Below are 460,412 nucleotides of genomic sequence, written 5' to 3'. Positions count from 1 at the left end.
TCGTGGTCCCGGTAGAATCCAAGAGAAGGTGCCATTGCCGAGAAGAACTACACACATCACATGCCAGTGAAATGAACATTAGAAAGCAAGGTACAGAAGGGGGCTCCGTTTCTGTGCTGCTGCAGGGTGCCAGCAACGAGAGAGACGGAGCACCTCCCACAATAATTACATTAATATTAGAAGGCAAGTCATGGGGGGGTTTCATGCGCAGGGCTGCGGCCGGCTGAGAGGAAAGTGTGAGTGCTCGGGGGAATCTAAACACAGTACAGAACTATTAATGTTGGGCAGCAGTATGGGGAGGGAGAGCAGCAGCCCGTGCTGCTTCAGGGCCAGAGAACAGAGTCAGCGCCGAGGGAAAGCAGGCTAGGTAGGTATTAACTAGGGAGCTCTAGCCAGGCACAGGGTCGGACTGGCCTTTGGGCAATCAGGCAGTGTCAGACGGGCTGGTCTGACAGGCCAGTGTGCCAGCCGGCTTTTTGCAGTTTGTGTGTATGTTTTAGGGCCAACTAGACCTCTTAACTTTTGATTTCCTTGTTATTACTACAAGCATTGGCAGCAGCATACACGTGCATGCAGTCTCAGAAAGCGTGCGAAATACCCAGATAGCGTGTCTTCACGAGTTCCCAGCTGACCTGATTTTGTAGCTATTTTCTTCGCTAATGAGGGGCATTTTTATTTGGATGTCCGAGTCTAATTTGTGTCCCACCCTGACCCTGGTCAGAAAGCGGAGGGCTGTCACTCGGGCCAGATGGAAATGCCAGTAGTGACAGGAAACAGCCCACCACACAGACTGAATTAGCAATGTCAAAATGCAAGTCACCCGGACGAGGGGCTCCCCCGGGTCTCTGCAGCGCAGGGAAACAAGGAAGTGTCAGCACAGAAAAGCGGGCGAATAAAATAAAACACAACTTTTACACATATCGAAGTCCTATGTGCTGACGCGGTGCCCAGGGTGACGTGTCTACAGACAGGATAGGGTTGCAGAGCTCACATACGTGAGAATAGTGGCAGCAGAGAGAATGTCACGTGGGGAGGGGCACCCCCAGCTTTGCACTTCTGTGGGAGTAGGAGGAAGCCTTGTCAGAGAGTAAACTGAAAGCAGGGTGGCGATTGTACATGTATGACAGCGTCTGCACAAGTAGGGGGCACTGCTCGTGAAGCCTAGAAAGTTTGGGCGGACAGAGTCGTGCGCGCACACACACACCTAGACGTGGTACTTGTGGGAGAACTTTGGTCATCGGATACAGCCCTCCACCCCTGGGCTGCTGGGGAGTGTCAGCAGGGAGGGGGCTGGGGTGTGCACACAACGAGGCTTGCACAGAACTGGGTGTAAGGGGGGGCACCGAGGTTCACGACCCCCCGGATCCACAGCATTCACCAGCAGGCTCTCCACATTGATGGGGGACTTGGGGTCCCGGATGAAGGCCTCCAGCTTCCTCTGCCGGTTCACCATACACTCCCCGGTGGAGGCGGACATCTTCCCGGTCCGGGAGGGGGCGGGCGGGCCCTTGCTGCCTAGGCCTAGCGGCGGCGGCAGCCCCTCCCTCTTCCAGGGGGGGACGGCGGGGAGAGCCGCTCTGCTGCCTCCTAGGGGCACATCGACCCCCGTAGGCCCCGCGCCGCTCCACCTAGGCTCCGGGGCAGAGCCCCGGCTGCATGGCAGAGCCCGCCTCTCGCTTCCTGTAGCGCGGTGTCCCTCCGGGCTCTCTACTTCCCTTGCAAAAGTTGGGCAGACAGACAGGCAGGAACAGGAGCCTGCAACGCACCGTGCCCGCAGACAACGCAGGGTTCTCCTAATACTGGTGTGTGCTGTACTACTACACAACACACGCTGCAACCTTAACTTTTATTTCAAGTGATTGATGTTCTGAGAGTCACCTTAAGTTATATCCAAATTCTAGTAAAAAAAAGCAAACTCACCGCCACAGCCCGGCGTCAACAGGAAGCCAGGCAACCTTTGTTGGGACGGGGGCGGGGCCGGACACGCGGCCGGAGCTTCCCAGGAGGCAGGCTGCAGTGGCTGGCGCATGGCTCTGGTGCAGAGAGAGGAGAGCCCTGCGTGCAGCCGGCGTCCGCCCGGGAAGCCAATGAGCGGAGTGCCGGTGTCCCTGTGCCCGTTGACGTCGGAAGAGTCCTGCGGAGTAGAAGTCCCGGTGAGTGGGGCTGCAGCATGTGTATGTGTATGTGTGTGTGTGTGTGTGCGCGCGCGCCTGTGTGTGCGTGCATGCAGAGGGGTGGGGGCTGGCTGTGTCCCGGTGAGTGGGGCTCCGTGCTTGCGTGTCTGTGTGTATGCAGGGGGGTGGGGGGCGGCAGCGTGTGTATGTGTGTGTGTGTGCGTGCGTGCATGCAGAGGGGTGGGGGCTGGCTGTGTCCCGGTGAGTGGGGCTCCGTGCTTGCGTGTCTGTGTATGCAGGGGGGTGGGGGGCGGCAGCGTGTGTATGTGTGTGCGCGCGCGCCTGTGTGTGTATGCGTGCATGCAGAGGGGTGAGGGGTGTCTGTGTGTGAGCAGGGGCTGTGAGTTACTCTGCGCAAGCGCGGCTCAGACGCGCGCTCCCGCGGTCAAAACTGAGACTGCAAAAGCGCGCGTCTGAGTCGTGTCCACTCTCCTAAATACGGGCCACATTAGGTCTGTAGCAGACACTCTCAATGCTCACGCATTGAGAGTACGTCTGCTCGACCTAAAAACGGCCCACTGAGGCACAGGCCATTCGGCCCATGCCCGCCTTGCCAATCCGCCCCTGCACAGAGGGGACCCCAGAGCGGATATTTCATTTATTTATTTAATGCATTTTTATAAAGCATGGACTTTACCCGAAGGTGTCAGAGCTCTGTACAAACGTTACATGAGAGAACTGATACAAAAATGGAACAAACAAAAAAAGCAGGCCATAGAATCAAAACAACGCAGGCAAAAGGAACACAATATCAAACACAGCAAGCACAGAATGTAGGAAAAAAATATAAATATATATGACAAATTTACGATGACTAAAGAACTTCCTGGCGGGGTCTGAGAAGGAGGGAATTAGTTCTGAAAGTGTCTTTGGAATAGAAGAGATTTGAGGTCCGCTTTGAAGATCTGGATGGAGGTGATGGCACGGATTCTCACCGCATTACCTGAGAACGATTGCGCCATCAATTTTTCCCTTTTGAAGGAGAGGGGCTCAAGCAGAAACCTTTCCGCATTCCAAGAAGGTCTAGAGCCTCCAGACAATTTCAGTTTATTCGCCAGATAGCGAGGGGAGGAAGAGTGCAAAGCTTTGTGGGTGATGCACGCCGTTTTCTAAATAGCTCTAGCCTTGATGGGAAGCCATCGGAGAGAAGAAAGGATAGGAGTGATGTGGTCAATTCGTTTGGACCCTGAAGTGAAGCGAGCTGCTGAATGGAGGACGGATTTGAGGGGGGAGAGGTGAGATTTGGGAAGGCCCGTCAGAAGAGAATTACAATAAACCAGTCTAGAGAGAACTTGCGATTGGCCAAGGTTTTTAGGTCATTCTCCGGGAAGAACTGGCGAATCCCCCATAGAAGGCGCAGCTGATAATGTGCACTCTTGGCAATGGACTTGATGTGTGAGATTAGGTTGAGTCTTTTGTCAAGTACGACACCTAAGGATTTAAAGCAGTCAACAATGACAGGTTTAGAGTTGAGTAAGTTCAACTGATCCATCCAGGATTGAACCGGAGGTGGGGAGAGAGAGATAGATATATAGTCCTTTAGACTAGGACACTTCGAAAAATCAAGACCCAAGGGAGCACCGGAGTACTCGTGTTACCTCACCCAGGGAAGACGGGTGCATAGGTGCTGTTAGACGGACCGGAAGGGTCGGCCGAGGATAAGGGGAGAGGTCTCCGGGGAGAGCCGTCTCCAGCGATCGTACAGACAAGTAACTTCCCCCCCACAGACGTACACCACACAAGGATAAGGTTCAGCGATACTTTATAAGCAATTCTTCAAGTACGGTAAAATGATACAAGGAGGTCTGGACTCAGGGGTCCCCTCGGTTCTGGTCTCTGGATTGGGAAAAGGGTAGCGGGACAGTCTTGTTACCAATTGAATAGATGAAATAGCTCTCAATCCTCGAGCTCGGCGTTCTAGATGATCGGGCCGCGGCGGAGCCAGCAGGTCCCGAGATGGTTGAAGGTAGCGACGGTCCGCGGCGGAGCCAGCAGGTCCCGATGAAGATGGTAGTTACAAACGGTCCGCGGCCACGCCAGCAGGTCCCGACAACGATGAAGGTTTAGGAAGGTTGCGGCAGCGCCAGCAGGCAGGACGATAGTTCGCAAGGCAGAGCTACGGCAGCGCCAGTAGTCTGTCAAGGATGAGTTCTTCTCTGCGTCTCTCGACTCCAGGATACAACTGCCTTCCGGCTCTGGAGCTGCCCCAGTTATAGGTCTGGCGCCCTTTGATGTCCGGACCCTCGCACTTGGAGGTCGGGAGGTCCGGGATGAGGGAGTCCAGACACCCAGCAGGGGGGTGGAGCCAGCGCCCGGGGAGGCTGGGGGCGATCGGCACCTGGCGGGGGAGAGCCATCGACACCTCTTTCTCCCATTGACCTGCCAAGTAGTCCGCTCACCTCCTGGGTGGATGGTGGTGCCGGGATGTCGGGGGCCTGGCCAGGCCCAGGGTTAGGGTCGATCGGAGGCCACGCGGCCTCGTGGTGCAGTGTCCAAGATGGCGCCCAGGCCGGGCGAGGGGGCCGGTAGGGGATCGGGCCCATGAGGTCGGGATGTTCAGAGGCAGGGGTCCCAGAGGGGACGGAAAACGTGGAGTGGTGGCGGGTAACACTTGAGGGGCCGGGCTCGGGCCCGGTCGTGCGGAGGGGGAGCGAGCCCTTCATGTGGCCTGTCCAACAGGTGCCTTTTGGTGTCAGGTTTCGTCGTCGTTTTCTACGGAGATCTGCAAAGAAGTGCTGCAGGCGACCAGGGGAAAAATGTCTGGGTGGATCCAAGGGTGGATCGGTGATGTGAAGAATCTGAAAGCAGAAGGGACAGAGTCTGGGTCACTAGACAGTGACTAGGAAGGAACCAGGAAGAAACCAGGCGATGTCGCATGCTTGAATGTGAAGAAGGTGAGCTTGTCTCTTCAGCCACGAGGTCCAGGAGGCATCGACAATGACCAGGCACTGGATTCGAGCTGTTCCACAAAGGATCTAGTTATATGCGGTGTCGATATCCGGATTGGACACAACAAGCCTTGGCAACCTCAACCCATGCAGGACGTCGAGATTGGCTCGGTTACAGACCAGCAAGGTCTGTGGCACTTCTCCTTTGAAGGGAAGCTGGAGCAAGCCTGGAGCAACCAGGAAAGCAGTTTAGTTCAAAAGAAAAGTCTTCAGGGGGCTCACTAGCCAACGGGCATGGAACCGGGAAGACGTGTCGAGCTGAAATGCAAGAGCGGGCCCCATGCGGAACTCGTGGAGTATGAAGGGCTGAGCTTCAGTGCAAATGGTGCTCGGGTCTAGGGCTTCTTGTACCCCAATGCACAACTGCGAGGGTACCTCAGTAGTCAAGCAGTTAGCAAAATGCAGGATGTCCAGGGTGTCCGGTCCCACGTCTCTTGTGTCCGCCATGGGTTTCAGATTTGCTTTGGGTGTGGGTCAGAGTTAGAGAAGTCTGAGAGTCCAGATCCTGTGTTGCTGAGTCTTCGGGTTCCAGCTGGAGCATCGACAAAGCAGACTGGCAAGTTACTGGTGGTGTCTGTTTGCACAGGGTGGTCACTCCTTGACCACAAGGGAGATGTCTTCCATCTTCTAGTCAGAATAGAACTTCGAAGGTCCAACAGTTCTGTATCAACGTTTCTTTCCAAGATAATCTAAAGTCCTGGGGACACAGCTCCTATACTTATACTAAGCTAAGGGGCTGGATTACCTGCCTAGGTCCCTCCTATGGGTGGACCTGAGAAGGGGGTGGTTACACCCCTTTCCCTTTGTCCAGTTTCACACCAGAGCTGGGGCTGGAGTGCCGCAGCAACTGGTTTGAACCGGGCTATGCATGGAGCACCTTGTGTGCCCCAGGCAGTGTCTCAAAAAGCATCTGCAGATGCAGCCCTCCATGTCCCAATACACATCTGCCTGTCTGGGGAGGTACTGCCACCTCCCTGGAAAGGAAACCTATTGTTCAGGCCTCCCCTGCCGGAGTTTCGTCGAGCAGCAGGAGGTCAGACTTGTGTTTGTGGCAGCAGCATCCATTTTGTGATGCTGGGGCTCTGTTTAACTTTAACCGTGTAAAGCAGTAACATACATGTCTTTTCCCACTAGAAGGGTGGAATGCTACCCCTGCCGCCAGAATTGGTGTGGGGGGTGGGGGGGGGGGAGGTAGTATTCCAAAGTGTTTGACACCTTACACAACATGTTTTGATAAAGCCAAACCAAAGTTAGCATTACCCGTGAGGATTATAATGCACTTAAGAGTATATGGTATGGCTATATCATAGAACAGCTATAAGGAGATGGTTCTGAAAGCTGCAGAGGGGCTCAGCGCATGCTAGGGCACCCTCTCACATAAAACCAAGCACTCTGTCTCCAGGATTGTCGAGGCCTACCATAGGAGTGACTTATAGGCATATGTGTCTATATGTATAGGTAGATATAGATATACTATATCTAAGTAAGGGGTGATTACACCACCTTACCAAAGCTGAGTGATCAGCCTGTGGTGTCAGTTTGGAGGGCCAGCCAAGGGTGGCACAATACATGCTGCAGCCCCTGGTAGGCCTTGGATGCACCTTTGCTCTGGGTACCTATGGTACACTATACAGGGGCTCATAAAGGTGACCCAATACCCAATCTGGTATGTACCTAAAGGACATGGTATCAATTTAGAGAGAGAACAGCTGGGCATTGGGTCTGATTAGCAGGCCCACAGCCACACTAAAGTAAAAGAAACGGAAAATCACAGCAAAAAGTGGGGGTGACCATAGGAAACAGACCCTACTCTCATACACCCCCCCCCCCAAATGCAGGGACATTAAACTAACCTTGACCATTTGAGTCTTCATGTTCTACTTGGAAATATCTGGAGAGTCCATCTGCTTAGGCATGGTCAGTCCCAGGTTTATGTTCCACTGTAAAGTCCATCCCCTGTAGGGAAATGGACCACCTAAGCAGTTTGTGATTTTCACCCTTCATCTGACTTAGGGATGTATGACGTTACAACGCATACATTCACAACGCATTCCATTACAACTAAACTTTTACAACGCCGGATCCATTACAACGCATGCCATTACAAGGCATGCCATTACAACGCAGCTGCTATTACAACGCATGCCATTACAACGTAAGTATTTTTTTTTTAATTACTGGGGGGTGTAATAGTAGGGTAAGTGTTGGATAGTGTAGGGGTTACAATTACTATTCTAACTCCAGGGGGGCGTAATAGCAGGGTAAGTGTTGGATATGTAGGGATTAAAATCAGACCCTCCAGGATATCGCGATTTCGCGATTTGCCGCGAAATCGTCACTTTTGTGAAAATGCAGCGATTTTTACAAAAGTGCCCGCAAAATCAGCACTTTTGTAAAAATGGCGGATTTTTACAAAAGTGCCCGCGAAATCTAGACATCCAGACCCCTTTCAAGGGGGCGGGGCCGACTGCGGAGGGGTGAGGGCCCTAGTGGAAAGAGCCATCTGGGGAGGGGCCGCTCTGTGGGACCCTCCAGGGGTGCTCTCTGCTGATCCCATGATCGAGGGGAGAGGACCGAGTTGCTCAATAAACTTTCCACTCCCTGTATATAGTGGTCGGTGGATAAATAGAAGCTGTGGTGGTTTCCATGCGACAGTGAAGTGAAAGCAGATTAAAGTCTGAAAGCTAAAGAAATGGAAAACACAGCGCCACAAAAATATCCCGACTCCTGCAGATGCGAAAACCTAAAACCCCACCTTTGTCCATAAAAAAACTCGCTGACCACTGGCATTAGAATCTTGCTGTCTGCAGAGGCGAGACAGAATTAGAAGACTGGGAAAATGACACTTTCACTGCCGCTGGAGATCAGCAGGGGGCGCCATGTGCCTGGTGTGTAATTTCTGGTGCACTTTGGGGCCGTAGCACTGTAATAACGCCAAACAGTACTTATACGGATGCAGATTAGGCCGTTGCACCATTTTGTTATTATTGAAAATATACTTCAGTTCTTTCTTCTGGGTTGGTGCCAGGGACAATATGTTTAATGTTGTGATACATGCTAATTCTTTTTTCACATCCTTTTAGGGCATTTTCGATGACCGCTTCAAAAGGAAGTAATTTCCTTTTTTACTCCTGCAAGGACACTGGAATACCCGCAAAATATGTCTGTTCCAGATGACATCACATAGTAAATATGACGATTTCCACTTGGCATCTGTTATTACTTGTGTGAGAAGTTGGCCTGATATATGATGCTCACTAGTTCTAGTGATCACCTTGTATCAGTCCAAACAACCCTTATGGTGATTGGTTGTAAGTCAACCTTATAGACCAGCTATCCTAATGGTAGCATGGACAAAGCAGTCTTAGGCTAAACTCTATTGGCATGTGAAGCCAGCGGTTTTACCACATATAACCCCTTGAATACAACATGAAAGAACACCACACAGGTAGTTATGAAAATAAACAAGTATTTATTAACTAACAACACCTCTGAACTCTTTATGAGGTCAGAGGGCTAAGCACATGACAAACTCTTCGGAAAAATGCACTCAAGTCGCACGATTTACAATGGTGCCCTAGGGGCACGACAAACCATATACTAAGAACAATGGAATGTGAGGAAAGAAAGTACTGTAAGGAGATCCAGAGGCTGGAGGATCGCTGGGACTACGCTACTGACTAGGTAAGTAAGGAGCAGGAGGCCCACGGGATTCACGTGCAGAGTGGAAACTCTCACGCAGGATGCGTACCAACGTCTATGGATGCTACAGTTTACAAAGTTACGGATTCCGGACGAACCTGGCTGGATGGAGGGAAAACAGTGGACCTGAACACTAGGATAGTGAACACGGACTTCAGCACCTAGAAGCTTTAGTTACCTAACTCACAGGCTGCGGGTGCATAGGGCTGAACTGGTGTCGGGTTTGCTGCGTTGATCCCGGTGATGCCTGAAACAAGGAGTTGCTGGCAGGCAGCCAGATGGAGGAGTCCGGTGGTTCCAAGGATGGAACTAGGAAGAAGGAGTCCTGAAAGGGTAGGGGACAGAGTCTCGGTCACTAGCCAGTGACGGTGCTGGAACAAGGAGGGAACCAGATGCTGTTGCCGCAGTCAGGTGAAGGTTGGGACACTTCTCTCTGTAGCTGCGCGGACCAGGAGCTGTTCTCGACAACCAGGCTGGAGGCACGAGCTGTACCACGTAGTCTGCTGCTGTTGGCGGTGTTGGATCGTCGATCTGGTCAACAGGCCTTGGCAAGTGCAAGCCACACGGTGGAACAAAGATGGCGTCTGGTGCGGACCAGGAGGGTCCGGGGTGCCTCTCTTTTACAAGGAAGCAAGGGCCAGTCTGGGGAACCAGACCAGCAGTGTTGGATTCTTCGGGTCGTCGTCTCAGAGGTCACGAGCCAGCCGGCAAGTGACCAGACAACAGGACAAGCAGAAACCAGGCAAAAAGGCCCCACGCAGATCTCATGGATGCTGGGGGGCTTGTCTTTGGTGCAGGAGCTGCGTCGGTGTGGGGCTTCTCAGACCCCAATGCACTCACTCGAGGATCCCTCGGCGGCGGTCGTGCTGGAAGCGCTGTGCAGGTTTCTCAAGATGGCCGTCTCCAAGTTGCTCGTCGCACCCACGGGTGTCAGCTGTGCTGTGGATGTGGGTAGAGGTCGGAGGAGTCTGGAGGTCCGGGTCTCGTCGAGCTGGGTTGTCGGGTTCCAGGAAGGAAGGACTTGCAGCAAACCACACAGGAGCTTGTTGGTACCTGCGAAGCAGGATGATCACTCCCTGACCATGGGGAGATTCTTCAGTCTTCTGATGTTCAGGAGGTCGAAGGTCAAGAGTTCTTCGTGTAAGTTGTCAAGATTAATCTGATTTGGAATGGGACCAGCTCCTACCTTTATTCAGCTAAAGGGGGCTGCACTACGACTAGGTCCCTCCCCTGGGTGGGACCAGGAAGGGGGGTGGTTACACTCCCTATCCTTTGTCCGGTCTTGCGCCAGCTCTGGGGCTGGAGTGCCCCAGGAACTGGTTTAGACCGGACTATGCACGGGGACACCTTGTGTGCCCCAGGCATGTCTCATTCCTTTCAGCCCTGTCCTACCGAATACACAAAATCCTGTCTGGGGTGGTGCTAGCACCTCCCAAGGCAGGAAACCCTTTGTCTAAGCCTCCCTCGCTGGAAGGACTCCCAGCAGCAGGAGGTCAGACTTGTGTCTGTGGTGGCAGCATCCATTTTGTGATGCTGAGGCTCGAGTTAACTTTAACCGGGGTTCACAGTTACATACATGTCGTGTCCCTCTAGAAGGGTGGAATGCTACCCCCGTCGCCAGAATTGGCGAGGGGGTAGTACTCCAATTTGTATGTCCTTACTCGACATGTTTTGATAATGTTATACCAAAGTTAGCATTTGACCGCAAGGTTCATAATGCACTTAAGAGTATATGGTATAGCGTTATCATGGAACAGCTATTAGGACTTGGTTCCGCAAGCTGCGAATGGGCTCGGCTCATGCCAGAGCACCATCTCACATAATTCCAAGCACTCTGCCTTCAGGATTGATAAGGCCTGCCATAGGAGTGACTGATAGGAATATGTGTCCATTTTAGGTTTAGATATAGGGATACTATATCTAAAGCAAAGGGTGATTACACCACCTTGCCCCAGCTGTCGTGCAGCCAGTTGTGTCTGTTTAGATGGCCAGCCAGGGGTGGCATAATACATGCTTCAGCCCCTGGTAGGCCCTGGGTACACCTATGCCCTGGGTACCTATAGTACACTGTACAGGGACTGATAAGGTGGCCCAGTACCAATTGGTAAATGCACCTAAGGTACATGCTTGTCAATTTAGAGAGAGAGCAGCTAGGCTGTGGGTCTGATTAGCAGGCCCACAGCCAGGGAAAGTCATAAACTAGTGAAGCAAAAAGCAAAAAATCGGGGGTGACCATAGGATTGCAGACCCTACTCTCCTACATAACCCCCCCCAAACATAGGGACATTAAACTAACCTTGACCAGGTGAGTCTTCCTCTTCTAAGTGGAAGTACCTGGGGAGACCATCTGCATTGCCATGGTCAGTCCCTGGTCTGTGCTCCACTGTAAAGTCCATCCCCTGTAGGGAAATGGACCACCTAAGAAGTTTGGGGTTTTCACCCTTCATTTTATTTAGCCATAAGAGGGGCTTATAGTCGGTCTGAATCTTGAAGTGAGTGCCAAACAAGTATGGCCTTAGCTTCTTCAGGGCCCAAACCACAGCAAAGGCCTCCCTCTCAATAGCTGACCAACGTTTCTCTCTAGGGGTCAGCCTTCTACTTATAAAAGCAATGGGCTGGTCGTGACCATCAATATTCAGTTGAGATAGAACAGCACCCACACCCAACTCAGAAGCATCTGTTTGGACAACGAATGGCTTGGAGTAGTCTGGACTCTTGAGAATAGGTGCAGTGCACATGGCCTGCTTTAGGTCATCAACTGCCTTTTGACAGCTAACTGTCCACTGAACTTTCTTTGGCATTTTCTTACTTGTCAGGTCATTAAGTGGAGTCACAATGGTTCCATAATTTCTGACAAATTTCCTATAGTAACCAGACAGGCCCAAGAAAGCTCTGACCTGTGTCTGGGTGGTTGGAGGAGCCCAGTCTGTTATGGCCTGTATCTTGCTCTCCAAAGGTTGAACTTGGCCTTCACCTACAAGGTGGCCCAAGTATACAACTTGACTCTGCCCTATCTGGCACTTGGTAGCCTTGATAGTGAGTCCTGCCTTTTGCAGGGCCTCCAAAACTTTCCTCAGGTGGATCAGGTGATCCTCCCAGGTGGAGCTAAAGACAGCAATATCATCTAGATATGCTGCACAGAAGTCATCCAGCCCAGAGAGGACTTGGTTCACCAACCTTTGAAAAGTGGCAGGTGCATTTTTCAAACCAAAGGGCATCACCACAAACTGGTAATGACCTCCTGGGGTAGAAAATGCTGTCTTGGCCTTGGCATCCTCAGCTAACCTGATTTGCCAATAACCAGCTGTCAGGTCAAATGTACTCAAGAATTTGGCAGAAGCCAATTTATCTATGAGTTCACCTGCTCTTGGTATTGGATGGGCATCTGTCTTAGTGACAGCATTGAGACCCCTGTAGTCTACACAAAACCTCATCTCTCTCACCATCCTTGGTGTGAGGTTTAGGCACTAGAAATACAGGACTAGCCCAAGGGCTCTCTGAGGGTTCAATGACTCAATTCCAACATCTTCTGTACTTCTTGTTTTATGCAGTCCCTGACGTGGTCAGGTTGCCTGTAGATGTTACTCTTTATAGGCAGACTGTCACCAGTGTCTACCTCATGGGTGCACCAGTTTGTCTGACTGGGTGTCAGAGAGAACATTTGTCTAAAGGATTGAAGAACCTGTTTGCAATCCTCTTGTTGATGTTCAGAGAGGCTGTCAGAAAAGACTACACCATTTACTGACCCATCATCAGGGTTCAGAGTGAGCAGGTCTGGGAGAGGGTCACTCTCTTCCTCCTGTCCCTCATCTGTAGCCATGAGCAAGCCTATGTCTTCCCTGTTGACAAATGCCTTGAGCCTGTTCACATGAAGTACTCTGTGAGGGCTCCTGGGAGTTCCAAGGTCTACCAAGTAGGTGACCTCTCCCTTCTGTTCAATTATAGTATGGGGTCCATACCATTTGTCTTGGAGAGCTACTGGGGCCACTGGCTCCAACACCCACACCTTCTGTCCAGGCTGGTAAACAGTAAGGACAGACTTTTGGTCATTCCAAGCTTTTTGCAGTTCTTGGCTGGCCTCAAGGTTTTTGGATGCCTTCTCCATGTACTCTGCCATCCTGGAACGGAGACCAAGTACATAGTCCACTATGTCCTGTTTAGGCTTTTTGAGAGGTAACTCCCATCCTCCCTTCACAAGACACCGGGGTCCTCTTACAGGGTGCCCAAAGAGAAGCTCAAAAGGGCTGTAACCAACCCCCTTCTGCGGGACCTCTGTAAGCAAACAGAAGGCAGGGTAAAAGGATGTCCCATCTTCGCCTAAGCTTTTCAGGTAACCCTTTTATCATGCACTGGATGAGTTTTACGGTGCACACCTTCTTTTCTTCCAATTTGATGGTTTTTAATCTTTTTGTTGTCTTCTATCGCGTGCAACTCCCCGGAATACGCGGACAGCCCTGCCGCGCTGTTTAAATGGAACACACTGAAAGGAGGAGTGATTCCACTCCCCGCCGGGTGCACAGCTAATATTTTCTCGGCATCACAAAATATGCCACAAATTGAGTCATTTAAGTTCTTCTTCTTTATTTTCATCACAGTAATCAATGTTTTGTTTCATTCTTCTTACTTTCACATATTTTTACTCTGTCACAAGAGGGAACGCTTACAATTTAGCTGTATTCTAAATGAGGCAGAAATGCTAATCCAAGCCTTCTTCTGCGCCACGATAGCACATGTAAGTTTTGTTCATGTCCATTAAAATTCATATACCCAATGCATTTCGGGCCTTTTAGTTTGGCCCTTCGTCAGGGGTTATCTACAAAGCAAAATACATTAGGCTCCCTGAGCCTGAAGTTATTCCCGCCCTTCTGTTACACCTGTATGAGATTAGTCCGATATTCACCAACACATACTGTATTCAACATTATTATATGACTAACGTGAAGATGACATCTAAGGGAGGGCGGGGTAATAATGTTGAATACAGTATGTGTTGGTGAATATCGGAATGTTTTAGTTAGGATGAAGGATGCCGGACATCTAGATTGTCACACGAACTGTACTATGGGTCTTGTAGGCGGTGATCAAGAGGGGAGGGTGAAACTGCAGCGCGTTGAAAAAAAACGGACTAATCTCATACAGGTGTAACAGAAGGGCGGGAATAACTTCAGGCTCAGGGAGGCGGGTTCATAGTATGGAGTTTAAGAGTTTGACGCCAGTCTGGTGAGGAAGTTGATGAAGGCAGGAGAACGCAGGCAATTTGCAAACAGGTACGCACACGCATATGTAACGACGGCGAAAAAAGAATGGGGAAATGCAGTATAGAACATCGATATTTGAAAAGAGGCGTATATGGGAAGGAGCAAATTGGAGGGTAGACAAGGGGAGATTGAATGTTGGTGTAGAAGGTTGCAGGGCACATGGGAAGAAGATAAAGAGGGAAAGGCATCGAAGGGAGTATGGGTATTCAGGTTAATGTGTAGCAATATGTTACGTTCTAGCGGGAAAACGTTAGTTTATGGGACAGCTTTGTTTTGGTATTTGTGTTATGAATAGTTGAGATGCAGTGGCACTGAGTAATACATATATTTAATAATGTATTTTGCTTTGTAGATAACCCCTGACGAAGGGCCAAACTAAAAGGCCCGAAATGCATTGGGTATATGAATTTTAATGGACATGAACAAAACTTACATGTGCTATCGTGGCGCAGAAGAAGGCTTGGATTAGCATTTCTGCCTCATTTAGAATACAACTAAATTGTAAGCGTTCCCTCTTGTGACAGAGTAAAAATATGTGAAAGTAAGAAGAATGAAACAAAACATTGATTACTGTGATGAAAATAAAGAAGAAGAACTTAAATGACTCAATTTGTGGCATATTTTGTGATGCCGAGAAAATTATAGCTGTGCACCCGGCGGGGAGTGGAATCACTCCTCCTTTCAGTGTGAACCCTTTTATCATCCCTCTGAGGGTCTTGTTGAATCTCTCAACAAGCCCATTGCACTGTGGGTGATAGGGGGTGGTGAACTTGTAGTTGACACCACACTCCTTCCACATAGCAGTCAAGTATCCTGACATGAAGTTTGCACCTCTGTCAGAGACAACCTCCTTAGGAAACCCCACTCTGGAGAAAACTCCAAGTAGGGCCCTGGCCACAACAGGAGCTGTAGTGGTCCTAAGGGGAATAGCTTCCTGATACCTGGTGGCATGATCCACTACCGCCAGTATAAATCTGTGCCCAGATGCTGTTGGAGGGTCCATTGGTCCAACAATGTCAATCCCAACTCTTTCAAAGGGTACCCCCACCACAGGTAGTGGTATAAGGGGGGCTTTTGTTGTGCCACCTGATTTGCCACTGGCTTGACAGGTGACACATGAGCGACAAAACTCTTTAGTGTCTTCAGACATATGAGGCCAGTGAAAGTGAGGGACAAGCCTGTCCCAAGTCTTGCTCTGGCCTAAGTGACCTGCAAGAGGAATTTCATGGGCCAAGGTGAGAAGGAAACCTCTCAGAGACAAGGGGGTGACCAGCCTCCTTGTAGCACCAGGCTTGGGGTCTCTTGCCTCAGAGTAAAGGAGTTCATCATCCCAATACACTTTATGGGCACCTGTGGCATTCCCTGCAGCCTCAGCAGCAGCCTGCTGTCTGAGGGGTTCAAGAGAGGAACAGTCTAATTGTGCCTGCCTCAAGTCTGCCATGGAAGGTCTTCCTGTCCCAAGAAACTCAACCTGTTCAGGCTCAAGTTCTTCTAGGACAGTTCCTTCTGGGGTCTTTGGGTCAGTCTCCTGTGAGAGCTGATCCTCACCTTGAGGCAAGGGGGAAGGCACTGCCTTAGCCCTACTGTTCTTACTCTTGGTTAGTGTCTGGTCCATTGTTCCAGGATCCAGCACTAGTTCAGCTGGGCATTTTTTTGGCCTGTGACCTAGACACAGCAAGGACATGTGCTGACAAACCTAACATTTCCACATGAGTCCTATACTCCACATCTGACCATAAGGAGGATTCCAAATCATTGCCCAAAAGACAGTCCACTGGGAGGTCTGAACTAACAACAACCCTTTTGAGGCCATTTACCCCTCCCCAGGAGAAATTAACAAGTGCCATACTATGGTTGGTAGTGACATTGCTAGCATTGGTCACTAGGTAGTCTGAACCTAGTATTACCTGTCCAGGGTCCACAAATGCTGGTGTCACCGGCACAGGTGTCCCAGTAGGCCTGAGCCATCTTTCCATTGATCAAAGGCGTTTGCCTGTACTTGCCCAGAGTACTGGGATTTATTGTAGGGGTCAAATCCATGTCCCCAGTACAAACAAGTACAGCCTGGGTAGGTACTCTGACTAGGTCAGAGCCTGCCTCAGAAACCAATGTCAACCCCACTATAGCCTTTTGGGGAACACTACCACTACTAACTGAACTGGGGGTTGCAGGTGCCTTAGGGGCAGTAGTGGTAGGAGCTGGGCCTTTCTTGGAGCACTCACTAAACCAGTGAGTATTACTTTTACAGTATTGGCACCATGGTTTCTTCTGGCCATTCTTCTTTTGGGAATTCTGGGAAACACCCTCCTTAGATTGTTGGGGCCCTGTTGAAGACTTCTGGTCATTTTGCTTATTCTCATTACCCTTCTAGTCTGCTTTCTTCTGGCCACCTCCCTCGTTCTGGTTCTGCTGCTTGACCCTTGTCCTGACCCATCTGTCTGCCTTCTTTCCCAATTCTTGGGGAGAGGTCAGATCTGAGTCAATAAGGTGCTGATGCAACAACTGATTTTGACAATTACTTAAGATTTGTTCTCTCATAATTAGATTATACAACCCTGTGTAATCATTAACTTCACTTCCCAGTAACCAGCCTTCAAAAGCCTTAGTGGCACAATCAACAGTCAGCCCAATCCTGAGACTGAATTTTCTGGGTGTCTCTGAACAGCAACCTGTACTGCTCAGTTGTTAAGCCAAACCCATCAATCAGTGTATTCTTCAGGACTTGGTAATTGTTAGCATCCTCAGCTCTAGTAGTGAGGAGCTTATCTCTACCTTTACCTTCAAAGGAGAGCCACAGTATAGCTGCCCACTGACTTTGGGGGATGCACTGGACAGTGCAGGCCCTCTCCAAAGCAGTCATCCATTTGTGGATGTCATCCCCTTGTTTAAAGGGGGGCACTATTTTACTCAGGTGTCTAGTATCAAAACTCCTGTCTTTATCTCTAATGATAATGCTGCCACCAGTGGGGTCTGCCCCACTCAATTTCTGCTCCCTGGCAAAGGCAAGTCTTTCTTTGGCAAGGGCAAGTTCTTCCCTCTCAATCCTCAGATAGACTTCCATCATCTTAGCTTCATGCTCTCTTCTCTGAGGGGATGTCATCCCTCTCTGAGAAGATGCCTGAGAGACATGGGTGTGAATAGATCTGTTAGAGCCTCTGGAGTGAGACCTAACTCGTCTATTCCCAAGGTTAAGCCTGCCTGAGGATGGGCCTCGGGGTCCCCCAGTTCCATTCTCATGTATGCTTAAGTTGGTCCTGGTGAGCCTACTGACTACTACTGGACCTTTGTCTGCCTCATCCCCAGATAATTCCTCTTCCTCCTCTTCACTTTCCGCTCCATGGAGGTTAAGGTCAGGATCACCAAGGGTTCCCTCTAAGGGGGGCATGCTCCCATCTGGATTAGAGGGGCCTGTGTTAGAAGCCCTTCTGCCATCATATGTCTCTAAGAGACCTATCAGAAAAGGAGTGGTAGTGTTAGAACCCTGTTTTAGTTTCCTGGAGGTACACAATTGTCTCATCTCCTGGAAGCTAAGAGCTGCATATCTTGACATGACCTGTGGAGGGTCCACTGTCACAAGGGGAGCCACTGCGTTCTCTCCTGTGATAGACATGCTTTTCTAGTGAGGTGTAAGTGGTGCACTTACCTACACTATGGGTTTACCTACTGATCCCTTGCTAAGAGTTGTAGTCAGGGTGTGCTACTCCCTTTCTACTACAACAGCTGGTTCAGTAGAACTCAGAGTATTTCTAAGCTTGTTAAGGTACCTATGGTACCTTATGTGATCTTTCAAATGATATCTCAAGATTATATTTGGTAAAAACAACAGCAAGCTCAAATCCCAACCGCTGCACACCAATGTGAGAAGATGGCCTGATATATGATGCTCAATAGTTCTAGTCATCACCTTGTATCAGTCCAAACAACCCTTATGGTGATTGGTTGTAAGTCAACCTTATAGACCAGCTATCCTAATGGTAGCATGGACAAAGCAGTCGTAGGCTAAACTCTATTGGCATGTGAAGCCAGCTGTTTTACCACATATAACCCTTGAATACCACATGAAAGGACACCACACAGGTAGTTATGAAAATAAACAAGTATTTATTAACTAACACCTCTGAACTCTTTATGAGGTCAGAGGGCTAAGCACATGACAAACTCTTCGGAAAAATACACTCAAGTCGCACGATTTACAATGGTGCCCTAGGGGCACGACAAACCATATACTAACAACAATGGAATGCGAGAAAAGAAAGTACTGTAAGGAGATCCAGAGGCTGGAGGATCGCTGGGACTACGCTACTGACTAGGTAAGTAAAGAGCAGGAGGCCCACGGGACTCACGTGCAGAGTGGAAACTCTCACGCGGGATGCGTACCAACGTCTATGGATACTACAGTTTACAAAGTTACGGATTCCGGACGAACCTGGCTGGATGGAGGGAAAAAAACAGTGGACCTGAACACTAGGATAGTGAACACAGACTTCAGCACCTAGAAGCTTTAGTTACCTAACCCACAGGCTGCGGGTGCATAGGGCTGAAGTGGTGTCGGGTTTGCTGCGTTGATCCCGGTGATGCCTGAAACAAGGAGTTGCTGGCAGGCAGCCAGATGGAGGAGTCCGGTGGTTCCAAGGATGGAACTAGGAAGAAGGAGTCCTGAAAGGGAAGGGGACAGAGTCTCGGTCACTAGCCAGTGACGGTGCTGGAACCAGGAGGGAACCAGATGCTGTCGCCGCAGTCTGGTGAAGGACGGGACACTTCTCTCTATAGCTGCGCGGACCAGGAGCTGTTCTCGATGACCAGGCTGGAGGCACGAGTTGTCCCACGTAGTCTGCTGCTGTTGGTGGTGTTGGATTGTCGATCTGGTCAACAGGCCTTGGCAAGTGCAAGCCACACGGTGGAACAAAGATGGCATCTAATGCGGACAAGGAGGGTCCGGGGTGCCTCTCTTTTACAAGGAAGCAAGGGCCAGTCTGGGGGACCAGACCAGCTGTGTTGGATTCTTCAGGTCGTCGTCTCAGAGGTCACGAGCCAGCCGGCAAGCGACCAGACAACAGGACAAGCAGCAACAAGGCAAAAGGGCCCCACGCAGATCTCATGAATGCTGGGGGGCTGGTCTTTGGTGCAGGAGCTGCGTCGGTGTGGGGCTTCTTAGACCCCCAATGCACTCACTCGAGGATCCCTCGGCGGTCGTGCTGGAAGCGCTGTGCAGGTTTCTAAAGATGGCCGTCTCCAAGTTGCTTGTCGCACCCACGCGTCTCAGCTGTGCTGTGGATGTGGGTAGAGGTCGGAGGAGTCTGGAGGTCTGGGTCTCGTCGAGCTGGGTCGTCGGGTTCCAGGAAGGAAGGACTTACAGCAAACCGCACAGGAGCTTGTTGGTACCTGCGAAGCAGGATGGCCACTCCCTGACCATAGGGGAGATTCTTCAGTCTTCTGATGTTCAGGAGTTCGAAGGTCAAGAGTTCTTTGTGGAAGTTGTCAAGATTATTCTGATTTGGAATGGGACTAGCTCCTACCTTTATTCAGCTAAAGGGGGCTGCACTACGACTAGGTCCCTCCCCTGGGTGGGACCAGGAAGGGGGGTGGTTACACGCCCTATCCTTTGTCCGGTCTTGCGCCAGCTCTGGGGCTGGAGTGCCCCAGGAACTGGTTTAGACCGGACTATGCACGGGGACACCTTGTGTGTCCCAGGCATGTCTCATTCCTTTCAGCCCTGACCTACCGAATACACAAAATCCTGTCTGGGGTGGTGCTAGCATCTCCCAAGGCAGGAAACCCTTTGTCCAAGCCTCCCTCGCTGGAAGGACTCCCAGCAGCAGGAGGTCAGACTTGTGTCTGTGGTGGCAACATCCATTTTGTGATGCTGAGGCTCGAGTTAACTTTAACCAGGGTTCACAGTTACATACATGTTGTGTCCCTCTAGAAGGGTGGAATGCTACCCCTGTCGCCAGAATTGGCGAGGGGGTAGTATTCCAATTCGTATGACACCTTACTCGACATGTTTTGATAATGTTATACCAAAGTTAGCATTTGACCGCGAGGTTCATAATGCACTTACGAGTATACGGTATAGCATTATCATGGAACAGATATTAGGACTTGGTTCCGCAAGCTGCAAATGGGCTCAGCTCATGCCAGAGCACCATCTCACATAATTCCAAGCACTCTGCCTTCAGGATTGATAAGGCCTGCCATAGGAGTGACTGATAGGAATATATGTGTCCATTTTAGGTTTAGATATAGCGATACTATATCTAAAGCAAAGGGTGATTACACCACCTTGCCCCAGCTGCCGTGCAGCCAGTTGTGTCTGTTTAGATGGCCAGCCAGGGGTGGCATAATACATGCTTCAGCCCCTGGTAGGCCCTGGGTACACCTATGCCCTGGGTACAGGGACTGATTAGGTGGCCCAGTACCAATTGGTAAATGCACCTAAGGTACATGCTTGTCAATTTAGAGAGAGAACAGCTAGGCTGTGGGTCTGATTAGCAGACCCACAGCCAGGGAAAGTCGTAAACCAGTGAAGCAAAAAGCAAAAAATCGGGGGTGACCATAGGATTGCAGACCCTACTCTCCTAAATAACCTCCCCCCCCAAACCTAGGGACATTAAACTAACCTTGACCAGGTGAGTCTTCTTGTTCTAAGTGGAAGTACCTGGAGAGACCATCTGCATTGCCATGGTCAGTCCCTGGTCTGTGCTCCACTGTAAAGTCCATCCCCTGTAGGGAAATGAACCACCTAAGAAGTTTGGGGTTTTCACCCTTCATTTGATTTAGCCATAAGAGGGGCTTATGGTCGGTCTGAATCTTGAAGTGAGTGCCAAACAAGTATGGCCTCAGCTTCTTCAGGGCCCAAACCACAGCAAAGGCCTCCCTCTCAATAGCTGACCAACGTTTCTCTCTAGGGGTCAGCCTTCTACTTATAAAAGCAATGGCTGGTCATGACCATCAATATTCAGTTGAGATAGAACAGCTCCCACACCCAACTCAGAAGCATCTGTTTGGACAATGAATGGCTTGGAGTAGTCTGGACTCTTGAGAATAGGTGCAGTGCACATGGCCTGCTTTAGGTCATCAAATGCCTTTTGACAGCTAACTGTCCACTGAACTTTCTTTGGCATTTTCTTACTTGTCAGGTCATTAAGTGGAGTCACAATGGTTCCATAATTTCTGACAAATTTCCTATAGTAACCAGACAGGCCCAAGAAAGCTCTGACCTGTGTCTGGGTGGTTGGAGGAGCCCAGTCTTTTATGGCCTGTATCTTGCTCTCCAAAGGTTGAACTTGGCCTTCACCTACAAGGTGGCCCAAGTATACAACTTGACTCTGCCCTATCTGGCACTTGGTAGCCTTGATAGTGAGTCCTGCCTTTTGCAGGGCCTCCAAAACTTTCCTCAGGTGGATCAGGTGATCCTCCCAGGTGGAGCTAAAGACAGCAATATCATCTAGATATGCTGCACAGAAATCATCCAGCCCAGAGAGGACTTGGTTTGCCAACCTTTGAAAAGGGACAGGTGCATTTTTCAAACCAAAGGGCATCACCACAAACTGGTAATGACCACCTGGGGTAGAAAATGCTGTCTTGGCCTTGGCATCCTCAGCTAACCTGATTTGCCAATAACCAGCTGTCAGGTCAAATGTACTCAAGAATTTGGCAGAAGCCAATTTATCTATGAGTTCACCTGCTCTTGGTATGGGATGGCATCTGTCTTAGTGACAGCATTGAGACCCCTGTAGTCTACACAAAACCTCATCTCTCTCTTACCATCCTTGGTGTGAGGTTTAGGCACTAGAACTACAGGACTAGCCCAAGGGCTCTCTGAGGGTTCAATGACTCCCAATTCCAACATCTTCTGTACTTCTTGTTTTATGCAGTCCCTGACGTGGTCAGGTTGCCTGTAGATTTTACTCTTTATAGGCAGACTGTCACCAGTGTCTACCTCATGGGTGCACCAGTTTGTCTGACTGGGTGTCAGAGAGAACATTTGTCTAAAGGATTGAAGAACCTGTTTGCAATCCTCTTGTTGATGTTCAGAGAGGCTGTCAGAAAAGACTACACCATCTACTGACCCATCATCGGGTTCAGAGTGAGAAGGTCTGGGAGAGGGTCACTCTCTTCCTCCTGTCCCTCATCTGTAGCCATGAGCAAGCCCATATCTTCCCTGTTGACAAATGCCTTGAGCCTGTTCACATGAAGTACTCAAGAAAGCTCTGACCTGTGTCTGGGTGGTTGGAGGAGCCCAGTCCTTTATGGCCTGTATCTTGCTCTCCAAAGGTTGAACTTGGCCTCCACCTACAAGGTGGCCCAAGTATACAACTTGACTCTGCCCTATCTGGCACTTGGTAGCCTTGATAGTGAGTCCTGCCTTTTGCAGGGCCTCCAAAACTTTCCTCAGGTGGATCAGGTGATCTTCCCAGGTGGAGCTAAAGACAGCAATATCATCTAGATATGCTGCACAGAAGTCATCCAGCCCAGAGAGGACTTGGTAAATGCACAATGCTTGTCAATTTAGAGAGAGAACAGCTAGGCTGTGGGTCTGATTAGCAGGCCCACAGCCAGGGAAAGTCGTAAACCAGTGAAGCAAAAAGTAAAAAATCGGGGGTGACCATAGGATTGCAGACCCTACTCTCCTACAACTTGCATAAATAAAAACCTGCATTGCATGCTAGCAATATTATTTGTATTTTCCTGGAGAAAGTGAAACATGGTTCTTACATTTGCCAAGCTAAACCAATTTGCCAAAGTGATCACAAAGCATCAACCCAACAATCTCAGGTGCCATCTAAAGCCCTCGTTAGGAACTGCAGGATGGAAACTCCACACCCGTAATTATCACACACAGACCACAAACACACCAGCGACTAACGCACACAGACCACAAACACACCAGGGACCAACATACACAGACCACAAACACACTGGAGCCCAGCACACACAGACCATAAACACACTGGGAACAACACACACAGACCATAAAACACACCAGGGACCAACACACACAGACCACAAACACACCAGAGAGTAACACAGACAGACCACAGACACACCAGGGACCAACACACACAGATATCTGTGTTTGCTGTAGGAAAAACCGCCAAATAAAATGCCGCTAAATTGCAGCTAAATTTCCATATTTGTGCCGCTAAATTTCCATTTTTGTGCCGCTAAATTTGCTAATCCATGCCGCTATATCCTGGGGGGGTCCGTAAAATGTAATTAAATACGTGCCCATACTTACGTTGTAATGGCATGCGTTGTAATGGCATGCGTTGTAATGGATCCTGCATTGTAAAAGATTTGTTGTAATGGTAGTGCATTGTTTTAGTTTTGTTGTAATTGTTGTTTCCCCTGATTTAGCCACAAGAGGGGCTTATGGTCTGTGTGAATCTTGAAGTGAGTACCAAACATGTATGGCCTCAGCTTCTTTAATGCCCAAACCACAGCAAAGGCCTCCCTCTCAATAGCTGACCAACGTTTCTCTCTATGGGTCAGCCTTCTGCTAATAAAAGCTACTGGCTGGTCTTTGAAGAACTGGGATGTCAAATACCCAGCGGTGCCAGGGACACGCCCAAAGTCCTCTGGGTTCCCTTGCCTTGGTATACAGAGACACGGAATACTTCTAGGTCGCGTCAGAGATCAAATTTATTAGCTGCAGCTAGTAGCAGAAATCCCAGCAATACAACACGATCTACAACTAGAAACTGCTCAATTTTACTAAGGCGAGACATCCCTATTTATACACAAAAAGGTACATTTAAAATGCACGCCCCTGCACCAAAATTCAAGCAATAGAAAATACATGACATCACACAGCATCATATAGTAAAGCTCATTTTACAGTGTCCCAACCCACAAGTTAATATTTAGGCATATCTAAATAATCTGGAAGGCCCGGACTAACCCTTAATTGAAAGCGTAATCCATGAAATGAAGAAACAGTAAAGAAAAGTAGTTTCAGATAATGTGCAAGATAACAGAAACGTAAGGAAACATAAAAGTTAACAAATGTCTTGAATGGTGATTGGGAAAGTGGATAACGATCTTGCAGGGAAATTGGTTTGGCAGGGTCAATTCCAGGTGAAAGGCCAGCTTCTGAAATTAACTCCAGCGCACGAAGAAAACCTTAGTTAATGTATACATGACCCACAAAAAGTCAGACTGCTTTGCTCGCAGACTAACTTCTGAGGCCTACGTAAAAGGCAACACCAGATGGCAGTCACAATGTATGGCAAAAACCCATGTTTAGAAAAGAAAGTTGTGCACTTTAAAAGCACGCAAAATCACAGAACCTCAGACCCTCCTTTTGCCATTACGTAGGCAATAACCTAAACTCATGTCAATCTGAATTCAGGCCTATATCTATTCTCATCAGGTCATCAAGGTGTTGCTGTAACATCATCTTATTATCCTTCACTGCTCTCGGGACTGGTCTTCTCACACAGATCGTAGCACAAAGACTACAAATGGCGGGACCACACTGAATGCATAAACAACACGAGAAAAGGATAGCTAACGCCATACCAAGGAACATCAGAATCTTCCATCCCCATTTGGACAGCGATTCCCATAACCATCCCATCAACGACCAGTTACCTTCGTCCACATGAATAGACTCAGAGATCTTATGTAGTCTAGAGATGGCTTGGTACACTGTTGGGGCATTATCTGGTATGAAAACGCAGCAACTAGATCTAATCAATTTGCATACCCCACCTCTATCTGCAAGTATAATATCTAGAACAAAGCGGTTCTGTAATGTCATAAGGCGATCCGCTTGAAGCTCAGCTGTAATATTGCTAAGGGCACCTGCAGTCTCATTTATAGTGGCCTCAACCACTCTCGTAAGCTGACGAATATTCCTACTATTAGCCATAGGACCCCAAAAGGGTAGGAAACCTTGAAGAAGTCTCCAGCTTCTTGTGCGACAGTATCTTTCGCATCGATTATACCTCTACCATATCTTGTCTTATGGTAGTCAAAAGCAGCAGTGTATGTAGGGGGAAGCAAAAACGCCACATAACATGTGCCAGAAAAATCAGATGGCAACCATGTGTAGGCTCTGTCGTGACAAACAAAATACGTGCCTTTAGCTGGCACGAACGGAGGAGATTTCTGGGACGTATAAACGTATGTGTGAACACACACACTCTTACCAAGCTGAGCTCTCGGATTTTGACCATTACCTTGCAAACAGAGATGACCTCGGTGGGGTATAATCCAAATAGGAGGAGACCTTCGCTGCCTTTCTTTCTCTGTCAAGCTAACACTATGTGTCGTCTTATTCCAACCGACATATGCTCGTACCTCATCTCTAGGGATAGCGTTATACGCATTGATCTCTCTAATCATATCAACTATTCCCCGTATCAAGGCATTATTACTTGCATTGTCTTTGACGGAACGTACAGGAGAGGCTTCATTCTCATAGATAAACATTGATTGGAGTGCCCAAACTGACCCGTTAGGCGAAAAAGGTAAAACCAAATATGGCATTCCCTTATCTGTAGTATGTGGAATAAGACCACACACCCAACAATTTGTGGTATTTATGACTAGCTGATGCTGATGCAACATCTGTATAAACAAATTGTTCACGAATTCTGATCTTCGTGTCTGTTCATGTTCAGGTAACATATGAAACTCATGCGGAGAAACAGTAGAAAAAGAAAGAGTAGGTTGGGAGGTAGATGTAAGTGGCAATTGTGTGACATAGAAAATCCAACTCACACAAGCTAACGTAATATTCACAAGCATAAGAAAACACATTATTAAAAAACATTTGCTACGAATCAATATACATATTCGGACTTTAGAATCCACTTTCCTAACACATTTATCAGACTCAAAAAACTCCATCCTCTAACGTGCTGCTCAGGGAAATTTTCCTTCTTCACTGAAGTGTGCGCCAAGATCACACTAACGACCCTGAACCACAGACCTTGTGTCAATACGCGGCTCACCCCTTAAGAACTTCCTACCGTGACCCTGCAGCTGAGTCCGGATGGTGACCCGAAAAAGGAAAAAGCAAAAAAGTCTCTTGATCTGACAAGGTGTAATTCACTATATAAAAAATTAATTTTATTTGTCCATAGCAACAGGCTTTCTTGGCCTCAAATCGTAGCGTTCTTTATCAGGTACAGTTGGATCCTTAAATAAAAGTTCCGGATTGGTGGTGTCAATCTTTAGATGAGGAGGCACAGCAGCTTGCAGAACATCATCATCCTCGCGTTCTGACAGTGTCCGTGTCAAATGAGCATCACTATATGGAACGAATTTGGGGACTCTCTCGCAATCTGTGTCAGCTATACCATCCCTCACCCACTGATCATACGGTAAAGGCAAAGGAACTTTTTTCGTATGGGTGGCATGCACCCAGTTCTTTTTACCAGCTACTCTAACAGCATTTCTAGTGACCAGCAATACCAAATAGGGACCAGTCCATCTCGGTTCCAAATTCTTATATCGCTGAAAATTCTTCGTCAAGATAAAATCACCAGGTTGGATCGTGTGCCCTGGATCTGTAGTAGCTGTCGGCAAACTGTCATAGACCTGTTGGTGGAGAACACGTAATTTAGCAGTCAAGTCATGTAAGTAATCCACCAACATAGGGTACTCAATACTGCTGTATTCTTTAGGACGAGGCACACCCCAAACATTCGCAGGACGACCAAACACAATTTCATACGGACTAAGTCCCACTCGAGAATGCACAGTCATCCTTGTTGACAAAAGAGCCAACGGCAAGGCATCCGGCCATGTAAGACCAGTGCTCGCTTGTACCTTAGCTAATTTCAGCTTCAAGGTACAATTGTAACATTCAACAAGTCCAGCAGACTGGGGTGATTTGTTGCATGGAACTTCTGATTTATTCCCAAACCCGCACATACTTTCTTCATGATTTGACCCACAAATTCACTCCCATTGTCCGACCATACAATTCTGGGCAAACCATACCTAGGGAAGTACTCTCTCAGCAAAACCTTGGCTGTAGACAAGGCAGTATTATCCTTTAGGGGGTAGGCCTCTATCCACCTGGAAAAGGCACAAACAACCACAAGGACATACTTCAAATTATTGCATCTCTCCATATGTATATAATCTAGCTGTATCACCTCAAACGGATACGTCGGAGGAGCAAAATGACCAGCTGGAGTTGGAGTTCCCTTACCAGGATTATACTTCAGACAAATCATACAATGTTTCACCACGTTCTCTGCACATTTCGGAATTCCAGCATTCTGCCAAACTGGAGCCAACAACTTGCATATTCCCTTCGAACTTATGTGAGCCATTCCATGAGCCATTGTAACCACTGGGAGCACATACGAATCTGGCAACAGCCATCGCTGGTGTTCTGACAACTCAACCCAACAACCTGTCGAATCCAGCATACCCGTAGTCTCTCTCCAAACACTCACTTCTTTCTCAGTCGCTTCAGCCTGAATCATTTTCACACTTTCTATTGTGTCTTCGCACATTCCACCAGCCATAACCCAATTAGCTGGGCCTGCAACATACATACGGCTCATCATGTCTTTCGCCGTTTCCTTCACAACTTCAAACTTCAGAAAAGACTCCAGCGCATACAAAACGCATCCGCACATCTCGTCCTTGACATCACCCGACACAGCCACATCTCCGCCCACCTGAGAGACCAACACTGGCTGCCCGTCAGCAAGAGGATCACGTTCAGACTCCTCACCCACACACACAAAGCTCTCCCCACCACGGGTCCCAAATACCTCAACAACCGCCTCTCGTTCTACACACCCACCCGCCAGCTCCGCTCCGCCAGCTGCGCCCTCTCCACCGTTCCATGGATCCGCAGAACCACCACCGGAGGAAGATCCTTCACCTACCTAGCGGCCAAGACGTGGAACACCCTCCCCACCCACCTACGACTGACCCAGGACCATCTCGCCTTCAGGAAGCACCTCAAGACCTGGGTTTTCGAGCAGTAGCGGACCCACCCCCCCAACCAAGCGCCTTGGGACCCTCACGGGTGAGTAGTGCGCGCTATGAATTTCATGATTGATTGATTAAAGTTCAGTTGGGAAGTTTAGCAAAGAACAGATAGCTCCAAATTCACTTTCTCCTAACATCCCTAACTAACACCCTCATCTTATCCTAACAGTCCTGTAAAGAAAACAATCAGAAAGAGATCTTACATCCAGGAATAGATCTTCAGTCCGGCAGCATCTCCAGAGGAAATAGAAAAGAGCGATGCCTCTTAGCAAAATCAGGGGTTTTTATACACTAATTTCCTAACTTAATCTATCTTAAAAGTATCTAACATCACCAATTCGGGTTCTGATTGGACAAATTTGGGGTGGGTGAGAACTTCCTCACCATTACAGCATCATATTCACAGTGATTCAGCAGATTCATAATACTCTTATTGTTTTAGGACAGTTTTGTCCTAGTCACATCCGCGACTTAAAACGTTGGGACCTTTTCCCACGTTTAGAACACTTGAATGTCCATATCTTGGCACCCATCCTCGTTCTCCGGGCATGGTAACCTTGAACTCCCCATCTGAACACAGGCAGCTCACTCGCACTTGCAGGCTTTGGATGCACAAGCGCAGACCAGTACTCGCTCGCAGTTAATCAGAGCGGCCATTTTCTCGGTAGGCCTCAAAGGCCACATTTTGGAACTATCGTAGAAACAAACACAAATGTATGTTAAATATAGAACTAAAGCCCTTCTGTTTACCTCCCAGCATGCTAATGGTTCCCATTAGTTATTACCTAGCAAATAGACCACATAAATGCGCTTTATAACTTACATATCCGACGACTTTGTAGCACAAAAACGTATACAATAAGCACACACATGCTGCGTTTATTTATATTTAAGCTGTGCATTAGTTCACATGACCATAATAATACAAATTAGTTAATTATTTCGCTTCATGCAAGCAAGATTAGTATTCCCATGTGTGTTATGTATGCAAATTATACTATGGTCGATTATTTCAGCACAACACACCATTATTAAAGTTAACGTTATGGAACATTGACTTTACGAGGGGCATACAACATTTTGTTTTTGTCACCTCGCTCCATCAACGCCACTGCCCTGGAAATGGCAATCCTGGTCTTGACCCTGTGCCTCATGGGACCTAGCCACTGGTGCCAAGCCATGTCTTTCCTGGACCGGAATCAAGCATCCTAGGACCGGTTTCTGACTGGGTTCGGTGGTTGTCCAGTAGCTATATCCTAGGATGCTTGATTCCGGTCCTGGAAAGACATGGCTTGGAGGTTTGGGCTGGACTGTTCCCATGAGGCACAGGGTCAAGACTGATTTGCGTATGGCCATCACTGAACTGGGGTGGCTTGGTGAGCAAAATAACGATGGATTAAAGCCAGATCTGTGACTCGGGGTGAATGTTTTGCCATTGTGCAACATTCCGTCCATCATCTTGTGTGTTTTGCTGTTCACCCTATGTGGGAGGGGTATGCCCAGACGTGGGTCCCATGCTAACTAAGGCACTGGAGTCAAGCTATCCTGGCTGAAGACGGCTGATAGCCAGAAACCGGTCCTAGGATGCTTGATTCCGGCCCAGGAAAGACATGGCTTGGCAGTTCGGGCTGGACTGTTCCCATGAGGCACAGGGTCAAGATTGATTTGCATATGGCCATGTCTGAACTGGGGTGGCTTGGTGAGCAAAATAACGATGGATTAAACACAGATCTGTGACCGGGGGGGAATGTTTTGCCATTGTGCAACATTCTGTCCATCATCTTGTGTGTTTTAGAGGTGCATTATACCCTCGCTGTAAATGCTATCTCGAAAATGGCTGAAACAAAACTTGTGTTTGGTATCAAACACCTTAGAATTATGAGGAAGGATTCCACTCTTCTAAAGCAAGCTTCGTGGGGACACTGGTCTTTCCGATACCAGCCTTCTTGACCCGGACAGTACAAAATGGGTGCTGCCAATCAGACACATTGCTGCCCTCCAGCTGCTGAGCCAAGCTTGAGCAGAGGAAGGCAGCAAAATAGGTCTACTGTCACAGGGAGGTGTAACCACCTCCCATGCACGATTTAGTGTATTGGGGCCGGGTGGGTGCACTTCCAAAGTGCCTGAAAGTCTGCCCCTGGGCACATTCGGTGTCCCTGTGCACAGTCCAGCTAAAACCAGTTCTGGGGGCCGTTGGCTCCGGCTCTGGCGTGAAACTGGTCAAAGGACATAGGAGGAACCTCCCCTCTGTCCTGACCCTTCCCTAGTAGGGTCCCCTGAATATGTCCAACCCTCTTCCGTGGGGACATAAGGGCTTACCTGACTGTAGGACCCTAGATTTTTCATAGACAAGATCCTGTTACAAGAAACCATTGACCTTCGGACGTCTGGACACTCTGAACATCTCCCTCTCCGTCCAAAGCATCCTCTGTGCCCTTGCACCATACAGGCTCCGTGCAGGACCTGTGGAGCACTAAGGACAACTGTAGAATCTCCCTTGGGGTGAAGGAGTCACTCCCCTGTATTCGCAGGCACCGTAACATAACCGACCAGTCTGTTGATCCTGAGCTCCTGCAAACTCCAAAGGCTCCAGCAACACAGGAGGTGGGTTACGAAATTCCTTGAGATTGAGCTGCGATCTCACTGAGTTTAAGGCCAGTATCCCTCGTGGGGACCGCATAACAGGAATGTATGTGTACTTTTGCAAGTGCATATGCTTGTTAGCAATTTCTGAGCTTGTGCATTGGACTCCGCATAGTCCTGACCATGTGCCGTATTTCAACCAAAGAACTCTGGCCTCCTCACACTGAGTGCTTCGTGGGCTGGTACATTGTTATCTTGCTTGAGGTCTTCTTGCAACTTCTGATCATTCGACCTGTGGGTCCTTTTGAGGGTCATCTTGATTTCTATTAGACTTTCCTGGTTGCTCCAGAGGTGCCCTGGCTCCTCATTGTATGGTGAATCTCCTGGACCATGTTGGTTCACACCGTAACCTGCTTGACCTTCCTGCATGGGTTGCTGTTGCCAAGGCTTGTTGGTGTCCCAGCCGGACACCGACACCTCAGCACTGGACATCCTTAATGGGACAGCTCGCATCTGGCTTCTGGTTGTCCTCAACATTTCCTGGACCTCGTGGTTGCAGAGTCAAGCATCCCTTCTTTGCACCTGAAGTACCAGACATCGGTGGGCATTCGTCTACAGAGCCCCTGGTCACCCTGAAGTGACCCAGACTCTGTCTCCTCTACTTTCAGGTTCCTTCTATCACAAGTACACCCTTGGATTCCTACAGACACTTTCTTCCTTCCCGGCAGCGGCTCTTCTTTGAAGCCATCCATTGAGAACGTCTGCGGTTTCCGACACTACTTCAGGCCTATGCACCCGGCTCTTCTGTGATAGGCAACTCGGGTACTCTGGTATCCATGGGTGGGATGGCTCTCCAACCTCCTAAGTTCCAATGGGTTTGCTTGAAGTCCACAGAGAAAGATCCTTAAACTTTAAAATTGTGACCTCGGCTGCCCCATAGAATTGTACAGAGCCCACGGTTGTGTTAGCACACTGCACCCATCCTCCGTGGGGTCCCTTTCTACTCACCTTGGGAGGCTCCTCGGGGTCACAGCAATTCTACATGTTCTAGGCACCGTCTCAACTCCAGTTGTGGTTCTTATACCACTATTTTAGTATATGGTTTGGTCTCCCCCAAGAGCACACTGTGTATTGTGATACTTACAACTGTTTCTTTGCTAAAGTATTGTGTGCGTTGTGTTGTACCTTGTGTAGAGGATACTAGAGGGTGTTATATACATAAATACATATTTGTAGAACTACTGTGTGGTGCTACTTTCATTTGATTGATACTAAAGGTGATATTCTGGTAAAACAAGCTGCTTTACATCCCCTCAAGATTAAGCCTAAAGGTTGCTCTCCACAGCTATTACTAGGATTGCTTTCTAAAGGTTATCTTTGACCTCATACATCGCAAAGGTCGATTGGACTGGTGCAAGGGGGCCACTATAATTAGTGGACAGCATATACCAGGCCAACATATCAGAATCTATCTAAAATTAAAACTCCTGAGAGGTTTCAGGTTCCTGATCCTCATTCTCCTCGTTCCTTTCAGGGATCATAGAATCAACAGTTTGTCGGAGGGGATGACAAGATCGCAGACAAGGCAAGTCCAACCTAATCGGGACCCACAGCACCAGTTTGATGTGAAAGCCAAATGGGAGGAACCACTTCCATATCGACCCCAGCTTCAGAAGAAGAAAAATGCCGCTTTGACAGCGAAATATGCCCCAGACGGTGAGAACCCTCCTCCTGGACAGGAGTTGGGTGGTGACTCTCCTCAACAGCACGGCGGAAGTTACCGTAGTGCACCAGACACACCACCAGCTTCTGGAGGCGAGAGCAACTGGCACGTTTGCTACTGTAGAGGTGGAGGACACCCGCGTAGCTCCCCCATTAGACTTTATCATGTAGACCTTCAAATTGAAGGTGATAATAGGCGCACCATAAAGGCTATTTTTTTGGACAATCTGACGTTTTCTTATGCTATTTTGTTAACTGAGTTGGATTGGCCACCACCATTTGTTCTAGTGTGTCCTTGTGGTGAGAAGGTGATTCTTCCTGATTTTTGGCACTTTGTCCCGGATGAGACTAAACATGCATATACTTCAGAGTCGGCTCTCGCCTGGCTCCAGCCTTATACTGCAACCAGGCTGGTTGGGATAAGGATTCGCCTTTGCATGTCATACCAATACGCAACACCCCTCAGCCACAGACTCAATATCCAACTGATGAACGTGATGCTAAGGCGTTCAATTAAAGACATTCTTATGCAATTGGAGTATCAAGGTATTATTGAGCGGTGTGTGTAAGCAATGAATAAGCCTCTTTTCCCAATTTTGAAACCCAACGGTTCCTACCGCACTTTCTTGGTCTATAGACATTTGAATAGTCATACCCGTACTTTTGCTGTGCAAAATACTCATAGTTTAGCTCTGAATAATAATATAGTTTGGAAAAAGTTTAAAACTACTCTAGATATTTCCAATGGTCTTGAGGTTGCTGATCCAGGATTACCCACCTTAATAGTGTGTGATTCTTTTTATTGTGTTCAATCATTCAAAGATAACATGTTGTTTTGGAAACAAAATGATTTTCGGGATTCCACAGGTAGAACGATCAAGCATAAAACGCTTTGGGTCCAGGTGGCCACTCCAAAACACTGCTTGCCCCTGACACATGTTATTCATACATTAGGACATCATCATGCGGGAGTGCACGCTGTTGGTAACTATGGCTGATGAAGCAGCCACCTCTTCAGTAGCCAAACTTAAAGTAGCAAGAATCACCAGGTCCTTGACTAAAATTGACCATGACGTTATTGCAGCTATAGGGGCAACTAGGGAGGGTTCTCCTTTTCACCAGGGTTTCCCTTCCCATTATACTTATCACATGAAAACGGAAAAGGTTCCTTTTGTCGCTATCCCTAAAGTTGGCAATCATTTGATTCCCAACAAAGACAGCAAGCGATCACTTTTAATATCCGCCCAAGAAGGCTTGACTTCTGCTCACGCAGGAGTAGCAGCTACTGTTTATCTGTTACATCAATGTTATTGGCGGCACGATTTATATCAGCAGTCTCACAAGTACTTTTTTTGTGGAGTTTGTCAACAAATTAAGAGTTCTACTTTACCGCGTCCACCTGAGACTCATGTTTTCATTTTGATCATCTATTTGGGTGTGTTTATCTTGATCATTGCGGGCCATTAACGTCAGATAATGCTTTCAAATATATTTTGGTAGCAGTATATTCATGCACTAGATTCCTCTTGGTCTGGCCACCATGCTCTGCTTTTGCTTGCACTGTTATAAAAGATTTGCATGTCTTTGTCTGGACTTATGCCTGTGGCACTTTCCATTCGGACACTAAGGCTTATCGTGATTCGATTAATTCCTTGGGAGTGCAGGTGCATTTCTCGTCTTCATAAAGGCCTGAGTGCAATTCTGTTGTGGAGCAGATGAACAGTGACTTAAAAGTCTTTAACAGCAAGGGTATTAGGTACGGGCCGTGCTGGTTAACTCCCCTTTATGGGGTTCAGTGTGCACTAAATAACCTCCCACGAAGAGATCTTGGAGGGCGGACCCTGCACAAAATGGTCTTTGGCATTAAAACGTTTGTGTCAGACCTTGACGGTTTAGCCGTTGCACCGACTGCCGCTTCATTTGACGTGGGTAACCACTCTGCTATGTTACAGGATCTGCAAGAGAATCGTGATGTTCTTGGAAAAACAAATTTGCCTTTGACCTCGCTAGTAGATGCAGCAGTTCGGATTCCTGTCTCAGGCAGGCTCCCCAAGGTTTGAGATCTGGTTTGTGAAAAGGTGGCGATCAAGAATGAATTTGGTACCCCGTATTGTGGTCCTGTCCCAGTGCTTGGAGGTCAGGACACCCAAATTGTGATCTTACTTCCATTACCAGGATGCAAAGAGAATCGCTTTGTTTCAATTGAAAATGTCAGGTTACGCCATGTGGCTAATCCTTAATAGTATGCCTAGAGCTGTCCCTCAACAGGATATTCCTTTACACCTAGTGAGCCTCGTTCCTCCCGATTCTCCCCGGATGCCAAGGGGGATGTCAAGTCTCCAGTGGGCCGGTTATCAGTTTTTTTCTTCTCCACTTTCTACAAAGGAAATCGTATACTCTGAACCACCAGTTAACCTCATCAGAGCGTTGAACGTTCAGCGCCCAGTGCTGAACGTTCGAAGAATGAATGTTGGCCCGTCGTCCAACGGTCGTGCGCAGCACTGGGGAGGTAGTGCTTGTGACGACCGTTGGCCGACGGCAGCAGTTAAGGGGTTAAGTGTCATGCGGAACTGCAAGCCTCTAAACTGGGTCCAGCTGCCCAGCCTCCGTTGATCTATTTGAGTTCTTTGGGGTATTACATTGATCATGATAACTTTCTTCAAACAATTCTTTACTTTTTTCAGTTTTATCGCCACCACTGGAAAGGATTTGTGTTCTTATCTCTTGGCTGAAGCGCTCTTATTTAGTTCCTTCTTGGACATATGTTTGGATCGTATATTCCATTATCTTCCTGTTCATGTGGATTGGATTTGTGACAGTTTTCTTCCTTCTGATTAATAGCCAATGCCTTCCTGAACGCTGTGCTGTGGAACTGGTTGACTGAGTGATGATCCCCCCCCTTCATCCTCGTATAAAATGAAAAGAGATCAGTCCCTAGTTAACATTTCGGCGGTCTCGGTCACGGATGGAATTGTCTGGGATAAAGTACCATTTGATGAACCATACAGATTCCACATGTATTCAGTGTTTCTATGGGTGATGTAATTATACCTGGGTTAAAATTAGATGACTGGGTTGTCCATGCTGTGAATTTGTTATTTTCTGAATTACAATATTATACTATCTTTAATACAGAAGATTTATATTTGAACTCTGCTCACTATGCCAAGCTGAATTGTTACCAACATTATGGATACCTTTTTTTTGCATATAAGTAATGGACAATGTCCTCTTTTTAATTACACTCAATGGGAATATTGCTCTATTACACTTCAGGGTAGTTCTACCACACAAAAGCAGAAGTACACTTACTTTACCGGTTATAATCTCTCAAATTTCAAATTAATTTCTGGTTTCCCAAGAAAATTCATGCTTACCCAAACCAAGTTAATTTATTCCTCTTCCTTTATTGAAAGCAGGGCACTGAAGGGATACAACTATTGGAGGGATAACATTGACTTAAAGTCTGTATGGGACAAGCTGCGCCTGACAGTCCATCTATAGCACGCTTACTAGGAGGGACTTCCTCTGCTCAGGAGGCGCTGTAATGAGAATTTAACAACTACTGTCCTGAAACGTGTGCTTTTCTCCTGCGAACATTTGGAGGGACTGCTGCTGTTGATCCTAACGTCCCGTTCTGCTGCTTCAAGGTGGTGCCTAACCTCCTGCGGGGGTGGAGAAGCGTGGCTCAGTGGTTAGAGGCGGCAGACCCGGAAGCTGAGATCGGCCGTGGACCAGGGTTCGATTCCCCGCCTCGGCGGGTCTCGGGCTCAAAAATTCCACGGAGTCGACAATTCTCGCTCCGGTGGCTACTCGACTCACGGGGTCACACTCTGCGACTCTGAGCAATAGCTTGCTTAATCTCCACTACGGCCCCTCGCGGCGGGATGCCTAGCTTTCACCTTGTGGATACCCGGCCGGGGTATCTCACAGGGGAATACCAGGACGGGTTCCCTAAGCAAGCGCCTTGAGACCCCTGGGTTAAAGTGCGCTATATAAATCGAAACACATTTACATTTACTTCGCCACATCTTGCGGCCCCCGCTCCGCGGGAGCCGCTCGTGCCCCGAGTCCCAAGTGAGTGTGGACTTTGTAACGGGGAGACCTGAGGAGCTGATCATCTGCTACCCCACCCACAGCCTGAAGCGGGACTGCGAGGACCAGCCTGCTGTGCGGCGCTAATCTGCCGCAGCTGGTCCTCTTCCCGCTCCTCCCTGCATTTAAGATCCTGCGGAGTGTACCTGTTGGGTTGCTTTTCTCCTGCGAACATTTGGAGGGACTGCTGCTGTTGATCCTAACGTCCCGTTCTGCTCCTTTAAGGTGGTGCCTAACCTCCTGCGGGCTACTTCTCCACATCTCGCGGCCTCTGCTCCACGGGTGCCGCTCGTGCCCTGAGTCCCAAGTGAGTGTGGACTTTGTAACGGGGAGACCTGAGGAGCTGATCATCTGCCATCATCACCCCACCCACAGCCTGAAGCGGGACTGCGAGGACCAGCCTGCTGTGCAGCGCTAATCGGCCGCAGCTGGTCCTCTTCCCACTCCTCCCTCATCTACTTATTCTGTGGGTAGTCTTTACACGCAGCGGGACGCGTGCAGGACGATACCCGGACCAAGCCCGGGCAAGCCCGAGGTCGGCTGAGGTTGGGTTGGGCCACCCCCTTTTGTTTGTTTTGTTTTGTTTAGCTGTTCGTGTCTACCCAGGGAGGCATTGTTGTTCTCCTTTGGTCCCCTTTACTACTCGTTGGCCTTCGTTGTTATTGTGAATCATGCCCTTACGTTCCGGGAAAGAAAGAGTTGTGCAATTGCAGACGGGCAGTGGGGTCATAACTGGTCCTCTTGATGCTTTTATAACCAGGGCGACTGGCATCTTGGAAAAGGAGATAGCCCTTGCCGAGAAACGCCTATCGCTAGATCTTATTACGGGGAAGCGCTCCTCTATAGGTCGCCTTGCAACAGTGGTTAGTCCGCAGGCACTCTCTATGATTCCTATCCAGACTTTGGACACTGCTGGTGGATGTTCATCCAGAGGTGGAGAGATCGTTCTTAAACTCTACTGAGGGAGGCTCAAAATCCAGTGTTTCAATAGGAATTAGCGGTGGGGAAAGTGTATTAAATGTTAGTTCTGTCCAACCTCATCCTATTACTGGAGAGTCCCAACGGAATATGCCCTGCAAGAGGAAGAGAAGTAAGGGCCCTCAGAAGGGGGGTACTTCTAAAATACCCAAAATAAATAGTATTCCCCAGCCCATCCTTGCCCCTGAAACAATTATCTGCTCCAAGCCCTCTCTGGTCGCAACGAGTCCCTTGTCCCCTTCTCAAGTATCACTGAGAAATTTAGCCATTAGCCCTGAGAGTTCTAGTAAAGACGATTCTCTCTTAAGTAAAATGGAACTATTAGTAAAATCACTTATGTTACCATTACTAGAACGATCCAGACTTATGAACTCGAAGCTGGATCTTTTGGAAAATCTTGTAAAAGAGAATACTGGTATATTAAAAAAGTTAGTAAATGCTCAACCTACTCCCCCTATTCCAACTAGTATACCAAATCCCCGGGTGCCGTTGTTACAACTAAGCGGCCACTTCAGGCCCCCGTTAAACAACCTAACATTCGGTCTGTAATAAACAATCCTGCTAGTGTAACATCTAGGGGTGGGAGCATGAAAGCTGATACAATACCAAGTCTTCCACTGTTGCCCAAACCCCGAACCTTGCCAGGGGTGGTTCTAAATCGACCATGACCAAACCAAGTTCCAGAACTTTGGGGAGCCAAGACAAAAATCTTTTTGCCTTGGCCCAGAAAGTTCATAAACAGGGCTTCCCTTGTATTGATTTACCTCCCGAGGCTACTCCTTATACGGTTTTAACAGGTGTCTCAACCCTTAGGGAAGAAACAACCGAATCCTATGGGGACCTCAGAAATAAAGTTATATTTTGGTTAAATAAAAATAGACTCCTCCCTCCATCCTCTGCCCCGGAGATATTGAGTGTCAGACGAGTAGACTGGGTGGGACACTGCCCAAAGGACCTGGAAGGTGATTGTATCATTATCAATTTCAGGGATCCTTGTGTGGTGGACTTTATACGTAGGGAAGCTAGATTTGGGAGGATGGGGCTGTGCAGTCATTGGGCCTCAGTTATTTCTATCCTAAAAGATATAATATCCCTTTTGTCAACCCCCTAATGCCCAGAAGAATTATGGGAGATTTCCAACAGACAGGAACACATATACCGCATCCATTCCACAACTGTTTAATCGCTTTGAAGCACTCTCTGGTTTGGAGGGCATTGATTGACTCCGTCCTGTAACCGGCGGAGAGTCATTCTGGTAAACTTGAACAAGGGGTAGCTGACCCACTTACTATAACTTGTTTAGCTAGTCAGGAGGGGGGGTACTCGAAGATGGATGTGGTTACTGGGGGAGTTTGAAAGGGGAACTCACTGAACGGTATTTAGTCTATTGATGGGGGGGATTTAGACCAAGAGTCGATGGCTTCGAATCACGATGCCCCTTCCCCTCAGGATACGGTACTTAAAATAGTATCATGGAACATCGCAGGGCTTAAAGGGCGAATAGCCTCAGATGACTGGGCAGATTTTGTTTATTCATTTGATGTTTTATTTCAAGAGAGCTGGGCTCTTGAACCAATCTTTCGAGCAGGTTTTCTTAATTTTTATAAACCGGCCATCAAGGGTATTAAGAGTAGAGCATCAGGGCTGTGCTTAGTGTGGGGTTTGAGAGCGGCCAATGGTCGTACGGTTTCTGACAAAGCTGGTCATCCTACTTTTGATAACGGGATTAGTAAAAGTAGAATTGATTACATTCTGGTAAAAATGGAGTATTGGTCCCTCCTGGAAGACATGGTAGTTGTGGATCGTCCCGAGAGCGACCATAACCCGTTATTTCTAAGTTTGAAGCTCTTGGGTGGTTTAGGCAGATCTTCTGCAGCTACGTGTGTTACCGCAGAGGCTGTTTCAACAAACGATAGGAGGGTCAGATGGTGTAGGGTCCTGGCGGATCCCGCCATGTTAGACGGCATATCTCTGGAAGTCTCATCAACTTTGAGTGCTATACATGATCTACCTTCCAATACGGAAGTAGTTCACCAGATTAGTGATCTACAGGAGCAGTGTTTTAATAAATTGAAGGCTCTCCTTACCCTACCTCTGAAGCTCGGGAAAGCGAAAATACTTAGTTCCAGTAAGAAATGGTATAACAAAAAAATGTAGGGAGGCATATAGTGGACTCAAAAAAGCTATTAAATCAAGGGTAACCATTGATATTAAACTTGCGCGACAAAGGTACAAAAGGGCACAGTGGGAGGCGAGGAGAGAGTGGGACGATTGCTACTGGTCTGATCTATATGAGGCTAGCCTTTCCTCTAACCAGACTAAGTTCTGGGAAGTTGTCAAATGTGGCAGAAACTCAGACTCACAGTGCCCAGTTAATCATGTCTCGGCGGAAGCATGGGTGGACTTTTTTTTGTCCCAGTTTAAAGACCCTGAATATGAACTTTGTGACGCCCCGGTGATTTGGGTCCCATCGCATCCATCTCTCGGTCATCCTTTGGTGTTTACGAATGATGACACTGAGTCTGCACTCTGGTCGGTTCAAGCAGGGAAAGCTCACGGGATGGATTGCATCCCGGCTGACTTATTTAAATCTGACCCTCAACTCTGGGTTCCTTATATCACTCAGGTTGCTAAAGCTATTGCCAAGGGGGCAAGGATCCCAGAGTCTTGGAAGGGGGGATCGATCGGTTCCTAGTAATTATCGCCCGATAAGTCTTATAGATTCCCTGCAGAAAATTGTTGCAAGGATGGTTCTTGCCAGGGTTCAAGGGTGGATGGAGATGGAGAGTATTCTCTCACCATTACAGGCTGGATTCAGATCAGGCACCAGCACCACCGACCAGGTCTTTTGATTTGTTCTGATATACTGGAAGGTGGTGCTGTTGGGCGGAGGGACCATCTATGCCGCCTTTGTGGACCTTAAGTCCGCCTTGTGCCCAGGGCAAAATTGTGGGCTGTCCTAGGTAAGCTGGGACTGCCGTCCGAACTCCTTGAAATAGTGGTAAGACTGCATGAGGGCAATTTTGCTAAAGTGAGGTGGGGAGATAGGGGCAGGTAACGGACAGTTTTCCCGTCACGAGGGGTGTCCGCCAAGGGTGCGTTTTGGCACCTACCCTTTTTTTTTATTATTTATTAATCAGGTGGTGAAATTTTTCGCAGACACTCCAACTGGTGCACCCATATTGGGCGGGACTAAGTTCCCTTTGCTCATCTTTGCAGATGATACATTAATCCTCTCTAACCTCTTCGATGCTAATGACAAGGGTAACTCGTCATGAACTTTCCATATATTTTAATGGAAAATGAATGTAAAATATTAAGGTGCCTTAGCAGCGAAGCGGTTAAGACACGTAGTGGTCTCCAAAAGGCGATTAACAGATTCGAGGATTTTTGCAAACTAAATGATCTGATAATAAATGTGAGCAAGATCAAATTTATGGTTTTAACTAAAAATCACCCCATCATAAGCTATGTTAGCATGAATGGAGTCGCCCTTGAACAAGTGGATGTTATGACCTATCTCGGAGTGACTTTAGACTATCGCCTTCGCTGGAACCCACAGGTTGACACCCTACACTTAAGATCTGTACGCCTAACGGGTTGCCTAATCCAGGAGCAAAGAATGTCTTTGACTAAAAGGGTTTTGCCAGCATTAAAGATTTATGAAGCAAAAATTAACTCTGCAATTTTGTATGGGGCTGACATGGACCTAACCCCCTTAGTAAGAACTAAAATAAATTTTTGCGTAAACTGGTCGGCTTACCCCAATCCACACCAATTAAACCCCTTTTGTTGGATGTGGGTTGTAAACCGATAAATGAGATGGCACGGTACCGGCTCGTAGAATTGTGGAGACGGATCTGGACGTCGCCGGATCTTAGTCTCTTTGCTAACGAATTAGCGGAAGTGAGATCAAGCATGGGTTCTGGTAATATCCCATGGCTCCGGGAAGTGAAATTAATCTTGGAAAGTATGGGACTTAGCAGATTGTGGGCTAACCCGGGGTCTACCGTGTTTCCCTCTAAAAAAAGAATTTAAAATGCTTTTCTGGGCTTCTATTAGAATCCAATTTGTTGCACTGTCAGATGCCACCACCCTAACGGATCGATTCCTGGTACACAAATTGGATCCCCTACTTGAGAACTATTGGGATGTTATTACCAGGAGCCAGGACAAAAAAATTATACCATCAATTTAGAGTGGGGTCTTTACCAGTGAGGTGCTTTACCAAGAAATGGGATGGTAATACAACTGAGTACTGTCCCTGGTGTAATGACCAAAAGGAGAGTGTGGGTAATTTTTAGGTCTCGCAGACAGACCTATTGCAGTCAAACCACAAAGTTGACTTCACGAAGCGGATTTGTAGAAGTGCACGTGCTCGTGACCGCGCTTCTATCCCCCTGCCTTGCTCTTGAAAGGCTCCCCTTACCGTTTGCTCCTGCCTCCCCGCCCACTGCTTCACACTTCACGGCCGCCAGGCCGTGACACGCATTTCTGCCCAGCCCCCTCCCAGCGCTGCATTGTTTTCACGGCTGGCCTCCGGCCGTGACTCGCATTTCTCCTTCCTTCGTGCCGAGCCCCCCTCCCAGCGCTGCCTTGTTTACTGATGACATGCTTTCACGTTAATGGCGGCCATGCCCCTTTCTTCAGACGAGCCGTGACTAAGGAAAGGGGCAACGCCGCCATTAATATGAAAGCGATGCACAGGGCGCTTTTGCAAATAAATTAATCTTCAGCGCTCTGTCTGGAAAAATTCCTTTAAAGTAGTGGAACACTAATAACTCTTACCGTGGCCTTTGGCTCTTCCCCGGATTAGCAATAACTATATCTAGCTCAGAAGGATGAAAATGTGATCCAGAGGACTGCCAAACTGCGACGAATGCTTCAGTTCACGGCGTTTTTTTTCGGATGACGGTAATATACAATGTGAGATTGTGCATGTCAACTCGTCATCTCGAGGAAAATTTACGTAATATGTTATTATTTCATTTGAGTTGTATATGATGGATGTCGGTGTCTTTACTAAATCTTACAGGTATATGCTTTACATGTAAGTCCAAACCCTACGATTCCAGCATACCACTCCTCCGAACTAAAACATCGGGTTTAAACCAACATTAACGTACTTTCCACTTCTCTTTGTTTTTGCTTGTGTTTTATTCGTGGCCTTGCGGCTAGAGCTGCTGACTTTAGAGTTGGTGTTCCAGGTTCGAGCGTCAGCTAAGCTCACTGGGATTGTGGGCAAACCACTAAATCTCCCTGTGCCTTCCAGAAATGAACGTGTCCTTGTGAAACGTAACTGCTGCTCGTGTATGAAGCACTCTAATACCTTCGGGTCTAGTTCGCCCTATAATAAATCTGCAAAAAATAAGGTATTTGCTGCCACCTTTTCTCAATTAATATCGAAGGGAAGTTAAATTAAGCACTCCCTGTTCCTTTTTCACATAACCGCTCACTGAATATTTCGCACGTCAACAAAAATCCCTGGAGAATCTCGGGGAACAAATTTCTTCTTAGCGCTACAAGTCATTCCCGTGCCACCGAGGCTGCAGGCTGTGAGGGTCAATGTACGAAAATAAGGAGAGACTCACAACGGATTACCCAGACAGCAAAATTGGCCATATCGAGCCTCGAGGTGTCATGAGAATATGGGGGTGTCACTCTCTGCCCTTATGCCAGTGGTAGTGCCTGGTTAATACATGTGCGCTGTTTTGCCCGTCTGCCCATGGGGCAGCCATTCACAGGAATGTGCCCGAATCTCAGCTCCTAAGAGCGGGCATGCCAGCTTCTGCCAAGCTACATCAATAGCAGCTTGTTGCTGGGGAAATTCAGACGCACAGGCTCTTGTCACTTCTGACATCAGACCGGGCCTCCCCCACCTCCTCTGTGAACCCACCTCACAGCGGGGGACATTCACCCCCTTCTCTACCGACTCAGCCCTCCCCAGAGGGGATTCAAGTAGATATTATGATAGCAGGCCTGATGGCAGGGCCACATTCCTTCAAAGACCATTTAAGATAACAGCCATTTCGGTTTGTGCCTCGAGCACAGAGGTGGGATTCGGTAGCTAAGGGAGGGGGTTACTGCGACAGAGTTACCATGCAGCTACCGTGTCCTAAACGGTGATGCTTCGACCACCAACAAAAAGACAACACTTCTTTCTTAACAGTATAATGTAAGCACACATCGGTGAAACACAACAGGTCTGGCATGGCCGCAAACCTTTCGGTTTTGTCATTTTTTTTTTTTACAAAACCTAGAACTTAAACAGATGTAAAATAAAAAATATGCTTTTGACCTCAAAAAGTGCCTATTCTCGTACTATTCCAAGGCAATTGGAGAACGAACAATGGAATAGGCTGATGGCTGCAGAATTTGCTGGTGGGATGGTAATGGGAAACTTTAATACACGCCATGAAACAACGCCACCAAGGGACAGATGTATTTAGTTGAATTCACAAAGTCTCATAGGTGGCCTTATATGCTCAGTCATGCCATGTGTACAACAGCTCTACTCACTTCTCTAAGTGATAAAAGCCCCAATACAAAATGTATTTAGGCAACGCAGAGGAAACCAAGACAGATTTGGTTATTGTGCCAATCTAATGCTTCAAGGTAAATGACAGCAGAATTGCATTTAGCTTTCAATTGTGTCTCCCTCGTTCGCCCTTTCCTCTCATCCCCTTTGTCTCTGTGCATCGCTCTTCTGTCTCTGTTCCCCTGCAGACGTTTCTTCCGCCCCCTTAGCTCACTCTATCCCGCTCAACCTCACTTACCCTCTCACCCTCAGACACACCCTCACTTACCCTCTCACCCTCACACACCCTCACACTAACTTACCCTCTCACCTTCACACACCCACACACCCTCACTTACCTCTCACACCCTCTAACATCCCCTCACCCTCACACCCCCTCACATCCCCTCACCCTCCCTCCCATCCCCTCACCCTCCCTTACACGCCTCGCCCTCACACCCCCTCACCCATACCCACCCTCTCACACCCTCACCCTCACACACCCTCACACACCTCTCACACACCCTCACTCTCACACACCATCATCCTCACACCCCCTCATCCTCACCCTCACACCCCCTCACCCTTCCTCTCACCCTTACCCACCATCTCACCCTCAGCCACCCTCACACACCCCCTCACTCTCACACACCCTCACTCACACACCCTCACCCTCACCCCACCTAATCCTCATCCTCACCCCACCTCATCCTCATCCTCACACCCCTCATCCTCTGCCTCAGACACCCTCATCCTCTGCCTCAGACACCCTCATCCTCTGCCTCACACACCCTCATCCTCTGCCTCACACACCCTCATCCTCACCTCACACACCCTCATCCTCAGCCTCACACACCCTCACATCCACTCACCCTCCCACCCTCACACCCCCTCACCCTCACTCACACCCTCACACCCCCTTACCCACCCTCTCACACTCACCCACCCTTTCACTCTCACTCACCCTTTCACCCTCACTCACCCTCTCATATCCTCTCACCCTCTCACATCCTCTCACCCTCTCACATCCTCTCACCCTCTCATCCTCACACACCCTCTCACCCTCACACACCCTCTCACCCTCACCCCACATTCCCTCACATCCCCTCACCCTCACATCCCCTCACCCTCCCTCACCCTCACACACACCCTCACCCACCCTTTCACCCTCACTCACCCTTTCACCCTCACACACCCTCACCCTCTCACACAACCTCTCATCCTCACACACACACCCTCACCCCACATCCCCTCACCCTCCCTCACACCCTCACCCACTCCCTCAAACACCCCCTCACCCTCTTACACACCCTCAACCTCTCACACACCCTCACCTCTACCACTCTACCACCCTCACTCTATCACTCTACCGCCCTCACTCTACCACTCTACTGCCCTCTCTCACTATACCGCCCTCACTCACTATCTATCACCCGCCCTCACTATCTATCTATCTATCACCCTCCCCCTATCTATCGCCCTCCCTCTATCGATCTATCGCCCTCCCTCTATCGATTTATCGCCCTCCCTCTATCGATTTATCGCCCTCCCTCTATCTATCGCCCTCCCTCTCTTCCAACCAACTCCTTCTCTAACTCCCTGTCCTCTTCTCTTGTGCTGATCTGCTGTTCTTACACCCACCTCCTGCTTTAACTCCCTGTTCTCTTCTCCTGTGCAAATCTGCTGCTCTCTTCCACCTCACCTCCTACCCTAACCCCCTGTTCTCTTCTCTTCTCCTGTGCTGATCTGTTGCTCTCTTCCACCCCGCCTCCTTCTTTAACTCCCTGTTCTGTTCTCCTGTGCTGATCCGCTGCTCTCTTCCACCCGCTTCCTTCTTTAACTCCCTGTTCTCTTCTCCTGTGCTGATCTGCTGCTCTCTTCCACCCCACCACCTTCTTTAACTCCCTGTTCTCTGCTCTTCTCCTGTGCTGATCTGCTGCTCTCTTCCACCCGCCTCCTTCTTTAACTCCCTGTTCTGTTCTCCTGTGCTGATCTGCTGCTCTCTTCCACCCGCCTCCTTCTTTAACTCCCTGTTCTGTTCTCCCATGCTGATCTGCTGTTCCCTTCCACCGCCTCCTCCTCCAACTCCCTGTTCTCTTCTCCTGTGCTGATCTGCTGCTCTCTTCCACCGCCTCCTTCTTCAAATCCCTGTTCTCTTCTGCTGTGCTGATGTGCTGCTCTCTTCCACGTACATCCTTCTGTAACCGCACACACACATACAACCAAGCACACACACACTCCACACAAGCACACACAACCACACACCCAACCACAACAACACACCCAACCACACATACCCACAACCACACCCAACAACCCACACAACCACACACAGACAGCCACACATACAACCTCACACAACCACACCCAACCACACATACAACCACACACACATCTATCTCTCGCCCTCACTCTCTCTTGCCCTCACTCTATCGCCCTCATTCTATTTATATATCGCCCTCTCTATCCATCTATCGCCCTCACTCTATCCATCGCCCTCCCTCTAGCTATCTATCGCCCTCACTCTATCTATGGCACCACCACAGCATCACTCAGGGGCACCACAGCATCACTCAGGGGCACAACAGCATCACTCAGGGGCACAACAGCATCACTATGCGCTACCACAGCATCACTGATCGCCAAAGCATCACTCGTCGCAACAACATCACTCAGCGCCACCACAGTGTCAATCTGTGCAACCATTCACCGACAACTGGTTCAAATATGTTCTGTCAATGGTTCAAGCTTTATTACAAATGTCACAAAAAGATGTTAATATTTCACTTCTGTTCTTGGATTTTCGTCGTAATAAAATACACTGAACATAATCTTCATAAAAGTTATTTACAAAAGTTTAAGCTATTGCCATTATAAATTACAATAACTTTTATTCAAGTATTAATTATTTCAAAAAATGTAGCCATTGTTATTTGTAATATCAATACATCTAAGTCACGTAAATACAAAACATGTTGGATTACAAATGCTATAGGTGTCACATTTGCAAAAGATAAAAGTATTGGCATTGTAAATGACAAAGCTATGAATTTCGCTATTTTCAAAACCAACACAAATAAAAAATGGGTAATTTACAAGACCAATAGCTCTAACTTTCCTAATGCGAGACCTATTCCATTGCAAATGCTGGTTACTTTGCCTGTCCGGCCTATTTAGCTGCTAGGAATAAATGGATTAGGCCCATTTGCCGCCAGTTGAATATTGGAGGGAGTGTAGAGGCGTTGTGGGCTCTAAGTACAAACATCTCAGAGATTGTGGTTATCGGAATAGAAAAGTACCTAGGGTGGGCCTGGGTTATCAGAGCTAGACACCTTCATGTACATAGACTATAACGTTTAAATATGGTTTCTTCCTTCATACTAAGTCTTTAACATTTACTGTTTAATTCTGGTCTTAAAATGATGAATTCTGGATGAAATATGATCTTGTTAAATTTTATGTATATATGATTTGGTTTTAACCCTTTTTTGTAAATTGTCTTTTATGATGTAAAAATCGAAATAAAGATGTATGAAACTGAACTGATGAAACTGTATGGGGCACCAAGTTTTGGCAAGTGCAGGGCACTGAGTCCTTGTCTCGTGCATGTCTGATACCAAGCCAAATGATCTTTCTGAATGACAGTCCAACAAACCACTTGTCTGGGATTAGCTAGAATTAAAGAATTGAATACTCCCACTATTCCTTCATTAGTGCTTTATGATAACTGGTAAGATTATACAAATTATACAGAGGAGCAATTAAATTCCATTATAAAGAATGGTTCATTTAATTTTTCAGAGATAAATCAATTTTGGTGGGTTTTGTGGACAACTGACACTAATGTTTTATGAATAATACTTCAGGGTTTACACTTCATAGACATGATCCATGCTACCCTCAGACCCCACACTCCAATATTGTCACCACATACTTCGTTGGTAAATTATGTCAAGAATGGTTAGAACAGTTCAAGCTGTCTTCTGTACAACATCAATCTCATTTATTTGGTAGATATAAACCTTGCTCATTTTCTTTTAGGTCCAAAACCCCTTCGTGCAAAGCGTTTTGGAAATGCAGCGTACAATGAATTTTGGAAATTGTCGCAAATGGAAGCTGCTCTACTCCTACGACAAATAGAGCAGAACAATCTAGACAAAGTTCTTGCAGTTGTTGATAACAGTATTAATACCTTGTCCTCTCGTATTAATACTTATTTATTCATTTATTTTATTTATAAAGTTTTATATAGTGCGAACAAGATCCAGAGGGATATCAGAGCGCTGTACAACAGGATGGAAGGAAAGACTAATACTTCAGACAATATTGTATTGTCTGTTATTGTGCAAAATGAAGAATCTACGTTATACCATGGTCAAACTCAGCTAAGATCAGTTATGGAATTTGGGTGGGCACTGCAAAGACTAAAAAACAGGTGAGTCCCCTGGGATTACCTGAATGCCAGCTCATTATTCTTACCATTTAACTTAACGAAAAAACAACAATTAATGGCCATGAAAGACGTTTCATACACTATGCTGCCTTTAGGAAAACTCAAACAATTGCTATTCACTATAGCGGAAACCCATTTGGCGGAATGGTGAATACACAGGGTTATATCATTGCCAATTGCAATTGCGCAGAAGAATCGGAATCCCATGTGTTCTTTGTCTGAGCTGGCTATAAGAAAGCAAGAAAACAATGGCTGGTCCAGATCTGTAGAAATGTGGGAACTAGGCAATGCACAGAGGCCTTTAGGTAACTGAAATACGATGCTAGCCTCCCCATAGCTTACTCTGCGGCAGGCTTTTTATTTTCTATGTGGTGTACTCGAAGAGTCTTCCTAAAAACACCCCGAATGATGGTGCCTAAATCTGCATTTACCCTGTTCTGCTTTTTAACTGATGGCATTTTATATGAATTGTACGTCTGTTTTAGCAGTATTTTAACAATGTATTACATTTGAGGTTCACATCATTGGTGATTAGGACAATCTCGAAGTAGGACTGTTGTTAAATGATCTATAATAACAGTTTTTTCTCTTAGATTGAAGTAACTTTTTAATTTATGAATTATTTTTTCTACGAGTAAGGTTCTGCAAACCCCATTATATTCCAGACAAGCACTTTAATGCAACCTGTTATGCTGCTAATAGTGGTCTTTTTGACTAATACAAGCACTTAATATAAACATATGTAGTATCAGGAGTTGACCAGAGTATTACTTTAAGTGCAGGAAAATATCTTGTTAGTGTAAATTGAACCTATGTATTACATACATGGATAATTTCACACTGTATTACAGATCAGACTGTAAATTAGATCTATGAAGGCTACACTATGTATTAGTTACAATGTAATTTGACGTTTGCACACCTTTTCTCTTTTATTAGTTTTTAACATAAATGAGATGATGAATTGTGTATAAAATGCTTTTACGGTCACACTGATCGGAATAACGTTTTTTACTACAACAACATCATTGCCAATCTCTAGGTTTCAATTTACTTTCACGTAGCTAGATATGAACCCCTTGGGAGCAGTTACATACATGAGTTATGGTCTTTACCATTTACATATTGTTGTCCACTGGCTGAAAGAGAAGTTTTTCTAACAGGAGAGGAGTCTGATTCCACTTTCGGGCAATCCCTTGTGTGCCAATAAGTGAATTTGCACGGCGCTTGTAATGTTTCGGCCCCTAATTTGGCTTGTTTTTAAAAAGGAGGTCATGTTCCTGCTATTATTCCCACTGCCACATTAATTTCGAACTGCAGTTAGCTCATCCTTAATATTTAGGGCTGCTGCGGTTTGCGGGCAGGGATTCTGTACGTAGTGACTGTTTCCCAGCAAGTAACTTGTTGTAACAACGTTCTATTACCTCCTCCACATGGTAATGGAGATATTTAGCTATGGCCTTCCATTCCAACCATAAAAACAGATTTCAATAAGCTAAGCAGACTCAAAGCACTATTGTTTCAACAATAAGTGGCTCTCATGTCAGCACCCAAGACCTTTGAATTGCAGGTGGCAAGAACGTCCAGTGAAATACAATCATTGTTAAACACGAATCTCCCCCTCCATTTTCGGGAATTAATACACCAAATATTTGATGCTTCTGATACGACAGGGTTGGCACATTTTCTTAAACTTGTGTCCTAGTTGCAAACTATTTTTGGAGTAATCCCTGCCTTTATACATTCAATTTTTTCCAGAGTGACTGGTGGGTTCCCACTGCTGCTCATCCTGATCCCTGGCCTCGTTCTCCTCTTTCTTCTGTTCCGTAATGGTGGCATGATCTGTGGTTCTGCTCAGATAGGGCCAACTACAGCTGTACTGTGAGCAGATGCATGAGCTCTTTGGTTTCATTCCACTGGAAGCTTTGGATGAAGATTTCTGTCTGACCTTCCGATATGCCTACTTCACCTGTTTGCAATCTGTGTTTTACTGCATCTGGTGCTCCTTCCTATAGGCCCTTGATTATTCCTGGCTACATCATCCCCCGCCATACCTGGATTATGATCTGTTGATGGGTCCCTTGATTTCCCATAACCAAGACTGTTCTTTGGGTATGCAGCTTGTGTACAATCCATCCTTGGGGCCAGTCACTGAAACGGCTTCTTATGCAAGTGCACGTCAACTTTTGGATCTCAGTTTTATTGAAGTCAACCCAAGGCCACCTTGGACGGTCTTGGCAACCACTGGATACGAGGAGCATGTCTGTTCCTTTCACTTGCTCAAGTGGATGACTCCGCCTTTCACATCGGAAGCTGCAGATGGCTTGCTGGAGCTGATGGCGTACCATTTGGCATCCTATGTGTTGGGACCTGATGACTCGCTGTAATTGGATATATTTTTGTGTACCAGTTATTCCCTTTTCTATTGTTTTGGATATTTTTAGCTTGGACACTCGCCAGAAGCGTTTTGGCTCTGCTTAACCCGGATTCATCTGTAGCCATTTCGTGCTACTGTCCTGACCAAAGAGAGCTTGTCACGTGATCCATGGGGCCATTGTCGTTTTTCCCTAAGCTAGCATGAGCCAGTTATAGACTGCCTTCTGCTTTGCGCACTTTACTACACAAATTTATTTTTCTTTGTGCCACATTGCAACTTTTACACAGAACACGTTGATGTTTGTGCATTCAGTCCTTTCTTGGGATTTAGTCTGAACACTGTAGACAAGGTCTAACAATGGCCCTTGTTATTCCGTCCTGTTCAGGCCTTTTAAACACTATTTTATCATCTCTTTCTAACTGTGTGAGAAAAGAGAGGAAAAAAAAGAATATATATCATCAATTTCTACTGAAACTAATATAAAAAAATATATAATAGACAAAATAAAGATATATTCTTGATTATAAACATGCGTGGTGTATATTAAACGAATAGTGTTGTTGTGATACAATTGTAGCACAGAATTATTAGTAGCACTGTAACCCAGTGCTTGTTCTTCTTTCCCCACTGTTCAGGCCTTAGCACATAGACAAAACATGCTGATGGAGCTGTTTGGGAACAAGTACTTCGGTCATACATGTATACACGGGTGGTTGATACACACACTTGAAGAGGGACTTTCCAGAGAATGGAGCGCGACAGCACCGGTGATGTAGATCTTGTATTTATGGACTTGGGCACAGGGTCTGCTGCTAAACACCCAGAGATTTTCTGATATATAATCATTTACCTGTGTTAGGAGGGGAGGGGTTTAGGTGCCCTGTCGCATATAATGACAGCACCTTTTATGATTTACGGACTTCTTGCTATGCTAATCGTTTTTGTGTTAGCCATTTTTCTACTTGTTGTGGCATGGATACTGCATATTAGAGCACATTAGTTAAAATAAATATTTTAAACAGTTTCGTGTCTCTGTCATATCTTATTGTGGACTGGTATGGGAGTAAGAGGGAAAGGGTGTGTTCTGCAACCCCAATTCCTAAGAGGTCGGGAGCATTGTATTCTGGGGTGTCTAATCACTTGTTCCTCTGAGTGAGTGGGAGGATAAGTGAGACACTACAGCTAGTCGGTCCCCGGGCTCATGGGCCCTGAGATGGTAGGATGACTCAGCCCCTGCCTACTAAGGTTTCATGATCCCAAGCATAGTTCTGTGATTCTGCAGCATCCACTGCTGGTAATCTTGCATATGGTGGCCACTAATGTAATCTCACTTGTTGAAGTCACTATCACAATACTAATAGTATTGGTAGCTCTGGATGATTTTCGTTGAACATAAGTAGCTCTTATTATAGAAAATGTTGGAGACCCCTGCTCCAAACAATACGAACCGCAATGGAACACAAAATCATTAAAGCACTGCAGGATCATAAAACTAGTAGTAAGGCACTAGACGCATGCATATTATAGAATAGATATAATATATAATAGAATAGGGGAAGAATTAATGGTCGAGTGAACCCATCACTACTTAAGCCTGATTACAGTTCACATATGGGGTTCAGTGGCATTGCTTTTAAATTTAACATGCTTTCAACAGGCTAATACTTGCGGACCGAGGAAACTGGTTTAGTGAGAACTTGGCAGGAGGAGAACAAAATCTGTGCAGGACAGTGCAGTTACAGCACTGAGAGAGTGCATTGGTCCTTTCTGGACTAGCAAGAAATCACTCTGCTAACATCTTCTGAAAGGAACAGACCGTCTCAACAATTGTGTAGGAACAGAATCCTGGCAGACGGGCATGTTAACAGGACATTCTGAATACTAAAAGGTGAATCATAGATGTTCATGGGAGGTAGTGCCACAAGAGGAAAACAGTAGCTTAAGCACGCATGTAAGAATGTAGTAATCCCCGTCCCCTTTCTGCAATAACACTAGTGCTCAATGAACTATCCCTATTTTGCAGAAGGAGTAAAGCTAATAATTAATCGTGCTATTGGTGGAATACCAGCATGTTAGACAATGAGGATTCTGATCTCAGACAGGTACGTCTCACGTAAGCACTGAAACAGTTGCACAAGCATAAAATGAGCAATCCATGGGATTGCTCAACCCATTGGGGGTAATGCATCGCCCTCTCTGGATGTCACCACCCATTCTTTGCCCTTTGCAGTGGGTGGCTCGTAATGAGTGAGGCCGGCACGCTCTCTGCTGCAATTTTTTACTTATTCCACAAGAAGCTTCACAATCAGCGCCATGGCTTATTTGCACACACCAATATGAGCAATCCACTGGATTTTCCATGCCGTTGGCGGGTAACTCATTGCCTCCTTCAGATGTCACTACCCATTCTTTATCCTTCCGTAGCTTGAGGGCTACAGCGGACAGCCTTGAAGCTGGGGAACTGGGTTTGAGTCTTGGCGGGGACGCTCAACCTTCTGTGATTCTGGGCAAATCGTTTAATCTCCCTGTGTCGAACAAAATGAACGTGTCCATCTGTAATGCAACTGGTGCTCATGTGAAGCACTCTGATAACTTCTGGTGAGTTTGTGCGAAAATCAAGCAGCAGGCAGTATATAATGCATTAAGCTGTTGCACTCTTTGCTTCCATTTGGTGCCCCCTCCCACAAGACGCTTCATAATAAATGCCATCATCTCCACATGCTATTCTCTATCATCTTCATGGACAGACACCAAGGAACCCGATTTCTTTCGTCACAAGCTTCACCTGACTGCTAATTGGGTGCGGAAATAGCAGTGGAACCGTAATACATGGTATGTGGAAAGTTCCCTCATGGCGAGCAGAACAAAAACAAGGCACTGGATTACTGTTTATGGGCGGGGTGGGCTCGGTGCGTGCACAGGAGCACTAATGACTGCGTGTATGGCGCTTACATAGTGGTGCATAAGTGCTCCCGTTCACAAGGATTGCACATTATTTTGCTGATAAAGGACGGGGTATGCTCGATGCATGCACCGGAGCACATATGGCGACGTGTACAGTGCTCACAGAAGGGCTGAGTGCTCCCATTCACACGGGTTGCATGTTATGTTATTGTTTATGGATGGGGTGGGCTCAGTGCGTGCACCGGTGAACTAGCGGCGTGTGTGGCGTTCTCATAGCCGTGTACCACTGCTCCCCTGAACTGTGCCTTATTTTATGTTAAGCAGCAAGGTGTCCTGTGCTCAGAGGGAGAGGTAAGGGAGACCCCAACGGTCACGTCTCTGGCCTCTGTACATGAGGTGCACTGCACTGCCAAGGTAAACAAGCATTGGCATAGCCAATATCTCGCTTTTGGGACCTTATAAGTCTTTAGCCATGCAACAGTTGATGTTGTTGCACCAAGGATACTGTGCTGCATAACTAAATACTTATAAGGTTCCAAAAGCGAGACCTATTGGCTATGCCAATGCTTGTTTTTGTCTGTTACTGTATCGGGTTGATTCATCTCATGCTGTCCTTATTTCTAAACTGAAATTGACGTTCAACAGCACTACATGATTTTATTGTGAGATTGTTCCATATGTGTTTTTAAATAATATAATGATATATTTAACAGTTAAAAGCATGGCCCCAAATTCTAAATGCAAAACATTGCAATCCACCCGGGTGTGTGGACCTGGGAGTGGTTTGGTGATGTCAGAGGTTGACATGGTATGGTCCGCAGCCAAAATGGCTGACTTGTACGGACACCTTATCTGATCTGCACAAACACCTTTGTGTCTCAGAGGGCTGGCACGACTCTACTTTGTCTTCTCATGGTGTCAGCAAAGTAACAAAGGCCTCTTTCATTCCTTCTCTAAATGCTTTTGACAGCTCTGGTCATGGCGGATACCTACCTGGAAGTTCTGATGGCAGAAGATGTCTTTCTAGTTGGTGTTTATACATGAAATGCACTACCTAATGAAGAGCCCCACCACTTAAAGGAAGAACAAGCGCACGCGCGAGCTCCTCGCATGGCAGCAGGGGGAGGGGGCCTGCCGATTCCCTCGCGGGAGCCAGCGGCGATAATTAATACCATATGGCGCTGCCGCTCGCAGCACCATTTGGTATTAATTATCGCCGCTCACTCCCGCGAGGCAATCGCCCCTCGTGCACACGTTCCATTGAAGGCAATGGAACGCGTGCACGAGTTTGCCTCAAAAAGGGTATAGACTGCTTAAGGTCTCTTTCCTATGCAACGCATGCGCGTTGCGTAGGACGAGCCCTAAAAACTGAAAAAAACAAACACAAAACTAATGTCACTTGCAAAGAGCTCTTAAAGCAATGTTCCTCTGTGGAAAGCACCATCAAAGCAGCAAATGTGGATTGAACAGCACCTGTGCAATAAAACATGCATATGTCAGTCCATGAAACAGGCACCATGGTTATAATAATTATTTAAAAAAACACCTTTCCTGGAGATTTAAGGGGACATGAGTGTCTGAGGCTGCGCACAAGCAGTCATTAAAAAAATATTTACAATGCAGGAAGCAAAACACGTCATGCCTGAAGTAGAAGAAACTCAATAAAGATGAAAGTGCTTACAAGACTAAATAACACTACCGTGTAACAACCGAAGTAAAGGGGCCAGTAGCCATGGGAGGTTACAAATGAAGGCAATGCGGTACTAAGGAGGGACTAACAACCCTATTAAGGAATCAGAAGGCAACATTTAAGGACAAAGACACAAGCCAATGAAAAATATGGTCAGAGAGTGGGTGGGGCTTATCTTTTATACTCCACTGCAGCAGTCTTGCAGAGCAGCACAGGTGTGGGACTTGGGCTCGACCTAAAAAAAAAAGACAGGAAACGTAGTGCTACTAGGGTGAAAAGTGATGGGTAGGAGAGAGGTCGGTTAGGGGAGTTAACTAACAAGGCAGGAGTTTAACTATCAGAGGAAAGAATGCATCCAGCCCCAGCAGCCACCGTGCGTGCCGCTGCTCGCTACCGACGCAATACTGCATTGGAGTAAACCTTTGAAAATGTTGCCATTTGCAAGTGTTTATTTTTTAACGACACACAGAAAGGCCAATCAACAGCATGGGAGGTGTCAAACCCCACAGAGCACTTTCAACAAATCACCTAACAGCGGAAGAGCTGTATAGGCTCGAACTAAAAAATGCCAGGCAGTCATTATGAGCATTATATTAGTTTAACATGTTAGTTTTCTGTCAATTTAGTCTCAATTTTTTAATTTCCTTCTGTGTTACTTGATTGTTAGTGTACACACACACATTATTTTGTTCTCCCTCTCGTAGGTTATTTTTCTAATCACTTGATCATTGTCTGTTGCAGTGCTGTCTTATCCATCTTTGTGTCTGTAGAACTCTCCATTGTTGCCTTCCACCATCTGTATAATGACATCAAATAACTCGCGCCGCTGCTTCTCCTTCTCTTCTCCTGTTGCTTTGTTGTTGAAAGCGCAGCAGCGTTTCCCAAGGCGATTCATCAGGGCATTATATGGCTCTTTGAATTGCGCCTTAGAACTATTAACAAAGAACTGTATAATCCGATCTCCCAGGTGATCTTTCCCAGTAAACAGGATGACCAGGTGCCTCTCTGTCTCCATCCCAAACAGTTCCAGCAGTAGGTTGAGGACTTCCTTTTCTTCCTCGGTGACCCGCCCCTGCAGCACGAAGATGATGGCGTGAGGCCCCGGGGCACAATAGTCAAGCCTCTGGGCCACCTCTTTCATCATGTCCTCCTTGCAGACTTTTGTGTCAAAGAGCCCTGGCGTGTCAATGACGGTGATGAGTGTGCCCCAGTACTCACAGAACCCCCTCTGACACACTGCAGTCACTGACACCGATGAGGCTCCAGACTCAAACGCTTTGCTCCCCAGGATGGTGTTCCCGCTGGCGCTGACCCCGGCTCCGGTCCTACCCATGAGGATTATTCTCAGCTCTCGGAGCGGAATCCACACAACATGATCTGGAAAGGAAAGAGGAGAGAGTCAGGCACGGGGGCTGGAGAGAAACATACATTGTCTTTGTCCTGTTTTACTTTTACATCAAGAAACTCACTGTGAGAAGTTGGCCTGATATATGATAATAGGAGGCCCACGGAACACGTGTGCAGTGTGAACTCACACACGAGATGCGTAACAACGTCTATGGAAAAAAGGTGAGTACGGACAATCCTGACTAGTTAGGACTAAAACGACAATGGAACTGGACACTAGGAGAGTCAATCTACCCTTGAGCACCGAAATGCTCGTGTTACCTCACCCACGGGCTGCGGGTGCATAGGTGTCAAAGTGTGTCGAGTTTCCGCATCGAAGTCTATGGAGCCTTGGAGAAAGATGCTGCAGGCGACCAGGAGGAAGATGTCCGGTGTGATCCAAGGGTGGATCGGTGAAGAGGAGAACCTGAAAGCAGAGGGGACAATGTTCAAAGGCACTAGCCAGGGACTGGAGTGGAACCAGGAAGGAACCAGATGTCGTTGTCGCGATCAGGTGAAGACTGGACGCTTGTCTCTGCAGCCACGTGGACCAGGAGGTGTCTTCGACGACCAGGATGGAGGCACGAGCTGTCCCACGCAGGCTCTCGCTGTCAGCGGAGTCGGATCCAGATTTGGAGTCAACAGGCCTTGTCAAAGGCAACCCACGCGGTGAGTGGAAACTGCGTCTGGTGCGGACCAGGAGGGTCGGGGGTGCTTCACCTTTGCAGGCAAGGGCCAGTCTGGAGCAACTAGACCAGCAGATTGGATTTCAAGGTTCGTTGTCTAAGAGGTAACTAGCCAGCTGGCAAGTGACCAGACAACGCGTCGAGCAGCAAACAGGCAGAAGGGCCCCACGCAGATCTCGTGGATGCTGGAGGGCTGGTCTTCGGTGCAGGAGCTGCTCGGGGCTAGGGCTTCTCAGTCCCCAAAGCACTTGGTCGAGGTTACCTCAGAAGTCGTGCTGGAGCGAAGTGCTGCTTCTTCCAAGATGGCCGGTCCCACGTGTATCGTCGCACCCACGGATCTCAGCTGTGCTGCAGATATAGGTAGAGGTCGGAGAGGTCTGGGAATCCGGGTCTCGTCGGGCTCTGAAGTCTGGATCCTCGAGGGAAGACGACAAAGGGAAGCCGCTGGACGCTGATGGTGCCTGCTTGTGCAGGTTGGACACTCCTTGCCCACAAAGGATATTTCTTCAGTCTTCTGTTCAGAAAGTCAAAGTCCAGAGTTTCTTGTAGAGTTTCAGTTCAGGATTAATCTAATGTGGAATGGGACCAGCTCCTACCTTTATCCTGCTAAAGGGGGCTTTACTACGACTAGGTCCCTCCTATGGGTGGGACCAGGAAGGGGGGTGGTTACACCCCCTATCCTTTGTCCGGTCTTGCGCCAGAGCTGGGACTGGAGAGCCGCGGGAACTGGTTTAGACCGGTGTATGCACAGGGACACCTTGTGTGCCCCAGGCATGTCTCATTCCTTTCAGCCCTGTCCTACCCAATGCACAAAATCCTGTCTGAGGTGGTGCTAGCACCTCCCAAGGCAGGAACCCTTTGTTTAAGCCTCCCTCGCTGGAAGGACTCCCAGCAGCAGGAGGTCAGACTTGTGTCTGTGGTGGCAGCATCCATTTTGTGATGCTGAGGCTCGAGTTAACTTTAACCGGGGTTCACAGTTACATACATGTCGTGTCCCTCTAGAAGGGTGGAATGCTACCCCAGTCACCAGAATTGGCGAGGGGGTAGTATTCCAATTCGTATGACACCTTACTCGACATGTTTTGATAATGCTATCAGTTAGCAATATCCGCGAGGATTATAATGCACTTAAGAGTATATGGTATAGCGTTATCATGGAAACAGCTAAAGGACTTGGTTCCGAAAGCTGAAGTCAGGCTCAGCTCATGCTAGAGCACCATCTCACATAATTCCAAGCACTCCGCCTTCAGGATTGATAAGGCCTGCCATAGGAGTGACTGATAGGAGGATATGTGTCCATTTTAGGGTTAGATATAGGTATACTATATCTACAGCAAAGGGTGATTACACCACCTTGCCCCAGCTGATTGATCAGCCAGTTGTGTCAGATTTGGATGGCCAGCCAGGGGTGGCATAATACATGCTGCAGCCCCTGGTAGGCCCTGAGTGCACCTATGCCCTGGGTACCTAAGGTACACTGTACAGGGACTGATAAGGTGACCCAGTATCCAATTAGATATGCACCTAAGGTACATGGATGTTAATTTAGAGAGAGACCGCTAGGCTGTGGGTCTGATTAGCAGGCCCACAGCCAGGGAAAGTCGTAAACCAGTGAAGCAAAAATCGGGGGGGGACCATAGGATTGCAGACCCCACTCTCCTACACTAACCACACCTTTAACATCGATTTCACATTTCATGGAAACCAAATAACCCCTTCAAAGACAGTGTTGGCCTCGACACACAGGTGTTTCAACCTTTAAGAGAGTGTGTGTGTGTGTGTGTGTTTGTAGCCTGTCTGACTTTTGGTCGTGTTACGTGTTTTTGCTTTTGTCCGTTCAATCTTATTGCTTTTTGGAATCTATATATATCTTTTTTTGCAGAATTTATTTGCTGTGTGTGTATTTTTCGCTCTTCTTTGTTTTGGCTGTGTTTTGTGCTTGTGCCTGCTTCTCTTCCCCATTCTTTGCTTTTCCGATTTCTTTAATGCCTTTGCGCAGCAGTTATTAATTTATCAGTTTTTGGGCTGGTGACCGAGTCTTCTTTTCTGTGCTTTTCTATTTTTCTGAATTATTTCCCATTATTAGAATGTTTTTATGCAATAAATAGGTTGTGTTTTTAGGTTTATTATCTTTCTACAAAAATGCAATGGATAGAGCCTTATTTACTAGCTACTGAGTAGTAAACATATTTGTTTATCCTATTTCCACTCATTGTTTAGGAGAGTTTGTCCCTCTCCTATTTTTTTTTAGGACTCAGCTAGACAAGGCTAAACTGTCTGGAAGAGGCATGCTTTATAGGCTTCCCATTTGCTGGCTCCATTCTCTCCATTTGTCTATGGCTACATTTGTCACTGTTCAATTAATTAAAATCATTACAGCAAAAACAGAGTGTAAAACTAGAACAGTAATACAAAAAGCTACAATTTATGTTAGGTTAAAATTTGGCACCCCAATGCCAATGCAATCGGCCTTCCTCAGAGTTTGTTGTCTATGCTGGGTGGCCTTGCGTGCTTTCGTGGGGTCCCCTTTAAGCTGGGGGGAAAAAACTATGTTACAGGAGGATGAACTAAGCACTCTAGCATTTCGATTGACCCTCTCTGGAATTAGCGCTATCTTAAAAGGGCAAGCTAGAGGTGTTTAAAACAGCAGACCTATTTGGAGAGCCGATCAGCTTTCTTCAGCCAAATTTGCAGTACCCTTCACCAGAGTGTTATTGCTTTCGTTGGCAACTATTAGGGCAATCCTGATTTGATGGATGAATTTTGCCAGTCTTGCAGGAGTCATCATGTCCGTGGTAGATAGGCACAAGGATAATGCATAGCTGCAGGATTTTATTCCATTGGTGATACAGATCAGACGCAGGAGATGCCAACGATTGTTATTAATGTTGCAGCAACAACATAGAAAATGCAACCAGAATTCCTTCGTGTAGGGGCACAGTCTGCAGTTTATAGATTCCCCCGCACGGGCCCATGCAGGGTTAAAATTAGGGGTAGGCGGAATTTGTGTAATCGCGTCATGCAAATCTTCGCGAAACGGTAAAAAATCTCAGCGGACACACAGAAATTCCGTGAACACGCGGAATAGCTTGTTCGCGATGCGTTTTTACTGTTCGCGATCACGGTTTGCGTGCTCGGGGGGAAGATCTCGAGAACACAAATTTTGAGAACGTGAACAAGCAAAATATTTCGCCAAGTCGTGGAACGCAGAATTTGAGAACTTTGCGTTCTCCGCGGACCACAAAATTACCCAAATTCCGCGAGCGGAGCGTAATTTACAGCCCAGGCCTACTTAAAATCAGCAATTCCTAATCAGGTTAATCTCATGTTGAGGATTTTGCTTCGGGCAGATGGAGTGAGAGCGTACCTAGGTAAGGTTGCGCTTTGCCTGCCTTGTAGGGGTTATCCAGGGGATCTTGAGCAAAGAGAATTGAGATCCAAATCAAAAGAGGTTTCACATACTTGTTGGTTTATAGATCTTTTCCAAGCGTTCAGAGGGATATCCAGCCGCTCTATGCTTTCTTCCTTACTAATAACTAATACGAACTTACTAATAAATCTAACAGATTGATGGCGCTATTAATAGAGAATCGTGAGAAAAAGTGACTCTACTCCAGAATGAAACAGAAAAATTGGAGTCAGAAATCAAGGATTTAAACTTACCTGAGGTAACTGATAAAAACTACTTAATCCTGAAAGACATTTTACAACGTCATGTTACGGACGTTAAGCAATGCAAGAGCAGAAAACTAAAACGGGATGAGTGGGATTACACCAGTGGCAGGGTGTTTACTTTTGCCAAAAAGTACGACCATTTGGTACCGAAAAATGCTCCCCAAAACACAGGTGAAGGAAAATCAGTTAGCTCCAGTACAAATCCCTAGACACAATTAGCATCAGTGAGAGCGAACAAGACAGATTGAAGAGATGTCTTAAATTTTACCTCGACTAGACAAAACAATTCAGGAAAACGAACCAGCTTTTCTTTCTTTTTTTTTAAAATAATTTTTATTGAAGTTTTTAACACATTTTTTGTTCCCCCTTAACCGGGGGTGAGGAACATATTACTATATACATTCAGTCATAATTTCTAAACAAAACAAATCCACTATTAATTTCCAACAGAGAAACATATACATTATATATATAGTTTGATAATATCACTATACAAAGAAAAAACAAAGGGAAAAGACAAGACACCATTTTCCAGCTTTTCATAGCTTTCAGTAAACCAAGAAAAGGCATTCAGCTTTCCAAGCAAAGTATTTCATGATGGATATCTTCGTCAATTGCCTTTTGCCACGACAAAGCCAGAAGGCCGTTACACTCCAAAGTAAGGGTTCATTCTACAAGAGCTGTGTCCACATCGGCAACGCTCTTTGCTGGAGTTCCAATTTTGGACATTTGCAGGGCAGCGACCTGGAAGTCGCTGCATACCTTCACCAGGCACTACTGCCTGGATACGGAACTGTTGCAGGATGCAGCAGTGGGCCAGGCGGTGCTTCGCCATCTATTCCAGTGAGGTGAGCCTTCCTCCTTCCCGCCATCCTTCGCTGGTATGCACATTTATTTACTTATTTATTGTTACTTGTTGATGGTTCTTAGTCGCATGATATTTATTATCTCAGACTGCTGTATACTGTTCCATCACAAATGTGCATAATGTATTGCTTGCTACTCTGATTCAGGCATGTGAATCTATGAAAGACACATATAATACTGGATAAGAAATGCGTTACTTACCTGTAACTGCAGTTATCCAGTATTGGTGTCTTTCACAGATTCGCATGCAACCCTCCTGCCTCCCCTGGAAGGACTCACTTCTTTCTCGAACAGGTATTACGCCTACCTAGCTTAGTGCGTACGAAAATCTGAGAGACTGAGGCTCCTGACAGGAAGGTTCTAGAGGGAGGTGGTAGCTGATTGGCTACCTTCGGGAGTTTGGTCCTTTTTACAAAAATAGATAGATAGGCTACTAAGGACAAGGCCCTTATGCCTACTTTTCTCTATGTATGTCTATATGACATTACTTTTCTATGTACCAGAGACTCCCGTCTCGACGACGGGGAATGATTCAGGCATGTGAATCTATGAAAGACACCCATAATACTGGATAACATCTCTAGCAATCTCAAAGAAAAATACAAGTGGACACCCACACTCCCAGCTGGAAATAACATAGACCTATTTTACAAACTAGTGTCTGCTGATCTAGATAAACTTGACACCAGGGAAACAGCATCTCATATCCAAAGGGACAACCTCACACAAAAAGAACGAATAGCACTCAGGGAACTCAGTGACAATAGAGAACTGACCATCAGAGAAGCAGACAAAGGTGGAAATATGGTGATTATGAAAAGCAGTGACTATGACCAAGAAATACTTAACCAATTACAGGACAAAGACTGCTATGAAACATTACAAGGCAATCCCATACGGAGCCTCACTGACTACATCAATGCCCATCTTAAAAGATTGCATGGATCTAGCCTACTTGATGATAATGAACTGACATACCTAAGAGTGGACCGACCCAGGTATCCGTGTATTTACAAGGTACCTAAAGTACACAAACCACATGCATTTCCCACAGGAAGACCTATCATATCAGGTATAGGAGGACCAACAGAGAGAATATCAGAGTATGTGGGCATATTTCTGAAGCCACTTGTGACTAATCTCCCGTCCTACATAAGAGACACTAAACACATCCTAGGCACCGAACTGGAAATAGCCTTGAAAAAGTCGTGGGTTACATTCCCAATACGACGAAACACGGGGCCGCTGTGTGAAAGTTTCCAGAACAAACCGTACAAGAATAAACCTGAAACTGAACTACAAAGAAAATAATTTATTTCTCCTATGCATTGACAAAATTGATGGAAACATTGGTTTATATGACCTGTATTGCAATATCACGTGTGATAGGGAGTATTGTAAATGTGTGAGGCAGCAGCCAGTTTTAAAGAGGAATAGTGGTTCCCTTTACCTTTTAGCACCGTCTAACAAGCATTGCGTTAACTATATTGTGTTAATTTCTATGCGGCGCCCGGAAACCTATACGAATCCACTACCGAGTGCATCTGCTTTCTTCCTTAATCTTCAATGTTTTAAGAACTTTTCCTAGGCTGGTGTGCCAGGCCGTACTTGACCCCTGAAAGATGTATCTCAAATGGTGTTTCAAGGAGTGAACCCGGGGCCCTTATAATCCTTAAGTATAACTTTATAATCTCTCCCTGGCATGTCAGGTCAGGCCTCGATCGGCCTAACTCCAGTCTTAACCTTGCGTACCTATCTGACCTCCGAATGTGTAGCACTGGTTTGTATGCCTTAGCTTGGGCTGAACTTGGTGTTGAAAACCCCCCCAATGAACAGCATTTCCTGAGTGGGGCAAAGATGGGAATTCTCCAAATTCAGAATCCACCCAAACTGCTGAAGGAACCTGCAAACCTTCAGGGTATGTTCTTGAGACTTAAGGAAAGAAGAGGAAGAGATAAACCAGTCATCCAAGTAAAGAAACACCAGAATCCCCTGAGCATGCAACAACCCCACCAAGGGTGCCAACACATTTGTAAACACCCTAGGAGAGGCAGACAGCCCAAAAGGCAATACCTTCAACTGGTAATGATCGAAGCCCACACAGAACTGCAGGAACTTCAGGGAAGCCACATGAACCGTCACATGAAAGTAGGCGTGCTGAGATCCAGAGAAGCCAGGATATCCCCGACCGACTGGAAGGGTAGAATCAGCTGCAGATACACCATTTTGAAGGACCGATGAGGGATACACAAATTTACCGCCGTCAGATCCAGGCCTTGACGGAAGTCTCCATTTGGTTTCTGGATCAGAAACAGGATCGAGTATATCCCTCGACCCTGTTGACTTACAGGCACCATCATCAAAGCCCCTTTGGAAACCAGGTCCTGAACTGTGTCCAACAGAGCCTGATACTTGACCCGAGATTTGGGAACAGGGGTAGCTCTGAACACATCTACCGGAGAACCACAAATTTGTTTTGATAGCGGGTTTGATAACCTGTAGGACCCACTGATCCCGAACAAATTCCTCCCAGACTGGAAAAAAAGACCCCCAACCGGTGCCATCACTGAACCCCCTCACATAATCATAAACTTGGAGGGCCCTGAAGGAGAGGAGGCACCCTGTTGAGCACGGGACTTGTGGAAGGAAGGGACACCCCGGCCACGTCCTCTACCATAAAATGGCTGGGCTGCCTTCTTGGTTGAAAACGCCTGCCCAAAAGCCCGCTTTTATCCGGCAAAATTCCCCCTCTGTGAAGGGCTGACTGGAGCCAACTACTTTTTGTCCACCGCGGTTTTCTTAATCAAGGTCTTGTAGTGTAGTTCCTATATTCCCAATAGGCTCTGCGCATTGGAATATTATACTTAGCAGTGTAGACGTAGGACTGAGGTCGACTAGGTCTCTACTGACTATATTAGACTTAAGGTTTGCCTGCTAGCTCAGAGGTCACTAGAAACGTTCTCGAATAAACGAGGAGTTTAACCTCCCTGGATAGACAAGAAGGGATTAGCTTCTGACAACCATATAACATGACAACTTTGCTCCCTCAGAATAAGAGTGTATCTCTAGAGTCGTGTGAAAACAAACAGCTATTTCACTCAGTCAATTGTGCGTACTTAGTTTCACCAGAGTGCAGAGAAAAGAGACGGGCGTTTTCAATAAAAGGTGTAATTTATTGAACAGTCTTCTTTCTCATGCAAGAGAAATGAATTGCCATAATTGCAATACTTAAGATAAAGTAAAGTGCGTACAGTAAAAGGAGTATTATGAAATAATACTGTAAAAGCATTGATATGGTTTCTTAGCCATAAGATACTTTAAAATGGATAAAAGATATACATACATATATACATTGACTAACGTACTCAACTGGTGCTTCTAAAATACGCCTACCCCGGTGTACTTGACCTAAGCCTAATACGTGCGAAGGAGTAAGTAGCAGTTTAAGTTAAGTTGGTTATGCAAAGAATCTGAATCAAGAATTCTCTTTAAGGGTTTAGTCATCTCCGTACCTTGGTATTAGAAAGCAGGAGGTCTGGTATCTCTGTCAGGACTCGATATCCCAGCAACCCGCAAGGGTAGGCTGGAAACGCCGGAGCTGGATTTTCTCGGCTGGAGAAAAAGACCGCGTCTTTCTCAGCGCGTCAAGAGGGAGGGGCAGCGTCCGTGGGCACTCGCATCAGCTGGGCTCTCGGCAAGTAGATAACTGCTCTGCTCCAAAACCACCCCCGTGTGTTTGCTTAACCCCTTCGAGGCTAATGACGAGCTGGCCTCGTCATGGCGCTTACCTGCCGTGCGCGGATGACAAGGCCAGCTCGTCATGTAACGCGGTAATTTCAAATCTGCCGCACACAGCGGGAAAAGCCGCCGCAGCGATAGGGTTAAGGCAACGTAGGCATATTTATACCTGAAAGGTGCCGGGTTTGACGTAAGGTTTGGACATAAGACGTCAATAAAGATGTCACTAAGAACTGGCCGTTCTTGCCGTGCTTCGCAGGAGTTCTAGGATGAAATCAAAACAAAAGCAAACAGGGATTTCCCAGGTTGCTGGAGGTTTGGTTTGTTTAGAGAACTCGTTGTGCTTTCTAGGAGTCCGGGGAAGTAGCTTTGCTGAATGTGACTGCATGTGCTACAACTTAATATGGATTTGATTCTTATGCATTTATGGGGATATTATTGATTATAACCGCACAAAGGCATAAAATAGAAATATTGAGTTAGGTTCCTAGATAAAAACACAACAGTCTCCAACAGCTCCCCAAACAGCTTAGAGCCTCTGAAAGGAAGCTTTATTACGGCAGCCTTTTGAGCCACCTCCCCCATCCAAAGCTTAAGCCACAACTGTCTACTAGCTGGGACAGGAACAGACTAATTTGCATACAGCCAGGTTCTGAAACTGGGATGGTGCAGTGAGCTAAAAAACGGTGTTGGATCTAGCCCTGATCTCTTGACTGGGTGAGAGCTTTCTGCTTAATTCAGAGACTCTGTCCCTCACCACCCCTTGTTGTAAATAGGTTAGGAAGATCCAGCAACCACCACCTCCTCCTCACACCGGAGCTCACTCATCTCTGAACGTCCCCCTCCTTGATGGATCATGTCAGAAGAGTACACACACCCCTTAAATATACATGACCAATCAACCAAGACCCCCAAGGGACAATCAGTGACAGCCCCAATGACCCACAGCCAATTACCTACTGAACCGTACGCCGGCTCGAAAACTATTCAATCAGAGAACGCACCAACCCAACAAAACCAACACCTGAACCAGCGCCTTTTGTACCTCCTCTTTTCTGGTGAGGCCCCTGATTTGGATTCTGAGGTGTTTGCAGATCGCCTTCAATTCCTTCACATTGTAGGTTTCTAAACTCTCCTCCTTAAAGGCCACTTCCAAGGATGCAACAGATGATGCAATTAATTCAGACATGATGAAGTAGCAAGTTCAAACTAGTAAGATGGAAAAATAGCCCAAAAAGAAAAATAATAAGTATCTGGCATGTAATGGTCTGCGATATGGTAGTAGTACACATCAATCACTGTAAGTCAAGTGCAAACACAAGTTCTATCCTCACCGCTGACAACCAATGTTAAAAATGGGATTTTTGGCAGGATAGGGCATGTGCCAAAGCCAGGTAGAAACCACCACCCTAGTCAGGATGGATTAGTTACTTACCTGTAATCCTAGTTCTCATCCAGGGGTATACTCATCTAAGTCATAAGCTATGAATAATCCCCGCCCATGTGCGGGATCCTGGCGCATATAGAAAATACATATAAATATATATGTATATATATGTGAAACATATATTTGCAGCCTAAGAAACATTTTCTAACTGGCAAAAGTGCCGCAAAATTACATAAATTAGCATACATACAGTAGTACTCTTCCAAACCCTAAGGAAGAAAGAGAGCAGAAAACATTTGTATACAACAATGCTTTATTGCCATAGGAAAACCTGTAATTGCAGGGATTTGCCAGTAGGCTACAGTAGAGTATAAAGCAAACAGAGAAAACTGACAACTTGCCTTTAATGCATTAGAGTAGGGGTACCGTGCCTTTAAGACCTGAAGGCAACCCCCTGCTCCCATGGTGCACCACAGGTGACAGTTGGGTCAGTTCTTTTTGGAGGTGAATAACACCTGAGGAGATCCACAATAAAACATCTCAACTTTGTAACTCTGCTCGTCCGGGGAGGTGGGCGGGAGCTTATGACTTTGATGAGTATACTCCTGGATGAGAACTAGGATTACAGGTAAGTAACTAATCCTTCTCATCCAGGGGATACTCATCAATAGTCATAATCTATGAATAGATTAGCAAGCTCATACCCAAAGTCTCGAGGACGAGCAAGAAGTGTAAAAAAACTTCACAGAAAAGCTAAGACATATATTGCCAATACATCTTATGCAAACAAGTTCCTTAAAGAGGCCTGCCCTACTCTGGCATCGGCCTGAGTATCTGAGTCCAGGCAATAATGGCGGGTAAAGGTATGGACAGACGGCCAATTTGCCGCTTTACAAATTTCAGAAATAGGAACATTACGAAGGAGAGCTGTAGTGGAAGCTTTTCCTCTAATAGAATGTGCATGTGGTCTACCCTGCAAGGTTTTGTTAGCTAATTGATAAGCAAAAGCTATACAGGAGACAATCCAGCGAGAAATTGACCGTTTGGAAGCTGACAGACCAGTATTAGTACTGCCATAGTTAACAAAAAGCCGGTCAAACTTTCTCAGAGGCAGGGTTTTTGACAAGTAGAACTTCAGGACCCTCCGGAGATCAAGGGAGTGTAATGACCTCTCCGGGGGAGTGGAAGGATTAGGAAAAAAGGTAAGTAAGGTAATAGACTGGTTGATATGAAAGTCTGAAACCACCTTAGGCAGGAAACTTGGGTGCATTCTTAAAACCACCCTATTAACATGAAAAACTGTGTAAGGTTCCTTGCAACACAAGGCCTGGATTATGCTGACCCTACGGGCAGAGGTAATCGCCACTAAAAAGGCAGCTTTCCAGGTCAAGTGCTGCAATGAGGCCTTATGGATAGGCTCAAAAGGAGCACTCATCAGCTTAGTCAGTACAATATTTAGCTCCCAGGGAGGAGAGGGGGACCTCACCGGTGGGAAGACTTTTTTCAGGCCTTCTAGGATATCTTTAACTACAGGCATAAGGAAGAAAGATGTCTGACTAGGAGACTTCCTATATGCTGTGATGGCAGCTAAATGAACCCTGATGGAGGGGTATTTCAAGCCTGATTTCGCTAAATGCAGTAAATATGGAAGAATCACCTGCTCTTCGCCATGTACCGGGTCAAGAGAGTGCTCACGACACCATAAGAAGAACCTCTTCCACTTGAAAGCGTAGGACTTCCTAGTGGAGGGTCGCTTCGATTCCTTAAGAATAGTCATGCAGTCTGCTGGGAGGTCTAGATGTCCATACTGGATGACCTCAGGAGCCATGCCGTCAAGCGAAGGGAAGGAAGGTTGGGGTGCAACACCTTCCCCTGGTCTTTGGTCAGCAAGTCTGGACGGCATGGTAGTCGCCGGTGAGGACCTTCCGAAATCTGAAGAAGCCACTGGCCACTCTGGTGCTATCAGGATCATTCTGGTGTTGGTCCTGTAGAACTTCTGGATCACCGCCGGGATCAGAGGCAGGGGAGGAAAGGCGTAGAGTAACATCTGAGACCAGCTGATCAAAAGGCCATTCCCCAGTGATCCCTGTTGGGGGAACCTGGATGCGAAGACGGGGCATTTTGTGTTGGCTGCGTCTGCGAACAGGTCTACGCCCGGTACCCCCCAACATCGAAAAACCTCTTGAGCCACTTCCTCGTTGAGCACCCAATCGTGCGCTTCTACGAAGATTCTGCTGAGGCAGTCTGCTTGGACGTTTTGAATTCCTGGTAGATGAACTGCCACGATGGATAGGTCTCTTGCTAGGAGCCACTGCCAGATAGCTTGCGCTTCCAGAGACAAGATTCTTGACCTCGTGCCTCCCTGCTTGTTCAGATGGAACATAGTTGTTGTGTTGTCCGTCTGAACCTGGAGGTGGTTGGTGCGCAGAGCAGGATAAAGAGACTTGAGAGCAAGATGAACTGCTCGAAGCTCCAGGAAGTTGATATGGTAAGCTTGCTCGGACCAAAGGCCTTGAACTTGGAGTTGGTCCATGTGAGCACCCCAGCCTTGAAGGGAGGCATCGGTTACAATTGACTGAGATGGAGGAGGACGATGGAATGGCACTCCTCGGAGAAGATTGGATCCTTTCAACCACCATCTGATTGAGTCCCTGGCTCCTTGAGGAAGCAAGACTCGGTCTTCCCACTGGTCCGATCTCTGAGACCACTGATCTTCCAGGGCTTGTTGTAGAGGTCTCATGTGAAGGCGAGCATTGGGCACAATGTAAATGCATGAAGCCATCGATCCCAGCAGAGAAGACACTTGTCTGGCTGTGGGGGCCCGATTGTCCAGAAGAAGGCGACCCTTCAGGAGCATAGATGACAACCTCTCTTCCGAAGGACACACGCTTGCCTGAAGTGAGTCCAGAGAAGCACCCAGGTAGTGGATCCGCTGGGAAGGGTTGAGAACTGATTTCTTCAGATTGACGTGAAGTCCCAACGACTCCATCAGTTTGAGGCAGAACGACAGATTGTTCTGAATCAGCGACGGGGTGGAGCTCTTCAACAACCAATCGTCTAGATATGGATAGACCAAGAGCTTTCTTTTGCGGAGAAAAGCAGCCACCACCGCCATGCATTTTGAGAATGTCCGAGATGCAGATTTCAGGCCAAACGGCAGCACTCGATATTGGTAGTGACGACGTCCGATCTGAAACCTTAGAAACTTCCGATGTTTGATTGACACTGGTATGTGGAAGTAGGCGTCCTGCAAGTCGATGGCGCACATCCAGTCTCCCTGATGAAGATGTGGGAAGATCTGGTGCAGGGCAAGCATACAGAACTTTTCTTTTCGTATGAACTTGTTTAGCCTTCGAAGGTCTAGAATGGGCCTGTATTCTTTGACAGATCCTCGTTTTTGAACCAGGAAATATCGGGAGTACACTCCTTGATTTTTGTGAGTTGCGGGAACCTCCTCTATGGCCCTTTTTTCTAGAAGGACGGAGACTTCTTCTCGTAGCAATTGAGTCTTGTAACGTGGAAGATGTTGCAATTGGGGGAATACCTGCGGAGGAGGAGACTTGAACCTCAGCAAGTAGCCATGCTGTACAATATTCAGCACCCATCTGTCTTTTGTAATGGATTCCCACTCTGTCAGACGATGAGAAACACTCCCTCCCACCGGAGTGGTGAACAGACGTGGAGGAAGCAATGGCTCAGGGCTTAGGAGGTTGCTTTGAGGAAGACTGCTGTCGGTTATTGCCACCTCTTCCTCTGCCAGGGCGACGCTGCTGGAACTGCGTCTTCTGCTGAGACTGGGATTGCCGCTGAGGGGTTTGAACCCTTTGTTGGAAGGACTTCCTGTCTCCTTGACGAAAACGCTTCTTGAACTCCTTGCGCTTTTCTAATCCCACAGCTTTGACGGTGTCCATTTCTGCTTTCATTTTGGAAATTTCGTCGTCTGTGTGGACCAAACAGAGATTTTCCATTGAAGGGCAAATTCAAAATCTTCTTCTGGGCGTCTGGTTTGAGCCCTGTCAGGCGGAGCCAGGCCGAACGACGGGAACAAATACCGCTTGAGTAGCCATGAGCTGCAAGGTCAGAGGCATCCACTGCGGCGCTAATAACTTGATTGGCTACCAAGCCTCCCTCCTGTAAAGTCTCCAGAAAATCTTGGCGATCTTCCTTGGGGAGCTTGTCAGTAAAGCGAGTCAGAGAATCCTAAAGGGACCTGTCGTACCTTCCAAGCAAGGCAGAGGCGCTAGCCACCTTCATAAAGGAAGAAGAGGTGTTGCACACCTTCCTACCAAAAGAGTCCATAAGCTTGCTATCTTTTTCAGGTGGTACTGAGGAAGAAGTAGAGCCTGCATGGGACTTCATGGCAGCCGCCACAATAATGGAGTCCGCAGGGGGATCCGATCTGAGGAACAAGGGATCCTCTGCAGGGGCCTTGTACTTTTTGGCTATTCGAGATGGAACAGATCCCACCACTGCTGGTGTGAGAAAAGTAGCCATAGCTGGTTCTAGGAGACCGGGAACCAGAGGCAGTAGAGGCCTGGGCGCTGTACGATGACGGAGGGTATAAAAAAATCACAGAAGTGGGAACCACTGGAGTGTTCAGCGTGATATTCAGCTTTTTTGCTCCCCTGACCAGTACATCGGAGAAAGTCGCGAGGTCATCAATTGGAGAGACTCGGGAAGGAGGCGTAGAGGAGTAGGTCGGAGAATAACCTCGGTAAGAGGACCTAGTCGAGGACGATCTTGTGGAGGATCTTGTACGCCGCCTCCTATGGGACCCGTCACGATTCCTGCTGTGACTGCCCCTGGACCTAGAACGATGACTTGATGGAGACCTCGGTCTTGGCCGGATTGGAGATTTTGGTCGGACAGGTGTCCTTGACCGCACTGGAGAACGTGATCTGACTCTAGCTCTAGGCCTGGGTGAAATCCTGGGATTCCGAGGAGATCTAGCTGGTCTGGCGGGAGTCTTTGACTTCGAAGGGGAATATGTACGGGAGTAATCCGAGCCCGGACTACTCTGACCAGATACAGCCCCTTGAGGATGAGTCAAGCTGCCCGCAGATCTGGGCGAAGATTCTGGGGAGACCTGTACAATATTCAAGCCAGGAAATGAGGATTTTCCTGAAGTATTAGAACCAGGAGACTCCACCTCTGTCACTTTATCCCTCGACGGCGAAATCCTCGACGTCGAAGAAGTCTGGGTGACCAGCAGCGTCGAGCGGTGCCTTGAAGCTCTCGACGGTGATCGACTAAGTCGTGGAAAGCTCGACTGTGAACCTCGACGTCGATCCGGAGACTTCGACGTCTATCTCCCTCGACGTCGATCAGGTGGAGGTATATCATGACGTCGACTCGACGACGATTCTTGACGTCGTCTCGACGATGATGATCTTCCTGGCGTCGCCTCGGCGTCGACCTCCTTGACGTCGAAGGATAGGATCTAGCAGTCCCTCTCGACGGCGGCCCGCTAGCCAGCGGCGACCTAGATGCCGTCCTAGCTCTCGACGCCGATCCCTTCCGGGATGGCGGAGAGTGTCTCGACGTCGACGGAAGCCTCGACGTCGACGGAGACTTCGATGCAGCAGCAGCCATGGACTTCGAGCCCGAAGCATGGCGCCTCGACGCTGACTTACTTGATTGCGGCGGAGATCTTCAACGTCGTGAAGATTATCCAGGCCTTTGACGGCGACCTCGACGGAGTTCTTCGACCTTCATTCCTCTTTTTGGAGACATGAGAGGTGGAATGACGCCGTTTCTGGCCGTGCTTGCTTGTAGGAGACGATCTAGGGGCTGAAGAAGCACCCACCTGGTGACTTTTGTCCATCTCCTGCATGGCATGAAGTCGAATCCTCTCCCTGTCGCGAAGAGTCCGACTTTTACAATGATGGCACTGATCAGGAATGTGTGAAGATGGAAGGCACACAATACACACAGAATGTGGGTCATTCAGAGCCATCTTCTTGTCACAGGAAGGACATTTCCGAAAAAGAGCAGGCATTCTGACAGGAAATTCTTGTGGGTTACCACAGAAAAATAAATCAGAAGCCTTATTAATTCACAAAATGGCGAAATATTTGAGAAAACTCTCTCAAAGACCAATTTCAGTTGAAAACTGAAGAGCTCCAGGATCCTCACAGAAGGAGCCGTAAAAAAGAACTGACCCAACTGTCACCTGTGGTGCACCATGGGAGCAGGGGGGTTGCCTTCAGGTCTTAAAGGCACGGTACCCCTACTCTAATGCCTTAAAGGCAAGGTGTCAGTTTTCTCTGTTTGCTATATACTCTACTGCAGCCTAGTGGCAAATGCTTGCAATTACAGGTTTTCCTATGGCAATAAAGCATTGTTGTATACAAATGTTTTCTGCTCTCTTTCTTCCTTAGGGTTTGGAAGAGTACTACTGTATGTATGCTAATTTATGTAATTTTGCGGCACTTTTGCCAGTTAGAAAATGTTTCTTAGGCTGCAAATATATGTTTCACATATATATACATATATATTTATATGTATTTTCTATATGCTCCGGGTTCCCGCACATGGGCGGGGATTATTCATAGATTATGACTATTGATGAGTATCCCCTGGATGAGAAAAGGAAGTTACATTCCTAAAATAACCCCTGCTCAACCCCTTCGTAGCTTGGCACTTATTTTAGAGGCAGTGTGTAAAGCATTTGCACATAACCAACAGTAATACAGTTTAGGCAATACAAAAGGACACCACACCAGTTTAGAAACCTATCCAATATTTGTTTATACTTAAGACAAGACCAAAAACGATAAAAATCCACAATACAGTACTTAAAAAAATCACAGTTATCAAAATAGGTTTGCAAAAACAGTTCCTTGATGTCGATAGTTCCATCCGGGGCTATCACGGCATCGTGAGCAAAGAAATCCAAACAGTTCTGGCTGACCGGGCGTTGCGAGCCAGCTACGGTGTCGGGAAGACCCTTAAACAGTACCTTTTAGAAAGGCAGGGCGTCGGCAACCTCTTGTTGTGCTTCCGAAAACATGGCATCTGACGGCGCCGGAAGTCGGTGCAGGAGTTGTCGGGACCCTCGAAGTCACACACAGTCCAGGTCGATCTCCTCTCTGTTGGAGTCTGGGGCACTGGCGTCAGCAGGCATCATGTACTGACGTGCGAAGTGCAGCTGTAGTAATCTGCTTCTTATGTAATGCCTGTCCCTGGCCCTGATTCTCTGCCTGACGCTCTAGCTATATGATGTCATTTGGAATGTTATGGATGTTTGTACTTGAAGGTGGAGCTGTTGGAGAAGATGGGCTGAGCAGCCAGGAGGCTCCTCCTGGTGGGGCTTATATTAAGACTTACATTGGAATTTACCAAGTTGTAACTTGAAGAATAAACTACAACTACAAGAGCTGGCTACCAGACTTCATTGATTTCTACATTGGCGACGAGGGTGGGATGTAATCAAAACAGATTGCAAATGTTTCAGGAAAAATGCAATCACTACACTGTGAAGAACACCACGGGGAAAATGCTATCACCACACTTGCCCAGTACACACTGAAGAACACCACAACACACCTATCTCCCTTTGCCAAAGAACATGAAAAGAAAAATAATGTGCACATGTTCCAGCATAGATGTAACAACGCACAATACAAGACATGCGAGGGAGAACACAAAAAATGTAATGCACACTGACATTACAGCACTACTCCTGGATACTCTGCCAACACAACCCTGACGTGTGAGGAACACTCCTAACGCAACCATGACGTGCAAGGGACACTGCAAACGCAACCTTGACGTGAGAGGGAAAGCACATTCCCAACACATCCCTGACGTGTGAAGAACACTCCCGAACGCAACGTCTTATATTAAGACTTACATAGGAATTTACCAAGCTGTAACTTGAAGAATAAACTACAACTACAAGAGCCATCTACCAGACTTCCTTGATTTCTACAGCGACATTGCGGTATGCGGTGCCCACAGGCCGCGGTGCCAGCAGTGGAGGCATCAGCAGGCTTCATCAGTGCGGTGTTGGGGCAGTGCCAAGGTGTCATTGTGAAGTGAGGCGGTGCGGAGTGCGGTGCCCACAGGTCACGGTGCGAGCAGCGGCTCGGTGGTGGCATCAGCAGGCATTGTTGGGGAGACCAGGGTCGCAGTGCTGCATTGTGGCAGTGCCCTCTGTGGTGCCTTCAGGACACTGAGTCGGCAGCGGCGTCGTAGATATCGTTGGGTTGCTTTTCTTCTGTTGCAGCACAAAACACACAGTCCCCAGTGCTGAGGGCAGAAGAGCTTGAAGTCTTTGCTGTTCCTGAGACTTCTTGAACAGGGGGCAAGCTCTACCTCAAGCCTTTGGAGAAACTCACAAAAGTAGATTGCAGAAGGTTCAGTCCAGTCCATTCACTGCCCAAGACAGAAGCAGCGACTGCAGGCCAACACAGCAAAGCACACAGCAAAGTGGTAGTACCTCCTTACAGCTTCTCCAGCTCTTCTTCTTGGTAGTCTTCGTGATCTAAAAGAGTTCTGAAGTTCAGGGGTCGGGCCCCAGTATTTGTATCAAAAAATTCTTTGATCCTCTAGGTAGACGGTGTCTGTGCCAGTTCTGCCTTCTCTGGTGTGATTTCCTGGCAGGGGGTGGAGAAGGCATTGTCAGAGGCAGACCAGGCCCTTTGAGGTGCAAGGAAATCTCCGCCTCCTTCCCCCAACGCAGCCCAGGTCTATTCAGCTCTTTCCTGACCTACCTAGACTACCCGGAGCCACTCCTGCTTCCTAGCCATCCGTCGTCCAAAACCCAGACAGGCAATCCACATTTCCAGCAGAGGCACATTGGATAACTGAGCAAGAAAATACCTACTTCCTAAAAGTGGTATTTTCAAACACAGAATGTAAAAATCACCCTTACTAAAAGATGATTAGATTCTGAGTTCAGGCATACTAGATTTTATTTTCCCAGCTAGTTCCCAGGGCCAGTTATGTTTATAAGAGGTTATAAACAAACTTCCTATTCTGTCCTATGGGGAACAGGTAGCCTTGCAATAGTGAAAAACAAAACGGGCTGCGATTCACTATCAGGACGTGCCAAACACACAAGGGCATGTCCTATCTTTCACATACACTTCACCCTGCCCACTGGGGTACCTTGGGCCCACCTTAGAGGCGCTAATCTATCTATCCCCTACTCTGATAATTATTGGATGTGATGTGAAATTAAATATGTGTACTGAGGCCGAAGCTTTAGTTTTCATCTCTGTAGCAGTCCTTAGGATTTTAATAAGTGCAGCCTGGAAGGATACAGAAGCTCCTACTTTTCAAATGTGGATGTGCAGATTGTTGGGTATACATAACAGAGGAAGCACTATATGATTTAAAGGGAGCGAAGATAAGGGATATGGGTAAGCGACTCTGGGCCCCAGTAGCTACTTGGAGGACAGCAAAAAGGTCAAATGAATGATTTACTGGTATTGTAGTTATTCAACCTGTCTATTGATTACTATTGATTACTGTTTATTGTTTATTATTCTTTCTGTTCTTTTATTGATGGTATAATTTTACGTATCTATTTATGTATTTATGTACGCATTTATGTATATGTATTTTCTGGTATGAACTCTCAATAAAAAAAAAAAAAAAAAGGGCCCACCTTAGGGGCGCCTGACATGTAAGAAAAGGGAAGGTTAGGCACTGGCCAGAGTGTGCACAGGCCAAGTCAACATGACAGTTACAAACTGCGCGCAAACTCTGCAATGGCAATTCTGGGGTACCTTTTTAAGGCTACACGTGAGGGTGGCACAATCAGTGCTACAGGCCCACTAGTAGGATTGGATTCTTTGGCCCTGGCACACTCAGTGCACTTTACTAGGGACTAACAAGTAAATCAAATATCCAGTCATGGAAACACCAATCCAGAACACAATTTACACAGAGAGCATATGCACTTTAGCATTGATTAGCAGTGGTAAAGTCCCCAGAGTCCTAAAACAAACACAAACAGCTCAGGAAAAGATAGGAGGAAGAATCAAAAAGTTTGGGGATAACCGTGCAAAAAAGGCCATTTCCAACAATCCAGTACCCATCAAGAAACTTTGGATTGTATTAAGTGATCTTGGGGTTCCCCTATATCTTTTAAACTTGCTAAGGAGGTTGCATGAAGGGACTTTTGCCCAAATTAGGTTTGGAAAACATGGGGAACTCACCGTGCCACTTGCAATTAACAGAAGTCAGGCAAGGTTATGTGCTTGCTCCAACTCTGTCCTGCCTATACAGTAATGCACTGGCCGATACATCAAATAAGGTGAAAGACACAGACGCCCCAAAACTAGCACATAGGAAAGTACCAGCAATTATGTTTGCCTATGACACTCTTATTTTCCAAGACACCGATGGTCATCCAGAGAATCCTTGACCGTTTTGGTGCTTTTTGGTAAAAGCCCGGGGGATGGGGATTAACAAAGAAGATAAAATATTTGGTTTTTAACCCAGCTAGTTCGACATGTCCCAATCCTCTTATGAACGGTGTCACACTTGAAAGGGTATCAGTTTTCGAATATCTAGGTCTAGCTACCCGAAAAAATGGACTGGGGGCCGCAAATAAACAAATCAAGCCTCAAGTTAGCGCGGACTGCAGGAGGGTTGGCTAGACTATTCAGGAATTTTTTCCATAAGCCTCTGGGTGCAGTTTTGGAGATGTATAAAACACAAACGAGAGGCGCTGTAATGTATGAGGCCGAACTCTGGGAACATTGTCTTCCAATAAAAATCAGTAAGTCTAAGAATAACCATTAGGCAGCTATTCGTTCTTCCCCTTCGCTCCCCACTCACTCCACTTTGTCCTGGGGGTGAGGCCGATCACAGAGGAAATTGGCTGTAGACCCCTAACATTTTGGCGTGGACTATGGATGACGCCTGAACTGGTTGAATACAGGACTGAGCTGATGGAGGTATTGGGTCTCCTGGGTACAGGTAAACTGGCATGGTTTGCATACATAGTATAGGAAGACTGAGTCTATGGAGCAATCCAGAGGCAGCCTGTTCGGCAGTATCTAGCAAACAACTGGTTAGGAGCTACAGGGAGGGAAACTTGCCCAGCTGCATAAGAGCATATCCGTGGGCCCTCTCACAGTTAATTTTTTTTAAAGTAAGAACTATTATGGCCCAAAGCCTTGTTAGGACAAGATCCATCCAGCATTAGCCAGGAAATTATATGTGCAATTTAGGCATGGGGTCTCTCCTCCTATGTGCATTTAGGAATAAATGGGCTGGTAGATCCGCCCCAGGCTCTCCTGCATGCAGTAGCAAAGAGGAGACAGAACTCTGCATATCCTTCTTTTGCCCTGGATATAAAAAAGCCAGATAAAGATGGTTGGTCCAACTATGCAGGATTCTAGGCAGCAGACACTGTGAAGAAGCATTTAGACTTCTGAAATACAATACCCAAACGCCAATTGTATGTGACGTGTCTTGTTTTTGAACTTCCATGTGGTTGACCCGCAAGCCTCTTTTGGAAATTATTTAGGACGTTTGACTGCCTTTTATCTGTGATTTGCTTTTAATCAAATCTTGATATGTTTTTAGCGGGTTTTAGCCAGTCCAAATGTGTGCAATGTGTGAACCCTAATTTTAAGTATTTTCACTTTATGGTGTCTCCCTTTGTTAGGATGTCTTCTGGTGCGAGATCGTATTGATGGTGCGAAAAATGGCACATGTGAACATAGGACTACTTTTTATTATCCCAGGGGTGGGCATGAAGATGTATATTCAGAATACCTTTTTTGATGTATTGTATATTATTGCACTTGCACTTTTATGGTCTTTTTGGCCCGAAATAAAGTATACAAAACGATTTAATGCATTGTGCATAATCAGGTATGTAAGTTCTGCTAAAATTAAGGAAGTCTAACAAGGATTGCCGTTTCCAAAGTGTGTTTGGAGGTTGCAACAGAGCACACTTCTTAAGGAAGTGTGGTGCAGAAAATAGAAAACTCAGAAATGCTATATTTGATTTCTGAAAGTTAAACTTGTAGCCAGAATCACTAAATCCCATAATTATGCGATCTACCCTGGCCAAATGTGTATTTAACTCATCATCAAACAGCAGATATTATCTACATAGGACAATTCGTCTGGACAATTCACACTATGCGGGCAGCAACACCATGGTACTCCAATTGGGAGATAATTTTTCTACCAGGTGCTTTAGCATCCTGTTTTATTGGGTATTGTAGTTGCACTTGTGGGCTGGAATATATGGGTATTACATGATAGGAAGAGCCCTTATCCCAGCCGATATGATTGTGATATAAAGCTGGAGCTTGTGCAAGAGCCCATTATGCTGCATAGGCTTGTTTGACCTCATTAGGGCCAAGCACAGAAAATGATGGGAGTATTACATACTCACCTTGTGGGGAAGTTTGGAAAAACTGCGGGGGAAAATTGACCTCCCCTAAGAAAAAGTCCTATGATAACGTTAGACTTTCCCATAATATTACCCGAATGATGCGCTGTATATCACCTGTAATTTGTATATACAAATTGTCTAATCGGTCTATCCAAATTGTCTAATCTGTCTAGAGGGGCTACAAGCCTGTCTGGGGTTTCAACTGTAACATTTTGGTAATTTTCTTTCGCTGGCAGAAACTCCTGGAGAGTCCGGCGCACAATAGTGACTTCGGTTGAGGAGAGTCACCGCCCATCTTTGGTTCAGGGTGAGAGTTCTCTGTGTTTGTGGCATACTTTGCGGTTATAGCAGCAACTTTTTTTTCTGAATTTGGGGCTTAAATTTAGAAGGCTTCTCCTCCTTCTAAGTCTTCACGTCAGACGAGCATTGCGAGTCCCTCTTTGGTTTCACATACTCTTCCTGTCTGCGATCAGAATGCCCTCTTCTCTCGTACCGTTTGTCAGATGAGTTCTGAAAGCAAAGAGGCGGACGAGGATCAGAAAGCTGAAACCTATCAGGTACTTTCAATCACACAAATTATAGCATCTGTCAGAGGACTCCAGTGGTGGAAAACGTCCTAGAGATTTAGCTTTTTGTTTAGGTTTGGGTCTGTCCCATTGCTTTTTAGCAAGCATTGTGTTCTGCTTGGTAATGTCCTAGTCAGAACAAGGTTTGCCAAGGTGAGATTTATTGGGTCTAGTTCCCAAATCATTGCAATTCATAGAAGTATTTACTTCAGCAATAATTATTGATAGCTGTTGGACCCAACCCTTTTTGCAGGGTTATCCCCAAACTATGTGCTTTTTTCTGCATATCTTTCTGACCTTTTTGTTGGCTGTGAGACTCTGGGCACTTTACCACTGCTAATCAGTGCCAACATGTATGTGTTCTCTCCTCTAAATCATGGTATGATTGGTTTATACCTGTATAGTATACTTTATTTTTATTTTTATTTTTATTGTGGCATTTCGTCAAGAAAAAAATGATACAGTCACATCTGCGTACATGCAGGCAAAAGATGAAGAGTAATAGTCAGGTCAAGGTATAATACACAGCCTTTCGGCCCACAACCCTGAGGTTGGACGGCATCTCAATATAGCAAAACAATATTAAAAGCAAGTCAATACCCGCATTGGACACAGATAAGGCAGTTGCACCACTGATTTGTTTTTAAACAGAAACAATACTCAAACAAATAAATCCAGCAGAGAGTGTCAAAATAGCCTATAGTCCAACTTAGGGGTCCAGCACTAACGCACAAGTTACTACTTGGAGACATTAGTTAGTGATAGATTCCTTACCTTAAAATATCCCCAGGCGTCAGACTGGATCCGGAAAATTTTGCGTAGCAGTACCCTTGCGCGTCGATAGGCGTCGTCTGTGGCTCCGCGTCCGTCGGCGTCGTGGGCGCCGTGATGACGTCGTCGGAGTACTTAGGAGCCGCCTCCGCGTGCTGACGTCAGTTCTTAGACACAGCTTTTCCGCGCTAGAAGCGCTGAGCCATGTTAAAAACCAACACTGGTGCCATTGAAACTAGGGCCCTGAAAGGGGATGACCTTAACCCTAGATATCGGTTCGCAGAACGGGGAGGACGGGTGGGTCGGTAAGGAATCTATCACTAACTAATGTCTCTTACAGATATATCGTTACACAAGTAGTAACTTGTGCATCTGAAAGAGACACGTTATTGATAGATTCCTTACCTTTGAATAGATACCCCAGCAATACCAACCCCGGTGATGGGTCTGCGAACCAATAATCACACCAGAAAGTCCTGGAGGACGGAACGGCCAAAGAAGCCATCCCTCCAGACTTTACTGTCCAGGCAATAGTGTCTTGCAAACGTGTGCAGCGAGGCCCACGAAGCTGCCTGGCAAATGTCCTGCAAAGGCACTCCCCGGCCCAGGGCAGTTGTTGTCGCCGTGGCTCAGGTGGAGTGAGCCCGCAATCTAACAGGGGGCTCCTTTCTAGCCAAGGAGTAGCATGCCTGGATACATAAGATGATCCATCGGGAGATGGTCCTCTTATGTACCGCCTTCCGCTTCTTAGCGCCCAAGTAGCCAACAAAGAGTTGGTCATCCACCCGGAACTGGCGTGTGCAATCCAAGTAGAATGAGAGCGCATGTTTGGGTCCAGACGGTGGAGCCGCTCTTCCTCCTCAGAGGGGTGCTGTGGTGGAAAGAAGGTAGGCAAAGTGATGGACTGCCCGATGTGGAAGGCCGTGACAACCTTGGGCAGGAAAGATGGCTTAGAACGTAACACAACATTGTCCGGATGGACAGAAAGGAAAGGAGGAGTACAAGAGATTGCCTGGAGCTTACTCACTCTCCTGGCAGAGGTGATGGCAACCAGGAAAGCAGTCTTCAGTGTAAGAAGGCAGAGAGGACAGTTGTGAAGTGGCTCAAAGGGAGTGCACATCAGAAATGTAAGTACAAGGTTCAAGTCCCACTGAGGCATCACAAACGAACAGGTGGAAATGTGTGTGTGATGCCCTTTAAGAATAGATTTACAATAGGGGACTTGAACAAAGATGGTTGATCAGGCAGCCTTAAGAAGGCTGAAAGGGCAGAAAGATAGCCCTTGATAGTGCCCAGAGCAGAGCCCTGCTGAGCAAGAGAAAGTAGAAAGAGAAGAACCTCAGAAAGAGGGGCATTGAGGGGATCCACAGCCTTTGCTGTGGAGCATGCCACAAATCTGTTCCACCTGCAGGCGTATACCGACTTTGTGGAGGGACGCCTGGCTGCCAGAATGATGTTAAAGACTTCAGGAGGCAAGTCAAATGGCCTCAACTGTCGCCGCTCAATCTCCAAGCATGGAGGTGGAGTCTGGACAGGTTCGGGTGGAGGACCGTCCCCTGCTGCTGCGACAGAAGGTCCTCCTGAAGAGGCAGACGAACCGGGGGATCGACTGACATACTGAGTAGCTCGGGATACCAGTACCTTTGTGCCCAGTCCGGAGCCACAAGGATGACTTGGGCCCAGTCGCGCCTGATCTTCTTCTGCCCAGAGTGCTGAAGTGGTATAGGCGGAAAAGCGTACAACAGACCGCAACTCCAATCGCGACGAAAAGCGTCTCCGAGCGAGTGCCGCCTTGGAAATTCCAACGCACAGAACTGAGAACATTGCGCATTCTCTACGGTGGCGAATAGATCTAACCAAGGCTCTCCCCACTGCAGAAAGGGACCTTGCGCCACGTCTGAGTTCAGACGCCATTCGTGATCCATCATGCACTGGCAGCTGAGTTAGTCCGCCCTGGCGTTCAGAGAACTTGCCAGGTGTTAAACCATCAGGGTCACGCTCTGATGTTCCTGCCATTGCCAGAGGCGCAGAGCCTCCTAGCAGAGGGTCACGACCCCACCCCGCCTTGTTTGTTGCAGTACCACATGGCAGTGGTGTTGTCCGTGAACACCTGCACTACACTCCCTCGGACAGAGGGTAGGAATGCCTTCAGTGCTAGACTAATCGCCCGCAGCTCCAAAAGGTTGATATGGAGCCGGGACTCCGCCGGAGACCAGAGGCCTCTGATCTCCGCCTCTCCCATGTGGCCTCCCCAGCCCTGGAGGGACGCGTCCGTCACAACTACGTGCTCCGGTTGGGGAAGGGAGAGGGATCTGCCGCAGACCCAATCGCGGTCCGTGAGCCACCACTGCAGCGGTCTCGCAGTGCCTTCCGAGATCAGGACGTGGTCGGATAGGTTGCCCTGATGCTGGGCCCACTGAAACTTCAGGTCCCACTGCAGAGCCCACATCCGCTACCTGGCGTGATGCACCAGTGGGATGCAGGAGGCCATCAGCCCCAGAAGCCGCAGCGTCAACCTGACTGAGATCCGGGATAACGGCTGAAAGATGGGAATCAGAGGCTGAATATCCCGAAACCGCGCTGAGTCTAGAACCGCTCCGATGAAGAGGAGCTTCTGAGAGGGGCACAGGTGTGACTTCGGCATATTGATGGAGAACCCCAGCTGGTGCAGGAGGTCTGCCGTCGTCTGGAGGTGGTGGACGACTGTCTGGGGCGAGCCCGCCTTCAACAACCAGTCGTCGAGGTAGGGGAAGTCTGAAACCCCTAACCTGCGCAGATGAGCTGCGACCACCGCATCACCTTTGTGAACACCCGTGGGGCGCTGGTAAGACCGAAGGGGAGCACGGTAAACTGAAAGTGCTCCTGGCCAACCGTGAACTGCAGGTAGCGCCGGCAGGACGGGGATGTGGAAATAAGCGTCCTGCAAGTCCAACGCTACCATCCAGTCTCCTGGGTCTAGGGCAGCTAGGACCTGAGCCAGTGTCAGCATTTTGAACTTCTCCTTCCGGAGGAAGCCGTTGATGTTCCTTCGGTCCAAGATAGGGCGTGGGCCCCCTTTGCCCTTCTTGGGTACCAGAAAGTAGTGGGAGTAGCAACCACACCCTACTTCTGGCCCAGGAACACGCTCGATGGCCCCCTTGGCCAAGAGGGCCATAACTTCCTCCTGCAGAAGTCGCAAATGATCCCCCGATACATGGTGGATCTGCGGTGGCATGGCTGGAGGAGTCGCCTCGAAGGGGAGGGAGTAGCCCCTTCAGACGATCTGCAGCACCCACCTGTCCGACGTGACAGTGCGCCAGTGGGAGTGGTGATGGCGAACCCTGCCGCCCACTGGCGTCACATGGGCCAAAAAGCATTGACTAGGAAGGTTTTGAGGCGGATGCTGCGGGGGAGGGTTTGGACTGGCCTCGCCGTTGTCCCCGACCGCCTCCACAGCGGTTTCCCCGGCCGCCACCGCGTTGGGTATTACCCTGCGGAGCGTGGCTGGCAGCACGTGTGGGTGCAAACCTTCCGTGGCCACGAAAGGAGTGAAAGGCAGCCGATTGCTGGCGTGGGGCCGAGAGGCCCAAGGTCTTGGCCGTAGCCCATAAAACGCTCCAGCGCGGGGGGCCGACGATGGCGGCAGCAAACTAGAGAGGCTCTCGTAGCAAGGCGACTTCCCGCATCAATCCGCATGCCTATCTGTTCAAAATGGAACCCAGAAGGAGGGCCCCGGGTCCGGTGACCGAACGACATTTGGAGGGAACGTTTGGGAGCATTGACGCCCCGGGAATGGGAAGAAACGGCAACCTCATTGTGCGGCCTGGTGGCGTGAGTGCAGCCGCGGTGGCTGGGTTGGGACCTGCCCGGACGGAAGTGGAGCCTTGTCGGCGCTGTAAACCGGAAGTGCCCGCAGCGAGCGCAGACCCACGACAATGGCGTTGGAAGCCTGCAGATACTTCCAGAACGAATAAGGATTTGCATTTTCGCTCCGACGCCAAGACACTACAGTGGACGACGGCGGCGCTAAGCGCAACTGAAGTCGGGAAAGTAAGTGCGTAGTTGCCGCCATTTTACATCCCGTCCGCCATTGTAGGCACGAACTCTCTCACCAAAGGGACCGGACGCCCTCTTTGGAGCCAAATCCTGAACAACTAGTGCAACTGTTGTACAGAGTGTGGGCCCGACGGTGGGAAATCTAACAACTACGAGGACTGGGCACCGCTGAAACTCGGGCGGCCTAACTGATTATCCGCCGCGAACAATCAACCTTCAGCACGCCACGGCTGGCGGTACGCGCCAGAGAGTCACTATGGCGGGGAAAGGAATCAGAAATACCACCACTCAAGTTAAGCTTGATAAATTCGCTGAAAGACAATCACTCTCCCAGCCGGAGCAGCGCAAATCTATGGGCAAAGGCACGGAAGGAGACGGCGCAAAGAAGGCTACCCTGGAGGACGTTTTGCACGCCTTGGCCCAGGTACAGGCAATGGTGGGACCCTGATACGTGCGGACCTCCAGAAGATGAGTGAAAGAGTGAAGCAGGTGGAGGTGGTAGCTAAATCATTGGTGGAGGATGTTTTGGATCTACAGGTCGCAATGGAGAAATTGCAAACCGACAATAAGCTGCTCAAAGAAAAGCTGGACGATCATGAAGGTCGTTCCCGGCGGAACAACGTCCGCATTTTGGGGGTCCTGGAATCGGAAACCACAGGAGCCATGGACTTATATGAGGAAGATTTGATAAAGAACCACCTAGCTCCCAAGGGCCTCTCAAACTTCTTCACCGTGGAAAGGGCCCATAGAGTACCTGGGGGAACGCCTAAGCCAGGGGCCTCACCGCGTCCGATCCTAGCGATACTTTTTAACTTTGGAGATCGCGACACCATCCTCCAGGCTGCCAGAGTGGCATCAGCCATTCAAATTCAAAACTCGCGGATATCCTTTTTCCCGGACTACACAGCGGAGGTAACAAGACGGAGGAGGACCTTTTTGGAAGTGAAAACGACACTGCGCGAACAGGAATTGCCATACTCTATGTTGTTCCCAGCCCGGCTACGGGTGGTCGCCGATAAGAAAGTTTGGTTTTTTTACTCCCCCGAGGCAGCGAGAGACTGGCTTGAAGGATGGCGCACAGTGGAACGCAAATCTGACAGACTGCGCAACAGACACCGGAATGATAGCCGGCCTGGCTCACAGACTTCAGTTGGAAGAAGCGCGAGTGCATCACCGACGATGGAACTGTCTGGAGCTGCCGGGGGCAAATAATATCATCTGAACGTGAACTATTTGGACACTGACTCCCTGACATACTGTTCGCTCATGCAGGTCATTCCTGGACGCCGACCTGGGTACTCCGAGGGCGGCAAGGGAGCCGCCTGCTTGGGGAGACACTCTCCCCAAACGTACAAGTACTCTGTTTGTGGGATGGGTCAAGCGCTCTGCTCAGTTGGGGTGGCGGGCAGTTGAAGGTCCGTTAAGCAGGGAGGCAGGGAGGGAAGGGGTGGGGGAGGGTTGTTATTATCTTGTTGGAAATTCACTAAATCGGTCAGAAACTGGTGCTTATATTGTGTGTGGTGTAACTAGAAAGGTATACCTACAGGTACGTTTGATCCTCTTTGGACGGTTTGTATGTTGCTGCGTGATTGCAAATGGCGGATCTACAACTAGTTGACGCGGGGACTGCTGGGTCACGATCGAGTGGCTCCACCCGTAGAATACTTTCATGGAATGTGAGGGGACTAGGAGATAGGGTGAAACGTTGCCTGGTACTAAACGAGCTGAAAAGGCACAAACCCCAATTGGCGCTCTTGCAGGAGACACACTTGACAGGGGGGGCCACTAAGGCCTTGGACAGGAAAGGGTACAAGATGATGGTGCATTCGGGATTTTCGTCAGGCTCCCGGGGAACGGGTATTCTGATTAAAAAATCCTCACACTTCATTCCAATAAGCACAAAAACTGATAGTCAGGGCTGCTTCGCGGCATTGCAGGGGCAATGGGATGGTCGCCCTCTAACAGTGGTCTCAGTATATATCCCGCCGTCCCTTCACTCGGTAATGCTTCCAGCCCTTTGTGATTTTTTGTTGTCTCTCCCCGAGAGTGATGTCATTTTGGGTGGGGATTTTAATGCAACTGTAGATTTACAGCTTGATAGGTTTCCAGTGTCAGCCTCACCTGGGGGACCCTCTCGGTTTCAGCGATTCCTAGCAGCAATGGGGTTAGTGGATATTTGGCGTCACGTTCATCCTCAGGCCAAACAGTACATGTTCCACTCCACAGTCCATAACAGTCTTTCCCGGATACATTACTTTCTGGCTTTAGGAGAAGGAATACAGCGCGTAGATACTGCCGACATACACCCTCGAGGCATCTCAGACCACTCCCCGATAACTCTCACCATTTCCACCCAGGCAAAATCGCGTATCCGCATATACCCCATTCAAGCATCATATCTCAAAGTCCCAAAAATCAGGAAAGCTCTCCAGAAGGCTACAACGCAATATTTTTATGAAAATGTGGCAACTGTGGCCTCCTCCGAGGTGCTATGGGAGGCCTACAAGACAGTACTAAGTAGGCAAGCTATAAGCTCTATTGCGGTCCATAAAAAGGAACAGGCGGCTGAACAATCTACACTTGAGTTAAAACTACATGAAGTAACAACTTTACATGAGGCTAACCCTACAGACGACACGGCACATACCCTTGCACTCCATCAGCGATTATACACAGAAAATGCTCATCTCACGGTGCAGGGGCACATTACTGATACACAGAATTGGATATATGACGTAGGCGATAAGGCGGGAAAGATGTTGGCCTGGCTCGATAAAAGGGGGGGGTAGCTCCAGAGGGATTCAGCAGGTGAAAGATAGACATGGCGTGAAGCAAACCAACCCTGAACAGATAGTAGAAGCACTGGCGGCACATTTCGAACAGGTGTACACTCCAGAGAGGGAGGTGACCGTGGTCATGGCCCAGGATGTACTGAGTAAAATGGAAATCCCAGTATTACAGCCGGAAGCAATAGCCGACCTGGATGTGGCCATAACCAGCGATGAAATACAGCTGGCCATACGAGTGCTCAAACCTGGAAAAGCTCTCGGTCCAAACGGCATTCCAGTGGAATGGTACCAGTCCCAGTCCGAAAACCTTAGTCCGTACTTGCTCGATATGTATGAAGAATGCCGAGAGAAGGGTGCGCTTTCACTAGACCAGAGAACGGCCACTATAGTAGCAATACCCAAGCCCAGTAAACCACAGGAGGAGTGTTCCTCATACCACCCCATCTCCTTATTAAACGCAGAAAGCAAAATCTTGGCTAAACTCCTGGCTAACCGGTTGATGGCTCATCTGCCTGATCTTATCCATCCAGATCAATCAGGATTTATGCCTCATAGGAACACAGCACTAAATCTTCGCAGGGTTCATGGGGTGCTGGCGAGGGCGGACCAGATCCACGACAGAGCAGTTATACTGGCCCTTGATGCGAAAATGGCTTTTGACCGGGTGGAATGGAACTACCTTTTAGAGGGGTTGTCCTGCATGGGCTTCTGCCCGACCTTTATATCGTGGATTAGGCTGTTATATGCGGAACCGATGGCGCACGTGGTGGCGAATGGCCACATTTCACGTACATTTTCGCTAGGAAGAGGCACCCGACAAGGCTGCCCCCTATCTCCTTTGCTTTTTGCGCTTGCCCTAGAACCACTGGCTAACCTAATAAGACAAACTCCCTTGCTTAAAGGGATACAATGGAAGGAGGGGTGGGAAGACCGGCTGTCCCTCTATGCAGATGACATGCTGGTGTAATTAACAGATCCCGAACAAGGCGTGCCGGCTCTTTTGAATCTGTGTGATGAGTATGGCAGAATTTCGGGTTACACAATTAATTGGAACAAATCGGAGTTATATGTACTGAGAGGCCAGGTCCCGACGCTTGGGTCGGACTGTCCCCTGAGAATAGCTGGTTCCTCTTTCAAGTATTTAGGGATCCATGTCACGCGGGATCCACTGAAATATATGAAATTGAATCTGGCGCCACCACTGGAACGTCTCAAGCAAGACGTCAAATTCTGGGCGGGGTTACCATTGACCATGCTGGGAAAAGCAGCATTGTATAAAATGATGTCGTTGCCCCACTTTCTGTATATCCTAGATAACACGCCTTTTTCGGTGGCGCCGGGATACTTTAAAAAGGTAGCCGCAGTTGTCTCTGGGCTGCTGTGGGGCAATCGTCCAGCACGCATTGCGCAGGCTAAACTACACAGAGGCTGGTATGATGGAGGCATTGCATTGCCGAATCTGCATCTATTACTGGGCGGCGCAGCTTAAGCCCATTAATCAATGGATACATGCCTCACAATCTGACCCAGCTTTTCAAACAGATAGGGCGCAGCTGGGCACCAACAACATGCTCGCCCCACTCTATGACCGACGTAAAATAAGACTCTTAACAGGACCTACCAAACTCACTTTGGAACTATGGCATGTGGCAACGGCCGCGTTGGGCTGGAAGGGGAAAATTACCAAACTCGCCCCGCTCTGGGACACACGTGCCTTGGGAAACCTGAGATACAGCAAAGGCTTCTCTCACTGGGATTCCATAGGAATATCCACGGTGGGCGACATGTGGGAACGGGGCGAAGTCATTTCATTCACCCGCCTGAGGGAACTGTATGACCTAGGGCCACACGAGTTATATCGTTACGTACAAATACGCCATGCTTTGCTTGCAGCCATCCCCTCCGGGTCGACTCTACCAGAGTCCTCCCCGCTGGAGGATCGCCTCCTAACCAACTATGATAGAAAGAGCGACATCACTGACTTATCGTAAACTCCTGAACAACTTGCCTGACCCGCTGGTTCCCCTGAAGGAAAGATGGGAAAGGGAAATAGACGCCCTTGATGAACACGAATGGAATGAGGCATTGGCGTCACCAAAAGAGGTAGGCATCTCAGCTTGGCTGAGACTCGTTCAACTCAAGGTCCTACAAAGAGTATATTATACAAGAACACTCTTACATCGCATCCACAGAATACAGCACCCTTTCTGTCTAGTTGGCTGTGGGGAGGAGGGTTCCTTTTTTCACACGATTTGGGACTGCCCACGCATACAAAATTACTGGCGGCAAATATTGCGCACTGTATCACAGACCCTAGAGACCTCACTCCTTCCAAACCCAAGTCGATGTCTCTTAAACGTGTGGGAACCAACGGACCTATCCAGACATAGCCAACTCTGGGTGACATTAGGCATGATTGTGGCGAAGAGAGACATTGCTCAGCGTTGGGGGCGGCAGAATTACCAACGAAGTCGCAGTGGTGCATGAATATGGACAAGATAATGGTAACTGAGAGGGCGGTATATTTAAGCTGTGCATGCCCAGGCAAATGGAATAAGGTATGGTCCCCGTGGAATGTGTACCGTGGTGACCTATGTGACCCTCTGCCAGAAGATGATCAGTTAGAGTCAGATGATGAGGGGGGAGTAGATTGAAGGGAGAGAGGAGGGATTGGAAATACCATATGGATGAAAATGGGGGTGGGAGGGCCGTCCTCCCTCACTGCGAGAAGGGTCTCCAGATAATAAATAGCAACGCATACTGCCATATGAATCTTTCGTACAGCTAAACTGCACTATTACTTTTATTTGACCGCACTGTGATTTCCTGATTGTTCTTTTTGTTATTTTCATTAAAAAAACAAAAAACAAAACCTTACTTATTTGCAATGTGATATTGACTAAATACCTTTCACTAGATTTTGTGATGTGCCTTTTTACAGCAGCAACGTGACTACTGTGTGGACTTCTTTTATACATGGCTATCACTGCTCTTTATTAGCGGCCGGCCCCTCGGGGTTGTAGGCGAACTGCTGTGTAACTATGTGAAGGTAAAATAAAGGTTTAAAAAACAAACAAAAAAAAAAAACGCTCCAGCGCATGGTCTGCCTTGTCGCCAAAGAGGCGACGGCCATCGAACGGCATGTCATTAAGTGTGTTCTGGACATTGGCCGAGAAGTTGAATAACCTCAACCAGGCGTGGCGTCTGACCGCCACCGTCGTTGCAATCGCCCTACCCAGTGAGTCGGTGGTATCCAGTCCACACCGGATCGAATATCTGGCTGCATCCCGACCTTCCACAAGGGTGTGGTCGAGTTTGGCCCGTACCTCCAACGGACACTCAGGCAGCACTTCCGCGACCGTATTCCACAGAGAGTGGGTGTAGCGGCCCAAGAGGCATGCGGTGTTGGAAGACCGCAGTCCCAGACTAAGGGATGAGAAGATCTTTTTGCCATACTGCTCATACCTCTTGGATTCCCTGTCCGGCGGAGCCGACGGGAATGCGGTTTGGGAATTGGAGGCCTGAATGACCAGGCTCTCAGGGGTGGGGTGGGTGGACAGGAAACATGGGTCACCCGGGGCCGGGCGGTGGAGTCTGGCCACGTTCCTATCTACGGGCGAACCAGTTGCGGGCTTGGACCAAGTGCCCAAAAGAACGTCAGTTAAGGCCTCGTTAAACGGCAGCAGAGGCTCGGATGAGCAGGACTGCAGCTTAAGGACCTCGGTGAGGAGGTTAGTCCTCACGGCCGCGACGGGGAGCTCAAGGCCCAGGGCCTTGGCTGCCCTCATCAACACCACACTATAGGTTGCCCCCTCCTCCGTAGCCCCGCTAGGAGGGGAGACAAAGCCAGTGTCAGGTCAAGTGTCTAACCCACTGGCTTCCCCAAGTTCACCTGCCCAGTCCTCATAAGACTGGCACTCACGTGTCAGAGGGTCCTCAGACCCCTCCCAATCCTCCTCATCACCCACCACCTGGTACTCCGGTTCAGTAAAGGATGGGGCCGGTTCATGGAAAGTGAACTCTCCAAACGGCGTCTGAATCGGCGCCGGGCAGCGCCGTTCTGGCGCCGGAACTGGGTTGAGGGAGGCGTCAGGGACGGGGAGGTCGTTAAATCCACCAGCGACGACCCGGATCCGGAACCGTAACCAGCGGGGCCCTGCGGCGCCGGCAGGGCCGAAGCACCCGACGGCGTCGGGGCCGAAGCCCCCGACCCGCTAGTACCCCCAGACGGGGCCGCTGGGCCCGAAGGCGCCGCAAAACTCGTCGGGGGAGAGAGGGACCTCATGGCCATGAGGAACCGCTCGATCTCCCCTGGCGTCACGTTAGGCCCAGGGACCGGAGGGTATGAAGCCGGATGAGACACCTGCGACTCCGACGGAGCCGTGTGGGCAGTGCCACCTGAACCCCCGGCCGCGTCGGGCGGGGGGCGGGGAGGGGAGGAGTCGGAAGAGCCATGACGTCTTTTCAACTTCTTGTGCTTACCTGACGACTTAGACCCTGAGGAGTGATGTCGACTCCCAGAGCTATGATGGCAACGCTGCCTCGACCTCCGTCCGGACCGGGACCTCTCACTGCGCGGGGCCGACTGCCGGAGTCAGAGTCGCTTACGGGACCGCTCCCGTCAAGCTTTCGAAGTAAGGGCCCGGCAGTCGAGGCAGGTCTTGTAGTCGTGGTCGACGCCGAGACAGTGGAGACACCGACGGTGAGGATCCGTGACCGACAGTCGATCGCAATCTTCACAGGGCTTGAAACCAGGCATTTCCCTATCGGCACCGAACGAGTCGAAGACTCAAAAGATCAAAAAGAGTTAGTCAAAAAGTGACTAAGGTACCACTTTTTCAGGATCTGCGCTGCTGGCGCGGAAAAAAGAAGAACTGACATCAGCACGCGGAGGCGGCGTCTAAGTACTCCGTCGACGTCATCACGGCGCCCTTGACGCCGACGACGGACGCGGAGCCGCAGACGACGCCTACCGACGCGCAAAGGTACTGCTACGCAAAAGTTTCCGGATCCAGTCTGACGCCTGGGGATATTCTAAGGTAAGGAATCTATCACTAACGTGTCTCTTTCAGATCAGTGGTGCAGCATCGCCCCAGGCCTGGTGATATAAGACACAATTAGAGAAACTTCACCTGTTTAACAAAAAGGCATTGGCAATTCGCAGTGAAGACAAGTCCCATACCCTTTAGCTGACATACCCGCCTCTGGATCCCCCACCGGGCATTGCCAGTTCCGCCGTTGGAGACTCACACATTTCACCACGATATGTGTTCCAGTGTCCCCATTTCTTGTCCTTTACCTTGGGGCAACCCCTTACTTTATACACAGTCTTCTCAGCTATCATACATTGGTCCATTGCAGCCACCCAACCCACCATCAGCAGTTTGTCCGGGGAGCCCCATCCCTATGGAGCGTTTGATCAACAGAAACCCCAGCGCTGCCCATTGTAGCTCCGGACCAGTTAGGTCGTTCGGCCCCCAGATGTTGAGGACACATTCTATAGGCGACGTGGAGAGCGGTTTGCCCAGGGAGCTACTTATTTTACTCAGCGCAGCCGCCCAGAACCGCTGTATCACGGGGCAGTCCCACAGGATGTGGTAAAAGGTCCCAGGGAGTCCACAACCACAGAGGCATAGGGCACAGGCCGACCAATTTTGGCAAAGGTAAGGGCGGACATGTATGCTCTGTGCAACACTTTTAGTTGGATCAATCTACGCCTGTGACATACAGCTGATTCCCTCGGGGACATTAGTGCCAATCCTCTTCATCTAGGGGACCCAGGTCTGCCTCCCATTTGGTCCTTATTGACAGGAAGGAATCGGGGAGGTTATTGCAAAGCTTACGATAGGTTAGGGAGATGGCCTTTTCAGGAAGAGGTTCCGACAGGAGCGTATCTTCTAAAGGGGAGGTATCATATATGGAAGCGAAGTCTGGAAACGCGTCCCGAAGAGCGTGTGTAATTTGCAGGTACCTAAAGAACTCAGTGGATGCAAGGGCATATTTAGCTTGTAAGTCAGTAAAGGTCAGCAATTCACCCTTGTGAACAAGGTCTCCAACCTCAGAGATCCCAATCGCGTCCCATCTGTCGAAGCCCTGGGAGAAGCAAAGGGAACCTAGATGTTGTGTGGACCACAAAGGCGAGGCTTTGGTAAGTTTGTCAGCCCATCCCAACCTTCTATTGACTGTATGCCAAATATCCACCGTATGGGCCATGGGCCCAATATATCTAGTTTTAGTGGGTTTACTATACAGGGCCCCCAGGTAACCTTCTCATACAGTTTGTTCTCTATCCAATAGGAAGGCCGTATTCAGAGGTAAACCCTGTATCCAATGGTTGATCACCACAAGCTGGGAGGCCCAATAGTAAAGACGGAGGTTAGGGAGGGCTATTATCCCATCGTACCAGCCCTGAACAGAGAGCAATCCGAGCACTCTGAGCTCGCTGTCTACCGTCCTGAAGTATGAGTCTGGAATGGGGAAAGGGCAATTCTGTAGGACATACAGGAAGCGTGGAAGCGCTAACATTTTAAACAATGCCGCCCTTCCCAGGAGAGAGAGCGGAAGCGATCGCCCATGAGCAACGTCGCTAAGAAGCCTACGCAGTTATGTTATGTTATGTTATTAAAAATTTATAAAGCGGGGGCGTGGCTAGCAGCCGGTGATGGCGGCAGCCTAGAAGGAGAGCTCCGTGTTTGAGGCGGCTCCCGGATCAATCCGACCATCCATCCGTTTGTTAAAACTTCCCGGGCGGGAAGGCACGGACACCCAGGACCAAGCGGCAGCGAACCGAACCAGCGGGACCTCAATCCGAGGTCGGGAAGTACGGTTCCGACGAAATCCAGACGGGGCCTGTACGTGGCGTGCAGACCGGGGACCGCAGTGAGCGGCGGGCCCGGGAGGAAGTGACCTGCTGTGGGCATCAAACCAGCCGGAAGTGCACGGCCGCGGAGGCCAGCGGAGACAAACAGACCGGAGCACCCAGCCGCCTTCACCGGACGTCGGGGGCCAGCGACTCCTGCAGCGGGACGCATCGGAGGTGAGGGAGACACAATTGCGGGCACCCGACGAGGGATGAGATAGGCGCAAGGAGCCGGCAACCGCCATCTTGGCCGGCGGCGGCCAGAGCGCTGGGACAGTAGATCGGGAATCCACGCCGGTCAGTAACTTTCCCCCCCCCGCCGCCGAAAACGCAGTGAGTGGCGCAGAGCGGGCAGGATTAACGTCGAGACACCCCCGCAGGGCTGGGGCCCTGACACCTGACGGACATCCACACGGAGCACTCGCCCTGTACCCGATGGGGTCTGGCGCCCGGGACCCCCCCACCTGCATCAGAGGTCCCGAGCAGTGGGTCCGACGGCCACGAGCAGTAAGTGGCACACGTAGACATTGCGGAGTGCAGGGACAGTTCCCTCAGGGCGACGCCGATTGTCTGCTTACCAAGCAAATTAGCCCGGAACATTATTGGCTGCCTCACACCACCGAACGTCGGAAACACTGACCAGCCTGATATCCCTATGGGACGCAGCGCCTAACTTGGCCCTCAAAGCCCCGAAACAATCCGCGAATACCTGTCTGAGGAGGTCAGGAAGGCACGGCCCCCCGTGGAACTTGGGGCGAAGCGACCGCACGACTTCAGACCGGCCCGGGACCCCCCACCTGCATCAGAGGTCCCGAGCAGTGGGTCCGACGGCCACGAGCAGTAAGTGGCACACGTGGACATTGCGGAGTGCAGGGACAGTTCCCTCAGGGCGACGCCGATTGTCTGCCTACCACGCAAATTAGCCCGGAACATTATTGGCTGCCTCACACCACCGAACGTCGGACACACTGACCAGCCTGATATCCCTATGGGACGCAGCGCCTAACTTGGCCCTCAAAGCCCCGAACAATCCGCGAATACCTGTCTGAGGAGGTCAGGAAGGCACGGCCCCCCGTGGAACTTGGGGCGAAGCGACCGCACGACTTCAGACCGGCCCAAGGGACGCCAAAATGGCCGGCAAGGGGCCTAGAAACGGAGCGGCCCAATCACGCCTGGACCGGTTTGCGTATGAAAAACCCGGCTCTCCCTCGCAAGCAGCTACATCGCAATCGAGCAAGGCGGCCGATGTGCCCAGTGGCAAGAAGGCGACAATTGACGACGTCATGCGGGCCCTCACACAGGTGCAAGCCACGGTGGGGGTCGATCTCAGCTGAGATTACACTTATAAGGGCGGACTTTCACAAAATGACGGAGAAGGTGAATAACATGGAGGTGGTGACCAAGTCCTTGGTTGAAGACGTGTCGGAACTGCAAATCAGCATGGAGCGCATCTCAAAAGAAAATAAAGAACTTCGCGACAAGCTGGATGACCAGGAAGGGCGCTCGAGGCGGAACAACATCCGTATCATAGGTGTGCCAGAATCGGAGGACACGAGGGCGATGGATCTATACGTGGAAAACCTGATTAAAGAGACTCTGAAGCCCAAAGGACTCTCAGCCTTCTTCACAGTGGAAAGGGCGCACCGGGTACCGGGAGGACGCCATAAGACGGGCGCCAACCCCAGACCAATAATAGCCAGACTTTTCAATTTCAGGGATCGGGACGCTATCCTACAGGCGGCGAGGAACTCACCTCCCATTAAGATCCAAAACGCGACGCTGGCATTCTTTCCTGACTATACGGCCGAGGTTGCACGGAGGAGGAGAACCTTCTTTGAAGTTAAAAAAGAACTGAGGGCCAGGGAAATCCCGTACTCCATGCTCTTCCCGGCCAAGCTCCGGGTCGTGGCTGACAACAAGACCTGGTTTTTTGAGTCCCCGGAGGTGGCGCAAGATTGGTTGGAGGGATGGAGAACGACAGACCGCCCCCGTCGGTCCAACAGACAGAACAAGCACCGTACTGCTGGCCCTCGACAGGGCCCACAAGCCAACGATGAAGAGGCAGCAATACACTCTCCTTTGACCGACCATCATGAGGACAGTGCCGACGGAGGGCTATGAGCCGCAGCGGTTGTATGAAGGAATCGGTGACTAACAAAGACCGACACGGCCGCTTTGGACACTGGGTGGAAGGGCCTCCGCAGCTGAGGAAGGGGGCCGCCGACCACGGAGACACCTTCACCCCAGCGAGCAAGTACTATGTTATGGGTTGGGATTAAGCACTCTGCTGAGTTGGGGGGGCGGGCAGTGTTGAGTCCGTCGAGCAGGGGGGCAGGGAGGGGGGGAGTTGGGGGTAGGATGGGGTTATGGTTCTTAGTTTTTACACGGGGTCAGGATTGCTACATAGGGGCACATGCACACAAAAGGGTAATGTCACGACACTGCATGAGGAGTCAATACACAGACCTCCAGGTCCTCCACGAGCACGACTTCTTAGTCCGCAAACCCGAACACGATGGGGGAGGGCACTGATGTAGGGCGGGCGTCCCCGTTGAGCCTGATGTCCTGGAATGTGAAAGGTCTGGGTGACAAAATTAAACGAGGGCTGGTCCTGCACAGTATAAAAAGACTGAATCCCGCCCTGGTCCTACTACAAGAAACGCACCTCACAGGCACGACCACAAAGGCCCTAGACAGAAAGGGCTATAGCATGGTGGCCCACTCTGAGTTCACAAGGGGATCCCGGGGCACCGGGATACTAATTCACCGCTCATCCAGGTTTATAGTTCAATCAGTGGCAGTGGACACACAGGGCCGCTTCGCAGCGGTACATGGACAATGGGAGGGACAACCACTTAACGTGGTATCAGTATACATCCCGCCGGCACTACACAACATAGCCTTCCCGGACCTAGGTAAATTTCTATTAGACCTCCCGGAGGGGGCGCTCATACTGGGAGGGGATTTTAATGCAGTGGCTCAGGATTCCCTAGACCGATACCCAATGCGTACACAAACACCGACACAATCCAAATTGCAAAACTTCATGGAAGCACAGGGCTTAGTGGACATATGGAGACGGCTCCACCCAGTGGACCGGCAATACACGTACTACTCAGCGGTCCACGACAGCATGTCGCGGATTGACTATTTCCTGACATTGGCAGGGGGTTTCCTCACTTACAATGACTCTCAGATTCGACCGCGAGGGATCTCTGACCACTCCCCACTAACGCTGACTCTCTCCAGTCAGGAACGGACCCGTAGGCGACTCTTCCCTATCTACCCGGGCTACCTTAGGGAGCCTACCATAGCCATGGCCTTGAAAAGAACGACACGGTCCTACCTCACCGAAAATGAGGGCTCAGTAGCATCGCCTACGATCCTGTGGGAGGCCTATAAAACGGTACTCCGCGGACAGGCAATTTCAGTGATCTCACGACACAAACACGCACGGCGTCAGGAACTGATAGATCTGGAGGGACAACTCGACAAGGCAACACAGGACCACGAAGGGAACCCGACCGGGGACACACAGCACGCGCTCCGAATGGCCCAGCAACGCCATACCGATTTTCTGCGCCGCCAAGTGAAGGAACACATGTCAGTAACCACGAGTAGAGTGTACGACATTGGAGACAAAGCAGGGAAGCTCCTGGCATGGCTGGAAAAAGCGAGGGGAGGCCAGAGGGCCATACTCCAGCTGAAGGACCCCATTGGCGAGATGCATACCAGTCCGGCAAGAATAGTGGAACTCCTGGCGGACCACTTCCACTCAGTGTACACCCCTGAGTATGAGGTCACACGGGAGATGGCAGAGAGCTCGCTCAATGGAGTGCCGACTCGCACTCTCGCCCCCGACCAGCGGGATGAGCTCGACTCAGACCTGACAGCGGATGAAATACAGTTAGCCATAGCAGCACTTCACCCGGGGAAAGCACTGGGCCCGAATGGTGTGCCGATAGAGTGGTACAAGACTATGTCCGAAACACTATCCACGCCACTGCTCGATATGTTCCAGGAATGTCGGGAACAGGGGCGCCTGCCTCCTGAGCAACGTACGGCCACAATTGTCGCGATACCCAAGCCCGGCAAACCCCCTGAGGACTGCGGATCATACCGCCCGGTCTCCCTCCTTAACACCGAGAGCAAAATCCTGGCGAAACTGTTGGCCACCAGACTCCAGCCTCACCTGACGTATTTGATACACCCGGACCAGTCGGGCTTCATGCCGCACCGGAGTACGGCGTTGAACCTGAGACGGCTGAATGGAGTGCTGGCCCGAGCCCCGCGGTTGGAGGAACCAGCGGCGGTACTGTCACTAGATGCCAAAATGGCGTTTGACATGGTGGAGTGGCGCTATCTCTTTGCAGTCCTGGAACACATGGGTATGGGCCCGAAGTTTATTTCGTGGGTCAGATTACTGTATGTTGAACCCATGGCGCGGGTTACTGCAAATGGCCACTTATCCAGGGAGTTCCCGCTGGCACGGGGCACGAGGCAAGGGTGCCCACTCTCGCCACTACTGTTCGCCCTGGTGTTGGAACCCCTAGCCACCATTATCAGAACCACCCAGCTGTTGAAAGGCATACAATGGGGAGGTGGCTGGGAAGATAGGGTATCCCTGTACGCCGACGACATGCTAGTCTACCTCATGGACCTCACGAACGGCATCCCGGTCCTACTGGCACTGTGCGAAACCCACGGTACAGCCTCGGGATACAAACTTAATTGGTCCAAGTCCATACTCTTCATGGTCCAGGGTGACCCCCCAGCATTGCCTGAGGATTGCCAATTACTCATAGAACACGTCTCCTTTAAGTACTTGGGGATACGGATCACGAGAGATCACTCGACCTTTCTTGACCTGAATCTTAAGCCCCAGCTAGACAGACTGAAGGCGGACGTGCGCCACTGGAAAAATCTCCCCTTAACTCTATTAGGTAGAGCAGCGCTCTTCAAGATGATGGCACTGCCTCGCTTCCTTTATGTCTTGGAAAACACGCCGGCGATGGTCCCCGTCTCATTTTTCCGCCACGTGTCGGCACAATTGTCCGGCCTTCTGTGGGGTGACAAACCGGCTAGGGTTGCCCAATCGAAGTTAACCAGAGACTGGTACAGTGGGGGGATAGCCCTCCCCAACCTAGAGCTGTATTACTGGGCCGCTCACCTCAAGGTGATCAACCAATGGGTCCACGCGGCACACGACGACCCAGCGTATGAGGCAGATAGGCACCAGCTGGGCACGTCCACCCTTCTGGCCCCGCTCTACAATAAAGGAATAGTGAGAAGGTTGGAGGGACCTACCAAACACACGGTAGCCATCTGGCACAAAGCGCAAAGGCGACTAGCCTGGGAGGGGGTGATCACCAAACTCACGCCACTGTGGGACGCCAAAGCCCTCGGCAGCCTGCGCAGCTCAAGGGGGTTTGATCAATGGGACACCATTGGGATCTCCTCGGTGGGCGACCTATGGACAGGTGAGGGCGTGCTCTCCTTTGCGACCCTGAGGGAGCAGTATAACATGGAGGTGACCGAAACGTACAGATACATTCAAATTAGGCACGCACTCTTGTCGGTGCTGGAACCAGGTGTGGCGCTTCCGGAATCGGCCCCGTTAGAGGACCGTTTGCTTACGGACTACATGGAGTCCAGTGCAACCTCTCTCACTTACCGCAAGCTGATGAACAACCTGCCGGATCCCCTTGGAAAGCTGAAGGGCTACTGGGAGGACGAGATAGGAGACCTAGATGAGGCGGACTGGAACGCAGCCCTGGCATCGCCCAGGGAGGCAGGTATTTCCACCCGATTTAGGCTGATCCAACTCAAGGTACTTCATAGGGTCTACTACACCCGCACCACACTATACAAAATACACAGAGCAGAACACCCGTATTGCCTGAAAAACTGCGGGGAGGAGGGTACACTGTTCCACACTATTTGGGCCTGCCCAATCGTACAGGACTACTGGAGGCGTGTCACACGCACGATCAGTCAGGCCCTCCAGAACCCGTTCACGCCAGACCCCAGAACATGTCTACTAAATATATGGGGCCCAACAGATTTGTCATTGCATGCAAAGGGCTGGGTGACCATTGGCGTAATGATGACAAAACGCGATATCGCAAAAAACTGGGGGGCACGAGAGGCACCGACGCTAGCGCAGTGGTGTAGGAATATGGATGTGCTCATGGTGACAGAAAGGGGGGTGTATCAGCAGAGACATAATCCACGTAAATGGAACAGAATTTGGACTCCATGGAACACATACAGAGGGGGTATTTGTGAGCCTTTGCCCGAAGAGGAGGAGGGGGACAGCTCAGGGGACGACGAGGACCTAGAGTAACGAGAGGGGGGCGGGGGGAGGCCCAGTAGCGCAGTTTGACCCGGGACCTGGAGGACATGAACGATGGGGAGATTGTAATCACCAGAGAATGTCTTTCGGGCCGCTGAACGCCTAGATACGCATCGATGTTGCATTAGAATACTGCCCATGAACATGCATTGCAACCCTTGAAGTAGCAAGTTTTATGTTGGGGGGGGGAAAAAATATAAAAAAGTTGCGCTATTGATTGTAGGCAGCTGAATGTTGACGCTGCTCTACAGATCGAGTACTTGCATTGTATACCATGTGATAGCAACGACAAAAATAAAATTAAAAAAAAAAAAAAAAAAAAAAAATTTTATAAAGCGCACATACGCCCGAGGGCTTCTTGGCGCTGGAAAGATAAAAAACATAACAGAGGGTGAGTCTGCCGGGAGCGTTATTTCAAGTAGGCTTTTGTGAAGAGGTGAGTCTTGAATGCCTTTCTGAAGGCAAGGAGGTCTTTACTCTGTCTGAGGGCTAGTGGCAGAGAATTCCATAGGGTAGCTGCTAGGAAGTGGAAGCCGCTGCCGCCTTGTCGTTTTTTCTTAAAGCGAGGTACTTCAAGAAGGTCTTTGTGGGCTGATCTTAGGTTCCGTGAGGGAACGTATCTTCCGATCAGCTGTCTGATGAATAGAGGTCCCTTGCCTTGCAGAGCCTTAAAGATGATGCATCCGGCTTTGAATTCGGCTCTTTGAGCCACAGGTAGCCAGTGCAGGCTCTCTAGGCCTGGTTTGATCGATTCCCATTTGGGTACTTTGCAGATCAGCCTGGCGGCCTGATTCTGTAAGTACTGCAGTCTTCTGAGTTGTCCTACGGGTAGGCCAAGGTATAGGCTGTTTGAGAAGTCGATGTGGGAGAGGACTAGGGCCATGACCACCTGAATTAAGGCGGAGGGAGTGAGGAAATGGGCGATTTTCCTAATTTTCCTCAATTGGAAAAATCCAGAAGAAACCACGGTTCCAATTTGGGATCTTAGCGAGAGGTCCTCATTGATGGTTATCCCCAGACTTTTTACAGTCAGAGATTTCTTAGGGGGGAGGCCCATATCAGTAGGCCAGAAGTTAGGGCTCCAACTGATTTCGCTACGTAGTGGGCCCAACAGATTGCGGTCATAGAACTGTTTGGAGTCGGGAGTAATGAAGATACCAAGGTATGTAAAGCCTTCAGTGGCTATTGTGATTGAAAACTCCCTGGGCAGGCGAGGTGGCGGGCCATGTAACGTATACAACACCGATTTGGTCCAATTTATAGCGTATCCCGAGTTTTTTCCAAAGTTGGTAAGGACGTGAAACAGGCTGTTAAAGGAGGACTGTGGGGACGACACACATATCAAGATGTCGTCGGCGTAGAGAGAGATTTTATCCACGTCTCGTCGCCCCATCGGAGGCCTTTGATTGAGACATCGGTGCGGACCCAGTGAGCCAGCGGCTCCAGGGTGAGGGCGAACAACAAGGGGGAGGGGGCAGCACTGCCTGGTGCCCCGGTGGAGAGGAAATCTCCTGGACGTAAAATTATTGACCCGGACCGGACCAAATAGGTCCGTATATAAAAGACGCACCCATCTAATGAAGTTGGGTCCAAATCTAAAACGGTGGAGGACCTCAAACAGGTAGGACCATTCAATCGAGTCAAATGCCATTGCTGCATCGAGGGATAATATAGCAGCATCCTGAGACAAGGTGGGTTGACAGTTCAACACGTTTTGGACCCTACGGAGATTCAGCGCCGTGTTACAGCCCAGAAGAAAACCGGACTGATCGTCGTGTATTAGAGAAGGGAGCACCAGAAGAAGACGGGTCGCTAGTAGTTTAGCCAGGACTTCGGCCCCAGCGCTGATCAAGGAGATCTGCCGATAGGAGCTACATGCAGTGGGAGGCTTAGCGGGCTTTAGAATGACCGCAATTGAGGCCAATCTTTGATCAAGGGGGAGCACCCGATCTCTAGGATTTCCGTAAACATATTCAGGAGATGGGGAATGATGTCAGGGACCATTCCTTTCAGGAACTCAACCGGGACTTTATCGGGGCCCATAGCCTTGCCGGAGTTCACAGCAAAGAGCGCCCTGGGGAGCTCGTCTGCGGAGAGGTCTGCGTCAAGGGCAAGCTGATCAGAGTCCAAGATGGTCAGGAGACGCATTTCCCCAACAGTTGCTGGATTCAGCGGACGAATAGCCATTGCCAGCGGTATACATCTGTGCAAGATTGTTATGTTATTCTTGGTTTTGTATAGCGAACGGCTACTCGAAGAGTGTCCCGGCGCTTTGGTTTGCACACCTATCTCATAACATAACAGATAAAAGGCAGAAAAAGACAAAAAAGATCCAGAAAAAAAACCCCAGGGGGACAACTAAGAAGTAAAGAGCCAAGTTTTGAGACCTTTTCTAAATGCCAGTAAATTTGATGTACTGCGCAATGTCACTGGAAGCGTATTCCATAGCATGGGGACCAGCAGTCTAAAAGAACGGCCTCCAATACGTGCCCTTTTTACACGAGGGACCGTGGCGAGAAACAGAGATCCGGACCTCAAGGGTCTAGCCGGGTGGTAAAAGGCAAGCCTTTTTTGAAGGTATTTTGTCCCCGAGGCATGAAGAGCTTTATGCGCCAAAGTCAAGGCCTTGATGGTCAGCAAATGCCTCCGCAATGTCTTGGGGATCGACTACCACCGACCCATCTGGTCTAGTTATGGACGACACCCATCTAGCTCTCTGGTCACGACGCTCCAACCATGCGAGCATCTTGCCTGCACAGTCTCCAAATTCATAGACCCGATGACGCGTATGGAGCAACCGCGCCTGTGCCCTCTCCTGGGCCAATGCTATGTAGATCAGTTGTTGGGTACGGAGACAAGCAGCAGTGGAATCTGAGGGTGCAACATTATGGGACGCCTCAAGGCTGATGAGGTCAGTTTCCGCCTGTGTAATGAGCTCGGCATGTTTACGCAGATGACTCATTTTAAGGGCTAGTGCTTCACCCTTCACCACTGCTACGTAGGCCTCCCAGAGCGTAACAGCTGAGTCCACTGAGCCTACGTTTTCCTCAAAGTAAAGTTCAGTACGCTCCCGCAACGCTTCTCTAATATCGGGGATCTGCAAGAGCCAGCGATTGATAACGATGGGTCCCCGCACCAACTGGCGATTATAAGTTAAATCCACCATTAGTGAGGAGTGATCAGATAAACCACGAGGAAGACCTCGCGGGCGAACAAAGCAGCCAATGTCTGCGACGGGACAAAAGAAATGGTCAATTCTTGACATGCTTTTGTGTGCATTAGAATAGTGCGTGAAATATGGTGTGTCTGGAAAGTGAAGGCGCCAGATGTCTGTTAATCCTAAAGCGTGGGCGAAGTCAGACAATTCCAAGCTCTGACGGTGTGATCCCCTCTTAGGCCTACGGTCCAAGTCATCGCACATAGTGGTATTGAAATCCCCTCCAATTATAAGTGTACCCGGGGGGAGGCCTAACAATTGGGTGCCCAGTTCTTTAAGGGAATCACGTACTAAGGTAGGCAGGAGGTACGCTGAAATTATGTTTAAGGGATGCCCCTCCCAGGTGGCCTCAACTATTGCAAAACGGCCTAGAGGGTCGGCCCAGCAGCGTGAGTGAGTGCAAGAGATTTCCTAACTAAAATCCCGATGCCTCAGGACCCAGAGGTAAACCCAGCGTGGACCAAGAGCTTGTACCCCCCTCTCTGCATCGCCTGACAGGTACTGCCAATCAGGTGGGTCTCCTGCAACAAAACTATGTCGGGGGGAGTGGCGCCTAAGGAACTGAAGGACTACACTTCGTTTTATTTTGTGACCTAATCCATTGACGTTCGATGTGAGGACCGATTTTTTTTTACAGGAACTAGGTAGCAGCCCGGGCGTGTGGCCATGCAATACGGGACCCTGGGCAGACAAGAAGGCAGAACTAAAGAAGACTCTGCTGGAGGCAAAAGGATAAATGAGCGTGATTGAGTGACCATTGGAAACTCTGCTTAGGACAAAAGTGAACATCATACCAGCAACAAAACATTGCCAACAACCCCCACCCCCACCCCTTCCCCCCCCACCCTGCTTCCCTGCCCGCGGATTCAGAACTATCCACTCCCGAACTAGGCAGAGTGCCTGTCGCCCTCGCACTCAAGATTGCGGGTACTAAATGAGCCGCCAGTGCCACTTGCCCGACTGAAAAACAATATAAATGTAATACACTCGTAGGATCATATCATAAGACTTATGCAACATTCACATAATAGAAAAGTTACTTGTCAGGTAGCTGGTGTGGCCCGATCGCGGCCAAAGGATACAGGTCCCAGAAACAGTGGTCAGTGCAGAAGGAGGAAGCTCGCCGCCTCGGGTAGTCGCGCCGATCTAGAGGCATCCGCATGGTAGAGAGCAGAGGGATATCATTCAACTCCGTCAAGATGTCCGGTGAAGAGTTCCTGGCTCTCAGGCGGATGGTCCTCTCCCGAGCGGTCATCCGGTGCAGATCAGTTCCGCGGAGAACCTCCGACCCTGCTCCAGCCCTCCAACTAGTCCCACACCTCCTCCGGCGAGAGAAAGAACCAAGTTTTTCCATCACTTGACACACAGTTTCGTCGGGAAGAGCATGGAGTATTTGACGCCCTTGTCTCGCAACGCCCTCTTGACCTCCAGAAAGCTGCGTCGCCTCCCCTGCCCTGAACCGTGAAGTCTGGAAACCTGGAGATGCGAGTGTTTTCTAAAAGAAGAGGCGGTCCGGACCTGGCAGCCTGCAGTATAGCATTGCGGTCTCTAAAATTGAAGACCCTCGCGCTGATGGGGCGTTCCCGGCTTATGTTTGCCTCCCAGGACCCCATGTGCTCTTTCAATGGAGAAATAACTCGAAAGGTGTTTCGGTTTATGGTGCGTTGTGACCAAGGTCTCCACAAATAGGTCCGCTGAGGGCTCCTCCATTCTCTCCGGGACTCCTAGGATACGGATGTTGTTCCGTCTCGCCCTCCCTTCATAGTCGTCCAGCTGTTCACTCATCTGCTTCTGCGGTTTCTGAAGCAGAGCGACTTGCTGTTGAAGTGTAGAAGTATCGTCAATCAAGGCCGCCGTCTTGACTTCCACGTCCTTAACTTTAGTGTCCATTTTACGCAAGTCAGCACGCAAGAGGGTCACCTCAATGTTCACGGAGTCAGAGTTTCAAGAGAGGAGCGGACTCCAGCGATGGCCTCCATTACGTCTTCTAGGGTGAGTGTCTTTGCCCCTTGCGAGGGGGACGCGAGCTTCGAGTCACCCGGGGGGGCAGTATCTCTGTTGTCTCCTCTGGCGCCCCAGGAGTTCTTAGTAATATGTCTTTGAGTTGGGGGCCGTGACCCCTTGCCGGACGCCATCTCTCCTGGCCGGTGGAACCCCAAAGCAATCAGGGCAAGACGGAGTCAAGTTGTAGGATGAAGGCCAGCACTTCCCCACGGCGATGGAGCAGATCAGGAGCACACTTCACAGCACCCTCGGAACCAACCGTCGCAGCACCAGCAGGGCACACCTCGTATGGGTCCACGGGCGCAGGGCGCCCCCGCAGCAAAGGATCCAAATGCAGCGCACAAGGAGCTCTACGGGGCCCGCAGGGTGATTCTAGAAGAGTTAAGGCCCCATCTGCGGTACAGCGCTACTGTGCGCATGTTGGACAGGCCCCAGAAGGCGGCTCTCTCCCTCCCCGCATGACAGAGCCCAGACACCGGCACGCCAGAAACCACCCCCAGAAGTAACCCGTAACCCGTCCCACACGGGACACCTGGCCCGAACATCTCCGTAACACCGGCCTGGGCCTCCACCAACACCATCACCCGGGCCCAGCCGCCATCTTGGACCATGCACCACGAGGCCGCGTGGCCTCAACTCGACCCTAACCCTGGGCCTGGCCAGGCCCCGACAGCCCGGCACCACCATCCACCCGGGAGGTGAGCGGACCACTTGGCAGGTCAATGGGAGAGAGGAGTTTCGATGGCTCTCCCCCTCCAGGTGCCGATCGCCCCCAGCTCCCCCGGGCGCTGGCTCCACCCCCTGCTGGGTGTCTGGACTCCCTCATCCCGGACCTCCCGACCTCCAAGTGCGAGGGTCCGGACATCAAAGGGCACCAGCCCTATAACTGGGGCAGCTCCAGAGCAGAAAGGCAGTTGTATCCTGGAGTCGAGAGACACCGTGAAGAACTCATCCTTGACGGACTGCTGGCGCTGCCGCAGCCCTGCCTTGTGAACGGTCGTCCTGCCTGCTGGCGCTGCCGCAGCCTTCTGCAACCTTCATCCTCGTCGGGACCTGCTGGCGCTGCCGCGGACCGTTGTAACTACCACCTTCGTCTGGACCTGCTGGCACTGCCGCGGACCGTTGCCTCCTACGATCATCACGGGACCTGCTGGCGCTGCCGCGGCCCGTCCTCCTAGAACGCCGAGCTCGAGGATTGTGAGCTAACCATCTTTTCATCGCATCTACCAGATTGGTAACAAGACTGTCCCGCTACCCCCTTTCCCATCCAAGAGACTAAAATCGAGGGGACCCCGGAGTCCTGACCTCCTTGTACCATTCTACCGTACTTCAAGATTGCTTATAAAGAACGTTAAACCTTATCTTTGTGTGGTGTCCATCTGTGGGGGGGAAGTTACTTGTCTGTACGATCGCGGGAGACGGCTCTCCCCGGAGACCTCTCCCCTTGTCCTCGGCCGACCCTCCAGGTCCCGTTTAACATTGGTGGCCAGCGGCGCGATCCGAATCAACGCGTACGTACAGAGAGTGACTCACCCCACGACTAAACCACAATGACAACCAAAGAGAGCGGATCCACCGAAAAATTCCAGATGGAGAAATTTGAAGAATACAGCCATCGTGAGTTAAAATAATTTTGCATCGAACTAGGCATTGCTACCACCGGTCTGAGCACAAAAGACGATTTCAAGCACGCCATCGAATCTTGGGCGGAAACCGGGGCAGTCAGATCCCCGGACCAAAACATCGCAGCAGCGGAGATCAACACCCCTTCTCCCGAAGAACGGAGAGCGGGTCTCTCACAGGAAGAGATCCAAGAAAGAGAAAGAAACAGACTACACGAATTAGAGATGGCACGGCTCAGGATGGACGGCGAGCTAAAACTAGCGGAACAAAAACTGAACTTGGAACACCTACGGCTCAGAGAAGAGCGGGAAGAAAAGCAAAGACAAAGAGAACTCGAAGAAAAGAGACTGGCATACGAACACGAGCGCAAGCTAGCTGAAATCGAAATGCGGAAACAAAACAAAGAACTAGGGGTGCCCGAACAACCGCGCACCCCAAACGCTACGGAACAAAAAGCCCACATCCCCAAGGACGTCGTCCGAGAATACTATCGGAACGACGACATACAACAGTGGTTCAAGGCCTATGAGATCGCCATGGCTTCCCACCGGATCGATCGAAGTGACTGGGGCGCCGGTCTATGGGGGAGGTTCGTCAACGAGGGCCGCGATGCCCTGCTACAGCTCCCGGACTACCAGATGACGTCCTATGACCACATGAAGGCCGCCCTCCTCACTCGATATGGACTCACACCCGAAATGTACCGCCAGAGGTTCCGCGACTGCACCCGGATCCCGGGTACAACTTGGGTGGAATATGTGAACTATTTTAGCCGAGCATTCGAAGGGTGGATCAAAGGTAGCAGAGTCACCACCTACGAACAGCTCTTCAATCTCATTGTATGGGAGCACCTCTCCAACAACTGCTTCGTCGAGCTCAGGCAGCACCTCCTAGACAGTAAAATGACTGACCCTCGGCAGCTCGCCGCTGAGGCTGACCGATGGGAGAGCACCCGAGTGGCCCGGGGTGGACCAACCGAGCAGAACCGAAACAACCAAGGCCCTCATCGTCCCCGAGGAGGAGGAGGAGGCCAGGGCCGGGGCAGAGATGCCGCCCCGGCAGCTCCCGTCAACAACACCCCACCCCCGGCTGGGCGGGGGAACCCTCCGATGCGCCCAGGGTTCCGAGCCAATGTCACGTGCCATCGGTGCCAGCGGGTCGGACACTATGCCAACGACCCGAACTGCCCCAAGAACCAGACTCCCGGGCCCCGCCAGGTCGCGGCTGCCGCCCTAGGAGAAGAACAAACGTACGAAGAACACGAAGAGTATGAACAGGAACAGCCCGAGTGGGAACCTGCCGCCATGGTCCTGGCCTGCCTAGGGGGAAGAGACATGGTCCCGCGGGTCCCCCTGCCAGCGAACACCCGAAAATACAGCCAGTGGGTGAACATCAACGGGCGCAAGGCCGAAGCCCTATGTGACACCGGGGCCAGTGTAACAGCCGTCCGCTGTCACCTGGTGACCCCCGAACAAATCCTGCCAAACGTCCTTTGCCCGGTCCGTTCAGCTGACAAATCAGAGAGCCTATGTCGGATGGCCTGTGTCCCCTTTGAGTGGGGAGGAGTGTCCGGCATGCTGAAGGTGACTGTCCGCGATGATGCCCCCGTGGACTGCCTCCTGGGGAACGATCTCGAGAGTTCCCCGTGGGCGGCCGTCGAGAGAAGAGAACACCTGGGGATGCTGGGCCTCCCAGACTGGGCGTGCGTAACGACCCGGTCCATGGCCGCCCGTGCCGTCCCCAGACCCGAAGAGCCCGAATGGCCAGCGCCTCATCCTCCGATCACTCCAGAGGAAGACGCCGGCCACCCTGACCCCCCAGAACAAGCCCCGGAAGAGCCCGCTCAGCTTCAGGACCTTCCAGATCTGGCTCAGTGGCGTCAAGAAGGGGGGCCCACCCAAGAACAATTTTGGCAGGAGCAGAAGACCTGTCCCTCCCTCGAGGGACTCCGACAGCAAGCCCTCGCCCAGAGTGCGGGAGACTCCGCAGGGGCGCACTGGATCTACTGGGACAACGACTTACTGTACAGCGAGCAAAGAATTGCAGAGTTGGGGGCCAGTCGGGTGCTGGTGGTCCCCCTCCGTTTCAGAGACTTCCTTTTAAACTTGGCCCACGATGTCCCCCTGGCTGGGCACCTGGGGCAAGACAAAACCTACAACCGTTTGGTGACTCATTTCTACTGGCCCAAGATGTGTAACGATGTCTCCAACCACTGCCGGGCCTGCCCCACATGCCAAGCCAGCGGCAAGAGCGGCCGAAAACTCAAGGCGCCCCTGCAACCCTTTCCGGTTGTCACCACCCCGTTCGAACGAGTAGGAATAGACATTGTGGGGCCCCTGGACCCCCGAACAGCACAAGGGCATCGATTCATCCTGGTCCTGGTGGACCACGCCACCCGCTATCCCGAGGCCATCCCCCTTCGAACAGTGACAGCACCAGTGGTAGGCCGGGCCTTGATGGGAATCTTCTCGCGAGTGGGCTTCCCCCGAGAAGTCGTCAGTGACCGAGGAACAAACTTTATTTCGAAGTATATGAGATCCCTCTGGCAGCAGTGCGGGGTCACCTACCGTTTTACAACCCCTATCACCCGCAGGGGAACGGACTGGTCGAGCGGTTCAACCGCACCCTCAAGGGAATGATCATGGGGCTGGAGGAGCCCCTACGCCGCCAGTGGGACGTGCTACTACCGTGCCTCCTCTTCGCCTACCGAGAAGTCCCCCAGAAGTCCCTCGGTTTCAGCCCCTTCGAGCTCCTGTACGGGCACCCTGTCCGAGGGCCCCTCAGCCTAGTGAAGGAAGAATGGGAGATGGCCCCCCTGAAGACCCCTCCGGATGTCTATAAGTACCTCCTGACCCTCCGCAACCAGACCCGGCGATTCAGGGAAATCGCTAAAGCCAATCTGGAGGCCAGTCAGGAGGACATGAAGAAATGGTACAACCAACATGCCTCCTCCATTGAGTTTGAACCTGGTCAGCAGGTGTGGGTGATGTCCCCCACCGAAACCTGTGCCCTGCAAGACAAATGGACAGGACCCTTCAAGGTGGTCGAATGCAAGGGCCCGGTCACCTATCTCATCGATATGGAGTCCCCCCGAAACCCCCTCCGGGTCCTCCACGCCAACAGACTCAAACCACACTTTGTGCGCTCAGAGCTCAGTCTCCTGATGGCTACAGACAGTGGGGTGGAAGAAGACTCCGAGCCCCTCCCGGACCTGCTGAGGACCCGTGAGCGAGATGGTTTCGTGGATGGGGTCCGACTTTCCAATGCCCTGACCCCGGAGCAGCGCCAAGACTGTCGGACCCTCCTGTTGCAATTTGCAGACCTGTTTTCCCTCACCCCCGGGGTCACCCCCTGGTGCCTTCACGACGTAGACACTGGGGACAGCCCCCCTATCCGACACCGGGCGTACCGAGTGCCAGACCGGGTGCGCACCTGCATCCAAGAAGAAGTCTCCAGGATGCTCACACTCGGGGTCATCGAGCCCTCAGACAGCCCCTGGGCCAGCCCAGTCGTACTGGTACATAAAGCGGCCGCCCCCGGCGCCACCCCCGAGCTCCGGTTCTGCGCCGACTATCGGGGTCTGAACGCTGTCACCAGAACCGACGCCCATCCTATCCCCCGAGCAGATGAACTGGTCGACCGCATGGGGGCTGCCCGCAACCTAAGCATCTTCGACCTGACAGCGGGCTACTGGCAGATCGGCCTCACCCCCAGGGCTCAAGAACGATCCGCTTTCTCCACCCCGGATGGGCACTACCAGTTCACCGTGATGCCCTTCGGTATGAAAAACGCTCCAGCCACTTTTCAGAGACTTGTGAACCAGGTATTGGCGGGCCTCGTAGACTTCAACGCCGCCTACCTGGACGATATCACAGTATACAGCCACCACTGGTCAGACCACCTCTGCCACCTTCGAGAAGTCCTGCAGGCCCTTCAGCGGGCTGGCCTCACAATCAAGGCCAGCAAATGCCAAATCGGCCAAGGGTCCGTGACCTACCTCGGACACCAAGTGGGGAGCGGTCTGGTGGCACCTCTCCAGGTCAAGATCGCTGCCATCCAGTCCTGGCAGCCCCCCGTCACCCAAACCGAGGTACGAGCCTTCCTGGGGCTCACCGGATACTATCGGAGGTTCGTGAAGGACTATGGCAGCATTGTGGGGCCCCTCACCGAGCTCACATCCAAAAAACATCCCAAGATGGTCAACTGGACTCCAGACTGCCAAGCGGCCTTTGAGAAACTGAAGGCCGCCATGTGCACCGCCCCGGTGCTCCAGGCCCCCAACTACAGCCGCGAGTTCATAGTCCAGACCGATGCCTCAGACCATGGCATTGGGGCCGTCCTCTCACAGCTCAACCCCGAGGGGATCGATCAGCCCGTGGCCTTCATCAGCCGACGCCTCCTGGCCAGAGAACAGCGCTGGAGTACCATTGAGCGGGAGGCCTTCGCAGTGGTGTGGGCCCTCAAAAAACTCCAGCCCTACCTCTTCGGTACCCACTTCCGGGTACAAACAGACCATCGCCCCCTGCAATGGTTAATGCAGATGCGGGGGGAGAATCCCAAACTGCTGCGATGGTCCATCTCCCTGCAAGGGATGGACTTCACTGTGGAGCATCGCCCTGGTCAAGATCACGCCAACGCGGATGGCCTGTCCCGCTTTTTCCGCCTCGACGGAGAGAGTCCCCAAGAAGATGGGTAACTCTCCCCGCCTTCAGCTGGGGGGGACGCATGTTGGACAGGCCCCAGAAGGCGGCTCGCTCCCTCCCCGCATGACAGAGTCCAGACACCGGCACGCCAGAAACCACCCCCAGAAGTAACCCGTAACCCGTCCCACACGGGACACCTGGCCCGAACATCTCCGTAACACCGGCCTGGGCCTCCACCAACACCATCGCCCGGGCCCAGCCGCCATCTTGGACTATGCACCACGAGGCCGCGTGGCCTCAACTCGACCCTAACCCTGGGCCTGGCCAGGCCCCGACAGCCCGGCACCACCATCCACCCGGGAGGTGAGCGGACCACTTGGCAGGTCAATGGGAGAGAGGAGTTTCGATGGCTCTCCCCCTCCAGGTGCCGATCGCCCCCAGCTCCCCCGGGCGCTGGCTCCACCCCCCTGCTGGGTGTCTGGACTCCCTCATCCCCGACCTCCCGACCTCCAAGTGCGAGGGTCCGGACATCAAAGGGCACCAGCCCTATAACTGGGGCAGCTCCAGAGCAGGAAGGCAGTTGTATCCTGGAGTCGAGAGACACCGTGAAGAACTCATCCTTGACGGACTGCTGGCGCTGCCGCAGCCCTGCCTTGTGAACTGTCGTCCTGCCTGCTGGCGCTGCCGCAGCCTTCTGTAACCTTCATCCTCGTTGGGACCTGCTGGCGCTGCCGCGGACCGTTGTAACTACCACCTTCGTCGGGACCTGCTGGCACTGCCGCGGACCGTTGCCTCCTACGATCATCACGGGACCTGCTGCCGCGGCCCGTCCTCCTAGAACGCCTAGCTCGAGGATTGTGAGCTAACCATCTTTTCATCGCATCTACCAGATTGGTAACAAGACTGTCCCGCTACCCCCTTTCCCATCCAAGAGACTAAAATCGAGGGGACCCCGGAGTCCTGACCTCCTTGTACCATTCTACCGTACTTCAAGATTGCTTATAAAGAACGTTAAACCTTATCTTTGTGTGGTGTCCATCTGTGGGGGGGAAGTTACTTGTTTGTACGATCGCGGGAGACGGCTCTCCCCGCAGACCTCTCCCCTTGTCCTCGGCCGACCCTCCCGGTCCCGTCTAACAGCGCACCTGGTCTCCATGTGGCTGCAAGATGATGGTGGGTACCGGAGGGGAGGGTCTCCCCCAAGCGTTGATTGGAGGCGCCAGGTGCCAGGGCCTTGAAGGGCACCACAGCTAGGAACGCCGCCACCGCTGCAGAACAGGGCCAAATGGCAGACAGGTATAGCGTGTACGGTAAGTAGGTGTCTAGTTCACCCCTAGGACATCAATCCACCGGCTCAGCCTCCAGAGGACCCCACAGAGCCGGGTATGGCCCAACTGAGCAGGCCCAGAGCAGGGCCGGCAAGAGCAGGAATCTGCCAGGGCCCCTGGGGCACACCCCCTGCAGCCTCCAGGGAAGTGCTGCTCGTAAATCACAGGCGGGGGGCCACACGCCCAAGCGGGTCAATACGAGAGCGCACCGGAGCCCCAGAGATGAAGAGTGCCAAAGCCGGGGCTTCGCCTGTAATGTGCCCCGGCACGCAGACAATCCCCGCTTTCTCCCGTCACGTAGGTCCAGGGTGGATGCCAGGTACCCGCCTTAAGGGGATGGCCCGGCAGGCAGCGAAGCAGCAAGATGGGTGTCAGTTCCAATGCGGGCCGGCCAGCAGGACACAGGGAGATCGGATCTCCGCAAATCGGTAGGCCTCAAATCCGGGGAGCCGCGTAGTCAGCTCCCCGGCACGGGCGGGACCCCCACCGCATCGCTCCTCACATGCCAGGGACAGCTCCGAAGTTCCTCCAGGGGGTCCGCCGCATCCCGGCAGGTACAGGGCAGGTCCAATGGACAGCACGGGGGCAGGACTGGCGGATGCTGCCTAGGAGGCCGGCCGAGACCCAGACACGGCTGCCATCTTGCGGGACCAGGGGGATTCCTCCATTTCGGGCCTAACTGCCTCCAGGAGGCCCCGACGAGGCCAGCACTTCGCCAGATCAGGCACAGTAGTTTCCTGGTGGGGCTACCCCCAATGGAAGAGGAAACCCCGATCTGTAGACTGATCACTGCGGCGGATCGACTGGCAAGGGTCGGGAGTCGCGCTAGCTAGCGGCCATTCCCGCCGGCTGTCGGCCACGCCCCCACCTGTATAGTATACTTAACTAATTTATTTATTTTTAATTGAAAAGTGTAATAAAGTGCAAACACGGTCTATCAGGGTATCAGAGCGCTGTACAGAGAAGCAAAGGTAAAGTGTAAATAGTGAACATTGTACATATAAGAGGACAAACGTACAAAAATTTGTTAAAGTACAGCCGGCAGCATGGGGATATAAAGTAACCAAAATGCAAAGTCAAATGGGAGAACTGGGTAGTAAAAAAGAAATAAAATCAGTTTGAGTGTCAACAGGCCTATTGTTGCAGGTGATTATTCAGGAGCAGTCATTGGACTTTCTTTTTGGAGGAGGAGGTTAAAGGGTTGGATCGGACTTCAGGAGGGAGAGCGTTCCATATTCTAGGTTCAAGACAGGAGAAGGCGCAGTTATTGGTTCTTTTCTTTTAGAATTCTTGTGGTTTCAACAAGAGAGTGTTCAAGCTTCTTAGGGCCCAATTCTTACCAGACAGTTCGAGGTTTTTTGGCAAGTAAATAAGACTGGTGAAATTAAGTGCTTTGTGTGTCACACAGGCTATCTTGTACCGAGTACTTGCTTTGAGAGAGCCAATTGAGTTGTATTGGGTCTGGAGTGATGTGAACATGTTTTCTTGATGCAGTGATAAGTCTGGCAACAGAGTTCAGTGTAGCCCTTAGAGGGGCAAGCCTACCTTGACAAGCTCACACTAACGTAATCTGAATGGGAGATAACTAGAGATTGGACTGCTAGCTTTATGTCATCTTTGGTGTGGAAGCGGTAGGAGCAAGATGGTGTTAGCGTAACTCTCAGTCATTGCCACCCACGCCACAAGCAAACTCTGTCTTCGGCTAAGCTACCTGGCTCTGACACGCTGGCTCACAAACCCTTGATCTCGCAGCGAAAAAGCCAATGGATATTTTGTAGCCGGAGAACCGGTATCACTGTTGACATGCGCCAACTTGAAACGGCAGCGGGGTTAATCTGAGATCTGTTTCTACTGGCTCACAAACCCCTGATCTTGCCACAGAAAAGCCACTGGATACTTCGTAGCCGGAGAACAAACACCACTGCCGAAGACATGCTACAACTTGATACAGCAGCATGGTTAATCCGGGATCGTTCCCTGCTAGGAGCTGCATCACTTCTCACCTGTTTTGCAGTTCCCGCTGAGGCTTTTCCTACCTTCTGGAGAATCCTTTGCCGTGTGTTACAGACTATGGTGGCCCGTGGCGGAAAAGGCACGAAAAGAAAGGCTGCTGTGAGCCAAGGGGGCAGACACCCGATCTGGCCACCGCACCAAAAGGTAAAAAAGATAATCTGAATGTAAAAAGCAACGGGGAAAGTAGGGGGGGGCACCTTTAAAGAGAGTGGTGGTTCCCAGCCCTTAATTGCCAAATTGTTTCCCGGAATGAGCTCCATGGCCCCTACAGTGGGTGAAAAAGATACAAATGTCTGGGAAGGACGGGAGTGCAATACTGACTCCTCTCAGAATGGGACAGAACTGGTAGATACCCAGTAGCTAACTACAGAAGCGAACTCAGAGCAGGCATGGCCTGGGGGTATACTTCCAGGGAGCTTTATGGAAGTCCCGAAGGGAAATCCAGAGAATTTCAGTACCCACTGCCCCCTCTCCGGTTCTCAGGACTGAAGACCCCCAAGCAGTGGGTCCAAAAACCTGTCATGACTACAGCCACCCAGCGGCAGTCTAAGGACTCAACAAGTTATCGGCCCTGCCTGATGCCCCGAGGGTGCCCAGTCTCCTGACCCGGCTGATGATTATTTCTTTTCTGTGTCGGATGGCACAGATTCAGAGGCCGGAGTCAATCCCTCTACCTCAAGAGATGGAAATCACTTTGATTCCAACTTCAGCGATTCCTGCAAAGAAACTGGCACAGTACTACGAAGGAAGAGCAGAAATAGCAAACAAGGTGGGCAGCGCACCGGGAAGCATCACCAATTAAAGTGGGAATATTCTGACTCCCAACTTGATTTCCCTATTGGTGAGGAATAGGCCCATACAACCCAAATGCTATCTCAAACATCCCTGAAGAGCCCTTGATGACATCTATTCTGCTCTCAATTAAACATTTCGTGCAGGAAGTACGTTTAGATAGAAGACAAGCTAAGGGTGCTGCTAAAACACTGCAATGTGGACTTAGAAGATTTAATAAAACTTGTTCGGATATTGGGGAAAGGGTCACAATGATTGAAAGCTGTACGGATAACCTGGAATCTGAAGTTGCAACACTGAACAACCAATGCTCTTCCCAAAGTGCGTGCATAACGGAGGTCATGTAGAAATTGGAGGATCAGGAGAACAGGCAGCACCAGAATAATCTCCCATTACTTGGGATTCCTGAGGCGGCAGAGTGAGAAAACCCCTGGCGCTTCATAGTGAAACTCTTGAAGGGGGCCTTCCCAGATCATCCAGTCTGGAACTAGGTTTATGAGATCCAACAGGCCCACAGTTTCCCCCTCACATTGAAAAAAATCACAACCCTGCAGCGTGGATAAGCCTAGGGACTTCCTTGTGTTTTTGGGTAATTTTTTTCTCTGGCAATTGGTGTACGACCAGGCTAGACCAAATTACAAAGAGCTATGAGGGGGTGACTTTCTAAGCCGAACCAGATTTTTGCCATACCACGGTGGAGCAGAAATGACGTCTGTCAACTAATCACTCCGTTCCAACAGCTGGGTGCTCACGTTTTTCTGATGACCCTGCTAAACTTAAAGTCATCCTGAATGGCACTCAGTAGTTAAAGCCCAAGAGTATCTTAATGAAATAAAGTCTAGGACAGATCTAGCCTCCAATAGGCAACTTTCAGCATTATAAGCCCCATTTACTTTGCCTAAATTACTTTTTTCTTTATGGGGATCTGAGATCTGGGCAAAATGCTAGGGATGGCAGGACCTTCAGGTGTTTGTTTTATTATGGCTTTAGAATTCATAAACAATAATTTTTACCTGAAAGTATTAGCCTCTCTTTATCTCATATTATTAGCATAGTCTAGCTTAATCTAGGTTATGAATTTTCAGTGGTGAGGTACGGTGGCGTGGTGTTATTGCTGGCAACCATCATTCAGGTCTTACCCGATTGCTCTTTTTTTTGTGGGGGCGGAGAATGGGTGGGGGAGGGTAAAGTGATGTGCTCGGTAAGGGCAACTAGTTCTAGGATGGGACGGGTCTTTTTTTGGATTGGATTCTGGTTATCAGTTCATACTTTGAAAATCACTCATTGCAGAGACAGACAGGGCTGGTAGGATTTTTTACAGCGCAAATTTGATCCCCTTTGGGTAGCATGTATTATGTGCTCTTTGTATATTTTTGGATGTAATCTTTATGCATGCTTTAAATATTATATTGTATTACTATGACCAGTGCTTCAAATTTTAGAATTGTCTCTCGAAATATCTGTGGCTTGAAGGACGCTCGCAAACTACAAAAAGTCTGCAAAGGTATTCGACTCATGGGTGCGGACGTAATCTGCCTCCAAGAAACTCACATTGAGGGTTCGCAACTATACCTCCTGAACTCATTAGGATACAGCCTAGTGGAGGTGGGGGCTCGCAGGGGGCACAGATTAAAGGGGTAGGCATTCTGGCTCAACATAATTGTTTATTACGGCCCTCTCCATTAAATGTGATTTCCAAGGGAGGTGGGTTCTAACAGAATGTCGGCTAACCATGGAATCCTGTGAGAAAGTGCCATCTTTCGTGCATGGTATGCCCCCACTTTTTGCTGATGTGCTTTGACTACGTGTGCCACCCAGATGCCCAGGGCCTGTGTTCCTTCCCTAAAACTGTGTTGAAACTAATACCCAATTGGCATCTCTGGCCACCTGTCAGCCCCTGGTAAATGGTACCCAAGGTACCCAGGGCAGTGTGACAAGAGAAGACCCCTAAGGGCTGCAGCACTTATTGTGCCACCCTTAGGGGCCCTGTACCCGGACACACACACTGCCTTTTCAGGCTGAGTGTTTTGGTGCAGAACTAAACAAGGAGTCAACATGGCACACATCCCTGGGTGCCATGCCCACAAATACACTGACCTGGCATCCATCAGTCACTCCTCTAGCTGTATGCACTATGCCAGTGGTATGGGCACAAGTGCATGATCCCGGTGCCCCTACAGTACACAGGGCCCCTCCGGGGCACTGTAAGTGCAGTGCTGCCATTAAGAGTATATGGTACTGGGAGGTGGTCATTAAGAACTCCACAGCACCTTGATGACTTCACTGAAGACTGAGAAGTTGGATATTAAACTTCTCAGCACATTAAACCTGCACTGATGCCAGTGTGGGATTTAATGTAAAATGCACAACAGAGGACATCTTCGAGATGCCCCCTGAAACCTAACCAACTCTGTGTCCTGAATGCGTGGCTACCGAGGCTGCCACCACCAGACATGTTTCTGGACTGCTGGCTCGAGAGCCTGCCGCTCTCGGGGGCCGGAAACAATGCACATCCTGGGACGAGGTGCCAAGCCTCCTGCCCAGGATGGGCAGGGGAAGCTTCAAAGGCATATCGCCTACTCAGCAACTGGCCCCATTGGTACTGACCCCCACTCTGGTGGGAAGAACGGCGGGAAACCCTAAGTGAGGAAAGGGGGTGTGCCAGCCTATGCCAACTCCACCCCTCAGGTGGGAGAGGCGAGGTGAAGCATAATTCTGGGCTCCGGCCATCTTGAGGATGTGGAGCCCTGCCCAATCAGAGATAGTCTCCCGCCCCCTCCCCCGGGAGAAGAGCAGGCTAGGGGGTGTACTCACCCCAGGACAGGGACCCATAGCTCCCTGCCCTTTCCCTACCTGTAACGCTCCTAAATTCAGTATTTAAGGGCACCCTGAACTTTCCTTGCTCAGATCTCGATTGCAACAAGAAAAAGAACAAGAAACAAGAAGACCTACCGTGTAGCTTCGAACGAGAGGACTATGCCCAGTGACTTGGCCCCAGAATCCTACCGGCATGTTGATCCTTGAACCTGCTCCTGCGAAACTCTGGCGTCTCCTGTGGACAGCAACCTCGAAAACCCCGGAGGACCTGCCTGCCTTGAAATTTCCAAAAGACTGGGACTCCCATGAGCTGTGGTTCTGCTCAAACAACCTCTGGTGCCAGCCAGGAAACGCAAATCCAGCCCACTCTGCACCCGCCGAACTCGGCCCGTGCCAGAGTGATCCAAGACCACGAGGACATCCCCCCGGTGACTGTAAACCAGAGTCCAGTGCCCAAAGACCCTCCTCGATGAACCAGACTACACCTGCAGCCTCAGAACCAGGGACCCCTCAAACCGTGACCAGCTGAGGGTAAGATTTCCCAACACCAAAAAACACCACTGCACCCGGTGCCCTGTGGCTCCCTGTGCCTCCTTTAGGGTACCTAAAGATCCCAACATACCTCTCGAAGTGGTGGTTGCACCTGAAGGATCTCCGTCCCAGAGTCTGCAGCCTTTGTTCACTTTTTAACTTTCCCATTGGATAACATTGAGCGCCCCATGGCTCAAAAGCACCCTGCACCCATCCGCCCGAGTGTCGCTGGAGGTGCAGCAACTACCCTACTTTACTTCCCCACTTGCCCTGAGTAAGTGACCAGGAGTTCAACTCCCACAGCTCTGTGGCCTACTTGCTTGCAGCCACCAACCCAAGGCCCGATACCCCCCATTGGATTGCATTGGGCCTACTCTCTCTGCACCCGGCTGCCACTGTGCTGCTGAGGGTGTAACAACTGTACCTTTCCGACCCTGGGAGACCCCACCCACCCCCCCCCCCCGAGTCTATGCTGAGAACCGTAACTCTACCAGTCGAGTACTTACCTAAAAGCCGATGACTCATTTTCCTTCCATAGGTTAATATTGGCTGGTTTCACTTGAAAATTCTTCTAAATGTGAAGTTATGAAAGTTTAAAATATTCATCTAAAATCAGCCGAATAACGAATTCCAAATTACTCCTCTGTGATCAGGAGAGGAGCCAGTACTGTACTGGTATTGATGACATTTTGGATTTCGGGGCACTAGGTTTGCGAGAACTCTGCCCTACCTGTACTTGTTAGTTGACTGCCACCACTGCGGGGAGCCTTTCACTGTGCTGTTTTGCGGTTCGTGTTCCCTGCTTGCTGCCACTGCGGGGAGCCTTTCATCGCGTCGCTTTCCTAGAATCAACTCCCAGTAGGAGGGCCATTCAACACCGGCATTCTTAATTAGAAATGTCCCGCTGCAAAGGAGGAAGTCTACAGCTCCCAGGGTGCATTACAACAAGTGCAGCTGCCACGAGTGAGGGGGAGGCGTGGTGATCACGCTTAAAGCTCTGCTTCTCCACCCGCGGCGCGGGACAAGGTACGGTCTAGTTGCATCTCACTTTCGGCGATGCCTCCTGTGTGGGCTGGCCCGACCAGTAAACGCAAGGCTGGGGTGGTGGGAACGCTTGATGCTTTGTCAAGGGCAGAATCGTTGTGGAATCACGAGATCCGGCTAACAGAACGTAGGCTTTCATTAGACCCCTTACTGCCCCGGACTAACAATTGCATGGTTTCCTCGCCCACTTTAGTACACACTGACATCTCCCCTGCCCCATCGCCCTCTCTTTGAAGTCAGCCCAGTCCCAGTCCTGCACTCCATTACCAGACATTTCAATCAGCCTAGACACTAATCCATGTACACCAATGCTTTTGTCCAGGGGGAGGACCGTAAAACATGTCGAGAAAGGGAAACCACCATTGAAAAAAAGGAAGGGGGGGGGCCAACCAAGGCTATCCCACAATCCTCTGGTAGAGTCAAATGGAAGGCAGCCGTGTTGACAAACAAAGGTAGTACACAAACCATTATGGTACATGCCAACGCTGCTAGTCCACCCACCTCCACTCCATTTACGAATAGTGCAGGGAATCTCAAATCTCCTTGACCCCCTGATGTAAAAACTGTGCCAAATAGAGGAAAGAATTACAAAATTGGAGCAGGCTCTGTCCCACCCCACACCAAACTCTGCTGGTGTACGGTTGAATGGGGGGTGGGGTCACGATAACAGGGGGGATGTCACTAAGGCACAGCCCCTGTTAATCCCCATATCCCTTGACCCGGTGAAGCCTCAGTACTCAGGGGTTGCAGCAAAACCTAAGAGAAACACACGCACATTCTCCCAATCAACCACGTACCATAGGTGCCCAGAGGTGTTCCTAATTTTTTACACCTCCCCCCCGGAAGCCGCCTCTCACACTATAGTCTAAGGTAATGTCCCCGGGTTAGCCCCACATGCAAATGAGGATTGGTTAGCCTTGAGAAATAAGGCACTCCATCTATTGAGTATAAGGAGAAGGGATCAAAAATCAGCTATTTAGTGAATTTAAAATGGTCCGCAGAATACCCTGGGTAGGGAAGTCCCAAAAGTCCCTTAGTGGTGACTGTGTGGTATTAGGTTTCCGGACCCCTGGCTTGGTCCATCAAATTTTGGAGAGGGCTGGGGACCTTGTTGTTAGGGATGACATCTCAGTTCTCCCCTTGGGCTATTTCTATCCACCCTTTATTACCATTAGTATGGCTGGAAGGAGTGGATCTTCCCGAATACCTGGTCATACTAACTACTCTGTCCCTCTCAGTAACCGTTTTGATGACTTCACCTCCCTAGAAGACATTGATTGACTTGCCGAGATCCACCGTATGGATCCATCTGGGCCCTCTTTGCGAAGGGAGTCCGAGGTTGTTGGCAACTGTCCCCCCATGTGCATCCCTCTGAATTTTTCCATACGAACTCGGGACATCAAAACAGAGGGGGATGCAACATGTAACCACCTGGGTCATATAGGGGGAGGTTGTCTCTCCTAGGGGAAACTGAGAACGGTAGGGCGGGTTGACCCGGGCGATGTCCATTAAGCAGGTCCCGAGTCATCATGGTCCCAAAGTGCAGGTGGACAAGACCGTTCCTCCCCTTTATCTCCCTTATGGAAGTCGGCCCCAAGGGTAGGTTGGATCTGTTATGACAGTGGGCTCCTGGAACATAGCAGGACTTCAGCAGAAAACAGTATCCTGTGACTGGGTGATTTTTATAGATCAGTTTGATCTTTTGGTATTCCAGGAAACGTGGTCTATTGATCCGGTCTACCGTTCAGGTTTTAAAAAGGTTTCCAAACCTGCCCAAAGGGTCGCAAAGGTAGACCTATAGGCGGCCTTACCTGCTGGGTGAGACAGCAAAGGGGGTGCAGGTACGAGATGGTGCCTATTGACAGCCCAGATATAATGGTTTTAAGGCTGTGGTCGGACCGAGACACATTGATAATTAACATCTACGCTAGAAGGCAATCGGGTGGGAGGCGTTCAGAGACAGTCTCCCTTCTTGACAGCTTCTTAGATAGCCAGAGTGGCGGGTGTAATTAGATAATTCTGGGGGATTTTAATTGCACCTTTGAACTACTCGACTTAGAGGACGGTAATCTAAGATCTGATGAGGACTCGCAGTGGCACATTCCGTCCCTAGATCTGTACCCTATAAACAAATGGACAGAAGCTGCTTTGCAACTTATGGAGCTATGCCTGGAAAGGGGTGTGCAAGCAGTGAATGAGAGGTCCCAATCAGATAGGAATGGTGCAGATACATTTAACAATGGGTTGAGGAGCAGCGGCATTGATTTTATCATGCTTAACATCGAATCGTGGCATTCTCTTCTTGACATGCTGGTCCAGCAACGCTCAGAAAACGATCATGACCCTTTAATTTTGACAATTAAGGCCATAGGCACACTAAATATCCCTAATAAGCCATTGGAAGGCATACGATCTGAAGTTTCGCTCTCAAATGATATGAGGAGGGTAAGATGGCCCTGGACCATTGAGAATGATGGGGATTTGGGTACAATGAAGGCTCTAGTTGCTCACTCAATAACCGGTCTCCAAAGCTGCCACTCCCAGGGAGATATTAATCAAATCAGCCCCCAGTTCCATAAAGATCTGTTTTTAAACCTCAAAAGCTTCTTTCTTAAGACTAGCAAAAAGAAGCCAAAGGATGGGGTACAAAACCTGCAGAGAGGCGTACCGACAACTGACAAGGGCTATTAGATCGAAGGATATGAGAAAAGTCAAACATGCTAGGGCCAACTATAAAGCAGACCAATTTATAGCAAAAAAGGAGTGGTCTGACAACCACAGGCAAGATTTGCTTCAAGCAAGCAATGAGAAGAACATGGTCAAATTTTGGCAATTAGTGAAGCTGGGGAGTGGTGGGACATCTAATACACCTTCAAATTATGCCCCACCGGACCAGTGGGCCCAGTTTTATAAAGCCCAATTCTCTTTGCCCACCACTAACCTGGAAGATTTTAAAAACTCCACACCGATACCCACCCTACTATTTAATAAAACTGAAGTTGCGACAGTCCTCTCTCTGGTCCCGAGTGGAAGGGCAGCGGGCCTTGACTGTGTCCCTGATGACCTATTCATTCACCCATGATAAAGATAACTGGGCGATTTATATTACTTATCTTACGAATGCCATTCCTGATACCTGGTCTGGCGCCGTCATCATTCCGGAAACTGGAGAAGAAATGGCTCCACAAAAGAACATCGGACATCTACGCAGCCCACAAAGCCCGCCTAGACAACAACGCATACAATAGCAAAGAACTCTTCAGCATGGTCAAGGAACTCTCCAACCCCAGCGCCATCACCAACGACATCCCACCCTCACAAGAACTGTGCAACCCATTGGCCACCTTCCACCGCAAGATCGCTGACATCCATGGCGGCTTCACCCCTCAGACTATGCCAGACCCCACCCACCCGGCGAACACCACTCGCATCAACCACCTGACCGCCTGGACCAACGTCAACGACGACAAAAAGCGCAAGATCATGAACTCCATCCATCCAGGATCACCATCAGACCCCTGCCCACACCACATATTCAAAAAAGCAGCCGCAACCATCGTACCCCAACTCCGGATAGTAATCAATGCCTCCCTCGAGACAGCCACATTCCTGGAAAGCTGGAAACATGCTGAGATCAACGCCCTCCTCAAGAAACCCAAGCAGACCCCAAGAACTTCCGACCCATCTCCCTGCTCCCGTTCCTGGCGAAGGTCATCGAGAAAGTCGTCAGCACGCAACTGACCCGATTCCTCGAAGACAATATCCTAGACCCATCCCAGTCCGGATTCCGAAGAAACAACAGCACAGAGACAGCCCTCATCACCGCCACAGATTACATCAGGATGCAACTAGACAACGGTGAGACATCAGCCCTCATCCTCCTAGACCTGTCAGCTGCCTTCGACACGGTCTGCCACCGCACACTAAAGACACGCCTCCGAGATGACGGAATCTAACAGAAAGCCCTTGACTGGACCCATCCTTCCTCTCGGAGAACATAGAGTGTCCGCCCCCCCTTTCTGCTCTGAAGCCACCGACATCTGCGGTGTCCCCCAGGGATCATCCCTCAGCCCGATGCTGTTCAACGTCTACATGGGCCCCCCTCACTCAGTCGCCCGCCAACACGATCTCAACATCATCTCCTACGCCGACAACACCCAACTTATCCTCTCCCTCACCAAGGACCCGAACACCACCACAACTAACCTCCATGAAGGAATGAAGGACGTCGCCGAATGGATTAGGAGCAGCAGACTGAAGCTGAAATTGGACAAGACTGAAGTCCTCATCCTCGGACCCACCCCCTCAGCCTGGGACGACTCCTGGTGGCCAACCTCGCTAGGAATAGCACAGACACCTGCCAACCACGCAAGCAACCTGTAAATCTTCCTCGACTCATCACTCTCCAAGTCGAAGCAAGTCAACACCTTCTCCTCCTCCTGCTACAACACCCTCTGCATGCTTCGCAGGATCTACAAGTGGATTCCCACCAAACCAAGAAGAACGGTGACCCAGGTACTCGTTAGCAGCAGGTTGGACTACAGCAACACGCTCTACGCAGGCATCCCGACCAAACACCTGCGACGACTGCAACGCATTCAAAATGCCTCTGCCCGACTCATCCACAACGTCCCTCACTGCAGCCACAACGTCCCTCACCTGAGAGACCTACACTGGCTTCGCATCAAACAGAGGATCACCATTAAGCTACTCACCCACGCACACAAAGCCCTCCACAAAACCGGACCAGCCTACCTCAACGGCCGACTCAGCTTATACACCCCCACCCGCCAGCTCTAAACCGGCAGCCTCGCCCTCGCCACTGTCCCTCGAATAAGCATGGGCGAATTTTGCGGATCTCGCGTTCGTGAATTTTGCGGATTTGCGGATTCGCAATCCGCAAAATCCGCGAATTCCCGCGAATTTGCGGATTTTTTTTTTTGTGTTCGCCCGTGTTTCTGCCAGTTCGCGAGGGTTTTTACAATTTCGCAATTTGCGAACTTACCTGTCGGGTCGCAAGTTTTGCGAACTTGTTGTTTCTACGTGTCCAGCCTGTTTGGGACACTCTTCTTCATCACTGCCACTCTCTGTCACCACTGCCACTCTCTGACTACTCATGCCACCCTCTGGCCCACCCATGCCACCCTCTGTTTCATCACCACACCCTCTGGTTGTCCAGTGTACATTATTTTCGGCAAAGCAAAGCACACCTTCCCTGCCTCAAGTGACCTGAATTAATTTGGGGCTGATTAATGTGTCACAGAATATTTTTTTAGCTGGCACCTGCTTCCTTAGTGCGCCCTGATTAGTGATCTTTTGCACTTGCTAAGTGCTTTCATTGTTGCAAAATTAGTTACAACACCTGCCCTGCCCCAACTGACAATGAATTAGGGGCTGATTAATGGATTTTAACTTCCAGCCTGGCTCCTGCTTGTCTCCCTTAGCTGTAATTCAGGACCTTTGTGGCATATGTGTAACTATTCTGAGGTTCAGAGCAGGGTCACATAATAGTTTCAACTGGCAACTGAACTCTGGAGGGGCCCCTCAGGAAGCACTACAGGAAATGGCTACTAATGATGAGCCTGAACTTTTGAACCTGGTAAGTAGTTACTTTCAGTTTTGCTAAGAGCGTATTTCTGCAATTTTGCACTTATTCGCCGGGCGCGAACTCACGCGAACAGTGCGAGCAGTGCGAGCAAAATCCGCTGCTCGCGGATTTGCGGATTTTGCGGGAGATTCGCGAATCTCGCGGATTGCGAATTTCCCGAAAATCCGCAAAATCCGCGAGCGGAACGGATTTTCCGCCCATGCTTACCCTCGAATCCAACGAACAACCACCGACGGCAGATCCTTCTCCTTCCTCGCCGCCAAGACCTGAAACACCCTCCCCACCCACCTACGGCAGACCCAAGACCTACTCACCTTCAGAAGACTCCTCTTCGAGCAGCAGCACCCCCCACCCATTCAGTGCCTTAAGACCTTCACGGGTAAATAGTGCCCTTTATAAATGGATTGATTAAAAAAAGATAAATCCCTTTTGAAATGTCTAAATCTTTGCCTCCCAATTATCTACCAAAATCGAGCATCTGGTCTCCATATGGTAGCATGGGTTCATCCCAGATCAGGGTACTACCGATCATATTCGGAGAACCATCACCCTGTTCGACGCGGCACAGATTTCAGGAGACCCAATGGCGCTAATATTTCTTGATGCTGAAAAAGCATTTGATCGGGTCTCCTGGCCGTTTCTGTAGAGCATCATGAAAAGGATGAATTTAGGACCAAATGCCATTCAGACCATTAAAGGGCTATACCTCAACCTGCTGCTAGGATACTACTAAATGGGCAATTAACGGAGCAATTTGAGATCACGCGTGGAACCCGACAGAGTTGTCCCTGTTCCTCGCTGCTCTTTGCCATATACATAGATTCCCTTCATCAGAAAGCTCATTAGCAATTTAGAAATCCCATCTGTAAGAAGACATGGACTGCATTCCAAAATTATGGCCTATGCAGATGACCTAGCTTTTGTCACGTCCGACCCCGAGAAGGCTATAAAAGCCATAGAATATGAGGCACAAGAATTCGGGAAGATGTCGGGGTACGCGCTAAACAAGGGGAAAACTCAGATGGTCATGAATAGGCAGATCAATTGGGCTAATCACAGAATGGTAAAAAAGGCAAAATACCTAGTGTAAACATGCTGGCAGACACAGATTTAATTGTGACCGAGAACTTGGAGCCCCTTCCTGCAGATACAACAAGCATTTGCAATGCAATAGGTCTCGCATTAGGAAAGTTTGAGCTATTGGTATTGTAAATGACAAATTTTGTATTTATGTTTTGTTTTTGAAAATAGCGAAATTAATAGCTTTGTCATTTACAATGCCAATAGTTATAACTTTCACAAATGTGACACCTATAGCATTTGTAATGCAATATGTGTTGTATTTACGTGACTTACATGTATTGATATTACAAATAACAATGGCTTTTAATTTTTTTTCAATAATTAATGCTTAAATTAAAGTTATTGTAATTTATAATGGCACTAGCTTAAAGTTTTGTAAATGACTTTTGTGAAGATTATGTTCAGTGTATGTTATTGTGACAAAAATCCAAGAACAGAAGTGAAATATTAATTAATTAACATCTTTTTGTTACATTTGTAATAAAGCTTTAAACATTGAGAGAACATATGTAAACCTGGTGTTGTTGAATGGTTGCACAGATTGATGCTGTGGTGGCGCTGAGTGATGTTGTGATGGCGAGCGGGTGATGCTGTGGCCTTCAGTGATGCTGTGGTAGCACATAGTGATGTTGTGGTGCCCCTGAGTGATGCTGTTGTGGTGCGGAGTGATGCTGTATGCTATGCTATGTTTTGTTTTGTTTTGCTATGCTTTGTTTTGTTATGCTATACTATGTTTTGCTATCCTATGCGTTGATTTGTTATGCTATGCTATGTTTTGTTATGCTATGCTATGTTTTGCTATGCTATTTTTTGCTATGCTATGCTTTGTTTTGCTATGCTATGTTTTGTTATGCTATGCTATATGTTTTGTTGTGTTTGGTATGCTAGGTTTTGCTATGCTATTATATGTTTTGTTTTGCTATGCTATGTTTAGTTGTGTTTTGTTAAGCTATGCTATGTTTTGTTGTGTTTTGCTATGTTTTATTATGCTATGTGTTGTGTTTTGTTATGCTATGTTTTGTTATGTTATGCTATGTTTTGTTGTGTTTTATTATGCTATGCTTTGTTTTGCTATGCTATGTTTTGTTATGCTATGTTTTGTTTTGCTTTGCTATTTTTTGTTATGCTATGTTTTGTTATGCTATGCTATGCTTTTTTATGCTATGCTAAGCTTTGTTTTGTTAGGCCATGCTGTGTTTTGTTATGCTATGCTATGTTTTGTTGTGTTTTGCTACGTTTTGTTATGCTATGTTTTATGTTATGCTATGTTTTGTTCTGCTATGTTTTATGTTATGCTATGCTTCGTTTTGCTTTGTTATGTTATGCTTTGTTTTGTTCTGCTATGTTTTGTTATGCTATGCTATGCTTTGTTGTGTTATATTATACAATGCTATGCTTTGTTGTGTTATATTATCCTCATAGATGCTATTAAACATTCCTCCCCAGTGCTGCGCTGTCCATTGGAACTAGTGCTGAATGGACGTCCAATGGTCGTGCGCAGCACTGGGGAGGTAGTGCTGCCGTCGGCCAATGCACCGAGGCAGCACTTAAGGGGTTATTCTAGGCTATGTTGTGTTATGTTATGCTATGCTTTGTTGTGTTTTGCTATGCTTTGTTGTGTTTTGCTATGCTTTGTTGTGTTTTGCTATGCTATGTTTTGTTTTGTAATGCTATGTTTTGTTTTGCTATCCTATGCTTTTTTTGGTTAAGCTATGCTATGTTTTATTATGCTATGCTTTGTTACGCTATGCTGGTGAGGTTGTGTGAGCATGTGTGACGGTGAGTGAGGGTGAGTGAGGGTGAGTGAGGGTGAGGGTGAGTGAGGGTGAGTGAGGGTGAGGGGGTGTGAGGGGGTGTGTGTGGGGGTGAGAGGGTGAGGGGGTGATAGGGTGAGGGGGTGTGAGGGTGAGGGGGTGTGAGGGTGAGGGGGTGTGAGGGTGAGGGGGTGTGTGAGGGTGAGAGGGTGAGGGTGAGTGAGGGTGAGAGGGTTGTGAGGGTGATGGGGTGAGGGGGGTGAGGGTGAGTGAAATGTTTGTTGATTTTTGTATTCATCAATGTGCCTTAGATAAATAACATGACGGTGGTTAACGATCAGCAAAGCATAATGCAATAGTAAAGAAACAGAGGTAACACGCAACAGAACCAAGAGATTTACAGAGAAATGCACATTATCAGATCATTCCAGGGCAAAGAAGGGCTTGCAAAGAAAGCGCTGGCTCAGGCGAGACCTAAAAAATGCACCGAAAAAATGACAGGTATAACATAATGTATTTCCTAAAAAACTGTTTTGTTAACCAACAAAACCCAAATACAAACCACTCTTTGTTGAATGAACATAAGTAACGCACAGAGGTATTAAATTGTGTAGCTCAGTTTTCAGAATCTCAGAGCCCTCCTGGTGACACGGAGTACCAGTTTTCAGAAGCAGAAAATAAAATTAGGCTTACACACACCTAGCAGCTTGAGTCAAATCTACATGTGGTTTCTCCCTACGGTTAATCTCACTCACATTTAAAAGTACGGACCAGTCTGTTCTTTGTGCACCACATTTAAGATCAAATGTGAGCCCCACAAGAATTTACTTAAAGAGTGGAGAACATGCCCTCCTCCTGTTACACCGGGCCCAGAGAACGCAAACTCTAACACTATGACCCTCGCAAAGGTGATACGCAGGAGTAGCCAGTGTTCAACAGTAGCTTTATATAATGCCACAGCATGTGATAGCATGTAAGGCCACTGAACGCGATAACATAAGGGCCCTGGTAGAAGTTTTTTGTTGAATTGAAAGTACTTTTTAACAGATGGGCCCTGCGTGCCCATAAAAGTTGCCCTAAAAGCATGGCGGCGAAGGAGCGCACACTGCAGTCGTAACCCTGTCTCCCCTGGCAAAGTTGTTAACTGCTCGGTTAAGTGCGTGTAAACATTGTGACAGTGGCTTAATGTAAGCCTACTGTAGACAATAACATTACATCCCAGTTTAAAGCTAATTCCAACAAAAGCATGGCGGTGAAGGAGCGCACACTGTAGTCGTAACACGGTCCCCCCTTGCAAAATTAATACGCAGGAGTAGGCACTGTTGATCAGTAGCTTAATATGTGATAACATGTAAGGCCCCTGAACGCAATGACATTACGGCCCTGGTAGAAGTTTTCTGTTGCACTTAAAGCATTTTTTAATAACAGATGGGCCCTGCGCGCCCAGAAAAGTTGCCCTAAAAGCATGGCTGCGAAGAAGCGCACACTTAAGTTGTAACCTCGTTCCTCCTCACAAAGTTGGGGAGATGTGTTGTGGCTGCCTGCTGTTCATAAGGCATCGCTGGTGTGGTTCCTCTGAAGCTTTGTCACAGCAACTTGTTAATTTATGTTAGTTGGTGCGCCAGAGGCTGTGATAGCATTTGTGGTAAAATTGGCGTTCGGTGTAGTCAATTTTATTGCAAGTGGGGGAAATGTGCTGCCTATGACTACAGAAAATGTAAAGGAGCAGGGTCGTAATTTTAAAGGCAGGATGATTAGTATATTTATAATGGTGGTAAAACGAGAGAAAAAGAGGGGAGAAAACAGAGATGGTGACTAAAAGCAATGTGTAAAAGGATGAAAACTGTGCATACCGTTTGTGGTTTCGTTGGACGGCGGGAGAGAAAGGACCGGGTGAGTGAGAAGCAACGGTGCTTAACAGAACAGGAGGAATCGCTGTGTCACATGCTCGTCCAGCCTAGGCTGCATGGAGGAGTATATAAAATAAGGAGCGGGGTGTGCCTAAAGAGGTAAGGCACAAGCGGAAAATATAGGTTCAATAGGCCAGGGCAAGGAAGAGTGAGAACCGCGGTCCAGATCGATCAAGCATGAGAGGACAAGGAAGGAATGGTTGCCGGCTTGAAAGTAGATAAATAAACCGACAGTTTGAAACAAAGTGGAGCGGGGGATATCTATAGTACTATTATAAAGAGAGAACTGTGTCCTTTGAGCCAGGTAAACTCGAAAAGTACACCACCAATCCAAACACCCAAGACATCTTTGAAAACCTCAGGGCAAGCAGAAGGACATAGGCTAAATAAAAATAAAAAATATACGTTCTTTAAAAAATTTAGGAATAAAAAAAAAAAGGTAGTCCGTTGCAAGTAGCACCGGCCGCGACGTGCGTGATGACATCGGTTCGCGCGGGGAGGAGCGGAGTTCAGGAGCAAGAGAAAGAGCGGTGGACATGAGCACGGGGAGGAGCTGCGGACAGGCGGGGAGGAGCGGCGAGCGGTGGACAAGCGGTGAGAAGCGGAGGAGCAGTGGAGCGGTAAACTCAGCAGCGCGGGGAAGAGCGGCGGCTGAGGTAAGTGAAACAGCCACGGGTGCGCACCGAGGGACGGGCAGAGGGACAGGCGGGGGCCATGAGTGCTCGCAAACCTTTTCCTCAAAGTCGGGACGTCGGGGGAAACAGCGGACAAGAGCCGCGAGTGCGCACCAAGGGACGGGCGGAGGCCTTGAGTGCTCGGAAGCCTTTTCCTCAAAGTCGGGACTTCGGGGGAAACAGCGGGCACGAGTGTGGGCAGAAGCGGCCAGGACCAACAAAACCGGAGCAAGGAAACACTGCAAGTACGCTCTGCTGCGTACGGCCGCTCTGCTGCCCCTCTCCTGCTGCAATTCTGCCCCCAGCCCCCTTCTGCCCCGGACAACGCCGGGGCGGGCGGCTAGCATACATATATAATTCAGGTGGGTTGTGCCTGAAGGTATAAGGCACCGTGGGCGATGGGCATGCACAAGATCAAATGGCGCAGCCGCAGCGCTAGCAGCAGACAATCACTCGGCGTGCACACCCACTCACTCCACACAACCCAGAGCTTTTCTGGCAGATTCCAAAGCCAAGTATACGGCACAACAAGTTCGAAAGAAATCACCACAACCCCGGAAGTGACCTTTACACCAAGGTGCAGTGACGTTGTCTCATTCAAAGTAAAGCTGATAGTCACTTTCCTGCACTATTCATAACCACCCCTATTAAGCGACCTTTGTTAATCCCTTTGTTCTGCTCATTCAATGAAATCAGGCACTGATGGGATTTTGGGGAAAAGGTACCCCAGAAGTTGGTATTGGTTGCAAAAGACATACTCTCCCCTTTACAAACAAGCGCTGAATGACAAGCGCGGCTGCCGTGAAAGTGAAAGCGATCGCGCTAAGGCCACGCTAATTAACACAAGCATTGGCCGCATGCACGCCTCGCGCTTAAAGTAAAACAAGGGAGCTTTTAAATCCCACAGAGAAGAAACAGCCAGATATGTTTTTCCCCTACTTTCTCTCGTTGAAGCCTGAAAGTTGAGCAGGCAGGAGAGTTTGCCAGCTATCGGCAGTTGTGGATATATTTTTAGATGCCTCAAGAACGGACCGCACAGAGGAGGTGGCATGAGAAAGGTTATATTTACAAGAAGCCAACATTTTAGAAGTGAGCGGCTGCGCTCGTAAAACAAGCTCTTGGCATTGCTGTGGGGAGGGGGGAGGAGAAATGCGAGACACGGCCTGGCGGCCATGAAGTGTGAAGCAGTGGGCGGGGAGGCAGATCCCTTTGAAGTGGGAGGCAGGCGGCTCGGGAGCAAATGGTAAAAAGCGTGTGCATGTGAACATGCACTCGATGTACTCTGAGATTGTTTCAAAGCTTATTTGGCCGACAATACTCTTGTCTATTTATTCCTTGCGGAATAGAATAGTTGAGACCTAAAGAAGGAGAAGGCCTCCATCAACTTCCCTTAAGGGTCTCTGTCCTCTATGGTCTCTCCTTACACATTTGTATTCACTCCTCATTATACTCAACAGCTTCCAGTGGTCCTCACCACTGCTACCTGTTGCAGTATCCACTTTCGCAAGTACAAGTTTGCTTGTTTGGGCTTGCTGAGACAGCTACGGAGACTTGCCCCCTTCTCTCATCTACAGCACTCTGTATGGTAGTGTCAGCAACGATCATTTCATGCCTACATTAGGGGAGTTCTCTGTATATTATCCTCCCAAAGAACCTGCTAACAAAGCTCCAGGTAATCATGCCGAACTAAAAACACAAAAAGATGAGTGAAGGGTCCCAGGGGATGTTTAGTGACCACACAGTTATAGCCCCCTAAACATGAGTACAAGCAAACAGTAGAATAACTATGGGTCAAAGAGTAGGATGTGTGTTTTTAGAAGTGTGTTTGAGTGAGTGTGTGTTGGAACAGAGGTATGAACAGCACACAACAAAGTATCGCACCTAATGAGAGGATGTCCATCAGTTTATCGTTATTTACCGCCCTGTCATCATTTGGAACCTTTCCCAAGATGTGGAAGCAAAGTTGTTGCTATTTAACACGGGAAAGGAAAGTGCGTGGTGACTTGCTTGATAAACTGAAGAGCAGTGCAAGAAAGAAAAATTGTGAAAATCAAAAAGATAAGAGAAAGGAGTGCTCTGTGTTTAAAATTGGATAATGAACGCTAAGGAATTTTATTCTAGCGCCTGTTCATTTCCAAGGTTAAAAAATATTCAGTGCAAGACTGTAAGTGAGTAACCCTAATAATCACTGATTTATATTGTAGTGATCAACATGTTTCTGCGGTCTAGTGATCAATGAATATCTGCCGCTTTATCAGGACCTAAAATACATGCTACTGCTCAAAAGTGCGTTTAAAATAGGATACAGATATCACCTTAGCTTAAACCATTAGCATCGCTGGGCAGCAGCAGGGAGAGGGGAGAAAGGAATACTTTGGCATCGAATGATTGAATATGAAGGTGGGAGGTGAAATTGGGAAATGTTTACAACTGGACAGTTTGTTTGAAGTGCATGTTAATGAAGGCATCAGTTAAGTACAGTATTTATGTTGAATACTACTGTGTAAGAAAATAGAAGTGAGACAGTGCGTGATACACATAACGCTTGTAAATAATGTTCACTAACATGCATGAAGTAGTTTGTAAATAATGCTCACTGGTGAAACTGATGTAGTTCAATTTTTTTATACTGTAGAAACCCCCGAAGAAGGGATTATTCCCGAAATGCATTGGGTATTTCACATTAAAACGTGGCATGAGGAAATGATGACTCCTGTTTTTTTTGAAGAGTGGAATTCTTATGGAAATGGATATAATGGATTGAAGAACAAAACGGAGTAAAAAGATGAAGATGATGAAGATGATAAATATTGGATTAATGATTAACTGATTACGAATTTGATGCATTAAATTCATTATAATAGGTTGTGCAGCTAAGGGGACAGAATGTTGTTCTTGTTGTGTTTTGACTTAATTGCGACGCAATCGGGTGGAGCGCCAAAAGTTAGCACGCCGACAATGATTAATATAGACTTCAGAAAACAAATGATAAAATACGAGTAAATGAACAGTTTGGAAAAGTAGGTGTGCATTTCTCCAACCACATTTACATTGCTTGAAGCCCTACCCATAAATGTGGCTCAAACGTAGACACTAATGAAGATACGCAGCAAGGGATGGTTGTTACAATAACAGGATGCTTGAATCTAGAAATATTGACTTTCATGTTATGTTACCTCTGATGTGTACTTAGAATGAGCATTCACTCCTTTGATAACTTCACGTTTACGATAGTAGCGTCAAGCTGAGGTGTGACTGCATATTATGCTATAGGTTTTAATATATACTCCGAGTCCGATTTGCAGCATCTACAAGAAGGTTATGTTTATATTAGGCTTTCCATTTCTGTTGCATTTTCAGAATGTACTATTTTTCGCAAACAACCCGAAGAAGGGTTGGTATTTTTTTTTCCAAATAAGCATTGGTGAATTTATTATATACCGATTACAAATGGAACTGAAACGGTGAACTTCATCCGAGGATACACGTAGTGCACTTTTTGAAAAATTGTGTTTTGACCGCGAGCCTTAGAGGACACAGCTCAGTGCGAGCTCTGCTGTGTAAACAGTGCACTGCAGTGGACCCTGTACCCTGCAGCCTGGCCCATCCTCCCACAGCAGCGCACTCAAAGGCCTCGCTCAATGGAGGGCAGTGGCGGGAAACAGTTCGCACTTTAAGAGGAGCAATTTACAGGCCGGCCCGTCCTTGCAAAACTTGGGAACTGCACTCAGAGCGCCTTATTTTTTTACATTCGGACACGAAGGTGCTGCACGCCCTAATCTGGACTCTTTATAGTTCAGCCCATGTTTCCAGAGCTCGGCCATCTATCGCACTCAGTCAGTTCCTCACTCACAACTGAGGACAGCCGTCCTAGCATAGCGCCTTGCAGCACGTCAATGGTAACGGATTTTACAACCCTTCTAGACTAGCAACTTCTTGTGGTAAAGTGCCATCCTGTGAAAATAAGATTAAATCCAGCTCTCTGTAATCAATACTGTGTCACTGAAAGACACCACCAATAAGAATTCTAGAATGCCCATTTGTTATCTTGATGACTGACTGGCTTATAAGAATCACTGCTATGTCACTTAGATGGGCTTCTCTGAAGGGCGCAACACACCTTCTCCAAAAGCAACCACCCACTTTTACTGGCCTTATCCAACGGCGTACATTATCACCCTGCCGAAGCCACTCGTGCGTTTCTCCTTTCCTGAAACGCGGCGTTTCCGTTCCGAATTCCGCATGCGCCGTACATGCAGCTTGCGCATGCTCTGCGGCTCATGGCCAGTGGAGGCCCATGTGGACGCTGCAGGCAGCGCCTGTCTCCTTCCGGGGCTCCCGTGGTGAAGAGGGGGCCCCGGCGCTAGAAAAGAAATGTTGGAGCTGAAGTCCCGGTCCCAGGAGGGGAACCGGGTGAAGAGCAGCAGATGGCAGTGCGGGGCTCCCGTGACGGAGGAGAGAGTCCCGCGTCGTGCTGCCGGACTGAAACTGCACCGAATCAGCAGCCAGCCGCCATTCAGCTGGAATCCTGCCTCAGACCCGGTAAGTGGGGGATTCGTGTAATATATAGAAGCCGTCCCTAAGTAGAGCTTAGTTGGAGGGGGGAGGAGCGCTTGTGTGTGTGCGACGGGTGTCTCTGTATGTGTGTGTGTGTGTGTGGCGTGTCTGCGCTTGTGTATGTGTCTGTGGCAGATGGTGCGAGCCCGGTTACATAAAGGGGGGGGCTGTATGTGTGTGCATGCGCGCGTGTGTGTGTGTGTGTGTGTGTGTGTGTGTGTGTGTGTGTGTGCGTGTGTGTGTGTGCCTGAAAGGGAAAGCGCGCCCACACAGCTATGCAGACAGCAGCAAAGGCGCGCTCACGCAGGCAAATCTCCGACACCAAATGCGCGTGGCACCCTCTTGTCCCTGATTCCCATGTGACGGGCAGCTAAAGTTGTTGAGACTGGACGCATCCTTCGGGTGCTAACTCCAGCTCGACCAAAAAAAAGGGTTTGAATCGGCTCAAAAATTTACATTTGACTATTGCGGGCAGCTGTAACCTTATTAATATGTTTTTCCCTAAAAGTTTATACTACCTTACAGCTATTCCTCAAGAGTTTACCAATAAATCTTTACAGAAATTTGATCACTTGTTCTCCCAATTTATTTGGGCTTATTCTCAACCTGGAAGATAATTCAAATATCTATCTCTTCCCCTTGAGGTGGTTGGGCCCTCCCAAACCTGCATCTGGATTATTGGGTTGCGGTTTTACAAGGAAGCGCCATCTTGCTCCAGGACCAATTTCCTACCTCCATCACGGGGCTCCAGTCACCTTTGAATTATTGTTGGGTGCTGAGGGTAAAGGCTGTCTATGGAGCCAACTAAAGTTTGGGTACTCTAAGAGGGTAAGATTCAAGACTCCAATTGGGACTAACAAGGTATTTAGGCCACGCGTAAACTTCTCGGGTTGGGTAGACTAAGTCATTATACCCCCACCAATAACAACTTTTATCTCCTTGCATAAGAACACATGGGTGCGAATTAAAACTGGCCGAAAGACAGTCTCTGCAAAAATTGTTACCGGAGACGGACTAAAGCAAGGCTGCGTTCTTGCCCCCCTTCAGTTCAATCTTTACACAGCCGATTTGGGAACATCCTTGGAGAAAAGTAATCTCCTACCGCCACAATTGGGCTCTGTAAAAAGGAACTTGCACATTTTACAATATGCCGACGATATTGTAATAATGGACCAGGCAAAATCGGGTCTCCAAAGAGCATTAAGTAGGCTCCACAAATATAACTCTGCCAATACCTTAATAATTAATCAGGAAAAGACTAAGGTTTTGATATTCGGCGGCTGTAAGAACAAGAAAAGTTTAAGGTGGTACATTGGGCCTGCAAAGATCAAGACAACAACAAAATATAATTACCTGGGGGTCTGGTTTAGCGAGTCCTCTAGACCAGCAGCCCACCTAGCCACCTTGAAACAGAGAGCAGGTGCCATAACATACTCCTTGACCAGACTCAATCAGTCCCTGAGTAGTCCTTCTGCAGAACCCATCCTGAAGGTGAATAAAGCCACTCTTCTCCCCGCCTTAAACTACGGGCATCAGGCCTTCCCTGGCGCATGCTCTGCTAGTCTTGACCTTGCCCAAGTTTCCATTTACAAAAAAATCTTTCGTCTTCCAAATTTCATTCATAGGGCAAGACTACGACTGGAGCTGGGCCTTCAAAGACAATCTATTTATTGCGAGGCCGACAAGTGAGGAGAGGGCATGCAGACTGTGCAATTATCAGACTGAATAATGGCTGCATCTCCTGGACGCCCCCAGAAGACTTCTTTTAAAACCTTTATATTTAAAATGGGGCATCAGGTCGTGTTGGGAAGCATCGGCCCTGTGCTTTACTTCCTCAGACACTCAAGTGCTTGCAAGGATTGGAAAATTTGTGAGACTTTTGGACAACCTATTTTTACCCTCCTTGGGGCCCGTGCCTCCGGCTCTCCCCTCCCGAAAAACTCATCACAGACTTTTTCCGTCCCCTTATTTAGTACTACTGCACTAATCTATTTCACTTTAGGTCCTGCACGGTTTTGTGATTATACTGGCACCTACAAGATTGTTTTTTACATGTACAGGATTTAAAATTTCGATTGTCTCTCAGCTTTTGCTTTTTAAACATGATAACTGTGCTAATGTTGATATTTTATAGCTATGGTTTTAATTAACTGCGCTAATTCAATAAAACATTCAAACCTTCAATAACAACTCAAACTTATCATAAATTTGGGAGATTTCATAGTTCCAAAAATGGTTTAGCTCAGGAATTACAACACTAGGGGCCTTGCACTCGCCCAATGAGGTTCTGACTTTTGTAGAACTTCAGACTGGATTTAATCTGAGCAAGAACGAGGCTTAGAAGTATTATGCAATCAGGGACTTTCTATCACGGAAGGCCGGGGGGGGGATGTGGGGGGGCATCTGGCTTTGCCAAACTCAAACTCAGAGACCGATTGCTCCCATTGTTCCTCTGCTAAGATCCATCTAAGCCTTGTTAAATAGACACATACCTGATATGGGCTCAATTTCGAACAAATGGCAGTAGAAATTTCTGATAATACCTTTTACTTAGCCTTTCAATACGCACAGAGCGACCTCCTATTCGCCAACTTAAAAGCACAATTTTATAAAACGTGCTTTTTCTTATATTATACGCCTAGCAGATTTGCCAAGTGGGTTACCGGCAAAGGCACGTACTGTCCCCGATTCTCTGAAGAGTCTGGCTGCGTTGTTCTGGACAAAGAAGTTTGTGAAGTAGAGATTTGTTGATTCCGGCATAGAGGGCGTTCCTAGTCCAGCCTGCTGGTAATGAGTGCATGGATGACGGTCTTCCTGGATTCGGGGGGGTGGGTCCATTTGAAGGTCTTGCTGAGTATGGGGAGGGTATTGAAGCATGTTGAAGCTGCAGTGTTGGCCTATAGTCTGCCACATGAGCCATCTTTATCCACTTTAAATCTGCCTTTAAATCTGCCTAAGAAGGAGATTGGACATGATATCCCCCCCTGCTCATCAGTCGCACTGTGCGACATCAAAGAATAGTAGCACCAGTAACCAGGGCTTACTCACCAAAGGGTGTGACTGCAAGAACTAGAGTGAAAATGTGTTAGTTGGGAGCATATTCAACCGAAGAGCTGAGGAGAAGAGTATGCATCCAGGGCAGAGAAAATTAAAAGCATCCCTTTCATTTTTGTGTGGGTGTGTGACAGTGTCCTTCCCAAATAAACAGTGTTGATTCCTTAAAGCTACTCCTAGCGTCAAGGACTGCCAAATATGTATGCTGGTCTCCATCATAAGAGTATTATCTTTGACGCAATTGTGCCCATTCATGGTGTAATTGTGCTATAGCCATAATATTTGTCCTTGACTCTTTCGGGCATACAAGTCTAGTAATTACGTATTTGCTGCCATCACTGACATATTAAGAGCATGACTGGCCTGCGTTTAGTCATTCCTGACAGAGTAGCAACATCTTCTCCAATAATAATGGCCATAACGGATATATGTTGGGCATCCACCTGTGGCACAGTGGTAGCCCTGGTTTAATAGAAGGCATTATTGGCATAACTGAGGCATTCTCAGTGTTATGGTGAGGAAGCATGGCCTATGATTCCAATACCTGGGTATTTGAAGCATAATTTCTCCACAAGAGGCATTTTTACATGGTGGTACTCAATGAAAACTAAAAGCTGATGGTTAGGGACTGTGTATTATCGAACAATGAAAACTGATTTGATTTTTGAAGGCAAAAATCATGCTTTTTCAGAAAAGGTTTTTGTTCTGGAAAATTGAGTTTGATTGCTCAAAGTGGAAAGGGATTTTGATTTAAAAATGTGTATTTTCAAAAATTAATATGCTAATGATGACAAAATTATGCTATTCTAATACACATTTAAAGTTGTTAGCATGATAATTCAATTTGAGTTGGGGAGACTTACTGCTGTCTTAATACCCTTTGTGGCACACAGCATGTTATTTGAATTTTACTAGATTACAAGCATTTAATATCGATAAACGTTTTCCTAGCATTCTGCTGATAACTTCACATGAAATATTTGGGTGGTTACTACTGATAATTGTGCTTAGGGTGGACATAGTGTAATGTTAATACATATCATCAGCATTTTACAGTGATAAAATATGCTAGTAGCTCAGCAGGACTTTCCTTGAGCAGAATTATCTCTTACTGCAGAAAAGGTTGAAGACCCCTGATCTACAGAATTCCTATTTAATGGATTGACTTTTTTGGACATATACTGAGTTTTCTGATATCTTTGTTTACATTGTTTACATGGTGGTTTCAATAACCAGTGTGTGTTGGCACCCCTGGGAGTAAGTAAGTACAAATTTATTGTTTTTGATTAATTAAAACCATTACAAAATACATTCAGGTAAAACGTTTTGATAAAAGGACTTTTCAATCCATGCTCTGTTAAAAAAGTTTTTTAAGTATTGGTGCACACATGCGTAAGTTAAAAGTACTAAGTGTTCAGAGTCTTTTTACTGGAGGCCTGTGAGGAATTATACACTAGTTGTAGTGACAAGCATCTTTTGCTTGGATGCTACTAGAACTAAGAACTTGACAAGCTTCCCATTCAGTTGTGGATCCAGTTGGTTGAAGCATGCGAGTACTGCTTGTCTCCATGTGCGTATGCCTCGTTCATTAAAGTGAGTTTTTAGCAGGTCAACCCTTTCCTTATTAAGCTTAACACAGGAGCATATTATGTGTTCAATGTATTCCTTTCCAGCCCCACATAGCCGGCATGAGTTCCTGTAGTTCTTTCTTAGCCATGGTGGGAGATGTGGTATGGCTGGCAGGATTCCTAGCCTCTGCTTTAAAAAGGCTTCTTTAGACTTCCTTGAATACCCTAATTCATACTATGCCTGTGATCCGAATGATTTATAATTGGATAGAGTCAATCATGCGTGGCTCCTGTGTGCAAATGCTGCTTTGTCTTCTATAAAGGAGAGTTTCTTGAAAACCTTATTAGTGATGCGTTTAAAATGCAAATGCTTTGTTGGGATTTCCCATAGGTTGTCCAATCCCGTTATGACGAGCGATTCCTCCAAGTAAGCTTTGGCCGGCGAGGTAGGTGTGCTGCACAGTTCCTACCAGAGGTGGTGATTCAATGTGTTTGCAGCGGAGTTCTTAATTTTGTGGCAGCACTTGATGTACGAGGCTCGCCTTGCGAGGAGTTGCTTCGTTAGACCAAGCTCGAGCCAAATCTGTGCTGGCGACGCATAAGGCGGTAAGTTTAACATTATTCTAGGCTTTTGTCAAAATGGTGTCCAGTAATCGAGCATCCCTGCCTCTTAAAACCTCACTGCCATATGTAATTGATGATGGAATTTTTGCTTCTGCAATGCGGAGAAGTGGAGTGAATGTTGGACCTGTCAGTTTTGTTTTAAGTTGTCTTAACGTGATCGCAACCGCCATTCCCTTCCTTTTAAGTGCTTTGAGCGGATTTGTGAAATGACCCCCCTCGTCGATCATAACCCATAGGTATTTATACACCTCACAATTGGTAAGGTAAATTTTACCTAGTTACCAGAAGTGGGACCGCTTCCAATTTATTGACAGTGTCTTACTTTTTTTTGATGTGGACTTCCAGATAATTCTCATCGGCATACCTATGAAGTGTGTTGAGGAGCCGTTGTATACCAACTTGAGTACGACTGGTTAGAACGACATTGTCTGCATAAGACATACTGGAAGTCGTTTATCCTCCTATTCGGGGAGTGTGTGCATTGCAAGCAGTAAGTGCTGTTGTCAGATCCGCTGTGTAAAGGTTAAAGAGAAAGGGTGCGAGAACGCACCCCTGTTTGAGGCCTTTGGTTGTTTGAATGCGCCTCGACAGATGAGAACCGTTGCAAAGATTGACCTGTACCCACGTATTGGAGTGTAATTCTATTAGGGGGTAGAGGTGCTGGGCATCAAGGTAGCACAAACCTAAGTAACGTTCTTTGATGATTTGTTATAAAATAGTTTCCACATAAATAGTTCTAAGATGTGCAATCATTAACCACTACTACCAATATGTCTTTTATTACTGCTATCTACTCATGCGACTGGGAAAATGGTGAAGCTTTTTTGCTCTTTGTACAAATGCCAGCCAAATAGTACATGATCCTTGCTATCTAGTTGACGGCCAGGTAAATCATTAAATTTCTTTGCTATTTGTATGGCTGCCAGCGAAATAGTACATAATCAATACTATGGCGTAGTCGGCCGGGTAAATGCTGAAGTTTCTTTGTTGTGTGCATGGCCACCGTTGAAGTAGAACATAGTCTCTGGTAGGTAGTCTGCAGCCAGGTGAATAAGGAAATCTACTCCCTACTTGTACGGTAGCTGGCCAAATAGTACATTATTTCTACTATTTAACCAGGTGCCATGTAAATAGCAGTGGAAATTCGCAATTTACCCCGTGGCTGGCTAAATAGCCGCTACCTTCCTTTTAGTCCTCATTTGTGAACTTGAGTTATTAAATGGAACAGATAAATCAAATTGGAAAGCCAGTGAATTCATTACTACTGGTTCTGCCTTTGACAGTTCATTAGAGAAAAGTGCGCTAGTACAATGTGTTTAAATTGCTGGTACACTGTGCTAAAAAAGCTTCGTATGGGGCAACATGCCTGATTGTGTGAACAGTGTACATTGTGAACCTGGGGTATGTGAAGTGAGTCAGGTGTAGACAGTTACTTACCCTCATCTCTTTTCAAGACGTACTCCTCACTCGCAGCGCTGCTTCCATCGTCGCCACAGATTGCGGACACTCGGAATCTGTAGGATGATTTGGGGTTCACTCCCTCAATAGTGAAGGTCTCAACCTTCTGTGCAGTGAGTTGCTCCTTCCATGTCTTTATATCTATAGATTCCTCTGTGAATTCCACTTTGTAGGCACTTATTCTGGTGCCAGCACTAATGGTGTCAGGCTCCCTCCAGGTGAGGGTGATGCCTCCAGGTCCATCCTTCTGGCCTGTCACCTTCTCAGGTGGGCTGCATGGAAGGGTCTTTACCATGTGGGTGGGTTGACTTGGTAAGGTGACCCATCGAGCAGATACCGCTAATTGTCTGAACAGGTACTGGCAGTTAGGACGCAGACCCGTCACTGTGAACGTGCCACTGGTGTGCTCTCCTTCCATGCAGCTCCAGTCATATTCAGTCCTGGTCCTGTACTCCACCCGATAGTTCAGCACTGGGTCAGTCCCACCAGGCAGCGGCGCACAGGTAACCAGCACACAGTCGTGAGATATTTGACTTATCTTAGGGGTGTCAGGGCGTGGGGGGTGGAAGGCTTTGTCTTTTAGAACGCAGTGTTCATAGAAGTAAATCGAAACACCTGGATTACTGGGATCGCGAACAGAGGACACAACAAACTGTATCTTCTCGTCTGAGGCATTGAGCCTTGTAAACTCCAGGAACTCGCTCACGAATACTTTAGATCTTTGGTTTACATCAGCATCATTAAGCCACTCTCCAGAGGTTGGGTGGGTGGGTTCCTTCAACTGTTTCTTTGTTAGCCAGGAACTTAATTCTGATAAAAAAGGTTCCTCTTCTCCTAGTGAAGTGAACATGAGTGAGATCACAATCTCCACTCTGAGGTCACGTAACACTTGATTCATTTCCAACTGAGAAGGTACAATTTTCACTGTCTTTGACTCTGTCAACAAATTCATGAATCCACTGACGAAGTTTACCTCATTCTGTTTTGATTTTATAAATTCTGAAAGTTGAGTGGTACTAAAAGGGGATATTTCTCTGGCAGTTAAAATGTCCTCCAGTGCACTTTCCTCTTGTTCGCCTCTTCGAACAGCAGGTAGGATTCTAGCAAGGTCTGCTTGGAAGGCCCTTCTATATTGTTTGCACAGCTTCTTGAATGTTTGGACTCTACTCTTGATGTCAGGGAAGTGTACAGCGGCAAGCATGTCTTTGCACTCCATTTTAATATCAAGTAGCTCCTCCATGGCAACTTGAGCATCTTCAATCAGCTGAGAACTGATGCTGCGCACCAGCTGAGATGCTTTGGAATCCAGCTCGCTCAGTGGATACAACCACACCTTTATGGGTACTGCCATCTCACCATTTTCACCTAGGAGTGATGGGAAGCTTTTATAGCTATTAATTGCCTCCTCGTAAGTGGAAGGGTTGTTTTTTAAAGCTAAATCCCCATAAAATGTGCAGCTGAACTTTTCAAATTTACTCCTGTCATCCTGCGATTTGGTAACGCTTCCTTTCCAAACTCAGGTATTTTCTCAACGGCACCCTTTAATTCTCCTTGTGCGTCCTTCATTTCCTCAGATGAGGACACATTTCTATCGAACACAAAAAATGCCTGTGCCCCATACAGCACCGCAGTGACCACATGGGTTGCCATTTTGTTGCCAAAAATGTCTGGATAAGTGATATTGCCTCGTCCTAAATGTGTCATGGTCAGTTGTTCAAACCTGGTTGTGGTTGAATATTGTAGGGTCACTCTGGCCTGTTTCTTGGAAGTCTTGGTCTTCGTTAAATAGTTTGCTGCTCCTCCCAACTCAACCATCCCCCCCAGGAAACTTGCTTTCAGGGAGGCGGAGATATTGAGGGCAGAGGCTTTGTCTTCAATGCTCTCTTCGGCAATGATTTTATAATCTGCTTTTACTTGTTTCGTGACATGCACATCTTTCTCTATGGTCTTCAGATCCCATAAAGTAACACCTGAAATAACAAAAACATGTAATTTGAGACTGCAATAGTACTATGGTTTTGCAACAGATTTCACACTTTTAGGCTGAAAACCCTGTTCTGTACAGGTATTTATGACCGATATTTCACAACTAATTAGAGACCCTAACCCTAGAAGCAACCTCTCCAGGACCCTTGTTTGGAACTGAAGCAGCATATTCAACATTTTCCACCACCAAAATCTCAGAAGTGGCCTCACAGGTTCTCAAAGACACAAAGTACTCCTCCTTTAACACTCTAAAATCTCTACAAGATGCCACAGTGTAGGAAGCTTCCCCTGCATTCATATGCTCAACCCAAACTACCTCCCACTGTAGACCCACCTGCCATGCAAAGCTCTAAAGTGCGGTATAAGTAAGACACTCTTATAACAAGGCTACAACAATCCTGGATAGAGTTTATTTATTTGTCTTGCAAACTACCAATATCAGACTTCAGTAAAGGGGCTTTTTATCATAAGCAAATATGAACCATGATACAAAATAAAGAGAAAGCTAACTGTGATAAACTATAAATGTTTTGGTATGGAAACGAACGCTTTAGCTTAGTTCTACAAAGTTTGAATTTTCAAACCCACGAAAGCCCCACATAATCTATTTGAATTAACTAGTCCCTGCTTTATGGGTTACTGACTGTCCCTTAACCAGGGGTCAGGATAGCTGTAGAGAAGAGAAAGGGAAAGGGGCATGGGAAACCAGTCCTTGAAGTGCCCACAGTTCAGGTTCACGGGGCACCTGAGTAGGATGCCTCTGAGCCAATCATGGATGACATCACCGCCCTGGAAGACCTACCCAAGCTTGCTGGATGGCAAGTTGAGAGTGGGTCAACCGGGGAGGAACTCTGTAAGGCACAGAAAAAGTGCTCAACTCTAGAGGGCTTGATTCAGCAAGTTAAGAACGCGATAGCAGGAGATAACTCTGAAGATCACCTGGTCTATTGAGATGATGACCATTGACCCTGTGGTTCGGTTCCTGTGCCTGAGCGGCACATGTGGCATGGTCCCCAAGTGTTACAGGTTCTTCCTACTGGGTCTGGCTCATGACATATCCCTGGAAGGACATATGGGGCAGGACAAGACTTTTGATAGGCTTCTGAACGGGTTGGCATCAACACTGTTGGACCCCAAGGCAGGTTTAGGTAACAGGTTCATCTGTTTTTTCTGGACCAACCATGCCACCCTGTATCCATTCGCCACTCTGTGGATTCAGAGTACAGGGTGGCATTTACCCGTGACACTACCTGACACTACCTAAGAGGTAGTGTCTGACAGCGGCACTAACTTCATTTCTGCGTACATGAGATCCATGTGGGATTAGTGTGGATTAACGTACAAGTTATCCACACCTTGTCATTCCCAAATAAATGGTCTTGTGGAGAGATACAACAAGACTCCAAAGAGCATGATGGTGGGTCTACTTGAGCTCCTGAGGCATAAGGGGGACGTCCTCCTACCGATGGAGCAAGGTTTTGTACGTAAAGAAACTTGCTCAAACGCAATCCCCTCAAACAATGTGTAATGATGTAACCAACATGTTTGTAAATACTAATATTTGCATTACACATTTTACATTTAAATCCAGGAGAAGCTTGCCTATGTGTTTTACTAATAAGTAAAACGAGTGTCTAAAGATGGCTGTCAAAAATGCGGGAACTTTCTAAGCATGCGTTTACTGCATCTGCGTAGTAGGACGCCCTTTGCTTTGTGGGGAATTCTTTGCCGCTGCGCAGTAGCCATTAAGATGGCTGCTTGAAACTCACATGTTAATTAATGCACATTCCATGCTTAAACTAAACCTTGCAAGTTTATTAATTTGCTAATGCAAAAAGATTAAATAACTTAATGGGATTAGAGTAGGATTCCTTGGTATACAGGGCATTCATTTATTTTTGTGTTCTAATAGGTTTTCTTTGATTTTATTATTAGTTCGTATTTGGGCCTGGAGGGTGACTGAAACCCTGTCCCACATGATTATGCGCAGGTACACTAAAAGTCTGTCATTGTGCATGATGTCTCATTGAAACCCAGCCAAAGACGGTCTAGCAAAAAAGCTATTTGAAACTTCACCTCTCAACCCGAAGAAGGGAAGGAAAAGACGACAACAGTTGGATACATTGTACATTTTTCTAATGTGAAATGCATGTGGGAATAGAAGCTTGGGAAAGTAAATTAAGGGGCGGTAATATTGGACAATGAACTAAAGAAAACCCATTACATTAGTATGGTTCAATCAGAAATAAGGGTTTTCACGAACATTGAAACATTGGGGGGGGGTGGTACATACACATAGAATAGTATATCTAAGGTAGGCTTAGTCAGTTAGATGTCAGACTTGTCACCAACCCAACACTGAAGCAGATGACGGCGGATGCCATGGAGGTCAGAGACGCTGCTCGAGCCTCTGATACAAGAATTGAGAGAGAAGAGACGGAGAGAAGAGTCTGAGAAATTGCTGAAGAAAACAAACCTGTCCATTTAGAAGGGGAAGAATCGAGGAGAGCAGTACCAGAGAGGGGCGAGACACTGGCGTTGCACTTTGAAGAGGTCACCTATCCTGTCTTGAACCTGTCCTGAACCGTCGGCTCCGGACTATTTGGGAGTCCACTTTCCAGCTTCTTGGCCAGGGGTTGGTCCTCATACCATTCTAGGTACATATATTTTCGTGTAGTATGTTCTTGTATATTTCTCTAAATCCTCCCTTTCCAGGTAGCAACGTCGTGAGATTTAACTAAGCTTTTGTATTTTCCTTTGATCATTTCCTTAAAGAAATTGGTGTATGACATGTATTGGTAACTGACTCACAAAATTATTTACTAGATAATACTTTAAAAATCTCTCAAGTCTGTGGTAATTTAAAGATATAAAAGGTAAGTGGCATTTCTACCTATTCTGCTAACAACCTGATCTATTGACCTAAGGAAATCAAGAACCAAGGTGATAAGTGTTGGTAAGAATTGGTGTATAGGTAAATACATCACAAAGGAAAATATAGAGTCTTGATTTTCAGCGGTGATTATTGGCTTATGTGTGAATGTTTATGGACCCAGGTGAGTATGGTAATTTATGAGTATCCCAAGCTGGTAGTACCGCTGGATCAGTTTTACTTGGTAGCAGAGCTATGGTCAGGTTTAGTTAAGTTAGGTATAAAAATTGTGTATTGAAATTTTGATTTATGTATTAACCAACACCTGTATGTATTGTTTTATGTTGTCTAGAAATTCCAGGGAATATTGAATAGCGGGTGGTAAATGGAAGCCACACTGCAGTGAGGTTACTTGCCTTGATGAATAAAGTCTGAAAAGTTATGCAGGACTTGAAGCACTAAGTTAGGGATTATTATTCTTGTATAAAAGTGAGAGTGAATGATAGCATTAGAGTTCACTGGTGAAACTTCGGTCGGTCTTATATAACCTAGAAAGGGTAAAACTGAAGGAGTAACAGGTTCTTTGCTGCTCGAATAAAGAGTAAGCGGAAGAGGTTTTACTCACAGCGAATGTAATCGACTTTTCTTTGAATTTAGTAAAATCAAGCTCAGCAGCAAATGTTTTTACGTTGTTAATTAATGAAATGTGTATGTAAAATTGAAAGAAATAAAGTATCGCATTACCTTGCAAAGGAGGGGTCAGTTACGGGTGCTTCACTGAGAGCCGCGCTGGGATTGGTCGAGACAGCGGGTATGTAGCGGACGTGTAATTAAAAAAGAGGCGTCAGAAGTGAGGAGAGAAACGGACGTCACTAGAAAGCTACACAAGCATTGGTTAAACGAAAAAGTAAAAACAGAAGTAGAGCGGTCATCAGAATAAAAGACGCGCTGATATTGAAGAAGCATTAAAAATAAAAGCTTACATTTGATTGAGTCGCCAAAATAGAAGTCTCGATAATATTAATTTAATTGCATGTTTATATAGCGCTAGGAATCGACTCCCGGAGGAGTATCTCCACGCTTCGACCGCTGGGGAACCCGTCCTGGCTCACCCTGAGAGATGGTCCCTAATGGGTATCTCTAAGGTGCGACCAAGCAACCCCGGCGGTCTGGGGGGGCCGTTGTGAAGATTGAGGCAAGCTAATGCCCAGAGTTGCTGAGTGTGGTCCCTGACTGGAGTAGGCACCGAGGCGAGAATTATCGAGTGATAGGTAGCGGAGATTCAGAAGATTATTATTTTGAAGACATTTTATTGAAAATTTCTCCACTGTATCAGAGTTAAATAGAGTTACCCCTAGTGCCCCGATTCTGAAAACACCTTTAGTTCCGCAGGTTGTACACGAGGTTACAATCGAAAGGGTACTTCAAGAAAAAGAAAAGGAAGCAATAAATAAAAAGAGAAGCGAGTTAATTCAGAAAATAACCCAGCTGAACACAAACCCTGAAGCACTAACAATACCAGTGACTATAGGTCCCGTTGTTTCCCTATATGGGGATAAGCAAAGTTGTCCTAAATCACCTGTCCCGACTACACCGATTGTAGGAGAGTAGGATCTGCTTACTATGGTTACCCCCACTTTTTAGTGTCTTTCACTGATTTCTCGACTTTTTTCTGGCTGGGGCCCTGCTATCCAGGACCCCAGACTAGCTGGTTCCTCTCTAAACTGTTTGCATGTATATAGCTACACTCCAGATTGGTTACTGGGTTACCCTTGTGAGTCCCTAGTATATGGTACCAGTGCCCTGGGCTGAAGCATGTATTATGCCACCCCTGGGAAGCCTTCCAAAATGGCACCACAGGTCTGCCACTGCAGCCTGGGTAAGGTGGTGTTAGAACCCCTTACCAAGATATATTATACCTATATCTACCTTTAAATACAGACACATATAAACCTATAAGTCACTCCTATGACAGGCCTTGACAATCCTGAAGGCAGAGTGCTTGGTTCTGTGTGAGAGGTTGCCCAAGCATGAGCTGAGCCCCTCTGCAGCTTTCGGAATCACTTCCTTATAGCTGTTCTGTGATACAGCCATACCTTATACTCGTAAGTGCATTATAACCTAGCGGCAAATGCTAACTTTGGAATGGCTGCATCAAAACATGTTGTGTTTGGTATCACACACTTAGGAATCCTACCCCCCCCCCCCGCCATTCCTGGCGGCGGGAGTAGAACTTAGTATAAGTATAGGAACCCAGTCCCTAGGACTTTAGATTAACTTGGACGAAACTCTGCAACATATATCCTGGAACTTCGATATTCAATTTCAACTAGAAGATGGAAGAATCTCCCTTGGGGTCAAGGAGTGATTCCCCTGTTCAAACAGGCACCAAAGAAGCACCTTGCCGGTCTGCATTTTCAAGGCTCCATCCAGATCCCGAAGAATCTGCGACACAGGACAGACTTCCAGACATCTTCGAGGCCGACAAGATCTCAGCAAAGCTGAGACCTGTAGCCATCAAGAGAGACGTGGGACCGGAACTCCTGGACACCGTGCACATTTGCTAGTGCACCTACTTCCCGAGCTTTCCTGAAGTTGTGCATTGGGATACTCTTAGTCCAAGTCATGAGCACCATCTGCACTGAAGATAGTGGGCCTACATTCCACAACTGTTCTGTGGGCCCGCTTCTAGCAATTCTGCTCGAGGCCCCTTCGCTATCCCTGGTCTGTCGACTGGTAGGTCCCCACGAAGGTAACTCTGGTTTCTTGGGCTTCCCTGGTTGCTCCAGATGTGGTCTGACCCCCCTCCAAAGGGTGAGATCCTCAGACCTTGCTGGTCTTCTCCGAAGCCAATTGCTGCATTCTGTTGCCAAGGTTTGTTGGGTCCAATCCGGATACCCATGCTGCAGCACTCAACATCAGAAATGGGACAGCTCGAATCCAGCTCCAGGTTGTCATCGACACCTCCTGGTCCTCGTGGCTGAAGATTCAAGCTTCACCTCTTGCACCGGATATCAAACAGACATCGGAGGGCATCTTCTTGTTGCCTCCCTGGCCACTGGCAAATGACCCAGACTCTGTCCCCTCTGCTTTCAGGTTCTTCAGATTTTCGTCCACCCTTGGATCCATCCGGACACTTCATCTGGTTACCTGCAGCACTTCTTTGCAGCTCTCCACAGGAAACGACAACGAAACCAGACACGAAAAGACACCTATGCACCTGGCTTCCCCGGATGAGATAACACGAGTACTTTAGTGCTCCTGTGGGTCTAGACTCTCAAACTGTCCAGTACTAAAGGGGTTTGTTCCTAGTCCACTTCTAAGTGTGTTTAATCTTTAAGATTCTAACCGCAACTTTCTCCATAGAAGCCAATAGTGATTCGCGTCTGTGTTTAGACACTGCACACGTCCCCCGTGGGTCTCCTGCGTCTCTACCTTGGGTGGTTCTGTGTTGCCCCAGCAGTTCTACAGGCTCTCTAGGCCTTGTCTCTATGACTGTAGTGGTACTTATACCACTTTCTTAGTACATGGTTTGTGAGGTTCTTAGGGCAAAAACGTACACTGCGCTTTTTCTGTAATTACTTTTGCCTCAAGCCTCATAAAAAGACTAGAGGGGTGTGTTTAGAATAAATACACATTTTATATAGATACCTGATTTTGGTTCTCCTTTCATTTGGTCATTCACAAGATTATAGACTGGTAAAACAAGCTGCTTTACATTCCTTCAAGACTTAGCAGCCACATAACACTCCACCTGAGAAACCTGCACTGGCTCTCCGTCAGCAAGAGGATCACGTTCAGGCTCCTCACCCACGCACACAAAGCGCTCCACGACATGGGCCCCGAATACCTCAACAACCGCCTCTCGTTCTACACTCCGACCCGCCAGCTCCGCTCCGCCAGCCTCGCCCTCGCCATCGTCCCACGGATCCGCAGAACAACCGGAGGAAGATCGTTCTCCTACCTGGCCGCCAAGACATGGAACTCCCTCCCCGCACACCTACGACTGACCCAGGACCACCTCAAGACCTGGCTATTCGAGCAGTAACACCCCCTCCCTTCAGCGCCTTGAGACCCCCACGGGTGAGTAGCGCGCTCTATAAATTTATTGATTGATTGATTGATAGAAAGATGGAAAACTAGGTGGACAAAGAAAAAGGAAGAAGCAAGGGCGAATCAAAGTACATCTGAGTATATAATGAAAGAAACAGAAATGTTGGAAAGGCTGTGCCCAATGAGGGAAGTTCCGGGAGGAGGTTATGTACATGTCCCATGGACCCGACAGGATATTTTATCTTTTACTAATGATTTCCCAAAACGTAGAGAAAAATCAGTAGAATGGTACAGGCAAGTTGAAAGGTTTGTGAAGGTTTCAAAAGTTTTGTTGAAAGATTTGGATGGTTTATTTGCCATAGTAGTACCTGCTGATTTGTGGACAGAATGTAAATGTACAGTAGATTGGCTCAATGATGAGTACCCGAGGGATGCAAAGACAGGTGCACCATCAGAAGACATAATGAACATGTCACCAAGTGATCACTTTCCTGAAGGGAAAGATTCCCCCAAAAGAAACTGATTGGATACAAATAGACAGAACAACCCAAGAAATGTCTACTATGAATGTCTTTTACAGGTGTTCAAGCAATACAGTGGGTTCGAGAATATTGGAGATAAAGACATGACACATTTTGTGTATCGGTTTGTGTCTGGATTGAGATTGGACATATCGCAAATGATTAAGCAGCACGTTATGCTGGCAATCAAAGCCCATAGATGAAATCCTCAAATACGCAAAGTACTGTGGAGAGGAAATTGACAATAGACGAAAGAATTTAGAAGAAAAAATAATGTGGGCCCAAGTAAAATTAGCAGAACAACAAGAACTCCAGTAAATTAGTCAGGCAGAAAAACCCAGGAAAAGGGCAAGGACAAGGTGAAAATAGTGGGGGTAAACCAAGACGGAAATTAAACAGAGAAGAGGCAAAGAAAACGTTTCCTGTCAAGGGTTTGGAAAATTGGGGCATTGGAAAAACAAGTGTAAACTTATACAGAATAAGAATACCCAAAATCAAAATTTAAATCCACAGACGCAGAATGAGGTGTAAATAATCAATCGCAGCAGGTTGTAAATATACAGAGTCAATTGCCACCTGCCCCTATGCCAAATTTTGTGAGTCAAGTCAAGTACTGTGTGGACACTGGATTCCAGGAGGGAAGTGGCAAGAAACATTTTGAAACACCACAATTTCTTTTGCAGGATTTTTTTTTTGATAATGATATACAATGACGGTGCCTGAGAGGGGAGGAAAAGGAGTGTGTACTTGCCGCATCGTTGCCGGTAGATCAGTACGGTCCAAATATAGATGGTAAGGTTGAAGGAAATGACATCACCTTATTATTGGATACTGGTGCTACCCGGTCTTCTGTGAGAACAGGAGGCATCCCAAACCTACCCCTCTCGGGACAAGTGATCCAAGTAGCGGGCGTTTCTAATAAACAAATTAGTACACCAATTACAAAACCAATGGAGGTATGTATTGGCAATTTTAGTGAAATGCACAAGTTTGTGGTGTGAGACTTAAGTCCCATAAAGTTGCTAGGATGGGATCTATTGTGCAAAATGAACTGCACAATATTTTGCACACCTGATGGTGTTGCAATTCAGACCCCCGATGAAGATGGAGTTTACAAAATCATGTTAGCCAAACAGGAAATAGAGGTAATTATTTTTTTTTCTGGGGCCTGCTGGCTAGGATGGAAAGTAGAACAAAAATGAAGAAATAACAGTCACATGTCTACCACGGTGACACAGCCATTCAGCGACATCCCTGAGGTCCGACGGTGTCAAAGATGCATAAATTATCCATTTGAATTGCAGGTACATGTTCTTGCTGGTAAAGTACCATTTCTATCTAATGGGGCTGACGCCTCTATGTATTGGCTACCGGAGTTGCGTAACCCGCTAGTTGTCTAAATACAATAGTCTGTTGAAAACAATAACTAGTGCACCCCGAATCTAAAACACCCCCCCACCCATTCTCAGCATCGCACACATTGACCTATCCCGATTATTGCTAACGGGCCTAGACCCACACATTAATCAATACCCAATAACCCCGCAGCTACCCGGCGACGGATCATCCACCACTCTTTTCGCATCAGTGATTGCCGGAAGTCATGGTCTCGTCCAACGCAACCATTTAAGTCTAGGAGAGGGCCTTTCAGTGCTCCAGACTCTGTGTAACCGTTCACGGGTTGCTCTCCGGTCCTCCCATATAATCACTACACCGCTAGGCCTCCGTCATTCTTTAGCACAACAGGTCTCTCCTGCCAGTTCCTTTGCGCTGTAGAGAGTGCATCTACATCTGCCTCTCTGTGTGTCTCCCCTCAACTGTCTCCACCTCGGACACGTTATCTCGCAAGTATGTTTGGTATAAACCCCAAAAGTTCTTCGGCCGGCTAGTGGGGGGGGGGGGGGAGCAGCTCACTGTAGTGTTCCGTTTGCGTGCAGCAATACAACATATCGTTAACCCACCTCTTAGTCGGCAGCGGGCCCTTCATCCAGCATAGCACCACTACAGGTCTGGCTACAAGCAGTCCCATGACCGTGAGTCGCCTTAGGTAGGCCTCTAGAGTAGCCAAGAAGAGCCAGCGCAGGGTCCGGAGTCAGCTCCAGGACCCTACTCTGCTCCACCCGGAAACACCATTGAGGACATCAAGCAGCCTCCCACCACCACCAGTAATACCCACCTCCCAACAAACTAAAGCCCCCTCACCACAGATGACACCACCATGAAAACTTGCAATTAAATGAATTACAATATCAATTTCAATGTGTTGATTTATGAATTTACGTTTGGTTTGGCTAAAATGGTACACTGAGTAAAGCAAGAAAGGATGAAAGTGTGGGAACGACATAGGGAAGGTTAGAGAATGATTATCTTTTTATCCTCCATCCCCTATGGCTTGAACCACATTTACTTAAATACAAATAGTGTCACACATTTCTTTACCTGGAATCAAGGCATCACTGCGGCAGTCGTACAGCATCCCAAGCTGAAGGGGCCGGCCAAGTGCGGCTAAATTAATTACTGAAGACGCTTCAGCTGCCATCATTCATCAGAGATCAGGCTAAAATGCATAAAAACATACATGTGGATTAGGATAATATCCTTTCATTGCACATTATTCAAACCTACAATCTAATTATCGCCTGGTGGGCTTGTTGAGTCAGAGAGTTCAAAAATAGTTTGTCGGAAGCTGGTTTGGTATGTGGTGTCCCCTTATCTAAGTGGGGCACCCTGCACCAATCCAGACATTTATGACAATTTTAGTGGTTTAGACTGCTGCAGAAAGCTCTCAAAGTGGTAGCTGTGGAGAGCAGCCTTCAGGCTTAGTCTAGGAGTGCAAAGCAATTCGGTTTACCAGTATCTAGTGCTTTAGGGTAGGCTAAGTGAAAAAGAACCACACATTGTCCTTATAAAAATAGATATTTATTACAGACACTAGCTAACACTTTACAATATCTCCCACCCAGTGATATAATCACAATGCACACAATAGTTCACCAATAGATTAACAAATAGTACCAATTCACCGGGGTCCCCAGGGGGAGGCCAAACCATATATCAAAATAGTGGAATGCGCACCATCACCTAATCTGAGTCTGGACCCAGGGGACGTAGAAGAGTCGGGGACACAAGGAACCACCCCAGGCGACGGCCGTGTGCTCAGCAAATACACAACTGCATACTCAATATGTTTTGGTGGGTATGTTGCCATTGCAGAGTTTAGAATGGGGACCCTTCCCAGTGGACCCGGAGGACATCCCAAGTGAGACAGCAGGTTGAAGAGTCCGACCACCCGTGGGTACCACAGAACCAGGTTACCTACAAGTAGAATACACAGGAGGACCTCAAAAAGTTGCCTGCAGCTGGAGAAAGTACTACAGTGTCAGTTGGAACCCCAAAGCGGGTTCGAGTCGGAGGCCCTTGAGTTCCAGACAATGAGTTTCTTTGAACACTGTTGCACCGAGTCAGTAGCTCCGCTTGAGCTACCGGGGCGTTGAAGACGACCAAGTCCGTCTGTTCTACCCAACAACATTGGCACATATCAATTCCAGCGGGGACAGACTCATTGACAGAACCTTTTGATGAGTCAGACTGTTGGCACGAGTCGTCATGATAACTGTTGAAGTTACCGTGCAATGAAGAGATTTAGTGACGCGGCGCACAGGGGTTCAGTCATGGAGGTTCCGATGAGGGATACTGGCCTCATGCTTGATGAGAGGACAATTCAGGCATCGAGGGAGTGCAGAACCACCACCTAGGTTTCTGAGCCTGTTGGAGTCCAGAGGAGCCCAGGTTCGGCAGACCAGTCGGCTATGTTAAGGTTCCTGCGGATGCAGGGGAGTGACTCCACTCCAAAGGAGATTCCTTCAGGTGTCTTTTGTCCACAGGGCTTGACAGAACCTGTACAGAGCACAGGCATGGACATTTAACAGACTTTCGGACGAAGAGGCCAAGAACAGCAGGGATCTTCCCAGGTGCAGTCTCAGAGTCCAGAGCAAAGTCAAGCGAAGACCTGAGTACCCCGATGGTCGAAGTACAAGTGCCATTGATCTGAATCAAATTCCATGATGAATCTAGAGACCCACCCAGAGGAAAGCCCTTAAGTACCCTAAGGTAAGGGTTCGGACGATCCAGGGGTCCCCCCCAGAGAAGGGGGTCGGACAGTGGGGAGGATACTCCAATGTCCTTTGTCCAGTTTTGTGCCAGAACAGGGTGCCAACGGCTACCTGATCTGGTTTGAGCTGGAGTATGCATGGAGGGCATCAAATGTGCTTCTCTAGCAGACTATGTGGCACTGGTCAGCACCCCTACCCCAGCCTAATAAACTAAATCCTGTCTGGGAGGTGTTTACACCTCCCTGTGACAGGATGCCTATGGTCCTACCTTCCTCTCAGGCCCGGACTGGCCGTTGAAGGCACCGGGCAATCCCCCGGTGTGCCACATGGTTGGGGGCCGGTTTTTGCTGCAAAAACGGCCCTGTAACAAAAACGGCTGAAAACCGGCCCTTGCACGTTTGGGGGGGGGGGGGGGGAGTAGGGGGGCCGGCCGAGCACTTTGCCAGGGCCGGTTCTGGTTCCCAGTCCGGCCCTGCTTCCACTTGACCCAGCAGCCGGAGGGCCGAATTTTGTCTGGGTCAGCAGCAGCCCTAGGTTGCTATTAGGATCTGTAAGGTTGATCCTGGAATCACAGAGGGCTCCTCGGAGGAGCTCTACCATGGATGGAATCATACGTCCCACACCGGATACGGTGTTGGGGTATGATTCCAACATGTTTGCTATCAAACATGTCAAGGTTCGTTCCAGCCAGTTTCAAGATGATCATTGCATGATGCTGCATGGCCTATCTATATCGCGATGACTGGTACACTTACCAGCCTGGAGAATGGGCTCTGGGGTTTGTAGGGGTGTCCTGCTCATGCAGGGGCACGCTCACACTTCTAACAGAGCACCCTGCCTATGGGACTGAAAGGCTACAGCGGTGACGTATAGGTTTTAAGTGCAGTGTGGAGAGCTATAAGGAAACTGATATCTATCATGAGAGGAGCAAGCACCCACTCACACAGGCTGCCATGGCAATCAATCAATCACAACATTTGTATAGCACGCTACTCACCCAGAAGGGTCTCAAGTCGCTTGGGGGAAGGGGTCCGCTACTGCTCGAACAGCCAGGTCTTGAGTTGTCTCCTGAAGGCGAGGTGGTCCTGGGTCAGCCGAAGGTGGATGGGGAGGGAGTTCCATGTCTTGGCCGCCAGGTAGGAGAAGGATCTGCCTCCGGCGGTGGCTCTTCGGATGCGTGGTGCGAGGGCGAGGCTGGTAGACCGTAGCTGGCGGGTGGCCGTGTAGAAGGTCAGGCGGTCGTTGAGGTACTGGAGGCCCAGGTCGTGGAGAGACTTGTGTGCGTGGGTGAGGAGCCTGAACGTGATCCTCTTGTCGACGGGGAGCCAGTGTAGGTCCCTCGGTGGCCGGAGATGTGGCTGCGACGGGGGATGTCCAGAATGAGTTAGGTGGAGGCGTTCTGGATGCGTTGGAGTCATTTCTGTAGCTTGGCTGTGGTTCCGGCGTAGAGGGTGTTTCCGTAGTCCAGTCGGCTGGTGACGAGGGCCTGGGTGACCGTCTTCCTGGTTTCGGTCGGGATCCATCGGAAGATCTTGCGAAGCATGCGAAGGGTGTGAAAGCATGATGAGGATACGGCGTTGACTTGTCTGGTCATCGAGAGGGAGGAGTCCAGGATGAAGCCCAGGTTGCGTGCGTGGTCTGTTGGCTTGGGGGCGGTGCCCAGGACTGGGGGCCACCAGGAGTAGTCCTAGGCGGAGGGTGATGGTCCCAGGATGAGGACTTCCGTCTTCTCTGAGTTCAGTTTCAGGCGGCTGTTCTTCATCCACTCGGCGACGTCTTTCATCCCTTCGTGAAGGCTGGTTCTGGCGGTGTCGGGGTGTCTGGTGAGGGAGAGGATCAGCTGGGTGTCGTTGGCGTGGGAGATGATGTTGAGGTTGTGTTGGCGTGCGATGGCAGCAAGAGGTCTCATGTAGACGTTGAAGAGGGTGGGGCTGAGTGATGATCCTTGCGGGACGCCACAGGTGACTTCAGTGGCCTCAGATCGAAACGGGGGGAGGCGGACTGTGTTCTTCCAGCGAGGCAGGCCTACAACCAGGATTTAGAGCGTCCCTCATGGGTGGCATAATACATGCTTCAGCCAATGGGAGAATCCTGGTGTACATATGCCCTAAGTACCTCAGTACCATAAACTAGGGACTTACAAGGGAGCACCAGTAGCCAGATAGGAATGTACTAAGGTACTCACCACAGTCAAGTTAGGAGAGAAAGCACACAGGCTGGGGATCAGATTAGAAGGATCCCAGCCACACTGGTCATAAATAGCATAACACCATGCAAAAAGTGGGGTAACCGTAAAAGCAGATCTTGCTTTCCTACAATTTAAATAGTCATTCATTACTGTCAGTGTTCGAGTTTGTGGGGACCTTTTAGATCTTCATCTCCTCATTACAGTCAGTGGTAAGGTCAGTGGAGACGAAAACCACGATAAGAAAAGAGGGCCCGAGGGAATTATTTTTAATGACCAAATGAACTCCAAACCCCCATAAAATGAGGGTTGGTCAAAGACAGAGGTACCGACGGACAGAGCGGGGCCTCCCACACCGAGCAGTTGCCGGGCGAGGTGAGGTCTACTCCCACATAAAGCTGGGAATGGATGAAAACCCTACATATTCTGGATACTGAAACAGTCACTTGTACTCCAGGTCTTTGGTAGGGTTATCGTACCAGTTCTTATTAATTACATTTACACTGAAATTCTTCTTCATTGCATTAGCATTTTTCAAACTCGGTCCTGAAGATAGCCAGGTTAACATTGACCATTATGGCTGAAACATGTCGACCCGGATCCTATTGCCTTGAGATAGTTATTATTTCAGACTATCTGTTTTTTTCACTTCTTTTTAATCTTGGCACTTGGCAAACACTAAATAAAACATGGTGGTGTTTTCAGGTAGCTATTTTTAACCCGCACTACACTTTTCAAAAATTTTCAGCACCACTCTACTGAGAACTTGGACAGTTTAGTGTCCTCTAGATGCAGTGGGAGCAAAGTCCCCCTCATTGGGGGGTGCACTTCACTGTATCTATATATCTCAGTCCCAAATGACGATGCCCCGACAGTGAGGTGGGCTGATGGGACGTGTCTCAGTATAGTGGAACTGAGTCCGTTGGGGTTTTTCTAGCTTAACAGTCTCACCATTTGGTTGACCAGTGTTCTCCTAGTTTTGTTATAAGGTCAGTGGAGAGACTCTTGATCCACAATCACTCATTACTGTTGGTGTGAGAGTCAGTGAAGAGCCTCTTGATCCACAATCACTCATTTCTGTTGGTGTGAGAGTCAGTAAAGAGTCTCCTGATCCACAATCACTCATTACTGTCAGTGAGAGAGTCAGCAGGGAGCTTCTTGATCCACAATCACTCATTGCTGTCAGTGTGAGAGTCAGTGAAGAGCCTCCTGATCGACAATCACCCAGTACTGTCGGTATGAGAGTCAGCTAAGAGCCTCTTGATCCACAATCACTCATTACTATCAGTGTGAGAGTCAGCGGAGAGCCTCCCGATACAAAATCAGTCATTACTGTCGGTGTGAGTGTGAGTGAAGAGCCTCCTGATCCACAATCACTCATTTCTGTCAGTGAGAGTCAGCGAAGAGCCTTTTGATCCACAATCACTCATTACTGTCAGTGTGAGAGTCAGCGGAGAGCCTCCTGATCCACAATCACTCATTGCTGTCAAAATGAGAGGCAGTGAAGATCCTCTTGATCCACAATCACGCATTACTGTCAGTGTGAGAGGAAGTGAAGAACCTTTTTTTATCCACAATCACTCATTACTGTCGGTATGAGAGTCAGCAAAGACCCTCCTGATCCACAATCGCTCATTACTGTCGGTATGAGAGTCAGCCTACATCCTCCTGATCCACAATCACTCAGTACTGTCGGTATGAGAGTCAGCAAAGACCCTCCTGATCCACAATCACTCATTACTGTCGGTATGAGAGTCAGCCAAGATCGTCCTGATCCACAATAACTCAGTACTGTCGGTATGAGAGTCAGCCAAGATCCTCCTGATCCACAATCACTCAGTACTGTCAAAATGAGAGTCAGTGAAGTGCCTCTTGATCCACAATCTCATATTACTGTCTGTGGATCAAGAGGCTCTTCACTGACTCATTTTGACAGTAATGAGTGATTGTGGATCAGGAAGAGCCTGCTGATCTACAATCACTCATTACTGTTGGTGTAAGAGTCAGTAGGGAGCCTCTTGATCCTCACTCCCTCATTGCGGTCAGTGTGAGAGTCAGCGAAGAACCTCTTGATCCACAATTATAGGAGAGTAGTGTCCTATTGTCACCCCCACTTTTTGCTGTGATATTGTGGTTTTTCGACTTTAGTGTGGCTGTGGGCCTGCTAATCAGACCCACAGCCCAGCTGTTCTCTCTAAATTGATACCATGTACTTTAGATACACACCTAATTGGGAATTGGGTCACCTTTGTGAGCCCCTGTATAGTGTAGCCTAGGTACCCAGGGCATAGGTGCATCCAAGGCCTACCAGGGGCTGCAGCATGTAATATGCCACCCCCGGCTGGCCATCCAAACTGACACCACAGGCTGATCACTCAGCTTAGGTAAGGTGGTGTAATCATTCCTTACTTAGATATAGTATACCTATATCTACCCTTACATAAAGACACATATACACCTATAAGTCAATCCTATGGCAGGCCTTGACACTCCTGAAGGCAGAGTGCTTGGTTTTATGTGAGAGGGTGCTCTAGCATGAGCTGAGCCCTTCTGCAGCTTTCAGAACCATATCCTTATAGCTGTTCTATGATATAGCCATACCATATACTCTTACGTGCATTATAATCCTCGCAGTTAATGCTAACTTTGGTTTGGCTTGATCAAAACATGTCATGTAAGCTGTCAAACACTTTGGAATAATACCCCCCCCCTGCCACTTCTGGCGGCGGGGGTAGAATTCCACCCTTCTAGAGGAAGACGACATGTAGTTACTGCTTTACCCGGTTAAAATTAAACAGAGCCTCAGCATCTCAAAATGGATGCTGCTGCCACAGACGAGTCTGACCTCCTGCAGCTGGGGGAAACTCCAGCAAGAGAGGCTTGGACAATAGGTTTCCAGACAGCCTGTAGTGTATTGGGGCAGGGTGGGTTGAATGGAAAGATGCTTTTCCAGACACTGCCTGGGGCACACAAGGTGCTCCATGCATAGCCCGGTTCAAACCAGTTGCTGGGGCACTTCAGCCCGCTCTGGTGTGAAAGTGGACAAAGGGAAAGGGGTGTAACCACCCCCTTCTCAGGTCCACCCAGACTTATCAGGTAATCCAGCCCCTAAAATCAGTATAAAGATAGGAGCTGTGTCTAGAAACTTTAGATTATTCCTGGAAGAAACTTTGATACAAACTCTTGGACCTTCGACATTCTATATCGACTAGAAGACTGAATACATCTCCCTTGTGGTCAAGGAGTGACCACCCTGTGCAGGCACCACCAGTAACTTGCCGGTCTGTTTTATTGACGCTCCCGCCGGATCCCGAAGACTCAGCGACACAGGAACTGGACTCTCAGACTTTTCTGACTCCGACCCACATCCACAGGAAAACTGGGACCCATTGCGGGCACGAGAGAAGTGGGACTGGACACCCTGAACATCCTGAATTTTGCTAACAGAGGCACCCTCGCGGTTGTGCATTAGAGTTTGAGAAGCCCCCGACCGGTGCGCCATTTGCACTAAAGCGCATCCCTCCACACTCCACGAGTGCCGCGTGGGGCCCGCTCTTGAATTTCAGCTCAACGTGTCTTCCCGGTTGCTAGCCCACTGGCTATTTAGCCCTCTGGAGCAAGCGTGGAGCAACCACGAAAGCAGTTTGGTTTCAAAATAAAGTCTTCAGCTTCCATGCAAAGGAGAAGCCCACCAGACCTTGCTAGTCTGCTCCGAAGCCAATCTTCACTTCCTGCGTGGATTGCGGTTACCAAGGCTTGTTGGGTCCAGTCCAGATACAGACACCGCAGTCAACTAGATCCTTCCTGGGACTGCTCCAATCCAGCTCCTGGTTGTCGTCAACGCCTCCTGGTCCTTGTGGCTGCAGAGTCAAGCTTCACCTCTTCACCTGCATCAACTCGACATCGCCTGGTTCCTTTCTGGTCACTGGTTAGTGACCCAGTCTCTGTCCCCTCTGCTTTCAGGTTCTTCTCATCTCCGATCCACCCTTGGATCCACCCGGACACTTTCCTCTGGTCGCCTGCAGCACTTCTTTCCAGATTTACATAGAAAACATCGACAAACCCCGACACGAAAAGACACCTATGCACCCGCTTCCCTGGGTGAGGTAACTAGAGTACTCCGGTGCTCCCGTGGGTGTTGACTCTCGAAGTGTCCTAGCTTAAAGGGGTTTTACCGTAGTCCATCCGGAAGTGTCCTTATTCAGTAACTTTGTCACTTCTTCGTTCTCCATTATAAGTCAATGGTAACTCGCAACTGTGTTTAGACACTGCACGCGTCTCCCGTGGGTCTCCTACTTCCTAACCTTTGGTTGACTAGTGTAGCCCCAGCAATTACCTAGGCCTACTCACTATTTCTGAAGTGGTTCTTATACCACTTACTTAGTATATGGTTTGTGAGGCCCCTAGGGCAAAACTGTATTTATGCAACTTATAATATGCTAAATGAGTAACTTGTGATGTATTTCGATCTTTGACCTCATAAAGAGTTCAGAGGGTTTGTGTTAGAATCAAATACATATATATTTGATATATACCTTGTGTGGTGTCTTTTCATTTGGTACTCAAGGGATTATAATTGGTAAAACAGCTTGTTTTACATGCGCTCTGAAGTTTTAGCCTAAGACTGCTGGTCCATGCTACCACTAGGATAGCTTGTCTAAAAGGTTGACTTTACAACCACCATCAAAAAGGGTCTATTAGACTGGTGCAATGTGCCCACTAGAATAGTGGACATCATATACCAGGCTAACTGCTCACATTGATGTGCAGCGGATGGGATAAGAGCTTGCTGTTGTTTTACCATATAATCTTAAGATATCATTTGACAGATCACATTAAGGCACCTGGAGGTACATATAAATCAAGTTCTTATAATTCTACTGAACTTAGCAGTTATAGAGAAAAGGGCTTAGCACACCCTGACTACAACTCTTAGAGAGGTTCTAGTAGGAAAGCATTTAGTGTAGGTAGGTACACACCACACCTCACTAGAAAATGTCCTTGACTGCAGGGTCTAGTGTGCCTCTGCAAGAAGTGGATCCTCCTAGGATCCCTTCTAAATATGACACATTTACTTTTCATGAGCAGAGAAGTCTATGTATAGCCAGAAAGCTAAGACAAGGACAGGGTCCAACCTGTAATCACCTGGTAGATAATTTAGTGGAGTATGATGTAGAAAAGGAATCTAACCCAAATCAAACAGGTAGTGCAGAGGGGGGCCCATCCCTCAACAGAAGAACACACTGATGAACATCAAGGGGGCACTGATGATGAAGTAGATGAGGACCAAATGCAAGTCAAGGAACTGAATCTGGTTAACCTAGGACTGCACGGGACTGGAGAAGGAACAATCCAATCCAGACCCACAAGTAGGCCTAACCATGATCACAGAAAAGGAAGGTCACTATCCAGTGGGTCCAACCACTCAGATGACTCAGTAGGGTCCAATGCCTCAGCTCTAAGGAGAATAACTTCCCCTCAGAGAAGAGAGCATAAAGCTAGGATGAAGGAAGTAAATCTTAGGAACAAGAGGCAAGAGATTGCCCTTGCAAAAGAGACTGTCCCTTGAAAGAGAGAAAAAGTTTATTGTACTGCTTGCTCTCCCCCGTGCTTCCCCCCCCCTCTGGAGATATCTCAGCACCAGGATGCCTGTATGGTGACAGCTGCGCTATACAAATGTTTTTATAATATAATAATATATAATATAATATATATATAATTAGAACCCACTGGTGGCAGCATAATTCCTAGAGATAGCGAAAGGTCTTATGACCATAAAAACCCAATTAAGATTGTCCCTCCCTACAAGAGTGGGGATGCCATCCACAAATGGATAACTGCTTTGGAGAGGGCCTGCAAAGTACAGCAGGTACCCCAAAGTCAGTGGGCAGCAATCTTATGGCTCTCCTTTTCAGATAAAGGCAGAGACAAGCTCCTCACAGTTAGTGATGAGGATGCTAACAACTACACTGTCCTGAAGAGTGCTCCGGTAGATGGGTTTCGCTTAACCACTGAGCAGTACAGGTTGCTGTTCAAAGACTCCCAGAAGACACAGACTCAGGACTGGACTGACTTTGTAGATTGTGCCACTAAGGCTCTGGAAGGCTGGTTACTGGGCAGTAAGGTCAAAAACTACACAGGAGTGTATAATTTGATTATGAGAGAGCAAATTCTTAATAATTGTCAGAACCAGTTATTGCATCAACACCTGATTGACTCTGATCTGACCTCTCCACGAGAATTGAGAAAGAAGGCAGACAAATGGGTCAGAACCGGAGTGAGGCAGAAGGTACAGAACCAAGGTGGTGATCGGAAGAAGCAAGACCAAAAGGGTTGGGAGAAAGCAAAAGACCAAACGTCTTCGCCAGGTCCCCAAAAAGATTCTAATGAGGGGGGGTTCTAAGAAATCCAAAAAGAAAGAAGTTCCAAAGAAACCATGGTGTAATTCTTGTAAAAGTAATACTCACTGGACCAGTGATTGCACCAAAAAGGAGGCAGCTCCAGCCACCATTGCCCCCAAGGCAACTGGTCCCCCTAGTACAGCTAATAGTGGTGGTTCTCAACAGAAGGGTGTAGTAGGGTTGACCCTGGGAACTGAGGTGGATTCTGGCCTAGTCAGGATACCAACTCAAGCTGTTCTTGTCTGTGATGTGGACATGGCTATGTCCTCTACTGTGAGCCCCAGTAACCTGGGCAAGTATAGACAGACTCCTTTGATTAATAATAAAGTGGCACAGGCCTACAGGGACACATGTGCCTGTGTCACCATGGTGACGCCCAACTTTGTGGACCCTGGACAGAAAATACTAGGTGACAATTACCTAGTGACCAATGCAAGCAATGTCCCTACCACGCATAGTATGGCAATTGTTAATTTCTCCTGGGGAGGGGTAACTGGCCTCAAAAGAGTTGTTGTTAGTACAGACCTCCCTGTAGAATGTTTGCTTGGCAATGATCTAAAATCTTCAGTCTGGTCTGAAGTGGAGTATAGGACTCATGCAGAGATGTTAGGTATATCCGCACATGTCCTTGCTGTGACTAGGTCACAGGCCAAAAAGTGCAAAAGTGAACAGTCCCTGGATCCTGAAATGATGGACCAGTTGCCTACCAGGAGAAAAAGCAGTAGGGTTAAGGCAGTGCCTTCCACCTTGCCTCAGAATGAGGATCAGCCTTCCAAGGAAGCGTACCGGGAGACCCAAGAAAGAACTGTCCTAGAAGAGCTTAAGCCATATCAGGTTGAGTTTCTTGGGACAGGGCAAGGGCAGGTCTGAGGCAGGCGCAGTTGGACTGCCCTTCTCTTGAACCCCTCAGACAGCAAGCTGCTGCTGAGGCTACTGGGAAAGCTACAGGTACCCATAGAGTGTATTGGGATAAAGGGCTCCTGTATTCAGAGGCTAGAGACCCCAAGCCTGGTGGTTCCAGGAGGTTCGTCATACCTTTGGCATTCAGGGGCTTCCTTCTCACCTTAGCCTATGATATTCCCCTTGCAGGACATCTTGGCCAGAACAAGACTTGGGACACGTTTGTCCTTCACTTTCATTGGCTCCACTTGTCAGAAGACACTAAGGAGTTTTGTCGCTCCTGTGTCACCTGCCAAGCCAGTGGCAAATCAGGTGGCACCACAAAGGCACCCCTAATACCACTACCTGTGGTGGGGGTGCCCTTTGAAAGAGTTGGGATAGACATTGTTGGTCCAATGGATCCCCAAACAGCATCTGGGCACAGGTTTATTCTGGTGGTAGTGGATCATGCCACCAGATACCCAGAAGCTATTCCCCTAAGGACCACAACAGCACCTGTTGTGGCAAGAGCCCCCCTGGGACTTTTCTCAAGAGTGGGTTTTCCGAAGGAGGTTGTCTCAGACAGGAGGTGCAAACTTCGTGTCTGGGTATTTGACTGCTATGTGGAAGGAGTGTGGAGTGAACTACAAGTTCACCACACCCTATCATCCACAGTGCAATGGTCTGGTGGAGAGATTCAAGAAGACCTTAAAGGGCATGATCAAGGGTTTACCTGAAAAGCTTAGGCAAAGATGGGACATCCTTCTGCCCTGCCTTTTGTTTGCTTACAGAGAGGTCCCACAGAAGAGGGGTGGCTACAGCCCTTTTGAACTTCTGTTTGGGCACCCTGTAAGAGGACCCCTTTGTCTGGTGAAGGAAGGGTGGGAGTTTCCTCTCAAAGGCTCCAAAGCAGGACATTGTGGATTATGTACTTGTTCTCCGTTCCAGGATGGCTGAGTATTTGAAAAAGGGATCCAAAAACCTTCAGGCTAGCCAGGTACTCCAAAAAGCCCTGCATGACCAAAAGGCTGTGCTGACTGTTTAACAGCCAGGGCAGAACGTGTGGGTGTTTGAGCTAGTAGCGCCCGCAGCTCTCCAAGACAAATAGTATGAACCCCACACTGTTGTTGAACAGAAGAGAGAGGTAACCTATCTGGTTGACCTTGGAACTCCCAGGAGCCCCCACAGGGTGCTTTATGTCAACAGACTGAAACCATATGTTGACAGGGCAGACATGGGCTTGCTCATGGCTACAGATGACGGACAGGAGGAGGAGAGTGACCCTTTCCCAGACCTGCTGTCTCAGCACCCTGATGATGGTTCATTTGATGGTTAGCCTTGGAAGGCAGCCTCACTGACCAACAGCAACAGGACTGCAGACAAGTTCTACAGTTCTACACACAAATGTTTTCACTGACTACAAGTCAGACAAACTGGTGCACCCATGAGGTGGACACTGGTGACGTTCTGCCTGTGAAGAGTAAAATCTACAGGCAACCTGATCATGTCAGGGACTGTATCAGGACGGAGGTCCAAAATATGTTGGAGTTGGGAGTCATTGAGCCCTCAGAGAGCCCTTGGGCCAGTCCTGTAGTCCTATTGTCTAAACCTCACACCCAAGATGGTAAGAGAGATTATGTTTTGCGTGGATTAAAGAGGCCTCAATGCTGTCACTAGGACAGATGCCCACCCCATACCAAGAGCAGACGAACTTTGACAGGTTGGCTTCTGTCAAGTTTGAGTACATTTAACCTAACAGCTAGCTATTGCAAGATCAGACTAGCTGATGATGAAAAAGCCAAAACAGCATTCTCAACCCCTGGAGGTCCTTACCAATTTGTGGTGATGCCCTTTGGCTTGAAGAATGCACCTGCCACATTCAAAAGGTTAGTGAACCAAGTCCTCTCAGGTCTGGATGACTACTGTGCAGCTAATCTTGATGATATTGCCGTCTTTAGCTCTACTTGGGAAGATCACCTGATCCACCTAAAGAATGTTTTGGAGGCCCTGCAAAAGGCAGGCCTAACTATCAAGGCTACCAAGTGCCAGATAGGGCAGAGTAAGGTTGTGTACCTGGGCCACAGGATAGGTGGAGATCAGGTTCAACCATTGGAGAGCAAGATCCAGACCATATAGGACTGGACCCCTCCCACTACCCAGACACAGGTCAGAGCTTTCTTGGGCCTGACTGGGTACTACAGGAAGTTTGTTCTGAATTATGGGTCCATTGTGACACCCCTTACTGACAACTTCCAAGAAAATGCCAAAGAAAGTTCAGTGGACAGTAAGCTGTCAAAAGGCATTTGATGACCTGAAGCAGGCCATGTGCACTGCACCTACTCTGAAAAGTCCAGACTACTCCATGGAATCCATTTTCCAAACAGATGCTTCTGAGTTGGGTGTGGGAGCTGTTCTTTCACAACTGAATAAAGCTGGTCAAGACCAGCCAATAGCTTTTATTAGCAGAAGGCTGATCCCTAGAGAGAAACGTTGGTCAGCTATTGAGAGGGAGGCCTTTGCTGTGGTTTGGGCCATGAGGAAGCGGAGGCCATACTTGTTTGGTACTCACTTCAAGAGTCAGACAGACCATAAGCCCCTCTTGTGGCTAAATCAGATAAATGGTGAAAATCCCTAGCTGCTCAGGTGGTCCAATTCCATACAGGGGATAGACTTTACAGTGGAACATAGACCTGGAACTGACCATGCCAATGCAGATGGACTCTCCAGATATTTCCACTTAGAACATGAAGACTCAACTGGTCACGGTTAGTTGATGTCCCTGCGTTTGGGGGAGGGGGGGTGTAGGAGATTAGGGTCTGCTTCCTATGGTCACCCCCACTTTTTGCTGTGATTTTCTGTTTTTTTTTTTACTTTAGTGCGGCTGTGCACCTGCTAATCAGACCAATATCCCAGCTGTTCTTTCTCTAAATTGATACCATGTACTTTAGGTACATACCTAATTGGGATTTGGGTCACCTTTGTGAGCCCCGGTATAGTGTAGCCTAGGTACCCAGGGCATAGGTGCATCCAAGGCCTACCAGGGGCTGCAGCATGTAATATGCCACCCCCGGCTGGCCATCCAAACTGACACCACAGGCTGATCACTCAGCTTAGGTAAGGTGGTGTAATCACCCCTTATTTAGATATAGTATACCTATATCTACCCTTACATACAGGCACATATACACCTATAAGTCACTCCTATGGCAGGCCTTGACGGCAGAGTGCTTGGTTTTATGTGGGAGGGTGCTCTAGCATGAGCTGGGCCCTTCTGCAGCTTTCGGGACCATGCCCTTATAGCTGTTCTATGATATAGCCATACCATATACTCTTAAGTGCATTATAATCCTTGCGGTTAATGCTAACTTTGCTTTGACTTTATCAAAACAGGTCTTGTAAGGTGTCATACGCTTTGGAATACTACCCCCCCCCCTTGCCAGTCTTGGCGGCGGGGGTAGCATTCCACCCTTCTAGAGGGAGAAGACATATAGTTACTGTTTACCCGGTTAAAGTTAAACAGAGCCTAGGCATCACAAAATGGATGCTGCTGCCACCGACGAGTCTGACCTCCTGCAGCTGGGGGAAACTAAAGCAAGGGAGGCTTGGACAATAGGTTTCCTGTCGAGGGAGGAGCTAGCACCTCCCCATGCAGCCTGTAGTGTATTGGGGAAGGGTGGGTTGAACGAAAAGATGCTTTTCCAGACACTGCCTGGGGCACACAAGGTTCTCAATGCATAGCAGAGTTCAAATCAGTTGCTGGGGCACTCCAGCCCCGCTCTGGCATGAAACTGGGGAAAGGGGTGTAACCACCCCCTTCTCAGGTCCACCATAGGAGGGACCTAGAAGGTAATCCAGCCCCTAAAATCAGTATAAAGATAGGAGCTGTGTCTAGAGACTTTAGATTATTCCTGGAAGAAACTGATAAAAACTCTTGACCCTTCGACGTTCTATATCGACTAGAAGACTGAAGACATTTCCCTTGTGGTCAAGGAGTGACCACCCTGTGCAAACAGGCACCACCAGTAACTTGCCGGTCTGTTTTGTCAATGCTCCCGCCGGATCCCGAAGACTCAGTGACACAAGAACTGGAGTCAGACTTCTCTGACTCCGACCCACATCCACGGCAAAGCTGAGACCCGTGGCGGACACGAGAGATGTGGGACCTGACACCCTGGACATCCTGCATTTTGCTAACAGTGCACCTACCGAGGCACCCTCGCAGTTGTGCATTGGGGTTTCAGAAGCCCCAGACCCGAGCGCTATTTGCACTGAAGCTCAGCCCTCCACACTCCACGAGTACCGCTTGGGGCCCGCTCTTGCATTTCAGCTCAACTCATCTTCCCAGTTGCTAGCCCGCTGGCTAGTTAGCCCTCCGAAGACTTTCTTTTGAAACCAAACTGCTTTCCTAGTTGCACCAGGCTTGCTCCAGCTTCCCTGCAAAGGAGAAGCCCACTAGACCTTGCTGGTCTGCTCCGAAGCCAATCTTCACTTCCTACCTGGATTGTAGTTACCAAGGCTTGTCGGGTCAAGTCTGGATACCGACACAGCAGTCAACTAGATCCTTTGTGGGACAGATTGAATCCAGCTCCTGGTAGTCGTCGGCGCCTCCTGGGCCTTGTGGCTGCAGAGACAAGCTTCACTTCTTCACCTGACTCAACTCTACATCGCCTGGTTCCTTCCTGGTCACTGGTTAGTGACCCAGTCTCTGTCCCCTCTGCTTTCATGTTCTTCTCATCTCAGATTCACCCTTGGATCCACCCGGACACATTTCCTCTGGTCACCTGCAGCACTTCTTTGCAGATCTCCATAGAAAACATCGACGCATCCCGACACGAAAAGACATCTATGCACCTGGCTTCTCTGGGTGAGGTAACTAGAGTACTCCGGTGCTCCCGTGGGTGTTGACTCTCGAAGTGTCCTAGCTTAAAGGGGTTTTACCCTAGTCCATCCGGAAGTATCCTTAATCAGTAACTTTGTAACTTCTTCGTTCTCCATTATAAGTCAATGGTAAATCGCGACTGTGTTTAGACACTGCACGCGTCTCCCGTGGGTCTCCTACTTCCTAACCTTTGGTTCTGTAGTGTAGCCCCAGTGATTCCCTAGGCCCTAGACCTATTCACTATTTCTGAAGTGGTTTTTATACCACTTACTTAGTGTATGGTTTTTGAGGCCCCTAGGGCAGACCTGTATTTCTGCAACTTATAGTATGCTAAATGAGTAACTTGTGATGGATTTCGATCTCTGACCTCATAAAAAGTTCAGAGGGGTTGTGTTCGAATTAAATACATATATATTGATATATACCTTGTGTGGTGTCCTTTCATTTGGTACTCAAGTTATTATAAATAGTAAGACTGCTTGCTTTACATGCTCTCTGACATTTTAGACTAAGACTGCTGGTCCATGCTAGCACTAGGATAGCTTGTCTATAAAGTTGACTTCACAACCACCATCAATAAGGGTCGTTTAGACTAGTGCAAGGTGCCCACTAGAATAGTGGACATCATATGCCAGGCTAACTTCTCACAACAATCACTCATTACTATCAATGTGAGAGTCAGCGAAGAGCATCTTGATCCACAATCACTCATTACTGTTGGTGTGAGTGAGTAGAGAGCCTCTTCATCCACAATCACGTATTACTGTCAGTGTGAGAGTAAGTAGAGAGCCTCTTGATCCACAATCACGTATTACTATCAGTGTGAGAGTCAGCGAAGAGCCTCCTGATCCACATTCACTTATTGCTGTCAGTGTGAGAGTTAGCGAAGAGCCTCCTGATCCACATTCACTTATTACTGTCAGTGTGAGAGTTAGCGAAGAGCCTCTTGATCCATAATCACTCATTGTCGGTATGAGAGTCAGAAGATAGCCTCTTGATCCACAATCACTCATTACTGTTGGTGTGAGAGTCAGTGAAGAGCATCCTGATCCACAATCACTCATTACTGTCAGTTTGAGAGTCAGTGAAGCCTCTTAATCCACAATCACGTATTACTGTCTGTGGATCAAGAGGCTCTTCTTTGACTCTCACACTGACAGTAATACGTGATTGTGGATCAAGAGGCTTCACTGACTCTCAAACTGACAGTAATGAGTGATTGTGGATCAGGATGCTCTTCACTGACTCTCACACCAACAGTAATGATTGATTGTGGATCAGGAGGCTCTTCGCTGACTCTCACACAGACAGTAATGAGTGATAGTGGAGAGCCTCCTGTTGCACAGACTCTCACACTGACAGTAATGAGGGATTGTGGATCAGGAGGCTCTTCGTTGACTCTCACACTATCACTCATTAATGTTGGTGAGAGTCAGAGAAGAGCCTCTTGATCCACAATCACTGTTGCACTTGGCCCTTCTGGCAGGTTCACCCCTAAACTTTTTGCTTTTTAGTGGTGACCTGGTGTTAGTGATTTTTGGCTCCTGCGCACTGTACCACTGTGTCCCAGGGTAAAGTGCGTGCGTGTAGTGAGGTTGGCCTGCCCTCCCATAGGAATGCATGGGGAATGTATGTGTCCCAGGTAGTTCCTGATGGGTGGGGAGTGCAGGTGCAAGTATGGTATGTGCAGACTCGTGTGATTAAATGCTGCGCAATGATGTGCGGCATACATGTGTCTAGTGTGGAAGTTCCACTTCTAGAAGTTGGCTTGTCTGTGTAAATTATGTGAATTGGCTGTCTGGCTTGTGATTGGCTGGAGCTGGCTGGTGAGCCTGGCTCCAGGAGTCAGGAAGGGTCTGCCCCGGTGGTGAGTGGAGAGATTAGCATGCTGATGTGAGGGAGGGGTGCACCTGGGACCTGAATAGGGCTGGGCTTTCCCCACACAATGCTGGCTCCGCCCCCTGTGGTGCGACTGATGACCCTAGCCTGGCCAGTGAATAGTGAGAGGGGCGGAACACATCAGAGTGCTCCAAAACCAGCTGCGACTGGTTTTCCCCCCACCCTGCCGCCTAGACAAAGGATTTCTGGGTATAAGAAGGGGCTGTGACCCCATACCAATGTTCTCTCTTTCTGATCCTGACTTGAGGGGGGCCTGCTGCTGCTGGGCGCCAGGAGGACCGCCACTGGGACTGCCTCCCTGCCTGGAGGGCCCTGTGAGCTGGCCCTGGGCCCAGCCTTTGCCCCCCCCCCCCTGCCTCCATTTCCTTTCTAGACTTTGTCCCTGGGCTTTTGGGACTCCTTTGACCTGCAGCGACTGAGGAGTGCTGGCCTCCACCTACAAAATGGTGCGACGACCCCTACCTCGAGGGATTCCGCGGCGTGGGGAACCCCCCTTTTTTTATGCCTCTTGTTCAAAGCAGGTGCCCACCCTGCGTGTGGCCCCGCAAGTTGGCCGAATCTCGGGACATGGGTGTCACCCGCTTAATTACCGCCCTTTGCTTGCTTACTTCAAGAACAGGTGCCCACCCTGTTTTACTTATTTTTTTGACGGGAGCTAACCCCGTATTGAGGAGAAATATTTCACTCCTGCGGCCCGGCTGCACCGGAAGTCAGGCAGCCCTCCTCGAGACGGAGGTGGGGCCTGACCGGAAGCAGGAAGATGAGCATGGTTGGAGCTTCCCCAGGAGAGGAGAAGCTCGAGCAGCCGCCAGCGAGGACCAAGCCCGGCCGCCAGAGGAGTGCTGCGGTGTGGGAGGCTCCCCAGTGAAGGAGAGCCCCACATGCAGCCAGAATTCGCCGCCACGAGACCGGAGTGAGGAGAGAAGGTCCACCCCCTGAAGAAAGCCGGTGAGTAGAAGCCGGCTGGGGGGAGGAAGAGGGAGGTCGCGCACCCCGCCGGTGCCTCTCCCCTGAGAGGCCCCACTTGGCAGTGGCCCACTCCTCCATGGAGCCCCGCATTAAGAGGCAGTACACTGTTGCTTGTTGAGCAGCCCAGAAGGCAGCGGGCTGCTCCAACGTTATTTTTGGGGCATTTCCTCAGAGTCCACGAGGGACTCCAATGAAGGGGCCATCTGTGTTCAGAGCCCACGAGCCTCCCAGGGGGCATTGTAGTATTCAGAGTCCCCAGAGGCGGGACTCCAGCGTATGGGGGTATTTCGCAACAGAGTCCCCCGTGTGGGACTCCCAACGATCACGGGGGCATTTTGGGTGGTAGAGCGGCCCCAGTTGGCAGCGGGCCGCTCCCCCCACCGTGGGCAGAATTTCTCTTGAGCCACGAGGCTCCTGGGGGCGTTTTCTGTGATCTGGAGCCTGCGAGGCTACCACGTGTTGAGCATTGTTTATAAAGAGCCCCAGAGGAGAGCCAGGAGGCACGCTGGTGCCAGGCTCAGGTTCTACAGCTGCCCAGCACTTAGTGGGCAGCTGTTACATTAATGCCCTTGCGCGGGAAACATCACTTACAACGCAACTTTTACAACGCAGTGCCTTTACGACGCAACTTTTACAACGCAAACCACTACAACACATTGCGCTGGGGGGCGCTCTAGGATAGGGAATAGGTTGAATGTACTATCCAACATCTTCCCTACTATCCACGGGGACTGGAGTTGGAATAGTAAATTAAACTATTCACTATCCAGCGCCCCAAAGCACTATGCGTTGTAATGGTATGCGTTGTAAAACCCGCATTGTAAATGCATGTGATGTAAAAGCATGCGTTGTAATGTCATACATCCCACTTGCGCTCCTTCCTTGGCTGCTTGCAGCCTGCCCTGACTTTGTGGACACAGGGCGTTTCAGCCCCCGAGAGGCCAGTTGGCCTGGCGGACAAATCTGGTGTTGTGCAATTGCGTGGGGTTCATGTTTTTGGCCTATGTGATCTTTGCGCAATATGTGAATATATACTGAATGTGTTTTCATGCATCATGTGCTTACCTATACCTCTGAATGTGTTTTTATGCATCATGAGCCAAGCTTCTTGCCTATACCCCTAAATGTATTGTTATGCTTAGGTGGTTGTTTTTCCTAGTATAGTTATACTAGGGAGTTCCTGGTTCTCTGCGTGATATTTTCCTAAAGGGGTTAGGGTTGCGTAGGTGGTACTTATCATTTACCAGTGGTTACTGGTTGTGTGCTACATTTGCTATTTGGTGCTGCAATTATTCTATATTCTAAGTGCTATTCTACAAAGTGCTAATTCTACCAATTGCTAGTTCTAAAAGTGCTTATTCCTGACAGTGGTCCATGTGGCCCTGTCTCATGTACATAATCCCCTGTAAATTCTGCCGGTGCCTCTGGCACATTGTAAAGAGTGTGTTAATTATCTAATGTGTTTGGTATAATACAAAGGCTATTTTCATATATAACCTTGTGTGGAGTTTCCTTTGTGGTGGGCCTTGGGTGTTGTTGCTGGGTACGTGCGCAAATACTTAACCTACATTGCCTCTGAGTTTAGCCTTACTGCTCGTGTCGTGCAGGGGTTATCTTGGCGTGTAACTCCCTTGCCCTGACGTAGAGTGGTGGCCTCTGCCTGGCTTTGGCGCAAGCCTTAGCCAACCAGAGATCCCATGTCTAACAAACACGTATTACTGTCAGTGTGAGAGTCAGCGAAGAGCCTCTTGATCCACAATACCTCATTACTGTTGCTGTAAGAGTCGGCGAAGAGTCTCTTGATCCACAATCACTCCTTACTGTCAGTGTAAGAGTCAGCGGAGAGCCTCTTGATCCACAATCACTCATTAATGTCGGTGTGAGAGTCAGAGGAGAGTCTTTTGATCCACAATCGCTCATTACTGTCTGTGTGAGTCAGCGGAGTGCCTCCTGATCCACAATCACTCATTACTGTCAGTGTAAGAGTCAGAGGAGAGTCTTTTGATCCACAATCGCTCATTACTGTCTGTGTGAGTCAGCGGAGTGCCTCCTGATCCACAATCACTAATGACTGTCTGTGGATCAGGAGGCTCTACGCTGACTCTCAAACTGACATTAATGAGTGATTTTGAATCAAGAGGCTCTTTGCTAACTTTCACACTATCACTCATTAATGTCAGTGTGAGAGTCAGCGAAGAGCCTCTTGATCCACAATCACTCATTACTGTTGGTGTGCGTGTCAGCAAAGAGCTTTCAGATCCACAATCACTCATGACAGTTGGTGAGAGACTCGGTGGAGAGCTTCCTGATCCACAATCACTAAGTACTGTCGGTGTGAGTCAACGAAGAGCCTCTTGATCCACAATCACTCATTACGAGAGTCAGCGGACAGCCTCTTGATCCACAATCACTCATTACTGTCGGTAAGAGAGTCAGCGAAGTGCCTCCTGATCCACAATTTATTTATTGATTTAGGTTTGCCGTTTTGAGTCTAGATTGCCAACACGCGGGACGCCTTTATAATAGCGCCGACAGGGAATGCACGCTGTGATTATCACGTGTGATTAATGGTTCCCCTATCCTGGGACTGTCTATCTACAACGGAATTTTTAATATATTAATATAACATGCTGAGTTATGGGGAAACCAGTGGTGGCCTCCAGGGCTGGGCATTATTCCTATCCCAGCTCCCGGTGTGAAAAACCTAGGAATTTGGCTGGATCCCGCGCTCACCTTCACAGGCCACACGAAGAGGGTTGCTGCCACTTGCTACGGTATCTTGCGTGGCATAAGGCCGGTTTTGAAATATTTTGACCCCCCTACCCGGCAGCTCGTGGTCCAGGCATCGATTCTATCTCGGCTAGACTACGGAAGTTCGCTGATGTTAGGGGTAAACCAAGCTGAAGCATCCAGGCTTCAAAGGGTTCAAAATGCCGCGGCGCGGGCCATTGTGGGTCTTCCCAGACATTGTTCTGTTTCGGGTACCATCTCGGCCCTACATTGGCTCACGGTCAGACAGCGGATCAAGTTTAAGGCGCTCTGTCTGGCCTTTAAAATCACGAAACTTTCTTCGCCGCCGGCACTTGCCAATCTGCTCATTCCCTACATCCCTCCGAGATCACTAAGATCAGAGGCTCTTCATCTGGCAGTCTGCCCCCGTTTTAGACTTAGCAGAATGGGTGGTCGCTCCTACCGGGTGCTTGCAGCGGGGCTATGGAACTCGCTCCCGGTGCACATCCGAGCTCTGAATGATTTGTCCACCTTCAGGCGCGCTATTAAAACTTTCCTGTTCCCCGCTTCCGAGTAGCCGCCCCCCCTTTCTTTTTCCTTTTGTGTGTTATGTTATAGTACCCGTCTAAGCGCCAGGACGCCCCTTGGCTGGGCAGCTGTGCGCTATAAAAATAATATTAACATAACATAAACTCTACAGAGTGTGTGTACATGACCACACTAATACCGCGTGTGAGGTGTTTATTACCCCAGACTTATGCAAGTATAATAGTGGAGGGTATTACGAATAGCCGTCTGGATTATATACTTCTGGCAGCACATAACAGCGATCTCTTTGCCCGCAGACTTAAGCTGTTAGGTACGAAGCTCAGAAACCACGCAGCATACAGGTTTCGCTGTCCCCTTACTATTATCAAGATTATTTAGGAGGATAACACTGTTTTTAACCTTGAGAAGATATTTCGCTGGACGAATATCTTTTGTGACTGAGAAGGAGGCTGAGTACCCCTTATCATATACTAAGTGATACTTAATAACTGAGAACCATTGGGAAACATTCATTACAATTGTCCTGATGAAGGTGGTCAAACATTAAATATACCACCGAAACGAGTCGATGCCTAAGGAGTAATATTGGCATAAGAAATCAAGGAAAATTCTTAATTTTTGTTGGAATTTAGTCCTTTACCTGTACCTCCTTTTTTATTGGAATGTTGGATTTATTTATTTTATAGTGTTCCGACTTGTATATGTTTCCCATTTTTAACAAAATATAGTGTATGTTAATAAACAGCCCAGATCTACCTTTATTATAGTATTTTCACTAGTTTCTTTAATATTGTTTATATTGCTTCCTTGTTATGAATTGGTGAGTTTATATGTGTCTGTCTGTAAGAATTAGTTTTTCTACGGTAATTCGCCCAAAGGGAATTTTATTTTGACTTTGTGTTATTAATTTTAAAAACTTGTTAAGTGTACAAATACCTGGAAGTGTCTAAGTGGGTCGGCAGCTCCTGGTGGCAAAAAAGCCTTCTACTTAAAAGCCAAGTTTTTATTTGTTTTCTGAATGATAGCAGTGTAGGACTAGCCTTAATCTGTATGGGAAAGAGTTCCATAATTTGGATGTAGTAACTATGAAGCTTCTATCCCCCATTGGGCTTTTTTGGTTCTAGGAATAACAAAAAGTTTAGCCTCTGCTGAGCAAAGAGATCTCATAGGCGTGTCGGCCGAAAAGTCTTTCATCAAAAATTCCAGACCAGTATTGTGAATTGCCTTATAGGCAATACATAGACCTTTAAATTTCGATCTGCGTATAGGCAGCCAATGGAGCTATTGCATCACTTGAGAAATGGCCTTCCCCAGCTCCTGCCGCCAACCCTCCATTGTCCGTGTGCTCCCTCAGCTCCTACGCACCACCCTCCATTGTACCTGTGCTTCTCCTGCTCCTCCCGCCCACCCTCCATGGTCCGTGTGCTCCCTCAGCTCCTCCCACCTTCCATTGTCTGTGTGCTCCCTCAGCTCCTCCCACCCACCTTCCATTGTCCGTGTGCTTCCCCAGCTCCTCCCACCCACCCTCCATTCTCCGTGTGCTTCCTCAGCTCCTCCCACCCTCCATGGTCAGTGTCCCTCCTCAGCACCTACCGCCCACCCTTCATTGTTCGTGTGCTTCCTCAACTACTCCTGCCTACCCTCCATTGTCTGTGTGCTCCCCCATCTCCTGTTGTCCACCCTTCATTGTCTGTGTGCTTCTTCAGCTCCTTCTGCCCACCCTCCATTGTCCATGTGCTCCCCCAAAACCTCCTGTCCACCCTTTATTGTCCGTGGGCTTCCCCAGCTACTCCCGCCCACCCTCCATTATCCGTGTGCTTCCCCAGCTCTTGCTGTCTACCCTCAATAGTCCATGTGCTTCCCCAGCTCCTACCATCCACCCTCCATTGTCCTGTGCTCCCCAGCTTTACCCACAATCCATTGTCGGTGTGCATCCCCAGCTCCACCTGCCCACACTCCATTGTCTGTGCTCCCACAGCTCCTTCCACCCTCCATTGTCCGTGTGCTTCCTCAGCTCCTCCCACCCTCCATTGTCAGTGTGCATCGTCAGCTCCTCCTGCCCACCCTTCATTGTCCGTGTGCTCCCCTAGTTCCTCCTGCCCACCCTCCATTGTCTGTGTGCTCCCCAGCTCCTGCTGTCCACCCTCCATTGTCTCTATGCTTCCCCAGCTCCTCCTGTCCACCCTCCATTGTCCATGTGCTTCGTCAGCTCCTGCTGTCCACCCACCATGGTCTGTGTGCTTTCCCAGTTCCTCCCGTCCACCCTCCATTGTCCGTGTGCATTCCCAGGTCATGCTGTCCACCCTCCATCGTCCGTGTGCTACCTAAACTCTTCCTGTCCACCCTCCATTGTCCGTTTGCTTTCCCAGCTCCTCTTGTCCACCGTCGATTGTCCGTGCTCCCGCAGTGCCTGCTGTCCACCCATCATTGTCTGTGTGCTCCCATAGCTCAGATTGTCCACCATCCATTGTCTGTGTGCTTCCCCATCTCCTGCTGTACACCCTACATTATCCATGTGCTTCCTCAGCTCCTCCTGTCCACCCTCCATTGTCTGTGTGCTCCCCCAGCTCCTCCCTTCCACCCTCCATTGTCTGTGTGCTTCCTCAGCTCCACCCACCCTCCATTGTACGTGTGGTCCCTCAGCTCCTCCTGTCCACCCTCCATTGTCCATGTGCTCCCCCAGCTCCTCCCGCCCACCCTCCATTGTCCGTGTGCTTCCTCAGCTCCCTCCACTCTCCATTGTCAGTTTGCCTCCCCAGCTCCTCCCTCCACCATCCGTATGCTCCCCCAGCACTTACTGTCCACCCTCCATTGTCTGTGTGCTTTCCTAGTTCCTCCCGCCTACCCTCCAGTGTCTTTGTTGTCCCCCAGCTCCTTCTGTCCACCCTCCATTGTCCATGTGCTCCCCCAGCTCCTGCTGTCCACCGTCGATTGTCCGTGCTCCCGCAGTGCCTGCTGTCCACCCACCATTGTCTGTGTGCTCCTGTAGCTCAGACTGTCCACCATCCATTGTCTGTGTGCTTCCCCATCTCCTGCTGTACACCCTCCATTATCCATGTGCTTCCTCAGCTCCTCCTGTACACCCTCCATTATCCATGTGCTTCCTCAGCTCCTCCTGTCCACCCTCCATAGTCCGTGTGCTCCCCCAGCTCCTCCCTCCCACCCTCCATTGTACGTGTGGTCCCTCAGCTCCTCCTGTCCACCCTCCAGTGTCTGTGTTGTCCCCTAGCTCCTTCTGTCCACCCTCCAGGGTCTGTGTTGTCCCCTAGATCCTTCTGTCCACCCTCCATTGTCCGTGTGCTCCCCCAGCTCATGCTGTCCACCCTCCATTGTCAGTGTGCTTTCCCAGCTCCTCCTGTCTACCCTCCAGTGTCTGTTGTCCCCCAGCTCCTTCTGTCCACCCTCCATTGTCCATGTGCTCCCATAGCTCCTGCTGTCCAACCTCCATGATTCAGAAAAGGGGGTGGTGATGAACAGAGTGTCTGAATTAAGCAGACCACTCTTACCCAGTCCAAAGATCAGGGCTTGATCCATCACCGTTATTTAGCTCACTGCACCATCCCAGCTCAGAACCTGGCTATATGCAAATCAGTCTGTCCCTGGCCCAGTGCATCATGGGAACAGGGCAGACTAAACTACCTAGCCAGTTCTTCACCAGAAAGGAGGCAAGCTTCCGGGGACCGGTTTCTGGCATTTCAGCCGTCGTCGGCCCGGCTTGCTTGAATCCTGATGGTGCAGTGAGCAAGGGACTCATGTCTGAGTATACCCTGCCACACCTATAGTGGCCAAAAACGATTCAGAAAAGGGGGTGGTGATGAACAGAGTGTCTGAATTAAGCAGACCACTCTTACCCAGTCCAAAGATCAGGGCTTGATCCATCACCGTTATTTAGCTCACTGCACCATCCCAGCTCAGAACCTGGCTATATGCAAATCAGTCTGTCCCTGGCCCAGTGCATCATGGGAACAGGGCAGACTAAACTACCTAGCCAGTTCTTCACCAGAAAGGAGACAAGCTTCCAAGGACCGGTTTCCGGCTTTACAGCCGTCATCATGGTCTGTGTGCTACCTAAACTCCTCCTGTCCACCCTCCATTGTCCATGTGCTTCCCCAGCTCCTGCTGTCCACCGTCGATTGTCCGTGCTCCCGCAGTGCCTGCTGTTCACCCACCATTGTCTGTGTGCTCCTGTAGCTCAGACTGTCCACCGTCCATTGTCTGTGTTTTTCCCCATCTCCTTCTGTCCGCCCTCCATTGTCCATGTGCTCCCCCAGCTCCTCCTGTCCCCCCTCCATTGTCCGTGTGCTCCCCCAGCTCCTCCCACCCTCCATTGTCCATGTGCTCCTGTAGCTCCTGCTGTCCAACCTCCATGGCCCGTGTGCTTCCCCATCTCTTTTTTTCCACCCTCCATTGTCTGCGTGCTTCCTCGGCTTCTCCTGTCCACCCTCCATTGTCATATTTGCCTTCCCAGCTCCTGCTGTCCAGCCTCCATTGTCTGTGTGCTCCCCCAGCTCCTCCTGTCCACCAAACATGGTCTGTGCACTCCCCCAGCTCCTGCTGTCAACCCTCCAGTGTCTGTGTAGTCCCCTAGCTCCTTCTGTGTGTCTGTGTTGTCCCCAGCTCCTTCTGTGTGTCTGTGTTGTCCCCAGCTCCTTCTGTCCACCCTCCATAGTGTGTGTTCCCCCAGCTCCTGCTGTCCCCCTCCATTGTCCCCCCAGCTCCTGCTGTCCTCCTCCATTGTCTGTGTGCTCCTCCCACCCTCCACCCTCCATTGTCCATGTGCTCCCCCAGTCCACCCTCCATTGTCTGTGTGCTCCCGTAGCTCCTGCTGTCCACCCTCCATTGTCTGTGTGCTTCCCCATCTCTTTTTTTTCCATCTTCCATTGTCTGTGTGCTTCCTCAGCTTCCCCTACCCTCCAGCGTCTGTGCGCTCCTCCAGCTCCTCCAACCCTAGTGGGTCTGTGTGTTTTCCCAGCTCCTCGTGTCTACCCTCCATGGTCTGTGTTGCCCCCTAGCTCCTTCTGTCCAACCTCAGTGTCTGTGTGCTTCCCAAGCTCCTTCTGTCCACCCTCCATTGTCCGTGTGCTCCCCCAGCTCCTGCTGTCCCCCTCATTTGTCCGTGTGCTCCCCCAGCTCCTCCCACCCTCCATTGTCCATGTGCTCCCCCCAGTCCACCCTCCATTGTCTGTGTGCTCCCGTAGCTCCTTCTGTCCACCCTCCAGTGACTGTGTGCTTCCTCAGCTTCTCCTGTCCACCCTTCATTGCCAGTGTATTTCCTCAGCTCCTCCCACCCTCCAGTGTCTGTGCGCTCCCCCAGCTACTCAAACCCTAGTGGGTCTGTGTGCACCCAGCTCCTCCTGTCCACCCTCAATTGTCAGTGTGCTTTCTCAGCTCCTGCTGTCCACCCTCCATTGTCCATGTGCTTCGTCAGCTCCTGCTGTCCACCCACCATTGTCTGTTTGCTTTCCCAGCTCCTCCCATCCACCCTCCATTGTCTGTGCCCTTTCCCACCTCCTCCAGTCCTCTCTCCATTGTCCATGTGCTACCCCAGCTCCTGCTGTCCACCCTTGATTGTCCGTGTGCTTTCCCAGCTCCTCCTGTCAACCCTCCATTGACCATGTGCTTCCTCAGCTCCTACAATCCACCATCCATTGTCCATGTGCTCTCCCAGCTCCTCCTATCCACCCTCCATTGTCCGTGCTCCCGCAGTGCCTGCTGTCCACCCATTATTGTCTGTGTGCTCCTGTAACTCACTGTCCACCATCCATGGTCTGTGTGCTTCTTCATCTCCTGCTGTACACACTCTATAGTCCGTGTGCTCCCCCAGCTCCTCCAACCCTAGAGTGTCCGTGTTCTCTCCCAGCTACTCCCCATAACACTCCATTGTATGTGTGCTTCCTCAGCTCCTCTTGTCCACCCTACATTGTCCATGTGCCCCCAGCTCCTTCCACCCATCCTCCATTGTCCGTGTGCTTTCTCAGCTCCTCCTGTCCACTCTCCATTGTCTGTGTTCTCCCCCAGCTCCTCCTGCCCACCCGCAATTGTCTGTCTTCTTCTTCAGCTCCTCCCACCCTCCTTTGTACGAGTGCTCCCTCAGCTCCACCCAACAGCCATTGTCCGTGGCTTCCTCAGCTCGTCTGACCACCCTCCATTTTCTGTGTGCTCCCCCAGCTCCCCCTGCTCACTCTCCATTGTCTGTGTGCTTCCCCAGCTACTCCCGCCCACCCTCCATTGTCCGTGTGCTTCCCCAGCTCCTCCCACCCACCAGTGTCCATGTACTTCCCCAGCTTCTCCTATCCACCCTCCATTGTCCGTGTGCTCCCCAGCTCCACCCACAATCCACTGTCCGTTTCCGTCCCCAGCTCCACCTGCCCACCCTCCATTATCTGTGTGCTTCCTCAGCTCTTCCCACCCTCCATTGTCGGTGTGCCTCCTCAGCTCCTGCCACCCACCCTCCATTGTCAGTGTGCTTCATCAGCTCCTCCTGTCCACCCTCCATTTTCCGTGTGCTTTCGCAGCTCCTCCAACCCTCCAGTGTCCATGTGCTCCCTGTTGGACTTGGCCCTTCTGGCAGGTTCACCTCTAAACTTTTTGCTTGTGATCTGTGACTTGGTGGTAGTGATTTTTGGTTTCTGCGCACTTTACCACTGGGTCCCAGGGGTAAAGTGCGTGTGTGTAGTGAGGTTGGCCTGCCCTCCCATAGGAATGCATGGGGAATGTATGTGTCCATGTTAGTTCCCGATGCGTGGGTATGTGCGGACTCGTGTGATTAAATGCTGCGCGATGATGTGTGCGGCGTAAATGTGTCTAGTGTGGAAGTGCCACTTCTAGAAGTTGGCATACCGTGTAATTTATGTCTGGCGTGTGATTGGCTGGACCTGGATGGTGAGCCTGGCTCCAGGAGTCAGGATGGTCTGCCCCGGTGGTGAGTGGAGAGATTAGAATGCTGATGTGAGGGAGGAGTGCACCTGGGACATGAATAGGGCTGGGCTTTCCCCACACAATGCTGGCTCCGCCCGCTGTGGTGTGTCCAATGTTCCTAGCCTGGCCAGTGAATAGTGAGAGGGGCTGAGCACATCAAGAGTGCTCCAAAACCAGCTGCAACTGGTTTTTCCCCCACCCGGCACCTAAAGACAAAGAAAAAGGAGCTGTGTCCCCAAGAATGTGTTCTCTCCCTGATCCTTTCTTGAGGGGGGCTGCTGCTGCTGGGAGCCAGGAGGACCGCCACTGGGACTGCCTTCCTGCCTGGAGGGTCCTGTGAGCTGGATTATGGGCCCAGCCTTTGCCCCCCCCCTGCCTGCCCAAGGACCTTGCTGAACTTCTTTTTGCCTGGGAAACTTTGTCCCTAAAGCGCCTGGGCAGCGCTGGATTTCACTGCCCAGGAGCGCTGCTATTCTCATCTGCAGCCCAACGCTGCAATCCCTATCTCGAGGGATTCCCTGGCGTGGGGATCCCCCTTTTGGCATATTTCAGAGCAGGTGCCCACCCTACATTTGGCCCGCATTTCTATTAGAATCCAAGCCGGTGCCCACCCGGCATTTGGCCTGCATTTCTATTAGAATCCAAGCCGGTGCCCACCCGGCATTTTCCCAAGATTGCTAATTCATAAAGGGTGCCACCCCGTTTTATTAGTTAATTACCAAGGGAGCCTACCCCTCAAAATCACCGCCGCCGGCCCGGGGATCCTCTGAGGCGCTGTTTCCGCCTCCACACCCCAGGACCGTGCTGCCATTGGCTGCCGCGGCGACCCAGAAGTACTGAGGCGAAAACAGTAAGCAGACGGGAGCCCACCCCACGCTCCTGTAAGGAGAAGACCTCCGCGAGAGAACCGGCGTGCTGGAGTGGCTGGAGGGGCTGCTGTGCAGAAGGGAGAGCCCCGCAGCCCCAGAGGAGAGCCACCCAAGGAAGCAGCGCCGGACGATGAGCGGAGACCGCAGCAGCAGGAATCCTGGTACCCCCAGCCAGACCGCGAGTGAAGGAGACCAAAGGAGGGAGGAAGCCGAGCTGGTGAGTGGGCCTCTGTTCCGGTGGGAAGAGGGGGGCGTCGGGGCACATTGCTGGTGCCCGCTTCCCCAGTGGTGGCATTCCCATTCTTAAGAGCCCACGAGAGGCTCCACAGGGGCATTTCTTTCACACCTCAAGAGGCTCCTGGGCAGTTTTTTTGCTTAGCGCGGCCCCGCTTGACAGCGGGCCGCTCCCACGTTTGGGGGCATTCGCAAGTTCAGAGTTCCTAGGGGGGACTCCAACGACGGGCTGCATTTTTATTCAGAGCCGCAGAGGCTCTTGGTGGCATAATTTCCTTTTGAGTCCCCCGAGAGGGACTCAAACGATTTGGGGGCATTTCTGGGTGGTAGAGCGGCCCCGGCAGGCAGCGGGCCGCTCCCCCCACACTGGGCATTCTTTCCTAAGATCCCCGAGGCTCCCACCTTGACCCACATTTGGTTCTTGAGCCCAGCAACACTCAGGGGGCCACAAGTGTTTTGTGTCCAGAGCCCACGAGGCTCCACCGTGTTGAGCCCATTGTTGCTACAGCTGCCCAGCACTTTGTGGGCAGCTGCTCCGTTTTGGCCCCCTGACATTGCCGACACAGGGCGTCCTAGCCCCAGAGAGGTCAGTTGGCCTGGGGACAGTCACAGGTTGTGGCTTATGTGATTTCTGCGCAATTGTTCTTTTCTGCATCTCTGAATGTGTTTTTATGCATTATGTGCTTTTTCCTACAGCCCTGAATGTATGTTTATGCATCATATGTTTTTCCCTACACCTCTGAATGTGTTGTGATGCATCATGTGTAATGTTTTCATGCTTATACCCCTAAATGTACAAGGATACTTAGATGGTTGTTCTTTCTAGGACAGGTGTTGCTAGTGAGGTCCTGGATTCCTGCGTAATATTTTCCTAAGGTGGTTGGGTTGCGTAGGTGGTACTTACCTGTTACCAGTCATTATTGGTTGTGCGCTCCATTTTCTATTTGCTTCTACAATTGTTCTATGTGCTAAGGGTTATCCCTACAAAGTGCTAATTCTACCAAGTGTTAGTTCTAAAAGTGTTGATTCCTTACAGTGGCGCCCATGGCCCTGTCCCATGTACCTAACCCCCTGTAAATTCTGCCCGTGCCTATGGTACATTGTAAAGTGTGTCTTTATTATCTAATGTGTTTTGTACAATACAAAGGCTATTTTTATATATAACCTTGTGTGGAGTTTCTTTTGTGGTGGGCCTTGGGTGTTGTTGCTGGGTGCGCGCGCAAACGCTTTACACCTTACATCCGAGATAAGCCTGACTGCTCGTGCCAAGCTACCAAGGTGGTGAGCAGGGGTTATCTTGGCGGGTGACTTCCTTGCCCTGACGTAGAATGGTGGTTTCTGCCGGACTTTGGCGCAAGCCTTAGCCAACCAGAAATCCCATTTCTAACACTCCCCAAGCTCCTCCCGTCCACCCTTCATTGTCCGTGTGATTCCTCAGCTCCTACAGTCCACCATTAATTGTCCATGTGCTTTCCCAGCTCCTACTGTCCACCCTCCATTGTCCGTGCTCCCGCAGTGCCTGCTGTCCACCCACCATTGTCTGTGTGCTCCCATAACTCCGACTGTCCACCATCTATTGTCTGTGTGCTTCCCCATATCCTCCTGTCCACCCTCCATTATCCGTGTGCTTCCTCAGCTCCTCCTGTCCACCCTCCATAGTCCGTGTGCTTCCGCAGCTCCTCCCACCCACCCTCCAGTGTCTGTGTGCTTCCCCAGCTCCTCCCATCCACAATCCATTGTCCGTGTGCTTCCCCAGCTCCACCTGCCCACCCTTGATTGTCTGTGTGCTCCCACAGCTCCTTCCACCCTCCATTGTCCGTGTGCTTCCTCCGCTCATCCCACCCTCCATTGTATGTGTGCCTCCTCAGCTCCTGCCACCCACCCTCCATTGTCAGTGTGCTTCGTCAGCTTCTCCTGCCCACCTTTCATTGTCTGTGTGCTCCCCCAGCTCCACCTGTCCGGCCTCCATTGTCTGTGTGCTCCCCAGCTCCTGCTCTCCACCCTCCATTGACCTTGTGCTCCTCCAGCTCCTCCTGTCCACCCTCCATTGTCCGTGTGCTTTCCCAGCTCCTCCCGTCCACCCTCCATTGTCCGTGTGCTTTCCCAGGTCATGCTGTCCACCCTCCATCGTCCGTTTGCTACCCAAACTCCTGCTGTCCACCCTCCATTGTCCATGTCCTTTTCCTGCTCCTCCTGTCCACTCCCCATTGTCCGTGTGCTCCCCCAGCTCCTGCAGTCCAGCCTCCATTGTCCGTGTGCTTTCCCAGCTTCTCCCGTCCACCCTCAATTGTCCGTGCTCCCGCAGTGCCGGCTGTCCACCCACCATTGTCCGTGTGCTCCCGTAGCTCTGACTGTCCACCATCCATTGTCTGTGTGCTTTCCCATCTCCTGCTGTACACCCGCCATTGTCCATGTGCTTCCTCAGCTCCTCCTGTCCACCCTCCATAGTCCGTGTGCTCCCCCAGCTCCTCTCACCCACCCTCTATTTCCCGTGTGCTTCCTAAGCTCCTCCTGTCCACCTTCCATTGTCCGTGTGCTCCCCAGCTCCTCCTGCCCACCCTCCATTGTCCATGTGCTTCCTCAGCTCCTCCCACCCTCCATTGTCCATGTGCAACAGCTCCTCCCTTCCACCCTCCGTTGTCTGTGTGCTCCCCCAGTTCCTCCTGTCCTCCCTCCATTGGCTGTGCTTTCCCAGCTCCTTCTGTCCACCCTCCATGGACTGTGTTCTCCCCTTGCTCCTGCTGTCCACCTTCCATAGTCCCTGTGCTCCCCCAGCTCCTGCTGTCCACCCTCCAGTGTCCATGTGCTCCCCTAGCCACCCTCCATTGTCTGTGTGCTTCCTCAGGTCCTCCTGTCCACCATCCATTGTCTGAGTGCTCCCTCAGCTCCACCCAACATCCATTGTGGCTTCCTCAGCTTGTCTGCCCACCCTCCATTGTCTGTGTGCTTCCCCAGCTACTCCTGTCCACCCTCCATTGTCTGTGTGCTTCCCCAGCTCTTGCTGTCCACCCTCCATTGTCCGTGTTTTCCCCCAACTCATTCTGTCCACCCTCCATTGTCTGTGTGCTCCCCCAGCTCCTCCCACCTTCCATTGTCCATGTGCTCCCCCAGTCCAGCCTCCATTGTCTGTGTGCTTCCTCAAGTCCTCCTGTGCACCCTCCATTGTCCTTGTGCTCCCGTCGCTCCTGCTGTCCACCCTCCATTGTCAGTGTGCTTCCCCATCTCTCTTTATCCACCCTCCATTGTCTGTGTGCTTCCTCAGCTTCTCCTGTCCACCCTCCATTGTCATTGTATTTCTTCAGCTCCTCCCACCCTCCATTGTCCGTGTGCCCCCCAGCTCCTCCTGTCCAGCCTCCATTGTCTGTGTGCTTCCTCAGCTTCTCCTGTCCACCCTCCATTGTCATTGTATTTCTTCAGCTCCTCCCACCCTCCAGTGTCCATGTGCTCCCCTAGCCACCCTCCATTGTCTGTGTGCTTCCTCAGCTCCACCCAACATCCATTGTCCGTGGCTTCCTCAGCTCGTCTGCCCACCCTCCATTGTCTGTGTGCTTCCCCAGCTACTCCTGTCCACCCTCCATTGTCCGTGTGCTTTCCCAGCTCCTCCCGTCCACCCTCCATTGTCCGTGTGCTTTCCCAGCTTCTCCCGTCCACCCTCCATTGTCCGTGTGCTTTCCCAGGTCATGCTGTCCACCCTCCATTGTCCGTGTGCTCCCCCAGCTCCTTCAGTCCAGCCTCCATTGTCCGTGTCCTTTCCCTGCTCCTCCTGTCCACCCTCCATTGTCCGTGTGCTCCCCCAGCTCCTTCAGTCCAGCCTCCATTGTCCGTGTGCTTTCCCATCTCCTGCTGTACACCCGCCATTGTCCATGTGCTTCCTCAGCTCCTCCTGTCCACCCTCCATAGTCCGTGTGCTCCCCCAGCTCCTCCAACCTTAGAGTGTCCGTGTGCTCCCCAGCTCCTCTCACCCACCCTCTATTGTCCGTGTGCTTCCTAGGCTCCTCCTGTCCACCTTCCATTGCCTGTGTACTCCCCCAGCTCCTCCTGCCCACCCTCCATTGTCCGTGTGCCCCCCAGTTCCTCCTGTCCAGCCTCCGTTGTCTGTGTGCTTCCTCAGCTTCTCCGGTCCACCCTCCATTGTCATTGTATTTCTTCAGCTCCTTCCACCCTCCAGTGTCCATGTGCTCCCCTAGCCACCCTCCATGGTCTGTGTGCTTCATGTCCTGTCCACCATCCATTGTCTGAGGGCTCCCTCAGCTCCACCCAACATCCATTGTCCGTGGCTTCCTCAGCTCATCTGCCCACCCTCCATTGTCTGTGTGCTTCCTCAGCTCCTCCCGCCCACCCTCCATTGTCCGTGTGCTTCCTCAGCTCCTCCTGTCCACCCTCCATTGTCTGTGTGCTTTCCCAGCTCCTCCTGTCCACCCTCCATTGTCCATGTCCTCCCCCAGCTCATGCTGTCCACCTTCTATTGTCAGTGTGCTCCCCTAGCTCTTTCTGTCCACTTTCCATTGTCATTTTGCTCCCCTAGCTCCTTCTGTCCACTATCCATTGTCATTTTGCTCCCCCAGCTCCTGCTGTCCACCCTCCATTGTCCGTGTGCTCCCATAGCTCCTGCTATCCACCCTCCATTGTCCATGTGCTTCCTCGGCTTCTACTGTCCACCCTCCATTGTCCATGTGCTTCCTCAGCTCCTCCCACCGTCCAGTGTCTGTGCACCACCCCAGCTCCTTCAACCCTAGAGTGTCCGTGTGCTCCCCCAGCTCCTCCCGCCCGCCCTCCATTGTCCGTGTGCTTCCTTAGGACCTCCTGTCCACCCTCCATTCTCCATGTGCTCCCCCAGCTCCTCCTGTCCACCTCCCATTGTCTGTGTGCTCCCCAGATTTTTCTGTCCACCCTCCTCTATTGGGGGACTGGAGGAGTCATGGCCACACACTTCAAAGTGTGCAGGTCACTTTTACTGGCCAAAGTGACATGCAGACTTTGAAGCCCTCCGCCCAGATGTCTTTGGTCAACCTCTAGGCTAGGGCCTGCAGAGCGTTAGGCCAAACCGCTCTATCCTATCCTGGTGCTGCTCTTATTCTGGGTGACAGCATGAGAGCAGCATCTAGATTGGATAAGGGATATTCTGTTCTACGCTGTTTGGAAGGCCAGCAAGGAGGCCGCGGAGCCCACAGGTAAGTACAATGTAATTTTATTTAATTAACGTAAAAACGTGTAATGCATACATAACAGCTTTGAGAACATTTCCAAAGAACAGTCCACTCCACCTACCTCCGAACCTAAACCGCTCTCTAACATCCTTAACGCCTGGAACCCAATCACCACTGAAGACTCCATCCGCCTAATGAACTCCATCCATTCAGGCTCGCCAACCGACCCCTGTCCCCACCACATCTTCAACAAAGCAGACTCCATCATCGCACCCCATCTCTGTGATGTCATCAACTGCTCCTTCAACTCCGCTACCTTCCTAGAAAGCTGGAAACACGCCGAGCTTAACGCCCTCTTGAAGAAACTCACAGCGGACCCCTCTGAACTTAAAAACTACCGCCCCATCTCCCTCCTGCCATTCCCTGCCAAAGTCATTGAGAAAACCGTCAGACAGCTCGCCACCTTCCTTGAATCCAACAACTTCCTCGACTCCTCACAGTCCAGCTTTCGAGCCAAACACAGCACCGAAACCGCCCTTATTGCAGCGACAGACGACATCAGAACACTACTGGACAACGGAGAAACAGTTGCCCTCATCCTACTCTACCTCTCAGCCGCCTTCGACACAGTCTGTCATAGCACCCTCATACAATGCCTCAGCAACATCGGCATACAAGGAAAAGCCTTGGACTGGATCATCTCGTTCCTTGACGGGAGAACCCAGAGTCCGACTCCCCCCATTCAAATCAGAGGCCACCGAAGTCATCTGCGGAGTACCACAAGGATCATCACTCAGTCCCACCCTCTTCAACGTTTACATGAGTCCCCTCGCGTCCATCACGCGACAACACAACCTCAACATCATCTCCTATGCAGACGACACCCAGCTGATCCTTTCCCTTACCAAAGACCCTAACACCGCCAAAACCAATCTTCATGAAGGCATGAAAGAAGTAGCCGAATGGATGAAAAATAGCCGCCTAAAACTTAATTCAGACAAAACGGAAGTCCTCATCCTAGGATTATCCCCCTCTGCTTGGGACGACTCATGGTGGCCATCAGCCCTGGGCACGGCACCCATACCCACAGACCACGCACATAACCTAGGCTTCATCCTAGACTCCTCCCTCTCGATGACCAGACAAGTCAACGCCGTCTCATCCTCTTGCTTCAACGTACTTCGTATGCTCAAAAAAATCTTTCGTTGGATCCCCACCGAAACAAGAAAGACTGTCACCCACGCACTGGTCACTAGCCGACTGGACTATGGAAACACCCTCTACGCCGGAACCACAGCCAAATTACAGAAAAAACTCCAACGCATCCAAAACGCATCAGCCAGACTCATATTGGACATCCCGCGCCAAGCTCACATTACCGGTCACCTGAAAGACCTCCACTGGCTTCCAGTCAACAAGAGAATAACGTTCCGTCTCCTCACCCACGCACACAAGGCCCTCTACAAACTAGGACCCGAATGCCTTAACACACGACTGTCCTTCTACACACCGACCCGCCAACTAAGATCCTCCAATCAAGCCCTCGCCCAGTTCCACGCATCCATAGATCCACCATGGGAGGAAGATCCTTCTCCTACTTGGTGGCCAAAACCTGGAATTCGCTCCCCACTCACCTCCGCCTTACCCAGAATCACATTTCCTTCAGGAAGGAACTTAAAACCTGGCTATTTGATAAATAATGCACCCCCTCCCCCAAGCGCCTTGAGACCCTCTGGGTGAGTAGTGCGCTATACGAATTCCTGAACTTGAACTTGTGTTGGTTTTATTTTGGAGGGAGGGGTTGTTATTGGTTGGACTAATGAGGGAGGTTTTTTTTGTATGGGCTTTTTTTGGAGTGAAAATAAATTTTGGGGGAGGTGGTGGGCTCTTCCCATTCCCCGCCAGTTTAAAAGGTCACCAGCCCCTCCTGTCATTACCCAGGTGCTTTGCCATGGTCTCTCGCAAGTTCTCTCCTCCACCTGTATCCTTTCTCCCCTCTCTCCTGCCCCCCCTCCTTCCTGCCCTCTCCTTCCGTATTGCCTCATTTGTTTTTTAAATGACAAAAAGCACATTAGCGGTGGCTGCGTCATAGCACTTTATAAAAACTATTTCAATCCAAGCTTCAGAGAAGCTCCGCTGCGGTACATTACCAAATAACTTGCTAAAGCTAACAGCTCTCATAGGCCAGACCTGCTAGCTTTGCCAGTGCTTGTTTAAATGTGGTTATGGAAGGGGAGGCACTGTTGAGTGGGTTGGATGACACGATAGTGGGTTGGCGGGAGGTATCTGATGCCAAGTTGGCGGTGGGGGTCATGGCTCATCTACATCTGTGCAGGTCAGGGGGCGGACGTATGTGACATATGTGTAAATATGTTTAAGAAAAGCTTTATTCGGCTGCTATTTTAAAAACATACTTAAAAGCACAGAATAATTATATGCAAATTTCATTACAGGTTCTATACAAGAGTTTTTAAAAACACAATTCATTTACTGTTATAAAAAATTGAAAAAACAATTGCAGCCATTAACATTTATTTATTTATATTTAAACTTATAATGCGAAACAGCTACCCGCAGTGGGTTTCCCGGCGCAAGGGATAGACTAAAGAAGAAAACAAACCTCTCAGATAGCACCATGAATCAGCTAAAGCGGCATGAAGATCATTGGAAGAGTAAAGTTTTCAATTTTTTCCTAAAAATGAAAAGGTTGGTTGCGGTTTTCAGAGTGATGGGTAGCGTATTCCAGTATTTGGGGCCTTGATGGGAAAAGGCCCGGCCCCCCATCCTTACAAGCTTGAATCCTGGGACAACAAAGTCGCAGTTGGCAGAAGATCTTAGTGTGCGACTGGGCTTGTAGGGTTGGACCAGACTCTGCAAGTATTTTGGGGCCGAACCCTGCTTGATTTTAAATAGATAGCATAGGGCTTTGAATTTAATGCGGCTGGGCATCCTCAGCCAGTGTAGATCGTGCAGGGCCTGTGTGGCCGATGATCTCCTCGGGATGTTGCAGAGAAGTCGGGCTGACGAATTTTGGACAACCTGGAGTTTGTTAATGGTAGCCGCGTCGGCACCGAGATAGAGGACATTTCCGTTGTCCAGGCGTTAGTAACATCTCGCCTGGACTACGGAAATGTCCTCTAACGCCTGGACAACGGTTCTCCTGGTGGCATGAGGCAGCATCCATAGGATTTTCTGGAGCCATTGCAAGGTGGCAAAGCAGATGGCGGCCACCTTTGTAGCCTGCTGTCTCATGGAGAGTTTGTCGTCTATGAGAAATCAGAGGTTGCGAACCACAGAGGTTGGCTGGGGAAGGGGTCCCATGTCACTGGACCAATGTTGGGGGCCCCATAGATCTTTATGCTTCCCTAAAATGAGAACCTCGTTTTTTTCACCGTTTAGTTTGAGGAGATGCCTCTGCATCCACTCAGCTATACGTGACAGTCCGGTTTTCAGAATAGATACATTGTTGCGCTCGCTGCTGGAAAGGGAGATAACAATTTGGGTGTCATCGGCGTATGAAAAGATAGTCAGCCCAGCATCCTCCGCGATGGTGGCCAGGGGTCTCACATAGATGTTGAACAACAAAGGGCTGAGTATGGACCCCTGCGGAACGCCATGCGCTGATGGACATGTGGTAGATGTGGCTTTAGTGGAAAAGACTTGGAAAGTGCGCTCACTTAGAAAGGAGGCAATCCAGGCCAAAGCCGGACCGTCCACTCCCAGGGACCGGAGGGAGTTCAAAAGGATGGAATGGGACACAGTATCGAACGCCGCGCTCAAATCCAGAAGGATGAGCGCAGATGTTTACCCGCGATCGATACCGTGTCGTAAACTCTCCGTCACCCAGAGTAGAGCGGTCTCCGTGGAATAATGCGCACGAAAGCCAGACTGGGATGGATGTAAAAATCCAGAGTTTTCCACAAGATGGTATAATTGAGAGTTAACATGCCTTTCCAGCACTTTAGAGAGAACAGGCAACTAGGATATAGGTCTGAAGTTGGCGAGATCGGACACATCGGCTCCTGCTTTTTTTAGGAGAGGAACAACCATTGCGTGCTTCCAATCCTGTAGCACATGAGACTCTGTTAATGATGCATTTAAGAGTCTCATGAAAACCCGTTGAGGTTAAAGATCCAGTAGTTTGAGAATTTTCGCAGGTACAGGGTCACGAGGTGAGCCAGATCTTACACTGCTTAGGCAGGAGAAGAACGAGGTGTCATCGAACAATTGCCAGTGTGTAACCTTTGCTGTAGGAAGAGGCTGTTCGGTCCCTACAACCTGTCCCCATTGATGTTCCTCTGCAGTCAGGGGAGCGCTCATAGAGTCGTATATGCGCTCAACCTTGGCAATGAAAAAATTTGCAATAGAGTTACACTGGGCTTCCTCTAAAGCTGGGGGTGTCGGGATAGTGTCCACTCCTGTCAATTTTTTTCTGACAACGGAAAAAAAAAAGAGTGCGTGGGCAATTCTGAGCTTGCGTTACTGTACTCACGGTATAGGCAGCTCTCGCGATTTTACATTGTGAGTGGTATTCCTTTAGAGCCTCTTTATAGACAGTCTTCCGTGAGACAGAGTAAGAGTGCCTCCATTTCCGTTCTAGGGCCTTGCATTTGGTACGCAGGGCCTTCAGATCGGTAGAAAACCATGGTGCCGGGAGGCGGTGGGACCTAAAGTGTTTCGAAGAGAGCGGGAGGAGGGTGGTTACAGCATTAGTAAGCCAGTGGGAGACAGCGGTGTTCAATTCCACGACTGAAGCCTCACAGTCCTCAGGGCGGGTATTCAAAAGGTGCTGGTTCAACTTAGTAATATCAAGTTTACCCCACCGGTGAGTTGATTCACCCTTATCGCGGCCACTGTTTACCAGGTTCTTAGTGTAGGGTAAAGAAAAGTGGATTGCGAAATGGTCGGACCACTCCAGAGGGCGGGCACTCAGAGCAATCAAAAGAAAGATTAGAAAGAATGGGGTCCAGTTGATGTCCAGCAGAGTGAGTGGGACCAGAATTAAGCAGGGAAAGGTTGAGAGCCTCCAGATCAGATTAAAAGCGCTTGCTGGTGGTGCATAGTGGATCTTCGAGATGCAAGTTAAGATCGCCAAGAATGGTAAAATTTGCTGCCCTAAGAAGTAGGGGAGCTATGGTGTCAGCAAGTGAAGATACCCAGGAGAGAGCATTGCCAGAAGGGCGATAGACCAGGAGGCCGATAAAGTAAATTGGGGGTTAATTACTAATTTAAAAAGAGCGGTCTCGCTTCAGGACAGAGGAAGGGCTTCAAGCTTACAAATATAAGTACACTTGATAATTATGGCAATACCCCCTCCTTTCCCGGAGTTTCTGTCCAATCTCATCATTACATAGTTGTTAGGGACAGCAATGGCGATGTCAGGACCAGAGCTATCCTGAAGCCAAGTTTCAGTAAGAAACAACGCGTTGGGCTGTTCTTTGACAATAAAGTCGTAGATGTGAGGTTTGTGTTTCGGGAGGGATCTGCAATTAATACTCCAGAACTGGAGTGTAGAGCAGTTAAGATGTGTGTTAAATCTCATCCGTCTACCACGAGTGCGAAACCGGGACATTGCCTTACAGTTGGACATTCTGCCAGTACGGAAACTACAGCCGGCGCATTCAAAATTATGGGTCGGGAAGGAGCAGGCAGTACAGTTAGTATGAGGAGTAGGACGTAGGGATTCTAAGACCTCACCTGTATAAAAGAGGCTACCATAGGAGCTAGTAATAGGAGTCATGGCCCCTAGGCCCGTTCTGGCGCGGACGGGCTGAACTCTGGCGCAACTCCGGTGGAAGTTCGGCGATCCCGCTGCGCGTATCCGCTGCGCGTTTGCGTGACCTCCTTATGTGGAGGTCTAGCGTCCTTGTGACGTCTAGACCGTCAAGCAAAGTGGCGCCGTCAGGCGTCCTACTCACCCATGATGGCCGCCGATATGGACTACCAGGACAAGGGCCCGCAAAAACTATACAATTATTGTGCAAGTGAGGGGCATCGATTAAAAACAGGGGTAAATAACGCAATATAAATGAAATAGCAAACCGTTTTTTTTAAAACGCGAATAGCGCGTGAAAGCGGCGTTTAAGTAGCAATTGTAATCGCAGCTCGCTCTGAGCGATCTTCCGTGGTGCTGATAGTTGAGTGGTCAGTTCCAGATAAATTATTTTCCTGATAAATGACACAGCTTTTAAAAATTGTGCTAGTCTCCATGCTGTGTGTTCATTTTCTAATAACTGGAGTACAAACATAGCTTGGCTGCACTGTCGAAGCCCTAAGTTAATAAGACCGGACTGGGAACTGAAAGCAGCCCTGGCAAATTTCTGCAGACCAGCCCCCGTGTGGCACGTAGCGAGGGAGCCAGACCGCTACTAGGGGGTTTGAGGGGGTTCCCCCCCACAAGAAAATTTTGGAAAACAGACCAAAATGGTGAATTTTACAGCACATTTTTCATTACATATTCAATTGTATCAACTTTCAAAGCACAGTAAATAGTAGATCATGACCTTAAAGAGCACCAGGTTACCCACCCAGTCATATGTACCCATAGACATTCTTACAGAGAGCATCAAAATAGACACAAGTAGTGAATCAGAGAGAACAAAGTAAAAGTGAGACCAGCCCCCCACATGGTGTGTAGCGAGCAAGCACAGTGAGCAACCACTACTAAGGGGAGTTTGGGGGGGTTAACTTGTTCCGCCCCGAAGAAAATTTGAGACAGAAAGGCCAAAACAAAGCATTTTTTAACACATTTCTTATTACATATTAGATTGTATTAACTTTTAAAGCATAGTAAATTGTCACTCATGTTGTCACACATTAAGCACTGACATGTGATATCACACATGCGCACAAAGGCCACTGACTGAGGTCAGAATACTGTGGAAATGTCACACATAAGCACCTAGGCACTGATCCAGGCCTGGTCACACCACCAGGCTAGTAAGCATGCAAACGTCACACATAAGCACCCAGGCCAGTAAGCATGGAAATGTCATACATGAGCCTCCAGCTCCAGGTCACTGAGCCAGAAACTATGGAAATAGCACACATAATTAAGCATCCAGGCCAGAAAGCATGGAAACGTCACACATAAGCACCCAGGCTGACAGAAGGCATGGAAATGTCTCAAATGGCACCTGGCCAGAAAGCATGAAAAATTAAGACAAAGGCCCTGGCCTTGACATGACACATCTTTAAATAGCCTACTTAAGTGGGTGGCACAATAAGTGTTGCAGGCCAACTAGCAGCATTTAATGTACAGTCCCTGGGTACATGTAGAACCACATTTCTAGGGACTTACAAGTACATTAAAATTGCCAATTCGGTGTAAGGCAATTTTACCATCTTTGAAAGGAAAGAGTGCAAGCACTTTAGCACTGGTTAGTGGAGGTAAAGTGCACTGAGCCCTAAGAACCAACACAAATTGCATTTTTTAATGTAATAAAGCAGATGAAACCGTATTTTAATTTTGAGGAATCTGAGGCCAACAGGGACTTATCTAACCATGTCTCAGCAGTCAGTATGAACAATATGTATCTAAAAAACATTTTACATGTGCCAATGGTGCTGGGACTTTTTCTATAGCTTGCCCTAAACAAGAGTGCTTTAAATGTGCAGGGACAATCAGGTACTCGCTACCTGCACTTTAATTATGAAGGAATAGTACGGGCACTTCTTAGCACTGCCCTCAATTCTTTTAATGGGAGAGTACCAGCACATCTTAGCAGCAAACAGGCAGTCTGAGACGAGGATTACCTACGATTCTATATTTCCATTTTGAGCACTAGTAAAAACTCCTTTGGTGCAAGCTACTTTGGCTGTTGCAATATTTAAAGGCCTTCCCTTCAACCAACCTCACATCATCACACCAAGGGAGTGGGTTTGCTTGTACACTGATTCCCTGGAGAAACTTCTCACTACATGATGCATAGAAGGGTCCTCGGTTACTATAGACGGGCGATAACCACTCACTTGCAACAGCACATCCCTCCTTGTCTCTGTGCAGTTTAAGTAAGACACTCCTTACCGAATGAGCATTCCTCATTTCTTATCCACAATATCTTAACACCTGCCCTCTTCAAACCAGCAAGTATAGCTTTACCTACGACATGTTACGCAAACTTACTAGCACATTCACGGGGAAGCCACATGGTGTGGGGTTGTTCCCCTTAGCAGCAGCAACTCATTGGTCCTGTGGGGGTTGAAGCCGGCAGTCTGATGGTGGCGAGCTTGCTCATGGTCGTTCTGCAACAGAGCACCAGCACACAACAGCAGAGCGCAGCTTGGACTGGGCTAACTGTAGGGCAAAAGTGCACCATGGGCCGAGGGGCATGACTTTCAACCACCAGGCCATCTGCCGACGGAATGCACATTTGCTTTAGGTCCAGGCGCAGCATACACGAGCCAACGACTCCTCATTACTTCTGTAAGATTGACCGCATCGACATCAGTGACACAAAAACTGGACTATAAGGCCACCACCCCCTTTAGACTGAGATTGTTGAAAGAGCTGAGGGACACGGGATACAGAGGCTAGTACAATGGGCTTGTAAAGGCCATGCACAAGCTCAGACTTCCAGGCTGCACCGTAGTCCTTTAAGTACTCCTGTATGATATACTAAGTCTAGCCAGTCGATCCCTAGGCGACAGGTGTAGGTTCAAAGTTTGCTAATTTATTGTCCAGTATCCATTTTCTGTTCCCAGTGTTTTCTTGTGGCCGATTGTAGGGATCTTCCTGGGTGTGGGACAGTGGAAGTCAGTGGATTACATTTATTTATTCATGCATTTTAACCCTCTGGAACAACTTTCATGGATCTTCTTGAAAACAAGGAAGGTCCGAAGTTGTGGGGTGGTACACAAACAGTCAATATGGCACTGTAGACTAAAAGCAGAGGGCTGCCTGTGAAGATTGGCGAGGAGCTAAGGATTTACACACTTGAAGGAAATATCGTTCTGTTGGAAGACTATGATACAGGTCATGTGAAAAAGAATCACAAGTAGTGGCACCCGGTGGTACAAAATACATTTGCCAATGTTAGAATCTTAACTATAGGTGTAAAAAGGACCCTACAGGCTTCTGACGAGGAAAAGACAGGTAGAATGTTACACAACAGTGCTAAATGGCTGCTGTAATGAGTTATCAGTTGAAGTCAAGCATCTGGCGTCCCTTGTTAATTGCTGGTACCACAGTCTGGAGCGCATGTGAGGCGCTGGGAAGATTAAGTCATAACGTGCAATAAGCAGAGTGAATCTGCTTGTGTGAAGGGCCAGGCAGTAGTCTCTCGTGAGGTCTCAAGTTAATCTTAGCGTGTCCAGATGGAGGGTGCCAGGATTTTGAAGGCAATTGTTGGTGCCAGAATTGGACGCCGGGGTTAGGCGAGGCCCAAGATTTGCTGCAGAGGCACAAGACTGGAGCACAAGGGTCAGTTTGGGCCCAGGCCCATACAAAGTAGTGCGTGTGAGGTGCAGGGATATCCACACGTCTGTGCATCGGGTCTGAACCGGGGGCAGTTGCGGTATGCAAGGCAATGCTCCAACTGGCATGAAAGACTAGAGGGCAGCCCAGAGCAGCTTGACCTGACATGCACCTGCACGTAGCACTCCCAATAATGGACCATTGAAGCCCAACGAGATTGTGAGATATCCGGGGGCCAGCTCGGCCCTAGGTCTCTCAACCAGTGAAACGACCAGAGACACCAAACACATCTGAAGCACCACTCTGCTCCTCTCACCCAACTCCTACCCCCAGCATTGAGAGTCCCACACTCACAGGTGGACAGGCACGCATTATGGAAACACGTACCTGGGGCAAACGGCGACCCTTCTTCGACTTTGAGTGAATAAACTTTCTGTGTGACAATTAAGAAAAGGAAAGAGCAAAGGTAAACGTTGTCACTTATTGTTTTTGTGAAGGAAGGAAGCTCTTCACATACTTTGAAAGCCTATGACGTAGATAATGCTTGATGCTGAATGTATAATCTATCTTGCCTTGGAAAGCATATGGGCCTGATAGACATAAGGGAGGCTAGAAAAGTAGTCTAAATGACGTTGCTTCTTAGAATCGTTAAACTTTTCTCCAGGGGAACTGTAATGTAGTTCCTATTTTCCCTATAGGCCCTGCGCATTGGAATAACGTAAACAGCAGTGTAGATGTAGAAGTGCGGTCTTCCAGGTCTCTACTGACTATGCTAAACCTAATTGGATTTGTACCAACTAGCTCAGAGGTCACTGGAAACTTTCTTGACTGAATAGGAAGTGATCAGCTTCCCTATTACAGACAAGAAGGGATTCAGTTTTCCAACAACCGCATAAACATGACAACTTTGCTCCCTAGAATAAGAGTCAATCTCTAGAGTCGTGTGAAACAATAGACAGCTATTTCACTCAGTCAGTTGTGCAGATTACTTTCACCAGGATGCAGAGAATAGAGAAACGGGCGTTTTCAACAAAAGGTATTATTTATTGAACTGTCTTTCTTCTCATGCAAGAGAAATGAATTGCCACAATTGCAAGACTTGTTATTATAAAAAGTGCGTACAGTAAAAGGAGGATTGCGAAATAATTCTGTAAAAGCATTGATATGGTTTCTTAGCCATACAATGGTTAAAATGAATAAAATATATACATTCATATATACATTTGACTAACGTACTCAACTGGTGCTTCCAACTACGCCTACCCCAGTGTACCTGACCTAAGCCTAATACTTGGGAGGGAGTAAGTAAGTAGTAGTTTAGTTAAGTTGGTTTTGCCAAGGGTTTGCTTCAAGAATTCTCTCTAAGGGTTTAGTCAACACCATACCTCTGGAATAGAATGTTGGAGGGCTGGTATCTCCTTTCAGGACTCGATATTCCAGTCACCCGCAAGGGTAGGCTGGAAACGCCGGAGCTGGATTTTCTCGGCAGGAGAAAAGACAGCGTCTTTCTCAGCGTGTCAAGGAGGAAGAGGGGAAGCGTCCGTGGGCTTCTCGCATCTGCTGGGCTCTGCAAGGGACAGCTGTTCTGCTCCTGTATTCACCACACCATCGCTCTTGCTTAAGGCAACGTTGGTAATATTTATACCTGAAAGGTGCCTTGTTTGACGTAAGTTTTTGGACATAAGACGTCAATAAAGATGTCACTCGGAACTGGTCGTTCTTATAGTGCTCATTAGAGTTCTATTACTAATAAAAACAAAGCAAGCGAGGCTTTCCCAGGTTGCTGGGGGTTTTATCTTGTTGAAGAACTCGGTGTGTAATCTAGGAATCTAAGATAGTGGCTTCTACTGTGTCATGTACTGTAATGAGCTGCAGAGGCGAGGTTCTGAAATATGGCTCTGATCGTTTATGCCAGAGACGAGTTTCTGAAATATGGCTCTGATCGTTTATGCCATTATAGGGGTATGGATGGATTATAGCCGTATTGGGGCATAAGGTCACAATATTGATCGGGGTCCTAGATTAGAACACGACAGAACATACAGAAAATCAAATTCTACATCTCCAGCCTTCTGTTTCTCAGGATTTCACCATGTGAAACGCATTTAAGTCCCAATGAATCTTGCGGATATGTTCCTTCTGAACGGCATAAAAAGCCTGGTTAGAAAACGATTTCCCATCGGCGTCCTGAATCAGAAAGCATGCAACAGTTCCAACTTTGCCTCGAGCTGCCTGCAGTGCTACAGCAACGGGACAGAGAACAGAGCTGATTTCTTTAGCTTTCTTTGATGACAAATGAAGGACAGGTGCCATTCTTAGAAATTATATATGGCGCTGAGTCATTTTCCATGTAATTGAATAACCGTTAATTGGTGAGGTCCAGCCATTCAGTATTGTTTTCTGTTGTAACAACAACAAAATAGAAGGGGGTTCCCCAAAGGGGGTTAGGATGCTGGCAGGAAAACAAGGGAAAGAACAGTTCATATTACAGTGCCTTGAGCTGGTACTCCATGAAAACTACTTTGAATTTAACAGCTCCATGTTTAAACAAACCAACGGCGTCAGCATGGGGGCCAGCTGTGCCTCCAGCATTGCCTGTTTATACATGGGTTAATTCAAACGTATTAACATCTTTAATGAAATGGCCCCCTTCCATGAAAATGTTAGGGGTTGGCGTTGATTCATCGACGATGTCTTCCTGATCTGGAAGGGGGACCACATATCTTTGGAGGAATACATCACATGGTTGAATGCTGCAAACCCCAACTTACGCTTCACCAGCCATTATAGCCATCAAAGGATCAAATTCCTGGATATCTGGGTTGAACACAAGGACAATCTTTTTAAAGTATCTCTATATACCAAGCCCACAGCCAGGAATACCCTTCTACAATACACCAGCTTTCACCCCAGGAATCAAAAAGATAGTATTCCTTATAGCCAGTTCCTTCGTATTAAGGAACTGCACGGATATAGGTGACTACCTATCTCAATCTGACATCTTGAAAGAAAAACCACTACACCGAGGCTACCCTAGAAAACTCATCAAGGACTCTTTCAAAAGAGCCAGATATGCAAACCGAGACTTGATGTTTGTACCCAAAAACACTGACCCCCCTGGAACAACTGGTATGCATCACCCGCCACTCCAATATGAACCACAAAATTCAACAGGTCATAAACTCCAGTTGGCATCTCCTCAATTTGGAGAAAGATCAAACTTTTCTTGGCCGACCTATATTTGCGTTCAAAAGGAACAGAAATCTAAAAAAATCATCTTGTCAGGGGAAAAATGCTGGAGGCCCCTCCCAGTACCCAACCGGCCATTACCAATCTGGAACCTATCGATGTGGCACATGTCATGCTTGCCCTCACGCCATAAAAGGCGACTCAGTGAGCACCACTGAGCGGACCATATCGGTGGCACGAAACAAAAAAATGACCAACTGTCGAACTGCTATCATCATCTATGTCATCCTATGTCCATGTGATCTCCCATACGTTGGAGAAACTGGACGGGAATGCCGTTTGAGGATCGGGGAACATTAATCGAACATCCGAAACAAAAAAAAATATCTGCCCCCCTGGTTTCACATTGGTTGGACAAAGGCCACAATGAAAGATCTCCGATGGTTTATCCTGGAGAAAATAATGGCTCAGCCTGGGGTAGACCCAGTCTGCCTCTGTAGAAAAAGGGAGGTGTTCTGGCTATTTATGTTCAACTCAGTACTAAAAGGCCATAATGAAGAATGCCCATGGTCCAATGCCCTTCTTTGAACTTAATCACTCCCCCTCATGAATGCCCTAGTTCTGGATGTTATCCAATTACTTCTGCCCATGATTGATTATTGAACGCCCTGTTCGTTCTTTTTTCTTCTGAATACGTGTCCTTTATTTATTTGTACCAAAGAGTCTCTTCCTCATATCAGACCTACTCTTTAACTGAACGTGAGGTCATTTATCTTGACCCCACTCTTTCCTGTTCATGGCCCGTCTCGCTCCTTCATATATTCTTTGTTTTTATTCTATCCGTTCTAAGATGGCTGCAGCCATTTTTCAGAGCCATCCATTGTCCTTTCTTTTTATCCTTTACTCTACCCGTTCCAAGATGGCCACCGTCATATCTTTGAGCCATCTATTGTCCATCTTCTTTGTTTATGTTCCTTTACACACCTGATACGATCGCTGGATCGAGCCTTAAAATGCTCACTAATTGAAGGTGCCATTCTGCTTCTTTCCTTCTTGAGAAAGGACGCCGCCTCGCGGTCCGTGGGAAGCCTGATTATCCCGGTAATTATGCCCGCATCTCTTAGCCTTGTGTATCAGCGTGCCACTATATGTCTCGCTGGTCTTCGCTATTTGCTCCCTGATTTTAAAATGTATTTACTTTCTGCAGGGCCATCCCCTGTTCCCCTCTGATCTTGTCTGCATCCCGCACCTGATAGGAAACAACCCCGGCGCTGGATCCTCTATGATTTGATACCCATGAGGCACCACCATTATTAAATACATGGGGTAAGAGACCCTCCTGTTCAGACTCAGCGAGCCCCATTGACTCTAATTTGTTTATCTTAGGCAATGCTTCAGTCATCTCCCCCTTTTCATAGAACCCCTTTATCATTTTCCCGAGTGTGTGATATCTGCCCTTGTGTATATTTTGTCACGAGTATTACTGGCCGCCGTTCTGTATAAAGTTTTGACAAACCCTTTAGTTTCCCCCTATTTGATTCCCAGACACCCTATAGTCTGCATTATCCTCCTACAATTGTCTAATGCGAAACCCTGATCTTTGTTACAGAGTACCGTTTGTATTGCCGAAAGACGACATCTGATAGGACGAGCCTCTTACGCCGAAGGACATCCATGTAAATTATCCCTTCCTGATATTGCTCCTCGTTCCCTAACAGGTAATCTTTGTCCTGGGCCCGCCATTTACCAAAACCGATTAGGGATTTAGAACGTTTAGCGCCAGTCCCCCTTTCAACGCTGGATGACTAGGCGCCAATTATGTTTTACACTGTGTCCAAACCTTTTTTTCTACTCTGCTGTACATAGGACCCCTGACCTGATTGTTGAGTCCCGAATTCTGAGCTCCCCAGAATCCTAGCAGCCGGACCCGCGAAAACAGACACTCTCACCCAGGTATATTTACACGATTAACCGGAACCAATCGTTCTTTTTTCTCGTTTTTCTCCATCGCTTGTCCGACGTTTATGTATATTACACCTCTTCCGCCCTTGAAATTTATCCTAATCCTCTTTCCCCAGACAACCTTTCTATTACCGACGCAGAAAGCACCTGTTAACACTGGTGAAACTCCTACCGCGCTCCCTCTACACAGCGTGGAAAGTGGTAAGCCCCCACATTTCTTTTCCTCTGCAACAATGCCTGCAAGCCTGCATTAACGCACCATGCTCTATGATGTTCCCTCCCAGGGACTCCTTTAGAAGGATCCTATCTACCCCCTCAGGACTGCTCTGAAATAGCCCCCTATTCTTGAGTTTGAGATATTAGATGCATATTTGAATGAATGTTTGTGAGCACACTGGTCTTTCGCCTGGCCTTTGTTTTGTATTTTTTGGTCTATCCCTGTTGACCTGAGTTTCTCTCCCATTGAGGAAGAATTAATACGTATTGAGTGATCTTACGTTATCAGAGCCATGACACACATCTTGAGTTAGTACGCTGAACAAACAATATGAAATCACCCATTATGTATATGTTTCCCTGCTTAGAAGCAATATCTGTTATGTAAAATGTTTTAAGGACATCTGATTGTATATATTTGATGTGTACTGTTATTTGTTATTTTAGTATATAAAAAATATTTCTTTTCTTTCACAGTGTGTGTGTCCCCGCCCCCTGGTCATCCTCGCCCTGATGAAGGTGCAGCCTAAATAGGCCCTGCATCGAAACGTGCGTTGGCGTGACTCATATGGATGTCCCAAAGTGTAGTCTTTGTTAAACCACTTAGTTTACATCGTCCTGCCTCCATATTGTAACCACAGTCCTAGTAGCCATAAGATATCTTTCCTACAGGCCTTGATGTATCCTTATGAATTTTATGCATGTGATTGTATAATTATTGTAGTGAGTGAGTTTGAAAGTGAGTGTGATTTTAGTGGATGATGGTGGGAGTGTGTGGGACCTGAATGTATGCATTCTGCTCGACTCCAACTATGGTTCTATTTAAAACCATAAACACCGCAATCTTTCTCTCCACCCTGTTTGTGATGTAGAGTATAAATTAATGTATATATTTTTCTAAGCACCTATATGAACTCTCTATATGAACTCAACAAACAATAAATAAATCATATATATTTTCACAAAAAAGGTTAATTGATTTGTGTGATGTATTGTCGGCTCTGATACGTATTTTTTGTCACCACTCTTCCGATTGTAAGGATCCCCTTGGGACCTTGAAGTTTACCCTGGCAGGGTAGTTCTTGTTTTCTGTTGTAACCATGACACAGGAGCCTGCATGTTATAGAAACGATTTTGTTTTTGGTGTCCAAGATGGGCCCGGTAGCAGATGTTTGAAGAATAAATCCACAAATATCAAATGGCCAGTTTTTTTATTATGGCTGAAATATTTTTCTTCTCATCATATTTTTGGCCTAATAAAATGTAGACAGAGACTATATCATATAGTCTCTGTCTACATTTTATTAGGCCAAAATATATCAAGAGTCAGTGAATCCTCTCAATTGCACAGGGACAACACTTAAAATGTCTACCCATGTATTTATATCCCTTATTTCCCTCCTGCTGCTCTGCCTGGTGTGAGTACTAATATCCTACTGGTATTGTCTAAGTAGAAATGTCAATAGATGTGTGCTCGCTCCAAGGCCAGTCATATAATATTGATTGGTTTGCACAATGTGTTTCAGCACTCCAGTGCTCGTATCGCGCTTTTTAAAAATGGAGCCTGTTGAGTCTGCTCATGGGCCCCTGTTGTCATTTTGTTAGCCTATGGTGGGGCAGCATCATTTTTAGGTCTCGCCTGTCGATGCGCATGCGCATCGAGCAAGCGAGACTATGGGGGCTTATCCACTCTTTGTCCAACTTGCAAGGAATCGTGGCGATTCCTTGCAGTGCCCGTGACTTTTAAGCTCAATGCGCATGCGCATTGAGCTTAAAAGCGCGTGCACATGCCCCCAGCCGCCTGCCTTGCCTACTCTCCCGCCCCCTCACTTCTTGATTGCACGGCCGCTAGGCCGTGCCTCCCTACTCTCCTCCCACTCTCCTTGCACGGCCGCTAGGCCGTGCCTCCCCTACTCTCCTCCTCCTACTCTCCTCCCCTCGCCGTCTGTTCCCGCACTCCTCCCACACCCCCGCTCCGCCCCCTCCCCTGCCTGCCATGTCGCGTCACAGGACTTTGCTTCTAAATCTTCGTTTTTAACCACTACCACAGCTTTTAGTAGATGCTCCAGTTTTTCAAGGTTCTAGGTGGCTGTTGAGGCGCCATCCTCCAGGCTCAAGATGCACTCCTCTACACCATTTCTCATCGTGGACGTTACTTGAATAATAGTATGGTTCTACTGTCCTCTACTGACGTCGACAGCTGCGGGTCCGCGAGGCGCCGTCCTCCAGGCTCAAGATGCACTCCTCTACACCATTTCTCATCGTGGACGTTACTTGAATAATAGTATGGTTCTACTGTCCTCTACTGACGTCGACAGCTGCGGGTCCGCAGTATTGCCAGTAACCAGATGTATGCCAATGACGTCACAAACAATAACTTTGCAGACTTTTTGCAGGGCCATCCTCACCTGAAACGTTCCTTTCTCCTACTTTTTTGACAGTTACATGACGCATCGCTGTGAGCTATTCCTGCAGAAGCACCCACGCTTCATCCTCTCCCTCAGCCATTCCCCAATTGGTGGCCAGGATAACACATGCTCCTACCCCCGGCGCGTCACAAGAGTTCTATGGCTACCCATCCGCTGTTTAAGTCTCCCCTGGGTCTCTCCTGCCACCGGCTGCACATTGCACCGGATGCCTCCCTCCTGCTCCTCCCCCGGTACATGCAGCAGCTCCAAGAAGCCCCGTTGTATCGTCACCATGGCCTCCCCGGTGGCCGAGGAGCCCTTCCCGCTCCACGTACTTCTTCCCAAGAAGGAGACGGGTGCCGCCGGCTCCCGCTCCCACATCCCAGAGTACGACGGCTTAGGGACGGTTATTGCTGTGCTGGACACTGGCGTGGACCCTGGGGCGCCGGGTATGCAGGTAACAGAATGTGCATGAAAAAGCAGGGACTAGAGCAGATGTAGCGGGTGCAGCTGATCCCACCCTTCCTTACATCCGTGATCCTTAAATCATGAACAGAAGAAGCAACACACGGTTCCGGCGACTCTGTGCCCTGCAAGTCCCTCCCCTGTCCCAACTCCTCTGCCTTCTCAGAGAGGGGCCGGCACCGTAGCACCATGCTGATCCCGCACAGCTGACTTCAGGCATGTCACATCTTTTAAGGTGAACACAGCAGTATCAACATTGCAAAGATTAATGGGCGTCATAAAATTAACAAAACAAATGTTTTATTTAATTTTAAAAAAAAACGCTACTGCGCGCATGAAATATTATATGCAAAATAAGCCTCATATTTCTTTCCGTAATTCTTTCAACGTCACTTTTCTCTATCTGTGTACTGGTGCAAAATTGTGTTCATAATTTGCATGGGGCAAATCTATTTTATTCACTTACTACTGCAAGCCGCAAACCACGGTTGTGCACTTGTGCACCAGTGCAGTGCACCAGCTGCAGTTGCTATTCAGTAGCACGCCCTGGCAGTCCATGCTTTCACCTAAGCGGGTAAGCGGGCCAGTTAGGTGGTTAAAGCATGTGTCAATCGAGCAGAAACCCACACAAAGCTCGGTCATTATCAGCACCGCACCAGTCATCTGCTCTGGTTTGAGGTTCCGCACTGCGCCCTCCTCAGTGTCGGGGGTCTGCACATCCACAGGCTTGACATTTCTCAAATGGAAATTTGCGTTGTTTACGGTCTCCCTGTACCATGTTAGCCAGGATGCGCAGAAGGCAGCTGCCCCCTATCACCGGTGACGTGCCCAGCCTCCTCCTCCTACTCTCCTTGCACGGCCGTTAGGCCGTGCCTCCCCTACTCTCCTCCTCCTACTCTCCTCCCCTCGCCGTCTGTTCCCGCACTCCTCCCACACCCCCGCTCCGCACCCTCCCCTGCCTGCCATGTCGCGTCACAGGACTTTGCTTCTAAATCTTCGTTTTTAACCACTACCACAGCTTTTAGTAGATGCTCCAGTTTTTCAAGGTTCTAGGGGACTGTTGAGGCGCCGTCCTCCAGGCTCAAGATGCACTCCTCTACACCATTCAGTAGCACGCCCTGGCAGTCCATGCTTTCACCTAAGCGGGTAAGCGGGCCAGTTAGGTGGTTAAAGCATGTGTCAATCGAGCAGAAACCCACACAAAGCTCGGTCATTATCAGCACCGCACCAGTCATCTGCTCTGGTTTGAGGTTCCGCACTGCGCCCTCCTCAGTGTCGGGGGTCTGCACATCCAGAGGCTTGACATTTCTCAAATGGAAATTTGCGTTGTTTACGGTCTCCCTGTACCATGTTAGCCAGGATGCGCAGAAGGCAGCTGCCCCCTATCACCGGTGACGTGCCCAGCCCATCAGCTGCAGAGCACTGCTACCAGAGGACTCTCTTGGGGTGTCGTGAGCAATGTGTGGCCGCAAAAGTGCGCTTCATAGCACCAAATTCAGCATACAAAGCGGGGGGTGCAGAAAATAAACGCAGGGCCCCAGGCAAACAAAGGAAGATTGAGCAAATAGTAGGCTCACACAGTCACAGGCCTCCCTTATCTGACACAGTGCAGAAAACGATAGATGCAGGCTACCATAGCACACCCTGATGGCATGCAGACGAGAAATTCTGGGGTGTGAAATCCAGGCATTAGACAGCACTCTCCATACACATGGTCAGCAGCATGAAGGTCTCATCAGCTCAGCCACATCTTTCTCCACTGGAAGAGGTGGGCCCCCACATTGGCCGTAGCAAAGCAGGGAACGCAGTGGAGAGCAAACATGGAGCAGGCCGCAAGAGAGCCAATAATTGTTCCCCTACGATCAATGTGTTTCCAGGTGCCAGAATCTCGGCACACGATAATGCCGCTGTGCGCATGCGATCAGTATTTCATGTTGCGCATGCCTATGGGATACACGCATGGTACCTTGATGAAGCTTATTTTCAGGGAATTGTACTCAGCGGTTTGCCCAGGGTCAGGAGAAGCAGCAGCTGTTGGGACCCTGCTGCTTTCACACCCTCTCCCCGCTCCGCCCCCTCCCCTGCCCGCCGTGTCGCATTTCTCCTCCCCCCTCCCCTTCTCTGCCTGTTTCAGCCTTCTTTCCTTTCCGTCCATTTCGCTTCCTCGCTCTTTATTTTCCCTCTGCTCTTTCCTTTATTCTGCATTTCTCCTCCCCCCTCCCCTTCTCTGCCTGTTTCAGCCTTCTTTCCTTTCCGTCCATTTCTCTTCCTCGCTCTTTATTTTCCCTCTGCTCTTTCCTTTATTCTTTTTCTCTTTCCTTTCAGATTCCGTTTCTTTCCTTCCCCAGTTTGTTTCTTTTTTCCGGTTCCATTTTAAACCTATTTAACAATTCTTCCCTTACTCATCGTTTGTTCGATCCGTGTGACTTTGCCGACTTACACCTCCCCTCCCTACTTTCTGCCCTGGCCCCTCCCCCTCTCCTTGAGGTGAGCTCGGCATCACCCTCGCTCATAGCCTCGAATCCATCACCCTGCTTCCAGTATGCACACCCCGAGCACGTCCTCGAAACACATTTCCATTCTGTCCATTCCTATGCATCATTCATTTATCACGCAGACACCTCTCAGATCCGTTTCAAAGCCAAACTGCAACTTTCTTGCACTCTCACTCCTCCTCACTCACCCTCAACCCCTCACTCAACATCAACCCCTCACCCTCACTCACCCTCACTCACCCTCACACTCACCCTCACACTCACACTCACACTCACACTCACACTCACACTCACACTCACACTCACACTCACACTCACACTCACTCTCAGTCACCCTCACCCTCACTCTCACTCTCAGTCACCCTCACTCTCACTCTCACTCACCCTCACTCTCACTCTCTCTCACTCTCACTCTCACTCACTCTCACTCTCACTCTCACTCACTCTCACTCACTCTCACTCACCCTCACTCTCACTCACCCTCACTCTCACTCACCCTCACCCTCACTCACCCTCAACCCCTCACCCTCACTCACCCTCAACCCCTCACTCACCCTCACTCACCCTCACTCTCACTCACCCTCAACCCCTCACCCTCACTCACCCTCAACCCCTCACTCACCCTCACTCACCCTCACCCACCCTCACCCTCAACCCCTCACCCTCACACAGTGCAATAGGTCTCGGAGCATTTGAGTTAGAGCTTTTAGAAATGTTTATGGCTTTTTTTTTTTAATTCTTTAGCATTGGCTACAGGAAACAAAAATGCTAAAGATTTACAAAAAAAACCCATAAACAATTCTAAAAGCACTAACTCTAATGCTGCGAGACCTATTGCATTTCCAATGCTTGTTCTTTCTGTCATAAATCCAGGTGCCAACTTGTTGAGGGTGAGCAAATGTTGTTCAGCCCAATATCTATTGGAATTCCTTGAATAAAGAACTACTGGCGGATAAAAAAAAAAATATTTTCCGAATGTCAGACAATTCCTGTGGGGTGAGGGGGATGGTAACACGTCACTAATCCGGTCTTTTGTTACAGTAAAGTGAATCCTTCCTCGCTGTTCGCAGCCCACCTAAGTGTTTAGCCAAAAAAGTCTGCTAAAAATAGAATGTCAGAGTCCTTGATGTACCACAAGCAGCGGCGGAGCAATGGCCTCACCGGCTCGAAAGCAAGGAATGCCCCCAGCCAGCAGCTGCCACCAAGTGGTTAGAAAAATACAGCCATCTTTGGGGTGCAGAGAACACATACAATTCCACACACCACCTACAGTCCCAGCCCTGCACAATACAACCTCCCACTGACCCACACCAATTCCACACACCACCTACAGTCCCAGCCCTGCACAATACAACCTCCCACTGACCCACACCAATTCCACACACCACCTACTGTCCCAGCCCTGCACAAGACCACCTCCCGCTGACACACTCCACCCAATTCTAAGCTTAAGTGTTTCATTATGAAACTGCAAGTGCAAGACAACTGTTTAGGCACTGGCCACTGCCAGTAAGCACGTGCCTAAAAGATATTATTACTAAAAAACTCATGTGTACGGAGAATCCTCTTCAAAGGCCACTGAGGAGCGTGGGCGTGTGAGGGCCCTTCCGGGTCCAAGGCATTCCTCCGCATGCTGGTACTTGTATTAGCGTTTATCCTAGTCTGACATCTAGACTACACGCCCCAGAATGCAGAGGGAAATATGGCCCTGTACTATGACTAATTCTTAGACTTGCTATTTCTGCTTTCCTGAAACGTCTGTACTTTTACACAGGAATTATTTATCGAGAAATAAAAACTACAGCACTCACCTACTACAATGACAAATTAAACTAAACTACATGAGTGACGAATCTCGACGAATTTCCACAGAAAATGGTCCTTTCTCAACTCCTGGGTTTTGAAATGACCAGCCGAGGCAAAAGGCCACTTGCCTTAAACGAGATAAGGCCCAAGGATATGAGCTGCAAAAACCCTACGTTTTAGGCTCACACCAAGAGTGCAAAAACACCCCATGCTAAGAAGCGAGATTCTATTACTTCTAGGAATAAAGCAAGTCTGACTCAATATTGCTGAATTCTCCGAACAGCTAGCTCCAAACTGAAAAAAATGCTGTAACCACCTGAGCTACATGGCGGGCTTTCAGAGATCACCGGAGCCGAGGCGACCTCCCAATGCGCGCTGGCCCCTCTGACACCCTGTGGAATCCACACAGACAGATAAACTGCGAAGAGCACAGGCCCTTCCCGACGGCGATATGATCTCCTACCACTGCATAAAGACACCACACCGGATTGAAAAGCGCTCGAAGAGCAGGAGAGCGTTAGCAATGCAGATTAACTCGAGGATCGCCCCTGGAGTCAGAGGAAGGGCGGAGATGGCGGCCACCAAGGAATGGCCAGTTTCCACTTCTTGTGCGCGGCGCTTTCCAATAAGTTGCTCGCTCCTCTTATCTAGAGAATTTATCTCACATGCATCACATCTCGTATACGAGATTATCTGATTGCATTTTCCAAACAACACTTGACTCACCTGGAGGCGGGCGGAGCTGGCAGGAGCCAGTCTGGAGCCAGGGACTGTGGACACTCACACTGGGACAGGCAGGGCACCTAGGCTAGAAAGAATGAAATGATGGGCAGGGGGGGGCGATTGCGAGAGACCCTCTGGAATCAGAGGCAGGCCGGGGGTAACGCGCACTTTTAATTGCGCAAGGCCCCATGCGCATGTGTCACGACCACCCCCACCGCCCTAAGGTGAGGCTGAGCAGGCCGCGCACGGCCACCGCCGTGAGCAGGTCGTGCACGCCCACCCCCACCGGCCTAAGGTGAGAGGCTGAGCAGGTCGCGCACGCCCACCGGCCTAAGGTGAGAGGATGAGCAGGTCGCGCACGCCCATCCCGCCGCCCTAAGGTGAGAGGCTGAGCAGGTCGCGCACGCCCACCCCACCGCCCTAAGGTGAGAGGCCTCGCAGGCCTCGCCCCCCCCTAAAGTGAGAGGCTGAGCATGCTCCTGCTTCTACATTATTTAGCAAGCATTGATTCCCCCCACGCACGGAGCGAGGAGACAGTGAGAAGGAACAGGACAGCTCACTAGTGAGCAAGTGCTAGTGACTAATGTACTGACTGTACAAAAAATCGGCCCCCGCCCCACCCAGCAACAAACCCACCCCTGGCAGCCTACCGGGGGATTGCCCGGCTCCCACTCCAAAGCGGCTGGAGCTCGTGTTCCGAGGATACTAGCGCCTCTACTTCTTTCGGAGAGTGTGAAATTACAACTCCCAGCATGCACACTGTTGCTCACTAAAGTGCACACTCACGCCTTTGAGGCGCTTTACATCTCTGCCTTTGTTTCCAGTCTGCTCGAGCGGCCCTTGACTTGGCCCCCATCTCGGAGGTGGGCACTTGCCGCTCTGACACGGTTGCTCCCCCCTCCCTGTAGCCCTCAGAGGGGTCACCCTCCACCACACCCATCCTGCCCGAGAGAAGACTGTTCTTGCAACCAACCGTAAGGGTCTCCAGCGCATTGAGCCCCGTACGGGTGAGGAGTGGCGCTTTACAAGAAATGTGATGGACTCTTCCCCTCACGTGAGCCGCTGCATTCTTGCACTGCAGTGCTGGCTGCTGCAGCGCCGGGAAACAGCTGCTTCCGTTGAAAGCGCTACAGAAAACAAATAACCCAGAAAAAAAACAGCACCTCCGTGTCAGAGTTCAAACAGTACTTAAATAGGCACTGGGTTCCTACCTCAGTAAGCTGCACAGTTCAAACAATGGTAACTTAATAAGAAAAGCATGTCAGCAATACAAGCTGTGACCGGCTGATCTATCTACATCCAATACAAGTCCCAGAGCAGCAGTTGCATTAACCAGCGGGTTACCTTGCTGTTGTGGCAGGGTAGACCTGGTGAGCACACACAGATCTCTGCAGCAGGTGCAATAGCCAACGGGGCTTCCCTGCTGCTGTGGGAGGGTAGACCTGGTGAGCACACACAGATCTCTGCAGCAGGTGCATTAGCCAGGGGGCTATCTTGCTGCTGCGAGCGCACACAGATCTCTGCAGCAGGTGCATTAACCAGCGGACCTACCTTGCTGCTGTGGGAGGGTAGACCTGGTGAGCACACACAGACCTCTGTAGCAGGTGCATTAACCAACGGGGCTACCTTGCTGCTGTGGGAGTGTAGACCTGGTGAGCACACACTGACCTCTGCAGCAGGTGCATTAACCAGCAGAGCTACCTTTCTGCGGTTGGAGGGAAGACCTGGTGAGCACACACAGACCTCTGCAGCAGGTGCATTAACCAGCGAGGCTACCTTGCTGCTGTGGGAGGGTAGACCTGGTGAGCGCACACAGATCTCTGCAGCAGGTGCATTAACCAGCGGAGCTACCTTGCTGCGGTGGGAGGGAAGACCTGGTGAGCACACACAGATCTCTGCAGCAGGTGAATTAGCCGGCGGGGCTACCTTGCTGCTGTGGGAGGGTAGACCTGGTGAGCACACACAGATCTCTGCAGCAGGTGCATTAGCCGGCGGGGCTGCCTTGCTGCTGTGGGACGGTAGACCTGGTGAGCACACACAGACCTCTGCAGCAGGTGCATTAGCCGGCGGGGCTGCCTTGCTGCTGTGGGAGGGTAGACCTGGTGAGCACACACAGATCTCTGCAGCAGGTGCATTAGCCGGCGGGGCTGCCTTGCTGCTGTGGGACGGTAGACCTGGTGAGCGCACACAGATCTCTGCAGCAGGTGCATAAGCCAGGGGGGCTACCTTGCTGCTGCAAGCACACACAGATCTCTGCAGCAGGTGTGAAGGAGAGTAGGGTCTGCTATCCTATGGTCACCCCAATTTTTGCTTTTTGCTTCACTGGTTTTCGACTTACTGAGCCTGTGGGCCTGCTAATCAGACCCCCAGCCTGCTGTTCTCTCTCTAAATTCAAATACATGTACTATAGGTACATAACCCAATTGGAAAATGGACTCCTTGTCAGCCCCTGTACCATGCACTAAAGGTGCTCAGGGCATAGGTGCCACCAAGGCCTACCATGGGCTGAAGCATAGCTTTTGCCACCCCTGGCTGGTTCTTAAATTGACACAACTGGCTGATCACTCAGCTGGGGCAAGTGGGTGTAATCACCCCTTGCTTAGATACAGTATACCTATATCTACACCTGTATCTGGACACATATAAACCTGTGAGCCACTCCTGTGGAAGGCCTTATTAATCCTGGAGGCAGAGTGCGTAGTGTAATGTGAGATGGAGCTCTAGCATGAGCTGAGCCTGTCTGCAGCTGTCGGGAACAACTCCCTAAGCTGATCCGGGATAATGCCATACCATATACTCTTAAGCGCCTTATAATCCTCGCGGTTATATAGCACCCCTTATTTAGATATAGTATATCTATCAACAGAAGAAGCAGCAGCGGACCCTACAACGCCGCACCTAAAATCCAGTTCCAAAATAAGTCCTCTTTAACGCTTTGTGCTGCCAACCCCAACGTCAGCTGCTGTTTGACGTTGCTGTGCTTTCCAGATCAAATAGATATTTTGGTCAATGTTTATGGGGGCGCACAAATAGAAGTCCAAAGACAGTTTCGTTCAAGTATGTAGAAAAGTTCTTTATTTATTTTTGTCCATTCTTAAAATACAGATCACCAGATATTTTACAAAAAGGTCAGCCAACGCGTTTCACTCCCTTCCGAGGAGTTTCTTCAGGGCACAACGGTCTTTTTCCGGTAACGTGGGGTTAATTCTTTCCTTTTCCCAAATAGTTTCCTTTTAGTCCTGCCCACTTGGTTGTTCTTATATTGGTCTTTTATCAATGTGATATATTCTTCCCCATATAAGTTTCCACGCTTCCAGTGTTGGCAGTTTTTATCATGAATAGTCCAGGAAGTTCAATCTCTTCCTTTCCCTAACCGTGTTGGTGTAAGGTCGGCGCAATTCTGTATCTGTCGGCGTAGATGTTTCACCGTAGCGGCATGGATAGTATATCTATATCTACATATACAAATAGGCACATATGCACCTATAAGTCACTCCTATGGTCGGCCTCGACAATCCTGGAGGCAGAGTGCTTGGTTTTATGTGAGAGGGTGCCCTAGCATGAGCTGAGCCCCTCTGCAGATTTCGGAATCATCTCCTTATAGCTGTTCTATGATGTAGCCATACCATATATTCTTATTGCATTCTAATCCCGCGTTTAATGCTAACTTTAGTTTGGCTTTATCAAAACATGTCGTGTAAGGTGTCAAAAACTTTGGAAAACTACCTCCCCTGGCCAATTCTGGCAACAGGGGTAGCATTCCACCCTTCTAGAGGGAAAAGACATGTATGTTACTGCTTTACCCGGTTAAAGTTAAACAGAGCCACAGCATCCCAAAATGGATGCTGCTGCCACAGACACAAGTCTGACCTCCTGCTGCTGGACGAAACTCCGGCAGGGGAGGCCTGGACAATAGGTTTCCTGTCCAGGGAGGTGCCAGCACCTCCCTAGACAGGCTGATGTGTATTGGGACAGGGAGGGCTGCATCAGCAGATGCTTTTTGAGACACTGCCTGGGGTACACAAGGTGCTCCATGCATAGCCCGGTTCAAACCAGTTGCTGGGGCACTCCAGCCCCAGCTCTGGCACAAAACTGGTGTAACCATCCCCTTTTCAGGTCCACCCATAGGAATGACCTAGGCAGGTAATCCAACCCTTTAGCTTAGTATAAAAATAGGAGCTCTGTCCCCAGGACTTTAGATTATCGTGGAAAGAAACTTTCATACAGAACTCTTAGACCTTCGACATTATCTTCTGACTAGAAGACGGAAGACATCTCCCTTGTGGTCAAGGAGTGACCACCCTGTGCAAACAGGCACCACCAGTAACTTGCTGGTCTGCTTTGTTCATGCTCCCGCCAGAACCCGAAGACTCAGTGACACAGGAACTGGACTCTCAGACTTCGCCAACTCTGATCCACATCCACAGCAAAGCTAGACCCGTGGCAGACACGAGAGTCGTGGGACCGGACACCCTGGACGTCCTGCATTTTGCTAACAGCTCGACTACCAAGGTACCCTCACAGTTGTGCATTGGGATACAAGAAGCCCCAGACCCGAGCGCCATTTGCACCGAAGCTCAGCCCTCCACACTCCACGAGTGCCGCGTGGGGCCCGCTCTTGCATTTCAGCTTGACACGTCTTCCCGGTTCCTTGCCCATTGGCTAGTGATCCCCCTAAAGACTTTTCTTTTGAACTAAACTGATTTCCTAGTTAATCCAGGATTGCACCAGCTCCCCTTCAAAGGAGAAGTGCCACAGACCTTGCTGGTCTGCAACAGTGCGCCGCCCCGGATGGAAGTAGGCCATTACTGTCTTGTCCAGCAGTCCTGCTTTGATGTCATTGAATGCTTTGTTGGCAGCCCCAGTCAACTCCCACTGGTGATCATTGTGTGTGAGAGCACAGAGCGGCTCCGACATGGCAGCAAGGTTTGGAATAAAGCACCCACAATATGTGGCAATACCAAGAAAACGTCTTACATCCGCGGGGTTCTTCGGCACACTGGCTGTAGCCTTCTTGGGGTCCACTCGGAGTCCCTCCCGAAGAAATCAACAGATTCTTGATAAAACGAGCACTTGGCTTTGTGGAGGGTTAGTCTGAAGTCTTCTAGTCTCTTCAGGGCAGCCAAGAGATGATTGTGGTGGTCCTCTCTCGTGTCTGGAAACACCAGTATGTTATCACTGAGGTTTATCACACCTTGCAACCCTGACAGTGTTCCTCTGATGGCGTTTTGGAATTCTTCAGCTGCCGACAACACCCCAAAACTGAGCCTCTTGTATCTTCGGAGGCCAACGTGCGTCGATAAGGTGGTGATGTACCTGCTCTCGGGTTCAAGTTCCAGCTGATGGTACCCGGCGTTCAAATCCAGTTTAGAGAACCATTTGGCTCCATTTAGGTCTGCCACTATGTCATCCATGGTGGGAGTAATGTGGTGTTCTCTTTTGACGGCCGTGTTCGGCAGCCTCATATCTACACAGAGCCGGATGGCTCCGGGCTGGTTTGGTTTGGGAGCCACGACCAACGGGGATACCCATGGGGTGGGGCCAGAGACCTTCTCGATCAAGTCTAGATCGTCGAGTTTTCTCAGCTCCTCTTCCACCTGCGGGAGATGATTGAATGGTACTCTCTGGTGCCTGAGGACGACTGGTCTCACAGAGGGGTCAATGTGGAGTTTGAATTTCTTGCCCTTGAGTTTCCCTAATCCTGTGAATAGAGCCGGAAACTCCTTCAGAATGACTTTGGCGTGTGAGTCATGAACCTGGTTGGCAAAAAAGACGAGTCCCAGGTCTTCTGCTGTGTGGCAGCTGACCAGTGTCCCTATTCCTCCCTCTGTGACGTGGAACTTGGTGTCTGTGGTGTAGTTTCCGCTGGTGAATTTGGCCTGGATGACTCCCCGGAGAGGAAGTGGATCAGTCCCTTCGTAGGTGTAAATCCGTGCCCTAGACGGGGCAAGTGGAAGTGGTGGTGACAGACGGTCGTATTACTCAGAGTCCATCACGTTGACAGAGGCACCGGTGTCGATGAGGGCCTGAACAGCTGTGCTTTCCACTGAGACAGAGCACACTGGAGGGGGTCTTCAGCCGTGGTCTGTTCTGATGACAAACTACACCTCAAACACCCATTCGTCCTCGTCTTTAACCACAAGACACCATTCCTGCTGCTGATCCTCCATTGCCGACAGCGAATTGTTGAGAGAGAGCTGGCGAATACGTTGTGACATGCACCTTGGCTTCGACGAAGTCTGTCTGAACCGTCCGTCATGGCACACTTTGGGGAAGTGATTGACCCTGCCGCAGCAGGAGCATGTCTTCCCCTTTGCCCCACAAACAGCCGTCGCTGACTGGTCTTCTCCACAGTATCCGCACTATCCTCCTGGTGGTGGTCTAGGAGCTTGATGAGCTGAGTTGGGGAGCTTTTGGATTATCTCGACCCTCTCTTCTTTGATTGGTGGGTGTCTGGTTGTATGTGTGGCGGCAACTGGCGTATGTAAGGCAGCCTCCATTTCCTCAGCTCGTACGTCCAGCAGCTCATGAGTGGGCCAGGACAAGGATCTCGTCCAGCGAGATCCCAGGTTGACGAAGGATCAGTTTCTGCAGGAGTTTGGAGCAGCATCCTAGGATGATTTGGTCCCGTATCTCCTCCCAGTGATCCATGAAGGGGCACGTGCTGGCCAGCCGGCGCAGCTGTGAATAGGACATATCGATGGACTCCGAGTCCATCTGCGACGCTCTCCCGAAATTGAACTTCTCGAAGTCAGGGTTGAGTTGGAGGTCGAAATGCCTATTGAGCGCGGCGACCGCCGCCTCGTAGTTGTCGTCGTTGCCTGTGTTGGGGAGCGTTTCAAAAAGGTCATAGATTTCATAGCCTCCGTAGTAGATGAGAAGTGACCGTTTCACAGTGCCATCAGTTTCTCTTGTTCCTTTGAAGTAGTGATTAAGCTGTACAACCCATGCTTTCCATCTTGGTGCAGCTGTGGCGGAGTCAGAGGCTTCACTGAAGGGAGGTAGAGGTGCGACAGCCGTGTGGTTGTGCCCTGGGGGTGGTGCATTGGCATCCTTAGCTGGGTTGCTTCCTGCGGTTTGTTGGCTGACAGCGACCAGGTGCGGCTTTGTTGCTGGAAACCTGTGGGAGGGCGTGTGTGCCAATGTGTGGCCACGTGCACCGGACTGTTCTGTGGCTAAGGTGGCGGTGGGAGGAGTCTTCCTCTTTGGCGCTGACTGACAGGTGGGCAAGCATATGCACTAGGCCTGTGTCTGTCTTGCACAGTTTTGTTTCTTGTCCCAGTGTGCCCTCCACTCTTTCCTCTGTCCCTCATATGTCAGGGGGGATGTGTGGGGGTCTAGGGCCTGGCAGACAGCTCACTCGCTGGAATGCGGCATCAGATGGGCAGGTGTCATGAGCACCAGACTTCGGGCAGGTGTGCCCCACAAAGTGAATGAGAGGGGGTGGCGCCCCTGCCCCAGTGAGGCATACAGCGGGATAGCTCTCGTGCAGGAGAAAACCTGAGTGGTCTCCGGCCTTTTATTTATCCCCTTGGGTCGAGCCCACCCCAAGGGGTGTATGCATGTGAGAAAGATGGATACATTGTGGGAGAGAGCCCGGGTGGCTCTCTACACCCAGGCAGTGCTTAATTTGTAAAATATTAAGTCCAGGTGCTAAAATATTTTTAGGAGGGCACACTCACTTCCCCTGACTCCACCCACTTCCTCCACTGGCCCCATCCACTTACTCTATTGACTTCACACACATCCTCAACTGGCACTGCTAAAAGCCAGATGTAATACCACCATATGGATACAGCAGGTCCCAGCGCCTCGAAGCGCATGTTGTGCTTCGATGCCAGTCTGCCTGATGAACAGTAAGTAACAGTTCACAACACTCTAAACACACTTTTACCCAGTGGGACCCTGCAGCACAGCGGAGATCTTTTATCCAAATGAACATTTATTACAGTAGAAATTTCAAATACACTGTACTCGGCTGTTTAACACACAATCACAACGCAGAATCATCTTAACCCAGTGACTTACTTTACTACACAGACTTTTGCCACACGTCAGCTTCTTTACCACATGTATAGAACTGAATCCTTCCACTTGGAACTTTACCACACTGGCATTTGTCAGCTTTTCCCACGTGTGTGTCTTACAACAAGACCTTTACCAGAAGAATTATTCACACAGTCCTTGGCCCCGTGGAACTTTGATCATGCATACACCATGTAGCATTGACCACGCATACTATTACCACGCATACCATTACAACGCAGTATTTACAACGCATACCGTTACAACGCATATCGCTTTGAGGTGCTGGATAGTGGTAAGTATAATTTTATATTCCAACTCCAGTCCCCGTGGATACTAGGGAAGGTGTTGGATATAAAATTAAACATATTCCCTATCCTAGAGCGCCTCCCAGCGCAATGCGTTGTAATGGTATGCGTGGTAATGCCTACGTTGTCAGTGTAGTGCGTGGTAAAAAATGCGTGGTAAACGTTGTGTACCATGTAACATTCATAAAGCTTCTTTTAGATTGAAACAAGACCTCCCATACTCAAAACAGGAAATGGTCACAGAGATTATTTAGAATACTTTTAGTCAGCTGTTGTATTACAATATTGAAAACACACATCACTATCCCTGAATATTTGATGAAAACACATTTATAATTTGGAGAGTGTGTCTGTGCACTGACAGTGACTTGGCCAAGGAGGGCATGAAAGAGCAGAAACTGGTTTATAAATTCAAACCTGTTCTCAACAGTATCCCACAAAATACGCTTGGCCAGGGGATCACAACATTCTTAAGATGTCCCTGATCTGTGCTTCTTAAAACTCAAGCCTTCTTCCATCATTGGTGTAAGTATTAAGGGCAAGTGTCAAGTTGAAGGCAGCTGGGAGTCTCTGTGTTTTGTCTGACACATTCAATCACTCCTGGCTTTGTACACAACATCACTTTGTATCACAGGGCTTGTAGTTGTGTGCAATACACATGGACTTAAAAAAACAAATATAAAAAGGCATGCTGATTGCAAAGCTATTACTGGCTGAAGCTGCAACATGCCACCTACCCCCAAGTCTTCATAACACCTACCACACACCGTAAACAAAGAGGATATGCTGACTTTAGGTAACCTAGAGGTCACACAAAAGCAGCTCCTAGCAACCATGGAACTGGGCAAAAATAAAACTGTCGTCTGTTAAACTGAATACATTTACAACTCAGATGTTAACATTACAAAGGAAAACAGTTTTGACATTAAAATGCAATAGTCATGAAAAATAAATATTATGTACTGACTTGTAAAAAAAAACAGTGGTAGATTGTGGCCACATACATATTATATACAGGAAATAATTATGGTGTTCAGAGCCTTTTTAAAAGTATGTGAGCTGTAAAAATGTTCACAATGGGTGTATGTTGTTGGGCGTGGCTTGAGCGCCGAGGGTGATGGCGGCGTGAGCCCTGAGCTCCATGCCTCTTCCCCTCGTAGATCCTGAAAACATCGGCGGAGAGCCCGCGTGAGCCCCGGCGCTGAACGAGCATCCCGTGGTGGCTGGAGAGGCGAGGTGTGAGCGGCTGCGGGGGCTGCTTTGAGTGAGCGCGGCCGCCGAATACCGGAGCGAAGGGGGGACGGCGCTCAAGATGGCGGCCGCGACGGAGACCTGAAGGCGCAGAGTTTGGCCGGCCGCCCACAGCGCCGTAACCCTGTGATCGGGTGCGGCCGCCGGCCTCGAGACATCCTGCGGCGGACCTCTCCTGGCACCGGAGAATCCCCCGACCCTGTGAGCTGAGGCTGGCATAGTGGAGAAGTGTGGCTCACGGTGTAGAGCAGGCAGACCCGGAAGCTGAGGTCAGACCCGGGACCAGGGTTCAATTCCCGACGCGGCAGGGTCTTGAGCTCAAATGTCCATGGACTTGATAATTCTCGCTTCGGTGCCTGACCTAATCATGGGTTCACACTTTGCAACTCTGGGCATTAAGCTTGCTTAATCTCCACAACGGCCCCCCGCGGCGGGATGCCTGGCTTTCACCTTGGGGATGCCCTGTAGGGGCTATCTCACAGGGAAAAGCCAGGACGGGTTCCCAAGGCAAGCGCGGAGATACCCCTTCGGGGGTCGATTCTGGCGCTATATAAGAAACATAATAATAATAATAATAATAGCAGGAAGGACCGGCGGCTGTGGTGACGCGGACGGAGGCGCTGGAGGAGGCGGCCGCCCGGATGTGCCTTTGTTGGCAGATATAGGAGGCCGCGACCTGTGCCAGGAGAGCCGGCGGCGCAGGAGTCTATCCCGGGCCCCAGCCGAGTACGGAGGTGAGAGGGGTGAGACTGTGCAGCAGACCGGGGGGGGGGCCGGGACGCTGATTTGGACGTCCCCAACCCCTCAGCATAGGCGGCGACCCTCCGTGGAGGACTGGCATCACTGAGGGGACCGGGCGGCGTGGCCCGAAGAGCGGCGGAAGTGCCCCAACAGCGCCAGGCTCCCTGAGGCACAACGGCGCACGCATTGCGGACGTGACAGAGAGGGGCTTGCAGCAAAAGATCCCGGAGAGCGCGTAACGGAGAGGGCCAGTCGAGAGCCCTGGTTTCCCCCCGGGGCCACAGAGACAAACGCAGGAGGGGAGCAGTGCCCGCGCAAAAGGGCTGCATAGCCGATTGGAGCCAGAGAAACAGCGGAGGCCCGGGGGGAGCACTGGGCATCGTACAGTCGCCTGAGACAAGGCCTTGCCATGATGGGGAAGCCGAGAGCCAAGGCGGAGGGGGCAGCGACGTCGGATGCAGCGGAGGGTGACCCTGCGGAGCCAACGGACCTGCAGCCATTACAAGATCGCATCTTGGAAGCCATAACGGCCACGCGCGAAACGCTCCACAACGACATTGCGCAAGTGGCTTCGGGGCTAGGCCTGCTCCGGGCGGACCACGATAAGCTGAAGGACAGGGTCAAGGACACTGAGACCACGATAAAAGACCTGGCGCCCGCTCAGAAAGTGCTGGAGTGTAAACTAACGAAGGCCCTGGACCGCATTCAAGCCCTGGAGAGGCGAGCAGAAGACGCGGAAAATAGGAGCCGGCGCAGTAATGTTCGGATAGCAGGCGTGCCGGAGACGGAGGGGGCGAAGGACATGGTGGCCTATCTTGATGAGTGGTTGAGAACGGTTGTGGCACCGGAGGGGCTGTCGCCATTCTTCACACTGGAGCGAGCCCACAGGGTCCCGTCTGGACCTCCTAAGCCAGGGCTACGACCCAGAGCGATCATAGCCAAGTTGCTACATTACAAGGACAGAGACCTGCTCTTGCAAAAAGCTCGGGACGATGGCCCATTCCAGATTGCGAACAGCAAGGTCACGCTCTTTCCTGATTTCACCTTTGAAACGCAAAAGCAGCGAGCCTCCTTCCTGACGATTAAAAGGGAATTGAGAACTGAGGGGATTTCCTACTCCTTGCTTTTCCCGGCCAGGCTCCGGATAGTGGTGGACGAAAAGACGCTCTTCTTCAATGCGGCAGCGGACGCTTGGGACTGGTGGGAAACGTACAAGGCAGGAACAGATGGCGCCAAGGCACAGGAGGAAAGGGAAAAGGAACGGGAGCGCTCGTCTGCAGGCCCACGGAAATCGAAACGGTTGAGGAAACGGAAGCAGGGGACGCGCAAACCAACAGCTTCCCAGACTGAGGCTGAACGGAAGGCCGCATTGCTGGAGGTGGGGAAGCTGGCGCGGACTGGGAGCCCCGGCTCTAAGCGTGGTACGGACTCAGACACGCATGTTTCGGCCTCAGGGACGGAATAGGATCTCTCTGGCATCCATCATGCTAAAGGCTCACTGGTGACGCCACAGACGGCGGAGGAGATCCTGAATGTTTGAACTGCACACGGTGGGCAAGGGGTAATGATTGGGGCGCTGGGCGGGGGCCCATGACTCGGCAAACACGAGGGCTGGGGCGAGTCGCTGGGCTCGGAGCCAGCCAATTTCATGGGGGATTGGGGAAGGGGTTTGGGGGCGGGCGGTGCGGCTCCTCTCTGGACAGGGCCACGCTCCGTAGGCCCTTAAGGCACCCACCTGGGTCAATCAGGTGCAGGAGTTTGGATGGGAACTGATATCTCGGTATTGGGGCCTGTTCTGGGGGAAGGGGGGGGTTCCACAGTTGGGGTTTGTTTGCTATCTTTAACGCCATTGACCCTGGGCATGCCAAGGGATGGGCTGTTGGGAGGTTTTGTTTTGTTCGGGGGGGGGGGGAACCACCACCATCGAGGGGCTGGCACTGAAGAGTGAATTCCGACAGGATCAATGGGACAATGGCTTTTTTTAAAAAAAAATATATTTTATTATTTCCATACTTTGCACACTTTACACATTGTACATTTATACATTTCATATTAATCACCTGTAAAGAAAAACATAGGATCAGCAATAATAACTCATTTTGATATATGTACACAGTACATTATTTAACTCTTCATTACCAAATATAAAGAAAAAAGGGGAAGAAAAGAAAGAACGAAGAAAGGAACGAAAAAAAAAAGGAAAAAGACACCCCTTAATCTTACTGAGACCCAATATTCTCTTTCCATCTAGTTATAGGTTCCCAGATTCTTAATCCTCTCATTTTACCTCTTATCCCTTTCCGGGCATAAATAGGTTTTTCCAAATTATAAGCCGCTAATAAATTAGCCAACCAAGTTTGCATGATAGGTGGATTTTTATCTAGCCAGGCTCTAGCTATAGTCAATCTATAAACTGCAGCAGCCACAAAAATAAATCCTTTCTGTGCTATACCCCCATCATGATCTATCCCCAACAATAATAATGATGGGGTGAGGGTTATTTGTAGCTTCAGTGATCTAATTAAAAAGCGTTCTATATTTCCAATCAAGGTATACAATTGTGGACAGGTGGCAAAGACATGAATTATATCTGTTTCTGGGAGGTTACACCTTGGACAAGTGATACCCGTAGTACCTCCCCATTTAGCTATTCTCGCTGGGGTAAAGTATAAGAAGTACAACGTTTTATAATGCTGTGATTGTAGAGGTGCCAAACACTATACCGTGCGCGCAAGCTCAAGTGACTCTTGAAATATTTCTTTTGGAATACTCAATTTAGCTACCCATTTGTTACAAAATTTTTCCATATCATCTACTTTCCCTTTCACCAAACATGCATACAAACTCCTAATTGTGCAGTCTGCGGAAGCTTTTATTTTCTCCAGAATTTCGTTACTCTGATAGCCTGCAGGTCCTCCTTGTTTATTACCCAAAAAGCTCCTAACCTGAAGGTATTTAAAAGAAGACCTCCTGTCGATATTGTATTTCATCATAAGATCTGTAAACTGTAACATCTCTTCCATCCCTCTAAGATCCCCAATCTGTATAATTCCCCTTTCGGCCCAACTAGCCATTGTACTATCCGCAAAGATTGCCGCAGGCAATGTCCTATTCTTGTGTAATCTAGTATATCTGTTGAATCTACCAAGGCCTGACTTTTTTAAAAAAGCATTCCAAATTTTAGCAGCAGCATTAAGTGTTTTAAATCTGGTCCTTTTGTAATACCCATACTCCGTAAAGTTTAAGAAGCAATTTTCTGCTTCCTCACCCACAACAGCCATATAAATTTCTGTAGACATACTTGTAACTTTTTGCGTCTTACCTCCCCCCCCCAATTAACCCCTGCATATATTGCAGGGCAGCAGCAAAATAATACATCCTAAAATCAGGCACTCCCCAACCCCCTTTTTCTCTCGGTAAAGCCATGAATCTATAGGCCCTTCTGGTCTTACCCTGGGCCCATATAAATTTATTCAAAATAATCTCTAGTGAGTTAAACCACTTATTCTCGAAAAAGAGGGGGATAGCTCTGAAAAAATAGAGGAACTTGGGAAGAATTAACATTTTGATAACATTTGTAGTTCCTACCAGGGACAAATGTAGATTATTGAGCCTTTCCAGATCATTTTTGACCTTTGATAATAGGGGGGCGATATTATTTCCCACAACATTATCCAGGTCTGATGAGATAGCCATCCCTAGATAAATTGCCGAGGTAACCACACGTGAATCATTACAATTAGAATATACATTCTCTACTATCTGGGTCTTTGCTTTATTAAGACTATAACCAGAGACTTGCCCAAATAGCTCCGCTTCACGTTCAACTTCACCAATTGACATATGAGGGTCGGGAGTAAGTATTGCTACGTCGTCTGCGTAGGCCAGGGATTTGACTACGCATCCATTCAACCTAACTGGCGAGATCAAAGGGTTACCTTCTAGTCTATGGAGCAATGGTTCTAAATAAAGGGCAAACAACAATGGGGATGAGGGGCACCCCTGTCTCGTCCCCCTTCCGATTTTAACATCTGCCGAATACCCTCTATTAACTCTAATTCTGGCTATAGGGTCCTTATATAACGCCTGTATAGCCCTGATAAACCCTTCGCCTATCCCAGACCACTTCATAGTTTGCCATAAGTATTCCCAGGAGACCCTATCAAATGCCTTCTCGGCGTCTAAAAAAAGCGCTGCCATAGGGTCTCCCAGGCTACCTGCCGCATCAAACATAGTTAGAACCGTCCTGGTGTGCTGCGTTGTCCCTTTACCAGGTATGAATCCGTGTTGAACAGGACTTACCAAGCTCTCAATGACCCCTGCCAACCTGGTTGCTAATATTTTAGAATAGACCTTGACATCAGCGTTCATCAAAGTGATCGGCCTATAAGATCCTGTATTTTTTGGGTCCTTCCCCTTTTTTAAAATTACAATGATGTCTGCTCCTCCCCAGGATTGGGGAGCCCCATCACCCTTTTGTGCCGAAATCATAATATTAAACATATCATTAATCAATAAACCTTTAAATACTTTATAAAACTCCACCGGAATCTGATCCGGCCCTGCAGCTTTGCCTGATGGCAAGCTATTCAGTGCGGTGTTAAACTCATCTAATTGTATTGCCATCTCAAGTTCTTCTCTTCCGTCTTCAGACAATTTATAGGTCTCAATTCCCCTGAGATACTTCTCTATATTAGTAGTACTCTCTTCCTTCTCTGGGGTATAGAGGGTAGTGTAATACTTCCTAAATACCTCTCTAACCTGTTCCGTCTCGCTTACCATGTTACCCTGGCAAACCTTAATTTCTTTGATATCTGAAGTAGCCATTCTCTGTCTCGTACGCACAGCCAAGATATGTCCTACCCTCTCACTTAATTCATATGCATTCTCCTTTTTAGACAGATAATTCTTTTCCTCTTTCTCTGCAATGCCTTCTAATGCTTCTGCTTTCACAGCTATAATTCTAAACAGATGTGTTTCCACTGGAAGATTCTGTATTAAAGCCAAGGCAAGATCTTCTTCCTCCTTTATCAGTCTCAATCTTACTTCCTCCAATCTTGCCCTCTCTTTCTTCTGTTTTGCTAGGACAAAACTAACTGTCTCCCCCCTTACCCCTGGGACAATGGCTAATGTGAACCTTTTGAATTGCATAACTTGGAACGTGAGGGGGCTACACACTATGCAGCGTAGACACAAAGTGCATGCCTTTTTAGTGCGCAGGGGGGTGCACATTGCACTATTACAGGAAACGCATCTCACGAAGCAGGAGGGGACAGCGCTGCAGAGGAGGTGGAGGGGCCACCTCTTTCACACTTGTTATTCAGCCTATGCTAGGGGAGTACTGATTTGGATCAGGGCGGGCACACCATTCCAACTCACACGTCAGTTGGTAGATCAGGAGGGGAGATATGTAGTAGTGGAAGGAAAGCTTAGGGGTGGAGACATTGTGCTGGCTAGTATATATGCCCGAACATCGACCAACTAGCTTTCTTTGCGAAACTATCAGGGACGCTGGCTCACTCCCTAGCAGGCCCGGTCCTGCTGGGAGGTGATTTTAACTCCATAGCGGACGCTTCCTTGGATAGATCCCACCCCCCGCTGCAGGATTCCCCGGTACACAGACTGTCTAGGGGTAGACAGGAGTGGCAGGAGAGTTGGGAATTAACGGATGTGTGGAGAGCGCAGCACCCGACTGACCGGGATTACTCCTTCTTCTCTGGGCTCCACGACCTGCATGTCCGATTGGATGCGGTACTGTGTTCCCGGAGTGTGCTGCCGTCTGTTACTGGATCGGAGTACCTATCGAGGACGATATCGGACCACAATCCACTCTTGGTTCGGCTGGCATGGGTAGCTGAGGCGCCCAGGGTACCGACCTGGAAACTGAGACCCGAGACTCTGGAGGACCCCCTACTTGGAGCGGCCCTGGAGGAGGGGATGACCTTGTACTTCGCGGAGAATGAGGGGACGGCGGCCACTAGGGCTACAGAATGGGATGCCTTTAAAGTAGTGATGAGGGGCCTCTGTATCACGAAGTACGTAGGCACGAGGAAGGTGTTGTTGGGCGATCTAGATAAGGCGGATGCCAAACTGAGGGAGGCAGAAAGGAGGCGGCCCGGTCGTCCGGATCTCCAGGAGGGGCTCTGCTCGGCTAGGGAGGCGGTGAAGATCGAGGTGGAGCGGCTCCGCGCCTTTGATCATAGACGCTGTGTGCTGCGCTCCCATGTCGAAGGTGATAAATCGGGCACCCTTCTGGCCTGGCTCTCGAACCCCACTAGACGCTGCTCTCCCATACTACATCTGCAGGATGAGGATGGCCTGGTGCGATACACTCAGTTGGGTATAGTTGATGGATTCCAAAAATATTATGAGGGCCTCAATAGGAGTGCCCCAGGCGACCGGGGGGGAGCGGCGAGACCTTTCTGGACGGCTTGCCCCTGCAGCGGCTAGAGGAGGAGCAGGCGAAGGAGCTGGGGTCGGACATCGGACTAGAGGAGATTAGGAGGGCAGTGAAGAAAATGGCTCGCAACAAATCGCCGGGGATAGACGGGCTACCCATAGAATTCTACAGTAACTATTTGGATATCTTAGCGCCGCGGCTCCAATTAGTTTACAAAGAGGCCAAGGCAGCGGGCCGCCTACCGCAGTCCATGCGCGAAGCAATTGTGGTGCCGCTACAGAAACCCGGCAGGGATGGCAGTAGCCCCGCGTCTTACCGGCCGCTCTCTATGCTCACCACCGACTATAAGATCTTGAGCTCTATCCTGGCGGCGAGGCTCTTGCCACACATGCCGGGACTGATACATGAAGACCAGAACGGGTTCATACCAGCCCGCAACGCCACGATTAACATTAGGCGACTTGTCCGCCTCATGGACGGTCTGGATGGGGAGGTCGGTTCTGCGTTGGTCCTCTCTGTTGACATCGAAAAAGCTTTCGATAGTCTGGAGTGGGACTATCTATATGCGGTTATGGAACGCTTTGGATTAGGCGCCGGCTACATCCAGTGGACGCGGGTTCTCTACGCGGAGGCAGTGGAGAGGGTGAGATTTGGGGCGACGGTATCCCACCGCTATCCGGTAGAAAGGGGCACCCGACAAGGTTGCTCCCTGTCCCCTCTTCTGTTCGCGCTAGCTATCGAACCCCTAGCGGCTGAGGCCCGAACGGGACGACACTTCGCCGGGGTATGTGCTAGAGATGGGCAGCAGTTCATCTCACTATACGCCGATGATTTGTTGCTCTTCCTAAACAACGGGGCCGAGGACTTGGAGGGCGCAGAGGCACTGCTGGAGCGGTTCGGAGCACTATCGGGTTTAAGGGTTAATTGGCCCAAGACGAGCCTGTTTCCACTGCGAGAGGGCGCTGCTCGGCCGAGCCACCGGCCGGCGCTGGCTTGGGAACCTACCTGCATTAAATATTTGGGGGTCCACATTTATCACAAGGCTGCGGACCTGTTCAAGGGTAATCTGGGGCGATGCATGCGAGGACTAAAGGGCTGCATGTCCTTCTGGGCCACGCTGCCGCTCTCTGTGGCCGGCAGGATCGCCTTATTGAAGATGGTTGCCCTACCGCGGCTGTTGTACATTTTCCACACGCTCCCGATCTGAAACCTAACTCCTTCTTCCGGCAGCTCCAGTCCCAGATGACAGCGTTTGTCTGGGGAGCCGAACGGTGCAGGGTGGCGCTGGCAACGCTTGCCTGCCCGAAGGATGAAGGGGGACTGGCGGTGCCGGACTACGAGTTTTACTATTTGGCGGCCCAACTGCAGGTCTACACGCAGGAGGTGGCGCAAGTATTTCGGGGCCCGGAAGACGGAAGGCTGAAAGGCACGCCCAGCCATATTTTGGCCTACATCACCCTTCAACAGCGGATTGACGGTCGAGATTTGTCACTAGAACAACGCACGTACCGCCAATGTTGGAATCGAGCGCAGAAGAGGGCGGGAATTCGACGCCCGTACGCCCCAGAGATCCCTCTGGGTATGTTAACGGCGTTGCCGCATGGAGGTGACTGGTCACGCCTACAGCAGTGGTAGGAGGCAGGTGTGCAGGTGGTCGGGGACCTCTACGAAAATGGAACGTTACTCCCGTTCCAAGACCTGCTAGAACGCTTCGACCTCCCGAGGGGGGGATATCTGCTTCACGCGGCGGTGAGTAGAGCAATCCAGACCCATTGGGGCACGGGGCTGGCGGAACCTGAGATGGCGGCGGCATGCCAATACACCATGATGTCGGCGGGTACAATCAAAGCAGTGACGTGCCTCTATAATAGAATAATACGAGAGAACCTTCCTCCTCTCACGTCGTTGAAAGCCAAGTGGGAGGCTGACCTAGGTAAAGATATTCCTGACACGATGTGGGCGCAGCTAGTGCGTAGGGCCCGCAACAGTACGAGAAACGCTAGGTTTCAGCTTATCCACTACTACATACTACATAGGGCATATATGACCCCGGGGAGGATTAAGAGGTACTTTGGAACAATAGAGGCGACGTGCCCCCGCTGTCCGGAAGAGGGGGCTGAATTGGTGCACATGTTGTGGGCATGCCCGGCCCTTCGGGAATATTGGCAGGCCATAGGTGACATTTTGAATGAGGTGACTGACAGGACCATAGATTTTGGCCCGGCGGAGTGTATCCTGCATTGGTTCCCTCATACCCCCAAAAACAAACTCACGAGCAAGTTTATAGATCTGGGGTTGATGGTAGCTAAGCGGGAGATCACCAAGCACTGGAAGGCGAGGGTGGGCCCGACTCCCAGACGGTGGCTCAATGAATTTCTGAAATGGGCGACCGCCGACAGCACACACAGGTTCCAGCTAGCGCGTAGGACCCCTAACCAGGGGGCGACAGAGACAGCGACATCGTGGGAGGTGATGGTACAGGCCCTTAGAGATAGCAGGGAGGATGAGGTGGATGAGACCCCCGATACGGACAGGGAGGGAGGGATAAGCTGATGAGCCGGCGTGCAAGCATGGGAAATGAGAAGACAAGGAACGCGGCCTAGATAAGCAGGAACGGTCAATGCTAGAGGCCCTTAGATAGGTGGTGGGGGGGGGATCGGGGGAGGTTACCAGTTTTAGTTCAAGGGGGAGGGGGACGGGGCTCATCGCATTGGCTAGATGAGGTATAAAAGTAGTCATGCACACACTCCTGTAGCTTGATATTCCTGCAACTTTAGCATCAAGCATGGGGGGCCACGAATTTATTGCCGCCCAACCCCCGGGTTGTGGGCTCACAGGCTGTGTATGATGTAACAGGAAATGATACGCAACGGCTCAATGATTATTGTAATACATATCTGTGCTTTGGCCTGATCTCGGCATGACTACAATAAAAATTACTTTAAAAAAAAAATTGGTGTATGTTGTTGGAAGAAATGGCATTTCCTTACATATTGTGATAGTATCTTCATTTTCAGGTACGCCTCGGTTGATAGAAATAACGTACTGTGGAGTGAATGTGGCCTAATAGGCAGCACTGCCGTCTTTTGAGCTGGGGAACCAGGTCTTGTTGTGTGTGGGCTCAACAACCTGTGAATCAGGGCAATCACTTAATCTCCTTACCTAACAAAGAATGAACGTGTCCTTGCGAAAACATAACCTTCGGGTCGTCAAGTTTGTGCTACTTAATTCTGCACAAAAAAAACCAATATTCTCCTACCGTTTCAGCTGTACTGATGACGGCTGCAGCAGGACAAGAAAGGAAGGGCCCGATTCACAGAACTAACTTAAGACAAAATCCTAAACTTACTACTTTTGGTATTCACAGAAGTTAGGATTTTGTTTTAAGACAGACTTAAGACAAAATCCTAATTTAAGTCTGTCTTAAGTCTGTTTTAAGAGAAACTTAAGACAAAATCCTAACTTCTGTGAATACCAAAAGTAGTAAGTTTAGGATTTTGTCTTAAGTTAGTTCTGTGAATCGGCCCCGAAATGTTGATTATCGTTTTTTGAACAGATGGCAGCAATGGTGCAGATAGACAGACACAGTGCCCCACTTCAGAAAGGCGTGGGTGAACTCGAGGATTAAATGGGCGAAAGTGAAGACAGCTTCACGTTCTGTGGAAACATCTTTCCATGGGCCATGACCTCATCGAGCGATCCTCTCCCTCTCTCTGCACTGGCATAGACGATCTTCCCCACTAGCTGTGCTGGGCCGTTACAAAGCAGAGCAACCTCTGACAAGAAAGAATCTCCGGCGGGTGGCTGATTTCAACACATGTGGCAGCGAAGGCGCTAGCAAATTGGTCCTATCCTACCCACAACGCAGAGGCCGTTTACATTGACTGAGCATGACCGCGTCACACCCTCAATCGTGCCTGGACCTGGGTGGGCCACTCTAGTCATCCATGTAGCCGAAGCAGAACAGTTAGGTACATTTATTTTTAATAATCTCTTGGCCCACCGCATACAAAAGCATCATTTAATTGCCCAGGCCTTGTCAAATAAGTGCTAGTGCTAAGCACCGGAAAGCACAGGCAAAAATTAAGCACTGCACCCAGGGCTACACAGCGGGGGGAGCAACTGCCCACCTCTTCCGCGCAGAGATAGAGGAGTCATCCATGGTCATAGGAAGTGGGGGGACAAGGGGGATATATCCCCCTCCCTCAATGTATGGATTTCAGGGGACAAGGGGACAAAGGAAATTCCCCTCTCTCTTCTGTGAATAACAGGGCCATTAGCGCACGAAAGCGCCATGCATAATGGCCCTGCCCTTGCCCTGTGACTTGCCTTCAGTTACCTGTGATCAAACTGCACGCTTGTCGGGGCTTAAAATGAAATTAGCCACCCCCCCCCTCCCCCTTCTCTGCCGTGTCTCAGCTCGAGCTGCTGTGGCTGTCGTCTTATCTCCAACAGACACACCTTTTTCACCAGTCTTCAAAAGAGCATTTACATTCCTTTGGAACTGATTAATGTGGTTTTGTTGACTGATTCCAGTGTCACATGTGTCCACACTCTGCCTATTCGCTATTTCCTACTTTTTATTTTATTTTTACTGCCACAGTTGGAATGCATGTAGTGAAAAGGCATCTCATAAGTACGAAACATACATTTACCCCCCAAAAAACTTTAAAAAATATACCGGCCATTTGTTTTTGTTTAGAGTCTGCAAGAGAACATTTTTTTATAAGAATGTATTGTTACTTAGTTTTAATTTTGTTGTAATTTAGTTGTTAATGTTGGTTTAGAGCTATGACATACTGCTATGTTGGAATCTTTTAAACCTGAACGACTATTTTCCAATGGGGGCATTCATTTCTAAGCGCTGAATGCAATTTTAACTGTTTACAAATGTACACGCTTTTGTTGCACTTGCATCACATGACCATGATTGCATAGCCTCAAAATCAGTGCTCAGCTGTGGAAGCGCCTGTTCTTCCACATGCACACTGCTGCCACATTTTATGTTGATGTTCAGTGCGTTATAGACAATCCAGTTTAGGGATGGTGGGGGCATTCTCGCTTGGATTTATTGTTTGGAGTTCATACCCTGACTCATGAACCTCTGGCAATACCCCAATAATTTAAAATGCTGTAGGATAACTCCTCGGCCACAAAGTTTGGGATCTGGGGGGTGAGAAACTTCACAACTTCTGCAGTTATATGAGATAAAATTTGAATAATTTCTAGCGCTTACACTGATCCTTGAACCTACCATTTTTGCTGCCCTTCGTCGCTGCTGTTTTCCTGTGGACACCGAGGCCAAATCTTCTACCTGCTACCATCCCTCGCTGCTCCCGCGGACCGCTGACTGCCGGGGCACTACATCCCCCAGAAGGCAGTGCGGTCTCACGAGAAGGGCAGCAAGAGACTTTGCCAGCCTTTAAAAACTCCTAGGAGCCCCCACGGCACGGGACACGCTTACACTGATCCTTGGACCTACCATTTTTGCTGCCCTTCGTCGCTGCTGTTTTCCTGAGGACACCTGGGCCAAATCTTCTACCTGCTCCCATCCCTCGCTGCTCCCGCGGACCGCCGACTGCTGGTGCACTACATCTTCCAGAAGGCAGTGCGGTCTCGCGAGAGGTGGCGCAAGAGACATTGCCAGCCTTTAAAAACTCCTGGGAGCCCCCGCGGCGGGGACGCGCGCGGGCTCGCCCGGGCCAAGTGGGGGGGGGGGGGGGGGGGGGGGGGTTGCCACCTGCATCATGTCCCTACACGTTGATCCTCCTAGCAGGTGTGCCAGTGCTTAGGAGGGATCAGAAAGAGGACTGGATGAATCTGAAAAACAAGGTGATTAATTGGCTAGCAAAGTTTAGGCACTTCAACCAAATGTGAGGAGCTGACATCCTGATGGTTCATAGGGTAGGGTTGGTGGCAGAATCAAGGAAGAGTATAAGAGGGGATTGTGTTGTAGTAAACTTCAGGTGGCCACACATGATCAGGGCCATCCTGGCCACCAAAGTGGTGACTGATTTGGGGAATACCAGTATTAGTGTCTTACCGTTAGTCAAGTCAATTATTATGAAAAACAGTGGTCCATAGGATTGAGTTTTCACAAAGACAAAATAGAAATATAGACTCAAATCAGTACTATATTGGCAAGATTTTCAGTACCCAGCCGGGACTGAATTTTTATTTTCAAATATAAGTAAATTTTAAAAGACCATCAAGAAGGTCTAATATAGCAGTTAATAGGGTACAAGCCTGTACCTATCCAAAAGTACACTCAAGAAAAATTCAAGAGTAGGAAGAGAGCAAGAAAAAAGAAGGTAGAGAATATCAGGCAAAAAAAGCTGCAGAGCCAATTGTCCCTTGCATCAATAACAGATTAGCACTGCAAGTTCAGACAACCAATTCATGTAACATTATAAGCACAATGGACAGGTTACATAATCGGAATGAGTGTCGACGGCGTTTCGATCCCCGGCTCCTAGTGAACTGGGATCATCATCAGGACAGTAAAAATGTATTGCCTGTATGTGCTTTCTTTACAACCTGTTAGGAATTACAATTTACAGAAATGGGAAAAAGAAGAAAAAGGGAGAAGAAAATTCTGTTTAAATACAGCACTATTTACAGGAAAATGCACGTGGTGTTCATTTTTGTCATGCCATTGTGATCAAAACGTCCTTTAGTGTTCAAAGCACATGCTTTATCTAGGAAAGCGCAAGAGCCGTTTAAGGCAAAGCCGAATCGGGAAATAATACCGTGAGCATTTAACCGCTAACATCGTTGCGCCTATTAGAACGAACGTGACTATATGTGTCGCTTTCAAAGAAAGTGGTGAAGCCGTGTGTGGCGCTGATTCTGTGTCTGGCAATAAGTGAAAATAAAACCTTTCCAGATCGTGGCGGCGGTGGCTAAGGTGCTAGGGTGGTAAAATCATGCATCACGATTGCCTGGTTTCTTTGCATGCCTCTTAACATGGACATACTGATACCATAATGATAATTGAAGGCGCACCTTGTAGGTATTTTACATCAGCCTTCTAGTGGTTATAGGGATAGTTGAATCGAAGGGCTGGTACCTACAGTAAACAAAACAAATTAGCCAAAAGTGCTGGTAAAATATGCTAATAGTGAGAGCAGGGGGAAACATAACGTTACCTCGGTGTCCTATTAGGTGGGTTTTGGGGGTGCTGCCATAATTTTCTATCATAAAGTTGATGAAGATTCCAATTATTCTTGGAACTTTGGTCGTGTGTATTCCGTAATGGGCATATACACAGGGACTCGAGGGTCTGCAATTAAACCCTCGCTGCTCCCGCGAACCGTGAGAGACTTTGCTAGCCTTTAAAAACTCCTGGGAGCCCCCGCGGCGGGGACGCGCGCGGGCTCGCCCGGGCAAAGTGGGGGGGGGGGGAGGTGGGGGGGTTTCCACCTGCATCATGTCCCTACACGTTGATCCTAGCAGGTGTGCCAGTGCTTAGGAGGGATCAGAAAGAGGACTGGATGAATCTGAAAAACAAGGTGATTAATTGGCTAGCAAAGTTTAGGCACTTCAACCAAATGTGAGGAGCTGACATCCTGATGGTTCATAGGGTAGGGTTGGTGGCAGAATCAAGGAAGAGTATAAGAGGGGATTGTGTTGTAGTAAACTTCAGGTGGCCACACATGATCAGGGCCATCCTGGCCACCAAAGTGGTGACTGATTTGGGGAATACCAGTATTAGTGTCTTACCGTTAGTCAAGTCAAGTCAGAAAATATATATAGCGGCTACATACCCAGAGGGTCTCAAGGCGCTTGAAGAGGGGTGGGGAGTTACTGGTCAAATATCCACGTTTTAAGTTGCTTTCTGAATGCTAGGTGGTTCTGAGTAAGGCGAAGGTGAGTGGGAAGTGAGTTCCAGGTTTTAGCTGCCAGGTAGGAAAAGGATCTACCTCCCATGGTGGTTTTGTTGATGCGAGGTACAGTGGCCAGGGCTTGGTTGGATGATCGTAGCTGGCGTGAGGGGGTGTAGAAGGACAGTCGTGTGTTGAGGCATTCTGGTCCGATTTCGTAGAGTGCTTTGTGTGCGTGGGTTAGGAGCCGGAAAGTGATCCTCTTATTGACGGGGAGCCAGTGGAGGTTTTTCAGGTGACCAGAGATGTGTTCTTTGCGCGGGATGTCTAATATGAGCCTGGCTGAAGCGTTCTGGATTCGTTGGAGTTTTTTCTGGAGTTTAGCGGTAGTACCGGCGTAGAGGTCGTTTCCGTAGTCCAGTCGGCTCGTGACCAGAGCGTGGGTGACCGTTTTCCTAGTTTCGGTGGGGATCCAACGAAATGTTTTTTTGAGCATGCAAAGAATGTTGAAGCAGGATGAAGAGACGGCGTTGACTTGTCTATTCATTGAAAGTGAGGAATCCAGGATGACGCCCAGGTTCCGTGCGTGGTCCGTCGGGATGGGTGCTTTTCCAAGGGCTTCTGGCCACCAAGAGTCGCCCCAGGCAGAGGTGCCTAAGATAAGGACTTCTGTTTTATCTGAGTTCAGTTTCAGACGGCTGTGTTTCATCCATTCGGCTACTTCTTTCATTCCTTCATGTAGGTTAGTTTTGGCGGTGCTAGGGTCATTGGTGAGTGAAAGGATCAGTTGAGTGTCATCCGCGTAGGAGATGATGTTGAGGTTGTGTTGGCGTGCGATGGCCGCGAGGGGGCTCATGTATACGTTGAAGAGGGTGGGACTGAGTGAGGATCCTTGGGGTACGCCGCAGATGACTTCAGTGGCCTCTGAGATGAATGGTGGGAGGCGGACTCTCTGGGTTCTTCCGGTGAGGAATGAGGTGATCCATTCCAATGCTTTTCCTTGTATTCCGATGTTTTTGAGGCGCTGTAGAAGGGTGCTATGGCAGACTGTGTCGAAGGCTGCGGAGAGGTCAAGGAGGATGAGGGCGACTGTGTCTCCATTGTCCAGGAGAGTTCGGATGTCGTCTGTTGCTGCGATGAGGGCGGTTTCAGTGCTGTGTTTGGCTCGGAAGCCGGATTGTGAGGAGTCGAGGGATTTGTTAGTTTCAAGGAAGGCGGCGAGCTGGTTGTTGACCGCTTTCTCGATGACTTTGGCCGGGAATGGAAGGAGCGAGATGGGGCGGTAGTTTTTGAGTTCGGTGGGGTCAGCTGTGGGTTTCTTCAGGAGGGCGCTGAGTTCGGCATGTTTCCAGCTTTCCGGGAAGGTGGCGGAGTTGAAGGAGCAGTTGATGACATCTCGGAGGTGTGGTGCTATGATGGAGTCTGCTTTGTTGAAGATGTGGTGAGGGCATGGGTCAGTTGGGGATCCTGAGTGGATGGAGTTCATCAGGCGGATGGTGTCCTCAGTGGAGATTGGGTTCCAGTCGTTGAGGGTGTTCAAGGGAGGTGGGGGTCCTGCTAGGGGTTGGGTGGGTTGGTCTTTGGGTTGGTTGTCGAAGCTGTTGTGGATGTCTGCGATTTTGTTGTGGAAGAATGAGGCTAGGGAGTCGCAGAGGGCTTGGGAGGGGGTGATGTAGTTGGAGTTGGCCGTGGGATTGGTGAATTCCTTGACGATATTGAATAGTTCTTTGCTGTTGTGGGCGTTGTTATCTAGTCGGTCCTTGAAAGCGGCTTTCTTGGCTTTTCGGATCAGTTGGTGGTGTAAGCGGGTGGCGTTTTTGAAGGCTTCCTTGGTGCTGGTGGTTGGATCTTTTTTCCAGGCCTTCTCAAGGGAGCGGCAGAGTTTCTTGGATTTCTTAAGATCATCGTTGAACCAGGAGGCCTTCTTGCTGCCGAGTTTGTTTTGTCGTTTTTTCAGTGGTGCTAGGATGTTGGCGCTGTTGGATAACCATAGGGTGAGGTTGGTGGCGGCTTGGTCGGGATTTGAGGAGTGGGCTGGGGGGTTTAAAAGAAGCGATGAGGAGATCTGGTCGATGGTGATTTTGTTCCAGTTTCTTTGCAGAGTTGGTTGGGGGTGGTTGTTGGGTTTGGGCTTGTTGTAGGTGAAGTGAACGCAGCTGTGGTCAGTCCAAAGGAGAGCCGTGGTGTGGCTGAAGGAGACATGATTGCTGGAGGTGAAGATAGGGTCGAGTGTGTGACCTGCGATGTGGGTGGGGGAAGTGACCAGTTGTTTAAGTCCGAGGTTGGCGAGGTTGTCCAAAAGGGTGGTGGAGTTGCGGTCGTTGTTCTTTTCAAGGTGAAAGTTGAGGTCTCCCAGAAGGATGTAATCTTTGGAGGGGAGCGCATGTGGAGTGATGAAGTCCGTGATGTCCTCACTAAATTGTGCGCGGGGTCCTGGAGGTCTGTAAAGGAGGGTGCCTCTGAGTGTGGTCTTGGGGTCGATGTGGATCTGGAAGTGAAGGTGTTCAGAGTTGGCGAGATTGACGTCTGAGCTGGTTGAGATGCGGATGGATTTCTTATGGATGATAGCGATACCTCCTCCTGTGTGGCCGGTACGGTCCTTGCGTATGATCTTGTAATCTTCTGGGATGGCAATGGTGATGTCTGGGGCAGAAGAGGCGTTCATCCATGTTTCTGTTAGGAAGGCGACGTCCGGAGAGATGGTGTCTAGTAGATTCCAGAGGTCAATGGCGTGCCTGTGGACCGATCGGGTGTTGAGCAGGAAGCATTGTAGGTGGTTGGGGTCGGATATCTGTGGTGTGATCGTAGCGGAGTTGTTGTCGGTGCCGTTGAATTTGCAGGAGTTGCATGAGAAAGGTCCGTGGGTTTGTCCAGGAGCGACTTGGACGCAGTTGGGGGAGCGGTCGGGGTTAAGGGCTAGGAGGGTGGTGGCATCGTAGGTAATGCGGGAGGGGTGGGCATGACAGGGGCCAGGGGGTATGGCGCTGGGCGCGGTCCAGGCGCGGACGGGCGTAGACGGGCTTACCTTTGGCGCACCTTCGGCGCGGCCGTAGCGCGTGGACGCTGCGCGTGGGACCATCTGGCTTAAATGGATGGTGGAGGGGGCGGAGCGTGGGAGGGTCAGCTGGGAGGCGGGATCAGAGAGGCGGGTCAGGGGAGAGGAAAACACAAAATGGAGGGCAAAAATGAAAGTAAAAGCAGGGCACAGCACAATGCTCGTCAACAGGCAGCCCAAGGCTCTCAACTCCTGCAGAATACCTCTGCCAAAGCGCCACTAACAAAAGTACTAACGTTGCACACTACAGCAATGAAGTGCAAGTAATAAATACACAGAGCGCCAATCAAAATTTTACAATCAGGTTTCAGAAAGCGCCAAGCGACAATCAGCTTCAAAGCGCTAATGCAGAAGCTGTGATAAACGCAGTTAGCTTCGCAGACAGTGACGTACAAAGCGTGAAGCAGGCAATTCAGAGTGCAACAAAGCACAAATCAATTAAGTGAAATAACGTTCTCACAGCGCAGCGCGAGCAAGAGCTTAAAAGCGCGATTAATCTTTCTATGTCAACGATACCAGGCGCGGTCAGGAATGCTCGGGTGCAAAGGGCTTCAGCTGCGATGCAGGTGTAGTCAATCAGTGAATGTAGCAGGAGAGCGTGGGGGGAGCGACCGTTCAGGAAGGAATCCCGGTGGTACTATTATAGACCGACGGAGAGAGGAAATACTAGCAATGCCGACCCAAAGATATCACTGAATAAGTTATGTTATGTTATGTTATAGGTTGTTTTGTAGCGCGCTCTGCTACTGGGGAGTATCCTGGCCCGTTGCGGAGGTGACCAAACATAACACAGAGAGACAGCCTAGACCTGACAAATAAACAGATGGGTCTTGAGATCCTTTTTAAACTTGGATAGACACTGGGCGGTACGCAAATGAAGAGGGAGAGCATTCCAAGCCTCCGCAGTTACCACAGAAATAGATTGGCCGCCCAGCCTAGCCCGCTTATAGCGGGGAAGAGTCAGTTTGGCCAGCGAGGCTGACCTGAGACAGCGAGAAGGAGTGTAGAAAGAGAAGCGCTTCCTCATTTAGAGCGCTGGTGGACAGCTCTAAATGACAGCACAAGAGATTTGAACATAATTCTCTGGAATGTCTGACAAATTATCGAAATTCAGATTATCGACATACACTAATATCGGAACAAAAATATCGACATCACTATTATCGACTTCCTATACTTAACGATATATGTACAAAAATATCGATATCTTAATATCGACATACACAAACATCGTTTACATTGATATCGACTACTTTTACATCGGTATACATAAATATCGATTTCTTAAAAATACATACACATTAAATAAAATATCGACATCAAAAATATTGTGAACTAACATATCGGATTTTCTAATATATCGACAGTTTATATACATATCTTTGCACATTTATTTAACTTTTTATATATTTTAACATCAAAATAAACACACACTACTTAAATTAACACTATTTTAACCCTATTACATCTTCTAAACTATGCTATTTTTACCATTATATTACCTACACATAGAAAAATATTCAATGCTATTTTTATAATTATATAATGTATTTGATTTTTCACTTCTATTACAAATTACTCACAACTGAAATTCAAATATACTAACTAACCAATCACAACACTGATTTTTTAAATAAACTATTAGCAAACAAATTACTAATGACACTCCCCTATATAAACAATTAAACTCTAAACACAAACTACTTGCTAAAAGTCACTGACGCAATAGACTGGAGTTGGAATAATAATTTTTAATTAATTAGTGTCCAGCCCCTACTCCAATTTAATGTAGACTGGAGTTCGAATAGTAATTATTAATTAATTACTGTCCAGCACCTACTTCAATTTAATGTAGACTGGAGTTGGAATAGTAATTAATAATTCATTAGTGTCCAGCACCTACTCCAATTTAATGTAGACTGGAGTTTGAATAGTAATTGTTAATTAATTAGTGTCCAGCACCTACTCTAATTTAATGTAGACTGGAGTTGGAATAGCAATTATTAATTAATTAGTGTCCAGCACCTACTTCAATTTAATGTAGAGTGGAGTTAGAATATTAATTATTAATTAATTAGTGTCCAGCTCCTACTCCAATGTAATGTAGACTGGAGTTGGAATAGTAATTATTAAATAATTAGTGTCCAGCACCTACTTCAATTTAATGTAGACTGGAGTTGGAATAGTAATTAATAATTAATTAGTGTCCAGCACCTACTCAAATTTAATGTAGACTGGAATTGGAATAGTAATTATTAATTAATTAGTGTCCAGCACCTACTCTAATTTAATGTAGACTGGAGTTGGAATATTAATTATTAATTATTAGTGTCCAGCACCTACTCCAATTTAATGTAGACTGGAGTTGGAATAGTAATTATTAATTAATTACTGTCCAGCACCTACTCCAATTTAATGTAGACTGGAGTTGGAATAGTAAATATGAATTAATTAGTGTCCTGCACCTACTCCAATTTAATGTAGACTGGAGTTGGAATATTAATTATTAATTAATTAGTGTCCTGCACCTACTACAATTTAATTTAGACTGGAGTTGGAATATTAATTATTAATTAATTAGTGTCCAGCACCTACTCCAATGTAATGTAGACTGGAGTTGGAATAGTAATTATTAATTATTACTGTCCAGCACCTACTCCTATTTAATGTAGACTGGAGTTGGAATAGTAAATATTAATTAATTAGTGTCCTGCACCTACTCCAATTTAATGTAGAGTGGAGTTGGAATATTAATTATTAATTAATTAGTGTCCTGCACCTACTACAATTTAATGTAGACTGGAGTTGGAATAGTAATTATTATTAAATTAGTGTCCAGCACCTACTCCAATTTAATGTAGACTGGAGTTGGAATAGTAATTAATAATTAATTACTGTCCAGCACCTACTCCAATTTAATGTAGACTGAAGTTGGAATAGTAAATATTAATTAATTAGTGTCCTGCACCTACTCCAATTTAATGTAGACTGGAGTTGGAATATTAATTATTAATTAATTAGTGTCCTGCACCTACTACAATTTAATGAGGACTGGAGTTGGAATAGTAATTATTAATTAATTAGTGTCCAGCACCTACTCCAAGTTAATGTAGACTGGAGTTGGAATATTAATTATTAAATAATTCGTGTCCAGCACCTACTCCAATTTAATGTACATTGGAGTTGGAATAGTATTTATTAATTAATTAGTGTCCAGCACCTACTTCAATTTAATGTAGACTGAAGTTGGAATAGTAATTAATAATTAATTAGTGTCCAGCATCTACTCCAATTTAATGTACACTGGAGTTGGAATAGTAATTAGTAATTAATTAGTGTCCAGCACCTACTCTAATTTAATGTAGACTGGAGTTGGAATATTAATTATTAATTAATTACTGTCCAGCACCTACTCCAATTTAATGTAGACTGGAGTTGGAATAGTAATTATTAATTAATTAGTGCCCAACACCTACTCAAATTTTATATACACTGGAGATTTTCACAATAATAAGATTGTTAGATTATAGTAATACAATAATATAAAATGTTCAACATGATTGTAAAAAAAAATTTATTATGTTTTTTATTTTTTCAGAGATAACAATTTAAATCATAACAAAATCACATTTATGAAACTTTTGTTTTTATGATTATAATTTCAAAACACAATGACAAGCACATTTACAGAAGCATTATATATTTTTTAATTCTCATTATTAATATGTAATATTATTTTGTATAGTATTACATATTATATATTTGAAAAAATATATATTAATAACAATTTTTATATTCAAAATAATTTTTTTCAGCTTTATTTGTAAACATAAAACATTTATAATATAAGGACAAAATTTTGTTAACAAATTTTTAACTTTTTTACATTTTGTGACAATCTAGTAATATTTCTATACATTGTTGAAATAAATATTATTCTTTTCATAATATTTATTCATTAACTTTTTATACATATTTGTAAATCAAATCAGAGTAGTACAAAAGTAAAAAAAATTCTAAATAATAGCTATTTTTTATTTATTTTAGGCAATTTCTTTAAGTATTGAAATTATATTTAATACTTTGGACTATTTTATTGCTTTTGGGTTCTTTATTTTGTAACCGGGTTAGGTCGTTTTGGGTGATTTGGATGAAGAGCTGCTCGCGGTTGGGAGACACTTCACGTCGCTTCAGGTAAGGTTTATTTTATATGTTTTATGTGTCTTTTAATGATGTTTTGAGAGTAGTGTGCTACTATTTAGTGTTATTAAATGTGAGGGAGTTGTATTTTAGATTTTGAAAACGAATATTTCCGTGTGGTACATACACGTAGTTTTACTTAGTTATAGGATTGTTTACAGAGTTACTTTTTGTAGGTTTAAAGTATATGTACTACCAAATTAATGTTTTTTACACTGTTAGTACTTAATTATGTGTTACTTTATCGGGGTGGGAATGTCTGTTTTCTATGTTTTTGTTATAGGTGTACGCTAAATCGGAAGTTCCGTTTTTTTTTAAGGAAGTGTTTGTTTGTTTTATTCACCACTGCTTTGCAAACACTTCTTTTCATTTTTCGGTTTTCCTGGAGCGTTTCTTTAATTTTTCTAATTTTTCGGTTTTTTTATGGTTATTCGATGGCTCTTCACAACGTGGATTTCTTATTTTGGGAACAGTTGTATTTTTACATTTTTTTTTGAGTAACTTTTGCACTACCTGGATTACTTCGGTTGAGAAGGACGTCATTGGATTTACAACATGATTGGTAAGTCATTTCTTTGTTATCTTTTGTGGGTGGGTAATGTGATTATTAATATGGCATTGTTTTATAGTTGTTATTTTGTTTTAATGTGTGCATATATGTGAATAATATCTATATATTGCATACATTAAATACTTTTGAAGATCACGTTTGATATGTTTGGCATATTTAGGTGATAGTTTTAAGGTTTTATTTGGTTTTGGTAATTATTCAGAGTAGGGTTTTGGCAATGATGTTTAAGTATTCTATGCCTTTTGTACTAGGGTACAGTTTTACTTGTTCTTCTAGGTATTTGTGCATTTGCTTATTTTGTTTTGACGTTTTAGGGACTAGTTCAGTTATGGATTGGTCCATTCTGAATTCCTGGTAGCTTTGTTCTTTCTGTAGGCATTTAATAAAATGTTCTAGAGTAGGTTTTGTTCTGCCAGTTGTTTGTACAAATGCATTGTGCCAACCTTCTACTGCGTTGTTAGTTTTAGATTCTCCATTTAAGGTGCTTCTGTAAACGTTCAACCAGGGTATTAGGAATTTGGGGTTTCTTCTGTGGCCAGATCTGTGGAGTCTGCCTACCCAGGTGTCTTCAAAGTAGTCGAGAAATGGACTTAACTTAGCTTCATTTTGTTTGTAGAAGGGGCTGTCTATAAGAATGTTGTAGTGTTCTGCTACGTCTGTTTCTGGGACGTAAGCAAGTGCAATGAGCTTTTTAATTTGGAAAGCAAAAGATGAGTTAGTAGCATATTCAGTTTTTTGTAGATGTCTGCATAAACACTGGTTTAAATGATAGTAGCAGCCTTGAATGCAGGCATGGGGTGGATTTTTAGGATTGTTGAAAGCATTGCTTGCTCAAAATCTAGAATTATTTTTTCTGGAGAAAAATCATTTGTTTTTTGTTTAATAATATTTAATAATTCCATATATGTGGAATTATTTTTGTTTGGTAATAGTGCATATAGTAGTGGTATGTTGCAGTTGTGGTAGAGGCCATGTACTGTGTATAATTGGAAAAATGGTTTGGGACAGATGTTAAATGTTCCATCAATCATCCAATATTGGCTTTGCTGAAGTTTAACTAAATTCATATTTGTACCAAAAATAATAAGTCTTTTGTCATTGTTTTCGTTGTCGTAAACTATAAATGGTTGTTTGTTTAAAGTTATAATTTGGTTAGCATTTAAGTTTATATCATGATATGTTCTGGGAGGTGGTGTGGTAGTAGTAGTAGCTTTTTTAGTTCGTGCTATAGTTCTTTTTAGGGAGAGAATATTTGGCATTTGGGTTGTGGCAGTTTTAGGGATTTTAGGAATGGCTTCTTTTAATATGACATTTGTTTGCTTTTGGGAACCTGTACTTGCCTCTTTTATATTTTCCAAAGCTGTTCTAACTTCTATTTCAGTAACATTTGGTGGATAATTGTGTTCCCTAGTATACAGTACTGTAGCTTCTCTAGTATTTGCTCTTCCATAACACTTGTTAAAATAATATTTACAACATTTCCAATTAACTTTCATGCCATATTGCTTTTCTTGTGTATAAGTGTAACCCATGTAGCACAGTAATAGTTTTCCTTTCTGGCTGGTAACAAATTCAGCTCCTTCTGTCATTTTGTACTTTGTATATCTAAAAAGTATATACATTATAGTTAATGTCAATGAAAATGTGTCAATTAATCAAAGTAAGTGATAAGTAGGAATGTATATACTTACGTGTTTTATAATTCACTGCAAAATTAGGATCTGCTTTATTCTTTTGTTGGGGATACTGTTTTGTGATGTTGTAGCTGTTAGGAAAAGCATGAAAATAGTATATTATTACCCATATTTGTGTATATTTACAATGTTACATCTAATTTCGACTAAAAAAGTGGATACTAATAAGTGTAGATTTATGATTTACATTGTCAAGATACTTACATTTTTACTTTTGTTGGTGTTTGCCAGTATAGTTGTTTGTTCGTTTTCTGGAGAGTAGTTTGTAGTGTTATCTTAAAAAAATAAGGAATATATGTGTTAGAATATTCACCATGTTGGTAGGTTTTTAACAGATTAGCGGGTAATTATGTGCTTTAATATACTTACTTAGTGATTTGTATATGTAGTATTCCGATTTTGGAGATCTGTATAATTTCAGTCTATCAATTTGTAGTGTTAGCTCTGTTAAAAAAAATAGATAATACCAACTGATTAGAACAAGTGAAAATGTTTGTAGGTTTTTTCCACATTTATTTCAGTTTACAAATACTTACTTAGTAATATGTAATGTAGAAATAGTAATGATGTCCTTAGTTCATTTGTAGTGCAGTTTTCAGGAATACAATCTGGAGGATAAAATGAAATATGTGGGAAAAATGTCGTACTTTCAGTGTGTTTAGATTTATTTACAAATAAATAACAACTGACAATTTACTTACTTATTTACTTATTATGGCACTACTAATACTGGCCTGTCAGCTTCCAAAAGGTCCATTTCGCGCTGGATTGTCTCCTGTATAACTTTAGCTTATCAGCTAGCTAACAAGAATTTACAGGGTAAACCACATGCACATTCTACTAGAGGGAAAGCTTCCACTACAGCTCTCCTTCTTAATGTTCCTATTTCTGAAATTTGTAAAGCGGCAACTTGGCGGTCTGTCCATACCTTTACCCGTCATTAATGCCTGGACTCAGATACTCAGGCCGATGCCAGAGTAGGGCAGGCCTCTTTGAGGAACTTATTTGCATAAGATGTATTTGCAATATATGTCTTAGTCGTTCTGTGAAGTTTTTTAAACTTCTTGCTCGTCCGCAAGACTTTGGGTATGAGCTTGCTAATCTATTCATAGATTATTACTATTGATGAGTATCCCCTGGATGAGAAGGATTAGTTACTTACCTGTAATCCTAGTTCTCATCCAGGAGTATACTCATCAAAGTCATAAGCTCCCGCCCACCTCCCCGGACGAGCAGAGTTACAAAGTTATGAGATGTTTTATTGTGGATCTCCTCAGGTGTTATGCACCTCCAAAAAGAACTGACCCAACTGTCACCTGTGGTGCACCATGGGAGCAGGGGATTGCCTTCAGGTCTTAAAGGCACGGTACCCCTACTCTAATGCCTTAAAGGCAAGGTGTCAGTTTTCTTTGTTTGCTTTATACTCTACTGCAGCCTACTGGCAAATGCCTGCAATTACAGGTTTTTCCTATGGCAATAAAGCATTGTTGTATACAAATGTTTTCTGCTCTCTTTCTTCCTTAGGGTTTGGAAGAGTACTACTGTTTGTATGCTAATTTATGTAATTTTGCGGCACATTTTGCCAGTTGGGAAATGTTTTAGGCTGCAAATATGTTTTCACATGTATATTCCATGCACCAGGACGCCCCTTTGCTGGGGCAGCTGTGGGCAATACAAATGTATGTAACATAACATATACATATATATTTATATGTATTTTCTATATGCTCCGGGATCCCACACATGGGCGGGGATTATTCATAGATTATGACTATTGATGAGTATCCCCTGGATGAGAAACCTGCTTTACTTTTTGCAGATGATACCATCTTAATCTCACAAACCCCCAGCGGCCTCCAAAATCTGTTGAATTCATTCCACTCGTACTGCACTAATAAGGGACTTGAAATTAACCCCAGCAAAACTAAGTACATGTCTAGTAATTCACGTAAATCCTTTAAAAATAGTTTAGAACTTAATGGACAAAAACTAGAATATGTAAATAGTTTTAATTATTTAGGTATCACACTTGACTCAAAATTGACTTGGAAGCCTCAATTGGAAAAAAATAGACTACTCTTGATCCAAAACTGCACTCCAATTACAAAGAAGCATGGAGGGAGTACCTCTAAGGCTGTTTCTCCAGCCATCAAGGTTTTTAAATTTAAGGCTCAGTCAGCTGTCTTGTATGGGGCAGTACTTTGGGGACCATATTGTAAATGTAACTTTGAAATTTGAGAAAACAAAATTAATCCGTAAGCTACTATCTTTACCCCAATGCTTCCGGTGATACTTGACCTCAATCTAAAACGTACTGATAGTCTTGCTGTATTGCGCCTCCGTTTATTTTGGGTAAGAATTTGGTCAACGATGGAGCTTGTTCATTATAAAAGGGGCCTGCAAGAGGTAAAGAGTTTTGGCCTCCCAAAAGCCATTCCGTAGTTTTACCACGTTATGATTTGGCTCAAAAAAATAGGATTATCACAATTTTGGGATGTACCCTCTGATTTGACCATGGCATGTAGTAAGGCTGTTAAGTTATCCTTCTGGAACTATGAGTAGTATTTTGCAGCATGACTCCAGGTTAGGATCGTTGACTACATCATTCCTCTTGCTAAAAGATCTACCCCAATTTGAACCCCTGATGGACGAGATATGCCCACAAATTGCCAAATCATTGTACCTGAACTTTGTACTTTGTTGTTGGTAATTGCTCAGTAGTGACCACAAGCTTGTGTGAGCACTGTTAAAAAGTTCCACAAAACCAGAAAATATTTTGTGCTGCAGGTACAGACATGTGGTACATTCTTCATTGAAAAGTGTTTGATTACTTTCAGTTCTATGCCGCACATGTTTATCTGTTGCCAGCAAGGCTTGCATTTGGTAAATTCAAAGTGGAAAACTTTATAGACCAAAGATTTTCTTTGGCTGCAGCTGGGCAGGTGTGAACCTGGATCCATGTTTTTGTAGTTTACCACAGCGGTGACCATCTTGCAATTGATGCTCTATGTTTCATGTATAGAATCAAGGCTGGCAAGGCCCCTGCCTATCTGAGCTCTCTTGTCCATCAATACGCCCCTCCAAGAATCCTACGTTCCTCGACCCAACACAAGTTCCAGATACCCAGGATCAATCGAGTTAGACAGGGTGGTCGCTCTTTTTCCTATCCGGCCCCCTCCCTATGGAACTCCCTCCCAATTCAGCTTCGCACGAACGACTGTTACCTTCAATTTCGTAAGAACCTAAAAACATGGTTGTTCAACCAATAACTCTGTTCTTAATAGCTCACTATTCCCCTCTTTGTTATTTCGCTCATTTTCATCCTCAGCGCCGGGAAACCTTAGGGTAGCTGTGCGCTCTACAAAAATAAATATAATAATAATAATAATAATAATAATGCTTGCACTCCTGTTCAGCTTTGCAGTTTTCTAGTGCCGGGTCCACAGCGTCTGGAGCTGGAAAGAGTGCCTGCACCAGGTGGGAGACCAGGAGACTATTTCTATGGCAGACAGCAATTAGAGTGAAGGATTTTGCTGATTCAATGCAGGCAGTGTATGGATGGGATTGCAGGCAAAAGGCGTGAAAGATCAGCAGTCTATGTATGAAGTTGTATGCAGTCTCCTCGACTGTGGCACAGAGAGGAGAGTGTTATGTTTCATATAGGTACCCTAATATAGGCCCGGGTAATATCATACCCCTTCACCTACATTATCTCCCTTACACTGCACTGCAACAAGCCTTTTTAGGATTGAACCTTTACCTAGTTCTAGTCCTGGGCACAGAAGGAGGGATTCTCCTAAACAATAGACTCACACAGTATGAATGAATATTCATAAGGGTTCCTAGAAACCAGGCTGGGACTACACCACCTTCCACCCCATATCTATGTACACGGTACATCCCATACGTCATCCTCATATCCAACAATGGCTGATACAAGCAACAAGGGACAAAGGAACCCTAGATACTTTCTGTATAAATATACTGCACCTCTTGCTAGTGTTAGAGTAAACAAGTCTTCCAGGCCGACAAACTGACCAGAGGCGCTGAGGCTCCTGCATGCAGACGCTCCGGCTCCCAGTGGTCTGAACATCCCTTGCGGGGTGTCCAGCTCGAGACCAAGAAGGGCTCCTACATTCTAACACTTCAGGTAATGGGGTCCGACCACAACCTAGACAGATTCTTGGCTTCCCACCTATTCAAATGTTAGGTACACTTAGGTACATCTAGATAGGCATTATAGGAGTACGCACTCTTTTATCATGCATTTTATATTCATGTATGTATTCATGAGTATTGCAAGATGGTAGAACTGTACTATCCTTTTATATTCATAGTACTGCTGATCATATATCTCCGCTACTGTCTAATGGTTGTTGCAGCTCACATATTTTACACGAGAATAACAACTGTTCAATAAACCCTTATTGAAACGCCCTGACTGTTTATTCTGTATATCTCTGAGATAAACTAAGTGAGCACGAGTAACTGGGCGAAAAGTAGTACATTGTTTCCATGATTTTAAGGGATCAGGGTTGTCATGTTCTAAGGTAGCCAGTGTGGGAAATTGGCCTGGTATATGCTGCCCACTAATTAAAGTGGGCACCTTGCACCAGCCCAAACAACCCTTATTGATGATTAGGTAAAAAAAACGTTATTGAAAGCTATCCTAGTGGTAGTTATGAAGAGCAGCCCCCTGTCTGAGATCCTTACATTGGTTCACGGTCAGAAAACAAATTCTATTCAAGATTCTTAGTCTGACACAAAAACATGTATGGAAAAGGTCCGGGATACTGGTCCAAAAAATGATGCTGGTACCAGCCTCGCAGGGTCTTAAGATCTAGCAACGAATAATTGCTCACACCCCTTAGAATTCATACTGCCAGAAAAGGAGGCAGGTCTTTTTCCTTTCTTGCCCCGGCTTCCTGTAACAAAATCCCCTCAAACTTACGTACCATCACTGATCACAACTGCTTTCACAAGAAACCGAAGTCATGGCTATTTGACAACTAAGCTAGTATTCCATCAGAGCCGTCTGCAAGCGCCTTGAGACTTCCGAGTGATATGTGCACTGTACACATGTCCCTGATTTTATTTTATTTGAGTCTAAGTCTCGAATGAATGTAAAGCAGCTTGGTTTACCAGATCATAACCTCCTGAATGACCAAATGGAAGGAGAACCACACAAGTGTTATTATAAAAATATGTATTTATCACTAAACACTCTCTACTAATCTCTTTATGAGATTAGAGCACAAAGTACACAATATTAAATCACTAGAACAACAGTAAATAGCACAATACACAGCGGGCTCCAGGGGGAGACAGACTCGACTTGACTACACACAGTGCCTAGAGCACGTAGAATCGCTGAGACCCCAACGAACCACCCAAGGTAGTGACACAGGGGACCCACGGAGGACGTGTGCAGTGTGAGAACACAGATGCGAGTTCCGTAAAACTCTATGGGAAAGTCGCAGTTGGAATTTTAAAGATTAAGGACACTTAGGAGAGGACTTCAAGCAAACCCTTTGGAACATAGAAGGTTCTAAGACCAGCACCCTTGAGAGTACTGAGGTACCCATGTTACATATCCCAGAGGAGCAGGGTGCATATGGGTCAAGTGGTGTCGGAAACGCTTGTTGATTTAAATGGCGTGATGCGAAGAAGTGCTGCTGCCGGGAAGATAAAAAGTGTCCGGTGTGATCCAAGCCTGTATCAAAGCTGAGAAGAACCAGAAAGCAGAGGGGACAGAGTCTTGGACACTTCACAGTGACCAGGGGCATAATCGGCGAATGCCCACCGATGTTGGATGTTTCAGGTGAGAAGAGGTGAAGCTTGACTCCAGCCACAGGGACCAGGAGACGTCAACAATGACCAAAGTCTGGAGGTGAGCTGTCCCATGAAGGATGTCGAGTGCTGGGTGGGGTCAGTGTCCAGATTGAACACCAACAAACCTTGGCAACGGCAACCCACTCAGTCAGAGGAAAGATGCTTCGGTGAGGACCAGCAAGGTCCTTGGGACTCTCCAAGGGATGGAGAGTTGGGGCACGTCTGGAGCAACCAGGAAAGTCCACTAAAAGTTAAAGTTGCCTTCACAGTGACCCACAGACCCACAGGCCAAAAGACCAGGTATCGCGAAGGAACCTCGAGCTGAATCACAAAATACCAGCCCACGGAACACTCGTGGAGTTTAGGCCGGAAATCTTTGGTAGGATTACTGTTCTGGGTAAGAACTACAAGTAGCCCAAAGCACAGCCTCAGGGATTGCCAAAAAGCATATGCTGCTGCAAATGGACATGGTGCACAGGGGTACCGGTTGCATAGTCCCCACGAGGGATGCAGGACTCAGGATTGCTGAGAGCATTAGTCGACCTCGGCAATACTTGGGAACCCACCTCCTGTGTTGCAGAAATCTTCGGAGTCCTCAGGAGCTTGGGAGATGCAAACCGGTCAGATGCGTTTAAGGTGCCTGCCTTGCAGGGGAGTAACTCCTTTACTCCAAAGGAGATTCTTCAGTCATCCAGCGTAGAGCAGATCGTCAAAGTACTAGGTTTCTGTAGCAGAGTTTTGTCAAGGTAAATGCAAAGTCCGTAGTCAAGGGTTCCTACTTTACACCCAAGGAAGGGATGGGACAAACTCTGGGACCCACCTATCGGAGGGTCAGGTCAGAGGGGTGGCTACACCCATGTCCTTTGTTCAGTTTCTCACCAGAGCAGGAGCAAATGGCTCCTGCAAACAGTTTATTCTGGACTTTGCACAGGGACACCAAAGGTGCCCCCAGTGCAGACATCAAAGCACTCTCAGCGTGCACCCACCCAGCCCCAATACACTAAAGCCTGTCTGGGAGGTGGTCACGATGTCCCTGTGACAGGAAACCTATTGTCACGCCGTTCAGTGGCTGGCAGCATCCATTTTGTGATGCCCAGGTTCTGTAAAACTGGTACCGGGTGTACCAGTTTTGTCCAATTTCTCCTTCTAGGAGGGTGGAATATTACCTCCCCTGCCAGTTACCAAACACGACATGTTTCCATGTAGCCATTTTAAAGTTACATCAAACATTACTTCAGAGGGGGAGGAGCTTCGCGGGCGACCAAGATGGCCGCGTAAGCTCGGAGCTCCGTGGACCGTCCGATCCACCGCAATTATCCTGCCTAAAATCCTGGTCCACGTTGGTGGCACTGTAAAGCTGGCGGCCTGCTGGGGCGGGGGCTGCAATCGGGTCCCAAATCGGTGGCTCCTGATCGAAGTTACGTCGAGCTGAACTCCGCTCCGTAACGGTGCCATTGTCCATCCGGACTTCGTCACTTCGCCACCTCGCTCGGCCGTACTGCAAGGGCCTTGCCTGCCATCTCCTTGGTGAAGACGCGGTGCTCTAGCCTTGCCCTGGTTGACCTGATTGTTCTTTCTGGTCTGATAGACTCCTGGCTGTGGACCCTGACCTGCGACCGCCGGTCCTTTGTTCTCGAGGACCCAACATGGCGGGCAGAGGCGATCCGGAGAGGGCATCGAATAAAGGAAGTCGGGGCAAACCGCAGACACAGAACAACCGTATGGAGCGGTATGTTAATCTCAAATCACCACCTACGTCGGGTGCTGTCTCCAAGGGAACCCCAGTGATTGCCCCGCCGGACGGCTCGGATCCTACCCTTTTGGACATTATGGGTGCCATCACCAGCCTTCGTGCCGACGCACAACACCAGCACGAGGTTCTGTCCCACAAGGTGGATTCCATGGCCATTGATATTTCTCTAATCAGGACCGACTTGGGCAAGACGAACGACCGTGTGAGAGCGCTAGACATTAAGACCACTGGTCTGACCTCGGATGTCTCTGAACTACAAACGGAGGTCCGGAACTTGCGATCGACTGCCGATCAGTTCTCGAAACGGCTGGAGGACTTTGAGGGGCGAGCCAGGCGGCAGAACGTCCGCATAGTGGGGGTTCCGGAAGGGTCCGAGGATGGCGCAGCGGATCTCTTTGTGGAAGAACTGGTCAAGACGCATCTGGCGCCCTCTGGGCTGAGCAACTTCTTTTCGGTGGAACGTGCCCACCGTGTGCCCGGTGGTCCACCTAAAACAGGGGCGACGCCGCGACCTATTGTGGCGCGCCTTCTCAACTTCAGAGATCGAGATGCGATCCTCCAGGCGTCCAGATCGCACGGGCCACTACAATATCAGAACGCGGAGGTGCATTTTTACCCGGATTTCACCAGGCTGGTGCAATGCCAAAGGCTGAGCTACGCGGGAGTCAAGAGACGCCTCAGGGACATGGGTCTCAAATACTCTATGCAATTTCCTGCGAAGCTCCGTGTGGAATTCAAGGGCCGTGCCTACTTCTTTGACTACCCGGACAATGTGAGCGAGTGGCTGGACACTGTAACACCAGAACGGGAAGAGCGTGAGGAAGATGTTGGAGGAGCCTCCGGCGGAGCGGAGCGGCAAGAATGAACTGGGGGCCGGAGCTACCCCTGCCTCGAATGACCGCCGAACTGCTGTTTTGGTGTGATTATTCTCTCCTTTACTTATATGGTGGGTGGCAGGACGATTCCACGGGGATTCCTTTCTCCTCTGGGTCTTCGGTAGAGTAGTTAATGGGGCGACAGGCACACTGCAGGTTGGGAGGGCTTTTTAGTCTAACGCAGGGGTGCAGGGTGGGGGGTTGGTTGGGTACAGTTTTGGTTTGTTTTGTGTTTCTCTTTTCCTTTTTCTTGTGGCACACGGACAATGATGATCCTGGACTTTTTCTGATGCAAGTGTCTTTGGGTGATGGGTGGGGCGGGCGGCGGAGGGATGAGGGGTAGGGTGTTGAAAATTCTTAGTTGGAATGTTAACGGGTTGGGTGATCGTATCAAGAGAGGGGTGGTTATTCAACTGGTTAAACGGCATATGCCGGATGTTGTACTTCTTCAGGAGACGCACTTGGTGGGCAATGCCTGTAAAGCCCTGAATCGCAAAGGTTATAAAATGGTGGCTCATTCGGGGTTCTCTTCCGGCTCCAGGGGGGCGGGGATTCTTGTGCGCGCATCCCTTCCCTTAGATATAGGGACCACCTTGATAGATGATAGGGGGAGGTACGCCGCCGTATCCGGGAGATGGGAAGGGCGTTCCCTTACGCTGTTGTCTGTGTACGTCCCCCCAGGGCTTCAGTCTAGTACTTTTCATGACCTTGGTGGTGCCATTTTGTCTATGCCGGCTGGTCGTTTGATTGTGGGGGGTGACCTTAATTCGGTTTGCTCTGGTCTCCTCGATCGCCAACCGCCTCGCGATCTACGTGGACCACAGAGGTGGCTGCCGTCCTTCCTTGAATCTACTGGGCTGGTGGACGCGTGGCGGCTTTTGCACCCCACGCTTCGACAATTCTCTTTCCTCTCGGGCGCGCACGGGAGTCTCTCGCGGATTGACTATGTCCTTACGCTGGCTTCGGACGCACTAGCTGTGTCGGAGGCCCGCTTCCTTGCACGAGGCATTTCCGATCATTCCCCGCTATGGGTCTCCTTTGACTTTGGTGTGACTCTGTCGGAACGCCCGGCAGCAGTCAATCCTTGGTATTTTCGTGATTTTAAGACCCGCACCCTTTTGGCCAAATCTATTGACCTATATTTCACTGAAAATGTGGGCTCGGTGGAGTCGGCCGTTACACTGTGGGAAGCTTTTAAGACGGTGCTCCGTGGTGAGGCCCAGGCACTCATCGCGGCCACCCGCCGTGATAGGGACTCGGCTATGCTAGCCATTGAGCAGGAGGTGCTACACCTCGAGGCCCAGCTGCGCTCTGATCCGGACCCCCGGGCCCTCCACAATCTCTTGCTGAAACAAGCGGAGTACCGCGACTTGGCCACTAATGCCGCTCTTGTTCTCGCCAAAGAACAGCAAGGCCGCATCTATGATGTGGGCGATAAGGCCGGGAAACTGTTGGCTTGGCTCGACAGGAGAGAGATGGCCAGCCGAGTGGTGCCGGAGCTCCTTGGAGAGGACGGTACGACCCTTACGGATCCCAGCGCCATTGTTGACTCTTTCGCGGACTATTTCCGTGGAGTCTATGAGTCTGCCTCGGAGTTCTCGGAGGCAGATACTGCGACCTTCCTCGCTGATATCGACCTGCCCAGTCTCTCCGAAGAAGAAAGGGAGGACCTGGATAGGGACATTACCGCGGATGAGATTGACCTTGCGATCCGCTCCCTTAATTCAGGCAAGGCCTCTGGACCCAACGGTATACCAGTGGAACTGTATAAAATCCGATCGGATGCGGTTTCCCCGCATCTCCGCAAGATGTTCCTTGAATCCTTTGAGAAAGGCTCCCTTCCCCTGGACCAACGACTGGCTACCATAGTGGTCATCCACAAGGAAGGTAAACCACGGGACGTTTGTCGTTCTTACCGTCCTATTTCCCTCCTTAATGTGGAGCCCAAGGTCCTCGCCAAACTCCTGGCTAATCGGTTGATTGGAGTTATTGGTGACCTCGTGCACCCCGATCAATCTGGATTCATCCCCCACCGTAACACCGCCCTGAACTTGCGCCGCCTCCATGGGGTTATGGCCCGGGCCCACACTCTTAAAGACCCAGCGGTGTTGGCATCCCTGGATGCCACCATGGCCTTTGATTCGCTAGAATGGCCTTACTTATGGGCGGTTCTGGCTAAACTCGGATTCGGTCCGATCTTCGTTAGTTGGGTGAAACTCCTCTATGCGGACCCGATGGCCAATGTGGCGGTCAACGGTCGCCTGTCGGCGCCCTTCCCTTTGCGCCGTGGCACTAGACAGGGTTGCCCCTTGTCCCCCCTGTTGTTTGCCCTGGCTCTCGAACCCCTTGCGGCGCAGCTGCGTTCCCATCCTGACTTGAGAGGTATTGAATGGGCCCCCGGCTTTGAGGACAGGGTCTCTCTATACGCTGATGACATACTGCTGTACATGTCTTCACCGGGTAGATCCCTTATTGTGGCCTGCGATGTCATCAAACTTTTTGGGCGATACTCCGGCCTGGTTATCAACTGGGCCAAGTCGTCCCTCTATGTCCTCAAAGGGGATACCCCGCGCCTCCCGGGGGGCTGCGGTATCCAGATTGCTTCGCGCGGCTTTAAATATCTGGGTATATACATATCCGGTAATGCCAAGCTCCGGTATGATAACAATCTGCTCCCTCCTCTTCAGCGACTGCGACGCGACGTCGAAAGCTGGCGCCACCTGCCACTCTCCCTCCTAGGCCGCGCTGCCCTTTTTAAGATGATGGCTCTCCCCAGATTCCTTTATGCACTACAGAATGCGCAGGACCCTGTCCCGGCCCGCTACTTCCGCGACATCGAAGGCCTTCTTCGCAATCTCCTCTGGGAGGGACGCCCCCGTGTAGCCCTCCACAAACTTACGCTCCCTTGGTATGATGGGGGCATAGCCCTCCCCGACGTGCGCCGGTACTATTGGTCGTCGCAGCTCGCTGCCCTGAACCATGGGTTTTACGGCCCAGTGGAGAACCCTGGATACGCCATGGATAGATGGCTGATGGGCGGCGGGAATTATTACCGTGCCCTGTACTCCAAGTCCTTTGACCGCAAACTGACGGGCCCCACTCGCACGGCGGTTCGCATTTGGAAAGCGGTTACCAAGGCGCAGGGATGGCAGGGCAGGCTCACGAGGTTCACTCCCCTCTTCGACTCCGACATCCTGGGTAGGCTGTGGCACACTAAAGGTTTTGACAAGTGGGACCTCATTGGCATCAGCAGGGTTGAGGACATGATCTCTAGGGGTTTGATTAAGACCTTCCCCCAGTTACAGGCTGAGTACCAGCTGGGCGCGACGGAGTTCTTCCGCTATGCACAGTTGAGACATGCGCTACTTTCGGCCTCCCCGCCGGATGGCGTCATTCCTGAAAGTTCCCCACTGGAGGATAGGATCCTGGATGGGCATGTGCCAGACAGTGCGATTTCCCTTTCGTACAAGAAGTTGATAAATGTACGCACAGACCTCCTCCTTGGCTTGAGAGATCAGTGGCTGGCGGATGGCCTTGAGCTGGACGACGAGGATTGGCAAAGTGCGGTTTCCTCTCCTAAGGAGGTTGCCATTTCTTCCCGTCTTCGCCTCGTACAGTTTAAGATCCTCCACCGGGTGTACGTGACTGGGCCCCGATTGATGCGCATGGGTTTCTCCTCTGACGGTCTTTGCCGCAGGGGTTGTGGGGCTCCTGCCACCTTCCTACATATCCTCTGGGATTGCCCGGTGATCGCCTCCTATTGGAGGAGGATCCACCGCGTGATGGCGGAGGTTACTGGCGTGGCTTCCCATGCGGAGGCCCGTCGATGCCTCCTAAATGTCTGGGAACCGTCCGACCATAATGTCGCGCAGACTAGGTGGGTCACCCTTGGGAACATGGTGGCGAAGAGGGACATAGCCCAGCGGTGGGGTGCGACTGCGGCCCCTCTACTGGTGCAGTGGAAGGCCAACATGGACTGGTGTATGTTAAGGGAAAAGACAGTCTATGTAGCCAGAGGGCGGCCGCGGAATTGGACGAAAGTCTGGGGAGCATGGAATGAATATAGGGGGGGTGTGTGCCATCCACCTGAACCAATTGACCAACAGGATGCTGAATTTCCCTGACCTGTGACGCCAGCTGAGCTTCGAAGTGATTATTTCTCCTGATGCCCTCCCCCACCTCCCTCCTTCCCATCCTGTAGTCTTCCTTTCTAGATAGTATTCCTGCCTTATTCCCTACCCATCCCCGACACCCAGCGTCACAATTCCTTTACTGCCACTTTCGCGCCCACGGGCGCCAGTTGTTGTTTCTCTATCATAAAAATAACCTTTGATGATTATGTTTCTAATGTTGAACACTAATGACCTCCTCCATCTTTGCTGCCTTGCCTCCGGGATGTTAGGCTAAATAGCTGTGTTTTCTGATCTCAATAAAGGTTTTCAAAAATTTAAAAAAAAAAAAAAACATTACTTCAGAGGCGCATAGAAGTCTGACCTTGCGTTATTTTGCCAAACATACTTGTGTTTCATTTTTTTGCTTTCCTGCACTGCAAATTTGTTGTAAATTTAAAGAGCTGTATATTTTGTGTAGGAGTGCACTTGAAAGACAATTGTCTAAACCTTTTTTTGTTGTTTGGTTTATACCCCTGATGTTTCAATAACATCAAACAGGTCTAGGTAGCCAGGATGAGGTTTTGTTGTAAGCCCACCAGCAGCATTTGATTTACAAACCCTGGTCACAGATGATGCTCTGTACTAGGGGCTGACAGGTAAATCAAATAACCCAATCACGGAATAACCAATTAGTACATTAATTTAACATAGGGAGCACTTGCACTGTGGCACTGATTAGCAGTGGCACAGTGCTCAAAGCATAAATCCATTAAAAACATAAAAACAGAGGAGGCAATCTGTCTAAAATGGAAGGGAGACCCACGCCAATGATGCCAGGTCTAGCACGTGTCCCCTCCAGCTGAAATGTGGGGAGAACTATCCTTCCTCTGGGGAGTTCTCTTCACTAAGGCGGAAACATCTGGACAGACTGTAGTAGTGGGCCTCAGCAAGGCCTACCAGTGCTAGGGGTTCGCCCTTCTCTGCACAGAGTCCTCAGACCATAAAATAGAAGTTGGCACAGAAACTGGAATAGAAAATACAAGATTTATTAAATCTCATGAGGTGGAACTACATTCAAACAACACCCTTCAGTAATGTATGAAGTAGAACACTGAATGGAAGGAGCTTGTCCTTTTATACCCACATAGGGGCTCAAAAGAAGGCAGTACAAGTACAAGAAGAAGGTTTTAGGTACATATAAGGCCATACAGAAAATGCACAGTCAACAAGTGGGAGGAGCTAACAGTTGCTAATTCTGGTGAACACATCCTGACAGTTACAGACTAGGGACAGCTGCAAGCTCAACTGAGCATGTGCGAAGCAGAAGAGGCTAAATATAACCTGTCTCTAGGTAGATTTCAAGGGTAGACAAAAGCAAGGTAGGACAGAGTACATGGCATGCATGTGGTAGCACATGGCAAACAAGATGGCTGCCAGAAATGCAAAATGGATTCCACAAAACAGATACGATAGCCTCGACATATAGGATAGCTTCTGCTAATGCTAACCTAATCACTGCCAAATTACAACAGATGACCCTTTTAGCATGAGGTGAAGACATTCGTTCATCTGGGGTAATCTAGATATGCATCCTATATATCGATACTCATCAGTTCAGTGACCTCTTTATTTAGCATTTGTTGGGCTTTTATTTCTGCAACATTTCTCTTGGCAGGTGTACAAGCAGTGATACAAACAGAGCAAAACATAGGACAACAATGTTTTCATATACAGCATGTAAATAGTATCACCAGTAGTATACATTAGATAGTCAGTAGCTTCCAGCCTCAAGTAATAAAGAGTGTCCATATCCCGTTCAAAAATGTCCACGTACCAGTCTCTGGGTGAATCTCTGCAGCAATCTTATGCAGTTTAGAGAATGCATCATATACTGAAGGCGAGTGATCCGGAATGAAAACACAACAGCTGCTGCCAATGATGAGGCATGCACCACCTCGATCAACCAGAATCACATCACGCACCATACGATTCTGGAGTGCTACAATCCTCGCAACTTGCAGCTCATCTGTAATGTTCCCAAGTGCCATAGCTGTCTGATTGGTAACAGCTTCCACAACACGAGTCAATCGCCTGATCTTTCTGCTATTCAATGCAGCACCCACAAAGAAGAATAAACCTAAGTTAAAGTCGACATATTGTTGTAGAGCAGTGTCAGTTTGGTCAACTTCATCCATACTTATTGCCCTCTTATTTCTGTTCTTGGAAATGTCATTGTACAATTTGAAGTTGAGGTGATATGACGCAGGTGCCAAAAACACAGGGGGCAACAGAAAGGACACATAGCAGATCCCTGACCACCCAACAGGTAGTTGATAGTATCCCTTATTTCTGCACACAAAATATGTATTATGTGAAGACGTAAACTGCTGTTATTAGCACCTTCAATGGTCAGAACTACAGTACATTCACTTCTCCCCACTGAAATTCTCCCAATACTACTAATACATAAATCTGCTTTAGCTCGTCACAGAAATTACAAAAGGTCCATTGTTCTTAATATTTCTCATATTCGTGAAGACATATGGTGTCGAAATATTGTCAGGTTGATACTCTTCCCATTCCCATTTAGTCCCTTTAGCTTGAGGATAACCATCTTTATCTTGATAGCATACTTTATTGAGGTGAAAGTTAATCCCACCTACTGAAGGCTTTCCAGAAGCAAACAAAAGCGCATACCAAGCTTCACAAGAACCATTGTGCGAGAATGGAAGAGGAATAAAAGGTGTTCCTCCCTTTTTCTGGTGGGCAGGGATCCTCCCACACACCCAACAGTTCGTAGTATTCGTGGCATTATGCGTATGTTGCAACATATGGATAAAAGTGTTGTTTAAGTAGGACTGTTGATGCTTCTGCTCATGGTAGGGAAGTGTGAAGTAGTGTGAAGTAATGATGTTCCATTGGTACTGGAGTAGTGGCGACAAAAAGCTGTCAGGGAGCCACTTTCTCAACAAACCAGGTGATTATTGCCATAACCACCAGAGCAACAACAAACCCTACAGCACAAATAAATTCTTTTGTTATGCATTTTAGCAACAGTGATAATTGATCTTTCTACACACTCGTCGAAACAATCATTGGACCTCATTTTCACTGGGCAGCCACTGATTTGTTCACCGAGGGTTAAGACAGGTGTCTCTACACTACACAGGACTGATCCCCCCCCCTTGCCACATCAGCGTTCCGTTTCACTAACGCAGGGCGGTAGCTCAACCAGTTTTTTTCGGCAAAGCAGATTCTTTCCTTGGTCTCAGTTGATATCGGGATTCTTCAGCGATCGTGTGGTCCTGGAAGACTTCCACAGATTCTTCAGGTGAGATGGCTTGGTTTTTCTCCGTATCCAAAATCTCTTGATGGTCAATCAACACAGCAGGTTCCACCAAGGTAGGCGACACACGCTTGCAGTGTGTGCTGTGGACACAGTTCTTTCTGTTCGTCACTCGAACTGCTGTCCTCGTCGTGAGGAGCACTTGTTCCGGTCCTCGCCACCTCGGTTCCAAGCTGTTCGACCTCTCAAAGATCTTTACCATAACCTGGTCACCAGGTCGAAAGTCGTGGGCCTCACCTGTAGATCTGTCAGGAAGAGCTTCTCGAACCTGTTGATGAATAGAGATCAAACTGTCGGTTAACTGTGCCAAATAATCATTCATCAGAACACAAGGTGCATCATGTATCGGGTGTGACTTAGGAACTCCCCAAATGTTCATTGGTCTCCCAAATACCACCTCATAACCCGTGAGCCCAGATCGTGAATGTGGCACCTATCTTAAGGACAACAATGCCAAGGCTAGTGCATCTGGCCACTTCAAAGACGTGGAAGCCAGTATTTTCGCCAACTTTAGTTTCAAAGTAGCGTTGTACCTTTCCAATAATCCTGCTGATTGCGGGTGGAAGACTGCATGGAATTTCTGCTTGATCCCTAATCCTTTCAGGACATGCTCAACAACTCACTATCCAACAGGCAAGGAACCGGGAAGACACGTCAAGCTGAAATGCAAGAGCAGGCCCCACGCGGCACGTGTGGAGGGCTGATCTTCGGTACAAATGGCGCTCGGGTCTGAGGCTTCTCGTATCCCAATGCACAACTGTGAGGGTACCTCGGTTGTCGAGCAATTAGCAAAATGCAGAATGTCCAGGGTTTCCGGTCCCACATCTCTCGTGTCCGCCACGGGTCTCAGCTTTGCTGTGGGTGTGGGTCGGTCTTGGAGAAGTCTGAGAGTCCAGTTCCTGTGTCGCTGAGTCTTCGGGATCCGGTGGTAGCATCAACAAAGCAGACCGGCAAGTTACTGGTGGGCCCGTTTGCACAGGATGGTCACTCCTTGACCACAAAGGAGATGTCTTCCGTCTTCTAGTAAGAATAGAATGTCGAAGGTCCAAGAGTTCGGTATCAAAGTTTCTTTCCAGGATAATCTAAAGTCCTGGGGACACAGCACCTATCTTTATACTGATAAAAGTGGCTGGATTACCTTCTAGGTCCATCCTATGGGTGGTTACACCCCTTTCCCTTTGTCCAGTTTTGCGCCAGAGCGGGGCTGGAGTGCCCCAGCAACTGGGTTGAACCGGGCTATGCATGGAGCACCTTGTGTGCCCCAGGCAGTGTCTCAAAAAGCATCTGCTGATGCAGCCCTCCCTGTCCCAATACACATCTGCCTGTCTGGGGAGGTGCTGGCACCTCCCTGGTCAGGGCCTCCCCTGCCGGAGTTTCGTCCAGCAGCATCCATTTTGTGATGCTGGGGCTCTGTTTAACTTTAACCGGGTAAAGTAGGAACATACATGTCTTTTCCCTCTAGAAGAGTGAAATGCTACCCCCGACGCCAGAATTGGCGGGGGGGGGTGTAGTATTCCAAAGTGTTTGACACCTTACACGACATGTTTTGATAAAGCCAAACCAAAGTTAGCATTAGCTGCGAGGATTATAATGCACTTAATATGGTGTGGGTTTATCATAGAACAGATATAAGAAGATTGTTCCGAAAGCTGCAGAGGGGCTCAGCTCATGCTAGGGCGCCCTCTCACATAAAGCTAAGCACTCTGCCTCCAGGATTGTCGAGGCCTACCATAGGAGTGACTTATAGGTGCATATGTGTCTATATATAAGGTAGATATAGGTATACTATATCTAAGTAAGGGGTGATTACACCACCTTACCCAAGCTGAGTGACCAGCCTGTGGTGTCAGTTTGGAGAGCCAGCCAGGGGTGGCATAATACATGCTGCAGCCCCTGGTGGGCCTTGGATGCACTTATGCCATGAATATCTATGGTACACTACACAGGGGCTCACAAAGGTGACCCAAAACCCAATCTGGTATGTACCTAAAGTACATGGTATCAATTTAGAGAGAGAACAGCTGGGATGTGGGTCTAATTAGCAGGCCCACAGCCACATTAAAGTCGAAAAAACTGAGAATCACAGCAAAAAGTGGAGGTGACCATAGGAAGCAGACCCTACTATCCTACATATACCACCACTAGGACATATTTTAAGTTATTGCAGCGTTCAAGTTGGATGTAATCCATCTGCAAAACTTCAAAAGGTGCAGTCGGTGTAGCAAGGGAGTTTGTGTCCCTTTACCAGGATTATACTGCCAACAAATCAAACAGGACTGTTCTACTCTCTTAGCTGTGCTGGCAATCTCAGGATGCTCCCAAACTCGTGTAAGCAATTTCTTTATCGCTAGAGCTCCAACATGTGCCAGCCCATGTGCCATTTGAACCATAGGTTGTAAATAGGCTGCAGGCAGTTTCCATCTATCCATGTCTTTGTTGCGCCAACAACCCTCATCGTCCAATATTCCTTCTTTGGCCCATTGCACAAGTTCTGCTATAGAAGCTGATCTCTGTACATCTAGTACTTCCTCTCTAACATCATGCCATCGCTCAGCTTGAGACTTCGCTACATAGATGGAAGTAGTGCTTTGTTGCATTGCAGTCTCACGAGCTACGCGTTCAGCAAAAGCATTACCTTGTCCTATCTTGTCAGTCACTTTCTTGTGTGCGCTACACTTCACAATCGCTATCTTCTTCGGATATGTCAGTGCAGTCAAAAGGTTATGCACTAATTCTCCATGTACTATCTGCATCCCGTGGGATGTAAGAAAGCCTCTTTCCTTCCAAAGCAGGCCAAAATCATGGGCCACTCCAAAAGCATAGCGGCTGTCTGTGTAAATGTTCACACGCAAGTCAGTGCTAAGTTCACACGCTCTTGTTAAAGCTATTAGCTCAGCTGCTTGAGCCGACTTCTGAGGTATGCGAGCTGTCTCCCCTATTGCCTCAAGTGTCGTAACTGCATATGCAGCTGAGGTCGTGCCATCTGGTAACTTTAAACAGGACCCATCAACCCACAGTTCCCCATCTACATCTGAAAGGGGCGTATCTTGCAAGTCGATGCAACCCTTTGTCTGTTCCTCAGTAAGAAATATGCAGTCGTGAATCTCCTTTGACTGAGACTGAGTCACAGGATATGGCAACAAAGTGGCTGGGTTTAGTATCGCACACCTCTTCAAGGTAATATGAGGTGCTAACAGTGTCAATTCATATCCTGTTAGGCGAGCACTGGTTAAGTGTTGTGTCTTAGTCTGATTCAAAAGGGCATCAACTGCATGGGGTACTAGCACCAACAGCTTATGTGACAAAATCCCTTCACTCTGACGTATGGACACAGCTGTTGCTGCAACTGAACGGAAGCATCCAGGCAATGCACCAGCAACAGGATCAACTACTGCTGAAAAATATGCACAAGGACGCTGCTTATCACCATGTGTCTGCACTAAAACTGACATTGCACATCCATCTTTCTCATGTACATAGAGTGTAAAAGGCTTAATATAATCTGGAGTACCTAACACTGGTGCTGAACAAAGACCTTGTTGTAACTGTTGGAAAGCATTCTCACATTCATCTGTCCATGGAAGGGGCACTGGAGTGTCTTTCGTCAAAAGCGCTAGCAGAGGTTTAACAACGTGTGAAAATCCTAATATCCATTGCCCACAAAACGAAGTCAAACCAATAAAGGCTTGAACATCTTTCTGAGTAGAAGGTACTGGTGTGTCTAAAATGGCTTGAATGTGATCTGGTATCAGTGCACGTCCCTCCTTAGACAGAAGGTGACCTAAGTAGGTTACCTTCGGTCTACAATATTTCAATTTCTGTCGTGACACTTTATGATGGTGTGTAGCAAGAAAAGAAAGCAAAGACAAAGTGCACTCTTCACACAGTTCAGGCGTATCGGCTGCCAACAAGATGTCATCAACATATTGTATGAGAGCCACTCCTTTAGGCAAAACGAAAGAATCAAGCTGTCTCTTCAATGCTTGACTGTAAAAACTAGGACTCTCAGTATAGCCTTGAGGAACTCTACAAAATCTATACGATCGATTATTCAAAGTGAAACCGAACAAATATCAGCTATCAGAATGAATAGGGATCGAAAAGAAAGCGTTCTTCAAGTCTATCACGGAGAATGTAGTTGCTGTCGGAGGAACCAAAGTAAGTAGTGTCGTTATGTCAGAAACCACAGGATATTGCAGTACTACAATCTTGTTAACTTCTCGCAAATCAATAATGAATCTGTAAATCCTAGTGTCAGTATCTTTTTTCAAAATAGGAAGAATAGGACTGTTGCAAACATTGTAAGGGACTTCCTGCACAACCCCCACTTTAATCAAATCATGAACAATGCGTATAAGGGCTTCTTCGCCTTCCTGTGAAATTTTATATTGAGGCAAGCGCAGCAATGAAGCGCCCTCCTTGACACTAATATGCACTGGTGGAATAACCATTTGTCCTACATCAGTGTCTGAAGTAGCCCACAAAGTACTAGGGAGTGAAGCTAATGCAGCATCTTCTTTAACCAAACAAGATCTCTCAGTCATGGGGTAGTTGTCATTCAAAATAACACACACTCCTTCAGGAGAACATCGTATCGTAGCCCTGAAATACTTGAACATATCAAGACCCACAATATTGTCTGGTGTGTTCGGAGAAAGCAAAAATGGACATTGAGCAGTAAACATATCAACATGGAATGCAAGTGGTTGTAACAATGGGCTAAGGGAAGACGTTCCATCGAACCCTATTGATGTAATGGTCGAGCCAGACAGGGGAGCCCTTGGAACCAATTGTTTAGATAAGGCGCTACGTGTAGCTCTCGTATCAACCAGAAACTGATCAGTAGAACCGAAAACATGTGCTGTAACATAGGGACCCCTCTGATCTACTGGAACTTCAACTGATTCCTTACCCCATCCTAGGCAATCCTATGCATAAGCAGAATCTTGAAAATCAGATGGCACATAGTCAGACATTTGATATTGGTTCCGTCTATCAAAAGTGTTAAACCCATCCTGTCCACGTGTATTAGCATCAAACCTAGCGCGATCATTCGTGCTTCCTCTAGGCCCTGAATATCCTGAACAACTTCTCATTTGTCCCCGACCACGCGGACACTGCTGAGCACGCAGCACTGGACAATCAGAAATCCAATGTCCAAATTTCTTGCAGTACACACACTGGTCAACAGACAAATTTGAACGAGTATAGGAAGGAAAAGACGAACCATAAGATCCACGTCCACCTCTATCACTACCTCAAGAAGGCGGACCATAAGCCTGAGCCAACATAAACTTCGCTTTCAACTCTTTAGTCTTTTTATCCTCATTACCCTTCGCTTCTAATTCCTGGCGTTCATAATACTGAGCCATAGTCAAAAGAGAAGCCGGAGAAGAGGTAGTCCATGAATTCTCACTGGCCTTTAGGCAACTAGCTATTCCTGGCAAAAGGTTTGCAACATATTTATCGACAAACAGATGCCTACTGTTTCATCTGTCAGTGACTGACCACTAAAATCGTGGAATGCCTCTTCAAAGCATGTAAAGAAATCCGAAACCGATTCATCTGCCTTTTGCTTACACGACGCTAATACAGCCCAATCTATCTTTTTAAGGGGAATAATAATCTTTAACTTAACTAATAAAGCTGTAGGGAGATCTGAAATGAATTTATACAGTTTCTGTGCAGGCTCCCGCTCTACATCCATTTGTTCTTAATCTTTCCATAATGCCCCAAAAGTTGCATGATCATTACCTTTAAGCACAGTTCTCCACATGTCAGGCAGCAATAATAATCCGAAAAACAAATCAATATCCGGCAAAGTCATGGTACAAGAGCTAATAGCACCCTCAACTTCCTCATAAAAAGCTGCTGGATTTTTATGCGGAACAGGCAATGCATTTTTAGGAGCCATAACATCCGCTCTATTCCAAGGAGTGTAGACCCAATTATAAATTAAGTAACCCTTCGAATCGGCAGAACTTTTATCATCATCTCTTCCCTCGCCTCTAGAAGCAACATACAAAGGCGCGGCTTCCCGCATAGGTTTCGCATGAACTATCATAGTCTTATCTGTTCAGAAGATAGAAGCATCAGATCTAAGCTCAGCAGAACGCGCAGTGGGCAACATAGAATGAGTTTCTCGTGCTTTAGCCTGATCTGTAGAAGATTCCTCATCGGACTTATGAGGAGCGGAAGGGAAAATCTACGGAGGGGGAGAATGATCTACTAACAAGAAATCATCTTGCGGATTATTAAGGATAGGATAAAGGGCTGCCTAACAGCGTATTGGCCAGTTACCTGTAAATGGCGCTCCCTATTTTCTCTCTCTCTTAGTTCTTCAATCTCTTTATTTTTCAATTCTAATGCTTTCGCATAAATGTTCTTTCGCTGTTCTTTTTCAATTAAGGCTTGCTCGCGCTTCATTTGTTCACGCACTTCTTTCTCCCACATTCGCACACAGTCAAACATATCTTGCCTAGGCTTTCGCTTAAACATACATTGTTCCACATACTGAATCTGTTGTAAATCAAATGACCCATGACTAGGCTAACGCAACTCAGGATCCTTGCTAGTATATTTATTCCATAACATGCTGTACATTATAGAAGAAATACCATACTTAATATACATGTCCCTATTAGGGGTACCCTCCGGGGGGGCCTGTTGTGCTTCATCGAGTCTCAAACTGGTACCACTACAAAAGCAACACATCCTACGAAGTGTGCTAGAAACAGGCATGCCAAAAATAGTGCAGAATATGCAGTATTATAATCAAAGAGCGCTTCAGGTACTCTTTATACGTTGCGCCATTCAAATAAATTAAAAACAGAGAAAAATCTCGTCATTACCTGCCTATATAAATTGCAATTTATATATTACATACATACAAATATTGGCCAATCATACAAATCAAAAGTCACAGTAAGCGTTACTAAACTACCTTACCAATCCAAGGCATCAAAAACCAACAGCAAGTGCAGCAGAACGACTCTTACCAATCAAATGGTGTACAAGTTCCAACTGCCAAGTTCGCAAATCGACCAAATGGTCACTGCGCGGCGAATCAACAGAAGAGATCTCAGTCGAGGACCAGCACCACCTGGATGGTCAGATCAGAAAGAAAGTAAAGACGCAGTGGTTGCCAAGACTCGGGTCTCCTCGGGCAGCGATCGCCTCCAAAGCGAGATTCCAATCCTTTGTTTTGACCAGTCCTTCAGGCATCCGAGTCGCCGATGAGCCCGCGTTGGAGCGCCAATTTGTAGTAGTGGGCCTCAGCAAGGCCTACCAATGCTAGGGGTTCGCCGTTCTCTGCACAGAGTCCTCAGACTATAGAATAGAAGTTGGCACAGAAACTGGAATAGAAAATACAAGATTTATTAAACCTTATGAGGTGGAACTACATTCACACAACACCCTTCGGTAATGCATGAAGTAGCACACTGAATGGAAGGAGCTTGGTCCTTTTATACCCACACAGGGGCTCAAAAGAAGGTGGTACAATTACAAGAAGAAGTTTTTAGGTACATATAAGGTCATACAGAAAATGCACAGTCAACAAGTGGGGGGAGCTAACAGTTGCTAATTCTGGTGAACACATCCTGACAGTTACAGACTAGGGACAGCTGCAAGGACAGCTGCAAGCTCAACTGAGCATGTGCGAAGCAGAAGAGGCTACATATAACCCGTTTCTAGGCAGATTTCAAGGGCAGACAACAGCAAGGTAGGATAGAGCACAAGGCATGCACGTGGTAGCACATGGCAAACAAGATGGCTGCCAGAAATACAAAATGGATTCCACAAAATGGACAAGATAGCCTCTATATACAGGATGGCTTCTGCTAGTGCTAACCTAATCGCTGCCAAATTACAACAAGCCATCAGTGTTGGCGTGTTCTGTACCAGGGCAGTGTTCCACCGTAAAGTCCATACCCTGTAGGGAAATGGACCACCTCAACAACTTTGGGTTCTCACCCCTCATCTGCATCAGCCATCTGAGGGGCCTGTGGTCGGTCTGAACCAGGAAGAGAGTCCCAAACAAGTATGGTCTCAACTTCTTCAGTGCCCAGACCACAGCAAATGCCTCACGCTAAATTGCACTCCACCTCTGTTCCCGTGGAAGCAACCTCCTACTGATGAAGGCTACAGGTTGGTCTAGGCCCTCCTCATTAATCTGTGATAGAACAGCCCCCACAACATGCTCTGAAGCGTCTGTCTGTACAATAAATTCTTTTGAGAAGTTGTGCGCCTGAAGCACGGGTGCTGTGCACATGGCAGTCTTCAGGGCATCAAACGCCTTCTGACAGGTGTCAGTCCAGTTCACTTTCTTGGGCTGCTTCCTGGAAGTCAGCTCAGTCAAGGGTGCAACAATGTTGCCATACCCCTTGAAAAACCTCCTGTAGTAACCTGTGAGTCATAAAAAGGCTCTCACCTGTGTCTGAGCCTTTTGGGGTTCCCATGCCAGGATGGTATCAATCTTGGGTTGTACGGGCGCCACCTGGTCGCTTCCTACCCGGTTACCCAAGTAAACAACGGAACCCTGCCCGATCTGGCACTTACTTGCTTTGATCGTGAGGCCTGCCTTCCACAGTTCCATCGACACTTCCCAGAAGTGCTGCAAGTGTTCTTCCCAACTGACGCTGAACACTGCAATGTCATCCAGGTAGGCGGCACTGAAATCCTCCAGCCCATCCAACACCTGGTTGACCAACCTCTGAAAGGTGGCAGGTGCATTCTTCATCCCATAGGGCATAATCTGGAATTGGTAGTGCCCATCTGGTGTGGAGAATGCTGACCTCTCCTTATCATGCCTTTGAGGGTCTGGTTGAATCTTTTAACCAGCCCATTACCTTGTGGGTGGTAAGGAGTGGTGAACTTGTAGGTAACACCACACTCCTTCCACAGAGACTTCATATAATTAGAAATTAAGTTTGTAGCTCGGTCAGACACAACCTCTCCGGGGAACCCCACACAGGAGAAGATCCCTATCAGTGCACCTACCACCACGGGGGCCATCACTGTCCTGAGCGGAATGGCTTCTGGGTACCTGGTAGCATGGTCCACCAAGACCAGGATAAACCTGTTGCCCATGGCTGTCTTGGGGTCCAGTGGCCCCACAATGTCAATAAACAGACGTTCAAAGGGGGTACTGTCTACAGGGAAAGGTTGGCGAGGGGCCTTGTGCCTCCTTCCACTTTTCCCACTTGCCTGGCAAGTTTGACAGGTCCTACAATGAGTATCTGAACTCTTCCGCATCTGGGGCCAATAAAAGTGGGAAAGAAGCCTTTCAAAGGTCTTGTTCTGCCCCAGATGACCAGCTAAAGGAACATCATGAGCCAAACCCAGTAGGAAGGCTCTGAAGCGCTGGGGTACCACCAGCACACGGGCTGACCCAGGCTCAGCAACCTTCGGCTCGCTATACAGGAGACCATTCTCCCAGTAGATCCAATGTGATCCAGACTGATCACCTGCTGCCTGGTGTGTGGCCTGTTGCCTCAAACCCACAAGAGAAGGACACTTCTGCTGCTCTTCACAAAATTCCTCCCTGGAGAGACCCCCTTCTTGCTGCCAATGGGTTAGCTCAGGTAGGTTCCCCAGTTCAGAAACTTGCTCCCCTGTAGGTTCCAGGGCATCCCCCTCAAGGTCTGCCTCCTCCTGGACCGTGGGAACAATGGAGGCTGGTTTCCCACGCCCCCTACCTCTTCTCTTTAAGGTATGTCCCTGGGCCATACTTTCAGGCTCCAGAGTCTCTTGAACATCCTTAGTTGCCATAGACTGAGTGGTCACACATGCCCACTCAGGCAGACCCAACATCTATAAATGCGCCTTCCTCTCCACCTTAGCCCAAGGGGAGCTTTCTAAATCATTGCCTAACAGACAATCAACAGGCATGGCTGGCCTCACAGCTACTTGAAGAGTACCAGAGACCCCCCCACTCAAAGAGAACTTGAGCCACCTTACAATGGCTATCTGTGTTGTCAGCGGCAACAACTGGGAAGAATGCATGAGGGACTACCTGCTCTTCAGAGACCAAGTGACACTTGACAGCTGTCACACTTGCTCCTGTGTCTCTGGGAGCATCTTCTCTATGGCCATTGATGGTCACCCACTGCCTGCATAATTTAGTATTAGCAGGCAGCTGAGTTTAGGGACCATCTCAAAGTCTCCTAATGAGACAAGGGACATTTCTGCGGGACCCTACCCACCTTGGGCACCCATCTCCTCCCCACCCAGGGCTACTCTGGCCATCTGACGGGGTGGTGCACGGGGTGGCACATAGTGTCCTTTCTGAGAACAATGAGTATCATAACAACAGTGTCCCACCTGCTTACACTAAAAGCAGGTAACAGGCCCCCTCTGAACAGGTTTACCTGCCGGGGGTCCTGACTTCTTCTCAGGGCGAGGCTGGGAACCGTTACGTTGGTTCCCTTGGGAATTACTTTGGGGACCTTTTTGGAACTCCCTCTGTTTACCCTTGCCCCCACCCACTCTTCAGCTGGGGACCCTGCCCACCTTTGGCGGGGTCTCCCACAAGACCCCTGTGGACCCTGGTACTGACCCAGCGGTCCGCCTGTTCAGCAAGCTTTCTAGGATTAGTCAACTTGCTATCAATAAGATGCTGGCTTAGCTCCGGAAAACAATTTGCAGACAAGTGCACCCTAGCAATCAAATTATAGAGCGCTTGAAAATTATCAACATTGCTACCCCTCACCCAACCATCCATAGCTCTGCAAAAGAAAGACACATATTCTACCCAAGTGGTTACCTCCAGTTTCTTACAATTCCTGAACCTCTGTCTATAGAGTTCTGGAGTTAACCCATACCTTGTCATCAGTGCTTCTTTCATGTGAGCATAAGACATCCTATGAGTACTGGACAAGTCTAACAAAGTATCCCTACTTTCATTGAAAAAGCGACCCCACAACCCCGCACCCCAATCCTTCTCAGGAACTTGGTGGGCCAACATTGCTATCTCATAGGCTGCAAACCACTGCCCAACATCTTCACCTTTGTGGAAATCTTTGATGACATCCTTGGGAATATGTACCCTGCCTTCTGAAGGCACAGATGGTGCGCTGCCACCAGAGGGATTGATTTCTAAGCCCTTGGCCTTGATCTCTTACTCCCTCAACATCCTCTCATGTTCCATTCTCATTATCTCCCTTTCCAAGAACAACCTATTATTCTCTGTTTCACTCTGACTCTCCATCTTAAGCTTAGCCCACAGTGCCCTATTTATCTCCCTGTCTTCCAATTGTCTGGGGGACAGGCCTTTGGAAGAGATGCTGCTGCCAGGTGGGGACGGCATCCCTCCCCTGGCTGAAAATTCTGTCCCATCAATTTGCCCATCTGCATCCCCAACAGGCTCCACCACAAGATCAGGGACATTTCTAGCTTCTACCCAGGCCCTCACCGCCTTTTGGTAGTCTTCCTTTTTTTTAGAAATGCCTGGTGTAGCAACTTTCAATTTCCTGCAGAGATACTTGAGCTGTTTCACAGTGTAGGTTTCCAACCTCTCAGATCAAAATAAAGATCCATAGATGCAACAGATGCTGGTTTACTCATGGTAATAAATATTGGGAGTTTTCAGGAAAAACTAAAAGTCCAAGGAAAAAGAATACTAAAAAAAGTATGTGGCCGCGTTTGGTCTGCACTCACTATTAGTGTACACCAATTACTGTATATGAAACACAAATGCAAAGTCCAAATCCTCACCGCTGCCCACCAATGTTAGATCTGGTGGTCTCTAGTTGGCAATGGTATTCACCTTTGTCCAAATAGGGACCCTTACTTTTAAGTCAGGATAAGGGGATTACACTCCTTAATAACCCCTGCTCACCTCCTTGATAGCTTGGCACGAGCAGACAGGCTTATCTCAGAGGCAGTGTGTTAAGCATTTGTGAATATACACAGTAATACAGTGAAAACACTACATATAGACACAACACAGGTTTTGTAAAAATAAGTATTCTTCATATAGACTTAAACACAAGACCACAAACGACAAAAAACCACAATACTACACTTAAGATTACTTAAAAGATGATTAAAGTCTCTTAGTCCATGTTGTTGGTAAATGCGACAAAGGTCTCAACAAAGTACCTGGATGCGTAACGCAAAGTGAACAAAAGGCTCGCAAAAGGAGAGATGCGTTGGTTCCATGACCCGGGGGAACGGTTGCGTCCTTCCTCAATGCTTGTGCGGAGTAGGGGACACGTCGTGAGCATTACCGGTGCGGAGGTGATGCGCAGATTCTCAGCCTGCGCGCACGTTGCGGTACGCAAGATGGTGCCTTGACGCGATGCGACGATCCGGTTGTAATGCGAGAAGATGGCGTCCTTGATGCGGTGATGCAATGACGATGCGATGACGCCCTGGCAGCCTTGCAACGACTCTGTACTTTGGAGCTGCGACAGGCCCTGCCACACGCTTCTCCGGGCATGCGACGGTGACTCTCTTGATGGCGTCCAGCTTCTCCGGTGATGCCACAGCAGGCATATTTGATGAACATACACTTCCAGGGAGATGTGACGAAGGCTCGCTTCTCCGGCGTAGCGGGTGATTTCAGCTGCGGCAGTAACATGCTTCTTCTCGATGCGTCGCACTTCCAGCTCCCAGCGGCACGCAAGTGACTGAAGTCATAATTTCCAGCAAGGAAATTCAGGAGGGAGCTGGGTGTGAAGTCTTCTGTCCCTGAGACTTCAGCAGGAGGCAAGCACAGTTCAAGCCCTTGGAGAATATTCTGTAGATGAAAGTCCTTACAAAGTTCCTTCTTTTTTCCCTTGGCAATGAAGCAACCACTGCAGGCCAACCCAGAAAACAGCACACTTGCAGAAGGGCAGTACAAACTCCTGCAGCTTCCTTGGTTCTCATCCTTGGCAGAAAGGTTTCTTGTTTCAGAAGTGAGCTAATTCCTTGGGATCAGGGTCCCAATATTTATATCCCAAAATCCTTTGTTCTCTGAAGGCAGAGAGACCTCTGCCTAGTCCAAACCAGTTCCTGAGCACTTTGTTTACATGACTCTCTTCTTCCTTTCACTGTGCAGGGCAGAGACATCAGACGCCTCACAGGAGGTGGAGCCAGACCAGGAGAGTGAAAATACATCTCTGGAGCACTCTGTTGACATGATTCCTCCTCTCCTTTCACAGTGTAGAGCAGAGACATCAGACAAGCCACAGGAGGTGGAGCCAGCATTGTAGAGGGAAGGCCTCTACAATGGGAAGGCCCCTATTTAGGTCCCAGGTGCAACTCCTCCCTCCGATCTAGATGCAGATCTCTCTATTCACCACCGGGCTGCCCCAGCCTGTCTCCTGGAATCCCCCAGCCCTGTCCCTCACAAACCCAGACAAGGAATACACAAACCAGCAGAGGCAGGCTCAAATGGTTAGGAAAGCAAATACCTGCAAAAATGGGTGTTTTCACAGTGAAAATGTGGTGTGTCCATGTTGTGTTTTGGGCCTTTTCCTGTTGCGGGCACTAGGCCTACCCACACACCCATTCGTCTCGGAAGACTTTGGGGAATATGGTGTGAGTGGAATTTTGTGGATCCACGCAGATTCTAAAACTTTCCACCACAGAAATGTGAGGAAAATGTGTTTGTTTTTTTACAAATGTTAAGGTTTGCAAGGAATTCTGGGTAACAGAATATGGTGAGAGCCAGTCAAGTCACCCCATCACGGATTCCCCTATGTGTCTAGTTTTAAAAAATGTATAGTTTTGCTAGGCCTCCCTAGGTGCTGGAAGAGCTAGGGTTCAAAATCTACAGCTGGGCACTTAGCAAAAAAAGGGTCAGTTTTCACTGTAAAATAAAGTGTGTTCACGTTGTGTTTTGAGTTATTTCCTGATGCGAGCACTAGGCCTACCCACACAAGTGAGGTACCATTTTTATCGGGAGACTTAGGGTAACACAGAATTGTAGTGCAACTCTCATTAACTATTGATTTCGATGCATTTCTGCCTTCCAAATGAAAGACAATGTGTAAAAAAGAACTCATTTTGAAAAATGACCTATAATTCTCATGCTAGCTTGAGTATTCACAATTTCAGAAATGCGCAAATATCTACTGTTTATAAACTCTATATTTTGATCCAATTTCAGAAATACATAGGTGTCTTTCATTCCTATTTGTCCATGAATATATTTTACCAAATGAATTGCTATATACCTGGTACATACTAAAAAACCATTGTAAGACTCTGCTCATTTATTGGCTCTGGGTTTGTCGGGTTCTTGGTGAACCTACAAGTCCTATATATACCAATAACCAGAAAAGTCCTGCGGATGTAACAGTATATAGCTTTCAAACAGCTGTCATAATTAGAAGAAGTTACAGGTGAAAATGCTGCCACAAATGGCTGTTTATTTTTAACTGTTTTTCAATTCTTTCATTATTCAACTGTTATTTTTTTTATATAGAAACCTTGAAGGATCTACACAAATGACCCCTTGCTGAATTCAGAATTGTATCTACCTTTTTAAAATGTATAGATTAACAGGATTCATTATTGCTTTCATACTCATTTCTACCATTAACTGGAACAAGGATGAAAGCACAAAAATTGCAAAAATCGGCTATATCCCAGTAAAATGCCAAAACTGATTAAAAAATGTTGGTTTTCTGAACAAAGTCTGTCAGTAACTAAAAGCTGGGAAATGGTGATTTCAGCCCCACAAACCCTTTGTTGATACCATTTGCAGGGAAAAAAACTGACGCTTTCATTTTTCAGCACTTTTTTCCCATTTTTTCCCCCTAAAACCAAAATGTAGCTGTATTTTGGCCAATTTCTGGGTGTCCTCCAGGAGAATCCATAAACCCTGGATACCTTTAGAATCCCCATGATATTGGAAGCAAAGGCTGCAAATTTGGCGTGCATACCTTATGTGGTCAAAAAGTTACAGAGGCCTAAGTGCAAACCACCCCAAAGAGCTGAAAGAGGGCTCAGCACTGTGGAGGAAAAGGCCAGGCAGTTAAGGGGTTAACACAGCTTAAAAATATGCAGAAAGCCAAAAATTAGGGCTTATTTGGCTTTGTCAGTATATTTTTAGCCATGTTGTCCATCAGCCTAGCTTCTCAACAGCATGGTTAAAAGTAAATTTTTAAAGAAAGCACTGTGACACAGTTAACGCTAAATGCGACATAGCACTTTTAATGTTTACTTTCAACCATGCTTCTCAGCAGCTGAGCTGCTGTACAGCATATCTACAAAAAACATTGGCAATGCCAAAACATCCCACATAGGCAAGACCTGTTGTTTTTGCTAATTCTTGTATTTTTCCTGGTGAGTTGGTGAGGCAAGCAACAACGACGAGAGGGAAAGAAACAACAATTGGAGGGAGACAATTAACAGGAGAGGGAAGATTGGTGGGTACAAACAACAATGACGGGAAAGCAACAACAATGGGGGAGGCAACTACAAACAAATATCTAACTCCGAGCGTGAGTAGCAGGAGGGCACTAATGAAGAATTAATCGTTACTTGATCCATGCTCTCTCAAAGACACAGCTACACAAAGGAAAAAAGTGAAACCTGCATTTGCTGATGAATAACAAGCAAGGAAATGAGTGTTGATGAACCCCACCAGTGTTAAGCAGTGGAAAGGCTGTGAACCTATTTTAGTTTTTTAAAGTAATAAAAGATCTTGTAGGCAACAGCACATGCGCTATCTCAGGTTATTTCAGGTGAGACCTAAACAACGCACATGGAAGGTATGATCTACCCACCCATTGCAGGAAACTAGGGAATGCTTGAAGAGAACTGGCCTTGTGTCTACATGGTCGCCTCGCTCTTTTGGGGCCTCTTGGTTGAGGAGTCATGCATGCAAGGGCCTGGCCCTCTCATTCAAATCAGGTTTTAAAGCAACAGTAATTGGCCTATTGCCCCACCCCTCTGAAGCCAGGCTTGGTGTGTTTTTCCCCTTATTTGAAAAATCTTTTATCACTCATTTGGTATCAATTTGAAAGCACTTTTTCTCCTACCTAGAGGCCAAAACCTGGAACTCCTTCCCTACCGATCTCCGCCTTACTCAAAACCACCTCTCCTTCAGAAAACAACTCAAAACCTGGATATTTGATACATAATTCCCCACTTCCCTCAAGCGCCTTGAGACCCTATGGGTGAGTAGTGCGCTCTATAAATGCCAAACTTGAACTTGAACTTTGTTCCCAAGCCCTCTTTGCATGTCGTACTTTTTGTCAGTCTTTCTGCTAACTTTCTTGTTTTGCCATCTTCTGACCATTTCTACTCATAATCTCTTTTGTGCACATATCCACTTTTTTTCCTAACATCAGTTTCTGACCCATTTTCTATTTTATTCATATTTGTTCTCTGACTCTCCTGTTATTTAATCCTTGTGTTGAGATCATTTTTAGATCAAGCCTAGCATTGCAGCGCATGCGCTGATCGCTTTGTGAGGCATGCAGTATTTAGTATAGTGTGGAAGCTTTGTGGAAGCCCCGCCCACTCTCCACCCATCTTTTTCATTGGCTTAGGTCATAAATGCTGCCTTCTGATTGGTTTTAGGCTTGTTAGTCCCTCCTCATGACAAACATGTCGTCATTTGTATCCTTCATTGGCTACTGGCCCCTTTACTTTGAGTGTTGCACAGTATGTTTTTTTAAAATTGTGAGCACTATTTTCTTTCTGTGCCTCCCCTCCCACAGTCTGTGCCTTCTCAGACCCCCATCCCGTTATTCGTGCCTTCTCACCCGCCTGTTTGCAATGAAATAGGTATTGCGTAAATGCAAGTCCTATTGCATTGCAAATGCTTGTCTCAATAATATATGCTTTTTATCATCATACGTGAACATTTGCTGTATGCAAAATAGTCATCAGATGGCGCTACACACTACCTTTTGAATTTATGCACGCGTGTACTGTTAAGTACACTTGGAAAGATTGTATTGTTTATACGCCGCTTCACTTCATACTCTTCAGGAGAAGGTTTAAGGAGGAATTGCATTCTACATCTTGGGAAGGGAGGCTGCTTGGGAGGAAGTGTTTGCGGCTGCCATAAGGCCTCAGGGCTACCAAGTTTCCTGTCTGCTTACGTGTCACATTTTTAGATTTGCATTTATTTATTTATTTGATGCATTTTTATATAGCGCGGACATTACTAACAAGGTGTTAGAGTACTGTACAACAGAACCAGTTATGTTACATGAGAAAAGTGTTACACAACAGAACGTTACAAAAATAAACAGGAGACTAGAAAAGGTAGAGTACTAAAAAACAATATCCAGCACAGCAAGCAAAGGTGAGGAAAGTACAAGAAAAAAGTACACATTTACAATGATGAACGAACTTCCTAGAGGGGCCTTAGAATGAAAGTATTAGTTCTGAAAGTGTCTTTGGAAGAGAAGAGATTTGAGGTTAGCTTTAAAGATCCGGGTAGAGGAGGTGGCACGGAGCAATTGAGGAAGCGAGTTCCAGATTCTCACCGCATTACCTGAGAAGGATTGCTCCATCGATCTTTCCCTTTTGAAGGATGGGGGCTCAATCATAAACCTTTCCACATTACGAGAAGTTCTAGAACCTCCAGACATTTTCAGTTTATTTGCCAGGTAACGAAAGGAGGAAGTGTGCAAGGCTTTGCGGGTGATGCAGGCAGTTTTGTAAATAGATTTTACCTCGATGGGAAGCCATCGTAGAGAAGACAGGATAGGAGTGATGTGGTTGCTTCATTTGGACACTGGAATAAAGCAAGCTGCTGGGTGGAGGAAGGGTTTGAGAGGGGAGAGGTGGGATTTGGGTAGGCCTATCAGAAGAGAATTGCAATAATCCTGTGTAGAGAGAACCAGCGAGTGTGCCAAGGTTTTTAGGTCTTTCTCAGGGAAGAACTGAGAAATCCCCCACAGAAGGCGCATCTGGTAATGTGTGTTCTTAGCAATAGAGTTGATGTGTGAGATTAGGTTGAGTCTTTTGTCAAGTATGACACCAAGGGATTTAGAGCTGTTGACAATGATGGGTTTATTGTTGAGTAAATTCAGCTGATCCATCCAAGATTGAACAGGAGGAGGGGAGAGAGGTAGATAGGAGGAGGAATTCAGTTTTGAGGGATTTAGTATGAGTTGGTAAACTAAAATCCAGCTGTGAATAGAGTTGAGATTAGAGTTGAGTTGTGAGAGATCATGTGAGGAAGGCACCTTGAGGTCGATTTGAGTGGCATCCGCATAGAGATGTAATGGATCCCAGATTTACTTAAGAGGTTCCCTAATGGTTCCAGGTAGATGTTAAACAAAGTGGGTGCGAGGATAGAGCTTTGAGGGATGCCTTGACAACCACCAATGGAGACGAAAAACTGTTCGCTATATTGATCATTTGGGATCTGTCCGAGAGGAATGAGGCAAACCATTTAAGCACTGTGCCTTCCAAGCCCATTCTCTGTTTAAGATATTTAAGGAGAGTGTTATGACTAACAGTGTCAAAGGATGCAGAGAGATCTAGAAGAATCAGAAGACACGATTCCCCAGCGCATCATCAATCACTTGCAGCAGGGCTGTTTCAGTGCTGCAATTTTGAATGAAGCCAGACTGGAAAACGTCAAGGATATTATTGTTCATAATATGTAGGGAAAGTTGTTTCGTAACACATTTTTCTGTGATTTTCGAAAGAAAAGTGAGGTTGTTTGTGGGGCTGAAGTTTTGAGGTTGGTTGCATCAGCTGGGGTTTTTTTTAGAAGAGGGGTAACCTGTCCTGTTTTGAGGGCAAAAGGGAGGGAGCCTTGATTGAGAAAGAGATTAACCAACCTGGTCCAGTAAGAGAGAGTATGGGTGTAGAAATCAATGGTGATGACACTAGGAATGGGGTCAGAAGAATGGTTGGAGGGTTTGGTTTCGAGGATACATTTGAGGAGGTCATCTTCCGAGAAGACGGCAAAGTTCTGCCAAGTGACTTAGGATTTTCGCTCCCTTAATGGGGTGGGTGACCTGATCCACCAGTGATTTGACCTTTTCTTCAAAGAATATAGTGAATTCTGCTGCTTTCTTTGTAGAATCCTCAGGCTTGATGGTTAGGGAAGAGCAGTTTGGGTTTTTGATGAGGTCAAAAAGTTTTTTGTAGTACATCAATGTCTGACATTTCCAGGTCTCATGTGATGAAGTTCGAGGACACGTTATCAAAAGCTTGCCAAATAAATTATTCATTGGACCTTTACAGTTAGATGTCAATATGTCCCTTCTGAGCCTAGACAACAGTATCTGTTGCATCACAATACTTGAAGTCTTGCAAATATATAAGAAAAATTAAAGTATAAATACGAGAACACACAGAAACATCTCGTTGCATTCTGGTTCTTGTAGTTTCATTTTCTTAGAGTTTTAAGTTCAAATGTTCCTGTATGCAAAATTTGACTCTGGCTAAAACGCTGTGCCCCAGGGATGGCTGAAGATGTAAAACAGGCAAGCTGTTATAACTGTGCCACTCACTAGGCATGTTAGAGACACCCGCTGAGCTACTCGCTGTGTCAAGGCCACCCCTGGTCTCAGTTGTTTGCTATGTGCCAGCTCAGCTCTGATGGCATCCAGCGGGAGGTGATGATGAAGAAGCTTTCAGCAGTTCTCGGCCCCTTCACGAGGAGTCCACAAGTAGTATTGGGGCACCATGTTCTGGAGTACTAAAACACTAAAGATATTATTCTTATATGTTCTCGATAGAAGCACGCAGTTATGTCCCCTGCACGTTTTGTTTTTTAGGTCTCACCTATGCAGCGCTTTCAATGGCAACGCGTGCACATCAGGAGATTCACTTGCGGGAGCCAGCGCCGCCATTTGGCAGCAATTATCACTCCCGTAAGTGAATCTCGCAGACCCCCCTCCTCCCCCCTGCTGCGATAGATGCCGCCATGCCCAGGGTAGGGGGGCTTGGCGCTGGCCGCCAAAAGCGATGCTAGCAAATTAAGGTGAAGAGCAGCTTTGGGAAGAGGTTTGTTTTGTGTATTGGATACTCAAGGTTTTCAGAATCTAAAAATAAACAAAAGGGGGCGTGGCGAAGATGGCGGGCTAGGCGGACGTGGTTTGCCTCGGCTCCCCGGCCCGAATCCCGATTTCGTCCTTCCCTTGCAGCGGCGGCCACCCACGCGGGCGATTTCTGCCCAGCAGAACAGACAGGAGGCCGCGACAGGCGTGAGTGACCCCCGGCCTGAAACAGTGAGACAGGAGTGGGAGCGGCAGCTCCGGCCCGGAGCGGGTAACGGCCGCCATTGAGGAGGGCCCCGAGAGCGGACCAGGCCGACGTGAGCAGAGGACCGGCCCGATGTCTGCTGCGGGGGCGACGGGCGAGGAGAGCGGCTGGACCAGCTGAGGGCCGGAGGGGAAGGGAGCACGGCGACCGGCCGATTCCCAGCAAGCGGGCTGGTCTGAGCGAGTCTCCGGCTCCGGGCCTAGGCGGCCCTGGTGAAGCCTGGCTGGCGGGACGCTAGAGGATCCAGAGGTCGGTGCGGCTGCGCCTGGCCCTCGCTGGAGTGGGCTGACGAGCAGCGGACGCCTGCGGAGACCCGGCAACACCACGGGGCACGGGCGGCGGCCGGGAGAGACGACCGGCCCGCCAACCACATTTCGCCGGCAGGAGCTCTAAATTGAGGCCCCGGCTTCGGGCCTAGGCGAGCTGGGCGGACGCCGACGACCTGGTGCGGCTGAGAGGCTGGAGAGACCCAGCGGGACCCGGCAGCAGCGAAGCAGACCCTGGGAGAGGAAGGGGTTACTCCCACAGCACCCGGTGCCACACAAGTGGGGCCTGACCTTCACCGGAGCAGGAGGTGAGATCGCGCGCTTCTGAAGGGCGCGTGAAGCAAGTGGCCTGTGGCAGCGCGAACTATAGCAGGCCCGGGGGGCAGGACAGGAGCCTCGCTGCTGGCGCTGGGACTGCCCGCTGCGCAGGGGGACCGACGATCACGGCAGGATATCGCGCCGTTTGCCTGGGGGAGCGACCTGGGGCCTGCACACCTGGCCAGCGGAGGGGAGCCCTGTAGCCCGGCGAGAGCAGGTTGAAGCAGTGAGCTGGGGCTGGACCTGGGAGTGCCGGCTGGGCGGATTGGACCCCCGAAGGTGGGGAAGAAGGGGGACCCCCCGCACGCCCCCACTGCGGCCCTGAGAGCCTTGGAATATAGGAAGGCCCTAACCGGAGCGAGGGCTGGGCCACCCATTTCGGGGGACAGGGAGCCCGAGTCCCCGGCGGGAGGAGTAGTGGACATTCGACGGGGCCGGCCTGGAAATGGACCGCTTGCTCATAGAGGGAGGCGGTGCACCTAGCGGAAGAGGCCCAGTGTTGAGGTGAAGGCCGGGAGAGGCAGCAGGCGGCAGCGACTACTATAGGTGGACCAAGCAACCACCTCGGGGTCAGAGCGAGCTTCCCCTGAGCTTGCGTGTGACGCAGTCCGGGCCCTGGGGGCAACATGGCCAACGCGAGTCGCAGGACTAATAGCACCATCCCTGATATGCTCCACAAGCCTACCACCAAAGGGGGGAAGTCTCAGACGCCCCCCTCCACCCCGGCTGATACCGGGACACAACCTCTGGAAGAGCACGACGCCCCCATCACCCGCACTTTTCTGGAGTCGCTCTTCAACACTCTCAGGGAAGACTTCCAGGCTCTTAAACAGGACATTGCTGGCGAACAGCGAGAACTCCGTTGGGATTTGGATGGACTGGGGGAAAGAGTGGCGGTGGTGGAGGAGACTGGCCACGCACGCAGCGAAGAGCTCGTACACCTGCAGCAGTAAGTCCTCCGCCTTCAGGAGCAACAGGTTGGCCTACAGGCACACGCAGAAGATTTGGAAAACCGCTCCCGGAGAAATAATATACGGGTCAGGAATGTCCCACAGAACGCTGAAGGGAATAGCGTCACAGGATATCTGCAAGACCTCTTCCGGGAGATTCTAGGTGAGACGGAGGACTTCCCCATTCGTATTGACCGGGCCCACAGGGTGGGCCTGCCGCGGCAGGCCCCGGCCCCTCCGCCTGCTATCCTGGCTTACCTCCCGGACTTCCCGTTGAAGGAGCGAGTCCTCCAGGAGGCCCGACGGAAGCAACCTCTGCAATTTCGTGGGGTGCATGTGGCGCTATACCAGGACCTGTCGGCTATCACGCTGCAGAAGAGGCGCAAATTTAAAGTTGTGACTGCCTTTCTACGCGAGAAGGAGATACCGTACTCCTGGGGACACCCATTCCGGATCATTTTCAAATGGCAGGGAAAGCTGCACCAACTCCGCTCCCTCAGAGACACCTGCGCTCTCTTGAACATCGACTTGCCAGACCCCTCGGACACAGAGGAGGGGTCACCCCATGGTTCTCAAAACGGAGCGGCGCATCGCAACCGGGAGGACTGGCAGAGAGTGAGCCGACGGCGCAAACGTGGGGCACGTTTGAGGCCAGACCCCGCGACTATTGCCCAGGAACAAGCAGCAGCGGTCCAGGAGGTGGAGCGGGACACCGCCATTCCCCCTTGAGCAGTAAGCTGGGGGTCGCACATCACATATTGCCTTAACGGGAGGGGGGCCGGGGGGCCGGGGTGGCGCCGCCACTGCCACGTTTCCTGCAGAGACCTTCTACGGACTGGTGTACTCCAGCAGGACCGGGACAATGGTTGATTTTCATTGGTTTCAGATTTGGATTCTGTTGGGGGAGGGGGGGGGAAGGGTGGCTGGATCCGGGTGGGACGGGCTGAGTGGGGCATGATGGTTGGGGTTGGGGTTAGGGTGGGTCTGACTTTTGAAGGGATGGGAGTGGGGAGGATGGGGGGGCACCTTCTTGTCCGCCGAAACTGAAGGCTACATTGCACCTTTACCTCTCGAGCCTCAGGCAACAACTGCACAAGAACTCGCACGCACTCCACTTCTGGTAGCATGCCTCCACTGACTGTCCTCTCCCTGAATGTCAGGGGACTTAATAGCCCCAACAAGCCCAGGGCGATCCTCTCCCTGTTAGAGCGCTCACGAGCGGACATCTGCCTCCTACAGGAGACGCACTTGCTATCCAAGGACCACCACAGACTTAGGTCCCGCGCCTTCCCGGTGCAACACTTCTCCTCCGCGTCCAAGAAAGTAGCTGGGGTGGCCATACTGGTGGCACGGTCCTTCCAGGGGCAAGTGCTGCAGAAGGAGGCAGAGGTTAAAGGCAGACTGCTACTCCTTCGCTTCTTGGTGGCAGGTCAGACACTACTCATAGGCTCCATATATGCCCCTAATGAAGGGCAAGAAAGATTTTTGCACTCTGCGCTTGAAACCGCCACAGCCAACACACACCAACACCTGTTACTTGGGGGGGACCTGAATCTGGTGTTCCACAATGTCGCCGATCGCTCCAACCAGAGGGTGGGGCAGGTGGAGGCGTTATCGACAGAGGGCCATGCGCATCTCGCGGATCTTGGTCTTACGGATCTGTGGAGACACTTTCAATCACATGACACGGCATATACACACTATTCGGCAGCCCATAAGTCTTATGCGCGGCTAGATTACCTGCTTTGCTCCGCTCAACTGGCATCTCGCGCGCGCTGGGTAGAGATACACCCGGCCTCGCTCTCCGATCACTCACCGATCTCAGCATCCTTCTTAGTGCTAGATACACCCAACCCGCAGCGACACTGGCGCCTACGAGACGGCTGGCTGCGGAGCCCCTCCACTGTGGAGAAGATCAAAGCAGCAATCAGTCAATTCCTCACACATAATGCCAATGGTGACACCACCAAAGCTACACAGTGGGCTACGCTAAAAGCGGTCCTCAGGGGCGAGTTCATTTCCCTGGCGGTGGCCAACAATAGGGAGCGCGCGCAGAAAAGGGCTGAACTCACACAGCGCGTAAGGGAACTTGAGCAGCTACACCAACGCACCGGAGCGGCTAGGGCGTGGCGCCAGCTATGCGTAGAACGGAAGATGCTCGCCGCACTCGACCAGGACGTCACGGAATTCGCGGCTATCCGCCTGAAGCATGCCTATTATACCGGCGGGGACCGCTGCGGGAGACTGTTGGCATGTAAGCTGCTCGAACAGCGGCAACAGAGGCATGTCCACTCCATCCGGAATGCTCGGGCGATATGCTGACCGAGGACGCTGCTATTGCAGCATCGTTTGGATCCTTCTACACCGATCTGTACGAAGCGGACGGGCTAGACATGGGGTGTAGCGGCGAGTATTTAGACGGGGCAACTCTACCATCGTTGACTGAAGCGCAGTCCCAGTTCCTCGACAAACCCATTGGTCTGGAAGAGGTCATCTCCGCGATTTCCCGTCTCAAGCTGGGGAAATCCCCGGGCCCGAAGGTTTCACGGCGGCCTTTTATAAGGCCTTCTGCCAACAGGTGGCCCCCCTGTTGAAGGACCTCTTCAACACCTTTGATCAGGCCGGGGCTATCAACCCAGATCTACTGGAGGCGGCGATATCAGTGATTCACAAAGCCGGTAAAGACCCCACTCAGTGCGGATCCTACAGACCGATTTTGCTACTGAATGTAGACCTTAAGCTCTATACAGGTATTCTCGCAAGCCGTCTGGCGCCGTACATGCAACAACTTGTCGAACCCGACCAGGCGGGCTTTATCCCTCAGCGGCAGACGAGTGACAACACCAGACGCGTCCTCTACCTTATTGAGGCGGGCTCGCGCACGAGACCGGGATGCATGCTCCTGGAGATCGATGCTGAAAAGGCATTTGACAGGGTGCACTGGCCCTATCTTGACCAGGCACTCCAGAGATTCGGCCTCGGAGAGATTACCCGGAATCGGATATTTAATTGCTATCGTCAGCCCACCGCGACGGTACGGGTCAACGGCCACACCTCCCCGCACTTCCCGATAGGTAGTGGGACCAGGCAGGGATGCCCACTCTCCCCTCTCCTATTTGCGCTCTATATGGAGCCACTGGCGCAGAGAGTCAGACATCACCAACGCATTAAGGGCATCCCCTTTGGGGGCGACACGCACAAGATCAGCCTGTATGCTGATGATATCCTGCTCTCCCTGATGGACCCTATGCAGTCTTTGCAAGCGCTTTTTGTGGAATTACACTCCTTTGCGCAGGCCTCGGGCTTTAAAATCAACGTGGGGAAATCGGTGGCCCTGAACGTGTCCCTGCCCCCCGAGGTATTCGCAGATGCCAAGGCTGAGTTCGCTCTGCAGTGGTCCGCTTCCACAGTCCCCTACTTGGGGGTTCTACTGTCACCGACGGTGCGGGGAACGACGGAAGCCAATTACACCAAGTTGAGCGCACAAATAACTGAGACGTTGAGGAAGTGGAATCGCCTTACGCTCTCCTGGCTTGGACGTATCGCAGCGGTCAAGATGACCCTTCTGCCACAAATTTTATATATCTTCCAGACCCTGCCCCTGCGCCCCCTGACGGGCTGGCTCCAGAAGACGCAAGCGGATCTGACACGCTATGTCTGGAATGGACGACGCCCCGGCTTCAAGCAGCGGATAGCGACTCTCCCACCTGCACATGGTGGCGTGGGTGTGCCAGATCTCACACTGTACTTTCAGGCGGCACAGATGCGAACCCTGGTGGAATGGTACCAGCTGGAGTCTAGAAAACACTGGCTCTTCCAGGACCAGGCGTTCGCTGGTCGACCGCTCCAGGGGGTGCCCTTCCTGCCGCGATGCCATAGGCCCCCCAACCTCTACGCATCCTACATCACGAGCAAGGTCTGGGATCGAGTGGCTGTCCGGAGTGAACTCACTTCGTTTCCATCCCCGCTGACGCCCATATTTGGGAACCCCGACTTCACCCCGGGCCTTGACCCACAGCTTTTTAAAGCATGGAGGTCCACTCCCTGTAGAGAGGTGGGACATATGTTCAATTTGGAAGGCGTCCTCTCTTTTCAGAAAGTGAAAGAGGACTACGGGATCCAGGAGGCGGACAGGCTCCAGTATTTACAGGTCCGGCATTGGGTCCTCCAGCCTTCAGTTCGGCCAGGGGCGCAGCGTTTCCTTACTCCCTATGAGAAATGGCTCCTCACGCGCAAGTCAGAGAAAAAACTACTTTCCGACCTGTACCAACACTTGCTCCTCCCTCACATATACACCTATCATCCGGGAAAAGCCAGGTGGGAGGAGGACCTGGGGAGGCAACTTAAGTGGAAGGAGTGGGAGGGGATTTACCACAGGGCCAGACACTCGGCCTATCACACCGGCCTCACCGAAACCCTGACTAAAGTGGCCATGTATTGGTACCATACTCCGGCGCGTATCCATCGATGGGATCCCAAGACCAGCGATCGATGTTGGAGGGGATATGGGGAGCGGGGCACGCTCGTACACCTCCTTTGGGACTGCAAGATGCTGCGGCACTACTGGGACACCATTCTAGACCTTGTAGATGCACACTTAGACACCCAACTCCCTAGGTTTCCGGCCTATGTACTCCTTGGTCTGCCGAATGCACTAATGTACCCCTTGAAATCCATGCGGGGGAGGTTGATTGCCATAGGACTGGGTGCCGCGGTACAGAACATTGTAGCACGGTGGAGAGACCCCCAGCCCCCCATTCATCTGGGCTGGCTGCACAGACTTTGGACAGTTTTGGGGATGGAGAAGCTGTCCCTGACAGCGGCAGGACGGTGCGAGGAGTTTGCAGATATCTGGAGGCCATTCTTGTCTTTGCTCACCGGGGAATTTCGGGAGCTGAGTTGCCCCCGATACCTGCGACTGTTGCACCTCGCGGACACCCCGCTACCGGAGCGTAAGAAGAAGACTTGCAGGCGTAGAGCTCAGAATGGGCAGGTTTAGGAACTGTCCCTCTCGGATGGCTGGGCTGGTTGGGGTTTTGGGAGGATCACTTGACGGACAAGAAGGGGGTGGGGGATGGGAATGGGGGGGTAGTTTGGATGAGTTGGGGGGGGTTGTTTGGGGGGGTGGTTTGGGGCTTGAATTGGAGGCTTAGCTACTTACAGCTTCCGACACGTTGCACTACTTTTTGACGCGGCCGGCCCTTCTGGGTTGTAGGCGGCTTGCTGTGTTTAATGATCCTGACTGTTCACTGTGCCCATTATGTTTTCACCTCAGCATTGTAACGGAGTGGCCGGTGCACCTTCGAGCACAGGTCGGTAAAGTTTTTGCTCTGAATAAACAGATTTAATACTAAAAATAAACAAAAACATGTCTGTGGAGGCGGAGGCGGAGTGAGGCAGTGACCGGGCTCAGCATCATTTGTGAAGGGCACTGCCACTTCTCATCACAACTCGCTTTCTGTTAGTATCAAATTAATCTTGGCAAAGGCCAGCATCTCTTTTCAGTTTCTCTCGCGCTGTTGTCATCTGGTGTGGGAGAATGGCTGTCACAGAGCCAAAAAGGGATGGTGGGCCCACTTCTAAACCCATCAGCATTACTGCAGCAGCACCGTGTGCCTGCTTGCGCTGCCCTGCAGCTGTCCCTCGAAAGGCAAAGTGCCCCCCCTGCACCCATTCCTGCAAGATGGGCCTGGCTGGCCCGCTGCCACGAGGTAACACGTTAGACAGCGCCAGCCATCAGGCCTCTCGTGCGCCTTCTGGTGCTGCGCTCCTGAGAAAGATAGAGGCACCTACCGGGGGCTCCGAGCACCCTAACTCTCCCTGTACCTGCCTTGGCACCGCTCCCGATCTGCAGAATGGCTGCACATACGTGCTGCCACAAGGCCTGACAAACACTCCTCATAGGCCCGCCTGACACATTGTGGCTTTAAATTTGGGATCAGAACACACTTCTCGGGGCTTTTAGTTGTTCTTCTGTAAATTTTTTGTTAATTGCCAGTTTAGTGTTTACAAATGGTACCGTGCTGACAGCTCTTGGAGCTGAACTACTTTTAAAGGGGATGTTTAGGGCCGGGAATACTGCCTCCCGGACTGATCTTCATGCAGGCTCTGAAGAGATTGTCAATGGGTAAAGATCCGTGCCTGGGTGCAAGTTCTCTAACGAGCCTCTATCTTCTGGGATCGCTGTTGATTTTATTGTGTCTTTATTACTTTAGGCATGGGAGCCTCTCCACGACTTGTGTAAAATGTAAGGGTGTTGCGTACGAACAAAAGGATGCGAAATGGTACATTTACTATAACCTAGTGTGGCACTCATCATTTGTGCAATAATTGTAGTGCAATAGGAAACGTGAAAATGTATAGATGTAGCTGACTGCTTTTGCCATGGGGACAAAGAAACTGAAGCAGAGACTGACCAATGGCAAGGAAGCTATCTACTATCCGTCTTTATACGAATAGTTTCTTGGAGCTCTCCTTGTCTTTAGAATTCGGCTCATATGTGGAAGCCTTTTGCAATATGGAGGGGCACTGGTTGGTAGAAATGGTGTTGGGAGATATTGCATTATGCAGTGAGTGAGGATCAGGCTTTGACCAGAACAGGTGGAGTTACCTGCCTCATTGCCTTGGACCATATCCCCACATGAGTGACTGGCCCTGTGGGTCCGGATATATATCGGGTACTTGAGGTGGCTTCATGGAACTTGTACACAGTACATTGCTCTTGTTAGAAATTTGAGCAGAATTCAACCAGACGATGAAACCAAGCAAGCAGCAAAGAAAAAGGCTGATCTTGCAAATATATGAACTTTTCTGCCAACCCTGTCACTCCTCTACAGCCAATGAGGCGATAGCAGTGCTTTTAATGAGTCGGTACTGTCAGATACTGAGTACCTGCACTTCTTTATTGTGAGAGGCAGAGTACCTGCACTTCTCTGCTAAGGTGCAATACTTTTAGTTGGACCAGCACTTCTCAGAAGTAAGTAGGTGCTCCGGTAAATGGGTACCTGCACTTTTAAACATAAACAGAAACATTTTTCCATTTCAAGCACTGTGTGACAGTGGTCACTTTCTTTTAAAGGGAAGCGCACATTCTGTGCACCTAACCACAAACCTACTCTGGGTTTCTCTCTATATCATGGAAAGACCTCTGCAAGCGGATACAGCCTGCTATTGGAATGCTGAGGTAGGGGAGCATGCTCTCCTGAGCCATGCAGGGACACTTTCTCTGTCCCATCAGGATAAGACATATTGGTACCTTTCACTACAGTATTCAGAACACGGATGCCTGTAGGTAAGGTTCCACGAGTAAGTAATATAGGACCAAATGGTCTAGATTTGGCCGTTTTGCTCCACAGAAACAGATTCATTCTGCGTTTGCTATAGTGAATATTGGCATGTTGTTTACCTATTTGTTCGCAATATGGATGTCTGCAGTTTACTGCTAGCCCAGTCTGCTGTTACACTCTCCCTTAACTGGCACAATAGGGATTTATTCTTAAAGCAGGCTTCTCCAATGAGTAGCTTGTGAGCTACTCGAGGCTCTGCACCCACCTGTGAGTACCAGTCTGTATCCTACCATGCCCAGTGCCAGGAACCCTGGCCCAGCAGCTAGAATATGGCACGAGTCATATTACTCAATGACACATTCTTTGTAGGCTCAGGAAGATGACGTTGTGCCCAGGATCACAGGATGTCGAGCCCACGCCTACACTAGAACTTGGTTCTCCACTCAGTAGTCTGCAGCCCAGGGCCCCACATTCTCTCCCCATGGCTGAATTTCACAAGCCCCTTTGAAATCTCAGGAGTAGCTGGGGGCTTTATCATTCATCACCCGCTCCAGCTCTAGTTATATTGTAGGATTGTTTCCTTTTATTAGTTTCCCCCCCACTTTCCTCTTGACCTTTGTAATTGTAAAATGATGGACGGTGCTCATTTTTTTAACACAGTGGTAGAAGTGGGCGGGATCGGAAGGGCACGGCGTGCCTCTACTTTAAAAAAAATATTTGACTCCATTCCCCTTCTTCTGTCTTTCAAAAAAGCATCCCGGGACGGCAAGTATAGTTCTATTTCAAAACGATAACTTTTTCATTCAGCTTCCTGGGGCGGCTCGCACTTCTCTTGAACTCCAGAGGCTGCAGCAGCCCCCCCTCCCTGAGCTCGCACAGGCTGTGAGCAGGCCCATTGTCATCCCGATTAAGGCTGATTACCCCCTTTCGAATGACAATGCGCCCGCCTTCTGCCTTTAGCATGCCATGTGCAGGAGAAGTGACAGGAAAGGAGAGGTGACTGGGCAGGAGAAGTGATGGGGCAGGAGAAGTGACAGGGCAGAAGAGGTGATGGGGCCGGAGCTTTGCACGCGTGGGTTCGAATCCCATCCTCGTCGCCAGTGTTCAAATGAATACAGAAGCGGTAGCTGAGTAAACTCGTTCTTTATTCACGGCCGCCACTGTGCCACCAGGTTAACAGGACACTGCTGACAAGTGCTGCATAACAGTATATATAAAAACCCATATAATAACCATTATAGAACCTGGCATGGTACAATCATTAACAGCAGAATATATAATAACCTATATACTGCACAGATTTAAACTGGGGATTATAACAACAATGTTCTAATTGGCATCAGAGCCCTTGGCACATGAATATAAATTTTTACAATATACACAGGTTGCGATTAACACATCAAAATGGTAACATCAATGTAGCATATTTCTACAGATCACAATATACGAGAGATAAAAATACCTTGGAGGAAATATACTCTCATATGAGTTCTTGTTCTAGAGTGTCTCGCCCATTTCTTTTGGCTAGACTTGACATAACCTGGTGAAGTACTTCTTACACAGAGTTGATTAGGGCCAGAAAAGAACCCTCTAAATCAGTACATCATCTTGTGGTGATTATCTATACTACTATTATAAAGGAAGAACTTTGAACCTTAATTGCTCCCGGACAACGTCGGGACGGGCTGCTAGTAGTAATATAAAATGTATTCTTAAGTGAAGAATCATTTAGACTCTGGCATCATCAGAGCCTCTGCCTTCCCATTGAAGTACCTTCTCCTGCATTGAGAGAACCCTATCCTCATGGGGTATTTCTGAAATAGCAAAATGACCATCAAGTTTAAGGGGTTTTGTATCTGTGAGTGGGTTCTTTGTTTTTTTCCCTGTGTGGGATGGTGAACCCAGATATGGAAGTTCTGCAACAGAACTGCCCTAAGAAGGGTGGACCTCCCAATATACTAAAGTCAGCGACGTATAGGTAGAGGAGCCACCATCTTTGAATGTGTTGCAGTGGATGCTCCACTGGTAGTTCCCCACTTCTAAACAGGACTAGGGGAATTGCAAATACAGTGTGGCAGGATTTATAACAACTCTCCTGCTCTGAAAAACTCAAAATGAGCTATGCTCAATTTTCTTACTCTTAGTCGTCATCATTATCTGATTCCTTAAAACCTGTTAAAAATTAATCGTTTCAAAAGCACACGATCCGGCTAAAATGCGCAATGGAGCCACAAAAACCCCAATGTATTCGTCCGGTTTCTGTGCTCGAGAATAACATTTAAATCTCTCCATGACAGTATTAATCTTTCTACCAAATCTAATACTCATTTGTTTGACAGTCACCTCAAAAACATTGGTGCCACCAGAACTTTCTATGGGAGGTGAATTGGCTAATTCTTTCAAACCTGCCCCACCTAAACAATTCCTCAAAAGTGCAAGTTTTCTCTTAGGAGAACAGCCATCCTCCTCCATTACATCCACATAAGCTAATAACATTGGGTACCATAGGTCCCATTCCATTTTTGGTTCACCTGCGATAGGTAGGAAATGTGGAGGAGTAATGATATTGGACCTTTTGAAAGACATATAATAAGTAACCTAGAATAATTAATTTGTTAAATATATGCAATGCAATACATTTTATATTAAAACAATAATATAAAATAACAAAAGTTGTCACCGATGTCCATGCAGTTTAAATAACACCATCAGTGCTGCAGCCATCCTCCCTCTATGCTGAAATTGCTTGAATTCCATTGTTCATGACGAGCTCAGCTCGTCATGAGCACACGAGCAGTGTACTACATGACGAGCTGAGCTCGTCATGAGCATCGAAGGGGTTATGGATGTTTACAAAGTTAAGGTTGAGATCCAGGCATTTAGAAAAAGAAAATAATAAATAGTATTCTCACTTGATGTTGACAATAAGAGAGTGAACAGAAATGCCTTGAATAACTCTTAAAATGTGGAAAGTCTCCTTCAATTGAAAAAACGATGCTGGTGTTGCCCAATAGAAATCTCGTTTCGTATCGGTGTTGCTAGGTGATGAACATAAGCCTAAGATGGCGGCCAACATGTAATGTTATGCGTGGAAAAACGTGCTGACGACACTTGCGCGCTGATGTCCTCAATGCGCTGATGTCACTGACTCGAATACTCCTTGACGAAGGCGCTGTGGCAACTCAAAGAATAACAGAGAGACGAACCTTCTGAACACGTGATTCGCGGTGAGTGAGTTGCGTCTTTTAAATGATGCATGAGATGAATATGTCATAAACATCGTAGAAAACATTGCGTAGCTAAAATTGTAAAATAAATGCGATCCAGCTGCTGCCCGATAATGACAGCTGTGCCAAATCCCAACAAAGTGGAGAAATATCAATCCAACACGCCTCTCCAATTTCACACGCCTCACAAGAAATGAGCACCTCTTGCAAAAATGTGCAACGTGTGAAAGCTGGGCAAATGGCTTAATACCAATGAAGGGCTGGACAATGCTTTACACCCAGAGCTTCTACAGCGGTATTACACTTTCTCCAAGCAGCGTTTAAAGTAAAATGCACGGCAATGCTGTAACTCAAAACCAAGCATATAAATGGGATAATTTTAAAATACTGAATCAGTAACCAGTTGTAAGTAATCTGCCACAGGTTCAATCAAGGCACAAGTTCAACAAACAGCCGCAGGTGCATTCAATACACAAGTACATTTAAATACCTTAGAGAAGTGAACGCTTTTTTTTATACGTTATCCCAGAAGCATTTATTGAATTGTATAGCTGAATTTCATTTGTAAGCCTGAAATGATTATTCCTCATACCTATTTTTTTAATTCTATTTTTAAATTGAAATGCCAAATTGCTAAATTTTAGATATATTTAGATCATTTAATTGTGGCCCCCGGGTGGGCCAGGACTGGGGGCATCGCAAAAATATATTAGTGGGGGCCCGTGGGGCCCCCCGCAGTCTCTGGGATGGCCACCTCCCCGGGGCTTCAATCATATTGGGAGGGTGGCCGTGCGCCCCCTCTCCTGGAGCCCTTGGTGACCCTGGGGACCGCCACTTCCCAGGGCCAGCTCCTGCAGTGTCCCGGGGTGCCCACCCCGGGGCACTGCTGTTTGCTATGGTAGGGCGGGAGCACTGCCCTACCATAGCAAACTTGCTTTGGGTTTTGGAAGCGAGAGCAGGGAAACCTGCACTCATTTCCAAAATTCAAAGAATATTGCTTTTCCATACGGGGAGCTGCATGCTGCTCTCAACGCGGCCAGCAGTGTGAACACGAAGGGTGCACTGCTCTCAGTGCGGCCTCCTAGTGTAAATGTGATGGGTGCGCGGCTCTCAGTGCGGCCCCACGTGTGTGAACGCGATGGGTACGCGGCTTTAAGTCACCATGGGTGCGCGACTCCAAGCAAGAAAAAACATCTATATATTTTTTTTAAAAATACATTATATGTTGGGTTATTAGGTGGCTCTAAAAAGAGCCCTTGTGTTTATTGGGAGATTTTTGTAGCTACATGTAAGTGCCGATGCAGAGACTTAGATTGTTAAGAAGGACTCTGTTTCCCTTATCTCTGAAATGTACACCATCACTCCTGTAGATGCCATCCATATTGAAACGCAGATTGTTGTTGTATATGGAGCCCATACTATGGTCTCAGATGTAGGCAGAAACAGCTTTATTGACATTTTTTCTAGCTTTCTCGATCTGAGGGCAAAATTGATGGGACCAGTTCCATTTCTGTCTTTGGCATATGCTAGAGTATACAAAGGCAGTTTGGGTGAAAAGTAACATCAATTCTGCAAAGTTGTCCTTCATTAGCATTTCCAGACCTACGCCAGTTAATGTGTCTAGGTCATTGCCACCACAGTGCACAATCATGATGTCAGGGGGTTGGAGATGTAAAAAGGTTTTAACCAAAGGCATCAATTGGTGCCCCTTTAATCCTCTTTGTCCAATAGATTTATTGTCACATTTTGAAAAGCTAGATCTTTGTCAATACCTCTGTGTTCAGCATACCTTTCGCACTAGAAAACATAGCTGTGTCCCACAATCCACACTCTAAGCATCTTGAAGGGAAGTCTGGATGCACTGAAAAGATGTCTGTAGCTGAAGTAGTCAGTCGGTATCTAAAATGGTGGATAAGATGCAGTTTTAAAAAAAGAAGAGGAATGATTGGCTGTTTAAGAACATTATAGAGTGAAAAATAGGGTGCCTGTTTCTGTCTTTAAAAAGCATGTTTCTTATTGGTTAGTAAAAATAATGTTCGAAAGGTAAATTAGATAGGATAAGCTGATATTTTGGAAAGTCAAGCACACTTGCTGTTTTTATTTGCAACATTGTGTGGTGAATTTGAAAATATGCTGAACAAGTGTTCCATCAACTGTTACTATGGCAACAGGCATTAAGCAGAATGGGGGTAGGGTTGAAAGTTATCTGTGGCATTAAAATGTGTATTTGTGGGGAGGAGCCAAGATGGCGACCGAAGCAGACCTGTAGGCTCCCAGCTCCACCAGCCTTTCTCCGCCGCACCGATATCCTGGCTTATCTCCTGTTAACCTTTGGCAGCGGATTGTGTGTGGCGCGGGGCTGATTCCAGCGGTGCTTTCCCGGACTCTCGACCTGCCTGGCGGCCGGAGATAACTGCGGAACTGTTTGCAGCCCTGGACCCCGCCTGCACAGTCGCTCGCTGCCGTGCCCCGGAGGACTACTGGCGGCCAGACTACTCGTTCGGCACTGAAGACCCGAGCACCGGTACAGATCTCGTGAGGCATTATCCGTGTTGCGCTGCCTGTAAAGACTCCTAGCAGGCGGTGGGATGTGAGCGCTTGCTGCGCTGCGGCGCCCTTCCGGAACGGATCCTTTGTTTGGGGCTGACGATATGCGAAGAGGGTCGCTCGGCCATGTTTGCTCGGCGAAGGCTGCCTGACTCCATGTCTCACTACACTGGTCTGCTGCAGGGCAACTCTCCGCGACGTGTGCCTTTTTGGCACTGTAATTGGTGCTATTGAAGCCTTGGCTGGACGCTCGCTTGTGCCACACTCGTCCTGGTGATTGCCCCGGAATTTCGCCATTATGGCTTTGTTTGGTGCTTCGTGTTGTGGGGGAGAGCGCCCGTCCCTGCCAGTGGTTTGTGCTGCCCCGCCTGTGTTGGAGTCCGATTCTCAAGCACCTTCCCTGGGAAGTGAGAGGCAGGGGCTACAGCCACCACTTTCTCTCGGAACTATCCTGACTGCCCTGTGCGACTTCCGAGCTGATATGCACCATGGCTACCACGTACTGGGAGGAAAACTGGACGACATGGCGTCTGCGCTGCGGCAGGGATGCAACGTTTTGACCCAGCAAAGCCCTCATTCGCCTCCACCTGCGTTTCATGGGGATACAGTGCTTCCTTCTGCCCGCTGGACAGATGTGCCCGCTTCCAATTCTATTGGCGCCCGAGACCGCCCGCCTGACAACCCCGCCTGGGATACTTTGTTTCCCCTTTCACCGGAGAGTGCTACATTGTTGGAATTATCATCGCGAGTGCCTTGGGACCTGTCATGACATTACTGTCCCTGCTGACGGCTCCTGTGTTGTGTCCTCAGACTTTGTCATCGAAGAACTCGTACTCTCCGAGTGTCCCTGAGGAACTCCCTACTACGGTCGATGGTTTTTATGGTGACTCTCGACGGCCATTTTGTGTCCCTAAGTCACTCTCATTCTCTCTGTGGCCATATTGTCTCTTTCTTTCGCGGTGGGCGGGCCTCTCTCGGGGAGCGTATTTGGGGATGTATCCACGATCGGGCCAGGGCTAGGCTGCTTCCTTTATTATCGGCTTCTTGGCTGGTTGAGCCGGGTTTGGGACTGTTTTTTGCGTCCAGTTTACTCAAACGCTGCAAATTGACATTTCACTCCTGTATCTGCATCATTGCTTGCTGGTTAATTTGAGGTTGGGGTGGAAGATGTATTTGTAGCTGGAAGAGACCGGGATTGCCTAGAATTGATCCTCCTCCTGTCTTGTTTGTTTTTGAGAGTCGATGATTAGGGTGTCCTTTTCTCCCTCTCTATATCTGGATGTTATACCTTTTTCTTTTTCTTCTTCCTTTCTTTTCTTTCTCGCTATATTTCGGGTTTATTGGGCGACAGACACACTGCTGGGGGGGGGGGGGGCAGGCCGTAGCCTCTGCATGCGTGTAGGGTGGGGGGTTAGAAGTTAGTTACTAGTTATAGTTTCTATGGTGCCTTATTTTATTCTTATTGTTGATTTTCTCCTTTTTGTCTGGGTCCATGTCTAGGTTACTAGGGGATAGGTGGCGGCGGAAAATGGGTGGGACGTTAGGATTGTTATTTTGCTGGTATACAACTTGCTGCCATACTGCCTGGGTGGGACTTGATGGTTGGCTTGATTTCCTGCGTGGTGATTTGTATCTAACGTCAAGCTCCTCCCACATGGATTCTTCTTCTTTGCTTCTTCTTCTTTTATGACTCAGAAAAAGTACGATTTGAATTTAATAGTCGCTTAAAAAACCTTAAAATTAACCTTCACTGATTCTGGGACACGGTATTACAGCAATTGTTGTGTAACTCTTCAATGCTTGTCTAGGATGATGGGGTATTACTGTGTCGCCGTATTGCTTGCACTGGTGCTCCGTATGTTTTGTGGCCGGCCAGATGGTTGTGGGCCCGTATTTGTTCTTCTTTGATGCACAATAAAGGTTTTCAAAAATTTTTTAAAAAAATAAAATAAAATGTGTATTTGTTATAAATATTAAAGTAATATGTTATTGCAGTGAGATTTCCCAAGTCAGTGCTTTGTTTAGACGTGGTGAATTATGAAAAAAGTGGTAAAATTATTTGTAATATCTTTTTTAACTCCCATACGGATTCGCAGTGCCATCGCTAACAGTGCATGGTGCAAGCGCGACTCAGAATACCAGAAGCAGTTTGGGTTCACTTAGAAGTCAGTTTGCAAGGGTTGATATGTGTAACCAACAGAAATGTGTTTTAGAATTTGAATTAATCTGGAAAGCAGTGTGATTTGTTATTTTTATGTATATGTGTGGAGAAAGAGAGGGAAACTTTGCCATTTCTGCACTCTATTGCTGATCTCTCTCTCAAACACTCTTATTTTACGGTGCTGGGAGATTTCAATCTACATATCGATAACCCCTCCTGTGCACAAGCATCTTTTCTTCTCGAAACCTTACAAGGATTAACCCTGTCCCAATTAATTAAGGGCCCTACCCACAAAGCGGGACATACCCTTGATCTTATTTTCACGAATCATCCCGGCATAACCTCCCTTCCTTCCATACCCCTCACATGGTCAGACCACTTTCTCCTCCCTTTTGAAATTACTATCCCTTCCCTGCCCCTTCCCTCCTTTATCAACAGAGAAAATTGCCGCAAATGGTCCAAAGTTACCTGCGATACCATTGACCCTTGTTTCCTTTATCAGTTTAATTCATCGGAAGATCTTAATGAGGAAGTTGTGAGATATAACTCTGCCCTTACCTCTGCACTAGATACCATTTCTCCACTAGCTCCTATCACTTCTTCTAGATCTCGTCCTTCTGCTCCTTGGTTCTCCCTCATGTTGCGAGAGGAAAAGAGTAGATGCAAACAGCTGGAACGTAAATGGCGCCAGTCCTATGACCCTACTACCAAAGCAGCCTATAAGATGGCCTTGAATAAATTTCAAAAACTTAAACGTTCCACGATGAGAGCTTACTTCTCACAACTCATTAAACTGGCAGAGAATTCTTCCAAAACTCTCTTCACAATAGTGAAGGATTTTGTGAATCCACCTGCCTTGAAGACCCAGAGCTCCCCCACTCAAGTCCTTTGTAATGGACTTTCTGATTTCTTTCAGGAAAAAATTATTAAGCTATCTTCCTCCTTTGATTCCGCGCCTTCTAGTCCCTGGTCAGAAGAGTCACACTCCCAGCAATGCTCATTTAATTTTTTTAATGAGCTCACGCCAGATACAGCCATGAAACTACTTAACCAGGTTAAGTCAGGATCACCACTAGACCCTGTCCCTGCTAAAGTGATGGGAAATCTTGCCCCGGTTTTAATTAACCAACTCCTTTCCATGTGGAACTCTTCCTTGGCCCTTAGTGAGTTCCCTTCAGTTTGGAAACAAGCTAGGCTGCTCCCCATCTTAAAGAAATCAGATGCGGATCCTTCCCAACTCAGTAATTATCGCCCGATATCCCTTCTGCCTAAACCTGCCAAGATCCTAGAAAAAGTGGTCCACAAACAATTGGCCCAGTACCTAGAATCTAATCAGCTGCTGCACGACTCCCAGTCCGGATTCAGAACCGGATACAGCACTGAGACAGCGCTGCTGGAGGTATCTGAGACAATCCGGGAGTCAGTGGACAGGGGCGAGGAGGCCATGTTGGTCCTCCTCGACCTGTCCGCTGCATTCGAAACAGTGTCACATGACATATTTGTGACTCGCCTACAGCAGTTGGGGATTGGTGGCACGGCCCTGGCATGGATTAAAACTTTCCTCTCAGGGAGATCCTAAAGGGTACTTCTTCGTCCCTTTGAATCAGAGGATAAACCCCTTCTGTGCGGTGTGCCTCAGGGCTCGGCCTTGAGCCCTCTTTTGTTTAACGTTTACCTAGGCCCGCTTGCCAGGGTAGTTGAGTCCTGGGGGGTCAGGGTGGTCTCTTACGCTGATGATACTCAGCTTGTCTTTTCCTTTAGAGACCACGCTGACTCCCATTTTTTCAACTTTCGCAACTGCCTTGGCAACATCTGCGCGTGGATGGCTTCTAATCATTTGGCTCTGAATACGGACAAAACGGAGGTGCTTTTCTTTAGCCAGAAATCAGTCCCCCCGCCACCTTGTGGTGGCCTACTGTTTTGAACCCCCCTCCCAGTCCTGTACAGTCGGCCCGCAATCTCGGCTTCCTTTTCGACAACGCTATGTCCTGCAAAGCTCAGGTCAACAGAGTTACCGCGGCCTGCTTTGGAAAGCTGCGCATGATCAGGAAGATCTTTCCCTATCTCCCTCAGACGTCCCGCAAAACGATTATCCATGCTCTCATTACGGCACATTTAGATTATGCCAACAGCCTGTACGCCGGTGCCCCCCTCTACCTCATTGATCGATTGCAAATTGTTCAGAATGCGGCAGCTAGACTCATTGGAAACATCCCTACCCGCAACTCGGTCTCAGCCTACCGGAACGAACTACACTGGCTCCCCATCTCCCGTCGCATTCAATTCAAAATTTTGATCCTTGCCTTTCGGGCTATACATGGAATTGGCCCGGCTTACCTGAGTAAAAGACTCAAATTATCTGCATCAGCCAGATCTTTGAGATCAAACAGCCTTCGTCTATTGGTGGCACCCAGATTTAGGCTCGCCAGGAGTGGCGGCAGAACGTTCGGAGTGACCGCGGCCAAGTATTGGAACAGCCTCCCTCTGGACCTTAGGTTCATTGAGTCAGAGCAAGTCTTCCGACGTAAACTTAAAACCAGGCTGTTCACCAATCTCTGATTAAGTTAGCCTTGTGGCCCTATGTAGCTTCAGGTTAGGATGGACATGAACCTGGTAGCTCCCTCCTCGTGATTAACATGTACTCACAGCGCCGGGGGTAGCTGCGCGCTTTATAAGCTTCCTAAATAAATAAATACATTTCTAGTTTTGTTAAGAGCAGTGCATTATATTCATTGTGTGCATAAGAATCTGGTGTGAGATTCTGATACTTCATAATCTACAAATCAATTTGAAAGTTGAGTTATTAATTTGTGAGGTGTACTATGTGTGCCTTTGTTTTTAAAGATAAAATATAAATCATGACATTTGAAGTTTGAGATATATTTTGTAATGTAGAAATGTTTTGTAGTTTTTTGTAATGTTGTTTATTATACATTCTGTATAGTATTATGTGTGTTTTGGAATAGGGATTGCTGATTATGGCAGTTTGTTTCAGTGTGTGGATATGTACATTAGTAGTATACATTTTAGGTGTTGATTTTAAATTGGAAGTGCACAGGTTGAGTTAAGGTATTAGTGATGAGACTAGTTTTTATAAATCTCTAGAGAGGTACAGTTGACATATGCCACATAGTTTTTGGAGTGTGGTTAAAATTTGAAGTAGAACTTACTGTTTAAAGACGAGGAATTCCAGGAGCGGTTTGGAGACCGGGTGGATCTCTACTTTGATGAGAATGTGGGCTCGGTTAGGTCCCCTGGAATCATTTGGGAGGCATTCAAAACCGTGGCGAGGGATTTTGTACAGGCTGAAACTGGGAAGAGGGGGAAGGAGAAGAAGGTCCAGGTCGTTGATTTGGAAACGGAGACTCAGGCTCTGGAGAGTGCTGGGGGGGACCCAGGATCAGGAGATGAACATTAGACGTATGTTACGCCTTAAACAAAAAGAATTGAGGGATGTCTTAACTGACCAGGCTCGATCGCACGCTATTGCAACGCAACACCGGGTATATGATCTGAGGGACAAAGCGAATAGAATGATAGCCTGGTTTGAGAAGAGAGACAGGGATCGTAATTGGGTCCCGGGCATTCGGCAGGTCGACGGGGCCACGACAGAAACCGGGATGGGAATAGCCGAGATGTTTGCACAATATTATGAATCCGTCTACCGACCACATACCGAGAAGCAGGAGTGGGAGTGCACTGCCTTCTTAAGGGATTGTGTTGTATTCTTGTTTGTAGATATTTCCCTTTTAATACAAATTCCATCTCTGTAAATATTTCCCTTTTAAATAGAATGTCTCTTCATAGCTGCTCATGCACATTGTGTGATGGATTCCATTTAGAATTGTTATGGTCTGAAATGTATTGGAGTTAAGAAAAGGACTGGTGACCTGGAGAGTGGAAGTACTGTGCTGCAGTTCAATAAACCTTGGATTTCACTTGGAATTTCTTTGATTTCCTACCTCTTTATTACAAATTTGGCGACGAGGGTGGGATAGTACCTACTACTACAACAGCACAGGTGTGGTACATCTGATTCTGGAAGAATTTTGGATTTTTACCTGGATTTAAATTTTATTAAAACCTTTGAAGATTGGAGATTGATTCATTCCTACATAGAAAATGCTTCTATTACTATCCTACTGAAGGACTGAAGGAGTTAAAACGTTATTTTACTTGGCATAATATTTACACCTGTTAATACTGCATTGAATTGGTAACGTTTTTCATTTGGAGACTGCACGGTAGAGGATGCTGTGTTTTGCCGAAACTACGAAATTTATGGGCCTTTGCTTAAAAGATTCACGTATTTTAAACAAAATAAGCAAGTGTTTACCTTTGAACGTGGTTTCAACGGGTAGCACGCGAACGAAGCCTTCCCGTGCAACGGAGTCTCCATGCGCCGCGTTGGAGCGTGCAGTTACCATGGTTACAGCTGTCCCTGCCAAGTACAATGCTGATGATGCTACACGCATGGAACGTCACGTCGCGTAACGTAAAGGCATCCATGTTTGTTTACATCGGCACCGAATTTCAACAACTGATGTGACTTGATGACTCGGATGTGCTCCTAAATTAAAGGTACTGTCTTCTCGGTTGAACTATATTGATCGAATAAGGAAACACCGCGCGACGATCTTCACTATTATCCTTTTCATATCGCGTGCATTATTGCTGGAACATTTCAAATCGGTGCTAAAGTCTTGAACTAAAATCTACAACTGCTGTGTGGGATATAACATCGTTGATGTACACAGCTGGATGTACTCAAAGATAACATCGCTGATATACACTGCTGGATGTACTCAAGGATTTGATTTCGAAGTTGTGTTTATTTACTTTGAATTTTAGTTTCTTTCAGCTGTGATAATATCAAATTGCTTCATTTTGTTCACTATTTAATTTGTGCAATTCCTCATTTTACACCATGCAATTTGACCCTCCTTCAAAATGTTTACAGTGTAAGGGTGGTCCTCCTATTCCCTGGAACAGATGGAAAGAGGAGTTTTTAACTTATTTAAAGGCTATTGACGGGGAAAGGATGGGAAATGAAAGGAAAAAGAATATTTTTCTTCATTGTTTAGGATCCGAAGGGCAAGCTATTTTTAGAAATTTACCACCTGTTCCTGGTGACTCTGGTGTGTTTGATGAAGCAATGCTTCGCATAGAAACGCGTTTCAAACCCACAACTAGTATTGCTCTGAATCGCTACAAGTTTTATACGAGGGCACAGAAAGAAAATGAATCTTTTGATGATTTTTTAGCGGGTTTGAGAGCTTTGGTTGTTTCATGTAATTTTGGTGCAATGACAGACGAAATGATTAGAGATCAGATAATTGTTAATGTTAAATGCAAGAAAACACAAGAACAGTTGTGGATTTTAGGTAATCCTACTTTATTAGAAAGCATTTCCACTGCTAAAGCTTTTGAACAGTCTAACAAATGGATGGAAACTATCGAAGAGACGAGCACTAGAGGTAGCAAGAATGATAAAATAAGTGAAGAAGTATGTGCGATGAACAATGTGACAAAAGGTTTTCAAAACTATAGGAATGTATCGCGTAACCGTATTGTGTGTTTTAGATGTGGGAGTTACAATCATGTAGCTTCTTTCAAGTTTTGTCCTGCCTTGGGAAAAGAGTGCAACAAATGTGGTAGAGTTGGTCATTTTTCCAAGTCCTGTAGGGAAGACAAAAAGAAAATGGGGGACAAAAGTAATTATTTTAAAAAAGGGGAAGTCTCTTGTGTAAGAGATGACACGGGTTTTGGATCAAATTTATCTAGATGTGAGTATGTTGTGTCTGATGAATCACTTAAAGAAAGAGGAATGATTGTGTCATTAGTGAGTTTAGGGTCGCTTGAGGAGGATGTGTTAGACTCTCCTAAGTGTGTAGTTAGATTTATGGATGTTAAACTAGAGCTAATGGCTGATTCTGGGTCTCCTTGGACCATCATAACGGAAGAATATTTTGATGAAATGCATGAATCTAAAATTACTAAGAGTGATTTGTGCCCTCCTGATGTAATGGCAAAGGGGTTCAATGGTTCAAACATTGATTTCATTGGTTACATTGCTTCCACCATTTATTTTAAAGATCAATCTGCGTACATCAAACTTTATGTTGTGGTAAAGGGAGTGAATCTTCTGGGTTGGCGCGATCAATTCAAACTTAACATTACGTTGAATCCACGCAGCAAAGATCCAGTCATGGTGTTACAGGATAGAGATGTTTTAGGTGAAAGAGTTATGTTTGTAGAAGAGAGTAATGCTTGGAAGTTGCTTTCATGTGAGTTTCCTGGAGTTTTTTCAGACAAGTTAGGTAAGCTAAGTGGTTTCACTCATGTCATCAAGCTCAAACAACGAGCTGAACCAGTTGTGCAAAAACTTAGACCTGTACCACTCAATGTTAGAGAGGAGTTAAGTGATACACTAAATGATATGTTAAAAAATGATGTCATAGAGGAGATAGAATCGTCAGAATGGGTTTCGCCAGTAGTTTTGGCACGCAAACCTGATAAATCTTTGAGACTTTGCATAGATTTGAGAGTACTTAATGCAAATATAGTGGTAGATTGTCATCCTCTGCCGAATATCAACGAAGTGGTGAGCATGCTTGGTGAGGCTGTGGTTTTTTCCACCTTAGATTTAAGATCTGCGTATCATCAGGTGGTGTTAGCAGAGGAATCACGTCATCTCAGAGCATTTATTACACCTCAGGGGTTGTATCAATTCAAACGGATGCCGTTTGGTTTGTCATCGGCAGCCTCAGTTTTTCAGAGATCGATGTATCATATTTTTAAGAACATGAGTGACTACGTAAAGTGTTTTCAGGATGACATCCTGGTATTTTCTAAGAGTGATGAAGTACATATGGAATACTTAGGAAATGTGTGTAAAATGTTAAGTAAGTTTGGTCTTACTATTAAGAGAAAAAAGTGCAAGTTATTTCAAAAGACGATAGAATATTTAGGGCATACTATTTCTGGGAATGGTGTTGCTCCAAAGAAATCGTTGGTTGATGCTATTCTGAAAGCTCCCGCACCCGATTGCAAAGATAAATTATTAACCTTTTTAGGACTCTGTGAATATTATAGTAAGTTTATAGTTGGTTTTGCAACTAAAATGGAGCCGTTAAGAGAACTAACCAGGAAAGATGTTGAATTTTTGTGGGGTACTAAACAACAAAACGCTTTTGACAGTATTAAACTTGACATGGTGTCAGCTCCTACACTTAGGCCGTTTTGTTTGAACAAGCTTTGCGTTTTGACAGTAGATGCTAGCCTTTATGGTCTGGGATGTGTGCTTTCGCAACATTCGGGTAAAGAGGACTGGAATGTTGCAATCGCGTCTAGGTCTCTAAATCACACTGAAAGACGGTATGCTGTAATCGAAAAGGAATTGTTGGGATGTGTCTGGGCTGTTGAGCATTTCCGGAATTATATTTGGGGTGCAAGATTTTTGATACGCACTGATCATAAGCCTTTGGTGGGTATTCTTTCATCCGGTGGAGGTTTAAATGCAACTGCTCGCATTGTTAGATTGATGTCACGATTGCAAGAATACAGTTTTGACATCGAATATGTGCCTGGGAAACTCAATGTGACTGCAGATTGCTTGTCAAGATTACCACATCCCAGTGTCGTAGATGATGAAGATACAGAAGTAGTAGTTAGCATTTCAGAATTGTTGTCTGAGAAATTCAGTATCATTTCAGAAGATTTATGGATGAGAAGCATGAGTGAGGATGATGTCTTGTGCAAAGTGAGAGATTATGTGAATTTAGGTTGGCCTTCTAAGGAGTTGATCCTTGCTGAAGTGATACCTTTTTTACAATGTTGCTGATGAGTTGGCCTTAGAGGGAAATTTACTATTCAGAGCTGGAAAGTGTATTCCACCTTTTGCAGTAAGAAATGTTATTTTGCAAATGAGTCATGAATGTCACATGGGCATGTCGTCTATGAAAAGATTAATTAGGTCAAATTTCTGGCGGCCAGGAGTTGATAAGTTTGTAGATAAGGTTGTTAGAGAGTGTCCTGAGTGCATTGAAAGTGATAAGACGTGCAAATGTGATCCGGCACCTTTGACTCCTGTGAAGTGGCCAGATCATCCGTGGCAGAAATTAGGGATCGATATTGCTGGTCCATTTAATTTTTTACCACAGGATTGCAGATTTGCTATAGTTGCTGTGGATTATCACTCCAAGTGGCCCGAGGTCAAACTGGTACCTCATCCTAACACTGAAAGTGTTATTTTATTTTTGAGAGAGATTTTTTCAAGAGAAGGATTCCCGGAAAGCATTGTATCTGATAAGGGGGTACAGTTCAAATCTTCAGAGATGTTGGAGTTTTTGAGTATTTATGGTATAAAACATTGCACCACTGCTCTGTATGAACCACAAGGAAATGGGCTAGTGGAGAGCTATAACAGGGTTCTCAAACAAGATATCTTATGGGCTCGGAGGTTTGGGGGAATGTGGAAAGAGAAATTGAGGGAAAAGTTATGGTTGTACCGTATAACGCCTCATGCTACGACAGAAGTTTCACCTTTCCGTCTACTAAAGGGTAGAGATCCTGTATCTAACTTATGTCCTTGGTGGTTTAAGAAAAGTGTTGGCTATCGCATGGTTGATGTGAATGTCAAGGATGTGGCTGAGAAAGTGGAACTCAAACAGTGCAAATACAAATGTGATTATGATACTAGGATGAAAGTCAAACAACCTGCTTTTATGGTAGGTGATGTGGTTAGGATTCGTAAACCTGGTTATGTTACTAAAGGTGAGACAAAGTTTGGCAAACCTATGAAGGTTGTGAAAGTTTATCACAATAGCGTTGTCACACAAGATGGCAAGGGATGGAATGTTAGAAGGGTATCCAAATGTGTGTCTTAATTTTTCTATTATACTCAAATGTTTTCTTTTATGTGTAAGAATGTATTTATTTATTTATTCATTTGTTTTTTTAAATGCTTGAGAAGTTATTTAGTTTTCTTTAGGGGAAAGATGTGTTGTATTCTTGTTTGTATATTTTTCCCTTTTAATACATATTCCATCTCTGTAAATATTTCCCTTTTAAATAGAATGTCTTTTCATAGCTGCTCATGCACATTGTGTGATGGATTCCATTTAGAATTGTTATGGTCTGAAATGTATTGGAGTTAAGAAAAGGACTGGTGACCTGGAGAGTGGAAGTACTGTGCTGCAGTTCAATAAACCTTGGATTTTACTTGGAATTTCTTGGATTTCCTACCTCTTTATTACAGATATCCCCCTCTCAGTATTAACGCCAGAGGATAGGGACCTCTTAGATTCTGATATTACAGTGGAGGAGGTGGAGGTGGCCATGAGTGATTTACAAGCGGGGAAGGCTCCGGGCCCTAATGGGTTCCCCACGGAGGCGTTTCGGTGTGTATCGGGACGGATTGCCCCTCACATGCTAAACATGTTTAATACCCCGGTGGCCCCGGTGATTCAGGAGGTGATTAATACCTCCCTGGCAGCTGGGTTAGTTCCTCCCTCTTGGAAACAGGCAAGAGTAAAGGAGTTACTGAAGAAACCCAGTCTTAACCCTGATGATTGGGCCAACTACCGCCCTATCTCCTTGCTGCCCACTATCAGTTAGCTTGCCGAAAAATACGTAAACTCCCTGTTATCCACTTTTATCGAAAATAACAACTTATTACATCCAACCCAGACTGGGTTTAGGTGCAAACAGGGCACTGAAACCGCCCTCATTGCAGTAGTAGAGGAAACAAGGAAGATTGTAGATGGAGGCAGCTGTGCTGCTATACTGTTATTAGACTTCAGTGCCGCCTTTGATACTGTTAATCATTCTATCCTGATTCAAAGGATGAGTAATATAGGTATTACTGGGACCGCACTGAGGTGGCTACAGTCCTTCCTCTCAGATCGAACCTTTTCGGTGTTCGAGGATGACGTCTCATCCCCCCCTATGCATTAACATTGTGGCATTCCCCAGGGTTCATCCCTCAGCCCGACCTTATTTAACATCTATATGAGGCCATTGGCTGAGGTGATGGTACCCTGGGGGGTGCAACTGGTGACCTATGCTGATGATACTCAGCTTATCATCACTCTGTCTGGGCAGGAGTCGACCTATGACAAGCTCTCCTCCTGTCTCAGCAGAGTCCGTGAGTGGATGGATGATTCCTTCCTGAAACTCAATGGAGCAAAAACGGAGGTCATGATGCTGGGACATAATGCACCCTCCTCGGTGGAGGGATGGTGGCCGAATATTCTGGGCCAGCCCCCTCCTCCAAAAGAGCAAATTAAGAGTCTGGGAGTTTGGCTGGACCCAGCTCTTAATTTTTGGGTGCAAGCTCGGAAGGTAGCAGCTACCTGCTATGCCCTGATTAGATCACTTAGGAAAATCATTAGGCTTCTTCAGTTTGAGGCTAGGCGGATACTAGTACAGGCTCTGATTTTAACTCGCCTGGACTACTTCAATGCAGTTTACCTAGGGGCCCCACAGGGGACACGTAGGGTCCTACACACTGTCCAGAACTGTGCAGCCGGGATGCTACTAGACATTCCACGAAGAGCCTCAGCCAAACCAGCGCTTCGTCAACTACACTGGCTGCCAGTACAACAAAGGATTGAATTTAAGGCCATGACTATTGTTCATAAAGCCCTGACCAAGGCAGGACCCGATCTCATTCAACCTTTGTTCCGCCCCTATCAAACCAGCAGGACCCTAAGATCCAGTAATAAAAACTTACTGACAACCCCAAGGATAAGGAGAAGCCGTATGGGGGGCAGGCGTTTTGCTCTACAGGCGGCAAAACTCTGGAACAACCTCCCTGATGTTATTCGTCTGGAGGAGAACCACCTCAGGTTCAGGAATATGTTGAAAACATTTCTGTTCCCCTAAACCATTGGGGATGAATGGACCACCGAAGCGCTGGGATGCCTCCGGGTAACCATGCACTATACAAATGTGTAGTCATTCATTCATTCATTCATTCATTCATTCAGTCATTCAATACTGCCAGGGAGGACTGGTTGCTCCCGAGGGACCTTAGGTCGGCAACGATAGTCGTAATACATAAATCGGGCAAACCACAGGATCTATGTAGCTCCTATAGACCCATCTCCCTCCTTAACTTTGAAACCAAGGTCCTCGGCAAGGTTCTGGCCACTCGACTGGGAGCGGTAATCCAATCCCTCAGTCGGGCTTCATGCCCCACAGGAATACCAGGCTCAATCTGCGGCGGTTGTTGGGGTACTCCAGTCGATGTCCACTCATCCCGTGGTGCCAGCGGCTCTCCTGTCACTTGATGCCCACATGGCTTTTGACAGTATGGAATGGCACTACATATATGCGGTCCTGGCCAGGATGGGCTTTGGAGACACCTTTCAGGCGTGGGTGAGACTCCTATACACGGCCCCACTTGCGAGGGTCTGTGTTAATGGTGCCCTCTCTAGGGAGTTTGAATTGGGGCTGGGACGCGGCAAGGCTGCGTGCTTTCCCCTACACTATTTGCTCTGGCCCTCGAGCTGTTGGCGGCCTGGGTAAGAGCCGATCCCATAGTTCGAGGCATTGACCTGGGGGGTGGATGGGAAGAGCGTATCCCGTTATACGCAGATGATGTGCTACTGTATGTACAGAAGCTGGCAATCTCCATCCCGCGTTTGATGACACTCTTGCAGACGTTCGGGGAATACTCTGGGTACCATATCAACTGGGATAAGTCACTGGGACATCAGCTGTCGGGACCTCCCCTGGATCTGGGTGGGGTCTGTGAAGGACTGGTCTGGAAAGACGCCTTCCGATATCTGGGCATCTGGATTACGACATCAGAGACGGAGTTCACACGCTTGAATATACAGACTCCGATAGAACGCCTACATGCTGACGTGGCGCACTGGAGGACTCTCCCTGATGGGACGAGCCGTCCTCCTTAAGATGATGGCCCTCCCCCGTCTCCTTTATGAATTGCAGAGTGCCCCCTTTGCAGTCCCGGAGAGGATTTTCCGGGTAATAGATTCGGAGATCTGCGCACTGCTCTGGGGAGGTGGATGCCCTAGAATCAAACTGAGGAAGCTTCAGAGAGGGGTGTTCGAGGGGGGGCTGACTGTCCCGGATATTAGACTCTACTATTGGGCGGCTCAGCTGGCGAATGTCAATGGGTGGGCGTTCGACCCGATGGAAGAGCCAGCATACAGAGTGGACTGCATGGTTCTGGGGAGCGGTACATACTTGGACGCACTCTATCGTGAGGGTAGGCGTAGGTTGCCCCGCTGCCCCAGACGGCTGCCGTGGTAGGAGCTTGGAGGAAGTGATAAAAATTGCTGGGCGGCGAAACTCACGGCGCAAACTCCTCTGTGGGTGGGGGACTATCTTCCCGAGGTGACGAAATTGAAGGGCCTGGGCAGATAGAGCCTGATAGGAATTGATGTGTTAGGAGACCTCTGGAAAAGAGGAGACGTGCTAGAGTTCTCTGCTTTGCAGGAGGAATTCCAGATGGGAGGGGGGAGTTCCTACATTACCAACTAGTCCGACATGCCATCCTGCAACATCTCCAGAAAGGTGATCAGCTACCAGAATATGCCCCGCTAGAAGACAGATTGCTGTTGGACCCGATGATAGATAAGGCCATCTCCCTCACATACAAGAAGCTCATTAATAACATCCCTGTTCCCCTGGAACCGACCCGAGAAAAATAGGAGTCTAATGTTGGGTTTTTAGAGGAGGATGACTGGCGAGAGGCATTGCAGAGCCCTAGGGAAGTAGCAATCCGAGCAAGGTTTAGATTGGTCCAGTTGCGCATCCTACACCGCTCCTACACTCCCCGCACAACACAATTTCGTTTTGGGTATGCTGACTCTAGGTTCTGTCTGCGAGGTTGTGGAGATGAGGGCTCCTTTTTCCACATTTTATAGGACTGCGCCAGAATCCGGGCGTACTGGTCTAATCTAGTTGCCATAATGTCCAAAGGGATTGAGACGGAAGTCCCGATGGAGGCAAGATGGCATATCCTAGGAGTGACGAATGACGTCACCAGGCCGAAATGGGACAAGATCTGGCTGGCGCTGGCGAGCATGGTTGCCAAGAGGAATATAGCCCGATTATGGGGTGGTGACCTACTACCGACTGTGGAAGAGTGGGAACATGACCTGGACTGGTGCCAAAGGGCAGAAAGAGTGATTTACAAGAGCAGGGGGTGCCCTAGGAAATGGGAAAAGATATGGGGGGCGTGGAGGAGGTATAGAGGGGAAGTGTGGGATACTCAGGATGTCTCATTGCAGCCCTGAGGTTCTACATGGATTTCGGTTTGTTTCTGTGGATTCATGATGTTCATATTGATGTGTATGTATTTATCTGCTGCATGTTTGTCCGCCTGCCATTAATTGATATGTACAATGCCATTTTTATGAAAGCCTATATTTTGAATAAAAAGATTTTTTTTTAAAAGAACACTCAGGAGAGTGCTTTGATCAAACCCCTTTATACTTAAGGGGTTCTAGGGCCAACACCCACAGGAGCACTCGAGCTACCTCACCCAGGGAGCCTGGGTGCATAGGTGTCTTTTGGTGTCGGGAATCGTCATCCTTTTCAATGGGGGAGCAGCTGAAATCTGCTGCAGGCGACCAAGTGGAAATTGTCCAGTGGATCCAAGGGTGGATTGGAGATCTGAAAACCCTGAAAGCAGTCGGGACAGAGTCTAGGTCACTTGCCAGTGACCAGGAAGGCAATGAGAAGATGCCAACCAATGTCGGGTGGTTTCAGGTAAAGAAGGTGAAGCTTGACTCTTCAGCCACGTGGACCAGGAGGTGTTGAGGATGACCAGGAGCTGGATTTGAGCTGTCCAACAAAGGATGTCGACTGCTGCTGTATTAGTTTCCGGATTGGACCCAACAAGTCTTGGCAACAGCAATCCACGCAGAAAGCCGAGATTGGCTTCAGTGCAGACATGCAAGGTCTGGGGACTCACCCTTTGGAAGGGAGTAAGGGCATGTATTGAGCACTCAGGAAAGCGCAAGGAATAGAAGAGTTACCTTCGTTGGGACCCACGAGTCGACAGACCAGGGATCACGAAGGGGCCTCGAGCAGAAATGCTAGAAGCGGGCTCATGGAACACTCGTGGAAGGTAAGCCCACAATCTTCGGTGCAGATGGTGCGCGGGGTTTGCAATACAAGTAGCCCAATGCACAACTTCAGGAAAGCTCGGCAAGTGGATGCACTAGCAAATAAGCATAGTGTTCAGGAGATCCGGTCCCACGTCACTCGTGAGGGCTGCGGGTCTCAGCTTTCTGGGATTTCGTGTCGGCCTCTGTGAAATCTGTAAGTTGCAAATTCTTCGGGGTCTGGTGGGAGCCTCGAAAATGCAAACCGGCAAGATTCTTCTTTGGTGCCTGCTTAAGCAGGAGAGCCACTCCTTGACCCCAAGGGAGATTCTTCCGTCTTCTAGTCAATGTAGAATCTCAAAGTTCCAGGATAAATATTGAAGAGTTTCGTCCAGGTGTGATCTGAAGTCCTAAGGACTGGGGCCCCATACTTATACTAATTTAGGGGTTTGGACATACTCTGGTGTTCCACCTATGGGATGATCCAGGGAGGGGGTGGCTACACCCCTTTCCCTTTGTCCAGTTTTGCTCCAGAGCAGGGGCTGAGTGCCCCTGCCGCCTGTTTGAACTGGAATATGCACAGGGACACCAAGTGTGCCCCCAGCACTGCCTGAAAAGCATTCTAGGAATGTACCCACCCAGCCCCAATACACTAAAGCATGTCTGGGAGGGGTTTACACCTCCCTGTGACAGGAAACCTATTGTCCAGGCCTCCCCTGCCGGAGTTTCAGCAGCAGGAGGTCGGACCCATGTCTGTGCCATCCATTTTGTGATGCATGGGCTCTTTTAAACTATTACTGTTTAGACCAGTGTGTACATGCCTCTCTCTCTAGAAGGGTGGAATTCAACCCCCGCTGCCAGGACTGGCAGGGAGGGTAGGATTCCAAAGTGTTTGACACCAAACACAACATGTTTCCATGCAGCCATTCCAAAGTTAGCATTTACCACGAGGTTATAATGCACTTAAGAGAATATGGTCTGACTGCATCACAGAACAGCCTCCAAAAGCTGCAGAAGGGTCCTGCTCATGCATGGGCACCCTCTCACACAAAACCAAGCACTCTGCCTTCAGGATCGATAGGGCCTGCCATAGGAGTGATGTATAGGTTTATATATGTCAGGGATTAAAGGTAGATATAGGTAACTTATATCCTAGTAAGGGGTGCCCTGGCTGCAGTAGCTGACCTGTGGTGCCATTTTGGAAGGCTTCCCGGGGTGGCATAATATATGCTTCAGCCCCTGGTAGGCCTCTGGGGTACCTATGCCCTTCGTACCTAAGGTACCATATATTAGGGACTCACAATGGTAACCCAGTAACCAATCTGGAGTGTACCTAAAGTACATGCAATCAATTTAGAGAGGAAGCATCTAGGCTTGGGTCCTGAATAGCAGGGCCCCAGCCAGACTAAAGTCGAAAAACAGTGAAACACCAACAAAAAGTGGGGGTAACCATAGTAAGCAGATCATACTCTCCTACATAATGGCTTATCCACTAACACAAGTACAGCTACAATATTGTGTGCGCTATCCATGCAGAGCTCTAACCAGCTACATACTATTGATACACTCTTCTAAATACCCTGGGGCAGATTTGCAAGCCTGTTGCGCCACTTTTGCATCACTATTCCCACGTAAAAGTGATGCAAAACTGGCACAAGGTGCTTGTAAATAAGCCTCCCAGTTAGTCCCCATGCAGTCTAGGAATCTTCCTGTCAGTCCCATGCATTTCTCAAATCACCCATCCAGCACTATCTACTTATCCTATCATTCTACCAATATCTAAGCAGTTTTAAACTCACCAGGCACTCTGTTTGCAGCACTGTAATCTTTCTACTCAGTAGTCATGTGCTCATGGAATAGCTTAGCCACTATCACAAGTACAGCTACAATATTCGGTGCACTATCCATGCAGACCTCTAACCATCTAAATACTATTGATACCGTCTTCAAAATACCCAGTTAGTACCCATGTAGTCTAGGATTCTTTCTATCAGTCCTATGCACTTCTCCAATCACCCATCCAGCACTATATACTTATCCTATCACTCCGCCAATACCTAAGCACTTATAATTTCACCATGTACTCTGTTTGCAGCACTGTACTTATTCCAATTACTAGTCATGTACTTATGGAATGGCCTAGCCAGTAATGCATGTACGGCTACAATATTCTCTGCACTATCCATGCAGACCTGTAACCAGGTCATACTATCGATACACTCTTCTAAATATCCAGGAAGTACCTATGCAGAATAGGAATCTTCCTGTCAGTCCCCAGCATTTCTCAAATCACACATCCAGCACTATCTACTTATCCTATCACTCCGCCAATATCTAAGCACTTATAAATTCCCCATGCACTCTGTTTGCAGCAATGTAATATTTCTAGTTAGTAGTCATGTACTTATGGAATGGCCTAGTCAGTCACACTAGTACAGCTAAAATACCCTGTGCACTGTGCATGGAGACCTCTTACCAACTACATACTATTGATACACTCTTCTAAATATCCAGTTAGTACCTATGGAGTCTAGGAATCTTCCTTTCTGTCCCAAGCACTTTTCCAATCACCCATCCAGCACTATCTACTTATCCTATCACTCCACCAATACCTAAGCACTTATACATTCACCATGCACTCTGTTTGTAATTATTCCAGTTACTAGTCATGTACTTATGGAATGGCCTAGCCACTAACACAAGTACAGCTACAGTACTGTGTGCACTATCCATGCAGACCTCTAACCAGCTACATACTGTTGATACAGTCTTCTAAATACCCAGTTAGTAGCTATGCAGTCTAGGAATCCTTCTGTCTGTCCCATGCACTTCTCCAATCACCTATACAGCACTATTTACTTATCCTAATACTCTGCCAATACCTAAGCACTTATAAATTCCCCATACACTCCGTTTGAAGCACTGTAATCATTTTAGTTAGTAGCAATGTACTTATAGAATGGCCTAGCCAGTAACACTAGTACAGCTGAAATATTCTGTGCACTATCTCTAACCAGCTACATACTATTTATACCCTCTTCTAAATACTCAGTTAGTAGCTACGCTGTCTAGGAATCCTCCTGTCTGTCTCATGCACTTCTCCAATCACCCATCCAGCACCATGTACTTATCTAATCACATCGCCAATACCTTAGCAGTTATAAATTTAACATGCACTCTCTTTGCAGCACACATCATCTGGTTACTACTCACGTACTCTTAAAATGACCCAGGCACTAACATATGCACTATTACAATTCTCTCTGTACTATCCATGCAGATCTCTAACCAGTTACATACTACTGATTCACTCCTCCAATTACCTACGTAGTACTCATGCAGTCTAGTAATCCCCCCGTCTCTGCCCATACATTTTTCCAATGATCCATGCAGCACTATGTACTGATGTAATCAGTCCGCCAATACGTTAGCAGTTATAAATTAACCATGCACTCTGTTTGCAGCACTGTAATCATACAGTCACTACACATGTACTCTTGCAATGAACCAAGCACTAACATATAAAGTATTTTAATCTTTCAGTCAGTAGCCATGTACTCATGCAATGATGCAGGTGCTAACTATGCACTTCCACAATCACATGTGTAGTACCAATGCTGTGCTCTAATCTCCTACACACTACTCACAGACTTGTCCAAATACCCAGGTAGTACTGTTCCACTGCTCTAATCATTGATGTAGGATGTTTGTCTGTTTTTTTAGCTATAGATGTGAATATGTATTTACAATTATTTAAATTACAATAAATTGTTTCCAAAACTTTTTTTTTGCAGATATTTTGCATAATTATTGAGACAGAGTTACAATGACAAAAAAAGAGCAAAGAAAAAGACAACGAAAAAAGGAGGCCTATGTAAAGAAAATAGCAAAGGAACATTTAAATCAAGTACAACACGAATCCTCAAAGACAAAGCCTTCTGGTAAGAAAAGTAAAGAATTTATAAAAAATAAGTTTTAAAGAGTCTTTCAAATGCTAAAAAAAAACAGACACAACATGTACAGTGACACAAGGAGAAACCTTGGAACCAGATGGTTGTAGGCTATGCTGGTGAACCACACCTCCGGATAGCCGATAGGTGACCACGCCCCCCAATGGTAATGGCGACGGATTGCTGCTGATCTGGCGTGCTCTGATAGCAGCGTGTGCAGGCGCTGCAAATATCGTGGAAAAATATCGGGAAAAGCCGCAGAAAAAAGCCCAGGCTGCCGCTGCTAAGTGAAAGTCCGGCACTTGCCTGCTTTATATTCTATTTTATATTCTATTTTAAGAGCGAAGGGACGGTGGAGCAAAGGAGTGATTTTTTTCATCAAGATCAGAGCTCTGGCTGCTTTGAAAATGCTTGGAACGCTCTAAAATGGTCGGACGAGTCGAGTGAAAAGTGAGAGGTCAGGAGGGGCAGGAGAGGTGGTGTGCAGCGAGGAGAGGAGAGGCAGAAGCAGTCAGAGTTAAGGACTTGAATTTAAATAAGGAATAAGGAATTTAACTAAAAAAGCTGTAATAAGTACATTGTGCACTGTCTTTTTGTAGACAAGAAAGAAAGCTCGGATTGAAGCAGCAATTTTTTTCTTCTTTTCTTCTCCTTTTTTCCTTTTTCCTTTTTGCTTGGTTCACTCCTTGTTAGAGGTAGAGGTCGATATGCGGAGGCATAATAGATTAAACCAGCCAGCCACAGGACTAAAAGCAAAAACCTGCTTGGCTCTGGCACAGAAAAAGAATGCATCTGTGGGAGGAGGCAAGATAGGACTGCTGGGGAATCATCAGGGACTGAATTCTAGCTTTGAGAGCTCTGCAGAAGAATCAGTGCCAGAACCTCCGGCAGAGTCCTCTGGCGCACTCCAGGAAGCCAGTACCTCCCCAGAAGTATCTCTGTCTGGTTCACCTAGCCAGGCAGGGACACCTGAGAGTGCCAAATCTGAGAAAAAGCCGAAAAAAAGTATGAAGAAGTTTCCTCTTTTTGAGAAAAAATTAGCACCATCTACCCCGACCCAGCTTAATACATTCAAGAATGTGGCTTCAGATCTCGCCCCCCCTGGGCAGCTACCACTGGATTTAAGCGCTTCATTATCATCGGTTAGTCTAATGAGATCCCAGCTCTCTCTACCACCCAAAACCTGCCAGCCTCTCTCCCAACCTCTCTGTCTCCTGAATTGGAATCTAATCAGTTAAACTTGGTCCTGCCTTCTGGTTCAGACTCTTCTGGTTCAGACTCTGTGCAACAGCCATCTGCTCGGCCATTAGACCAGACAAATAACATAGACCGAGATCAGGATTCTAATGGGAGCCGTCCAACACCTCCTATGGGGCCACAGGGCCAGGAAAATCAGCAAGTGCCACTCCCAGAGCCGGAGCTAGTATCTCTTAAAGCCCTAATGGAAGAATCAGCTGTCGTTGCTACTACTAAACAGATGGAAATCAAAACAGTACTTAACCTTATTTTGGAAGAGATTAGGGACATGAAGAGATCACAGGAGAACAAAATCACCTCTCTTCATTCTAGATTGGATAGAATAGAAGAGGAAGTTGCTTGTTTTCCCGGAAAAATTCAGGAAGCGGAGACAAGGATCTCCCAGTTGGAGGACCAGATGTCAGGTCAGCTCATTAAAGTGCGTGATGCAGCAAAGGATAACGTTTTATTAGGAAACAAGCTCGAGAAGTTGGAAAACCACTCACGTCGATCAAATTTACGTATAGTGGGTGTTCCCAAGAGAATCGAGGGGGCTCAAGCTCAACAAGGGGTGGAGTTCTTTATCAAGGAAAAAGTCCTCCCGGAGTTTAGTGGAGATTTGACAATTACCAGAGCCCATAGAGTCCCTTTTGACCCTTTGCCAAGTTCAAGTGGCTCACACACAATCTTAGTCAATTTCTCAGACTATCCGATCAAGGAGAAGATCCTCGCCAAGGCCATACAGCAAAACAGTTCCCAGTGAACGAGACTTCTAACTGTAGATTCTTTCCAGACATGCCCACAGCTGCAGCCCAGAGGCGAAAGGAATTTGTCAAACTACTTTTTTCTTTAAGGCACAAGGGGCACAGGCATCGATTGCCCAACAGTCAAAACTACGTGTCCTTGTTAAGGGGAAGTTCCATATGTTTACTAACATAGAGGATGCACAGGAGCTTCTTAAGGAGATGACAGGGCCTCAATAAGTTGGCGACGGGAGTGTGGTCAACGGTTTGGTGGGGGGTCTTTCTTTTCTCCAGAATTCTAGTTGGAGATGAAAATGCATATATGATTTAAAGTTCTAGCCAGATGGTTTATAATGTATTTGCCATGGGGGGGAGGGTCAACCTGGGTGCAGATCCATGGCACCCCTCAAAGCAATTGGGGAGGGCAAGAGGTGGAGTTTGTGAGAAATGTGGGGGTCCACTCCTAGGGGGAGGAGGTCGGGGAGGACAGGGGTAGGGTTAAGGGGGAAAAAATATTTAGTAGTAACAGAGGCATTAAACTAAAAGAATGCGAGAATTGGTGTAGAGAGATGCTTGAAAAACTTAGATAAAAATGAATAATAAGTGTCATATCTTATCTATCAATGTTAACGGTATGCTGAATAAGTCCAAATACGGCGCTATGATAAGGTAGTTGGCTTTCTCTTCACCACAGGTTTTATTTTTTCAAGAAACCCATCTGAAATCAAATTGTCCAAAACTATATCTTCCCAGGTGTTTCTCCCAAGCTTTCTTTGCCTCGGCAGGGTTAGCTAAAAGAGGAGTTGCCATATATTTCTGTCGTAGTCTTCCGTGGGAGTTTGGACAAATTATTAGAGACCCAATGGGGCGATGGATTTGGGTAGAGGCCAAGCTAAATGGGATGAGTTTAAATTTTGTTAACTATTATGGCCCGATAAGTGACGATACCACGCCACTAATGAGGATTACTGAGCTACTTAGAGGGATCCCGGGAAAATTAGTATTGGGTGGGGACTTTAATTTCATCCAAGATTTAAAAAAGGATACCTCTAATAAAAACTAAAAAGAGTTGAAACCACAAACTAGGAAAGTCTTGGAAGCCCTAATGCAGGAACATGTTAGTGGACCAATGGCGAAATGGTAATCCGTTAGCTTCAGAATTTACGTGCCATTCTAACCAATTCCATACGGCCTCGAGGACTGATTTCTTTCTTAATTCATGATCATTGTTGGTGTCAGACACTTCTATAAGGATAAACCCCTTCTCAGATCACTCTTTAATATCACTTGAGTGTATGATTGAAGGGGGAGGAGAGGCCCATTCCAGGTGGCAGATGGATCGTCTACTCCTTCAAGACAATAACTGGGTGACCCTAACAAAAGATTGGATATTAGAGTTTTTTAACCTAAATGAAGGCACTGCAGAAATCTTCTCAGTCTGGGGCGGGTTTAAAGCAGCTATCCGAGGTCAGATGATCGCATGCACAGCCGCTCAGAGGAAAAAAAGGCGGGACAAGGCCAACAACCTCCACCAGAATGTGGCTAATGCTATGAATAATAGTAATTTGGGAAGGGAGGATGCGACATTATATTTGGCAAGGGCGAAGGCTGCCTTAAAATAATTTTGTGTAATTGAAGAAATAACTAGCTCTAGAACGTACCAACAGAGAGTTTACGAGGAGAGCCAAATGGTGGGAAAGATGCTAGCAGGGCAAACTAAAACCAAACAGGAGAAAGCCACTATAATTGAGCTCATCGATCCTATAACGCAAAATATTGTTAGAGAAAAAAATGACATACCTCGGGTATTTCTGGACCATTATTCTAAGTTATACCCTACAACGTACCCGGTTGGGCCTGATTGTATCTATAAGTATTTTGACGAAGTAAATCTCCCCATTTTACCTGGTCCATCATCAGTACAACTAGAGAGCAAAATTTTAGCTTCGGAAGTTTCAGAGATAGTGAGATTAATTGTTGGGGCAAAAGCGTGTGGCTCAGATGATCTCCCAATTGAATTTTACAAGACTTTTGTTAAAGAACTGACCCCTTTTCTGGTTAAGTTATTTAATTTTGTTCGATTGGGAGGTGCGGTTCCTTCGAGTTTTAAAGAGTCCATCATTGTTAGTTTTGTTAAAAAGGGAAAAAACGAGAAGGATGTCAATTCATATAGACCGATCAGTCTTCTTAATGCCGATTTTAAGATTGTTCTGAAAATATGGGCACAGCGGTGTACACCAATTGCTCAGGCGTTAATTCATTCTGACCAGTCAGGTTTCGTTTCAGGAAGGTCCATGTCATCAAACACCAGGTTTTTAATTCAGTACAAAAGGGGGTGGTAATGGACGGAGCATCTGAACCAATCAAACACTCACACCCAGTCAAAAGATCTGGGTATGATCCATCACCGTTCTTTAGCCCACTCTGCCACCCCAGTTCAGACATGGCTATATGCAAATCAGTCTGACCCTGTGCCTCATGGGAACAGTCCAGCCCGAACTGCCAAGCAATGCCTTCCCTGGACCGGAAACAAGCTTCCGAGGACCGGTTTCTCGCATTCCAGCCGTCTTCAGCCCGGCTTGCTTGAATCCAGTGGCAAAGTGAGCAAGAGACTCACGTCTGAGCATACCCTGCCACACTTATGGCGGGCAAAAGCGGTACAAAAGGGGGTGGTAATGGACGGAGCATCTGAACTAATCAAACACTCACACCCAGTCAAAAGATCTGGGTTTGATCCATCACCGTTCTTTAGCCCACTCTGCCAGTCCCATTCAGACATGGCTATATGCAAATCAGTCTGACCCTGTGCCTCATGGGAACAGTCCAGCCCGAACTGCCAAGCCATGCCTTCCCTAGACCGGAAACAAGCTTCCGAGGACCGGTTTCTGGCATTCCAGCTGTCTTCAGCCCGGCTTGCTTGAATCCAGTGGCAAAGTGAGCAAGGGACTCACGTCTGAGCATACCCTGCCACACTTATGGCGGCCAAAAGCGGTACAAAAGGGGGTGGTAATGGACAGAGCATCTGAACCAATCAAACACTCACACCGAGTCAAAAGATCTGGGTTTGATCCATCACCGTTCTTTAGCCCACTCTGCCACCCCAGTTCAGACATGGCTATATGCAAATCAGTCTGACCCTGTGCCTCATGGGAACAGTCCAGCCCGAACTGCCAAGCCATGCCTTCCCTGGACCGGAAACAAGCTTTCGAGGACCGGTTTCTGGCATTCCAGCCGTCTTCAGCCCGGCTTGCTTGAGTCCAGTGGCAAAGTGAGCAAGGGACTCACGTCTGAGCATACCCTGCCACACTTATGGCGGCCAAAACCAAGGGACTCACGTCTGAGCATACCCTGCCACACTTATGGTGGCCAAAAGCGGTAGACTTTTGTACCGCTTTTGGCCGCCATAAGTGTGGCAGGGTATCCTCAGACGTGAGTCCCTTGCTCACTTTGCCACTGGATTCAAGCAAGCCGGGCTGAAGACGGCTAGAATGCCAGAAACCGGTCCTTGGAAGCTTGTTTCCGGTCCAGGGAAGGCATGGCTTGGCAGTTCGGGCTGGACTGTTCCCATGAGGCACAGGGTCAGACTGATTTGCATATAGCCATGTCTGAACTGGGGTGGCAGAGTGGGCTAAAGAACTGTGATGGTTTAAACCCAGATCTTTGACTGGGTGTGAGTGTTTGATTGATTCAGATGCTCCTTCCATCACCACCCCCTTTTGTACCGGGTTTTTAATTCAGGCGTTAGATTTTGTTTCGGTTAATAAAATTCCAACTTTAATTTCAATGGTTGATGCAGAAAAAGCTATCGACCTGCTGAATTGGGAGGCACTTTTTATTGGTTTATTAAAATTTGGGTTTCCAGAAATGATAATAAGCATGTTAAAAAACATATATCAGGATGCCCAGGCAAAAGTGGTAGTTAACGCCAACGCGATAGGAGTGATTAATATCAACCGTGGCTCCAGGCAAGGCTGTCCGATGTCCCCTATCTTCTTTACCTTTTTTATTGAGCCTTTGGCAATAAGAATACGCAGCAACCCAAATATCAAGCCACCTATAGAAGGAATGTCAAAAGTTAAATTATTCGCAGATGATATTATTTTATACCTTCATCCCGATAAATGTAATTTTGATAATGCTCTCCAAGAGTTTAATCAGTTTGAATGAATTGGTGGTTACAAGACTAACCAGAATAAAACCGAGGTGCTAGTACTGAATTCAGACTGCAGTTTTTTAACATCCAATTTAAGATCGCAAGTACTGAATAACGAACCGATCAGATACCTAGGCATTTATGTCTCCAATCAATTCGATCAACCATATAGCTTGAACTATCTAACAACTCAGAATAAAATTAGAACTCTATTGGAAAGATGGACTTGATTGGCAGGGTCGAACTTATTAAAATGTCGATCCTTCCTTTGTTGTTTTTTTTTTTTTTAAATGTTCTACTAAAAATCAATTCGCGCTATTTTAGGGAAATTGACTCAATGGTCAGGGATTTTGTTTGGAATAAGAACGTCGCAAGGGTGAAATTAAGCACACTACAGCTGGGAACTACACAAGGGGGCCTAGCGTTACCAAATATACGAACATACTACACAGCAGCAATATTGGATCTTTCAGCTCACTTATTGGCACCTAGTAGACAGCTTGGCATTTTTTTTATAAAAAAATGGTCCATGAGGCAGGCTCGCAAGTTCCAATATTTTTAAAAACAGCAAAGTTGCCAAAGAAGACCTGATATAAGGCCATTAGAGATATAACAAAAAGATTACAGTCCTTTCTTAATCAGGAAGTGTGGGGTCGTTTGCGCTATTTGAGAATAGAGGAGTGCAAGAGCATCGGTCTTCAAATCCACTCAAGTAAAATTCAAAAATGGATGGAGACAGGCTTTGGGGATTTGGGGTCCTTCTTTGTTTCAGGGAGGCTCATTACTTGGCAGGAGGTTCTGGTCAGGTCTGATAATAAACTAAAAACGGGGTTTTTTGAATTTTTTCAAATCATAAATTTTATACATAAATATAATGTGCCGGGAGGGGAAATGCCACTGGCTATTGCCCTATATACAGTAAAATTAACAGGATTAGGGAATTGGTATAAATTCCTTAGGAAGGGGGAAGCTTCTCCTTTAGTCGACGGAATCCTGGCCAAAATATCCCTGGAAACCAACTGTTCCTTCTCGTGGCACCAGTGGGAGCGGATCTCAGAAGTGGGTCGTAAGTCTCTCAGAGTGGCCAATTTTAAAAGAATGTTGTTCCTATCCTGTTGGCTGGCGTACCTCACTCCTAAAGCATTAAGCAAACGCTTTTTGGGAGTAGAAAACAAATGCTTTAGATGTCAGCTTCATGAGGGGGGTGATTGGTTGCACATTTTTTACACATGCCCGAAGCTGTTCGATTTTTGGTGTAAGATCCTTTTTTCAATCAGCAGGGCCATAAACAAAGTAATTGAACCCGAAGCCGAAATAGCCTTGTTTGGCATCTCAAGAAAGAGAAAGGATTTGCTTAGTGCGGAAGTAACTTTCACGGCAATCTGCACTTTAGTCGCCCGTTCTCTAATCCTTCAAAACTGGAGGTCAGAGGAGGTACCATCTTATTTTAAATGGGTAAATAAAATGCGACGGACGAAAAGATTTGAAGAGGCGTATGCTAAGACTAGGGTCAACGAGAAAATTTATGAATATTTAGAAATATTTTCCTATTAGTGCATCTACCACCACCACATAGCATTTCACATGAGAATATACCAAGAACACACGGGGTCTGAGGTATAGAAACGAATACTATTTACCGGAAAAAAAATAGCACTTTAGTAAAACTTCTATGGCACAATTGCACTTAAAACATTTTTTTTAGCATTAATGCACTTTAGCACTTTAAGTTAAAGGCTCAATTGGAGGAGAGTATTCCGTTTTTTGCACTAGCCATGTGTCAATTATTGAAGCTGCTAAACTGTTTAAGTGTAACTGAAATTGAATGTTCTTGGTTCGTTGGTTTCAGCTGTGTTTCTTCTCTTGCGCTTGATTTTATTCTGATGATGTGTATAATAATCCCTGCTGAAGTATGTTTGTTATATAGGTACTTTTTTGTATTTCTTGGACTGACCTCTGCTCTGCTCAATAAAAAAACAAACAAAAAAAAGGTACAGTGACACAAAAGGTAAAGAAAAATTTACAAAAAAACTACAAAATTGGAATATCAGAAAAAAGAATTGGAAAGCAGCAAGAAACAATTTTTAGAAATTTAAAAAAGATTGTATAAAAGTAGAGTTCTCCACAATTTGTTTAAAAAAGTTGTAAAAAAGGAGATCAGTATTTTACAAACAAAAAAGAAGGTTTTAATTGTTATTGAAAAAGCTTTTGAATTTAAAAGAAAATTGTTTATCTTATTTTTAAAAAGATTGAAAACTTTAAATACAATAATGCAGTCTATGAAGGACAAATGTAAAAGAAAAGAATTGTAAAAGCTATTTTCAACAAAATGAATTAGTGCACGCAGGTGATACCTGTAGTCGTTGTTACGAACTTAAAAATGGTTGTCCAATTGAAAAAGAATATATGGTTCCTACAAATGAGGAAGAAGTAATAGCTGAGGATGTTCAAAGGAGACATACACAGGCTCCAGTGTTTACATGGGATTGTAGTAGTATTTGTAGTATACGACAGAAATCTATTGATATATTGCTTAATTTATTAAGAGAATATGGAACAAACTGTCAAACAGAAGGTTAAGATATTGCAAGGACTGTATCCTTGAAAAGTGAGGAAAAATACAGGGTTGTAAGGTTATTTACTAGCTTGTCTTTCTGAGAAAGTGTGTCAAAGTCGTTTTCATCATTTAAGAATGTTAGCAGTACACCATTCTGAAATGCAGAAGTTAGTAAGAAGATTATACTATGTAAAAAGTCCTACATTATGTCTAAATGACATTAATGCAGCTCTTCTGCGTGATTCAGTGTTGGATGCTAAAAAACGTTTGTGATGATATAGAGTTAGGTTTCTTTGCTGGTCAAGAGGAGTGTAGGGAAAATGAGAGTTTGATAAGTGTAGGTGTTGGAGAAGAGATGGAAGATACCACTGAAGTGAAGTTTAAATATGTTTCTAGTGAAAATACCAACTGTGTTTGTATTTGTTGCCAACGTACTCATTATAAAATTCAAACTAGAAATGTGGATGTGCTTTTAAAAGGTGAAAAGGAAAACAATGATAAATGGAGGGAATTTGCTGTTTATTTGATTGAGTTGGATAGTGAACAATGTATTTGTAAATATTGTTACAATAAATTAGAAAAGAACAAAATGCCAGCTAGAGCTGTCCATAATGAACTAGAAATAGTACCTATACCTCCAGAACTTAAAGATTTAAATACAAACAAGTCCATCCTTATTTAATCTGTGCACCCATTTCAGGCTATAATTTGCATTGCGCCTAAAACAGGTAAGCTGCCTCCAACAGATCTACGAAGAGGTGTAAAAGGAAGAGTTTTGTATTTACCTTTAGATTTTGAGAAAAATGTTGAGACTGTTGTTGTAGAAAAAGAGGATACTGAACCTGTAGTCAATCGTGTTAATGTTGTACCTACAAAGAGTAGGAAAATAAGGCAAGAGTTAGTAGATGTGAGGAAACCCAAAAGGCTAAATTATATCTGGTGCAAAACAATATTTACTATAAAACTGTAAATGTAGAATCACAAGTAATGAGTTTGAAAGATGATACAGTCATTTCAAGTGGACAAACAGGAAAAGTGGAGAACTGCAGAAAGGAAGTCATTGTTGAACATTATACTATACACCCTCTGCATTTAAAAGAACTGATGGGTGACACTATTGAATTGTTCCAGGTGGAAAAAGCAAAAGGAACTCCCATGAGTGGATCGGAAAAAAGTTTGGAAGCTCGTTGTTTTCCACAGCTGTTCCCTACTGGAAAAGGTGGACGATATGATGAATGACCAATTGAGATCCAGCTTCAGAATATCGTATTTTACGACTATACTCAGAAGAACAAAGATTCCGCCAGTGTATTCCATATTTGTTTCATCTTTTATTTGAAAGTGACCTGTCTGCCCTTTCATATGTAGTCAACCATATATTGAAAACAGAAACTCATCTTTCACATGTTACTGCAAAGGAATTCATGGACAAACTTGAAGAAATAGACGATCATTTAGAATCACAGTTAATTAATTTGATGGCATGTCAACTGCTCAGTTTATGGATTTCTTCACAATTAGAATTCCACAGGGACGTGAATAGCGCATATCTACCTTCGGATTCGTCTTCCATTCTCCATCCATTGTCCACCGTCCCCGGGCCCTTATTCGATCCCTCCTTAAACGCTCGTCCTCAATGATTCGAAGTCCACAACAAATGAGGTATTCCGTCCATTCCGTTATCATAGTGAAGACGAGCAACGATTGATTTGGTTGCCTGCCCCCACCCTGTCCTAATGAAGACCCCGCAGCAAGGGTACACTTAATTCCTGCACAATCTGAGGGTCGAAACGTCGACAACTGTTCTTTTGCCCATCAGCTTCACGCCAAAACCATAACATTAATGTATTAGGTGGAGCATGACTTTGATCTACCGATGCATTGAACTTATGGTCTTTTTGTTTGTTTAAATTGACATACAAATGCGTCTGCGTCATTGTTTGATTTTACTGTCACGATTCCCTATCCACACTATCCTCAACTTATCACTTTCCCCTTGTCCCCTGGGGCACTGCACAACCTTTTGAATGTTTATTGCTAGATACTATATCCAACAAACAGCTACACTGTTTTTATTCACAATGTAGATGTTTGTTGGATATAGTATCTAGCAATAAACATTCAAAAGGTTGTACCGTGCCCCAGGGGACAAGGGGAAAGTGATAAGGTGAGGATAGTGTAGATTCATTCATTGTTCTCTATTTTTGATTATAATTTTTGTGAATTGCTAATTACACACTGGGACCCCTTCTCTCTCAGTACTGTTATGACCCAGGTACCAGTGACTATGTTTGGGTGAACCCCCTTGCTATAATCGGCATGTCAAGGTGGCACTAATGAATATTGGTATCGACGTCAAGGGGAACTGAAATGTATGTTAAGGAACTTAAGAACCCCTACGTGGTTTGTTACACTTAGCTGTGCTGAGTACCATAGGATTATTTACAGAATTATCTGCGACAAGCAAATTCAAATATAGAAAATATTGAATTGAAGACACCTGGAGAACTGTGTTCCCTGGATCCTGTAAATGTCTGCAGATATTTTAATCATAGATTTGAAGCTTTGATGTCTTTCATCTGTAATAAAAAGAATCAAGCTATTGGTGAAGTTACAGATTTTTTTTGGCAAAAGGAATACCAAGGAAGAGGTTCTCTTCATATTCATATGCTTTACGCATCAAGGATGCACCCAAATTTGGAACTGATTCGAATGAGACTGTTTTATTTTTTTATTGAAGCCTATGTTACCTGTGCTATTCCAAAAACAGGAAGAGAAAATATCTTAAGACAGCAAGTTTTACGGTTTCAAAGTCATCGATGTGGAAAATATTGCAGATGGAAATATAAGTCGAAGGACACATTTTACACAAAATGTCAATTTGGCTTTCTACGTCGAGTAATTTCCAAAGGAAGAGTGAAGAGTTTTATGTCAGCAGTGAAGCATTCTATCACTCGAAAATCACTAAAAAATACTTATAATGTATAAAGAACAGAAGAATCAAAGTACATTAATGATTACAATCCTGTGATTATGAATATGTGGAATGCAAATATGGACATACAATATGTTGCAGATAACTCAATTGCTGTTGCTCACTATGTCATGTCATATATTACCAAATTTGAGAAGACAGAATTAAAAGAAATGTGGGAGGAAATTTTACAGGAGAAGACACTTAGCAAAAAATGTACAGCTTCAGTTTGAAGATGCTTTCAAATCGAGAAATTAGATTGTATGAATGTTCAGATCGATTGACATCTGCAAGTTTATATTCAAAGTCAAGAGGAATGATCTGGATAAGTCTAGGTCTTGCTGAAACACGAAATCGAGTTTTGAAATCTGTACAAGAAATTGAATACTTGGCACTGAATGAACCAGAAAGTACAGATATTCTGAAAATAAATATGTTGGATACATACTATCCAAATAGCTGGAAAACATATGTCTATATGAAATACTGCAACATTATAGTTAAAAAATAATGTTACAGAAAATATAAATGAAGGAAAATATGCTGTAATTGGATCTGAAGGATGTTTGGTAAAGCATGCCAAAGGAAATCTGATTAATCACAGGAAACTAAATTGTGATACTCCAGATAAAAGAGATTATTTCTATGTTGCTCTTCTGCAACTCTTCAGACCTTGGAGGACTGAAATGTTTTTGTTTTTTTAATAATTTTATGTTCCTCATGTCCATGATACAACACACAACACAAACAAATCACATAATAATAATATTAGTAACTAAAGAAATTAAAGATGCTAAAGAAATTTGACAAAAAAAAACGAAAAAGAAAAAAAAGAGAGGACTTGGTTCCCACTTTACATCATAATACACATAGGATAATAATTCAATCATCATAATGATTCCATTCACTCATAGTTTAAATGGTGCTCCTCTACATTGTCAGGTCACAACCAACAATCAGATCTTACAGGATTTTGTACTTTAATGCATAGTCCTCGCATGGGACGACCAAGGTACCGGTTTAGCATTCTAGTTGTCTTGGGCTGTTGTCGTATTACTACCTAACTCTCATCTCACAATACTTTGTCTATGCCAGTTGTGTTGATGGGTCATGCTCCGCTATTGGGAGTGGTAAAGTTTGTTCCATGACTTTAGTTGCAGTGTAAATGGCATATAGGATCCAAAAATTATTTGGTCTATTCCTAGGGGAGAGGAGCTCACTGTATGTTTCTGCTTGTATGTTACAATATAGCATATCTCTAGACCATTGTTTTAGCATGGGGGGCCTCTGGACAAGTAAATTGCCAAAACTCATTTGGCAACGAGCAAGATTGTGCCACGTATGAACTGTGGCATTATTGAGTCCAGAATAGTGGTAACTCTGGAGGGCAGTGCAAACCAGTCGCTAGGTGCGTCGGTGCCTGCGTTATGCGCTCTATGTGCAGATGTGGAAGGAGAGTCTTCTGATGTAACCAAAAATAGGCGTGTGAGGCTTGGGCCACCCGATAATATAGATAGAGATACGGTGCTCCCAATCCGCCCATCAAATAGGGCAGGACCATCAGTTACCAGGAGGCGCAGAGTTGTTTATCGGCCCATGCCAATTTAATTAGCAATGATCTGACATGCTTGAAAAATTGGACAGGTAGGACCATAGGTATGGTAATAAATAAAAAGAGAAAGCGAGGGAGATCGACCATTTTCATTAGTAATATCCTTACTAAGAGAGAGGGAGGTAGACATGATTCTTCTAACTTGGCAACTGCGCGACCATAGTTCTCTTGAAACACAAGACCTGAGTCTGTATGTATTTGTATCCCCAAGTACCATACCGGGTCCTCAGACCACTGCAGCGGGAACTCAAATTCCTCTGGAATAGTTGCTGGTGTGAGGGGGAATATCATCGATTTTGCCCAGTTTATTTTAAGGCCTGATAGCTCGCTATAGGGTACTATCTCATGTTGTACAGAAAACAAGTTGGTAGCTGGCTCTCGGATATACAGGAGAGTGTCGTCCGCGTACATTGAGACAATAAGATTGTAGTTCGGAAATCATATACCCCTATGGCGCATGCAAGTGGTTCAGCCACCAATGCATACAGTAACGGCGACAAGGGGCAACCCTGCTTGGTGCCTCTGGATATTGCCAGCAGACCGTGACCACCTCGCCCACCCGCACTCTACCTGCTGGGTATCTATAAAGTCTGCTAGTTAAACTGATATAAATGCTTCCTAGCCCCATATGCTCCAGGGTCAGCATCATAAACCTCCATTCTACTAAATCAAATGCTTTTTCAGCATCTAAAAGAATTGCTGCTGCTTTTTTTTCTGGATCAGTGTGTTGTATAGCTCCAAATACAGTGCGGAGGTTGTATATAAGGGTACGTTCGGGACAAAACCTGATTATTCTATCCCCACCAAGGTTGGCATTACTGGGGCTAATGTATTTGCGAGGATCTTAGCAAATATTTTAGTGTCAACCTTCAGCAAAGAGAGTGGTCGATAGGATGAGCAACAATTTGAAGGTTTACTGGGTTTCAATATAACCACTAGGAGCGCCTCTCTCATTGTGGGGGGCTTCACACCCTCCTCAGCCATTTCTTCAAACAGAGTCAACAGGTGTGGTACCAGTAGGTCCTGAAACGCTTTATAGAACCCTACCGTAAGTCCATCCTGCCACGGCGCACTGCCCGCTCGCATCGCAGAGATAGCCACTTTAATTTCCCAGGTCTCTAGTGGGCGCATCAGATATTCTCTGTGACCATCTGTTAGCCATGGTAATTTAATGTATTCCAAATATTCTATCATTTCTGATTGCGTAACATCTAATCTAGTTTGATAGAGTGTTGTGTAATATTCTCTGAAACAATCAGCTACATCTACTGGTCTGTAAGCGCTATTCTGTCATCTGTTGTCAATGCTAAGGGATATGAGGCAGCTCTACGACCCTTTGTTATATTAGCTAAGGTAGCACCTAGACGTTTCCCTTCTTCATACACTCTGGCTTTTGCATATTTACCCAAAAGTTTCACTTCTCTATCCGCCTCAGTGTGGTATTCTTCTAGTGTAGCTTTTAGTGTGTCTTGCAGTATGGAATCATCATTGGTCTGTGTCACCCTCTACAGATCCGCTAATGTTTGCACTAAGTGCTTCAGCCGGTCTCTTATCGACTTGTTTGGATATCGCCACTCCCCTAACATATCCTTTTAATGTTTCCCATATTGTGGTGTAGTGCGGGACAGATCCTATATTTGTCTCAAAGAAGGTCTCCATAGCCTCTTGTAGTTCTGCTCTGAACAGCTTGTCTAGTAGTGCATAGGATGGGAATCGCCATGTGAACAGAGGTGGCTTTTTGACTGGAGAAGTATAAATCAGGAGCACCGGAGAGTGGTCCGAGTAAGTTCTGGGCAGTACCTTGCAGTCTTGAAGAGAATGTTGCAGTGTCTGTGGAAGAAACCAATAATCTATTCTGGTGTGTAGATTGTGAGGTGCAGAGTAGGGTGTAAAGCCCCCAGGCACTGGCGAACGGTAATGCCAGACATCAAACATATTTAACTCTGTTAGTGCTTCTAATATGACCTCCGCTGCTTGTGATCCTCAGGAGATCAGAATAAAATTGTGGGCAATCAACGTTAGGTCCATATACATTAATCAGCAGATAGTCTATGCCCTGTCATCTAGATACACACATAGCGGCCATTCGCATCTGTATGCAAATCTTCAAGTGTCAGTTTGGATGTGGGATTTATCCATGTCAGCACCCCTCGAGCAGGTGAGGTGAAACCTGCTGCGTGAGACGTGCCCCTTACTCTGCTTCTAAGTCGTGTAAGGTCTGACACCGGAATGTGCGTCTCCTGGAGGAGCGCCACGTCTACATTGTGCCTTTTGAGGTAAGATATAACCTTCCTAGTTTTACATTGGTAGTTAAGGTCTCTATCATTCCACATCAGAAGCCGCAGGTTAGCACCCAGTGGCTGCCTTGACGTCATAATGATCTGTAAGTATTGACAATAAAGGCAGCGGTTCCAATTTCACGTACTGCATGGTAATGTTCGTTTGTCGTGTGGGGTAAAGCATCTTACTCAGCCCATGCAATTGTAAGTGGAGAACAATGTGGAGCATCACAAAAAAAAGCAACAACGGAGTCCAAAACACAAAATAAACACACACAAATAATCCCCTCAACCCCTCCCACAACATGCGTCCCCCAACTGTGCATTGTGAAATGACTCTAACCCCCTCCCCAATTGAAAAACAACCTGTTTCATAGCTATCTAGTGGGTAACACTCAGAGGCGGATGTTACCGGTGCTCTATTGCGATTTCCTCAGCAATACCACATATACAATGCTAAATAATGGTTTGTCATTTAACCACCAATAAGCATTATCATGCCCAACTGGAACGTAGAATGTAAGCAAAAAAGAGGGGAGTTGGGAAAAAAACTTAAAATCACCAAACACCCTGTCACAAAACGTATCTACAGGGTCCACTTAGTAAGCGGTTAATGTTAGCAGTTGAAGTCCTTCCTCCTCCGATCTGCTGCAACCCAGCAGCTGTGAGAGTGAAGGGTATCTAGGCTCCTAGGTTCTGAAGTATCCATTGTTGCAAGGATGGCACAATACTTGCTATATATTAGTGGACCCGAAAAGAGATCAACAGTATATGTCTAGTCAATGTCTTTTAGAGGGTTGCCTCCTCCACCACCTTTGCTCCATCTTCTTGCGTTTCCTTACTTGCGGTCTTCAGTAAGTCATTCAGTGCTTTCTGTAGCAGCTTCGGGTCAGTGAATACACTCGTATTGCCATCCACGGTGATTTCAACTTGGCAGGATACAGCATGGCATAGGAGATGTTGTGATCCCGAAGTTGACGTTTGAGGGGGTTAAACTTGTGTTGCGCCTCCTGTACTTTTGCCGTGAAGTCTGGGTAGAGGGAGATGGCCGACCCTCATATTTGAGTTCTCCTAGTTCCCTAGCACGCCGCAGAGCTGAGTCACAATCTCGATAATTTAGGAGCTTAGCTATAACCGTGCGCGGCAGGGCACCTGGGGGAGGCCTCAGACCCAGCGAGCAATGCGCCCTCTCCACCACAAACATATCCGAAAAGGCCTCGCTTCCTAGTAGAGTAATCAGGAGCTTTTCAGTGAAGTGATCTACGCTCCCCATGGAGGTCGTCTCCGTGCAGACCAGTTATACGCAAGTTACTCCGGCGCGAACAGGCCTCTAAATCTTCAGTTTTGTCCTGAAATTCTGACATGGTTTTTGCCATTTGCTGCTGCACCTGGTCTGAGGTGGTTTGGGACTCTTCGCCCTCCGTAATGCGTCGTTCCGCCATATCAGTGCATTCCGCTTGTTTGTCTAGTCACTCTGTCATTCAATCCGTGCGTAAGACTAAGGAGTCTATATTCCCATACATATTCGTTAGACTTTTCAGAATTGTGGCGAATATTTGCCTCACGTCTCCTGCTTCCTTTTCCGACTCCTCCATTCTCGTGTCCTGGGACCAAGCCCTTTCAGGTTCCTTGTGTCTATTAGCTTTGGCTTCAAAAGGCAACTTGGTTTGCGTTTTATCTACGTGGCCCATTGTTTAGTTCTTATGATCACAAAAAAGGACCGTGTGGCTTCAGGTGGATTGGGACCTTGTCGCCGGGCAGATCAAGCACTGCAGTTACAGCAAAACCAACATGTTGTCCAGTCGCACTTGCAGCAGAGCACTTACTCAGCAATTGCTCAACTATGCCAGTACCCTCGTGCCGTTGATCCTGTGTGTTCGCAAAGCCAGTATGGGGGACCATGGTCAGGGCAATGGCTGTGCGTCTTGAAGCGAGTGCTGTTAAGGGCACTATTCCGAACACATGTCAGCTCCCCTCAGTATTGCAGCTCTGGCAGCTGATGAAGCCCAAGCACTGTCTTGCGCTCCAGGGGACCTCTACAAGCCAGCTAGTCACCAGCAGGGCGCCTCTCTTCTTACCGCTTACTCTGCTGTGTTTGGAGTGGAGCTATGAGGGTATTCACTGATGTTGCTGCACTCCACGTGGTCTATAGCAGCAATCTCGTCGTCTATGCTGTTATGTGGGGACCCTGTCCTCTTCCCTGCCCCTCCACAGGTCTCAGCTCATGGGCCCAGCTTCTGGCGTAATGCAGCCCCGCAAGTTACTTAAGGTCCCAGGGCAGGCGCAGCACCCTCTCCTGCAGGCACTTATGGACGGGCGATGTCTCGCGTGCAGCGGGGGAGCAGGGAGTCTCGGCCCAACTCACTGTGCTCCGCTCACCTCCCGCCGCTTTCACTGATCAGATCACACCAGTACTGCTGTCACAGCCTCGCCAAGATCACTGCTCCTGCGGGGCAAAGGTTGTGTCCGAGAACTTCCTGCCAGTGCACCGCAAGTTGCCGCGCTGCACCACTGCCATTTTCGCATATGCTGCTGCAGTCTCTGATCACTAGCAGGGCGTCCGCGCGGCGATAGGAGGATACAACCTACTCCCCTCTCCGCAACTCCACCAGAAGGCCGCTCTCCCCATCGCCACTTCTGAAGTACACTTTACCGGGCACAGGACATATCAGTCTGCTGCGCTTCCATTCCGGGGCATTTCTCAGCTGGTTTCCTTAAGCAATGGAGGTATAATGGCCGGATTGCTGGCTTGTGGCGCCGAAGGCTCGCGGAGCTCTCTTTCTACGGGCCATCTCGATTTGTGATAAGGTCTGCCCCTGACTGAAATAGAATTACTTGGAGATTGTGAATGCTATGAAGATTCTTTCAATGCATGTAAAGATAGCATTGAATGTACAATTTTTCCAAATTATCTCCAAATGTTGAACAAAGAGATGAATCAAGAAAAAACTATTGCAGCTGAAATAGCTGGAGATAGTTCTCAAGACAGTCAGAGTTCTGCTCCACAAAGTCAAGATCCACTCAGAGAAGCCTTAATTGAAAATGAAGCGGCAATAGCAATGAGTGAAGTGGAAACGGTGATGCAGCAAGCACAACAGGAAAATATTGATTTGGAAAATTTAGAGGAATGTCTGAATACTCAACAGAAAGAAATATATCACCGAGTTGCACAACAGATACAACATGGATTACTGCATGAAAAGAATCATTGTCAATGTACATTCACTAAGATCTATTCGTATGTACATCAGTGGACAAGCTGGGATGGAGAAATGTTTCTTGATCAAATGTTTGTCAAGTTATATACAGAAAACAACGGATTCACATTTGTCTTGTGTTGTAACTGCTCCAACTGGGTTAGCAGCACACAACATTAAAGGGATTACATTAAATTGTCTACTTATGTTACCAGTGGAACATGAAAAAAGTGGAACATCACAAGCTAACTGGAGAAGCTTGTTTCGAAGTTTCAAGAGTACTGAAGAAAATGAAACTTCTGATAATTGATGAAGTAAGCATGATCTCAAACGTAATGCTTGCGGTTGTACATTTGAGGATGCAGCAGATTTTAACAACAAATGGTGATGTTTTATTTGGAGGAAAACATGTAATTGTATTTGGTGATCTACTACAACTCACACCTGTGAAAGTCCAACCGGTTTTTAAGACCCTTCTTCATGAAGACACTAAAAAATCATTTAGAAGTATTGGAAATGTGAACATTTGGACTTATTTTGAATATAAGGAACATACTGAGAACATGTGACGAGCAAATGACGAAGATTATGGAAAAAGTCTTCAAGCTATTAGAATTGTTGTCTTTTTTGAAAAAAAGCTTTATAAAGTCGACTACTAAGAAACATGTTTCCAAAAGAAAATATTACACCTGAAACAATCTACAAAACAATTCGAGAAAAGAACTCTATAATTTGCCTTATGGCAACACTGAAATAATGCTCTACATTCAATGAAGATCTCTTGAAACTGGAGAATGAACCGATAATGAAAATGGAAGCCATTGATAAAATAGAACATGAAGGAGTAACTATTCTTTTGTCAGAGAAATTACAGTTAAAATTAGACTCTTCGAAAAATCAATATCTAAGACTGCTGGTTTGGAAAATACCTTATACGTATCTTTAAACTGCTGGGTAATATTATGGCATAATTTAGATGTTGAGAAAGGTTTAGTAAATGGAGCAATGGGGAAAGTTGTTGAGTTTGTTAGTTATCCAAATAGAGATGGAATAGAATTTTTGAAGATTATATTGTAGGTTCAAGTAAAGGTTTATTGAAGAATTAAAGTATTTGCAAAAAAAACCAAAAAAAACAATACTTCGTACAGACAATCATTTACAGATGCATAGTGAACAGAAAAGGATGCTTAAGAATACTATTGATATACAAAAATCTTCAAGGTAATAATAGTATAACTTGGGAAATGATACAAAGACATTCAAAGGTTCATATTTATACAATTGAAAGTGTGTAATAAGGACCGACAAATTGGACACAATTATGTAAAAACAAACTATAGGAAATCAGGGAGGCTTGGTAACTTCTTCCATTGAAGGTGCTGGGGAAAAAGTGTTCTTTGCTCTTGTATTTAGAAAGTGTGTGAGAGAAGACCAGAGGTGTAATCTTTTCATAGCTAGAGAGATAGGGTGGACAAGGGCTGTATCTAAATGATGATTATGACATACCCCTTATCACCATGCTAAATAGGACAATTTAGAAGAGTCTTTCCAATTTTTTTTATCTGCTGAAACGCTACTGCCAGTAACAAGTCAATGAGTCATGATTGGGGTTGATATTTCCCCCATTCTGTTGCTAAACTACCTAGGAAAATGTTGGCAAGGGAGGTGTTGTGGTATGAAAAATAACGTTTATTTGGTGCCAAACTTGTTTCCAAAATTTAAAAACATGTGTCCATGTAAATAACATATTTCTGAGGTCAGCATCACCTTGGGAGAATGGCCAGCAGGTGTTAGGATTTGTGTTGTATATTTTGTTTAGGTGAAGTGTGGTGAAAAACAATCATGTTTCCAAAATTTAAAAACATGTGTCCATGTAAATAACATATTTCTGAGGTCAGCATCACCTTGGGAGAATGGCCAGCAGGTGTTAGGATTTGTGTTGTATATTTTGTTTAGGTGAAGTGTGGTGAAAAACAATCAATTGTAAATAAAGAAAAGTGTTTGTGTTATACTGGCCGCTCTAGAGGGTTTCCTGAGTTTCAACCGAATTCTATTCCAGAAAGTAATGGGACAATTAGTTTCCAGATCAGATTCCCAAGAGAGTTGGAAAAGACCTTATACATATCTGTAAACTGCTGGGTAATGTTATGGTGTAATTTAGATGTTGAGAAAGGTTTAGTAAATGGAGCAATGGGGAAAGTTGTTGAGTTTGTAAGTTATCCAAATAGAGATGGAATTTAATTTTTGAAGATTAAATTTGATCAGATTGAAGAGGTGGAACAGATTGGACCTTATTCTGTTCGTTTCTTGCTTGTAAAAAGATTTATATGTTCATAGAAAACAGTTTCATGTTTGTTTAGCATATGCAGTGACCATTCATAAATCGCAAGGTTTAAGTGTAGACAGTGCTTTGGTAAATATTGGAAGTTCTGTGTTTATAGAAAGTATGGCAGGTGTTGCATTGTCTCAAGGAAGAACGTTATCAGGATTGTATTTGATTGATTTTGATGAGCAAAAGGTTACTGCAGATGTAAATTGTGTAAGAGAGTACAATAAGTTAAGAAGACTGTATGCTCCTAGCTTAGGTGAATATCCTATTTAAGAAAAGCATTTAATACGTCCAAAACGAAAATAGGATAAAGATTTTACTGTAGTTGCAAAGAAAAAAATAATTGAAAAGAATGATGAGTCTGGAAAGAAAATAGAAGGAAACACGGTTGCTAATATTGTAGGATATCAGCTAGAAAGTAGATCAGGTATCAACTGCTATGCTAATGTAACCATAAACTTTGTCTTTTTGTTAGAAAATCTACAGCATGCAATTATGGAAAATCGAGAAAAAATAATTTGTACTTTGGTACATTACATTTTTGAAAAGTTGAAAACGGATAAAATGAAAATCCATACTACTTCTGATGTGCGAAATCTTCTGGATGTATGTTCTGGTTCTTCACAATTTACACATAATGTACAGCAAGATGCTCAGGAATTTCATATGTTTATGCATTCAGTATTGGAATATGAAGGAATACAAATTGAAAATCCGTTTGGACTACGTTACAGATGGGATCATACATGTGACACCTGTTCATTTTCATCTACCACTAAAATAGACACTGAACGATTCATATATTTGAAAATAGCAGATTTGAAAACAGTGTCTTTCAACGAATTAGTGAAATCAGCTAATCAAGATATGAAATTTACTCAATGCAAATCGGAAATGTTGTCAACATTATTTATAGAAAGATGTGGACAATATATCATTTTAATGCTGCAACATTGTAGAGGAGATGGGACAAAAATGGAAACCAAAATTTAAATTTTGTGGTAGGTCACGTGTCAATTTCAGAACTTTTAAAACAGTGACTATTGTTTCCACGATGGACCTACTTCAACATCCGGACACTATACTATGTATTTAAAATGCAATAAAGATTGGACACTGCAATGATGCACATTTAGAGTTCAAATGTTGTTTGCCTTATTAATGATCAAATTCATATCTAATATTTCTGATGCCAAATTTCTGAGATGTCAACATGAATTAATCAGTACATTTTGGATATATTCACAACAAATAATTTTCATAAATATCATTCGGCCTATTGGGAAGGTGTTAATATGAATTCAGAAGTTTATTTTGGATATCCTTAATGCAAATGTTTTCAGAAACATTATTTAGCTTATTGGAAAAATGTTCAGAATTACGGTTTGAATAATTGATTCTGTTTTTGAAAAATGTGTTCGAAAGAAGGTGCTCATATATTCAATCTTTGTGTTATATACAATGTTAATAAGGATGTTCATTTGTGAAAATGTAAATAGAGAATTGAGTTTGTAGTAGATATTTTCAGGATAGATGTGTTTTTTTAACAATCTCATGGATTGTATTTTTTTGCCCGCTGTCACCTGATGATCCAAATTGAAATCACTGTGTATGGTGAAATTCAATAGAATCTGAAGACAGCAAAAAAGGCAATATGAATATGTCATGTAATTATAAAATTATATTGTGTTCTTAAAATTATAAAATTATAAGTAATCACAGTATTTTTCTCTTCTCTTTTACATACCCTACTACTGAAGTTTAAAATATTTAAAATGTACATAAAAAAGGGAACAAATGTTTCAATAAGTTTCATATCTTACTTCAAAACAGGTAAGTTTAAGTCACCTAAGCACTACCCATGCACTGCTACAATCACCTGTGCACTATGTATACAATTCTCTAGCCACATAAACACTACTTATTTACACCTTTAATTACTCAGGTAGTACCCATAGAGTTCAGCAATCACCCTGTCACTCCCTATATACTCCTGCTATCAGCCATCAACCGCCATGTATTTATTCAATACATCTGCTAAAAACGAAACACTTATGAATTCACCACACACTTTTCTTGCTGCACTGTAATCATCCAGTCCCAACCCATGTTTGCATGCAATAACCCAGACACTAACAGATGCTGTGCTACAATAGCATGTGCACTAGCCATGCAGTCCTCTAACCAGCTACACACTGCTCATTCACATCTTCATTTTCACAGGTACTACACATGCACCCCAGCAATGACACTGTCACTCCCAATGCACTCCTCCAATAACGCATTCACCACCATGTACTTATTCAATCACTCCGCCGAAACCCAGGAATTTATAAATTCACCAAACACTCTCCTTGCAGTATTCTTATAGTCCAATGAGTACCCATGGACTCATTCAATGGCCCAAACACTAATACAAGCTGTACTACAATCACATGTGCACTAGTCATACAGTACCCTAACCACCTACACAGTACTGATTCACTCCTGCAATTACCCAGGTAGTAGCACTGCAGTCCAGCAATCACAATGTCACTCCTCCAATCATCCTGACAGAACCATGAACTTATCTAATCACTATGCCAAAACACAAGCACTTATACACCCTGCTCTCAACTTACAGCACTGTAAGTATCTAGTCACTATCCATGTATTTGCACAATGATTTAGGCATTAAGACATGCAGTGCTACAATCAAATGTGCACAATCTATGCAGTCCACTAACCCCCTCCACACTACTGATTCTCTCCTGCAATTTCCCAGGCAGTAGCCATGAAGTCCCGCAATCACACTGTCACTCTCCATCCACTCCTACAATCATCCTGACAGAACCATGTTCTTATCTAATCACTGTGCCAAAACACAAGCACTTATAAACTCACCCTGCTGTCACCTTGCAGCACTGTACGTATCTAGTCACTATCCATGTATTTGTATAATGACTCGGGCATTAAGTCATGCAGTGCTACAATCAAATGTGCACAATATATGCAGTCCTCCAACCCCCTCCCCACTACTGATTCACTCCTGCAATACCCAGGTGGTAGCCAGGCAGTCCAGCAATCACACTGTCACTCTCTGCCCACTCCTCCAAATATCCTGACAAAACACAAGCACTTATCAACTCACCCTGCTGTCAACTTCCAGTACTCTAAGTATCCAGTCACTATCCGTGTACTTGTACAATGACTCAGGCATTAAGACATGCGGTGCTCCAATCAAATGTGCCCCTATCCATGCAGTCCTCTAACCACCTACACACTACTGATTCACTCCTGCAGTTACCCAAGTAGTACCCATGCAGTACAGCAATCACACTGTCTCTCTCCATTAATCATCCTGACAGAACCGTGTTCTTATCTAATCACTGTGCCAAAACACAAGCACTTATAAACTCACCCTGCTGTCAACTTGCAGCACTGAAAGTATCTAGTCACTCTCCATGTATTTGTACAATGACTCCGGCATTAAGACATGCAGTGCTACAATCAAATGTGCACCTTCTATGCAGTCCCCTAACAACCTCCAATCTAATATGCTCCTCATGTGTTACAAATCCACTTGTGCAAACATGCAGGCTCTACTGATGCATTCATATAATCACCTTGCACTACTAATGCATTATTTCAATCAATCATGCTCTACAAATATACTTAAGGAATCTTTCGGACATTACCATGCAATTATTTTTCTTTTTTTAACCAGAAAAGTTAGTTCTGAAAAGAACTTTTTTTTCTTCTTTTTTCTTTTATATACATTTTTTTATTTTTTTAACAATTTTGATTTTTTTTGTGTTTTTTAAAAAACTGAAAAAATAGGAACAGTGTAAACAAATAACTTTTGGAATTAAACGTCAATCCAAAAGCAAAAGAAATAACAGTGGTGGTTGCCCTGTGCTGCACAAACAGCATCCACCGACTGTTCGCCATAGCAAATAACTGTTTTGCACTTAATGCAGTGCTGCTGCAGGAAAGCAAATTCAGGCCTAATATCCATAGGAGCGGATGATGTTAAGGCTCAAGAAGTGCTTGCAACACCTGGTGGTGTATCTTTTCTTGCACGTTTAAGCTCTTCCTGTGCAAGATTCCGGGGGTGAATGGTCCGCAGATGTTTGTACATGCTTGCTGTTCAGCATTTTTTATCCTGCCTTGAGACAGGACCCTGTCACACAGCGAGCAGGTCACCTTCCTAGCATTGACCTTTCTTTCTACAGCAGAAAAGCAACAAAATGTCCAAACAACAGATTCTGGCCTCTGCTTTCGTGGTTCCTCCTCCAAGACTTCTACATTTGAAGAAAGATGAAGTGGTTGTTGTCCAGATGCCATTGCTCCAGAGAATTTTTTAAAGAACACCCCCAAAAAATCCAAAGAAGTTCCGCAAGCAGATGTAAGAGGTCTCTCATAAGCTGCTGCAAACAGAGTGATTAAAATGGGTGGGGTCCTTCAACTGTTACAATAGAACCAATCAAATGCTTTTTTTTAACGTCACATGAAAGTCGCTTACCCAACAGGCAAGGAGAGCGCACCGCAACACAACTTCGCGAGAATATATTTAACAATAAAATAAGTTTATAAGAGTACAAATATATTATTTTGATAAATAGTTTAGATAATCTCTTGCCCTTATATGTACATTAAAGTTACATACATATAGTTTTACAACATAAAAGGTTTTACGGGAAACGCGCACGAGCGTGACCCAGCACGTATATGGCATCATGAGGGTCCCGCCACCGCGCACACGACGCCTACGGAAACGTGCACATGTAATTATTCATTTGTTCAGTAGAAGAATTGTGTTGAACTTCATCAACACTTGCTACTTTAGATGTATTGTTGGAACTGCCCTAACATAAGTGATTTTTGTAAGAGGACAAGCTTTAGCGTTTTTGACATAGGGTGTATTACCACATCTAAAGCACATGTTTAGTTGTTTAAAAAAAACACTATTGTCATTGAATTTTGCTTATTTTTCTGATGAAGAAAGGCTTTGAACTACACCCACAACTTTGTTTTGTCTTTCTCAAAGCTCCTTACTGGATATTTGAGAAAGTTAAATACTTTTGGTCACTTTGATGACATCCTTTAAAGTGAGGTTATCCAGAGCGAGCAATATTTGTTCAGCATATTTAGCATGACAAGTACCAAAGAACTAGCCTCTGATAAATAGATCTGTAAAAATTTCAAATTGACACTGTGAACAAAGCCTTTGCAGAGTGCGAGTTTGTGTTCGCCTAACAAGCAAGTCTAAAGTGATACAAAAATAAGACTCAGCAGAGTCAGAGTTGCTATTAGGAAATCACTATTTAGGGAATGCCCATTCCTATGGGCCTAACAGCCCATTCCAATAGGCCTAGATGCCCATCGATATGAATGGTTTTGCTTTTCAAAAGTAGCATTTTCCTAATAGGAAATTTACAGATTTTGAAATGCAAAACCAAGGATGACTATGGGCCCAAGGCGCCTTGATGCTTCCCCCCAAAAAACAGTGCATATGTAAAGCACACAATTGCCCTAGGCACATGTGAGCGCTCTAGGGCACAACCAAAACAGTAGTTTTGAGTACCTTTTCCTAATTTTCAAATAGTTACCATCAACTTGGAGTTAATGGTAATAGCATTTCCTAAATGGCCATTTTGTATTTAGGAAATGCTTCATACATGTGCTGGGGAAATCACAAACAGGAAATCTCTATTTGCGATATCCTATTTTGTGACCGCATTTAGGCCTTTGTACATTTGTAAAACCAGTATTACATTTCTTAACAGACCGAAATAACAATTCAGTCTGTTAATAAATGCATTTTCCTTTCATGCATCTGGCCCATCTTCACCAGTTGAATTAGGGTGTGCATGCCATTGCAGACAGGTGAAACTTGTGTATTATAAGCGCGGTTGATGAGGAACTTCAACTCCAATAGTTGACCAATCACTTGAAAAATTAAGATGTGTCTGCCCTTGTTAGTAGCCCCAACTTGAAGAATAAAGTTTCAGGATGCTCTAGTAAGGGTTGCCTTTGACCGTTGACAGGTGAACCAGTTCACTGAAGAAACAAATCCACCAGACAACAGGTATGAGTAGAATTGGAAATTACATTGCAGGAATTTGAATTGGGGAGTTTAAATTCAGCTTGAAAAATGGATGGTATATTGGATTGATATTATTGATTCCAGAACTGTCCAGAAGGTTTAACTATTACTTTTGGTGCTCAGCCCCCTTCTTTCTCTTGCTTCTCAAAAGCACTGCAAAAAGTGCCCCTGCCCAACTAGCAAGATAGCCCATAAGAGTTGCTGGCACCTGATGTGGAGGAGAAACTCACAGCATTAATGCGGATGACAACCAGACTGCACTAAGAGCATTCTTTGCACTCACTCGCTGCTCTCTGAAGAAGCCCCAACAGACATCAAATCGTCCCCCTGGCCCATCACCACTCGAGCTTCTACATCCGAAGGGGTCGACGTGGTACTCCCTTCTATGTTAGGTGTAACACTGTCTAAGTTCTTTTGAACCTGTTTGAAGTGGTTCCTTTTAAAATATAATTTTTTGGCTGTAGTGCAGACACAGTCTTAATGCAAGGTGATGGCTTTCAAAACAGGTAGTGCTGATGGAGGATTATTCAAAACATGGGCAGAATGAAGTATGAAGACACTGCACTTTTCCTGTAATCTCACCCTTCCTCAATCAGTAATCCAGGACAGACAAAAGGGAAGGCACTGCACAGAAACTTCCCAATCTTCAACAATAGATGCTACAGACTTTCCATACCACCATTTACCAAATGGTAGTTCTTTTAAAGACTTAATCAGCAATTTCCTGCTAAAAGGGCTTCACAGGGAGTGCTATCTCCATCCTCACTTCAGTGCCTTGGGCTCCATCCTTAGGATTTATGAATGAAAGCAATATAGATAACCTGTTGGGAGGAAGCTCTATCTATCCCAGATTTTCTGCCATGCTAAAACAGGGGCCCTCCAAAAGTGCTCCCACTGGTCTCAGAAACCATCTCCACATAGCACACAGATTCACTGTCATGTATGTGCCACACACACACACCTGTACTTGTTGCATTCACAAGATGTCAGTACAATTGTCTTGAGCAACACTGAGGCAGAACTTGTAACCAGTTGGGACCACTGGGATATTTTCTCTCTGTGGAGTAGTGTGGCTCAATGGTTAGAGCGGCAGACCCCGATGCCGAGGTCTAGCCCGGGACCAGGGTTCAATTCCCCGCCTCGGCGGGTCTTGGGCTCAAAAATTCCACGGACCTGATAATTCTCGCCTCAGTGCCTATTCCAATCATGGAGTCCCACTCTGCAACTCTGGGAAATAGCTTGCTTAATCTCCACAACAACCCCCACAACGCTAAGGATGCCTGGCCTCCACCTTGGGGGTGCCCAGGAGTGGACGCCTCACAGGGAAAGCCAAGAAGGTTTCCACAGTGGTATTCGTACAAGCGCCTTTAGACCCTTGCGGGTGAGTAGTGCACTATACAAGTATCAATTTACAATTTCTTCTAAAAGAGAAATAGGGTTCACAAAAATCAATACACTACCGCCCCCAATAATAGCAAAAATAAATGTAACCAGAGGGGCTCACATTTGCATAGGAAACCACCTTAACACCCTGCTATCATTCTAAAAAAAAGTCCCAGATACTGTGTATTATTACATCACGCCACGTTCATACACTTTCATGCTTCTTCTGTATGTAGGTGACCCTTCCCCATCAAGGGAAACCACATAGGTATAAATTCCTCTGTAGTTTGGGTACAAAATAATTGTCGAAACAACTTTTATTAAAAGTGGCTTTAATATTTTGCTATTTAGTTATAGAAGTTCTGGGTTCAGTATTATTTATGGATGTGGACATGTATTTGTTATATTGACTACTGCTGCATTATTTGACTTTTTTATGTTTTAAGGAAAAGAGCTTTTCTAAATAGTTTGTGGTTGGTGTTAACACAAAGATGTATTGGGAGCTGGTTCCAGTATTGAGGGGCTAGGTACGAGAATTATCTGCCCCTATTTCTGTTGGTAAGGATGCAATGCAGGTGAATTAAACATTTCCCACAGGACCTAACAGTCCTGATGGAGGGCATACTAATTGAGTTTTTTCTGTAAATACTGAGGTCCACTCCCATAAAGGGATTTGTGGAGCAGACAAGGAAGTTTAAATCATGATTGCTTTTTATTGGCAACCAATGAAGTCTTCTTAGAGTGGGTTCTGAAGGTCATTGGGGTGGAAGATAACAAACTAAATGTGTTGCTATATTTTGGACAGCCTGAACTTTTGAAAACAGTCCTTCATGGATAGAAGCCATAAGCGCATTCCCATAGTCCTGGAGACTAATTATAAGGGCCTGGACTAAGATTTTCTTGATTGAAGTGGTAATTAATGAAATACTTTCCTTAAAAGGCACATAATGCCAGAATATGTGTCATAATGTAGTTTACATGTTTCTTCATGGTCAGATTTTCATCCACCATGAATAACGGGTTTCTCATCACTGCCTTAGGATTTGGTTCTATGGTCAGGCTAGAAGGCCTCTAGTCATCTGACTCGATTGAGTGAGTCTGCCCAAACAGGACAACCTCTGTTTTGCTTGCATTAAGTTGCAAACAATTCTGCTGTATCCATGTGGCAATATGATCCATTCAGTTGATGAATCTTACTTTAGTACATTTGGTCCCATTGTGATGACAAACGTAGGAGATGACCTCAAACCCATGTGATTTTATAATTTGTCCGAGTGGTGACATGTAGATGTTAAAAAGAGTTAATTCAGTTCCAAACCATTTGTGCCAGCAGTGTTCTCATCAGAAATCCCCAATGGGCCAAATCAAAAGCCTTTTCTGTATCTGAAAAGGGTGCAATGTCTTTCTTTCATATTTGCTTGTGTAATACAGTAAATTGATTACATGTACAGCCTTCTGTCACCTGCTGATTCTTCGTAAATATTTGTCACTAGCTGATTATTGGTAAAGATGTTGCATCTGCATTTAAAAGGATGATCAGTGAGGGGACGTGGCCTGGCTGCTCAAGTGTTCTCATCAGAAATCCCCAATGGGCCAAATCAAAAGCCTTTTCTGTATCTGAAAAGGGTGCAATGTCTTTCTTTCATATTTGCTTGTGTAATACAGTAAATTGATTACATGTACAGCCTTCTGTCACCTGCTGATTCTTGGTAAAGATTTGTCACTAGCTGATTATTGGTAAAGATGTTGCATCTGCATTTAAAAGGATGATCAGTGAGGGGACGTGGCCTGGCTGCTCAAGATAATGGACTACATCTAGTAGATCTCTTGGGTGGTGTGTGGTGAAATCCACATTGATGCTGCTCACCGCCATATTCCCCCCTACCATTGACAGGGAACCATGGCAGCGGAGGGTGAGGGCTGCTGAGAGTGCTGGTTGTTTTTGGGGGTCCAGCCCGATGGTCCTCTGGGCTTGGGTCCGCATTCCTGGGTATGGCACCAGTGAGGCCTGTGACTGCTTCCTGGCAAGAGGTGAAAAGGATATGGGGCCAGAGACTCCCACAGTATACGTAAGGGGAATCTGGCCATACCTACCCAGGCTGCAAAAATCAAGGGACTCTGTGGGGATTGGTGGACCTGCTCACCACAAGGTGGGGTCTGCACCCCGTGGGCCCCTCAGAGGCCTTTGAGGTGGCAGCCTCAAATGATGAGCTGGGGCATACAAGAGGTGTGCACCTGCCAAGCCCACATCTACAGCAGTGCTCCTCCTGGATCGTGCTGCCATTTGGCCTGTGAGCATGGGATGGCGGGCCCAGTCGTGAAGTCAGCTCCCTTTGGTGGTAAAAGGACAGGTGGTAAGAGCTGTGATTGCCTTTCCAGGCAGGGCCCGATGATGCCATTGGACCGATGCTGGTGGGGGTTGGGCCAGCTGCGACGATCTCAGCTGATCACCGTGCACCGTGTTAATCCCCCCAGGACTATTCTACTGCCTCTTGCGTTTCTGAGAGGAGCAGAGGAAGGGAGCAAGACAGTGCTCAGGCCATGTTGGACAGTGACCAGGACAGACATCCCTTGGAAAAGGGTGCCGAAGGGCAACCCTGAGATACATATGGGGTCAGGTGGGTTTCCGTGCACAAACCGTTCAATTGCTCTACTGATATCCAACCAAGGGCTAGCCGTGGACCATCACCGATGGGGCGTTAGAATAGTGGGCTCCCTCCTCAACTGTACTGAGGGTTGTCAGGACTGTGCTATAAATTTCCAGGTTGCGCTGTTCTAAGCCCCTCTTTCAGGGTAAAACGATGGTATTCATTTCTACACGCTCCAATCAGTTGGAGTCAACTCGTGGCAAGATGTTTCCCGCATATCAATGGTGTTTAGGTTAGTCAGCATCACAGTGGTAATCCAAGATGGAGGGCAATAGATTGAGGTTGGCGTTCTAGTGTTTCCCTGCATTTTGCGAAGCCGGTGGTTATCGTGCACGAGCACCAGGTGTGCTTTGCACTTCAACCGTCTATCTGAGGAGATGACACAGTATTTCTGAGGCGCTTAGAGATTATCAGAAATTCCAGAGGAATTATTTTGCTCGCACTTGCTTCCTTGCAGAGACAGCATCCAGTTGAGGTCTGTAATGAAGTATCCTGAATCTGCGGGGAATTTATTCGCTCGCAAGCTTCCTTACAGAGTCTGCACTGCATTGAAGGTCTGTAATCATTTTTTTTCTTTAATTTCCAGTGATTATCTAGTTCTCAAGGCAGTGGCAGTAGTTTTTTTCCCTAATCAACAAGTATTTTCAGTTTGCTACACGCTGGGGCATACACGCTCTGTCTACAATTGTTTGTCTCCAGATTGCTTTCACCTATTAAGCGACTGCAAGGACATTGAGTGGAGATTCTCAAAGCCAGTTAACTGAAGTAATAGCTGGCATTCAGATTTCTGCTTACTACCCCTTTTGGCAGAAACTACTTAACACCTTCGGTGCTAGGCCTCCCCCCCCCCCGTGCTAATCCTTTTTTTGGCTATTTGGGGTAGTTCGCTTAGGCCTATGTAACTTTTTTACCACGTAAGGTATCCATGCTAAATTTGAGTCCTTTTTTTCCAACATCATGAGAATTCTAAAAGTACCCAGGGTTTGTGGATTCCTCTGGAGGGGATCCAGAAAATCAAAACATTTTACACAGTTTTGGCAATTTTCTGGCACATATCCTACTTTTGCTATTTTATGTGCTTTCAACCTCTTTCCAGTTAATGATAGCGCCCTTTATATCGGGGACGGCACGACGAACCAGACACGCTTGTGAGTAACGGTGGAGCGGGGTGCATTGCGCCGCCCTGCAGTGGGGTCCGATTTGGCCGACGGGCCGGGTCGGTTAGACATAGGCGGTGGACCGCGAGCCCTGCGAGAGTCGGGCGGTGATCGGAAGGCTGGCAGGCGTGGGACACCCTCGAAAGGGGCACTGAGAAGAAGCTTTCCCCGTGCAACTCCAGCGCCCATGGACACATCCTGCCCGGTGGGGGATTGAGGGGGTGCGAGGCGGCGGATATATACTCGGAGCACCGATGCAGGGAGATATGTGAACAGGAGGCACCGGGATAGTGATTGACCTGCTGGCTGGTCTCTTGTCGAAACGTGTGCTGGGCGTTGCTGAACCCCTGACGAAGCCGCCATTTTGTATGAGGCAGAGCGCAGTGTAGCCCTCGGGAGTGGGCAGACGAGCAAAGCGTGGCAGAGGGCATTTGGTGCATCCACGTATTGACAACTGGTGTGGCCCCACAGCCCACTTCACTGGTTGAGGCTGGCACATCGACGCTACTCGGGAGCGCTTGTCTGTGGCCGGTCAGCCATTTTGTGGAGAGCCCGGCCTATCCACCTGCGTCTGCCTGACAGTGTGGCCTGGTGAGGTCTGATTGAAAGGCACTGCTTTGACGCTGATTGCTATATACAGTCTGAATGCTAGTGAGGGGCAGCGCATTTATCTTTCAGCAAGCAGCTGGACCGGATTGGTCTGAGGAAGCGCAGTCATGGGGAAGAATGACGCACGGCAGCCTAAAATAACATTTGATGCCAAGAAAACGAACAAACAGGGCGGACCAGACCCAGAACCGCAGGTGGAATCGGCTCGGGACGTGAACGAGGATAATCAGAGACCTGATCTGCGCACCATGATGCTGGACATACACTCTAGCCTGCGCAATATTGACGCCAAGCTAGATAACTTGACATCGCGACTAGAGGCCGTCAAGACCCAAGTGGAACCCACGAGACACGTCTTGATGCTCTTGAGAAGCGGCACACGGAATATCATGAATTTCAGGTGAAAACGAAGGAGCAGCTGCTAAATATGGACAAGATGCTGGGTATCATAAGGCAACTGATCTGATTAACAACAGTTCTAGGATCCTTGATTTTTATAACAAGTCCTAATATCGCTGACTAATAAGCAATTGAACAAAATCCCTTGCTGGCCTCTCCTTTATAACAAATATAACGGGTATCATAAGGGCCAAGCACGAGGATTTGGAGGCGAGGTTGGAGAATCGGGCCTTATGGGCCTGGCGGCGCTGGGCACGCCTTGAATCCCCGAGTTCACCTGCCTTGTTGAACAGAGACACTAGACACTCCGTTGTGCGTGGAAGCCAGGTTTATTAGCTGCAGCTAAGCACAGTTATCCCAGAAGTTACACACATGGTGGGTTCTGAGGAGACTGCCACTTCAATCCGTGGCGCACAATCTTTAATAGGAACATATTTACAACGTTTATTCCCTACACATACAAAACGAACCAATTGGGAAAAGTTGGAAAACAAGCTATCAGGTGTATCAAATACGCCCCTCTCTCAGACCCCGTGTGTGACCCCTCCCAACAAATTAATTAGTGGTGGTACCAACAATCCAATTTGCAGGTGGCAGGACGTATTTGTGTGCCTCAAAGGATAGTTGTGTAATAGGAGAATACAAGGAGAGAATAGCGAAGGCCAGTCAGATAAGATAGTATAAGGAGAGAATAGGAGAAGGCAAATAGTCCGTCGAGACAGGGATCAATCAAGCCAGACATGGATTAACAAACTCAGCCAGACCCTGACATCGGGTTATGTAAACGAGGGCAATGGAGTTACTCTTTAACTGAAAGGACACGCAGCAGCTGAGAAAAGCAAAAACACACCATCCGCCGTGCTGCCTGAGTGAGGGCAACACAAAATGGCGGCTAGATACGGGACGAAATCAGAAATCGAAGCACCTTAGACCCTCCTTTTGCCATTACTCAGGCAAAACACCAGGGGCTCAAGTCAATCTTAGTCGATGTCAATGGCCATGAGGTCATTGAGCTGTTGCTGTAGCATCATTCTAATATTCTCTGTTTTCTGTGACACAGGCTTTGGGACACACATAGTGGCACAAAGACAACAGATGGCAGGTCCACACTGTACACAGAGACAAGAGAAAATGACGGCCAAAACCATTCCAAGGAAAGTTAGTATCTTCCATCCCCATGTGGACAGTAGTCCCCAAAACCATCCCATCACAGACCAATCTCCCGTGTCCTGATGTATAGACTCAGAGATGATATGCAACTTGGAGATAGCTTGGTATACCGTAGGGGCATTATTAGGAATGTAAACACAGCAACTAGACCCGATCAATTTACAGACTCCTCCACGATCTGCAAGGACAATGTCTAAAACTATCCGATTTTGCAAAGTCATAAGACGATCCGCCTGAAGTTCGGCTGTCAGATTACTCAAGGCTCCAGAAGTTACATTTATGGTAGCCTCAACAACACAAACTAGTTGTCTGATGTCTCTGCTATTAGCCATTGGGCCCCAGAAAGGAAGCAACCCTTTAATAAAGTCACCTCCCTCTTGTCCTGCTGTGTCTTTCGAATCAATACCTCCCCTGCCATATCTCTTCCTATGATGACCTGAAGAAGCAGTATATGTTGGAGGAAGAAGAAAAGCCACATAACAAGTTCCTGAAAAGTAAGTAGGAAGCCATGTATAGGCTCTATCATGGCAGATATAATATGTGCCTTGTGATGGCACTAATGGTGAGGGAATCTGAGGTGTATAGACATAAGTATGAGAACAGACACTCTTTTCCTGTTGATTTTTAACATTCTGGCCGTTATTCTGTAAGCAGAAATTACCTCGATGAGGTACAGTCCAAATTGTGAGGCTAGTAACATAACGGGTTATATTCCAGCCATCATATGCTCTTTTTTCATCCACTGGAATCTTACTAATCTCAGCAATTCTGGCCATAGTCACTATTCCCTTTATCAAAGAACTGTGACTGAAATCTGCTCCACCACCATATGGATTTCCAGGAGGATACCGTAGTTGGTTCTGATAGACATTAGAGAACATAGCCAAATAGGCCCAAGCGGAGCCTTCATAGGAGAATGGAAGGACTAAATATGGCATACCTCTCTCTGTATTATGAGGAATGAGCCCACAGAACCAACAATCAGTGGTATTCATCACCAGTTGGTGCTGATGCAATCTATACTACTATTATAAAGAGAGAACTGTGTCCTTTGAACCAGGTAAACTCGAAAAGTACACCACCAATCGCAACACCCAATACAGCGTTGGAAAGGGGAGGTCCAGTAGATGTACATAGGCTATATAAAAAAAAAATATATACGTTATTCAAAAAATTTACAATAAAAAAAAAGTAGTACCTTCTAAGTAGCGCCGGCCGTGTGCACTAACCACATACGTACTGACATCATCATCGGAGGACGGGAGCGCGAGGAGGAGCGGCGGACAGGACTGCGGGGAGGAGCGGCGGACAACAGCGCGGGGAGGAGCGGAGAACTTAGCCACACTGGAGCGGCCTGAGGTACGTGAACCGCGGGGAGGAGCGGTAAAGTAAGGAGGACTGGACTGCAGGGGTGGCGGACAACAGCGCGGGGAGGAGCGGGGAACTTAGCCACACTGGAGCGGCCTGAGGTACGTGAACCGCGGGGAGGAGCGGTGAAGTAAGGCGGACTGGAGCGGGATGAGAGGTAAACTTTAGCGCTGCAGCGGGGCGTGTATACTGGCTTTGTCCGTTTGCAGGCTTTGTTCGTTTGCAGCGTCGGATGCGTGGCCACAGTGTTAGGGAGCAGGGCGTGTGCGGATGATTGGGGGCACTGAAGGTGGCAGTGAATTTGGGCCGAGGAGGTGGTTTGGGGCCTGGGTTTCGGCGACTGGGAGCAAGCCTGATTGCCTCCGGACAACGTGGGAATGGAAGTGAGCCTGGGGTTAAGCAGAGTTAAGAATAAGTATCAGCGCCCAAAACTCTGCTTAAAAGTACGGGACCAGTGCAATTACATATCGGCGGGTGGAATACCAGCAAGCCTGATTGCCCCCGGACAACGTCGGGATGGGCTGCTAGTAACTGAATAAATGAATTATTGAAATATTCTGTTCTCCTAATCTGGTCATGCTCTGAGAGAGTATAAAACCGATGTGGAGAGGCGGTAGTAAAGAAAGATAAAGAGACAGAGGTTGGAACAGGTGATGGCTGCATAGTAAAAACAACCCAATTTACACAGGCTAATAGAGTACATAAACATATCGGAATACATAAGATTATGCCACATGGACTAACCAATAATTTCTTGATTTTACTTTTCGTTTTCAATTTCTGTCAGGTTTAGCTTCGCAGGATTCAGTCGCAGTAGAATAAAGGACCATCTCCTGACATCACCAAGTACCCTGACACGGGGTTCCCCCCCAGGGTCTTCGAGTTATCAAGCGAGGGACACTAGGTAGGGGAGGGGTCAGCAGGGACAAAGGCTCTGAAATGACATAAACACAACCATAAGATAATGTCAAACAATCTACTCTCTTCAATTCTCGCTAAAGCACATATGTCTAAAATACCTGTTTGTCCTCTGCATACGTATATAACAAAACACCATATGACACTCTGTAACACCATCTGATGAAGAAAGCAGATTCATGTATCAGTATATATTCATTCATAAATAGACTCTCAACAAAGTGCTTTATCAGAACCCCTACCCTGCTTGGAAATCCTATGAGCATCACAGGACCTGAAAACCTCCAGGGAATTTTGAATCCGAAGGCAGAAAAGCAAGGTTAGAAATTCCCCTGAACTGAAGGCTACCCAAGCGATGATGCAGAAGCCTTCCTTGGAAGTAGATTTACAAAAGGGGGTGGTGATGAACAGAGTGTCTGAATTGAGCAGACCACTCTTACCCAGTCCAAAGATCAGGGCTTGATCCATCACCGTTATTTATCTCACTGCCCCATCCCAGCTCAGAACCTGGCTATATGCAAATCAGTCTGTCCCTGGCCCAGTGCATCATGGGAACAGGGCAGACTAAACTACCAAGCCAATTCTTTACCAGAAAGGAGACAAGCTACCGGGGACCGGTTTCTGGCATTTCAGCCTCTTCGGCCCGGCTTGCTTGAATCCTGATGGAGCAGGATTCAAGCAAGCCGGGCCGAAGAGGCTGAAATGCCAGAAACCGGTCCCCGGTAGCTTGTTTCCTTCCCAGTGTAAGAATTGGCTTATGTAGTTTGGTTTGCCCTGTTCCCATCATGCACTGGGACAGGAACAGACTAATTTGCATACAGCCAGGTTCTGAAACTGGGATGGTGCAGTGAGCTAAAAAACGGTGTTGGATCTAGCCCTGATCTCTTGACTGGGTGAGAGTATTCTGTTTAATTCAGAGACTCTGTCCCTCACCACCCCTTGTTGTAAATATTTCCTTGGAAGTAGACACTTGGTTACCCCCTACCTAGGAAAGTAAGTTGCTCTGATATCAAATAAACCATATACACTGTTAATCTCACAGCATAAGCATAAGCATAAAAGAGTACTCCAAAGGAAAATCCTCAATTACGGTAACTTGCCGTTGCGACCACCGCCAAGCCCCGCACTTAGTATCTGTTTGTATGGATCCCAATTAACAGATGCTGTTACGCTGCAGCCGCACGCAGTAACCCGCTGTAATGTCCATTGAACACCTTTCCACACAATGTAACAGACGGCGTTACGCTGTCTCTTCAGCACGCAGTAACCCGCTGTAATGTTCACGCCCAAACCAAGAAGAATCCTCCCATACGGTGTTACACGGCAATCCAGCACGCAGTAACCCGCTGTGCCGAAGTGAAGGATCCGCCACGCGGCAAAAGCCCGCTAGCAGAACACCAGCAACAGAAGAGAGACGGTGCATCAGCCGCAACCGCTCCGTTTACTCACGGACTCCACTCTGTCACAGCATTCTTCAGCTCCATACTCGCTCTCCAGAACCAGGACTCGCTTCGCCAACCCGACGAAGAACCAAAACAGGAAGAATTACGTACAACCTCTCACGCGTCATGACAGGACTTATCACTTCCTGTTAGCAAACCAGAATCATGGGAAATGTAGTTCCGTACCGCATATTGCTGCTCCAGTGGCTGAATCCTGACAATTTATGGTCATTAATTTCCACTTTAGTATCCATACTCTAAAGCGTTGCTCACTGCAATCTTCCTAAATCACTTAGCTGTGGTTGTTAGCCGTCCTATGACACTGCAAGTCCTGCAGACCTATGTCACTTCTCAGGTCACAGCTTAAGACTCCTACCGTGACCCTGCAACTTGATGGATAGTGGAAGAAAAAAAACATTAATGTCTCTCAAAAAGTGTAATCAGAAAAATAGAAAAAGGAAAGTTCAATTGTCTTTGGTTACTCTTGGTCGTAAATTATACCGAGTCTTATTAGGGATCGTTTGCTCCTTAAACAAAGTTTCTGGATTCACTGTGTTCAAACGCAAGTGTGATGGTACAGCTTCTAGCAACACGTCGTCATCTTTTTCAGAATTCGTTTGATCCAGGCGTGCACTACTAAAAGGTCCAAATCGAGGAACTCTTTCGCCTTCAAAAGGTAAGGGCAAAGGTACCCTCTTACAGTGCACGCCGTGGACCCAGTCCTTTTTCTCAACGACTTTTACTGCTGTACGTGTTGTCAATAAAACTTGCCGCGCCGGGCCCCAACGAGGTTCCAGATTCTTTTTCCGCTGAAAATTCTTCAAGCAGACCCAGTCTCCAGGTTGGATGGATTGACCTGGATCTGCAGAGGCCTCCGGCAAAGCGTTTTGAACCTGTTGATGAAGAACACGTAATTTAGTGGTGAGGTCATGCAAGTAATCAATCAGCATTGGGTATGGGATGTTAGAATACTTCTTAGGTCGAGGGACTCCCCAGACATTGGATGGGCGCCCAAAAACGACCTCATACGGACTAAGACCTAGACGAGAATGCGCAGTAGTTCTCGTGGATAAAAGTGCCAATGGTAAGGCATCAGGCCAAGCGAGACCCGTGCTGGCCTGAATCTTTGCCAATTTGGGTTTGAGACTGCCATTATAGCACTCTACTAAACCTGCTGACTGAGGGTGGTTTGCCGTATGGAATTTCTGCCTAATACCAAGACCTGTACACACTTTCTGCATAATTTGGCCTACGAATTCACTCTCATTGTCACTCCAGACAATGCGCGGCAAACCAAACCTTGGGAAAAATTCCTTCAAAAGAACTTTGGCAGTAGACAAAGCAGTGTTGTCCTTTAGGGGGTAGGCCTCTATCCATCTGGAAAAGGCACACACCACCACCAGAACATACTTGAGGTTATTACAACGATCCATATGAATATAATCGATTTGTAATACCTCGAAAGGGTACGTAGGGGGAGCAAAATGACCTGCTGGAATTGGGGTTCTTTTTCCTGGATTATGCATTAAACAAACAACGCAATGTTTCACCACATTTTCTGCACATCTAGGAATTCCTTCATTTTGCCATATTGGAGCCAAAAGCTTACATATGCCTTTTGCACTAATGTGGGCTGGACTATGCGCCATAGTAACTACAGGTAGTACATAGACGTCTGGTAACAGCCAACGCTGATGTTCTGACAATTCCGTCCAACACCCAGTCGCGTCCAACATTCCCGTACTTGCTCTCCACTTACTCAATTCTTTCTCAGTAGCCTCTTCTTGAATCATTCTCACACTTTCTATTGTGTCCTCACACATTCCTCCTTCTCTGACCCATCTTGCAGGGCCTGCAACACACATGCGACTCGTAACATCTCTCGCTGTTTCCTTCGCTACTTCATCTGCAAAAGCATTCCCGCGACCCACATCATCAGTAATCTTCTTATGAGCCCTACACTTGTAATATTGCGCAGACTGAGTATTCTGCTGATCAAAATAATTCAAGGAATTCGGAGGGGGAAAGGAACGATGTCCTTGAGGCAACGCACCTCGCCCTCTACCTCTAGGGGCTGGTTGAAAACCACCACTGCCTCGCGATCCTGGAAATCCACCATTACGCTGTAATAAAACCGGACAGCTATTCTTAAAATGGCCTTCCTCTTTAAAATAGGCACACTGATTAGGACCTAGCAAAGGTCGTGGAACGAAAGGCTGAGGTTTCTGTAACAACCTCTGAGGCTGGGGAGGCTGCTGAAACTGACGCCGACCAGAGCGAGGGGGATAAGCCTGCTGAAGAAGAATCTTTGTTTTTAATTCCTTAGTCTTCTTTTCCATCGTATCTTTCTCTTCTTTATCCCTATTCTCGTAATGCTGAGCAGTGGCTAATATCTGTGCAGACGAAGAAACAGCCCAAACCTTTCGGAATCTTTCAACTTATGTGACAATTCAGGAAGTAAATTAAATACAAATTTATCCACAAATAATCATGTCCGCCTTCAGTACTCATATCCTGACCACTATGATCAATAAAAGTCTCCTCAAACCGAGTAAAGAAATCGGAGACACTCATCTTTCTTCTGCTTACACGCAGCTAACTTATCCCAGTTAACGCGTAAGGGAGGCATCATTGTCTTCAATAAAGCAATGATCCTACCAGGCAACTGTGTAATCTAATCATCTGGCTTAGCACAACCCACTTGTGCTGCATCCGCAGCAGCTATATCAGCCCAATTACCACCTAAAGCTTGGTCGTGGTCCTCTCTACGAATCCGAGCCCACAAAGCTTGTGGAACTACATTCCCCATCAGCATATCAATATCGGCCAAATTCATAATACAAGCATCAACAGTCTGGGACAGCTCTTTATAATATCCTGCAGGATTTTTACGAGGGTCCGGTAGAGACTGTCTAAGTGCCAAAATCTCAGATCTTTTCCAGGGGACGTGTACCCATATACGCTGGAAATGAGCAGGGACACCCTGAACAGCGCCTGCCCGTGGAACCGCTTCTCTCCATACTGGAGGAACTTCTCTCATAGGGCAATTTTTCATTCTCTGTCTAACTGCAGGATCAGGTTCAGGAATAGTCTGAGAAGAATATAAGGACCTAAAAGTAACAAGTGTCTTTATAGCACCCTCAACTTCAGGACCTACAATGAGTCCTTTATCAAACCTGTCCTGTATATCCAATAGACCCTGAGGAGTTAAATCCAACTCCATATCCTCCCATCCTTTAACAAGAGCATCACACATGACATTAAAAACGTATCTCTGCGTAGGCGCATTCCACTGGAGAAAAGTACTCAGAATATCGGATACACTATACAGTGGACCATTCATCATCCATTTGTGAGCAAGAGAGTCAAATACAACTCGTTCGGCGGAATCTGGAATTTGACTACGGGATTGCCTTCGAGAGAAAACAGGAGTCATATTAAAAGACCCAAAAAGAGGGGAGAAAAGACCAGAAACAGTGTTAACCAACCGACTACGAGTTGGCGAAGAGGCAGACAATAAAACTGGAGATGCAGTATTAAGCAAAGGAGGAGAAGGATCAGCCGTCACGAGAGAACCTGAAGATGAAGGAGACTGAGGTACAGAAGTTAGTGGCAAAGGAGGTGCAGGTGGCAATGCAGGAAGGGGCAATTGCGCAGGGGCCGGAGCACCTGGCTGAACAACAGGTTGCAGGACAGGTGGCAATAATACTGGTGCATTAGCACCTGGCACATAAGGCGGAGGCAATCACAGCAGATGGGACTTTAAGGGATCTTCGTCAAGATCTTTATTCTGCAGAGAAGTAGGCAACACAGGATAGCACCTATCAATTGCCATACGATGTTGTCTATCTGAGACCTCAATTGCTCGATCAGTCTCATCATCTTTGAACTGCTGGGCAGCCTGTATGACCGTCATAATACATTTTCCTCTCTCTTTTTGCCTGCTTAATTTCTCTCTGTTTGGCTTCTTTACGCCAAAGGCGGAAAGAGTCAAACATTGCCGGCCGGGCTTTTCTCTTAAACAAAATTGCTTCCAAATTATCGAATATGTCGGACTCAAAGCTACCATTTTGTGGCCACCGCAAAACACCATCTTTCTTCGTGTATCGGATCCATGCCTCATTAAAGGCAATGGGGCCAACACCATGTTTAGAATAGAGCTCATAAGTTGGAGTTCCAACCGGAGGAATCGGACATGAGTCCTCCAGCCGGGAATCCCTAGTACATCAAAAACAACAAAGCTTCCTAAATCCGCTCAGACCAGGCATTTTAAGCACACCGATCCATTTACTATCTTAAAGGAGTGGAAGCAAAGAACACAGTACAAATGTACTCACCCCTTGGTTTCGGCTATTGCAACAGTCGAATAACAAAATTTCAAAAACAAAACAAAGAAGTGGGCGCTACCCACAAATACTTAACTAAATGGTCTTCTCACACCAAAAGAGGTCCGTCTAACGTCTCGCGATACCAGTCATCACCAGAGGGTCCAAGGCAGGGCGGTAGTCAGGGCAGCAGTCATCAGCAGCCGTCGGAAAGGAGTAGCCGCGCTGCAAAAGACCTTCGGTCCACTTTGACATACAGGGGTCGCTTGACGTGGTTCGTGAATCCTCCAGAATTTTCTTGCGGGGCTTCTCACGACCCTCGGGCTGAACCACTACCACTGAAACCGCCCCACGTTGGGCGTCAGTTGGAGAACCGGGCCTTATGGTCCTGCTGGCGCAGGGCATGCCTTGAATCCCCGAGTTCACCTGCCTTGTTGAACAGAGACACAAGACACTCCGTTGAGTGTGGAAGCCAGGTTTATTAGCTGCAGCTAAGCACAGTTATCCCAGAAGTTACACACAAGGTGGGTTCTGAGAAGACCGCCACTTCAATCCGTGACGCACAATCTTTTATAGGAACATATTTACAACGTTTACTCCCTACACATACAAAACGAACCAATGAGAAAAGTTGGAAAACAAGCTATCAGGTGTCTCAAATACACCCCTCTCTCAGACCCTGTGTGTTACCCCTCCCAACAAATTAATCAGTGGTGGTACCAACAATCCAATTTGCAGGTGGCAGGACTTTTTTGTGTGCCTCAAAGGATAGTTGTGTAATATGAGAATACAAGGAGAGAATAGCAAAGGCCAGTCGGATAAGATAGTGTAAGGAAAGAATAGGAGAAGGCAAATAGTCAGTCGAGACAGGGATCAATCAAGCCAGACATGGATTAACAAACTCAGCCAGACCCTGACATCGGGTTTCATAAACAGGGGCAATGGAGTTACTCTTTAACTGAAAGGACACGCAGCAGCTGAGAAAAGCAAAAACACACCGTCCGCCGTGCTGCCTGAGTGAGGGCAACACAAAATGGCGGCGAGACACAAAATGGCGGCTAGATACGGGACGAAATCAGAAATCGAAGACCCTCAAGGTCAAGGCGTAATAATATACGCATTACGGGAATTCCAGAAACGACCGCCATTACCAAGATGGAGACATTTGTCACAGACCTGCTTCGGGAACTCTTCGATCCTCATTTGTCCGGAGTGTTTGCTCTGGAGAGGGCGCATCGGTCCTTGGGACCACGACCGGCTGTCGGATTGCCACCTAGGCCCATAATAGCAAGGCTGATGAACTACCAAGACAGGGACCTTATCCTTCGCAAAGCAAGAGAGAAAGGCACCATCACTCATCAAGGTAATGCTATTTCGTTCTACCCCGATTTCACCCCGGCGGTGCAGGCGGCAATTAGAGAATTCATGCTTGCCAAGCGCATATTGCTACAGGCGCAGGTCCCCTACTCCCTGCTCTACCCAGCAAAGCTGAAGGTCTCCATAGATGGAATGCAATATTTTTCCACAGATGCCAAGTCGGCGTTAAAATTTGCCAAACATGTTGGGGGCAAGTCGTCCAAGAAGCGGCAGGCTCAGGAGGCGGCAGTCGGCGGGGACCTCAGTGACAATGATTGACAGTGGTATCGTATTAACAAATGTCGTATCTGGGGTGGGAGTCTGGCAGGACGATAAAAATTGATCTGTAAACTGTGGTCTGCAAAGATTTGGGGGGGCTACATTGCACAGCTTGTTCATATATATTCTTCAAGTTGGGAGTTCCTTGGCGGACTGAGTAGCCTGCAGTTGGTCCGACCACCTTGAACAAAGCAAGGGTACATGCCGGTATAGTCGCGCCTCCTAGGGAAGATTTCCCATTTAAAATGATGCTGTATTGTTTGAAAGTTCATACAGGCTGGGGTATTCTGCAACCTGTTTGGGGGGTTGTAGTGGGTGGCAGGGGGCTGGGGGGGGGCTGTTTGGTTCAGTAATGCCAGTCGATTGGAAGCATGGTGTAGGATGACCATTTCTGATAGCAGTGTTGTGTCCTCAAAGTGGAATGCAGTGAGAATATATACTCTGGTTACACATGGCTGCATCTAATCAGTTGACATGCCTCACCTGGAATGTCCGCGGCCTGAATGATGGTAGAAAATCCAGACTGGTACATGCCTACTTGGCCCGTCATGGTATAGACATGTGCCAACTGCAGGAAACGCACCTCAACAGTGCACCGTCCCGCAGACTCGGTCACAGAAGATGGGGGAACACGTATTCTGCAATCTACTCTAATTATGCGAGGGGGGTGGCAGTTCTGCTGAGACGTGGTTTGGATTGGAAGGAGGATTTGATTCAAACAGATCCTGAGGGCCGGTATGTCCTGGTGCGTGGGATTTTAAGTAGTGTTTCTATCATCATTGTGTGTATCTATGGCCCGAACACTGACTCTCCTGAATTTTTTACCTCCCTATGGTCCAGGGTCAAAACACTTGGCTGCGACACGATTATTTGGGGCAGTGATTTTAATGCAATACTCAATGAGCACCTGGATAGATGGGGTACGGCTAGATTCCTGCACCCGGCGGCCAGCGCGGCCCTCTAGGAAATATTAGCAGATGGAGAATTAGTGGACATTTGGAGGCGCAGGCATGCTAGGCTGCGGGAGGGCACATGCATCACAGAACATCATAATGCTTGGTCCCGGCTACACTACTGGCTATTGTCCCGGGATATGGCGGCCTGCACAGTTGAGATTACACACCTGCCCTGCTCCCTGTCTGACCATGCTCCATGCTTATTGCGATTGTCCCTTCCTACTATGTATAAGCGAACACGCACATGGCGGCTACCGCCACATGCCCTACTAGACGAAGCCTTCAGGGCAGAGATAGGAAATGACATAGAGGACTATTTCAAGAACAACACAGGGTCAGTGGATACAGAAAGCGCGCTGTGGGAGGCATTTAAAGTGGTTATAAGAGTTCAATGCATTGCCAGGCAGGCAGGAGTACTCAATGCCATAAGGGGAACCCTGGCTTCGTTAGAAGCAGACATCAAACGACTAGAAACGCAGTATTATGATGAGGGGTGCAACGACGTCCCCAGGCTGATGAAAGCGAATCTGCTAGATTATGCGGAAGAAGCGCAGTGAGAGGTTACATTTTTGGGGAAGTATGCGGAGGCAAGAAGATATGGGGAGGGAGATAGACCAGGTCGCACATTGGCAAACATGGTCAGGCCCTCTAGATCTGCAACTCACATCCATGAGAGAAAGGATGCGTTTGGCAATGTGGTGAAAGGTCAGGAGGAAATCTTGGCAACATTCTCTGAATTCTACGCAGGCCTGTACACCGCCACCCTGAGCGACTGCCCGCAGGGGTTTGGGTCATTTATGGAATCTATAGAGCTAGCCTGGTTCAATGACACCTACAGGAAATACATGGATCTCCCGATCACAGCTGAAGACATCGCACGGGTAATAAGCAGCATGCCCTTCAATAAAGCGCCGGGCCCGGATGGTCTGCCCACTTCATTTTACAAAGCCTACGCGGAAAAACTCGCACCTAAACTATTGGCGGTGTACGAAGAAGCATTAGAGGTAGGCACGCTACCCAGTTCGATGAGATAGGCTTTGATAGTTACGCTGCTTAAGCCTGGTAAGGCTGAGGATGAACTAGATTCTTATAGGCCCCTCTCGTTGATTAACGTGGACGCACAAATATTCGCCAAATTGCTCGCTGATCGGTTGCAACCCTTGTTACCGCTCATAGCACGCCCTGATCAGTCGGGGTTCATTCCGGGCCGATCTACCTCTCACAACTTACGTACCATTTTTTCTGCACTGCATTATTTGCACCCCTCTGTGCACGCTGCTGTGGTGTTCTTGGACGCCACGAAAGCGTTTGATACCCTAGAATGGCCGTATATGTTCCAGATCCTGTCAAGTATGGGGTCCAGCCCGCTTTTTATACAAAAGATCCGTCTTCTGTACACTGCCCCTAGTGCGAGGATACAGGTCAATGGATTGATTTCGGATCCATTCCCAATCTCACGGGGCACGCGGCAGGGCTGTCCTCTGTCCCCGCTGCTCTTCGCTATTGCGATGGAGCCATTGGCGGCCCGTGTGAGGCAACATCATACTGCACAGGGCATTGGGTTCAGTTCCCCAGCCTGTTAATATCCCTATACGCGGATGATGTGACCCTGTACCTAGTGAATCCGGAGGTAAAATTGGACCCGATGTTACGTGTATTCATCAGGTTCGGAGGGCTAGCAGGCGTCTGCATAAATTGGTCTAAGTGGGTCGTATTTCCCCTGACAGACAGTACCCCGGTTGTTGTGTCGGAGTTTCCTCTGCGTTGGGAGACGGAAGAGGTAAAGTACTTAGGAATCTGGATTAGTAGAAATCTCCAAGAAATTTGGAACATGAACTATGATAGGGCCATGACCTGGCTGGAAGGAAAGGTTAGGCTGTGGGAACGCTTGCCCCTGTCGCTCACTGGGCGAATAGCTCTGACAAAAATGATTGTACTACTGAAGTTTCTGTATTTGTTTGTTAATGTCCCGATTCCCCTGACATCTAATTGAATTTTTTTGCCACGTTGAAGTCTCATTTGGTCAAGTTGGTGTGGGCGGGTGGACAGGCAAGGTCAGCCTGGGATGTGTTGATGCTACCCCAGAGGCAGAGAGGCTTGGGGGGCCCGGACATGCGCCTTTACGCGCTACGCACTCAAGCCCAATTTTTACATTACTGGATACACCCTACTCCTTTTCAGCCACACGTTGCAGTGGAATGTGACAACATAGCACCGACCCCGCTACAGGTGGCTATATACACGAGAGTGCAACGTCCCAGAGTGAAGTCGACACAGCGGAGACGCTGAAATGGGCGTGGAACGAGCTGAGGAAAAAGGCAGGTGTGCCCACAATGTATGCGCCGTTGCTGTCTGTGGTGCAAAATCCCCTGTAAATGTAAATGTATTTGAGCTTGTAAAGAGCACTGCTACCCGTAGGTTTCCTGGCGCTGTATAACGCTGGGGAAACCGTCCTGGCTTTCCCTGTGGGATGGTTCCTGCTGAGAGTCCCCAAGGTGGAGCCAGGCATCCCCGGCGTTGATGGGGCCATTGTGGAGATTAGGCAAGCTAATGCACAGAGTTGCCGAGTGGAACTCCTGATTAGAGTAAGCACCGAAGCGAGAATTATCGAGTCCGCTGACCCAAGTCCACGACCCTGCAGCGTCAGGAATTGAACCCTGGTCCCGAGCCGACTTCTGCTCCTAGGTCTGCCGCCTCTAACCAGTGAGCCACACTACTTCTGTGCTGTGTATTGAGGGTGGCATCGGTAAGACAGTGCACCAGAAGCTCGACCTACACACGTTTGCTGACCTGTTCCCCATTGACAAATTCATGCCCCCACCTTTGGCTGAGGGCCTTCTCAGACATGTTTGTGTACCACAGGTTGAAATCGGCTTGCAAGGAGTTGTGTAGTGCGTTCCCTCTGGCTCCTCCAGTGTTCCAGGCGCTTGAAACGATAGTGAGCTCTCCCTGAAAGCTGGTCACTAGAATACACAAGCAAATGCAGAGTAGCACCTTCATAGAACAAACTAAAACCCTACAACAATGGAATGCTGAGCTTCCCACCCCGCTCACTGAGGAGCAGTGGTCTTTTGCTGTGGGCAACTCACTGAATTGTCCCCTAACTACGGATTACAACTGATCCACTTCAAATACTTGCACCGCTTCTATAGAACACCGGTAAGCTTACACAGAATGGGGCTCTGGGAGGTGGACTGCTGCTGGAGGTGCAGGCACTCTCCCGTTACGTTTCTACACATGGCTTGGTCCTGCGTGAAATTGGAAGATTACTGGTCCTCAGTGTTTGACGCTGTGAACCAGATTATAGGAAGAGTTGATGTTCCGTCCCCTGAGTTAGCGATCCTGGGATACGTAAAATTGAGGAAATTAAATGATATGCTATTATTATATGCCAAGCGACAAGTGGCTGTAAAATAGGGCAGGTGCAAGAAGTCCGACAGTCCAGAACTGGTTGGCTGATGTCACATACGGTCACACTCAGTTGGGCACATTTTGGGAGCTGATGCCGCCTACCTCAAGGCCACGAGATATTTGGGAGCCGTTTCTCCAATGGCAGAGGGAGAGGGTCCAGGGGGTTGGGTTGGGGGGGGGGGGAAGAGATTCAATGAGCAGATTCTTCATTGCTACCGAGTTATGTGGAAATGGCTGGTGGGTGGGTTGGGTGCCATGCAACAGGTTTGGTGGGAGGGCAGGGTCGGGGGGAACGCGATGTGGGATTGGGATTGTTATCTTGCATTGTTTGTGGGCAGTGGCTCTGTGAATTGTGGGGCGGTAGAGGCATGGGTCGTGGACAAAGTCAACTGTTAGCAAGTATTTGATACCTTTATCTCTGATGTGAGCATAGTGCTGCATTCTGATTATCATCTATGGAGATTGTATAAGTCTACAACTGATTCTATTATTGTACATGTATGATCACTGGTTATACTGTGTCTGTTTTGTTACTGTATATGTAATTGAAAAGGCTAATAAAAAAATAAAAAAATATAGGAAACATTGAAAATTAGTTAAAAAGACAGCCATTAGTGTCAACGTTTTCCCCTGTAACTTTTTCTAATTATGACAGATGTTCAAAATCATATACAGTTACATCCGCTGGACCTTTCTGGTTGTGGGGATATATAGGACTTGTAGGTTCACCAAGAACCCGATGAACACAGAGCCAAAAACTGAGCAGCAACTTGCAATGTTTTTTTATTATGTACCGGGTTTATTCCAATTATATTGGGAAAATGTAAACATGGAAAAATTGGTATGAAAGACACCTATGTATTTCTGAAATGGGAACAAAATATAGAGTTTATAAACAATAGATATTTGCACATTTCCGAAATTGTGAATACCCATACTAGCATGAGAATTATTGGTTATTTATGTGAAGTAGTGTGGCTCACTGGTTAGAGGCGGCAGACCCGAGAGCAGAGGACGGCCCGGGACCAGGGTTCGATTACCGACGCGGCAGGTTTCTGGACCAGGGTCAGCGGACTCGATAATTCTCTCGCCTCGGTGCCCCCTCTGATCAGCGATCACACTCGGCAACTCTGGGCATTAGCTTGCCTCATCTTCACTAACGGCCCCACCAGACCGCCGGGGATGCCTGGTCTCACCCTGGAGATACCCACTAAGGGACCATCTCTCAGGGAAGCCAGGAAGGGTTTCGCAGCGGTCGAAGCGCGGAGATACTCCTCCGGGAGTCGATCCTAGCGCTATATAAACCTGCAATTAATTAATTAATTAATTTTTCAAAATTACTTATTTTTTACACATTATCTTTTACTTGGCAGGCAGAAATGCATCGAAAGTCAATAGGTAATAACAGTTGCTCTACAATTCTGTGTTACCCTCAGCCTCCCAATAAAAATGGTACCTCACTTGTGTGGGTAGTCCTAGTGCCCACAACAGGAAACAGCTCAAAACGCAACGTGAACAAACCACATTTTCACAATGAAAAATGACCCTTTTTTTGCAAAATGCATAGCTGCAGTTTTTGAACCCTAGCTCTGTGACACCTAGGGAGACCTAGCAAACCTATACATTGTGAAAAACTAGACACCCAGAGGAATCCAGGTGCTGGTGTATTGACTGGGTCTCACCAGGTTCTGTTACCCAGAATCCCTTGCAAACCTAAAAATTGGCAAACAAAAACACATTTTCCTTCACATTTCTGTGGTAGCAAGTTCAGGAATCTGCGTGGGTCCACAAAATTCATTCAACCCTGTGTTCCCCAAAAGCCTTCCGAGAAAAATGGTACCTTACTTGTGTGGGTAGGCCTATTGCCTGTGACAGGAAATGGCGCAAAACGCAACATGGACACACCACAATTTCACAGTAAAAAATGACCCTTTTTTTGCAAGGTGCCTAGCGGTAGTTTTTGAACCCTAGCTCTGCCAGCACCTAGGGAAACCTAGAAAACCTATACATTTTGAAAAACACCACGGGGAATCCAGAATGGGGTAACGTGACTGGCTCTCACCAGGACTCCTACAAAGAATCCCTTGCAAACTTAAAAAATTGACAAAAAAAACACATTTTCCTCACATTTCTGTGGAGGAAAGTTCTGGAATATGCTTAGATCCACAAATTTCCACCCACCCCGCTTTTCCTTAAGTCTTCTGAGAAAAAATGGTACCTCACTTGTGTGGGTAGGCCTAGTGCCCGCAACAGGAAATGGCTCAAAATGCAACTTGAACACAACACAATTTCACAGTGAAAATGACTTTTTTTGCAAAATGCCTAGCTGTAGTTTTTTAACCCTAGCTCTGCCAGCACCTAGGGAAACCTAGCAAACCTATACATTTATAAAACTAGACACCCAGGGAAATCCAGGATGGGGTGACTTGAATGGCTCTCACTTGGTTCTGTTACCCAGAATCCCTTACAAACCAAAACAATTGTCAACAATAACACATTATTCTCACATTTCTGTGGTGGAAAGTTCTGGAATCTGTGTGGATCCACAAAATTCCACCCAACCCATCGTTTCCCAAAGTATTCCGAGAAAAATGATACCTCACTTGTGTGGGTAGGCACAAATTTCCACCCAACCAGCTTTTCCTAAATTCTTCTGAGGAAAATGGTACCTCGCTTGTGTGGGTACATCTAGTGCCCGCAACAGGAAACGGTGCAAAACGCAACGTGGACACACCACATTTTCACAGTGAAAAATGACCCTTTTTTTACAAAGTACCTGGCAGTAGTTTTTCAACCTTAGCAAACCTATACATTTTTGAAAGCTAGTCACCAAGGTGAATCCAGGATGGGGTGACTTGACTGGCTCTCATCAGGTTCTGTTACCCAGAACACCTTGCAAACCTCAAAATGTGTCAAAAAACAAATCTTCCCCACATTTCTGTGGTGGCAAGTTCTGGAATGTGCGTGGATACACAAAATCCACCTACCCCGCATTCCCCAAAGTCTTCCAAGAAAAATGGTACCTCACTTGTGTGGGTAGGTGCAGTGTCCGCGACAGGAAAGGGCCCAAAACACAACATGGACACAACACATTTTTCACAGTGAATATGGACCCTTTTTTTGCAAAGTGCCTAGCTGTAGATTTTGAACCCTAGGGAAACCTAGCAAACCTATAAATTTTTTAAAACTAGACACCAAGGGGGATCAAGGATGGGGACACTTGTCTGGCTCTCAACAGGTTCTATTACCCAGGGAGAGCATGACTGAGTAAGTCATCAGCCATCTGTGGAATGACCAGAGATTCACATCCGAGTGGTGTGAGGGGACGTAGGTGCTGTTATCCTCACTGATAGTAGAATTCATGCTGGATTCCGGTAGGGGCAAGGAATGGTGGAACACCACTTCCATAGCTGTGGCTGATTGCTACTCCCTTCGCTGCTCCTGCCAGACATGCAACAACAGGGCGGGCAGTGAGCGGGTACCCCTTCTGCTTGTTCGAAGGGTTCAAATTGCGTGAATAGTAAAAAAATTGCTGTACGTACAGCAGGGTGCTAAGCTAGCTTGAGGCACCCACCACCCAAGAGTGCTGTTGGCACGTTGAAAACAACAGGCACATAAATGACAAAAACATATACTAATACAGCTCACCCCTCATCAGTCAAATATAATCCCAGACAGTAAGCAAAATGATGGGCAAATATCAATCACGATTCAATAAATTAGTTCCAATAATCCTATAATTCCAAGGGGATCCAAAAATGCACAGGATACTTCACAGAACTTCCGTAGACATAATTCATTTTTATGGATTTTCAGAGAAAAATTCCAGCATATAAAGCAGCCAACAAGTGTTTCGTCCTCACTCATAAGTATTCAGACTTTCTCAAGGCTGGAAAAACAACAAAATAATGTATGTATATTCATTAAAATCAATATGAATATGACACATCTCAAATAACCATACATAAGATGTAAATTCCATCAAAAACAGAGAATCCCAAGATATCATAAATAGGATTATAATAAAACAATGTGCTTATCATACAATTCAATAATACAAAAAGTGTATGTCACCCAGAAAATAGAAGAGAAACATAGTCTGTGCACAAAAGAAGAGGAAAGATCAATCAGTACTATACCCTAGATCGCCACGATGAGTGGATCAGATCGAGAGAAGTAAACCCAGGTAGAGCCAAGAACACAGATGTCAAAACCTGAAGACGCGTAATAAAGATATCATGGCACCATTCCCAACGCAGTGGAAAAAAGAGAGAAGTGAGAAACAAAAGGTTGCACCAACATTAAAATTGAACAACCCGCCACAAAGCAATTAAATTCCTGGCCGGTTCATCGTCAAATCAAGGTAAACTAACAGTTCAAATGAGAATATGTTTCTAACAGATAAAAACAGTGTAGAGAAAGGAATTAAAATATCCTCTCCCCAGCCAAAAGTAACTGTATAAAGTTTAGTATTATATCATACAAAACGCAGGGCAAAGCTAACAAGCAAAACCAAATAAAAAACAGTCTCCTGAAACCAATAGAGTGAAACAGAAAGCTTTGTACTAATGGTACCCAAAATACAATATAATGCATGTCATAATCAATCTCTAATGGTTCTAAGAAGGCAATGAACCATTATGTAAAATACCCATGGTTCCAAATTATAATGTAAAGAAATGTGTGAGGAACAACCCCAGAGCTCACATCTATATCTAGTGAGCATAAGAAAAGCTGTGGTACATACCAATCACTCACCTCATAAAAAGGGGCGCCTGTGATGAAGAACAAGAACAGCCACAGGGTGTATACCCCAAAAATGTTGCTGGTGTAGCAGTCAGAGCACTAAACAGAAAAAAAGAATAATGAATCAGTAAAACGAAAACAATGTCCTGTGTACATCAAAAACCAGATGTGAGCACACTCACCTAAAATATCCTAATGAAGTAAGTGATAAGTAATTAGTTCACAATATGTAGTTGAAAAAAAGCCGCAATAAGGCCATGCCACGTGACGAAAAAGTGGAACAGCAACACGGTCAAGGCTGCGATGTATCAATAGTATAATGGAAAATATAATAATTAATAATAAATGATGACAAAAAGTAGGATGGGCAATGAAAAGAAAAACTGGAATAACAATCTCATTAGAACCACGCAGCTCCACTCACCTACTATAGGCGGTGCATTACGACTGCGACTGCGGCTACACTGGATATTCAGTAACAACAACCAAAGGGGCAGCTGGGTCGGGTATAACCGAAGGCCAACGTGACCCTAAATAAGGTGGAACCAACACGAGTCATCAGTCGCCTCAAAAAAGGGAAGTGTCACAGTGGTCAAATGTACGCACAAAACACTCACCTGTACAAATGGTGGGGTTCCGATACACTACGCTACATGCTCTGAACCTTCAGCGTGTGGTAACGCTCACGAGTCAAACAAAACCAATGGCCCTCGTTTTTTAAGAGAATGCTGATGCTCAAATGTCATGTGATCCAGGAGGACACATGAAGTTGTACGTCTCACCTGTAGGTACCATAGAGCTCTTTATAATTGGCCGCTGTGGGACTTGGCCGTTTTTGTAGGGTTATCCCTGAACTTTTTGCCTTCCTCTTATATTTTCTCTGAACTGTTGATGGCTATTTTATGACTCTGAGCACTTTACCACTGCTGACTAGTGCTAAAGTGCATATGCTCTCCCTATTGTAAATGAATATATTAATTGGTGATTACATGATTTGGTTTACTTGTCAGACCCTAGTACAGTGCACTGAGTGTGCCCAGGGCATGTAATTCCAAATGCTGCTAGTGGGCTTGCAGCACTGGTTGCACCACCCACAGAAGCGGCCTTGTAAAACGTGTCTAAGGTCTGCCATTGCAGAGCCTGCGTGCAGTCTGGAACTGTCATGCTGACTGGGCAAGTGCACCCACTTGCCAGTCCCTAAACCTTCCCTTATCTTCATATTAGTAACCCCTATGGTAGGCCCACGGGCAGGGTGTTTGTAAGTATAAGGTAGGACATGCCCTGATGTGTGTGGCATGTCCTAATAGTGAATTACAGCCATTTTCGTTTTTCACTATTGCAAGGCTACCTGTTCTCCATAGGCCAGAATGGGCTGTAAGAACTATTTATAATCCTAGCAGACTCAGAGAACATGGTAGAAATTCGAGTTTAGTGAGCCTGGACTCAGAATAATAAAATACATCTTTTAGTGAAGTTTATTTTAATATTCTGTGTTCGTGACCTGACTGCCAAAGAGAGGAGAAAGAACTTTGTGGACTTTTCTTTCAACTTGTACGAAGATCTCCAAGGGCTTGGAAGAGAGCTTGCCCCCTTACCGAAGTCCCAGGACAAGTGGACTTCACCTGCCCTTGTGAATTGCTGCTAGAAACAAGTGGCTACAGAGGCAGGGAGCTGTGACCGACTCTCACGGCTGGCCTTGTCAGGATTCAGCCACCGTAGCAGCGTTATGCTGTATGGAACTACATTTCCCATGATTCCGGTGAGCTAACAGTAAGTGATAAATCCTGTCATGACGCGTGAGAGGTTGCGCGTAATTCTTCCTGTTTTGGTTCTTCTTCGGGTTGGCGAAGTGAGTCCTGGTTCTGGAGAGCGAGTATGGAGCTGAAGATTGCTGTGACAGAGCTTCAGCGGAGTCCGTGAGTATACGGAGCGGTTGCGGCTGGAAGCACGTCTCTCTTCTGTTGCTGGTGTTCTGCTAGCGGGCGTTTGCCGCTTGGCGGATCTTTCACTTCTGCACAGCGGGTTACTGCGAGCTGGATTGCCGCGTAACACCGTATGTGAGGATTCTTCTTGGTTTGGGTATGCACATTACAGCGGGTTACTGCGTGCTGAAGAGGCAGCGCAACGCCGTCTGTTACATTTGTGTGGAAAGGTGTTCAATGGACATTACAGCGGGTTACTGCGTGCGGCTGCAGCGTAACACCGTCTGTTAATTGGGAACCATACAAACAGGTACTAAGTGCGGAGCTTGGCGGTGGTCGCAACCGCAAGTTACCGTATTTGAGGATTTTCCTTTGGAGTACACTTCTATGCTTATGCTGTGAGAATAACAGCGTATATGGTTTATTTGATAATCAGAGCAACTTACTTTCCTAGGTAGGGGGTAACCAAGTGTCTACTTCCAAGGAAGGCTTGTGTATCATCGCTTGGGTAGCCTTCAGTCAGGAGGATTTCTAACCTTGCCTTTCTGCCTTTGGATTCAAAATTCCCTGGAGGTTTTCAGGTCCTGTGATGCTCATAGGATTTCCAAGCAGGGTAGGGGTTCTGATAAAGCACTTTGTTGAGAGTCTATTTATCAATGAATATACACTGATGCATGATTCTGCTTTCCTCATCAGATGGTGTTACAGGGTGTCATATGGTGTTTTGTTATATACGTATGCTGAGGACAAACAGGTATTTTAGACATATGTGATTTAGCGAGAATTGAAGAGAGTAGATTGTTTGACATTATCTTTTTGTTGTGTTTATGTCTTTTCAGAACCTTTGTCCCAGCTGACCCCTCCCCTACCTAGTGTCCCTCGCTTGATAACTCGAAGACCCTGGGGGGGGAACCCCATGTCAGGGTACTTGCTGATGTCAGGAGATGGTCCTTTATTCTACTGCGACTGAATCCTGCGAAGCTAAACCTGACAGGCCTGGTGTCCTGTTGGCACCGTATCAAGTAACGTCCACCTCGAACACAAGCTCTGCACTCACCGACTCTGTCCTGACGCCGTCACCGAACCGTAGCCTGCACCGTGACTGGAAGGACACCGCGACGTGCAAAGCCTCGCTACACCGAATCGAAATGGTCTGACCGACACGGTCACTGCTGCTGATTTCGAGTCCTGTGACCACACCGGAGTTGGGCACCGCCTCGCACGCTTTGCGACGCACCACTCGACTTGCACCGCTGTCCGGACTGATCGACGCCAGCTCCTGAACTCCGGCACGTTCCCCGCACCGCAAGCTGCAAGCCCCGCATCGAAGCACCGTCTCGCCCGGCAATGCAAGCCTTAGATCTACTGACTCTGAACCTTGATATAAGCCTTTTCAACAAGAACTCTGGAAATCTAATAGTATTGTGGATTTTTTTTGTTGTTTACTGGTCTTGTGGTAACTCTATATAAAGTATAACTTATTTTTTATATAAAACCTGCGTGGTGTCCATTTGTAGTGTTGTCACTGGGAAACTGTATGTGGTCATAAATGCTTAACTTACACCGCCTCCGAAATAAGCCTTGACTGGTTGCGCCATGCCACCTAGAGGGTGAACAGGGTTTATTTTGGGAGTGTAATCCCCCTTACTCTGACTAGAGGAGAGGGTCCCTATTTTTCACAAGTACCGACATGTGCCAACTAGAGACTCCCAATTTTAACAGTCGCCATCTTAGAGAGTACAAAAATTTGCAAAAATCGTGCTAGCCCCCTGAATCGTGTTGAGGTAAGACATACATGTATCCGTTATGTGACTACAAAGGAACCAAATAGTCAAATATATTTGTATGTATGTATGTATTGCGATTTATATAGCGCACGTATCACCCAAAGGCATCAAGGCGCTTGCTTAGGGAACCCGTCCTGGTATTCCCTTGTGAGATACCCCAGCAGGGTATCCGCAAGGTGAAAGCCAGGCATCCCACCGCGAGGGGCCGTTGTGGAGATTAAGTAAGCTATTGCCCAGAGTCGCAGAGTGTGAACCCGTGAATCGAGTAGGCACCGGAGCGAGAATTGTCGAGTCCATGGACATTTTTTTTTTTTAGGACTCAAGACCCCGCCGAGCCGAGAATCAAACCCTGGTCCCGGGCTGACCTCTGCTTCCAGGTCTGCCTCCTCTAACCAGTGAGCCACACTTCTCCACTAATTGAACCCTGGTCCCGGGCTGACCTCTGCTTCCAGGTCTGCCTCCTCTAACCAGTGAGCCACACTTCTCCGGTGTCAAAAAAATATATACATGCAAATTCCTCTTCTTTTGTGCAAAGACTATGTTTTTCTCCTATTTTCTGTGTGACATACACCTTTTGTATTATTAAATTGTATGACAAGCACATCGTTTTATGATAATCCCATTTGTGATATCGTGGGATTCTCTGTTTTTGATGGAATTTACATCTTATGTATCATTATTTGAGATGTTCTTACTGTCTGGGATTATATTTGACTGATGAGGGGTGTGCTGTTTTAGCTAATATTTTTGCCCTTATGTGCCCATGCACTTTTTTCAGGATGTGGTGCCTGGTTCCTGCACCAAAATCCTGCCACACACAGCCGTAAGACAGACCCTGAATCCAATGCGCTCTATGCGGCAACCTCTGCAGCACTCTTCCTTCACCCGAGCACAACTGTTGTTCAGTACAGGGCCTGGCTAAGGTTTATTATAAGCATGACAGCAATGTAGTTATCATCAGTGTCAATATTCATTGTAATATTTATGTCATCAGCTTTTTTTTGTTCTAATATATTTATTATTTTAAGAAAAACAGTACAAATAAATAAAATACCATATTATGCAATACAGCTTAAAATTTTGAACAGTAAATAAATAAGAAAACATCATTATAATTAAAATCAATGCCATAATAACAACAAAGATATCAGTTGTATTGCTGTAGTAAATCAATTAACAAAATAAAGGAAAGAAAGAAAAAAAGAAAGAAAGAGAGAGAGAGGAAAGTAGTAAGGAGGAAGAAAAGAAGAAGAGAGAAGAAAGAAAAGATAGGCAGGAGATCGGACACTTGCTTCAATGGGGGAGATAAGTTAAGAGGAAGACATAAAAGGATATTGAGCCGCTAAGCCTTGTGAAGCCAAGTTCATATATTTATTGAGAGACCACCAAACAACACTAGAAATAGAAGGCGTATATCGTTTCTCTTGCACAGAAGTATGAGTCCCTCGGAAAAACGATACCCATGCCCACCATGTATGATATGATATTAACTTAAAGGATTTTCACTCTGTTAATATGATCTTTTTTTTTTTTTGTCCTCATAACCACCATATAGACAAAGTACCAAAAGGAATTAACAGAGAACAGCTGTCTCAGTTTATCTGAAAAACTGGAAGGGACACGAGTCTTGTGGGGGCCATCTATCCCTCAGCTGTCAACTGTATTCCAGGAAGGCACAGAGTCCATGATTTACCAATCTGCGGCAAACCTTGGGGTAGTTTAGCAGCCAAGTGGGGCCGGGCATGAACCGGATAACGGCTGTTCCACAGGTATAAAATATCGAAGCACCATAGGAGATCAATCATTGGACCCGGGGGAAAGAAAAAAAAAAACCCGGATGAGTCATTGAAGCCAAGAAAGTAGATACCAGAAGGCCCTTTTACTGTGATTACCAGATCTGGCCAGATCGGTACATGAGGTCTGCAAGACTGAGTTTTGCCAATCTCTAAAAGTAGGAGGTGAAGAGTCTTTCCATTTCCTGCAGATTTCCCTTCTTGCAAGCAGGATAGCATAAAAGATTAGACATCTGGCTGGATTTTGTACGCCTTCTAGGACACCAAATACTATTAGAGGCAAATCTATGGTGACAAGTCTTCCCAATGATTCTTTGAGGGAATTACTGATATCCTCCTAAAATGTGGTTATTAGTGGGCAGTCAAAAAACATGTGTGTATCTGATGCAGCAATCAAACCACATTTAGCACAAGACACTGACTGTCCTCCTGCAAATTTAGATAGCCTAAGAGGGGAATAGTATGCCCTATGCAGGGTAAAGATATGATTTCTGCGAAGCCAGAACGGCTTAACAATGTTCCACAGAAGTTTAAAAGAAGTCATCCAAAGATTTAGTAAATTCTGGTCCGTCAAAACAGAGCCTCATAATGACTCCGGCAGAACAAAGTCCCCATCCGACTCCTCCAGAATGAAATTATACCATTTAGATATTTATTTTGTAGCTGGACCTCAGATTAGAAGATCAGAGACAAATGGGCTATGCCCACCGAGTTTGAATTTATTCCTGTTAGCGGGAGATGTTTTATAAGCGACAGTCCAGCTATGGATCTGTATGTATTTGAATCATGAAAGATTGGGGCCAACCTTGGTTTTCAGATGTTCCCACAAGAGTAAATCCCCCTCATAAAAGAGGTCACCCCACACTTCCAGGCCTGCCTCTTTCAAAGTCATTGCTAGAGTGTCATCAAGCCAGGCAGGATTTTCAGGCAACCCCCACAGCGGAGTTTTTTTCGCAAAAGTAATTTAATTTTATGGATTTCATGACTTCAGCCCAAGTTCTGGCAAGACCTTGTAGGGTCTTCAGTTTAATTTTTTTTAAAAACTTAGGATTACCAAACTTAAAAAGAAAACCAGAATGATTAATTCTTTCCCCATCAAACATAGCTGCATACATAGGCCCCACCCCCGAGACTACGGGACCCTTCAACAACATTCGTGAGTGGGATAATTGAAAGGCCCAAGCATAGATTTTTAGGTCTGGAGCCGCCAAGCCCCCCTTATCACGTCGCCGTCTTAGTTTTTTCCAAGCGATCCGTGAAAGATGGTTATTCTAGATAAAGGATGAGATATCAGATTGGAATTTGGAGTTTAATCAAAGTATAAAGGAATGGTATTAAATAAAAAGGAAATTTTAGGAAGGATAGACATTTTGATAAGGTTGGCTCTACCTAGTAATGAAAGAGGCAAGTGCGACCATGATTGGAGAAGCTTACAGCAATCTTTAACAACTGTAGATAAGTTAACTTGGACAAGTTTATTAATATCCTTCAGTATTGTCAAGCCTATGTATCGCATTGAAATGCCTGCTTGGAGTTCTGTTACAGAGTTCTCATCATTCCATACAAGCATTTCAGTCTTGGCTGCATTCACTTATATCCCGACACTTGTCCAAAAGCGGGGGCCAATTTCAAGATAGCCGGAAGAGCAGTAGTGACTTTTGATGTTAAGATAAGCACGTCATCGGCATATAATGCTACCTTCCTCATCCTACCTTGATAATAAAAAGGTTTGATGGTGACCTCCTCCCCGGACCTGATGGGCTGCCAGCTGAGTTATATAAACTCCTGGACTCAGAAATCGTTCCCTTCCTCACCAATTTGTTTAATCAAATACTTTTAGAAGGAATGCCCCCTCCGACATCATGGGATAATGCCTCTATCACCCTTATTTTAAAACCGGGTAAACCTAAGGAGGCCTGTGGGTCGTATATTTTAACATAGCCGCCAACAACTTACCTGCTCGATTCCTTAACAGCAACCGTTTGGACTTTTGTGCCCGGACACCACTATGAACCCTTTTAGTTACAATGGAATTATAGGAATATTTTAAATTCTTGATAACTTGCAACAACTACATATCCTTAGAGCTTCTATATAAACACTCTTTATGTTTAATACTATCCTCCAAAGAAGAGAGTTTCTCTCTAATATCGGCATTTCTTTTCGCCATTGTTTTAATAATATATCCTCTAATAGTACACTTGAAGGCGACCCACAAAATTATTGGGGAACTTACACAAGACACTTTATCCTGGAAGAAATTGTGAATATCCATGTTAAATTGTTCAACCTCATCATGATCATTCAAGATTTCCGTATTTAAGCGCCAAGTACGTGGTCCAATATTATCTGTAAGATTGAGGAGAGTGAACGAGACCGCTGCTTGATCGGAGATAATTATTGGATGAATTGTAACATTAGTAAAATGCTTTAATAGTATTGCTTGAACCAGAAGATAATCAATGCGAGAAAAGAGAAGAAGGTGAAATCACGACCGGTGGGTTATGCATTCTCCAGACATCACTGAGCCGATGAGAAGAGCACATATTAAGCATCTGTTTATGTGCCCTAGGGGGGCAGAATTTAAAAGCAGAATGTCTGTTTAAAATAGGATCCATAGGGAGATTAAAATTACCTCCAACAATCATCTTATCATTTTGAGGAATATCAGAGAGCTTTTTTATTTATAGTACGCCAAAAAGATGGATCATCACCATTAGGTGCATAAATATTCATGATGTATATGTCAAATGATCCATTGGATAAACAAGTAAGCAACCATCTACCGTCTGAGTCATGTTCTGCAGTAACAATAGACAGGCCAGAATTTTGGGAAATTAACGTCACATTCCACATTCCTTTTACCAGAGGCTTCAGAACAAGAAACATCAAGGACCCACTCCTTCTGTAACAGTAAGGCTGATTTATAAGCTACCTTAGTTTCTTGTAGCAAAACAATATCATAGAAAGGCTTTTACAGTAATCCTAAATCTTGGCCCACTTAAGAGGGGGATTTAGACCATGCACATTAAGTGAAAGCACATTTAGACCAGACATAGTAGAGAAGAGTCAAAATAAATAGGCACACTTGGTGTATTGATAAAAAAGGGAAACATAATAGCGGTAGCTGAAATGTAGTAATAAGGGAAAGACAGTAAAAACGTACAGAATAGACCGAAGCAGGAGTCCCGAAGAGAAAAAGAATAAAGAAAGAACAAGCTAAGATTGTAAAAAAGAGAAAACTAAGAGCGAAAAAAGAAAAAAAACTGTGCATAAAAGAGAAAAAACCCCACCAAGGGAAGTCTATAATAGACAAAATGCATGGAAGGGGGAAATGTGAAGGAGCAACCACAGAGGCCAGCACACACAGCTCAGCCTGCTAAAAAAAAAAAAGCAAGATAATGTATTAGGCAACAGAGTTTGGGAAACTTAAAAATACATATATTTAAAATTATATTAATGACAAAAAGGTTAAGGTATCACTGTACCTAAAAACCAAAATATTCTATACTTAAGAGAAAAACCTGTCTAATTCCTTTTCTTAAGTAAACAGAAACACAAAACTATATATTACTTGCAGAATAAAAAGTGTGATAAGTAAAAGCAGCGAATAAATACAGAGTTGCCTAAGGCGAAAGAAATGCATATATACGAAGGGTGATAAAGAACAAGTTGTTGAATTAAAATACCGAAAAAATATGAGCAGTTGAAAAAGTGAGAAAAAGTACTCAAATCATAGAACAGGGAGATATTCATATGTAGCATCCCTAACCTAATAACCATGGAAAGAGAATTTATGGGATACCCTTAAACTGTGAGAAATAATAATAACTGCAAAAGATAATATGCTAATAAAAGAAGCATTACCTAGTTACTGAATATCAAATATATATAACAAATAATTCATAATTCATGCATATAAATGACAAACTTGGGGGGGTTAAATTACATAGTAAGAAGTTCATGAAATAAGACACACATCTAAGAGAAAAGAGAAATAAGAAATGAAAAATTTAATTAAAGAACAGAGCAAAGGACCATACAGAAAAAAGGAAGATATAAGAGAAAGAAACAACTTAATAAAGTAATGATTTATATGCAAACAACTAACTCTAAAATACTAATATCATGGAGGTAATCTATGAAGCCTGTAAAGGAAAAGTTAGTAAAGGCAAATTAAATAAAGGCACAGGAAGAAAACAGCCACACCTGAATAACCTGAAAAAAACATCTTCCTTGCACTCAGAATCTCAAGAGAACATTACACTTGCTGGAAAGGCATTTATAAGCATTGATCTTGCCACCTAAAAAGAGAAACAAAACATACTAACAGAGAACCATTCCCAAACTGATAAGCACCCAGGAACCACTGTCTAGATACCAAATTAATATGTGAAATGAAAGAAAAAGATAAACAACATGTTATTCATCACTAAAGATTTATAAGTATGCCTATAGAGAAATATAAAAAGAAGTGTATGAGGAATTAGAACAAATAAACAACATTGCCAAGAGAAAGAAAAAGTGAAGCCTATGAAGTGAAAAATAACAAGGAATACCACAGAAATACCATTGTCGTGGAAATAAATGATGAAACCTGCAAGGAAAAAGTTAGTAAATTCACAAATATGAGAACAGCAACACCCAAATCACCTGGAGTAAATAATCAACTCCACCCCTAGAATGTCAAAGGGATAATAACTTTACAAATGTCAGGAAAGGCACATAAAAGCATTAAACCAGACACCTAGAACAAACATTAATTAAGAATTAGATGTGCCCAGAGAAGATTCCGAGTCCATCCGTGACTCAGACTGGATATCCAAACATGTGGACAGAAGGTTCGTAGAATATCTGAGCGCGACCTCTGAAAGTTATTTTGAAGTGTGAAGGGCCAGCAAAAGAGACAGTGATGTTCATCTCCAGGAGTCGTCTTCGTAGGTTTAAAAAACCTTTTCGCTGGATGACAGTATCTCTGGCAAAGTCTTGAGATATGGCAATTTTGTGGCCTTCCCATTGTATCGATCTGATTTTCCTCATTTGAGCTAAAATGTGTTCAGAATGTTGGTGCCTCAACAGTTTAAAAACCACTGGTCTAGGATATGACAAAGACTTTGGTCTAAACATGGGAACCCTATGGGCACACTCTATTTAAAACTCCCTTTGGAAAGAGATATACAGCACAGTAGGAATCCAATTGTGCATAAAGTCCAACATTGATGGAGCAGCTTTCTCAGAATCCTCTGGTAAACCAAATATACGGAGGTTACTTCTACGATTCCTGTCTTCCTGCTCCGTGAAGTCTATCCGCAAGGAAATCAGGGTACGATCCATGTTCTGCATATGCTTAGACTGCTCATGTGTGGTATCCTCCACTTAACGTATACAAGACTCTGCATTCAAAATACAAAGCAACAGGTTCTTGATATCATTCCTGATTGCAGCTACTTCAACCTGCAGTAAATCAGTATTTGTTTTAGTGCACTGCGCAATAACATGGACAGAATTGAGGAGAGAGAGAATAGTATCCAAAGTAGTGCCAGAATCCTTAGGTACTAATTCCGGAGTGGGAGAAGCTGGCTTAGACCTCTTTAGATTCCCTTTAGAGTCCTTGTCCTAAAACTCTCTTTCCAGGCAATAATAGGTGACCAAATTTGAATACCACGTTGTGTAGCCTTTTTACCCTTTGCTGAATAGATTGCCATTTCCTGATTAAAAATCCCCAGAAAGTGTGTTAGCCAAATTTGGAAATTAGGGGGGGTCGGCATCTTTCCAACGAGCAGCTAGGATTATTCTATATACAGCTGTACCTAGAAACATACAGGTTTCTTCTTCTTTACTGTGCCCTAGGGTATTATCATATCCCAGTAGATAAAGGGTAGAGGACATCGCAACTTTATGCCCGAATATTTCTTTCCAAAATTCAGATATCTTTAGTTTAAAGGAAGTTAGCTCCGTACATTCAGCAAACATATGAAGCAAATGGGCGGGGCCTGTACCGCACCAAGGACACTTATCGTTTGTTCTTTTACCTCATGTAAATAATTTTGCTGGTGTATAGTATAAATTATATATGGCCTTATATAATTGGGCCTTGAGGGTAGATGCTATAAATAGCCTAGAAGTGAGAAGTAGCACCTTATCAATATCAACATTCAGATTATTCAGATATTTAAATTTATTTGCCCAAACAGTCTCTTATCTCCAGATCGTCCTGCTGTTGATCCATTATTAGCCCATACAATGTACCTATCCTGGTAGTTCGTTTACCAATATATTCATGCATGGGGATGTTAGACAATGAAATATTTGAAAGTTTTGAGCTAAGAATGGTGTTTACCTGGATAAACTTAAAAAGATCGGAGGTTGGAATATTGAAATTGTTTTGAAGGTTGGAGAACCTAACATCAGGATCAGCATCAAAAAAATCGCCCACTGAAATTACTCCTGGGTTTTCCCACCTCTTAGCAATATCGTCATTCACTTGCCTAGATAATAAAAAGAAGTGCCATAACGGTTCTCATATTGTCTGCCAAAGGAGCAAATCAGACAATTGACCCTTCGGAAGTTGCTGATTACCATCCCATCAACTGCTTACAATTTCCGTCAAAATCTCTAGAAAAAGCATTACATGAGGAACTGCTGCTTTTATAGAATCAAACGACAAACTTGATCCAGCAAAACCTGGATTCAGGCCACAGCACAGCACAGAATCTGCATTGAACCCAGCCACTGAAAGTTTATGTGCCCAATTAGATCAGGGTGGGAAGGCTATACTAATAATTTGTAATTTGTAATTTGTAACTGAGTTTTGTATCGCGCCAACTCACCGACAGGTCTCAAAGCGCTTCTGACAAAGTACAGCAACAAGAAACGGAGTGAAGATAAAGGATGTTAACTTAACTATAGAGATGTAAACGCGTCCTTGAAGAGTAAAGTTTTCAGGGTTTTCCTAAACCGAAGAAGGTTGACCTCTCTACGGAGTGCCTCCGGTAGCTTATTCCAGATGGTAGGGGCTTGAACTGAAAAAGCTCTGCCTCCTTTTGTTGCCAGTTTGAAACGTGGGCAGGATAGCAGGAGGGAATCGGAGGATCTGAGGGCGCGCTTAGGTTCATAGATTCTGAGCCTATCCTTTATGTAGGCTGGCGCCTGACCATGGATTGCTTTATGGCAGATGCAAATTCGACTCTTTGTTTCATGGGGAGCCAATGTAATCTATAAAGTAAGGGAGAGGCATGGGTCCGCCTAGGTACTCCAAATATCAGACGAGCTGCGTCATTCAAGATGACCTGTAGACGGTTGATGGAATTTTTAGGGAGGCCTAGGTATAGTGCGTTGCCATAATCAATTCTAGACACAATCGTAGCTGAGACGATGGTTTGAAGCATGCTCCTTGAAAGTAAAGGGGCAAGCTTACGTAGCTGCCTGATCAGATTAGTGCATGAACCAACCACAGCGGACACTTGGTTGGTCATTGATAGTTCCTGGTCAATTTTCATTTCAAGGCTCTTTACATTAGAGCACGGTTTTGGGGTAGGTCCAAGTTCTTGTGGCCAGAACAAATCATTCCAAGGAGAGGTAGAAGTTGAGACTACTAGGACCTCCCTTTTGTCCGGATTTATTTTCAGTAGATTGGACGACATCCAGTTCACTGTGAACCGTAGTATGTCTTGGGCCAGAGATTGAGCCGAAATTGTGTTGTCGATGCTCAGCAATAGCTGAGTATCATCGGCATAATTAAAAACTTTACAGCCCATGTTTGCCAGGGATTCTATCAATGGTTGTAGGTATAGGTTGAATAAAAGTGGGGAAAGCGCGGACCCTTGCGGGACTCCACAAACTAAGGTACCTACTTCGGAGACCTGATCTGCTAACTGGATCCTCTGTGTCCTCCCTGATAAGAAGGCTGTCAGCCACTGGAGAGCTTGTTCTCTTATCCCGGCCCTGGCCAGTCTGTCCAGGAGCAGTGCATGGTCGACAGTATCAAACGCCGCTGATAGGTCTAATAATATCAGGGCGCTTGGCTTTTTACTGTCGGCCATGCATCTGAGCTCATCCAATACCGACAGCATCACTAATTCCGTGCTATGGTGGGCACGAAACCCAGCTTGCCGCTCCTGGAGAAGCTGGTGAGATTCCAGGAGAGATGACAGGGATTTTAGTACATGTTGTTCTAGTACTTTTGATAAGAATGGCAGCTGTGAGATTGGCCTGTAATTCTTCAGGCTGGTTGGATCTGCCCCAGGTTTTTTTAACAATGGTTTGACGCGTGCCTCTTTGGATTGGTGTCACTACAACGCATGCTTTTACATCGCATGCCTTTACAACGCGGTTTTTACCACGCAGTCCATTACAACGCATAATGCTTTTAGGCGCTGGATAGTGAATTATTTAATTTACTATTCCAACTCCAGTCCCCGTGGATAGCAGGGAAGGTGTTGGATAGTAAATTAAATATATTCCCTATCCTAGAGCGCCCCCCAGCGCAATGCGTTGTAATGGTATGCGTTGTAATGGTTGCGATGTAATGGTAGTGCGTTGTAAAAAATGCGTTGTAAGTGATGTTCCCCCTTTGAAGGTAGCTGGCAATGATCCAGTAGCTAATAAGGTGTTCAAGAGGTCTAAGATATGGTCCTCTAAGATCGGGATTGCCAATCGGAAAATATCGGGGGGACAAGGATCGGCAGGGGAACCTGACTTGGTGGATGCTACTAGATGTCTAAGGGAGGTAGCGTCGATTTCAGGAAACCTAGTGACGATAGGGGTTGAGGAGTATAAAGGGGACAGTGGCAGGGTGTGTAAAACCGAGTTGTCCTTCTTGATATCTGACAGTATGGTCGCTACTTTTTCAAGGAAGTATCCCTGAAAGGTGTCACAGTTAATCAGTATATCTACCATTTCCTCCTTCTTACTTAGCTCCTTCAGAATTTGAAAGGTCTCTTTCTGGATATTTGTGGCGTTGTTCATGCGTGTTTCGAAGTAGTCCTTCCTAGCTGAGATGATGAGCTTTTTATATAATTGAAACGATGTTCTGTATAATTCCCTATCGGTGTCCTTTTTAGATTTCCTCCAGCATCTTTCGAGATAACGGAGCTTTCTTTTTTGGTCTCGTAGGCACTGGGTAAACCAAGGGGCTCCTTTTTCTGCACCCTTTATTTTTTGTGTTTTTTCAGGGGCTATCTCCTCAATAGATTGCCTGAGGGTAGTTATTATCCTGTCGTGGTTTGAATCTAAGTCAATAACATCTGATGGAGTTATGGATATCTGTTTGTATTTGGACAAAGCTTTGGTCAGGGTGTCAGCGTTGACTTTTTTCCACTGCCGCACTTTTTTATTTTTTTCGTGGAAGTTTGGTCTGGGGATTATGATACGGTATGTTGTACGAGATTAGATGGTGGTCTGACCAAATACAAGGTGTAATATTTGCAATGACCGCCTTTGGCATAGAGGACCAAATAAGGTCGAGAATATGGCCCTTTGTGTGAGTTGGAGATTCCACAAGCTGTACTAATCCCAAAGCGGTCATAGAGGTCTGCAATTTCTGAGCTAACAAATATTTGTCCCTTTTATCCCAGTGGATGTTAAAGTCACCGGTCACCAGGATGTTTTTATAACGTGTACATAGATCCGATATTATAGGGAAAAAAGAATCATTGAACGTTAAGGTGCTTTGAGGTGGGCAATATATTGTTAGGATGATAAGACAGGAATTATTCATAGTGATTTTTATCCCTAGTAGGTCCGTAGCATTTATTGGTCTCAGTTAAGATTTTAGTTACCATGAGCTGACTTTTAAAGATCGTTGCTACACCACCACCTCGGGTCCCCTCTGGTCGATTGTGCCAGACCATGTCATACCCGCTAGGAAGGGCGCCTATGATATCCGGGGAGGAGGTGTCACTCAGCCAGGTTTCGGTGAGTGTCAGGACATCAATGGTCTCGTCCTGTAGGAGGGTAAATATTTCTAGGTGGTGTTTCTGTAAAGACCTGGTGTTAAGGGTAGCTAACTTTAGAGGGGGTGACTGACTCGGATTCACAGGGTGGGGATACGGAGGATATTGTTCCTCTTGATGGTAGCACATGTGGTAGGAGGCAGACAATACCTGTCAGACTTCAGTGCTAGGAGATCAGATGGGGTATAGCAGGTACGTGTGCCAGAGTCCCTAAGCCCTAAGCCCGGTCGTGCGCGGACGGGCGCAGACGGGCAGGACTCTGGCACGACTCCGGCGCAGGTCCGGCGCGTCCGCTGTTCGCGTCCGCTGCGCGGAGCCATTGCTATCTGTTTTTATAGCGCTGTCGATGGCCTCACCAACCCAGCCCGACCCAAGATGGCCGCCAAAAACCGGCGCCCGGCCCTCGGCGTCAGTACTCAGCCGAGAGCGGGACCGGAGCTACAGGGAGGGGGTGAAGGTGATTCTAAGGCGCTACTAAGCGCTGGGGGGTCTCAACACACCGTTTTTAATCAGATGTGGAAATTACAAAGACGAGTGTCCAACGAGTAAAATCACAGTTTTAAAATCGGGGAAAGACAAGAGACCTCCCGGCTTCCGCCTCAGGAGGGGAAAAGTGCGTGCAAATATCAGTATTGCCTGTTTCCTAATGCTGGCGCCTTTTATAGCGCTGTCGATGGCCTCACCAACCCAGCCCGACCCAAGATGGCCGCCAAAAACCGGCGCCCGGCCCTCGGCGTCAGTACTCAGCCGAGAGCGGGACCGGAGCTACAGGGAGGGGGTGAAGGTGATTCTAAGGCGCTACTAAGCGCTGGGGGGTCTCAACACACCGTTTTTAATCAGATGTTAATGCTTGACTTATCCGCCCCGTTTGATACGGTGGACCACTGTATACTTCTTCAACGGTTAGCTGAAATAAGGATTACTGATACGGCCACAGACATCCTTCGGTCATACTTAGCTAACAGACAACAATCCATGATGCTAGATGAGCACAAATTTCCCCCTTTCGTTATGCCATGTGGGGTACCTCAGGGATCAGCACTTTCACCTACCCTGTTTAACGTATATGTTACCCCACTGGCTAAATGTATCCTCGCCTTTGGCTTCACAGCCATTTGCTACGCTGATGACACGCAAATTGTTGTCTCATTAGCTGCTAAACAAGAGATTGTAGCAGCACGTTTAAACCTTTGCATGAGCAATATTATTAGCTGGATGCATAACAATTGTTTAAAATTGAGCACCAGGAAGAAGGAAGTGAGTACATTTGGCAGGGACATTTCACTCTGGAACTCGCCTGGTGGCCTAGGACAGCAGGTCCTTGCCCCAGCCCGTAAATGAGGTAAAAAACCTTGGAGTTCTGATCGACGACCTTCATTCCCTATCAGACCAGGTCAACAGCATTACCTCTTCTTGTTTTTACACCTTGAAAATCCTTTCGGAAAATCCTCTCTTTTATCACTATGCCCCTTTGGAAAATGGTAGTTTCAGCCCTATTTCTGTTAAAAATTGACTACTGTAACTAACTCTACCTTGGAGCTAAAAAGAGTATGATACATATACTACAGACATTAAAAATGCTGCTGCCCGGTTACTACTCAAACTACCTAAATTCAGTCCCATTAGTCAAAAAATTCGGGGAAAATTGCAATGGTTGCCTATTTCGGCTAAGATCCAGTTTAAATCCATGTGTATTTTACACAAGACTTTACAAGGGGTGGGACCCATACAGATCAGCCAATACATTAAGCGCTATACTCCACAGAGATGTCTCCACTCCGCATTTCTGCTTTTAGTCTCATGGGCAAAAACGTTGAAATGGGGCAGTAGAAGTTTCCGACATCTAGCCCCAAGTCTATGGAATTCCATGCCCTTGAACCTTAGAACTCAAAACAACCTACTACAGGTGAGGAAGGAACTTAAAACTTGGTTATTCATACTCCCCATTTTATAAGTCCATGGGCCCCCGGATATCGGACAAATAGCTAAGGTCCGGACTGACTGTAACAGAAGAACACTGTTTTGTAACTCCTTTAATTGCTATGCACCCCCCAAATGTGTGAAAATTGGTATTCATGTAATGTATTAACCCTTCTTCGGGGGCTTGTTTTTGGCAAAATCTCAATAAAAGAATACTAAAAAAACTATTTTTCTTTACTTGTACTCAACTGGCTAGCTGATTTTTTCTGGTTGTACTCTATAGCAGCAAGCGCTAAGACGGCACAGCAAACATGCACTCTAAAAAAACACACCTTTCATTAATTTCACACTAGAATGGAGTTGCAAGCGACATATGACTTCACACCACCAGGGTATCACCAGACCACACAATATCACAAATAGAGCAGAAAATCACACCTTCGAGAGAAGCAGTAGGGCCAATGTCGGTCAGCAACGTATATCTCCATAAACACACATCAGAACAAAGCCACATGCAGTGCACAAGATGACTGCTGACAAGAACACGGGGCCAGAATCCAGGATAGAACTGCCAACAGCAATATAGCGATGTTTAGGAGAGGCTGACATCCGTGGCAGATAAACAACAAGGTGAAAGAACAGAAAAAAAATCAGGTCTTCCATGACAGACTCCATTTATAATCGATTATGTATTTCAGTGACTGCTGTATAAGCCCACTGCTACCAGCACCAAAAAAATAAACAGCCAGGAGTCACACAATGACTAGAAACTCACAATGGACAGGCGCCGATGAGACTGACTCCAGAAGCAGCCAGCATCTGTGACCGCGGTACTCAGCCATAGCAAGACTCGTTATACTGCAAAAAACGGGGAATCAGCACCTCCTCAGAAAGCCTTTCAGAATATTGAATAAGAGTAATGCCATACCTCGAATGTTGACTAAAATGAATGTCTTCAGGGCCAATAATGAAAATAACCCTTATTCAGCCATGTGACCCCAGTCTTCCACACGCGCACCTCGCGCCGCCATTTTGAGAGCCGCATCATTAGGAGACAGCAAAAGCGGTGTTTGCGCGGTCAGGAGCGCTCAAAGACAGCCAGAAATGGCCGCTGTAACCCCTACGGTGTGCCGCTGCCGAATTCTGTGTTTTACCAGGTGAAGGGAATCTCCGTCATATAACTAGCTGCGTGAGCTCTAGGTGAAGCAGGAGCTCAAAGGGCGGCTGCCATCTTGGCTGCTCGCAAGCCACGCCCCTCTTACGTCATCAGCTTTGACATCACTGCTTGAACCAAACTGGTAACAACACCCCTTTGAGCTACGCATGACATCACACATGATATCATCATGGACATAAACAAAGACCTCACTTATTATGACTTAACCAATGACACATTGCTGACCCCACTGCATCTATAAAATACAAAAGTATTTAAACGTATGCTCCCCAATAAAAAAGTATAAATAACTCTAAAACGTGGAACAAGATAGATTTTGCACAGCACCATTGGTCTCTGACACAGGGACTTAGAGACCCAAACAGGAGCACAGGCTTGTCCACACCACTCACATAAAACACATATATAAAGACAAAAGTACAGATTTATATTCAAAGCCACACTTACAAACATCACTTTATGCCTCTACTGCCTCATAATTACATAGGCACAGAGATGCACAGTGAACCACACATTAACGTATGTATATATATATATATATACAACACAACTTTCTCTCTCACACATATTCACTCACACCTTCAAACTCAGTGTCAGTGTCAGAGACAGACTGGGGTACAGATTTGGCATAGCAACAGATTTTGACTCAAAGATAAGCATAGAGGTACATCATGAGGAATACTCAGAGACACACATTTTACAAGGGTCTACTCACTCATGCAGGAACCTAAGAAACACAAGCAAATGTGCAAACAAAGAGGCAGGCAAATTATAAAACATATTTTGAAACAAAATGACATAAAGCAAAACAGATATGCTATAATATATTGTACATTCTAAATTAAACTAGTAACTACAGAGAGACAAATGACCTTTGTATACCACTGATATATACAGGCTCATAATAGGCAGCCTAACTCAATAATACTGTTACGTGTGAAGTCCTACGCAGCACAAGGGATGTTACCAGTTATGGTTCAAGCAGTGATGGCAATAGTGATGTTGAATGGTGATGTGAATGGATGTGAGATGTCATTCGCAATGCAAGAAGGAGCTCGAAGTTACTGCACATACTGGCGTCTTGTTGACTTCTTGATAAATTCTTATCTGGAATATGGGGACCCATATGCACCTAGAGTTCCATACCCTTTCAGTCATCAACGAAATTAACATTACTGCATGACACCATGGCCCAGATGATGTACTCAAGGTTTGTAGCCCCCTCAACTCGCCTCAATCATATTCACTTATGGCACCAACACAAGGGGAATGGTTTGCATAATCTACCAAACAGCCTCTTCTGATATTCAGAGTTCAAGGTATGATGGACAACTAAAATAGATATGTACACCTCTCATAAGTGACTCAGAGCACCCCTTAAACTCCATATACCCTTGTGCAGGATACATTTCAGATTAAATATCCCCACCAGCTTACATTGGCTCTAATCATGCTAATCTTTCCTACATACATAGGTACACCATGGACCAGATGCACTAAGTCTCTTTGCAGTCGAACAGGGTCAGATTTGCAAAATGGCCTTTTGCATCCAACACACCCTAATTGGCATTCTGATTCATGTTGCTGAATCTCAGTTTGGGTTTGTGAATCAGTATTTTGAAGGAGCGACTTCTGAAACATTGTGGTAGGGACCCCACGTCTGAATGTTGAGAAAAACCTAATCTTAAAAATGTTTTGTTAAATGTAATTTTTGTTTAACTACATCCCATTTTCCTTTTAGGAAAGCGGGCCACATTTTTCAAAAAAGATGTATTTATTTGAACACAATCACACATATGGTGGACCCAGCAGGCCACCTTCCCTGTGACTGTGGCCAATTGTAGTGGGCTGCAATTTGAGACCTACCTCATTAGTAGGTCGGATTGAAACCCACTACTGTTATGCAGTTTGTGAACCAAACTACAAATGCATAGGTCTGTTTTCCAAAAACCAATGCATTCAGTAAATGTCAGTGCTCAAATTGCAATTACTTTTACTGTATGCATTTTTTTAGTACCTAAGGCCTATAGTTGTACCCATATACATGAATCTACTCTTTGATACACTGCTAAGAAGGACACAAGGACAAGATCCCCCTCTCTTAATGTCGTATGTACCACTCCTACATTGTTCACACAGAATAATCAACCCTGCCTTCTCCTCTCTTTCTTAAGCTGGTCCTCAACCTCTTTAGACACCCTTCATTAGGCAACCAGGCTCTATAATTCTCAGTTCTCCCTTCTTCTTCCTATCTTCTTATTTATCTATATCACTTTTTTAAAGTATTTGGAAGAAAGAGGATTGTGTGCTCACATGAGGACTTTCATACCTTTTACACATGTCTTCCTGGGCTAAGCACAAGCTGGGTGATGTTGGGGAGCTAATGCAATTTCTCCTCAAGGACCTTCAACTTTTCTTTTGAATTAGATTTTTAATATCTAGCGGACCAAGATGCTCAAGATACACTGCTCTGATTTTCCACATAAGATACCTAGGCCTGACAAGGTGAAAACAGTGTTTAGGACCTTCTCACTCCAAGGACATGGGAATATTATGCATTATCCATTCAACATTTTAAATACCATGCACCCTGCCATGAGCACTACATGGCCTATTTGGAGGGACTTGCTAATATGTAAAGGAGAGATCTTTACCTGTAAAATTTTTTATTTTGGCAGATCACAATGCTTACACTGCAGCAGTCTGACTACAAAGTATAGGCCAGAACCCATGTATGCACTGCCAATGCAGCAGACAATGGGTCATGCAGTCTACAAGTGGCATTAAGCTTTAAGGTCCTGAAGCTTTTTCTACACCATATAATACAGACTTACACTAAGTTAAATAGGCTGATTTAATAAACAGGGTGTTCAGGAACTTTACTCATGGCCAGCTGGGGTAAAGTGTACAGAGTTCTAGCGGCAGTGAAAATAGTGTACACTACACGATAAATGAGAGTATGATATAGGTATTTGTCTGTTCAAACCAAGGAAATTGTTAAAAAACATGAACAAACGTCATGCCCAATTTGAACATGCCTGTTTTTCAAATGTAAACATGTTTCCTCCTAGGTTTCCCCGGGTGTCTAAATGTCTTTGGGCCATATGCATCAACACCCTGATTTGGGATTCTCCAATAGCGATTTTTTAGAGATCGCTATTTGAGAATCGCAAATAGGGATGTATGTACAAAATCGAAATTTTTGGGGGATTTCTTAGTACTTTTAATTGCGATTAGCAAATTGCGAATCGCAATTAAGGAATACTTTCCCATTAATTTTTATGGGCCAGGAGGCCCATGGGAATGAATGGAAAGTTATTCTCAATTTGCGATTCGCAATTTGAGAATCGCAAATTGAGAATCATTTCAAGGGTGCAGGGGTGTCCAAGGACACCCTGTTGCACCCCTGAAATAAGCATGGGTGCACATGTGGCACACATACATGCCCTAAGGGGATGTATGTGCTTCACATTGCACTTTGAAAAATGCAAAAAAGTGCATTTTTCAAGGAAGTCGAAATTACCACCAACTTGAGGTTGGTGGTAATTTGCGATTCCTTAGGGCCAATATACATTTTTTTTATGCTTCTTACATTGCATTTAAGGAATCGCAAAATTTGCAATTCCTTAAACGCAACCTCAAAATAAGGAATTGCAAATTTTGCGATTCCTTATCTTGCACACAGATTTCTTTGATGCATACCATTTAGCACTAATGCGTTCGCAAACGCCGAAATTCGGCGAATTTCGGCGTTTGCAAACGGATTGGTTCTTGATACATATGGCCCATTGTCTTGTGTTGTGGTGATATTTGCTGATGATAAGATGATGTAAATTGTACAGGAATATGAGAACATATTAAAGAATTGAAATAGAGTTGTAATTGAGTTTTCTTCTTTTCTAGGCAAGGTAGAGATATGATTTTAAATGAGCAAGTTGGACATCTCCTTCGTACCAAGCCCACGGAATTCACAGATGGGGGACTATTCGCTGGAATACATGTCCTGGACAATACTTACTTAGTTTGAAGGATTGTATAAAAATGACACAATGCCCTCACTGGACTTGTCAGGCCAAGAAGATTGGAGATCCAAAATGTTGCAATTGTAATGAAAAAATGCTTACAAATAATATATCTTATTGGGCATCTTTTGATTACAAGCTCATGTTAGAGAGCATAACAATATTTGCATATTTGACCTTACTATACACAGAGTAGTAAAATGTGAATACACCAAACCTTAGTGTCTGCATAATTGCACCTAGTTCCTTTGTCTTGCTTTTTAATGTTGTCTATTTCTGAAAAGCAGCTTTATCCGGAATTCATATGAAGGCAATAGTTGTTCTGGGTGCCTAGGTGAGACACACATATTTGGGTTTATACAGAATATAGTAGACTACACCAGTAAGATTTTATTGAATTTTGACAAAACACCTGTCATATCTTGCAACGGATAAACAAATAATAATAATAAACAAAAAAATGAAACAAAGTACCTGGAAAGAGTGTATATTTGCATGGTGAATCTCAAACTTGTTTTACTACAGCTCACAACTCATTCTATTAAAAGAGGTAAAGCAACTGATGTATGTTGGCTAAAAGCCTGATCTCTTATGAGAGAAACTATATTTATCTAGCTTTAAAGGCATTTCACACACATCTCTAATGCCTTATAAACAAACTCAACTTGGATATGCTGGGTGTAAGGACTGGAACAATGTGCAGAGATATAAGGTAGTAAAGGATAACCTAAGACTGAATCCATGTCATAATATTAGTTGGCTACTAAAATGCTTACCAAGTGTCTATGATATTGCAAATTGACGGTGTGAGGTGATCACAACCTCCCGAGATTTAGTAGTACAGATGAGTTACATGCAGGTCACCAAAGCTAGGTTGTAAAATTATTATTATGAATCACTATGATTGCTGACATTGTGCCATTCTGTTTGAATGTTGATTAAAATCAAGGGTGACCTGATGTTAGAAGGGAGAATGATGGATGCAAAGCTAAAACGTGTAATAAAACATTTCTTCCAAAAAGATAACGGAGCATATTATCAACAACTAGCGATATTTATTGCTAAATAAGCTTATTGCCGCGCATTGCCGGATTTTATCGCAGAGCTAACGTGCTATTAGCAACGTTTATCTCCAAAGCGATAAGATATCCGGCGATAGCGGCAAAATGCGTGAATATTGCTGGAAACCCAGCTTGCTAACAGGGCAATGAAATTATTGCCGCTTTGCGGCCGAAAACTGCCACAAAAGCGGCGATAATTTCATATCGCCTGCTTTGATAATATGCCCCAACATTTTTTATTTAGGACCCCAAATTAAGTCATACAGGAGAAATATTGTAAAACTATCATAGATAAACTTAGCCCGGCTCATTTTCATTTGAAGATGGTTCAGAATAGTGAAATATTACCACAGGAGGAGAGATTATCTCAAACATGTCAATTTTTAAACAAATCGACATACAAATATGTTCAATTAACATCCTTTCTACAATGTACATCCTCAAATGCATCCACAACATTGTTTCAGCCAAATATTGCCTTCATCAGAACATAGAAATGTGTAACATCAAATTTTCACAATACTGGAGTCCAACTTTGAGAAAGTAAGAAAAAAGTCTGCCACACATCCCAAAAACACACACTTTATAAGTTTTCAGGCAGTGAAAACTACACTCTCATCATGATGAGATCTTACATCATAGGGATGTACTAATAACATAATTTAAACTTGAACTAATAGTAAAAACAAGAAATTTTGAATCATCAGGTAAGAAATATTCTCACACGTACTTTCATGCGTTATTATAAGACATACAGAGGATATGAAGGCAAAGACATGGCTTTTGTGCAACAAATGAAACAATTGACAGAACAACTGCTTAGAGCAGACTCTGCAAAGAGTCTAGCATATGTTGCAAGTACAGGCACATTATGCATATTGTGCCTTCTCACACACAGTTATACATTTCTGCTTGACAAAACAAATGCAATGAAATACAGTATATGTCAGGTATTTATTTTAAAGGAAATACAAAAGAGAAACATACATGTAGGGAACTCATTCATGTAGTTGTAAAAACATATTTTCTATCTCACTGTAAAACAAATGCGGATGCAGACCGACTTCAGCTAAGTCATGTGTACTGAGGCTGGATTATCCTAGATAAAACACATTTAACTCAAGGGCTGTGCACTATTATTGGAAAACCCACTGACACTTTCATCGTCGCTCAACCAACCAACAGTACTTCAAAACTTCATTCAAAGGTAATGGAAGCCTACTCAAACAATCAACCACTTTGCTTTTATAGACTGGAACATATTGATTCTTATAATTATTGTCCAGTAATCTCATTAACAAATGCAATTATAGGTGTGGCAGTGAACAGCCGGTTAATGGTTAAACCTTTTTATGATGAGCCTAAACAGTGCTTGCTTTGTAGGCAATCTGTTGTACGTACTTTGTGGAGTCTGTCTCCTCCTTTGCTTAGGATTGGCTTATCTTTGTGTCACTTAAAAATGCAAGTGTGGTGACGGATGATGGGTGTTAAATGTCACACATTTCCATACGAGTTAACTTCAATGGAGTATTGCCTCGAGGACGTTTGTTTGTTTTTCCTTGAATTGCCCTTTGGCTATAGAAAATGTTCACTGGATGCTACAGTAGATGGGTTTTATTTTGTAATGTTTTGCTGGCTTTGTGGATTCATGCTTTGTGCATGCTTGTTACTTTCACACAGAGGGGGATATTCTCAAGAACGTGTGATAACCATCACAAAATTTGCTTAACGCAACTTTGCATATCGCAGTCTAAAGTGGGAAAATATCGCTGTGTTAAAGTGGAATTTTCAACACGGCAGTGCCATGCTATAGTCTCACGATAACGCGTCAAATGACTGCAATAAAATCAACGCGATGTCACAAAAATGCGAAACACAAACACAAAAAAAGTTGCAATGAGGCCAATCGCGATACAAAAATCTGCAAAAATCAGCATCAGGCCTGCAATTTTACACACTTCAGGCACGAAAAATCACCATAAAAGCTGAAATAAAAATGCACAAACAAATGCCAAACAACAGCGAAGCACAATGGATGTTGCCGTAGCATGTACGGAGGACAACCAGAATCCACAAGCCCCCCAAAGGACCAGCCTGGGACGTCAGAGTCAGGAAAGGCCAAGCAGAAGAAGAGTAGGAAGAAGCGGTTCATTCCACAGGAAAACTGGATTCTGATAACGGAGGTGATAAAACACCATCGACAACTGTTCCTCACTTATACTGTGTCATTGGCAACAAAAAATGGACTATGGCAGTCCATCGTGGACTAGGTGAATGCAGTCGGAGTGCTGAATAGGACAATGGAAGAGGTCAAGAGGCGTTGGAATTATGTCAAGCGCAAAACCAAGGACAAACTCAGCAGGAATCGTACGGCAGCAATGCAGATTGGAGGTGGGAGTCCAGCACCACAGGAGGAGCTGGACGAGATGGATTAAATGGTGTCCACAGTCATCAGTGGAGAGACGGTGGCCGGAGTTGGGGGACCGAACACTGCTCAACATGACCGAAACACAGCAGCACCAGGGTGAGTAATGACCAGGGACTTGGGGGACGGGAGGAGATGGGCACAATGGCACAAGTGTTCAATTGAGTTCAACACATCTGCAGAAAAATCATGCCCCAGCCGCCAACTCCCACCGAGAGACCAATGTACACAAGTATGCAACATCTCAGCACTCCATAAGCACAGAAGTCAAAGGCACACCGCATGAAAGAGATAAGGGGCAGCAAAATGTGAGCTGTAGGGGCGACTCCCCCGAAATGCAGCACACACACATAACATGCAGAGCACATCAACACTGACAACAATGTAGTACAAACCCCAACAAGTCCACAATAGAACACAGGACAAAACTGCTGACACTTGTGTGTAGAAACTGGCCAATCACATTTGGCATTGCAGGGAACTGTGAGTTGATATGTACAAGTACAAATACACATCCTTTATGTTGTCAAAATGTCCACTGTCCCTCATCAAATAGGCAGCTCCTCACAAACAGTCACAATGTACACAGTCATGCAGTCTGTATGAAACATGTACAATGCGACAACATACATGTGTACACATTGTTAAACTGCATCTCCCTACCTCTCTTTCTGTCTTTCTCCCTCCCTCTCTTTCTGTCTTCCTCTCCCTGCCTTTCTTTCTGTCTTCTTCTCACTCCCTCTCTTTCCATCTCCCTTCACTCCTTCTTTCTGTATTCCTCTCACTCCCTCTCTTTCCGCCTTCCTCTCACTCCCTCTGTTTCCGTCTTCCACTCACTCCCTCTTTCTGTATTCCTATCTCTCTCCCTCTCTCTCTTTTATTCTCTCTCTGTCCTTCTATGCCCGCATGACACAACTTCTCATCTGGTTTTTTTTGTCTTGCAGGCTGTGACCCACAGATTGTCCCGATGGGACCTGCTATGAGTCTTCATTCATGTTCTTTTGAGTTGTTTTTAATACATTTTCTTCTGGTAATTCAAAGGTGTATGTGTGATGCTCATTTTTCTGACGATACATGCATGTTACATGTTGTGATTTTGTGCGACATCAGTCAATTTTTTTACATGATTTCGGGTCCCGGTTGTGGCGTTGAGTGTAGTGGTCCTGTGGGGGCTCCCATCGGTATGACAAGTGGCTCCATGGCATCTGTTGCCCTTTAGGTGTAGCTCTGGACTGGGCTATCTTTAGTTGTGCAGGCTGTCATCCAACTTTACACCAGATCAGAGCAGGTGTTAATTTCCTGCTGCTAATGCGACTTTTCACCTGTTTTGTGATCTTATCGCCAATCTTGTTGGTCGTTGAGAATGTTGTGGAGTGGTGTTGTTGCAGCTTTTTGCACAGGAACGCCTACTCTGCATCTCATTAGCGATAGTTGTGAGGGTCATCTGTGGCAATGTATTTTGCTGCTGCTATCACAGGTAAACTGGCGATATTGGCTGTTAGCACCAGCTTGTGAATGGTGCAATAAAGTTTGGCTACGATAATGTGCATTTAACGCGGTGATAAATATTTGAGAATACTCCCCTGTACATTTAACCCCCACCCAGACCCTCATGCCAGGAACAAGCTCAACGCACCCACTGCATTTAATCAAGAGACCTGGCTCAACCCCTCATCAACTCCCAACATCGCCAGGGCAATCAAAGAGGAATAGACGATCTCTATACAGGACTGCCTTTACAAGCCACAATGCATAATATCCACAGAGAATGCTCCCTCACACCCATTAAATCCATCAAGCATAGTAGATTAAACAAGCAGACCAGCTGGTACACAGAAGGGTTCCGAAATACTAAACAACATAGTAAACAGCTTGAAAGGAAATGGAGAGCAAGTCATAACACCAGCGACAAAATTATCTACAAGGCTGTACTCAGTCACTGTCACTGGCAATTAATAGAAACCAAGAAATAAACACGAGTCGACAGCTTCAAAGGAAGCTCCACTCTATAACGATATTTTCTCATTCATCAAGGATTTCACCTCACACTCAGACACTGCCAACAACATCACTGCCCCAAACATTTCTGTGATGATCTATCCAACTACCACAGCAAAACTGCAAATATCTACAGCAACTGTGCACACTAAGCCAACTCCAGAGAACTCATCGCTAGCCTACCCACTATCAACCAAGACAAACACCTGACCGAATGGACAACCCTGACCGTAAATTACACAGCAACAGTCATCTGTACAATCCTCTGAGGGGCCCCAAGAGACTCAAGCCCACACCACATCTACAATTTGGGAACATCACCAATCAGCACCACGTTTACCCACATCATCAACAGCTCCATCACATCCGTCTGTTTCCCTGATGAATGTATACTTGTAGAAATCACCATCTTTCTAAAGAAGCCCACAGCCGCCCGAATCAATGGAGTTACTTCTGACCCTCTCCTTGCTTCCCTATCGAGCCAAAGTGATTGAGAAGGCAAGCAACTCACAACTTACCTAAAGCAGTTCAAAAACACAATATTAATGCCCAAAATATTAATATGCAAAAATATAGGAAATTGAGATTCTCCTATTAATCTGACCAGAGAATCTGGATTTCATTAAAGACACGGAGGCTAACATTATGCATTAATCCTTTAATGCCAACTCACAACAGCCGCTTACATCATAAAGTAACAATAAAGAACTAGATGACATCACACCATCAATATAAGCCATGAGCAGGAGTAGAGCTGCCTCTTTTAAATGTGAACGATCGATGAGAAGTCTAATGAAGTTGCAACTTGGTACAAGGATGGTGAAGAGGTTGAAATCCATGGAAGGAAGTGAAGCAAAAACCGTGAAGATCCATTAATGTGCTGACTCTACCCCCGTAACCCGGGTTGCGGGGGCAGAGTCAGCGCATGCGACGCTCAAGGACAGGAGCTAAAGTTTAGCCCCCTCAACCCCCCTACAAACCTGAAGGAAGTGTAGAAATTCCACACAGAAGGTACATTGTGACCACATTGAAACGAAACAGGTTGAAAATGTGGCTTTTTCTCACACTGTTTAGAATAAGACAATTGATTGTTGTAAACTCTTGTTTTTTTCACTAATCACAGTTGGTCCTGAAGAAAGCCCATAAGTCCTAACCTGGCAGATCGGGCTGAAACATGTCGGCCATTTTTAGTTACTGACTACTAGTGCGTTAGAATTCCTAACAAATTCACAGAACGCACGTTTATCAACACCCCCTCATGGGCTTCCCGAATCCAGACCCAATAAAGTAAAATATCTGGCTGTCCGGATATTTTAAATGAGCACTACCCACATCACTAGATCACTACTGTTTTTAACCATGGGTAAGAACCTCCTGGTGGAGGTTGCATAACAAAACTAACCCTATGATTATGCACACACGTGTATGAAGAGCAGAGAACCAACATATACCGCTACCACGACTTTGCAAACACTTGCATGAGGGTTTTTTACCGGAAACACCCCAGATTTCTTCTGCATACCCTGGTTATGCAGGACAAGTGATCCTTTCCCCCATGATTAGTTGAGCTTAAGAAAAGGAAACTGAAGGGATCAGAATTTCCTCCTCCCCCATTTGATTGATAGCAGTCAAGAACATCAGCTCACACATTATTGACAAGAAAACTGCAAAAATAACTACATTATCATTGATAACATAAAATAAACCATTTTTTACATCCTTGACCTCATCTCCCCGATCTCTATAGACCCAAATCAATACATCTTCCTAGGGGATCTAATCCTCCTTCTCAATGACCCACCGACACCAACACAACAGACCTTCTGGAAAGCATGAACAACAATGGCCTCAAGCAACTTGTCAATGACCCTACTTATATCGTAGCAGACACTCTCAACCGAATATCAGATAAAGATGTCCAAACTGCGAAGCAGCCATATTTAACATGTCCCTAAATAGCGTATTGTCAGTGGTGGGTCTCCTTATTTATAGACCCCCGGCCAGGCAAGAGCATTTATCAATGCATTGGCTGAGATAATACCCCCTTATACTATCTGCTACCCCAATTTTGTAATTTTGGGAGATCTGAATGTACATTTGGACAATAAAGACAATTGAGAAATTGCTGGAAAAATAAGGGGATTACAAGCCATGGTCCATACCTCCACACGCATTAAGGGCCATATTTTAGACAATATTTTCCCTAACAGCACTTAAGTAGAAGCACTATTACTTGTGCCTATAGTCTGGTCTCACCATTTGATTCTTCCATTTAGGAATGTAAATCTGAGAAAGGTCCCCTTTCAATCCAGAGAAGCAACCAGAGTGCACCGGAATTAAGAGCTGACACCCAGATAGCAGGGAAACAAGTCTCTCTCTGTGGATTAAGGAGGTGGTAGACTCCTTAATACGTATAAAACCCTGTAAGAGCGCCCGCCTAACTCCATCAGTGGAATGGTTCTCGGAGGAACTGGCACTTCTGAGAACTGGAACGCCGCTGGAGGGTGTACTATCAAAACAAAAATAAGCTGAAATATTTAGAAGCCCTCAAGTTCTATCATCAACAAATCAGGAGAGCACGGAGGGAGTTCTGCATCGAGCAAATTGAATCAACCAAAAACTCCTCTTAGAACTTATTTTGTATTGTTAAACAACTTACTTCCCTATAACGTGTTATTGCAGTATTGCCTGCTTATGCAGACTACTGAAATAAAGTAGCTGGTTTCTTCTTGGGAAAGATAGAGAAAATATATGCTACCTTCCCACTTATGATTCAGAAAAGGGGGTGGTGATGAACAGAGTGTCTGAATTAAGCAGACCACTCTTACCCAGTCCAAAGATCAGGGCTTGATCCATCACCGTTATTTATCTCACTGCACCATCCCAGCTCAGAACCTGGCTATATGCAAATCAGTCTGTCCCTGGCCCAGTGCATCATGGGAACAGGGCAGACTAAACTACCAAGCCAATTCTTCACCAGAAAGGAGACAAGCTACCGGGGACCGGTTTCTGGCATTTCAGCCGTCGTCGGCCCGGCTTGCTTGAATCCTGATGGTGCAGTGAGAAAGGGACTCATGTCTGAGTATATCCTGCCACACCTATAGTGGCCAAAAACGATTTAGAAAAGGGGGTGGTGATGAACAGAGTGTCTGAATTAAGCAGACCACTCTTACCCAGTCCAAAGATCAGGGCTTGATCCATCACCGTTATTTATCTCACTGCACCATCCCAGCTCAGAACCTGGCTATATGCAAATCAGTCTGTCCCTGGCCCAGTGCATCATGGGAACAGGGCAGACTAAACTACCAAGCCAATTCTTCACCAGAAAGGAGACAAGCTACCGGGGACCGGTTTCTGGCATTTCAGCCGTCGTCGGCCCAGCTTGCTTGAATCCTGATGGTGCAGTGAGAAAGGGACTCATGTCTGAGTATATCCTGCCACACCTATAGTGGCCAAAAACGATTCAGAAAAGGGGGTGGTGATGAACAGAGTGTCTTAATTAAGCAGACCACTCTTACCCAGTCCAAAGATCAGGGCTTGATCCATCACCGTTATTTATCTCACTGCACCATCCCAGCTCAGAACCTGGCTATATGTAAATCAGTCTGTCCCTGGCCCAGTGCATCATGGGAACAGGGCAGACTAAACTGCCAAGCCAATTCTTCACCAGAAAGGAGACAAGCTACCGGGGACCGGTTTCTGGCATTTCAGCCGTAGTCGGCCCGGCTTGCTTGAATCCTGATGGTGCAGTGAGAAAGGGACTCATGTCTGAGTATATCCTGCCACACCTATAGTGGCCAAAAACGATTCAGAAAAGGGGGTGGTGATGAACAGAGTGTCTGAATTAAGCAGACCACTCTTACCCAGTCCAAAGATCAGGGCTTGATCCATCACCGTTTTTTATCTCACTGCACCATCCCAGCTCAGAACCTGGCTATATGCAAATCAGTCTGTCCCTGGCCCAGTGCATCATGGGAACAGGGCAGACTAAACTACCAAGCCAATTCTTCACCAGAAAGGAGACAAGCTACCGGGGACCGGTTTCTGGCATTTCAGCCGTCGTCGGCCCGGCTTGCTTGAATCCTGATGGTGCAGTGAGAAAGGGACTCATGTCTGAGTATACCCTGCCACACCTATAGTGGCCAAAAACGATTCAGAAAAGGGGGTGGTGATCAACAGAGTGTCTGAATTAAGCAGACCACTCTTACCCAGTCCAAAGATCAGGGCTTGATCCATCACCGTTATTTATCTCACTGCACCATCCCAGCTCAGAACCTGGCTATATGCAAATCAGTCTGTCCCTGGCCCAGTGCATCATGGGAACAGGGCAGACTAAACTACCAAGCCAATTCTTCACCAGAAAGGAGACAAGCTACCGGGGACCGGTTTCTGGCATTTCAGCCGTCTTCGGCCCGGCTTGCTTGACTCCTGATGGTGCAGTGAGAAAGGGACTCATGTCTGAGTATACCCTGCCACACCTATAGTGGCCAAAAACGATTCAGAAAAGGGGGTGGTGATGAACAGAGTGTCTGAATTAAGCAGACCACTCTTACCCAGTCCAAAGATCAGGGCTTGATCCATCACCGTTATTTATCTCACTGCACCATCCCAGCTCAGAACCTGGCTATATGCAAATCAGTCTGTCCCTGGCCCAGTGCATCATGGGAACAGGGCAGACTAAACTACCAAGCCAATTCTTCACCAGAAAGGAGACAAGCTACCGGGGACCGGTTTCTGGCATTTCAGCCGTCGTCGGCCCGGCTTGCTGTGAAATTTTAGTTTACGAACTGAACATCATCTGCGCCAGCTTGTCACCCATGTACAACGTGCACGACAACCATTTTAGGTATCATGGTCTCCCTGTCCACGATCGGTTGCCAGCGCGCCCCTCTGACCCAGCAAGCATCCTCCGCGCACCCTGGCTCCCCCTCCCTCCCTCTCATGAGCATGACCCTTCCGCATGACCCTGTCCTTGGGAGTCACGCCAGCGCCTGACCAGCACCTCCTCTCCTCCCATGAATGCCCCTCTGTTGATAAACCTTCCCTCCGCACTGGATTGTCCACACGGCATGAATACCACTCCTTTGATGACCCCTCACCCCGTGTCCGACTGTCCACACAGGTCCGAGGCCATTGCCTAAGCCGGGAGATACCATTTACTGCCCCTCATTGTATGGAATCGCCCCTCTTCAAAGGACACACTGTTGATCCGGGCCTCCCCACCCCCTGGGATATGATCAGGCGCACACATCCTAAGACTTGGCGAAACACTCAGCTGCGTGATGACTCCCTCCTCTTATCAGCAGGTTGAGGACCTCTATTGTGAAGGTATATGGGGGTGGGATTGACACGAGGACTACGAGGATGTGTCTTTCCTTGTTGTTCACAATGTTCTGATTGTAATAAAGAAAGGTCACATGCCATAAACCAGTGTATAAGAGGCCAGGCCTCCGAGAGGCTGCTAGAGCACCTCGAGACGATACCTTGTTGTCTGATCTGATGTGTTCTGCTCCGTCGGAATAAAACTTCTGTTTCCTGCCTTCTGGTCTCCGGCGCCTGCCTCATTGCTTGGTAATTTGAATGGTACAAGGGCAGTTAGCGCCGGGCACATCTTGAAAAAGGTCATAGCCCTACCTTTTTCTACAATTGGCGTCCCAAAGCGTGGGGCCCATCAGTGACATGTGGATCCAGTGGGAGAGGTCCCGACAACAGAGTGAACGACTGCAACGATCGGGAGAGCTCGTGTCCGATAGACCCTCGTCTGACAGCCGATCATCCGACCTTCACTAGTTCCGAACAGACCTCTCTCGAGTGATCTACGGTCCTGACTGGGAACCATCAGGAGTGCCACGAACATCACGAAGAAGAGAGGATGATCGGGCGCTGGATTCAGAAGACAGGAAACCGTCCATGCGGTCCGGGTAAGGTCGTGTAGACACGACGAACTGAGAAAAAATTGTTTGGTTTGGATAATACTAGTATTACGCTTTGTTGAAACCCTCTGGAGATTCACCGTCTGCAAACGGAGAAAATAACAGGCTCTCTCTTTGCAAGCAGTGAAGGATAGGTAACGCAGACTTTTGTCCCCATTGTAATCCGTCGTGCCTATCTTCCTCCCCCACTGTTGTCCCGAACTGTCGTTCGTGGATTATTGTCTGGAGATTCTTTGTCTGCAAACAGGGAAGAACAAGGTCTCTCTTTGCAGGTAGAGAAAGGGTGGGTAACGCAAACTTTTTCGTACCCACTTATTCTCCCCACTGATTGTTTTGATTGACCGTACATTAAGTGTTCGGTATTGGTTCTTTTGAGGTATTCACGGCCTCCAAACAACGTAGAATAGAAATATTCTGTCTAGTCTTTGTCCGCCGTGATAAGATAGGTAGTGCAGACCTTTGTCCCCGTTGTAACCCGTCATGCCTATCTTCTCCCCACTGGTTGGTAGCCTGTACAGCCCGGACCGCTTATTAGAGATGAATCATCCAGCTCCACTGGAGGGCACCCCTAATAAGGACATGTTCACTAAGCATGGACTAGTCGCTATAGCTTATACTAAGTTATGGCATAAATATACAAAGAAGAACCCTGAAAGTCAGTGGCCACTGATAGGTTCCTTTGACGATCATAAAATAAAAGCATTAGAAATAGCGCTCCAGAAAAATAAGACTACGCCCACTATGCTCGACAGTATCGGCATGTGGCGCAAAGAAACGGAACAACGAAAGAAAAGAGAAGAGGCAAAAATAGGGAAAGAATTACGAAAGGCAGCCCACCTAGCCGCAAAGCAACTAGAAGAAGAAATAAAAGAAAGAAAGGAAACTACGCGAAACCAAGAATCAGGGTCGACAGGCCAATGTCCTGTTAGGACCCCCTCTGTGCTCTACCCTGAATTGCCCTCCAAACAGCGGGCGAACGATGAGTTACTACTAGGTCCCCCAATCATCTACATGCCCCCTCCGTATGCCCCCTGCCAACAACACTCGCAGGCCCTAAATGCAAACGAGAACGACCTCAGCACTAGTGCACCGGCCCTCACGGCCTCCGCACCAGCCACATTAACAACATCGTCAGACAATCCCGAGGCTAGCCAGCAACCACCAGCCAGACCAAATAGGTTGAGCAAAGATGAGCGGGATGGGATCGACAAAATAGCAAAGACCTTAGTAGAACGAAGGGAGAGCGAAGAGTACACAATGAACATATATAATTCACATGCCGACAGCCACAGGCGGCATTTCATTTTGCGATTCAGCTACCACACCCTGAACGCATATGAAGATAGGTACCAAAGTAAGGGCCCCGCTAAACTAACAACGCTGTATAGGAAGATTGATGTTGGAGATGGGACTGAATGTGAGGCGACGGAGCTCTTCACGCAGATGCTTGAGGTCCTCCGCCACCTCACGGAGCAAAAACCAGAAGCCAAGGTTACAGTCCCTGAAACGACCTCAGTAGAAGTAGCCAATACTATGATGCCCATCAGAGAGGCGGCCCCTTACTGGATCCCACCACGTGGCCAGGGAACAAGCGATGATATTAATAATGCAGATGCAAAAGGGAGGGTTGTGTATAATTGGGTTTACCAACCTTGGGACCGACAAGATATCCTAACCTTTAAACAAACTCTGCCCGATTTAAGAAAGAACCCGACAGCATTCTATACCGAATTAGGCACAGCCTTGGGTTCGACGATAATGACTTTAGCGGACATTGACTTGTTCTTCGGGTTATGCCTGCCGGCTGACGTGTGGAAGCAAATCCGGAAGGCTGACCACACGGATCTGTTTGGACATACCTGGGACCAACTCGGTAAATTAGATAGACAACGAGAACCTGGAAGGAAACCAGTAAAAGACATACTAGAACTCCCAGACAAAATAGTTCAGAAATTAAAGACACTGATCCCAGAAAGAAAGGTAGACTGGTCGATAGTCACGGCCTGTCGACAGAAACCCCAGGAAGATGTGTCAGAATACTTCTCCCGGTTCGAGACAGTGTTCTCCGACTACAGTGGCCAAGACATGACCACCGCAACCGGACAGCACCTGTTTGTACAAAATTACGTAAAAGGCCTAACACAAGAGGTCTCCCAAAAGCTGCAGACGAGTGAGAGTAGTTGGGGGGCCTCCAAACCCGCAGCTATCCTTCAGATGGCTCAGTATTACGAGCACCAAAAGAATGAGAATGATAGGGCGTCCGAGAAAAAGAAGAAAGATTTAAAAGAAAGGGTAATGATAGCCCAGATACAAGGTATAACGGTAGGACGGGAACACCAAAGGGGGAACTACCAATCAACCACCCCCAGAGATCTACCTCCTAAAGATCACACTCCCACACCCCACACTGGACGTAGAGACATTAGCAATGACCAATGCGCCTTCTGCAAAGGGTTCGGCCATTGGAAATCCCAGTGTCCGGTTCTGCTAGAGATGAATAGAAATAGGGACTCCAGGGATGTGGCAGGTGGTCCGAGAAATAGAGTACAAGGACGAGGGCACACCAACGACACCAACAATGACAGATCAGGGAGACCGAACACATTTGACCGTCCCCGACAGAACCAATATCAGCTGTCCGAAGGTGAAAATGCCCCCGACTTTGCATAGGACTGCCAGGGGCAAGGGAGGGATCCAGTCGAGCTCTGTGTTGACCAGCAAGGTCCTTATGTCACCGCTAAGGTCCTGGGTACAGAGTCTCCATTCTTGGTAGACACTGGGGCGACACGTAGTGTGTTATCAAAACGACTGATTCCAAGGGCACCCTTGTCTGGCTCACACATAACGTCGATAGGTTTCGATGGAACGCCCTCCACTAACCCCCTGTCCGTACCTATTACCTTTGACCTAGAAAACAACACCACTGACGCGACATTTCTGCTCTCCTCCAACTCCCCTGACGCCATTATGGGCATTGACTTACTGAAACATTTTCGAGCCACTATTAGGTGTTCCCCAGATGGAATCCGAGTCATCCTGTACGACAACCCAGACATGCCCAGATCCTGCCCCTCACGACACATGTGCTCCATAACTGACGCTGACCTGTCCTTGCTTGACACCCTGCCTCCGTACCTGTGGGCCAAAAATGACTCTGATGTGGGACGAATGATGATTGACCCTATTCATATAACTGTAAGACAGGACGCTATGCTCCCGAAACTCCCACAATATCGGATATCCCCAGAGGGCGAGAAGGCACTGGTAGCGATCATTCAGTCTCTGGTAGATGCAGGAGTGGTTGAAGAGGTGGTCAGCAACGTCTGCAACAGCCCAATCCTACCTATTGTTAAGAAGCAAGGTGAAGGAGATGAGAAAGCGTACCGCTTTATCATCGACCTGCGAGAAATTAACAAAGTGGTTGTACCCCAATACCCTGTAGTCTCCGATATCACCACCATTCTGACCCTCATCCCGTCCACTGCCACCACCTTCACTGTTATCGACCTTAAGAATGCGTTTTTCTCTATCCCCATCCATCCAGACAGCCGTTATCTTTTCGGCTTCACTTTAAAATCCCGCTCGTACCGATTTTGTAGAGCTCCCCAGGGGTACACTGAAAGTCCCAGCATTTACAGCCAGGCCCTCAAAAGGCAGCTGGATGCCTTCCAGCTGCCAGATGGAGCGCCTGCCTCATTGCTTGGTAATTTGAATGGTACAAGGGCGGTTAGCGCCGGGCACATCTTGAAAAGGGTCATAGCCCTACCTTTTTCTACAATTGGCGTCCCAAAGCGTGGGGCCCATCAGTGACACGTGGATCCAGTGGGAGAGGTCCCGACAACAGAGTGAACGACTGCAACGATCGGGAGAGCTCGTGTCCGATAGACCCTCGTCTGACAGCCGATCATCCGACCTTCACTAGTTCCGAACAGACCTCTCTCGAGTGATCTACGGTCCTGACTGGGAACCATCAGGAGTGCCACGAACATCACGAAGAAGAGAGGATGATCGGGCGCTGGATTCAGAAGACAGGAAACCGTCCATGCGGTCCGGGTAAGGTCGTGTAGACACGACGAACTGAGAAAAAATTGTTTGGTTTGGATAATACTAGTATTACGCTTTGTTGAAACCCTCTGGAGATTCACCGTCTGCAAACGGAGAAAATAACAGGCTCTCTCTTTGCAAGCAGTGAAGGATAGGTAACGCAGACTTTTGTCCCCATTGTAATCCGTCGTGCCTATCTTCCTCCCCCACTGTTGTCCCGAACTGTCGTTCGTGGATTATTGTCTGGAGATTCTTTGTCTGCAAACAGGGAAGAACAAGGTCTCTCTTTGCAGGTAGAGAAAGGGTGGGTAACGCAAACTTTTTCGTACCCACTTATTCTCCCCACTGATTGTTTTGATTGACCGTACATTAAGTGTTCGGTATTGGTTCTTTTGAGGTATTCACGGCCTCCAAACAACGTAGAATAGAAATATTCTGTCTAGTCTTTGTCCGCCGTGATAAGATAGGTAGTGCAGACCTTTGTCCCCGTTGTAACCCGTCATGCCTATCTTCTCCCCACTGGTTGGTAGCCTGTACAGCCCGGACCGCTTATTAGAGATGAATCATCCAGCTCCACTGGAGGGCACCCCTAATAAGGACATGTTCACTAAGCATGGACTAGTCGCTATAGCTTATACTAAGTTATGGCATAAATATACAAAGAAGAACCCTGAAAGTCAGTGGCCACTGATAGGTTCCTTTGACGATCATAAAATAAAAGCATTAGAAATAGCGCTCCAGAAAAATAAGACTACGCCCACTATGCTCGACAGTATCGGCATGTGGCGCAAAGAAACGGAACAACGAAAGAAAAGAGAAGAGGCAAAAATAGGGAAAGAATTACGAAAGGCAGCCCACCTAGCCGCAAAGCAACTAGAAGAAGAAATAAAAGAAAGAAAGGAAACTACGCGAAACCAAGAATCAGGGTCGACAGGCCAATGTCCTGTTAGGACCCCCTCTGTGCTCTACCCTGAATTGCCCTCCAAACAGCGGGCGAACGATGAGTTACTACTAGGTCCCCCAATCATCTACATGCCCCCTCCGTATGCCCCCTGCCAACAACACTCGCAGGCCCTAAATGCAAACGAGAACGACCTCAGCACTAGTGCACCGGCCCTCACGGCCTCCGCACCAGCCACATTAACAACATCGTCAGACAATCCCGAGGCTAGCCAGCAACCACCAGCCAGACCAAATAGGTTGAGCAAAGATGAGCGGGATGGGATCGACAAAATAGCAAAGACCTTAGTAGAACGAAGGGAGAGCGAAGAGTACACAATGAACATATATAATTCACATGCCGACAGCCACAGGCGGCATTTCATTTTGCGATTCAGCTACCACACCCTGAACGCATATGAAGATAGGTACCAAAGTAAGGGCCCCGCTAAACTAACAACGCTGTATAGGAAGATTGATGTTGGAGATGGGACTGAATGTGAGGCGACGGAGCTCTTCACGCAGATGCTTGAGGTCCTCCGCCACCTCACGGAGCAAAAACCAGAAGCCAAGGTTACAGTCCCTGAAACGACCTCAGTAGAAGTAGCCAATACTATGATGCCCATCAGAGAGGCGGCCCCTTACTGGATCCCGCCACGTGGCCAGGGAACAAGCGATGATATTAATAATGCAGATGCAAAAGGGAGGGTTGTGTATAATTGGGTTTACCAACCTTGGGACCGACAAGATATCCTAACCTTTAAACAAACTCTGCCCGATTTAAGAAAGAACCCGACAGCATTCTATACCGAATTAGGCACAGCCTTGGGTTCGACGATAATGACTTTAGCGGACATTGACTTGTTCTTCGGGTTATGCCTGCCGGCTGACGTGTGGAAGCAAATCCGGAAGGCTGACCACACGGATCTGTTTGGACATACCTGGGACCAACTCGGTAAATTAGATAGACAACGAGAACCTGGAAGGAAACCAGTAAAAGACATACTAGAACTCCCAGACAAAATAGTTCAGAAATTAAAGACACTGATCCCAGAAAGAAAGGTAGACTGGTCGATAGTCACGGCCTGTCGACAGAAACCCCAGGAAGATGTGTCAGAATACTTCTCCCGGTTCGAGACAGTGTTCTCCGACTACAGTGGCCAAGACATGACCACCGCAACCGGACAGCACCTGTTTGTACAAAATTACGTAAAAGGCCTAACACAAGAGGTCTCCCAAAAGCTGCAGACGAGTGAGAGTAGTTGGGGGGCCTCCAAACCCGCAGCTATCCTTCAGATGGCTCAGTATTACGAGCACCAAAAGAATGAGAATGATAGGGCGTCCGAGAAAAAGAAGAAAGATTTAAAAGAAAGGGTAATGATAGCCCAGATACAAGGTATAACGGTAGGACGGGAACACCAAAGGGGGAACTACCAATCAACCACCCCCAGAGATCTACCTCCTAAAGATCACACTCCCACACCCCACACTGGACGTAGAGACATTAGCAATGACCAATGCGCCTTCTGCAAAGGGTTCGGCCATTGGAAATCCCAGTGTCCGGTTCTGCTAGAGATGAATAGAAATAGGGACTCCAGGGATGTGGCAGGTGGTCCGAGAAATAGAGTACAAGGACGAGGGCACACCAACGACACCAACAATGACAGATCAGGGAGACCGAACACATTTGACCGTCCCCGACAGAACCAATATCAGCTGTCCGAAGGTGAAAATGCCCCCGACTTTGCATAGGACTGCCAGGGGCAAGGGAGGGATCCAGTCGAGCTCTGTGTTGACCAGCAAGGTCCTTATGTCACCGCTAAGGTCCTGGGTACAGAGTCTCCATTCTTGGTAGACACTGGGGCGACACGTAGTGTGTTATCAAAACGACTGATTCCAAGGGCACCCTTGTCTGGCTCACATATAACGTCGATAGGTTTCGATGGAACGCCCTCCACTAACTCCCTGTCCGTACCTATTACCTTTGACCTAGAAAACAACACCACTGACGCGACATTTCTGCTCTCCTCCAACTCCCCTGACGCCATTATGGGCATTGACTTACTGAAACATTTTCGAGCCACTATTAGGTGTTCCCCAGATGGAATCCGAGTCATCCTGTACGACAACCCAGACATGCCCAGATCCTGCCCCTCACGACACATGTGCTCCATAACTGACGCTGACCTGTCCTTGCTTGACACCCTGCCTCCGTACCTGTGGGCCAAAAATGACTCTGATGTGGGACGAATGATGATTGACCCTATTCATATAACTGTAAGACAGGACGCTATGCTCCCGAAACTCCCACAATATCGGATATCCCCAGAGGGCGAGAAGGCACTGGTAGCGATCATTCAGTCTCTGGTAGATGCAGGAGTGGTTGAAGAGGTGGTCAGCAACGTCTGCAACAGCCCAATCCTACCTATTGTTAAGAAGCAAGGTGAAGGAGATGAGAAAGCGTACCGCTTTATCATCGACCTGCGAGAAATTAACAAAGTGGTTGTACCCCAATACCCTGTAGTCTCCGATATCACCACCATTCTGACCCTCATCCCGTCCACTGCCACCACCTTCACTGTTATCGACCTTAAGAATGCGTTTTTCTCTATCCCCATCCATCCAGACAGCCGTTATCTTTTCGGCTTCACTTTAAAATCTCGCTCGTACCGATTTTGTAGAGCTCCCCAGGGGTACACTGAAAGTCCCAGCATTTACAGCCAGGCCCTCAAAAGGCAGCTGGATGCCTTCCAGCTGCCAGATGGAGTGGTGTTGATCCAATATGTCGATGATATCCTTTTGGCGGCCGACACCACCCCGCTTGCAACGACAGCCACCGTCCAACTCCTACACTTTCTTGCAGAAAATGGCCATAAAGTCTCCAAAAGGAAGTTACAATTCTGCCAGCCACAAGTGACTTACCTAGGCCATCTCCTGTCCAAAGAAGGGAGGAAACTTATACCCGACCGAATCCAAACCATCCTAGACACCCCCATCCCAAAAACACAAAAGCAAGTCCGCTCTTTGGTTGGCCTAACCTCTTTCTGCAGACAGTGGTTACCTAACTTCAGCCTCATTGTAAAACCCCTACTTGCCCTATTAACCAAAGATGCCTCCTTCCCGCCCCCTTGGACCCCTGAGTGTCAAGCATCCTTTAAGGAATTACGAGATGCCCTCTGTTCGGCGCCTGTCCTAGGAACCCCGGATTACTCCAAACCCTTCTCCCTCTTCACTCACGAAAGGGAGGGGTGTGCATTATCTGTCCTAACTCAATCAATTGGTCCTAAGCAGCGCCCTTGTGCCTACTTCTCCGCCACTCTTGATCCTGTAGCCAGAGCCTTACCTGCCTGCCTTCGAGCGGTAGCTGCCGCTGCCGTCTCTATCCGCCAGAGCGAAGGAATCGTACTTTCAAACTCTCTGACCGTGCTAGTACCCCATGCTGTCGACACCCTCCTGAACCAAACCAAGACTCAACACCTGACTAGCGCACGACTGACAGGGTACGAACTGACGCTACTTGCACCCCACATCACACTAAAGAGATGCACAACTTTGAATCCTGCCACATTGTTGCCCCTGCCTGAAAATGACCCCGACGTCCCCCCCATCCACGACTGTGTGACCCTCACGGACGAACAAACTAGGAGTAGAGTTGACCTCCGAGATACTGCTTTCACTGATCCCGATGGAGAGCTATGGGTAGACGGCTCATGCATCAAACTCCCAGATGGCACCACTTCAGCTGCCTATGCAGTCACGACAGCCCGAACAGTAGTTGAGACAGCCTGCATCACACAACGATCTGCCCAGGCAGCAGAGCTGATAGCCCTCACACGAGCATGCATCATAGCCACGGGGACCACCGCGAACATATACACAGACAGCCAGTATGCCTTCGGGGTGGTCCACCATTTTGGACTCCTGTGGAGGGAGAGGGGATTCCTGACGTCCCACGGCACCCCAATCCTCCACGGAGATCTAGTCTCCGCCCTGATTGAAGCAGTTCTCCTCCCCAAACGATTAGCGGTGATCAAATGTCAGGCACACAAAAGGGTGACAGACTTAGTCGGACAAGGGAATGCACTGGCCGACACCACTGCACGAACCACAGCTGAGAATAGGACGGTGACACGCATGTATGTGACCAGGTCACAGGCAGAGAAATGGAGTGACACAAGGGTAATGATCAGAGACATTCAGTCGGCCAGCACCCCTCACGAACTGACTAAGTGGGCAAGGGTGAGTTTGAAAGACGAAGAGGGCTGCTGGCGAACGAAGGATGCAAACAAGTGGTTGCTGCCCGACTCATATCTGATCCCCATACTGACGATGGCACATTCCCCCGCACACATAGGATCTGCACCCATGATCGAGCTCATTTCCAAAGTCTGGCACAACGACAAAATCCCCGACTCAGCCAGACGCCTAGTCCAGCAGTGCCTTATCTGTCTGCAACACAACCCCGGGAAAGGAACTGTGGTACCCCGGGGAGGGTTTGGGACCCCCAATCACCCCTTTGAGGTCCTTCAGATGGACTACATCCAACTAGAGAGATGCCAAAGCTTGAAGTATGTACTAGTCATCGTATGTGCCTTCAGCAAATGGGTAGAGGCCTATCCAACCCGTGACAACACTGCCATGACTACTGCCAAAGTACTACTGAAAGAATTCTTCCCTCGCTATGGCCTTTGTCGAATTTTATGGAGCGACAATGGCCCCACTTCATAGCTGAGGTTATCCAACTAATCCTAAAGGGGTTGGGGGTGAAGCAAAGGTTTCATGCGGTCTTCCACCCCCAATCCGCCGGTCTGGTGGAACGCCATAATGCCACACTGAAGTTAAAATTGTCAAAAATAGTGGCCACCACTGGACTTAACTGGCCGGATGCCCTCCCACTGGCCTTGTTATCAATGCGCTCCACTCCCACCAAGCACCACTTGACCCCCTACGAGGTCGTGTTTGGGCGACCGATGAATCTCTGGACTGCTCCCAAACCGACCTCCATTCATGACGTCCCAGACGTCCTACTATCTGATTATTTGTGCAAGTTAACTAAAACGTTGTCTGTCATTCATCAACAAGTGCAGCAGGCCATCCCCGATGCTTCCAGGGGCCCCGGCCACGACATCCAGCCGGGAGATTTCGTCCTAATACGAAATTTCCAGCGGACGAAGAGTCTGGAACCTCGGTGGACGGGCCCCTGGCAAGTGCTGATTACCACCCGAACGGCGCTTCGAGTGGAGGGGAAGAAGCACTGGCTGCACGCACATCACTGCCGGAAGGTCTCTGCAAACTTGGCCACGACAGAAAACGTCAACACCCAAGAAGAGCTCCTGAACAAAGACCGACCGACATTGAACTGTTATCCCGATACTGAGGCACTCGAACTTGCAAAATTCTCTGATCCCACTGTGCCATCCAGAGAAGGGTATTTCCTGCGTCGAAAGGAGGGAGTTTCGGCTAAGTAGGCCACGGACTAAGTTGAATCTCAGAACGGTGACCTAAGCACAATCAAGGGTTACCGGGAGAGAAGCTAAACGAAGTCTGTGGTTCTGCCCACTACCGAGCCCCTTGAAAGTGATGGAAGCGCCAGATGAGAAGATGATGGAAGCGCCAGATAAGAAAATGATGGAAGCAACAGGAAATACCCACTATAGAAACACAAAGACTGACAATTTGCACAAATCAAAGACAATAGCCCTCTTTATTGTCTTCCTCTTCTGCCTCCTCCTCATGACCTCCTTCTGGATTCTGGAGGAAAGCACACCGGCTCATGAGGCATTGCTACCTACTGCACAACCAACACCCCTGAAAGAGCATCACCTAGTCTCTCTGTCGCCTCAGCTGCGAGAAAGGCGCAGGGAATTCTGGAACAATTCTTTCGTGCAACTGTTGCACCAACACAACCTTGCCGCAAATGCTACGAACTGCTGGATCTGCGGGTTGCTCCCGCATGCCGCTGGACACTCCATCCCCTTCATCCCTTCTCCTTTCTCAGTTCACGGCTCCTGCCTCGCCTGGTTGATCCTCATGCAAGAGAGCCACAAGGACAACGCCACCTCCAGCCAGACAGTGTCGCACTTCTACTCTGATTTCTGGCTGAACAAAACCGGAAAGACTTCTGCTGCCCTGTGTCCTTCGCTAACGGGCGCCACCTTCCTTAAAGACATTCCAGCCAAAGAACGAGTCGAAGTACAGGTGCTCCACAATCCAGCCAGGACCACCTTCTCTCATCTGCAAAAACAAACTACCGCTACTCTGACTGTGGCCCTGTCTGTTATCAATGTCACAGGTCTTGTGTGTCTCGAAGGCCATGGAACGCAGCTGGTGGGTCACAGTGCCTGCCGAATCACCAGAACATTGGACTCAGTTGACCCCCCTTCCTTTGTTGCTTCTCCGAATATGTACTTTGTGTGTGGCACCAAAGCTTACACCTGGCTCCCGAGAGGTTGGAAGGGCGCCTGTTACATTGCCTTCGTTCTTCCACCCACATATGTAGCCCCTGCCAACCATCACCGGCAGAGGCGTGCAGATGACATTGGACAAGCCGACTCCACCGGAGCACAGTTCCTAGATGCAGCAAAGGGACTTGTTCCTCTGTGGGGCCCCATGGCAAACAGCCGCGCTATCCGACACCTGACCCAGGCAGTAGAAACAACGATCAACATCACGGCTGGCATCCTCGCTAACAACACGGCTGAGCTTCAAGCGGTCCGCCTTGTGACACTTCAAAACCGCCTTGTCCTAGACGTGGTCCTAGCCGACCGAGGAGGAGCATGCCGCATCATCGGATCTAGCTGCTGCACCTACGTGCCTGACAACTCGCCTTCAGTCTACAAAGCCATTGAACACCTCCACAGACTTTCCTCAGAGGTTCACCAAGAACAAGAAGGATGGTCGCTTGGAAGCTGGTTTTGGGACACTTTGAAGGGTTGGGGTTGGAAGTTGTTTTCCTTCATACTGATACCTGTTGTGATATTATGTGGGTGTTGCTTGGGTGTCCAATGTCTACCCTCCTTGCGCAGTTTTGTTTCTAACTGTATGTGCCCAAAGACTTTGGACTTCCGAAATGAGCACATGAGTCCCCTCTATGAAGTAGAAATACGTGACCTTATGGGGATAAATCCGAACTGACAAGTTGGCGAGACATGTTAAAAGGGAGGACTGTGGAATTTTAGTTTACGAACTGAACATCATCTGCGCCAGCTTGTCACCCATGTACAACGTGCACGACAACCATTTTAGGTATCATGGTCTCCCTGTCCACGATCGGTTGCCAGCGCGCCCCTCTGACCCAGCAAGCATCCTCCGCGCACCCTGGCTCCCCCTCCCTCCCTCTCATGAGCATGACCCTTCCGCATGACCCTGTCCTTGGGAGTCACGCCAGCGCCTGACCAGCACCTCCTCTCCTCCCATGAATGCCCCTCTGTTGATAAACCTTCCCTCCGCACTGGATTGTCCACACGGCATGAATACCACTCCTTTGATGACCCCTCACCCCGTGTCCGACTGTCCACACAGGTCCGAGGCCATTGCCTAAGCCGGGAGATACCATTTACTGCCCCTCATTGTATGGAATAGCCCCTCTTCAAAGGACACACTGTTGATCCGGGCCTCCCCACCCCCTGGGATATGATCAGGCGCACACATCCTAAGACTTGGCGAAACACTCAGCTGCGTGATGACTCCCTCCTCTTATCAGCAGGTTGAGGACCTCTATTGTGAAGGTATATGGGGGTGGGATTGACACGAGGACTACGGGGATGTGTCTTTCCTTGTTGTTCACAATGTTCTGATTGTAATAAAGAAAGGTCACATGCCATAAACCAGTGTATAAGAGGCCAGGCCTCCGAGAGGCTGCTAGAGCACCTCGAGACGATACCTTGTTGTCTGATCTGATGTGTTCTGCTCCGTCGGAATAAAACTTCTGTTTCCTGCCTTCTGGTCTCCGGCGCCTGCCTCATTGCTTGGTAATTTGAATGGTACAAGGGCGGTTAGCGCCGGGCACATCTTGAAAAAGGTCATAGCCCTACCTTTTTCTACATTGCTTGACTCCTGATGGTGCAGTGAGAAAGGGACTCATGTCTGAGTATACCCTGCCACACCTATAGTGGCCAAAAACGATTCAGAAAAGGGGGTGGTGATGAACAGAGTGTCTGAATTAAGCAGACCACTCTTACCCAGTCCAAAGATCAGGGCTTGATCCATCACCGTTATTTATCTCACTGCACCATCCCAGCTCAGAACCTGGCTATATGCAAATCAGTCTGTCCCTGGCCCAGTGCATCATGGGAACAGGGCAGACTAAACTACCAAGCCAATTCTTCACCAGAAAGGAGACAAGCTACCGGGGACCGGTTTCTGGCATTTCAGCTGTCGTCGGCCCGGCTTGCTTGAATCCTGATGGTGCAGTGAGAAAGGGACTCATGTCTGAGTATATCCTGCCACACCTATAGTGGCCAAAAACGATTCAGAAAAGGGGGTGGTGATGAACAGAGTGTCTGAATTAAGCAGACCACTCTTACCCAGTCCAAAGATCAGGGCTTGATCCATCACCGTTATTTATCTCACTGCACCATCCCAGCTCAGAACCTGGCTATATGCAAATCAGTCTGTCCCTGGCCCAGTGCATCATGGGAACAGGGCAGACTAAACTGCCAAGCCAATTCTTCACCAGAAAGGAGACAAGCTACCGGGGACCGGTTTCTGGCATTTCAGCCGTCGTCGGCCCGGCTTGCTTGAATCCTGATGGTGCAGTGAGAAAGGGACTCATGTCTGAGTATATCCTGCCACACCTATAGTGGCCAAAAACGATTCAGAAAAGGGGGTGGTGATGAACAGAGTGTCTGAATTAAGCAGACCACTCTTACCCAGTCCAAAGATCAGGGCTTGATCCATCACCGTTATTTATCTCACTGCACCATCCCAGATCAGAACCTGGCTATATGCAAATCAGTCTGTCCCTGGCCCAGTGCATCATGGGAACAGGGCAGACTAAACTACCAAGCCAATTCTTCACCAGAAAGGAGACAAGCTACCGGGGACCGGTTTCTGGCATTTCAGCCGTCGTCGGCCCGGCTTGCTTGAATCCTGATGGTGCAGTGAGAAAGGGACTCATGTCTGAGTATATCCTGCCACAACTATAGTGGCCAAAAACGATTCAGAAAAGGGGGTGGTGATGAACAGAGTGTCTGAATTAAGCAGACCACTCTTACCCAGTCCAAAGATCAGGGCTTGATCCATCACCGTTATTTATCTCACTGCACCATCCCAGCTCAGAACCTGGCTATATGCAAATCAGTCTGTCCCTGGCCCAGTGCATCATGGGAACAGGGCAGACTAAACTACCAAGCCAATTCTTCACCAGAAAGGAGACAAGCTACCGGGGACCGGTTTCTGGCATTTCAGCCGTCGTCGGCCCGGCTTGCTTGAATCCTGATGGTGCAGTGAGAAAGGGACTCATGTCTGAGTATATCCTGCCACACCTATAGTGGCCAAAAACGATTCAGAAAAGGGGGTGGTGATGAACAGAGTGTCTGAATTAAGCAGACCACTCTTACCCAGTGTAAGAATTGGCTTGGTAGTTTGGTTTGCCCTGTTCCCATCATGCACTGGGACAGGAACAGACTAATTTGCATATAGCCAGGTTCTGAGCTGGGATGGTGCAGTGAGCTAAAAAACGGTGTTGGATCTAGCCCTGATCTCTTGACTGGGTGAGAGTATTCTGCTTAATTCAGAGACTCTGTCCATCACCACCCCTTGTCGTTAAATATTTTGTCCACCCTAAGCGTGGAAGGGTATACTCAGATGTGAGTCCCTTGCTCATTGCACCATCAGGATTCAAGCAAGCCGGGCCGACGAGGACTGAAATGCCAGAAACCGGTCCCCGGAAGCTTGTTTCCTTCCCAGTGTAAGAATTGGCTTGGTAGTTTGGTTTGCCCTGTTCCCATCATGCACTGGGACAGGAACAGACTAATTTGCATATAGCCAGGTTCTGAGCTGGGATGGTGCAGTGAGCTAAAAAACGGTGTTGGATCTAGCCCTGATCTCTTGACTGGGTGAGAGTATTCTGCTTAATTCAGAGACTCTGTCCATCACCACCCCTTGTTGTTAAATATTTTGTCCACCCTAAGCGTGGAAGGGTATACTCAGATGTGAGTCCCTTGCTCATTGCACCATCAGGATTCAAGCAAGCCGGGCCGACGACGGCTGAAATGCCAAAAACCGGTCCCCGGAAGCTTGTTTCCTTCCCAGTGTAAGAATTGGCTTGGTAGTTTGGTTTGCCCTGTTCCCATCATGCACTGGGACAGGAACAGACTAATTTGCATATAGCCAGGTTCTGAGCTGGGATGGTGCAGTGAGCTAAAAAACGGTGTTGGATCTAGCCCTGATCTCTTGACTGGGTGAGAGTATTCTGCTTAATTCAGAGACTCTGTCCATCACCACCACTTGTTGTTAAATATTTTGTCCACCCTAAGCGTGGAAGGGTATACTCAGATGTGAGTCCCTTGCTTATTGCACCATCAGGATTCAAGCAAGCCGGGCCGACGACGGCTGAAATGCCAGAAACCGGTCCCCGGAAGCTTGTTTCCTTCCCAGTGTAAGAATTGGCTTGGTAGTTTGGTTTGCCCTGTTCCCATCATGCACTGGGACAGGAACAGACTAATTTGCATATAGCCAGGTTCTGAGCTGGGATGGTGCAGTGAGCTAAAAAACGGTGTTGGATCTAGCCCTGATCTCTTGACTGGGTGAGAGTATTCTGCTTAATTCAGAGACTCTGTCCATCACCACCCCTTGTTGTTTAATACCTTCCCACTTATAGCAGCAGGCACTATAGCTTTGCTCCTGCTAAAAAGGATTCACTGGTTGAGGATGATTTTATTTTTCACCCTCCTGAGGAAAGTGACATTCTAAAACTTACGGAAGCTGTCAAATCGGGGTCTCTCCTGGATCTGATTCCCCTGAAGCTGTTACTGCAAGCAAAGGAAGCCAGTGTACCCGTTCTTACCAATCTGCTGAAGATGTCCTTCAGTTCAGGGCAGGTTCCTAGCAATTGGTAACACGCTATGGTTGTACCACTGCTAAATAAGCCGACCTGACCCTGCTCGCAGGTCAGGTCGCTCCCCACACCGCACGGCTCCTCCTGCGCGCCCGTAACTCTTGCCCCGCTGTTGCCGCTGCCAGGAGTTCGCCGCTTGTGTGCTCTTGTGCCTGTGGTCTGGTGACTGTTTTGTACTTTATTTTCTGTACTTTAAATTTTTTGTATTGTATTCGGTTCATTTTTTGTATTGTATTCGGTTTTGGGCTCTTAAGTGCCCCTTGCCTTTTGTACCCCCTTGCTCCCTGCTTCCCGCCGCTGCACCCCTGTGGCCCCGCCCCCTTTGCCTTCTGTGTCCCGTCCCTCCACGCCCATTGGCCGCCCGCCTCCCGCCTCTCACCTTCTCCTCCCTCCTGCTTCGCCTCTTACGGAGGACACCGCGTTGAAGCGCAGCAGACGCGGGCAGCGGGCATGCCGATGGCGTGCAGAAGGCGCGCCAAAGGCAAGCCCGTCTGCGCCCATCCGCGCCTGGACTGCGCCCAGCGCCAGAACCCCTGGACCCTGCACCCCCCCACAACGCGAGACTCCATTACGACGCCAATGCCCTCCTCGCTCTCAACACTGGCCGGGACCGCCGCTGCTTCCAGGCTGCCCCGAAACGCACCCACGGACCCTTCTCCTGCCACACCTGCAGCTTCTACTGTGACTGAACCACCAAGCCTCCAAGGACCGGACCCAACCACCTCCGCTGCATACTCCTTAACACCCGCTCCTCACGGCAACATGCCGTCGAGCTTTGGGACCTACTCGACACAACGGCCCCAGACATAGCACTCCTGACCAAGACCTGTGTTACATCTAGCTTATGTCTTTCTTTTCCCTTGCTTAGACTTCCCTGTTGCTTAGCCAGTGTAGGTGTTAGAATGTCTGATGACATGATAGAATGTTGATGCCTGGCTTGGGTGTGTGGAGTGGCAGTTTATGGCAGGCAGGCGGAGCGACAGGAGAACAGCTCCTGGTGGGGTTACAATTACATCTACTTATATCTTTAATATTATCTTAATCTGGAACTAAGCTTCAATAAATCAAACCTATTTATACATACAGGATTTAAGGACTTTTAATTGTAACAACCTGGTGGAACGAATCCTCGGCACCGGACATCGCCATAGCCATCCCAGACGGCTACAAGACCACCCGCAGGGATCACGCCAACGAAATCGGAGGAGGAATAGCCATCATCCACAAGTCCACACTCCAGGTCCACACCCTCGCAGACGACTCTCTCAACCCCGCTGAACACCTTCACTTCCGGATCCACACCGACCCCAACACCACTCTCAGAGGAACACTCATCTACAGACCTCCCGGACCCCGGGCCCTTTTCAGCGACTCTATCGCCGACCTCGCCAGCACCCACACACTCGCCTCCATGGACAACATCCTCCTCGGGAAACTAAACTACCACCTCGAGAACAACAACAACACCAACTCTGCCACCCTGATCGACAACCTTACCAAATTTGGCCTCCGACAACTTGTCACTTAACCCACCCCCGCCGCCGGCCACACGCTCGACCCCATCTTCTCCACGAGCACCCACGTCGCCTCCAACCACACCACCGAACTCCACTGGACCGACCACCACTGCATCCACTTTACATTCAAGAAAGCAACCACGAACCACCACACCCAACAGCTACCTTGCCGCTGCTGGGGCAAAATCACAGAGAACCAACTGACCTCCGCCCTTGCCCTGGACCCTCCAACCGACCCCACCCGCCCAGACACCACCGCCTTAGACCTCAGACAGTGGATCGAAGACTGCGCCAACACCCTCGCCCTGCTAAAGAAGCCCTCCATCAACCACTCCAGCAAGAAAGCCGCCTGAATCACCGAAGAACTCCAGACCTCCAAGCACACATGCCGGAGGCAAGAGAAAAAATGGCTCCAAGACCGCACGTCAGACAACCACGCTGCCCACAAGGACGCCATTCGCAGACTCCACCAACTCATCCGAACAACCAAGACATCCTCCTTCAAAGCCCGCCTCGACAACAACACACACGATTGCAAAGAGCTCTCCAGCATCGTGAAGGAACTCTCCAACCCCAGCGCCAACACCAACAACTTCCCACCCTTGCAAGGACTGTGCGACTCACTGGCCACCTTCTTCCACCGCAAGATCATCGACATCCACAACAGTTTCAACGCACCGCCAGCCCCGACCACGACAGACCCCCACCCCGAACGCCACCTGGACCAACCAGCTGAATCGGGATCGCCAGCAGACCCCTGCCTACACCACGTGTTCAACAAAGCAGACGCCACCATCGCATCCCAACTCCGAAAGGTCATCAACATCTCCTTCAACTCAGTGACATTCCAGGAAAGCTGGAAGCATGCCAAAATCAACGCCCTCCTCAAGAAGCCCAAGGCGGACCCTAAGGACCTCAAGAACCTCCGGCCCATCTCCCTGCTCCCCTTCCCGGCGAAGGTCATTGAGAAAATCGCCAACATACAGCTGACCCGCCACCTCGAGGACAACAACATCCTAGACCCGTCGGAATCCGGATTCAGACGGAACCACAGCACCGAGACAGCCCTCATTGCCGCCACAGATGACATCCGACGCCAACTAGACAACGGCGAAACCTCAGCCCTCATCCTCCTGGACCTGTCAGCCGCCTTCGACACGGTCTGCCACCACACACTAAGAACGCGCCTCCAAGAAGCCGGAATTCGTGAGAAAGCCCTGGACTGGACCACTTCCTTCCTCTCTGGCAGAACCCAGAGTGTCCGCCTCCCACCCTACCGATCCAAAGCAACCAACCTCATCTGCAGCGTACCCCAGGGCTCATCCCTCAGCATGACGCTGTTCAACATCTAAATGGCCCCTCTCGCACAAGTGGCCCGCCAACACGAACTGTACATCATCTCCTATGCCGACGACGCCCAGCTCATCCTCTCCCTTACCAAGGACCCGCATACTGCCAAAACTAACCTCCACGAGGGTATGAAGGCCGTCGCCGAGTGGATGAGGAGCAGCCGCCTGAAGCTGAACTCGGACAAGACGGAAGTCCTCATCCTCGGCCCTACCCCATCTGCCTGGGATGACTCCTGGTGGCCGACAACACTAGGAACAGCACAGACGCCCGCGGACCACGCACGCAACTTAGGATTCATCCTCGACTCCTCCCTCTCCATGTCCAAGCAGGTCAGCGCCGTCTCCTCCTCCTGCTACAAAACCCTCTGCATGCTTCGCAGGATCTACAAGTGGAAGAACGGTGACCCAAGCCCTCGTCAGCAGCCGGCTGGACCACGGCAACGTACTCTATGCAAGAATCTCGACCAAAGACCTTCAGCTACTACAACGCATCCAGAACGCCTTGGCCCTACCTGATCCTCAACCTCCCCCGACGCAGCCACATCACCCCCCACCTCAGATACCTTCACTGGCTCCCCATCAACAAGAGGATTACCTTCAAGCTCCTCACCCATGCACACAAAGCACTCCACAACCTGAACAACAGACTCAACTTCTACACCCCCGCCCGCCAGCTCAGCTCTGCCAGCCTCACTCTCGCCGCCATCCCACAAATCCAACGTACCACCTCCGGAGGCAGATCCGTCTCCTTCCTCTCTGCCAAGACCTGGAACACCCTCCCCACCCACCTGCGGCAGACCCAGGACCTGCTCACTTTCAGGAAGCTCCTCAAGACCTGGCTCTTCGAGCAGTAGCAGCAGCCACACCCCACCCCCTCAGCGCCTTGAGACCCTCACGGGTGAGTAGTGCGCTTTACAAGTTCAGTGATTGATTGATTGATTAATCGCTAGACCCAGCGCTTCTGGAAAATCTTAGACCTGTATCTTTGCTTCTTCTTTTTGCAAAAATTGCTGAAAAACATCTTAATGTCTAATTGACTACTTTTATGGAAGAAATACAGGTTCTCCACAAAATCCGATCAGGTTTCAGGGCGTTTCACAGCATGGAATCAGCCTTACTCCTGTCTTCTGAGGCTCTGAAAATGGCAGCTGACAAGAGAAGGACGGTACAAAAGGGGGTGGTAATAGGCGGAGCATCTGAACCAATCAAACACTCACACCCAGTCAACACATCTGGGTTTAATCCATCACCGTTCTTTAGCCCACTCTGCCACCCCAGTTCAGACATGGCCATATGCAAATCAGTCTGACCCTGTGCCATATGGGAACAGTCCAGCCCGAACTGCCAAGCCATGCCGTCCCTGGACCGGAATCAAGTTACCTAGGACCGGTTTCTGGCATTACAGCCGTCTTCAGCCAGGCTTTCTTGAATCCAGTGGCAAAGTGAGCAAGGTACTCACGTCCGAGCATACCCTGCCAACTTATGGCGAACAAAGCAGTACAAAAAGGGGTGGTGATGGACGGAGCATCTGAACCAATCAAACACTCACACCCAGTCAACAGATCTGGGTTTAATCCATCACTGTACTTTAGCCCACTCTGCCACCCCAGTTCAGACATGGCCATATGCAAATCAGTCTGACCCTGTGCCTCATGGGAACAGTCCAGCCCGAACTGCCAAGCCATGCCTTCCCTGGACCGGAATCAAGCTACCTAGGAGCGGTTTCTGGCATTACAGCCGTCTTCAGCCAGGCTTGCTTGAATCCAGTGGCAAAGTGAGCAAGGGACTCACATCTAAGCATTCCCCTTAACTTATGCCAAACAAAGCGGTACAAAAGGGGGTGGTGATGGACGGAGCATCTGAACCAATCAAACACTCACACCCAGTCAAAAGATCTGGTTTTAATCCATCACCGTTCTTTAGCCCACTCTGCCACCCCAGTTCAGACATGGCAATATGCAAATCAGTCTGACCCTGTGCCTCATGGAAACAGTCCAGCCCGAACTGAAGGAGAGAAGGACAACGGCATTGATTTTGTTGGGCCCGAGTGAGGCGTTTGATACAGTCTCCCACGATCTTCTGTTGGAACCTCTGTAGGAGGCCGGTGTCACAGGCGGCACATGGGAGTGGATCAAGCAGTTCTTGCAGAATAGATCCTTCCATGTCTAACAACATCCTTTTAAGCCCGAGGTGTGTCCGCTGTCTCAAGGGGTACCACAGGGCTCAGCCCTAAGCCCAACTTTATTAACTGTGTGCATGCGCCCTCTTGCAGATATTGTGCTGAAACATGGGGTGAAACTGGTTTCATATGCTGATGACACTCAATTGAATGTCACATTGAGGCAAAAAGAAGCAGAAGCTTCACCTAATTTTAAAGCCTGCCTGAGTAATCTTGAGAATTGGATTAAGTTCAGCTGCTTGCAACTAAAGACAGGAAAGATGGAGCTGATGGTGGTTGGCAAAAAGCCCTCCATATGGTGCCTAAGTTAAGGTTCAAAATCTGGGAGTCTGTTTTGGCAACACCCAATCATTTTCAGAGCAGATACTAGCTGTGGCTAGAGCATGCTTTGGAATTCTAAGACTGTTGCGCAAAATCTTAGATATACTGCCATTAGATGCTAAAAATACCATTGTGCAAGCCCTTGTCACATCCTTTCTGGACTACTTCAATATCCTCTATCTGGGGGTCACAAAAAGTAATTTGAACAACTTACTGAAGGTCCAAAAATTAGCTGCTCGGTGATATTGAATATCCCTAGGCGGGCAGCTTTGAGGGAACTACACTGGTTTCCGGTACAGGCCAGAATCGCCTTTAAGACTTTGTGCTTCTGCCACAGTATTGTCAACGATAAAGGACCGAAGTACCTGCGCCTCTACTGACTGCGTATAGACCCACCTGGAACCTTAGGTCTATGGGCACTGCTAAGTTGGAAGTACCTAAGGTCTGTAAGGCACGATCAGGAGGTAGATCCTTTGGTTTTCTTGTGGCTACGGCCAGGAATACCCTAACTATTAAATTGAGGATCCACCCATCTGAAACAATATTTCATAGCAAGCTGAAAACCTAGTTCTTTCAAGCACCCAGTGGGGACTGGTGTTAGTATTTGGGCTACAGGGCTTCTCACATTGTAGATTTGGTGGGTGCATTGGGGTGGGCGGATTAGGGCTCAGTGGTAATCATAAGTGATGTCCCAGCACTGTGACACTCTGTTGGAGTAACCAGGCACTTTATAAGATTAATAACAATAATAATAATAATAATAATATTATTATTAATAATAATAATAATAATAATTTTCATGTCCGGAGACAAAGTCAAGAACTACCACATCTCCCAGATCACCTGAACTGACCACTAAAACATCCACTTCATCATATCAGGACTTACCTACACTGACACCATGACCCAGATCCACACACAGAAACTGGAAACAGATATAAGACGAACAGTAGAACAATGCTCTAAACTCCCACCTCCTAGCCACAGTATCCAACCCAGAACAGGCTGTGAAGAACATCTCCCAATGGATCACAGAATACACTGACACAATCGCCTATGCCAAGTCAGCCAAACCCAAAGGACCTGTCAGATGAGCAAGCTGATTCACCTCAGAAAAGAAATGCACCAAATGCAACTGCCAGCAAAATTAAAAGACGTGGCCCACCAGAAGAGTGACAGGAGACCATGCCACCTTCAAGACCTCACTCAACCAGTACCACTGCCTCCTGAAAGAAACAAAGATGAACACCTTAGCAGACCGCATAGAAACCTGTACAAACTTCACCAAGAAGCTCTGTGTCAACGTGAAGGATTTCTCCAACCACTCAGCTGGTGAGAATGACCTCAGCCCCTCCAAAGAACTGTGTGACACCCTGTCATATTTCTTCCATGACAAGATCTCAGTCCACGTTTGTCAGATTTCCCTTCCAAACGCTTCAAATCTTCCATGTGATATATCTTAGGAAACACAACAGCCACATAACATGTACCATACCAACAGTTCAGCAGTCAAACATATGCATTCCTTCCACACACAAAGTACACATTTGGCACCAATTGCACTGTATCTTGCAAGAACTTCTTTGAAGAAGCATCAATTAAAAATATGTGTTCACATGCACTCTGTCCCACAAAGATGGTGTCATAACGAGTTTGTACCTGTTGTATGCAAAGATTTCTGCGTTCTTCTCAATCTTAAGGTATTGAACCAAAACTTCCCTTAACCTTGTGAGCTACCTCTTCCTTGGTCCACTTGAAAAATTATTTTCTGCTGTAAAGTTTAATTGTTAGTCCCTTATGTCTATATTCTACTCCATCTACAAACTTCTTCTCTATGTTGGTTAATGTACAAGTTAAATTTAGTCTATTAAAATAAGATGTGTCTAGCGTAATCGTGGGTACAAAATACTTTCCCATTCCCTCTCCTTGCTTGTAATAATTATATTTATTCAGAAGCTTGTAAATTGGTACTTCAGAAAGCACCAAATCATTGTTCGAGAAATAGTACTTATAATGACCCTTTCCATAAAACATGCTGAGAAGCAAGCTACAACTAATACCATACATCAAGGGCAAGTGATAATACTATAGTTCCCTCCTTAACTCAGGCAGGCAATTGTATGCACACATAAAAATCCCTCGTATCCATTGTATTCACATACTCATACTGTGATTTTGCATAAGCTTCAGCATATAATATAACCACCCTTGGACGAATCTACAAGCAATGGGCAACTAGTTTGCTCTACTAAAACACTATCAAATCCAAGTTTTTCAAGTTCAAGTTTAAATACTTTATTCAACAACATTGTCATAAAAGCATGTATCCCTAAGCTAAACAGAATAAATACTACACTAATATGTTAAAAAACAGGATAAAAAACATAATAAATATCATACAATTTGTACTTGTTGACGAATAACTCAATTTGTAAAATTTGTACATTATAGGATCAAGTCACAGCATACGGTCTTAGCAAGTTAAATTTTGTCATATAATTAATTACAGTTTTAAAGTGCGCATTCGGATTATCCAGGCCCACCCCATGTACTTGGCTACAGCGATTGCAAGGTTAGGGGCACAATTTGATTTTAAAATCCTTAACGCCTTTCCTTGTCCCCATATTCCTGCAAAACGGTTTTAACCATCTGCTTCTTGGGGCGGCATATAATGGGCAAACAAACAGAAAATGTGGGATGTCCTCTTCATGTGTTTTACAGTAAAAGCGAGTATTTACATTATCGGGGGACCATTTAACCGTGAAGGCATTGAGGGGTAAAGAGCCAATTCTAAACTGAAAATACAATTTCCTATCTAGGGGTTTAGCGATCAAATCCCAGTACTTTTCGAATTTTGGAATAGTTTTAAAATCCAGGAACTGGGATGTCAACACAGATAATTGGTTGGAAATCAATACAGTATTATTTATCATGGCCCAATACATTTTTTTCAGTGCAGTCTTGGATGGAAAGGCATTTGGGTCTACTGCAGTCCACAGATGCTCGAGGTGCAGTTTTTGCAACAATTTTCTTACTTCTTTGAGCCAGGGTATTTTATGAAACCTTAAAAAAAGGGGGTGGGGTCGCACACTACTCACACACCGGCAGAAGTTGCCCCTAAGGACTCTGGTCATTGTAGTAGAGTGTTCGCGATGCATCATCTTTCGATCTTGCTATCTTCGCTGTCTTCGCCATCCCTGGACACGTGTTTCGGGTTTTCAACCCTCGTCAGCAGGGATAGGCAGTGTTCTGGGGTCGCCGATGGCTGCCAATATCTGCCAGGTATAGTACCACTCCGGCGCGTAGGTGCGGGATCCCAGGCTCGTCAGCCCGCTGCTCAAGGGAGCTTTAAGTTACAAAAAGGGGGTGGGGTCGCACACTACTCACACACCGGCAGAAGTTGCCCCTAAGGACTCTGGTCATTGTAGTAGAGTGTTCGCGATGCATCATCTTTCGATCTTGCTATCTTCGCTGTCTTCGCCATCCCTGGACACGTGTTTCGGGTTTTCAACCCTCGTCAGCAGGGATAGGCAGTGTTCTGGGGTCGCCGATGGCTGCCAATATCTGCCAGGTATAGTACCACTCCGGCGCGTAGGTGCGGGATCCCAGGCTCGTCAGCCCGCTGCTCAAGGGAGCTTTAAGTTACAAAAAGGGGGTGGGGTCGCACACTACTCACACACCGGCAGAAGTTGCCCCTAAGGACTCTGGTCATTGTAGTAGAGTGTTCGCGATGCATCATCTTTCGATCTTGCTATCTTCGCTGTCTTCGCCATCCCTGGACACGTGTTTCGGGTTTTCAACCCTCGTCAGCAGGGATAGGCAGTGTTCTGGGGTCGCCGATGGCTGCCAATATCTGCCAGGTATAGTACCACTCCGGCGCGTAGGTGCGGGATCCCAGGCTCGTCAGCCCGCTGCTCAAGGGAGCTTTAAGTTACAAAAAGGGGGTGGGGTCGCACACTACTCACACACCGGCAGAAGATGCCCCTAAGGACTCTGGTCATTGTAGTAGAGTGTTCGCGATGCATAATCTTTCGATCTTGCTATCTTCGCTGTCTTCGCCATCCCTGGACACGTGTTTCGGGTTTTCAACCCTCGTCAGCAGGGATAGGCAGTGTTCTGGGGTCGCCGATGGCTGCCAATATCTGCCAGGTATAGTACCACTCCGGCGCGTAGGTGCGGGATCCCAGGCTCGTCAGCCCGCTGCTCAAGGGAGCTTTAAGTTACAAAAAGGGGGTGGGGTCGCACACTACTCACACACCGGCAGAAGTTGCCCCTAAGGACTCTGGTCATTGTAGTAGAGTGTTCGCGATGCATCATCTTTCGATCTTGCTATCTTCGCTGTCTTCGCCATCCCTGGACACGTGTTTCGGGTTTTCAACCCTCGTCAGCAGGGATAGGCAGTGTTCTGGGGCAGATAAGAAGATGGCCTAATCCCTGCTGATGAGGGGTAAATACCCCGAAACACGTGTCCAGGGATGGCGAAGAAGGATACATCGCGGAATACTAAACTACACTGACCACAGTCCTTAGGGGCGATCCCGCTGGTGCGTGAGTGGTGTGCGACCCCACCCCCTTTTGAAATTTTAAAGCTCCCTCGAGCTGTCGGGCTGACGAGCCTGGGACCCCGCACCTGCGCGCCTGAGTGGTACTAGACCTGGCAATATTTGGCAGCCACCGGCAACCCCAGAAGATAAGAAGATGGCCTATTCCCTGCTGATGAGGGGTAAATACCCCGAAACACGTGTCCAGGGATGGCGAAGAAGGATAAATCGCGGAATACTAAACTACACTGACAACAGTCCTTAGGGGCGATCCCGCTGGTGCGTGAGTGGTGTGCGACCCCACCCCCTTTTGAAATTTTAAAGCTCCCTCGAGCTGTCGGGCTGACGAGCCTGGGACCCCGCACCTGCGCGCCTGAGTGGTACTAGACCTGGCAATATTTGGCAGCCACCGGCAACCCCAGAAGATAAGAAGATGGCCTATTCCCTGCTGATGAGGGGTAAATACCCCGAAACACGTGTCCAGGGATGGCGAAGAAGAATACATCGCGGAATACTAAACTACACTGACCACAGTCCTTAGGGGCGATCCCGCTGGTGCGTGAGTGGTGTGCGACCCCACCCCCTTTTGAAATTTTAAAGCTCCCTCGAGCTGTCGGGCTGACGAGCCTGGGACCCCGCACCTGGGCGCCTGAGTGGTACTAGACCTGGCAATATTTGGCAGCCACCGGCAACCCCAGAAGATAAGAAGATGGCCTATTCCCTGCTGATGAGGGGTAAATACCCCGAAACACGTGTCCAGGGATGGCGAAGAAGGATACATCGCGGAATACTAAACTACACTGACCACAGTCCTTAGGGGCGATCCCACTGGTGCGTGAGTGGTGAGCGACCCCACCCCCTTTTGAAATTTTAAAGCTCCCTCGAGCTGTCAGGCTGACGAGCCTGGGACCCCGCACCTGCGCGCCTGAGTGGTACTAGACCTGGCAATATTTGGCAGCCACCGGCAACCCCAGAAGATAAGAAGATAAGAAGATGGCCTATTCCCTGCTGATGAGGGGTAAATACCCCGAAACACGTGTCCAGGGATGGCGAAGAAGGATACATCGCGGAATACTAAATTACACTGACCACAGTCCTTAGGGGCGATCCCGCTGGTGCGTGAGTGGTGTGCGACCCCACCCCCTTTTGAAATTTTAAAGCTCCCTCGAGCTGTCGGGCTGACGAGCCTGGGACCCCGCACCTGCGCGCCTGAGTGGTACTAGACCTGGCAATATTTGGCAGCCACCGGCAACCCCAGAAGATAAGAAGATGGCCTATTCCCTGCTGATGAGGGGTAAATACCCCGAAACACGTGTCCAGGGATGGCGAAGAAGGATACATCGCGGAATACTAAACTACACTGACCACAGTCCTTAGGGGCGATCCCGCTGGTGCGTGAGTGGTGTGCGACCCCACCCCCTTTTGAAATTTTAAAGCTCCCTCGAGCTGTCGGGCTGACGAGCCTGGGACCCCGCACCTGCGCGCCTGAGTGGTACTAGACCTGGCAATATTTGGCAGCCACCGGCAACCCCAGAAGATAAGAAGATGGCCTATTCCCTGCTGATGAGGGGTAAATACCCCGAAACACGTGTCCAGGGATGGCGAAGAAGGATACATCGCGGAATACTAAACTACACTGACCACAGTCCTTAGGGGCGATCCCGCTGGTGCGTGAGTGGTGTGCGACCCCACCCCCTTTTGAAATTTTAAAGCTCCCTCGAGCTGTCGGGCTGACGAGCCTGGGACCCCGCACCTGCGCGCCTGAGTGGTACTAGACCTGGCAATATTTGGCAGCCACCGGCAACCCCAGAAGATAAGAAGATGGCCTATTCCCTGCTGATGAGGGGTAAATACCCCGAAACACGTGTCCAGGGATGGCGAAGAAGGATACATTGCGGAATACTAAACTACACTGACCACAGTCCTTAGGGGCGATCCCGCTGGTGCGTGAGTGGTGTGCGACCCCACCCCCTTTTGATATTTTATGAAACCTGTCGGAGTTAACAACATCCGTAAGGGCAGCTGCGTAGTGACTCAATTCAGGTGTGGTTTTTACACGCCTCCAATATAGGAGGAGACGCAGTCTGGCCGTATCCTCGATCTTTTTCCTCCCGAGATCATATTGAAGCGGGATCAAGGGAGTACTCTGGGGGACACCAATTATTCGTAGAAGAAATTTATTTTCTGTAACTACTAATGAACTCAAGTTGGTGAAACCCCATAATTCTGAACCATAAAGACAGGCGCCCAACACTTTCATGCTGTAGATCTCCATTATTGGCTGGATAGGTCTTGTAAATGAAGATTTGTGTTTTTGGGCTATTGCCCCTGACAGCTGGTTAAACTTTAGCACCACAGAGTCCATGTGGGATTTCCAGTTCATATTAGCATTTAAGGAGATACCTAGATAGGTAAAATCATTCACTTCCTCCAATGAAGACCCATTATAGTTAATTTTCCCCTTAAATTTTTTGGCACGATTCAGGTTCATAAACTTAGTCTTTTTTGTGTTTATTTCCAAGCCCCGAATCCGACAGAAGTCACCAAAAGCGTTTATTGTCTTTTGCAATCCGCTAGGGGTCCGCGAGACCAGCAAGGTGTCGTCTGCAAACATTAGTACTGGAACTCGCTCCCCATCTAGTATTGGGGCATCTGTTTAGAATTGCTTCAGAAAGTCAACTATGCCGTTGATGTAAAGGGAGAATAAGGTGGGGGCCAGGACACAGCCCTGCCTTACTTCTCTTTCCACAGGGAAGGATTCCGTAACATCTCCCTGAGCACCCCATCTAATCCGGGCATAGTTGTTCTCGTGCATCCTCACAAGTAAAGTCAGCAATTTAGGGCTTATTCCGAGATCCCGCAAGACAGCCCAAAGCTTTTGTCGGGGAACTAAATCAAACGCTGACTTCAAGTCAACAAAAACAGCAAATAATGGACCATTTGACAGAGTTACATTTTTCCTGTACATAGTTAAAAAATGGAATACTTGGTCGACAGAGCTAGTTAGTGGGCGGAACCCAGCTTGGTACGGGGAAAGGATATCCTTATCGTCTATCCAGGCTTGTATTTTGTTTTGTATCATCCTGCCCATCAGCTTTTGCGCAGAGCCAATAAGGCTAATGGGCCTGTAGTTGCTTGGTAAAGCCTTGTCCCCTTTCTTAAAGACAGGCATTATTTCCGCTCCTTTCCATGTTGCTGGAATCTTTGCTCCTTGTGCGATGGCATTACCAAGCCATACAAAGTATTTGCACCAGTTGGCCTTGTCCGATAAAAACACATCCGCCGGTATTCCATCAATTCCTGGCGCTCTGCCTCTGGTTATTCCATCCATTGCCTCATTTACGTCTTTCAATGTAAATAGTTCATGGGTATGAAATATCCTTGCTGGAGGGAGTTCAGTTTGGGGAGGCAGATTGTCTGCATATTGGGGTTTAAAAAAGTCCACCCAAGCCTCCTTTGCTACATGGTTTTTCGGGCTGTCTGCTATTCCCCCAGAGCCCCACTTTAAGATGGTCCAGAACTCTTTCTGATGTTTATCAGCACATGCTTTCTTCAGGTCTAACCACAAGTTCTCATCCCACAATTGTTTTGCCCTCATTTGTGTTTTTATGTATTCATCCCTGGCCTTTAGAACTCCTATTTTAGACCTCAGTGATACACTGAGATTTTGTCGCGCTATTCTGCAGGAATGGTCATACCACCCTCTGTTTATTGGTGGTCTAGTGCCCTTCCTTTGCTTGTTTTTTTTGAAGAATAACTTCTGTATATTAGCAAAAAACTTTGGCTGTGACTCTTCGATCAATTGATTAAAATGTGCTTCATTAGTACGAATCTGGAGTCTGGATACCTCTTCAGTGACTATCCCCTCTAGGGCCTGCATATCCCAAGGTTTATCTACCAAAGTTGCCCATTTAATGTGACAGAGATTATTAGATGTAACAACATCTAATGTCGTAAGATCCCTATCCAGGTTAATTGAGTTTACACTATGTACCAGATTAAAGAGCAGGCACAATGGATTGTGGTCGCTCTCCAATCTCGGAATCACCTGCAAATCGACCACTTTATACCAGTCTCTGACGTCTATGAGGATATAATCTATCCTACTACTAGACCTTAAGTTATCAAAGGTGTGCTTGCCCTGTGGATCAGAGGTGGTGCGGCCATTTAATGCCCTCAATCCCCTGGACAAACATAGGCTCTTGACCTGTATTGCTACTTCAGTCCACTTTTTTACCAGCGGGAGGTCTAATTGGGGAATTCCCCATTTAGTGTCTTCCTCTTGGGCCAGATCATTATCCAATATACCTTCCTTGGTGCTAGGGGTGGTAGGTGTGGACATTCCATGTCTTCCCACTACCCCAACCTCCATTTTGTGCGAACTTGTAGTGGACAGAATGATGACTGCAGCTACTACTAAAATTAGCCCTACAATAAGCGTACCTATTATGCATTTGTGTCTACTGTTCAGATTTCAAGATTCCATTTTCGACTGTCTTGATTATAGCAAAGAGAGGATTAACAAGAATATGGATTGGTGTATGTTTCGGGAGAAAACGGTGTATGTGGCGCGCTGCAGACCGAGGAAGTGGGGTAAAATTTGGGGCCAGTGGAACTCATACCAGCGTGATGTTTGCACAGCTCCCCCCACCGATATTCCGGATGTGACTCCTTCCCCCTAACCCGAAAATCCTAGTGTTGTCTAGTACTAAGGTGCTGTGATTCTGTTTCTCCCCTGCTCCCCCCTTTTTCTGTACTGATGATTTGTATTAAATTGTAATGCGCTCTCCCCCCCCCCTTAAACACGTACCCAGCTGTATTGCCTTCTATTGCCTTGTTTGTTTATGTTTTTCTTTTTTTACTATCAATAAAAAGAGTTTAAAAAAAAGAGAGGATTAACACAGTGTCTTGACCTCTCATGGTTGCACAATGAAGATCGCAACAGTTCTTTGAAACCCGAAAAACGGTTATAAGTGTTTGGTACAATATTTACACAGCTCAAAAGACGTCCTTAACCCTTTTTCTTCTTTTACTAAAACAGTCCCTACATTTATTCTTCTTCCACTCAAGCCTAAGTTATCTTCTTTGAGCAAAAGGATTTTTATTTACAGTTCAAAGTGCAATTTACATCCATTATAAAATTTGGAGCCAATTTCCACAATGATATGCTGCACAACTTCAATTTGAAATGCTGCAATCTCCTGAGGTGGTGGTTGATTCCCAAAGGTTGAAAACGTGAGATCTTCCAGAATCAAACTTCGTATGCCACTCAGTCTCAGTGGATACGGTATGGTCAATGTTAGAATGCCATTTGCCGCTACTCCAAGAATTCTCAACTCAATCCCAATTATCAGTGTCCATGTACCGGATCTCACTCTCCCTGGCAATTGTAGCAAGGCATGTTCACTCCAGAAAGGCCTATCTCTGGCACTGCACTCTACCTCTCCTCAACCTCCTCACATTCCCTTGAGATTGTTCTGTTTCACTTTGATCAGATTCAGACATGAAAGCTAGATCTCACTCAGGTGTCAGTCAGTGGGTGCATTAGTTAGAGGCCACAAAGCCCTTAACTACTCAAGACCCCCTAATAGCATATGCCAAATTTAACAACTGGATAACACAGTCACTTAATATCATATTGCCCATCAAAAAAACCACATTAAAAAGATCCAGACCCACTGCTCCCTGGTACTCGGCGGAGCTCCAGGAGGAAAAAATGCCAATGCAAGAGATTAGAAAGAAAATGGCGCCTGGGGTACGCCGAGTCAGAAAAAACCATTTACAGAGAAGCTATCAGAAATTATAAAAAAAATATAAAGAGCGCACAAGCTGTGTATTATACACAAAAAATCACGGAATCCAATTCGAATTCAAGAGAGATCTATCAGATTGTGAAAACTCTCACCAAACTCCCGCAATCCTTTTCTATTAGCAACTCACAAGCTCGCTGTGACGATCTAGCAGATTTATTTTTTCATAAAATTGATCTCATTTATTCATCCCTCTCGTCGGACAGTGATTTAAATGGCCCAATGAACACTCGACAACTTTTGTACGGAGCACTATGTGTAGCCAATCACCTTCGTTAGATGAGTTTCCCCTATTACAGTCAGAATCACTTGCTACTCTGATGACGCAAGTAAAATTGGGATCCCCTAGTGACTCTGCCCCCCCACATATATTGGTCACCGTTTCCGGACCATCCTTCCCATCCTGCTAGAAGTACTGAACGCTTCAATTGCCACTAGCACGGTACCTCCTGCGTGGAAACAAGCTATGGTGCGGGCACTTGCAAAGAAAGCCAATATGGATATTAACAACTTAGGCAATTACTGCCCCATTTCCCTGCTCCCGTGGGCTAGCAAAATTGTCGAGAAGTATATAAACGGCCTCATAACAAACTTCCTTGAGAGTAATCGCCTGTTTGCCCCGTCACAGACGGGCTTTCGTCCCAAACATGGAACAGAGAGTGCCTTGTTGGCAGTCATGGAGGAAACCAGGAAAATCTTGGATCGGGGAGGATCGGTGGCAGTCATCCTCCTCGATCTAAGCGCTGCTTTTGACACTGTAAATCACAAAATCTTACTGCAACATCTATATGATACTGGAATATCAGGTAGGGCGCTGGAATGGCTCAAGTCTTTTCTCAGTGGTAGAATCTTCCAGGTATATGAAGGTAATAGTATTTTCTCCAGTAAACATCTTGGCTGTGGTGTACCACAGGGCTCGTCCCTGAGCCTGACGTTATTTAACGTCTATATGAGACCGCTGGTTGAGATCGTCCGACCGTATGGTATTAAGATCATTACCTATGCGGACGATACTCAGCTGGTAGTCTCTCTGGCACAGGAAAATGACTATTCCACCAAGGTGGACCTGGTAGGCTGCCTGGAGAAGGTAAAAAGCTGGATGACTCTGTTGATGTGTTTCATCTAGGAACCCGATTCAATATTGTGACCTTATGACCCCATACGGCTATAATCAATAAATATCCCTATAATGGCATAATAATCAGAGCCATATTTCAGTAAATCGCCCCTGCAGTCCATGACACAGCAGAAGCTACTTCCTTAGATTCCTAGAGAGCACACCGAGTTCTTTCGACACACCAAACCCCCAGCAACCTGGGAAAGCCCCGCTTGCTTTATTTTGATTTGTAATAGAACTCTTGCGAGCACTGTAGAACGACCAGTTCTTAGTGACATCTTTATTGACGTCTTATGTCCAAACCTTACGTCAAACTCGGCACCTTTCAGGTATAAATATACCAACGTTGCCTTAAGCAAACACACGGTGGTGATTCTGGAGCAGAGCAGCTAATCTACTTTCCGAGAGCCCAGCAGAAGAGAGAAGCCCACGGACGCTGCCCCTCCTCTTTGACGCGCTGAGAAAGACGCTGTCTTTTCTCCTGCCGAGAAAATGCAGCTCCGGCGTTTCCAGCCTACCCTTGCGGGTGACTGGAATATCGAGTCCTGAGAGGGAGATACCAGACCTCCTACATTCTATTCCCAAGGTACAGTGCTGACTAAACCCTTAGAGAGAATTCTTGAACAGATCCTTGGCAACAAACCTACTTAACTTAAACTGCTACTTACTTACTCCTTCCCACGTATTAGGCTTAGGTCAGGTACACCGGGGTAGGCGTATTTTAGAAGCACCAGTTGAGCACGTTAGCCTATGTATATATGTATATATATATTTTATCCATTTTAAAGTGTCTTATGGCTAAGAAACCATATCAAGGCTTTTACAGTATTATTTCATAATACTCCTTTTACTGTACGTACTTTACTTTATAACAAGTCTTGCAATTGTGGCAATTCATTTCTCTTGCATGAGAAGGAAGACTGCTCAATAAATAATATATTTTATTGAAAACGCCCGTCTCTCTATTCTCTGCACCCTGATGAAATTAAATATGCACAACTGACTGAGTGAAATAGCTGTCTATTGTTTCACACGACTCTAGAGATTGACTCTTATTCTGAGGGAGCAAAGTTGTCATGTTTATGCGGTTGTCGGAAGCTGAATCCCTTCTTGTCTGAGCCAGGGAAGCTGATGACTTCCTATTCAGTCAAGAAAGTTTCCAGTGACCTCTGAGCTAGCTGGCGCAAACCTAAATTAAGTCTAACATAGTCAGTAGAGACCTAGAAGACCTCAGTCCTACGTCTAAACTGCTGTTTATTCCAATGCGCAGGGCCTGTAGGGAAAATAGGAACTACACTACATGGCGCCCAACGTTTGGTAAGGCGATAAAACTCAGTCGTGCTTTTTCACACAGACCCTTTCTCCCGTAAATACTCCAATAGTCGTCTGGAGTGGGTGAAAGGTTGAAATACGCCGGAACTTAGTAGGAAGAGATTCCTATGTAGAGTTTCTGGTTTAGTCAACATTGAAGGATACAGTGTTCCAAAATATTGTGCACCTAATCTTTTGTCTCCTTGAAACTTGATCTGCAACAAGAACCTTTCTGACAGTAAAATGCCAGATAGTGAAGACGAAAGGGAAGCAGCTAGACTAGCGTCCCGACTAATAGAGGAAGACACGAGTCTCCTACAGAGTGACCAGAATGCTATCCTCATTCCGGTCGCCATAAGAAAAACTATAACTTTAAAACTTATAGAAAACGGACTGACATCATGAGGTGGGACAGTAATTTTCGTGATAGAGGCACACGAATATCGGCAGACAGAGGTATTCTATTCATGGATAAACTTTCCTGCGGCAAATGCTACCACACACGAGTTTCACTATTACAAAATAGAGGAACCACCGGATGAATATACTCCTTTCGAGGATATTGAAATACCACTAAATTACCAAGAGCACCTGCTCTGGTTTAAAGGTGCCCCAAAACATAATGATCACATCACCAGGCTCGATCCACTAGGTAGACCAGGAGCAACGTGGCCGGTTCTAGCCAGCTACACACCACATCCAGACATTGATAAAATGTCAAGAGAAGAACTTTTAGCACAGCTAAAATTATTAATTAAAATACACAGACAGCTAGCCCAATATGTAATGCGGACAGCAACAGTCCAACCAGCTGTTAATATTCCACAGCTGACCCCTCATCAGGGGAACACAAATAAAATTACACCACAGAACATACATTTATGTCTGGGAAAAACACCTGCAAAACGGGAACAAATTCCATTCTGGCTAGCACAGAAAATAACTCAAATAGAGGCAGTATTCCCGAATACTACCCCTATTGAGAAACACAGAATTCTGACTATCTGCCTTCCAATGGGGGTCGCACCACATGTGGAGGACTGTGACACTTGGGGCACAGTCTTTGCTTCCATTTACACAAAAACACATGGTGTTCCGTCCATGGCGGTAATACCAGATGTGCTAAAACAAATTCAGAATGAATACGGTCCAGAACCTGCTTTAACTCTTGGTATGAAATTACTGAAAGACTTCAAGCAGGTCTCGGCTACATTATTAGCCAACATAAAAGGAGAAGCAGCATCTGTGGCGATCCGCCAAAAATTGAAAGAAACAGATATAACAGATCAACCAATTGAGCTTGCCAGAATCATAGAAAAATGCTATGAAGAACTAGGTAGAGATAGTTTGGGTGGGAAACCAGTAAAACCCCAACTACTTGAAAATCCTGAAAAATTATTTATTAAAAATAATCTAAACACTCCTAAAAAGAGCTGGGATGGAAATAAACAATCCACTCCCAAAGAAAAAGGTTTCCAGTCCAGAGGAAGGTCTCCTCGGCGGAAAGAAAGAACTCCGAATCGAGAACACCAGTCTCCCCAAAAGGGAGCCCTCTGAAAAAAGATACAACCTTAGAAATAGGGATAATTTGAAAAAGCTTGATAGATATCAAGATACTGATACACGTCCCTCTCGATCTTTTTCGCAGAAATCGGATTGAAGAGGACGGTCAGAACACAAGGAAGAGCACGCCAAGTCCAAAGACAAGGAACCTGCTCAAAGTAAAAGATTACAATTTCCAAAAAAGAAGGTAGCCAGTATTAAAGTAATCGAACATGCCGAGAATACTGAGGACACAGCTGAAAAACGGAGAGGGGGCACAGACAATGCTAGACAGCGCAGCAGAAATCAGCATAGCTCGCAAGATCCTGATGAATCATCTGGAGACAGTGGACACGAATGAATACATTCAAGTAGAAACTGCAGATACCAGAGTTAGCATACCCCATAAAATATACGAAATAACATTGCGTATAGAGGGAGATAAGACTAGGAAAATAAGGGGTCTATTTTGGGATAACCTCTCAAAGGGCTATGACATCCTGTTAGCCGAGAAAGATTGGCCCCCAGAGTTTGTCAGGGAGTGCCCTCATGGCGAAGAAATGATTATGCCTGCCTTCTCAAATCATATTCCAATTTACACTAAATATATATATGCAAGGAAATGGGCAGTAGCCCAAGCACCTGCACTATATAAGAATCATGTTGGATGGGATGAGGACTCTCTTCCTCACAAAATCCAGTTAAAATGTCAACCTACTGCACAAAGGCAGTACCCGATTAAGCAAGAAGCTAAAAAACAAGTCAGGGAGATTTTAGATCAACTTGAATACCAAGGGGTGATTGAAACATGCACCTCTCAAATGAACAATCCTTTGTTTCCTGTCTCCAAACCAGATGATTCGTATCGTCTAGTCTTGGACTACAGATACCTTAACTCATGTTGCAAAACATTTGCGGTACAAAATTCGCGCAGTGCGGTACTAATGAACAACATAGTTCGCAAAAAATACAAAACAACATTAGACATCTCTATTGGGTTCTTTTGTCAAAATATTGCACCAGAAAGCAGGTACTTGACTGTTTTCTCAATAATGGGGTCACAGAAAAATTTCTGTAGGCTCCCACAGGGATTCAAGAACAGCCCAGGATTATTCTCAGCCAGAGTAACAGAGTTACTACAAATGTATGATGATGAGGCATTATCTTATGTCGATGACATCTATCTTACAGACGACGACTTGGATACTCACTTGAAAAGAGTGAACACCATAATACTTGGGTTCGCAGCAGAGGGTTACAAATTCAACTTTAAAAAGTCGCGAATTGCCCATCTAACTGTCCTATTTTTAGGATACGAATTATCAAGTAAAAGCAAAAGCCTAGCAGACAACTTCTTAGAGATGTGCGCTGTACTCCAAGCACCAAAAACACTGAAGAACCTACAATCAATTCTAGGCTTCCTGAATTTCGGAAGAACTTACATTCTAAACTATGCAGAGAGGGTTTAACCTCTCAACGAATTAATAAAACCTGATTTTAAACCAATCAACTGGACTCAAAAACACACAGAAATTTTGAGATCACTGCAAACAGACATGTTAGCTAAAACAAAATTAGAAACAAGTGACAATACACGCAACCTTGTAATCCGGGTCATCCCAGGAAGATGCGGATTCACGTACCTGACCTCCAATGAGGGAGAAATGGTACCAATAGCTTACAAATCACATTTGTACACAAAAACAGAAAAAACATTCAGTCTTACAGAAAATACTGTAAAGGCAGTTCAAACTGCTGTAGCAAGAACGAGCCCTAACCCAAGGCAAAAGAATAACTGTTTTCACAGCAGAATCAGCCTTCGAGGCGCTATTCAGCCCAGTAAATCTAAAAACAGTGGCACTAGATCCGAAATGGATACAGTGGGAAAATTCTCTGGCGGCAGAAGATGTGACATACTATTTTGTCCCGAACATGAAAAAACAGAATGATTTAAAATATGAAGAAGAATATCCTCTGCCAATCGAAATTCTGCCTCTCCAACAATACTCTTGTATAATCTATACAGACAGATTTGTACAGCATTACAATATAGATGATAAATCCTACAATGCAGCCTGCGCGATTGTTAAAGGTCGCTGGCTCTGCAGTAAATTCAGACCAAAAATAACAAAAACTGAATCACTGAGAAACTGTTCGGCTCAGCGAGCTGAAATCAGATCTTTAAAGATGGCACTTGAATATGCAGAACGTGAATTCCTGACACTAATAGTGTGCGATTCGCATTTCTACGTCAAATCTTACAATAATGATTTGCAGAACTGGGTTCAAAATGATTACAAAGATGACACAGGTGCCACAATCAAGCATAAAATGCTTTGGAAACAGGTAGTTCTTTTAAAGAAAGAACTACAAAAGACTCATGTGATACACACTCTGAGTCATCAAGGTGATGGCGTTCACGTTGCAGGGAATTCATTGGCTAATACAGCCACAGCGGAAGCAACTAAACCGGCTTCCGTAGCCACAAAAAAGCGTTCCGAAAAATACATAGACGGGGAAACCATGCTGGCGGTAAAAACGTCTTCAAAAGGCAACTGTGCAGCACTACCTGTGAACTATCCACTCAATTATACATACGTAATTGATGCAAACTCCGTTCCTTTTGCTCGAATCCCTGGAGTGGGGGATAGGGTAATTCCAAACACGAACCAGAGAATCTTTTTAATAGCAGACGCACACATGGGTGTAGGTCCAAGGCACAAACAGATGAAGGAATCTCTGACAGAATTACAATCAGAATACTGGTGGCCGGGGATGAGCCTGCAACATTATAAATTTGCAAAGAGCTGTCCAGACTGCAACAGAGACCACAGTAACGAGCCAACCGGAGTAATGCCATGGCCATTTCTGTAGGTAGCAGAAGGCTATCTATACATGAAATCCGACGTCCTATTAATTTCTTTTAAGACTATATTCACTTAAAAATGTGGCCCCAGCGCTCGGCTGACGCCAGAACTGTTATAAAAGATTTGCGAGTCTTTATCGGCACATACGCAATTGCCATGCTTCATTCTGACCAGGGTCCTGCTTTTAGCTCTCGAGCTTATATGGAGGCCATGACCAGCATGGGCATTGGGTTGCGGTTCTCTTGTCCCTTCCATCCTGAGGGAAACGGGGTTGTGGAAAGAAAAAACCGAGACATAAAGCAATCTATAATGGCAAAGGTATTAGGTTCGGGTGATGGGTGGGTCCAGCATTTAACAAGTGCCCAACGTAGTCTTAATAACCTGCCAAGAAATTCTCTAAAAGGTTTCAGCCCGTACGAACTATTGTTCGGAACTAGAATGTATGTTCAGGACATTGATAGTCATGCTTCAGTGGTAGAAGATAAGAAAAAATGCTTTGACATCAAAGATCGTTTGGCTATTTTACAGGACTTAAATGAAACAAGAAAAGCCCTGAGCAACATAAAGTTAAAACAGCAGCCAACAACCACTGAAGACACACCACCTGTCCCAGCAAGACCTGTCTGGATTCCAAAGATTGGGGATCTGGTCAGAGAGAAAATACCGGTTAAGAAGGAATTTGGGCCTTCTTACAGAAAAGCAGTACCTGTCTTAGCAATCAATGGAACAAGATCAGTTGTACTACCACCTCTTGCTGGTAAAAAGGAAAACCGAGTTGTATCCATCGACCTGGTAAAACCACAATCATGTGGCCAATAATAAGTAGTAGGCCCAGTGGACTCCCAAGAAATAGCAGAATACCAAAATTTGCTACAATCCAAGAGGTTCAAACTGAGAGACTAATCACATTTGATAAAGCTGCAGTGAATAAAAAAGGACTATGCAGAAATGACATGGAACTTGTGCCTCTTGAAACCCAAATTGAAACAGTTAGTCATGAAACACCAGTCTACAATGATGTAGCATCAGAATGTGCTAATGAAAGGCAAATTGAAAAAACAATTCCAACAATTGACAGAACTGCATCTGGCTACTTCATCAATTTCGATAATTTTTCTGAAGATCAAAGCGAGCCTGAAGTAACGCCAGCAACAAAGACTTTTAAAGACAAAGCAACAGAACTCTTTCATCAACTCAAAGAAACCTATCTTATTTCTCCATGGTTAGAATTTTGGATTGTACTAGGGGTATTTTTCCTCCTGCTTTGGCTCATCATGGTACTTTGTTTGGGAAAATTCATTGAGGTAAAATACAGTACAATGGACGCAGCAAGTCAGAACATCAACTTAGTTCTGAAGCCACACAAGTCATCTCACATCGAGAAAAGAGAACTATCATCAGTGAATGTCACAGCCATTCCAATACCCGGCGGGGTAGTTTGGGACAAAACAGATTACGAAATATATGGACCGGTCAAACTCTTGAAATATCCTCATCAGTTTAAGGTTTCATTAAGTGACTTTGTATAACCAAGTACATTCTCTGATGATTGGGACTTTGAAAGCATAAATAATATGATGTCAGATTTAGTTATCTTATTATAGAGAACAGTGGTCCTAAGGATTTACAATAAGACAAGAGGATAATAATATAGACTACAGTCAGTGCTATATTTTTCAACGCCCAGCCGGGCGTGAGTTTATTTGAGGAATAATGTAGAATCGTGTTGACCCAAAGGGGGCCAAGGTAATTGGCGAGATGGGGTACACTCCTGTACCTATCCCAAAAAAAGGTAGGAAAAACAATAACAGCGGGAGAGATAGAAGAGAGAAGAAAGTTTTTCAGGCAAGAAACAAGTTTTGAGCCAGAGGATGATTTGCAGTTACAGTAAATATTTTCAACAAATTCAACCTACAGTGTAGACAATTTCAAGTATACATATTAAATCATATGTTACACTGTATAGCGCGTCGACGTTTCGATCCCTAAGGGCTCATAATACACTGGGATCATCATCAGGACAATTTTAAAATTAATGCCTGCATTACAATGCAACAGCCTGTAAAAAAAGGGGGGAAAAAATAGAAACAGATTTTAAGGCATACGCCTGGAACCAAGATTTAAAAGATTCAACTTGACAAGGAACAAATAGACTTTTTAAAAAAAATGTTTTTAAATATAATCAATTGGAACATTGTGCAACTCCACCTAAAAGCAGTTCAAAAACTTTCTATGACAAATTCCAATACTTTTCAGGGTTTAACACGAGTGATGCAGAAACATTTTATTATAAGCTGTTAGATAAAACAGGGACAAAAACCATGCTGACAAGTAAAAAATTGATCTATTCGGAAACATTTTATGAAAAAATTATTACATTTGGTTTTGATTTCTGGAAAAACAACATTGAAACAAAAACCATCTGGGGTACAAAAGATTGGCAGGTACAAGGCCTAGAAGCATTATTTCGAGCCTGCATGATCCCAGAACAAATAATGTTCTTGAATGACACCATTCAACAAACTACCTGTTTTGGCCTAGCCAAAATCGAAGATTTAAACAAACCGTCTATTCCAAAGCCAATACCTGATAACACAACCACAGATATTGAGATAGACGTATCCAAGATTTTACATCAAAACAGAACACACCCTGATTGGAAAAAGTGGTTAATCTGGCCAACAGACACAAATAAATGTCAAGATAGATTCCTGAATAAAATACAGGGGTTAAAAATGACCAGACCAGACCCTAGATACTCCCAGAGACAACATCCAGGGATAGTAACAACATACAGTGTAGGGAAACTATGCCTTGAATGGTTACAAACATCCACACTGGCACAAATTAAGCAACACTTGTCTTTACTTAAAGATGGTGCTGACTTGCGCGATTTCATAATGGGACCACGCAAACAGCGTCAAACACGTTTCATAGCGGCCAGTATATACGCTGCTTACAACGAGGCATGGAAAGTGACTCAAATTGAGACAGCAGAGAAAATACGAGAAATTGATCGTATTAATTTGGAAAAAATCACTTTTTGTTGTGGACAACGAGTTAATGACTCTGTCCTCCAGAATATATTCACTGGACAGTATTGTATCATCTGCTATAGATATAATAGATCAGGACTTGCTAATGCTACAACATGGTCAGTCCAAATTACGTTCTATTGTACAGCTAAGCTGGATGTTGCAAAACCTGCGTTCAGGCTATGGGCCTTGGTGTTTAATCAACACAACGTCATTGTTCTCTATTTTTAACCTTACTGATAAACAAATCAGTTTGGCACAGAAAGGAGCAGACTATACGATTCTGAGCATTGAAAAACCTGAGAGATTACCATTGACAATGTCAGAAAGACCTGTCATTGAATGGATAATACACGGGATTATCACAATTCCGATAACAACTTTCCAATTTAAAAAATGCCAAGAGCATATACCAGCAGGCCAGTATGAAAGGTTGGGTAAAGGGTATATTAAGTCAACATGGAAATCACCTTATACACACACATGGTATAGTGACAAAAACCAGAATGTATTTCTTAGTGGTAATAATTGTAAACAATCACTGAGCGGTATACTTCTGTGTCAGGGTATTAATTTACATGGGGCCTGTGAGGGAACTTCAAATAACCTTTCATGCCACCAGCACGGCACACCTGCAACACAGATAGAGCCATTCTTTAGACAACTTTCTAACGGGAGTTACGTTCTAATAACGGACCACAGCTGTTGTGGCATGGTGTCAGGGAAAGCATATCTCTTAAGCGTCAGTTCCATGGTCACTTGCTGTATGCAAGCATTGTATCCTAACTGCCCTGGAGACTCAGAGGCGACGATTTGGCCTCAGTTTAATATCTCTTCTATACGAATTAATACTTTAAGCAGAATGAAGTCTGTGCTTTTACAGACAACAGTGCCCATCACGTCATCAAAAGAAACGTATGATCTTCAAGTTGCAAGCACAACGGCAGAGATACATACACTTTTATCAACTAATTGCCCCGTGCTCAGCCAAATCCTAAATATGTCGGATGCCAGTGGTATCTCAAATGTATTTAAGACAATTTTTTCGGGACTGTTAACACCCTTTGAAGCCGTCCTCGGCATCTTTCCAAATTTTGTTTTTTCGGTTTTTGGTGGCCTACCACTACTTTTGGGACTCGTAGCAGGAATCTTTTTTTTGACTCTTCTGCTCCGATATGGCAAGCCAAAACGCAGACATGACTCCGGCAAGGATGGAAGAACCGATCCTAGCAATACGCTACCGGGACCGCATAACTAAAGTCCTTGGATTAGCCCGGCTAAGAGATCTGAATATGACCTGGTTTCTTTCGTTCAGACCTATATGGCAGAACTGCATATTACCTGTGCTTCGATGTATGCTATGCGGAGAAGAATGCGTGTTAGACACCTGTCTTACACTGCAATCAGCTGTACCAATGGATGTCGATACTTTGCTAAGTCCAGTATTGGCTCATGCATCGTGTTGTCCCCAGCGGTTACCAATCCTGATGACGGCATTCATTGAGACTTCTGCACTACGATTAGGTGGTGGCAGTGAAGCAAGGAATGAGAGCAACATCACCCATTGCTGATCCTGAAATCGATGATAGCAATCATTCTCACGACTGCCCGGTTACAGCATTATCATCCTTGGTCGAACTTTCACCTGAAGCTGTAGACTGTTTTTTTGCACATCTATCTGAAGTCATGTTCTCCCCTGAACTAAAAGAATAACTTTTGAGCCAACCGGCACACAGCGTTCCCCTGAACTCTGAATTCGGCCTTCAGCTTTAAAAAAACAAAAGCTACTGAAAACATTTGGAACTATATTTTTCCCTGAAACGAAATTATTTTTTTCAAAAATTCCTAAATATTTACCTTCTTTTTGGCACGTGTACTCTGCTTACAGTAGAACTATTCATAAAGAACAGAGCTTCTATTTTTAGATAATCTAGAGACAATATGTTTCCACAACCTCTAGCATACTCACAAGCAATTTCATTTATATGTGATAAAATAGTCTCGACCTTCTTTTCTGTAAATTAAGAGACTTTTCATGTGTAATTTTCGCAAATCGTTCAACTGAAGATATATGCAATTTTTTTGAATGATTACACTGCTTAAAAACGTACAGTACCTTAAACGTTCCGTGTATTTCGCATACACCATTTCGAATGCAAAATGTATTTTGGGGTGGGTTGGAATACACATGCATCTTTATTGCTTAAGTTTTTAGTAATTTATGGACATAAAACCGTGGAGTGGGTGATGTGTTTTATCTAGGAACCCTGATTCAATATTGTGACCTTATGCCCCTACACGGATATAATCAATAAATATCCCTATAATGGCATAATAATCAGAGCCATGTTTCAGTAAATCGCCTCTGCAGTCCATGACACAGAAGAAGCTACTTCCTTAGATTCCTAGAGAGCACACCGAGTTCTTTCGACACACCAAACCCCCAGCAACCTGGGAAAGCCCCGCTTGCTTTGTTTTGATTTGTAATAGAACTCCTGCGAGCACTGTAAGAACGACCAGTTCTTAGTGACATCTTTATTGGCGTCTTATGTCCAAACCTTACGTCAAACTCGGCACCTTTCAGGTATAAATATACCAACGTTGCCTTAAGCAAACACACGGTGGTGATTCTGGAGCAGAGCAGCTAATCTACTTTCCGAAAGCCCAGCAGAAGCGAGAAGCCCACGGACGCTGCCCCTCCTCTTTGACGCGCTGAGAAAGACGCTGTCTTTTCTCCTGCCGAGAAAATCCAGCTCCGGCGTTTCCAGCCTACCCTTGCGGGTGACTGGAATATCGAGTCCTGAGAGGGAAATACCAGACCTCCAACATTCTATTCCCAAGGTACAGTGCTGACGAAACCCTTAGAGAGAATTCTTGAACAGATCCTTGGCAACCAACCTACTTAACTTAAACTGCTACTTATTACTCCTTCCCACGTATTAGGCTTAGGTCAGGTACACCGGGGTAGGCGTATTTTAGAAGCACCAGTTGAGCACGTTAGCCTATGTATATATGTATATATATTTTATCCATTTTAAAGTGTCTTATGGCTAAGAAACCATATCAATGCTTTTACAGTATTATTTCATAATACTCCTTTTACTGTACGTACTTTACTTTATAACAAGTCTTGCAATTGTGGCAATTCATTTCTTTTGCATGAGAAGGAAGACTGCTCAATAAATAATATCTTTTATTGAAAACGCCCGTCTCTCTATTCTCTGCACCCTGGTGAAATTAAATATGCACAACTGACTGAGTGAAATAGCTGTCTATTGTTTCACACGACTCTAGAGATTGACTCTTATTCTGAGGGAGCAAAGTTGTCATGTTTATGCGGTTGTCGGAAGCTGAATCCCTTCTTGTCTGAGCCAGGGAAGCTGATCACTTCCTATTCAGTCAAGAAAGTTTCCAGTGACCTCTGAGCTAGCTGGCGCAAACCTAAATTAAGTCTAACATAGTCATTAGAGACCCGGAAGACCTCAGTCCTACGTCTAAACTGCTGTTCATGTTATTCCAATGCGCAGGGCCTATAGGGAAAATAGGAACTACACTACTTGTCTCAAACTCAATGGGGACAAGACAGAGCTCATGCTACTGGGTAGTACAGCCCCAGCACCAATCAGTTCCATTTGGCCCTCCAATTTAGGCCCGCCACCTGTACCCAAAACCGCCATCAAGAGTCTGGGTATCTGGCTTGATAAGCCCCTGACATTTGACTACCAGGCCACAAGGCTAGCCGTGACCTGCTTCGGCTTACTCAGAACTCTCAAGAAAATTCTTCCCCTTCTACGTTTTACAGCCAGACAAATGGTGATACAAGGTTTGATCCAATTACGTTGAGATTTTGGAAATACCCTGTACTTAGGAGCTCCGGACTTTACTCTGCGGAAATTGCAGATAATTCAAAATTGTGCTGCTCGCACGCTACTGCAAATCCCACGCAGGATCTCTGCTAAACCTGGCCTGAGGAAACTGCACTGGCTTCCTGTTAAGGACAGAATTAGTTTTAAGTCCCTATGCATTGCCCATCAGGCTTTCTGGGAGATCGGCCCAGCAATTAACATCCCTTTAATCACCTCGTATCATCCCAGAAGACAATTACGTTCAGACAATGCCTTCTTAGCTGTAGTGCCTAAAGTCAGAAGAACCAGAGCTGGAGGTCGTTCCTTCTCCTTCAATGTTGCTAAATTGTGGAACGCCCTCCCTCTTCATCTAAGGTCCAATGCGGAACTGACATCTTTTCGGAAACAACTAAAAACATTTCTATTTAATAAATAAAGCTTTCCCCATTCTACGTATCCCTAGTTAGTTAGTTAAGGATATTTCAAGAGTTTGACCGGTCCATATATTCGTAATCTGTTTTGTCCCAAACTACCCCGCCGGGTATTGGAATGGCTGTGACATTCACTGATGATAGTTCTCTTTTCTCGATGTGAGATGACTTGTGTGGCTTCAGAACTAAGTTGATGTTCTGACTTGCTGCGTCCATTGTACTGTATTTTCCCTCAATGAATTTTCCCAAACAAAGTACCATGATGAGCCAAAGCAGGAGGAAAAATACTCCTAGTACAATCCAAAATTCTAACCATGGAGAAATAAGATAGGTTTCTTTGAGTTGATGAAAGAGTTCTGTTGCTTTGTCTTTAAAAGTCTTTGTTGCTGGCGTTACTTCAGGCTCGCTTTGATCTTCAGAAAAATTATCGAAATTGATGAAGTAGCCAGATGCAGTTCTGTCAATTGTTGGAATTGTTTTTTCAATTTGCCTTTCATTAGCACATTCTGATGCTACATCATTGTAGATTGGTGTTTCATGACGAACTGTTTCAATGTGGGTTTCAAGAGGCACAAATTCCATGTCATTTCTGCATAGTCCTTTTTTATTCACTGCAGCTTTATCAAATGTGATTAGTCTCTCAGTTTGAACCTCTTGGATTGTAGCAAATTTTGGTATTCTGCTATTTCTTGGGAGTCCACTGGGCCTAATAGATGTTATGTACTTGAAAAATGAAAAAAGGTAGTGGTCGCTTTTTGTAAACCACAAAGTGTATCTGAAACCTCACACATATTGTTATATAAATGTTTTTTTGGTTCATAATTTCACTTGGGACACACTACACAACTGTAAATATTTATTGTAAATCGTTAAAAATTGTTTTTCACTGAAAAATGTATTTTCAATACAAGCATTGAAGAACGGAATCAGTGTGTCCATGTGTCTTTCTCTATCTGACATCATTCTCACCCCAATCCCTGCATATATACGCAAACCTTTCGCCAATTCTTGAATCAGCATTTAAGTGTCTTCCCACTGGAGCCACTGTTGTTTCTTATAATAAGCCTTAGTCTAACCAGCTTACTCCTGATCTGACGCTTCTCCCTGTATATGCCTGACCTCATCCCAGGAATCTGCTTTGGCTAGCACCATGCTGAGCTCGGTTCTCTGTGCTCTTGCCAGAATATTCCCCATTGAAAATACATGCATGTATTGTGCAAATGTGGGTGACTTTGCCGCGTATCTATTGCCCACCATCACAAAGTCTTCCCCTTTCCCATGTACAGCACATTTGATGACTGCCACTTCTTTCAGTCATTGTAAGGCTTCCAACAGTTGTCTCACATACACCCCATCCCTTATAGGAGATCCTGAAGATGTTGAGAACCCTCTCTGCGACCATAGCTGCCCGAAGTCATGAACCACACTGAAACCATATTGGCTATCAGTATAGATGGAGACTCAAATTTGATCAGAGACAAGGTATGCACAGGTCACGGCAATGAGTTTGGCCACTTGTGTGAAGTATACTCCCTGTAAACAAGCTGCTTCCACAACTCCATTAATGGTACAGCAATCAAAAGCTGCTCTGAGATAACCCTCATTGTCTCTTAGGTATGAACCATCAACAAATAGGATTTGGTTAGAGTCAGACAGAAGTTCATTGACAATGTTGGGTCTCAGTCTGGTGTAAAGTTCGGTCACATCCAGACAATCATGGTCCTCACAATCTTCCCCATCAACATTTGGAACGGGCAACAAGGTAGCATGATTTTACACAGAGCATTGCATTAGGGTGACATTCTCAGCAGACAGTAAGATTTGTTCATGCTTTGTTAGCCTATTATTTGTCAAATGCTGAATTTTGGTTCTCTCAGAAAGCTGTGTGTGAAACATATACAGTAAGTGGATGACCGATCATGGTACTTTCACATCTCTCAATGCTAACACCCTTTGCAGCGATGGATTTGAGACATTCGGGCAACACTGAAGCTACAGGATCTAATGTAGCTGAGAAAGAGGCCACTGGTCTATGTGTGGAAATTCACAAAATTGATGTACATAAGCGGCGTTCATTTGTCTTTTCCCATTCCCCTCCCTGTACGCACTACGAATGTCGTGAGACGTTGACCGCATCACTCCGCCAGTGAAGGACCGTGCCCGCATGTACCTGACAGCCATTTTAGGCACCATGGCCTCTTTGCCCGCTCATTGAAATCCCCGGCTTCCCTCCTGCGCGCATTTGAAAACCCCCCCACTCTCAAATGACCATCTCCCTCCGCGCACCCTGGCTGCCCCTCCCTCACATGCACAGGTCCGCATGACCCTGTCCTTGGGAGTCACGGCCGCGCCTGACCAACACCTCCTTTCCTTTCCTGAATAACCCCTCTGTTGGTAAACCCTCCCTCCGCGATTGACTGTCCACACAGGTCCGAGGCCATCGCCTAAGCCGGGAGATACTGTTTACTGCCCCTTATTGTATGGAGTCACTCCTCTTCAAAGGACCCACTATTGATCCTGGCCTCCCCACCCCCTGGGGTACGATCAGGCGCACACATCCTAAGAATCGGCGGAACACTCAGCTGCGTGATTGCCCCCTCTTATCGGCAGGTTAAGGGCCTCTATTGTGGGTATACGTGGGGTGGGATTGACACGAGGATTACGGGGATGTCTTTTCCTTGTTTCACAATGTCGTTATTGTAATAAGGAGTGTTTTGTAAGGTATAAAAGGCGATGTCTCAGAGAACTTGTTAGAGCACCTCCCGAAAGACACTGTGTTTCGTGTCCAAAATGACAGGCTCTCCTCATGAGTAATAAATCCTGTTCTTATGATTCCTGTTTCCAGCGCCCGTCTCTTTATTTGGTAACTATTCAGAATGGGAACTAAGAAGCGTCTTGCGCCAGCCGCGCGGGCTTCGATAGTAATATGCGCTCACTTTCAACAATTGGCGTCCCAATGCGGGGTCCATCAGTGACATAAGGTCCAGTAAGAGAGATCCAGACGATGAGGTGAACATCTAAATGATTGGAGTATACCTGCCTTGAGAGGGCTCTCGTCCGGCTGCCGATCGAATGAACTTCACCGATTCTGAACGGACCTCTCTCGAGTGACCTATTGTCCTGACTGGAATCCCACAGGAATGCTGCACAGAGTAAGAGAACGATCGGGCGCTGGAGGGGGAAGACGAAGAACTGTCCGCATGGTCCGGTCCGGGTAAGATTAAGTAGGGCGTTTTTACGCCTGATTGGTAGGATTGTTTTTTCCATCTGATTGATTGATTGATTGTATTGGAATCGGTATTTAAATACTGATATTGTTGTTATTGGTTCATTTAGCTTTGGTTGCTACTTGAAATATTGGTTCTCTTCTTGAGAACGAGACATTCTCTGTTTGCAAACAGCGGCGAATAGGAACGTTCGTCTCTCTTTGCAGATGGAGAAGGGTAGGTAATGCCCCATTATGATTCGTCATGCCTACCTTTCTCCCCACTGATTGTTTGATATCGATTAATAATCGATTGTTGCTCTTTGAGATCGTCCCTGTCCACAAACAGAGACGAATAGGAATATTCTGTCTCCCTTTGCAGATAGCGAAGGGCAGGTAATGCAGACGTTTGTCCCCGTTGTAATCCGTCATGCCTGTTTTTCTCCCCACTGATTGATTGATTGACTGGACATTGTTGTCCAAGGAATTGTTCTTTTGAGGTATTTTCTGTTTGCAAATAACGTGGAATAGAAATATTCTGTCTAGTCTTTGCAAGTAGTAAAGGGTAGGTTATGCCCCTTTATGATTCGTCAGGCCTACCCACTCCCCACTGATTGACTATTTATTGGGGGTAGCTCACCTGGTCCGCCCAGGAGGCTACCCTAATGGAGGGACATATGCTCCCCACTCATTGACCATTTATTGGAGGTAGGCCATCTGGTCCGCCCAGGAGGCTACCCTAGTAATTGGAGGTACATCATTTGGTCCGTCCAGGATGATACCCTAATGAAGGGACATGTGTTCCCCACTGATTGATAATCTAGTTCCACCCCGGACCATTTATTGGAGGTAACTCATCTGGTCCGTCCAGGAGTACCCCTAATGAAAAGGACATATAAAAATATGAAGTGATCACCGTACCCTGTTAACAGAAACTTTAGCTTGAAACACGCTAAGGAAAGGAAGGAAAAATAAAAGAAATCGGGCTAAGTCAGTAACCCCCTGATGAGCTTTCGACTTCACTAAAAATAAGAAACATTAGGAATAGTTCGTAAAAAGAAATATAAAATGGCGAAAGCTTGACAGCAAGACAGCCACGAGGTAGCTAGGCTTCGCTGCCTATTCCTGCTCCAAACATGTCTGCCTCATTGCCCACCAAGCCCAAATAACGGTAACATGAAATAGATACAAATCAATAGATACCTACCCCCATTCCGGAAGCTCCCGAAGTGCAACAGGTCCGCGGTTACGCCCATCCGGAAGGCGAGGCCTCGATGCGTGCAGAGCGGGGCTCGGCTGGCCGCCATCGGAAGGGGAGACCGTGGGGCGGACGGCCCGAAGATTGTTATGGTCTCCCCATTCCCTTCTTCCCTTCTGCCCTGCGGGCCACGGGGGGGGGATGTCTTGCCTCAGCCTCCGACCCCCCCCTCTCTATCGCCTGCTCCGGCCGTCAGAAAGACGAAACCGGAGCCGAGGTTGGCAGCGCCCTGCGGCGATAACACAAGAGAGTTGCAGGTAGCCCCTTCAGCGGCAACACTTGAGTTGCAGGTAGTCCCGCCACATGACGAGGGGGGGATGTCTTGCTGCCTCCGACCCCCCCTCCCATCTTCATTGCCTGGCACGGCCATACCAAAGCGCTGGAGCCGAAGAACGGTGCGGGGTCGCTGGAAGGGGGAGGCGGCGCGAACGAGCCTCCCCCACCTCCCTCCAGGTGGAGGCTTCCAGCGACACCCCAACGCTCCTGCTTGAAGAGGGTCCATATCAAAAAGCGGGTTTTCTTGCCCGGGACGGGCACACGCCCTGTGCTCCTCAACCTTGAAGATTCTAAAAGAGCCGGGGGGGGGCCGACCTCTCCACGAGGCGCCCCCCGCCCCCGTCCTCCGATGGAGCCACGAGACGTCGGCGCACTCCTGCCGGCGCCAGCCTCAGTTTGGAAATGACTAAAATCCTGCAAAGATACAGATTTGTTCAGTTCTGGTGGAACACCAGAATGACCCGGTAGGAAAGATTGTTGCCTCCCTCCCCACTTTTGACTGATAGTCCATATTGCTAGTCTGTTACCCTATTGCGAAAAACTTTTTGAACTGCCAAAAGAGGTTCTGGTCCAACCACGAGTCAGTGGAGGCATACTGACTATACTGGGACCTGCCTGACCTCGCCCAAAATGGCGCCAATACAAAATGATGCAGTTTTTGGACAATGAAAGTAGATAAGATGGATATTGATTATGTGCTTGGAAAAGAAAACGATATAAGATGGATATTGATTATGTGTTGGGACAGTGAACTGATTTAGGGTGGGTACTAATTATGTGTTGGAAGCAATGAATTGGTATAAAATAGGCACTGATTGAGCATGTGGACAATGAATTGATATACGTTAGGTATTGAGTAAATAGTTGGACAATGAGATGATATTATTGAAAGCTTGAATTCTTGACACACATTATACTCACCCCGTAAGAAAGCTTGGTACGATTTTATTGCACTGCTGCACTTTTTTAAATGAATGGCCACCGACTTCGTTCCTCTTATGCACGGTTCCAGTCTGCTCCGTGGCCGGCCCACTGGGTTGTAGGCCCGTATTTGTGCGCCAACATTTTTATTTTTAATTAAAAGTTTATTGAAAAGGAAAGTATAATTGTAGTGATTGCATTAATAAGCCTCGAATGTGTTACTACTGTCTCCAACATAAGCGAAAAATAAGCAGCCTCATTAAGGTTGAAGGGTAAAAAGGCCCGATACTTAGCAGCTACATTATGTGTCACAGGCAGCCGGAAAAGGTTTTGGACGCCCCTAAGCGATACCAAAGAAATGCCACTTGACCACCACCTTTGCACATGACCTAAAAGGCCACGCTCAAGTGATTCATGTAGATACGCAGACCATCGACGACTATCTATCTAACACTACTGATCCCTCTGGGCTTAAACGCCGAGATGGTAGAGAATGCACCCCGTGGAAGATAGGTCAAGTATGTGGTAGGTAAAAACATTTTCGGATTTATGCACGTTGATGTGTTTTGAATACTGCCCCCACCCCCTTCTTTCTCCTCCCTTCTGCAGGTTGCGCCGGAACATCGGCTGAAATATGGAGGAGTGATGATCGAACAACCGACGAAAGGGGAAGGAGGGGATCTGAGCATAGTACTTATGCTAACGAGTTTTGAAAGACGTAGACTTAGATATGACTGTTCCTCCTTAGAACATAGCGACTGGGAGGATGGACTGACATAGAAACTTGACGGGTTAGTACTGTATGACGGAATTTGACTCAAACCAGCACGCCAGATAGTACAACTATGACGTTTAACTAGATAGGGAAATGACAAGGAAAGTTCCGGGGTAAAGTTTACCTAGGCACCACCCGTCTGGGAAAGTAGGAATGTTGTTGATGTTCAAAATGTACCACCTCCTTCTCGCACTCTTATAGATATAGCCAAGCTGTCCGACTGTTCTCCCGATCAATACCCTCCGTTGCCTCAGCCTGGAGAACTTCTCACCAAAAGAAGAAACTCAAAAGTGGTTTAAGATCCAACCGTGGGCAATAGCCCGACCAGGTTAATTTCTGACCGGCTGACCGAGGTGTAAGTATTAGCAATCAAGAACGCTCGTAAAAATAGCAAGCGAGAGGAAAAAGGAGGAAAAGGTAAAAAGAGCTCAGCCCGTAGATAAATAGGATATTAAAGATACGCAGCATGCAAAAAGAGATCTTTTTTGGCCAATAACTGTTCTATGTTTTGTCGTGAATCTCTTTGTATGTAATACATGCACTGTCTTCCTTCGTCTGAGTTTCTGTGTATGTACTGTATGGGTTTATGTCTCCCCTCTGTTCGCGTCTCTTTGTTACCTGACCCCTGCTGTTCTGTGTTGTGAGCGCACTAAATGACCTATTTCCGTACACGTCTCTCTCTCTTTCTCTCTCTCTCTCTACATGTCATACGTGTACCGAATGGCTCGTTTAGGTTGCGGACGACTCTCACTCTCTACGAGAGTCCCCCTGTTCCATCTTCCTTTTTGTGGTAAAATAGTGCCCCGCTGGCACCAGTCTGATTGGATACTTATTGAACACAAAGGTGTTCAGCGAAATTGACGGAAACTAAAACGATTGTAACTTGCCATATTACTACCTCTCCTTTCTGCAAAATGAATGAACTCGAATTGGCTAAGGAAGAAAGGACAGGTAAGACGACTAAGGTCCCCTAATCTGGCCTTTTATAGGGGAACTATATGTCGATGGCACCCCTATTTTTCAGTTCGTTAGACGCAAGCGCCAACGTCCAGATTGACCCCCAATGCCCAGATTGCCCCACCCCTTTGCACTCAAGCGCGAATGCCCGAAGCGTCCCCGCCCCACTTGATTGACCCCAGCTGCTGTCCCCGATATATAACTGATGACCATGAGTAACTGTCGCCCCTCGAGAAAAACCTGTTTAACCCTGTCTTTCGATGATTGCACCCCCGCTCTGTTTGAAAGAGTTAGCCAGCTCTAAAGGGAAATGTAAGACTGTTAAGGCTCAGGTTAGAAGGACGAGTCTCCCCTGAATGTTGCCAATTTTGGAGGTTTTTTTTATGAAATACGCAAGTGATAGGAGTCTGACCTCTGTCCATATGTGTCATGAATGAACGCCGATTAGACTTGGTGCGAACACAGTAGAAATACCCACCTACCTACTTCATGGTAATAGACTTCTGACTATGGCCAATGAGCATAACCCCCAGGCGCTAGGATGGCGAGTGGAATTCAAATGTAAAAATCTCTTCTCCTGTCAGTTCTCTAAAACTTGTTTTTACCCATTCAAAGATATACGATTACCGGAGGAGAAGGGCCGGACGTGACGCACAGCCTGGCTGCAGATCATGAGACACATGCGACCTCGACCAAAGGTGGAGCCGCAGCGCAACAAGATACGGGACGAGGCAGCACTCTCGAACGCGGTAAACGAAAGGATGACGGGCTGCCCTGAAGCTCTCTGTCCGCTAACCCACGTGTGCCTGAAGCCTCCGTCCCCCTTTTCAAGCCCGATTGATGGGCCTGCTTGCTTGTTATCCTTTGCTCCCTTGGTCCCTTTGATGTGTCCCAGGAAATCTGACCCCACTCCGCCCTCTCTCCCATCGACTATTGAACCACACACCCTCTTTTCCACGTGACATTTTGCCGAAAGGAAGAACAGCATTTAGGTGGAAATGGGGTTATGGCCCGGAAACATAGGTGCCGAGCATAAGGCACCACTAAAAGGATTGGTTAGGGAACAGGACTGTGGTCAAATAGCAGAGGACAGACCGCACCTTGCCACGCGAAAGGTTAAATCCGAGCTGGACCTATAGCTCCACCGCCGGTGCTCAACAGCGCCAACGAAAGGACACGGACTAGAGCCTACCAGTGATGGCTCACTGCTAAAAAGACACTATGACGAAGAGATCTTATGTATTGGACTGAATTCCTCCCCCAACTACTTGGTCAAAATGTTCATTGGTCACATTTTTTGAGAAAGTCAGAAGAATTTATGCTATGTAGTACGTTTGCAAATGCAATATCCTATGTGCTGCATTCTGCCAATCGCATCGACTGTTCATGGTTATATGCAATATGTTAGTATTGACAAATGCTATTTCATCAACCACACATGTTTATATGTACGCCCATCAATTAGGAAATGAACTTTGTTATGTAAAAAGCGGCGACTGTGGAAATTCACAAAATTGATGTACATAAGCGGCGCTCATTTGTCTTTTCCCATTCCCCTCCCTGTACGCACTACGAATGTCGTGAGACGTTGACCGCATCACTCCGCCAGTGAAGGCCCATGCCCGCATGTACCTGACAGCCATTTTAGGCACCATGGCCTCTTTGGCCGCTCATTGAAATCCCCGGCTTCCCTCCTGCGCGCATTTGAACACCCCCCCACTCTCAAATGACCCTCTCCCTCCGCGCACCCTGGCTGCCCCTCCCTCACATGCATAGGTCCGCATGACCCTGTCCTTGGGA

General features: G+C 47.2%; 1 long non-coding RNA gene and 1 pseudogene across 3 annotated transcripts; one reads left to right on the top strand and one right to left on the bottom strand.

Annotated features, from left to right (window-relative positions):
- Window positions 1-55,799: 55,799 nt before the first annotated feature.
- On the bottom strand, window positions 55,800-213,150 carry LOC147718172 (verrucotoxin subunit beta-like; annotated as a pseudogene). The gene is made up of 4 exons (XR_015295560.1): window positions 213,038-213,150; window positions 155,024-155,141; window positions 143,132-145,122; window positions 55,800-56,743 (listed from the first exon to the last, which is right to left on the bottom strand). The product of XR_015295560.1 is annotated as a verrucotoxin subunit beta-like (transcript).
- On the top strand, window positions 203,944-374,164 carry LOC147718171 (uncharacterized). Of its 2 annotated transcripts, XR_015295562.1 has the most exons (7): window positions 203,944-204,060; window positions 204,167-204,285; window positions 204,569-204,677; window positions 204,826-204,912; window positions 205,038-205,122; window positions 317,832-317,978; window positions 374,084-374,164. It is a non-coding gene; the product is annotated as an uncharacterized LOC147718171 (long non-coding RNA). The 2 variants fall into 2 exon arrangements; XR_015295561.1 differs by lacking the exons at window positions 317,832-317,978; window positions 374,084-374,164 and adding an exon at window positions 205,615-206,046.
- The last annotated feature ends 86,248 nt before the right edge of the window (window positions 374,165-460,412 follow it).

This window comes from Lissotriton vulgaris, chromosome 4_2 (assembly GCF_964263255.1).
Source record: "Lissotriton vulgaris chromosome 4_2, aLisVul1.2, whole genome shotgun sequence".
Classification (NCBI taxonomy): domain Eukaryota; kingdom Metazoa; phylum Chordata; class Amphibia; order Caudata; family Salamandridae; genus Lissotriton; species Lissotriton vulgaris.
Note: the sequence above shows the minus strand (reverse complement) of the source record. Positions and strands in the feature narration are given on the sequence as shown.